General features: G+C 52.4%; 1 protein-coding gene and 1 long non-coding RNA gene across 3 annotated transcripts; one reads left to right on the plus strand and one right to left on the minus strand.

The window, feature by feature from the left end:
- Window positions 1-209,617: 209,617 nt before the first annotated feature.
- fbxo3 (F-box protein 3) lies at window positions 209,618-453,838 on the minus strand. Of its 2 annotated transcripts, XM_072518718.1 has the most exons (11): window positions 453,690-453,838; window positions 445,060-445,149; window positions 340,194-340,357; window positions 339,248-339,362; window positions 309,374-309,578; window positions 266,609-266,654; window positions 265,747-265,831; window positions 261,876-261,998; window positions 228,756-228,871; window positions 222,169-222,359; window positions 209,618-212,064 (listed from the first exon to the last, which is right to left on the minus strand). In XM_072518718.1, the coding sequence occupies exons 1-11, from the start codon at window positions 453,788-453,790 to the stop codon at window positions 211,942-211,944; spliced, it is 1,359 nt and encodes a 452-aa protein (XP_072374819.1). In that variant the 5' UTR covers window positions 453,791-453,838; the 3' UTR covers window positions 209,618-211,941. The 2 variants fall into 2 exon arrangements, with proteins under 2 accessions (XP_072374819.1, XP_072374820.1); XM_072518719.1 differs by lacking the exon at window positions 445,060-445,149 and having other exon boundaries at window positions 453,690-453,818.
- A 29,283-nt stretch (window positions 453,839-483,121) lies between these two features.
- LOC140384868 (uncharacterized) lies at window positions 483,122-484,510 on the plus strand. Its single transcript, XR_011933181.1, has 2 exons — window positions 483,122-483,173; window positions 484,091-484,510. It is a non-coding gene; the product is annotated as an uncharacterized lncRNA (long non-coding RNA).
- Window positions 484,511-495,434: the final 10,924 nt, after the last annotated feature.

The following is a 495,434-nucleotide window of genomic DNA, read 5'->3' on the forward strand; positions in this document are numbered from 1 at the left end:
ACCGTGCTGCCCTCCACTTGTGTTACCGTGCTGCCCTCCACTTGTTCTACCGTGCTGCCCTCCACTTGTGTTACCGTGCTGCCCTCCACTTGTGCTACCGTGCTGCCCTCCACTTGTGTTACCGTGCCGCCCTCCACTTGCGTTACCGTGCTGCCCTCCACTTGTGCTACCGTGCCGCCCTCCACTTGTGTTACCGTGCTGCCCTCCACTTGTGTTACCGTGCTGCCCGCCACTTGTGCTACCGTGCTGCCCTCCACTTGTGTTACCGTGCTGCCCTCCACTTATGTTACCGTGCTGCCCTCCACTTGTGTTGCCGTGCCAACCTCCACTTGAGTTACCGTGCTGCCCTCCACTTGTGTTACCGTGCCGCCCTCCACTTGTGTTACCGTGCCGCCCTCCACTTGTGTTACCGTGCTGCCCTCCACTTGTGTTACCGTGCTGCCCTCCACTTGTGTTAACGTGCTGCCCTCCACTTGTGTTACCGTGCTGCCCTCCACTTGTGTTACCGTGCCGCCCTCCACTTGTGCTACCGTGCTGCCCTCCACTTGTTCTACAGTGCTGCCCTCCACTTGTGTTACCGTGCTGCCCTCCACTTGTGTTACCGTGCTGCCCTCCACTTGAGTTACCGTGCTGCCCTCCACTTGTGTTACCGTGCCGCCCTCCACTTGTGTTACCGTGCCGCCCTCCACTTGTGTTACCGTGCTGCCCTCCACTTGTGTTACCGTGCTGCCCTCCACTTGTGTTAACGTGCTGCCCTCCACTTGTGTTACCGTGCTGCCCTCCACTTGTGTTACCGTGCCGCCCTCCACTTGTGCTACCGTGCTGCCCTCCACTTGTTCTACAGTGCTGCCCTCCACTTGTGTTACCGTGCTGCCCTCCACTTGTGTTACCGTGCTGCCCTCCACTTGTGCTACCGTGCTGCCCTCCACTTGTGCTACCGTGCTGCCCTCCATTTGTGCTACCGTGCTGCCCTCCACTTGTGTTACCGTGCTGCCCTCCACTTGTGTTACCGTGCTGCCCTCCACTTGTGTTACCGTGCTGCCCTCCACTTGTGCTACCGTGCTGCCCTCCATTTGTGCTACCGTGCTGCCCTCCACTTGTTCTACCGTGCTGCCCTCCACTTGTTCTACCGTGCTGCCCTCCACTTGTGTTACCGTGCTGCCCTCCACTTGTGTTACCGTGCTGCCCTCCACTTGTGCTACCGTGCTGCCCTCCACATGTTCTACCGTGCTGCCCTCCACTTGTTCTACCGTGCCGCCCTCCACTTGTGTTACCGTGCTGCCCTCCACTTGTGCTACCGTGCTGCCCTCCACTTGTGTTAGCGTGCTGCCCTCCACTTGTGTTACCGTGCTGCCCTCCACTTGTGTTACCGTGCTGCCCTCCACTTGTGCTACCGTGCTGCCCTCCACTTGTGTTACCGTGCTGTCCATAACTTGTGTTACCGTGCTGCCCTCCACTTGTGTTACCGTGCTGCCCTCCACTTGTGTTACCGTGCTGCCCTCCACTTGTTCTACCGTGCTGCCCTCCACTTGTGTTACCATGCTGCCCTCCACTTGTGTTACCGTGCTGCCCTCCACTTGTGTTACCGTGCTGCCCTCCACTTGTGCTACCGTGCTGCCCTCCACTTGTGCTACCGTGCTGCCCTCCACTTGTGTTACCGTGCTGCCCTCCACTTGTTCTACCGTGCTGCCCTCCACTTGTGTTACCGTGCTGCCCTCCACTTGTGTTACCATGCTGCCCTCCACTTGTGCTACCGTGCTGCCCTCCACTTGTGCTACCGTGCTGCCCTCCACTTGTGTTACCGTGCTGCCCTCCACTTGTGTTACCGTGCTGCCCTCCACTTGTGCTACCGTGCTGCCCTCCACTTGTGTTACCGTGCCGCCCTCCACTTGTGTTACCGTGCCGCCCTCCACTTGTGCTACCGTGCCGCCCTCCACTTGTGTTACCGTGCTGCCCTCCACTTGTGTTACCGTGCTGCCCTCCACTTGTGTTACCGTGCTGCCCTCCACTTGTGCTACCGTGCTGCCCTCCACTTGTGCTAACGTGCTGCCCTCCACTTGTGTTACCGTGCTGCCCTCCACTTGTGTTACCGTGCTGCCCTCCACTTGTGCTACCGTGCTGCCCTCCACTTGTGTTACCGTGCCGTCCTCCACTTGTGTTACCGTGCTGCCCTCCACTTGTGTTACCGTGCTGCCCTCCACTTGTGCTACCGTGCTGCCCTCCACTTCTGTTACCGTGCTGCCCTCCACTTATGTTACCGTGCTGCCCTCCACTTGTGTTGCCGTGCCGCCCTCCACTTGAGTTACCGTGCTGCCCTCCACTTGTGCTACCGTGCTGCCCTCCACTTGTGTTACCGTGCTGCCCTCCACTTGTGTTACCGTGCTGCCCTCCACTTGTTCTACCGTGCCGCCCTCCACTTGTGCTACCGTGCCGCCCTCCACTTGTGTTACCGTGCTGCCCTCCACTTGTTCTACCGTGCTGCCCTCCACTTGTGTTACCGTGCCGCCCTCCACTTATGTTACCGTGCCGCCTTCCACTTGTGTTGCCGTGCCACCCTCCACTTGTGTTACCGTGCCGCCCTCCACTTGTGCTACCGTGCTGCCCTCCACTTGTGTTACCGTGCTGCCCTCCACTTGTGTTACCGTGCTGCCCTCCACTTGTGTTACCGTGCTGCCCTCCACTTGTGCTACCGTGCTCCCCTCCACTTGTGCTACCGTGCTGCCCTCCACTTCTTCTACCGTGCTGCCCTCCACTTGTGTTACCGTGCCGCCCTCCACTTGTGCTACCGTGCTGCCCTCCACTTGTGTTACCGTGCTGCCCTCCACTTGTGCTACCGTGCTGCCCTCCACTTGTGCTATCGTGCTGCCCTCCACATGTGTTACCGTGCTGCCCTCCACTTGTGCTATCGTGCTGCCCTCCACATGTGTTACCGTGCTGCCCTCCACTTGTGTTACCGTGCTGCCCTCCACTTGTGTTACCGTGCCGCCCTCCACTTGTGTTACCGTGCCGCCCTCCACTTGTGTTACCGTGCTGCCCTCCACTTGTGTTACCGTGCTGCCCTCCACTTGTTCTACAGTGCTGCCCTCCACATGTGTTACCGTGCTGCCCTCCACTTGTGCTACCTTGCTGCCCTCCACTTGTTCTACAGTGCTGCCCTCCACTTGTGTTACCGTGCTGCCCTCCACTTGTGTTACCGTGCTGCCCTCCACTTGTGCTACCGTGCCGCCCTCCACTTGTGCTACCGTGCTGCCCTCCACTTGTTCTACCGTGCTGCCCTCCACTTGTGTTACCGTGCTGCCCTCCACTTGTGTTACCGTGCTGCCCTCCACTTGTGTTACCGTGCTGCCCTCCACTTGTGCTACCGTGCTGCCCTCCACTTGTGTTACCATGCTGCCCTCCACTTGTGTTACCGTGCTGCCCTCCACTTGTGCTACCGTGCTGCCCTCCACTTGTGCTACCGTGCTGCCCTCCACTTGTGCTACCGTGCTGCCCTCCACTTGTGTTACCGTGCTGCCCTCCACTTGTGTTATCGTGCAGCCCTCCACTTGTTCTACCGTGCTGCCCTCCACTTGTGTTACCGTGCAGCCCTCCACTTCTGTTACCGTGCAGCCCTCCACTTGTTCTACCGTGCTGCCCTCCACTTGTATTACCATGCTGCCCTCCACTTGTGTTACCGTGCTGTCCTCCACTTGTTCTACCGTGCTGCCTTCCACTTGTTCTACCGTGCTGCCCTCCACTTGTGTTACCGTGCTGCCCTCCACTTGTGTTACCGTACTGCCCTCCACTTGTGCTACCGTGCTGCCCTCCACTTGTGCTACCGTGCTGCCCTCCACTTGTTCTACCATGCTGCCCTCCACTTGTGTTACCGTACTGCCCTCCACTTGTTCTACCGTGCTGCCCTCCACTTGTGTTACCGTGCTGCCCTCCACTTGTTCTACCGTGCTGCCCTCCACTTGTGTTACCGTGCTGCCCTCCACTTGTTCTACCGTGCTGCCCTCCACTTGTGTTACCGTGCTGCCCTCCACTTGTGTTACCGTGCTGCCCTCCACTTGTGTTACCGTGCTGCCCTCCACTTGTGTTACCGTGCTGCCCTCCACTTGTGCTACCGTGCTGCCCTCCACTTGTGCTACCGTGCTGCCCTCCACTTGTTCTACCGTGCTGCCCTCCACTTGTGTTACCGTGCCGCCCTCCACTTGTGTTACCGTGCCGCCCTCCACTTGTGTTACCGTGCCGCCCTCCACTTGTGTTACCGTGCTGCCCTCCACTTGTGTTACCGTGCTGCCCTCCACTTGTGTTACCGTGCTGCCCTCCACTTGTGTAATCGTGCTGCCCTCCACTTGTGTTACCGTGCTGCCCTCCACTTGTGTTACCGTGCTGCCCTCCACTTGTGTTACCGTGCTGCCCTCCACTTGTGCTACCGTGCTGCCCTCCACTTGTTCTACCGTGCTGCCCTCCACTTGTGTTACCGTGCTGCCCTCCACTTGTGTTACCGTGCTGCCCTCCGCTTGTGTTACCGTGCTGCCCTCCACTTGTGTTACCGTGCTGCCCTCCACTTGTGCTACCGTGCTGCCCTCCACTTGTTCTACAGTGCTGCCCTCCACTTGTGTTACCGTGCTGCCCTCCACTTGTGTTACCGTGCTGCCCTCCACTTGTGCTACCGTGCTGCCCTCCACTTGTGTTACCGTGCTGCCCTCCACTTGTGTTACCGTGCAGCCCTCCACTTGTTCTACCGTGCTGCCCTCCACTTGTGTTACCGTGCCGCCCTCCACTTGTTCTACCGTGCTGCCCTCCACTTGTTCTACCGTGCTGCCCTCCACTTGTGTTACCGTGCAGCCCTCCACTTGTTCTACCGTGCTGCCCTCCACTTGTGTTACCATGCTGCCCTCCACTTGTGTTACCGTGCTGCCCTCCACTTGTGCTACCGTGCTGCCCTACACTTGTTCTACCGTGCTGCCTTCCACTTGTGTTACCGTGCCGCCCTCCACTTGTGTTACCGTGCCGCCCTCCACTTGTGTTACCGTGCCGCCCTCCACTTGTGTTACCGTGCTGCCCTCCACTTGTGCTACCGTGCTGCCCTCCACTTGTGTTACCGTGCCGCCCTCCACTTGTGTTACCGTGCTGCCCTCCACTTGTGTTACCGTGCTGCCCTCCACTTGTGTTACCGTGCTGCCCTCCACTTGTGTTACCGTGCTGCCCTCCACTTGTGTTACCGTGCTGCCCTCCACTTGTGTTACCGTGCTGCCCTCCACTTGTGTTATCGTGCTGCCCTCCACTTGTGTTACCGTGCTGCCCTCCACTTGTGTTACCGTGCCGCCCTCCACTTGTGTTACCGTGCTGCCCTCCACTTGTGTTACCGTGCTGCCCTCCACTTGTTCTACCGTGCTGCCCTCCACTTGTGTTACCGTGCTGCCCTCCACTTGTTCTACCGTGCTGCCCTCCACTTGTGTTACCGTGCTGCCCTCCACTTGTTCTACCGTGCTGCCCTCCACTTGTGTTACCGTGCCGCCCTCCACTTGTGTTACCGTGCCGCCCTCCACTTGTGTTACCGTGCCGCCCTCCACTTGTGTTACCGTGCTGCCCTCCACTTGTGTTACCGTGCTGCCCTCCACTTGTGCTACCTTGCTTCCCTCCACTTGTGTTACCGTGCCGCCCTCCACTTGTGTTACCGTGCTGCCCTCCACTTGTGTTACCGTGCTGCCCTCCACTTGTGTTATCGTGCTGCCCTGCACTTGTGTTACCGTGCTGCCCTCCACTTGTGTTACCGTGCTGCCCTCCACTTGTGTTACCGTGCTGCCCTCCACTTGTGCTACCGTGCTGCCCTCCACTTGTTCTACAGTGCTGCCCTCCACTTGTTCTACCGTGCTGCCCTCCACTTGTGTTACCGTGCTGCCCTCCACTTGTTCTACCGTGCTGCCCTCCACTTGTGTTACCGTGCTGCCCTCCACTTATGTTACCGTGCTGCCCTCCATTTGTGCTACCGTGCTGCCCTCCACTTGTGTTACCGTGCTGCCCTCCATTTGTGCTACCGTGCTGCCCTCCACTTGTGTTACCGTGCTGCCCTCCACTTGTGTTACCGTGCCGCCCTCCACTTGTGTTACCGTGCTGCCCTCCACTTGTGTTACCGTGCTGCCCTCCACTTGTGTTACCGTGCTGCGCTCCACTTGTGCTACCGTGCTGCCCTCCACTTGTTCTACAGTGCTGCCCTCCACTTGTGTTACCGTGCTGCCCTCCACTTGTGTTACCGTGCTGCCCTCCCCTTGTGCTACCGTGCTGCCCTCCACTTGTGCTACCGTGCTGCCCTCCACTTGTGCTACCGTGCTGCCCTCCACTTGTGTTACCGTGCTGCCCTCCACTTGTGTTACCGTGCAGCCCTCCACTTGTTCTACCGTGCTGCCCTCCACTTGTGTTACCGTGCCGCCCTCCACTTGTTCTACCGTGCTGCCCTCCACTTGTGTTACCGTGCAGCCCTTCACTTGTTCTACCGTGCTGCCCTCCACTTGTGTTACCGTGCTGCCCTCCACTTGTGTTACCGTGCTGCCCTCCACTTGTGCTACCGTGCTGCCCTCCACTTGTTCTACCGTGCTGCCCTCCACTTGTGTTACCGTGCCGCCCTCCACTTGTGTTACCGTGCCGCCCTCCACTTGTGTTACCGTGCCGCCCTCCACTTGTGTTACCGTGCTGCCCTCCACTTGTGTTACCGTGCTGCCCTCCACTTGTGCTACCGTGCTGCCCTCCACTTGTGTTACCGTGCAGCCCTCCACTTGTTCTACCGTGCTGCCCTCCACTTGTGTTACCGTGCCGCCCTCCACTTGTTCTACCGTGCTGCCCTCCACTTGTGTTACCGTGCAGCCCTCCACTTGTTCTACCGTGCTGCCCTCCACTTGTGTTACCGTGCTGCCCTCCACTTGTGTTACCGTGCAGCCCTCCACTTGTTCTACCGTGCTGCCCTCCACTTGTGTTACCATGCTGCCCTCCACTTGTGTTACCGTGCTGCCCTCCACTTGTGCTACCGTGCTGCCCTCCACTTGTTCTACCGTGCTGCCCTCCACTTGTGTTACCGTGCCGCCCTCCACTTGTGTTACCGTGCCGCCCTCCACTTGTGTTACCGTGCCGCCCTCCACTTGTGTTACCGTGCTGCCCTCCACTTGTGCTACCGTGCTGCCCTCCACTTGTGTTACCGTGCCGCCCTCCACTTGTGTTACCGTGCTGCCCTCCACTTGTGTTACCGTGCTGCCCTCCACTTGTGTTATCGTGCTGCCCTCCACTTGTGTTACCGTGCTGCCCTCCACTTGTGTTACCGTGCTGCCCTCCACTTGTGTTACCGTGCTGCCCTCCACTTGTGTTATCGTGCTGCCCTCCACTTGTGTTACCGTGCTGCCCTCCACTTGTGTTACCGTGCCGCCCTCCACTTGTGTTACCGTGCTGCCCTCCACTTGTGTTACCGTGCTGCCCTCCACTTGTTCTACCGTGCTGCCCTCCACTTGTGTTACCGTGCTGCCCTCCACTTGTTCTACCGTGCTGCCCTCCACATGTGTTACCGTGCTGCCCTCCACTTGTTCTACCGTGCTGCCCTCCACTTGTGTTACCGTGCTGCCCTCCACTTGTGCTACCGTGCTGCCCTCCACTTGTGCTACCGTGCTGCCCTCCACTTGTTCTACCGTGCTGCCCTCCACTTGTGTTACCGTGCCGCCCTCCACTTGTGTTACCGTGCCGCCCTCCACTTGTGTTACCGTGCCGCCCTCCACTTGTGTTACCGTGCTGTCCTCCACTTGTTCTACCGTGCTGCCTTCCACTTGTTCTACCGTGCTGCCCTCCACTTGTGTTACCGTGCTGCCCTCCACTTGTGTTACCGTACTGCCCTCCACTTGTGCTACCGTGCTGCCCTCCACTTGTGCTACCGTGCTGCCCTCCACTTGTTCTACCGTGCTGCCCTCCACTTGTGTTACCGTGCTGCCCTCCACTTGTTCTACCGTGCTGCCCTCCACTTGTGTTACCGTGCTGCCCTCCACTTGTTCTACCGTGCTGCCCTCCACTTGTGTTACCGTGCTGCCCTCCACTTGTTCTACCGTGCTGCCCTCCACTTGTGTTACCGTGCTGCCCTCCACTTGTGTTACCGTGCTGCCCTCCACTTATGTTACCGTGCTGCCCTCCACTTGTGTTACCGTGCTGCCCTCCACTTGTTCTACCGTGCTGCCCTCCACTTGTGTTACCGTGCTGCCCTCCACTTGTGCTACCGTGCTGCCCTCCACTTGTGCTACCGTGCTGCCCTCCACTTGTTCTACCGTGCTGCCCTCCACTTGTGTTACCGTGCCGCCCTCCACTTGTGTTACCGTGCCGCACTCCACTTGTGTTACCGTGCCGCCCTCCACTTGTGTTACCGTGCTGCCCTCCACTTGTGTTACCGTGCTGCCCTCCACTTGTGTTACCGTGCTGCCCTCCACTTGTGTAATCGTGCTGCCCTCCACTTGTGTTACCGTGCTGCCCTCCACTTGTGTTACCGTGCTGCCCTCCACTTGTGTTACCGTGCTGCCCTCCACTTGTGCTACCGTGCTGCCCTCCACTTGTTCTACAGTGCTGCCCTCCACTTGTGTTACCGTGCTGCCCTCCACTTGTGTTACCGTGCTGCCCTCCACTTGTGTTACCGTGCTGCCCTCCACTTGTGTTACCGTGCTGCCCTCCACTTGTGCTACCGTGCTGCCCTCCACTTGTTCTACAGTGCTGCCCTCCACTTGTGTTACCGTGCTGCCCTCCACTTGTGTTACCATGCTGCCCTCCACTTGTGCTACCGTGCTGCCCTCCACTTGTGTTACCGTGCTGCCCTCCACTTGTGTTACCGTGCAGCCCTCCACTTGTTCTACCGTGCTGCCCTCCACTTGTGTTACCGTGCCGCCCTCCACTTGTTCTACCGTGCTGCCCTCCACTTGTTCTACCGTGCTGCCCTCCACTTGTGTTACCGTGCAGCCCTCCACTTGTTCTACCGTGCTGCCCTCCACTTGTGTTACCATGCTGCCCTCCACTTGTGTTACCGTGCTGCCCTCCACTTGTGCTACCGTGCTGCCCTACACTTGTTCTACCGTGCTGCCTTCCACTTGTGTTACCGTGCCGCCCTCCACTTGTGTTACCGTGCCGCCCTCCACTTGTGTTACCGTGCCGCCCTCCACTTGTGTTACCGTGCTGCCCTCCACTTGTGCTACCGTGCTGCCCTCCACTTGTGTTACCGTGCCGCCCTCCACTTGTGTTACCGTGCTGCCCTCCACTTGTGTTACCGTGCTGCCCTCCACTTGTGTTACCGTGCTGCCCTCCACTTGTGTTACCGTGCTGCCCTCCACTTGTGTTACCGTGCTGCCCTCCACTTGTGTTACCGTGCTGCCCTCCACTTGTGTTATCGTGCTGCCCTCCACTTGTGTTACCGTGCTGCCCTCCACTTCTGTTACCGTGCCGCCCTCCACTTGTGTTACCGTGCTGCCCTCCACTTGTGTTACCGTGCTGCCCTCCACTTGTGTTACCGTGCTGCCCTCCACTTGTGTTACCATGCTGCCCTCCACTTGTTCTACCGTGCTGCCCTCCACTTGTGTTACCGTGCTGCCCTCCACTTGTTCTACCGTGCTGCCCTCCACTTGTGTTACCGTGCTGCCCTCCACTTGTTCTACCGTGCTGCCCTCCACTTGTGTTACCGTGCCGCCCTCCACTTGTGTTACCGTGCCGCCCTCCACTTGTGTTACCGTGCCGCCCTCCACTTGTGTTACCGTGCTGCCCTCCACTTGTGTTACCGTGCTGCCCTCCACTTGTGCTACCGTGCTTCCCTCCACTTGTGTTACCGTGCCGCCCTCCACTTGTGTTACCGTGCTGCCCTCCACTTGTGTTACCGTGCTGCCCTCCACTTGTGTTATCGTGCTGCCCTGCACTTGTGTTACCGTGCTGCCCTCCACTTGTGTTACCGTGCTGCCCTCCACTTGTGTTACCGTGCTGCCCTCCACTTGTGCTACCGTGCTGCCCTCCACTTGTTCTACAGTGCTGCCCTCCACTTGTTCTACCGTGCTGCCCTCCACTTGTGTTACCGTGCTGCCCTCCACTTGTTCTACCGTGCTGCCCTCCACTTGTGTTACCGTGCTGCCCTCCACTTATGTTACCGTGCTGCCCTCCATTTGTGCTACCGTGCTGCCCTCCACTTGTGTTACCGTGCTGCCCTCCATTTGTGCTACCGTGCTGCCCTCCACTTGTGTTACCGTGCTGCCCTCCACTTGTGTTACCGTGCCGCCCTCCACTTGTGTTACCGTGCTGCCCTCCACTTGTGTTACCGTGCTGCCCTCCACTTGTGTTACCGTGCTGCGCTCCACTTGTGCTACCGTGCTGCCCTCCACTTGTGCTACCGTGCTGCCCTCCACTTGTGTTACCGTGCTGCCCTCCACTTGTGTTACCGTGCAGCCCTCCACTTGTTCTACCGTGCTGCCCTCCACTTGTGTTACCGTGCCGCCCTCCACTTGTTCTACCGTGCTGCCCTCCACTTGTGTTACCGTGCAGCCCTTCACTTGTTCTACCGTGCTGCCCTCCACTTGTGTTACCGTGCTGCCCTCCACTTGTGTTACCGTGCTGCCCTCCACTTGTGCTTCCGTGCTGCCCTCCACTTGTTCTACCGTGCTGCCCTCCACTTGTGTTACCGTGCCGCCCTCCACTTGTGTTACCGTGCCGCCCTCCACTTGTGTTACCGTGCCGCCCTCCACTTGTGTTACCGTGCTGCCCTCCACTTGTGTTACCGTGCTGCCCTCCACTTGTGCTACCGTGCTGCCCTCCACTTGTGTTACCGTGCAGCCCTCCACTTGTTCTACCGTGCCGCCCTCCACTTGTTCTACCGTGCTGCCCTCCACTTGTGTTACCGTGCAGCCCTCCACTTGTTCTACCGTGCTGCCCTCCACTTGTGTTACCGTGCTGCCCTCCACTTGTGTTACCGTGCAGCCCTCCACTTGTTCTACCGTGCTGCCCTCCACTTGTGTTACCATGCTGCCCTCCACTTGTGTTACCGTGCTGCCCTCCACTTGTGCTACCGTGCTGCCCTCCACTTGTTCTACCGTGCTGCCCTCCACTTGTGTTACCGTGCCGCCCTCCACTTGTGTTACCGTGCCGCCCTCCACTTGTGTTACCGTGCCGCCCTCCACTTGTGTTTCCGTGCTGCCCTCCACTTGTGCTACCGTGCTGCCCTCCACTTGTGTTACCGTGCCGCCCTCCACTTGTGTTACCGTGCTGCCCTCCACTTGTGTTACCGTGCTGCCCTCCACTTGTGTTATCGTGCTGCCCTCCACTTGTGTTACCGTGCTGCCCTCCACTTGTGTTACCGTGCTGCCCTCCACTTGTGTTACCGTGCTGCCCTCCACTTGTGTTACCGTGCTGCCCTCCACTTGTGTTATCGTGCTGCCCTCCACTTGTGTTACCGTGCTGCCCTCCACTTGTGTTACCGTGCCGCCCTCCACTTGTGTTACCGTGCTGCCCTCCACTTGTGTTACCGTGCTGCCCTCCACTTGTTCTACCGTGCTGCCCTCCACTTGTGTTACCGTGCTGCCCTCCACTTGTTCTACCGTGCTGCCCTCCACATGTGTTACCGTGCTGCCCTCCACTTGTTCTACCGTGCTGCCCTCCACTTGTGTTACCGTGCTGCCCTCCACTTGTGCTACCGTGCTGCCCTCCACTTGTGCTACCGTGCTGCCCTCCACTTGTTCTACCGTGCTGCCCTCCACTTGTGTTACCGTGCCGCCCTCCACTTGTGTTACCGTGCCGCCCTCCACTTGTGTTACCGTGCCGCCCTCCACTTGTGTTACCGTGCTGCCCTCCACTTGTGTTACCGTGCTGCCCTCCACTTGTGCTACCGTGCTGCCCTCCACTTGTGTTACCGTGCCGCCCTCCACTTGTGTTACCGTGCCGCCCTCCACTTGTGTTACCGTGCCGCCCTCCACTTGTGTTACCGTGCTGCCCTCCACTTGTGTTACCGTGCTGCCCTCCACTTGTGTTACCGTGCCGCCCTCCACTTGTGTTACCGTGCTGCCCTCCACTTGTGTTACCGTGCTGCCCTCCACTTGTGTTACCGTGCTGCGCTCCACTTGTGCTACCGTGCTGCCCTCCACTTGTTCTACAGTGCTGCCCTCCACTTGTGTTACCGTGCTGCCCTCCACTTGTGTTACCGTGCTGCCCTCCCCTTGTGCTACCGTGCTGCCCTCCACTTGTGCTACCGTGCTGCCCTCCACTTGTGCTACCGTGCTGCCCTCCACTTGTGTTACCGTGCTGCCCTCCACTTGTGTTACCGTGCAGCCCTCCACTTGTTCTACCGTGCTGCCCTCCACTTGTGTTACCGTGCCGCCCTCCACTTGTTCTACCGTGCTGCCCTCCACTTGTGTTACCGTGCAGCCCTCCACTTGTTCTACCGTGCTGCCCTCCACTTGTGTTACCGTGCTGCCCTCCACTTGTGTTACCGTGCTGCCCTCCACTTGTGCTACCGTGCTGCCCTCCACTTGTTCTACCGTGCTGCCCTCCACTTGTGTTACCGTGCCGCCCTCCACTTGTGTTACCGTGCCGCCCTCCACTTGTGTTACCGTGCCGCCCTCCACTTGTGTTACCGTGCTGCCCTCCACTTGTGTTACCGTGCTGCCCTCCACTTGTGTTACCGTGCTGCCCTCCACTTGTGTTACCGTGCTGCCCTCCACTTGTGTTACCGTGCTGCCCTCCACTTGTGTTACCGTGCTGCCCTCCACTTGTGCTACCGTGCTCCCCTCCACTTGTGCTACCGTGCTGCCCTCCACTTGTTCTACCGTGCTGCCCTCCACTTGTGTTACCGTGCCGCCCTCCACTTGTGCTACCGTGCTGCCCTCCACTTGTGTTACCGTGCTGCCCTCCACTTGTGCTACCGTGCTGCCCTCCACTTGTGCTATCGTGCTGCCCTCCACTTGTGTTACCGTGCTGCCCTCCATTTGTGCTACCGTGCTGCCCTCCATTTGTGTTACCGTGCTGCCCTCCACTTGTGTTACCGTGCTGCCCTCCACTTGTGTTACCGTGCCGCCCTCCACTTGTGTTACCGTGCCGCCCTCCACTTGTGTTACCGTGCTGCCCTCCACTTGTGTTACCGTGCTGCCCTCCACTTGTTCTACAGTGCTGCCCTCCACTTGTGTTACCGTGCTGCCCTCCACTTGTTCTACCGTGCTGCCCTCCACTTGTGTTACCGTGCTGCCCTCCACTTGTGTTACCATGCTGCCCTCCACTTGTGCTACCGTGCTGCCCTCCACTTGTGCTACCGTGCTGCCCTCCACTTGTGTTACCGTGCTGCCCTCCACTTGTGTTACCGTGCTGCCCTCCACTTGTGCTACCGTGCCGCCCTCCACTTGTGTTACCGTGCCGCCCTCCACTTGTGTTACCGTGCCGCCCTCCACTTGTGCTACCGTGCCGCCCTCCACTTGTGTTACCGTGCTGCCCTCCACTTGTGTTACCGTGCTGCCCTCCACTTGTGTTACCGTGCTGCCCTCCACTTGTGCTACCGTGCTGCCCTCCACTTGTGCTAACGTGCTGCCCTCCACTTGTGTTACCGTGCTGCCCTCCACTTGTGTTACCGTGCTGCCCTCCACTTGCGCTACCGTGCTGCCCTCCACTTGTGTTACCGTGCCGCCCTCCACTTGTGTTACCGTGCTGCCCTCCACTTGTGTTACCGTGCTGCCCTCCACTTGTGCTACCGTGCTGCCCTCCACTTCTGTTACCGTGCTGCCCTCCACTTATGTTACCGTGCTGCCCTCCACTTGTGTTGCCGTGCCACCCTCCACTTGAGTTACCGTGCTGCCCTCCACTTGTGCTACCGTGCTGCCCTCCACTTGTGTTACCGTGCTGCCCTCCACTTGTGTTACCGTGCTGCCCTCCACTTGTTCTACCGTGCCGCCCTCCACTTGTGTTACCGTGCTGCCCTCCACTTGTTCTACCGTGCTGCCCTCCACTTGTGTTACCGTGCCGCCCTCCACTTATGTTACCGTGCCGCCCTCCACTTGTGTTGCCGTGCCACCCTCCACTTGTGTTACCGTGCCGCCCTCCACTTGTGCTACCGTGCTGCCCTCCACTTGTGTTACCGTGCTGCCCTCCACTTGTGTTACCGTGCTGCCCTCCACTTGTGTTACCGTGCTGCCCTCCACTTGTGCTACCGTGCTCCCCTCCACTTGTGCTACCGTGCTGCCCTCCACTTGTTCTACCGTGCTGCCCTCCACTTGTGTTACCGTGCCGCCCTCCACTTGTGCTACCGTGCTGCCCTCCACTTGTGTTACCGTGCTGCCCTCCACTTGTGCTACCGTGCTGCCCTCCACTTGTGCTATCGTGCTGCCCTCCACATGTGTTACCGTGCTGCCCTCCATTTGTGCTACCGTGCTGCCCTCCACTTGTGTTACCGTGCTGCCCTCCACTTGTGTTACCGTGCTGCCCTCCACTTGTGTTACCGTGCCGCCCTCCACTTGTGTTACCGTGCCGCCCTCCACTTGTGTTACCGTGCTGCCCTCCACTTGTGTTACCGTGCTGCCCTCCACTTGTTCTACAGTGCTGCCCTCCACTTGTGTTACCGTGCTGCCCTCCACTTGTGCTACCGTGCTGCCCTCCACTTGTTCTACAGTGCTGCCCTCCACTTGTGTTACCGTGCTGCCCTCCACTTGTGTTACCGTGCTGCCCTCCACTTGTGCTACCGTGCCGCCCTCCACTTGTGCTACCGTGCTGCCCTCCACTTGTTCTACCGTGCTGCCCTCCACTTGTGTTACCGTGCTGCCCTCCACTTGTGTTACCGTGCTGCCCTCCACTTGTGTTACCGTGCTGCCCTCCACTTGTGCTACCGTGCTGCCCTCCACTTGTGTTACCTTGCTGCCCTCCACTTGTGTTACCGTGCTGCCCTCCACTTGTGCTACCGTGCTGCCCTCCACTTGTGCTACCGTGCTGCCCTCCACTTGTGCTACCGTGCTGCCCTCCACTTGTGTTACCGTGCTGCCCTCCACTTGTGTTATCGTGCAGCCCTCCACTTGTTCTACCGTGCTGCCCTCCACTTGTGTTACCGTGCAGCCCTCCACTTCTGTTACCGTGCAGCCCTCCACTTGTTCTACCGTGCTGCCCTCCACTTGTGTTACCATGCTGCCCTCCACTTGTGTTACCGTGCTGTCCTCCACTTGTTCTACCGTGCTGCCTTCCACTTGTTCTACCGTGCTGCCCTCCACTTGTGTTACCGTGCTGCCCTCCACTTGTGTTACCGTACTGCCCTCCACTTGTGCTACCGTGCTGCCCTCCACTTGTGCTACCGTGCTGCCCTCCACTTGTTCTACCGTGCTGCCCTCCACTTGTGTTACCGTGCTGCCCTCCACTTGTTCTACCGTGCAGCCCTCCACTTGTGTTACCGTGCTGCCCTCCACTTGTTCTACCGTGCTGCCCTCCACTTGTGTTACCGTGCTGCCCTCCACTTGTTCTACCGTGCTGCCCTCCACTTGTGTTACCGTGCTGTCCTCCACTTGTGTTACCGTGCTGCCCTCCACTTATGTTACCGTGCTGCCCTCCACTTGTGTTACCGTGCTGCCCTCCACTTGTTCTACCGTGCTGCCCTCCACTTGTGTTACCGTGCTGCCCTCCACTTGTGCTACCGTGCTGCCCTCCACTTGTGTTACCGTGCTGCCCTCCACTTGTGTTACCGTGCTGCCCTCCACTTGTGTTACCGTGCTGCCCTCCACTTGTTCTACCGTGCTGCCCTCCACTTGTGTTACCGTGCTGCCCTCCACTTGTTCTACCGTGCTGCGCTCCACTTGTGCTACCGTGCTGCCCTCCACTTGTTCTACCGTGCTGCCCTCCACTTGTGTTACCGTGCCGCCCTCCACTTGTGTTACCGTGCCGCCCTCCACTTGTGTTACCGTGCCGCCCTCCACTTGTGTTACCGTGCTGCCCTCCACTTGTTCTACCGTGCTGCCCTCCACTTGTGTTACCGTGCTGCCCTCCACTTGTGTTACCATGCTGCCCTCCACTTGTGCTACCGTGCTGCCCTCCACTTGTGCTACCGTGCTGCCCTCCACTTGTGTTACCGTGCTGCCCTCCACTTGTGTTACCGTGCTGCCCTCCACTTGTGCTACCGTGCCGCCCTCCACTTGTGTTACCGTGCCGCCCTCCACTTGTGTTACCGTGCCGCCCTCCACTTGTGCTACCGTGCCGCCCTCCACTTGTGTTACCGTGCTGCCCTCCACTTGTGTTACCGTGCTGCCCTCCACTTGTGTTACCGTGCTGCCCTCCACTTGTGCTACCGTGCTGCCCTCCACTTGTGCTAACGTGCTGCCCTCCACTTGTGTTACCGTGCTGCCCTCCACTTGTGTTACCGTGCTGCCCTCCACTTGCGCTACCGTGCTGCCCTCCACTTGTGTTACCGTGCCGCCCTCCACTTGTGTTACCGTGCTGCCCTCCACTTGTGTTACCGTGCTGCCCTCCACTTGTGCTACCGTGCTGCCCTCCACTTCTGTTACCGTGCTGCCCTCCACTTATGTTACCGTGCTGCCCTCCACTTGTGTTGCCGTGCCACCCTCCACTTGAGTTACCGTGCTGCCCTCCACTTGTGCTACCGTGCTGCCCTCCACTTGTGTTACCGTGCTGCCCTCCACTTGTGTTACCGTGCTGCCCTCCACTTGTTCTACCGTGCCGCCCTCCACTTGTGTTACCGTGCTGCCCTCCACTTGTTCTACCGTGCTGCCCTCCACTTGTGTTACCGTGCCGCCCTCCACTTATGTTACCGTGCCGCCCTCCACTTGTGTTGCCGTGCCACCCTCCACTTGTGTTACCGTGCCGCCCTCCACTTGTGCTACCGTGCTGCCCTCCACTTGTGTTACCGTGCTGCCCTCCACTTGTGTTACCGTGCTGCCCTCCACTTGTGTTACCGTGCTGCCCTCCACTTGTGCTACCGTGCTCCCCTCCACTTGTGCTACCGTGCTGCCCTCCACTTGTTCTACCGTGCTGCCCTCCACTTGTGTTACCGTGCCGCCCTCCACTTGTGCTACCGTGCTGCCCTCCACTTGTGTTACCGTGCTGCCCTCCACTTGTGCTACCGTGCTGCCCTCCACTTGTGCTATCGTGCTGCCCTCCACATGTGTTACCGTGCTGCCCTCCATTTGTGCTACCGTGCTGCCCTCCACTTGTGTTACCGTGCTGCCCTCCACTTGTGTTACCGTGCTGCCCTCCACTTGTGTTACCGTGCCGCCCTCCACTTGTGTTACCGTGCCGCCCTCCACTTGTGTTACCGTGCTGCCCTCCACTTGTGTTACCGTGCTGCCCTCCACTTGTTCTACAGTGCTGCCCTCCACTTGTGTTACCGTGCTGCCCTCCACTTGTGCTACCGTGCTGCCCTCCACTTGTTCTACAGTGCTGCCCTCCACTTGTGTTACCGTGCTGCCCTCCACTTGTGTTACCGTGCTGCCCTCCACTTGTGCTACCGTGCCGCCCTCCACTTGTGCTACCGTGCTGCCCTCCACTTGTTCTACCGTGCTGCCCTCCACTTGTGTTACCGTGCTGCCCTCCACTTGTGTTACCGTGCTGCCCTCCACTTGTGTTACCGTGCTGCCCTCCACTTGTGCTACCGTGCTGCCCTCCACTTGTGTTACCTTGCTGCCCTCCACTTGTGTTACCGTGCTGCCCTCCACTTGTGCTACCGTGCTGCCCTCCACTTGTGCTACCGTGCTGCCCTCCACTTGTGCTACCGTGCTGCCCTCCACTTGTGTTACCGTGCTGCCCTCCACTTGTGTTATCGTGCAGCCCTCCACTTGTTCTACCGTGCTGCCCTCCACTTGTGTTACCGTGCAGCCCTCCACTTCTGTTACCGTGCAGCCCTCCACTTGTTCTACCGTGCTGCCCTCCACTTGTGTTACCATGCTGCCCTCCACTTGTGTTACCGTGCTGTCCTCCACTTGTTCTACCGTGCTGCCTTCCACTTGTTCTACCGTGCTGCCCTCCACTTGTGTTACCGTGCTGCCCTCCACTTGTGTTACCGTACTGCCCTCCACTTGTGCTACCGTGCTGCCCTCCACTTGTGCTACCGTGCTGCCCTCCACTTGTTCTACCGTGCTGCCCTCCACTTGTGTTACCGTGCTGCCCTCCACTTGTTCTACCGTGCAGCCCTCCACTTGTGTTACCGTGCTGCCCTCCACTTGTTCTACCGTGCTGCCCTCCACTTGTGTTACCGTGCTGCCCTCCACTTGTTCTACCGTGCTGCCCTCCACTTGTGTTACCGTGCTGTCCTCCACTTGTGTTACCGTGCTGCCCTCCACTTATGTTACCGTGCTGCCCTCCACTTGTGTTACCGTGCTGCCCTCCACTTGTTCTACCGTGCTGCCCTCCACTTGTGTTACCGTGCTGCCCTCCACTTGTGCTACCGTGCTGCCCTCCACTTGTGTTACCGTGCTGCCCTCCACTTGTGTTACCGTGCTGCCCTCCACTTGTGTTACCGTGCTGCCCTCCACTTGTTCTACCGTGCTGCCCTCCACTTGTGTTACCGTGCTGCCCTCCACTTGTTCTACCGTGCTGCGCTCCACTTGTGCTACCGTGCTGCCCTCCACTTGTTCTACCGTGCTGCCCTCCACTTGTGTTACCGTGCCGCCCTCCACTTGTGTTACCGTGCCGCCCTCCACTTGTGTTACCGTGCCGCCCTCCACTTGTGTTACCGTGCTGCCCTCCACTTGTGTTACCGTGCTGCCCTCCAATTGTGTTACCGTGCTGCCCTCCACTTGTGTAATCGTGCTGCCCTCCACTTGTGTTACCGTGCTGCCCTCCACTTGTGTTACCGTGCTGCCCTCCACTTGTGTTACCGTGCTGCCCTCCACTTGTGCTACCGTGCTGCCCTCCACTTGTTCTACCGTGCTGCCCTCCACTTGTGTTACCGTGCTGCCCTCCACTTGTGTTACCGTGCTGCCCTCCACTTGTGCTACCGTGCTGCCCTCCACTTGTTCTACCGTGCCGCCCTCCACTTGTGTTACCGTGCCGCCCTCCACTTGTGTTACCGTGCTGCCCTCCACTTGTGTTACCGTGCTGCCCTCCACTTGTGTTACCGTGCTGCCCTCCACTTGTGCTACCGTGCTGCCCTCCACTTGTTCTACAGTGCTGCCCTCCACTTGTGTTACCGTGCTGCCCTCCACTTGTGTTACTGTGCTGCCCTCCACTTGTGCTACCGTGCTGCCCTCCACTTGTGTTACCGTGCTGCCCTCCACTTGTGTTACCGTGCAGCCCTCCACTTGTTCTACCGTGCTGCCCTCCACTTGTGTTACCGTGCCGCCCTCCACTTGTTCTACCGTGCTGCCCTCCACTTGTTCTACCGTGCTGCCCTCCACTTGTATTACCGTGCAGCCCTCCACTTGTTCTACCGTGCTGCCCTCCACTTGTGTTACCATGCTGCCCTCCACTTGTGTTACCGTGCTGCCCTCCACTTGTGCTACCGTGCTGCCCTCCACTTGTTCTACCATGCTGCCCTCCACTTGTGTTACCGTGCCGCCCTCCACTTGTGTTACCGTGCCGCCCTCCACTTGTGTTACCGTGCCGCCCTCCACTTGTGTTACCGTGCTGCCCTCCACTTGTGCTACCGTGCTGCCCTCCACTTGTGTTACCGTGCCGCCCTCCACTTGTGTTACCGTGCTGCCCTCCACTTGTGTTACCGTGCTGCCCTCCACTTGTGTTATCGTGCTGCCCTCCACTTGTGTTACCGTGCTGCCCTCCACTTGTGTTACCGTGCTGCCCTCCACTTGTGTTACCGTGCTGCCCTCCACTTGTGTTACCGTGCTGCCCTCCACTTGTGTTATCGTGCTGCCCTCCACTTGTGTTACCGTGCTGCCCTCCACTTGTGTTACCGTGCCGCCCTCCACTTGTGTTACCGTGCTGCCCTCCACTTGTGTTACCGTGCTGCCCTCCACTTGTGTTACCGTGCTGCCCTCCACTTGTTCTACCGTGCTGCCCTCCACTTGTGTTACCGTGCTGCCCTCCACTTGTGTTACCGTGCTGCCCTCCACTTGTGTTATCGTGCTGCCCTCCACTTGTGTTACCGTGCTGCCCTCCACTTGTGTTACCGTGCCGCCCTCCACTTGTGTTACCGTGCTGCCCTCCACTTGTGTTACCGTGCTGCCCTCCACTTGTGTTACCGTGCTGCCCTCCACTTGTGTTACCGTGCTGCCCTCCACTTGTGTTATCGTGCTGCCCTCCACTTGTGTTACCGTGCTGCCCTCCACTTGTGTTACCGTGCCGCCCTCCACTTGTGTTACCGTGCTGCCCTCCACTTGTGCTACCGTGCTGCCCTCCACTTGTTCTACCGTGCTGCCCTCCACTTGTGTTACCGTGCTGCCCTCCACTTGTTCTACCGTGCTGCCCTCCACTTGTGTTACCGTGCTGCCCTCCACTTGTTCTACCGTGCTGCCCTCCACTTGTGTTACCGTGCCGCCCTCCACTTGTGTTACCGTGCCGCCCTCCACTTGTGTTACCGTGCCGCCCTCCACTTGTGTTACCGGGCTGCCCTCCACTTGTGTTACCGTGCTGCCCTCCACTTGTGCTACCGTGCTTCCCTCCACTTGTGTTACCGTGCCGCCCTCCACTTGTGTTACCGTGCTGCCCTCCACTTGTGTTACCGTGCTGCCCTCCACTTGTGTTATCGTGCTGCCCTGCACTTGTGTTACCGTGCTGCCCTCCACTTGTGTTACCGTGCTGCCCTCCACTTGTGTTACCGTGCTGCCCTCCACTTGTGCTACCGTGCTGCCCTCCACTTGTTCTACAGTGCTGCCCTCCACTTGTTCTACCGTGCTGCCCTCCACTTGTGTTACCGTGCTGCCCTCCACTTGTTCTACCGTGCTGCCCTCCACTTGTGTTACCGTGCTGCCCTCCACTTATGTTACCGTGCTGCCCTCCATTTGTGCTACCGTGCTGCCCTCCACTTGTGTTACCGTGCTGCCCTCCATTTGTGCTACCGTGCTGCCCTCCACTTGTGTTACCGTGCTGCCCTCCACTTGTGTTACCGTGCCGCCCTCCACTTGTGTTACCGTGCTGCCCTCCACTTGTGTTACCGTGCTGCCCTCCACTTGTGTTACCGTGCTGCGCTCCACTTGTGCTACCGTGCTGCCCTCCACTTGTTCTACAGTGCTGCCCTCCACTTGTGTTACCGTGCTGCCCTCCACTTGTGTTACCGTGCTGCCCTCCCCTTGTGCTACCGTGCTGCCCTCCACTTGTGCTACCGTGCTGCCCTCCACTTGTGCTACCGTGCTGCCCTCCACTTGTGTTACCGTGCTGCCCTCCACTTGTGTTACCGTGCAGCCCTCCACTTGTTCTACCGTGCTGCCCTCCACTTGTGTTACCGTGCCGCCCTCCATTTGTTCTACCGTGCTGCCCTCCACTTGTGTTACCGTGCAGCCCTCCACTTGTTCTACCGTGCTGCCCTCCACTTGTGTTACCGTGCTGCCCTCCACTTGTGTTACCGTGCTGCCCTCCACTTGTGCTACCGTGCTGCCCTCCACTTGTTCTACCGTGCTGCCCTCCACTTGTGTTACCGTGCCGCCCTCCACTTGTGTTACCGTGCCGCCCTCCACTTGTGTTACCGTGCCGCCCTCCACTTGTGTTACCGTGCTGCCCTCCACTTGTGTTACCGTGCTGCCCTCCACTTGTGCTACCGTGCTGCCCTCCACTTGTGTTACCGTGCAGCCCTCCACTTGTTCTACCGTGCTGCCCTCCACTTGTGTTACCGTGCCGCCCTCCACTTGTTCTACCGTGCTGCCCTCCACTTGTGTTACCGTGCAGCCCTCCACATGTTCTACCGTGCTGCCCTCCACTTGTGTTACCGTGCTGCCCTCCACTTGTGTTACCGTGCAGCCCTCCACTTGTTCTACCGTGCTGCCCTCCACTTGTGTTACCATGCTGCCCTCCACTTGTGTTACCGTGCTGCCCTCCACTTGTGCTACCGTGCTGCCCTCCACTTGTTCTACCGTGCTGCCCTCCACTTGTGTTACCGTGCCGCCCTCCACTTGTGTTACCGTGCCGCCCTCCACTTGTGTTACCGTGCCGCCCTCCACTTGTGTTACCGTGCTGCCCTCCACTTGTGCTACCGTGCTGCCCTCCACTTGTGTTACCGTGCCGCCCTCCACTTGTGTTACCGTGCTGCCCTCCACTTGTGTTACCGTGCTGCCCTCCACTTGTGTTATCGTGCTGCCCTCCACTTGTGTTACCGTGCTGCCCTCCACTTGTGTTACCGTGCTGCCCTCCACTTGTGTTACCGTGCTGCCCTCCACTTGTGTTACCGTGCTGCCCTCCACTTGTGTTATCGTGCTGCCCTCCACTTGTGTTACCGTGCTGCCCTCCACTTGTGTTACCGTGCCGCCCTCCACTTGTGTTACCGTGCTGCCCTCCACTTGTGTTACCGTGCTGCCCTCCACTTGTTCTACCGTGCTGCCCTCCACTTGTGTTACCGTGCTGCCCTCCACTTGTTCTACCGTGCTGCCCTCCACTTGTGTTACCGTGCTGCCCTCCACTTGTGTTACCGTGCTGCCCTCCACTTGTTCTACCGTGCTGCCCTCCACTTGTGTTACCGTGCTGCCCTCCACTTGTGCTACCGTGCTGCCCTCCACTTGTGCTACCGTGCTGCCCTCCACTTGTTCTACCGTGCTGCCCTCCACTTGTGTTACCGTGCCGCCCTCCACTTGTGTTACCGTGCCGCCCTCCACTTGTGTTACCGTGCCGCCCTCCACTTGTGTTACCGTGCTGCCCTCCACTTGTGTTACCGTGCTGCCCTCCACTTGTGCTACCGTGCTGCCCTCCACTTGTGTTACCGTGCCGCCCTCCACTTGTGTTACCGTGCCGCCCTCCACTTGTGTTACCGTGCCGCCCTCCACTTGTGTTACCGTGCCGCCCTCCACTTGTGTTACCGTGCTGCCCTCCACATGTGTTACCGTGCTGCCCTCCACTTGTGTTACCGTGCCGCCCTCCACTTGTGTTACCGTGCTGCCCTCCACTTGTGTTACCGTGCTGCCCTCCACTTGTGTTACCGTGCTGCGCTCCACTTGTGCTACCGTGCTGCCCTCCACTTGTTCTACAGTGCTGCCCTCCACTTGTGTTACCGTGCTGCCCTCCACTTGTGTTACCGTGCTGCCCTCCCCTTGTGCTACCGTGCTGCCCTCCACTTGTGCTACCGTGCTGCCCTCCACTTGTGCTACCGTGCTGCCCTCCACTTGTGTTACCGTGCTGCCCTCCACTTGTGTTACCGTGCAGCCCTCCACTTGTTCTACCGTGCTGCCCTCCACTTGTGTTACCGTGCCGCCCTCCACTTGTTCTACCGTGCTGCCCTCCACTTGTGTTACCGTGCAGCCCTCCACTTGTTCTACCGTGCTGCCCTCCACTTGTGTTACCGTGCTGCCCTCCACTTGTGTTACCGTGCTGCCCTCCACTTGTGCTACCGTGCTGCCCTCCACTTGTTCTACCGTGCTGCCCTCCACTTGTGTTACCGTGCCGCCCTCCACTTGTGTTACCGTGCCGCCCTCCACTTGTGTTACCGTGCCGCCCTCCACTTGTGTTACCGTGCTGCCCTCCACTTGTGTTACCGTGCTGCCCTCCACTTGTGCTACCGTGCTGCCCTCCACTTGTGTTACCGTGCAGCCCTCCACTTGTTCTACCGTGCTGCCCTCCACATGTGTTACCGTGCCGCCCTCCACTTGTTCTACCGTGCTGCCCTCCACTTGTGTTACCGTGCAGCCCTCCACTTGTTCTACCGTGCTGCCCTCCACTTGTGTTACCGTGCTGACCTCCACTTGTGTTACCGTGCAGCCCTCCACTTGTTCTACCGTGCTGCCCTCCACTTGTGTTACCATGCTGCCCTCCACTTGTGTTACCGTGCTGCCCTCCACTTGTGCTACCGTGCTGCCCTCCACTTGTTCTACCGTGCTGCCCTCCACTTGTGTTACCGTGCCGCCCTCCACTTGTGTTACCGTGCCGCCCTCCACTTGTGTTACCGTGCCGCCCTCCACTTGTGCTACCGTGCTGCCCTCCACTTGTGTTACCGTGCCGCCCTCCACTTGTGTTACCGTGCTGCCCTCCACTTGTGTAACCGTGCTGCCCTCCACTTGTGTTATCGTGCTGCCCTCCACTTGTGTTACCGTGCTGCCCTCCACTTGTGTTACCGTGCTGCCCTCCACTTGTGTTACCGTGCTGCCCTCCACTTGTGTTACCGTGCTGCCCTCCACTTGTGTTATCGTGCTGCCCTCCACTTGTGTTACCGTGCTGCCCTCCACTTGTGTTACCGTGCTGCCCTCCACTTGTTCTACCGTGCTGCCCTCCACATGTGTTACCGTGCTGCCCTCCACTTGTTCTACCGTGCTGCCCTCCACTTGTGTTACCGTGCTGCCCTCCACTTGTGCTACCGTGCTGCCCTCCACTTGTGCTACCGTGCTGCCCTCCACTTGTTCTACCGTGCTGCCCTCCACTTGTGTTACCGTGCCGCCCTCCACTTGTGTTACCGTGCCGCCCTCCACTTGTGTTACCGTGCCGCCCTCCACTTGTGTTACCGTGCTGCCCTCCACATGTGTTACCGTGCTGCCCTCCACTTGTGCTACCGTGCTGCCCTCCACTTGTGTTACCGTGCCGCCCTCCACTTGTGTTACCGTGCCGCCCTCCACTTGTGTTACCGTGCCGCCCTCCACTTGTGTTACCGTGCCGCCCTCCACTTGTGTTACCGTGCTGCCCTCCACTTGTGTTACCGTGCTGCCCTCCACTTGTGCTACCGTGCTGCCCTCCACTTGTGTTACCGTGCAGCCCTCCACTTGTTCTACCATGCTGCCCTCCACTTGTGTTACCGTGCCGCCCTCCACTTGTTCTACCGTGCTGCCCTCCACTTGTGTTACCGTGCAGCCCTCCACTTGTTCTACCGTGCTGCCCTCCACTTGTGTTACCGTGCTGCCCTCCACTTGTGTTACCGTGCAGCCCTCCACTTGTTCTACCGTGCTGCCCTCCACTTGTGTTACCATGCTGCCCTCCACTTGTGTTACCGTGCTGCCCTCCACTTGTGCTACCGTGCTGCCCTCCACTTGTTCTACCGTGCTGCCCTCCACTTGTGTTACCGTGCCGCCCTCCACTTGTGTTACCGTGCCGCCCTCCACTTGTGTTACCGTGCCGCCCTCCACTTGTGTTACCGTGCTGCCCTCCACTTGTGCTACCGTGCTGCCCTCCACTTGTGTTACCGTGCCGCCCTCCACTTGTGTTACCGTGCTGCCCTCCACTTGTGTTACCGTGCTGCCCTCCACTTGTGTTATCGTGCTGCCCTCCACTTGTGTTACCGTGCTGCCCTCCACTTGTGTTACCGTGCTGCCCTCCACTTGTGTTACCGTGCTGCCCTCCACTTGTGTTACCGTGCTGCCCTCCACTTGTGTTACCGTGCTGCCCTCCACTTGTGTTACCGTGCTGCCCTCCACTTGTGTTACCGTGCCGCCCTCCACTTGTGTTACCGTGCTGCCCTCCACTTGTGTTACCGTGCTGCCCTCCACTTGTTCTACCGTGCTGCCCTCCACTTGTGTTACCGTGCTGCCCTCCACTTGTTCTACCGTGCTGCCCTCCACATGTGTTACCGTTCTGCCCTCCACTTGTTCTACCGTGCTGCCCTCCACTTGTGTTACCGTGCTGCCCTCCACTTGTGCTACCGTGCTGCCCTCCACTTGTGCTACCGTGCTGCCCTCCACTTGTTCTACCGTGCTGCCCTCCACTTGTGTTACCGTGCCGCCCTCCACTTGTGTTACCGTGCCGCCCTCCACTTGTGTTACCGTGCCGCCCTCCACTTGTGTTACCGTGCTGCCCTCCACTTGTGTTACCGTGCTGCCCTCCACTTGTGCTACCGTGCTGCCCTCCACTTGTGTTACCGTGCCGCCCTCCACTTGTGTTACCGTGCTGCCCTCCACTTGTGTTACCGTGCTGCCCTCCACTTGTGTTATCGTGCTGCCCTCCACTTGTGTTACCGTGCTGCCCTCCACTTGTGTTACCGTGCTGCCCTCCACTTGTGTTACCGTGCTGCCCTCCACTTGTGCTACCGTGCTGCCCTCCACTTGTTCTACAGTGCTGCCCTCCACTTGTGTTACCGTGCTGCCCTCCACTTATGTTACCGTGCTGCCCTCCATTTGTGCTACCGTGCTGCCCTCCACTTGTGTTACCGTGCTGCCCTCCATTTGTGCTACCGTGCTGCCCTCCACTTGTGTTACCGTGCTGCCCTCCACTTGTGTTACCGTGCCGCCCTCCACTTGTGTTACCGTGCTGCCCTCCACTTGTGTTACCGTGCTGCCCTCCACTTGTGTTACCGTGCAGCCCTCCACTTGTTCTACCGTGCTGCCCTCCACTTGTTCTACCGTGCTGCCCTCCACTTGTGTTACCGTGCTGCCCTCCACTTGTGTTACCGTGCTGCCCTCCACTTGTGCTACCGTGCTGCCCTCCACTTGTTCTACCGTGCTGCCCTCCACTTGTGTTACCGTGCCGCCCTCCACTTGTGTTACCGTGCCGCCCTCCACTTGTGTTACCGTGCCGCCCTCCACTTGTGTTACCGTGCTGCCCTCCACTTGTGTTACCGTGCTGCCCTCCACTTGTGCTACCGTGCTGCCCTCCACTTGTGTTACCGTGCCGCCCTCCACTTGTGTTACCGTGCCGCCCTCCACTTGTGTTACCGTGCTGCCCTCCACTTGTGTTATCGTGCTGCCCTCCACTTGTGTTACCGTGCTGCCCTCCACTTGTGTTACCGTGCTGCCCTCCACTTGTGTTACCGTGCTGCCCTCCACTTGTGTTACCGTGCTGCCCTCCACTTGTGTTACCGTGCTGCCCTCCACTTGTGTTACCGTGCCGCCCTCCACTTGTGTTACCGTGCCGCCCTCCACTTGTGTTACCGTGCTGCCCTCCACTTGTTCTACCGTGCTGCCCTCCACTTGTGTTACCATGCTGCCCTCCACTTGTGTTACCGTGCTGCCCTCCACTTGTGTTACCGTGCTGCCCTCCACTTGTGCTACCGTGCTGCCCTCCACTTGTGCTACCGTGCTGCCCTCCACTTGTGTTACCGTGCTGCCCTCCACTTGTTCTACCGTGCTGCCCTCCACTTGTGTTACCGTGCTGCCCTCCACTTGTGTTACCATGCTGCCCTCCACTTGTGCTACCGTGCTGCCCTCCACTTGTGCTACCGTGCTGCCCTCCACTTGTGTTACCGTGCTGCCCTCCACTTGTGTTACCGTGCTGCCCTCCACTTGTGCTACCGTGCTGCCCTCCACTTGTGTTACCGTGCCGCCCTCCACTTGTGTTACCGTGCCGCCCTCCACTTGTGCTACCGTGCCGCCCTCCACTTGTGTTACCGTGCTGCCCTCCACTTGTGTTACCGTGCTGCCCTCCACTTGTGTTACCGTGCTGCCCTCCACTTGTGCTACCGTGCTGCCCTCCACTTGTGCTAACGTGCTGCCCTCCACTTGTGTTACCGTGCTGCCCTCCACTTGTGTTACCGTGCTGCCCTCCACTTGTGCTACCGTGCTGCCCTCCACTTGTGTTACCGTGCCGTCCTCCACTTGTGTTACCGTGCTGCCCTCCACTTGTGTTACCGTGCTGCCCTCCACTTGTGCTACCGTGCTGCCCTCCACTTCTGTTACCGTGCTGCCCTCCACTTATGTTACCGTGCTGCCCTCCACTTGTGTTGCCGTGCCGCCCTCCACTTGAGTTACCGTGCTGCCCTCCACTTGTGCTACCGTGCTGCCCTCCACTTGTGTTACCGTGCTGCCCTCCACTTGTGTTACCGTGCTGCCCTCCACTTGTTCTACCGTGCCGCCCTCCACTTGTGCTACCGTGCCGCCCTCCACTTGTGTTACCGTGCTGCCCTCCACTTGTTCTACCGTGCTGCCCTCCACTTGTGTTACCGTGCCGCCCTCCACTTATGTTACCGTGCCGCCTTCCACTTGTGTTGCCGTGCCACCCTCCACTTGTGTTACCGTGCCGCCCTCCACTTGTGCTACCGTGCTGCCCTCCACTTGTGTTACCGTGCTGCCCTCCACTTGTGTTACCGTGCTGCCCTCCACTTGTGTTACCGTGCTGCCCTCCACTTGTGCTACCGTGCTCCCCTCCACTTGTGCTACCGTGCTGCCCTCCACTTCTTCTACCGTGCTGCCCTCCACTTGTGTTACCGTGCCGCCCTCCACTTGTGCTACCGTGCTGCCCTCCACTTGTGTTACCGTGCTGCCCTCCACTTGTGCTACCGTGCTGCCCTCCACTTGTGCTATCGTGCTGCCCTCCACATGTGTTACCGTGCTGCCCTCCACTTGTGCTATCGTGCTGCCCTCCACATGTGTTACCGTGCTGCCCTCCACTTGTGTTACCGTGCTGCCCTCCACTTGTGTTACCGTGCCGCCCTCCACTTGTGTTACCGTGCCGCCCTCCACTTGTGTTACCGTGCTGCCCTCCACTTGTGTTACCGTGCTGCCCTCCACTTGTTCTACAGTGCTGCCCTCCACATGTGTTACCGTGCTGCCCTCCACTTGTGCTACCTTGCTGCCCTCCACTTGTTCTACAGTGCTGCCCTCCACTTGTGTTACCGTGCTGCCCTCCACTTGTGTTACCGTGCTGCCCTCCACTTGTGCTACCGTGCCGCCCTCCACTTGTGCTACCGTGCTGCCCTCCACTTGTTCTACCGTGCTGCCCTCCACTTGTGTTACCGTGCTGCCCTCCACTTGTGTTACCGTGCTGCCCTCCACTTGTGTTACCGTGCTGCCCTCCACTTGTGCTACCGTGCTGCCCTCCACTTGTGTTACCATGCTGCCCTCCACTTGTGTTACCGTGCTGCCCTCCACTTGTGCTACCGTGCTGCCCTCCACTTGTGCTACCGTGCTGCCCTCCACTTGTGCTACCGTGCTGCCCTCCACTTGTGTTACCGTGCTGCCCTCCACTTGTGTTATCGTGCAGCCCTCCACTTGTTCTACCGTGCTGCCCTCCACTTGTGTTACCGTGCAGCCCTCCACTTCTGTTACCGTGCAGCCCTCCACTTGTTCTACCGTGCTGCCCTCCACTTGTATTACCATGCTGCCCTCCACTTGTGTTACCGTGCTGTCCTCCACTTGTTCTACCGTGCTGCCTTCCACTTGTTCTACCGTGCTGCCCTCCACTTGTGTTACCGTGCTGCCCTCCACTTGTGTTACCGTACTGCCCTCCACTTGTGCTACCGTGCTGCCCTCCACTTGTGCTACCGTGCTGCCCTCCACTTGTTCTACCGTGCTGCCCTCCACTTGTGTTACCGTACTGCCCTCCACTTGTTCTACCGTGCTGCCCTCCACTTGTGTTACCGTGCTGCCCTCCACTTGTTCTACCGTGCTGCCCTCCACTTGTGTTACCGTGCTGCCCTCCACTTGTTCTACCGTGCTGCCCTCCACTTGTGTTACCGTGCTGCCCTCCACTTGTGTTACCGTGCTGCCCTCCACTTGTGTTACCGTGCTGCCCTCCACTTGTGTTACCGTGCTGCCCTCCACTTGTGCTACCGTGCTGCCCTCCACTTGTGCTACCGTGCTGCCCTCCACTTGTTCTACCGTGCTGCCCTCCACTTGTGTTACCGTGCCGCCCTCCACTTGTGTTACCGTGCCGCCCTCCACTTGTGTTACCGTGCCGCCCTCCACTTGTGTTACCGTGCTGCCCTCCACTTGTGTTACCGTGCTGCCCTCCACTTGTGTTACCGTGCTGCCCTCCACTTGTGTAATCGTGCTGCCCTCCACTTGTGTTACCGTGCTGCCCTCCACTTGTGTTACCGTGCTGCCCTCCACTTGTGTTACCGTGCTGCCCTCCACTTGTGCTACCGTGCTGCCCTCCACTTGTTCTACCGTGCTGCCCTCCACTTGTGTTACCGTGCTGCCCTCCACTTGTGTTACCGTGCTGCCCTCCGCTTGTGTTACCGTGCTGCCCTCCACTTGTGTTACCGTGCTGCCCTCCACTTGTGCTACCGTGCTGCCCTCCACTTGTTCTACAGTGCTGCCCTCCACTTGTGTTACCGTGCTGCCCTCCACTTGTGTTACCGTGCTGCCCTCCACTTGTGCTACCGTGCTGCCCTCCACTTGTGTTACCGTGCTGCCCTCCACTTGTGTTACCGTGCAGCCCTCCACTTGTTCTACCGTGCTGCCCTCCACTTGTGTTACCGTGCCGCCCTCCACTTGTTCTACCGTGCTGCCCTCCACTTGTTCTACCGTGCTGCCCTCCACTTGTGTTACCGTGCAGCCCTCCACTTGTTCTACCGTGCTGCCCTCCACTTGTGTTACCATGCTGCCCTCCACTTGTGTTACCGTGCTGCCCTCCACTTGTGCTACCGTGCTGCCCTACACTTGTTCTACCGTGCTGCCTTCCACTTGTGTTACCGTGCCGCCCTCCACTTGTGTTACCGTGCCGCCCTCCACTTGTGTTACCGTGCCGCCCTCCACTTGTGTTACCGTGCTGCCCTCCACTTGTGCTACCGTGCTGCCCTCCACTTGTGTTACCGTGCCGCCCTCCACTTGTGTTACCGTGCTGCCCTCCACTTGTGTTACCGTGCTGCCCTCCACTTGTGTTACCGTGCTGCCCTCCACTTGTGTTACCGTGCTGCCCTCCACTTGTGTTACCGTGCTGCCCTCCACTTGTGTTATCGTGCTGCCCTCCACTTGTGTTACCGTGCTGCCCTCCACTTGTGTTACCGTGCCGCCCTCCACTTGTGTTACCGTGCTGCCCTCCACTTGTGTTACCGTGCTGCCCTCCACTTGTTCTACCGTGCTGCCCTCCACTTGTGTTACCGTGCTGCCCTCCACTTGTTCTACCGTGCTGCCCTCCACTTGTGTTACCGTGCTGCCCTCCACTTGTTCTACCGTGCTGCCCTCCACTTGTGTTACCGTGCCGCCCTCCACTTGTGTTACCGTGCCGCCCTCCACTTGTGTTACCGTGCCGCCCTCCACTTGTGTTACCGTGCTGCCCTCCACTTGTGTTACCGTGCTGCCCTCCACTTGTGCTACCTTGCTTCCCTCCACTTGTGTTACCGTGCCGCCCTCCACTTGTGTTACCGTGCTGCCCTCCACTTGTGTTACCGTGCTGCCCTCCACTTGTGTTATCGTGCTGCCCTGCACTTGTGTTACCGTGCTGCCCTCCACTTGTGTTACCGTGCTGCCCTCCACTTGTGTTACCGTGCTGCCCTCCACTTGTGCTACCGTGCTGCCCTCCACTTGTTCTACAGTGCTGCCCTCCACTTGTTCTACCGTGCTGCCCTCCACTTGTGTTACCGTGCTGCCCTCCACTTGTTCTACCGTGCTGCCCTCCACTTGTGTTACCGTGCTGCCCTCCACTTATGTTACCGTGCTGCCCTCCATTTGTGCTACCGTGCTGCCCTCCACTTGTGTTACCGTGCTGCCCTCCATTTGTGCTACCGTGCTGCCCTCCACTTGTGTTACCGTGCTGCCCTCCACTTGTGTTACCGTGCCGCCCTCCACTTGTGTTACCGTGCTGCCCTCCACTTGTGTTACCGTGCTGCCCTCCACTTGTGTTACCGTGCTGCGCTCCACTTGTGCTACCGTGCTGCCCTCCACTTGTTCTACAGTGCTGCCCTCCACTTGTGTTACCGTGCTGCCCTCCACTTGTGTTACCGTGCTGCCCTCCCCTTGTGCTACCGTGCTGCCCTCCACTTGTGCTACCGTGCTGCCCTCCACTTGTGCTACCGTGCTGCCCTCCACTTGTGTTACCGTGCTGCCCTCCACTTGTGTTACCGTGCAGCCCTCCACTTGTTCTACCGTGCTGCCCTCCACTTGTGTTACCGTGCCGCCCTCCACTTGTTCTACCGTGCTGCCCTCCACTTGTGTTACCGTGCAGCCCTTCACTTGTTCTACCGTGCTGCCCTCCACTTGTGTTACCGTGCTGCCCTCCACTTGTGTTACCGTGCTGCCCTCCACTTGTGCTACCGTGCTGCCCTCCACTTGTTCTACCGTGCTGCCCTCCACTTGTGTTACCGTGCCGCCCTCCACTTGTGTTACCGTGCCGCCCTCCACTTGTGTTACCGTGCCGCCCTCCACTTGTGTTACCGTGCTGCCCTCCACTTGTGTTACCGTGCTGCCCTCCACTTGTGCTACCGTGCTGCCCTCCACTTGTGTTACCGTGCAGCCCTCCACTTGTTCTACCGTGCTGCCCTCCACTTGTGTTACCGTGCCGCCCTCCACTTGTTCTACCGTGCTGCCCTCCACTTGTGTTACCGTGCAGCCCTCCACTTGTTCTACCGTGCTGCCCTCCACTTGTGTTACCGTGCTGCCCTCCACTTGTGTTACCGTGCAGCCCTCCACTTGTTCTACCGTGCTGCCCTCCACTTGTGTTACCATGCTGCCCTCCACTTGTGTTACCGTGCTGCCCTCCACTTGTGCTACCGTGCTGCCCTCCACTTGTTCTACCGTGCTGCCCTCCACTTGTGTTACCGTGCCGCCCTCCACTTGTGTTACCGTGCCGCCCTCCACTTGTGTTACCGTGCCGCCCTCCACTTGTGTTACCGTGCTGCCCTCCACTTGTGCTACCGTGCTGCCCTCCACTTGTGTTACCGTGCCGCCCTCCACTTGTGTTACCGTGCTGCCCTCCACTTGTGTTACCGTGCTGCCCTCCACTTGTGTTATCGTGCTGCCCTCCACTTGTGTTACCGTGCTGCCCTCCACTTGTGTTACCGTGCTGCCCTCCACTTGTGTTACCGTGCTGCCCTCCACTTGTGTTATCGTGCTGCCCTCCACTTGTGTTACCGTGCTGCCCTCCACTTGTGTTACCGTGCCGCCCTCCACTTGTGTTACCGTGCTGCCCTCCACTTGTGTTACCGTGCTGCCCTCCACTTGTTCTACCGTGCTGCCCTCCACTTGTGTTACCGTGCTGCCCTCCACTTGTTCTACCGTGCTGCCCTCCACATGTGTTACCGTGCTGCCCTCCACTTGTTCTACCGTGCTGCCCTCCACTTGTGTTACCGTGCTGCCCTCCACTTGTGCTACCGTGCTGCCCTCCACTTGTGCTACCGTGCTGCCCTCCACTTGTTCTACCGTGCTGCCCTCCACTTGTGTTACCGTGCCGCCCTCCACTTGTGTTACCGTGCCGCCCTCCACTTGTGTTACCGTGCCGCCCTCCACTTGTGTTACCGTGCTGTCCTCCACTTGTTCTACCGTGCTGCCTTCCACTTGTTCTACCGTGCTGCCCTCCACTTGTGTTACCGTGCTGCCCTCCACTTGTGTTACCGTACTGCCCTCCACTTGTGCTACCGTGCTGCCCTCCACTTGTGCTACCGTGCTGCCCTCCACTTGTTCTACCGTGCTGCCCTCCACTTGTGTTACCGTGCTGCCCTCCACTTGTTCTACCGTGCTGCCCTCCACTTGTGTTACCGTGCTGCCCTCCACTTGTTCTACCGTGCTGCCCTCCACTTGTGTTACCGTGCTGCCCTCCACTTGTTCTACCGTGCTGCCCTCCACTTGTGTTACCGTGCTGCCCTCCACTTGTGTTACCGTGCTGCCCTCCACTTATGTTACCGTGCTGCCCTCCACTTGTGTTACCGTGCTGCCCTCCACTTGTTCTACCGTGCTGCCCTCCACTTGTGTTACCGTGCTGCCCTCCACTTGTGCTACCGTGCTGCCCTCCACTTGTGCTACCGTGCTGCCCTCCACTTGTTCTACCGTGCTGCCCTCCACTTGTGTTACCGTGCCGCCCTCCACTTGTGTTACCGTGCCGCACTCCACTTGTGTTACCGTGCCGCCCTCCACTTGTGTTACCGTGCTGCCCTCCACTTGTGTTACCGTGCTGCCCTCCACTTGTGTTACCGTGCTGCCCTCCACTTGTGTAATCGTGCTGCCCTCCACTTGTGTTACCGTGCTGCCCTCCACTTGTGTTACCGTGCTGCCCTCCACTTGTGTTACCGTGCTGCCCTCCACTTGTGCTACCGTGCTGCCCTCCACTTGTTCTACAGTGCTGCCCTCCACTTGTGTTACCGTGCTGCCCTCCACTTGTGTTACCGTGCTGCCCTCCACTTGTGTTACCGTGCTGCCCTCCACTTGTGTTACCGTGCTGCCCTCCACTTGTGCTACCGTGCTGCCCTCCACTTGTTCTACAGTGCTGCCCTCCACTTGTGTTACCGTGCTGCCCTCCACTTGTGTTACCATGCTGCCCTCCACTTGTGCTACCATGCTGCCCTCCACTTGTGTTACCGTGCTGCCCTCCACTTGTGTTACCGTGCAGCCCTCCACTTGTTCTACCGTGCTGCCCTCCACTTGTGTTACCGTGCCGCCCTCCACTTGTTCTACCGTGCTGCCCTCCACTTGTTCTACCGTGCTGCCCTCCACTTGTGTTACCGTGCAGCCCTCCACTTGTTCTACCGTGCTGCCCTCCACTTGTGTTACCATGCTGCCCTCCACTTGTGTTACCGTGCTGCCCTCCACTTGTGCTACCGTGCTGCCCTACACTTGTTCTACCGTGCTGCCTTCCACTTGTGTTACCGTGCCGCCCTCCACTTGTGTTACCGTGCCGCCCTCCACTTGTGTTACCGTGCCGCCCTCCACTTGTGTTACCGTGCTGCCCTCCACTTGTGCTACCGTGCTGCCCTCCACTTGTGTTACCGTGCCGCCCTCCACTTGTGTTACCGTGCTGCCCTCCACTTGTGTTACCGTGCTGCCCTCCACTTGTGTTACCGTGCTGCCCTCCACTTGTGTTACCGTGCTGCCCTCCACTTGTGTTACCGTGCTGCCCTCCACTTGTGTTACCGTGCTGCCCTCCACTTGTGTTATCGTGCTGCCCTCCACTTGTGTTACCGTGCTGCCCTCCACTTCTGTTACCGTGCCGCCCTCCACTTGTGTTACCGTGCTGCCCTCCACTTGTGTTACCGTGCTGCCCTCCACTTGTGTTACCGTGCTGCCCTCCACTTGTGTTACCATGCTGCCCTCCACTTGTTCTACCGTGCTGCCCTCCACTTGTGTTACCGTGCTGCCCTCCACTTGTTCTACCGTGCTGCCCTCCACTTGTGTTACCGTGCTGCCCTCCACTTGTTCTACCGTGCTGCCCTCCACTTGTGTTACCGTGCCGCCCTCCACTTGTGTTACCGTGCCGCCCTCCACTTGTGTTACCGTGCCGCCCTCCACTTGTGTTACCGTGCTGCCCTCCACTTGTGTTACCGTGCTGCCCTCCACTTGTGCTACCGTGCTTCCCTCCACTTGTGTTACCGTGCCGCCCTCCACTTGTGTTACCGTGCTGCCCTCCACTTGTGTTACCGTGCTGCCCTCCACTTGTGTTATCGTGCTGCCCTGCACTTGTGTTACCGTGCTGCCCTCCACTTGTGTTACCGTGCTGCCCTCCACTTGTGTTACCGTGCTGCCCTCCACTTGTGCTACCGTGCTGCCCTCCACTTGTTCTACAGTGCTGCCCTCCACTTGTTCTACCGTGCTGCCCTCCACTTGTGTTACCGTGCTGCCCTCCACTTGTTCTACCGTGCTGCCCTCCACTTGTGTTACCGTGCTGCCCTCCACTTATGTTACCGTGCTGCCCTCCATTTGTGCTACCGTGCTGCCCTCCACTTGTGTTACCGTGCTGCCCTCCATTTGTGCTACCGTGCTGCCCTCCACTTGTGTTACCGTGCTGCCCTCCACTTGTGTTACCGTGCCGCCCTCCACTTGTGTTACCGTGCTGCCCTCCACTTGTGTTACCGTGCTGCCCTCCACTTGTGTTACCGTGCTGCGCTCCACTTGTGCTACCGTGCTGCCCTCCACTTGTGCTACCGTGCTGCCCTCCACTTGTGTTACCGTGCTGCCCTCCACTTGTGTTACCGTGCAGCCCTCCACTTGTTCTACCGTGCTGCCCTCCACTTGTGTTACCGTGCCGCCCTCCACTTGTTCTACCGTGCTGCCCTCCACTTGTGTTACCGTGCAGCCCTTCACTTGTTCTACCGTGCTGCCCTCCACTTGTGTTACCGTGCTGCCCTCCACTTGTGTTACCGTGCTGCCCTCCACTTGTGCTACCGTGCTGCCCTCCACTTGTTCTACCGTGCTGCCCTCCACTTGTGTTACCGTGCCGCCCTCCACTTGTGTTACCGTGCCGCCCTCCACTTGTGTTACCGTGCCGCCCTCCACTTGTGTTACCGTGCTGCCCTCCACTTGTGTTACCGTGCTGCCCTCCACTTGTGCTACCGTGCTGCCCTCCACTTGTGTTACCGTGCAGCCCTCCACTTGTTCTACCGTGCCGCCCTCCACTTGTTCTACCGTGCTGCCCTCCACTTGTGTTACCGTGCAGCCCTCCACTTGTTCTACCGTGCTGCCCTCCACTTGTGTTACCGTGCTGCCCTCCACTTGTGTTACCGTGCAGCCCTCCACTTGTTCTACCGTGCTGCCCTCCACTTGTGTTACCATGCTGCCCTCCACTTGTGTTACCGTGCTGCCCTCCACTTGTGCTACCGTGCTGCCCTCCACTTGTTCTACCGTGCTGCCCTCCACTTGTGTTACCGTGCCGCCCTCCACTTGTGTTACCGTGCCGCCCTCCACTTGTGTTACCGTGCCGCCCTCCACTTGTGTTTCCGTGCTGCCCTCCACTTGTGCTACCGTGCTGCCCTCCACTTGTGTTACCGTGCCGCCCTCCACTTGTGTTACCGTGCTGCCCTCCACTTGTGTTACCGTGCTGCCCTCCACTTGTGTTATCGTGCTGCCCTCCACTTGTGTTACCGTGCTGCCCTCCACTTGTGTTACCGTGCTGCCCTCCACTTGTGTTACCGTGCTGCCCTCCACTTGTGTTACCGTGCTGCCCTCCACTTGTGTTATCGTGCTGCCCTCCACTTGTGTTACCGTGCTGCCCTCCACTTGTGTTACCGTGCCGCCCTCCACTTGTGTTACCGTGCTGCCCTCCACTTGTGTTACCGTGCTGCCCTCCACTTGTTCTACCGTGCTGCCCTCCACTTGTGTTACCGTGCTGCCCTCCACTTGTTCTACCGTGCTGCCCTCCACATGTGTTACCGTGCTGCCCTCCACTTGTTCTACCGTGCTGCCCTCCACTTGTGTTACCGTGCTGCCCTCCACTTGTGCTACCGTGCTGCCCTCCACTTGTGCTACCGTGCTGCCCTCCACTTGTTCTACCGTGCTGCCCTCCACTTGTGTTACCGTGCCGCCCTCCACTTGTGTTACCGTGCCGCCCTCCACTTGTGTTACCGTGCCGCCCTCCACTTGTGTTACCGTGCTGCCCTCCACTTGTGTTACCGTGCTGCCCTCCACTTGTGCTACCGTGCTGCCCTCCACTTGTGTTACCGTGCCGCCCTCCACTTGTGTTACCGTGCCGCCCTCCACTTGTGTTACCGTGCCGCCCTCCACTTGTGTTACCGTGCCGCCCTCCACTTGTGTTACCGTGCTGCCCTCCACTTGTGTTACCGTGCTGCCCTCCACTTGTGTTACCGTGCCGCCCTCCACTTGTGTTACCGTGCTGCCCTCCACTTGTGTTACCGTGCTGCCCTCCACTTGTGTTACCGTGCTGCGCTCCACTTGTGCTACCGTGCTGCCCTCCACTTGTTCTACAGTGCTGCCCTCCACTTGTGTTACCGTGCTGCCCTCCACTTGTGTTACCGTGCTGCCCTCCCCTTGTGCTACCGTGCTGCCCTCCACTTGTGCTACCGTGCTGCCCTCCACTTGTGCTACCGTGCTGCCCTCCACTTGTGTTACTGTGCTGCCCTCCACTTGTGTTACCGTGCAGCCCTCCACTTGTTCTACCGTGCTGCCCTCCACTTGTGTTACCGTGCCGCCCTCCACTTGTTCTACCGTGCTGCCCTCCACTTGTGTTACCGTGCAGCCCTCCACTTGTTCTACCGTGCTGCCCTCCACTTGTGTTACCGTGCTGCCCTCCACTTGTGTTACCGTGCTGCCCTCCACTTGTGCTACCGTGCTGCCCTCCACTTGTTCTACCGTGCTGCCCTCCACTTGTGTTACCGTGCCGCCCTCCACTTGTGTTACCGTGCCGCCCTCCACTTGTGTTACCGTGCCGCCCTCCACTTGTGTTACCGTGCTGCCCTCCACTTGTGTTACCGTGCTGCCCTCCACTTGTGTTACCGTGCTGCCCTCCACTTGTGTTACCGTGCTGCCCTCCACTTGTGTTACCGTGCTGCCCTCCACTTGTGTTACCGTGCTGCCCTCCACTTGTGCTACCGTGCTCCCCTCCACTTGTGCTACCGTGCTGCCCTCCACTTGTTCTACCGTGCTGCCCTCCACTTGTGTTACCGTGCCGCCCTCCACTTGTGCTACCGTGCTGCCCTCCACTTGTGTTACCGTGCTGCCCTCCACTTGTGCTACCGTGCTGCCCTCCACTTGTGCTATCGTGCTGCCCTCCACTTGTGTTACCGTGCTGCCCTCCATTTGTGCTACCGTGCTGCCCTCCATTTGTGTTACCGTGCTGCCCTCCACTTGTGTTACCGTGCTGCCCTCCACTTGTGTTACCGTGCCGCCCTCCACTTGTGTTACCGTGCCGCCCTCCACTTGTGTTACCGTGCTGCCCTCCACTTGTGTTACCGTGCTGCCCTCCACTTGTTCTACAGTGCTGCCCTCCACTTGTGTTACCGTGCTGCCCTCCACTTGTTCTACCGTGCTGCCCTCCACTTGTGTTACCGTGCTGCCCTCCACTTGTGTTACCATGCTGCCCTCCACTTGTGCTACCGTGCTGCCCTCCACTTGTGCTACCGTGCTGCCCTCCACTTGTGTTACCGTGCTGCCCTCCACTTGTGTTACCGTGCTGCCCTCCACTTGTGCTACCGTGCCGCCCTCCACTTGTGTTACCGTGCCGCCCTCCACTTGTGTTACCGTGCCGCCCTCCACTTGTGCTACCGTGCCGCCCTCCACTTGTGTTACCGTGCTGCCCTCCACTTGTGTTACCGTGCTGCCCTCCACTTGTGTTACCGTGCTGCCCTCCACTTGTGCTACCGTGCTGCCCTCCACTTGTGCTAACGTGCTGCCCTCCACTTGTGTTACCGTGCTGCCCTCCACTTGTGTTACCGTGCTGCCCTCCACTTGCGCTACCGTGCTGCCCTCCACTTGTGTTACCGTGCCGCCCTCCACTTGTGTTACCGTGCTGCCCTCCACTTGTGTTACCGTGCTGCCCTCCACTTGTGCTACCGTGCTGCCCTCCACTTCTGTTACCGTGCTGCCCTCCACTTATGTTACCGTGCTGCCCTCCACTTGTGTTGCCGTGCCACCCTCCACTTGAGTTACCGTGCTGCCCTCCACTTGTGCTACCGTGCTGCCCTCCACTTGTGTTACCGTGCTGCCCTCCACTTGTGTTACCGTGCTGCCCTCCACTTGTTCTACCGTGCCGCCCTCCACTTGTGTTACCGTGCTGCCCTCCACTTGTTCTACCGTGCTGCCCTCCACTTGTGTTACCGTGCCGCCCTCCACTTATGTTACCGTGCCGCCCTCCACTTGTGTTGCCGTGCCACCCTCCACTTGTGTTACCGTGCCGCCCTCCACTTGTGCTACCGTGCTGCCCTCCACTTGTGTTACCGTGCTGCCCTCCACTTGTGTTACCGTGCTGCCCTCCACTTGTGTTACCGTGCTGCCCTCCACTTGTGCTACCGTGCTCCCCTCCACTTGTGCTACCGTGCTGCCCTCCACTTGTTCTACCGTGCTGCCCTCCACTTGTGTTACCGTGCCGCCCTCCACTTGTGCTACCGTGCTGCCCTCCACTTGTGTTACCGTGCTGCCCTCCACTTGTGCTACCGTGCTGCCCTCCACTTGTGCTATCGTGCTGCCCTCCACATGTGTTACCGTGCTGCCCTCCATTTGTGCTACCGTGCTGCCCTCCACTTGTGTTACCGTGCTGCCCTCCACTTGTGTTACCGTGCTGCCCTCCACTTGTGTTACCGTGCCGCCCTCCACTTGTGTTACCGTGCCGCCCTCCACTTGTGTTACCGTGCTGCCCTCCACTTGTGTTACCGTGCTGCCCTCCACTTGTTCTACAGTGCTGCCCTCCACTTGTGTTACCGTGCTGCCCTCCACTTGTGCTACCGTGCTGCCCTCCACTTGTTCTACAGTGCTGCCCTCCACTTGTGTTACCGTGCTGCCCTCCACTTGTGTTACCGTGCTGCCCTCCACTTGTGCTACCGTGCCGCCCTCCACTTGTGCTACCGTGCTGCCCTCCACTTGTTCTACCGTGCTGCCCTCCACTTGTGTTACCGTGCTGCCCTCCACTTGTGTTACCGTGCTGCCCTCCACTTGTGTTACCGTGCTGCCCTCCACTTGTGCTACCGTGCTGCCCTCCACTTGTGTTACCTTGCTGCCCTCCACTTGTGTTACCGTGCTGCCCTCCACTTGTGCTACCGTGCTGCCCTCCACTTGTGCTACCGTGCTGCCCTCCACTTGTGCTACCGTGCTGCCCTCCACTTGTGTTACCGTGCTGCCCTCCACTTGTGTTATCGTGCAGCCCTCCACTTGTTCTACCGTGCTGCCCTCCACTTGTGTTACCGTGCAGCCCTCCACTTCTGTTACCGTGCAGCCCTCCACTTGTTCTACCGTGCTGCCCTCCACTTGTGTTACCATGCTGCCCTCCACTTGTGTTACCGTGCTGTCCTCCACTTGTTCTACCGTGCTGCCTTCCACTTGTTCTACCGTGCTGCCCTCCACTTGTGTTACCGTGCTGCCCTCCACTTGTGTTACCGTACTGCCCTCCACTTGTGCTACCGTGCTGCCCTCCACTTGTGCTACCGTGCTGCCCTCCACTTGTTCTACCGTGCTGCCCTCCACTTGTGTTACCGTGCTGCCCTCCACTTGTTCTACCGTGCAGCCCTCCACTTGTGTTACCGTGCTGCCCTCCACTTGTTCTACCGTGCTGCCCTCCACTTGTGTTACCGTGCTGCCCTCCACTTGTTCTACCGTGCTGCCCTCCACTTGTGTTACCGTGCTGTCCTCCACTTGTGTTACCGTGCTGCCCTCCACTTATGTTACCGTGCTGCCCTCCACTTGTGTTACCGTGCTGCCCTCCACTTGTTCTACCGTGCTGCCCTCCACTTGTGTTACCGTGCTGCCCTCCACTTGTGCTACCGTGCTGCCCTCCACTTGTGTTACCGTGCTGCCCTCCACTTGTGTTACCGTGCTGCCCTCCACTTGTGTTACCGTGCTGCCCTCCACTTGTTCTACCGTGCTGCCCTCCACTTGTGTTACCGTGCTGCCCTCCACTTGTTCTACCGTGCTGCGCTCCACTTGTGCTACCGTGCTGCCCTCCACTTGTTCTACCGTGCTGCCCTCCACTTGTGTTACCGTGCCGCCCTCCACTTGTGTTACCGTGCCGCCCTCCACTTGTGTTACCGTGCCGCCCTCCACTTGTGTTACCGTGCTGCCCTCCACTTGTTCTACCGTGCTGCCCTCCACTTGTGTTACCGTGCTGCCCTCCACTTGTGTTACCATGCTGCCCTCCACTTGTGCTACCGTGCTGCCCTCCACTTGTGCTACCGTGCTGCCCTCCACTTGTGTTACCGTGCTGCCCTCCACTTGTGTTACCGTGCTGCCCTCCACTTGTGCTACCGTGCCGCCCTCCACTTGTGTTACCGTGCCGCCCTCCACTTGTGTTACCGTGCCGCCCTCCACTTGTGCTACCGTGCCGCCCTCCACTTGTGTTACCGTGCTGCCCTCCACTTGTGTTACCGTGCTGCCCTCCACTTGTGTTACCGTGCTGCCCTCCACTTGTGCTACCGTGCTGCCCTCCACTTGTGCTAACGTGCTGCCCTCCACTTGTGTTACCGTGCTGCCCTCCACTTGTGTTACCGTGCTGCCCTCCACTTGCGCTACCGTGCTGCCCTCCACTTGTGTTACCGTGCCGCCCTCCACTTGTGTTACCGTGCTGCCCTCCACTTGTGTTACCGTGCTGCCCTCCACTTGTGCTACCGTGCTGCCCTCCACTTCTGTTACCGTGCTGCCCTCCACTTATGTTACCGTGCTGCCCTCCACTTGTGTTGCCGTTCCACCCTCCACTTGAGTTACCGTGCTGCCCTCCACTTGTGCTACCGTGCTGCCCTCCACTTGTGTTACCGTGCTGCCCTCCACTTGTGTTACCGTGCTGCCCTCCACTTGTTCTACCGTGCCGCCCTCCACTTGTGTTACCGTGCTGCCCTCCACTTGTTCTACCGTGCTGCCCTCCACTTGTGTTACCGTGCCGCCCTCCACTTATGTTACCGTGCCGCCCTCCACTTGTGTTGCCGTGCCACCCTCCACTTGTGTTACCGTGCCGCCCTCCACTTGTGCTACCGTGCTGCCCTCCACTTGTGTTACCGTGCTGCCCTCCACTTGTGTTACCGTGCTGCCCTCCACTTGTGTTACCGTGCTGCCCTCCACTTGTGCTACCGTGCTCCCCTCCACTTGTGCTACCGTGCTGCCCTCCACTTGTTCTACCGTGCTGCCCTCCACTTGTGTTACCGTGCCGCCCTCCACTTGTGCTACCGTGCTGCCCTCCACTTGTGTTACCGTGCTGCCCTCCACTTGTGCTACCGTGCTGCCCTCCACTTGTGCTATCGTGCTGCCCTCCACATGTGTTACCGTGCTGCCCTCCATTTGTGCTACCGTGCTGCCCTCCACTTGTGTTACCGTGCTGCCCTCCACTTGTGTTACCGTGCTGCCCTCCACTTGTGTTACCGTGCCGCCCTCCACTTGTGTTACCGTGCCGCCCTCCACTTGTGTTACCGTGCTGCCCTCCACTTGTGTTACCGTGCTGCCCTCCACTTGTTCTACAGTGCTGCCCTCCACTTGTGTTACCGTGCTGCCCTCCACTTGTGCTACCGTGCTGCCCTCCACTTGTTCTACAGTGCTGCCCTCCACTTGTGTTACCGTGCTGCCCTCCACTTGTGTTACCGTGCTGCCCTCCACTTGTGCTACCGTGCCGCCCTCCACTTGTGCTACCGTGCTGCCCTCCACTTGTTCTACCGTGCTGCCCTCCACTTGTGTTACCGTGCTGCCCTCCACTTGTGTTACCGTGCTGCCCTCCACTTGTGTTACCGTGCTGCCCTCCACTTGTGCTACCGTGCTGCCCTCCACTTGTGTTACCTTGCTGCCCTCCACTTGTGTTACCGTGCTGCCCTCCACTTGTGCTACCGTGCTGCCCTCCACTTGTGCTACCGTGCTGCCCTCCACTTGTGCTACCGTGCTGCCCTCCACTTGTGTTACCGTGCTGCCCTCCACTTGTGTTATCGTGCAGCCCTCCACTTGTTCTACCGTGCTGCCCTCCACTTGTGTTACCGTGCAGCCCTCCACTTCTGTTACCGTGCAGCCCTCCACTTGTTCTACCGTGCTGCCCTCCACTTGTGTTACCATGCTGCCCTCCACTTGTGTTACCGTGCTGTCCTCCACTTGTTCTACCGTGCTGCCTTCCACTTGTTCTACCGTGCTGCCCTCCACTTGTGTTACCGTGCTGCCCTCCACTTGTGTTACCGTACTGCCCTCCACTTGTGCTACCGTGCTGCCCTCCACTTGTGCTACCGTGCTGCCCTCCACTTGTTCTACCGTGCTGCCCTCCACTTGTGTTACCGTGCTGCCCTCCACTTGTTCTACCGTGCAGCCCTCCACTTGTGTTACCGTGCTGCCCTCCACTTGTTCTACCGTGCTGCCCTCCACTTGTGTTACCGTGCTGCCCTCCACTTGTTCTACCGTGCTGCCCTCCACTTGTGTTACCGTGCTGTCCTCCACTTGTGTTACCGTGCTGCCCTCCACTTATGTTACCGTGCTGCCCTCCACTTGTGTTACCGTGCTGCCCTCCACTTGTTCTACCGTGCTGCCCTCCACTTGTGTTACCGTGCTGCCCTCCACTTGTGCTACCGTGCTGCCCTCCACTTGTGTTACCGTGCTGCCCTCCACTTGTGTTACCGTGCTGCCCTCCACTTGTGTTACCGTGCTGCCCTCCACTTGTTCTACCGTGCTGCCCTCCACTTGTGTTACCGTGCTGCCCTCCACTTGTTCTACCGTGCTGCGCTCCACTTGTGCTACCGTGCTGCCCTCCACTTGTTCTACCGTGCTGCCCTCCACTTGTGTTACCGTGCCGCCCTCCACTTGTGTTACCGTGCCGCCCTCCACTTGTGTTACCGTGCCGCCCTCCACTTGTGTTACCGTGCTGCCCTCCACTTGTGTTACCGTGCTGCCCTCCAATTGTGTTACCGTGCTGCCCTCCACTTGTGTAATCGTGCTGCCCTCCACTTGTGTTACCGTGCTGCCCTCCACTTGTGTTACCGTGCTGCCCTCCACTTGTGTTACCGTGCTGCCCTCCACTTGTGCTACCGTGCTGCCCTCCACTTGTTCTACCGTGCTGCCCTCCACTTGTGTTACCGTGCTGCCCTCCACTTGTGTTACCGTGCTGCCCTCCACTTGTGCTACCGTGCTGCCCTCCACTTGTTCTACCGTGCCGCCCTCCACTTGTGTTACCGTGCCGCCCTCCACTTGTGTTACCGTGCTGCCCTCCACTTGTGTTACCGTGCTGCCCTCCACTTGTGTTACCGTGCTGCCCTCCACTTGTGCTACCGTGCTGCCCTCCACTTGTTCTACAGTGCTGCCCTCCACTTGTGTTACCGTGCTGCCCTCCACTTGTGTTACTGTGCTGCCCTCCACTTGTGCTACCGTGCTGCCCTCCACTTGTGTTACCGTGCTGCCCTCCACTTGTGTTACCGTGCAGCCCTCCACTTGTTCTACCGTGCTGCCCTCCACTTGTGTTACCGTGCCGCCCTCCACTTGTTCTACCGTGCTGCCCTCCACTTGTTCTACCGTGCTGCCCTCCACTTGTATTACCGTGCAGCCCTCCACTTGTTCTACCGTGCTGCCCTCCACTTGTGTTACCATGCTGCCCTCCACTTGTGTTACCGTGCTGCCCTCCACTTGTGCTACCGTGCTGCCCTCCACTTGTTCTACCATGCTGCCCTCCACTTGTGTTACCGTGCCGCCCTCCACTTGTGTTACCGTGCCGCCCTCCACTTGTGTTACCGTGCCGCCCTCCACTTGTGTTACCGTGCTGCCCTCCACTTGTGCTACCGTGCTGCCCTCCACTTGTGTTACCGTGCCGCCCTCCACTTGTGTTACCGTGCTGCCCTCCACTTGTGTTACCGTGCTGCCCTCCACTTGTGTTATCGTGCTGCCCTCCACTTGTGTTACCGTGCTGCCCTCCACTTGTGTTACCGTGCTGCCCTCCACTTGTGTTACCGTGCTGCCCTCCACTTGTGTTACCGTGCTGCCCTCCACTTGTGTTATCGTGCTGCCCTCCACTTGTGTTACCGTGCTGCCCTCCACTTGTGTTACCGTGCCGCCCTCCACTTGTGTTACCGTGCTGCCCTCCACTTGTGTTACCGTGCTGCCCTCCACTTGTGTTACCGTGCTGCCCTCCACTTGTTCTACCGTGCTGCCCTCCACTTGTGTTACCGTGCTGCCCTCCACTTGTGTTACCGTGCTGCCCTCCACTTGTGTTATCGTGCTGCCCTCCACTTGTGTTACCGTGCTGCCCTCCACTTGTGTTACCGTGCCGCCCTCCACTTGTGTTACCGTGCTGCCCTCCACTTGTGTTACCGTGCTGCCCTCCACTTGTGTTACCGTGCTGCCCTCCACTTGTGTTACCGTGCTGCCCTCCACTTGTGTTATCGTGCTGCCCTCCACTTGTGTTACCGTGCTGCCCTCCACTTGTGTTACCGTGCCGCCCTCCACTTGTGTTACCGTGCTGCCCTCCACTTGTGCTACCGTGCTGCCCTCCACTTGTTCTACCGTGCTGCCCTCCACTTGTGTTACCGTGCTGCCCTCCACTTGTTCTACCGTGCTGCCCTCCACTTGTGTTACCGTGCTGCCCTCCACTTGTTCTACCGTGCTGCCCTCCACTTGTGTTACCGTGCCGCCCTCCACTTGTGTTACCGTGCCGCCCTCCACTTGTGTTACCGTGCCGCCCTCCACTTGTGTTACCGGGCTGCCCTCCACTTGTGTTACCGTGCTGCCCTCCACTTGTGCTACCGTGCTTCCCTCCACTTGTGTTACCGTGCCGCCCTCCACTTGTGTTACCGTGCTGCCCTCCACTTGTGTTACCGTGCTGCCCTCCACTTGTGTTATCGTGCTGCCCTGCACTTGTGTTACCGTGCTGCCCTCCACTTGTGTTACCGTGCTGCCCTCCACTTGTGTTACCGTGCTGCCCTCCACTTGTGCTACCGTGCTGCCCTCCACTTGTTCTACAGTGCTGCCCTCCACTTGTTCTACCGTGCTGCCCTCCACTTGTGTTACCGTGCTGCCCTCCACTTGTTCTACCGTGCTGCCCTCCACTTGTGTTACCGTGCTGCCCTCCACTTATGTTACCGTGCTGCCCTCCATTTGTGCTACCGTGCTGCCCTCCACTTGTGTTACCGTGCTGCCCTCCATTTGTGCTACCGTGCTGCCCTCCACTTGTGTTACCGTGCTGCCCTCCACTTGTGTTACCGTGCCGCCCTCCACTTGTGTTACCGTGCTGCCCTCCACTTGTGTTACCGTGCTGCCCTCCACTTGTGTTACCGTGCTGCGCTCCACTTGTGCTACCGTGCTGCCCTCCACTTGTTCTACAGTGCTGCCCTCCACTTGTGTTACCGTGCTGCCCTCCACTTGTGTTACCGTGCTGCCCTCCCCTTGTGCTACCGTGCTGCCCTCCACTTGTGCTACCGTGCTGCCCTCCACTTGTGCTACCGTGCTGCCCTCCACTTGTGTTACCGTGCTGCCCTCCACTTGTGTTACCGTGCAGCCCTCCACTTGTTCTACCGTGCTGCCCTCCACTTGTGTTACCGTGCCGCCCTCCATTTGTTCTACCGTGCTGCCCTCCACTTGTGTTACCGTGCAGCCCTCCACTTGTTCTACCGTGCTGCCCTCCACTTGTGTTACCGTGCTGCCCTCCACTTGTGTTACCGTGCTGCCCTCCACTTGTGCTACCGTGCTGCCCTCCACTTGTTCTACCGTGCTGCCCTCCACTTGTGTTACCGTGCCGCCCTCCACTTGTGTTACCGTGCCGCCCTCCACTTGTGTTACCGTGCCGCCCTCCACTTGTGTTACCGTGCTGCCCTCCACTTGTGTTACCGTGCTGCCCTCCACTTGTGCTACCGTGCTGCCCTCCACTTGTGTTACCGTGCAGCCCTCCACTTGTTCTACCGTGCTGCCCTCCACTTGTGTTACCGTGCCGCCCTCCACTTGTTCTACCGTGCTGCCCTCCACTTGTGTTACCGTGCAGCCCTCCACATGTTCTACCGTGCTGCCCTCCACTTGTGTTACCGTGCTGCCCTCCACTTGTGTTACCGTGCAGCCCTCCACTTGTTCTACCGTGCTGCCCTCCACTTGTGTTACCATGCTGCCCTCCACTTGTGTTACCGTGCTGCCCTCCACTTGTGCTACCGTGCTGCCCTCCACTTGTTCTACCGTGCTGCCCTCCACTTGTGTTACCGTGCCGCCCTCCACTTGTGTTACCGTGCCGCCCTCCACTTGTGTTACCGTGCCGCCCTCCACTTGTGTTACCGTGCTGCCCTCCACTTGTGCTACCGTGCTGCCCTCCACTTGTGTTACCGTGCCGCCCTCCACTTGTGTTACCGTGCTGCCCTCCACTTGTGTTACCGTGCTGCCCTCCACTTGTGTTATCGTGCTGCCCTCCACTTGTGTTACCGTGCTGCCCTCCACTTGTGTTACCGTGCTGCCCTCCACTTGTGTTACCGTGCTGCCCTCCACTTGTGTTACCGTGCTGCCCTCCACTTGTGTTATCGTGCTGCCCTCCACTTGTGTTACCGTGCTGCCCTCCACTTGTGTTACCGTGCCGCCCTCCACTTGTGTTACCGTGCTGCCCTCCACTTGTGTTACCGTGCTGCCCTCCACTTGTTCTACCGTGCTGCCCTCCACTTGTGTTACCGTGCTGCCCTCCACTTGTTCTACCGTGCTGCCCTCCACTTGTGTTACCGTGCTGCCCTCCACTTGTGTTACCGTGCTGCCCTCCACTTGTTCTACCGTGCTGCCCTCCACTTGTGTTACCGTGCTGCCCTCCACTTGTGCTACCGTGCTGCCCTCCACTTGTGCTACCGTGCTGCCCTCCACTTGTTCTACCGTGCTGCCCTCCACTTGTGTTACCGTGCCGCCCTCCACTTGTGTTACCGTGCCGCCCTCCACTTGTGTTACCGTGCCGCCCTCCACTTGTGTTACCGTGCTGCCCTCCACTTGTGTTACCGTGCTGCCCTCCACTTGTGCTACCGTGCTGCCCTCCACTTGTGTTACCGTGCCGCCCTCCACTTGTGTTACCGTGCCGCCCTCCACTTGTGTTACCGTGCCGCCCTCCACTTGTGTTACCGTGCCGCCCTCCACTTGTGTTACCGTGCTGCCCTCCACATGTGTTACCGTGCTGCCCTCCACTTGTGTTACCGTGCCGCCCTCCACTTGTGTTACCGTGCTGCCCTCCACTTGTGTTACCGTGCTGCCCTCCACTTGTGTTACCGTGCTGCGCTCCACTTGTGCTACCGTGCTGCCCTCCACTTGTTCTACAGTGCTGCCCTCCACTTGTGTTACCGTGCTGCCCTCCACTTGTGTTACCGTGCTGCCCTCCCCTTGTGCTACCGTGCTGCCCTCCACTTGTGCTACCGTGCTGCCCTCCACTTGTGCTACCGTGCTGCCCTCCACTTGTGTTACCGTGCTGCCCTCCACTTGTGTTACCGTGCAGCCCTCCACTTGTTCTACCGTGCTGCCCTCCACTTGTGTTACCGTGCCGCCCTCCACTTGTTCTACCGTGCTGCCCTCCACTTGTGTTACCGTGCAGCCCTCCACTTGTTCTACCGTGCTGCCCTCCACTTGTGTTACCGTGCTGCCCTCCACTTGTGTTACCGTGCTGCCCTCCACTTGTGCTACCGTGCTGCCCTCCACTTGTTCTACCGTGCTGCCCTCCACTTGTGTTACCGTGCCGCCCTCCACTTGTGTTACCGTGCCGCCCTCCACTTGTGTTACCGTGCCGCCCTCCACTTGTGTTACCGTGCTGCCCTCCACTTGTGTTACCGTGCTGCCCTCCACTTGTGCTACCGTGCTGCCCTCCACTTGTGTTACCGTGCAGCCCTCCACTTGTTCTACCGTGCTGCCCTCCACATGTGTTACCGTGCCGCCCTCCACTTGTTCTACCGTGCTGCCCTCCACTTGTGTTACCGTGCAGCCCTCCACTTGTTCTACCGTGCTGCCCTCCACTTGTGTTACCGTGCTGACCTCCACTTGTGTTACCGTGCAGCCCTCCACTTGTTCTACCGTGCTGCCCTCCACTTGTGTTACCATGCTGCCCTCCACTTGTGTTACCGTGCTGCCCTCCACTTGTGCTACCGTGCTGCCCTCCACTTGTTCTACCGTGCTGCCCTCCACTTGTGTTACCGTGCCGCCCTCCACTTGTGTTACCGTGCCGCCCTCCACTTGTGTTACCGTGCCGCCCTCCACTTGTGCTACCGTGCTGCCCTCCACTTGTGTTACCGTGCCGCCCTCCACTTGTGTTACCGTGCTGCCCTCCACTTGTGTAACCGTGCTGCCCTCCACTTGTGTTATCGTGCTGCCCTCCACTTGTGTTACCGTGCTGCCCTCCACTTGTGTTACCGTGCTGCCCTCCACTTGTGTTACCGTGCTGCCCTCCACTTGTGTTACCGTGCTGCCCTCCACTTGTGTTATCGTGCTGCCCTCCACTTGTGTTACCGTGCTGCCCTCCACTTGTGTTACCGTGCTGCCCTCCACTTGTTCTACCGTGCTGCCCTCCACATGTGTTACCGTGCTGCCCTCCACTTGTTCTACCGTGCTGCCCTCCACTTGTGTTACCGTGCTGCCCTCCACTTGTGCTACCGTGCTGCCCTCCACTTGTGCTACCGTGCTGCCCTCCACTTGTTCTACCGTGCTGCCCTCCACTTGTGTTACCGTGCCGCCCTCCACTTGTGTTACCGTGCCGCCCTCCACTTGTGTTACCGTGCCGCCCTCCACTTGTGTTACCGTGCTGCCCTCCACATGTGTTACCGTGCTGCCCTCCACTTGTGCTACCGTGCTGCCCTCCACTTGTGTTACCGTGCCGCCCTCCACTTGTGTTACCGTGCCGCCCTCCACTTGTGTTACCGTGCCGCCCTCCACTTGTGTTACCGTGCCGCCCTCCACTTGTGTTACCGTGCTGCCCTCCACTTGTGTTACCGTGCTGCCCTCCACTTGTGCTACCGTGCTGCCCTCCACTTGTGTTACCGTGCAGCCCTCCACTTGTTCTACCATGCTGCCCTCCACTTGTGTTACCGTGCCGCCCTCCACTTGTTCTACCGTGCTGCCCTCCACTTGTGTTACCGTGCAGCCCTCCACTTGTTCTACCGTGCTGCCCTCCACTTGTGTTACCGTGCTGCCCTCCACTTGTGTTACCGTGCAGCCCTCCACTTGTTCTACCGTGCTGCCCTCCACTTGTGTTACCATGCTGCCCTCCACTTGTGTTACCGTGCTGCCCTCCACTTGTGCTACCGTGCTGCCCTCCACTTGTTCTACCGTGCTGCCCTCCACTTGTGTTACCGTGCCGCCCTCCACTTGTGTTACCGTGCCGCCCTCCACTTGTGTTACCGTGCCGCCCTCCACTTGTGTTACCGTGCTGCCCTCCACTTGTGCTACCGTGCTGCCCTCCACTTGTGTTACCGTGCCGCCCTCCACTTGTGTTACCGTGCTGCCCTCCACTTGTGTTACCGTGCTGCCCTCCACTTGTGTTATCGTGCTGCCCTCCACTTGTGTTACCGTGCTGCCCTCCACTTGTGTTACCGTGCTGCCCTCCACTTGTGTTACCGTGCTGCCCTCCACTTGTGTTACCGTGCTGCCCTCCACTTGTGTTACCGTGCTGCCCTCCACTTGTGTTACCGTGCTGCCCTCCACTTGTGTTACCGTGCCGCCCTCCACTTGTGTTACCGTGCTGCCCTCCACTTGTGTTACCGTGCTGCCCTCCACTTGTTCTACCGTGCTGCCCTCCACTTGTGTTACCGTGCTGCCCTCCACTTGTTCTACCGTGCTGCCCTCCACATGTGTTACCGTTCTGCCCTCCACTTGTTCTACCGTGCTGCCCTCCACTTGTGTTACCGTGCTGCCCTCCACTTGTGCTACCGTGCTGCCCTCCACTTGTGCTACCGTGCTGCCCTCCACTTGTTCTACCGTGCTGCCCTCCACTTGTGTTACCGTGCCGCCCTCCACTTGTGTTACCGTGCCGCCCTCCACTTGTGTTACCGTGCCGCCCTCCACTTGTGTTACCGTGCTGCCCTCCACTTGTGTTACCGTGCTGCCCTCCACTTGTGCTACCGTGCTGCCCTCCACTTGTGTTACCGTGCCGCCCTCCACTTGTGTTACCGTGCTGCCCTCCACTTGTGTTACCGTGCTGCCCTCCACTTGTGTTATCGTGCTGCCCTCCACTTGTGTTACCGTGCTGCCCTCCACTTGTGTTACCGTGCTGCCCTCCACTTGTGTTACCGTGCTGCCCTCCACTTGTGCTACCGTGCTGCCCTCCACTTGTTCTACAGTGCTGCCCTCCACTTGTGTTACCGTGCTGCCCTCCACTTATGTTACCGTGCTGCCCTCCATTTGTGCTACCGTGCTGCCCTCCACTTGTGTTACCGTGCTGCCCTCCATTTGTGCTACCGTGCTGCCCTCCACTTGTGTTACCGTGCTGCCCTCCACTTGTGTTACCGTGCCGCCCTCCACTTGTGTTACCGTGCTGCCCTCCACTTGTGTTACCGTGCTGCCCTCCACTTGTGTTACCGTGCAGCCCTCCACTTGTTCTACCGTGCTGCCCTCCACTTGTTCTACCGTGCTGCCCTCCACTTGTGTTACCGTGCTGCCCTCCACTTGTGTTACCGTGCTGCCCTCCACTTGTGCTACCGTGCTGCCCTCCACTTGTTCTACCGTGCTGCCCTCCACTTGTGTTACCGTGCCGCCCTCCACTTGTGTTACCGTGCCGCCCTCCACTTGTGTTACCGTGCCGCCCTCCACTTGTGTTACCGTGCTGCCCTCCACTTGTGTTACCGTGCTGCCCTCCACTTGTGCTACCGTGCTGCCCTCCACTTGTGTTACCGTGCCGCCCTCCACTTGTGTTACCGTGCCGCCCTCCACTTGTGTTACCGTGCTGCCCTCCACTTGTGTTATCGTGCTGCCCTCCACTTGTGTTACCGTGCTGCCCTCCACTTGTGTTACCGTGCTGCCCTCCACTTGTGTTACCGTGCTGCCCTCCACTTGTGTTACCGTGCTGCCCTCCACTTGTGTTACCGTGCTGCCCTCCACTTGTGTTACCGTGCCGCCCTCCACTTGTGTTACCGTGCCGCCCTCCACTTGTGTTACCGTGCTGCCCTCCACTTGTTCTACCGTGCTGCCCTCCACTTGTGTTACCGTGCTGCCCTCCACTTGTGCTACCGTGCTGCCCTCCACTTGTGCTACCGTGCTGCCCTCCACTTGTGCTACCGTGCTGCCCTCCACTTGTGCTACCGTGCTGCCCTCCACTTGTGCTACCGTGCTGCACTCCACTTGTGTTACCGTGCTGCCCTCCACTTGTTCTACCGTGCTGCCCTCCACTTGTGTTACCGTGCTGCCCTCCACTTGTGTTACCGTGCTGCCCTCCACTTGTGTTACCGTGCTGCCCTCCACTTGTGCTACCGTGCTGCCCTCCACTTGTGTTACCGTGCTGCCCTCCACTTGTGCTACCGTGCTGCCCTCCACTTGTGCTACCGTGCTGCCCTCCACTTGTGCTACCGTGCTGCCCTCCACTTGTGTTACCGTGCCGCCCTCCACTTGTGTTACCGTGCTGCCCTCCACTTGTGTTACCGTGCTGCCCTCCACTTGTTCTACCGTGCTGCCCTCCACTTGTGCTACCGTGCTGCCCTCCACTTGTGTTACCGTGCTGCCCTCCTCTTGTGCTACCGTGCTGCCCTCCTCTTGTGTTACCATGCTGCCCTCCACTTGTGCTACCGTGCTGCCCTCCACTTGTGTTACCGTGCCGCCCTCCACTTGTGTTACCATGCTGCCCTCCACTTGTGTTACCGTGCTGCCCTCCACTTGTTCTACCGTGCTGCCCTCCACTTGTGTTACCGTGCTGCCCTCCACTTGTGTTACCGTGCTGCCCTCCACTTGTTCTACCGTGCTGCCCTCCACTTGTGTTACCGTGCTGCCCTCCACTTGTTCTACCGTGCTGCCCTCCACTTGTGCTACCGTGCTGCCCTCCACTTGTGTTACCGTGCTGCCCTCCACTTGTTCTACCGTGCTGCCCTCCACTTGTGTTACCGTGCTGCCCTCCACTTGTTCTACCGTGCTGCCCTCCACTTGTGCTACCGTGCTGCCCTCCACTTGTGTTACCGTGCTGCCCTCCACTTGTTCTACCGTGCTGCCCTCCACTTGTGTTACCGTGCTGCCCTCCACTTGTGTTACCGTGCTGCCCTCCACTTGTGTTACCGTGCTGCCCTCCACTTGTGCTACCGTGCTGCCCTCCACTTGTGCTACCGTGCTGCCCTCCACTTGTGTTACCGTGCCGCCCTCCACTTGTTCTACCGTGCTGCCCTCCACTTGTGTTACAGTGCTGCCCTCCACTTGTGTTACCGTGCTGCCCTCCACTTGTGTTACCGTGCTGCCCTCCACTTGTGTTACCGTGCTGCCCTCCACTTGTGTTACCGTGCTGCCCTCCACTTGTGTTACCGTGCCGCCCTCCACTTGTGTTACCGTGCTGCCCTCCACTTGTGTTACCGTGCTGCCCTCCACTTGTTCTACCGTGCTGCCCTCCACTTGTGTTACCGTGCTGCCCTCCACTTGTGTTACCGTGCTGCCCTCCACTTGTGTTACCGTGCTGCCCTCCACTTGTTCTACCGTGCTGCCCTCCACTTGTGTTACCGTGCTGCCCTCCACTTGTGTTACCGTGCTGCCCTCCACTTGTTCTACCGTGCTGCCCTCCACTTGTGTTACCGTGCTGCCCTCCACTTGTGTTACCGTGCTGCCCTCCACTTGTGCTACCGTGCTGCCCTCCACTTGTGTTACCGTGCTGCCCTCCACTTGTGCTACCGTGCTGCCCTCCACTTGTGTTACCGTGCCGCCCTCCACTTGTGTTACATCTGCCGCCCTCCACTTGTGCTACCGTGCTGCCTTCCACTTGTGTTACCGTGCTGCCCTCCACTTGTGCTACCGTGCTGCCCTCCACTTGTGTTACCGTGCCGCCCTCCACTTGTGTTACCGTGCCGCCCTCCACTTGTGCTACCGTGCTGCCCTCCACTTGTGTTACCGTGCTGCCCTCCACTTGTGCTACCGTGCTGCCATCCACTTGTGTTACCGTGCTGCCCTCCACTTGTGTTACCGTGCCGCCCTCCACTTGTGCTACCGTGCTGCCCTCCACTTGTGTTACCGTGCTGCCCTCCACTTGTGTTACCGTGCTGCCCTCCACTTGTGCTACCGTGCTGCCCTCCACTTGTGTTACCGTGCTGCCCTCCACTTGTGTTACCGTGCTGCCCTCCACTTGTGCTACCGTGCTGCCCTCCACTTGTGTTACCGTGCTGCCCTCCACTTGTGTTACCGTGCTGCCCTCCACTTGTGTTACCGTGCTGCCCTCCACTTGTGTTACCGTGCTGCCCTCCACTTGTGTTACCGTGCTGCCCTCCACTTGTGTTACCGTGCTGCCCTCCACTTGTGCTACCGTGCTGCCCTCCACTTGTGTTACCGTGCTGCCCTCCACTTGTGTTACCGTGCCGCCCTCCACTTGTGCTACCGTGCTGCCCTCCACTTGTGTTACCGTGCTGCCCTCCACTTGTGTTACTGTGCCGCCCTCCACTTGTGCTAACGTGCTGCCCTCCACTTGTGCTAACGTGCTGCACTCCACTTGTGTTACCATGCTGCCCTCCACTTGTGTTACCGTGCTGCCCTCCACTTGTGCTAACGTGCTGCCCTCCACTTGTTCTACCGTGCTGCCCTCCACTTGTGTTACCGTGCTGCCCTCCACTTGTGCTACCGTGCTGCCCTCCACTTGTGTTACCGTGCTGCCCTCCACTTGTGTTACCGTGCCGCCCTCCACTTGTGTTACCGTGCTGCCCTCCACTTGTTCTACCGTGCTGCCCTCCACTTGTGTTACCGTGCTGCCCTCCACTTGTGTTACCGTGCTGCCCTCCACTTGTTCTACCGTGCTGCCCTCCACTTGTGTTACCGTGCTGCCCTCCACTTGTGCTACCGTGCTGCCCTCCACTTGTGCTACCGTGCTGCCCTCCACTTGTGTTACCGTGCAGCCCTCCACTTGTGTTACCGTGCTGCCCTCCACTTGTGTTACCGTGCTGCCCTCCAATTGTGTTACCGTGCCGCCCTCCACTTGTGTTACATCTGCCGCCCTCCACTTGTGCTACCGTGCTGCCCTCCACTTGTGTTACCGTGCTGCCCTCCACTTGTGTTACCGTGCTGCCCTCCACTTGTGTTACCGTGCTGCCCTCCACTTGTTCTACCGTGCTGCCCTCCACTTGTGTTACCATGCTGCCCTCCACTTGTGTTACCGTGCTGCCCTCCACTTGTGTTACCGTGCTGCCCTCCACTTGTGCTACCGTGCTGCCCTCCACTTGTGTTACCGTGCTGCCCTCCACTTGTTCTACCGTGCTGCCCTCCACTTGTGTTACCGTGCTGCCCTCCACTTGTGCTACCGTGCTGCCCTCCACTTGTGTTACCGTGCCGCCCTCCACTTGTGTTACCGTGCTGCCCTCCACTTGTGTTACCGTGCTGCCCTCCACTTGTGCTAACGTGCCAGGGAGAGATTGCTGGACCTTTGGCTTTGATTTTTATGTCATCATTGGCTACAGGAATAGTGCCAGAGGACTGGAGGATAGCAAATGTGATTCCTTTGTTCAAGAAGGGGAGTAGAGACAACCCCGGCAACTATAGACTGGTGAGCCTCACGTCTGTTGTGGGTAAAGTTTTGGAGGGGATTATAAGAGACAAGATTTATAATCATCTGGATAGGAATAATATGATTAGGGATAGTCAGCATGGCTTTGTGAAGGGTAGGTCATGCCTCGCAAACCTTATTGAGTTCTTTGAGAAGGTGACTGAACAGGTAGACGAGGGTAGAGCAGTTGATGTGGTGTATATGGATTTCAGTAAAGCGTTTGATAAGGTTCCCCACGGTAGGCTATTGCAGAAAATACGGAGGCTGGGGATTGAGGGTGATTTAGAGATGTGGATCAGAAATTGGCTAGCTGAAAGAAGACAGAGGGTGGTGGTTGATGGGAAATGTTCAGAATGGAGTTCAGTTACAAGTGGCGTACCACAAGGATCTGTGTTCTGGGGCCGTTGCTGTTTGTCATTTTTATAAATGACCTAGAAGAGGGCGCAGAAGGGTGGGTGAGTAAATTTGCAGACGACACTAAAGTTGGTGGTGTTGTCGACAGTGCGGAAGGATGTAGCAGGTTACAGAGGGACATAGATAAGCTGCAGAGCTGGGCTGAGTGGTGGCAAATGGAGTTTAATGTAGAGAAGTGTGAGGTGATTCACTTTGGAAGGAATAACAGGAATGCGGAATATTTGGCTAATGGCAAAATTCTTGGACGTGTGGATGAGCAGAGGGATCTCGGTGTCCATGTACATAGATCCCTGAAAGTTGCCACCCAGGTTGATAGGGTTGTGAAGAAGGCCTATGGAGTATTGGCCTTTATTGGTAGAGGGATTGAGTTCCGGAGTCATGAGGTCATGTTGCAGCTGTACAAAACTCTGGTACGGCCGCATTTGGAGTATTGCGTACAGTTCTGGTCACCTCATTATAGGAAGGACGTGGAAGCTTTGGAATGGGTGCAGAGGAGATTTACCAGGATGTTGCCTGGTATGGTGGGAAAATCTTATGAGGAAAGGCTGATGGACTTGAGGTTGTTTTCGTTAGAGAGAAGAAGGTTAAGAGGAGACTTAATAGAGGCATACAAAATGATCAGGGGGTTAGATAGGGTGGACAGTGAGAGCCTTCTCCCGTGGATGGAAGTGGCTAGCACGAGGGGACATAGCCTTAAACTGTTGGGTAATAGATTTCGGACAGAGGTCAGAGGTAGGTTCTTTATGCAAAGAGTGGTGAGGCCGTGGAATGACCTACCTGCAACAGTAGTGAACTCGCCAACATTGAGGGCATTTAAAAGTTTATTGGATAAGCAATTGGATGATAATGGCATAGTGTAGGTTAGATGGCTTTTGTTTTTTTGACTTCCCATGTCAGTGCAACATCGTGGGCCGAAGGGCCTGTACTGCACTGTATCGTTCTATGTTCTATGTCTATGTTCTATCCAAGCGTATCAAACTATTTGGAAGGACAGCATGGATGGTAAGGGAGGTGGTGTAGCTCTGTTATTTAAGGATGACATCCGGACAATAGTAAGGGATGACTTCGGTGCTATGGAGGATAAGGTTGAATCCATTTGGGTGCAAATCAGGAATAGTAAGGCGAAAAAGTCACTGATAGGAGTAGTCTATAGGCCACCAAATAGTAACATTCTGGTGGGGCAGGCAATAAACAAAGAAATAACGGATGCATGTAGAAATGGTACAGCAGTTATCATGGGGGATTTTAATCTACATATAGATTGGTTTAACCAGGTTGGTCATGGCAGCCTTGAGGAAGAGTTTATAGAATGTATCCGCGATAGTTTCCTCGAACAGTATGTAATGGAATCTACGAGGGAACAAGCGGTCCTAGATCTGGTCCTGGGTAACAAGACAGGATTGATTCAGGATCTCATAGTTAGGGATCCTCTCGGAAGGAGCGATCACAATATGGTGGAATTTAAAATACAGATGGAAGGTGAGAAGGTAAAATCAAACACTAGTGTTTTGTGCTTAAACAAAGGAGATTACAATGGGATGAGAGAAGAACTAGCTGAGGTAGACTGGGAGCAAAGACTTTATGGTGAAACAGTTGACGAACAGTGGAGAACCTTCCAAGCGATTTTTCACAGGGCTCAGCAAAGGTTTATACCAACAAAAAGGAAGGACGGTAGAAAGAGGGAAAACCGACCATGGATATCTAAGGAAATAAGGGAGATTATCAAATTGAAGGAAAAAGCAAACAAAGTGGCAAAGATTACTGGGAGACTAGAGGACTGGGAAATCTTTCGGGGGCAACAAAGAGCGACTAAAAAAGCTATGAAGAAGAGTAAGATAGATTATGAGAGTAAACTTGTTCAGAATATAAAAACAGACAGTAAAGGTTTCTACAAATATATAAAACAAAGAAGAGTGGCTAAGGTAAATATTGGTCCTTTAGAGGATGAGAAGGGAGATTTAATAATGGGAGACAAGGAAATGGCTGAGGAACTGAACAGTCTTTTTGGGTGGAAGACACAAATAACATGCCAGTGACTGATAGAAATGAGGCTATGACAGGTGAGGACCTTGAGAGGATTGTTGTCACTAAGGAGGTAGTGATGGGAAAGCTAATGGGGCTAAAGGTAGACAAGTCTCCTGGCCCTGATGGAATGCATCCCAGAGTGCTAAAAGAGATGGCTAGGGAAATTGCAAATGCACTAGTGATAATTTACCAAAATTCACTAGACTCTGGGGTGGTCCCAGCGGATTTGAAATTAGCAAACGTGACACCACTGTTTAAAAAAGGAGGTAGGCAGAAAGTGGGTAATTATAGGCCAGTGAGCTTAACTTCAGTAGTAGGGAAGATGCTGGAATCTATCATCAAGGAAGAAATAGCGAGGCATCTGGATGGAAATTGTCCCATTGGACAGACGCAGCATGGGTTCATAAAGGGCAGGTCGTGCCTAACTAATTTAGTGGAATTTTTTGAGAACATTAACAGTGCGGTAGATAACGGGGAGCCAATGGATGTGGTATATCTGGATTTCCAGAAAGCCTTTGACAAGGTGCCACACAAAAGGTTGTTGCATAAGATAAAGATGCATGGCATTAAGGGGAAAGTAGTAGCATGGATAGAGGATTGGTTAATTAATAGAAAGCAAAGAGTGGGGATTAATGGGTGTTTCTCTGGTTGGCAATCAGTAGCTAGTGGTGTCCCTCAGGGATCAGTGTTGGGCCCACAACTGTTCACAATTTACATAGATGATTTGGAGTTGGGGACCAAGGGCAATGTGTCCAAGTTTGCAGACGACACTAAGATAAGTGGTAAAGCAAAAAGTGCAGAGGATACTGGAAGTCTGCAGAGGGATTTGGATAGGCTAAGTGAATGGGCTAGGGTCTGGCAGATGGAATACAATGTTGACAAATGTGAGGTTATCCATTTTGGTAGGAATAACAGCAAAAGGCATTATTATTTAAATGCTAAAATATTAAAACATGCTGCTGTGCAGAGAGACCTGGTTGTGCTAGTGCATGAGTCGCAGAAAGTTGGTTTTCAGGTGCAACAGGTGATTAAGAAGGCAAATGGAATTTTGTCCTTCATTGCTAGAGGGATGGAGTTTAAGACTAGGGAGGTTATGCTGCAATTTGTATAAGGTGTTAGTGAGGCCACACCTGGAGTATTGTGTTCAGTTTTGGTCTCCTTACTTGAGAAAGGACGTACTGGCACTGGAGGGTGTGCAGAGGAGATTCACTCGGTTAATCCCAGAGCTGAAGGGGTTGGATTACGAGGAGAGGTTGAGTAGACTGGGACTGTACTCGTTGGAATTTAGAAGGATGAGGGGGGATCTTATAGAAACATATAAGATTATGAAGGGAATAGATAGGATAGATGCGGGCAGGTTGTTTCCACTGGCGGGTGAAAGCAGAACTAGGGGGCATAGCCTCAAAATAAGGGGAAGTAGATTTAGGACTGAGTTTAGGAGGAACTTCTTCACCCAAAGGGTTGTGAATCTATGGAATTCCTTGCCCAGTGAAGCAGTAGAGGCTCCTTCATTAAATCTTTTTAAGATAAAGATAGATAGCTTTTTGAAGAATAAAGGGATTAAGGGTTATGGTGTTCGGGCCGGAAAGTGGAGCTGGGTCCACAAAAGATCAGCCATGATCTCATTAAATGGCGGAGCAGGCTCGAGGGGCCAGATGGCCTACTCCTGCTCCTAGTTCTTATGTTCTTATGTTCTATGTTCTATGAAAGGATGGGAATAGAGGGATACGGACCCAGGAAGTGTAGAAGATGTTAGTTTAGACGGGCGGCATGGTCGGCGCAGGCTTGGAGGGCCGAAGGGCCTGTTCCTGTGCTGTACTTTTCTTTGTTTGTTCATCCCAGCAAAGAGCACCCAATTTTATTACAATCCCAGACCAGACCCCGACAGTGGCTCGGCTACTGGAACAAAACCCCAATATTTTATTTTTTAAGACTGTGCAGAAGGAATGACTTGTTCCAGGAGTGCTTGCATAAAGAAAAGGCTTGGTTATTTTAAAACTCAACTTTATTATGAATAACAAATATTTAACTTTTTCACTTCAAACCCGAAAAGAACAGCTAATCCGTACACCTTAAAACAACTATTCAATTTTGAATTAAACAACAAGAAAGTGTGGCAAGGTGGCACAGTGCTTAGCACTGCTGTCAATGGCGCTGAGGACCGGGGTACGATCCGGTTCCAGGTCAGTCTGTGTGGAGTTTGCACATTCTCCCTATGTCTGTGTGGGTTTCACCCCCTCAACCCAAAGTTATGCAGGTTAGGTGGATTAGCCACACTAAATTGCCCCTTAATTGGAAAGAAAAACAATTGCGTACTTAATTTTTTTTTTAAGTTACAAAAAAACAAGAAAATACACATGCAGCCCTCAATCCAGCTGAAACAAGCAAGGCCTAAAGTTATACATGCATTACAAAGCAGATTCTGGCTCTGTGTCTCACTGTCAAAATGGCCCTGTGTCTCTCTGAGCTCAGTCCAACACTGACCTTACCTCTTCAAGAACTTGTGGCAGATCAAGGTTAGAGAGGTCAGAGTGGGAGCAAAGTGGAGAATTAAATTGACGTGCTAATGGAACCTCAGGATCACACTCGCAGACTGAACTCTGATGTTCACAAAGAGGTCTCCCAGTGTAGAGGAGATCACATTTCAAACACAAATACAGTCATTTGAAAAATGTATCAACAAACCACTGTTTCACCTGGAAGGGGTTTTGGGCGCCTGGATAGTGAGAATAGGGGAGGCAACCTAAAATGTTAACTTTGTTGCTCTCTCCAAAGGTGCTTCAGCATTTCCAACTTTTGCTGTTTCTAATTTCTCTGCCAATCTTTGGTTCATTCCATCTATTTAGTGGCACTCATAAAGGAATTGTTTTGCATTTTTGCATTAAATGAAGACTCAAATCTCCCACCATCATGTCAACTTTGTTTAATTACTATGATTTTTATGAATAACGTGCTCCACTCTTTCTACAGTGAATTTGATGACGATTGCAATTCTGTACCGGGGAAAGTGTGGTCTCTCCCGATGCATCACTTGGTACCTGGTGGCCATGGCGCTCAGTGCTCTAACGCTTGTCACCGTTGAACCCATATTCAAGTTGATTCGCCTGAGTCATTCCTATTATTCTATGCTCAACATCACTCCTGTGTGTTCCTTCATTGAGATGCTGGTTTTTGCAACTACAGAAAGCTCCGTCTGGTTCACTGTTGCATTAACCTTTGACCGATTTGTAGCCATTTGTTGTCACAAGCTGAAAACAAGATACTGCACTGAGAAAACAGCGGCTGTGGTTATAACAGTGGTGACAGTGCTGAGCTGTCTAGAATGTATTCCCTGGTATTTTGTGTATGAACCGCAGCATATAATTGACAATGTACAATGGTACTGCCAAGAAAGAGCCAGCTTCTTTACATCACCTGCGTGGGCATCTTTTGAGATATTTCACCTCATTCTAACCCCATGTGCTCCCTTTGTTCTGATCCTATTCCTCAACGTTCTGACTGTCAGATACATATTAATGATCAGCCGAGTCCGCAAGGCACTCCGTACCAGCAGTAATCAGGAAGATGCCAAGGACCCAGAGTTGGAAAAACGAAGACTGTCCATCATTTTGATCTTCACTATTTCGGGCAACTTTGTGTTGCTGTGGATGACAAAGGTCATATTTCATATCTATCATCGTGCTGTCCCCCATTCATACACTGACAATTTGCCAGGATATATTGCAGAAACCGCTGGTGATATGTTTCAGCTTCTGAATTCCTGCACAAACACGTGTATTTATGCAGTGACCCAGAAGAAATTCAGAGAGGAACTGAAGGATAGCTTCAGATACCCACTCAATCGATTTCTTCAATTTGTCAGACAACTATAGGTGAATGGAATCTTACAGCATAGCGAGGTGCCACTTGGTCCACTCTGCCATGCAGGAAAAAGCAATCCATAATTTTCATATACCCATCAGCCAAACGTAGGGCAGCACGGTTGTACAACTGGATAGCACTGTGGCTTCACAGCGCCAGGATCCCAGGTTCGATTCCCCGCTGGGTCACTGTCTGTGCGGAGTCTGCATGTTCTCCCTGTGTCTGCGTGGGTTTCCTCCGGGTGCTCCGGTTTCCTCCCACAGTCCAAAGACGTGCAGGTTAGGATTGGCCATGATAAATTGCCCTTAGTGACCAAAAAAAAAGGTTGGGAGGGGTTATTGGGTTACAGGGGTAGCGTGGAAGTGAGGGCTTAAGTGGGTCGGTGCAGACTTGATGGGCCGAATGGCCTCCTTCTGCACTGTATGTTCTATGTTCTCATGGGGTTGAATTTTACACTTTGCTTAACGAGAGCTTTGCAGGCAGGGACACAGAAAATTCCGAGCACCTACCCATTCTTCCTCACCCGTCTGCAATTTCTCAGTGGGACAGGTGAGGTCGAGGTTGGCCTGTCCACCCTATGTCCCAATTCAGGACCTTAAGTGGACAATTGTTGATCACTTAAGGGCCATTTCCCACCTGGCCTCAATGTCCTGGAAAAGGGGACAGCTCAAAATCAATACATTCAGGCTTCCTTTCCACATCTCCCACTCCCCCACAGGTTCTCCCCAGTGTGGGTGCTTCTGCCTGTCCGGCCTCATTAGAGAGTCCTCCAACCCTTCTCTCCACCCTCCTCGAGCCTAGCCTCTGCTCCCCACTGCTACCCACACAGAGGCCCTGGCCTCTGGGGCTTTGAATCTAGGGACAGCTATAGTCTCAGTCCTGACCACTGTACTTGTGCCGGTAATAGAGCTGCCAGCCAGGAATATCCAGCAATTACTGCTTCAAACTGAGGGGCAGCCAGTATCAGAGGGGACCCATCTCCTTGCTGAATGTTAAGGTGGCACTTTTGGGTTGGAACATTTCACAAAGCAATTTTCTCTGGAGCCCTCGTCCCAGCTGGTCCCAATCTGCAAGCTGTGGTTAGATTTATGGGCCATCAGGCAGTAGCTTCCACCCTGGGGAGGGAGAATGACCCACCTCCAAGAGCAGCCAACCAATAAGAGAGCCAGGAGATCGCCAGGCCCAGCAACACCACCAAGAGCAGTGGCCAGTGCTGGGACTGCAGACAATACCCCACAAGGAGCAACAATGAATTGTCAATGTGTAAAAAACACTTGTACCATTCCAGATCGAGGCAACAACAAATTCCCAGCTGAGTACACAATCTCTGAAACAATCAATAAAGCATCAATTGTTTAATTTATAACTCAATTATATTTAATGAGATCGAAGGAATAAATCCAACATTATATAAACAGAGAATCATAGATTATCATAGAATTTACAGGGCAGAAGGAGGCCATTCGGCCCATCGAGTCTGCACCGGCTCTTGGAAAGAGCACCCTACCCAAGGGCAACACCTCCACCCTATCCCCATAACCCAGTAACCCCACCCAACACTAAGGGCAATTTTGGACACGAAGGGCAATTTATCATGGCCAATCCACCTAACCTGCACATCTTTGGACTGTGGGAGGAAACCAGAGCACCCGGCGGAAACCCACGCACACACGGGGAGGATGTGCAGACTCCGCACAGACAGTGACCCAAGCCGGAATCGAACCTGGAACCCTGGAGCTGTGAAGCAATTGTGCTATCCACAATGCTACCGTGCTGCAGGCCATGAATACAGACATGAAAGGGATTTGAACACAAATAAAGTTTGATTTCAATAAATGGTAAATAGAAGGAAATAATAAGTTCACATAATCATATAAACCTACAATACAAAGGAAGGCCATTCAGCCCATCATCTGTGTTGATGCTTTAACAGAAAAATTGTACTTGGTTAATAAACAAGTGTGATACAGAAACAAGGCTTTTAGTTACACATTAATTTGACATTGTTCAGACACCACGGGTAAGTGTGCAGTCAGTTCCAGCCCCACAGACCCCGGAATCCCAACATAAGTGAATTAACAAATAGTTTGTGTATTTTCCTCCGATCTTTAGCCCTTGACTGCACCAATGAGTTACAGGCACCAGATTTCACAGAATCACAGGACAGTACAGTGCAGAAGACGCCCTTCGGCCCATCGATTCTGCACCGATGCATGAAAGGTCCTGACTTGCCCACCTAATCCTATTTAACAGCACTTGGCCCATAGCCTTGAATGTTCTGACATGCCAAGTACAAATCCAGGTACTTTTTAAAAGGATGTGAGGCATCCCGCCTCTACCACCCTCCCATGCAGTGCATTCCAAACCCACCACTCTCTGGGTAAAAATGTTTTTCTTCAAATCCCCCCTAAACCTCCCATCCCTCACTTTGAATTTGTATCCCCACGTAACTGACCATTCAACTAAGGGCACAGCTGCTCCCTATCCACTGTGTCCCCGCCCCTCATAATCTTGTACGCCTCAATCAGGCCATCCCTCAGTCTTCTCTGCTCCACAGAAAACAACCCAAGCCTATCCAACCTCGCTTTCTAACTTAAATGTCCCATCCAAGGCAACATCCTGGTGAATCTCCTCTGCACCCACTCCAGTGCAATCACATCCTTCCTATAATTGCACAGTGCTCTAGCTGTGGCCTCACCAAAGTTCTATACAACTCCAACATGACCTCCCTGTTTCTGTAATCTATGCCCCAATTGATAAAAGCGAGTCCCATATTCCTTTTTCACCACCCAATTACCCTACCCTTCTGCCTTCAGAGATCTATGGACAAACACGCCAAGGTCCCTTTGTTCCTCAAAACTTCCCAGTGACAGTCCTTTCACGGCATACTTCCTTGTTAAATTACTCCTTCCAAAGTGTATCACCTCACACTTTTCAAGGTTAAATTCCATCTGCCACTTATCCGTCCATTTGACCATCCCGTCTATACCTTCCTGTAACCCAAGGTACTCAACCTCACTGTTAACCACCCGGCCAATCTTTGTGCCATCCAAAATCTTACTGATCCAAACCCCACAGTCATCCATGTTGTTTATCTAAATGATAAACAATAGGGGGCCCAGCACAGATCCTTGTGGTACGCCACTGGTCACTGACTTTCAGACACTAAAGCAGCCCTCTGTCATTACCCTCTGTCTCCTACCACTAAGCCAATTATGAATCCACCTTATCAAATCACCCTGTATCCCAAGTGCATTTGCCTTCTTAGTAAGTCTTCCATGTGGAACCTTGTCAAAGGCTTTGCTGAAATACATGGAAACTACATCAACTGCTCAAAAAATTACATGCTCAAAGAATTCAGTCAATATTTTAATCATGACCTCCCTCTGACAAAGCCATGCTGACTATCCCTGATCAAACCTTCACTTTCCAAGTGGAGGTAGATTCTCTCCTTCAGAATCGTCTCCAATAGTTTCCCAACCACTGACGTGAGACTCACTGGTCTGTAGTTCCCTGGCTTGTCTCGACAACCTTTATTAAATAGTGGGACCGCATCAGTTGCTCTCCTGTCCTCTGGCACCTCCCCCGTAGGTCAAAACCCCGGCAATCTCCTCATTCGCCTCCCAGTGCAGCCTGGGACACAATTAACAGAATCAAAGAATTTACAGTGCAGAAAGAGGCCATTCCGCCCATCGAGTCTGCACCGGCCCTTGGAAAGAGCACCCTACCTCCACCCTATCCCCGTAACACCACCTCCAGACCTGGAGGTTTGTCCACTTTTAAGTCCGCGAATACCTCCAATATCTTGTCACTCCCTACGACAATTTGCTCAAGAACCTCATAATCCCTCTCCCTGAGTTACATAACTACCTCCATATTCTCTTGGGTGAAGACAGATGTGAAATATTTTTTTCAACACCCTACCAATGTCCTCTGATTCCACGCATAGATTTCCCCCTTGGTCCTTAATGGGCCCTATTCTTTCCCTGGTTATCCTCTTCTCATTTATAAAATATCTTGGGATTTTCCCTACTTTTACCAGCCAGAGCTTTCTCATATCTTTGCTCTCATAATTGATTTTCTTAAGCTCCATCCTGCACTCTCTGTACTTCACTAATGCCTCTGCAGTCTTGCTCCCCTTGTACTTGCTAAAAGCTTCTCCTTTCCTTCTCAATGTCTCCAGAATGTTTCTGGTCATCCATGGTTTTCTGGGTTTGTTACACCTTCCTATTACCCTAGAGGAAACATATTGGTTCTGTACCTTCCCCATTTCATCTCTGGACACCCCCATTTGCTCTTCTGTAGGGTTCCCCACAAGTAACTCTTTCCAGTCTACCTTGGCCAGATCCTGCCTTAATCATAGAATCTACAGCACGGAGACAAGATCTTCGACCCAAACTGGTGCATGCCAACCCTGGGAAAAAGACTGAGTGCATTCACCCCCTCCCTGCCTCTCATGATCTTATTCTCCTCTATAAGATCACCCCTCAGTCTCCCACATTCCAAAGAAAAAGGTCCTAGCCTGTCTAATCTCTCCCTAACTCAGTCCCTTGAGTCCTGGCAACATCCTTGTAAATCTCTCCTGCACTCTCTCCAGTTTGATAACATCATTCCTATAGCAAGGCAACCAAAACTGAACACAATATTCCAGGTGGCACAGTAGCACAGTGGTTAGCACTTTTGCTTCACAGCGCTAGGGTTCCAGGTTCGATTCACGGTTTGGGTCACTGTCTGAGTCTAGAGGCTCTCCCTGTGTCTACATGGGTTAGGAGCGGCCTCACCAATCCAAAACCTTGTCTATTTATTTGTCCGTAACAAATTTAAATTGAACCTTGTAGTCGCTATCACTAAAATGCTCCCCCACCAACACCTCAACCACCTGTCCGGCTTCATTTCCCAGAATGATCATAGAATTTACAGTGCAGAAGGAGGCCATTCAGCCCATCGAGTCTGCACCGGCCCTTGGAAAGAGCACCCTACCCAAGGTCAACACCTCCACCCTATCCCCATAACCCAGTAACCCCACCCAACACTAAGGGCAATTTTGGACACAAAGGGCAATTTATCATGGCCAATCCACCTAACCTGCACATTTTGGACTGTGGGAGGAAACCGGAGCACCCGGAGGAAACCCACGCACACACGGGGAGAATGTGCAGGCTCCACACAATGGAGCGGGGCGAGGGAGTAAAATTCATAAGCTGACCACAAAACACAAGGGGCACAGCCACAGAGGACAGATCCAAGGGCAAACAGAGGAATAGAGAGAGCAGTGACAAGTGGAGAGGCACAATAGGCAGGGCAGCTGAGGCAAACTGGCCAGGTGAGACCAACAGCCACCAAAGGAAGATGCAGCCAAATGCAATGTGTCTACCCAGCCTCGTCGGTCTGTACTTGGTTGGCTTTTTAATTTTCTCTCTTCCCTTGTCTAATTAAAACCACAACTTGATTGCCTTTGTAAAACACTACATGTGGGCACGACACCTGTAACTCAATGTTGTGAAAACCAATAAAAACATTTTTGAAAAGTTACTAGAGCTTTAAACCTCAGAAATCACAGACTTTTCCATTCGCAAGATCTCTGTGCAGAAACTCCAGCTGTATTATGAAGAGTGTTCTCACATTGGGTGTCCCCCAGCCATTCAGGCAGAGGATTATAGTATGACACACTTGGTGCAAAATTGCTTGCAGCCTTTCACTCCAGAAGGTCCCTTCACAGATCTAACTGCTGCCTGCAGTCTTCCAAATAAGAGTGTCTTCACAGGTCTGGCTGGGAAATATTTAAATGGCCTGGCACAGTAAGAGTGACAGAGAGCTGAGAGGGGTTTGTCTTCCAGCTGCTTCCTACCCGTGTCTTCTCACAGAACTCGGGACAAAACCAAAAGGGGAAGTTCCAGTAGAACACATGTGGGAAGGAGCCAGCAAATCATGTCCACATGTTTTGGGCATGCCCGAAGCTTAGAGGGTTTTGGCATGGTTTTGCTAAGGCTATGTCCACAGTACTCAAAACACGGGTGGTGACGAGTCCAGAGGTAGCGATCTTTGGAGTGTCGGAAGAGCCGGGTGTTCAGGGGACGAAAGAGGCCGATGTCTTGGCCTTTGCCTCCCTGGTAGCCCGGAGACGGATCTTGTTAATGTGGAGGGACTCGAAGCCCCCGAGTGTGGAGACCTGGGTTAGTGACGTGGCTGGGTTTCTCAGTCTCGAGAAAATAAAGTTTGCCTTAAGAGGGTCAATGTTAGGGTTCACCCGGAGGTGGCAGCCATTCGTCGACTTTCTCGGGGAAAATTAAAATGTCAGCAGAAGCAGAATTCCAAAAGTGGGGGGTGGGGGAGGGCCAGACTGGGTTTTTTTCTTATTGTCGGGGGGTGTGAAGAATAGGATGGAGGTGGAAATGTTTATTATACCAGGTTTATGTCGCTGTTATTGTTATTATTATAAAAACTTGCAAATACCCTAATAAAAATATATATTTTTTTTAATGTGGGAAGGACGTGTCCCGATGTGATGGTGTAGGAAGGAAGTGTTTCAGTTGTACTGGTGTAGAAAGAAGGTGTTCCAATTGTACTGGACTAGGAAGGAGGTGTTCCAGTTGTACTGGTGTAGAAAGAAGTTGTTCCTGTTGTACTGGTCTGGAAGAAGGTGTTCCAGTTGTACTGGTGTAGGGAGAAGGTGTTCCAGTTGTACTGGTGTAGGAAGAAGGTGTTCCAGTTGTACTGGTGTAGAAAGAAGGTGTTCCAGTTATACTGGTCTGGAAGAAGGTGTTCCAGTTGTACTAATGTGGAAAGAAGGTGTTCCAGTTGTACTGGTGTAGGAAGAAGGTGTTCCAGTTGTACTGGTCTGGAAGAAGATGTTCCAGTTGTACTGGTCTGGAAGAAGGTGTTACAGTTGTGATGGTGTAGGAAGGAAGTGTTTCAGTTGTACTGGTGTAGAAAGAAGGTGTTCCAATTGTACTGGACTAGGAAGGAGGTGTTCCAGTTGTACTGGTGTAGAAAGAAGTTGTTCCTGTTGTACTGGACTAGGAAGGAGGTGTTCCAGTTGTACTGGTCTGGAAGAAGGTGTTCCAGTTGTACTGGAGTAGGAAGAAGGTGTTCCAGTTATACTGGTTTGGGAAGGAAGTGTACCAATTGTAATTGTTGTTAAGGACCAGAGTTTAGAAAAGTCCAAAGTATATAATTGAGTTTACTTGACCTTCTTGGTTACGAGGAGCACAAGGACCTGCCTTTCAGGTGTTATTCAACAGAGACCTTAAGCACTTTTAATCAAAAACAAGCTTTATTCTACGAATTTAGTTAACATTTTTATAAACACACACAGGAAGCATTTTTATCAGCTACAAACATAAATACTCCAGACAGCTACAGTAATCGATGTATAACCGTTAATAAATTCCCCCTTTAACTGTTCCAATTTAATAACAAGATCCCATAAACCAGGAACCCCTTTTCAAAGGTGTGGTCCAGCACATAGCCCTCTGAATGTCTTTAAGACCTGGTATTGATGCTCTTGTTTCCTTTCCAAAACAGCAGGTTTGAATTCCTTCCAGAAAACAGTTGTCACTTTTAATTTATCAAGTAATCTGGAAACAGCTTTTAAACAGAAGTTAGAGAAATCCTTCTTTCCAACCTGCGCAATACAAAACCAGGTCAAACTCAAAAAAAAAACATTTTATTAGGATATTTGTAGTTTTTATAATAATAACAATAACAGCAATATAAACATGGTGCATAAAACATTTCCATCCCTATCACGTTCTTCACACCCCCAACAATGAAACAATAGCCTAACCCCCCCCCCCCAACCCCGTTAGATTTTTGCTGACATTTTAATTTTCTCCGAGAAAGTCGACTAACGGCTCCCACCTCCGGGTGAACCCTAACATTGACTCTCTTAGGGCAAACTTTATTTTCTCGAGACTGAGAAACCCAGCCATGTCACTAACCCAGGTCTCTAATTTTGCGGGCTTCGAGTCCCTCCACATTAACAGAATCCGTCTCCGGGCTACCAGAGAGGCAAAGGCCAAAATGTCAGCCTCGCTCACCCCTGGACTCCCAGCTCTTCCGACACTCCAAAGATCGCCACCTCTGGACTCGGCACCACCCGTGTTTTAAGTACCGTGGACATAGCCTTAGCAGAACCCTGCCAAAACTCTCTAAGCTTCATGTCGACATGATTTGCCGGACCTCCAGCGCACCTCACACACCCGTCCTCTACCCCAAAAAACTTGCTCATCTGGGCCACCGTCATGTGTGCCCGATGGACTATCTTAAACTGGGGACTACACCCCAACAACACTTTCTTCACTCGCGGGGTTTTACCCGCCCACACGAAGCCCAAAATCACCTTATTCATCCGCTTGAAAAAGGCCCTTGGAATGAAGATGGGGAGACACTGAAAGACAAACAGAAATCTGGGGAGGACCGTCATTTTCACGGTCTGTACCCTCCCCGCCAGTGACAGCGGGGGCATGTCCCATCTCCTAAAGTCCTTCATTTGTTCTACAAGCCGAATCAAATTTAACTTATGTAATGTCTCCCATTCCCGTGCCACCTGGATTCGCAGATAGCGGAAGCTTCCTCCCACCACTCTAAACGGCAGCTCTCCCAGCCTCCTCTCCTGCCCCTCGTCTGGATCGCGAACATCTCACTTTTCCCCATATTCAATTTATACCCCGAAAACCGGCCTCATTCCCCCAAGATCCGAATAATCTCCCCCATCCCCTCTAATGGGTCCGAAATATACAATAGCAGGTTATCCACGTAAAGCGAGACCCGATGTTCCACTCCCCCCCCCCACCGCGCGCGCCCCCCCCCCCCCCTGCCGGACCAACCTCTTCCAGTTCCTGGAAGCTCTTAACGCCATAGCCAATGGTTCTATGGCCAGAGCAAACAACAGTGGGGAGAGGGGACTCCCTTGCTTTGTCCCGCAGTGTAGTTTAAAATAGCCCAACATCAGCCGATACATTTGCGATTGGCGCCTGATACAGCAACCGCACCCATTCAATGAAGCCCGAAACCCGATCCTTCCTAACACCTCTCACAGGGAATCCCACTCCACCAATCAAAAGCCTTCTCCTTTCCATCACAACCACCACCTCCATCTCCCCCCCCTCTGAGGGCATCATGATAACGTTTAAGAGCCTTCTAACATTGGCCGTGAGTTGCCTGCCCTTTACAAACCCCGTCTGGTCTTCCCCTATCACCCCCGGGACACAGTCCTCTATCCTTGTGGCCAATATCTTAGCCAGTTTGTCGTCCACATTCAACAGGGAGATCGGCCTGTGTGACCCGCATTGCTCAGGTCCTTCTCCCGCTTCAGAATCAATGAGATCGAGGCCTGTGATATTGTTGGGGGAAGGACTCCCCTCTCCCTTGCCTCATTAAATGTCCTCACCAGCAGTGGGCCCAATATCTCCGAGAACGTCTTGTAGAGTGAGTTCTCCCAGTGAGACAGAGAAGACAGCCAGGAGTGAGACAGCAAAGAATGAGTTTGGGAATTTGAATCGAGGTGGGAATTCAAAGCTGGGTGGGGAGGAAGTGCTTTTTGTGACTGGTAAGTAGTGTTTCTGTTTTTCTGTTTCTTTTCATTGGTATATTTATTTATTTTTTTCTTCATTGTTTATTTATTTATTTAAATTATTTTTGGGGGAAATTGAAATTGTTGAAGTTCCCAAAGGTTTAAGACATGGCAGGAGATCTCAGACCCGTGTCATGCTCCTCGTGTGCGATGTGGGAGCTTAGGGACACGTCCACTGTCCCTGGCTCCTTCACGTGCATGAAGTGTGTCCAGTTGCAGCTCCTGTTAGACCGCTTGACGGCTCTGGAGCTGCGGATGGACTCACTTTGGAGCGTCCGCGATGCTGAGGACGTCGTGGATAGCACGTTTAGCGAGTTGGTCACACCGCAGGTGAAAGGTACTGAGGGAGATAGTAAATGGGTGACCAAAAGACAGAGCAAGAGTAGGAAGGCAGTGCAGGTGTCCTCTGCGGTCATCTCCCTGCAAAACGGATATACCGCTTTGGATACTGTTGAGGGAGATGGCTCACCAGGGGAAGGCAGCAGCAGCCAGGTTCATGGCACCGTGGCTGGCTCTGCTGCGCAGCTGGGCAGGAAGAAGAATGGCAGGGCTATAGTGATAGGGGACTCAATTGTAAGGGGAATAGACAGGCGGTTCTGCGGACGCAATCGAGACTCCAGGATGGTATGTTGCCTCCCTGGTGCAAGGGTCAAGGATGTCTCGGAGCGGCTGCAGGACATTCTGGGGGGGGAGGGTGAACAGCCAGCTGTCGTGGTGCACATAGGCACCAACGGTATAGGTAAAAAACGGGACGAGGTCCTACAAGCTGAATTTAGGGAGCTAGGAGTTAAACTAAAAAGTAGGACCTCAAAGGTAGTAATCTCAGGATTGCTACCAGTGCCACGAGCTAGTCAGGGTAGGAATGTCAGGATAGAGAGGATGAATGCGTGGCTCAAGAGATGGTGCAAGAGGGAGGGATTCAAATTCCTGGGACATTGGAACCGATTCTGATGGAGGTGGGACCAGTACAAACCGGACGGTCTGCACCTGGGCAGGACTGGAACCGATGTTTCCTAGAGCTGTTGGGGAGAGTTTAAACTAATGTGGCAGGGGGATGGGAACCAATGCAGGAAGTTGGAAGGTAGTAAAACAGGGACAGAAATAAAAGGCAGTAAGGGGGAAAGTGTAAGGCAGAGAAGCCATAGTCAAAAATCAAAAAGGGCGACAGTACAAGGTACAGTGACTGAGGGGAGCTCAGTGAATAGGACCACTAAAAGAAATAAAACGGGAAGTGAAAACATTAATGGTAAGCGACGCGGCAGGTTGTTACAGGAAGATATGTGTTCGACGACAAGGAAAATTAGGAGACAGGTTAAAAGGAAATATAACTTAGGAGAGGTTACTGATCGAGGTGTTAAGATTAAGAACAGAGGTAAAAAAGCCAACATAAGTGTACTTTACCTGAATGCTCGTAGTATTCGGAATAAGGTAAATGAGTTGATGGCGCAAATCATCGTGAATGACTATGATTTAGCGGCCATTACTGAAACATGGTTAAAGGATGGTCACGACTGGGAGTTAAATATCCAAGGGTATCAAACTTTTCGGAAGGACAGAGTGGATGGTAAGGGAGGTGGTGTAGCTCTGTTATTTAAGGATGACATCCGGGCAACAGTAAGGGATGACATCGGTGCTATGGAGGATAAGGTTGAATCTATTTGGGTGGAAATCATGAATAGTAAGGCAAAAAAGTCACTGATAGGAGTAATCTATAGGCCACCAAATAGTAACATTATGGTGGGGCAGGCAATAAACAAAGAAATAACAGATGCATGTAGAAATGGTACAGCAGTTATCATGGGGGATTTTAATCTACATGTTGATTGGTTTAACCAGGTCGGTCAAGGCAGCCTTGAGGAGGAGTTTATAGAATGTATCCGCGATAGTTTCCTCGAACAGTATGTAATGGAACCTATGAGGGAACAAGCGGTCCTAGATCTGGTCCTGTGTAATGAGACAGGATTGATTCAGGATCTCATAGTTAGGGATCCTCTCGGAAGGAGCGATCACAAAATGGTGGAATTTAAAATACAGATGGAGGGTGAGAAGGTAAAATCAAGCACGAGTGTTTTGTGCTTAAACAAAGGAGATTACAATGGGATGAGAGAAGAACTAGCTAAGGTAGACTGGGAGCAAAGACTTTATGGTGAAACAGTTGAGGAACAGTGGAGAATCTTCCAAGTGATTTTTCACAGTGCTCAGCAAAGGTTTATACCAACAAAAAGGAAGGACGGTAAAAAGAGGGAAAATCGACCGTGGATATCTAAGGAAATAAGGGAGAGTATCAAATTGAAGGAAAAAACATACAAAGTAGCAAAGATCAGTGGGAGACTAGAGGACTGGGAAATCTTTAGGGGGCAACAGAAAGCTACTAAAAAAGCTATAAAGAAGAGTAAGATAGATTATGAGAGTAAACTTGCTCAGAATATAAAAACAGATAGTAAAAGCTTCTACAAATACATAAAACAAAAAAGAGTGGCTAAGGTAAATATTGGTCCATTAGAGGATGAGAAGGGAGATTTAGTAATGGGAGATGAGGAAATGGCTGAGGAACTGAACAGGTTTTTTGGGTCGGTCTTCACAGTGGAAGACACAAATAACATGCCAGTGACTGATGGAAATGAGGCTATGACAGGTGAGGACCTTGAGAGGATTGACATCACCAAGGAGGTAGTGATGGGCAAGCTAATGGGGCTAAAGGTAGACAAGTCTCCTGGCCCTGATGGAATGCATCCCAGAGTGCTAAAAGAGATGGCTAGGGAAATTGCAAATGCACTGGTGATAATTTACCAAAATTCACTAGACTCTGGGGTGGTCCCGGTGGATTGGAAATTAGCAAACGTGACACCACTGTTTAAAAAAGGAGGTAGGCAGAAAGTGGGTAATTATAGGCCAGTGAGCTTAACTTCAGTAGTAGGGAAGATGCTGGAATCTATCATCAAGGAGGAAATAGCGAGGCATCTGGATGGAAATTGTCCCATTGGACAGATGCAGCATGGGTTCATAAAGGGCAGGTCGTGCCTAACTAATTTAGTGGAATTTTTTGAGAATATTAACAGTGCGGTAGATAACGGGGAGCCAATGGATGTGGTATATCTGGATTTCCAGAAAGCCTTTGACAAGGTGCCACACAAAAGGTTGTTGCATAAGATAAAGATGCATGGCATTAAGGGGAAAGTAGTAGCATGGATAGAGGATTGGTTAATTAATAGAAAGCAAAGAGTGGGGATTAATGGGTGTTTCTCTGGTTGGCAATCAGTAGCTAGTGGTGTCCCTCAGGGATCAGTGTTGGGCCCACAACTGTTCACAATTTACATAGATGATTTGGAGTTGGGGACCAAGGGCAATGTGTCCAAGTTTGCAGACGACACTAAGATAAGTGGTAAAGCAAAAAGTGCAGAGGATACTGGAAGTCTGCAGAGGGATTTGGATAGGCTAAGTGAATGGGCTAGGGTCTGGCAGATGGAATACAATGTTGACAAATGTGAGGTTATCCATTTTGGTAGGAATAACAGCAAAAGGGATTATTATTTAAATGCTAAAATATTAAAACATGCTGCTGTGCAGAGAGACCTGGGTGTGCTAGTGCATGAGTCGCAGAAAGTTGGTTTTCAGGTGCAACAGGTGATTAAGAAGGCAAATGGAATTTTGTCCTTCATTGCTAGAGGGATGGAGTTTAAGACTAGGGAGGTTATGCTGCAATTGTATAAGGTGTTAGTGAGGCCACACCTGGAGTATTGTGTTCAGTTTTGGTCTCCTTACTTGAGAAAGGACGTACTGGCACTGGAGGGTGTGCAGAGGAGATTCACTCGGCTAATCCCAGATCTGAAGGGGTTGGATTACGAGGAGAGGTTGAGTAGACTGGGACTGTACTCGTTGGAATTTAGAAGGATGAGGGGGGATCTTATAGAAACATATAAGATTATGAAGGGAATAGATAGGATAGATGCGGGCAGGTTGTTTCCACTGGCAAGTGAAAGCAGAACTAGGGGGCATAGCCTCAAAATAAGGGGAAGAAGATTTAGGACTGAGTTTAGGAGGAACTTCTTCACCCAAAGGGTTGTGAATCTATGGAATTCCTTGCCCAGTGAAGCAGTAGAGGCTCCTTCATTAAATGTTTTTAAGATAAAGATGGATAGTTTTTTGAAGAATAAAGGGATTAAGGGTTATGGTGTTCGGGCCGGAAAGTGGAGCTGAGTCCACAAAACATAGAACATAGAACATAGAACAATACAGCGCAGTACAGGCCCTTCGGCCCACAATGTTGCACCGAAACAATAGCCATCTAACCTACACTATACCATTATCATCCATATGTTTATCCAATAAACTTTTAAATGCCCTCAATGTTGGCGAGATCAGCCATGATCTCATTGAATGGCTCGAGGGGCCAGATGGCCTACTCCTGCTCCTAGTTCTTATGTTCTTATGTAATTCCACCAGGTAGCCGTCCGGCCCCGAGGCCTTACCCGACTGCATTACCTCCAGCCCCTCCATTATTTCCTCAATTTCAATTGGAGCTCGCAACCCTTCTACCAGCTCTTCCTCCACCCTCAGTAACCTCAGCTGGCCCAAGAACTGCCTCATCCCCTCCACCCCAGCCGGGAGTTTCGACTCATATAACTTGCTATAAAAGTCCTTAAACACCTCATTCACCCCCACTGGGTCCAGGACCGCATTCCCACCTCGGTTCTTTACTCTCCCCACCTCCCTGACCGCCTCCCTTTTCCTCAGCTGGTGTGCTAGCATTCTACTGGCCTTTTCCCCATACTCATGCACTGCTCCCCTTGCCTTCCTCAATTGCTCCACCTCCTTCCCTGTAGATAAGAGCCCAAACTCCACCTGTAACCTCCGCCGCTCCTTCAGTAGCCCCGTATCCGGGGCTTCCGAATATCTCTTATCCACCTGGAATATCTCGCCAACCAACTTATCCCTCTCTACTCATTCCAGCTTTTCCCTATGGGCCCGTATCGAAATTAACTCCCCTCTAACCACTGCCTTCAGAGCTTCCCACACCGTTGCTGCCGAAACTTCCCCCGTATCATTTATTTCCAAATAGTTCTGGATGGATTTGCTCACCCGCCCACACACACCCTCATCTGCTAATAGTCCCACATCCAACCTCCATAACGAGCGCTGCCCTCTCTTCATACTAGCCCGTAGATCCACCCAATGTGGGGCAAGATCCGACACCGCGATTGCCGAGTACTCAGTATCCACCACCCCTGGCAGTAGAGCCCTGCTCAGGATTAAAAAGTCGATCTGAGAATATACGATGTGGACATGGGAGAAAAAAGAAAACTCGTTCACCCTCGGCCGTCCGAACCTCCATGGGTCTGTGCCCCCCCCCCCCCCCCCATCTGCTCCATAAACCTCTTTAATTCCTTCGCTATGGCTGGCACCCTCCCTGTCCTAGATTTTGACTGGTCCAATCCTGGATCAATGGCTGTATTGAAATCTCCCCCCATGATCAGATTATGTGACTCTAGGTCCGGGATCTTACCTAACACCCACCCCATAAATTCCACATCATCCCAGTTTGGTGCATATATATTCACAAGTACCACCCGCATACCCTCAAGCTTCCCACTCATCATAATGTACCTGCCCCCCGCGTCTGACATGATTTTCCCTGCCTCAAATGCCACCCGTTTGTTAATCAGGATCACGAACCCCCTGGTCTTAGAATCTAGCCCTGAATTAAATACCTGGCCAACCCACCCCTTCCTCAATCTGGTCTGGTCTATAACCTTCAGGTGTGTCTCTTGTAACATTGCCACATCTGCCTTCAATCCCCTCAGATGCGCGAACACGTGAGCCACCTTAACCGGCCCATTTAGCCCTCTGACGTTCCAAGTAATCAGCCTAGTCGGGGGGGCTTACCCCCCCCTGCTGATTAACCATCACCCTTCTTATGCCAGCCACCAGCTCGCGTCCCTCGCCTCCTCGGGGTGGCCTCGGGCATCCACCGTCTTCGACCTCCTCTTTGTCCCCTAGCAACAATTGCTCCCCTGTCAGCAGGGCAGCTCCCCCCCCCCCCCACACACCTCCCCCTCTAGTAACAGTATCAGAAACCCAAACCCCCATATCAAACGTATCACCTGCTCACCCCCCACTGCGCTTCCGTGAGCTAGCTAACCTAGCTAGCCCATAGCACCAGATATCCTATCTCCACTTGTTCTCCCTCCATCCCCCCGTTTGGACATGCATATTCAAAGCATCACAGTCCCCAGTAAACAAACAGTAGAAAAAATCCCTCCACCCAACTGCCAATGGAACAGAGTTAACTTTACATATCTGAGCAGCTGCTTAAACATCTAACCACAAGAAAACCAAAGAAAAAAAAGGAAGGGGCAAAATCAAACAAAGAAAAAAAAATAACAGGAAACAAAAATAACCCCTTGTTACAGAGAGCACTGACCAAATCGCCACCGCAATGCCCTCCCCCAAGGTTTAGTGACCTTAATCCCCTGCGAACCTTTTGTCCTTGATAAAGTTCATCACTTTGTCCGGGGATTCAAAATAAAGTTCCTGGCCCTCAAACGTGACCCAAAGACGCGCTGGGTATAACCTCCTGCTTCACCCCCTTCTTGAAGAGGGACGATTTTGCCCTGTTAAATCCGGTCGCCTTCTGGCCTGTTCCGCGCCCGGTCCAGGTAGGTGTGCAATCCACTTGCAGCTCCGTATCTGCCTGGCCCACCGCAAAATCTGTTCCTTGTCCAGGAACCGGTGCATTCCCACCACCATCGCCCTCAGCCATTCATTCTCTCGCGGCTTCCATGCAAGAGCTCAATGCGCTTTTTCCACTTCCAAGCGTCGCGGAAATGCCCCATCTCCCATCAACTTTTCCAGCATACCTGCCACATATGCCCTTGCGTCCAATCCCTCACTGCCCTCAGGGAGGCCGATGATGCTCAGGTTCTGTCTCCTGGACCTGTTCTCCAAGTCCTCCAGCTTCTCCTGCAACCTTTTCTGGTGAGCCTTCATCAACCCCACCTCGGCCTCCAAAGCAGTTAGATAGTCCTCATGCTTGGACACCTTTTCTTCCACCTTCTGAATTGCCCGTCATGGATTTCTAGACCCTGTTCCACCCGATCAATCGATGTCTTAATCGGGTCCAGCGTATATTTCTTTAACTTGGCGAAGCTCTCCTCAAAGAACTTCACCAGCTGTACCATCGGCCACTGTGCCACCACCCCAGGATCCTGCACCTCCGTCATGCTTTCCTGCGCTGCCAGCTCTGCACACGTCTTCCTTGCTTGACTATGTCTCCTTGCACAGAAACTTCTAGTCCAATGCTCCATACACTGGTGGGGATTTCTCCTCACTGTCTCACTCTCCATCGATTTATCAAATAAAATTCCGGAAAAAATGGGAGAAAAGGTCTAAACGTTTTGTCACAAGCGGGAGCTACCAAATGTGCGACCACCTACTCCATGGCCGCCACCGGAAATTAACGAGGTCAAACTCAAAATGAAAGTAAAGCTCAGAGCCACAGCCAAGCTCCACCCACACAATGACGTCACTGAAGCCATGTGATAAGACAAAAAACATTTCTTAAAGGGACACTCCCATGTCACCTCGCCCCAAGAAAGAAAGACCATCAACTTCAAAGATGGTTTCATTTTTCACCTTTTCACTTTTCCAATAAGAACAATTGACAAAAAATATATATTTTTCAAACAAAAGAAAACAGGCAAACATTGATAATCATACAGTCCATTTTACTTCGTCTTCTTCCACCATCGAATCTGCTTCTCTTCCTCACATTCGTGACAATGCATCGGCTATCACATTTTCTCGTCCTGCCACATGTATAATTCTTAAATGAAATGGTTGTAACAATAAACTCCATCAAAACAGTCTGGCATTTTTATTCCTGAATCGCTCCAAAAACGTCAATGGATTATGATCAGTATATATAATTGTTTCAGACGAACACAGAACATAGAAAATTACAGCGCAGTACAGGCCCTTCGGCCCTCGATGTTGTGCCGACCTGTGAAACCACTCTAAAGCCCATCTACACTATTCCCTTATCATCCATATGTCTATCCAATGACCATTTGAATGCCCTTAGTGTTAGCGAGTCCACTACTGCTGCAGGCAGGGCATTCCATGCCCTTACTACTCTCTGAGTAAAGAACCTACCTCTGACATCTGTCTTATATCTATTTCCCCTCAATTTAAAGCTATGTCCCCTCGTGCTGGACATCACCATCGAGGAAGAAGGCTCTCACTGTCCACCCTATCCAATCCTCTGATCATCTTGTATGCCTCAATTAAGTCACCTCTTAACCTTCTTCTCTCTAATGAAAGCAGCCTCAGGTCCCTCAGCCATTCCTCATAAGATCTTCCCTCCATACAAGGCAACATTTTGGTAAATCTCCTCTGCACCCTTTCCAATGCTTCCACATCCTTCCTATAATGCGGCGACCAGAATTGCACGCAATACTCCAAATGCGGCTGCACCAGAGTTTTGTACAGCTGCAACATGACCTTATGGCTCCGAAACTCAATCCCTCTACCAATAAAAGCTAACACACCGTACGCCTTCTTAACAACCCTCTCAACCTGGGTGGCAACTTTCAGGGATCTATGTACATGGACACTGAGATCTCTCTGCTCATCCACACTGCCAAGAATCTTACCATTAGCCCAGTACTCTGTATTCCTGTTATTCCTTCCAAAATGAATCACCTCACAGTTTTCTGCATTAAACTCCATTTGCCACCTCTCAGCCCAGCGCTGCAGCTTATCTATGTCCCTCTGTAACTTGTAACATCCTTCCGCACTGTCCACAACTCGAACGACTTTAGTGTCATCTGCAAATTTATTCACCCATCCTTCTATGCCCTCCTGCAGGTCATTTATAAAAATGACAAACAGCAGTGGCCCCAAAACAGATCCTTGTGGTACACCACTAGTAACTGGACTCCAGTCTGAACATTTCCCATCAACCACCACCAATTCTTCCAGCTAGCCAATTTCTGATCCAAACTGCTAAATCACCCTGAATCCTATGCCTCCGTGTTTTCTGCAGTAGCCTACCATGGGGAACCTTATCAAACACTTTACTGAAATCCATATACACCACATCAACTACTTTACCCTCATCCACCTGTTTGGTCACCTTCTCAAAGAACTCAATAAGGTTTGTGGGGCACAACCTACCCTTCACAAAACCGTGTTGACTACCTCTAATCAAATTATTCCTTGATGATTATACATCCTATCTCTTATAAACCTTTCCAAGATTTTGCCCACAACAGAAGTAAGGCTTACTGGTCTATAGTTACCGGGGTTGTCTCTACTCCCCTTCTGACAAATATAAATTTCTTTACCCGTCAGTCTGGCCTCAATAAAAGTCGAGATGGATTTGCAGGTACAGCATTAGTTATTTTATTTGACTTGCAAGTCTGATTCATTTCACAGAGGCACAGGACACAGAACTAGTCTCCTAGACCCTTGGAAAACGAATGAAGAAGGAGACAAAGGGATTTCTGCAAATACATTCAAATGGCATCAAGTTTCACATACACGATTCCCATAGGTCATCCTATACCCCTCCTGACCTGGCCATACATCCTAATTGGCTCACTTCCAATCCCTTCCTCTGGCCCCCTATGACCCAGCATCCTTTTCTCCTCCTTTGCTGGGCACTCCTCCCCCTTGCTTTGCCATGCATTCTGAAATCCTTTATCTGTGAACTCACCAGAATGAGACAGGCCTATCTCTACATTACAGTAACTAATATCTCTAAAACAGTTATTTTATATCACATTCGTCATTCCCTCCTTTTATCATTCCATGATAACCGAACTATTCAATCCATAGCTACGGTCCCTCATCTAAAAAGATCCGTCGCTGCATTTCCAATTCCTGTAGTAGCCCCCCTTCATCCGCTGCACCCTCATGGATTTTGACAGCCAAGATTTTAGGGGCGTTGATTTGTTCCAGTGCACCCCGCATTCTACCCATCACACATTTAAGGGTGACTGGGCCCACAAAGATGCAGCCAATAGCCACTGCTAAATACATGGCCATATTTATCAACCAGTCCTTCCAACCTCCAAATCCCCAGTTACCCCAAGAGCCAGGATCCTGCATTCCGTCCAGGTGATCCCGTATGCGATCCATAAATGTAGTGATGTGGGCGGTTAAGTCTTGAACTGCCATGATACACTTGCCCTGTACTATGGCGCATGCCCCACCCTCATGGACCAGAAGATGGTCAAGAGCATACCGGTTCTGCATTGCAAACAACCGCAGCTACAAGACGCTCAGAATTCCCCACCCGGCTGAGTGGCCCCGGTTGGGTGCGAGAACCTGAGGTTTTTTCCAGTTCTCGCAGAATTCAGCTGAGACTGCCCGGTGGGTTAACTGAGTATGCAGCATCCACGCCGAGGGGCAGGGGACTGTGGTAGGGACTAGAGTCCCAATAGCAATTTGGTGGGGAAATGGGGGTGACAAAACATTGGTCGCTGTGCCATTAAATAAAAAGTAGTATCCTTGCTCCGTGTGCAGGCTAGCATCACAATCAGTACATCGATTGCGCAGGGATCCCCCAGTAGCCCAGTTTATCCAGTTCTGAAACGCCCATTCGGGCCGCCTAGCAATGCGGAAAGCCCTAGTCCCAACAGTGACATGAGAAACATTCGCCAAGCCACAAAAGAGCTGGAGGCTGGCGTTCAATGGAACGCAGGTGGTGTTATAACAAACGCCTTGGCCAGACGCCTGGGTGATATGACACCTCCTGTCCGTACAGGTGGGGAACAGACATGTTATATTCGTTTCCACCTCTACCAGCAAACAGCCGTATCCTTCACTGCTGAAACAATTCTCATACGACCGGGAATCCCTATTGGGAGTGAAGTGGCTAGGTATGTATGCCCTCCACCGTTGCAGCCTATCATACTGTGAGTGGGAATTATCCCGCGGAAGGGGAAGGCAAATAGCCGGTGGTGCTGAACCGAGATCGTAAGGAAGAGTGACTTGCTCGGGCGGTGGCTCGGAATGCTGACAATGAACCACCGTTTGGGGAGTGCCCCAAAGCGGTGAAACAGAAAATAACCTAGACACCGCTGCGGGGTTTGGGTAGCAGACAACCCGTCCCTGGCCATACAAGCGGTGGTAAATCTGGTAAAAGAGATTCATGCTACCTGGATTTTCCTCAGTTTGGCCTCTAAATGAATTAAGTGTATCTCCTGATAACCTACGTTCTAGTTGTACTTCCCTTCTCACACGCTCCGTCCTCTCTCTAGTCCGCCTCTCTCTTTCACAACCTCTTCCTACTCTCTCCTGACGGTCTGATTTGACCTTTATGGCACCAAGCTTAACACATCCAAAATCTAATTTACATGGACTCCAAAAACAAGGTAATGTCCATGCAATGTTCCCTTCCCATCACCGGGACCGGTGCAATTGCTTCATGAGTCCTGCATTGTCCGTTAGCCTGATGACCTTCCCTGAGTCGATACCATGTCTTCGTATATGGGGGCAGCGAAGAACATCACCTCTGCATAACCAAAATGTCCTTGTAGTTTGGTTGGGGTTACAAATGTAGATAATATTTCCCTTTTCCATGTCCGTCGCCAGTGACACTTCAAGCGATGTGAGGCCGAAGATCACACAGGTGGTGCGTAGCCACCCCATCATTCTCCACACCTGTAAAATAGCACTGGGGAAGGGAGGCAGGTTAATCTGTCCAAGAAAATGAGGCCCGTTATCAGAACTCAACTGAGCTGGTATTCTGTACCGGGGAACGATTTCCCATGTCAGAACTTTAACCACAGTAGCAGCTTTATTATCGATAGTCAGACACACCTCGACCCATCTACTGAACACATCCACAATGACCAAAACATATTTATAACATTGACACCTTTCCAACTCAATGTAATCCACCTGGAGCATCTCAAAGGGACCAGTGGGCAACGGGATTTGCCTCATACCACAAGGGATACCTTTGCCGGTGTTATATTGCTGACAAATCAAACACCGATTACTGATACTCTGGGCCAACCCCTGCATTTCAGGGTGCCACCAAGTGTCCAGCAACAAATCACTGGTCCCCCGAGCCCCACAATGAGTTGCAAAGTGTACACATTCAGTGACCCATAAAGCCAGTACATCAGACAGACAAGTCTGATGTGCAGGCGTGGTCCATAAAGAGGAAACAGAATCATATGTACAACCTAACCGTTTCCACATTTGTTTATCACTCTCAGGAGCGTCCTCCTGTAACCTTATGACGTCTTGGATGGTTGGCATTGACTTGTCAGAAGCAGACATATTTATAGTAGATCGTTTAGTCTGACTTAACATTTTAGGCACCATCACTTGCTGAATTTGCGCGGTTGTCCGCGCTGCACAATCTGCTTGTTCATTACTAACGTCAACTGGGGTCTTACCGTTTGTGTGGGCAGCGCATTTAATAACGGAAATCTGCGCGGGCATAAGGAGGGCCTGTAGTAGGTCATTAACTAAACCCCGGTGGGATATTTGACCACACATAATCATGTCAGGTTGTTCTGACAAAATATCACTCAAATCGTCCCTTATTGTGGTAGTTTCCTGAATCAAGGCTAAACAGTCGTGGCCAGGTGCGTCTTCATGGACAGGGGGGGGACCACTAAGAAAACAGGCTGGATTGATAGTGGTACAGTGTTTAAATGTCAGACGTGGATTGTTCAAAAGGTATATCTCATACGTATTCTGACGAGCTGCGGTAAGATGCTGAGTCTGCAGTTGCCTCAGTAGTGCGATGACTGACTGGGAGCTATACACCGTAATATCCTGTTGGAGAGTGAGAGCATGTAACGGCTGTGTGATGGCATTGATTGAACGTAAATCCTGTACTAATCGGTACTGGTCTGGTTTGGCTGGTTTAGGCACAGCAAGTATGGGGGTGTTACATTCTGATTGGCAAGGGACCAAAATACCCTGTTGCAACAGCTCTCGGATTAATTTGTCTATAGACGGGGCAGCTTGGGGTTTCAGGGGGTATTGCCGAATGGAAGGCAGCTTTCCATGGTCCTTAATCGTTACCTTAATAGGTGTAACATTTGTCTTTCCCACTTGTGATGGGTATTCCGCCCATACCTGTGGATTGACATATTCCAAAACATCATGTCCCCTGTGATGCTGCAGTCGAGTGTTAATCGTTTCAGGGACCTCAAAATATTTTATGGCAGTGCCGTCTGGCGTGACCTGAAGTGCGTACTCTGTTGGATCTAAATGATCCACTGCCCTCCTTACCATAGGCCCCAGATCCCTGGCATGGTACTGGTCGTGGACCTAACGTGTAATATGAGGGCTTACCGAAGCTGACTGTGGCCATAAATGTGGTGTTATTGTAACAAAATCGGCTGTACCTTCTTTTCCCGTGACTGTGGCTGTAACTTTGACTGGCCATTCGGTCCCAATTAATGGCCGGTATTTGTCCTCCAACTCCCTGTTTTGTCCGGTTCTGTCATAGGCCAGGGTAACGTGATGCAGTGAATGTTCAATGTCTAACGTCCACCACTGGGGGGTGATAGAAATATAGCACTGTTGTCTCATCCTCCATGTTTGAACCGTTACCCCTTCGTCTCCGCACTCTAGCTGTAGCTGGAAGATACACAGTAAATCTCGGGCCAACAAGTTACAGTCCAATCCAGTAGTCACTACAAACTGATGATCTGCAGACTTATTCTTGTAAGTGACTGTCACAGGTTCAGAGATAGGATACTCACACACCTGTCCTTGGGACCCCGACAAATGCTGCGTGTGGTCAGATAGTGGTAGTCGAAGTTCTGATTGTACCGAAGACATGGCTGCTCCAGTGTCGATTACAAATGGGCAGTGTTGATCTCCTATCTGCAGAGAGATACTAGGTTCCCTGTCCGATTGGAGAGTCCTTATGACTAAATTAGCTAGTCAATCCTGTGTTGGGAAAGGGTTTGCCAGGGGGAAGTCAGTGTTACTCGTCTGTCCTCCCCTTGGTGGGTACCCCCTCCTTTGGGTCGGGTAGTCTCCTTCTGCTGCCTGTCTTTTAAAGGGGCATTCCTGTTGCCAGTGATCTGCACGGCCGCAATTAAAACATGCATTGCTCCCTCTATATCTGCCCCGTCCTTTTCTCCCAGTAGACCAATGGTCCCTCAGAGGGGCGGCGGTTGTAAAGCTGGTGGTAGGCAACGCATTAACATACCACAATATTGAGGGGAATTCTGACCATTTTGATATGGCAAGTTGCCTGACTGCCCACAGTAGATTTCATTAAAACGTTCCAGAAATTCCTCTGGCTCTTCAATCTTTTTAGGTTTGAGGTCTAAGATAGCAGAAATATTTATGGGCTTTTGAACTGTGCTATTCAACGCATTCAGGATTTGTGTCCGTCTATCGCCGTCCAACGCATGGGCTTGCTGAAGTGCGGAGTGGCTAGCATAATTCAAGTGATTAAGATGATTGCGGTACTCTGCTGGGGTTAAAGCCTGCTGGACTAGGGCCCAGAGGTCCCTAGAATCAGCTTGATAAATTGAGATGGTAGTTCTCAAGTAATCCACAAAAGCAGCAGGAGATTTTTTTTCTATCTGGGATTGTAGCCATAATAGCCATCATCTCACTGGGTGTCCATGGGAAATAAACGTCTATCGTGGGCTGGGCCCCGGCCGTCACAGCGTCAGGGTTTGGTATTTTCCTAATCGGCAACTGTCTCCGAGTCTCACCAGGGGGCACTCTAGCTATTTCCTCTGGCTCTTCCAAGACTTCGACATCCCTCCCTGTCACTAGAGGGAGCTCCTTCTCCTCAGAACCATCCCTTTCTTCTCCCTTTGTTCTCGGAGTTTTCGGTTCCCCCTTATCGGTCTGAAGGGATTTAGGTGGTATGCTTGATTGTTTCTGGATAGGATCAGGCCCTTCTCTCGCTGTCCGAGATCGGGTCCTAGAGCTAATTGGGCTTGTGGAACAGAGCCCCATTCTCTCTCAGACAGTGAAGATGGTACCAAAGGGGCTGGAGGGGCTGGCATGATTTGAATCTGGGGAGCAGTGACTGGATATAAATTATTATACTCTGATGGTTCTGGAATTAGTGCAGACTGTGCTACAGGTGCAGTCGGAATCCTAGCCGATGTGGTCAAATTGTCCAATTCGTCATATTCTGTCAATTCAAGGCCAGCCATTGAACTACGTAGCCCATCTTTTGTTTGACCCAAGCCTTCCCTGTCTTTACTTGCACATTTTTTTGAATGCACACTCCTTTTTCAAAACCTGTAATTTTTTTTTGTTACCCCCTTCACTAATTGGAATTCCCATTTTAAGGGCATTTTCTTGCCAACTTGATAACATGATCTTATCCCTCTCATGTTGACAATATTGTCTCCATAATCTGATTAACTCTTTAGCTTTCATACTTTGGCTCTTTCTTTTTTATTATTATATATTTTTAATTTTTACTTGCTTATTTATGACCAATGGCAATTTTTGCTCCTTGGCAAAATTATTGAAAAGGTTCGAACAGTGTTCTTTTCAAACTTAAAATGTTTGAAAATTCAAATTGAATTACTGCAACCTGCAAGCTTAGCTCTGATCTCAACTCAGAACTAAATTTACAATTTGCTTAACACAAACTTGTATAACTTTTACAACTTAATTAATTCTTTATCTTAACAATTTTCTTTCAACAAGTTTTTCTTACATTCACAAAATGTTGGCTGCTATCAATGAGGGAACAGTTAGCTGCGGTGATTTATACCGGAGCAAAGTCAGCTGTCATTTCCAGATTTACACTTTTTAAAATGGTGTCAGTGAGTTTCTTTCAGTTTCTATTAATTCACAAATAAAATAAGATTGACATTATTTCAAGTAAGTAAAACTTAAGATTCTGGCAATTTCAAATCAATTGCTTTCGAAAATAATAAACTTTTATCAAAGAGGTGGAGAAACCCACTGGTTTTCTTTAATTAATTCAAAACGTAACTTTGCTGGAGTTCACTGACTCGAAAGAAAGGTATCCAATTACACCACAGGCTGCCTGATAACTCAAGCTGCTGTTAACCCTTTGAGAGGCTTCTGCTTTAACTAACATGAAGCATCCAGTTTGTTTTAAAATTCATCATTTCTCGCCACTTCAGTCCAAGGATGCACTTTCAGCTTAATCAACTATAAATTTAAAACACTAATTGAACTGAACCCTCATCCTGAGGTCACATCAGTTATTCAAAACACGCACATATGGAATTAAACCATCTTTAGATTTAAAAACAATTATTGAACTGAACCCTCATCCTGAGGTCACATCAGTTATTCAAAACACTCGTAGAACTGAACCATCTCCCGAGGTCCCATCAATTCATCAACAACACAATTAACCCAAAACTGAACAATCAATTATGATATCCCATCAGTTTAATTTTCTAATCCCCAGACTGACCTTTGATTTCGTCGAGACGATCTTGCCGTACTAACCACGAGTGACCAGACTAATCAGACGATAAGAAGAGGGGAAAAAGCAATGCGCGGTCATTTTCCAGCTTTACATCGTGGGCCCCTTTTTCCACTCTCCCTCCGTCAATAATCAGTCTAATTCTGAGTTCGCAGCTGGCCAATGACCATCTTGAGAAATCCCGGGTTTCCGGCACCAAATGACAAATATAAATTTCTTTACCCGTCAGTCTGGCCTCAATAAAAGTCGAGATGGATTTGCAGGTACAGCATTAGTTATTTTATTTGACTTGCAAGTCTGATTCATTTCACAGAGGCACAGGACACAGAACTAGTCTCCTAGACCCTTGGAAAACGAATGAAGAAGGAGACAAAGGGATTTCTGCAAATACATTCAAATGGCATCAGGTTTCACATACACGATTCCCATAGGTCATCCTATACCCCTCCTGACCTGGCCATACATCCTAATTGGCTCACTTCCAATCCCTTCCTCTGGCCCCCTATGACTCAGCATCCTTTTCTCCTCCTTTGCTGGACACTCCTCCCCCTTGCTTTGCCATGCGTTCTGAAATCCTTTATCTGTGAACTCACCAGAACGAGGTTGGCCTATCTCTACATTACAGTAACTAATATCTCTAAAACAGTTATTTTATATCACATTCGTCACTTCTTGAACAAGGGGACAACATTTGCTATCCTCCAGTCTTCTAGCACTATTCCTGTAGACAAAGATGACTTAAAGATCAAAGCCAAAGGCTCAGCAATCTCCTCCCTAGCTTCCCAGAGAATCCGAGGATAAATCCCATCCGGCCCAGGTGACTTATCTATTTTCACACTTTCCAGAATTGCTAACATCTCCTCCTCATGAACCTCAAGCCCTGCTAGTCTAGTAGCCTGAATCTCAGTATTCTCCTCGACAACATTGTCTTTTACCTGTGCGAATACTGACGAAAAATATTCATTTAGCACCTCTCCTATCTCCTCGGACTCCAAGCACAACTTCCCACTACTGTCCTTGACTGGCCCTACTCTTACCCGAGTCATTCGTTTATTCCTGACATATCTATAGAAACCTTTGGGTTATCCTTGATCCTACCTGCCAAAGACTTCTCATGTCCCCTCCTAGCTCTTCTTAGCTCTCTCTTCAGGACCTTCCTAGCTAACTTGTAACTTTTGAGCGCCCTAACTGAACCTTCATGTCTCATCTTTACATAAGCCTCCTTCTTCCTCTTGACAAGTGTTTCGACTGCTTTAGTAAACCACGGTTCCATTGCTCGACCACTTCCTCCCTGCCTGACAGGTACATACTTATCAAGGACATGCAGTAGCTGTTCTTTGAACAAGCTCCACATTTCCATTGTGCCCATCCCCTGCAGTTTTCCTCTCCATCCGATGCATTCTAAGTCTTGCCTCATCGCATCATAATTGCCTTTCCCCCAGATATAACTCTTGCCCTGCGGTATATACCCATCACTAAAGTAAACGTAATCGAATTGTGGTCACTATCACCAAAGTGCTCACCTACCTCCAAATCTAACACCTGTCCTGGTTCGTTATCCAGTACCAAATCCAATATGGCCTCGCCTCTCGTTGGCCTATCTACATACTGTGTCAGGAAACCCTCCTGCACACATTGGACAAAAACAGACCCATCTAAAGTACTCGAACTATAGCGTTTCCAGTCAATTTTTGGGAATTGCTGGGAACATAAATGTTAAAATGTTGCAAAGCCATCACCAAGCTCAAAGTCTTCTTTTCAACTGTCGAATACTTCATCTGGAGATCATTCAAGAGCACAGCACCGACGCCCACATCACTCGCATCGACAGCCAGCTTGAATGGTTTTGAATAATTTTGGGTGGCCAACACAGGAGCAGTGGTTAACACAGCCTTCAGGCGTTAAATGTCTGTTCACACTCCGCCGTCCACTGAAATTTGCTACACTTCTTCAATAAGTCCGTCAGTGGAGCAACCACACTGCTAAAATTTGGCACAAATTTTCGGTAAAATCCACTCATGACGAGAAATCGCATTATTTTCCTTTGTGTTGAGGGTATTTTATTGGGGAAACTCCCCAATAACTTTTGTCTTGACATCCCGTGTGATCATTCGTCCCTATCCAATTGTATGGCCAAGGAAAGTGACTTGGGTTTTCCAAATTCTCTTTTGGCTAGGTTTACCAGCAAACCCGCCTCCTCAAGTCAATCAAACAACTAACTCCATCAGATGCTTCAAATGTTGGTAGAGCAGTTGTTGTGGTGTATATGGATTTCAGCAAAGCGTTTGATAAGGTTCCCCACGGTAGGCTATTGCAGAAAATACGGAGGCAGGGGATTGAGGGTGATTTAGAGATGTGGATCAGAAATTGGCTTGCTGAAAGAAGACAGAGGGTGGTGGTTGATGGGAAATGTTCAGAATGGAGTTCAGTCACAAGTGGAGTACCACAAGGATCTGTTCTGGGGCCGTTGCTGTTTGTCATTTTTATCAATGACCTAGAGGAAGGCGCAGAAGGGTGGGTGAGTAAATTTGCAGACGATACTAAAGTCGGTGGTGTTGTCGATAGTGTGGAAGGAAGTAGCAGGTTACAGAGGGATATAGATAAGCTGCAGAGCTGGGCTGAGAGGTGGCAAATGGAGTTTAATGTAGAGAAGTGTGAGGTGATTCACTTTGGAAGGAATAACAGAAATGCGGAATATTTGGCTAATGGTAAAGTTCTTGGAAGTATGGATGAGCAGAGGGATCTAGGTGTCCATGTACATAGATCCATGAAAGTTGCCACCCAGGTTGATAGGGTGGTGAAGAAGGCCTATGGAGTGTTGGCCTTTATTGGTAGAGGGATTGAGTTCCAGAGTCAGGAGGTCATGTTGCAGCTGTACAGAACTCTGGTCCGGCCGCATTTGGAGTATTGCGTACAGTTCTGGTCACCGCATTATAGGAAGGACGTGGAGGCTTTGGAGCGGGTGCAGAGGAGATTTACCAGGATGTTGCCTGGTATGGAGGGAAAATCTTATGAGGAAAGGCTGATGGACTTGAGGTTGTTTTCGTTGGAGAGAAGAAGGTTAAGAGGAGACTTAATAGAGGCATACAAAATGATCAGGGGGTTGGATAGGGTGGACAGTGAGAGCCTTCTCCCGCGGTTGGAAATGGCTGGCACGAGGGGACATAACTTTAAACTGAGGGGTAATAGATATAGGACAGAGGTCAGAGGTAGGTTCTTTACGCAAAGAGTAGTGAGGCCGTGGAATGCCCTACCTGCTACAGTAGTGAACTCGCCAACATTGAGGGCATTTAAAAGTTTATTGGATAAACATATGGATGATAATGGTATAGTGTAGGTTAGATGGCTTTTGTTTCGGTGCAACATCGTGGGCCGAAGGGCCTGTACTGCGCTGTATTGTTCTATGTTCTATGTTCTTTCCATGTCTGACTAAAAATTGCCAGATCATCGATGTATACCACACAATTGGTAATCCTGAACCAACTTTGTTAGTTAACCGTTGAAATGTGGCTGGGGCGTTTTCCATGCCAAATGGCGTAACTTTGAATTGGCATAGAACATAGAAAAATACAGCACAGACCAGGCCCTTCGACCCACGATGTTGTGCCGAACCTTTGTCCTAGATTAATCACAGATTATCATTGAATTTACAGTGCAGAAGGAGGCCAAACGGGCCATTGAGTCTGCACCGGCTCTTGGAAAGAGCACCCTACCCAGAGTCAACACCTCCACCCAACACTCAGGGCAATTTTGGACACTAAGGGCAATTTAACATGGCCAATCCACCTAACCTGCACATCTTTGGACTGTGGGAGGAAACCGGAGCACCTGGAGGAAACCCACGCACACACGGGAAGGATGTGCAGACTCCGCACAGACAGTGACCCAAGCCGGAATCGAACCTGGGACCCTGGAGCTGTGAAGCAATTGTGCTATCCACAATGCTACCGTGCTGCCCTTAAGAACAAATAAATCTACACTATATCATTTTACCGTAATCCATGTGCCTATCCAATAGCTGCTTGAAGTTCCCTAATGTTTCCGACTCAACTACTCCCACAGGCAGTGCATTCCATGCCCCCACTACTCTCTGGGTAAAGAACCTACCTCTGACATCCCCCCTATATCTTCCACCATTCACCTTAAATTTATGTCCCCTTGTAATGGTTTGCTCCACCCGGGGAAAAAGTCTCTGACTGTCTACTCTATCTATTCCCCTGATCATCTTATCAACCTCTATCAAGTCGCCCCTCATCCTTCTCCGTTCTAATGAGAAAAGGCCTAGCACCCTCAACCTTTCCTCGTAAGACCTACTCTCCATTCCAGGCAACATCCTAGTAAATCTCCTTTGCACCTTTTCCAAAGCTTCCACATCCTTCCTAAAATGAGGCGACCAGAACTGTACATAGTACTCCAAATGTGGCCTTACCTAAGAGCCTCACGGCTCTTAAATTCAATCCCTCTGTTAATGAACGCGAGCACACCATAGGCCTTCTTTACAGCTCTATCCACTTGAGTGGCAACTTTCAAAGATGTATGAACATAGACCCCAAGATCTCTCTGCTCCTCCACATTGCCAAGAACTCTACCGTTAACCCTGTATTTGCATTCATATTTGTCCTTCCAAAATGGACAACCTCACACTTTTCAGGGTTAAACTCCATCTGCCACTTCTCAGCCCAGCTCTGCATCCTATCTATGTCTCTTTGCAGCCGACAACCGCCCTCCTCACTATCCACAACTCCACCAATCTTCGTATCATCTGCAAATTTACTGACCCACCCTTCAACTCCATCATCCAAGTCGTTAATGAAAATCACAAACAGCAGAGGACCCAGAACTGATCCCTGCGGTACTCCACTGGTAACTGGGATCCAGGCTGAATATTTGCCATCTACCACCACTCTCTGACTTCAATCGGTTAGCCAGTTCGTTATCCAACTGGCCAAATTTCCCACTATCCCATGCCTCCTTACTTTCTGCAGAAGTCTACCATCAGGAACCTTATCAAATGCCTTACTAAAATCCATGTACACTACATCCACTGCTTTACCTTCATCCACATGCTTGGTCACCTCCTCAAAGAATTCAATAAGACTTGTGAGGCAAGACCTACGCCTCACAAATCCGTGCTGACTATCCCTAATCAAGCAGTGTCTTTCCAGATGCTCAGAAATCCTATCCTTCAGTACCCTTTCCATTACTTTGGAGGACAGCAAATGTTGTTCAAAAAGGGGAGCAGAGACAACCCCGGCAACTATAGACCGGTGGGCCTCACGTCTGTAGTGGGTAAAGTCTTGGAGGGGATTATAAGAGACAAGATTTCTAATCATCTAGATAGGAATAATATGATCAGGGATAGTCAGCATGGCTTTGTGAAGGGTAGGTCATGCCTCACAAACCTTATTGAGTTCTTTGAGAAGGTGACTGAACAGGTAGACGAGGGTAGAGCAGTTGATGTGGTGTATATGGATTTCAGCAAAGCGTTTGATAAGGTTCTCCACGGTAGGCTATTGCAAAAAATACGGAGGCTGGGGATTGAGGGTGATTTAGAGATGTGGATCAGAAATTGGCTAGCTGAAAGAAGCCAGAGGGTGGTGGTTGATGGGAAATGTTCAGAATGGAGTACAGTCACAAGTGGAGTACCACAAGGATCTGTTCTGGGGCCGTTGCTGTTTGTCATTTTTATCAATGACCTAGAGGAAGGCGCAGAAGGGTGGGTGAGTAAATTTGCAGACGATACCAAAGTCGGTGGTGTTGTCGATAGTGTGGAAGGATGTAGCAGGTTACAGAGGGATATAGATAAGCTGCAGAGCTGGGCTGAGAGGTGGCAAATGGAGTTTAATGTAGAGAAGTGTGAGGTGATTCAATTTGGAAGGAATAACAGGAATGCGGAATATTTGGCTAATGGTAAAGTTCTTGAAAGTGTGGATGAGCAGAGGGATCTAGGTGTCCATGTACATAGATCCCTGAAAGTTGCCACCCAGGTTGATAGGGTTGTGAAGAAGGCCTATGGAGTGTTGGCCTTTATTGGTAGAGGGATTGAGTTCCGGAGTCGGGAGGTCATGTTGCAGCTGTACAGAACTCTGGTACGGCCGCATTTGGAGTATTGCGTACAGTTCTGGTCACCGCATTATAGGAAGGACGTGGAGGCTTTGGAGCGGGTGCAGAGGAGATTTACCAGGATGTTGCCTGGTATGGAGGGAAAATCTTATGAGGAAAGGCTGATGGACTTGAGGTTGTTTTCGTTGGCGAGAAGAAGGTTAAGAGGAGACTTAATAGAGGCATACAAAATGATCAGGGGGTTGGATAGGGTGGACAGTGAGAGCTTTCTCCCGCGGATGGATATGGCTGGCACGAGGGGACATAACTTTAAACTGAGGGGTAATAGATATAGGACAGAGGTAGGTTCTTTACGCAAAGAGTCGTGAGGCCGTGGAATGCCCTACCTGCTGCAGTAGTGAACTCGCCAACATTGAGGGCATTTAAAAGTTTATTGGATAAACATATGGATGATAATGGCATAGTGTAGGTTAGATGGCTTTTGTTTCGGTGCAACATCGTGGGCCGAAGGGCCTGTACTGCGCTGCATTGTTCTATGTTCTATGTTCTATGTACTATGTACTTTGCCTACCACCGAAGTAAGACTAACTACTGGCCTGTAATTCCCAGGGTTATCCCTATTCCCTTTTTTGAACAGGGGCACGACATTCACCACTCTCCAATCCCCTGGAACCACCCCTGTTGACAGTGAGGACGAAAAGATCATTGCCAACGGCTCTGCAATTTCATCTCTTGCTTCCCATAGAATCCTTGGATATATCCTGTCAGGCCCGGGGGACTTGTCTATCCTCAAGTTTTTCAAAATGCCCAACACACCTTCCTTCCTAACAAGTATTTCCTCGAGCTTACCAGTCTGTTTCACACTGTCCTCTCCAACAATATGGCCCCTCTCATTTGTAAATACAGAAGAAAAGTACTCGTTCAAGACCTCTCCTATCTCTTCAGACTCCATACATAATCTCCCGCTACTGTCCTTGATCGGACCTACCCTCGCTCTAGTCATTCTCATATTTCTCACATATGTGTAAAAGGCCTTGGGGTTTTCCTTGATCCTACCCGCCAAAGATTGTTCATGCCCTCTCTTAGCTCTCCTCATCCCTTTCTTCAGTTCCCCCCTGGCTACCTTGTATCCCTCCAACGCCCTATCTGAACCTTGTTTCCTCAGCCTTACATAAGTCTCCTTTTTCCTCTTAACAAGACATTCAACCTCTCTTGTCAACCATGGTTCCCTCACTCGACCATCTCTTCCCTGCCTGACAGGGACATACATATCAAGGACACGTAGTACCTGTTCCTTGAACAAGTTCCACATTTCACTTGTGTCCTTCCCTGACAGCCTATGTTCCCAACTTATGCACTTCAGTTCTTGTCTGACAACATCGTATTTCCCCTTCCCCCAATTGTAAACCTTGCCCTGTTGCACGCACCTATCCCTCTCCATTACTAAAGTGAAAGTCACAGAATTGTGGTCACTATCTCCAAAATGCTCCCCCACTAACAAATCTATCACTTGCCCTGGTTCATTACCAAGTACTAAATCCAAAATTGCCCCTCCTCTGGTCGGATAATCTAAATACTGTGTTAGAAAAGCTTCCTGGACACACTGCACAAACACCACCCCATCCAAACTATTTGATCTAAAGAGTTTCCACTCAATGTTTGGGAAGTTGAAGTTACCCCTAACAAGATGACTGCTCCTTTCCTATTTCTGACTTCAACCCATACTGCCTCAGTAGGCTGATACTCCTCGAACTGCCTTTCTGCAGCTGTTATACTATCTCTAATTAATAATGTCGTCCCCCCCCCACCTCGTTTACCACCCTCCCTCATCTTATTGAAACATCTATAACCAGGGACCTCCAACAACCATTTCTGCCCCTCTTCTATCCAAGTTTCCGTGATGGCCACCACATCGTAGTCCCAAGTATCGATCCATGCCTTAAATTCACCCACCTTATTCCTGATGCTTCTTGCGTTGAAGTATACACACTTCAACCCATCTCCGTGCCTGCAAGTACTCTCCTTTGTCAGTATTCCCTTCCCCACTGCCTCATTACACGCTTTGGCGTCCTGAATATCGGCTACCTTAGTTGCTGGACTACAAATCCGGTTCCCATTCCCCTGCCAAATTAGTTTAAACCCTCCCGAAGAGTACTAGAAAACCTCCCTCCCAGGATATTGGTGCCCCTCTGGTTCAGATGCAAACCATCCTGCTTGTACAGGTCCCACCTTTCCCAGAATGCGCTCCAATTATCCAAATACCTGAAGCCCTCCCTCCTACACCATTCCTGCAGCCACGTGTTCAGCTGCACTCTCTCCCTATTCCTAGCCTCGCTATCACGTGGCACCGGCAACAAACCAGAGATGACAACTCTGTCTGTCCTGGCTTTTAACTTCCAGCCTAACTCCCTAAACTCATTTATTACCTCCACACCCCTTTTCCTACCTACATCGTTGGTACCAATGTGCACCACGACTTCTGGCTGCTCCCCCTCCCCCATAAGGATCCTGAAGACATGATCTGAGACATCCCTGGCCCTGGCACCCGGGAGGCAACAAACCTTCCGGGAGTCTCGCTCGCGACCACAGGGTCTCCGATCTATTCCCCTAACCATTGAATCTCCTACAACTATTTCTTTTCTATTCTCCCCCTTCCCTTCTGAGCCCCAGAGCCAGACTCAGTGCCAGAGATCTGGCCGCTAGGGCCTTCCCCCGGTAGGTCATCTTCCCCAACAGCATCCAAAACGGTATACTTGTTTTGAAGGGGAACGGCCACGAGGGATCCCTGCACTGTCTGCCTATTTGTTTTTTTTCCCCTGACTAACCCAGCTATTCTTGTCCTGTACCTTGGGTATGGTTACCTCCCTGTAACTCTTCTCTATCACCCCCTCTGCCTCCCGGATGATCCGAAGTTCATCCAGCTTCAGCTCCAGTTCCCTAACACGGTCTTTGAGGAGCTGGAGTTGGGTACACTTCCCGCAGGTATAGTCAGCTTCGCGTAGAGATCCTCTATGCGAGGCATTGGATATCAGTCGAGTCGGGAAGCCGTATTCACTGTAAGTTTATAGTCGCCACACAAGCGAACTGTGAACACCGGTGGTATCCCTCACCACACACATCCTACAGGAGGAGCATGCAACTGGCCTAGCCTCCATCCCCTCTTACCTTACAGAATATAGCTGCCCTGTGGACCAACTGGATCTCCGCCCTCCGACTCTGCTCCCAGTCAGCTGCACTCTCTGTAAATTCCTGGCTCCCTTCACACTCTTTGAGGAAGTGTAGGAAACAAAATGAAAGAAGCACCTTGCTCCCTCCTCACCTAACTCCCTCAGTCACCAAACTCTCACTCTAGCACTCAAATGCACCCAAATTCAGCACTCAGTGCAAACAAAAGCAGCACTGTCAGCTGGCTCACCTTTATACTGTGTGAATCTAGCCTCTTAAAACTGGCCTAATCCAATTAACTAAGTAATAAGTTCCAGCTGCAAGTAGCTGCAAGTAGAACCTCTGTTTAAAGCTCATTGAAAATTCACCTTCTTCGAAACCCAAACGGCAACTTTTAAGTTAATTAACTAAAATAAAAAAAAGACTAGACTTTAGATAAAAATCATCCCTTAATATTCCTAAGTCATCAAACTCTCACCAAAGCACTCAAATGCACCCAAATTCAGCACTCAATGCAAACAAAATGTTGAGTTTCTGAGAGAAATACCCAATTGGTCTTTCAATTTCTTTTCCGTCTTCCTGCAACAGTACAGCACCACATTTTAACCCAACCCCGTCCACGATAGTCCAGCGTTACCGGTTTAATACTGCTGAGAGGACCCCTGGAGAATCCCTTGCCGACTTTCTATCCAGGCTACGCAGGATTGCGGAGTACTGTGACTATGGTGAGATCTTGTCAGAAATGTTACGCGACCGTTTGGTTTGCGGTATTAACAATGCGGCCACCCAGAGAAAGTTGTTAGCTGAGCCAACATTGACTTTTCAACAGGCCATTCAAATAGTATTGTCCCGAGAGAATGCAGAACGATGAGTGCAGGAGCTACAGGGAATGGAAGTGCATGCCTTGGGGCGCAACCCCTTCCGTCCGAAAATGTCCCCCCGCACTCTTGCGGTACCTTGGGCGAGGCGACGTCCGGACCGACGCCAGTGGCCGTCGGACATTCCTCCCCGAAGGGAGCCTTCTCCAGATCCAATGGAGGAGGAGCCATGTCCGTGTCAGACTTGTAGGCGCCGACCCCGTCGCGGACGCCGGTCCTGGGGACGCCAGAGGCGCTGTCGTTCTGACCGAAACTGGGACCAGCCCAGGGGCCGTACCTTCCATGTGGATGAACCTGCGGCAACTACTCCTGAGGACGTGGAGACGGAGGACAACTGCCTGCAGCTGCATTGTGTGGCAGCTCCCCATGTGGCCCCCATTAAGGTGACAGTACGGGTCAATGGCCACCCGCTTGAGATGGAGTTGGATACTGGCGCAGCGGTCTCCGTGATCGCCCTTAGGACATTCGATTGCATCAAGCAGGGTATACAGACCCTTATATTAACCGACTCACAGGCCAGGTTGGCCACCTACACGGGGGAACCACTGGACATTGCAGGAACTACAATGACCCCTGTTGTTTATGGATGCCAGGAGGGGCGTTTCCCACTTATCGTGGTGCGCGACCAGGTGCCCAGCCTGTTGGGTCGGGACTGGTTGCGCCATTTGCGGTTGCAATGGCAGCGCATCCTCCAAACAGTTTCTGGAGGGTTGACTGAGGTGCTAGGACAATACCCAGATATATTCCAGCCTGGTTTGGGGAAAATAAAAGGGACCGTAGCCCGTATCCAAGTCGAACCAGGAGCCACGCCGCGCTATTTACGGGCGCGCCCGGTGCCTTACACCTTGCTCGAGAAGGTAGAAGGGGAGCTCACTCGTTTGGAGAGTTTGGGTATTAACAGGCCCGTCCGTTTTGCTGACTGGGCAGCACCAATTGTACCTGTAATGAAGCCAGATGCCACAGTTCGCTTGTGTGACGACTATAAACTTACAGTGAATACGGCTTCCCGACTCGACTGATATCCAATGCCTCGCATAGAGGATCTCTACGCGAAGCTTGCAGGCGGACTCTCCTTCACAAAATTAGATATGAGTCACGCCTACCTACAGTTGGAGCTGGACCTTGCCTCCCGACCATATGTAATGAGTAATACACACCGGGGCCTGTATGAATATACACGGTTGCCCTTTGGAGTATCCTCTGCCTGCGCAATTTTTCAACGTGCGATGGAGGGCATTTTGAGAGGTTTACCACTTGTGGCTGTCTACCTAGATGACGTGTTGATTACAGGGACGTCGGAGCAAGAGCATTTGGAAAATCTGGAGGCTGTCCTTAGACGCCTTTCGGAGGCTGGAGTCCGTTTACGTCACACAAAGTGCGTATTTCAGGCAAAGGAAGTAGTCTACCTAGGTTATCGGGTGGACCGCGAAGGTTTGCACCCCATCGCAGAGAAGGTGCTTGCGATTCAACAGGCCCCCGCCCCGACTGACACTTTGCATCTTCGTTCTTTTCTCGGTCTCGTAAACTATTACGGGAAGTTCCTCCCCAATCTGGCAACTACGCTGGCCCCGTTGCACCTTCTGCTAAAGAAAAATCACACCTGGGTTTGGAGTCAGCCGCAAGAAACCGCTTTCCGGCGGGTAAAGCAACAATTGTCGTCGTCTGGGTTACTAACCCACTATGATCCTGGAAAGCCTTTGCTCGTCACATGTGATGCATCCCCGTATGGTATTGAGGCCGTCCTGTCCCACAAGATGGAGAACGGGGCCGAGCGACCGATAGCTTTCGCCTCCCGCACATTGACTGCAGCGGAGAAAAAGTACGCGCAGATCTAGACGGAGGGCCTGGCAGTGGTTTTTGCGGTGAAACGCTTCCACCAGTACGTGTATGGCCGCCATTTCACTATCATGACTGATCATAAGCCTCTGTTGGGACTTTCCCGAGATGATAAGCCAATACCGCCCATTGCTTCCGCACGGAACCAGCACTGGGCTTTGTTGCTTGCTGCATACGAGTATTCTCTGGAGCACAAACCAGGAACGCAGATAGCAAATGCCGACGCACTGAGCCGATTGCCTTTATCGACTGGCCCCATGTCGACCCCCACGACCGGTGAGGTGGTTGCAACCCTAAATTTTATGGACACCTTGCCTGTCACGGCATCACAGATCTGTGAGTGGACCCAGACGGAGCCAGTCCTGTCATAGTCCTGTATGGTGGGCAGCATAGACAGCTCCCAGGCGAGATGCGGGCATTTTCCTCCAAGCTGTCAGAATTCAGCGTGGAAGACGGCATCCTCTTGTGGGGGACGCATGTGATTGTCCCGGAAAAAGGTCAGGAGCTGATACTAACAGACTTGCACAATGGTCATCCAGGTGTGACCAAAATGAAAATGTTGGCCCGGAGTTATGTCTGGTGGCCAGGCCTCGACACCGACATTGAGAAGGTGGCCCAAAACTGCTCCATTTGCCAGGAGCATCAGAAGCTTCCGCCGGCCGCGTCCCTACATCACTGGGAATGGCCAGGGCGGCCATTTCCCGGACCTTGGCGCAAAAGTACGCCGCACACAAGAACGACAGGGACAGGAATTTTCTCGGCATCGGCCTTGGGCACGCTTGCATGCAGACTTTGCAGGCCCTTTTCAAGGATCCATATTCCTTCTATTAATCGACGCCCAGTCTAAATGGCTAGAGGTACATAAGATGCAGGGGACAACGTCCTGCGCAACAAATGGGCAGCACGGTAGCACAAGTGATTAGCACTGTGGCTTCACAGCGCCAGGGTCCCAGGTTCGATTCCCCGCTGGGTCACTGTCTGTGCGGAGTTTGCACGTTCTCCCCGTGTCCGCGTGGGTTTCCTCCGGGTGCTCCGGTTTCCTCCCACAGTCCAAAGACGTGCAGGTTAGGTGGATTGGCCATGCTAAATTACCCGTAGTGTCCATAAGGGTTGGGAGGGGTTATTGGGTTGCAGGGATAAGGTGGAAGTGAGGGATTAATGTGGGTCGGTGCAGACTCGATGGGCCGAATGGCCTCCTTCTGCATTGTATGTTCTATGTAATTGAAAAGATGTGTTTGTCTTTTAGTACGCATGGCCTCCCCGAGGTGCTGGTCACGGATAACGGCACTCCATTCACGAGTGAGGAGTTTGCGAGGTTCATAAAGATGAATGGCATACGCCATATCCGCACTGCCCCTTACCACCCGGCTTCAAATGGGTTGGCAGAACGCACAGTGCAGACATTCAAAAGAGGCCTAAAGAAGCAGTCTTCCGGATCAATGGACACGAGACTGGCTCACTTTTTGTTTACGTATAGGACCACCCCCCATGCGGTGACTGGGGTAGCTCCCGCAGAACTCCTAATGGGCCGGAGATTTCGCACCCGCCTTACTATGGTTTTCCCGGACCTTGGCGCAAAAGTACGCCGCACACAAGAACGACAGGGACAGGAATTTTCTCGGCATCGGCCGATTCGGCAGTTTGCGCCCGGTGACCCAGTGTTCGTTCGGAATTTTGCTGGTGGTGCCCAGTGGGTTCCTGCCGTAATCTTTCGCCAAATGGGCCCTATATCTTACCAGATGCAAGCCCAGGGTCGTCTCCAGCGCAAACATGTAGACCACGTTCGGTCCAGAGGGCTATCCCCTCCAAAGATTCCCCGCCCCCAGAGCTCATTTCTACAGCCGCAGAGACCAGAGACAATGGAAGGTAGTCCTCACAATCTTCCTCTGGTGCCTCACCCAAAGCCTGCGCAGGTCGTTACAGAACCGAATGGAGATAGAGACACTGACATGACGGAGGCAGCAGACTCTTGACTCCGAGATGGAGACACAGGACGCATCAGAGGGGGAATCCTCGGGTCCACGGGCCGTGGATGTACAACCGTTACGCCGTTCATCACGGAAGCGCCGGTCTCCGTCTCGTTACACGCCACCTGATCCAGTGCCGCCTGCAAATGGTGTCCGGCCTGCGGCAAAACGAGTCCGACGCCCTCCTTCGCCAGCGTCTTCGGTGGGTTCCTTGGACTTTGGGGGGGGAGGGATGTTATAACCTGCCTGCTTACCATTGGCTGGGGACTAATGACAATCCCACAATCCTGTGGGAGTATGAGCTTCCCCAATGAGGGGGGTGGAGAAACCACTAGTAAACTCCATGTATAAATAAAGCTGGCCAGTTTGAAAGCAGAGGACGGAGTGTGCAGCAAGGGAAGTTGCTGCTGCTGTTATATATATATGTTATTGTAAATAAATGTTATTACTTTGTATCCTTAAAACTCATGCTGGATTCTCCGTGGCCCTTACAAAATCACCTCACTTAATTTCCTTTCAATCTGATAAGGTCCACAAAACCTTGCTTTTAACGGTTCACCTACCGCTGATAACAATACTAAAACTTTACCCCACTGGCAAAACTACAAACTTTTCCTTTCTAGTCCTTTACCCGTTTCATCACATGCTGTGCAACGTTTAATGTAGAATTGGCTGTTGTCCAGCTTGCTCTATTTAATCATTCCCTAAAATCTGACACATAATCCAATAATGTAAGTTCCAACTGCTCAGTCACCAATTTCTCCTTAATCAATTTAAGTGGTCCTCTTATCTCATGACCGAAAATTAGTCCAAAAGGACTGAATTTGGTTGATTCATTAGGTGCATCCCTAATTGCAAACAGTACGAATGGAATTCCATTAGTCCAATCCCATGACATGTTGTAGTGAGAGCTTTTCTTGTCAAACTGGTGTAGGAAAGAGGTGCGCAGCTGTACTGGTGTCGGAAGGAGGTGCGCAGTTGTACTGGTGTAGGAAGGAGGTGTCCCAGCTGTGCGGCTGTGAGAAGACGCTGTGCCAGTAGTATTGGTGTAGGATGTTCCAGATGTACGGGTGGAGGAAGGCAGTGTTCCAGTTGTACTGGTGCAGAAGGAAGTGTTCCAGTTGTACTAGTGTAGTAAGCGTGTCTTCTAGTCGAACTGGTGTTGGAAGGTGTTCCATTGTACTGGGGCAGGAAGGAGGTGTTCCAGTTTTGGTTGTGTAGGAAGGAAGTGTTCCACTTGTACTGAAGGAAGGAGGTGTTCCAGTCATATTGGTGTAGGAAGGACATGTTCCATTTGTATTGGTGTAGGCTTATGCAGGAAGGAGGTGTTCCAGTTGGGCTTGTGCAGGAAGGTGTTCCAGATGTACTGGTTTGGGAAGGGAGCGTACCAGTTGTACTGGTGTAGTAAGAGCATATTCTTGCCGAAGTGGTGTGGGAAGGTGTTCTATTTTATCATGCACTTCCAAGTACACCGCAGTCTCATCTATAGTAAAATCTTACTAATGACCGAAGTCAGGCTAATCGGCCTATAATTTCCCGTCTTCTGCCTCCATCCATTCTTAAACAGCGGTGTTACATTAGCCACTTTCCAGTCCTCTGCCTCCAGTGATTCCTGAAAGATCACCACCAATGCCTCCACAATCTCCTCAGCTATCTCTTTTAGAAACCTGGGGTGTAGTCCATCCGGTCCAGGTGATTTATCACCTTCAGACCTTTCAGTTTCCCCAGAACCTTCTCCTTAGTAATGGTCACTGCACTCACCTCTGCCCCCTGGTTCTCCTGGAGCTCTGGCATCCCACTGGTGTCGTCCACCATGAAGGCTGATGCGAAGTAACTCTTCAGTTCATCTGCCATTTCTTTGTTTCCTATTATTACTTCTCCAGCCATATTTTCCAGTGGTCCAATGTCTATTTTTGTCTCTCTCTTACCTTTTATATGTTGAAAAAAGCTCTTCCTATCTTCTTTCATATTACTAGCTAGCTTGCACTCGTACTTCATCTTCTCCCCCGTTATTGCTTTTTTAATTGTCCTCTGCTCGCTTTTAAGGGCTTCCAAATCCTCTGGCTTCCCACTAATTCTCGCTACTTTGTATGCTTTTTCTTTTGCTTTTATGCTGTCCTTGACTTCCCTCATCAGCCGTGGATGCCTTGTCCTCCCCTTCGGATGTTTCCTCCTACTTGGGATGAATTTCTGCTGTGCCTCCCAAATAACCCCACAAAACTCCTGCCATTGCTGTTCCACTGTCTTCCCTTTTCCAATCAACTCTGGCCAGCTCCTCCCTAATGTCTTTGTAGTTATCCTTATTTAATTGTAATATCATTAGCTTCTCCCTCTCCAACTGCAGGGCAGCACGGTAGTACACATGGCTAGCACTGTGGCCAGGGTCCCAGGTTGGATTCCCGGCTTGGGTCACTGTCTGTGTCTCTGCACATTCTCCCCGTGTCTGCGTGGGTTTCCTCTGGGTGCTCCGGTTTCCTCCCACAGCCCAAAGACGTGCAGGTTAGGTGGATTGGCCATGATAAATTGCCCTTCGTGTCCAAAATGGTTAGGATGGGTTATTGGGTTATGGGTATAGGGTGGAAGTGAGGGCTTAAGTGGGCCGCTGCAGACTCGATGGGCCGAATGGCCTCCTTCTGCACTGTATGTTCTATGTTCTGGACATTCCACAAATTCCTTTTCTTGGGATCCACTACCAACCTGATTTTCCCAGTCCACCTGCATATTGAAGTCCCCCATGATTATTGTAATATTGCCTTTTTTACATTCCTTTTCTATCTCCTGATTTATTTTCTGCCCCACATCCTGACTACTGCGAGGAGGCCTGTACATAACTCCCATCAGGATCTTTTTATCTTTGCGATTCCTTAACTCTACCCACAGAGATTCTATGCTTTTTGATCCTATCTCGCTCCTTGCTACCGATATAACTTCATTCCTTTCCAACAATGCAACCCTGCCCCTTTTGCCCATCTGCCTGTCCTTTCGATAGGACACATATCCTTGGATATTTAGATCCCAGCCCTGATCCCCTTGCAGCCGCGTCTCTGTGATGCCCACAACACCGTACTAGCCAATTTCAATGTGTTCAACAAGCTCATTTACCCTGTTCCGTATATTACACGCATTTAGGTACAACGCCCTACTTGTGTAGGAAGATAGTGTTCCAGTAATTCCATGCAGGAAGGAGATGTTCCAGTTGTACTGGTGTAGGAAGGAGTTGTTTCAGTTGTACTGGTGTAGAAAGGAGGTGTTTCAGTTGAAAGGTGTGGGTAGATCATGTTCCAGTTGTACTGGTGTGGGTAGGAGGTGTTCCAGTTGTTGTTTAAGAATTAATTCATTATGAATGCCAAAACTGGACAAGGGCCTTGTACCATGGGATTAGTTTAGACCGGTATGTGTGGGTATTGTTAGTCTTGCATACCCCATAATGAAATGCCTGTGTCCTGACATTCCATTATTTTCGGGCGGGGTGGAGAGGGGTGTCATGGTGATATCATGTTGATATTAATAAAGAGGACGTGTTGAGCATCTTAAAAAGCATTAAAGTAGCTAAGTATCCTCATTGGCTACAGGTGAAGTTCCAGAGGACTGGAGAGTAGCCAATGTTGTTCCATTGTTTATGAAGGGCAGCAGGGATAATCCAGGAAATTATAGGCCTTACGTCAGTGGTAGGGAAATTATTGGAAAAGATTCTTAGAGATAGGAGTTACTCACATGTGGAAACAAATGGACTTATTAGTGATGGACAGCATGGTTTTGTGAAGGGAAGGTTGTGCCTCACTAATTTGATCGAGTTTTTTGAGGAAGTGACAAAGATGATAGATGAGGGAAAGATAGTAGATGTTGTATACATGGACATCAGTAAAGCCTTTGACAAGGTACCTCATGGTAGACTGGTACAAAAGGTACATGGGATCAGAGGAGAGCTGGCAAGTTGGATACAGAACTGGCTTGGGCACAGAAGACAGGGGGTAGCAGTACAAGGGTGCTTTTCTGAATGGAAGTCTGTGACTAGCGGCGTTCCACAGGGATCAGTTCTGGGGCCTTTGTTGTTAATGGTATATATAAATGATTTGGAAGAAAATGTAGCTGGTCTGATTAGTAAGTTCGCAGACTACACAGAAATTGGTGGAGTTGCGGATAGTGAAGAGGATTTCCAGAGGATACAGCAAGATATAAACTGGTTGGAATCTTGCGCGGAGTAATGGCAGATGGTGTTTAATCCGGACAAGTGGTAAAAGAGCTGGAGGAGTAGCATTGTTAATGAAGGATAGTTTAAAGGCTGCAGAAAGGCAGTTCGAAGGGGATCTGCCTACTGAGGTAATATGGGCCGAAGTTAGAAATAAGAAAGGAGCGGTCACATTGTTAGGAGTTTTCTATAGGTCCCCAAATAGTAATAGAGATGTGGAGGAAGAAATTGCAAAACAGATTATGGATAGATGTGGAGGTCTCAGGGTAGTTGTCATGGGTGACTTTAACTTTTCACATAGTGATTGGAACCTCGATAGGTCGAACAGTTCGGATGGGGCAGTTTTTGTACAATGTGTGCAGGAGGGTTTCCTGACACAATATGTGGATAGGCCGACAAGAGGGGGGCCACATTGGATTTGGTACTGGGTAATGAACCGGGCCAAGTGTTAGATTTGTTTGTGAGAGAGCACTTTGGAGATAGTGTCCACAATTCGGTGTCTTTCACTATTGCAATGGAAAGGGATAGGGCCATACGGCAGGGCAAGGTTTATAATTGGGGAGGGGTAATTATGATGCGATTAGGCAAGAATTAGGGAGCATAAGATGGGAACAGAAACTGTCAGGGAAAGGCACAAATGAAAAGTGGAGCTTGTTCAAGGAACAAATACTGCGTGTCCTTCTTCGGTATGTCCCTGTCAGGCAGGGAGGAAATGGCCGTCTGAGGGAACCATGGTTCACAAAAGAGGTCTTGTCAAGAGGAAAAAAGAAGCTTATGTAAGGATGAGAAAACAAGGTTCAGTTGGGTCGCTTGAGGGTTACAAGGTAGCAAGGAATGAGCTAAAAAAAAGGGCTTAGGAGAGCTAGGAGGGGGCATGAGAGGTCCTTGGCGGGTCGGATCAAGGAAAACCCTTGCTTTTTACTCTTATGTGAGAAATAAAAGAATGACCAGGGTGAGGTTAGGGCCAGTCAAGGGCAGTAGTGGGAACTTGTGCATGGAGTCAGAAGAAATAGGAGAGGTGTTGAATGAATACTTTTCTTCAGTGTTCACCAAGGAGAGGGGCCATGTTTTTGAGGATGAGAGTGTGATACAGGCGGGTAGGCTGGAGGAGGTAGATGTTCTGATGAAGGACGTATTAGTAATTTGGAAAAACCTTCGGGTCGACAAGTCCTCTGGGCCAGATGGGATATATCCAAGGATTCTTTGGGAGGCAAGGGATGAGATTGCAGTCTTTGGCATTGATCTTTGGGTCCTGACTGCCCAGGGGGATCGCGCCAGAGGACTGGAGAGTGGTGAATGTTGGTCCTCTGTTCAAGAAAGGGAATAGGAATGACCCTTGTAATTATAGGCCGGTTAGTCTTACTTCGGTGGTCAGTAAGTTAATGGAAAAGGTCCTGAAGGATAGGATTTGTGACCATTTGGAAAGATGCAGCTTAATCCGGGATAGTCAACACAGATTCTTGAAGGGTAAATCTTGCCTCACAAACTTGGTTGAATTCTTTGAGGAGGTAACTAAGTGTGTAGATGACGGTAGAGCAGTTGGTGTCAAATACATGGATTTTAGTAAGGCGTTTGATAAGGTTCCCCATGGTTGGCTTATGAAGAAAGTAAGGAGATGCGGGATAGAGGGAAACTTGGCCAATTGGATAAGTAACTGGCTAGCACATAGAAGATAAAGGGTAGTGGTGGATGGAAAATTTTCAGACTGGACACTACTAGACTAGAAGGGCTTGAGGTTCATAAGGAGGAGGTGTTAACAATTCTGGAAAGGGTGAAAATAGATAAGTCCCCTGGGCCAGATGAAATTTATCCTAGGATTCTCTGGGAAGCTAGGGAGGAGATTGCTGAGCCTTTGGCTTTGATCTTTAAGTCATCTTTGTCAACAGGAATAGTGCCAGAAGACTGGAGGATAGCAAATGTTGTCCCCATGTTCAAGAAGGGGGGTAGAGACAACCCCGGTAACTATAGACCAGTGAGCCTTACTTCTGTTGTGGGCAAAATCTTGGAAAGGTTTATAAGAGATAGGGTGTATAATCATCTGGAAAGGAATAATTTGATTAGACATAGTCAACACGGTTTCGTGAAGGGTAGGTCGTGCCTCAAAACCTTATTGAGTTCTTTGAGAAAGTGACCAAACAGGTGGATGAGGGTAAAGCAGTTGATGCGGTGTATATGGATTTCAGTAAAGCGTTTGATATGGTTCCCCGCGGTAGGCTACTGCAGAAAATACAGAAGCATGGGATTCAGGGAGATTTAGCAGTTTGGATCAGAAATTGGCTAGCTGGAAGAAGACAAAGGGTGGTGGTTGATGGGAAGTGTTCAGACTGGAGTCCAGTTACTAGTGGTGTACCACAAGGATCTGTTTTGGGGCCACTGCTGTTTGTCATTTTTATAAATGACCTGGAGGAGGGCGTAGAAGGATGGGTGAGTAAATTTGCAGATGACACTAAAGGTGGAGTTGTGGACAGTGCGGAATAATGTTACAAGTTACAGAAGGACATAGATAAGCTGCAGCGCTGGCCTGAGAGGAGGCAAATGGAGTTTAATGCAGAAAAGTGTGAGGTGATTCATTTTGGAAGGAATAACAGGAAGACAGAGGTTAATGGTAAGATTCTTGGCAGTGTGGATGAGCAGAGAGATCTCGGTATCCATGTACAAAGATCCCAAAAAGTTGCCACTCAGGTTGAGAGGGTTGTTAAGAAGGCGTACGGTGTGTTAGCTTTTATTGGTAGAGGGATTGAGTTTCGGAGCCATGAGGTCATGTTGCAGCTGTACAAAACTCTGATGCGGCCGCATTCAGAGTATTGCGTGCAATTCTGGTCACCGCATTATAGGAAGGATGTGGAAGCATTGGAAAGGGTGCAGAGGAGATTTACCAGAATGTTGCCTGGTGTGGAGGGGCGATCTTATGAGGAAAGGCTGAGGGACTTGAGGCTGTTTTCGTTAGAGAGAAGAAGGTTAAGAGGTGACTTAATTGAGGCATACAAGATGATCAGAGGATTGGATAGGGTGGACAGTGAGAGCCTTTTTCCTCGGATGGTGATGTCTAGCACGAGGGGACATAGCTTTAAATTGAGGGGAGGTGGATATAAGGCAGACATCAGAGTTCTTTACTCAGAGAGTAGTAAGGGTGTGGAATGCCCTGCCTGCCACAGTAGTGGACTCGCCAACACTAAGGGTATTCAAATGGTCATTGGATAGACATATGAACGATAAGGGAATAGTGTAAATGGGCTTTAGAGTGGTTTCACAGGTCGGCGCAACATCGAGGGCTGAAGGGCCTGTACTACGCTGTAATTTTCTATGTTCTATGAGACCAGTTACCAGTGGTGGACCACAGAGATCAGTGCTAGGTCCTCTGCTATTTGTGATTTTTATCAATGACTTGGAGGAGGGGACTGACGGGTGGGTCAGTAAGTTTGCTGATGACACCAAGATTGCTGGAGTAGTGGATGAGGTGGAGTGCTGTTGTAGGCTGCAAAGAGACATTGATAGGATGCAGAGCTGGGCCGAAAAATGGCAGATGGAGTTTAACCATGACAAGTGCAAGGTGATTCATTTTGGCAGAAAAAATTTGAATGCGGATTACAGGGTCAACGGCAGGGTTCTGAGGAATGTGGAGGAACAGAGAGATCTTGGGGTTCATGTCCACAGATCTCTGAAGGTTGCCACTCAAGTGGATAGAGCCGTGAAGAAGGCCTATAGTGTGTTAGCATTTATTAACAGGGGGCTTGTGTTTAAGAGCCGCGGCATTATGCTGCAATTGTACAGGACCCTGGTGGGACCACATTTGGAGTATTGTGTGCAGTTCTGGTCACCTCATTATAGGAAGGATGTTGAAGCATGGGAAAGGGTGCAAAGGAGATTTACAAGGATGCTGCCTGGTTTGCAGGATAGGTCTTATGAGGAAAGGTTGAGGGAGCTAGGGCTTTTCTCTTTGGAGCGGAGGAGGATGAGAGGTGACTTAATAGAGGTTTATAAGATGATGAGGTGGATAGATAGAGTGGACATTCAGAGACTATTTCCTCGGGTGGATGTAGCTGTTACAAGGGGGCATAACTATAAGGTTCAGGGTGGGAGATATAGGAGGGACGTCCGAGGTAGGTTCTTTACTCAGAGAGTGGTTAGGGTGTGGAATGGACTGCCTGCTGTGATAGTGGAGTCGGACACTTTAGGAACTTTGAAGCGGTTATTGGATAGGCACATGGAGCACACCAGAATGACAGGGATAGCTTAATCTTGGTTTCGGACAATGCTCGGCACAACATCAAGGGCCGAAGGACCTGTTCTGTGCTGTACTGTTCTATGTTCTATGTTCTTAGTGTGAGGTAATGGGAGGTCCAATGCATGCCGGAATTACGCAGTAAATGGTAGAACTCTTGCGAGTACTGACAGGCAAAGGGATCTGGGTGTGCATATCCACCGATCGCAGAAAATGGCAATGCATGTGGATAAGGTGGTCAAGAAGGCATATGGCATGCTGGCCTTCATTGGTCGGGGCATTGAATATAAAAACCAGAAAGATGTGGATGCTTTGGTGAGGGTACAGAAGCGGTTTACTAAGATGTTGCCTGGTATGGAGGGCATTAGCTATGAGGAGAGGTTAGATAAACTCAGTCTGTTCTCACTGGAATGACGGAGGTTGAGAGGTGACCTGATCGAGGTCTACAAGATTATGAGTGGCACGGACAGAGTGGATAGTCAGATACTCTTTCCTAGGGTAGGAGAGTCAAGTACTAGGGGACATAGATTTAAAGTGTGTGGGTAAAAGTTTAGAACAGATGTGCGAGGCAAGTTTTTTTACACAGGGTGGTAAATATATGGAACGCACTGCCTAGGGAGGTGGTGGGATCAGGTACAATAGCGGCATTTAAAGGGTATCTAGACAAATATATGAATAGGGTGGGAATGGAAGGAGTTCCAGCGGGAGCGGAGTGCAGAGGCAGCTGGTGGGTGAGTATTGAAGTTTAAACTAACTTACCTTGCAGGGGCATCTCTTGGAGTTTCAGCGGGAGCGGAGCGCAGAGGCTGCTGGTGGGTGAGTACTGAAGTTTAAACTAACTTACCTTGCAGGGGCATCTCTTGGAGTTTCAGCGGGAGCGGAGTGCGGTGGCTGCTGCTGGGTGAGTATTTAAGTAAACACTTACCTGGTCCCGTTTCTGTCCCTCTTTGCTGTTTTTTTTACATTTTATTTTTTTAAGGCGGGAACAGGAAGTTCGACCCGCGGACTTCTAGGAAGTGGAGTGCAGGGGTTGCCGGTAGGTGAGTATTTAGGTTTAAAAGAACTTACCTTGCAGAGGAAATCAGTTGGAGTTTCAGCGGGAGCGGAGTGCAGAGGCTGCTGGTGGGTGAGTACTGAAGTTTAGACTAACTTACCTTGCAGGGGCATCTCTTGGAGTTTCAGCGGGAGCGGAGCGCAGAGGCAGCTGGTGGGTGAGTATTGCAGTTTAAATTAACTAACCTTACAGGAGCATCTCTTGGAGTTTCAGCGGGAGCGGAGTGCGGGGGCTGCTGCTGGGTGAGTATTTAAGTAAACACTTACCTGGTCCAGTTTCTGTCCCTCTTTGCTGTTGTTTTTTTTTTATTTTATTTTTTTAAGGTGGGAACAGGAAGTTCGACCCGCGGACTTCTGGGAAGTCCCTCACCAATAAATTCTGGTGGAGAGGAAACCCGAGACACTACACGTGTCGTGTCTCCCACCCGCCCTCCTCCTCTAACCTAATAATAAAACCCATTGGTGTGAGGTAAGTACCATATTGTATTCTTATTATTTTTTTTTTTTTAATTTAGTTGTTAGCCAGATCTTGGTAGAAAGTTAGAGGAATGGCAGGGAAGGGAGAACAATGTTCCTCCTGCAGGATGTTTGAGGTGAGGGATGCCGTTAGTGTCCCTGCTGATTTTACCTGCAGGAAGTGCTGCCATCTCCAGCTCCTCCAAGACCGAGTTAGGGAACTGGAGCTGGAGTTGGAAGAACTTCGGATCATTCGGGAGGCAGAGGGGGTCATAGATAGCAGCTTTAGGGAATTAGTTACACCAAAGATTGGAGATAGATGGGTAACTGTAAGAGGGACGGGGAAGAAGCAGTCAGTGCAGGGATCCCCTGCGGTCATTCCCCTGAGAAACAAGTATACCGCTTTGGATACTTGTGGGGGGGGGACTTACCAGGGGTAAGCCATGGGGTACTGGCCTCTGGCACGGAGTCTGTCCCTGTTGCTCAGAAGGGAAGGGGGGAGAGGAGCAGAGCATTAGTAATTGGGGACTCGATAGTCAGGGGCACAGATAGGAGATTTTGTGGGAGCGTGAGAGACTCACGTTTGGTATGTTGCCTCCCAGGTGCAAGGGTACGTGATGTCTCGGATCGTGTTTTCCGGGTCCTTAAGGGGGAGCAGCCCCAAGTCGTGGTCCACATTGGCACTAACGACATAGGTAGGAAAGGGGACAAGGATGTCAGGCAGGCTTTCAGGGAGCTAGGATGGAAGCTCAGAACTAGAACAAACAGAGTTGTTATCTCTGGGTTGTTGCCCGTGCCACGTGATAGAGAGATGAGGAATAGGGAGAGAGAGCAATTAAACACGTGGCTACAGGGATGGTGCAGGCAGGAGGGATTCAGATTTCTGGATAACTGGGGCTCTTTCTGGGGAAGGTGGGACCTCGACAGACAGGATGGTCTACATCTGAACCTGAGGGGCACAAATATCCTGGGGGGGAGATTTGTTAGTGCTTTTTGGGGGGGTTTAAACTCATGCAGCAGGGGCATGGGAACCTGGATTGTAGTTTTAGGGTACAGGAGAATGAGAGTATAGAGGTCAGGAGCACAGATTTGACGTCGCAGGAGGGGGCCAGTGTTCAAGTAGGTGGTTTGAAGTGTGTCTCCTTCAATGCCAGGAGTATACGAAATAAGGTAGGGGAACTGGCAGCATGGGATGGTACCTGGGACTTCGATGTTGTGGCCATTTCGGAGACATGGATAGAGCAGGGACAGGAATGGATGTTGCACGTTCCGGGGTTTAGGTGTTTTGGTAAGCTCAGAGAAGGAGGCAAAAGAGGGGGAGGTGTGGCGCTGCTAGTCAAGAGCAGTATTACGGTGGCGGAGAGGATGCTAGATGGGGACTCATCTTCCGAGGTAGTATGGGCTGAGGTTAGAAACAGGAAAGGAGAGGTCACCCTGTTGGGAGTTTTCTATAGGCCTCCAAATAGTTTTAGGGATGTAGAGGAAAGGATGGCGAGGATGATCCTGGGTAAGAGCAAAAGTAACAGGGTAGTTATTATGGGAGACTTTAACTTTCCAAATATTGACTGGAAAAGATATAGTTCGAGTACATTAGATGGGTCGTTTTTTTGTACAGTGTGTGCAGGAGGGTTTCCTGACACAATATGTTGACAGGCCAACAAGAGGCGAGGCCACGTTGGATTTGGTTTTGGGTAATGAACCAGGCCAGGTGTTGGGTTTGGAGGTAGGAGAGCACTTTGGGGACAGTGACCACAATTCGGTGACGTTTACGTTAATGATGGAAAGGGATAAGTATACACCGCAGGGCAAGAGTTATAGCTGGGGGAAGTGCAATTATGATGCCATTAGACGTGACTTGGGGGGGATAGGTTGGAGAAGTAGGCTGCAAGTGTTGGGCACACTGGATAAGTGGAGCTTGTTCAAGGATCAGCTACTGCGTGTTCTTGATAAGTATGTACCGGTCAGGCAGGGAGGAAGGCGTAGAGCGAGGGAACCGTGGTTTACCAAAGAAGTGGAATGTCTTGTTAAGAGGAAGAAGGAGGCCTGTGTGAAAATGAGGTGTGAAGTTTCAGTTGGGGCGCTTGATAGTTACAAGGTAGCGAGGAAGGATCTAAAGAGAGAGCTAAGACGAGCAAAGAGGGGACATGAGAAGTATTTGGCAGGTAGGATCAAGGAAAACCCAAAAGCTTTCTATAGGTATGTCAGGAATAAAAGAATGACTAGGGTAAGAGTAGGACCAGTCAAGGACAGGGATGGGAAGTTGTGTGTGGAGTCTGAAGAGATAGGCGAGATACTAAATGAATATTTTTCGTCAGTATTCACTCAGGAAAAAGATAATGTTGTGGAGGAGAATGCTGAGACCCAGGCTATTAGAATAGATGGCATTGAGGTACGTAGGGAAGAGGTGTTGGCAATTCTGGACAGGCTGAAAATAGATAAGTCCCCGGGGCCTGATGGGATTTATCCTAGGATTCTCTGGGAGGCCAGGGAAGAGATTGCTGGACCTTTGGCTTTGATTTTTATGTCATCATTGGCTACAGGAATAGTGCCAGAGGACTGGAGGATAGTAAATGTGGTCCCTTTGTTCAAAAAGGGGAGCAGAGACAACCCCGGCAACTATAGACCGGTGAGCCTCACGTCTGTAGTGGGTAAAGTCTTGGAGGGGATTATAAGGGACAAGATTTATAATCATCTAGATAGGAATAATATGATCAGGGATAGTCAGCATGGCTTTGTGAAGGGTAGGTCATGCCTCACAAACCTTATCGAGGTCTTTGAGAAGGTGACTGAACAGGTAGACGAGGGTAGAGCAGTTGATGTGGTGTATATAGATTTCAGTAAAGCGTTTGATAAGGTTCCCCACGGTAGGCTATTGCAGAAAATACGGAGGCTGGGGATTGAGGGTGATTTAGAGATGTGGATCAGAAATTGGCTAGCTGAAAGAAGACAGAGGGTGGTGGTTGATGGGAAATGTTCAGAATGGAGTTCAGTTACAAGTGGCGTACCACAAGGATCTGTTCTGGGGCCGTTGCTGTTTGTCATTTTTATCAATGACCTAGAGGAAGGCGCAGAAGGATGGGTGAGTAAATTAGCAGACGACACTAAAGTCGGTGGTGTTGTCGACAGTGTGGAAGGATGTAGCAGGTTACAGAGGGACATAGATAAGCTGCAGAGCTGGGCTGAGAGGTGGCAAATGGAGTTTAATGTAGAGAAGTGTGAGGTGATTCACTTTGGAAGGAATAACAGGAATGCGGAATATTTGGCTAATGGTAAAGTTCTTGGAAGTGTGGATGAGCAGAGGGATCTAGGTGTCCATGTACATAGATCCCTGAAAGTTGTCACCCAGGTTGATAGGGTTGTGAAGAAGGCCTATGGAGTCTTGGCCTTTATTGGTAGAGGTATTGAGTTCCGGAGTCAGGAGGTCATGTTGCAGCTGTACAAAACTCTGGTACGGCCGCATTTGGAGTATTGCGTACAGTTCTGGTCACCGCATTATAGGAAGGATGTGGAGGCTTTCGAGCGGGTGCAGAGGAGATTTACCAGGATGTTGCCTGGTATGGAGGGAAAATCTTATGAGGAAAGGCTGATGGACTTGAGGTTGTTTTCGTTGGAGAGAAGAAGGTTAAGAGGAGACTTAATAGAGGCATACAAAATGATCAGGGGGTTAGATAGGGTGGACAGTGAGAGCCTTCTCCCGCGGATGGAAATGGCTGGCACGAGAGGACATAGCTTTAAACTGAGGGGTAATAGATATAGGACAGAGGTCAGAGGTAGGTTCTTTACGCAAAGAGTAGTGAGGCCGTGGAATGCCCTACCTGCTACAGTAGTGAACTCGCCAACATTGAGGGCATTTAAAAGTTTATTGGATAAGCATATGGATGATAATGGCATAGTATAGGTTAGATGGCTTTTGTTTCGGTGCAACATCGTGGGCCGAAGGGCCTTACTGCGCTGTATTGTTCTATGTTCTATGTTCTATGATACGGACGCCATAAGTGCATACGTTTTAGATTAGGCAGATACCATGGTCAGCGCAGGCTCGGTGGGCCGAAGAGCCTGTTCATGTGCTGTATTGTTCTTTGTATGTCAGGAACCCTCTTGTACCAAGGATCTTGTACCATGGGATTAGTTTAGACAGGTATGTGACACAGCCAGAGTGAGGCACATCAAAGGGCGAATTTGGGAATTTGAAGCTAGGTGGGAATTCGAAGCTGGGTGGGGAGGAAGTGCTTTTTATCCCTGGTAAGTGACTGGTAAGTAGTTTTTCTTTTCATTTGTCGATTTCTTTATTTAATTTTTTTCTCTTGTTTTTTGGAATTGTAGTTGTATAAGTTAACCTAAGGTTTAGGACATGGCAGGAGATTTCAGAACTATGTCATGCTCCTCATGTGCGATGTGGGAGCTCAGGGACACGTCCACTGACCCTGGCCCCTTCACGTGCAAGAAGTGGTCATTGTGCGAAGTCTGCACGTTCTCCCCGTGTCTGCGTGGGTTTCCTGCGGATGCTCCCACAGTTCAAAAACGTGCAGGTTAGGTGGATTGGCCATGCTACATTGCCCTTAGTGTCCAAAAAGGTTAGGAGGGGTTATTCAGTTACGGCGATAGGGTGGAAGTGTGGCCTTAACGTGGGTCGGAGCAGACTCGATGGGCCAAATGGCGTCCTTCTGCACTGTATGTTCTATGCTCTATGTATAGAATTACATAGAACATACAGTGCAGAAGGAGGCCATTCGGCCCATCGAGTCTGCACCGACACACATTAATCCCTCACTTCCACCTTATCCCCGCAACCCAATAACCCCTCCCAACCCTTATGGACACTACGGGTAATTTATCATGGCCAATCCACCTAACCTGCACGTCTTTGGACTGTGGGAGGAAACCGGAGCACCCGGAGGAAACCCACGCGGACACGGGGAGAACGTGCAAACTCCGCACAGACAGTGACCCAGCGGGGAATCGAACCTGGGACCCTGGCGCTGTGAAGCCACAGTGCTAATCACTTGTGCTACCGTGTTCTAAGTGTGTCCAGCTGCAGCTCCTGTTAGACCGCTTGATGGCTCTGGAGCTGTGGATGGACTCACTTTGGAGAATCCACGATGGGGAGGAGGTCGTGGATAGCACGTTTAGCGAGTTGGTCACACCGCAGGTGAAAATTATTGAGGGAGACAGGAAATGGGTGACCAAAAGACAGAGCAAGAGTAGGAAGGCAATGCAGGTGTCCCCTGCGGTCATCTCCCTGCAAAACAAATATACCATTTTCGATACTGTTGAGGGAGATGGCTCACCAGGGGAAGGCAGCAGCAGCCAGGTTCATGAAAATTGCTTATTGTCACAAGTAGGCTTCAAACGAAGTTACTGTGAAAAGCCCCTAGTCGCCACATTACGGCACTTGTTCGGGGAGGCTGGTACGGGAATTGAACCGTGCTGCTGGCCTGCCTTGGTCTGCTTTTAAAGCCAGCGATTTAGCCCTGTGCTACCAGTCCATGGCACCGTGGCTGGCTCTGCTGCGCAGGAGGGCAGGAAGAAGAATGGCAGGGCTATAGTGATAGGGGACTCAATCGTAAGGGGAATAAAAAGGCGGTTCTGCGGACGCAATCAAGACTCCAGGATGGGATGTTGCCTCCCTGGTGCAAGGGTCAAGGATGTCTCGGATCGGCTGCAGGACATTCTGGGGTGGAGGGTGAACAGCCAGCTGTCGTGCTATACGTAGGCACCAACGATATAGGTAAAAAACGGGATGAGGTCCTACAAGCTGAATTCAGGGATTTCGGAGTTAAACTAAAAGCAAGACCTCAAAGGTAGCAATCTCAGGATTGCTACCAGTGCCACAAGCTAGTCAGAGTAGGAATGTCAGGATAGATAGGGTGAATGCGTGGCTCGAGAAATGGTGCAAGTGGGAGGGATTCAAATTCCTGGGGCATTGGAATGAGGTGGGAGAGGTGGGACCAGTACAAACTGGGCGGTCTGCACATGGGCAGGACTGGAAACAATGTCCTAGGTGGGGTGTTTGCTGGTGCTGTTGGGGGGGGGTTAAACTAATGTGGCAGGGGGATGGGAAATTATGCAGGAAGTCGGAGGGAAGTAAAACGGGGACAGAAACAAAAAGTAGTAAGGGGGAAAGTGTAAGGCAGAGAAACCATAGTCAAAAATCAAAAAGGGCCACAGTACAGGGTACAGTGACTGAGGAGAGCTCAATGAATAGGCCCAGTAATACTAAAAGGAATAAAATGGGAAGTAAAAACATAAATGGAAAGCAAAGCAGCAGGTTATTACATGAAGATATGCGTTCGATGTTAATGAAAATTAGGAGAAAAGTTAAAAGGAAAAATAACTTAGGAGTGATTACTGATAGAGGTGTTAAGATTCAAAACGAAGGTATAAAAGCCAACATAAGTGTACTTTACCTGAATGCTCATAGTATTCGGAATAAGGTAAATGAGTTGATGCCTCAAATCATCGTGAATGACTATGATTTAGTGGCCATTACTGAAACATGGTTAAAGGATGGTCAAGACTGAGAGTTAAATACCCAAGGGTATCAAACTATTCCGAAGGACAGAGTGGATGGTAAGGGAGGTGATGTTATTTAAGGATGACATCCAGGCAGTAGTGAGGAATGACATCGGTGCTATGGAGGATAAGGTTGAATCCATTTGGGTGGAAATCAGGAATAGTAAGGCGAAAAAGTCACTGATAGGAGTAGTCTATATGCCACCAAAAAGTAACATTATGGTGGGGCGGGCAATAAACAAAGAAATAATTGATCCATGTAGAAATGGTACAACAGTTATCATGGGGGATTTTAATCTACATGTCGATTGGTTTAACCAGGTTGGTCAAGGCAGCCTTGAGGAGGAGTTCATAGAAAGTATCCACGATAGTTTCCTGGAACAGAATGCAATGGAACCTACAAGGGAACAAGCGGTTCTCGATCTGGTCCTGTGTAATCAGACAGGATTGATTAATGATCTCATAGTTAGGGATCCTCTCAGAAGGAGCGATCACAATATGGTGGAATTTAAAATACAGATGGAGGGTGAGAAGGTAAAATCAAACACTACTGTTTTGTGCTTAAACAAAAGAGATTACAATGGGATGAGAGAAGAGCTGGCTAAGGTAGACTGGGGACAAAGGCTTCATGGTGAAACTGTTGAGGAACAGTGGAGAACCTTCCAAGGGATTTTTCACAGTGCTCAGCAAACGTTTATACCAACAAAAAGGAAGGACAGTAGAAAGAGGGAAAATCGACCGTGGATATCTAAAGAAATAAGGTAGACTATCAAATTGAAGGAAAAAGCATCCAAAATGGCAAAGATTAGTGGGAGACAAGAGGATTGGGAAATCTTTAGGGGGCAACAGAAAGCTACTCAAAAGCTATAAAGAAGAGTAAGATAGACTGTGAGAGTAAACTTGCTCTGAATATAAAAAGTTAGTAAATGTTTCTACAAATATATAAAACAAAAAAGAGTGGCTAAGGTAAATATTGATCCTTTAGAGGATGAGAAGGGAGATTTAATAATGGGAGATGAGGAAATGGCTGAGGAACTGAACAGGTTTTTTGGGTCGGTCTTCACAGTGGAAGACACAAATAACATGTGAGTGACTGATGTAAATGATGCTATGACAGGTGAGGGCCTTGAGATTATTGTTATCACTAAGGAGGTAGTGATGGGCAAGTTAATGGGGCTAAAGGTAGACAAGTCTCCTGGCCCTGATGGAATGCATCCCAGAGTGCTAAAAGAGATGGCTAGGGAAATTGCAAATGCACTCGTGATAATTTCTCAAATTCACTAGACTCTGGGGTGGTCCTGGAGGATTGGAAATTAGCAAACATGACACCACTGTTTCAAAAAGGAGGGAGGCAGAAAGCAGCTAAGTATAGACCAGTTAGCCTAACTTTGGTAGTAAGGAAGATGCTGGAATCTTTCATCAAGGAAGAAATAGCGAGGCATCTAGATGGAAATTGTTCCATTGAACAGATGCAGCATGGGTTCATAAAGCGCAGGTCGTGCCTAACTAATTTAGTAGACTTTTTTTGAGGACATTACCAGTGCAGTAGACAATGGGGAGCCAATGGATGTGGTATATCTGGATTTCCAGAAAGCTTTTGACAAGGTGCCACACAAAAGGTTGTTGTATAAGATAAAGATGTATGACGTTAAGGGTAAAGTAGTAGCATGAATAGAGGATTGGTTAATTAATAAAAAGCAAAGAATGGGGATTAATGGGTGTTTCTCTGGTTGGCAATCAGTAGCTAGTGGTGTCCCTCAGGGATCAGTGTTGGGTCCACAATTGTTAACAATTTACATAGATGATTTGGAGTTGGTGACCAAGAGCAATGTGTTCAAGTTTGCAGACGACACTAAGATGAGTGGAAAGCAAAAAGTGCAGCGGATACCAGAAGTCTGCAGAGGAATTTGGAGAGGTTAGGTGAATGGGCTAGGGTCTGGCAGATGGAATACAATATTGACAAATGTGAGGTTATCCATTTTGGGAGGAATAGCAGAAAAAGGGATTATTATTTAAATGAGAAAATATTGAAACATGCTGCTGTGCAGAGAGACCTGGGTGTGCTAGTGAATGAGTTGCAAAAAGTTGGTTTACAAGTACAATAGATGATTAAGAAGGCGAATTGAGTTTTGTCCTTCATTGCTAGAGGGATGGAGTTTAAGACTAGGGAGGTTATGCTGTAACTGTATAAGGTGTTAGTGAGGCCACACCTGGAGTATTGTGGCCCGTTTTGGTCTCCTTATCTGAGAAAGGACGTACTGGCACTGGAGGGTGTGCAGAGGAGATTCACTAGGTTAATCCCAGAGCTGAGGGGGATGGATTACGAGGAGAGGTTGAGTAGACTGTGACTATACTCGTTAGAATTTAGAAACATATAAAATTATGAAAGGAATAGATAGGATAGATGTGGAGACATTGTTTCCACTGGTGGGTGAAAGCAGAACTAGGGGGCATAGGTGGATTGGCCATACTAAATTGCCCTTTGTGTCCAAAATATGTTACATGGGGATTACTGGGTTACGGGGATAGGGTTGATGCATGGGCTTCAGTAGGGTGCTCTTTGTAAGAGCTGGTGCAGACTCAATGGGCCGAATGGCCTCCTTCTGCACTGTAAATTCTATGATTCTATGGCCTCAAAATAAGGGGAAGAAGATTTAGGACTGAGCTTAGGAGGAACTTCTTCACCTAAAGGGTCGTGAATCTATGGAATTCCCTGGCCAGTGAAACAGTTGAGGTTCCTTCATTAAATGTGTTCAAAAGGAAGATGACTTACTCCTGCTCCTAGTTCCTATGTTCTTGTGAATTCTTGTCAGACTCTTATTTTCTTTTTAATTCCTGTTCTTTTGGTTGTTGTACTTCCTACACCTGGGCATTGCTGGGGCATGCCTTAATTTGAAAAAACCCAAAAGCAGGATGTGCTCTGACATCAGCGATGACCCATTTCGACAAGCTTGGCCCAGCAGCCCATGGCTCTCGAGAATATGGGAAAACCCCTGTTGTCGGTTGTGATTGGTGGAACCTTCAGAAGCTTCCAAAAGGTCAGGCAGGCTGGCTTTCAGTTTCATTCTGACAAGGGGGTTGGGCAGACGCCTGTGAAATATCTCGCCCTGAAAGGCTGAAGTGAGCAGATCTGAACATTTAATTTCTGACTGATCGGCTGCAATCCATAGCCAGGCCTGTGGAAGTTTCAAAGCTGTCGATTAAATTATTCTCCAGCCCAGCTTCTGAGTGCTTCACTTCTGAATAAAAGGCCAGGGAGCCAAAACTGATTTTCCTTAACTGGTAGCCTGTGTTTAAAGACATTTCTCTCTGCAATTAGCTCAACTATTCCAGTCCAGCGCCACTTACAGGAAGAGGCGTCAGTGGGCAGGAATTCACCAAGGGTGACATCACACCAGAGACACCACTGTCTGTGAGACACCACTGTCCAATTAGCACCGTCACCGAGACACCGCTGTCCAATCAGCACCGTCCCTGATCACCACTGTCCAATCGGCACTGTCACTGAGACACGAATGTCCAATCATCACAGTTCATGATCACCACTGTCCAATCGGAACTGTCAATGAGACACCAATGTCCAATCAGCACCATCACCGAAACACCATTGTCCAATCATCACAGTTCCTGATCACCACTGTACAATTGGCACTGTCACCGAGACACCACTGTCCAATCAGCATGGTCACCGAGGCACCAATGTCCAATCATCACAGTTGCAGATCACCACTGTCCAATTGGCACTGTCACTGAGACAACACTGTCCAATCAGCACCAATCAGAGACACCACTGTCCAATCAGCACCGCCACCGAGACACCACTATCCAATCAGCACCATCGCCGAGACACCACTATCTAATCAGCACCGTCGCCGAGACACCACTGTCCAATCAGCACCGTCGCTGAGACACCACTGTCCAATCAGCCCCATCACCGAGACACCACTGTCCAATCAGCACCTATCAGAGACACCACTGTCCAATCAGATCCGTCACTGAGACACCTCTGTCCAATCAGATCCGTCACCGAGACACCACTGTCCAATCAGCACCTATCAGAGACACCACTGTCCAATCAGATCCGTCACTGAGACACCTCTGTCCAATCAGATCCGTCACCGAGACACCACTGTCCAATCAGCAGCGATCAGAGACCCCACTGTCCAATCAACACCGTCCTTGATCGCCACTGTCCAATCAGCACTGTCACCGAGACACCACTTTCAATCTGCATGGACACCGAGACACCATTGTCCAATCAGCACCGTCCCAGATCGCTACTGTCCAATCAGCACCGTCACCGAGACAACTCTGTCCAATCAGATCAGTAACTGAGACACCACAGTGCAATCAGCACCGTCACCGAGACACCACTGTAAAATCAGCACCGTCACCGAGACACCACTGTCCAATCAGCACCGTCACCGAGACAACACTGTGCAATCAGCACCGTCACCGAGGCACCACTGTAAAATCAGCACCGTCACCGAGACACTACTGTCCAATCAGCACCGTCACCGAGACACCACTGTCCAATCAGCACCGATCAGAGACACCACTGTCCAATCAGCACCGATCAGAGACACCACTGTCCAATCAGCACCGTCACCGAGACACCACTGTCCAATCAGATCCGTCACCGAGACACCACTGTCCAATCAGCACCGATCAGAGACATCACTGTCCAATCTGCACCGTCACCGAGACACCACTGACCAATCAGCACCGTCACCGAGACACCACTGTCCAATCGGCACCGATCAGAGACACCACTGTCCAATCAGCACCGTCACCGAGACACCTCTGTCCAATCAGCACCGATCAGAGACACCTCTGTCCAATCAGCACCGCCAGCGAGACACCGCTGTCCAATCTGCACCGAGCCAGAGACACAATTCTCCAATCCGATGCGTCACCGAGACACCACTGTCCAATCAGCACGGTCACCGAGACACCATTGTCCAATCATCACCGTCCCTGCTCGCTACTGTCCAATCAGCACCGTCACCGAGACACCGCTGTCCAATCTGATCCGTAACCGAGACACCACTGTCCAATCAGCACCGTCACCGAGACACCACTGTCCAATAAGCACCGTCCCTGATCGCCACTGTCCAATCAGCCCATTTATCGAGTTACCATTGTCCAATGAGATCCGAACCAGAGACACCACTGTCCAATCAGCACCGACCCAGAGACAACCCTGTCCAATCTGCACCGATCAGAGACACCACTGTCCAGTCAGATCCGTCACCGAGACACCACTGTCCAATTAGATCCGGCACCGAGGTACCACTGTCCAATCAGCACCAATCAGAGACACCACTGCCCAATCAGCACCATCACCAAGACACCACTGACCAATCAGCACCGTCCCTGATCGCCACTGTCCAATCAGCACGGTCACTGAGACACCTCTGTCCAATCAGCACTTATCAGAGACACCACTGGCCAATCAGCACCGCCACCGAGACAGCACTGTCCAATCAGCACCGAGCCAGAGACACCACTGTTCAATCTGATGCGTTCACCGAGACAGCACTGTCCAATCAGCGCTGTTAATGAGAGACCACTGTCCAATCAGCACCGTCCCTGATCGCTACTGTCCAATCAGCTCCGTCACCGAGACACCACTGTCCAGTCAGATCCGTCACCGAGACACCACTGTCCAATTAGATCCGGCACCGAGGTACCACTGTCCAATCAGCACCAATCAGAGACACCACTGCCCAATCAGCACCATCACCAAGACACCACTGACCAATCAGCACCGTCCCTGATCGCCACTGTCCAATCAGCACGGTCACCGAGACACCTCTGTCCAATCAGCACTTATCAGAGACACCATTGTCCTATCAGCAACGCCACCGAGACAGCACTGTCCAAACAGCACCGAGCCAGAGACACCACTGTTCAATCCGATGCGTTCACCGAGACAGCACTGTCCAATCAGCGCTGTTAATGAGAGACCACTGTCCAATCAGCACCGTCTCTGATCGCTACTGTCCAATCAGCTCCGTCACCGAGACACCACTGTCCAATCAGATCCGTAACCGAGACACCTCTGTCCAATCAACACCGATCAGTGACACCACTGTCCAATCAGCACGGTCACCGAGACACCACTGTCCAATCAACACTGTCCTTGATCATCACTGTCCAATCAGCACGGTCACCGAGGCACCAATGTCCAATCATCACTGTTCCAGATCACCACTGTCCAATCGGCAGTGTCACTGAGACACCACTGTCCAATCAGCACCAATCTCAGACACCACTGTCCAATCAGCACCGTCACCGAGACACCACTATCCAATCAGCACCGTCGCCGAGACACCATTGTCCAATCAGCACCGTCACCGAGACACCACTGACCAATGTATTTGGTGTATTTAGGTAAAATTAGAGGTTCCAAGTTTTTATTTTATTTTGTAGATACATGCCACTGACTGACATAGCGCCCTCAAGAATTGTTTAGGTAAATTTTTGTGCATAGCTAGGGTCAGAGTAGTGGCCATGTAGGAGGTGACCCCACCCCCAGCCCCGGTCAGGAAACGGAAAGGACCGTTAGGATCACAAGGACGGATTGTAGCCACCTAAAATGGCTGACTCCCTATTAATTTGGCCAAAACCCGATTTAAAATGGCTAACCGAAAAGGCTGATGGGAAAAGCAGCCAACAGGACACAAACGGACAGCTGCAGACAGACTAGCGTATTTGGCTCTGGGGAAGTCGGCCCAGATCGATACTCAAGACTATTAGCAGCACATCAACCCAGGCACCTGCAGTTTAATCGGCTATCCCCGGGAACAATTGCAACATATTAGCAATTGAATGCCGGGTCAGACCTGTCGGCACCTGCAGTGGCCGAAACAAAGACAGGTGAACGACCACCCCCCGATCGAGGAATCGCCCCGTTATTGGACATATCGAACCCAGTGATTGGGAACAAGTCCAATCACTTGGGACTCAGGGTCAAGGGCCGCCCCAAGAGGCGGGAAGCCCCTGGGCCCTATAAAGTGAGGGGCCAAGTTCAGATCTCTCTCTCTCTCCCTTCTTCACCTGCTCGCAGCCTTCGCAAGAACCAGCAGCAAAGAACCGTAAGTTTGACTCCAGCGATCGCTCCCCGATAGAGATTCCTAGCCATCGACCCATATCAGCCTTTTTGAATCCCGCAGGCCAGATCCAATTCGATAAGCCATTCGTTTCCCTGACCTGGTGGGCCCTTCCTAAAGTTAAGTATTGGCCAGTAGTGGTAGGTTTCGATATAGATAGTAGGATTATTGTGTAAGCATTAGTTGTTGTATATAATAAATGACCGTTAATTTCAATCTTACTAAGCGGTGTGCTGACTTATTAATCATAACTTGAGCTTGAACCACGTGGCGGTATCAGAAAGATACCTGCCGACTCGTGAGCAAAGGTGACATAATCAGAGCTAATAAACTAAGGCTAAAAAGAGCAACATAATTGGCGACTCTGCCGGGACCCGACATAGAAGTGGAAAACCACTCCGGGAGAACCTCAGAAATTTGAATGGAATCCAATCGGAAAAAAAAAAACCCACAAGTGTTCAAGCGGTTCTGGTTAATAATTCACAATTCAGAAGTGTGTGTATGCATGCGTAACTAACAGGGTTATAAGGTAAAACTGATAGATTTTTATTGCGGCAAAACTGTCGGAAGTCTGTATTTTTGGAAATTAGCGCAAGCCGTACCCGCATCTACGACACCACCTTAGCCCCCTGTTCCAAATTTGAACGTAGCAAGCAGATAAGAGAGATGGCCATGCAGGCCATGCAGGCAATGCAACGCCTCATGAACCCCAAAGAATTTGCGGTCGCACCGATCAGCAGCATTAAAGTGGGACAGTGTCCCATTTGGGAAGTGGAAATTCGCAAATTTCTGCAGGGCAAAGGATGGCCCATGTGGAGCGATTTCTGTAATAATAACGACTCAGGTCCCGGAAGTATAGGGCATACTTGGTGGGAGAATATGAGTGAAATCCATAAGAAAAGCTTAGCAAAAGCGCGCAAGCCGATTGCAATCGTGTCCTGCATGGCACAATTGCGAGGCACAGAGGAGGTCGTCAGGACGCTCCGAAAAGAAATAGAAGGCATACATCGTATGAGTAAAATCGATGTATGCGAGATGGAAAAAGAGAACCTGGAATTGAAAAGGCAGTTAGAAGCCAAGGACGAAGAGGTGGCTGACGCCAAACGGGGTCACCAGTCTTGTCTGGCGCATTTAAGCAGTTTTCAATCCCAGTATGAGAAGGCTTATCAGGACACGCAGCGTGCCGTCCTGGTTAAGAAAGAGACAGAGAAGCAGGTGGAGACGCTACAGAAGCAATGTAGTGATCTCAAGGCAGCCTTGAGAGCGCTCCACGCTGCAAACACGGAACAAAGGCAGAGTACCTTAGACCACGCGAAGTGCCGAAAGCAAATTGCAGACCTGCAAGCAATGCTTTCTGTCCAAAAGGGATTCCAAGACACCTTTGGGGCAAGTTTAGAACAGGAAGACGGCCCTGATTGGGAAGAACTGCAAGAGACAGTGCAGAGATATGTTCAGGGAACATGTCCGCAAAGCCCCAAAGGAGGAAAGCACCCCCAGCCCCACACAGCAGGTAATACAGGCTCCCATGAACCCTGTAACAACCCACCGCACCGCCACAGCAGACGAGGTGGAAGTCTTATATTCCACCCCCCTCACAGTGACCCAATTACGGGACGCGTGTGCTAAAATCACACTGTTCCTCCCCGCTTCAGACCCACACCATTTCTTTGCCACCGTCAAACACCAGGCAACCATGTACGGCCTGGATGAGAAAGAGAAGGTAAAGCTCACCGTCCTCAGCTTAGACCCATCGGTCGCAGCAGCCCTTCCCGACCCACAGAATGTAGGAGGAGGCACCCTTGCAGAAATGCATACCGCGATCCTGGATGCGATCGGGTATAACCGGGGCGACCCCGTAGATGGCCTAAATAAGTGCAGACAGAAAAAGTCTGAACACCCCACAGCGTTCGCAGGACGCTTGTGGATTCACTTTGAAGCCGTTTTCGGAAACGTAGACCGTGCCCATTTGTCCGCAGACAATATGGCCAAATGGACCCGCACCCTTATCTCCCATGCCACGGAAGCAGGACAGAATGCCTGTAGTAATTATGACCCCTCGGAGGAGGCTCATAATGAGAAGTGGATTGTCCCCCGTTTGGGAACAAGCGGCTCACAGTAAACCCGCAGCTAGAACCCCTGAGGAAAAACAAGCCGCCGCAGACGTGCAGGCAGTAAGGACCACTCTTCACAACCCCGCCTGGGTAAACGAGGGAAAGAGCAGCCCCCCAGCAAAACCGCAAGAATGCTACAATTGCGGACAATTGGGACATATTGCCAAAGAATGCAATGGCCCTAAAAAGCCACAGAGAGCCCAACAGACAGGTACTATCAATAAGAAAAAAGCAGAGCCCATACATAGCATTGGCGCCCAGTCCGATCAGACAGACTTGACAGGAACGGACTGGCGGTGTACAGGCTCCCCCAGCTGGGTCTGCGATACCCTTTGGGATAGGTTAGGATGACCCGTAGTCGCAGTAAAGGTCAGGGGACAGCCGATCGAGCTTCTCTGGGACACAGGAGGGTCCCGCACAACCTTAAATTCCTCCACCCTTGGTAAGGACACGTGGCCCACCACAGCCACTATCACCCTCAGCAGCTTCACAGGCCACTCACAGCAGGGACATATCACAACCCCTGTACCCATCCAAATCGGAACCAGTAATACAAAACACCCCGTAGTGTTAGTCGACCTGCCCCCAACAGCAGAGCACATTTTGGGGATCGACTTCATGAATTCTCATCACCTCTCTTTCGATCCAGTCAACCAGTGTGTCTGGAAGATGGCGAAATCCGCTAGAGCCCCCGCAACGCTCAATATAGGGGATTATATGAACAAGATTAGCGCAGTAGGCGAGTTTTGGTTCAACCCCACCACACTCAGCACGGACCGACAGGTTAGGGCAGTCCTGCAAAAGAACAGGGCAGCATTCGTGACCCACAAGCACGACTGTAGACGGATGACCGGTTCCGTACAAATAACAGGACCGGACCCTAGACCCCAAAAGCAGTACGGATTCCCCCTCGAAGCAGAGGGAGAAATCCTCAAGGTTATAGAAAGTTTATTAGAGCAGGGCGTCCTAAGATCGGTAGCCTCAACTAATAATGCCCCGATTTGGCCAGTAAGGAAGCCCGACGGATCATGGCCCTTGACCATTGATTATCGGGAACTCAATAAAGTCACCCCCGTAGCAGCCCCCACCGTTGCAACAAGTCCCGAGACCATGCTCAAACAGGGACTCCATGCCCGATATTTCACGGTTTTGGACGTCAGTAATGGATTCTGGTCCATTCCATTGGCAAAGGCGTGCCAGTATAAATTTGCCTTCACTTTCCGAGCTCAGCAGTACACGTGGACATGCCTGCCACAAGGCTTCCACAACTCCCCCTCCATTTTCCACCGACAGCTGGAATTTTCTAGCGAAATTTTCTCGCCCCGAATGTCTGGTACAGTATGTAGACGATCTACTACTGCAGACAGACACTAAGGAAGAGCACATTGAGCTTCTGTCCGAACGCCTGGAATTACTACATTCCATTGGCTGTAAAGTAAACCCCAAAAAGGCCCAGATATTGGAAGAAAAGGTGATATATTTGGGTCCTATCATCACACACGGCAAATGCGAGATCGAGCACAAAAGAATTGACTCGATCGCTAAATTGCCCCTTCCCCAGAACGTTTCAGCCCTCCGGTCGCTTTTACGACTGGTTGGCTACTGCCGAAACCACATTGACGGTTTCGCCAGCAAGGCAGCGCCCCTCTCAGACCTCCTAAAGAAAGGAGCCCCCTGGGAGTGGCTTCCGCAGCATACGGATGCTGTGGAATCATTAAAACAGGCGCTCATAGCTGCCCCCACACTACAAGTTCCCGACCCGCTTTCCCCTTACGCAATAGAGGTAGCGACCACAGACCGCACCCTTTCAGCCGTGCTCCTGCAGGAACCGCATGACCAGCTAAGACCCGTGGCTTATGCCTCCCGGATTTTAGCTGCTGTGGAGCAGGGATTTTCAGCCTGTGAGAGGCACCTGCTCGCAGTTTTCTGGGCAGTCCAGTCCTTTTCATATATTACCGGACTGAACCCCATCACCATTCTGACAGAACACACCCCCACCCAACTTTTACTAGACGGACGACTTAAAGACGGTACTGTCAGCCAAATACGCGCAGCTAGGTTCTCTTACAAGGACGGGACATCACAGTCAAACGGACCAAAACACACACATACTTAGCGGACAATCTACAGTACCCCGGAACACCCCATGAGTGTGAAATCATCTCGCCCCACCATAATACAGGCCCCTTTATAGCTAAAAGACCCCCAGAAAACTAGCCACTCCATCTCAGAACCCCCCTTACCCGGACACGTGTGACCCCATTAAGATTTATGTGGATGGATCTTCCACAGTCCTGGATGGGCAACGCATAACAGGTTGTGGGATTTATGTTGAGGACGCGCAGGGACGAGCCCTCGAGGAGATAGCATTAAAATTGCCCGGGCACGTAGGCGCGCAGGCAGCAGAGCTTGCGGCCATCGCTTACATTGTAGAGCACCCAGGTTCCTTCCCCAGCCCAGCAGACATATACTCAGACAGCCTATACATGTGCAACAGCCTCACTGAATTTCTGCCCCTCTGGGAAACGAGAGGATTTGTTTCCGCGGATGGGAAACCCCTCCCCTCAGCCCCATTACTCCGCCATATTTTGGAAAAAGCCAAGAACCGGACCTTTGGCATTATAAAAGTCCGCAGCCACCATCGTTCCTCTCCCCCTGGAAATGTAAAAGCCGACGCACTGGCTAAGGCAGGGTCCAGGCATGGGTATTTTTGGAAGCCCCCCGAGAGCGCCACAGTGAGTGCGCCAGTGAGTGCAGTTCAGGTCGCGCAGACTAGGATCGAAGATCTATTAGACGCCCAGAAGCAGGATAGCGCTCTCACTGAAATCGTGAAAGGGAAGTTTCCAGCCTCATACGAGAGGTACAGAAATACAATAACCACACATGACGGTGTGGTGCTAAAGGACACCCTTTATGTAGTTCCTGAGCAGGATAGGAACCAATTAATCTGTTTATTCCATGATGGTCATGGACACCAGGGAATCGAACCCACCGCAGCCCACCTCAAACAGCTTTGTTGGTGGCCTAATCTCAAAGAGGATGTATCCCATTACATTGAGAATTGCCTCATCTGCGCTCAGAACAACCCAGATAGATATGCCAAAAAGGCACATCTCAGCCACACCCGACCCGTTAACGGCCCCCGGACTAACCTCCAGATCGATTTTATAGGTCCATTGCCCCCTTGCAGGAATGGCTATAAATATGTTCTGGTGGTCATAGACACTTTTACAAAGTGGGTGGAAGCATTTCCAGCCCGCACCAACACCGCGAAAACCACAGCCAAAATCCTAACCCACCACATCTTTACAAGATGGGGACTCCCCCGCAGTATTGAATCGGACCAAGGTTCTCACTTTACGGGATGGGTCATGCAGAACGTCCTCACGATATTTGGCATAACCCAAAAATTTCACATTGCGTACCACCCTCAATCGAGTGGTATAGTGGAGCGCATGAATTGGACCCTAAAAACCACCCTTAGAAAAATGGTCCAGCAAAACAACACCACTTGGGATTCGGTCCTCCCCTTTGCGCTGATGTTTTTGCGTAACACTGTTTCCACCTCCACAGGTTACACCCCACACACCCTCATGACCGGATGCCCCTTGAAAGGGACAGAGTACTTGTTAGGTTTAGACCTGACCAGCCCTGAAGTTACGGCCCTCACCCATGAGAAAGCCGTTGAACAATCACTTGTAAATGTTAAAACGGCTCAGGTAGCAGCCGCTGTTAAATTGGGCATTAAAAAGAAACAGAGCAAGGCCTGTTTTGATAAGGCAGTACATGCCACGGAGCATAATATAGGACAACTAGTGATAAGAACATAAGAACATAAGAACTAGGAGCAGGAGTAGGCCATCTGGCCCCTCGAGCCTGCTCCGCCATTCAATGAGATCATGGCTGATCTTTTGTGGACTCAGCTCCACTTTCCGGCCCGAACACCATAACCCTTAATCCCTTTATTCTTCAAAAAACTATCTATCTTTATCTTAAAATGTTGTCTGTGTATAACCCCAGCACATTTCTGTCTCCGAAATACTCGGGTCTGTACTCCATTACGGATAAAGTAAGCCCATCGGTATATAAAATCAAATACCAAAATGGTAAGACTGCGTGGTTTCATATAAACCAGCTAAAGGCTTATGGAGCACAGTCAAACCACGCCCACCAAGTCATGCTTGACGCAGCAGACCAAACCCCGCCCACAGCCAACGTGACCACACCAACAACCTCCACGTCCAGCCCAGACACGGACTCGCCCCCGACTCCACCCACAAACTTTACACTCCGCCCCGGAACGCCCACAGACTGCAGCAGCAGAGACAGCGACTGTGACTCTGACGACAGCCACAGCACGCCTCCCTACTATCCTGGTCCCACACCCAGCGACTCTGAGTTCAACTCCAGTGACACCTTCCTCATCACTTTCTTAAACAAACCACATCACCGACCACCGAACCACACGGACGACCCCGACTTTATCCCCACTCAACTTGACGAACGCCATTGGCACCACGACAACTCCTACAGACTCGTCCGCAACGACGAGAGCAACCCCAACTCATACCACGCAGCCCTCTCAACATTAATTCACTCCAGAATTTGGCACCCAGGAGAAGGGGACGACCCCGACTCTGACCCCCAATCCGCCAACCCCTTTGCGACCCTGTTCGCAACAGAGAACTGAGGTGTCCACATGATGATTTAAAGAAGACACTTGGGGAAAAGTGTTGTCCTTCCTGATGGAACCTGCAGGATGTTTTACGTTGTTTGTATGTTTGTTTAAGTGTCGTTCGTCCGACAGGAGAATTTTCTCACACGCCTGTTCTGCCGAAACCTCTGAGGACTTACCTCAGAGACAAGCCAGATGCTTGTTCAGTGGTACCAACTTATCTGCAGATACCTGGTCAACAGACCAGACGCTTGTTCAGAGGAACTAGCTTTTCAGCTGATACTTGTTCGGGTATCAGACGCCCGATCGTAACTGCTCTTCTGATTTAACGGGAGAATCACAGCAGCAACCCCACCATGATGACTACATTTTTGCCCGTTCTTGTCGGTTGCTCAGGCAGTGGAGAAACGGTGTGAGACCCGCCCTGCCTGGGGATCCACCCGTTGGTCAAAAACGTTCGGGTAGGGGAGATACGGTACTGGTAGCAGTCCTACCCGGGGACTCCATCCAAATCTTACCCGTCGCGGCCCATACGCACCTCATTCGACCTTTTCCTTTCAAAAACAGTTTTATTTATTTAGGCAACCTTTGGGTTGCTGCCAAATGCTATTTGCATCCTAGAACATTTGGATGATAAATCAGCACTGGGCCACCATTGGGAAGTGTGCCGTGTCCTAACATTTGTTTTGAAAAAAAAAATGAGGGAGTCACATAGAGTGACCAATTATAAGGGTATAATTGGCCCCCCCAAAAAAGGACAGACACACTAACATACCGGATATTATACCAAGGTAGTTACAGATACTATGCTTGTTTTACAGAACTCCAGAAGCTCCAGGACCGGAGAAAACAGAGAACACAAAGAAAGAAAAAGAAAGAGGACTTTTTCATCGTGCTCAACATCTTTTATTTGGACATTTGGTTGCGCGGGAACGCGGACCCCATTATTCCAAACCTCCCTGCCGTTAATGTTTCACTGCCTCGCAGTACCCAAAGCTCAGTCACCAGCCACGCTGCATTATCCTGGTGTGCCAAGTTCATAACTTGGTACTCCCTGTCGTACGTTATTGAAGCACTGTTAGCATTGGCCATACTCTGCTGTGCAGTACAGACTATGCGCCTCCGCAAGTGGAGAAGGAGAGCGTACCGCGCTCGAACCCCGGTATATCGGATCCAATCCCCTATGTTCGGGTATGACCAGACCCCAGACCCCCATGACCTATAATACAAAAATAAAGAACAAGCACTTGCGTTTTCCTGTCAATAAAAAGATGTACAAAACTTTCATGAAAAAAAAATGTATGATCCTGATTTGACTGCCAAGCCAGGAAAGAATATATGGAATGTTATGATTGTTGTTGTATGTTTTAGAGAGATAGGATGATGCAATGCTTGATGAGTGTATTTAGGTAAAATTAGAGGTTCCAAGTTTTTATTTTATTTTGTAGATACATGCCCCTGACTGACATAGCGCCCTCAAGAATTGTTTAGGTAAATTTTTGTGCATAGCTAGGGTCAGAGTAGTGGCCATGTAGGAGGTGACCCCCCCCCCCCAGCCCCGGTCAGGAAACGGAAAGGACCGTTAGGATCACAAGGACGGATTGTAGCCACCTAAAATGGCTGATTCCCTATTTGTTTGGCCAAAACCCGATTTAAAATGGCTAACCGAAAAGGCTGATGGGTAAAGCAGCCAACAGGACACAAACGGACAGCTGCAGACAGACTAGCGTATTTGGCTCTGGGGAAGTCGGCCCAGATCGATACTCAAGACTATTAGCAGCACATCAACCCAGGCACCTGCAGTTTAATCGGCTATCCCCGGGAACAATTGCAACATATTAGCAATTGAATACCGGGTCAGACCTGTCGGCACCTGCAGTGGCCGAAACAAAGACAGGTGAACGACCACCCCCCGATCGAGGAATCGCCCCGTTATTGGACATATCGAACCCAATGATTGGGAACAAGTCCAATCACTTGGGACTCAGGGTCAAGGGCCGCCCCGAGAGGCGGGAAGCCCCTGGGCGCTATAAAGTGAGGGGCCAAATTCAGATCTCTCTCTCTCTCCCTTCTTCACCTGCTCGCAGCCTTCGCAAGAACCAGCAGCAAAGAACCGTAAGTTTGACTCCAGCAATCGCTACCCGATAGAGATTCCTAGCCATCGACCCATATCAGCCTTTTTGAATCCCGCAGGCCAGATCCAATTCGATAAGCCATTCGTTTCCCTGACCTGGTGGGCACTTCCTAAAGTTAAGTGTTGGCCAGTAATGGTAGGTTGGATATAGATAGTAGGATTATTGTGTAAGCATTAGTTGTTGTATATAATAAATGACCGTTGATTTCAATCTTATTAAGCGGTGTGCTGACGTATTAACCATAACTTGAGCTTGAACCACGTGGCGGTATCAGAAAGAGACCTGGCGACTCGTGAGCAAAGGTGACACAATCAGAGCTAATAAACTAAGGCTAAAAAGAGCAACAGACACCACTATCCAATCAGCAACATCGCTGAGACACCACTGTCCAATCAGCACCGTCGCTGAGACACCACTGTCCAATCAACCCCATCACCGAGACACCACTGTCCAATCAGCACCTATCAGAGACACCACTGTCCAATCAGATCCATCACTGAGACACCATTGTCCAATCAGATCCATCACCGAGACACCACAGTCCAAGCAGCAGTGATCAGAGACACCACGGTCCAATCAGCACCGTCCCTGATCGCCACTGTCCAGTCAGCACTGTCACCGAGACACCACTGTTCAATCTGCACGGTCACGAAGACACCATTGTCCAGACAGCACCTTTCACTGATCGCTACTGTCCAATCAGCACCGTCGCCGAGACAACTCTGTCCAATCAGATCAGCAACTGAGACACCACTGTCCAATCAGCACGGTCACCGAGACACCACTGTAAAATAAGCACCGTCACCGAGACACCCTTGTCCAATCAGATTCGAACCAGAGACACCACTGTCAAATCAACAACGATCAGAGACACCACTGTCCAATCTGCACCGATCAGAGACACCACTGTCCAATCAGCACGACCGAGACACCACTGTCCAACCAGCACCGTCCCTGATCACCACTGTCCAATCAGCACGGTCCCTGAGACACCTCTGTCCAATCAGCACCGACCAGAGACGCCACTGTCCAATCAGCACGGTCCCTGAGACACCTCTGTCCAATCAGCACCGACCAGAGACGCCACTGTCCAATCAGCGCCGCCACCGAGACACCTCTGTCCAATCTGCACCGAGCAGGAGACACGGCTCTCCAATCCGATGCGTCACCGAGACACCACTGTCCAATCAGCACTGTCACCGAGATACCATTGTCCAATCAGCACCGTCCCTGCTCGCTACTGTCCAATCAGCACCGTCTCCGAGTCACCGCTGTCCAATCTGATCCGTAACCGAGACACCACTGTCCAATCAGCACCGTCACCGAGACACCACTGTCCAATAAGCACTGTCCCTGATCGCCACTGTCCAATCAGCCCATTCACCGAGATACCATTGTCCAATCAGCAACGATCAGAGACACCACTGTCCAATCAGCACCGTCACCGAGACACTACTGTCCAATCAGATCCGTCACTGAGACACCACTGTCCAATCTGCACCGATCAGAGACACCACTGTCCAATCAGCACGACCGAGACACCACTGTCCAACCAGCACCGTCCCTGATCACCACTGTCCAATCAGCACGGTCCCTGAGACACCTCTGTCCAATCAGCACCGACCAGAGACACCACTGTCCAATCAGCACTGTCACCGAGACACCACTGTCGAATCAGCACGGTCACCGAGACACCATTGTCCAATCAGCGCCGTCCCTGCTCGCTACTGTCCAATCAGCACCGTCACCGAGACACCGCTGTCCAATCTGATCCGTAACCGAGACACCACTGTCCAATCAGCACTGTCACCGAGACACCGCTGTCCAATCTGATCCGTAACCGAGACACCACTGTCCAATCAGCACCGTCACCGAGACACCGCTGTCCAATCTGATCCGTAACCGAGACACCACTGTCCAATCAGCACCGTCACCGAGACACCGCTGTCCAATCTGATCCGTAACCGAGACACCACTGTCGAATCAGCACGGTCACCGAGACACCGCTGTCCAATCTGATCCGTAACCGAGACACCACTGTCGAATCAGCACGGTCACCGAGACACCACTGTCCAATCAGCGCCGTCCCTGCTCGCTACTGTCCAATCAGCACCGTCACCGAGACACCGCTGTCCAATCTGATCCGTAACCGAGACACCACTGTCCAATCAGCACTGTCACCGAGACACAACTGTCCAAGAAGCATCGTCCCTGATCACCACTGTCCAATCAGCCCATTCACCGAGATACCATTGTCCAATGAGATCCGAACCAGAGACACCACTGTCAAATCAGCAACGATCAGAGACACCACTGTCCAAAATGCACAGCCACCGTGACACCACTGTCCATACAGCACCGACCCAGACACCACTGTCCAATCAGCACCGATCACAGAAACACCACTGTCCAATTAGATCCGTCACTGAGACACTATTATCCAATAAGCACCGACCCAGAGACAACCCTGTCCAATCAGCACCGATCACAGAAACACCACTGTCCAATTAGATCCGGCACCGAGACACCACTCTCCAATCAGCACCGTCACCGAGACACCACTGTCCAATTAGATCCGTCACCGAGACACTATTATCCAATCAACACAGACCCAGAGACAACCCTGTCCAATCAGCACCGATCACAGAAACACCACTGTCCAATTAGATCCGGCACCGAGATATCACTGTCCAATCAGCACCGATCAGAGACAGCACCGCCCAATCAGCACCGTCACCAAGACACCACTGACCAATCAGCACCGTCCCTGATCGCCACTGTCCAATTAGCACCGCCACCGAGACAGCACTTTCCAATCAGCACCGAGCCAGAGACAACACTGTTTAATCCGATGCGTACACCGAGACAGCACTGTCCAATCAACGCTGTCAACGAGACACCACTGTCCAATCAGCACCGTCCCTGATCACTACTATCCAATCAGCACCGTCCCTGATCACTACTATCCAATCAGCACCGTCACCGAGACACCAATGTCAAATCAGATCCGTAACCGAGACAGCTCTGTCCAATCAACACCGATCAGAGACACTACTGTCCAATCAGCACGGTCACCGAGGCACCAATGTCCAATCACCACTGTCCAATCGGCACTGTCACTGAGACACCACTGTCAAATCAGCACCGATCAGAGACACCACTGTCCAATCAACACCGTCACCGAGACACCACTATCCAATAAGCACCGTCGCCGAGACACCACTATCCAATAAGCATAATCGCCGAGACACCACTATCCAATCAGCACCGTCGCCGAGACACCACTATCCAATCAGCACCGTCGCCGAGACACCACTGTCCATTCAACCCCATCACCGAGACACCACTGTCCAATCAGCACCTATCAGAGACACCACTGTCCAATCAGCACCGTCGCCGAGACACCATTGTGCAATCAGCACCGTCGCCGAGACACCACTATCCAAGCAGCAGCGATCAGAGACACCACAGTCCAAGCAGCAGCGATCAGAGACACCACTGTCCAATCAGCACCGTCCCTGATCGCCACAGTCCAATCAGCACTGTCACCGAGCCACCACTGTTCAATCTGCACGGTAACCGAGACACCATTATCCAATCAGCATCGTCCCTGATCGCTACTGTCCTATCAGCACCGTCACCGAGACAACACTGTCCAATCAGATCAGCAAGTGAGACACCACTGTCCAATCAGCACGGTCACGGAGACACCACTGTAAAATCAGCACCATCACCGAGACACCCTTGTACAATCAGATCCGGCACCGAGACACCTCTGTCCAATTAGCACTTATCAGAGACACCACTGTCCAATCAACACCGCCACTGAGACAGCACTGTCCAATCAGCGCTGTCAACGAGACACCACTGTCCAATCGGCATCGATCAGAGACAGAACTGTCCAATCAGCACAGTTCCAGATCACCACTGTCCAATCAACACCGCCACTGAGACACCACTGTCCAATCGGCACTGTCACTGAGACACCACTGTCCAATCAGCACCGATAAGAGACACCACTGTCCAATCAGCACCGTCACCAAGACACCACTATCCAATCAGCACCATCGCCGAGACACCACTCTCCAATCAGCACCATCGCCGAGACACCACTGTAAAATCAGCACCGTCACCGAGACAACACTATCCAATCAGCACCATCGCCGAGACACCACTCTCCAATCAGCACCATCGCCGAGACACCACTGTAAAATCAGCACCGTCACCGAGACACCCTTGTACAATCAGATTCGGCACCGAGATACCACTGCCCAATCAGCACCGTCACCAAGACACCACTGACCAATCAACACCGTACCTGATCGCCACTGTCCAATCAGCAGGGTCACCGAGACACCTCTGTCCAAACATCACTTATCAGAGACACCACTGTCCAATCAGCACCGCCACCGAGACAGCACTGTCCAATCAGCACCGAGCCAGACACACCACTGTTCAATCCGATGTGTTCACCGAGACAGCTCTGTCCAATCAGCACCGTCGCTGATCGCTACTGTCCAATCAGATCCGTAACCAAGACACCTCTGTCCAATCAACACCGATCAGAGACACCAATGTCCAATCAGCACGATCACCGAGAGACCACTGTCCAATCAACACTGTCCTTATCGCCACTGTCCAATCAGTACTGTCCCCGAGGCACCAATGTACAATCATCACAGTTCCAGATCACCACTGTCCAATCGGCACCGTCACCGAGACAACACTATCCAATCAATACCGTCGCCGAGACACCACTATCCAATCAGCACCATCGCGGAGACACCACTGTCCAATCAGATCCGTCACTGAGACACCATTGTCCAATCAGATCCATCACCGAGACACCACTGTCCCAGCAGCAGCGATCAGAGACACTACTGTCTAATCAGCACCGTCCCTAATCGCCACTGTCCAATCAGCACTGTCACCGAGACACCACCGTTCAATCTGCATGGACACCGAGACACCATTGTCCAATCATCACCGTCCCGGATCGCTACTGTCCAATCAGATCCGTAACCAAGACACCTCTGTCCAATCAACACCGATCAGAGACACCAATGTCCAATCAGCACGATCACCGAGAGACCACTGTCCAATCAACACTGTCCTTATCGCCACTGTCCAATCAGTACTGTCCCCGAGGCACCAATGTACAATCATCACAGTTCCAGATCACCACTGTCCAATCGGCACCGTCACCGAGACAACACTATCCAATCAATACCGTCGCCGAGACACCACTATCCAATCAGCACCATCGCGGAGACACCACTGTCCAATCAGATCCGTCACTGAGACACCATTGTCCAATCAGATCCATCACCGAGACACCACTGTCCCAGCAGCAGCGATCAGAGACACTACTGTCTAATCAGCACCGTCCCTAATCGCCACTGTCCAATCAGCACTGTCACCGAGACACCACCGTTCAATCTGCATGGACACCGAGACACCATTGTCCAATCATCACCGTCCCGGATCGCTACTGTCCAATCAGCAACGTCACCGAGACAACTCTGTCCAATCAGATCAGCAACTGAGACACCACTGTCCAATCAGCACGTTCACCGAGACACCACTGTAAAATCAGCACAGACACCGAGACACCCTTGTTCATTCAGATCCGCACCAGAGACACCACTGTCAAATCAGCAACGATCAGAGACACCACTGTCCGATCAGCACGGTCACCGAGACACCACTGTCCAATCAGCACCGTCCTTGATCACCACTGTCCAGTCAGCACGGTCGCCGAGACACCTCTGTCCAATCAGCACCGACCAGAGACGTCACTGTCCAATCAGCACCGCCACCGAGACACCACCGTCCAATGTGCACCGAGCTAGAGACATGACTCTCCAATCCGAAGCGTCAACGAGACACCACTGTCCAATCAGCACTGTCACCGAGACACCATTGTCCAATCAGCACCGTCCCTGCTCGCTACTGTCCAATCAGCACTGTCACCGAGACACCATTGTCCAATCAGCACCGTCCCTGCTCGCTACTGTCCAATCAGCACCGTCTCTGAGTCACCGCTGTCCAATCTGATCCGTAACCGAGACACCACTGTCCAATCAGCACCGTCACCGAGACACCATTGTCCAATCAGCACCGTCCCTGCTCGCTACTGTCCAATCAGCACCGTCTCTGAGTCAACGCTGTCCAATCTGATCCGTAACCGAGACACCACTGTCCAATCAGCACCGTCACCGAGACACCGCTGTCCAATCAGCACCGTCACCGAGACACCACTGTCCAATCAGCACCGTCACCGAGACACCACTGTCCAATAAGCACTGTCCATGATCGCCACTGTCCAATCAGCCCATTCACCGAGATACCATTGTCCAATGAGATCCGAACCAGAGACACCACTGTCAAATCAGCAACGATCAGAGACACAACTGTCCAAAATGCACAGCCACCGTGACACCACTGTCCATACAGCACCGACCCAGAGACACCACTGTCCAATCAGCACCGATCATTGACACCACTGTCCAATTAGATCCGATCACAGAAACACCACTGTCCAATTAGATCCGTCACCGAGACACTATTATCCAATAAGCACCGACCCAGAGACAACCCTGTCCAATCAGCACCGTCACCAAGACAGTACTGACCAATCATCACCGTCCGTGATCGCCACTGATCAGCACGGTCACCGAGAAACCTCTGACCAATCAGCACTTATCAGAGACACCACTGTCCGATCAGCAACGCCACCGAGACAGCACTGTCCAATCAGCACCGAGCCAGAGACACCACTGTTCAATCCGATGTGTTCACCGAGACAGCACTGTCCAATCAGCGCAGTCAACGAGATACCACTGTCCAATTAGCACCGTCGCTGATCGCTACTGTCCAATCAGCACCGTAACCGAGACACCACTGTCCAATCAGATCCGTAACCGAGACAGCTCTGTCTAATCAACACCGATCGGAGACACCACTGTCCAATCAGCACGGTCAGGGAGACACCACTGTCCAATCGGCACTGTCACTGAGGCACCACTGTCGAATCAGCACCGATCAGAGACACCACGATCCAATCAGCACCGTCGCCGAGACACCACTGTCCAATCAGCCCCGTCGCTGAGACACCACTGTCCTATCAACCCCATCACCGAGAAACCACTGTCCAATCAGCACCTATCAGAGACACCACTGTCCAATCAGATCCGTCACCGAGACACCATTGTCCAATCAGATCCGTCACCGAGACACCACTGCCCAATCGGCATCGATCAGAGACACAACTGTCCAATCAGCTCGGTCACCGAGGCAACAATGTCCAATCGTCACAGTTCCAGATCACCACTGTCCAATCGGCACTGTCACTGAGACACCACTGTCCATCAGCACCGATAAGAGACACCACTGTCCAATCAGCACCGTCACCGAGACAGAACTATCCAATCAGCACCATCGCCGAGACACCACTATCCAATCAGCACCATCGCCGAGACACCACTGTAAAATCAGCACCGTCACCGAGACACCCTTGTACAATCAGATACGGCACCGAGATACCACTGCCCAATCAGCACCGATCAGAGACAGCACTGCCCAATCAGCACCGTCACCAAGACACCACTGACCAATCAGCACCATACCTGATCGCCACTGTCCAATCAGCAGGGTCACCAAGACACCTCTGTCCAATCATCACTTATCAGAGACACCACTGTCCAATCAGCACCGCCACCGAGACCGCACTGTCCAATCAGCACCGAGCTAGAGACACCGATGTGTTCACCGAGACAGCTCTGTCCAATCAGCGCTGTCAACGAGACAGCACTGTCCAATCAGCACCGTCGCTGATCGCTACTGTCCAATCAGCACCGTCACCGAGACACTACTGTCCAATCAGTACCGTAACCGAGACATCTCTGTCCAATCAACACCGATCAGAGACACCACTGGCCAATCAGCACGATCTCGGAGAGACCACTGTCCAATCAACACTGTCCTTATCGCCACTGTTCAATCAGCACTGTCACCGAGGCACCAATGTCCAAACAGTTCCAGATCACCACTGTCCAATTGGTACCGTCACCGAGACAAGACTATCCAATCAGCACCGTCGCCGAGACACCACTATCCAATCAGCACCGTCGCCGAGACACCACTGTCCAATCAGCACCGTCGCTGAGGCACCACTGTCCAATTAACCCTATCACCGAGACGCCACTGTCTACTTTGCACCTATCAGAGACACCACTGCCCAATCAGATCCGTCACTGAGACACCATTGTCCAATCAGATCCGTCACCGAGAAGCCACTGTCCAATCAGCACTGTCACCGAGACACCACCGTTCAATCTGCACGGTCACCGAGACACCATTGTCCAATCAGCACCGTCCCTTCTCGCTACAGTCCAATCAGCACCGTCTCCGAGACACCACTGTCCAATCAGCATGGTCACCGAGACACCACAGTAAAATCAGCACCGACACCGAGACACCCGATCAGAGACACCACTGTTCAGTCAGATCCGTCACCGAGACACCACTGTCCAATTAGATCGGGCACCGAGATACCACTGTCCAATCAGCACCGATCAGAGACACCACTGCCCAATCAGCACCGTCACCAAGACACCACTGATCAATCAGCACCGTCCCTGATCGCCACTGTCCAATCAGCACGGTCACCGAAAAACCTATGTCCAATCAGCACTTATCAGAGACACCACTGTCCTATCAGCAACGCCACCGAGACAGCACTGTCCAAACAGCACCGAGCCAGAGACACCACTGTTCAATCCGATGCATTCACCGAGACAGCACTGTCCAATCAGCGCTGTCAACGAGACACCACTGTCCAATCAGATCCGTAACCGAGACAGCTCTGTCCAATCAACACCGATCAGAGACACCACTGTCCAATCAGCATGGTCAGGGAGACACCACAGTTCAATCAACACTGACCTTGATCGCCACTGTCCAATCAGCACGGTCACCGAGACACCACTGTCCAATCGGCACCGATCAGAGACACCACTGTCCAATCAGCACCGTCGCCTAGACACCACTGTCCAATCAGCACGGTCGCCGAGACACTACTATCCAATCAGCACCGTCGCCGAGACACCACTGTCCAATCAGCACGGTCGCTGAGACACCACTGTCCAATCAACACCCATCACCGAGACATCACTGTCCAATCAGCACCTATCAGAGACACCACTGTCCAATCAGATCCGTCACCGAGACACCACTGTCCAAGCAGCAGCGATCAGAGATACCACTGTCCAATCAGCACCGTCCCTGATCGCCACTGCCCAATCAGCACGGTCACCGAGACACCATTGTCCAATCAGCACCGTCCCTGCTCGCTACTGTCCAATCAGCACGGTCACCGAGACACCATTGTCCAATCAGCATGGTCACCGAGACACCACAGTAAAATCAGCACCGACACCGAGACACCACTGTCCAATCAGCACCGTCCCTGATCGCCACTGCCCAATCAGCACGGTCACCGAGACACCATTGTCCAATCAGCACCGTCCCTGATCGCCACTGCCCAATCAGCACGGTCACCGAGACACCATTGTCCAATCAGCACCGTCCCTGCTCGCTACTGTCCAATCAGCACCGTCTCCGAGACACCGCTGTCCAACCTGATCCGTAACCGAGACACCACTGTCCAATCAGCACCGTCACCGAGACACCACTGTCCAATAAGCACTGTCCCTGACCGCCACTGTCCAATCAGCCCAGTCACCGAGATACCATTGTCCAATGAGATCCGAACCAGAGACACCACTGTCAAATCAGCAACGATCAGAGACACCACTGTCCAATCAGCACCGACCTAGAGACACCACTGTCCAATCAGCACCGTCACCGAGACACCACTGTCCAATCAGCACCGTCACCGAGACACCACTGTCCAATAAGCACTGTCCATGATCGCCACTGTCCAACCAGCCCAGTCACCGAGATACCATTGTCCAATCAGCAACGATCAGAGACACCACTGTCAAATCAGCAACGATCAGAGACACAACTGTCCAAAATGCACAGCCACCGTGACACCACTGTCCATACAGCACCGACCCAGAGACACCACTGTCCAATCAGCACCGATCACAGAATCACCACTGTCCAATTAGATCCGTCACCGAGACACTATTATCCAATCAACACAGACCCAGAGACAACCCTGTCCAATCAGCACCGATCACAGAAACACCACTGTCCAATTAGATCCGTCACCGAGACACTATTATCCAATCAACACAGACCCAGAGACAACCCTGTCCAATCTGCACCGATCAGAGACACCACTGTCCAGTCAGATCCGTCACCGAGATACCACTGTCCAATCTGCACCGATCAGAGACACCACTGTCCAGTCAGATCCGTCACCGAGATACCACTGTCCAATCAGCACCGATCAGAGACATCACTGCCCAATCAGCACCGTCACCAAGACACCACTGACCAATCAGCACCGATCAGAGCTATCACTGCCCAATCAGCACCGTCACCGAGACACCACTGTCCAATCAGCACCGTCCCTGATCACCACTGTCCAATCAGCACGGTCCCCGAGACACCTCTGTCCAATCAGCACCGATCAGAAACACCACTGTCCAATCAGCACCGATCAGAAACACCACTGTCCAATCAGCACATTCACCGAGACACCACTGTCCAATCAGCACCGTCACCGAGTTACCACTGTCCAATCAGCACTGACCCAGAGACCCACAACTGTCCAAACAGTACAGTCACTGATCGCCACTGTCCAATCAGCACCGTCACCGAGCCACCACTGTCCAATCAGCACCGAACCAGAAACATCACTGTCCAATCAGCACCGTTGCAGAGACACCACTGTCCGATAAGCAACGATCAGAGACACCATTGTCGATTCAGCACCAATCCAGTGACACCACTGTCCAAGCGATACCGACCCAGAGACACAACTGTCCAATCAACACCATCACACCACTGTCCAATCAGCACCGATCAGAGCTATCACTGCCCAATCAGCACCGTCACCGAGACACCACTATCCAATCAGCACCGTCGCCGAGACACCACTATCCAATCAGCACCGTCGCCGAGACACCACTGTCCAATCAGCACCGCCGCTGAGACACCACTGTCCAATCAACCCCATCACCGAGACACCACTGTCCAATCAGCACCTATCAGGGGCAGCACGGTAGCGTTTTGGATAGCACAATTGCTTCACAGCTCCAGGGTCCCAGGTTCGATTCCGGCTTTGGTCACTGTCTGTGCGGAGTCTGCACATCCTCCAAGTGTGTGCGTGGGTTTCCTCCGGGTGCTCCGGTTTCCTCCCACAGTCCAAAGATGTGCAGGTTAGGTGGATTGGCCATGCTAAATTGTCCTTAGTGTCCAAAATTGCCCTTAGCGTTGAGTGGGGTTACTGGGTTATGGGGATAGGGTGGAGGTGTTGAGCTTGGGTAGGGTGCTCTTTCCAAGAGCCGGTGCAGACTCGATGGGCTGAATGGCCTCCTTCTGCACTGTAAATTCTATGATCAGAGACACCTCTGTCCAATCAGATCCGTCACTGAGACACCATTGTCCAATATGTTCCGTCACCGAGACACCACAGTCCAAGCAGCAGCGATCAGAGACACCACTGTGCAATCAGCACCGTCCTTGATCGCCACTGTCCAGTCAGCACTGTCACCGAGACACCACTCTCCAATGAGCACCGCCACCGAGACACCACATTCCAATCAGATCCATCACCGAGACACAAGTGTCCAATTAGCACCGACCCAAAGACACCACTGTAAAATCTGCACCGATCAGAAACGCCACTGTCCAATCAGATCCGTCACCGAGACACCACTGTCCAATCAGCCCCGACCCAGAGACCACACTGTCCAATCAGCACCGACTGGAGACACCACATTCCAATCAGATCCATCACCGAGACACAAGTGTCCAATTAGCACCGAGCCAGAGACACCACTGTCCAATCAGCACCGACCCAGAAACACCACGGTCTAATCAGCATCGTCCCTGATCGCCACTGTCTAATCAGCACCGTCATCAAGACACCATTGTCCAATCAGCACCGAACCAGAGACACCACTGTCCAATTAACACTGTCACCGAGACACCACTCTCCAATGAGCACCGTCACCGAGACACCACATTCCAATCAGATCCATCACCGAGACACAAGCGTCCAATTAGCACCGACCCAAAGACACCACTGTCAAATCTGCACCGATCAGAAACGCCACTGTCCAATCAGATCCGTCACCGAGACACCACTGTCCAATCAGCCCCGACCCAAAGACCACGCTGTCCAATCAGCACCGACCGGAGACACCACATTCCAATCAGATCCATCACCGAGACACAAGTGTCCAATTAGCACCGAGCCAGAGACACCACTGTCCAATCAGCACCGACCCAGAAACACCACTTTCCAATCAGCACCATTCCTGATCGCCACTGTCCAATCACCACCGACTCAAGGACACCACGGTCTAATCAGCATCGTCCCTGATCGCCACTGTCTAATCAGCACAGTCACCGAGACACCATTGTCCAATCAGCACCGAACCAGAGACCACACTGTCCAATCAGCACCGACCGGAGACACCACATTCCAATCAGGTCCATCACCGAGACACAAGTGTCCAATTAGCACCGAGCCAGAGACACCACTGTCCAATCAGCACCGACCCAGAAACACCACGGTCTAATCAGCATCGTCCCTGATCGCCACTGTCTAATCAGCACCGTCATCGAGACACCATTGTCCAATCAGCACCGAACCAGAGACACCACTGTCCAATTAACACTGTCACCGAGACACCACTCTCCAATAGCATCGTCACCGAGACACCACTCTCCAATGAGCACCGTCACCGAGACACCACATTCCAATCAGATCCATCACCGAGACACAAGCGTCCAATTAGCACCGACCCAAAGACACCACTGTCAAATCTGCACCGATCAGAAACGCCACTGTCCAATCAGATCCGTCACCGAGACACCACTGTCCAATCAGCCCCGACCCAAAGACCACACTGTCCAATCAGCACCTACCAGAGACACCACATTCCAATCAGATCCATCACCGAGACACAAGTGTCCAATTAGCACCGAGCCAGAGACACCACTGTCCAATCAGCACCGACCCAGAAACACCACTTTCCAATCAGCACCATTCCTGATCGCCAATGTCCAATCACCACCGACTCAAGGACACCACGGTCTAATCAGCATCGTCCCTGATCGCCACTGTCTAATCAGCACCGTCACCGAGACACCATTGTCCAATCAGCACCGAACCAGAGACACCACTGTCCAATTAACACAGTCACCGAGACACCACTGTCCAATAGCATCGTCACCGAGACACCAATCTCCAATGAGCACCGTCACCGAGACACCACATTCCAATCAGATCCATCACCGAGACACAAGTGTCCAATTAGCACCGACCCAAAGACACCACTGTCAAATCTGCACCGATCAGAAACGCCACTGTCCAATCAGACCCGTCACCGAGACACCACTGTCCAATCAGCCCCGACCCAGAGACCACACTGTCCAATCAGCCCCGACCGGAGACACCACTATCCAATCAGATCCGTCACCTGTACACCACTGTCCAATCAGATCCATCACCGAGACACCACTGTCCAATCAGCACCGAGCAGAGACACCACTGTCCAATCAGCACCGTCACCGAGACACCACTGTCCAATCAACACCGTCACCGAGACACCACTGTCCAATCAGCACTGATCCAAAGGCCCACCACTGTCCAGTCAGCACCGTAATGATCGCCACTGTCCAATCAGCACCATCACCGAGTCACCACTGTCCAATCAGCACTGAACCAGAAATACCACTGTCCAATCAGCACCGTCGAAGAGACACCATTGTCCAATTTGCAACGATCAGAGACACCATTGTCCATTCAGCACCAACCCAGTGACACCACTGTCCAATCGACACCGACCCAGAGACACGACTGTGCAATCAACACCATCACACCACTGTCCAATTGGCACCGATCAGAAACACCACTGTCCAATCAGCACCGTCATAGAGACACCACTGTCCAACAAGCACCGTTCCTGAACGCCACTGTCCAATCAGCGCATTCATCGAGATACCATTGTCCAATGAGATCCGAACCAGAGACACCACTGTCAAATCAGCAACGATCAGAGGCACCACTGTCCAAAATGCACTGCCACCGTGACACCACTGTCCATACAGAACCGACCCAGAGACACCACTGTCCAATCAGCACCGATCAGAATCACCACTGTCCAATTAGATCCGTCACCGGGACAATACTATCCAATCAGCACCAACCCAGAGACACCCCTGTCCAATCTACACCGATCAGAGACACCAGTGTCCAGTCAGATCCGTCACCGAGACACCACTGTCCAATCAGCACCGTCCGTGATCACCACTGTCCAATCACCACGGTCCCCGAGACACCTCTGTCCAATCAGCACCGATCAGAGACACCACTGTCCAATCAGCAACGTCACCGAGACACCACTATCCAATCAGCACCGTCGCCGAGACACCACTATCCAATCAGCACCGTCGTCGAGACACCACTGTCCAATCAGCACCGTCGCTAAGACACCACTATCCAATCAACCCCATCACCGAGACACCACTGTCCAATCACCACCTATCAGAGACACCACTGTCCAATCAGATCCGTCACCGAGACACCACAGTCCAAGCAGCAGCGATCAGAGACACCACTGTCCAAACAGCAGCGTCCCTGATCGTCACTGTCAAGTCAGCACTGTCACCGAGACACCACTGTTCAATCTGCACGGTCACCGAGACACCATTGTCGAATCAGCACCGTTCCTGATCGCTCCTGTCCAATCAGCACCGTCACCGAGGCAACACTGTCCAATCAGATCAGCAACTGAGGCACCACGGTCCAATCAGCACCGTCACCAAGACACCACTGTAAAATCTGCACCGATCAGAGACACCACTGTCCAGTCAGATCCGTCACCGAGACACCACTGTCCAATCAGCCCCGACCCAGAGACCACACTGTCCAATCAGCACCGACCGGAGACACCACATTCCAATCAGATCCATCACCGAGACACAAGTGTCCAATCAGCACCGTCACCGAGACACCACTGACCAATCAGCACCGTCACCAAGACACCTTTGTCCAACCTTTGTCCCTGATCGCCACTGTCGAATCAGCACAATCAGCGAGACACCACTGTCCAATCACCACCGTCACCGAGACACCACTGTCCAATCAGTACCGTCACCGAGACACCACTGTCCAATCGGCACCGTCTCCGATCGCCTCTGTCCAATCAGCACAGAACCAGAAACACCACTGTCCAATCAGCACCGTCACAGAAGCACCATTGTCCAATCAGCAACGATCAGGGACACCACTGTCCAATCAGCACCGTCCCTGATCACCACTGTCCAAGCAGCAGCGTCACCGAGACACCATTCTCCAATCAGCACGGCGAGAGACACACCACTGTCCAATCAGCACGGGCACCGAGACACCAGGGACCAATCGGCACAGTTCCTGATCACCACTGATCAATCGGCACTGTCACCGAGACACCACTGTCCAACATCACTGTCCAATCAGCACAGAACCAGAAACACCACTGTCCAATCAGCATCATCACAGAGGCACCATTGTCCAATCAGCAACGATCAGAGACACCCCTGACTAATCAGCACCGTCACCGAGACACCACTGTTCAATCAGATCCGTCACCGAGACACCACTGTCCAATCAGCACCATCACCGAGACACCACTGACCTATCAGCACCGTAACCACAAACACCACTGTCCAATCGGCACCCATCAGAGACACCGCTGTCCAATCAGCACCGTTCCCGAGACACCTCTGTCCAATCAGCACCGACCAGAGACGCCACTGTCCAATCAGCACCGCCACCGAGACACCTCTGCCAATCTGCACCGAGCCAGAGACACGACTCTCCAATCCGATGCGTCACCGAGACACCACTGTCCAATCAGCACTGTCACCGAGACACCACTGTCGAATCAGCACGGTCACCGAGCCACCATTGTCCAATCAGCACCGTCCCTGCTCGCTACAGTCCAATCAGCACCGTCTCCGAGACACCGCTGTCCAACCTGATCCGTAACCGAGACACCACTGTCCAATCAGCACCGTCACCGAGACACCACTCTCCAATCAGCACCGTCAACGAGACACCACTGTCCAATAAGCACTGTCCATGATCGCCACTGTCCAATCAGCCCATTCACCGAGATACCATTGTCCAATGAGATCCGAACCAGAGACACCACTGTCCAATCAGCAACGATCACAGAAACACCACTGTCCAATTAGATCCGTCACCGAGACACTATTATCAAATCAGCACAGACCCAGAGACAACCCTGTCCAATCAGCACCGATCAGAGACAGCACTGCCCAATCAGCCCCGTCACCGAGACACCACTGTTCAATCAGATCCGTCACTGAGACACCACTGTCCAATAAGCACCATCACCGAGACACCACTGTCCAATCAGCACCGCCACCGAGACACCTCTGCCAATCTGCACCGAGCCAGAGACACGACTCTCCAATCCGATGCGTCACCGAGACACCACTGTCCAATCAGCACTGTCACCGAGACACCACTGTCCAATCAGCACTGTCACCGAGACACCACTGTCCAATAAGCACCGTCACCGAGACACCACTGTCCAATCAGCACCGCCACCGAGACACCTCTGCCAATCTGCACCGAGCCAGAGACACGACTCTCCAATCCGATGCGTCACCGAGACACCACTGTCCAATCAGCACTGTCACCGAGACACCACTGTCGAATCAGCACGGTCACCGAGCCACCATTGTCCAATCAGCACCGTCCCTGCTCGCTACAGTCCAATCAGCACCGTCTCCGAGACACCGCTGTCCAATCTGATCCGTAACCGAGACACCACTGTCCAATCAGCACCGTCACCGAGACACCGCTGTCCAATCTGATCCGTAACCGAGACACCACTGTCCAATCAGCACCGTCACCGAGACACCACTGTCCAATAAGCACTGTCCATGATCGCCACTGTCCAATCAGCCCATTCACCGAGATGCCACTGTCCAATGAGATCCGAACCAGAGACACCACTGTCAAATCAGCAACGATCAGAGACACCACTGTCCAAAATGCACAGCCACCGTGACACCACTGTCCATACAGCACCGACCCAGAGACACCACTGTCCAATCAGCACCGATCACAGAAACACCACTGTCCAATTAGATCCGTCACCGAGACACTATTATCCAATAAGCACCGACCCAGAGACAACCCTGTCCAATCAGCACCGATCACAGAAACACCACTGTCCAATTAGATCCGCCACCGAGACACCACTCTCCAATCAGCACCGTCACCGAGACACCACTGTTCAATAAGCACTGTCCATGATCGCCACTGTCCAATCAGCCCATTCACCGAGACACCCTTGTCCAATGAGATCCGAACCAGAGACACCACTGTCAAATCAGCAACGATCAGAGACACCACAGTCCAATCAGCAACGATCAGAGACACCACTGTCCAAAATGCACAGCCACCGTGACACCACTGTCCATACAGCACCGACCCAGAGACACCACTGTCCAATCAGCACCGATCACAGAAACACCACTGTCCAATTAGATCCGTCACCGAGACACTATTATCCAATAAGCACCGACCCAGAGACAACCCTGTCCAATCAGCACCGATCACAGAAACACCACTGTCCAGTCAGATCCGTCACCGAGACATCACTGCCCAATTAGATCGTGCACCGAGATACCACTGTCCAATCAGCACCGATCAGAGCTATCACTGCCCAATCAGCACCGTCAGCGAGACACCACTGTCCAATCAGCACCGTCCCTGATCACCACTGTCCAATCAGCACGGTCCCCGAGACACCTCTGTCCAATCAGCACCGATCAGAAACACCACTGTCCAATCAGCACCGTCACCGAGACACCACTGTCCAATCAGCACCGTCACCGAGATACCACTGTCCAATCAGCACTGACCCAGAGACCCACAACTGTCCAAACAGTACAGTCACTGATCGCCACTGTCCAATCAGCACCGTCACCGAGCCACCACTGTCCAAAATGCACAGCCACCGTGACACCACTGTCCATACAGCACCGACCCAGAGACACCACTGTCCAATCAGCACCGATCACAGAAACACCACTGTCCAATTAGATCCGTCACCGAGACACTATTATCCAATAAGCACCGACCCAGAGACACCACTGTCAAATCAGCAACGATCAGAGACACCACTGTCCAATCAGCACCGACCTAGAGACACCACTGTCCAATCAGCACCGTCACCGAGCCACCACTGTCCAATCAGCACCGAACCAGAAACACCACTGTCCAATCAGCACCGCCGCAGAGAAACCACTGTCCGATAAGCAACGATCAGAGACACCATTGTCCATTCAGCACCAATCCAGCGACACCACTGTCCAAGCGATACCGACCCAGAGACACGACTGTCCAATCAACACCATCACACCACTGTCCAATCAGCACCGACCCAGAGACACCACTAACTAATCAGCACCGATCAGTGACACCACTATCCAATCAGATCCTTCATCGCGACACAACTGTCCAATCAGACCCGTCAACGTGACACCTCTGTCCAATCAGGACCGGCCTGATCGCCACTGTCCAATCAGCACCAATCAGAGACATCACTGACCAATCAGCACGATCACCGAGACACCACTGTCCAATCAGCACCGTCCCTGATGGCCACTGTCCAATCAGCACCGACCCAAAGACACCACTGTCTAATCAGCACCGATTAGAGACACCACTGTCCAATCAGCACCGTCACAGAGACACCACAGTCCAATCAGCCCTCAGCAGAAACACCACTGTCCAATCAGATCCGTCACCGAGACACCACTGTCCAATCAGCACAGACCCGGAGAAATCACTGTCCAATCAGCACCGATCAGAGACACTACTGTCGAATCAGCATGGTCACTTGTAAAATCAGCACAGTCCCTGATCACCACTGTCCAATCGGCACTGTCACCGAGACACCACTGTCCAATCAGCACCGTCACCGAGACACCACTGTCCAATCAACAGCGTGACCTGGACAGCACTGTCCAATCAGCACCGACCCAGAGACACCACTGTCCAATTAGCACCGATCAGAAACACCACTCTCCAATCAGATCCTTCACCGCGACACAACTGTCCAATCAGACCCGTCACGGAGACACCACTGTCCAATCAGCACCGTCCCTGATCGTCACTGTCCAATCAGCACCAATCAGAGAAATCAGTGACCAATCAGCACAGTGACCAAGACACCACTGTCCAATCAGCACCGACCAGAGATACCACTGACCAATCAGCAACGTCACCGAGACACCACTGTCCAATCAGCACCGTCACCGAGACACCACTGTCCAATGAGAACCGAAACAAAGACAGCACTGTGGATCTGCGCTGTCACCGAGACACCGGTGTCCAATCAGCTCCGAGCCAGAAACACACTGTCCAATCAGCACCGATCAGAGACACTACTGTCCAATCAGCACCGTCACCGAGACACCACCGGCCCACACACACCACTGTCTAATTACCAGCGATCAGAGACACCACTCTCCAATCGAATCCTTCACAGAGACACAATTGTCCAATCAGACCCGTCACCGAGACACCACTGTCAAATCAGCACCGTCCCTGATCGCCACTGTCCAATCAGCAGCGTCACCGGGACACCACTGTCCAATCAGCCCCGACCCAGAGACCACACTGTCCAATCAGCCCCGACCGGAGACACCACTATCCAATCAGATCCGTCACCTGGACACCACTGTCCAATCAGATCCATCACCGAGACACCACTGTCCAATCAGCACCGAGCAGAGACACCACTGTCCAATCAGCACCGTCACCGAGACACCACTGTCCAATCAACACCGTCACCGAGACACCACTGTCCAATCAGCACTGATCCAAAGGCCCACCACTGTCCAGTCAGCACCGTAATGATCGCCACTGTCCAATCAGCACCATCACCGAGTCACCACTGTCCAATCAGCACTGAACCAGAAATACCACTGTCCAATCAGCACCGTCGAAGAGACACCATTGTCCAATTTGCAACGATCAGAGACACCATTGTCCATTCAGCACCAACCCAGTGACACCACTGTCCAATCGACACCGACCCAGAGACACGACTGTGCAATCAACACCATCACACCACTGTCCAATTGGCACCGATCAGAAACACCACTGTCCAATCAGCACCGTCATAGAGACACCACTGTCCAACAAGCACCGTTCCTGAACACCACTGTCCAATCAGCGCATTCATCGAGATACCATTGTCCAATGAGATCCGAACCAGAGACACCACTGTCAAATCAGCAACGATCAGAGGCACCACTGTCCAAAATGCACTGCCACCGTGACACCACTGTCCATACAGAACCGACCCAGAGACACCACTGTCCAATCAGCACCGATCAGAATCACCACTGTCCAATTAGATCCGTCACCGGGACAATACTATCCAATCAGCACCAACCCAGAGACACCCCTGTCCAATCTACACCGATCAGAGACACCACTGTCCAGTCAGATCCGTCACCGAGACACCACTGTCCAATCAGCACCGTCCGTGATCACCACTGTCCAATCACCACGGTCCCCGAGACACCTCTGTCCAATCAGCACCGATCAGAGACACCACTGTCCAATCAGCAACGTCACCGAGACACCACTATCCAATCAGCACCGTCGCCGAGACACCACTATCCAATCAGCACCGTCGTCGAGACACCACTGTCCAATCAGCACCGTCGCTAAGACACCACTATCCAATCAACCCCATCACCGAGACACCACTGTCCAATCACCACCTATCAGAGACACCACTGTCCAATCAGATCCGTCACCGAGACACCACAGTCCAAGCAGCAGCGATCAGAGACACCACTGTCCAAACAGCAGCGTCCCTGATCGCCACTGTCAAGTCAGCACTGTCACCGAGACACCACTGTTCAATCTGCACGGTCACCGAGACACCATTGTCGAATCAGCACCGTTCCTGATCGCTCCTGTCCAATCAGCACCGTCACCGAGGCAACACTGTCCAATCAGATCAGCAACTGAGGCACCACGGTCCAATCAGCACCGTCACCAAGACACCACTGTAAAATCTGCACCGATCAGAGACACCACTGTCCAGTCAGATCCGTCACCGAGACACCACTGTCCAATCAGCCCCGACCCAGAGACCACACTGTCCAATCAGCACCGACCGGAGACACCACATTCCAATCAGATCCATCACCGAGACACAAGTGTCCAATCAGCACCGTCACCGAGACACCACTGACCAATCAGCACCGTCACCAAGACACCTTTGTCCAACCTTTGTCCCTGATCGCCACTGTCGAATCAGCACAATCAGCGAGACACCACTGTCCAATCACCACCGTCACCGAGACACCACTGTCCAATCAGTACCGTCACCGAGACACCACTGTCCAATCGGCACCGTCTCCGATCGCCTCTGTCCAATCAGCACAGAACCAGAAACACCACTGTCCAATCAGCACCGTCACAGAGGCACCATTGTCCAATCAGCAACGATCAGGGACACCACTGTCCAATCAGCACCGTCCCTGATCACCACTGTCCAAGCAGCAGCGTCACCGAGACACCATTCTCCAATCAGCACGGCGAGAGACACACCACTGTCCAATCAGCACGGGCACCGAGACACCAGGGACCAATCGGCACAGTTCCTGATCACCACTGATCAATCGGCACTGTCACCGAGACACCACTGTCCAACATCACTGTCCAATCAGCACAGAACCAGAAACACCACTGTCCAATCAGCATCATCACAGAGGCACCATTGTCCAATCAGCAACGATCAGAGACACCACTGACTAATCAGCACCGTCACCGAGACACCACTGTTCAATCAGATCCGTCACCGAGACACCACTGTCCAATCAGCACCATCACCGAGACACCACTGTCCAATAAGCACCGTCACCGAGACACCACTGACCTATCAGCACCGTAACCACAAACACCACTGTCCAATCGGCACCCATCAGAGACACCGCTGTCCAATCAGCACCGTTCCCGAGACACCTCTGTCCAATCAGCACCGACCAGAGACGCCACTGTCCAATCAGCACCGCCACCGAGACACCTCTGCCAATCTGCACCGAGCCAGAGACACGACTCTCCAATCCGATGCGTCACCGAGACACCACTGTCCAATCAGCACTGTCACCGAGACACCACTGTCGAATCAGCACGGTCACCGAGCCACCATTGTCCAATCAGCACCGTCCCTGCTCGCTACAGTCCAATCAGCACCGTCTCCGAGACACCGCTGTCCAACCTGATCCGTAACCGAGACACCACTGTCCAATCAGCACCGTCACCGAGACACCACTCTCCAATCAGCACCGTCAACGAGACACCACTGTCCAATAAGCACTGTCCATGATCGCCACTGTCCAATCAGCCCATTCACCGAGATACCATTGTCCAATGAGATCCGAACCAGAGACACCACTGTCCAATCAGCAACGATCACAGAAACACCACTGTCCAATTAGATCCGTCACCGAGACACTATTATCAAATCAGCACAGACCCAGAGACAACCCTGTCCAATCAGCACCGATCAGAGACAGCACTGCCCAATCAGCACCGTCACCGAGACACCACTGTTCAATCAGATCCGTCACTGAGACACCACTGTCCAATAAGCACCGTCACCGAGACACCACTGTCCAATCAGCACCGCCACCGAGACACCTCTGCCAATCTGCACCGAGCCAGAGACACGACTCTCCAATCCGATGCGTCACCGAGACACCACTGTCCAATCAGCACTGTCACCGAGACACCACTGTCCAATAAGCACCGTCACCGAGACACCACTGTCCAATCAGCACCGCCACCGAGACACCTCTGCCAATCTGCACCGAGCCAGAGACACGACTCTCCAATCCGATGCGTCACCGAGACACCACTGTCCAATCAGCACTGTCACCGAGACACCACTGTCGAATCAGCACGGTCACCGAGCCACCATTGTCCAATCAGCACCGTCCCTGCTCGCTACAGTCCAATCAGCACCGTCTCCGAGACACCGCTGTCCAATCTGATCCGTAACCGAGACACCACTGTCCAATCAGCACCGTCACCGAGACACCGCTGTCCAATCTGATCCGTAACCGAGACACCACTGTCCAATCAGCACCGTCACCGAGACACCACTGTCCAATAAGCACTGTCCATGATCGCCACTGTCCAATCAGCCCATTCACCGAGATGCCACTGTCCAATGAGATCCGAACCAGAGACACCACTGTCAAATCAGCAACGATCAGAGACACCACTGTCCAAAATGCACAGCCACCGTGACACCACTGTCCATACAGCACCGACCCAGAGACACCACTGTCCAATCAGCACCGATCACAGAAACACCACTGTCCAATTAGATCCGTCACCGAGACACTATTATCCAATAAGCACCGACCCAGAGACAACCCTGTCCAATCAGCACCGATCACAGAAACACCACTGTCCAGTCAGATCCGTCACCGAGACATCACTGCCCAATTAGATCGTGCACCGAGATACCACTGTCCAATCAGCACCGATCAGAGCTATCACTGCCCAATCAGCACCGTCAGCGAGACACCACTGTCCAATCAGCACCGTCCCTGATCACCACTGTCCAATCAGCACGGTCCCCGAGACACCTCTGTCCAATCAGCACCGATCAGAAACACCACTGTCCAATCAGCACCGTCACCGAGACACCACTGTCCAATCAGCACCGTCACCGAGATACCACTGTCCAATCAGCACTGACCCAGAGACCCACAACTGTCCAAACAGTACAGTCACTGATCGCCACTGTCCAATCAGCACCGTCACCGAGCCACCACTGTCCAAAATGCACAGCCACCGTGACACCACTGTCCATACAGCACCGACCCAGAGACACCACTGTCCAATCAGCACCGATCACAGAAACACCACTGTCCAATTAGATCCGTCACCGAGACACTATTATCCAATAAGCACCGACCCAGAGACACCACTGTCAAATCAGCAACGATCAGAGACACCACTGTCCAATCAGCACCGACCTAGAGACACCACTGTCCAATCAGCACCGTCACCGAGCCACCACTGTCCAATCAGCACCGAACCAGAAACACCACTGTCCAATCAGCACCGTCGCAGAGAAACCACTGTCCGATAAGCAACGATCAGAGACACCATTGTCCATTCAGCACCAATCCAGCGACACCACTGTCCAAGCGATACCGACCCAGAGACACGACTGTCCAATCAACACCATCACACCACTGTCCAATCAGCACCGACCCAGAGACACCACTAACTAATCAGCACCGATCAGTGACACCACTATCCAATCAGATCCTTCATCGCGACACAACTGTCCAATCAGACCCGTCAACGTGACACCTCTGTCCAATCAGGACCGGCCTGATCGCCACTGTCCAATCAGCACCAATCAGAGACATCACTGACCAATCAGCACGATCACCGAGACACCACTGTCCAATCAGCACCGTCCCTGATGGCCACTGTCCAATCAGCACCGACCCAAAGACACCACTGTCTAATCAGCACCGATTAGAGACACCACTGTCCAATCAGCACCGTCACAGAGACACCACAGTCCAATCAGCCCTCAGCAGAAACACCACTGTCCAATCAGATCCGTCACCGAGACACCACTGTCCAATCAGCACAGACCCGGAGAAATCACTGTCCAATCAGCACCGATCAGAGACACTACTGTCGAATCAGCATGGTCACTTGTAAAATCAGCACAGTCCCTGATCACCACTGTCCAATCGGCACTGTCACCGAGACACCACTGTCCAATCAGCACCGTCACCGAGACACCACTGTCCAATCAACAGCGTGACCTGGACAGCACTGTCCAATCAGCACCGACCCAGAGACACCACTGTCCAATTAGCCCTGATCAGAAACACCACTCTCCAATCAGATCCTTCACCGCGACACAACTGTCCAATCAGACCCGTCACGGAGACACCACTGTCCAATCAGCACCGTCCCTGATCGTCACTGTCCAATCAGCACCAATCAGAGAAATCAGTGACCAATCAGCACAGTGACCAAGACACCACTGTCCAATCAGCACCGACCAGAGATACCACTGACCAATCAGCAACGTCACCGAGACACCACTGTCCAATCAGCACCGTCACCGAGACACCACTGTCCAATGAGAACCGAAACAAAGACAGCACTGTGGATCTGCGCTGTCACCGAGACACCGGTGTCCAATCAGCTCCGAGCCAGAAACACCACTGTCCAATCAGCACCGATCAGAGACACTACTGTCCAATCAGCACCGTCACCGAGACAGCACTGACCAATCAGCACCGTTACCGAGACACCACAGTCCAATCAGGTCCGTCACCGAGACACCACTGTCCAATCAACACAGACCCAGAGACACCACTTTCCAATCAGCACCCGCCCTGATGGCCACTGTCCAATCACCACCGTGGCCGAGACACCATTGTCCAATCAGCACCGAGACAGAGACACCACTGACAAATCAGCACAGTCCCAGATCATCACTGTCCAATCGGCATAGTCACCGACACACCACTGTCCAATCAGCACCGTCAGCAAGACATCACTGTCCAATCAGCAACGATCAGAGACACCACTGTCCAATCAGCAGCGTAAGCGGGACACCAATGTCCAATCAGCACCGGCCCACACACACCACTGTCTAATTACCAGCGATCAGAGACACCACTCTCCAATCGAATCCTTCACAGAGACACAATTGTCCAATCAGACCCGTCACCGAGACACCACTGTCAAATCAGCACCGTCCCTGATCGCCACTGTCCAATCAGCAGCGTCACCGGGACACCAATGTCCAATCAGCACCGGCCCACATACACCATTGTCCAATCAGCACCAATCAGAGACATCACTGAGCAATCAGCACGGTCACCAAGACACGACTATCCAATCGGCAACGACCGAGAAGCACCACAGTCCAATCAGTTCAGTCACCGAGACACCACTGTCCAATCAGCACCGTCACTGTCCGCCACTTTCCAATCAGCACCGATCAGAGACACGACTGTCCAATAAGCACCGTCATAGAGACACCACTGTCCAATCATCACCGATCCAGAGAAACCGCTGTCCAATCAGCACCGTCACCGAGACACCACTGTCCAATTAGATCGGGCACCGAGATACCACTGTCCAATCAGCACCGATCAGAGACAGCACTGCCAAATCAGCACCGACACCAAGACACCACTGACCAATCAGCACCGATCAGAGACACCACTGTCCAGTCAGATCCGTCACCGAGACACCACTGTCCAATTAGATCGGGCACCGAGATACCACTGTCCAATCAGCACCGATCAGAGACAGCACTGCCCAATCAGCACCGTCACCAAGACACCACTGACCAATCAGCACCCACCCAGAGACACGACTGTCCAATCAGCCCCGATCAGAAACACCACAGTTCACTCAGATCCGTCACCGAGACACCACTGTCCAACCAGCACCGATCAGAGACACCACTGTCCAATCAGCACCGTCACCGAGACACCATTGTCCAATCAGCCCCATCACCGAGACACCACTGTCCAATCAGCACAGTTACCGAGACCCCATGGTCTAGTCAGCACCGAACAAGAGGCAGCACTCTCCAATCAGCACCGTCACCGAGACACCACTGACCTATCAGCACAGTCACCGAGACACCACGGTCTAATCAGCACCAAACCAGAGGCACCACTGTCCAATCAGCACCGTCACCGAGACAACACTGTCCAATCAGCACCCACCCAGAGACACGACTGTCCAATCAGCACCGATCAGAGACACCACTGTCCAATCAGCACCGTCACCGAGACACCACTGACAATCAGCACCATCACCGAGACGTCACTGTCCAATCAGCACCGTCCCTGATCGCCTCTGTCCAATCAGTACCGACCCAAAGACACCAATGTCTAATCAGTACTGATCAGAGACACAACTGTCCAATCAGCACCGTCACATAGACACCACTGTCTAATCAACACCGATCAGAGCCACCACTGTCCAATCATATGCTTCACCGAGACACCACTGTCCAATCAGACCCGTCACCGAGACACCACTGTCCAATCAGCACAGACCCAGAGACAGCACTGTCGAATTAGGTCCATCACCGGACACCACTATTCAATCAGATCCGTCACCAGGACACCACTGTCCAATCAGCACCGATCAGAAACACCACTGACCAATCAGCACCGTCACCGAGACACCACTGTCCAATCAGCACAGACACCGAGACAGCACTGTCCAACCAGCACCGATCAGAGACACCACTGTCCACTCAGCACCATCACTGAGACACCATTGTCCAATCAGCCCCATCACCGAGACACCACTGTCCAATCAGCACAGTCACCGAGACCCCACGGTCTAGTCAGCACCGAACCAGAGGCACCACTGTCCAATTAGCACCGTCACCGAGACACCACTGTCCAATCAGCACCCACCCAGAGACACGACTGTCCAATCAGCCCCGATCAGAAACACCACTGTCCAATCAGCACCGTCACCGAGACACCATTGTCCAATCAGCACCGTCACCGAGACACCACTGACCAATCAGCACCGTCACCGAGACACCATTGTCCAGTCAGTACCGTCACCGAGACACCATTGTCCAATTAGCACCAATCAGAGACATCACTGTCCAATCAGCACAGTCACTATGACACCACTGTCCAATCGGCACCAACCCAGAGACACCACAGTCCAATCAGATCCGTCACCGAGACACCACTGTCTAATCGGCACGGTCACCGAGACACCACTGTCCAATCAGTACCGTCACCGAGACACCACTCTCCAATCAGCACCGTCTACGAGGCACCACTGTCCAATCAGCACCGTCCCGATCGCCACTGTCCAATCAGCACCGACTCAAAGATACCACTGTCTCATCAGCAACGATCAGAGACACCACTGTCCAATCAGCACCGTCACAGAGACACCACTGTCCAATCAGCACCGTCACAGAGACACCACTGTCCAATTAGCACCCACCCAGTGACACGACTTTCCATTCAGCCCCGATCAGAAACACCACTGTTCATTAAGATCAGTCACCGAGACGCCACGGCCCAATCAGCACCAAACCAGAGGCACCACTTCTCAAGCAGCACCATCCCTGATCGTCACTGTCGAATCAGCACCATCAGCGAGACACCAATGTCCAATCAGCACCGTCACCGAGACACCATTGTCCAATCAGCCCCATCACCGAGACACCACTGCCCAATCAGCACCGTCACCGACACACCACTGTCCAGTCAGCACCGAGCCAGGGACACCACTGTCGAATCGGCACCCACCCAGACACACCACAGTCCAATCAGGTACGTCACTGAGACACCACTGTCCAATCAGCACAGACCCAGGGACACTACTGTCCAATCAGCACCGACCAAGAAACACCACTTTCCAATCAGCACCTGCCCTGATGGCCACTGTCCAATCTCCACCGTCACCGAGACACCATTGCCCAATCAGCACCGAGACAGACACACCACTGTCAAATCTGCACAGTCCCTGATCACCGCTGTCCAATCGGCACCGATCAGAGACACCACTGTCCAATCAGCCCCATCACCAGGCACCACTGTCCAATCAGCACCGTCACCGAGACACCACTGACCAATCAGCACCGTCACCAAGACACCATTGTCCAATCAGCCCCGTCACCGAGACACCACTGATCAATCAGCACCGTCCCTGATCGCCACTGTCGAATCAGAACATTCAGCGTGACACCACTGTCCAATCTGCACCGTCACCGAGACACCACTGTCCAGTCAGCACCGAGCCAGGGACACCACTGTCGAATCGGCACCCACCTAGACACACCACAGTCCAATCAGGTACGTCACCGAGATACTACTGTCCAATCAGCACAGACCCAGGGACACGACTGTCCAATCGGCACCGACCAAGAAACGCCACTTTCCAATCAGCACCTGCCCTGATGGCCACTGTCCAATCACCACCGTCACCGAGACACCATTGCCCAATCAGCACCGAGACAGACACACCACTGTCAAATCTGCACAGTCCCTGATCACCACTGTCCAATCGGCACCGATCAGAGACACCACTGTCCAATCGGCACCGATCAGAGACACCACTGTCCAATCAGCACGTCACCGAGACACCATTGTGCAATCAGCCCCATCACCGAGACACCACTGTCCAATCAGCACAGTCACCGAGACACCACGGCCCAATCAGCACCAAACCAGAGGCACCACTTCTCAATCAGCACCATCCCTGATCGTCACTGTCGAATCAGCACCATCAGCGAGACACCACTGTCCAATCAGCACCGTCACCGAGACACCATTGTCCAATCAGCCCCATCACCGAGACACCACTGTCCAATCAGCACAGTCACCGAGACAGCACGGTCTAGTCAGCACCGAACCAGAGGCAGCACTGTCCAATCAGCACCGTCACCGAGACACCACTGTCCAATCAGCACCGTCACCGAGACACCACTGGCCAATCAGCACCGTCACATAGAAACCACTGTCTAATCAGCACCGATCAGAGCCGCCACTGTCCAATCATATGCTTCACCGAGACACAAGTGTGCAATCAGACCCGTCACCGAAACACCACTGTCCAATCAGCACCGAGCAAGAGACAGCACTGTCCAATCAGATCCGTCACCGAAACACCACTGTCCAATCAGATCCGTCACAGGGACACCACTGTCCAATCAGCACCGATCAGTAACACCACTGACCAATCAGCACCGTCACCGAGACACCATTGTCCAATCAGCACCGATCAGAGACACCACTGTTCAATCAGATCCTTCATCGAGACACAACTGTCCTATCAGATCCGTCACCGAGACACCACTGTCCAATTAGCACCAATCAGAGACATCACTGTCCAATCAGCACAGTCACCGAGACACCACTGTCCAATCAGCACCCACCCAGAGACACGACTGTCCAATCAGCCCCGATCAGAAACACCACAGTTCACTCAGATCCGTCACCGAGACACCACTGTCCAACCAGCACCGATCAGAGACACCAATGTCCAATCAGCACCGTCACCGAGACACCATTGTCCAATCAGCCCCATCACCGAGACACCACTGTCCAATCAGCACAGTCACCGAGACCCCACGGTCTAGTCAGCACCGAACCAGAGGCAGCACTGTCCAATCAGCACCGTCACCGAGACACCACTGACCTATCAGCACAGTCACCGAGACACCACGGTCTAATCAGCACCGTTCCAGAGGCACCACTGTCCAATCAGCACCGTCACCGAGACAACACTTTCCAATCAGCACCCACCCAGAGACACGACTGTCCAATCAGCACCGATCCGAGACACCACTGTCCAATCAGCACCGTCACCGAGACGCCACTGTCCAATCAGCACCGTTCCTGATCGCCTCTGTCCAATCAGTACCGACCCAAAGACACCAATGTCTAATCAGTACTGATCAGAGACACAACTGTCCAATCAGCACCGTCACATAGACACCACTGTCTAATCAACACCTATCAGAGCCACCACTGTCCAATCATATGCTTCACCGAGACACAACTGTCAAATCAGACCCGTCACCGAGACACCACTGTCCAATCAGCACAGACCCAGAGACAGCACTGTCCAATCAGCACCGATCAGAGACACCACTGTCGAATTAGGTCCGTCACCGGACACCACTTTTCAATCAGATCCGTCACCAGGACACCACTGTCCAATCAGCACCGATCAGAAACACCACTGACCCATCAGCACCGTCACCGAGACACCACTGTCCAATCAGCACCTATCAGGGGCAGCACGGTAGCGTTTTGGATAGCACAATTGCTTCACAGCTCCAGGGTCCCAGGTTCGATTCCGGCTTTGGTCACTGTCTGTGCGGAGTCTGCACATCCTCCAAGTGTGTGCGTGGGTTTCCTCCGGGTGCTCCGGTTTCCTCCCACAGTCCAAAGATGTGCAGGTTAGGTGGATTGGCCATGCTAAATTGTCCTTAGTGTCCAAAATTGCCCTTAGCGTTGAGTGGGGTTACTGGGTTATGGGGATAGGGTGGAGGTGTTGAGCTTGGGTAGGGTGCTCTTTCCAAGAGCCGGTGCAGACTCGATGGGCTGAATGGCCTCCTTCTGCACTGTAAATTCTATGATCAGAGACACCTCTGTCCAATCAGATCCGTCACTGAGACACCATTGTCCAATATGTTCCGTCACCGAGACACCACAGTCCAAGCAGCAGCGATCAGAGACACCACTGTGCAATCAGCACCGTCCTTGATCGCCACTGTCCAGTCAGCACTGTCACCGAGACACCACTCTCCAATGAGCACCGCCACCGAGACACCACATTCCAATCAGATCCATCACCGAGACACAAGTGTCCAATTAGCACCGACCCAAAGACACCACTGTAAAATCTGCACCGATCAGAAACGCCACTGTCCAATCAGATCCGTCACCGAGACACCACTGTCCAATCAGCCCCGACCCAGAGACCACACTGTCCAATCAGCACCGACTGGAGACACCACATTCCAATCAGATCCATCACCGAGACACAAGTGTCCAATTAGCACCGAGCCAGAGACACCACTGTCCAATCAGCACCGACCCAGAAACACCACGGTCTAATCAGCATCGTCCCTGATCGCCACTGTCTAATCAGCACCGTCATCAAGACACCATTGTCCAATCAGCACCGAACCAGAGACACCACTGTCCAATTAACACTGTCACCGAGACACCACTCTCCAATGAGCACCGTCACCGAGACACCACATTCCAATCAGATCCATCACCGAGACACAAGCGTCCAATTAGCACCGACCCAAAGACACCACTGTCAAATCTGCACCGATCAGAAACGCCACTGTCCAATCAGATCCGTCACCGAGACACCACTGTCCAATCAGCCCCGACCCAAAGACCACGCTGTCCAATCAGCACCGACCGGAGACACCACATTCCAATCAGATCCATCACCGAGACACAAGTGTCCAATTAGCACCGAGCCAGAGACACCACTGTCCAATCAGCACCGACCCAGAAACACCACTTTCCAATCAGCACCATTCCTGATCGCCACTGTCCAATCACCACCGACTCAAGGACACCACGGTCTAATCAGCATCGTCCCTGATCGCCACTGTCTAATCAGCACCGTCACCGAGACACCATTGTCCAATCAGCACCGAACCAGAGACCACACTGTCCAATCAGCACCGACCGGAGACACCACATTCCAATCAGGTCCATCACCGAGACACAAGTGTCCAATTAGCACCGAGCCAGAGACACCACTGTCCAATCAGCACCGACCCAGAAACACCACGGTCTAATCAGCATCGTCCCTGATCGCCACTGTCTAATCAGCACCGTCATCGAGACACCATTGTCCAATCAGCACCGAACCAGAGACACCACTGTCCAATTAACACTGTCACCGAGACACCACTCTCCAATAGCATCGTCACCGAGACACCACTCTCCAATGAGCACCGTCACCGAGACACCACATTCCAATCAGATCCATCACCGAGACACAAGCGTCCAATTAGCACCGACCCAAAGACACCACTGTCAAATCTGCACCGATCAGAAACGCCACTGTCCAATCAGATCCGTCACCGAGACACCACTGTCCAATCAGCCCCGACCCAAAGACCACACTGTCCAATCAGCACCTACCAGAGACACCACATTCCAATCAGATCCATCACCGAGACACAAGTGTCCAATTAGCACCGAGCCAGAGACACCACTTTCCTATCAGCACCATTCCTGATCGCCAATGTCCAATCACCACCGACTCAAGGACACCACGGTCTAATCAGCATCGTCCCTGATCGCCACTGTCTAATCAGCACCGTCACCGAGACACCATTGTCCAATCAGCACCGAACCAGAGACACCACTGTCCAATTAACACAGTCACCGAGACACCACTGTCCAATAGCATCGTCACCGAGACACCAATCTCCAATGAGCACCGTCACCGAGACACCACATTCCAATCAGATCCATCACCGAGACACAAGTGTCCAATTAGCACCGACCCAAAGACACCACTGTCAAATCTGCACCGATCAGAAACGCCACTGTCCAATCAGACCCGTCACCGAGACACCACTGTCCAATCAGCCCCGACCCAGAGACCACACTGTCCAATCAGCCCCGACCGGAGACACCACTATCCAATCAGATCCGTCACCTGGACACCACTGTCCAATCAGATCCATCACCGAGACACCACTGTCCAATCAGCACCGAGCAGAGACACCACTGTCCAATCAGCACCGTCACCGAGACACCACTGTCCAATCAACACCGTCACCGAGACACCACTGTCCAATCAGCACTGATCCAAAGGCCCACCACTGTCCAGTCAGCACCGTAATGATCGCCACTGTCCAATCAGCACCATCACCGAGTCACCACTGTCCAATCAGCACTGAACCAGAAATACCACTGTCCAATCAGCACCGTCGAAGAGACACCATTGTCCAATTTGCAACGATCAGAGACACCATTGTCCATTCAGCACCAACCCAGTGACACCACTGTCCAATCGACACCGACCCAGAGACACGACTGTGCAATCAACACCATCACACCACTGTCCAATTGGCACCGATCAGAAACACCACTGTCCAATCAGCACCGTCATAGAGACACCACTGTCCAACAAGCACCGTTCCTGAACGCCACTGTCCAATCAGCGCATTCATCGAGATACCATTGTCCAATGAGATCCGAACCAGAGACACCACTGTCAAATCAGCAACGATCAGAGGCACCACTGTCCAAAATGCACTGCCACCGTGACACCACTGTCCATACAGAACCGACCCAGAGACACCACTGTCCAATCAGCACCGATCAGAATCACCACTGTCCAATTAGATCCGTCACCGGGACAATACTATCCAATCAGCACCAACCCAGAGACACCCCTGTCCAATCTACACCGATCAGAGACACCAGTGTCCAGTCAGATCCGTCACCGAGACACCACTGTCCAATCAGCACCGTCCGTGATCACCACTGTCCAATCACCACGGTCCCCGAGACACCTCTGTCCAATCAGCACCGATCAGAGACACCACTGTCCAATCAGCAACGTCACCGAGACACCACTATCCAATCAGCACCGTCGCCGAGACACCACTATCCAATCAGCACCGTCGTCGAGACACCACTGTCCAATCAGCACCGTCGCTAAGACACCACTATCCAATCAACCCCATCACCGAGACACCACTGTCCAATCACCACCTATCAGAGACACCACTGTCCAATCAGATCCGTCACCGAGACACCACAGTCCAAGCAGCAGCGATCAGAGACACCACTGTCCAAACAGCAGCGTCCCTGATCGTCACTGTCAAGTCAGCACTGTCACCGAGACACCACTGTTCAATCTGCACGGTCACCGAGACACCATTGTCGAATCAGCACCGTTCCTGATCGCTCCTGTCCAATCAGCACCGTCACCGAGGCAACACTGTCCAATCAGATCAGCAACTGAGGCACCACGGTCCAATCAGCACCGTCACCAAGACACCACTGTAAATTCTGCACCGATCAGAGACACCACTGTCCAGTCAGATCCGTCACCGAGACACCACTGTCCAATCAGCCCCGACCCAGAGACCACACTGTCCAATCAGCACCGACCGGAGACACCACATTCCAATCAGATCCATCACCGAGACACAAGTGTCCAATCAGCACCGTCGCCGAGACACCACTGACCAATCAGCACCGTCACCAAGACACCTTTGTCCAACCTTTGTCCCTGATCGCCACTGTCGAATCAGCACAATCAGCGAGACACCACTGTCCAATCACCACCGTCACCGAGACACCACTGTCCAATCAGTACCGTCACCGAGACACCACTGTCCAATCGGCACCGTCTCCGATCGCCTCTGTCCAATCAGCACAGAACCAGAAACACCACTGTCCAATCAGCACCGTCACAGAAGCACCATTGTCCAATCAGCAACGATCAGGGACACCACTGTCCAATCAGCACCGTCCCTGATCACCACTGTCCAAGCAGCAGCGTCACCGAGACACCATTCTCCAATCAGCACGGCGAGAGACACACCACTGTCCAATCAGCACGGGCACCGAGACACCAGGGACCAATCGGCACAGTTCCTGATCACCACTGATCAATCGGCACTGTCACCGAGACACCACTGTCCAACATCACTGTCCAATCAGCACAGAACCAGAAACACCACTGTCCAATCAGCATCATCACAGAGGCACCATTGTCCAATCAGCAACGATCAGAGACACCACTGACTAATCAGCACCGTCACCGAGACACCACTGTTCAATCAGATCCGTCACCGAGACACCACTGTCCAATCAGCACCATCACCGAGACACCACTGACCTATCAGCACCGTAACCACAAACACCACTGTCCAATCGGCACCCATCAGAGACACCGCTGTCCAATCAGCACCGTTCCCGAGACACCTCTGTCCAATCAGCACCGACCAGAGACGCCACTGTCCAATCAGCACCGCCACCGAGACACCTCTGCCAATCTGCACCGAGCCAGAGACACGACTCTCCAATCCGATGCGTCACCGAGACACCACTGTCCAATCAGCACTGTCACCGAGACACCACTGTCGAATCAGCACGGTCACCGAGCCACCATTGTCCAATCAGCACCGTCCCTGCTCGCTACAGTCCAATCAGCACCGTCTCCGAGACACCGCTGTCCAACCTGATCCGTAACCGAGACACCACTGTCCAATCAGCACCGTCACCGAGACACCACTCTCCAATCAGCACCGTCAACGAGACACCACTGTCCAATAAGCACTGTCCATGATCGCCACTGTCCAATCAGCCCATTCACCGAGATACCATTGTCCAATGAGATCCGAACCAGAGACACCACTGTCCAATCAGCAACGATCACAGAAACACCACTGTCCAATTAGATCCGTCACCGAGACACTATTATCAAATCAGCACAGACCCAGAGACAACCCTGTCCAATCAGCACCGATCAGAGACAGCACTGCCCAATCAGCCCCGTCACCGAGACACCACTGTTCAATCAGATCCGTCACTGAGACACCACTGTCCAATAAGCACCATCACCGAGACACCACTGTCCAATCAGCACCGCCACCGAGACACCTCTGCCAATCTGCACCGAGCCAGAGACACGACTCTCCAATCCGATGCGTCACCGAGACACCACTGTCCAATCAGCACTGTCACCGAGACACCACTGTCCAATAAGCACCGTCACCGAGACACCACTGTCCAATCAGCACCGCCACCGAGACACCTCTGCCAATCTGCACCGAGCCAGAGACACGACTCTCCAATCCGATGCGTCACCGAGACACCACTGTCCAATCAGCACTGTCACCGAGACACCACTGTCGAATCAGCACGGTCACCGAGCCACCATTGTCCAATCAGCACCGTCCCTGCTCGCTACAGTCCAATCAGCACCGTCTCCGAGACACCGCTGTCCAATCAGCACCGTCACCGAGACACCGCTGTCCAATCTGATCCGTAACCGAGACACCACTGTCCAATCAGCACCGTCACCGAGACACCACTGTCCAATAAGCACTGTCCATGATCGCCACTGTCCAATCAGCCCATTCACCGAGATGCCACTGTCCAATGAGATCCGAACCAGAGACACCACTGTCAAATCAGCAACGATCAGAGACACCACTGTCCAAAATGCACAGCCACCGTGACACCACTGTCCATACAGCACCGACCCAGAGACACCACTGTCCAATCAGCACCGATCACAGAAACACCACTGTCCAATTAGATCCGTCACCGAGACACTATTATCCAATAAGCACCGACCCAGAGACAACCCTGTCCAATCAGCACCGATCACAGAAACACCACTGTCCAATTAGATCCGCCACCGAGACACCACTCTCCAATCAGCACCGTCACCGAGACACCACTGTCCAATAAGCACTGTCCATGATCGCCACTGTCCAATCAGCCCATTCACCGAGACACCCTTGTCCAATGAGATCCGAACCAGAGACACCACTGTCAAATCAGCAACGATCAGAGACACCACAGTCCAATCAGCAACGATCAGAGACACCACTGTCCAAAATGCACAGCCACCGTGACACCACTGTCCATACAGCACCGACCCAGAGACACCACTGTCCAATCAGCACCGATCACAGAAACACCACTGTCCAATTAGATCCGTCACCGAGACACTATTATCCAATAAGCACCGACCCAGAGACAACCCTGTCCAATCAGCACCGATCACAGAAACACCACTGTCCAGTCAGATCCGTCACCGAGACATCACTGCCCAATTAGATCGTGCACCGAGATACCACTGTCCAATCAGCACCGATCAGAGCTATCACTGCCCAATCAGCACCGTCAGCGAGACACCACTGTCCAATCAGCACCGTCCCTGATCACCACTGTCCAATCAGCACGGTCCCCGAGACACCTCTGTCCAATCAGCACCGATCAGAAACACCACTGTCCAATCAGCACCGTCACCGAGACACCACTGTCCAATCAGCACCGTCACCGAGATACCACTGTCCAATCAGCACTGACCCAGAGACCCACAACTGTCCAAACAGTACAGTCACTGATCGCCACTGTCCAATCAGCACCGTCACCGAGCCACCACTGTCCAAAATGCACAGCCACCGTGACACCACTGTCCATACAGCACCGACCCAGAGACACCACTGTCCAATCAGCACCGATCACAGAAACACCACTGTCCAATTAGATCCGTCACCGAGACACTATTATCCAATAAGCACCGACCCAGAGACACCACTGTCAAATCAGCAACGATCAGAGACACCACTGTCCAATCAGCACCGACCTAGAGACACCACTGTCCAATCAGCACCGTCACCGAGCCACCACTGTCCAATCAGCACCGAACCAGAAACACCACTGTCCAATCAGCACCGTCGCAGAGAAACCACTGTCCGATAAGCAACGATCAGAGACACCATTGTCCATTCAGCACCAATCCAGCGACACCACTGTCCAAGCGATACCGACCCAGAGACACGACTGTCCAATCAACACCATCACACCACTGTCCAATCAGCACCGACCCAGAGACACCACTAACTAATCAGCACCGATCAGTGACACCACTATCCAATCAGATCCTTCATCGCGACACAACTGTCCAATCAGACCCGTCAACGTGACACCTCTGTCCAATCAGGACCGGCCTGATCGCCACTGTCCAATCAGCACCAATCAGAGACATCACTGACCAATCAGCACGATCACCGAGACACCACTGTCCAATCAGCACCGTCCCTGATGGCCACTGTCCAATCAGCACCGACCCAAAGACACCACTGTCTAATCAGCACCGATTAGAGACACCACTGTCCAATCAGCACCGTCACAGAGACACCACAGTCCAATCAGCCCTCAGCAGAAACACCACTGTCCAATCATATCCGTCACCGAGACACCACTGTCCAATCAGCACAGACCCGGAGAAATCACTGTCCAATCAGCACCGATCAGAGACACTACTGTCGAATCAGCATGGTCACTTGTAAAATCAGCACAGTCCCTGATCACCACTGTCCAATCGGCACTGTCACCGAGACACCACTGTCCAATCAGCACCGTCACCGAGACACCACTGTCCAATCAACAGCGTGACCTGGACAGCACTGTCCAATCAGCACCGACCCAGAGACACCACTGTCCAATTAGCACCGATCAGAAACACCACTCTCCAATCAGATCCTTCACCGCGACACAACTGTCCAATCAGACCCGTCACGGAGACACCACTGTCCAATCAGCACCGTCCCTGATCGTCACTGTCCAATCAGCACCAATCAGAGAAATCAGTGACCAATCAGCACAGTGACCAAGACACCACTGTCCAATCAGCACCGACCAGAGATACCACTGACCAATCAGCAACGTCACCGAGACACCACTGTCCAATCAGCACCGTCACCGAGACACCACTGTCCAATGAGAACCGAAACAAAGGACAGCACTGTGGATCTGCGCTGTCACCGAGACACCGGTGTCCAATCAGCTCCGAGCCAGAAACACACTGTCCAATCAGCACCGATCAGAGACACTACTGTCCAATCAGCACCGTCACCGAGACACCACCGGCCCACACACACCACTGTCTAATTACCAGCGATCAGAGACACCACTCTCCAATCGAATCCTTCACAGAGACACAATTGTCCAATCAGACCCGTCACCGAGACACCACTGTCAAATCAGCACCGTCCCTGATCGCCACTGTCCAATCAGCAGCGTCACCGGGACACCACTGTCCAATCAGCCCCGACCCAGAGACCACACTGTCCAATCAGCCCCGACCGGAGACACCACTATCCAATCAGATCCGTCACCTGGACACCACTGTCCAATCAGATCCATCACCGAGACACCACTGTCCAATCAGCACCGAGCAGAGACACCACTGTCCAAACAGCACCGTCACCGAGACACCACTGTCCAATCAACACCGTCACCGAGACACCACTGTCCAATCAGCACTGATCCAAAGGCCCACCACTGTCCAGTCAGCACCGTAATGATCGCCACTGTCCAATCAGCACCATCACCGAGTCACCACTGTCCAATCAGCACTGAACCAGAAATACCACTGTCCAATCAGCACCGTCGAAGAGACACCATTGTCCAATTTGCAACGATCAGAGACACCATTGTCCATTCAGCACCAACCCAGTGACACCACTGTCCAATCGACACCGACCCAGAGACACGACTGTGCAATCAACACCATCACACCACTGTCCAATTGGCACCGATCAGAAACACCACTGTCCAATCAGCACCGTCATAGAGACACCACTGTCCAACAAGCACCGTTCCTGAACGCCACTGTCCAATCAGCGCATTCATCGAGATACCATTGTCCAATGAGATCCGAACCAGAGACACCACTGTCAAATCAGCAACGATCAGAGGCACCACTGTCCAAAATGCACTGCCACCGTGACACCACTGTCCATACAGAACCGACCCAGAGACACCACTGTCCAATCAGCACCGATCAGAATCACCACTGTCCAATTAGATCCGTCACCGGGACAATACTATCCAATCAGCACCAACCCAGAGACACCCCTGTCCAATCTACACCGATCAGAGACACCACTGTCCAGTCAGATCCGTCACCGAGACACCACTGTCCAATCAGCACCGTCCGTGATCACCACTGTCCAATCACCACGGTCCCCGAGACACCTCTGTCCAATCAGCACCGATCAGAGACACCACTGTCCAATCAGCAACGTCACCGAGACACCACTATCCAATCAGCACCGTCGCCGAGACACCACTATCCAATCAGCACCGTCGTCGAGACACCACTGTCCAATCAGCACCGTCGCTAAGACACCACTATCCAATCAACCCCATCACCGAGACACCACTGTCCAATCACCACCTATCAGAGACACCACTGTCCAATCAGATCCGTCACCGAGACACCACAGTCCAAGCAGCAGCGATCAGAGACACCACTGTCCAAACAGCAGCGTCCCTGATCGCCACTGTCAAGTCAGCACTGTCACCGAGACACCACTGTTCAATCTGCACGGTCACCGAGACACCATTGTCGAATCAGCACCGTTCCTGATCGCTCCTGTCCAATCAGCACCGTCACCGAGGCAACACTGTCCAATCAGATCAGCAACTGAGGCACCACGGTCCAATCAGCACCGTCACCAAGACACCACTGTAAAATCTGCACCGATCAGAGACACCACTGTCCAGTCAGATCCGTCACCGAGACACCACTGTCCAATCAGCCCCGACCCAGAGACCACACTGTCCAATCAGCACCGACCGGAGACACCACATTCCAATCAGATCCATCACCGAGACACAAGTGTCCAATCAGCACCGTCACCGAGACACCACTGACCAATCAGCACCGTCACCAAGACACCTTTGTCCAACCTTTGTCCCTGATCGCCACTGTCGAATCAGCACAATCAGCGAGACACCACTGTCCAATCACCACCGTCACCGAGACACCACTGTCCAATCGGCACCGTCTCCGATCGCCTCTGTCCAATCAGCACAGAACCAGAAACACCACTGTCCAATCAGCACCGTCACAGAGGCACCATTGTCCAATCAGCAACGATCAGGGACACCACTGTCCAATCAGCACCGTCCCTGATCACCACTGTCCAAGCAGCAGCGTCACCGAGACACCATTCTCCAATCAGCACGGCGAGAGACACACCACTGTCCAATCAGCACGGGCACCGAGACACCAGGGACCAATCGGCACAGTTCCTGATCACCACTGATCAATCGGCACTGTCACCGAGACACCACTGTCCAACATCACTGTCCAATCAGCACAGAACCAGAAACACCACTGTCCAATCAGCATCATCACAGAGGCACCATTGTCCAATCAGCAACGATCAGAGACACCACTGACTAATCAGCACCGTCACCGAGACACCACTGTTCAATCAGATCCGTCACCGAGACACCACTGTCCAATCAGCACCATCACCGAGACACCACTGTCCAATAAGCACCGTCACCGAGACACCACTGACCTATCAGCACCGTAACCACAAACACCACTGTCCAATCGGCACCCATCAGAGACACCGCTGTCCAATCAGCACCGTTCCCGAGACACCTCTGTCCAATCAGCACCGACCAGAGACGCCACTGTCCAATCAGCACCGCCACCGAGACACCTCTGCCAATCTGCACCGAGCCAGAGACACGACTCTCCAATCCGATGCGTCACCGAGACACCACTGTCCAATCAGCACTGTCACCGAGACACCACTGTCGAATCAGCACGGTCACCGAGCCACCATTGTCCAATCAGCACCGTCCCTGCTCGCTACAGTCCAATCAGCACCGTCTCCGAGACACCGCTGTCCAACCTGATCCGTAACCGAGACACCACTGTCCAATCAGCACCGTCACCGAGACACCACTCTCCAATCAGCACCGTCAACGAGACACCACTGTCCAATAAGCACTGTCCATGATCGCCACTGTCCAATCAGCCCATTCACCGAGATACCATTGTCCAATGAGATCCGAACCAGAGACACTACTGTCCAATCAGCAACGATCACAGAAACACCACTGTCCAATTAGATCCGTCACCGAGACACTATTATCAAATCAGCACAGACCCAGAGACAACCCTGTCCAATCAGCACCGATCAGAGACAGCACTGCCCAATCAGCACCGTCACCGAGACACCACTGTTCAATCAGATCCGTCACTGAGACACCACTGTCCAATAAGCACCGTCACCGAGACACCACTGTCCAATCAGCACCGCCACCGAGACACCTCTGCCAATCTGCACCGAGCCAGAGACACGACTCTCCAATCCGATGCGTCACCGAGACACCACTGTCCAATCAGCACTGTCACCGAGACACCACTGTCCAATAAGCACCGTCACCGAGACACCACTGTCCAATCAGCACCGCCACCGAGACACCTCTGCCAATCTGCACCGAGCCAGAGACACGACTCTCCAATCCGATGCGTCACCGAGACACCACTGTCCAATCAGCACTGTCACCGAGACACCACTGTCGAATCAGCACGGTCACCGAGCCACCATTGTCCAATCAGCACCGTCCCTGCTCGCTACAGTCCAATCAGCACCGTCTCCGAGACACCGCTGTCCAATCTGATCCGTAACCGAGACACCACTGTCCAATCAGCACCGTCACCGAGACACCGCTGTCCAATCTGATCCGTAACCGAGACACCACTGTCCAATCAGCACCGTCACCGAGACACCACTGTCCAATAAGCACTGTCCATGATCGCCACTGTCCAATCAGCCCATTCACCGAGATGCCACTGTCCAATGAGATCCGAACCAGAGACACCACTGTCAAATCAGCAACGATCAGAGACACCACTGTCCAAAATGCACAGCCACCGTGACACCACTGTCCATACAGCACCGACCCAGAGACACCACTGTCCAATCAGCACCGATCACAGAAACACCACTGTCCAATTAGATCCGTCACCGAGACACTATTATCCAATAAGCACCGACCCAGAGACAACCCTGTCCAATCAGCACCGATCACAGAAACACCACTGTCCAGTCAGATCCGTCACCGAGACATCACTGCCCAATTAGATCGTGCACCGAGATACCACTGTCCAATCAGCACCGATCAGAGCTATCACTGCCCAATCAGCACCGTCAGCGAGACACCACTGTCCAATCAGCACCGTCCCTGATCACCACTGTCCAATCAGCACGGTCCCCGAGACACCTCTGTCCAATCAGCACCGATCAGAAACACCACTGTCCAATCAGCACCGTCACCGAGACACCACTGTCCAATCAGCACCGTCACCGAGATACCACTGTCCAATCAGCACTGACCCAGAGACCCACAACTGTCCAAACAGTACAGTCACTGATCGCCACTGTCCAATCAGCACCGTCACCGAGCCACCACTGTCCAAAATGCACAGCCACCGTGACACCACTGTCCATACAGCACCGACCCAGAGACACCACTGTCCAATCAGCACCGATCACAGAAACACCACTGTCCAATTAGATCCGTCACCGAGACACTATTATCCAATAAGCACCGACCCAGAGACACCACTGTCCAATCAGCACCGACCTAGAGACACCACTGTCCAATCAGCACCGTCACCGAGCCACCACTGTCCAATCAGCACCGAACCAGAAACACCACTGTCCAATCAGCACCGTCGCAGAGAAACCACTGTCCGATAAGCAACGATCAGAGACACCATTGTCCATTCAGCACCAATCCAGCGACACCACTGTCCAAGCGATACCGACCCAGAGACACGACTGTCCAATCAACACCATCACACCACTGTCCAATCAGCACCGACCCAGAGACACCACTAACTAATCAGCACCGATCAGTGACACCACTATCCAATCAGATCCTTCATCGCGACACAACTGTCCAATCAGACCCGTCAACGTGACACCTCTGTCCAATCAGGACCGGCCTGATCGCCACTGTCCAATCAGCACCAATCAGAGACATCACTGACCAATCAGCACGATCACCGAGACACCACTGTCCAATCAGCACCGTCCCTGATGGCCACTGTCCAATCAGCACCGACCCAAAGACACCACTGTCTAATCAGCACCGATTAGAGACACCACTGTCCAATCAGCACCGTCACAGAGACACCACAGTCCAATCAGCCCTCAGCAGAAACACCACTGTCCAATCAGATCCGTCACCGAGACACCACTGTCCAATCAGCACAGACCCGGAGAAATCACTGTCCAATCAGCACCGATCAGAGACACTACTGTCGAATCAGCATGGTCACTTGTAAAATCAGCACAGTCCCTGATCACCACTGTCCAATCGGCACTGTCACCGAGACACCACTGTCCAATCAGCACCGTCACCGAGACACCACTGTCCAATCAACAGCGTGACCTGGACAGCACTGTCCAATCAGCACCGACCCAGAGACACCACTGTCCAATTAGCCCTGATCAGAAACACCACTCTCCAATCAGATCCTTCACCGCGACACAACTGTCCAATCAGACCCGTCACGGAGACACCACTGTCCAATCAGCACCGTCCCTGATCGTCACTGTCCAATCAGCACCAATCAGAGAAATCAGTGACCAATCAGCACAGTGACCAAGACACCACTGTCCAATCAGCACCGACCAGAGATACCACTGACCAATCAGCAACGTCACCGAGACACCACTGTCCAATCAGCACCATCACCGAGACACCACTGTCCAATGAGAACCGAAACAAAGACAGCACTGTGGATCTGCGCTGTCACCGAGACACCGGTGTCCAATCAGCTCCGAGCCAGAAACACCACTGTCCAATCAGCACCGATCAGAGACACTACTGTCCAATCAGCACCGTCACCGAGACAGCACTGACCAATCAGCACCGTTACCGAGACACCACAGTCCAATCAGGTCCGTCACCGAGACACCACTGTCCAATCAACACAGACCCAGAGACACCACTTTCCAATCAGCACCCGCCCTGATGGCCACTGTCCAATCACCACCGTGGCCGAGACACCATTGTCCAATCAGCACCGAGACAGAGACACCACTGACAAATCAGCACAGTCCCAGATCATCACTGTCCAATCGGCATAGTCACCGACACACCACTGTCCAATCAGCACCATCAGCAAGACATCACTGTCCAATCAGCAACGATCAGAGACACCACTGTCCAATCAGCAGCGTAAGCGGGACACCAATGTCCAATCAGCACCGGCCCACACACACCACTGTCTAATTACCAGCGATCAGAGACACCACTCTCCAATCGAATCCTTCACAGAGACACAATTGTCCAATCAGACCCGTCACCGAGACACCACTGTCAAATCAGCACCGTCCCTGATCGCCACTGTCCAATCAGCAGCGTCACCGGGACACCAATGTCCAATCAGCACCGGCCCACATACACCATTGTCCAATCAGCACCAATCAGAGACATCACTGAGCAATCAGCACGGTCACCAAGACACGACTATCCAATCGGCAACGACCGAGAAGCACCACAGTCCAATCAGTTCAGTCACCGAGACACCACTGTCCAATCAGCACCGTCACTGTCCGCCACTTTCCAATCAGCACCGATCAGAGAAACGACTGTCCAATAAGCACCGTCATAGAGACACCACTGTCCAATCATCACCGATCCAGAGAAACCGCTGTCCAATCAGCACCGTCACCGAGACACCACTGTCCAATTAGATCGGGCACCGAGATACCACTGTCCAATCAGCACCGATCAGAGACAGCACTGCCAAATCAGCACCGACACCAAGACACCACTGACCAATCAGCACCGATCAGAGACACCACTGTCCAGTCAGATCCGTCACCGAGACACCACTGTCCAATTAGATCGGGCACCGAGATACCACTGTCCAATCAGCACCGATCAGAGACAGCACTGCCCAATCAGCACCGTCACCAAGACACCACTGACCAATCAGCACCCACCCAGAGACACGACTGTCCAATCAGCCCCGATCAGAAACACCACAGTTCACTCAGATCCGTCACCGAGACACCACTGTCCAACCAGCACCGATCAGAGACACCACTGTCCAATCAGCACCGTCACCGAGACACCATTGTCCAATCAGCCCCATCACCGAGACACCACTGTCCAATCAGCACAGTTACCGAGACCCCATGGTCTAGTCAGCACCGAACAAGAGGCAGCACTCTCCAATCAGCACCGTCACCGAGACACCACTGACCTATCAGCACAGTCACCGAGACACCACGGTCTAATCAGCACCAAACCAGAGGCACCACTGTCCAATCAGCACCGTCACCGAGACAACACTGTCCAATCAGCACCCACCCAGAGACACGACTGTCCAATCAGCACCGATCAGAGACACCACTGTCCAATCAGCACCGTCACCGAGACACCACTGACAATCAGCACCATCACCGAGACGTCACTGTCCAATCAGCACCGTCCCTGATCGCCTCTGTCCAATCAGCACCGTCACATAGACACCACTGTCTAATCAGCACCGATCAGAGCCACCACTGTCCAATCATATGCTTCACCGAGACACCACTGTCCAATCAGACCCGTCACCGAGACACCACTGTCCAATCAGCACAGACCCAGAGACAGCACTGTCGAATTAGGTCCATCACCGGACACCACTATTCAATCAGATCCGTCACCAGGACACCACTGTCCAATCAGCACCGATCAGAAACACCACTGACCAATCAGCACCGTCACCGAGACACCACTGTCCAATCAGCACAGACACCGAGACAGCACTGTCCAACCAGCACCGATCAGAGACACCACTGTCCACTCAGCACCATCACTGAGACACCATTGTCCAATCAGCCCCATCACCGAGACACCACTGTCCAATCAGCACAGTCACCGAGACCCCACGGTCTAGTCAGCACCGAACCAGAGGCACCACTGTCCAATTAGCACCGTCACCGAGACACCACTGTCCAATCAGCACCCACCCAGAGACACGACTGTCCAATCAGCCCCGATCAGAAACACCACTGTCCAATCAGCACCGTCACCGAGACACCATTGTCCAATCAGCACCGTCACCGAGACACCACTGACCAATCAGCACCGTCACCGAGACACCATTGTCCAGTCAGTACCGTCACCGAGACACCATTGTCCAATTAGCACCAATCAGAGACATCACTGTCCAATCAGCACAGTCACTATGACACCACTGTCCAATCGGCACCAACCCAGAGACACCACAGTCCAATCAGATCCGTCACCGAGACACCACTGTCTAATCGGCACGGTCACCGAGACACCACTGTCCAATCAGTACCGTCACCGAGACACCACTCTCCAATCAGCACCGTCTACGAGGCACCACTGTCCAATCAGCACCGTCCCGATCGCCACTGTCCAATCAGCACCGACTCAAAGATACCACTGTCTCATCAGCAACGATCAGAGACACCACTGTCCAATCAGCACCGTCACAGAGACACCACTGTCCAATCAGCACCGTCACAGAGACACCACTGTCCAATTAGCACCCACCCAGTGACACGACTTTCCATTCAGCCCCGATCAGAAACACCACTGTTCATTAAGATCAGTCACCGAGACACCACTGTCCAATCAGCACAGACACCGAGACACCACTGACAATTAGCACTGTCACCGAGACGCCACGGCCCAATCAGCACCAAACCAGAGGCACCACTTCTCAAGCAGCACCATCCCTGATCGTCACTGTCGAATCAGCACCATCAGCGAGACACCAATGTCCAATCAGCACCGTCACCGAGACACCATTGTCCAATCAGCCCCATCACCGAGACACCACTGCCCAATCAGCACCGTCACCGACACACCACTGTCCAGTCAGCACCGAGCCAGGGACACCACTGTCGAATCGGCACCCACCCAGACACACCACAGTCCAATCAGGTACGTCACTGAGACACCACTGTCCAATCAGCACAGACCCAGGGACACTACTGTCCAATCAGCACCGACCAAGAAACACCACTTTCCAATCAGCACCTGCCCTGATGGCCACTGTCCAATCTCCACCGTCACCGAGACACCATTGCCCAATCAGCACCGAGACAGACACACCACTGTCAAATCTGCACAGTCCCTGATCACCGCTGTCCAATCGGCACCGATCAGAGACACCACTGTCCAATCAGCCCCATCACCAGGCACCACTGTCCAATCAGCACCGTCACCGAGACACCACTGACCAATCAGCACCGTCACCAAGACACCATTGTCCAATCAGCCCCGTCACCGAGACACCACTGATCAATCAGCACCGTCCCTCATCGCCACTGTCGAATCAGAACATTCAGCGTGACACCACTGTCCAATCTGCACCGTCACCGAGACACCACTGTCCAGTCAGCACCGAGCCAGGGACACCACTGTCGAATCGGCACCCACCTAGACACACCACAGTCCAATCAGGTACGTCACCGAGATACCACTGTCCAATCAGCACAGACCCAGGGACACGACTGTCCAATCGGCACCGACCAAGAAACGCCACTTTCCAATCAGCACCTGCCCTGATGGCCACTGTCCAATCACCACCGTCACCGAGACACCATTGCCCAATCAGCACCGAGACAGACACACCACTGTCAAATCTGCACAGTCCCTGATCACCACTGTCCAATCGGCACCGATCAGAGACACCACTGTCCAATCGGCACCGATCAGAGACACCACTGTCCAATCAGCACGTCACCGAGACACCATTGTGCAATCAGCCCCATCACCGAGACACCACTGTCCAATCAGCACAGTCACCGAGACACCACGGCCCAATCAGCACCAAACCAGAGGCACCACTTCTCAATCAGCACCATCCCTGATCGTCACTGTCGAATCAGCACCATCAGCGAGACACCACTGTCCAATCAGCACCGTCACCGAGACACCATTGTCCAATCAGCCCCATCACCGAGACACCACTGTCCAATCAGCACAGTCACCGAGACAGCACGGTCTAGTCAGCACCGAACCAGAGGCAGCACTGTCCAATCAGCACCGTCACCGAGACACCACTGTCCAATCAGCACCGTCACCGAGACACCACTGGCCAATCAGCACCGTCACATAGAAACCACTGTCTAATCAGCACCGATCAGAGCCGCCACTGTCCAATCATATGCTTCACCGAGACACAAGTGTGCAATCAGACCCGTCACCGAAACACCACTGTCCAATCAGCACCGAGCAAGAGACAGCACTGTCCAATCAGATCCGTCACCGAAACACCACTGTCCAATCAGATCCGTCACAGGGACACCACTGTCCAATCAGCACCGATCAGTAACACCACTGACCAATCAGCACCGTCACCGAGACACCATTGTCCAATCAGCACCGATCAGAGACACCACTGTTCAATCAGATCCTTCATCGAGACACAACTGTCCTATCAGATCCGTCACCGAGACACCACTGTCCAATTAGCACCAATCAGAGACATCACTGTCCAATCAGCACAGTCACCGAGACACCACTGTCCAATCAGCACCCACCCAGAGACACGACTGTCCAATCACCCCGATCAGAAACACCACAGTTCACTCAGATCCGTCACCGAGACACCACTGTCCAACCAGCACCGATCAGAGACACCAATGTCCAATCAGCACCGTCACCGAGACACCATTGTCCAATCAGCCCCATCACCGAGACACCACTGTCCAATCAGCACAGTCACCGAGACCCCACGGTCTAGTCAGCACCGAACCAGAGGCAGCACTGTCCAATCAGCACCGTCACCGAGACACCACTGACCTATCAGCACAGTCACCGAGACACCACGGTCTAATCAGCACCGTTCCAGAGGCACCACTGTCCAATCAGCATCGTCACCGAGACAACACTTTCCAATCAGCACCCACCCAGAGACACGACTGTCCAATCAGCACCGATCCGAGACACCACTGTCCAATCAGCACCGTCACCGAGACGCCACTGTCCAATCAGCACCGTTCCTGATCGCCTCTGTCCAATCAGTACCGACCCAAAGACACCAATGTCTAATCAGTACTGATCAGAGACACAACTGTCCAATCAGCACCGTCACATAGACACCACTGTCTAATCAACACCGATCAGAGCCACCACTGTCCAATCATATGCTTCACCGAGACACAACTGTCAAATCAGACCCGTCACCGAGACACCACTGTCCAATCAGCACAGACCCAGAGACAGCACTGTCCAATCAGCACCGATCAGAGACACCACTGTCGAATTAGGTCCGTCACCGGACACCACTTTTCAATCAGATCCGTCACCAGGACACCACTGTCCAATCAGCACCGATCAGAAACACCACTGACCCATCAGCACCGTCACCGAGACACCACTGTCCAATCAGCACAGACACCGAGACACCACTGTCCAACCAGCACCGATCAGAGACACCATTGTCCAATCAGCCCCATCACCGAGACACCACTGTCCAATCAGCACAGACACCGAGACACCACTGTCCAATCAGCACCGTCACCGAGACACCATTGTCCAATCAGCCCCATCACCGAGACACCACTGTCCAATCAGCACAGTCACCGAGACACCACTGTCCGATCAGCACCGAGCCAGAGACGGCACTGATCAATCAGATCAGTCACCGAGACACCACTGTCCAATCAGCAAGGAGCAGAAACACCACTGACCAATCAGCACCGTCACCGAGACACCATTGTCCAATCAGTACCGTCACCGAGACACCACTGTCCAATTAGCACCAAACAGAGACATCATTGTCCAATCAGCACAGTAACTGTGACACCACTGTCCAATCGGCACCAACCCAGAAACACCACAGTCCAATCAGATCCGTCACCGAGACACCACTTTCTAATCGGCACGGTCACCGAGACACCACTGTCCAATCAGTACCGTCACCGAGACACCACTCTCCAATCAGCACCGTCTACGAGGCACCACTGTCCAATCAGCACCGTCCCGATCGCCACTGTACAATCAGCACCGACTCAAAGATACCACTGTCTAATCAGCAACGATCAGAGACACCACTGTCCAATCAGCACCGTCGCAGAGACACCACTGTCCAATCAGCACCGTCACAGAGACACCACTGTCCAATCAGCACCGTCACAGAGACACCACTGTCCAATTAGCACCCACCCAGTGACACGACTTTCCATTCAGCCCCGATCAGAAACACCACTGTTCACTAAGATCAGTCACCGAGACACCACTCTCCAAGCATCACCGTCTACGAGACACCACTGTCCAATCAGCACCGTCCCTGATCGCCACTGTCCAATCAGCACTGACCAAAGATTCCACTCTCTAATCAGCACCGATCAGAGACACCACTGTCCAATCAGCACCGTCACAGATACACCACTGTCCAATCAGCACCCACCCAGAGAAACGACTGTCCAATCAGCCCCGGTCAGAAACACCACTGTTCACTCAGATCCGTCACCGAGACCCACTGTCCAATCAGAACCGTCACCGAGACAACACTGTCCAATCAGCACCGTCACCGAGACACCACTGTCCAATCAGCACCGATCAGTAACACCACTGTCCAATCAGCAGCGTCACCGAGACACCACTGTCCAATTAACACCAATCAGAGACATCACTGTCCAATCAACACAGTCACCAAGACACCGCTGTCCAATCGGCACCGACCCAGAGACACCACAGTCCAATCAGATCCGTCACCGAGACACCACTGTCTAATCAGCACGGTCACCGAGACACCACTGTCCAATCAGTACCGTCACCGAGACACCACTCTCCAATCAGCACCGTCTACGAGACACCACTGTCCAATCAGCACCGTCCCTGATACACGACTGTCCAATCAGCACCCAGCCAAATACACGACTGTTCAAAATGCTCCGATCAGAAACACCACTGTTCACTCAGATCCGTCACCGAGACACCACTGTCCAAGCAGATCCGTCACCGAGACACCACTGTCCAATCAGCACCGATCAGAGACACCACTGTCCAATCAGCACCGTCACCGAGACACCACTGACCAATCCGCACAGCCACCGAGACACCATTCTCCAATCAGCCCCGTCACCGAGACACCACTGTCCTATCAGCACAGTCACCGAGACACCACGGCCCAATCAGCACCGAATTGGAGGCAACACTGTCCAATCGGCACCAACCCAGGGACACCACAGTCCAATCACAACCGTCACCAAGACACCACTGTCTAATCAGCACGGTCACCGAGACACCACGGTCCAATCAGAACCGAAGCAGAGGTACCACGGACCAATCAGCACCGTCCCTGATCGCCACTGTTGAATCAGCAAGACACCACTCTCCAATCAGCACCGTCTACGAGACACCACTGTCCAATCAGCACCGTCCCTGATCGCCACTGTCCAATCAGCACCGACCCAAAGATTCCACTCTCTAATCAGCACCGATCAGAGACACCACTGTCCAATCAGCACCATCACAGATACACCACTGTCCAACGAGCACCCACCCAGAGACACGACTGTCCAATCATCCCCGATCAGAAACACCACTGTTCACTCAGATCCGTCAACGAGACACCACTGTCCAATCAGTACCGTCACCGACACACCACTGTCCAATCAGCAACGGTCAGAGACACCACTGTCCAAACAGCAACGTCACCGAGACACCACTGTCCAACGAGCACCCACCCAGAGACACGACTGTCCAATCATCCCCGATCAGAAACACCACTGTTCACTCAGATCCGTCAACGAGACACCGCTGTCCAATAAGATCCGTCACCGAGACACCACTGTTCAATCAGCACCGGTCAGAGACACCACTGTCCAATCAGCAACGTCACCGAGACACCACTGACCAATCAGCACCGTCACCGAGACACTGTTGTCCAATCAGCCCCGTCACCGAGACACAATGTCCAATCAGCACAGTCACCGAGACACCACGGTCCAATCAGCACCGAACCAGAGGCACCACTGACCAATCAGCACCGTCCCTGATCGCCACTGTCGAATCAGCGCAACCAGCGAGACACCACTGTCCAATCAGCACCGTCACCAAGACACCACTGTCCAATCAGTACCGTCACCGACACACCACTGTCCAATCGGCACCGCCTCTGATCGCCTCTGTCCAATCAGCACAGAACCAGAGGCAACACTGACCAATCAGCACCGTCCCTGATCGCCACTGTCGAATCAGCACAATCAGCGAGACACCACTGTCCAATTAGCACCAATCAGACACATCACTGTCCAATCAGCACCTTCACAGAGGCACCACTGTCCAATCAGCACCGTCACAGATACACCACTGTCCAATCAGCACCCACCCAGTGACACGACTGTCCAATCAGCCCCGATCAGAAACACCACTGTTCACTCAGATCCGTCACCGAGACCCACTGTCCAATCAGAACCGTCACCGAGACAACACTGTCCAATCAGCACCGTCACCGAGACACCATTGTCCAATCAGCCCCGTCACCGAGACACCATTGTCCATTCAGCACAGTCACCGAGACACCACGGTGCAATCAGCACCGAACCAGAGGCACCACTGACCAATCAGCACCGTCCCTGATCGCCACTGTCGAATCAGCGCAATCAGCGAGACACCACTGCCCAATCAGCACCGTCACCAAGACACCACTGTCCAATCAGTACTGTCACCGACACACCACTGTCCAATCGGCACCGCCTCTGATAGCCTCTGTCCAATCAGCACAGAACCAGAAACACCACTGTCCAATCAGCACCGTCACCGAGACACCATTGTCCAATCATGTACCATCACCGAGACACCACTGTCCAATCAGCACGGAACCAGAGACACCACTGTCGATCAGCGCTGTCGCCGAGACACCACTGTCCAATCAGCAATGTCACCGAGACACTACTGTCCAATCAGCACCGAGCCAGGGACATCACTGTCCAATCAGCACTGACACAGAGAACCACGACTGTCCAATCAACACCGTCCATGATCGCCACTGTCCAATCAGCACCGTCAACGAGCCACCACTGTCCAATCACCAACGATCAGATACACCACTGTCCAATGAGGACATTGACTGGGACATCACCGTCCAATCAGCACAGAACCAGAAACACCACTGTCCAATCAGCACCGTCACAGAGGCACCATTGTCCAATAAGCAACGATCAGAGACACCACTGTCCAATCAGCACCATCCCTGACCGCCACTGTCCAATCACCGCCGACCCAGAGGCACCACTGTCAATCAGCACCGTACCTGATCGCCACTGTCCAATCAGCAGCGTCACCGAGACACCATTCTCCAATCAGCACGGAGAGAGACACACCACTGACCAATCAGCACGGTCACCGAGACACCATGGTCCAATCAGCACAGTCCCTGATCACCACTGTCCAATCGGCACTGTCACCGAGACACCACTGTCCAATCAGCACCGTCACCGAGACACCACTGTCCAATCAGCAACGATCAGTAACACCACTGTCCAATCAGCAGCGTCACCAGGACACCACTGTCCAATCAGCACAGACCCAAAGACACCACTGTCTAATCAGCACCGATCAGAAACACCACTGTTCACTCAGATCCGTCACCGAGACCCACTGTCCAATCAGAACCGTCACCGAGACAACACTGTCCAATTAACACCAATCAGAGACATCACTGTCCAATCAGCACAGTCAGCAAGACATCACTGTCTGATCAGCACGGTCACCGAGACACCACTGTCCAATCAGCACCGTCAACGAGACACCACCGTCCAATCAGCACCGTCCCTGATCGCCACTGCCCAATCAGCAACGACCCAAAAATTATACTCTCTAAACAGTACCGATCAGAGACACCACTGTCTAATCAGCACATTCACAGATACACCACTGTCCAATCAGCACCCATCCAGAGACACGACTGTCCAATCAGCCCCGATCAGAAACACCACTGTTCACTCAGATCCGTCACCGAGACACCACTGTCCAATCAGATCCGGCACCGAGACACCACTGTCCAATCAGTACCGATCAGAAACACCACTGTCCAATCAGCACAGTCACCGAGACACCACTGTCCAATCGGCACCGTCCCTGATCGCCTCTGACCAATCAGCACCGACCCAAAGACACCACTGTCTAATCAGCACCGATCAGAGACACCACTGGCTAATCAGCACCGTCACATAGAAACTACTGTCAAATCAGCACCGATCAGGGCCACCACTGTCCAATCATATGCTTCACCGAGACACAACTGTCCAATCAGATCCGTCACCGAGACACCACAGTCCAATCAGTACCGACCCAGAGACAGCACTGTCCAATCAGCACCGATCAGAGACACCACTGTCGAATCAGATCTGTCACCGGGACACCACTGTCCAATCAGATCCGTCACCGGGACACCACTGTCCAATCAGCACCGATCAGAAAAACCACTGACCAATCAGCACCGTCACCAAGACACCATTGTCCAATCAGCACCGATCAGAGACACCACTGTTCAATAAGATCCTTCATCGAGACACAACTGTCCTATCAGATCCGTCACCGAGACACACTGTCCAATCAGATCCGTCACCGAGTCACCACTGTCCAATCAGCACAGATCAGAGACACCACTGTCCAATCAGCCCGTCACGATACACCACTGTCCAATCAGCACAGTCACCGAGACACCACGGCCCAATCAGCACCGAACCAGAGGCGCCACTGTCGAATCAGCACCGTCACCGAGACACCACTGTCTAATCAGCACGGTCACCGAGACACCACTGTCCAATCAGCACAGTCACCGAGACACCACTCTCCAATCAGCACCCACCCAGATACACGACTGTCCAATCAGCCCCGATCAGAAACACCACTGTTCACTCAGATCCGTCACCGAGTCACCACTGTCCAATCAGCACAGATCAGAGACACCACTGTCCAATCAGCACCGTCACCGAGACACCATTGTCCAATCAGCACTGATCAGAGACACCACTGTTCAATAAGATCCTTCATCGAGACACAACTGTCCTATCAGATCCGTCACCGAGACACACTGTCCAATCAGATCCGTCACCGAGTCACCACTGTCCAATCAGCACAGATCAGAGACACCACTGTCCAATCAGCACCGTCACCGAGACACCACTGACCAATCAGCACCGTCACCGAGACACCATTGTCCAATCAGCCCGTCACGATACACCACTGTCCAATCAGCACAGTCACCGAGACACCACGGCCCAATCAGCACCGAACCAGAGGCGCCACTGTCGAATCAGCACCGTCACCGAGACACTACTGTCCAATCAGCACAGTCTCTGATCGCCTCTGTCCAATCAGCACTGACACAAAGACACCACTGGCCACTCAGCACCGTCACATAGAAACCACAGTCTAATCAGCACCGATCAGAGCCACCACTGTCCAATCATATGCTTCACCGAGACACAACTGTCCAATCAGCACAGATCAGAAACACCAGTGACCAATCAGCACTGTCACTGAGACACCATTGTCCAATCAGTACCGTCACCGAGACACCACTGTCCAATCAGCGCTGTCACCGAGACACCACTGTCCAATCAGCACCGAACCAGAGACATCACTGTCGATCAGCGCTGTCGCCGACACACCACTGTCCAATCAGCACCGTCACCGAGACACCACTGTCCAATCAGCACCGAGCCAGGGACATCACTGTCCAATCAGCACTGACACAGAGAACCACGACTGTCCAATCAGCACCGTCCATGATCGCCAATGTCCAATCAGCACCGTCAACGAGCCACCACTGCCCAATCACCAAAGATCAGATACACCACTGTCCAATGAGGACGGTGACTGAGACATCACTGTCCAATCAGCACAGAACCAGAAACAACACTGTCCAATCAGCACCGTCACAGAGGCACCATTGTCCAGTCAGCAACGATCAGAGACACCACTGTCCAAACAGCACCGTCCCTGACCGCCACTGTCCAATCACCACCGACCCAGAGGCACCACTGTCAATCAGCACCATACCTGATCGCTACTGTCCAATCAGCACGGTCACTGAGACACCAGGGTCCAAACAGCACAGTCCCTGATCACGACTGTCCAATCAGCACGGTCACCGAGACACCACTGTCCAATCAGCACCGTGATCGAGACACCACTGTCCAATCAGCACCGATCAGTAACACTACTGTCCAATCAGCAGCGTCATCGGGACACCACTGTCCAATCAGCACAGACAGAGACACACCACTGTCTAATCAGCACCGATCAGAGACACCACTGTTCAATCAGATCCTTCATCGAGACACAACTGTCCTATCAGATCTGTCACCAAGACACCACTGTCCAATTAGCACCAATCAGAGACATCACTGTCCAATCAGCACAGTCACTAAGACACCACTGTCCAATCAGCACCGTCCCTGTTCGCCACTGTCCAATCAGCACCGACCCAAAGATTCCACTCTCTAATCAGCACCGATCAGAGACACCACTGTCCAATCAGCACCGTCACAGATACACCACTGTCCAACCAGCACCCACCCAGAGACACGACTGTCCAATCATCCCCGGTCAGAAACACCACTGTTCACTCAGATTCGTCACCGAGACCCACTGTCCAATCAGAACCGTCACCGAGACAACACTGTCCAATCAGTACAGATCAGAAACACCACTGTCCAATCAGCACCGTCACTGAGACACCACTGACCAATCAGCACCGTCACCAAGACACCATTGTCCAATCAGCCCCGTCACCAAGACACCATTGTCCAATCAGCCCCGTCACCGAGACACCATTGTCCAATCAGCACAGTCACCGAGACACCACGGTCCAATCAGCACCAAACCAGAGGCACCACTGACCAATCAGCACCGTCCCTGATCGCCACTGTCGAATCAGCGCAATCAGCGAGACACCACTGTCCAATCAGCACCGTCACCAAGACACCACTGTCCAATCAGTACCGTCGCCGACACACCACTGTCCAATCGGCAACGCCTCTGATCGCCTCTGTCCAATCAGCACAGAACCAGAAACACCACTGTCCAATCAGCACCGTCACAGAGGCACCATTGTCCAATCAGCAAAGATCAGGGACACCACTGTCCAATCAGCACCGTCCCTGATCGCCACTGTCCAATCAGCAGCGTCACCGGGACACCACTGTCATATCAGCACAGACCCAGAAACACCACTGTCTAATGAGCACCGATCAGAGACACCACTGTTCAACCAGATCCTTCATCGAGACACAACTGTCCTATCAGACCCGTCACCGAGACACCACTGTCCAATTAGCACCAATCAGAGACATCATTGTCCAATCAGCACAGTCACTAAGATACCACTGTCCAATCGGCACCAACCCAGAGACACCACAGTCCAATCAGATCCGGCACCGAGACACCACTGTCTGATCAGCACGGTCACCGAGACACCACTGTCCAATCGGCACCGTCCCTGATCGCCTCTGTCCAATTAACACCGACCCAAATACACCACTGTCTAATCAGCACCGATCAGAGACACCGCTGGCCACTCAGCACCGTCACATAGAAACCACTGTCTAATCGGCACCGATCAGAGCCACCACTGTCCAATCATATGCTTCACCGAGACACAACTGTCCAATCAGATCCGTCACCGAGACCTACTGTCCAATCCGCACCGACCCAGAGACAACACTGTCCAATCAGATCCTCACCGATAAACCACTGTCCAATCAGTACCGACCCAGAGACAGCACTGTCCAATCAGCACCGATCAGAGACACCACTGTAGAATCAGATCCGTCACCGGGACACCACTGTCCAATCAGATCCGTCACCGGGACACCACTGTCCAATCAGCACCGATCAGAAACACCTCTGACCAATCAGCACCGTCACCGAGACACCATTGTCCAACAGCACCGATCAGAGACACCACTGTTCAATCAGATCCTTCATCGAGACACAACTGTACTATCAGATCCGTCACCAAGACACCGCTGTCCAATTAGCACAGTCACCGAGACACCACGGTCCAATCAGCACCGAACCAGAGGCATCACTGACCAATCAGCACCGTCCCTGATCGCCACTGTCAAATCAGTACAATCAGCGAGGCACCACTGGCCAATCAGCACAGGCACCGAGACACCAGTCTCCAATCAGCACGGTCTACGAGACACCACTGTCCAATCAGCACCGACCCAAAGATTCCACTCTCCAATCAGTACCGATCAGAGACACCACTGTCCAAACAGCACCTTCACAGATACACCACTGTCCAATCAGCACCCACCCAGAGACACGACTGTCCAATCAGCCCCGAGCAGAATCACCACTGTTCACTCAGATCCATCACCGAGACACCACTGTCCAATCAGATCCGTCACCGAGACACCACTGTCCAATCAGCACCGATCAGAAACACCACTGTCCAATCAGCACCGTCACCGAGACACCACTGACCAATCAGCACCGTCACCAAGACACCTTTGTCCAACCTTTGTCCCTGATCGCCACTGTCGAATCAGCACAATCAGCGAGACACCACTGACCAATCACCACCGTCACCGAGACACCACTGTCCAATCAGTACCGTCACCGAGACACCACTGTCCAATCGGCACCGTCTCCGATCGCCTCTGTCCAATCAGCACAGAACCAGAAACACCACTGTCCAATCAGCATCATCACAGAGGCACCATTGCCCAATCAGCAACGATCAGCGACACCACTGTCCAATCAGCACCGTCCCTGATCGCCACTGTCCAATCAGCAGCGTCACCGAGGCACCATTCTCCAACAGCACGGAGAGAGACACACCACTGTCCAATCAGCACAGTCACTGAGACACCAGGGTCCAATCAGCACAGTCCCTGATCACCACTGATCAATCGGCACTGTCGCCGAGACACCACTGTCCAATCAGCACCGTCACCGAGACACCACTGTCTAATCAGCACCGATCATAGACACCACTGTTCAATCAGATCCTTCATCAAGACACGACTGTCCAATCAGCACAGTCACCGAGACACCACTGTCCAATCAGCACCGAACCAGAGACACCACTGTCGATCAGCGCTGTCACCGAGACACCACTGTCACCGAGACACCGATCAGAAACAGCATTGTCCAATCAGTACCGTCCCCGAGACACCACTGAACAATCAGCACCGTCACGGAGACACCACTGTCCAATCAGCACAGTCACCGAGACACCACTGTCGATCAGCGCTGTCACCGAGACACCACTGTCCAATCAGCACCGTCACCGAGACACCACTGTCCAATCAGCAACGAGCAAGGGATACCACTGTCCAATCAGCACTGACACAGAGACCCACGACTGTCCAATCAGCACCGTCCATGATCGCCACTGTCCAATCAGCACCGTCACCGAGCCACCACTGTCCAATCACCAACGATCAGTGACACCACTGTTCAATCAGGACGGTGACCGAGACACCACTGTCCAATCAGCACGGAACCAGAAACACCACTGTCCAATCAGCACTGTCACAGAGGCACCATTGTCCAATCAGCAACGATCAGAGACACCACTGTCCAATCAGCACCGTCCCTGACCGCCACTGTCCAATCACCACCGACCCAGAGGCACCACTGTCAATCAACAACGTCCCTGATCGCAACTGTCCAATCAACAGCGTCACCGAGACACCAATGTCCAATCAGCACGGGGAGAGACACACCACTGTCCAATCAGCACGGTCACCGAGACACCAGGGTCCAATCAGCACAGTCCCTGATAACCACTGTCCAATCGGCACTGTCACCGAGACACCACTGTCCAATCAGCACCGATCAGTAACACCACTGTCCAATCAGCAGCGGCACCGGGACGCCACTGTCCAACCAGCACCGACCCAGAGACACCACAGTCTAATCAGCTCCGATCAGAGACACCACTGTTCAATCAGATCCTTCATCGAGACACAACTGTCCAATCAGATCCGTCACCGAGACACCACTGTCCAATTAGCACCAATCAGGGGCATCACTGTCCAATCAGCACAGTCAGAAAGACACCACTGTCCAATCGGCACCAACCCAGAGACACCACAGTCCAATCAGATCCGTCACCGAGACACCATTGTCTGATCAGCACGGTCACCGAGGCACCACTGTCCAATCAGCACCGACCAGAGCCACCACTGTCCAATCATATGCTTCACCGAGACACAACTGTCCAATCAGACCCGTCACCGAGTCACCACTGTCCAATCAGCACCGAGCCAGAGACAGCAATGTCCAATCAGCTTCGATCAGAGACACCCCAGTCCAATCAGCACCGACCCAAAGACACCACTGTCCAATCACCATCGATCAAAGACACCACTGTCCAATCAGCACGGTCACCGAGTCACCACTGTCCAATCAGCACCGTCGCAGAGTTACCATTGTCCAATCAGTAACGATCAGGGACACCACTGTCCAATCAGCAACGGCCCTGACCGCCACTGTCCAATCACCACCGACCCAGAAGCACCACTGTCAATCAGCACCGTCCCTGATCGACACAGTCCAATCAGCAGCGTCACCGAGACACCATTGTCGGATCAGCACCGAGAGAGACACACCACTGTCCTATTAGCACGGTTACCGAGACCACCAGGGTCCAATCAGCACAGTCCCTGATCACCACTGTCCAATCGGCACCGTCACCGAGACAGCACTGTCCAATCAGCATCGTCACCGAGACACCACTGTCCAATCAGCAAAGATCAGTATCACCACTGTCCAATCAGCAGCGTCACCGGGCCACCACTGTCCAATCGGCACCGACCCAAAGACACCACTGTCTAATCAGCACCGATCAGAGACACCACTGTCCAATCAGCACCGTCACCGAGACACCACCGTCGATCAGCGCTGTCACCGAGACACCACTGACACCGAGACACCGATCAGAAACAGCATTGTCCAATCAGTACCGTCCCCGAGACACCACTGAACAATCAGAACCGTCACGGAGACACCACTGTCCAATCAGCACAGTCACCGAGACACCACTGTCCAATCAGCACCGAACCAGAGACACCACTGTCGATCAGCGCTGTCACCGAGACACCACTGTCCAATCAGCACCGTCACCGAGACACCACTGTCCAATCAGCACCGAGCAACGGATACCACTGTCCAATCAGCACTGACACAGAGACCCACGACTGTCCAATCAGCACCGTCCATGATCGCCACTGTCCAATCAGCACCGTCACCGAGCCACCACTGTCCAATCACCAACGATCAGAGACACCACTGTTCAATCAGGACGGTGACCGAGACACCACTGTCCAATCAGCACGGAACCAGAAACACCACTGTCCAATCAGCACTGTCACAGAGGCACCATTGTCCAATCAGCAACGATCAGAGACACCACTGTCCAATCAGCACCGTCCCTGACCGCCACTGTCCAATCAACAGCGTCACCGAGACACCAATGTCCAATCAGCACGGGGAGAGACACACCACTGTCCAATCAGCACGGTCACCGAGACACCAGGGTCCAATCAGCACAGTCCCTGATAACCACTGTCCAATCGGCAGTCACCGAAACACCACTGTCCAATCAGCACCGTCACCGAGGCACCACTGTCCAATCAGCACCGATCAGTAACACCACTGTCCAATCAGCAGCGTCACCGGGACACCACTGTCTAATCAGCACCAACCAGAGCCACCGCTGTCCAATCATATGCTTCACCGAGACACAACTGTCCAATCAAACCCGTCACCGAGACACCACTGTCCAATCAGCACCGAGCCAGAGACAGCAATGTCCAATCAGCTTCGATCAGAGACACCCCAGTCCAATCAGCACCGACCCAAAGACACCACTGTCCAATCAGCACGGTCACCGAGTCACCACTGTCCAACAGCACCGAACCAGAAACACCACTGTCCAATCAGCACCGTCACAGAGACACCATTGTCCAATCATCAACGATCAGGCACACCACTGTCCAATCAGCACCGGCCCTGACCGCCACTGTCCAATCAGCAGCGTCACCGAGACACCATTGTCGGATCAGCACCGAGAGAGACACACCACTGTCCAATTAGCACGGTCACCGAGACCACCAGGGTCCAATCAGCACAGTCCCTGATCACCACTGTCCAATCGGCACCGTCACCGAGACACCATTGTCTAATCAGCACAGATCAGAGACACCACTGTCCAATCAGCACCGTCACATAGACACCACTGTCCAATGAGCACCAACCCACAGCCACCACTCTCCAATCAGACCCGATCAGAAACACCACTGTCCAATCAGCCCCGTCACCGAGACACCACTGTCCAATCAGCCCCGTCACCGAGACACCACTGTCCAATCAGCGCCGTCACCGAGACACCACTGTCCAATCGGCCCCGACCCAGAGACACGACTGTCCAATCAGCACCATCACACCACTGTCCAATCAGCAACGATCATCGACAACACTGTCCAATCACACCCGCCACCGTGACACAACTGTCCAATCAGCAGCGACCCAGTCACCAGTTTCCAATCAGCACCGTCCTTGACTGACACTGTCCAATCAGGCCCGAACCAGAGACACCACTGTCCAATCTGCACCATCCCTGACCGCCAGAGTCCAATCAGCCCTGTCACCGAGACACCATTGTTCAATCAGCACCGACCCAGAGACATCACTGTCCAAACAGATCCGTCAGCGAGATACACTGACCAATCAGCACCGACCCAGACACCACTGTCCAATCAGAACCGTCACCGAGACACCAATGTCCAATCAGCACCGTCACTGAGGCACCACTGTCCAATCAGCACCGTCACCGAGACACCATTGTCCAATCAGCACCGACCCAGGGACACAACTGCACAATCAGCACCGACCCAGAGACACCACTGTCCATTCAGATCCGTCAGCGAGACACCACTGTCCAATCAGTCCTATCACCGAGACACCACTGTCCAATCAGCACCGATCAGAGACACCACTGTCCAATCAGCACAGTCACCGAGACATCTCTGACCAATCAGCAGCGTCACCGAGACACCATTGGCCAATCAGCAACGATCAGAGACAACACTGTCCAATCAGCACCGACCCAGAGACACCACTGTCCAACCAGATCCGTCACCGAGACACCACTGTCCAATCAGATCCGTCACCGAGACACCACATTCCAATCAGCACCGACCCAGAGACACACTGTCCAATCAGCACCGACCCAGACACCACTGTCCAATCAGCCACGATCAGAAACACCACTGTCCGATCAGATCCTTCACCGAGACACTACTGTCCAATCAGCACCGACACACAGACAGCAATGTCCAATCAGCTCCGATCAGAGACACCACTGTGGAGTCAGATCCGTCACCAGGACACAACTGTCCAATCAGATCCATCACCGAGACACCACTGTCCTATCAGCACCGACCCAGAGCCACCTCTGTCCAATCAGCCCCGATCAGAAACACCACTGTCCAATCAGCCCAGTCACCGAGACACCACTGTCCAATCAACACCGTCACATAGACACCACTGTCCAATTAGCACCAACCCAGAGCCACCACTCTCCAATCAGACCCGATCAGAAACACCATTGTCCAATCAGCCCCGTCACCGAGACACCACTGTCCAATCAGCGCCGTCACCGCTACACCATTGTCTAATCAGCACCGATCAGAAACAGCACTGTCCAATCAGCACCAATCAGAGACACCACTGTCGAATCAGATCTGTCCCCGGGACACCACTGCCCAATCAGATACGTCACCGAGACACCACTGTCCAATCAGCACCGATCAGAAACACCTCTGACCAATCAGCACCGTCACCGAGACACCACTATCCAATCAGCACAGTCACCTAGACACCACTGTCCAATCAGCACAGAACCAGAGACACCACTGTCGATCAGCGCTGTCACGGGGACACCACTGTCCAATCAGAACAATCCCTGATCGCCACAGTCCAATCAGCACCGTGCCAGAGACACCACTGTCCAAACAGCACTGACACAGAGACCCACTAAAGTTCAATCAGCACCGTCCATGATCGCCACTGTCCAATCAGCACCGTCACCGAGCGACCACTGTCCAAACAGCAACGAGCAGAGACAACCATGTCCAATCAGCACCGTCACAGAGACACCTTTGTCCAATCAGCAACGGTCAGAGACACCACTGTCCAATCAGCACCGACCCAGAGACACGACTGTCCAATCAGCACCATCACACCACTGTCCACTCTGCACCGTCACCGAGACACCACTGTCCAATCAGCACCGCGCCAGTGACACTACTGTCCAATCAGCACCGATCATAGACACCATTGTCGAATCAGATCCGTCACCGGGACACCACTGTCCAATCAGCACCGAGCCAGAGACACCACTGTCCAATCAGCACCGATCATTGACACCACTGTCCAATCAGATCCGCCACCGTGACTCAACTGACCAATCAGCACGGAGCCAGACACACCACTGTCCAATCAGCACCGATCATAGACACACTGTCCAATCAGATCCGCCACCGTGACACAACTGTCCAAACAGCAGCGACCCAGAGACACCACTGTCCAATCAGGAGCGACGCAGAGTCAACGGTTTCCAATCAGCACCGTCCCTGGCTGCCACTGACCAATCAGGACCGGCCCCGAGACACCACTGTCCAATCAGCACCATCCCTGATCGCCACAGTCCAATCAGCACCGTCACCGACCCAGAGACACCACTGTCCAATCAGCACCATCCCTGATCGCCACAGTCCAATCAACACCGTCACCGAGACACCACTGTCCAATCAGAACGGTCACCGAGACACCACTGTCCAATCAGCACCGTCACCGAGACACCACTATTCAATCAGCACCGCCACCGAGACACCACTGTCCAATCAGCACCGTCCCTGATCGCCAAAGTCCAATCAGCACCGACCCAATGATACCACTGTCTAATCAGCACCGATCAGAGACATCACTTTCCAATCAGCACCATCACAGGCAGCACGGTAGCATAGTGGATAGCACAATTGCTTCACAGCTCCAGGGTCCCAGGTTCGATTCCGGCTTGGGTCACTGTCTGTGCAGAGTCTGCACGTCCTCCCCGCGTGTGCGTGGGTTTCCTCCGGGTGCTACGGTTTCCTCCCACAGTCCAAAGATGTGCAGGTTAGGTGGATTGGCCATGCTAGTGTCCAAAATTTCCCATAGTGTTGGGTGGGGTTACTGGGTTATGGGGATAGGGTGGAGGTGTATGCTTGGGTAGGGTGCTCTTTCCAAGAGCCGGTGCTCGATGGGACGAATGGCCTCCTTCTGAACTGTAAATTGTATGAAATTGTATGAGACACCACTGTCCAATCAGCAACGGCCCAGAGACACTACTGTCCAATCAGCCCCGATCAGAAACACCACGGTCCAATCAGATCCGTCACCGGGACACCACTGTCCAATCAGCACCGAGCCAGAGACACCACTGTCCAATCAGCACCGATCATTGACACCACTGTCCAATCAGATCCGCCACCGTGACTCAACTGACCAAACAGCACGGAGCCAGACACACCACTGTCCAATCAGCACCGATCATAGACACACTGTCCAATCAGATCCGCCACCGTGACACAACTGTCCAAACAGCAGCAACCCAGAGACACCACTGTCAAATCAGGAGCGACGCAGAGTCAACGGTTTCCAATCAGCACCGTCCCTGGCTGCCACTGACCAATCAGGACCGGCCCCGAGATACCACTGTCCAATCAGCACCATCCCTGATCGCCACAGTCCAATCAGCACCGTCACCGAGGCACCACTGTCCAATCAGCACGGTCACCGAGACATCACTGTCCAATCAGCACCGTCACCATGACACCACTATTCAATCAGCACCGTCACCGAGACACCACTGTCCATTCAGCACCGTCACAGAGACACCACTGTCCAATCAGCACCGGCCCAGAGACACCACTGTCCAATCAGCCCCGTTCAGAAACACCAATGTCCAATCAGATCCGTCACCGAGACACCATTGTCCAATCAGCACCGTGCCAGAGACAGCACTGTCCAATCAGCACTGACACAGTGACTCACTACTGTCCAATCTACACCGAACCAGAAGTGCCACTGTCCAATCAACACCGACCTAGAGACACCACTGTCCAATCAGATCCGTCACCGAGACACCGCTGTCCAATCAGATCCATCACCGAGACACCACTGTCCAATCAGCAACGATCAGAGACACCATTGTCCAAACAGATCCGTCAGCGAGACACCACTGTCCAATCAGATCCGTCACCCAGACATCACATTCCAATCAGCACCGACGCAGAGACACACTGTTCAATCAGCACCGACCCAGACACCACTGTCCAATCAGCACCGTGACCGAGACACCAATGTCCATTCAACATCGTCAATAAGACACCACTGTCCAGTCAGCACCGTCACAGAGACACCACTGTCCAATCAGCACCGGCCCAGAGACACCACTGTCCAATCAGCCCCGTTCAGAAACACCAATGTCCAATCAGATCCTTCACCGAGACACCACTGTCCAATTAGATCCGTCACCGAGACACTATTGACCAATCAGCACCATCGCCGAGACACCATTGTCCAATGAGCACCGTCACCGAGACACCACTGTCCAATAAGCACAGTCACCGAGACACCACTGTCCAATCAGCTCCGTGCCAGAGACAGCACTGACCAATCAGCACTGACACAGAGACTCACTACTGTCCAATCAGCACCGAACCAGAAACGCCACTGTCCAATTCGCACCGTCACAGAGACACCATTGTCCAAACAGCAATGATCAGAGACATCACTGTCTAATCGGCCCAGACCCAGAGACACGACTGTCCAATCAGCACCATCACACCACTGTCCAATCAGCTCCGATCATAGACACCACTGTCCAATCAAATCCGCCACCGTGAACACAACTGTCCAATCAACACCGACCCAGAGACACCACTGTCCAATCAGCAGTGACCCAGAGTCACTAGTTTCCAATCAGCACCTGTCCAATCAGGTGCCACTGTCCAATCAGCACCGACCTAGAGACACCACTGTCCAATCAGATCCGTCAGCGAGACACCGCTGTCCAATCAGCTCTATCACCGAGACACCACTGTCCAATCAGCAACGATCAGAGACACCATTGTCCAAACAGATCCGTCAGCGAGACACCACTGTCCAATCAGATCCGTCACCCAGACATCACATTCCAATCAGCACCGACGCAGAAACACACTGTTCAATCTGCACCGACCCAGACACCACTGTCCAATCAGCACCGTGACCGAGACACCAATGTCCATTCAACATCGTCAATAAGACACCACTGTCCAATCAGCAACGTCACTGAGACACAACTGTGTCCAATCAGCACCGACCCAGATAAACCACTGTAAAATCAGCACCGATCAGAGACACCACTGTCCAATCAGCACCGTCACAGATACACCACTGTCCAATCAGCATCGCCACCGAGACATCACTGTCCAATCAACACCGTCCCTGATCGCCGCTGTCCAATCAGCACCGACCCAGAGACAGCACCGTCCCGGATCAACACTGTCCAAACCGATCCGTCACCGAAACACCACTGTCCAATCAGCATCGTCCCTGATCCCCTCTGTCTAATCAGCACCGATCAGAGACAGCACTGTCCAAACGGCTCCAACCCAGAGCCACGACTGTCCAATCAGATCCACCACCGAGACACCACTGTCAAATCAGCACGGTCACAGAGACACTACTGTCCAATCGGCACCGACCCAGAGACATCACTGTCTAATCAGCACCGTCACCGAGACCCCACTGTCCAATCAGCAGTCACCGAGACCCCACTGACCAATCAGCCCCGTTCCTGATCACCACTGTCCAATCAGCACAGTCACCGAGACACCACTGTCCAATCAGCACCGTCACAGAGACACCACTGTCCAATCAGCAATGTCCCTGATCTCCGCTGTCCAATCAGCATCGCCGTCGAGACACCACTGTCCAATCAGCACCGTCCCTGATCGCAGCTGTCCAATCAGATCCGTCACCGAGACACCGTTGTCCAATCAGCACGAGCACAGAGGCACCAATGAGCAATCAGCACCGTCCCTGATCACCGCTGTCCAACCAGATCCGTCACCGAGACACCTCTGTCCAATTAGCATCATCACCGAGACACCACTGTCCAATCAGCACAATCACCGAGACACCACAGTCCAATCAGCATCGTCACTGAAGGCCACTGACCAATCAGCACCGTCCCTGACCACCACTATCCAATCCGCACCGATCAAAGACACGTGTCCAATCAGCGCCGTCACCGAGACACCACTGTCCAATTGGCACCGAACCAGAGACACCACTGTCCAATCGTCACCGAGACACCACTGTCCAATCAGCACCGACCCAGAGATACCACTGTTCAATCAGCACCGAACCAGAGATACCACTGTTCAATCAGCACCGAACCAGAGATACCACTGTTCAATCAGCACCGAACCAGAGACACCACTGTCCAATTCGCACCATCCCTCATCGCCAGAGTCCAATCAGCACCGTCACCGAGACACCATTGTCCAATCAGCAACCATCAGAGACACCACTGTCCAATCAGCACCGACCTAGAGACACCACTGTCCAATCAGATCCGTCAGCGAGACACCACTGTCCAATCAGATCCATCACCGAGACACAACTGTCCAATCAGCACGGTCACCGAGACACCACTGCCCAAAGGGCACCGAACTAGAGACACCACTGTCCAAACAGCACCGATCAGAGACACCACTGTCCAATCAGATCCATCACCGAGACACAACTGTCCAATCAGCACCGACCAGGAATACTAAAAGAAATAAAACGGGAAGTGAAAACATTAATGGTAAGCAACGCGGCAGGTTGTAACAGGAAGATATGTGTTCGACGGCAAGGAAAATTAGGAGAAAGGTTAAGAGGAAATATAACTTAGGAGAGGTTACTGATCGAGGTGTTAAGATTCAGAACAGAGGTAAAAAAGCCAACATAAGTGTACTTTACCTGAATGCTCGTAGTATTCGGAATAAGGTAAATGAGTTGATGGCGCAAATCATCGTGAATGACTATGATTTAGTGGCCATTACTGAAACATGGTTAAAGGATGGTCACGACTGGGAGTTAAATATCCGAGGGTATCAAACTTTTCGGAAGGACAGAGTGGATGGGAAGGGAGGTGGTGTAGCTCTGTTATTTAAGGATGACATCCGGGCAACAGTAAGGGATGACATCGGTGCTATGGAGGATAAGGTTGAATCCATTTGAGTGGAAATCAGGAATAGTAAGGCGAAAAAGTCACTGATAGGAGTAATCTATAGGCCACCAAATAGTAACATTATGGTGGGGCAGGCAATAAACAAAGAAATAACAGATGCATGTAGAAATGGTACAGCAGTTATCATGGAGGATTTTAATCTACATGTTGATTGGTTTAACCAGGTCGGTCAAGGCAGCCTTGAGGAGGAGTTTATAGAATGTATCCGCGATAGTTTCCTTGAACAGTATGTAATGGAACCTACGAGGGAACAAGCGGTCCTAGATCTGGTCCTGTGTAATGAGACAGGATTGATTCAGGATCTCATAGTTAAGGATCCTCTCGGAAGGAGCGATCACAATATGGTGGAATTTAAAATACAGATGGAGGGTGAGAAGGTAAAATCAAGCACTAGTGTTTTGTGCTTAAACAAAAGAGATTACAATGGGATGAGAGAAGAACTAGCTATGGCAGACTGGGAGCAAAGACTTTATGGTGAAACAGTTGACGAACAGTGGAGAACCTTCTAAGTGATTTTTCACAGTGCCCAGCAAAGGTTTATACCAACAAAAAGGAAGGACGGTAAAAAGAGGGAAAATCGACCGTGGATATATAAGGAAATAAGGGAGAGTATCAAATTGAAGGAAAAAACATACAAAGTAGCAAAGATCAGTGGGAGACTAGAGGACTGGGAAACCTTTAGGGGGCAACAGAAAGCTACTAAAAAAGCTATAAAGAAGAGTAAGATAGATTATGAGAGTAAACTTGCTCAGAATATAAAAACAGATAGTAAATGTTTCTACAAATACATAAAACAAAAAAGAGTGGCTAAGGTAAATATTGGTCCTTTAGAGGATGAGAAGGGAGATTTAATAATGGGAGATGAGGAAATGGCTGAGGAACTGAACAGTGGAAGACACAAATAACATGCCAGTGACTGATGGAAATGAGGCTATGACAGGTGAGGACCTTGAGAGGATTGATATCACCAAGGAGGTAGTGGGGCTAATGGGGCTAAAGGTAGACAAGTCTCCTGGTCCTGATGGAATGCATCCCAGAGTGCTAAAAGAGATGGCTAGGGAAATTGCAAATGCACTAGTGATAATTTACCAAAATTCACTAGACTCTGGGGTGGTCCCGGTGGATTGGAAATTAGCAAACGTGACACCACTGTTTAAAAAAGGAGGTAGGCAGAAAGTGGGTAATTATAGGCCAGTGAGCTTAACTTCAGTAGTAGGGAAGATGCTGGAATCTATCATCAAGGAAGAAATAGCGAGGCATCTGGATGGAAATTGTCCCATTGGACAGACGCAGCATGGGTTCATAAAGGGCAGGTCGTGCCTAACTAATTTAGTGGAATTTTTTGAGAACATTAACAGTGCGGTAGATAACGGGGAGCCAATGGATGTGGTATATCTGGATTTCCAGAAAGCCTTTGACAAGGTGCCACACAAAAGGTTGTTGCATAAGATAAAGATGCATGGCATTAAGGGGAAAGTAGTAGCATGGATAGAGGATTGGTTAATTAATAGAAAGCAAAGAGTGGGGATTAATGGGTGTTTCTCTGGTTGGCAATCAGTAGCTAGTGGTGTCCCTCAGGGATCAGTGTTGGGCCCACAACTGTTCACAATTTACATAGATGATTTGGAGTTGGGGACCAAGGGCAATGTGTCCAAGTTTGCAGACGACACTATGATAAGTGGTAAAGCAAAAAGTGCAGAGGATACTGGAAGTCTGCAGAGGGATTTGGACAGGCTAAGTGAATGGGCTAGGGTCTGGCAGATGGAATACAATGTTGACAAATGTGAGGTTATCCATTTTGGTAAGAATAACGGCAAAAGGGATTATTATTTTAATGATAAAATATTAAAACATGCTGCTGTGCAGAGAGACCTGGGTGTGCTCATGCATGAGTCGCAGAAAGTTAGTTTTCAGGTGCAACAGGTGATTAAGAAGGCAAATGGAATTTTGTCCTTCATTGCTAGAGGGATGGAGTTTAAGACTAGGGAGGTTATGCTGCAATTGTATAAGGTGTTAGTGAGGCCACACCTGGAGTATTGTGTTCAGTTTTGGTCTCCTTACTTGAGAAAGGACGTACTGGCACTGGAGGGTGTGCAGAGGAGATTCACTCGGTTAATCCCAGAGCTGAAGGGGTTGGATTACGAGGAGAGGTTGAGTAGACTGGGACTGTACTCGTTGGAATTTAGAAGGATGAGGGGGGATCTTATAGAAACATATAAGATTATGAAGGGAATAGATAGGATAGATGCGGGCAGGTTGTTTCCACTGGCGGGTGAAAGGAGAACTCGGGGGCATAACCTCAAAATAAGGGGAAGCAGATTTAGGACTGAGTTTAGGAGGAACTTCTTTACCCAAAGGGTTGTGAATCTATGGAATTCCTTGCCCAGTGAAGCAGTAGAGGCTCCTTCATTAAATGTTTTTAAGATAAAGATAGATAGTTTTTTGAAGAATAAAGGGATTAAGGGTTATGGTGTTCGGGCCGGAAAGTGGAGCTGAGTCCACAAAAGATCAGCCATGATCTCATTGAATGGTGGAGCAGGCTCGAGGGGCCAGATAGCCTACTCCTGCTCCTAGTTCTTATGACGCAGAGGCACCACTGTCCAATCAGCAAAGACCCAGAGACACCACTTTCCAATCAGCACCGACCCTGATCGCTACTGTCCAATCAGCACTTTCACCGAGACACCATTGTCCAATCAGCACCGACCCAGAGACACCACTGTCCAATCAGATCCGTCAGCGAGACACCACTGTCCAATTAGTTCCGTCACCGAGACACCACTGTCCAATCAGCAGTCACAGAGACACCATTGGCCAATCAGCAACGATCAGAGACACCACTGTCCAATTAGCACAGACCCAGAGACACCACTGTCCAAAATGATCCGTCAGCGAGACACCACTGTCCAATCAGATCCGTCAACGAGACACCACATTCCAATCAGCACCTACCCAGAGACACACTGTCCAATCAGCACCGACCCATAGACACCACTGTCCAATCAGCACCGGCACTTATCACCAGACAATCAGCACCATCCCTGGTCTCCACTGTCCAATTGGAAATCCTGTTGCAGTCGGTAGCCACCATTCCTGTGCCAGGTTCCACAATGCAATGTCCCTAAACTGCAACTCTTCAGAGAATGTTTGTTTAAACAACTGTTGGTCACCCTGTCACATCTCACCATAACCCACGTCCCATATCCACCCATCCTGCCAAAACCCACATACTATACCCACCCATCGCGCCATGACCCCCATCCCATACCCACCCATCGAGCCATGACCCACATTCCATACCCACCCATCGTGCCAAACCAACATCCCATACCCCACACACACCCATCCCGCCAAAACCCATACCCCATGCCCACCAATCACGCCAAAACCCACATTCCATACCCACCCATCGCGCCAAAACCCACATCCCATACCCACCCATCGCGCCATCATCCCCACTCTCCCCCCACGTCCCATCCCCACTCCCCCCCCCACGTCCCATCCCCACTCCCCCCCCACCCACCCCACCCCCAAGTCCCATCCCCACTCCCCCCCCACGTCCCATCCCCACTCTCCCCCCACGTCCCATCCCCACTCCCCCCCCCACGTCCCATCCCCACTCCCCCCCCACCCACCCCACCCCCAAGTCCCATCCCCACTCCCCCCCCACGTCCCATCCCCACTCCCCCCCCCCCCATGTCCCATCCCCACTCCCCCCCCACGTCCCATCCCCACTCCCCCCCACGTCCCATCCCCACTACCCCCCCACGTCCCATCCCCACTCACCCCCCCATGTCCCATCCCCACTCCCCCCCCACGTCCCATCCCCACTCACCCCCCCATGTCCCATCCCCACTCCCCCCCCACGTCCCATCCCCACTCCCGCCACGTCCCATCCCCACTCACCCCCCACGTCCCATCCCCACTCCCCCCCCACGTCCCCCCCCCACGTCCCATCCCCACTCCCCCCCACGTCCCATCCTCCCCCCCACGTCCCATACCCACCCACCCCGCCCCATCCCCACTCCCCCCCACGTCCCATCCCCACTTCCCCCCCCCCACGTCCCATCCCCACTCCCCCCCACGTCCCATCCCCACTTCCCCCCCCCACGTCCCATCCCCACTCCCCCCCCACGTCCCATCCCCACTCCCCCCACGTCCCATCCCCACTCCCCCCACGTCCCATCCCCACCCACCCCACCCCCACACTCCATACCCTCACCCGCCACCCTACCTCACCCATCCCACATCCCATACTCTCACCCACTGTCCCCATCTCCCTTCCCCATCCACCCCCATCTATCCTAAATCCCACACTTCCCCACTGTTCCCTCACATCTCATACTCTACACCTTTCACTCCCCCAGCATCCAATACTCCCCCACACCTCTAGCGCATCCTCCCACTCCCGACTCTTTGCTCGTTTTACTACAATATCAGAGATAAATGACAATCTTCAGGATTTAATCTGTGGATTTATTCTGTTTATTCAAAGCAGTTTTGCAATCAAATTTTAGTATGAAAGGAGTGGAAAGTACCCAGCTCCTCCAGCAAACACAAAAGGTGACAAAGTGTGCAAAGTCCATTCCAGATTTTACTACTGACAACCTTCAATCAAATCAGAATCACAGCTTGCGCAGATTAAAATTGTAAAACATTAGATGTAGCTAAAGCCTGGAGTACAGGCTGCAGGTATCAAGGCCTGGAGTACAGGCTGCAGGTAGCAAGGCCTGGAGTACAGGCCGCAGGTGTCGATACCTGGAGTTCAGGCCGCAGATATCGAGGTCTTAAGTACAGGCTGCAGATATCGAGGCCTGGAGTTCAGGCTGTAGATATTGATGCCTGCAGTACAGGCTGCAGATATCGAGGTCTGGTGTACAGACCACAGGTATTGATGCCTGGAGTATAGGCTACAGATATTGATACCTGTAGTTCAGGCTGCAGATATCGAGGTCTGGAGTTCAGGCTGCAGATATCGATGCCTACAGTACAGACCGCAGATATTGATGCCTGGAGTACAGACCGCAGGTATCGAGGCCTGGAGTACAGGCTGCAGATCTTGATGCCTGGAGTTCAGGTTGCAGATATTGTTGCCTGGAGTTCAGGCCGCAGGTATCGATACCTGGAGTTTAGACCACAAGTATCAAAGCCTGGAGTTTAGGCCACAGCTAGTGATGCCTGGAATACAGGCTGCAGATATCGGGGCTGGAGTGGAGGCTGCAGATATCGAGGCATGGAGTACAGGCTGTAGCTATCAAAGTCTGTAGTATAGGCCACAGCTATCGATGTCAGGAGTACAGGCCGCAGATATTGAGGTCTGAAGTACAGGCTGCAGATATTGATGCCTGGAGTACAGGCTGCAGATATCGAGGCCTGGAGCACAGGTCGCAGATATCGAGGCCTGGAGTACAGATCGCAGATATCGAGGCCTGGAGTACAGGTCGCAGATATCGAGGTCTTAAGTACAGGCTACAGATATCGAGGCCTGGAGTTCAGGCTGCAGATATTGATGCCTGCAGTACAGGCTGCAGATATCGAGGCCTGGAGTTCAGGCCGCAGGTATCGATACCTGGAGTTCAGGCCGCAGGTATCGATACCTGGAGTTTAGACCACAGGTATCAAAGCCTGGAGTTCAAGCCACAGCTAGTGATGCCTGGAGTATAGGCTGCAGATATTGATGCCTGGAGTTCAGGCTGCAGATATTGATGCCTACAGAACAGACCGCAGATATTGATGCCTGGAGTACAGACCGCAGGTATCGAGGCCTGGAGTACAGGCTGTAGATTTTGATGCCTGGTGTACAGGCTGCAGATATCGACGCCTGGAGTACAGGCTGCAGATATTGATGCCTGGAGTTTAGGCTGCAGATATCGAGGCCTGGAGTACAGGCTGCAGATATCGATGCCTGGTGTACAGGCTGCAGATATTGATGCCTGGTGTATAGGCTGCAGATATTGATGCCTGGTGTATAGGCTGCAGATATTGATGTCTAGAGTTCAGGCTGCAGATATCGAAGCTGGAGTTCAGGCTGCAGATATCGAGGCCTGGAGTACAGGCTGCAGATATCGATGCCTGGTGTACAGGCTGCAGATATTGATGCCTGGTGTATAGGCTGCAGATATTGATGCCTGGTGTATAGGCTGCAGATATTGATGTCTAGAGTTCAGGCTGCAGATATCGAAGCTGGAGTTCAGGCTGCAGATATCGAGGCCTGGAGTACAGGCTGCAGATATCGACGCCTGGAGTTCAGGCTGCAGATATCTAGGCCTGGAGTACAGGCTGCAGATATTGATGCCTGGAGTTCAGGCTGCAGATATCGAGGCCTGGAGTTCAGGCTGCAGATATCGAAGCTGGAGTTCAGGCTGCAGATATCGAGGCCTGGAGTACAGGCTGCAGATATCGACGCCTGGAGTTCAGGCTGCAGATATCGAGGCCTGTATACAGGCTGCAGATATCGATGCCTGGAGTACAGGCTGCAGATATTGAAGCCTGGAGTACAGGCTGCAGATATCGACGCCTGGAGTTCAGGCTGCAGATATCGAGGCCTGGAGTACAGGCTGCAGATATCGACGCCTGGAGTTCAGGCTGCAGATATCGAGGCCTGGAGTACAGGCTGCAGATATTGATGCCTGGAGTTCAGGCTGCAGATATCGAGGCCTGGAGTGCACGCTGCAGATATTGATGCCTGGAGTTCAGGCTGCAGATATTGATGCCTGGAGTACAGGCCACAGCAACAGAGAAATAACAAACTGCTCAAAGGCACAAATAGAAAATTGACTTCAGGTGTGACGGGGACAACGGCCCAAAGCAGCTGGGAAGTTGACAAAGAGATTGGGATTCTGACGGTCATTACAGTCTGAAGGAGGCGTGTCATCTCTTGATGGATCCAGGCTGCGCCCATTCTGTAGATGGCAATAGTAAAAAAAAAAGATTAAAATTAATAATTGGAACTCAAAGTTACGTCTCTATCAAGTTAGCAGTAGGAAAGATTTATACATGAGAGCTGATGACCAGGACCCAAAACGATTAGTGCCATACAGCACAGAAACAGACCCTTCGGCCCACCATGTCTATGCCGACCATCAAATCTATACTAACATAATCCTTATTAGTGTCATAAATCGGCTTACATTAGCACTGCAATGAAATAACTGTGAAACTAGTTGCCACATTCCGGCGCCTGTTCAGGTACACTGAGTGAGAATTCAGATGTCCAAATTACCTAACAGCACGTCTTTCGGGACTTGTGGGAGGAAACTGGAGCACCTGGGGGAAACCCACGCAGACACAGGGAGATCGTGCAGACTCCGCACAGACAGTGACCCAAGCCGGGAATCGAACCTGCGTCCCTGGATCTGTGAAGTAACAGTGCTAACCATTGTGCTACCGTGCTGCTCATAATCCCATTTACCAGCAATTGGTCCATAACCTAATCTGCCTTGGCAATTGAAGTGCTCGACCAGATGCTTCGTAAATGTTGCGAGAGTTCCTACCTCCACCACCCTCTCAGGCAGAGTGTTCCATATTCCCACCACCCTCTCAGGCAGAGTGTTCCATATTCCCACCACCCTCTCAGGCAGCGTGTTCCATATTCCCACCACCCTCTCAGGCAGAGTGTTCCATATTCCCACCACCCTCTCAGGCAGAGTGTTCCATATTCCCACCACCCTCTCAGGCAGAGTGTTCCATATTCCCACCACCCTCTCAGGCAGAGTGTTCCACATTCCCACCACCCTCTCAGGCAGAGTGTTCCATATTCCCACCACCCTCTCAGGCAGCGTGTTCCATATTCCCACCACCCTCTCAGGCAGAGTGTTCCATATTCCCACCACCCTCTGGGTGTAAAAATGTTTCCTCAGGACCCCTCTAAACCACTTACTCCTCACCGTAAACCCACGCCCTCTGGTCTCAGACACCTCTGCCAATGGGGAAAAGATTCTTATGATCTACCCTATCGATTCCTGTCATAATTTTGTATACCTCTATCAGATCCCCAGCCTCCTCTGCTCCAGAGAAAACAAATCCAGCCTGTCCAGTCTCTCCTCATAGCTGAAACTTTCCATCCCAGGCAACATCCTGGTGAATCTCCTCTGCACCCCCTCCAGTGCTATCACATCCTTCCGATGGTTCCTTCAGAACTGCACACAATGTTCCATCTGTGGCACAATCAACCCTGCTTCTATATTCTATGCCCTGGCCAATGAAGCATTCCGTATGTCTTCTTCACCACTTTATCTACCTGTGCTGACACCTTCAGTGATCCATGGACTTGTAAACCAAGGTCCCTTTGTTCCTCAATACTCCCCGAGGACCTCCCGTTCATTTTGTCTTTCCTACCCTTATTAGACCGCGTAAAATGCATCACCTCACACAAATCAGAATTAAATTCCATCTGCCATTGCTCTGCCCAATTTACCAGCTGATCAATATCAGTTTGTAGCCTCAGACTCCTCCTCACTATCAACAGCAGCACCAATTTTCGTGTCATCTGCAAACTTAATAATTCTTCATTCTACATTCACATCCAAGTAGTTAATGTATATAATAAACAGAAAGGGTCCAAGCACCAATCCCTGTGGTACACCGCTAGTCACAGGCTTTCAATCACAAAGCAACCCGCCACCCTTTGCTGTTAACAAACCAATTTTGGATCCAATGCGACAACTTGCCTTGGATCCCAATGGGCTCTAACCCTGCACCCACCTCCCTCCTAAACCAGTGGTGTCAGGGGAGGGGGGGAATGGGAAACAGGTGGCATGGGGGGGAAGAGGGGGGTGACATAGAAGTGGGGAATGGGGGTGGTAACAGAGAGGGAATGGGGGGGTGACACAGACGGAATGGGCGGGTGACACAGAAGTGGGGAATGGGGGGGATGACACAGACGGAATGGGGGGATGACACAGACGGAATGGGGGTGGTGACAGAAGTGGAATGGGGGGGTGACACAGACGGGGAGTGAGGGGGTGACACAGACGGGGAATGTGGGGGTGACACAGACGGGGAATGTGGGGGTGACACAGACGGGGAATGTGGGGGTGACACAGACGGGGAATGTGGGGGTGACACAGACGGGGAATGGGGGGGGTGACATAGACGGGGAATGGGGGGGTGACACTGAGGGGTAATGGGGGTGACATTGAGGGGGAATGGGGATGACATTGAGGGGGAATGGGGGTTATTGAGGGGGAATGGGGGGGTGACACTGAGAGGGAAGGGGGGATGACACAGAGGCGGAATGTGGGGGTGACACTGAGGCGGAACGGGGGGTGACATTGAGGGGGAATGGGGGTTGACACTGAGGGGGAATGGGGGTGACACTGAGGGGGAATGGGGGGTGACAATGGGGGGGAATGGGGGTGGTGACACAGAGGGGGAATGGGGGGGTGACACAGAGGGGCAATGTGGGGGGTGACACTGAAGGGGGAATGGGGAGTGACACTGGGGGGAAAAGGGCAGTGACACTGAGGGGGGAATGGGGTATGACACTGGGGGGGGAATGTGGAGTGACACTGAGGTGGAATGGGGAGTGACACTGAGGGAGGAATGGGGAGTGACACTGAGGTGGGAGTGACACTGAGGGAGGAATGGGGAGTGACACTGAGGGAGGAAGGGGGAGTGACACTGGGGGGGGGGAATGGGGAGTGACACTGAGGTGGAATGGGGAGCGACACTGAGGGGGTAATGGGGGTGACACTGAGGGGTAAATGGGGGTGACACCGAGGAGGGAATGGGGAGTGACACTGAGGAGGGAATGGGGAGTGACACTGAGGAGGGAATGGGGAGTGACACCGAGGGTGGAACGGGGAGTGACACTGAGGGGGGATTGACACGGAGGGTAGAATGGGGAGTGACACTGAGGGGGGAGTGACACAGAGGGTGGTATGGGGAGTGACACTGAGGGGGGAATGGGGGTGACACTGAGGGGGGAATGGGGGTGACACTGAGGGGGGAGTGACACTGAGGGAGGAATGGGGAGTGACAATGAGGGTGGAGTGACACTGAGGGAGAAATGGGGAGTGACACTGAGGGAGGATTGGGGAGTGACACTGAGGGGGGGAATGGGGAGCGATACTGGGGGGGGGAATGGGGCGTGACACTGAAGGCGGAATGGGGAATGACACTGAGGGGGGAATGGGGAGTGACACTGTGGGAGGAATGGGGAGTGACACTGGGGAGGGGATTGGGGAGTGACACTGAGGGAGGAACGGGGAGTGACACTGGGGGATGGGACTGGGGAGTGACACTGATAGTGGAATGGGGAGTGACAGTGAAGAAGGAATGGGGAGTGACACTGAGGGGGAGTGACACTGAGGGGGAAATGGGGAGTGACACTGAGGGTGGAATGGGGAGTGACAGTGAAGAAGGAATGGGGAGTGACACTGAGGGGGAGTGACACTGAGGGGGGAGTGACACTGAGGAGGAAATGGGGAGTGACACTGAGGGTGGAATGGGTGGTGACACTGAGGGGAATGGGGAGTGACACTGAGGGTGGAATGGGGAGTGGCACTGAGGGGGGAATGGGGAGTGACACTGAGGGGGAGTGACACTGAGGGGGAGTGACACTGAGGGGGAGTGACACTGAGGGGGAGTGACACTGAGGGGGAGTGACACTGAGGGGGAGTGACACTGAGGGGGAGTGACACTGAGGGGGAGTGACACTGAGGGGGGAATGGGGAGTGACACTGAGGGAGGAATGGGGAGTGACACTGAGGGAGGAATGGGGAGTGACACTGAGGGAGGAATGGGGAGTGACACTGAGGGAGGAATGGGGAGTGACACTGAGGGAGGAATGGGGAGTGACACTGAGGGAGGAATGGGGAGTGACACTGAGGGAGGAATGGGGAGTGACACTGAGGGAGGAATGGGGAGTGACACTGAGGGAGGAATGGGGAGTGACACTGAGGGAGGAATGGGGAGTGACACTGAGGGAGGAATGGGGAGTGACACTGAGGGAGGAATGGGGAGTGACACTGAGGGAGGAATGGGGAGTGACACTGAGGGAGGAATGGGGAGTGACAGTGATGGTGGAATGGGGAGTGACAGTGAAGAAGGAATAGGGGTGACACAGGGGGAGTGACACTGAGGGGGGAGTGACACTGAGGAGGGAATGGGGAGTGACACTGATGGTGGAATGGGGAGTGACACTGATGGTGGAATGTGGAGTGACACTGTGGGGGTAATGGGGAGTGACACTGAGGTGAGTGACACTGACGGAGGAACGGGGTTGACACCGAGGAGGGAATGGGGAGTGACACTGAGGTGGAATGGGGAATGACACTGAGGGGATAATGGGGGTGACACTGAGGGGTAAATGGGGGTGACACCGAGGAGGGAATGGGGAGTGACACAGAGGGGCAATGTGGGGGGTGACACTGAAGGGGGAATGGGGAGTGACACTGGGGGAAAAGGGCAGTGACACTGAGGGGGGAATGGGGTGTGACACTGAGGGGGAGTGACACTGAGGGAGGAATGGGGAGTGACACAGAGGGGGAGTGACGCTGGGCGAGAAATGGGGAGTGACACTGAGGGGAAAGGGGAGTGACACTGAGAGGGGTAATGGGGAGCGACACTGGCAGGGGAATGGGGAGTGACACTGAGGGGGGAATGGGGAGTGACACTGAGGGGGGAATGGGGAGTGACACTGAGGGGGGAATGGGGAGAGAAACTCAGGTGGGTAATGTGGTGACACAGAGGGGGGAATGGGGGTGACACAGAGGGGGGAATTGGGGGTGACACAGAGGGGGGAATGGGGGGTGACACAGAGGCGGGAATGGGGGGTGAAACTGAGGGGGGATGGGGAGTGACACTGAGGGGGATGGGGAGTGACACAGAGGGAGGAATGGGGAGTGACACTGAGGGGGGAATTGGGGGTGACACAAAGGCGGGAATGGAGAATGACACTGATGGTGGAATGGGGAGTGGCACTGAGGGTGGTATGGGGAGTGTCACTGTGGGTGGAATGGGGAGTGACACTGAGTGGGGAGTGACACTGATGGTGTAATGGGGAGTGACACTGTGTGGGGAATGGGGAGTTACACTGAGGTGAGTGACACTGAGGGAGGAATGGGGAGTGGCACTGAGGGAGGAATAGGGAGTGACACTGAGGGTGGAATGGGAAGTGACACTGAGGGGGGAGTGACACTGAGGGAGGAATGGGGAGTGACACTGGGGGGGGGAATGGGGAGTGACACTGAGGGGGGAATGGGGAGTGACACTGAGGGGGGAGTGACACTGAGGGAGGAATGGGGAGTGACACTGAGGGAGGAATGGGGAGCGACACTGAGGAATGGGGAGTGACACTGAGGGGGGAGTGACACTGAGGGAGGAATGGGGAGTGACACTGTGGGGGAATGGGGTGTGACACTGGGGAGGGGAGAATGGGGAGTGACACTGAGGTGGAATGGGGAGTGACACTGAGGGAGGAATGGGGAGTGACACTGAGGGAGGAATGGGGAGTGACACTGAGGGAGGAATGGGGAGTGACACTGGGGGGGAATGGGGAGTGACACTGAGGTGGAATGGGGAGTGACACTGAGGGGGGAATGGGGGTGACACTGAGGGGGGAATGGGGGTGACACCGAGGAGGGAATGGGGAATGACACTGAGGAGGGAATGGGGAGTGACACCGAGGGTGGAACGGGGAGTGACACTGAGGGTGGAGTGACACTGAGGGTGGTATGGGGAGTGACACTGAGGCTGGAATGGGGAGTGACACTGAGGCTGGAATGGGGAGTGACACTGAGGGGAATGGGGAGTGACACTGAGGGTGGAATGGGGAGTGACACTGAGGGGGGAATGGGGAGTGACACTGAGGGGGAGTGACACTGAGGGGGAGTGACACTGAGGGAGGAATGGGGAGTGACACTGAGGGAGGAGTGGGGAGTGACACTGAGGGAGGAATGGGGAGTGACACTGAGGAAAAAATGGGGAGTGACACTGAGGGTGGAATGAGGAGTGACACTGTGGGTGGAATAGGGAGTGACACTGAGGGTGGAATGGGGAGTGACACTGAGGGGGAGTGACACTGAGGGGGAGTGACACTGAGGGAGGAATGGGGAGTGACACTGAGGGTGGAATGGGGAGTGACACTGAGGGAGGAATGGGGAGTGACACTGAGGGAGGAATGGGGAGTGACACTGAGGGAGGAATGCGGAGTGACACTGAGGGGGAATGGGGAGTGACACTGAGGGTGGAATGGGGCGTGACACTCAGGGTGGAATGTGGCGTGACACTGAGGGTGGAATGGGGAGTGACACTGAGGGTGGAATGGGGCGTGACACTGAGGGTGGAATGGGTTGTGACACTGAGGGTGGAATGGGGAGTGACACTGAGGGAGGAATGGGGAGTGTCACTGAGGGGAATGGGGAGTGACACTGAGGGTGGAATGGGGAGTGACACTGAGGGTGGAATGGGGAGTGACACTGATGGTGGAATGGGGAGTGACAGTGAAGAAGGAATGGGGGTGACACTGAGGGGGAGTGACACTGAGGGGGGAGTGACACTGAGGGGGGAATGGGGAGTGACACTAATGGTGGAATGGGGAGTGACACTGATGGTGGAAAGGGGCGTGACACTGAGGGAGGAATGGGCAGTGACACTGGAGGGGGGAATGGGGAGTGACGCTGAGGGAGGATTGGGGAGTGACACTGAGGGAGGATTGGGGAGTGACACTGGGGGGGGGGGATTGGCGAATGACACTGAGGGAGGAATGGGGAGTGACACTGAGGGAGGAATGGGGAGTGACACTGAGGAGGGAATGGGGAGTGACACTGATGGTGGAATGGGGAGTGACACTGATGGTGGAATGGGGAGTGACACTGTGGGGGTAATGGGGAGTGATACTGAGGTGAGTGACACTGAGGGAGGAATGGGGAGTGGCACTGAGGGGGGAATGGGGAGTGACACTGAGGGAGGAATAGGGAGTGACACTGAGGGAGGAATGGGGAGTGACACTGAGGGGCGAATGGGGAGTGACACTGAGGGTGGAATGGGGAGTGACACTGAGGGAGGAATGGGGAGTGACACTGAGGGGCGAATGGGGAGTGACACTGAGGGGGGAGTGACACTGAGGGGGGAATGGGGAGTGACACTGAGGGGGGAATGGGGAGTGACACTGGGGGGGAATGGGCAGTGTCACTGAGGGAGGAATGGGGAGTGACACTGGGGGGGGAATGGGGAGTGACACTGAGGTGGAATGGGGAGTGACACTGAGGGAGGAATGGGGAGTGACACTGAGGGGGAAGTGACACTGAGGGAGGAATGGGGAGTGACACTGGGGGGGAATGGGCAGTGACACTGAGGGAGGAATGGGGAGTGACACTGAGGGAGGAATGGGGAGTGACACTGAGGAGGGAATGGGGAGTGACACTGATGGTGGAATGGGGAGTGACACTGATGGTGGAATGGGGAGTGACACTGTGGGGGTAATGGGGAGTTACACTGAGGTGAGTGACACTGAGGGAGGAATGGGGAGTGGCACTGAGGGGGGAATGGGGAGTGACACTGAGGGAGGAATAGGGAGTGACACTGAGGGAGGAATGGGGAGTGACACTGAGGGAGGAATGAGGAGTGACACTGAGGGGCGAATGGGGAGTGACACTGAGGGTGGAATGGGGAGTGACACTGAGGGTGGAATGGGGCGTGACACTGAGGGTGGAATGGGTTGTGACACTGAGGGTGGAATGGGGAGTGACACTGAGGGAGGAATGGGGAGTGTCACTGAGGGGAATGGGGAGTGACACTGAGGGTGGAATGGGGAGTGACACTGAGGGGAATGGGGAGTGACACTGAGGGTAATGGGGAGTGAAACTGAGGGGGGAATGGGGAGCGACACTGGGGGGGGAATGGGGTGTGACACTGATGTTGGAGTGGGGAGTGACACTGAGGTGGAATGGGGAGTGACACTGAGGGTGGTATGGGGAGTGACACTGAGGGTGGAATGGGGAGTGACACTGAGCGGGGAGTGACACTGATGGTGGAATGGGGAGTGACACTGGGGGGGGGGATTGGGGAGTGACACTGAGGGAGGAATGGGGAGTGACACTGGGAGGAGTAACACTGAGGGGGGAATGGGGAGTGACACTGAGGGTGGAATGGGGAGTGACACTGATGGTGGAATGGGGAGTGACAGTGAAGAAGGAATGGGGGTGACACTGAGGGGGAGTGACACTGGGGGGTGAAATGACACTGAGGGGAATGGGGAGTGACACTGAGGGGGGAATGGGGAGTGACACTGAGGGGGGAATGGGGAGTGACACTGACGGAGGAATGGGGAGTGACACTGAGGGAGGAATGGGGAGTGACACTGAGGTAGGATTGGGGAGTGACACTGAGGGTGGAATGGGGAGTGACACTGAGGGTGGAATGGGGAGTGACATTGAGGGGGAGTGACACTGAGGGAGGAGTGGGGAGTGACACTGAGGGGAATGGGGAGTGACACTGGGGGAGAAATGGGGAGTGACACTGGGGGAGAAATGGGGAGTGACACTCAGGGGAATGGGGAGTGACACTGAGGGGGGAATGGGGAGCGACCCTGGGGGGGGAATGGGGTGTGACACTGATGGTGGAATGGGGAGTGACACTGAGGTGGAATGGGGAGTGACACTGAGGGGGGAATGGGGAGGGACAGTGAAGAAGGAATGGGGGTGACACTGAGGGGGAGTGACACTGAGGGGGGAATGGGGAGTGACACTGAGGGGGGAATGTGGAGTGAAACTCAGGTGGGAAATGTGGTGACACAGAGGGAGGAATGGGGATGACACAGAGGGGGGAATAGGGGGTGACACAGAGGCGGGAATGGGGAGTGACACTGAGGTGGGATGGGGAGTGACACAGAGGGAGGAATGGGGAGTGACACTGAGGGGGGGGATGGGGTGGGTGAGATTGAGGGGGGGGGAATGGGGTGGGTGACGCATCAAGGTGGAATGGGCGGCATGTCGGCACAGTGGTTAGCACTGCTGCCTCACAGCTCCAGGGACCCGGGTTAAATTCCGGCCTCGGGTGACTGACTGTGCGGAGTCTGCACGATCTCCCTGTGTTTCTGGGGTTTCCTCCAGGTGCTCAGGCTTCCTCCCACAGTCCAAAGATGTGCAGGTTAGGTGGATTGTCCATGCTAAATTGCTCTTAGTGTCCAAAAAGGTTTGGTGGGGTTACCGGGTTAGGGGATAGGGTGGAGGCTTGGGCTTAAGTAAGGTGCTCTTTCCAAGGACCGGTGCAGACTCGATTGGCCGAATGGCCTCCTTCTGCACTGTAGGGATTCTGTGATACTGAACGGGAGGTTCATATCGCTCTCAGCTGGACAGTTACTCCAGTTGCCCTCTGCTCTTTGATCTAGTAAATAAATCTCCTCCTGATGTTTGGGACATGAGCATGTTGTTGGATTTGATTTATTGTCACGTGTACTGAGGTGCAGTGAAAAGTATTAGACTAACATCGATTATTGTTCTGCATTCAATCCAGAGAGATTGTTTCATACATGAAAAAACATAGGGCATACTTAAATACCCAATATAAATACAAAGACAGACATCGTGAAACATAAAGGAATGTAGTATTACTCAGTAGAGAAGATGCGTAAAGAGATCAGTTAAGTGCATAGGAGGGCCATAACAAGGGGAAGAGTGCTGTTTTTGAATGTTTGTGTATGTTCTCAGACTTTTGTACCTCCTGCCCGATGGAAGAACTTGGATTAGAGAATAACCCAGGTGGGAGGAGTCTTTGATGATGCTGCCCACTTTCCCCCAGGCAGCAGGAGGTGCAGACAGAGTCAATGGATGGGGGACAGGTTTGTGTGATGGACTGGGCTGTGTTCACGACTCTGTAGTTTCTTACGGTCTTGGACCGAGCAGTTGCTATACCAGGCTGTGATGCAGCCAGTATGACACCAGCCTCAATGCCAAAACGCACCCGCCAGGCCCTCCCCACCCGGGCCCTCCGCGCTAATTGATTTGCTCTCATGTATTTCCCTGCAATCTCACCTGGGTATCGTTCACTCCTTTTGTACCCACCTGGTGTGCAGTTGATGCTCGGGATGGCAGACACTGCATGTAGAATCTCGGAATGGCGACGTTAAAGGTAGTCCTTTTCCTGGAAAGGTGATGGAAGGTATAGTAACCTTCCATGTAACCCAAAGGGGTGGTAAAGGTGGTGCAGCTGGTGTACTCATGCACAGTACCAGGGTGTAGCACTGGGAACTCACCTACAGTAAAGAGAGAGAGTGTAAGTGTCCTTCCTGTTGGTTCTTGTTTCTTCCCTTATTTTCCCTTTCTTTTATTTTTGCCCTTACATTTTTGATCCATGGATGTTTACTGGACCTGTGACTACAAAGCAAAGCAGACTGCAAGCAGCTTGTTTTAATTCAAACAGAAGGATCCAAAAGGCTGTAATGTCAGTGATGACTTGGCTTGATTGATTTGGCTGAGGCCAAATGTCTTCCCAAAGGGTTGTGCTCGCCCAGGAACAGTAACTGGATCTGATCCTACTGGAATGCTTTTAGAGGCATGAGTTTCCAGTTTGGACTCACTATTGATTCTGCAGCTTGGATGGAGGGATCTAACCAATCCTCTCCATAATCCTGTGAGCATTGACTCTCTCCCAGGCAAAACTGGGTGTCATTCTCTCGAGATGACAAAGGCTTGAAGTCAAACTATGAGCTGAAAGCCACGTTTGATGTGAAATAAAGTGTCTGTACAGAAAGATATAGGCCTGGATGTGAACCTCGAGCTGAAGGCACATTTTGATAAGAAATAAAGTGTTTCTCCAGAAAGCCTAGCGCCTGTAAGTGCACTCAGTGAATGACTCAGCAAGGAAGACCATTACCAGCTGTAAACCAGAGACTTTTATCAACCAGCGGGCTGTGAGGAAAGTGTGCTAAAGAACCACAATTTGAAGCAAAGTTTTGACTTTCCTCCTTATTATCTTTACCACTCCCCGTGTTTTCCTGTCTTGTGTGTGGGTAGAGGGTGGGTCACACAAAGGGGGCAATAGGTTAGCTTGTTATCCAATTGTATTTACTGCATATTTCATGATGGTTCTAGCTATAAATAAACAAATTGTTGGTAACTGGTAACACGGGAAAGCAGGCGGAGAGTAAGGGCTGCGGGGAGACGGTGCAGTGGTCGATGGAGCAGCTGGTGAAGTTTTTCGAGGATTGCTTCGCCAAGCTGAAGGAGGACACGCTGGACCCGATCAAGGCTTCAATTGATCAAGTAGCGCAGAATCAAGAGAGCCACGGAAGAGCGATCCAGGAGCTGGAGAAAAAGGTGTCGAAGCACAAGGAATACCTAACCGTGCTGGAGACCAAGGTGGAGATGATGAATGACCGCCAGAAAAGAATGCAAGAGAAGCTGGAGGACCCGGAGAACAGGTCCAGGAGGCAGAATCTTAGAATTGTCGGCCTCCCTGAAGGCAGTGAGGGATCGGATGCAACGGCTTATGTGACGGACAATTTGGAGACGTTGATGGGGGCTGAGGCGTTCCATCGCCCCCTGAAAGTCGATAGAGCGCACGGAAGCCTCGCGCGAACGAGCCGCCAAGGGCGATGGTGGTACGTTTACACCGATTCCTGGACAAGGAACACGTTTGCGGTGGGCCAACAAAGAACGGAGCAGCAAGTGGGAGAATTGTGAGCTGCACATTTATCAGGACCGGGGCGCGGATTTGGCCAAGAAGCAGGCTGGGTTTAATCAGGCAAAAACGGCCCTCTTTAAGAAGGGGGTGAAGTTCGGGATGTTGTACCCAGCCTATCTGTGGGTCACACATGAGGAACGTGACTTCTACTTTGAAACACCGGACTGATGTGTTGGGTGTTCTGGATCACAAACAGGTCACCAACACGAAGTGGTGCAACTCTATTTTATTATAAGGTTAACTATATTAACATACTTGAACTGTGGGTAAATGCAATACCAGCTTTAACTGTTGACCCTTGCCTCGTCCTAACCAGGTGATGCACTCAGCACATGGTGAATGTCTGTGTTGCAGGCTGTGAGCTCTGTGCTACGAGCTGGCTGCTAATAGAACGAGCGGAACTCTCCTGTCCCCGGTCATTATAGTGCGTGTGCTCTCACTGGTGATTGGCTGCGGTGTTGTGTATGCTGATTGGTCCCACTGCATGTCCATCAGTGTGTGTGCGTGTCTGCACCATAATATACCGGTGTATATTATGACACGGACGATGTATGGACTTTTATTAAAGAAAAATGACTGGAACTAAAAGACACTAAAGCCTTGGAGAGTACTTTGGGGCGATTTGTTGTGCTGGGTTGTATAAGTAGTGTTGTGTGTAATAAGGGACTGTTTTGATGGATAAAGTTAACTTTGTCTTGCAGGGAGCTGGTTAGAGGGGGGGTGGTTTCTGGGGCTGTTTTTTTTTGTTCTTTTCTAAAGTGGCTGTTTTTTCACTGTTCTTTCTGATGTTTGTTTACTGGGGACTGTGATGCTTGGAATATGTTTGTCCAAGTGGGGGGAGAGGGGAGAGAACAATGAGGAGACAGACTGCTTGGTGCCATGGGCGGGCGCTATCAAGTCAGCTTGGGTCAGCTGACTCACTTTGGGGGGGCAAGCAGGTGTTAAGCTGGAGCTTGACTTGGGGGGTTGGGTTTCTAGTGCTGTTGCTAAAGGGGGGGGGGGGAAGAGCTGCTCTGTTGACAGGGGAGGAACTGTTACTAGGGGACAAATGGGAGGTCGTGATCGGCGAATGCCCGAGGGGGGGCTCGAGGAGGCTGAGGGCGCGAACTGGTGGCTGGCCTAAAAAGGGTGATGGCTAGTCAGCAGGCATCCGAGGGAAGGGGGGTGGGGGGTGGAGATTTTAACACGGTCACTGATCCGGAATTGGACCGGTCAAAATCCAAGACAGGGAGGAGGCCTGCCGCGGCAAAGGAATTGAAGGGGTTTATGGAACAGATGGGGGAGTAGACCCATGGAGGTTTGCACGGCCAAGGGCGAAAGAGTTTTCTTTTTTCTCCCATGTCCACAAAGTATGTTCTCTCATCGACTTTTTTTGTTCTGAGCAGGGCGCTAATACCGGGTGGTGGATACTGAGTACTCGGCAATCAAAGTGTCGGATCATGCCCCACACTGGGTGGATCTACGGGTTAGTTTGGAGAGAGGGCAACGCCCGCTGTGGAGACTGGATGTGGAGCTGCTAGCGGACGAAGCGATCTGTGAGCGGGTGAACAAGTCCATCCAGAACTACCTGGAAACAAATGATACGGGGAGGTCTCTGCAGCGACGGTTTGGGAAGCTTTGAAGGCAGTGGTCAGAGGGGAATTAATCTCGATACGGGCCCACAGAGAAAAGACAGAACGGGCTGAGAGGGATAGGTTAGTGGAGGAAATACTCCAGGTGGACAGGAGATACTCGGAGGCCCCGGACGCGGGGCTACTGAGGGAGCGGCGGAGGTTCCAGGCGTAGTTTGGGCTGTTGACTACAAGGAAAGTGGTGGAACAGTTGAGGAAGGCAAGGGCGGCGATTTATGAGTACGGGGAAAAGGCAAGCAGAATGTTGGCGCACCAGCTCAGAAAAAGGGAGGCGGCCAGGGAGAAGGGAGAGTAAAGAGTAGAGGTGAGAATAATGTCCTGGACCCAGTGAGGGTGAATGAGGTGTTTAAGGACTTTTACAGTAAATTATATGAGTCGGAACCCCCGGTTGGGGTGGAGGGTATGAGGCAGTTTTTGGATCAGTTGAGATTTCCGAGGGTAGATGAGGATCTGGTGGAAGGGCTGGGAGCACCAATTGAGGTCGAGGAAATAATCGACGGGCTGGAGGGCATGCAGTCGGGCAAGGCCCCGGGGCCAGACGGCTACCTGGTGGAATTCAATAAGAAGTTTTCAGAGATATAGAGCCCATTGCTGGTGAGGACATTTAATGAAGCAAGAGAGAAGGGAGTCCTCCCCCCAGCAATGCCGCAGGCCTCGATTTCATTGATCCTGAAACGGGAGAAGGATCTGGAGCAATGCGGGTCATACAGGCCAATTTCTCTACTGAATGTGGACACCAAACTGCTGGCTGAGATATTGACCACAAGGATAAGAGGATTGTGTCCCGGGGGTGATAGGGGAAGACCAGATGGGATTTGTAAAGGGCAGGCAACTCAAGGCCAATGTTCAAAGGCGTTTAAATGTTATTATGATGCCCTCAGAAGGAGAGGTGTTGGAGGTGGTGGTAGCGATGGATGCGGAGAAGGCTTTTGATCGGGTGGAGTGGAATTAACTGGGAGGTTTGGTGAGAGCTTCATTGACTGAGTGCGGTTGCTATATCAGGCACCAGTAGCAAGTGTGCGTACGAACCGGCTGAGGTCGGAGTATTTTAAACTACACCGAGGGATGAGGCAAGGGTGGCCCCCTCTCCCCGTTACTGTTTGCTCTGGCCATCGAGCCATTGGCCATGGCGTTAAGAGCCTCTAGGAATTGGAAAGGGCTGGTTCGGGGGTGTGGAGCACCGGGTCTCGCTTTACGCAGATGAACTGCTCTTGTATATTTCAGACCCGTTGGAGGGGATGAGGGAAGTAATGCAAATCCTGGGGGAATTTGGCCATTTTGCAGAGTATAAATTGAACATGGGGAAAAGCGAGATGCTTGCGATCCAGGCAAGAGGACAGGAGAAGAGACTGGGAGAGCTGCCGCTTAGAATGGTAGGAAAGAGCTTTTGGTATCTGGGAATCCAGGTGGCCCGGGAATGGGAGGCACTGCACAAGTTAAACCTATCCCGGCTGGTAGAACAAATGGAAGGGGACTTTAAGAGATGGGACATGCTCCCGCTATCACTGGCGGGGAGGGTACAGACCGTGAAAATGATGGTCCTCCCCAGATTTCTGTTTGTCTTTCAGTGCCCCCCCCATCTTCATCCCCAAGGCCTTTTTCAAGCGGGTGAATAAGGTTATTTCTGGCTTTGTGTGGGTGGGTAAAACCCCGCGAGTGAAGAAAGTGTTGCTGGAGCGCAGTTGGGGGGAGGGTGGGTTGGCACTGCCGAACTTCTGCAATTACTACTGGGCGGCTAATATAGCCACGATTAGGAAATGGTTAGTGGGGGAGGGGGTTGGTATGGGAGCGGACGGAGACGGCGTCATGCAAAGACACAAATTTGGGAGCACTGATAACGGCACCTCTACTGTTCTCGCCGGCCCGACACTCCACAAGTCCGGTGGTGGTGGTGGCGGCTCTGAGAATCTGGGGGCAGTGGAGGACATATACGAGATTGGAGGGAGCATCGGTTTGGACCCCGATTTATAATAATCATTGGTTTGTATCGGGTAGGCTGGATGGTGAGTTACGGAGATGGCAAAGGGCAGGGTTAGAAGGATGGGGGATTTATTCATAGATGGGAGCTTCCCCAGTTTGAAAGCCTTGGAGGATAAATTTGAATTGCCAGCAGGGAATGGGTTTAGGTATTTGCAGGTACGAGACTTCTTGAGAAAGCAGGTTCCGGCCTTCCTGCTGCTGCCGCCACGGGGGATACAGGACAGAGTTGTCTCCAGTACATGGGTGGGAGAGGGGAAGGTATCAGATATTTATCAGGAGCTTTGGGATGCGGAGGAAACCCCGGTGGAGGAGCTTAAGGGCAAGTGATAGGACGAGCTGAGAGGAGAGATAGAGGCGGGTCTGTGGGCGGATGCCCGAAGCAGGGTTAATACATCCTCATCATGTGCCAGGCTTAGCCTGATACAATTCAAGGTAGTCCACCGGGCACCCATGATTGTGGCCCGGATGAGCAAGTTTTTCGGGATAGAGGACAGGTGTGCAAGGTGCGCGGGAAGCCCAGCAAACCACGTCCACATGTTCTGGACATGCCCGAAGCTGAGTGGGTTCTGGCAGGGTTTTGCTAAGGCAATGTCCACAGTACTCAAAACAGGGGTGGTGACGAGTCCGGAGGTGGCCATCTTTGGAGTGTCTGAAGAACCGTGAGTTCAGGGGACGAAAGAGGCCGAAGTCTTGGCCTTTACCTCCCTGGTTGCCCAGAGACAGGTCTTATTAATGTGGAGGGACTTGAAGCCCCCAAGTGTAGAGACCTGGGTTAGTGACATGGCTGGGTTTCTCAGTCTTGAGAAAATAAAGTTTGCCTTAAGAGGGTCAATGGTAGGGTTCACCCGGAGGTGGCAGCTTTTCGTCGGCTTTCTCGGGGAAAATTAAACTGTCAACAGAAGCATATTGTACCATGTTCATGGCATTGTTATTGTTATTATTATAAAAACTTCCAAATACCCTAATAAAAATATTTTTCAAAAAAGAACATACAGTGCAGAAGGAGGCCATTCGGCCCAACGGGTCTGCATCGACCCACTTAGGCCCACACTTCCACCCTATCGCCGTAACCCAATAACCCCTCCTAACCTTTTTTTGGACACTAAGGGCAATTTATCATGGCCAATCCACCTAACCTGCACATCTTTGGACTGTGGGAGGAAACGGGAGCACCCGGAGGAAACCCACGCACACACGGGGAGTACGTGCAGACTGCGCACCGACAGTGACCCAAGTCGGAATCGAACCCGGGTCCCTGGTGCTGTGAGAGTGGGAGTAAGGGGGACGCAAGGCTGGAGAGAGTGGGGTGCAGGGCAGGAGATAGAGAAGAGGTGCAGGGTGGGAGAGGACCATACCAACAACTCCAGAACCCTGGACTTCCTCGACATCTCCATTCTCATTGGTTATCTTCCAGTAACGACTGTCTAGCTGACAGACATCGTCTGGTGAGGCATCCTTCACCATCTCTATTCTGTACAGAGAGAGAAAGAGAAAAACAGTAACTCTGTCACTGCAATTAAACTGCAATGGGGTTCATAAAGGCTCAGATTATCATCAACATTTCTGCAATATATGAACAATTATTAAAATAGGCAGCCCGGTGGTGCAGTGATTAGCATTGTTGCCTCACGGCACCGAGGTCCCAGGTTTGATCCCGGCTCTGGGTCACTGTCTGTGTGGAGCTTGCACATTCTCCCCGTGTTTGCATGGGTTTCGCCCCCACAATCCAAAGATGTTCAAGGTAGGTGGATTGAACATGCTAAATTGCCCCTTAATTGGAAAAAACTTAATTGGGTACACTAAATTTATTTTAAAAAAAGAATTATGAAAAGAATGGTCCCTGGTTCAGTCAAAAACCATTAACATTTCAATTCTGAAGGAAAGGTTCACCACGGGAACTGGGTCAAAATTCACTGAGCAACAACATCACAGGAGAGGACTGATGTAGCAATAAGAGATAGCACAACATCACCAATCTCAAACCATTCATCAAACAAAACACAGGGGTGATTGCAGGGAAGTATCAAACTCAGAAGTAGACTTCTAACTTAAAGGGACAATAAGTTGCTGAAAAAGAGACACGCACGCTAGCACAGTGGTTAGCACGGTTGCTGCACAGCGCCAGGGACCCGGGTTCAGTTCAGGCCTCAGGTGACTGTGCAGAGTCTGGACGTCTCCCTGTGTCTGTGTGGGTTTCTTCCGGGTGCTCCGGTTTCCTCCCACACTCCAAAGATGTGCAGGTTAGGTGGATTGGCCATGATAAATTGCCCCTTAAGTGTCCAAAAGGGTTAGGTGGGGTTGCTGGGTTACGGGGATAGGGTAGAAGTGTGGGCTTAGGTAGGGTGCTCTTTCAGGGGCCAGTATAGACTGGATGGGCTTAATGGCCTCCTTCTGCACTGTAAATTCTCTATAAATCTATATAGAAATCGATCAAAGCTTTTCATCCAACACTCATTAGGATAGATCGCCAAGGCATTATCAATTTGTCATTTTGTTCACCGTATCGTCGCACACTCTCCCTTTGAGGAACAGTAGGGGGATGTGGTGAAAGAATTTCTAAGTTATAAGCCCGTTGAACTACATTTATGAATGCTCCTTCCATATCCAACAATTCTTGGCACTGGAGGACTAATTAATGGCGTACAAGAGAGTGCTGATTAGTCGGCATGTGGACAGCACCACGGCACAGTGGTTAGCACAGCTGCCTCACAGCTCCAGGGACCCGGGTTGAATTCCGGCCTCGGGTGACTGTGTGGAGTTTGTACTTCCTCCCCGTGTCTGCGTGGGTTTCCTCCGGGTGCTCCGGTTTCCTCCCACAATCCAAAGATATGTAGGTTAGGTGGATTATCCACGCTAAATTGCCCCTTAGTGTCCAAAAACGTTAGGTGGGACTTCTGCGTTACAGGGATAGGGTGGAGGCGTGGGCTGAAGTAGAGTGCTCTTTCAAAGGGTCCGTACAGACTCGATGGGCACCTTCTGCACTGTAAATTCTTAATGGGCTCTTACTGGTGGAGGTGATGCCATGGAGAATGCACCAGGGAACAATTAACAGCCAGCATTGTTCAAATTCAAATTGGGACGGTCAACTCTGATTGGTCAAGGCACCGTTTAAGGGTCCTTGCACATCTGTTCTGAACTTTCCCCCACGCACTTTAAACCTATGTCCCCTAGTACTTGACTCTCCTACCCTAGGAAAGAGCATCTGACTATCCACTCTGTCCTTGCCACTCAATCTTGTAGACCTCTATCAGGTCACCTCTCAACCTCTGCCATTCCAGTGAGAACAGACCGAGTTTATCTAACCTCTCCTCAAAGCTAATGCCCTCCATACCAGGCAACATCCTAGTAAATCGCTTCTGTACCCTCTCCAAAGCATCCACATCAATATGGTAATGTGGCGACCAGAATTGTACAAATATTCCAAATGAGGCCTAACTAAGGTCCTGTACAGCTACAACATGACTTGTCAATTTTTATATTCAATGCTCCGACCGATGAAGGCCAGCATGCCGGATGCCCCCTTGACCACCTTATCCACATGTGTTGCCACTTTCAGTGAGCGGTGGACATGCACGCCCAGATCTCTCTGCCTGTCAGTACTCGAAAGAGTTCTACCTTTACTGTGTAATTCCTACATTAATTGGACCTTCCAAAGTGCATTACCTCACACTTGTCTGGATTAAACTCCATCTGCCATTTCTCCGCCCAAAATTCCAACCAGTTTATATCCTGCTGTATCCTCTGACAATCATCCTCACTATCCGCAACTCCACCAATTTTTGTGTTGTCTGCGAACTTACTAATCAGACCAGCTACATTTTCTTCCGAATCATTTATATACACCACGAACAACAAAGGCTCCAGAACTGATCCCTGTGCAATGCCGCTAGTCATAGCCTTCCATTCAGAAAACCACCCTTCTACTGCTACCCTCTGTCTTCTGTGCCCAGGCCAGTTCTGTATCCAACTTGCCAGCTCTCCTCTGAGCTCATGTGACTTCATCTTTTGACCAGTCTACCATGAGGTACCTTGACAAAGGCTTTATTGATGTCCAGGTATACATTTACTGCCTTTCCCTTATCTATCATCTTTGTCACTTCCTCGAAAAACACGATCAAATTAGTGAGACACGACCTCCCCTTCACAAAACCATGCTGTCCATCATTAATAAGTCTATTTGTTTCCAAATGTGAGTACTTTCTGTCTCCAAGAATCTTTTCCAATAATTTCCCTGCCACTGACGTAAGGCCTATAATTTCCTGGATTATCCTTGCTGCCCTTCTTAAACAATGGAACAGCATTTGCTTCTCTCCAGTCATCTGGAACTTCACCTTTGGCAATGAGGATACAAAGATTACTGTCAAGGCCCCAAGGCGTGCTTGTTAGGTGAATCGGACATTGAAAATTCTCCCTCAGTATACCCGAACTGGTGCCAGAGCGAGGCAACTAGGGGATTCTCACAGTAAACTGCATTGCCGTGTTAAGGTAAGCCTACTTGCGACACTAATAAAAAATATTTTTCTTATTATTATTACTATTAAGTGTGCAGAAAAACACCATCTGAAGCAAAGACTCTTATCTTTTGACTTTCATCTTTATTATTTTCACCCCTTCTCCCCCTCTGTATTTGTCTGTCTTGTATGTGTGGGTAGAGGATGGGGCAATAAAAGGAGAGTCAGGAGTTAAATGATAGTTAACCAGTTGTATTTACTGCATATTACATTATAGTTGTGAAAATAAACAGTAGACCCAGTGGCGGCATGTGAGAGGAAGTCGCACACCAGGCAGTTCCAGTCAGGACCCAAACCTTTTGCTCGATTTTTTGAGAAATGTGCACAGAAAAACTCTTCTGATCTTCGACACAGGTAGGATTCAGACATCGATTAAATGGGGTAAAAAGGAAAAAGACCACAGAATACAATTTTCTACGACTCGGAGGAATCATGATGTCCATTGACAAACAAAATGGTGGAGGCAGCTTTGTTGATGGTAAATGTGCTTTCGGAGGTGATTGAAAGGCTTGAAGGTGATGTCAGGGAGGTTGCTGCAATCGACTGGATGCGGCATTGTGCCCCATTTGGAAGAAACTTGACAAAACAGTCAAAGTAATAATTCTCCTGCCTTCTCCCCATAACCCCTTATTAATCAAGAAGCTATCTATCTCTGTCTTAAAGACGCTCTCTGTGAAAATTTGACCTTCACAGCCTTCTGCGGCAAAGAGTTCCACAGATTCATCACCCTCTGGCTGAAGAAATTCCTCCTCATCTCTGTTTGAAAGGATCGTCCCCTTTAGACTGAGATTGCATCCTCTGCATCTAGTTTTTCCTACAAGTGGAAACAACCTCTCCATGTCCACTCTATCCAGGCCTAGCAGCATTCTGTAAATTTCAATAAGATCCTCCCTCATCCTTCTAAACTCCAACGAATACAGACCCAGAGTCCTCAACTGTTCCTCATACGACAAGCTCTTCATTCCAGGGATCATTCTTGTGAACCTCCTCTGGACCCTTTGCAAGGCCAGCGCATCCTTCCTTAGATACAGGGCCCAAACTGCTCATAATACTCCAAATGGGATCTGACCAGAGCCTTATTCAGCCTCAGAATCACATCCCTGGTCTTGTATTCTAGCCCTCTTGATATGAATGCTAACATTGCATTTGCCGTCTTTTTTTTTAAAGAATATTTTATTGAAAATTTTTGGTCAACCATCACAGTACATTCTGTAATCTTTACACAATAATATAACAGTATAAATAACAATGACCTGTTTTATAAACAAAGAATAAATCATATATAACAAAAACGAAAACTAAAACTAAATGGCAACTGCCTTGTCTCAGATAAACACTCTCCAAAAATATGGTTTAACAATCCAATATACAATTATTTATAGCAACGACCTATACATATTATACATATATATTAATAACCCTGAGACTCCTAGACTCCTTCTGGTTCCTCCCCCCCCCCCCCGCCCCCCCCTCCCCCCTGGGCTGCTGCTGCTGCCTTCTTCTTTTCCATTCCCTCTATCTTTCTGTGAGGTATTCGACGAACGGTTGCCACCGCCTGGTGAACCCTTGAGCCGATCCCCTTAGGACGAACTTAATCCGTTCCAGCTTTATAAACCCTGCCATGTCATTTATCCAGGTCTCCACCCCCGGGGGCTTGGCTTCCTTCCACATCAATAGTATCCTGCGCCGGGCTACTAGGGACGCAAAGGCCAAAACATCAGCCTCTCTCGCCTCCTGCACTCCCGGCTCTTGTGCAACCCCAAATATAGCCAACCCCCAGCTTGGTTCAACCTGGACCCCCACTACTTTCGAAAGCACTTTTGTCACCCCCACCCAGAACCCCTGTAGTGCCGGACATGACCAGAACATGTGGGTGTGATTCGCTGGGCTTCTCGAGCACCTTGCACACCTATCCTCCACCCCAAAAAATTTACTGAGCCGTGCTCCAGTCATATGCGCCCTGTGTAACACCTTAAATTGAATCAGGCTTAGCCTGGCACACGAGGACGATGAGTTTACCCTACTTAGGGCATCCGCCCACAGCCCCTCCTCAATCTCCTCCCCCAGCTCTTCTTCCCATTTCCCTTTCAGCTCATCTACCATAATCTCCCCCTCGTCCCTCATTTCCCTATATATATCTGACACCTGACCGTCCCCCACCCATGTCTTTGAGATTACTCTGTCCTGCACCTCATGCGTCGGGAGCTGCGGGAATTCCCTCACCTGCTGCCTCGCAAAAGCCCTCAGTTGCATATACCGGAATGCATTCCCTTGGGGCAACCCATATTTCTCGGTCAGCGCTCCCAGACTTGCGAACTTCCCATCCACAAACAGATCTTTCAGTTGCGTTACTCCTGCTCATTGCCATATTACAAATCCCCCATCCATTCACCCCGGGGCAAACCTATGGTTGTTTCTTATCGGGGACCCCACCAAGGCTCCCGTCTTTCCCCTATGCCGTCTCCACTGTCCCCAAATTTTCAAAGTCGCCACCACCACCGGGCTTGTGGTGTATTTCTTCGGTGAGAACGGCAATGGGGCCGTCACCATAGCTTGTAGGCTAGTCCCCCTACAGGACGCCCTCTCCAATCTCTTCCACGCCGCTCCCTCCTCTTCCCCCATCCACTTACTCACCATTGAGATATTGGCGGCCCAGTAGTACTCACTTAGGCTCGGTAGTGCCAGCCCCCCCCATCCCTACTACGCTGTAAGAATCCCTTCCTCACTCTCGGAGTCTTCCCGGCCCACACAAAACTCATGATACTCTTTTCGATCCTTTTGAAAAAAGCCTTCGTGATCACCACCGGGAGGCACTGAAACACAAAGAGGAATCTCGGGAGGACTACCATTTTAACTGCCTGCACCCTCCCTGCCAGTGACAGGGATACCATGTCCCATCTCTTGAAGTCCTCCTCCATTTGTTCCACCAATCGCGTTAAATTTAACCTATGCAATGTACCCCAATTCTTGGCTATCTGGATCCCCAAGTAACGAAAGTCCCTTGTTACCTTCCTCAGCGGAAAGTCCTCTATTTCTCTGCTCTGCTCCCCTGGATGCACCACAAACAACTCACTTTTCCCCATGTTCAGTTTATATCCTGAGAATTCTCCAAACTCCCGAAGTGTCCGCATTATCTCTGGCATCCCCTCCGCCGGGTCCGCTACATACAACAACAAATCATCCGCATACAGAGATACCCGGTGTTCTTCTCCTCCTCTAAGTACTCCCCTCCACTTCTTGGCACCCCTCAATGCTATTGCCAGGGGCTCAATCGCCAGTGCAAACAGTAATGGGGACAGAGGGCATCCCTGCCTTGTCCCTCTATGGAGCCGAAAGTATGCAGATCCCCGTCCATTCGTGACCACACTCGCCACTGGGGCCCTATACAACAGCTGCACCCATCCAACATACTTATCTCCAAAACCAAATCTCCTCAGCACCTCCCACAAATAATCCCACTCCACTCTATCAAATGCTTTCTCGGCATCCATCGCCACCACTATCTCCGCTTCCCCCTCTGGTGGGGGCATCATCATTACCCCTAGCAGCCTCCGTATATTCGTATTCAGCTGTCTCCCCTTCACAAACCCAGTTTGGTCCTCATGGACCACCCTCGGGACACAATCCTCTATCCTCATTGCCATTACCGTGGCCAGAATCTTAGCGTCTACATTTAGGAGGGAAATAGGTCTATAGGACCCGCATTGCAGCGGGTCCTTTTCCTTCTTTAGGAGAAGCGATATCGTTGCCTCAGACATAGTCGGGGGCAGCTGTCCCCTTTCCTTTGCCTCATTAAAGGTCCTCATCAGTAGCGGGGCGAGCAAGTCCACATATTTCCTGTAAAATTCAACTGGGAATCCATCCGGTCCCGGAGCCTTCCCCGCCTGCATGCTCCTAATTCCTTTCACTACTTCCTCTATTTCAATCTGTGCTCCCAGTCCCACCCTTTCCTGCTCCTCCACCTTGGGAAATTCCAGCCGGTCCAGAAAGCCCATCATTCTCTCCCTCCCATCCGGGGCTGAGCTTCGTATAATTTTTTATAAAATGCCTTGAACACTCCATTCACTCTCTCCGCTCCCCGCTCCATCTCTCCTTCCTCATCCCTCACTCCCCCTATTTCCCTCGCTGCTCCCCTTTTCCTCAATTGGTGGGCCAGCAACCTGCTCGCCTTCTCCCCATATTCGTACTGTACACTCTGTGCCTTCCTCCACTGTGCCTCTGCAGTACCCGTTGTCAGCAAGTCAAATTCTACGTGTAGCCTTTGCCTTTCCCTGTACAGTCCCTCCTCCGGTGCCTCCGCATATTGCCTGTCCACCCTCAGAAGTTATTGCACCAACCGCTCCCGTTCCCTACTCTCCTGCTTTCCTTTATGTGCCCTTATTGATATCAGCTCCCCTCTAACCACTGCCTTCAGCGCCTCCCAGACCACTCCCACCTGGACCTCCCCATTGTCATTGAGTTCCAAGTACTTTTCAATGCACCCCCTCACCCTTAGACACACCCCCTCATCTGCCATTAGTCCCATGTCCATTCTCCAGGGTGGGCGCCCTTCTGTTTCCTCCCCTATCTCCAAGTCCATCCAATGTGGAGCGTGATCTCAAATGGCTATAGCCGTATACACCGTTCCCCTCACCTTCGGGATCAACGCCCTTCCCAAAACAAAAAAGTCTATTCGCAAATAGACTTTGTGGACATAGGAGAAAAACGAAAACTCCTTACTCCTAGGTCTGCCACATCTCCACGGGTCTACTCCTCCCATCTGCTCCATAAAATCTTTAAGCACCTTGGCTGCTGCCGGCCTCCTTCCGGTCCTGGACCTCGACCTGTCCAGCCCTGGTTCCAGCACCGTATTGAAATCTCCCCCCATTACCAACTTTCCCACCTCTAGGTCCGGGATGCGTCCTAGCATACGCCTCATAAAATTGGCATCATCCCAGTTCGGGGCATATACGTTTACCAAAACCACCGTCTCCCCCTGTAGTTTGCCACTCACCATCACGTATCTGCCCCCGCTATCCGCCACTATAGTCTTTGCCTCAAACATTACCCGCTTCCCCACTAATATAGCCACCCCCCTGTTTTTCGCATCTAGCCCCGAATGGAACACCTGCCCCACCCAACCTTTGCGTAGTCTCACCCGGTCTATCAGTTTCAAGTGCGATTCCTGTAACATAACCACGTCTGCCTTAAGTTTCTTAAGGTATGCGAGTACCCGTGCCCTCTTTATCGGCCCGTTCAGCCCTCTCACGTTCCACGTGATCTGCCGGGTTGGGGGGCTTTTTACCCCCCCCCCCTTGTCGATTAGCCATCCCCTTTTTCCAGTGACCTCGGCTCGCACCGTGCGATGCCCCCTCCTTCCTGCTTCCCTATTCCCGCCATGATTATCATAGCGCGGGAACCGAGCCCGCGCTTCCCCCTTGGCCCCGCCCCCAATGGCCAACGCCCCATCTCTTCCACCTCCTTTCCTCCCCCCACCACCTCCTGTGGAAGAGAGAAAAGTTACCACATCGCAGGATTAATAACATAAAACTCCTCTTTCCCCCCTTCTTCGCCCCCCATACTCGCCCCACCACTTTGTTTCAAACGTTCTTTTTTTTAATAACCCGCTCATTCCAATTTTTCTTCCACGATAAAAGTCCACGCCTCATCCGCCGTCTCAAAGTAGTGGTGCCTCCCTTGATATGTGACCCACAGTCTTGCCGGTTGCAGCATTCCGAATTTTATCTTCTTTTTGTGAAGCACCGCCTTGGCCCGATTAAAGCTTGCCCTCCTTCTCGCCACCTCCGCACTCCAGTCTTGGTATACGCGGATCACCGCGTTCTCCCACTTACTGCTCCGAGTTTTCTTTGCCCATCTAAGGACCATCTCTCTGCCCTTAAAACGGAGGAATCTCACCACTATGGCTCTAGGAATTTCTCCTGCTCTCGGTCCTCGCGCCATCACTCGGTATGCTCCCTCCACCTCCAGCGGACCCGCCGGGGCCTCCGCTCCCATTAACGAGTGCAGCATCGTGCTCACATATGCCCCGACGTCCGCTCCCTCTGCACCTTCAGGAAGGCCAAGAATCCTTAGGTTGTTCCTCCTCGCGTTGTTCTCCAGCGCCTCCAGCCTTTCCACACATCGTTTATGGTGTGCCTCGTGCATCTCCGTCTTCACCACCAGGCCCTGTATGTCGTCCTCATTCTCGGCAGCCTTTGCCTTCACGACCCGAAGCTCCCGCTCCTGGGTCTTTTGCTCCTCCTTTAGCCCTTCGATAGCCTGTAATATCGGGGCCAACAGCTCCTTCTTCATTTCCTTTTTGAGTTCTTCCACGCAGCGTTTCAAAAACTCTTGTTGTTCAGGGCCCCATATTAAACTGCCACCTTCCGACGCCATCTTAGTTTTTGCTTGCCTTCCTTGTCGCTGCTCTAAAGGATCCACCGCAATCCGGCCACCTTCCTCTCCTTTTTCCATCCGTATCCAGGGGGATTCCCTTCTGGTTCACCGCACAGTACTTTTAGCCGTTAAAATTGCCGTTGGGGCTCTTATTAAGAGCCCAAAAGTCCGTTACACCGGGAGCTGCCGAAACGTGCGACTCAGCTGGTCATCGCCGCACCCGGAAGCCTGCATTTGCCTTCTTAACTGCCGACTGAACCTGCACGTTCACCTTAAGAGAATCGTGAACAAGGACTCCCAAGTCCCTTTGTGCTTCTGATTTCCTAAGCATGTCCCCATTTAGAAAATAGTCTCTGCCTCCATTTCTCCTTCCAAAGTGCATAACCCAACACTTTTCCACATGGTATTCCATCTGTCATGGGAATGTCGCTTTAAGAAATGTTTGTCTGCTCAAGTGGCTGCAGTGATGTCAGAGTGTGGGTGGAGCAGAGCTCTGCCTCTTGTTTTTAGTTTCGCTTTGAGGAAAAGCTTGGGTGTGTCTATGTTTCTTGATTTCGTATTAGTCTTGGAGCTGAAGCCAGCCAAAGAAGGTGTACTTTCGATCTCTCTCCAACTAAAGACTCTCTCTAGATCATTTGGTGAATTCAGAGTGATAACTGCTCTCAGTAGAGAATTTAAACCTGTTGTGCTTCTATATAAAGGATTTTTGTCTTATGGAAGTTAAAAATAAAGTTTAAGGATTACTTAGAGTGTTATATTCTTTGGGGGTTGTATTTGAATTGGTGGGTGCTAAGATGTTTACTGTATGTTTTAAAAAGGAGGTAACTGAGTTCATAGAATAAACATTGTATTGCTTTAAAAAGTACTTTTAAATTTACGCTGCACCACACCACAGTGGGCCGTGCGCTCCCCATACCACAATCTAGTACAAGTCGTGGGTCAGGTGATCTCCATGATATACTTTGGAGTTCTCTAAACCCTGGCCTACAACAAATTGGGGGCTTGAAGGGGATAAAAGTCTATCAATTGGATTGGCTTAGTGAACTTAAAGACAGTGAGGGGTGAGTATATTGAGGTTGCTTTTCAGCTGTGGTATTTCAGCTTAAGGAGGGAGTGTGTTGTAGACAATGGCTCTTTCAGAGGCTCTGAAGCTTTTGGGGGTGGAGACGGTCACACGCAGTACCTTACGGACAAAGACTAAAAACAGGCTTTTAGAGTTGGCAAAAACATTGCAGTTAACATTACCTGACAAATGAGAAAAGATGAGGTAATTATGGCAGTGGCTAAGCATTTAAAATTGCCTGAAATAATTTGACTCATTGGAAATAGCAAAAATTCAGTTACAAATTAAACAAATGGAACATGAGAAAGAATTACGCATGAATACGAAAGAGAGAGAGAGAGGAAAAAGAAAGAGACAGAGTAAAAAAGAAAAAGAGAGAGAAGAAAATAAAACAGAAATAATAGCCCCAGCAGAACAAAAAGAAAGAGAAAGGGAGATACAGGTCAGGGGAAAAGATAAAGAGAGAGAGTTTGAACTTCAGAAAATGGCCATGAAACATGACAGTCAGTTAAAATTGGCAGGCATAAAGGGAAACGTACAGTTGGATGATAGTGCTGAAGATAGTGAGAGTGTCATAGTCGAAGGCTTGGTGGGGATCTATTTAAATATGTCCAAGCATTGCAAAGTTTGATGAGAAGGAGGTAGAAACCTTTTTCATATCATTTGAGAAGGTAGCTAAACAAATGAAATGGCCACAGGACATGTGGGTATTACTGATTCAAACAAAACTGGTAGGTAGGGCTAGTGAAGTTTTTGCATCACTATCGGAGGTGGTATCTGGGACGTATGAGGAGGTGAAAAAATCCATCTTAGGTGCATATGAACTAGTGCCTGAAGCCTACAGACAAAAGTTTAGAAATTTAAGGAAAGAATTTGGTCAAACATACATGGAGTTTGAAAGGATCAAACAGAGTAATTTTGATAGGTGGATAAGGGCTTTGGAAATAGACCAAACGTATGAAGCTCTCAGAGAAAGTATACTTTTGGAGGAGTTTAAAAATTAAATTCCTGATGTAGTGAGAACTCATGTGGAAGAGCAGAGGGCTAAAACTGTGAGGTTAGCAGCAGAAATGGCAGATGATTATGAATTAGTTCATAAATCAAAGTTTGGTTTCCGACATCAGTTTCAGCCTGTGAGGGATAGAACTGGGGACATGAGAAATACTCAAGTGGTAATGGTAAAGGTGATCTGATGGGAGACAATAAAGAGAGTGTACCTCAGATTTAAAATGAAATCCAGGAGGGTGGAAGAGACATGCAAAAGTTTCAAATGTTTTCACTGTAATAAACTAGGCCAGGTAAAGTCACAGTGTTGGTGGTTGAAGAAAAGCACTGGGAAGGCTGATGTGGTAAAACAGGATGAGACAGTGGGGTTTGTTAAAGTGGTAAAGGAAAGCCCAATTGAAGCAAAGGAGGTGCAAAAGATTGTACAGCCTGATCAAGAGGTGATTGATGAGAAGGTGCCAGATCCCTTTAAAGAATTTACTTGTGTGGGTAAAGTTTACTCATGTGTATCAGGAGGAACAGGTAAAGCAGTCACAATTTTAAGAGATATGGGAGCTAGTCAATCTCTGATGGTAAGAGATGAGGAGTTATGTAGTTTGGGAGGAATATTGCCAGAAAAGGTGGTAATATGTGGAATTCAGGGTGAGAAGAGTAGTGTTCCAGACTTGATTAAAGATCTTAAAGTAAGGGAACACTTAGGAGGCAGTGATCATAATATGGTAGAATTCAATCTCCAATTTGAAAGAATGAAGGTAGAATCAGATGTAAAAGTGTTACAGTTAAATAAAGGTAACTACAGGGGCATGAGGGAGGAACTGATGAAAATCGACTGGGAGCAGAGCCTAGTGGGAAAGACAGTAGAACAGCAATGGCAGGAGTTTCTGGGAGTAATTGAGGACACAGTACAGTGGTTCATCCCAAAGAAAAGAAAGGTTATCAGAGGGGATTGGGCAGCCATGGCTGACAAAGGAAGTTAGGGAATGCATCAAAGCAAAAGATGTGCCTATAATGTGGCAAAGAGTAGTGGGAAGTCAGAAGATTGGGAAGACTACAAAAACAAACAGAGGATAACAAAGAGAGAAATAAGGAATGAGAGGATCAAATTTGAAGGTAGGCTAGCCAGTAACATTAGGAATGATAGTAAAAGTTTCTTTAAATATATTAAAAACAAACAGGAGGCAAAAGTTGACATTGGGCCGCACCAAAATGACGCTGGTAATTTTGTGATGGGAGACAAGGAAATAGCTGAGGAACTGAATAAGTACTTTGCGTCAGTCTTCACAGTAGAAGACATGAGTAATATCCCAACAATTCCGGAGAGTCGGGGGCAGAGTTGAATATGGTAGCCATCACAAAGGAGAAAGTGCTAGAGAAACTAAGAGGTCTAAAAATTGATAAATCCCCGGGCCCAGATGGGCTACATCCTAGAGTTCTAAAGGAGATAGCTGAAGAAATAGTGGAGGCGTTCGTTATGATCTTTCAAAAGTCACTGGAGTCAGGGAAAGTCCCAGAGGATTGGAAAATCGCTGTTGTAACCCCCCTGTTCAAGAAGGGAATAAGGAAAAAGATGGAAAATTATAGGCCAATTAGCCTAACCTCGGTTGTTGGCAAGATTCTAGAATCCATTGTTAAGGATGAGATTTCTAAATTCTTGGAAGTGCAGGGTCAGATTAGGACAAGTCAGCATGGATTTAGTAAGGGGAGGTCGTGCCTGACAAACCTGTTAGAGTTCTTTGAAGAGATAACAAATAGGTTAGACCAAGGAGAGCCAATGGATGTTATCTATCTTGACTTCCAAAAGGCCTTTGATAAGGTGCCTCACGGGAGACTGCTGAGTAAAATAAGGGCCCATGGTATTCGAGGCAAGGTACTAACATAGATTGACGATTGGCTGTCAGGCAGAAGGCAGAGAGTTGGGATAAAAGGTTCTTTTTCGGAATGGCAACCGGTGACGAGTGGTGTCGCGCAGGGTTCAGTGTTGGGGCCACAGCTGTTCTCTTTATATATTCACGATCTAGATGACGGGACTAGGGGCATTCTGGCTAAGTTTGCCGATGATACAAAGATAGGTGGAGGGGCAGGCAGTATGGAGGAGGTGGGGAGGCTGCAGAAAGATTTAGACAGTTTAGGAGAGTGGTCCAAGAAATGGCTGATGAAATTCAACGTGGGCAAGTGCGAGGTCTTGCACTTTGGAAAAAAGAATAGAGGCATGGACTATTTTCTAAATGGTGACAAAATTCATAATGCTGAAGTGCAAAGGGACTTGGGAGTCCTAGTCCAGGATTCCCTAAAGGTAAACTTGCAAGTTGAGTCCGTAATTAAGAAAGCAAATGCAATGTTGTCATTTATCTCAAGAGGCTTGGAATATAAAAGCAGGGATGTACTTCTGAAGCTTTATAAAGCATTAGTTAGGCCCCATTTAGAATACTGTGCGCAATTTTGGGCCCCACACCTCAGGAAGGACATACTGGCACTGGAGCGGGTCCAGCAGAGATTCACACGGCTGATCCCAGGAATGGTAGGCCTAACATACGATGAACGTCTGAGGATCCTGGGATTATATTCATTGGAGTTTAGGAGGTTGAGGGGAGATCTAATAGAAACTTACAAGATAATGAATGGCTTAGATAGGGTGGACGTAGGGAAGTTGTTTCCATTAGCAGGGGAGACTAGGACCCGGGGGCACAGCCTTAGAATAAAAGGGAGTCACTTTAGAACAGAGATGAGGAGAAATTTCTTCAGCCAGAGAGTGGTGGGTCTGTGGAATTCATTGCCACAGAGGGCGGTGGAGGCCGGGACGTTGAGTGTCTTTAAGACAGAAGTTGATAAATTCTTGATTTCGCAAGGAATTAAGGGCTATGGAGAGAGAGCAGGTAAATGGAGTTGAAATCAGCCATGATTGAATGGTGGAATGGACTCGATGGACCGAATGGCCTTACTTCCGCTCCTATGTCTTATGGTTCCATTTTATAAGGTAAGGTTGCAAAGTCCAGTGAAGAGTGGTGAAGTGGTAGTAGGAGTAATAGAAAAACTACCTTGTCCAGGAATACAGTTTATCTTGGGTAATGATATAACTGGATCGCAGGTGGGAGTGATGCCTACTGTGGTTGATAAGCCAGTGGAAAATCAGACAACAATGTGTTGAAGGTCAAGTATCCTGGGATTTTTCCGGATTGTGTAGGAACAAAGTTGCAAACTCTCAGGTTACGACAAGAGGAGAAATCAAAGAGTGAATATAAAGTTTAAGTGCCATTATCAGAACCGATTTTTGATCAGATGGTTGAAAAAGAACTAGAACAGGTGGAGGATAAGGCGGATATTTTTAGTTCAGGAAAATTGGCTGAGTTACAACAGAAAGATGTAGAAATAAATCGGATGTATCAGAAAGCATACCACGGAAGAGGAATCTGAGTGTATACCAGAGTGTTATTACCGTAAAAGTGATGTCTTGATGAGAAAATGGAGACCTTTACATATGCAGGTGGATGAAAAGTGGGCAGAAGTTCATCAAGTAGTATTGCCGGTAGGGTATAGAAAGGAGGTGTTGCGAGTTGCACATGAGGTACCAATGGGAGGTCATTTGGGAGTAAGGAAAACTCAAGCTAAAATAGAAAAACATTTTTATTGGCCTGGACTACATAAAGATGTCGTAAATTTTGTTGATTATGTCACACATGTCAAGTGATAGGGAAACCTCAAGCAGTGATAAAACCAGCACCCATAATACCCATTCCAGCTTTTGAGGAACCTTTCACAATGGTCTTAATTGATTGCGTAAGACCGCTTCATAAAACGAAAGGTGGGAATCAATATCTTTTGACTATAATGGGTGTGTCTACTAGGTTTCCAGAGGCCATTCCAGGACGTAATATTACAGCTAAAAAGATTGTGGAGGAGTTACATTAATTATTTACTTGATATGGACTACCCACAGAAATTCAATTGGATCAACGATCGAATTTTACCTCAAGGTTATTCAAAGAAGTCATGGATAGCATCGGAATAAAACAAGTTAAATCAACTGCGTACCATCCAGAATGGCAGGGAGCATGAGAAAGGTGGCATCAGACATTGAAGACAATGTTGAGGGTTATTGTCACGATTATCCAGAGGATTGGGATAAAGGAATTCCATTCGTACTGTTTGCAATTAGGGATGCACCTAATGAGTCAACCAAATTCAGTCCTTTTGAACTAAATTTTGGTCATGAGGTAAGAGGACCACTTAAATTGATGAAGACAAAATGGGTGAGAGCTTACATTATTGAATTACGTGTCAAATTTTTGGGAACGATTAAATAGAGCAGGGGAATTGGCTGGACAACATTTAAAAGTTGCACAACATGTGATGAAACGGGTAGCAGACAAGAAATCAAAAGTTCGTAGTTTTGCTTGTGGAGATAAAGGTTTAGTATCGTTACCAGTGGTAGGTGAACCTTTAAAAGCAAGGTTTTGTGGACCTTATCAGATTGAAAGGAAATTAAGTGAGGTGAATTATGTGGTCAGAACGCCAGATAGAAGGAAAACTCACCGAGTGTGTCATGTGAATATGCTTAAAAGGTACTTTGAAAGGGAAGGAGAGGAAAAGGAGGAGGTTTTAATGATTCTAACTCAAAGTGACAAACCAAATCCAGATGACTGTGAATTTGACATACCTCAAATTAAATTGGAAAACGAGGATGTTCTTAAAAATTGGGATAAATTGTTGAGTTACCTTCCAGAGGAAAAATAGGCTGACCTGAAAAGAGTTATTTCTATCACATGGGCAAGCTTGTGGAGATAAGTTGAGAAGCATTAAAATGGCTATACATGTAGATGTGGCAAATGCTGTTCCAATCAAACAACATCCATATAGACTTAACCCTTTAAAATTGGCACAGGTCCCAGTGTTTACGTGGGTTTCGCCCCCACAACCCAAAAGATGTGCAGTGTATGTGGATTGGCCATGCTAAAGTGCCCCTTAATTGGAAAAAATTAATTGAGTATTCTAAATTTTTTTATTTTTTTTAATTGGCACAGGTTAACAAAGATATTGAAAGTATGCTTAAAAATGGCATAATTTAAGTGGGTTGCAGCCAATGGAGCTCACCCATCATGATGGTACCAAAACCGGACAGTATCCAACGGTTGTCTGTGGACTATAGAAAGGTTAATGCAGTTACAAGAATGGACTCTTATCCTATCCCACGTTTGGCAGATTGCATTGAGAAAGTGGGACAATCAGCTTGTAGTTCCAAATTGGATTTGCTCAAAGGTTACTGACAGGTACCTTTATCCGACAGGGCGAAGGAGATTTCAGCTTTTGTGATTCCAGATGGTCTATACCAATTCAATGTTATGCCATTTGGCATGAAAAATGCCCCAGCCACATTTCAACGGTTAACTAACAAAGTCGTTTTAGGATTACCCAATTGTGCGGTATACATCGCCGATCTGGTAATTTTTAGCCAGACATGGACAGAACATTTGAAGCATTTGATGGAGTTATTCGATCGACTTCAGGAGGCGGGTTTGGTGGTAAACCTAGCCAAAAGTGAATTTGGAAAAGACCAAGTCACTTTCCTTGGCCATACAATCGGACAGGGTCGAATGGTCACACGGGATGTGAAAACAACAGTTATTGCGGAGTTCCCAATACCTTCGACACGAAGGGAAATTATGCGATTTCTTGGCATGAGTGGATTTGATCGAACATTTGTGCCAATTTTTTGTAGCATGGTTGCTCCACTGACAGACTTGCTCAAGAAGCCTAACAAATTCCAGAGGACAGCGGAGTTTCAACAGGCATTTGAATGCCTGAAAGCTGTGATAACCAATGCTCCTGTGTTGGAGAATTACAAGGGACTCTGTGATCAGATAGAACTAAAGTATCTGACTTTAAAGAGAAATGCCCAGGCATAGAGAACTGGGTGGATCGTGCAGAGACCTTCTCGTCCAAAGGGACTGTCAATTGAGAAGGACTCCAGTTGGAGGAAGAAGAACTAAAATGGACTGTTATTATACCTGTTTGCGTGTATTGTTTTTTTTTAAACGAAAAAGCATACTTACTGTCTGCGTTTCTTAAAGGATAGTGAAAAATGAAACCATCTTGAAGTTGATGGTTTATTTCTTTTTCTTGAGGAGAGGTGTCATGGGAATGTCACTTTAAGGAATGTTTGGCTGCTCAAGTGGCTGCAGTGATGTCAGAGTGTGGGTGGGGCTGAGCTCTGGGTCTCCTTTTTAGTTTCGCTTTGAGGAAAAGCTTGGGTGTGTCTGTGTTTTTTGGTTTCATTTTAGAAGTCAGCTAAAGGAGGTGTACTTTCAATCTCTCTGCCATCTAAAGGCTATCTCTGGATCATTTGGTGAATTCAGAGTGATAACTGTTACCAGTTACCAGTAACTGGAGCCCAGTTACCAGTGGTGTACCGCAGGGATCAGTTCTGGGTCCTCTGCTGTTTGTGATTTTCATTAATGACTTGGAGGAGGGAGTTAAAGGGTGGGTCAGTAAATTTGCAGACAATACGATACGAAGATTGGTGGAGTTGTGGATAGTGAGGAGGGATGTTGTCGGCTGCAAAGAGACATAGATAGGATGCAGAGCAAGGCTGAGAAGTGGCAGATGGAGTTTAACCCTGAAAAGTGAGAGGTTGTCCATTTTGGAAGGACAACTATGAATGCGGAATACACGGTTAACGTTAGGGTTCTTGGCAATGTGTAGGAGCAGAGAGATCTTGGGGTCTATGTTCATCGATCTTTGAAAATTGCCACTCGAGTGGATAGAGCTGTGCAGAAGGCCTATGGCGTGCTAGCGTTCATTAGCAGAGGGATTGAATTTAAGAGCCGTGAGGTGATGATGCAGCTGTACAAAACCTTGGTAAGGCCACATTTGGAGTACTGTGTGCAGTTCTGGTCGCCTCATTTTAGGAAGGATGTGGAAGCTTTGGAAAAGTGCAAAGGAGATTTACCAGGATGTTGCCTGGAATGGAGAGTAGGTCTTACGAGGAAAGGCTGAAGGTGCTCGGCCTTTTCTCATTAGAACGGAGAAGGATGAGGGGCGACTTGATAGAGGTTTATAAGATGATCAGAGGAATAGATAGAGTAGACAGTCAGAGACCTTTTCCTCGGGTGGAAAAAACCATTACAAGGGAACATAAATTTATGGTGAATGGTGGAAGATATAGTGAGGATGTCAGAGGTAGGTTCTTTACCCAGAGAGTAGTGGGGGCATGGAATGCACTGCCTGTGGAAGTAGTTGAGTCGGAAACATTAAGGACCTTCAAGCAGCTATTGGATAGGTACATGGATTACGGTAGAATGCTGGGGTGCAGATTGATTTGTTCTCAATCTAGGACAAAAGTTTGACACAACATCGTGGGCCAAAGGGCCTGTTCTGTGCTGTATTTTCTATGTTCTATATGTTCTATAACTGCTCTCAGTAGAGAATTTAAACCTGTTGTGTTTCTATAAAAAGGATTTTTGTCTTATGGATGTTAAAAGGAAAGTTTAAGGATTACTTAGAGTGTTATATTCTTTGGGGGGGTGTATTTGAATTCATGGGTGCTAAGATGTTCACTGTATGTTTTAAAAAGGTTAACTGAGTTCATAGAATAAACATTGTTTTGCTTTAAAAATTACTGTTAAATTTCCGCTGCATCACACCTGTAGAGTGGGCCGTGTGCTCCCCAAACCACAATCTAGTAAAAGTTGTGGGTCAGATGATCTCCATCTCCATATACTTTGGAGTTCTCTAAACCCTGGCCCATAACACATCTGCCTTTTGTAAATCCATGCTGACTTTCTCTGATTATATCACTGCTTTCCAAATGCTGTGGTATGAAATCCTTGATAATGGATTCTAGCAACTTACCTACCACCAATGTTAGGCTCACTGGTCTCTCGTTCCCTGTTTTCTCTCTACCTCTCTTTTTGAATAGCAGGGTTATATTAGCTACCCGACAATCTGGAGGAACCATTCCAGAGTCTAAAGAATTTCAGAAAATTACCACCAATGGATCTACTATTTCGAGACCCACTTCCTGAAGTACTCTGGGATAAAGATTATCAGGACCTGGAGATTTATCAGTCTTTAATTCCATTAATTTGACCCAAACCATTTATTTATTAACACTAATTTCCTTCGGTTCCTCACTGAAATTAGTGTTTCTCAGAACTTCCGATACATTATTCGTGTCTTCCTTTGTGATGGCAGACGCAAAGTATGAAGTTAGCTCCTCAGCCACTTCTTTATTATGAATTCCCCTGTTTTTGGGGCGGCACGGTGGCACAGTGGTTAGCACTGCTGTCAAACGGCGCTGAGAACCCGGGTTCAATCCCGGCCCCGGGTCACTGTCCGTGTGGCTAGGCTAAATTGTAAAAACAATTAATTCCCCCGTTTCTGACTATAATCAATCTTTTGCGCTTTACACACCTATAGAAACCTTTACAGTCAGTTTTTATGATCTCCACTAGCTTACTTTCATATTGTACTTTCCCCTTCTCTTTTTTTTTAAATTTAGAGTACCCAATTATTTTTTTTCCAATTAAGGGGCAATTTAGCGTGGCCAATCCACCTAACATCTTTGGGTTGTGGGGGTGGAACCCACGTAGACACGAGGGGAATGTGCAAACGCCACACGGTCAGTGACCTGGGGCTGGGATTCGAACCTGGGTCCTCAACGCCACAGTCCCAGTGCTAACCACTGTGCTGCCCTGTAATTTCCCCTTCTTAATGAATTATGAACGGTTCCCAATCCTCAGGTCTATTGCCTTTTCTTGCTAGTTTGTGTGCCTCTTCTTAGAATCCAGCATAGCTTTATTCAGCTCAAGGTGATGCATAGAGTTCACATAACCAAGGCAAGGATGAGTGGGTTCTTCGTCGGAGTGGAGGTTGTAGCCACCTAAAATGGCTGATTCCCGATTAATTTGGCCAAACCCCGATCTAAAATGGCGAACTGAAAAGGCTAATGGGAAAAGCAGCCAACAGGCCACAAACGGACAGCTGCAGACAGAACAGGATATTCGACTCTGGGGAAGTCGGCCCAGTACCGATACCTGCAACCATTAGCAGCACATCAACCCAGCCATCTGCAGTTTAATCAGCGATCCCCGGAAACAATTGCAACAAATTAGCAATTGAAAGCCGATCCAGACCTCTCGGCGCCAGCAGTGGCCGAGACAGAGAAAGGTGAACGACCACCCCCCGATCAAGGAATCGCCCCATTATTGGAGCATATCGAACCAAGTGATTGGGACCAAGTCCAATCACTTGGAACCAGGGTCAAGGTCCGCCCCGAGAGGCGGGAAGCCCCTGGGAACTATAAGAGTATGGGGCCAAGTTCAGATTGACCCTTCTCTTCCTGCTCGCAACCTTCGCAAGAACCATCGACAAGAAACCGTATGTTTGACTCCAGCGATCGCTACCCGATAGAGACGCCTAGCCATCGACCTGTATCAGCCTTTGAATCCCGCAGGCTCAGACCAATTCAAAAGACCATTCGTTTCCCTGACCTGGTGGGCCATTCTCAAAGTTAAGTATTGGCCTGTAGTGGTAGGCAGTAGTCTAGAAAGTAGGATTATTGTATAAGTATTTATTGCTGTATATAATAAATGATCGTTGATTTAACTCTTACTAAGCGGTGTGCTGCCTTATTAATCATAACTTGAACTTGAACCACGTGGCGGTATCAGTTAGATATCTGGCGACTCGTGAGAAAAGGTGACAGAATTAGAGCTAATAAAACTAAGGCTAATAAGAGCAACAAGGTCAAATGTGAAAGGTGCTCTCGCGAGCTTGCTCACCACACCCACATGTTCTGGTCACACCCTAGGATGGTAAGTTTTGGGGTCTCCATCTTTAACACCATGTCAGCGATTCTCAATAAGGATCTGGAGCCTTGTCCGTTGGTGGCCATTTTTGGGGTGTCGAACTCACCAAGGACTGCAGACCGGGGTGAAGGCAATATTCTGACCTACGTCTCGCTGATAGCCCGGAGGCGAGTAATGCAGGGATGGAGATCCTCTACTCTGCCCAGTGCCTCGGCTTAGTCGGGTGTCCTTGTGAAGTTTCTACATCTGGAAAATTTCAAGTACACCATGAGGGTATCTGCGGAGGGGTTCTACCTGAGTTGGCAGCCATTCATTTCCTGCATTAAAGAATTAGTCATCATCAGCTGTTAAGAGGGGGTAGTTGGTATTGTTGTGAAAAGATATGATAGGTTGTGTTGGTCTTGTTTTTTCTGTGTGCTTTTGTTGTTATATTATACTGTGCAACATCAGTTATGTTATTGATATCCTTTTTTTTTTAATAAGTGGAAATTTTTAATTAAAATATTTTATGAAAATAAATAGACTAATTGTGCTTACATTTACAAACCTGGTGACTGTGATCATTGGGCAGCTAAGGGCCAACGGTTTTGGGTATTTTTATTTGAATTATCAGTTAATTCACTTGTGTTGTGACTCCGGGGCATGTTGGGCTGGATTTCACCATGCCCTTGCCCAGGTGGCATAACAGCTGCCATCTGTCATGGGGAATGAACCAGGCAATGGCTGTTCCCCACATTTTGTGGATCACAAAGCAGCAATACATGGATATGCTCCTTCTGTCGGCAAACGACAGTGTCTGGTATGTGAATATATGTCAGACACACGGAGACATAAGTGAGTCACACTGCGAGACCGACTGATTATTGTAAACGGGTTTTCCATAAGACTATAAGAAATAGGAGTGGAAGTAAGGCCATTCGGCCCATCGAGTCCACTCCACCATTCAATCATGGCTGATTTCAACTCCATTTACCTGCTCTCTCTCCATAGCCCTTACTTCCTTGAGAAATCAAGAATTTATCAACTTCTGTCTTAAAGACACTCAACGTCCCGGCCTCCACCGCCCTCTGTGGCAATTAATTCCACAGACCCACCACTCTCTGGCTGAAGAAATTTCTCCTCATCTCTGTTCTAAAGTGACTCCCTTTTATTCTAAGGCTGTGCCCCCGGGTCCTAGTCTCCCCTGCTAATGGAAACAACTTCCCTACATCCACTCTATCTAAGCCATTCATTATCTTGTAAGTTTCTATTAGATCTCCCCTCAACCTCCTAAACTCCAATGAATATAATCCCAGGATCCTCAGACGTTCATCGTATGTTAGGCCTACCATTCCTGGGATCAGCCGTGTGAATCTCCGCTGGACCCGCTCCAGTGCCAGTATGTCCTTCCTGAGGTGTGGGGCCCAAAATTGCTCACAGTATTCTAAATGGGGCCTAACTAATGCTTTATAAAGCTTCAGAAGTACATCCCTGCTTTTATATTCCAAGCCTCTTGAGATGAATGACAACATTGCATTTGCTTTCTTAATTACGGACTCAACCTGCAAGTTTACCTTTAGAGAATCCTGGACTAGGACTCCCAAGTCCCTTTGCACTTCAGCATTATGAATTTTGTCACCGTTTAGAAGAGATATTACATGAGTAATATCCCAACAATTCCGGATTCTTTTTAAAGAAAAAAGAATATTCTTTTTTCCAAAGTGCAAGACCTCGCACTTGCCCACGTTGAATTTCATCAGCCATTTCTTGGACCACTCTCCTAAACTGTCTAAATCTTTCTGCAGCCTCCCCACCTCCTCCATACTACCTGCCCCTCCACCTATCTTTGTATCATCGGCAAACTTAGCCAGAATGCCCCCAGTCCCGTCATCTAGATCGTTAATATGTAGAGAGAACAGCTGTGGCCCCAACACTGAACCCTGCGCGACACCACTCGTCACCGGTTGCCATTCCGAAAAAGAACCTTTTATCCAAACTCTCTGCCTTCTGCCTGACAGCCAATCGTCAATCCATGTTAGTACCTTGCCTCAAATACCATGGGCCCTTATTTTACTCAGCAGTCTCCCGTGAGGCACCTTATCAAAGGCCTTTTGAAAGTCAAGATAGATAACATCCATTGGCTCTCCTTGGTCTAACCTATTTGTTATCTCTTCAAAGAACTCTAACAGGTTTGTCAGGCACGACCTCCCCTTACTAAATCCATGCTGACTTGTCCTAATCCGACCCTGCACTTCCAAGAATTTAGAAATCTCATCCTTAACAATGGATTCTAGAATCTTGCCAACAACCGAGGTTAGGCTAATTGGCCTATAATTTTCCATCTTTTTCCTTATTCCCTTCTTGAACAGGGGGGTTACAACAGCGATTTTCCAATCCTCTGGGACTTTCCCTGACTCCAGTGACTTTTGAAAGATCATAACGAACGCCTCCACTATTTCTTCAGCTTTAGAACTCTAGGATGTAGCCCATCTGGGCCCGGGGATTTATCAATTTTTAGACCTCTTAGTTTCTCTAGCACTTTCTCCTTTGTGATGGCTACCATATTCAACTCTGCCCCCGACTCTCCGGAATTGTTGGGATATTACTCATGTCTTCTACTGTGAAGACTGACGCAAAGTACTTATTCAGTTCCTCAGCTATTTCCTTGTCTCCCATCACAAAATTACCAGCGTCATTTTGGAGCGGCCCAATGTTAACTTTTGCCTCCTGTTTGTTTTTAATGTATTTAAAGAAACTTTTACTATCATTCCTAATGTTACTGGCTAGCCTACCTTCAAATTTGATCATCTCTTTCCTTATTTCTCTCTTTCTTATCCTCTGTTTGTTTTTGTAGTCTTCCCAATCTTCTGACTTCCCACTACTCTTTACCACATTATAGGCTTTCTCTTTTGCTTTGATGCATTCCCTAACTTCCTTTGTCAGCCATGGCTGCCTAATCCCCCCTCTGATAACCTTTCTTTTCTTTGGGATGAACCTCTGTACTGTGTCCTCAATTACTCCCAGAAACTCCTGCCATTGCTGTTCTACTGTCTTTCCCACTAGGCTCTGCTCCCAGTTGATTTTCGTCAGTTCCTCCCTCATGCCCCTGTAGTTACCTTTATTTAACTGTAACACCTTTACATCTGATTCTACCTTCTTTCTTTCAAATTGGAGATTGAATTCGACCATATTATGATCACTGCCTCCTAAGTGCTCCCTTACTTTAAGATCTTTAATCAAGTCTGGCTCATTACATACCACTAAGTCCAGAATGGCCTGTTCCCTTGTGGGCTCCACCACAAGCTGTTCCAAAAAGCCCTCCTGTAAGCATTCAATGAATTCCCTTTCCTTGGGTCCACTGGCAGCATTATTTACCCAGTCCACCTGCATATTGAAGTCCCCCATGATCACTGTGACCTTGCCTTTCTGACATTCACTTTCTATTTCGTGGTGCATTTTGTGCCCCCGGTCCTGACCACTGTTAGGAGGCCTGTACATAACTCCCATTATGGTTTTTTTGCCTTTGTGGTTCCTCAACTCTACCCACACAGACTCCACATCATCTGACCCTATGTCGTTTAGTGCTATTGATTTAATTTCATTCCTAATTAACAAGGCAACCCCGCCCCCTCTGCCCACCTCTCTGTCTTTTCGATAGGTTGTGAATCCCTGGATGTTTAAATGCCAGTCCTGAACCCCCTGCAACCATGTCTCTGTGATGCCTACCACATCATACCTGCCAGTCACAATCTGGGCCACAAGCTCATCTACCTTGTTCCGTACACTGCGCGCATTTAAATATAGCACCTTTAATTCTCTATTGACCGTCCCTTTTTGTTTTCTTAGTGTGGTGGATCTTAGTTTACTGAGCCTTTCCATACGCTGTGTCATATTTTGTGGGCTGGGGACAATCGTAACCACTTTTGAGTTTTGTCTGTTCGTGTCTTTTTATATTCCTAAGCAGCTACGCTCCCCGCTGATTACTTCACCTCTTGGTTCCCTGAATTTCCCTTCCCCCCCAATCTTTAGTTTAAAGTCCTATTGACCACCCTATTTACTCTTTTCGCCAGAACACTGGTCCCAGCTCGGTTCAGGTGGAGACCATCCCAACGGTATAGGTCCCCCCTGACCCAAAACTGATGCCAGTGTCCCATGAAAAGGAACCCCTCATTCCCACACCACTCTTTCAGCCACATGTTAACTTCCCTTATTCTTGCCTCCCTATGCCAATTTGCACGTGGCTCGGGCAGTAATCTGGAGATTATGACCCTTGAGGACCTGTTTTTTAATTTGAATCCTAGCTCTTTATAATCTCTAAACAGGTCCTCTTTCCTAGACTTGCCTATGTTGTTGGTACCGACATGGACCACAACAACTGGATCCTCCCCCTCCCTCTCCAGTATCCTTTCAAGCCGGTCAGAGATGTCCCGCAACCTAGCACCGGGCAGGCAACATACCATGCGGGACTCTTTATCCTGCTCACAAAGGATACTATCTATCCCCCTGATAATAGAATCCCCTACAACTACAACTTGCCTATTTACTCCCTCTCCTTGAATGGCCTGCTGAACCATGGTGCCTTGGTCAGCTGACTCATCCTTCCTGCAACCCTGCACCCACACAGGGAGCAAGTGCCTCATACCTGTTGGACAGTGTCAAGGGCTGAGGCTCCTGAGTTCCTGACTGCTGGTTCCCTTTACCTGTCTGACTTGCAGTCACACCCTGCTGTCGATGGCCACTGGCAGGATTTAAACTACTTACTCTGACAGGTGTGACTGCCTCCTGAAACACAGTGTCCAGGTAAGTCTCCCCCTCCCGGATGTGCCTCTGTGTTTGAAGCTCAGACTCCAGCTCATCAACTCTGAGCCGGAGCTCTTCGAGCAGCCAACACTTACTGCAGATGTGGTCGCTGCAGCTCGCAATGGGATCTGCCAGCTCCCACATCAAGCAGCTCAGGCACATCACCTGACCAGCCATCACTAATTAATTAATTAGTTTAATTTAAGTTTATGGTGGGGGCAGCTTCAGCCAATCAGACTAATCTACACTGCACTTTTAACTGAAAAACAGCACAATTAGATTAACCACTTACCTTTCCTGGTTACCTCACTGCACCAAACTACCAAATTCTCACTGTCTGTATCTCTCTCTCAGTCAGGCTGTGTCTCCTTGACCTGCGCAATGCTAATAATATAATATAATAATACTAATAATAATATAATATGGCACTTACCTCACACCAATGGATCTTATTATTAGGCTAGAGGAGGAGGGTGGGTGGGAGACACTACACGTGTAGTGTCTCGGGTTTCCTCTCCACCAGAATTTATTGGTTGGGGGGGGGGGGGGGGGGGGGGGGGGCCTTCCCAGAAGTCGAACTTCCGGTTCCCGCCTTATATTAAAAAAAAACAGAAAAGAACAGAAACGGGACTAGGTAAGTGTTTTTAAAGGAGGAACTTACCTCCCAGAAATCACTTGCGCACCGCTCCCATAATTCTCAGCACACTCAGGATTATTTAGCAAGTGTTGTCCAAACGCAGATTTACATCTAATGTTTGGCACTGTTTTAAGTTTTTGCAAGCAAGGCCTGGTTGGATACAGTCAGTACTTTGCCTGTTTCAAAGAGCCAAAAGGACTTGCTGTATGATCCGATCCCCCAGTCTTTAAGACATATGACGAGACAGTGGCGTAGTGGTAATACCACTGGACTAGTAATCCAGAGACCCAAAGTAATGCTGTGGGGACCCAGGTTCAAATCTTCCCGTGGCAGTTGGTGGAATTTGAATTCAATAAAAATCTGGAATTAATAAGTCTAAAGATTACCATGGAACTATTGTCGACTGTCATCAAAACACATCTGCTTCACTAATGTCCTTTAGGGAAGGAAATCTGCCATCCTTACGTCAGGGATGGGCAATAAATGCTGTCTCAGCCAGCGACGCCCACATCCCATTAATGAATAAAGAAAAAATATGGTTGATATACCTGACATCACACAGGCACTGAAATTCATATATCACTTTACTCATTTATGTGACAGGAAGAACATCTTTTTCGTTCAACGGCAGCATCCTGTCAGTGGGGATGTCTATTTTTATAGCAATCCTCAAATTCTGCAATCACACCAAGATATAGATTTTTTTCTTATAATTCTTCAGTACGTCTCAATATTCCAGGTACTTCTGCGACATAAATAAATGAATGGTGGGACATCTCAATTCGATTCCCAATCTGGGAAACCTTGGGTGTTGCTCATGTCCTGGAGGACCACATGTGTCAACAGCAGAAGGAATTGGAGCTTGCAGGGCTGGAACCAGGGTTGGTGGAGTTGGGGGGGGCGGGATGGGGGGGGGTTCTTGGAGCTGCAGCCCGGAGTGAGGGGTCCCGGGGGACAGATCGCGGGGTGAGGAGTCTCGGGGGGGGGGGGGCCAGGGCGAGGGGCCTGGGGGGAGGCTCAGGGCGAGGGGTCGCGGGGAGGAGGGGGCCGTGGGGAGGGAGGAGGCCAGGGGGAGGGCACACGGGAGGGCCAGGGGGACGGCCAGGGGGGGGCATGCGGGGGGGCCAGGGCGAGGGGTCGTCGGGGGGGGCCAGGGGGGGCCAGGGGGAGGGCACGCGGGGGGGCCAGGGCGAGGAGACGGCGGGGGGAGCCAGGGGGAGGGTGGACCAGGGTGAGGGGTCGCCGGGGGGGGGGGCAGGGCGAGGAGTCGCCGGGGGGGGGGGGGGGGGGGCCAGGGCGAGGAGTCGCTGGGGGGGGGCCATGGCGAGGGGTCGCCGGGGGGGGGCCAGGGCGAGGGGTCGCCGGGGGGGGCCAGGGCGAGGGCGCGCCGGGGGGACGCCAGGGTGAGGGGTCGCGGGGGTTGGGGCCGGGGCCAGGGCGAGGGGTCGCGGTGGGGTGGGGACAGGGTGAGGCCAGGTCAAGGGGTCGCGGGGCCAGGGCAAGGGGTCGCCGGGGGGGAGAGGGGGGGGCCAGGGCGAGGGCTGGCCAGGGCAAGGGGTCGCCGGGGGTGGGGGGAGGCGCGCTAGGGCGAGGGGTTGCCGAGGGGGGGGGGGGGGCGCCAGGGCGAGGGCTCGCCGGGGGGGGGCCGCCAGGGCGAGGGGTCGCCGGGGGGGGGGTGGGGGGCGCCAGGGCGAGGAGTCGCAGGGGAGGGGGCGCCAGGGCGAGGGGTCGCGGCCAGAGTGAGGGGTCGCAGGGAGGGGTCTCGGGCGAGGGGTCACGAGGGGGGGGGCCAGGGTAAGGGGACGCAGGGGCGGGTCAGGATGAGGGAGCGCGGGGGGGGTGCCAGGGCGAGGGGCGCAGGGGTGGTCAGGGCGAGGGGAGTCCAACGCGAGGGTCGTGGGGGGTGGGCAAGGGTGAGGGGTAACGGGGGGGGGGGGGGAGACAGGGTGAGGGGTTGCGGGGGGGAGGGGGCCAGGGAGAGGTCGCGGGGCCCGGGCGGGGGGGAGGGAGTGGGATCAGGGCGAGGGAGAGAGAGGGGGGGTGGGCCAGGGCGAGACAGGGGCTGGGCCAGGGCGAGAGGGGGGGGCCGGGGCGAGGGAGAGAGAGGGGTGGGAGGCATGGGCGAGAGAGGGTGGGGGGGCCAGGGTGAGGGTGGGGTGGGCCAGGGTGAGGGAGAGGGGAGCCTGGGCGAGGGATCGCGGGATGGCCAGGGCGAGGGGTCGCGCGGGTGGCGCAGGGGGGGTCCAGGGCGAGAGGAATGGAGGCCAGGGCGAGGCAGGAGGGCCAGGGAGGAGGGGGGGGGCCAGGGAGGAGGAGGGGGCAGGGCGTGGGGTCGCTAAGGGAGAGGGGGGGGGGCAGGGCAAGAGGCGGCCAGGGAGAGGGGTCGCGGGGGCCGGAGCTGGGGTGAGGGGTCTCAGTAGCCGGGCTGAGGTGTCTCGGGAGCCGGGGTGAGGGGTCTCGGGGGCCGGAGCCCGGGGTGAGGGGTCTCGGGAGCCAGGGTGAGGGGTCTCGGGAGCCAGGGTGAGGTGTCTTGCGAGCCAGGGTGAGGGGTCTCGGGAGCCGGAGCCCAGGGTGAGGGGTCTCGGGAGCCAGGGTGTGGGGTCTCGGGAGCCGGAGCCCGGGGCGAGGGGTCTCGCGAGCCGGAGCCCGGGGTGAGGTGTCTCGGGAGCCAGAGCCTCAGGTGAGGTGTCTTGGGAACCGGAGCCAGGGTGAGGGGTCGCGGGAGCCGGAGTCAGGGTGAGGGGTCTCGGGAGCCGGAGCCCAGGGAGAGGGGTCTTGGGAGCCAGGGTGAGGGGCCTCGGGAGCCGGAGCCGGGGGCGAGGGATCTCGGGAGCCGGAGCCCAGGGTGAGGGGTCTCGGGAGCCAGAGCCCGGGGTGAGGTGTCTCGGGAGCCTGGGTGAGGTGTCTCGGGAGTCGGAGCCCGGGGCGAGTGGTCTCGGGAGCCGTAGCCCGGGGCGAGTGGTCTCGGGAGCCGGAACCCGGAGCGAGAGGTCTCGGGTGCCGGAGCCAGGGTGGGGGGTCTCAGGAGCCGGAGCCCGGGGTGAGGGGTCTCGGGAGCCGGAGCCCGGGGTGAGGTGTCTCGGGAGCCGGGGTGAGGGGTCTCGGGAGCCGGGGTGAGGGGTCTCGGGAGCCGGGGTGAGGGGTCTCGGGAGCCGGGGTGAGGGGTCTCGGGAGCCGGGGTGAGGGGTCTTGGGAGCCGGGGTGAGGGGTCTCGGGAGCCGGGGTGAAGGGTCTCGGGAGCCGGGGTGAGGGGTCTCGGGAGCCGGGGTGAGGGGTCTCGGGAGCCGGGGTGAGGGGTCTCGGGAGCCGGGGTGAGGGGTCTCGGATGCCGGGGTGAGGGGTGTCGGGAGCCGGGGTGAGGGGTCTCGGGAGCCGGGGTGAGGGGTCTCGGGAGCCGGGGTGAGGGGTCTCGGGGGCCGGGGTGAGGGGTCTCGGGAGCCGGGGTGAGGGGTCTCGGGAGCCGGGGTGAGGGGTCTCGGGAGCCGGGGTGAGGGGTCTCGGGAGCCGGGGTGAGGGGTCTCGGGAGCCGGGGTGAGGGGTCTTGGGAGCCGGGGTGAGGGGTCTCGGGAGCCGGGGTGAGGGGTTTCGGGAGCCGGGGTGAGGGGTCTTTGGAGCTGGGGTGAGGGGTTTCGGGAGCCGGGGTGAGGGGTCTTTGGAGCCAGGTTGAGGGGTCTCGGGAGCCGGGGTGAGGGGTTTCGGGAGCCGGGGTGAGGGGTCTTTGGAGCTGGGGTGAGGGGTTTCGGGAGCCGGGGTGAGGGGTCTCGGGAGCCGGGGTGAGGGGTTTCGGGGGCCGGGGTGAGGGGTTTCGGGGGCCGGGGTGAGGGGTCTCGGGAGCCGGGGTGAGGGGTCTCGGGAGCCGGGGTGAGGGGTCTCGGGAGCCGGGGTGAGGGGTCTCGGGAGCCGGGGTGAGGGGTCTCGGGAGCCGGGGTGAGGGGTTTCGGGAGCCGGGGTGAGGGGTCTTTGGAGCTGGGGTGAGGGGTTTCGGGAGCCGGGGTGAGGGGTCTCAGGAGCCGGGGTGAGGGGTCTCGGGAGCCGGGGTGAGGGGTCTCGGGAGCCGGGGTGAGGGGTCTCGGGAGCCGGGGTGAGGGGTTTCGGGAGCCGGGGTGAGGGGTCTTTGGAGCCAGGTTGAGGGGTCGGGCTGCAGGTCTTTGAGGAATTGGAAACACTTTTGGGAAGATGGGAAAGAAACAAAGAATGAAACGAGATGATTCCCTTTAACAAGGAATCCAAAGTTTGTCTACACTGTTATTATTTCAATCATTATAAATGACTAATTGTAATATATTAATCAATCAACCCAATATGATATTTTCTGTTGAATGGTAGTCAATGCAGGACCCAAGGACATTGTCACAAGCTCTTTGTTTGGAGTCACATTGACACTTGGCTGCCCAAATGTGCACTTTGCTGCCATATCCAAATTTTTAATAATCTTTTTGTCACAAGTAGGCTTACATTAACACTGCAATGAAGTTACTGTGAATGTCCATTTCACCATTTCGGGAGTTGTGGGAGGAAACCGGAGCACCCGGGGGGAAACCCACGCGGACACGGTGAAAACGTGCAGACTCCACACAGACTGTGACCCAAGCCGGGAATTGAACCTGGGACCCTGGAGCTGTGAAGCAACAGTGCTAACCACTGTGCTGCCATGCTGCCCAAATTCCAGCTTTAAGGGTTATAGGAAAAGGGCAGGAAAGTGGATGTGAGGAATGTCAGATCAGCCATGATCCTATTGAATGGCGGATCAGGCTCAAGCGACCAAATGACCCATTCCTGTTCCTGTTTCTCATGGTGTTCCACCAAGAGCTCAATATCCAACACTCTACAACACCTAGACGCATGTTCGACTTTTACTGTCTAACCACAGGACAAAAGCAGTTTGATCTTTATGGCTCTGTGTTGTTTAGTCAGTCAAGGTTGATTGGATTGGAGTCCACCACTGTTACCCTGACAATTCTCACTTCATCATTTGTCAGGAACAAAGGGGAGGTGATGAGTTTGCCCACACCTGCAGCTTTTGCCAATAAGGATGGCCATAGAAAGCAAGCAGTGGTCCCATGACAGCAAAAGCACTTTAATATCACTGATCATCTCGCAGCTTCACTTTGGATAGAGATCCTTCAAAAAATACACCAGGGCTAACTGGGCATCGCCAAATGCAGAATAGGGGCGCAATCTGTTGTCTTGTGGCCAGGAATCTGTCTGTGTGGAGTCTGCACGTTCTCCCCATGTGTGCGTGGGTTTCCTCCGGGTGCTCCGGTTTCCTCCCACAGTCCAAAGATGTGCAGGTTAGGTGGATTGGCCACGCTAAATTGCCCTTAGTGTCCAAAATTGCCCTTAGTGTTGGGTGGGGTTACTGGGTTATGGGGATAGTGTGGAGGTGTAGACCTTGGGTAGGGTGCTCTTTCCAAGAGCCGCTGCAGACTCGATGGGCCGAATGGCCTCCTTCTGCACTGTAAATTCTATGAATCGCCAGGACGATTGAGGACAACGGCAAACTGTGAGGCGTGCGCGCTGCACAAGCAGGACCCTCATCCCCACATGGTCCCCAGCACATCACGGGAGAGGCTGGGCATCAGCCTATGACTTCAACAGAAATACCTTCCTGATCATGGGGGCTACTTTTCGGGTGTGAGGTGAAGCTATCACATACGGCGAGCAAAAAAGCAGTTGTTAACTAAAGCACTCAGATGTTTGCGAGGCATGTCAAACCAGACAAGATCATATACTTTAACGGGCCACCATTTTCAAATGTGCACTCTGCCACCACATCCAGCTTCTACCACTAGCTCAGTATTCAACACCCTACAACAGATATTGCAGAAAGTATAATAGCAAAGCAGTTCCTGTAACTAAAATCTATTGATAGGTGCCTGCCCTAATGAGAATTTTACTGGATATCTATGCTAGACATTTGGAATGAGGCGTCTAAATGTCAAATCTGGAGCTTGACCTTATCTCACAGAAGGAGACATATTATAGCACAACACGATCTCAGCAGATAGCCAGAAAATGTGAAGAAAAAGCAGGAAGGCTTGCCTGCACTGCCAGGGCCACTGAGACCCTGAAAGAGAAGAGACTACAATCTAGCTGGGAGCAGAGGGCACAGCGGCCATGGAGTGAGAGGGAGGAACACGTGTCACCTTAAACCTGAGGCTGGCTCAGATTGAACAAAGCACTTTGAGACAGTGAAGTCACTGCCTGAGCACACCCCACAACAAGATAGATGGCGAAAGCCTCAAAACAGCAAATGAATAGAGCGGGTGCACACGGAGCAGGAACAAGGGAGGTCATAATACCTGATTCTATAGGAGAAGAAGTAATGGGGTGGGTGAACCGAGCTCAGCTCCGGCAGGAAAGAGGTGGACACAGAAATGATGATGTCGCCTGTTTGGGCCACACATCTCTCATCATGGATGTACCTGGGAAAGAGAGAATCACGTTAACAAGTCAAACCGAGACATTTCAACACAATCCCAGCATCGGCCTGACTGTAACAGGGCCATTTATACACTGCGGGACAACTGGGGACAGCAGGAACAGGGCGGGCAATTACACACACACACAAATCAGCACATATGCACAAACACTCACACTCGCTGGCAGGTTCAGACACACACACGTGGGCAGATTCAGACACAGGCACACACACACGTAGGCTGAATCAGACACAGGCACATGGGCAGATTCAGACACACACACATGGGCAGATTCAGACACACACACACACTTGGGCAGATTCAGACACGGACACACACGTAAGCATATTCAGACACGGGCAGACACGTGTGCAGATTCAGACACAGACACATACACAGGCAGATTCAGACACGGACACACACGTGGGCAGATTCAGACATGGACACACACGTGGGCAGATTCAGACACACACAGGCAGATTCAGACACAGACACACACTGGCAGTATCAGAAACAGACACTCTCACAGTTAGATTCAGACAGACACTCACACGGCAGATTCAGACACGGACACAAGCAGATTCAGACACGGACACAGGCAGATTCAGACACAGACACACACACTGGCAGTATCAGAAACAGACACTCTCACAGGTAGATTCAGACAGACACTCACACAGGCAGATTCAGACACACACAGGCAGATTCAGACACAGACACACACACTGGCAGTATCAGAAACAGACACTCTCACGGGTAGATTCAGACAGACACTCACACGGCAGATTCAGACACACACAGGCAGATTCAGACACAGACACACACACTGGCAGTATCAGAAACAGACACTCTCACAGGTAGATTCAGACAGACACTCACACGGCAGATTCAGACACGGACACAGGCAGATTCAGACACGGACACAGGCAGATTCAGACATGGACAGAGGCAGATTCAGACACGGACACTCACTGGCAAATTCAGACACACACTCGCAGGCAGATTCAGACAGACACGGCAGATTCAGACACGGACACAGGCAGATTCAGACACGGACACAGGCAGATTCAGACACGGACACTCACTGGCAGATTCAGACACACACTCGCAGGCAGATTCAGACAGACACGGCAGATTCAGACACGGACACAGGCAGATTCAGACACGGACACAGGCAGATTCAGACACGGACACTCACTGGCAGATTCAGATACGGACACTCACTGGCAGATTCAGACAGACACGACAGATTCAGACATGGACACACACACAGGCAGATTCAGACAAGACACTCTCACGGGCACATTCAGACACACACTCTCACGGGCACATTCAGACACACACTCTCACGGGCACATTCAGACACAGACTCACGGGCACATTCAGACACAGACTCACGGGCAGCTTCAGACACTGACTCACGGGCAGCTTCAGACACTGACTCACGGGCAGCTTCAGACATGGACACACAAAGGCAGATTCAGGCACTGACTCACATGCAGATTCAGACACACACACTCTCACAGGCAGACACGCACTCTCACAGGCAGACACGCACTCTCACAGGCAGACACGCACTCTCACAGGCAGACACGCACTCTCACAGGCAGACACGCACTCTCACAGGCAGACACGCACTCTCACAGGCAGACACGCACTCTCACAGGCAGACACGCACTCTCACAGGCAGACACGCACTCTCACAGGCAGACACGCACTCTCACAGGCAGACACGCACTCTCACAGGCAGACACACACTCTCACAGGCAGACACACTCTCACAGGCAGACACACTCTCACAGGCAGACACACTCTCACAGGCAGACACACTCTCACAGGCAGACACACTCTCACAGGCAGACACACTCTCACAGGCAGACACACTCTCACAGGCAGACACACACGCATACAGTTAGATTCAGACACAGACACTCTCACAGGCAGATTCAGACACATACTCACACAGGCAGATTCAGACACACTCACACAGGCAGATTCAGACACACACTCTCACAGGCAAATTCAAACACAAACTCTCACAGGCAAATTCAGACACAAACTCACAGACAGATTCAGACACTGACACTCTCGGGCTCATTCAGATAGACACACACACAGGCAGATTCAGACACACTCTCACACAGGCAGATTCAAACACTCACACAGGCAGATTCTGGCACAAACTCAGACAGATTCAGACACAGACACTTTCACAGGCTCATTCAGACACTCACAGGCAGATTCGGACACACACACAAAGAACAGAGAACAACACTCTCACAGGCTCATTCAGACAGACACACACAGGCAGATTCAGACACACACACACACAAGCAGTTTCAGACACACTCAGGCAGATTCAGACACAGACACTCTCACATGTTCATTCAGGTAGACACGCACACGGGCAGATTCAGACACACACAAAGGGCAGATTCAGACACACACTCTCACAGGCAGATTCAGACAGACACAGTCACAGGCAGATTCAGACAGACACAGTCACAGGCAGATTCAGACACACACTCACAGACAGATTCAGACACACACTCACAGACAGATTCAGACACACACTGCCACAGGCAGATTCCGACACACACTGTCACAGGCAGATTCAGACACACACACTCACAGGCAGATTCAGACACACTCTCACAGGCAGATTCAGACACACTCTCAGTGGCAGATTCAGACACACACACATGGGCAGATTCAGACACAGACACTCTCACAGAAAGATTCAGACACCCACTCTCAGAGGCAGGTTCAGACACACGTTGTCACAGGCAGATTCAGACACAGTCTCAGAGGGAGATTCAGACACACACATGTGGGCAGATTCAGACATAGACACTCTCACAGGCAGATTCAGACACACATGGGCAGATTCAGACACACACACGGGCAGTTTCAGACACAGACACTCTAACAGGCAGTTTCAGACACAGTCACTCTCACAGGCACATTCAGACAAACAAAAACGGGCCGATTCAGACGCAGACACTCTCACAGGCAGATTCAGACACACACACACGGGCAGATTCAGACACAGTCACTCTCACAGGCAGATTCAGACACACACACTCACACAGGCAGATTCAGAAACACACACACACACAGGCAGATTCAGACACACACACTCACACAGGCAGATTCAGACACACTATCACTGGCAGATTCAGACACAGACACTCTCAGGCAGATTCAGCCACACACACAAGCAGATTCAGACACACACACATGGGTGGATTCAGACACACACACGCGGGCAGATTGAGACACAGACACACCCATGGGCAGATTCAGACACAGACTCTCCCATGGGCAGTTTCATACACAGATACCCACACATGGGCTGATTCAGATACAGACACACAGACACAGGGGCACGCGTGCGCAGGCGCACGGGTCAATGTATATCAATGTATATGCTGTGTATTTCACCATTAATCTTTCTATAAATAAACAATAATTGTGTTTCAACTTACAAACCTGGTGACTGCAATTATTGGGCAGTCAAGGGCCAAAGACTTTGGATGTTTTTATAGTAATTATTGGTTAATTCACTTGTATTGTCACTCCAGGACACATGGGGTTGGAATTGACCACGCACTTCCGAGGGTGTCATAACAGCGTAGACATACACACGCAGACGCGAGCGTGCAGGCAGGCATACACGTACGCACAAACATGCACACGCACAGGCATGCGGACACACAGACACATAATGCAATGTATTGGACAGACTGACCGGAAGATCTGGTCCCGGATAATGGGATACCGTCCTGATGTTACATTGTTGACAAACGTGGTGAACCAGTCTGTGAATGAGGAGCCTACACACAGGAAAAATCACATTAACGCTTCACTCCCTGACCACCTACTGTACCCACCACCATTAACCCTTTGCTTCCTGACCCTAAACTGCAGTGAGCACCAACCTAACATCAGTGTGAAACATTCACACTTCACTGGCCAATCTCATTGTTAGAAAACCCAAGCTGACAAGTGGCCTTGTCAAAAGGAGTTAAAAATACTGGCAGCTCAACACTCAGACAGGAAACAGGAAGCCCCAAGTGATTGTTAGATTATGGTGGCATTAAGCTGCTGAACTGTGTTGTACCAGGTTGGGTGTTGATGCTGCTGCCTAATGCATTCGGCAAAGACTGGCTACAGCAAGAACACAGCTCAGGATTAATCCGCAAGACAAGGAGAAGATGTGGCAAACTAACACACCACAGTCAAAATTGCAAAAAATACTGGAACTCAAATTTTAAGAACAAAACACTAAGTGCTGCGAAATCTCAATGGCTGTGGCAGCATCTGTGGAGAAAGAAACAAAGTTAACCTTTCAAGTCAAATATGACTTTTCTGGAGACGGGTAACATGAACACTTTTTTCTCCACAAGTACTGACAGACACTGTTGAGTTTTTTGAGCATTTTATTTTTCTGTTAGATCTCCTGCAACCGCAGTATTTTGCACAACACCCAGGGTAAAGAGCTTGGTCAGACTCAGAGGGAGACATGAAGCAACATGAAACTAGCCCGCCAACCAATCACCAGCTCCCATTTCCACAAACTAGGAGAAGGGGGCTAATAAGCAGCTTGATACCTGTGAGAAACATGTCGACCACTGAGGGATCTGACGCCATCTGATCCTGTGGGAAAGAGCAGACATACGTCACTCTGGGCTCTGAGCTCACACAGCAGTTACACAGCAGATACACACCACTCTGGATTCTGAGCGCACACGGCAGTTACTCAGCAGACACACGCCACTCTGGATTCTGAGCGCACACGGCAATTACACAGCATATACACGCCACCCTAGATTCTGAGCGCAAACGGCAATTATACAGGAGATACACGCCACTCTGGATTCTGAGCGCACACGACAATTACACAGCAGATACACGCCACTCTGGATTCTGAGCGCACACGACAATTACACAGCAGATACACGCCACTCTGGATTCTGAGCGCACATGCCAATTACACAGAAGATACACGCCACTCTGGATTCGGAGCGCACATGCCAATTACACAGCAGATACACGCCACTCTGGATTCTGAGCGCACATGGCAATTACACAGCAGATACACGCCACTCTGTCTTCTGAGCGCACACAGCAGTTACACATCAGACACATGTCACTCTGGGTGCTGGGCTTACATGGCAGTTACATAGCAGGCACATGTCACTGGGTACTGAGTGCACACAACAGTTACACATCACTCTGGATGCTGCGTTCACACAGCAGATATATGTCACACTGGATACTGAACTCACACAGCAGATATACGTCATTCTGGCCACTGTGCTCACACAGCTGAAACACATCACTCTGGATACTGAGTTCACATAGCAGATACACATCACTCTGGATACTGTGCTCAGACAGCAGATACACGACACTCTGGATACAGAGCTCACAGAACAGATACACATCACTCTGGATACAGAGCTCACACAACAGATACACATCACTCTGGATACTGTGCTCACACAGCAGATACACATCACGCAGGCTACTGAGTTCACATAGCAGATATACATCACTGGATACTGTGCTCACACAGCAGATACACATCCCTCTGGACACTGTGCTCACACAGCAGATACACATCCCTCTGGATACTGAGGTCACACAGCAGATACACGTCATTCTGGATACAGAGCTTACAGAGCAGATACACATCACTCCGGATACTGTGCTCAGACAGCAGATACACATCACTCTGGATACTGAGCTCACACAGCAGATACACGTCACCCTGGATACCGAATTCAGACAGCAGATACACATCACTCTGGATACAGAGTTCACACAGCAGATACACATCATTCTGGATACTGAGTTCACATATCAGATGCACATCACTGGATACTGTGCTCACACAGCAGATACACGTCAATCTGAATACTGAGTTCACACAGCAGATACACATCACTCTGGATACCGAGTTCACACAGCACATACACATCACTCTGGATACCGAGTTCACATACCAGATACACACCACTGGATACTGTGCTCACACAGCAGATACACATCACTCTGGATACTGTGCTCACACAGCAGATACACATCACTCTGAATACCGAGTTCACATATCAGATACACATCACTGGATACTGTGCTCACACAGCAGATACACATCACTCTAGATACTGAGCTCACACAGCAGATACACATCACTCTGGATACTGAGTTCACACAGCAGATACACATCACTCTGGATAACGAGTTCACATATCAGATACACATCACTGGATACTGTGCTCACACAACAGATACACATCACTCTGGATACTGAGCTCACACAGCAGATACACATCACTCTGGATACTGAGCGCACACAGCACATAGACATCACTGAATACTGAGCTCACACAGCAGATACACGTCACTCTGGATACTGTGCTCACACAGCAGATACACATCACTGGAGACTGAGCTCACACAGCAGATGCATATCACTCTGGATACTGAGCTCACACAGCAGATATACATCACTGGATACTGAGCTCACACAGCAGATACACATCACTGGATACTGAGCTCACACAGCAGATACACATCGCTCTGGATACTGAGCTCACACAGCAGATACACGTCACTCTGGATACTGTGCTCACACAGCAGATACACATCACTCTGGATACCGAGTTCACACAGCAGATACACATCACTCTGGATACCGAGTTCACATATCAGATACACATCACTGGATACCGAGTTCACATATCAGATACACATCACTGGATACTGTGCTCACACAGCAGATACACATCACTCTGGATACAGAGCTCACAGAGCAGATACACGTCACTCTGGATACTGTGCTCACACAGCAGATACACGTCACTCTGGATACTGTGCTCACACAGCAGATACACGTCACTCTGGATACTGTGCTCACACAGCAGATACACGTCACTCTGGATACTGTGCTCACACAGCAGATACACGTCACTCTGAATACTGAGTTCAAAGAACAAAGAACAAAGAACAAAGAAATGTACAGCACAGGAACAGGCGCTTCGGCCCTCCAAGCCCGTGCCGACCATGCTGCCCGACTAAACTACAATCTTCTACACTTCCTGAGTCTGTATCCCTCTATTCCCATCCTATTCATGTATTTGTCAAGATGCCCCTTAAATGTCACTATCGTCCCTGCTTCCACCACCTCCTCCGGTAGCGGGTTCCAGGCACCCACTACCCTCTGCGTAAAAAACTTGCCTCGTACATCTACTCTAAACCTTGCCCCTCTCACCTTAAACCTATGCCCCCTAGTAATTTACCCCTCTACCCGGGGGAAAAGCCTCTGACTATCCACTCTGTCTATGCCCCTCATAATTTTGTAGACCTCTATCAGGTCTCCCCTCAACCTCCTTCGTTCCAGTGAGAACAAACCGAGTTTATTCAACCGCTCCTCATAGCTAATGCCCTCCATACAGGGCAACATTCTGGTAAATCTCTTCTGCACCCTCTCTAAAGCCTCCACATCCTTCTGGTAGTGTGGCGACCAGAATTGAACACTATACTCCAAGTGTGGCCTAACTAAGGTTCTATACAGCTGCAACATGACTTGCCAATTCTTATACTCAATGCCCCGGCCAATGAAGGCAAGCATGCCGTATGCCTTCTTGACTACCTTCTCCACCTGTGTTGCCCCTTTCAGTGACCTGTGGACCTGTACCCCTAGATCTCTTTGACTTTCAATACTCTTGAGGGTTCTACCATTCACTGTATATTCCCTACCTGCATTAGACCTTCCAAAATGCATTACCTCACATTTGTCCGGATTAAACTCCATCTGCCATCTCTCCGCCCAAGTCTCCAAACAATCTAAATCCTGCTGTATCCTCTGACAGCCCTTATCGCTATCTGCAATTCCACCAACCTTTGTGTCGTCTGCAAACTTACTAATCAGACCAGTTACATTTTCCTCCAAATCATTTATATATACTACAAACAGCAAAGGTCCCAGCACTGATCCCTGTGGAACACCACTGGTCACAGCCCCCCAATTAGAAAAGCATCCTTCAATTGCTACTCTCTGCCTTCTATGACCTAGCCAGTTCTGTATCCACCTTGCCAGCTCACCCCTGATCCCGTGTGACTTCACCTTTTGTACTAGTCTACCATGAGGGACCTTGTCAAAGGCCTTATTGAAGTCCATATAGACAACATCCACTGCCTTACCTGCATCAATCATCTTAGTGACCTCCTCGAAAAACTCTATCAAGTTAGTGAGACCGACCTCCCCTTCACAAAACCATGCTGCCTCTCACTAATACATCCATTTGCTTCCAAATGGGAGTAGATCCTGTCTCGAAGAATTCTCTCCAGTAATTTCCCTACCACTGAAGTAAGGCTCACCGGCCTGTAGTTCCCTGGATTATCCTTGCTACCCTTCTTAAACAGAGGAACAACATTGGCTATTCTCCAGTCCTCCGGGACATCCCCTGAAGACAGTGAGGATCCAAAGATTTCTGTCAAGGCCTCAGCAATTTCCTCTCCAGCCTCCTTCAGTATTCTGGGGTAGATCCCATCAGGCCCTGGGGACTTAGCTACCTTAATATTTTTTAAGACACCCAACACCTCATCTTTTTGGATCTCAAAGTGACCCAGGCTATCTACACACCCTTCTCCAGACTCAACATCTACCAATTTCTTCTCTTTGGTGAATACTGATGCAAAGTATTAATTTAGTACCTCACCCATTTCCTCTGGCTCCACACATAGATTCCCTTGCTTATCCTTCAGTGGGCCAACTCTTTCCCTGGCTACCCTCTTGCTTTTTATGAACATGTAAAAAGCCTTGGGATTTGCCTTAACCCTATTTGCCAATGACTTTTCGTGACCCCTTCTAGCCCTCCTGACTCCTTGCTTAAGTTCCTTCCTACTTTCCTTATATTCCACGAAGGCTTCGTCTGTTCCCAGCCTTTTAGCCCTGACAAATGCCTCCTTTTTCTTTTTGACGAGGCCTACAATATCTCTCGTTATCCAAGGTTCCCGAAAATTGCCGTATTTATCCTTCTTCCTCACAGGAACATGCCGGTCCGGAATTCCTTTCAACTGACACTTGAAAGCCTCCCACATGTCAGATGTTGATTTGCCCTCAAACATGCGCCCCCAATCTATGTTCTTCAGTTCCCGCCTAATATTGTTATAATTAGCCTTCCCCAATTTAGCACATTCATCCTAGGACCACTCTTATCCTTGTCCACCAGTACTTTAAAACATACTGAATTGTGGTCACTGTTACCGAAATGCTCCCCTACTGAAACATCTACCACCTGGCCAGGCTCATTCCCCAATACCAGGTCCAGTACTGCCCCTTCCCTAGTTGGACTGTCTACATATTGTTTTAAGAAGCCCTCTTGGATGCTCCTTACAAACTCCGCCCCGTCTAAGCCCCTGGCACTAAGTGAGTCCCAGTCAATATTGGGGAAGTTGAAGTCTCCCATCACCACAACCCTGCTGTTTTTACTCTTTTCCAAAATCTGTCTGCCTATCTGCTCCTCTATCTCCCGCTGGCTGTTGGGAGGCCTGTAGTAAACCCCCAACATTGTGACTTCACCCTTCTTATTCCTGATCTCTACCCATATAGCCTCACTGCCCTCTGAGGTGTCCTCCCGCAGTTCAGCTGTGATATTCTCCGTAACCAGTAGCGCAACTCCGCCTCCCCTTTTACATCCACCTCTATCCCGCCTGAAACATCTAAATCCTGGAACGTTTAGCTGCCAATCCTGCCATTCCCTCAACCAGGTCTCTGTAATGGCAAGAACATCATAGTTCCAAGTACTAATCCAAGCTCTAAGTTCATCTGCCTTACCCGTAATACTTCTTGCATTAAAAAATATGCACTTCAGGCCACCAGACCCGCTGTGTTCAGCAACTTCTCCCTGTCTGCTCTGCCTCAGAGCCCCACTGTCCCTATTCCCTCGTTCTCCCTCAATGCTCTCACCTTTTGACCTATTGCTCCCGTGCCCACCCCCCTGCCATACTAGTTTAAACCCTCCCGTGTGACACTAGCAAACCTCGTGGCCAGGATATTTATGCCGCTCCGGTTTAGATGCAACCCGTCCTTCTTATACAGGTCACACTGCCCCGGAAGAGCTCCCAGTGGTCCAGATAACGGAAACCCTCCCTCCTACACCAGCTGTTTAGCCACGTGTTTAGCTGCTCTATCTTCCTATTTCTAGCCTCACTGGCACGTGGCACAGGGAGTAATCCCGAGATTACAACCCTAGAGGTCCTGTCTTTTAACTTTCTGCCTAGCTCCCTGAAATCCTGCTGCAGGACCTCATGCCCCTTCCTGCCTATGTCATTAGTACCAATATGTACAACGACCTCTGCCTGTTTGCCCTCCCCCTTCAGAATGCCCTCTACCCGTTCGGAGACATCCTGGACCCTGGCACCAGGGAGGCAACATACCATCCTGGAGTCTCTTTCACGTCCACAGAAGTGCCTATCTGTGCCCCTGACTATAGAGTCCCCTATTACTATTGCTCTTCTGTGCTTTGACCCTCCCTTCTGGACATCAGAGCCAGCCGTGGTGCCACTGCTCTGGATGCTGCTGTTTTCCCAATAGGCTATCCCCCCCGACAGTATCCAAAGGGGTATACCTGTTCGAGAGGGGGACAACCACAGGGGATTCCTGCACTGACTGCCTGCCCTTTCTGGTGGTCACCCATGTCTCTGCCTGAACCTTGGGTGTGACCACATTTATAGAATTGCGATCTATGACGCTTTCCGCCACCTGCATGCTCCTAAGTGCATCCAATTGCTGCTCCAACCAAGCCATGCGGTCTGTGAGGAGCTCCAGTTGGGTGCACTTTCTGCAGATGAAGCCATTCGGGACGCTGGAAGCCTCCCGGACCTGCCACATCTCTCAGTCAGAGCACTGCACCCCTCTAACTGACATTGCGTCCATTAATTAAAATTAAAAGGTTTTTAAAATAAAAAATTTTATATTTTAAAATTTTTTTCAAAGTTACTGTTAACTATCTGTTTCCTAGCACTAGATTTCTAATATAAATGCGAAAGCTAAATATAGTACTCTCCGATCTCTGGTTTAGATCCCCCTCTAAATTATAATTAAGTAATTATGTTTAATTAGTTACCAATGCTTAATTTTTTTAATTTAGTGTAGATTCCCAACCAGCCACCCAGGTCACAGCTTTTCTGTGATGTCACTTCAGTTTCCCCCCGACACACACAATTTGAAAAAGGTATAAAAGTAAAAATGAGTAAAAATCACTTACTTACCTTCTGAATGTCTTAGATGTTCTCAGGTTCTCTCCCTGACAGAGACTGCTCCTCCTCCTCCGAACCGCTCCCGAAACTAGGCTTTTAAAATCTTTTAAAATCTCCGCTCTGACTCGCAGCTCCTGCGCTTTTTAAACCTCACGCGCTTTTTAAATCTCCAGGCTCTTTCTCCTCCCGCGCTGTTTTCACTGTCCCGGCTCACTCACCTCTCGCGCTGTTTTCAATGTCCCGGCTCACTCACCTCTCGCGCTGTTTTCACTGTCCCGGCTCACTCGCCTCTCGTGCTATTTTCACTGTCCCGGCTCACTCACCTCTCGCGCTGTTTTCATTGTCCTGGCTCACTCAGCTCCCGCGCTGTTTTCAATGTCCCGGCTCACTCACCTCTCGCGCTGTTTTCAATGTCCCAGCTCACTCAGCTCCCACGCTGTTTTCAATTTCCCGGCTCACTCAGCTCCTGCGCTGTTTTCAATCTCCCGGCTCACTCACCTCTCGTGCTGTTTTCACTGTCCCAGCTCACTCACCTCCCGCGCTGTTTTAAATGTCCCGGCTCACTCAGCTCCCACGCTGTTTTCAATTTCCCGGCTCACTCACCTCTCACGCTGTTTTCACTGTCCCGGCTCACTCAGCTCCCCGCGCTGTTTTCAATTTCCCGGCTCACTCACCTCTCGCGCTGTTTTCACTGTCCCAGCTCACTCACGTCCCGCGCTGTTTTCAATGTCCCGGCTCACTCAGCTCCCGCGCTGTTTTCAATGTCCCGACACACTCACCTCCCGCGCTGTTTTCAATGTCTCGGCTCACTCAGCTCTTGCCCTGTTTTCACTGTCCCGGCTCACTCACCTCTCGCGCTGTTTTCACTGTCCCGGCTCACTCAGCTCCCGCGCTATTTTCAATTTCCCGGCTCACTCAGCTCCCGCGCTATTTTCACTGTCCCACAGCAGATACACATCACTCTGGATACCGAGTTCACACAGCAAATACACATCACTCTGGATACCGAGTTCACATATCAGATACACATCACTGGATACTGTGCTCACGCAGCAGACACACATCACTCTAAATACTGAGTTCACACAGCAGATACACGTAACTCTGGATACCGAGTTCACACAGCAGATACACGTCACTCTGGATACCGAGTTCACACAGCAGATACACGTCACTCTGGATACCGGGTTCACACAGCAGATACACGTCACTCTGGATACCGAGTTCACACAGCAGATACACGTCACTCTGGATACCGGGTTCACACAGCAGATGCACGTCACTCTGGATACTGAGCTAACACAGCAGATACACGTCACTCTGGATACTGAGCTAACACAGCTGATACACGTCACTCTGGATACTGTGCTTACATGGCAGTTACACAGCAGACACATGTCATTCTGGGTACTGAGCTCACGCAGAAGCTTAGTGGTGTGTTAGAGTCCATGAGGAATATTTTCCCGTGACTGTCTGGATTCGGAGTTTAACTAAAGAAACGTTATTGCAGAAAACACCAAGTTGTGTGGGATGGTGAGCTGTGAGGAGGATGCAGAGATCCTTCAGTGTAATTTGGACAAGTTGAGTGAGTGGGCAAATGAATAGCAGATGCAGTATAGTTTGGAGAAATGTGAGGTTATCCACTTTGGCAGCAAAAACAAACAGCCTATTATCTGAATGGCGATAAATTAGGAGAGGTGCAGGTGCAGCTGGCGGTAAAGAAGGCAAATGGTATGCTGGCCTTCATAGCGAGAGGATTCAAATGCAGGAGCAGCATGCAATTATACAGGATCTTGGTGAGGCCAGGCCACACCTGGAATATTGATTGTAGTGTTGGTCTCCTTATCTTGCTCGAGAGGGAGCGCAGTGAAGGTTTACCAGACTGATTCCTGGGACAGCGGGACTGATGTACAAGGACAGATTGAATCATTTAGAATTGTATAATAAAAATAATAATCTTTATTGTCACAAGTAGGCTTACATTAGCACTGCAATGATGTTACTGTGAAAACCCCCTAGTCGCCACATTCTGGCGTCTGTTTGGGTACACTGAGGGAGAAATTCAGAATGTCCAATTCACGTAACCGCACGTGTTTCGGGACTTGTGGGAGGAAACCCTCGCAGACACGGGGAGAACGTGCAGACTCTGCACAGACATTGACCCAAGGTGGGAATGGAACCTGGGACCTTGGTGCTGTGAAGCAACTGTACTAACCACTGTGCTACCGTGCCGCCCCTTGGAGTTCAGAAGAATGCGGGGAGGGGGGGGTTCTCATAAAACGTATACAATTCTAACAGAACTAAGATAGGGTAGATGCAGGAAGAGTGTACCCGATGGTGGGTGTGTCCAGAACCAGGGGTCACAGTTTGAGTATACGGGGTAGGCTATTTAGGACAGAGATGAGGAGAAATTTCTTCACCCATAGTGGTGGGCCTGTGGAATTCGTCACCACAGGAAGCAATTGAGGTCAAAACATTGCATGTTTTCAAGAAGCAGTTAGTTATAGCACTTTGGGCGAAGAGGATCAAAGGATATTGGGGGAAAGTAGAATTAGGCTATTGAGTTGGATGAGAAGCCATTAATATAATGAGTGGCACGATGAGCCACATGGCCTCCTCTTGCTCCTATTCTCCATGTTTCAATATTTCTATTTGTGCTGACTGATTGGCAGTGGGTTTTCGGCTCCAGAATCGACAGATTAGAGGGGGAGACCTGGATTGCCTGGAAAGGAGGAAGGATCACAGTGCCAGAATATTGAAGACAGCAGATTTGTCCAGGTATCAGCTCTTCCAACGAATATGAGCTGGCAACATAACTCTTTTCAGTTTCAACACAGCTCAGCAGCAGTCCTGTCCTCCCTTCGTGAGTAGGACCCGCTCTGGAGAATTGAGCACAAAATTCCAATTTACAGTGAGGGAGTGCGGCACTGTCTGAGGGTCACTACGGAGGGAGCGTTGCACTGTCAGAGGGTCAGTATTGAGTGAGTGCTGCACTGTCAGAGGGTCAGTATTGAGTAAGTGCTGCACTGTCAGTGGGTCAGTACTGAGGGAGTGGTGCCCTGTCAGAGGGTCAGTACTGAGGGAGTGCCGCACTGTCAGAGGGTCAGTACTGAAGGAGTGCCGCACTGTAAGAGGGTCAGTATTGAGGGAGTGCTGCTCTGTCAGAGGGTCAGTACTGAGGGAGTGCTGCACTGTCAGAGGGTCCGTACTGAGGGAGTGCCGCACTGTCAGACGATTTGTACTGAGGGAGTGCCGCACTGTCAGAGGATCTGTACTGAGGAAGTGCCACACTGTCAGAGGGTCAGTACAGAGTGAGTGATGCACTGTCAGAGGGTCAGTACTGAGTGAGTGCTGCCCTGTCAGAGGTTCAGTACGGAGTGAGTGTTGCACTGTCAGAGGGTCAGTACTGAGGGAGTGCCGCACTGTCAAAGGGTCAGTACTGAGCGAGCGCTGCACTGTCAGAGGGTCAGTACTGAGGGAGTGCTGCACTGTCAGAGGGTCAGTACTGAGGGAGTGCTGCACTGTCAGAGGGTCAGTACTGAGGGAGTGCTGCACTGTCAGAGGGTCAGCACTGAGGGAGTGCCGCACTGTCAGAGGGACATGACTGAGGGAGTGCTGCTCTGTCAGAGGATCAGTACTGAGGGAGCGCCGCACTGTCAGAGGGTCAGTACTGAGGGAGTGCTGCACTGTCAGAGGGTCAGTACTGAGGGAGTGCAGCACTGTCAGAGGGTCAGTACTGAGAGAGTGCTGCACTGTCAGTGGATCAGTACTGAGGGAGTACTGCACTGTCAGTGGGTCAGTACTGAGGGAGTGATGCACTCTCAGAGGGTCAGTACTGATGGAGTGCTGCACTGTCAGAGGGTCAGTACTGAGGGAGCGCTGCCCTGTCAAAGGGTCAGTACGGAGTGAGTGCCGCACTGTCAGAGGGTCAGTACTGAGTGAGTGCCGCACTGTCAGAGGGTCAGTACTGAGTGAGTGCCGCACTGTCAGAGGGTCAGTACTGAGTGAGTGATGCTTTGTCAGAGGGTCAGTACTGAGGGATTGCCGCACTGTCAGAGGATCTGTACTGATGGACTGCCGCACTGTCAGAGGATCTGCACTGAGGGAGTGCCGTACTGTCAGATGGTCAGTACTGAGTGAGTGCCGCAGTGTCAGAGGGTCAGTACAGAGGGAGAGCCGCACTGTCAGAGGGTCAGTACTGAGTGAGTGTCGCACTGTCAGAGGATCTGCAATGAGGGAGTGCCGCACTGTCAGAGGGTCAGGACTGAGTGTGTGCCGCACTGTCAGAAGGTCAGTACTGAGTGAGCGCTGCACTGTCAGAGGGTCAGTACTGAGGGAGTGCTGCACTGTCAGAGGGTCAGTACTGAGGCAGTGCTGCACTGTCAGAGGGTCAGTACTGAGGGAGTGCTGCACTGTCAGAGGGTCAGTACTGAGGGAGTGCCGCACTGTCAGAGTGTCAGTACTGAGTGAGTGCTGCATTGTCAGAGGGTCAGTACTGAGGAAGTGTCGCACCGTCAGAGGGTCAGTACTGAGTGAGTGCTGCACTGTCAGAGGATCTGTACCGAGTGAGTGCCGCACTGTCAGAGGATCTGTACTGAGGGAGTGCCGCACTGTCAGAGGATCTGTACTGAGGGAGTGCCGCACTGTCACAGGGTCAGTACTGCAGGAGCGCTGCACTGTCAGAGGGTCAGTACTGAGTGTGTGCTGCCCTGTCAGAGGGTCAGTACTGAGTGAGTGTTGCACTGTCAGAGGGTCAGTACTGAGGGAGTGCCGCACTGTCAGAGGGTCAGTACTGAGGGAGTGCCGCACTGTCAGAGGGTCAGTACTGAGGGAGTGCTGCACTGTCAGAGGGTCAGTACTGAATGAGTGCCGCACTGTCAGAGGGTCAGGACTGAGTGAGTGCCGCACTGTCAGAGGGTCAATACTGAGGGAGTGCTGCACTGTCAGAGAGTCAGTAATGAGGAAATGCCGCACTGTCAGAGGGTCAGTACTGAGGGTGTGCTGCACAGTCAGAGCGTCAGTACTGAGGGAGTGCTGCACTGTCAGAGGGTCAGTACTGAGGTAGTGCTGCCCTGTCAGAGGGTCAGTACTGAGTGAGTGCTGCCCTGTCAGAGGGTCGGTACGGAGCAAGTGTCGCACTGTCAGAGGGTCAGTACTGAGTGAGTGATGCTTTGTCAGAGGGTCAGTACTGAGTGAGTGCCGCAGTGTCAGAGGGTCAGTACTGAGGGAGGGCCGCACTGTCAGAGGGTCAGTACTGAGGGAGTGCTGCACTGTCAGTGGATCAGTACTGAGGGAGTACTGCGCTGTCAGTGGGTCAGTACTGAGGGAGTGGTGCACTCTCAGAGGGTCAGTACTGATGGAGTGCTGCACTGTCAGAGGGTCAGTACTGAGGGAGCGCTGCCCTGTCAAAGGGTCAGTACTGAGTGAGTGCCACACTGGCAGAGGGTCAGTACTGAAGGAGTGCCGCACTGTCAGAGGGTCAGTACGGAGTGAGTGCCGCACTGTCAGAGGGTCAGTACTGAGTGAGTGCCGCACTGTCAGAGGGTCAGTGCTGAGTGAGTGCCGCACTGTCAGAGGGTCAGTACTGAGTGAGTGATGCTTTGTCAGAGGGTCAGTACTGAGGGATTGCCGCACTGTCAGAGGATCTGTACTGATGGACTGCCGCACTGTCAGAGGATCTGCACTGAGGGAGTGCCGTACTGTCAGATGGTCAGTACTGAGTGAGTGCCGCAGTGTCAGAGGGTCAGTACTGAGGGAGAGCCGCCTTGTCAGAGGGTCAGTGCTGAGTGAGTGTCGCACTGTCAGAGGATCTGCAATGAAGGAGTGCCGCACTGTCAGAGGGTCAGGACTGAGTGTGTGCCGCACTGTCAGAAGGTCAGTACTGAGTGAGTGCTGCACTGTCTGAGGGTCAGTACTGAGGGAGTGATGCATTGTCAGGGGGTCAGTACTGAGGAAGTGTCGCACCGTCAGAGGGTCAGTACTGAGTGAGTGCTGCACTGTCTGAGGGTCAGTACTGAGGGAGTGCCGCAGTGTCAGAGGGTCAGTACTGAGGGAGTGCCGCACTGTCAGAGTGTAAGTACTGAGGGAGTGCCGCACTGTCAGAGGGTCAGTACTGAGTGAGTGCCGCACTGTCAGAGGGTCTGTACTGAGTGAGTGCCGCACTGTCAGAGGGTCAGTACTGAGTGAGTGATGCTTTGTCAGAGGGTCAGTACTGAGGGATTGCCGCACTGTCAGAGGATCTGTACTGATGGACTGCCGCACTGTCAGAGGATCTGCACTGAGGGAGTGCCGTACTGTCAGATGGTCAGTACTGAGTGAGTGCCGCAGTGTCAGAGGGTCAGTACTGAGGGAGAGCCGCACTGTCAGAGGGTCAGTACTGAGTGAGTGTCGCACTGTCAGAGGATCTGCAATGAAGGAGTGCCGCACTGTCAGAGGGTCAGGACTGAGTGTGTGCCGCACTGTCAGAAGGTCAGTACTGAGTGAGTGCTGCACTGTCTGAGGGTCAGTACTGAGGGAGTGATGCATTGTCAGAGGGTCAGTACTGAGGGAGTGCCGCAGTGTCAGAGGGTCAGTACTGAGGGAGTGCCACACTGTCAGAGGGTCAGTACGGAGTGAGTGTTGCACTGTCAGAGGGTCAGTACTGAGGGAGTGCCGCACTGTCAAAGGATCAGTACTGAGCGAGCGCTGCACTGTCAGAGGGTCAGTACTGAGGGAGTGCTGCACTGTCAGAGGGTCAGTACTGAGGGAGTGCTGCACTGTCAGAGGGTCAGTACTGAGGGAGTGCTGCACTGTCAGAGGGTCAGCACTGAGGGAGTGCCGCACTGTCAGAGGGACATGACTGAGGGAGTGCTGCTCTGTCAGAGGATCAGTACTGAGGGAGCGCCGCACTGTCAGAGGGTCAGTACTGAGGGAGTGCTGCACTGTCAGAGGGTCAGTACTGAGGGAGTGCAGCACTGTCAGAGGGTCAGTACTGAGAGAGTGCTGCACTGTCAGTGGATCAGTACTGAGGGAGTACTGCACTGTCAGTGGGTCAGTACTGAGGGAGTGATGCACTCTCAGAGGGTCAGTACTGATGGAGTGCTGCACTGTCAGAGGGTCAGTACTGAGGGAGCGCTGCCCTGTCAAAGGGTCAGTACTGAGTGAGTGCCACACTGGCAGAGGGTCAGTACTGAAGGAGTGCCGCACTGTCAGAGGGTCAGTACGGAGTGAGTGCCGCACTGTCAGAGGGTCAGTACTGAGTGAGTGCCGCACTGTCAGAGGGTCAGTACTGAGTGAGTGCCGCACTGTCAGAGGGTCAGTACTGAGTGAGTGATGCTTTGTCAGAGGGTCAGTACTGAGGGATTGCCGCACTGTCAGAGGATCTGTACTGATGGACTGCCGCACTGTCAGAGGATCTGCACTGAGGGAGTGCCGTACTGTCAGATGGTCAGTACTGAGTGAGTGCCGCAGTGTCAGAGGGTCAGTACAGAGGGAGAGCCGCACTGTCAGAGGGTCAGTACTGAGTGAGTGTCGCACTGTCAGAGGATCTGCAATGAGGGAGTGCCGCACTGTCAGAGGGTCAGGACTGAGTGTGTGCCGCACTGTCAGAAGGTCAGTACTGAGTGAGCGCTGCACTGTCAGAGGGTCAGTACTGAGGGAGTGCTGCACTGTCAGAGGGTCAGTACTGAGGCAGTGCTGCACTGTCAGAGGGTCAGTACTGAGGGAGTGCTGCACTGTCAGAGGGTCAGTACTGAGGGAGTGCCGCACTGTCAGAGTGTCAGTACTGAGTGAGTGCTGCATTGTCAGAGGGTCAGTACTGAGGAAGTGTCGCACCGTCAGAGGGTCAGTACTGAGTGAGTGCTGCACTGTCAGAGGATCTGTACCGAGTGAGTGCCGCACTGTCAGAGGATCTGTACTGAGGGAGTGCCGCACTGTCAGAGGATCTGTACTGAGGGAGTGCCGCACTGTCACAGGGTCAGTACTGCAGGAGCGCTGCACTGTCAGAGGGTCAGTACTGAGTGTGTGCTGCCCTGTCAGAGGGTCAGTACTGAGTGAGTGTTGCACTGTCAGAGGGTCAGTACTGAGGGAGTGCCGCACTGTCAGAGGGTCAGTACTGAGGGAGTGCTGCACTGTCAGAGGGTCAGTACTGAATGAGTGCCGCACTGTCAGAGGGTCAGGACTGAGTGAGTGCCGCACTGTCAGAGGGTCAATACTGAGGGAGTGCTGCACTGTCAGAGAGTCAGTAATGAGGAAATGCCGCACTGTCAGAGGGTCAGTACTGAGGGTGTGCTGCACAGTCAGAGCGTCAGTACTGAGGGAGTGCTGCACTGTCAGAGGGTCAGTACTGAGGTAGTGCTGCCCTGTCAGAGGGTCAGTACTGAGTGAGTGCTGCCCTGTCAGAGGGTCGGTACGGAGCAAGTGTCGCACTGTCAGAGGGTCAGTACTGAGTGAGTGATGCTTTGTCAGAGGGTCAGTACTGAGTGAGTGCCGCAGTGTCAGAGGGTCAGTACTGAGGGAGGGCCGCACTGTCAGAGGGTCAGTACTGAGGGAGTGCTGCACTGTCAGTGGATCAGTACTGAGGGAGTACTGCGCTGTCAGTGGGTCAGTACTGAGGGAGTGGTGCACTCTCAGAGGGTCAGTACTGATGGAGTGCTGCACTGTCAGAGGGTCAGTACTGAGGGAGCGCTGCCCTGTCAAAGGGTCAGTACTGAGTGAGTGCCACACTGGCAGAGGGTCAGTACTGAAGGAGTGCCGCACTGTCAGAGGGTCAGTACGGAGTGAGTGCCGCACTGTCAGAGGGTCAGTACTGAGTGAGTGCCGCACTGTCAGAGGGTCAGTGCTGAGTGAGTGCCGCACTGTCAGAGGGTCAGTACTGAGTGAGTGATGCTTTGTCAGAGGGTCAGTACTGAGGGATTGCCGCACTGTCAGAGGATCTGTACTGATGGACTGCCGCACTGTCAGAGGATCTGCACTGAGGGAGTGCCGTACTGTCAGATGGTCAGTACTGAGTGAGTGCCGCAGTGTCAGAGGGTCAGTACTGAGGGAGAGCCGCCTTGTCAGAGGGTCAGTGCTGAGTGAGTGTCGCACTGTCAGAGGATCTGCAATGAAGGAGTGCCGCACTGTCAGAGGGTCAGGACTGAGTGTGTGCCGCACTGTCAGAAGGTCAGTACTGAGTGAGTGCTGCACTGTCTGAGGGTCAGTACTGAGGGAGTGATGCATTGTCAGGGGGTCAGTACTGAGGAAGTGTCGCACCGTCAGAGGGTCAGTACTGAGTGAGTGCTGCACTGTCTGAGGGTCAGTACTGAGGGAGTGCCGCAGTGTCAGAGGGTCAGTACTGAGGGAGTGCCGCACTGTCAGAGTGTAAGTACTGAGGGAGTGCCGCACTGTCAGAGGGTCAGTACTGAGTGAGTGCCGCACTGTCAGAGGGTCTGTACTGAGTGAGTGCCGCACTGTCAGAGGGTCAGTACTGAGTGAGTGATGCTTTGTCAGAGGGTCAGTACTGAGGGATTGCCGCACTGTCAGAGGATCTGTACTGATGGACTGCCGCACTGTCAGAGGATCTGCACTGAGGGAGTGCCGTACTGTCAGATGGTCAGTACTGAGTGAGTGCCGCAGTGTCAGAGGGTCAGTACTGAGGGAGAGCCGCACTGTCAGAGGGTCAGTACTGAGTGAGTGTCGCACTGTCAGAGGATCTGCAATGAAGGAGTGCCGCACTGTCAGAGGGTCAGGACTGAGTGTGTGCCGCACTGTCAGAAGGTCAGTACTGAGTGAGTGCTGCACTGTCTGAGGGTCAGTACTGAGGGAGTGATGCATTGTCAGAGGGTCAGTACTGAGGGAGTGCCGCAGTGTCAGAGGGTCAGTACTGAGGGAGTGCCACACTGTCAGAGGGTCAGTACTGAGGAAGTGTCGCACCGTCAGAGGGTCAGTACTGAGTGAGTGTCGCACCGTCAGAGGGTCAGTACTGAGGCAGTGCCGCACTGTCAGAGGGTCAGTACTGAGGGTGTGTTGCACTGTCAGAGGGTCAGTACTGAGGGAGTGCTGCCCTGTCAGAGGGTCAGTACTGAGTGAGTGCTGCACTGTCAGAGGATCTGTACCGAGTGAGTGCCGCACTGTCAGAGGGTCAGTACTGAGGGAGTGCCGCACTGTCAGACGATTTGTACTGAGGGAGTGCCGCACTGTCAGAGGATCTGTACTGAGGGAGTGCCGCACTGTCAGAGGATCTGTACTGAGGGAGTGCCGCACTGTCACAGGGTCAGTACTGCAGGAGCGCTGCACTGTCAGAGGGTCAGTACTGAGTGAGTGCTGCCCTGTCAGAGGGTCAGTACTGAGGGAGTGCTGCACTGTCAGAGGGTCAGTAATGAGGGTGTGCTGCACAGTCAGAGAGTCAGTACTGAGGGAGTGCTGCACTGACAGAGGGTCAGTACTGAGGGAGTGCTGCCCTGTCAGAGGGTCAGTACTGAGTGAGTGCTGCCCTGTCAGAGGGTCAGTACGGAGCAAGTGTCGCACGGTCAGAGGGTCAGTACTGAGTGAGTGATGCTTTGTCAGAGGGTCAGTACTGAGTGAGTGCCGCAGTGTCAGAGGATCAGTACTGAGGGAGGGCCGCACTGTCAGAGGGTCAGTACTGAGGGAGTGCCGCACTGTCAGAGGGTCATTACTGAGGGTGTGCTGCACAGTCAGAGCGTCAGTACTGAGGGAGTGCTGCACTGACAGAGGGTCAGTACTGAGGGAGTGCTGCCCTGTCAGAGGGTCAGTACTGAGTGAGTGCTGCCCTGTCAGAGGGTCAGTAGGGAGCAAGTGTCGCACTGTCAGAGGGTCAGTACTGAGTGAGTGATGCTTTGTCAGAGGGTCAGTACTGAGTGAGTGCCGCAGTGTCAGAGGATCAGTACTGAGGGAGGGCCGCACTGTCAGAGGGTCAGTACTGAGGAAGTGCCGCACCGTCAGAGGGTCAGTACTGAGTGAGTGATGCACTGTCAGAGGGTCAGTACTGAGGGAGTGCTGCACTGTCAGAGGGTCAGTACTGAGGGAGTGCCGCACTGTCAGAGGGTCAGTACTGAGGGAGTGCAGCACTGTCAGAGGGTCAGTACTGAGGGAGTGCTGCACTGTCAGTGGATCAGTACTGAGGGAGTACTGCACTGTCAGAGGATCTGCACTGAGGGAGTGCCGTACTGTCAGATGGTCAGTACTGAGTGAGTGCCGCAGTGTCAGAGGGTCAGTACTGAGGGAGTGCCTCACTGTCAGAGGGTCAGTACTGAGTGAGTGTCGCACTGTCAGAGGATCTGCAATGAGGGAGTGCCGCACTGTCAGAGGGTCAGGACTGAGTGTGTGCCGCACTGTCAGAAGGTCAGTACTGAGTGAGTGCTGCACTGTCTGAGGGTCAGTACTGAGGGAGTGATGCACTGTCAGAGGGTCAGTACTGAGTGAGTGCCGCACTGTCAGAGGGTCAGTACTCAGTGAGTGATGCTTTGTCAGAGGGTCAGTACTGAGGGAGTGCCGCAGTGTCAGAGGGTCAGTACTGAGGGAGTGCCGCACTGTCAGAGTGTCAGTACTGAGGGAGTGCAGCACTGTCAGAGTGACATTACTGAGGGAGTGCTGCTCTGTCAGAGGGTCAGTACTGAGGGAGTGCTGCACTGTCAGAGGGTCAGTACTAAGGGGGTGCTGCACTGTCAGAGGGTCAGTACTGAGTGAGTGATGCACTGTCAGAGGGTCAGTACTAAGGGGGTGCTGCACTGTCAGAGGGTCAGTACTGAGGGAGTGATGCACTGTCAGAGGGTCAGTACTAAGGGGGTGCTGCACTGTCAGAGGGTCAGTACTGAGGGAGTGCTGCACTGTCAGAGGGGCAGTACTGAGGGAGTGCTGCACTGTCAGAGGGTCAGTACTGAGGGAGTGCTGCACTGTCAGAGGGTCAGTACTGAGGGAGTGCTGCACTGTCAGAGGGTCAGTACTGAGGGAGTGCTGCACTGTCAGAGGGTCAGTACTGAGGGAGTGCCGCACTGTCAGAGGGTCAGTACTGAGGGAGTGCTGCACTGTCAGAGGGGCAGTACTGAGGGAGTGCTGCACTGTCAGAGGGTCAGTACTGAGGGAGTGCTGCACTGTCAGAGGGGCAGTACTGAGGGAGTGCTGCACTGTCAGAGGGTCAGTACTGAGGGAGTGCTGCACTGTCAGAGGGTCAGTACTGAGGGAGTGCTGCACTGTCAGAGGGGCAGTACTTTGGGAGTGCTGCACTGTCAGAGGGTCAGTACTGAGGGAGTGCTGCACTGTCAGAGGGTCAGTACTGAGTGAGTGATGCACTGTCAGAGGGTCAGTACTGAGGGAGTGCTGCACTGTCAGAGGGTCAGTACTGAGGGAGTGCTGCACTGTCAGAGGGTCAGTACTGAGGGAGTGCTGCACTGTCAGAGGGGCAGTACTGAGGGAGTGCTGCACTGTCAGAGGGTCAGTACTGAGGGAGTGCTGCACTGTCAGAGGGTCAGTACTGAGGGAGTGCTGCACTGTCAGAGGGTCAGTACTGAGGGAGTGCTGCACTGTCAGAGGGTCAGTACTGAGGGAGTGCTGCACTGTCAGAGGGTCAGTACTGAGGGAGTGCACTAGTTCTTTCTTTCATGGGTTTTTGAGCAAAAGCCGTCCTCACTTTTAATCTCAAATTTCCTAATCAGTTCAATGTCGTACTCTGGTGTAAGTCTGGGATATCACTTTCAAACCAGAGTTGGGAGGATAATGTTACTCGATGCTCCATGGTGTTATGAATGCCGGAAATTGTTACATATATTGTATTTTATATGTGTTGCAGTCATGGTTTTAAGGTATATATTTGTTGAGTTAAGGTATATATTTGTTGCAGTCATATTATTAAATAAACGGGAAGAAATGGGGAGAGTTCCAAAAAATCACGACAGTAAACATTCCCATTTTAAATGGGCGAAACCTTATTTTTAATCAGTGACTCCCTCGTTCTAAATTCTTCCACAATAGGAAACAAACTCTCACATTCATCCTGTCAACACCCCTCAGAATCTTGTATCTTTCAATCAAGTCAATCAAATTCCAGGAGTTTAAATTAATCTAGAATTGTGCGGTGTAGGTTAACAAGGGCTGCCCCACCCACTCACATAACTGGTTGGCAGTTAAGTGTCAGTCACCTTAATCTACTTTGATCTAAAAGCAGGTTGGGGGGGGGGGGGGGGGGAAGAGTCAACTCAGGCCAATTTAAACGAGCAACTTGTAACTCACTCCCAGTGAATTCTCCCAGTGAGCCAGAGAAGACCCAGCCAGAGCCAGTTTGGGAATTTGAAGCTCGGTGGGGAGGAGGTGCTTTTTAACCCTGGTAAGTGACTGGTCAGTAGTTCTTCTTTTCATTGTCTAATTTATTTATTTATTTTTTCTTTCATTTTTTAGAATTGTCGTTGCGCAAGTTAACCTAATGTTTAAGACATGGCAAGAGATCCCAGGCCCGTGTCATGCTCCTCATGTGCGATGTGGGAGCTCAGGGACACATCCACTGTCCCTGGCTCCTTCACGTGCAAGACGTGTGTCCAGTTGCAGCTCCTGTTAGACCGCTTGACGGCTCTGGAGCTGCGGATTGATTCACTTTGGAGTATCTGCGATGCTGAGGACGTTGTGGGTAGCATGTTTAGCGAGCTGGTCACAACGCAGATGAAAGTTATTGAGGGAGATAGAAAATGGGTGACCAAAAGGCAGAGCAAGAGTAGGAAGGCAGTGCAGGTGTCCCCTGCGGTCATCTCCCTGCAAAACAGATATACCACTTTGGATACTGTTGAGGGAGATGGCTCACCAGGGGAAGGCAGCAGCAGCCAGGTTTATGGCACCGTGGCTGGCTCTGCTGCGCAGCAGTGCAGGAAGAAGAATGGCAGAGCTGTAGTGATAGGGGACTCAATCGTAAGGGGAATAGACAAGCGTTTCTGCGGACGCAATCGAGACTCCAGGATGGTATGTTGCCTCCCTGGTGCAAGGGTCAAGGATGTCTCTGAGCGGCTGCAGGAAATTCTGGGAGGAGGGTGGGGGGGCGGGAGGAGAGAGAGGGTGAACAGCCAGCTGTCATGATGCACATAGGCACCAACGATATAGGTAAAAAAACGGGACGAGGTCCTACAAACTGAATTCAGGGAGTTAGGAGTTAAACTAAAAAGTAGAACCTCAAAGGTAGCAATCTCAGGATTGCTACCAGTGCCACGAGCTAGTCAGAGTAGGAATGTCAGGATAGAGAGGATGAATGCGTGGCTCGAGGGATGGTGCAAGAGGGAGGGATTCAAATTCCTGGGACATTGGAACCGGTTCTGGGGGAGGTGGGACCAGTACAAACTGGACGGTCTGCACCTGGGCAGGACTGGAACCGATGTCCTCGGGGGGGGGGGGTTGCTAGAGCTGTTGGAGAGGGTTTAAACTAATGTGGCAGGGGGGTGGGAACCGATGCAGGAAGTCGGAAGGTAGTAAAACAGGGACAGAAACAAAAGGCAGTAAGGGGCAAAGTGTAAGGCAGAGAAGCCATAGTCAAAAATCAAAAAGGGCGACAGTACAGGGTACAGTGACTGAGGGGAGCTCAGTGAATAGGATCAGTAATGCTTAAAGGAATAAAACGCAAAGTTAAAACATAGATGGTAAGCGACGCGGCAGATTGTTACATGAAGATATGGGTTCAACGACAAGGAAAATTAGGAGAAAGGTTAAGAGGAAATATAACTTGGGAGAGGTTACTGATCGAGGTGTTAAGATTCAAAACAGCCAACATAAGTGTACTTGACCTGAATGCTCGTAGTATTCGGAATAAGGTAAATGAGTTGATGGCGCAAATCATCGTGAATGACTATGATTTAGTGGCTATTATTGAAACATGGTTAAAGGATGATCACGACTGGGAGTTAAATATCCAAGGGTATCAAACTTTTCCGAAGGACAGAGTGGATGGTAAGGGAGGTGATGTAGCTCTGTTATTTAAGGATGACATCCGGGCAATAGTAAGGGATGACATCGGTGCTATGGAGGATAGGGTTGAATCCATTTGTGTGGAAATCAGGAATAGTAAGGCGAAAAAGGTCACTGATAGGAGTAATCTATCGGCCACCAAATAGTATTATGGTGGGGCAGGCAATAAACATTGAAATAACTGATACATGTATATAGATTTTTATATAGAATTTACAGTGCAAAAGGAGGCCATTCGGCCCATCGAGTCTGCACCGGCTCTTGGAAAGAGCACCCTACTCAAGGTCAACACCTCCACCCCATCCCCACAACCCAGCAACCCCACTCAACACTAGAAATGGTACAGCAGTTATCATGGGGGATTTTAATCTACATGTCAATTGGTTTAACCAGGTCGGTCTTAGCAGCCTTGAGGAGGAGTTGATCGGCTGTATCCACAATAGTTTCCGAGAACAGTATGTAATGGAACCTACGAGGGAACAAGCGGTCCTAGATCTGGTCCTGTGTAATGAGACAGGATTTTTTTTTAAATATATTTTATTAAAGTTTTCAAACACAATTTTTCCCCCTTACAAATCAACAAAAACAGTAACATGATAACTGATAGATAACATTGTTTAAATAAAATAGTGAACTAACAAAATAACACGAAATAGTGCTCCCCCCGCCCCCTCACCCCATCTAGAACACAAACAATTTACCCCCCCCCTTCCCTCCCTCCCACCTCCCCCCCATTCCCTCCCTCCCACCTCCCCCCCCCCCCCTCCCCCCCCACCCCCCCTCCCCCCCACCCCCCCCCCTCTGGGCTGCTGCTGGCTATCTATTTTCCCCCTAACGTTCCGCTAGATAGTCGGGGAACGGTTGCCACTGCCTGGTGAACCCCTGAGTCGATCCTGTCAGCGCAAATTTCATCCGCTCCAGTTTTATGAACCCTGCCATATCGTTTATCCAGGCCTCCACGCCGGGGGGTTTCGCTTCCTTCCACATGAGTAAAATCCTACGCCGGGCTACTAGGGATGCAAAGGCCACAATATCGGCCTCTTTCGCCTCCTGCACTCCCGGCTCATCCGCTGCCCCAAATATAGCTGACCCCCAGCTTGGCTCGACCCGGACCTTCACCACCTTCGAGATCACTCCCGCCACTCCCCTCCAATACCGGACACGACCAAAACATAAGTGTGTGGTTCGCCGGGCTTCCCCCGCACCTCCCGCACTTGTCCTCCACTCCGAAGAACCTGCTCAACCTCGCTCCCATTTTGTGTGCTCTATGTAGCACCTTAAATTGGACCAGGCTAAGCCTGGCACACGAGGAAGAGGGATTTACCCTACTTAGGGCATCAGCCCACAAACCCTCCACAATCTCCTCCCCGAGCTCTTCTTCCCATTTTCCCTTCAGTTCTTCTACCAGCTCCTCCCCATCTTCTCTCATCTCCCAGTATATTTCGGACACTTTGCCCTCCCCGACCCACACCCCCGAAAGCACTCTATCCTGGATCCTGTGTGTCGGGAGCAGCGGAAATTCCCTCACCTGTTGTCTCGTGAACGCCCTCACCTGCATATACCTAAAGATATTCCCCGGGGGCAGCTCATACTTTTCCTCTAGCGCTCCCAAGTTCGCAAACGTCCCATCTATAAATAAGTCTCCCACTCTCCTAATTCCTGCCCGCTGCCAGCTCTGGAACCCTCCGTCCAACCTCCCTGGGGCAAACCTATGGTTGTTCCTGATCGGGGACCACACCGAGGCTCCCAACACACCCCTCTGTCGCCTCCATTGCCCCCAGATACTTAATGCTGCCGCCACCACTGGGTTCGTGGTAAACTTTTTCGGGGAGAGCGGTAGTGGCGCCGTCACCAGCGCTTTTAAGCTCGTTCCTTTACAGGACGCCATCTCCAGCCTTTTCCACGCCGCCCCCTCTCCCTCTATCATCCACTTACAGGTCATCACCACGTTGACGGCCCAGTAATAGTCGCCCAAATTCGGCAACGCCAGTCCCCCTCTGTCCCTGCTACGTTGCAGGAACCCACTCCTTACCCTCGGGGCCTTCCCTGCCCACAGGAAGCTCATGATGCACCTATCTATTTTTTTGAAAAAGGCCTTAGTGATCAATATAGGGAGACATTGAAACACAAATAGGAACCTCGGGAGGACCATCATCTTAATCGCCTGCACTCTGCCCACCAGTGACAGCGGCTGCATATCCCACCTTTTGAAATCCTCTTCCATTTGCTCCACCAGCCGAGTCAGATTGAGTCTGTGTAAGGTTCCCCAGCTCCTGGCTATCTGAACCTGTGTATCGGAAGTTTCTTTCCACTCTCCTTAGCGGCAGGCCATCTATCCCTCTACTCTGGTCCCCAGGGTATATTACGAAAAGCTCACTCTTCCCCATGTTAAGTCTATATCCCGAGAAATCTCCAAACTCCCTCAATATCTGCTTAACCTCTATCATCCCCCCCACTGGATCCACCACATATAGCAGTAGGTCATCTGCGTAGAGTGACACTCGGTGTTCCTCTCCCCCTCTAACCACCCCCTCTCCATTTCCTGGAGTCTCTCAGCGCTATGGCCAGTGGTTCAATTGCCAGCGCGAACAGTAATGGGGCCAGCGGGCATCCCTGTCTTGTTCCCCTATGTAGTCGAAAATACTCCGACCTTTGCCGATTTGTGACTACACTTGCCATTGGGGCCCCATAGAGGAGTTTAACCCAGCTGACAAACCCCTCCCCGAACCTCCTCAGCACCTCCCATAGATACTCCCCACTCTACCCTATCAAATGCCTTCTCTACATCCATTGCCGCCACTATCTCTGCCTCCCCCTCTGCTGGGGGCATCATTATCATCCCCAATAGCCGTCGCACGTTGACATTCAATTGTCTCCCCTTTACGAACCCTGTCTGATCTTCGTGCACCATCCCCGGGACACAATCCTCTATCCTCATTGTCAGGACTTTTGCCAGCAACTTGGCGTCCACATTTAGGAGTGAGATAGGCCTATAAGGCCCGCATTGCAGCAGGTCTTTATCTCGCTTCAGGATTAGTGATATCGTCGCCTCCGACATTGTCGGGCGTAGGGTCCCCCCTTCTCTGGTCTCGTTAAAGGTTCTTACCAGCAGCGGGGCCAACAAGTCCACATATTTCCTATAAAATTCCACCGGGAACCTGTTAGGTCCCGGGGCCTTCCCTGCCTGCATGATCCCCAGCCCTTTGGTCACCTCGTCCACCCCAATTGGCGCCCCCAGGCCTGCCACCTCCTGCTCCTCCACCCTCGGGAACCTTAGTTGGTCCAGAAACTGCTGCATCCCCTCTTTTCCCTCCGGGGGTTGGGACCTATATAACCTCTCATAAAAGGTCTTGAACACCTCATTTACCTTCCCTGCTCTCCACACCGTGATTCCCGTTTCATCCCTAACTCCCCCTATTTCCCTCGCCGCTGTCCTCTTTCGAAGCTGGTGGGCCAACAGGCGACTCGCCTTTTCCCCATATTCATATCTCATCCCCTGTGCCTTCCTCCACTGTGCCTCTGCACTCCCTGTGGTCAGCAGGTCGAACTCCGTCTGGAGTCGTCGCCTCTCCCTGTATAGTCCTTCGTCCGGGGCCTCGCATATTTTTTATCCACACTCAAAATCTCCCCCAGTAACCTTTCCCTTTCTTTGGCCTCTGTTTTCCCCTTGTGAGACCTGATGGAGATCAACTCTCCCCTGACCACCGCCTTCAGCGCTTCCCATACTACCCCCACTCGGACCTCCCATCATTGTTGGCCTCCAGTTACCTTTCGATACATCCCCACACTCTTCCGCAGACTCCCTCATCCACCAATAATCCCACATCCAGTCGCCAGAGTGGACGCTGCTCCCTCTCCTCTCCTAGTTCCAGATCCACCCAATGTGGGGCATGGTCTGAAACAGCTATAGCCGAGTACTCCGTTCCTTCCACCCTCGAAATCAGTGACCTTCCCAAAGCGAAGAAATATATCCGGGAGTATACCTTATGGACATGGGAGAAAAAGGAGAACTCTTTGGCCAGCGGCCGAGCAAATCTCCACGGATCCACTCTCCCCATTTGGTCCATAAACCCCCTAAGCACCTTGGCCGCTGCCGGCCTTCTTCCGGTCCTGGATCTAGATCTATCTAACCCTGGGTCTAGCACTGTGTTGAAGTCCCCCCCATTACCAGGTTTCCTACCTCCAGGGTCCGTGATGCGTCCAAGCATTCCGCTTCATAAATCCCGCATCATCCCAGTTCGGGGCATATACATTGACCAGCACGACCTCCATTCCCTGCAGTCTGCCACTCACCATCACATATCTGCACCCCCGCTGTCCGCTACAATGTTCCTAGCCTCGAATGACACCCCGTTTTCCCACCAATATGGCCCCCCCTCTATTCTTTGCATCCAGCCCTGAGTGGAACACCTGTCCCACCCATCCTTTCCTTAACCTAACCTGGTCCGCCACCTTCAGATGCGTCTCTTGAAGCATGGCTACATCTGCCTTCAGTCCCTTTAAGTGCGCGAACACTCGGGCCCTCTTAATCGGCCTATTTAGGCCTCTGACGTTCCACGTGATCAGCCGGACTGGGGGGCTGCCCGCCCCCCTCCCCTGTCGACTAGCCATCACCCTCTCTGGGCCAGTCCCACGTCCTGGTTCCGCGCACCCACCCGTCCCCCAGGTGGCGCATTCCCGCCTCGACCACCTTTTCTCTTACCAGCTCCCTTTCGATCTCCGCAGCAGCAACCCAGTTGTCGTCTCGTCCCCCCCCCCGTCCCCCCCCCCCCCCCCGTCCCCCCCCGGTCCCCCCCCCGCTAGAACCCCATCTAGCATGGTTACTCCCCCCATATTGCTTCCGAAAGTCAGCTGACTTCAACTGACCCCGGCTTCTCCCGCTCTCTCCTTGACCCCCCCCCCCCCCCGTGTGAGGAACTCCCATCCTCCTTGCGCCTATCTTCCCACCATCATCTCTCTGGCGCGGGAAAAGAAAAAGAAACCCCGCGCTTTCTAGAACCATCCCGCCCCCCATGGCGCAGCTCCCCCTACCGCCCCGTTCCCATTGCCCATCCCCCGCCTGTGTCTCTTCTTCCCCCCCACCGGCGCCCACATTTCTCAGTGTCCCCCCCTCCCCAATTTACACCTCTATACATCAGCATTGTCGTTTCCCCTCCAACATCAGTCCATCAGTTCTGGTCCAGTTTCTCTTTTTGAATGAAGGTCCATGCTTTTCCGACGTTTCAAAATAGTAATGTCTATCCTGGTGCGTGACCCACAATCGCGCCGGCTGCAACATCCCGAACTTCACTTTCTTCTTGTGCAGCACCTCCTTGGCTCGATTGAAACTCGCCCTCCTTCTCGCCACCTCCGCACTCCAATCCTGATACACTCATATCACCGCATTCTGTCATTGAAGCGGTGAAATCGCACGATCATCGCCCTAGGTGGTTCTCCAGCCTTTGGTCTCCTCGCAGGGACCCGGTGGGCCCCTTCCACTAACAAGGGGCCCGAGGGGGCCTCAGCTCCCATTAGCGAGCGTAGCATCATGCTCGCGTAAGTCCCGCCGTCAGCTCCTTCCACTCCCTCGGGGAGACTCAGGATCCGGAGGTTCTTTCTCCTTGATCTATTTTCCAGGACTTTAATCCTTTCGATGCACTTCTTATGGAGCGCCTCGTGCGTCTGCATTTTGACCGCTAGGCCCAGGATCTCGTCCTTGTTGTCCGTTACCTTCTGCTCCACCACACGGAGCTCTATCTCCTGGGCCTTTTGTGACTCTTTAAGCCCCTCGATTGCCTGTAGCATCGGGGCCAGCACCTCCTTTTTTAGCAGCTCCACACACCGTCTTAAAAATTCATCCTGGTCCGGTCCCCATGTCGCCTGGGCTCCCTCCGACGCCATCTTGCTCCTTTCTTTCTTCTGCCGCTGCCCTCGAGGATTCTCCGAGATGCCGCCGCCGATATTTTTCTTTCCCACTGTGGGGGACTCCCTGTTGCCTCACCCCTCACCGGGTTTCGCCGAAAAAAACAATTCCCGTTGGGGCTCTTAAAAGAGCCCGAAGGTCCGTCTCAGCTGGAGCCGCCGAAACGTGCGGCTTAGCTGGTCATTGCCGCAACCGGAAGTAGTCGTAATGAGACAGGATTGATTAATGATCTCATAGTTAGGGATTCTCTCGGAAGGAGCGATCACAATATGGTGGAATTTAAAATACAGATGGAGGGTGAGAAGGTAAAATCAAACACTAGTGTTTTGTGCTTAAACAAAGGAGATTACAATGGGATGAGAGAAGAGCTAGCTATGGCAGACTGGGAGAAAAGACTTTATGGTGAAACAGTTGAACAACAGTGGAGATTTCGGCGTGAGAACAGCTGGTGAGTCAGTTTCAGCGGGAGCATTGCGGAATTCTCAGCAGGAGCTGAGAATTTTTCTTTTTTTTTTAAATTAGTTTTTTAGGCGGGAACAGGAAGTCGACCCGCGGACGTCTGGGTAGACCCTCACCAATAAATTCTGGTGGAGAGGAAACCCGAGACACTACACGTGTAGTGTCTCCCACCCGCCCTCCTCCTCTAACCTAATAATAAGACCCATTGGTCTGAGGTAAGTACCATATTTTATTATATTATTATTATTTTTTATAAAAAATTTAATTTAGTTGTTAGCCAGATCTTGGTAGAAAGTTAGAGAAATGGCAGGGAAGGGAGTGCAATGTTCCTCCTGCAGGATGTTTGAGGTGAGGGATGCAGTTAGTGTCCCTGCTGATTTTACCTGCAGGAAGTGCTGCCATCTCCAGCTCCTCCAAGACCGAGTTAGGGAACTGGAGCTGGAGTTGGAAGAACTTCGGATCATTCGGGAGGCAGAAGGGGTCATAGATAGCAGCTTCAGGGAATTAGTTACACCAAAGATTGGAGAGAGGTGGGTAACTGTAAGAGGGACTGGGAAAAAGCAGTCAGTGCAGGGATCCCCTGCGGTCGTTCCCCTGAGAAACAAGTATACCGCTTTGGATACTTGTGGGGGGGGGGGGGGGGGGGGGGGGGGGGACATACCAGGGGTAAGCCATGGGGTACGGGCCTCTGGCACGGAGTCTGTCCCTGTTGCTCAGAAGGGAAGGGGGGAGAGGAGCAGAGCATTAGTAATTGGGGACTCTATAGTCAGGGGCACAGATAGGAGATTTTGTGGGAGCGTGAGAGACTCACGTTTGGTATGTTGCCTCCCAGGTGCAAGGGTACGTGATGTCTCAGATCGTGTTTTCCGGGTCCTTAGGGGGGAGGGGGAGCAGCCCCATGTCGTGGTCCACATTGGCACTAACGACATAGGTAGGAAAGGAGACAAGGATGTCAGGCAGGCTTTCAGGGAGCTAGGATGGAAGCTCAGAACTAGAACAAACAGAGTTGTTATCTCTGGGTTGTTGCCCGTGCCACGTGATAGTGAGATGAGGAATAGGGAGAGAGAGCATTTAAACACGTGGCTACAGGGATGGTGCAGGCGGGAGGGATTCAGATTTTTGGATAACTGGGGCTCTTTCTGGGGAAGGTGGGACCTCTACAGACAGGATGGTCTACATCTGAACCTGAGGGGCACAAATATCCTGGGGGGGAGATTTGTTAGTGCTCTTTGGGGGGGTTTAAACTAATGCAGCAGGGGCATGGGAACCTGGATTGTAGTTTTAGGGTAAGGGAGAATGAGAGTATAGAGGTCAGGAGCACAGATTTGACGTCGCAGGAGGGGGCCAGTGTTCAGGTAGGTGGTTTGAAGTGTGTCTACTTCAATGCCAGGAGTATACGAAACAAGGTAGGGGAACTGGCAGCATGGGTTGGTACCTGGGACTTCGATGTTGTGGCCATTTCGGAGACATGGATAGAGCAGGGACAGGAATGGATGTTGCAGGTTCCGGGGTTTAGGTGTTTTAGTAAGCTCAGAGAAGGAGGCAAAAGAGGGGGAGGTGTGGCGCTGCTAGTCAAGAGCAGTATTACGGTGGCGGAGAGGATGCTAGATGGGGACTCTTCTTCCGAGGTAGTATGGGCTGAAGTTAGAAACAGGAAAGGAGAGGTCACCCTGTTGGGAGTTTTTTATAGGCCTCCTAATAGTTCTAGGGATGTAGAGGAAAGGATGGCGAAGATGATTCTGGATATGAGCGAAAGTAACAGGGTAGTTATTATGGGAGACTTTAACTTTCCAAATATTGACTGGAAAAGATATAGTTCGAGTACAATAGATGGGTCGTTTTTTGTACAGTGTGTGCAGGAGGGTTTCCTGAAACAATATGTTGACAGGCCAACAAGAGGCGAGGCCACGTTGGATTTGGTTTTGGGTAATGAACCAGGCCAGGTGTTGGATTTGGAGGTAGGAGAGCACTTTGGGGACAGTGACCACAATTCGGTGACGTTTACGTTAATGATGGAAAGGGATAAGTATACACCGCAGGGCAAGAGTTATAGCTGGGGGAAGGGCAATTATGATGCCATTAGACGTGACTTGGGGGGGATAAGGTGGAGAAGTAGGCTGCAAGTGTTGGGCACACTGGATAAGTGGGGCTTGTTCAAGGATCAGCTACTGCGTGTTCTTGATAAGTATGTACCGGTCAGACAGGGAGGAAGGCGTCGAGCGAGGGAACCGTGGTTTACCAAGGAAGTGGAATCTCTTGTTAAGAGGAAGAAGGAGGCCGATGTGAAGATGAAGTGTAAAGTTTCGGTTGGGGCGATGGATAGTTACAAGGTAGCGAGGAAGGATCTAAAGAGAGAGCTAAGACGAGCAAGGAGGGGACATGAGAAGTATTTGGCAGGAAGGATCAAGGAAAACCCAAAAGCTTTCTATAGGTATGTCAGGAATAAGCGAATGACTAGGGACAGAGTAGGACCAGTCAAGGACAGGGATGGGAAATTGTGTGTGGAGTCTGAAGAGATAGGCAAGATACTAAATGAATATTTTTCGTCAGTATTCACTCAGGAAAAAGATAATGTTGTGGAGGAGAATGCTGAGCCCCAGGCTAATAGAATAGATGGCATTGAGGTACGTAGGGAAGAGGTGTTGGCAATTCTGGACAGGCTGAAAATAGATAAGTCCCCGGGACCGGATGGGATTTATCCTAGGATTCTCTGGAAGGCCAGGGAAGAGATTGCTGGACCTTTGGCTTTGATTTTTATGTCATCATTGGCTACAGGAATAGTGCCAGAGGACTGGAGGACAGCAAATGTGGTCCCTTTGTTCAAAAAGGGGAGCAGAGACAACCCCGGCAACTATAGACCGGTGAGCCTCACGTCTGTAGTGGGTAAAGTCTTGGAGGGGATTATAAGAGACAAGATTTATAATCATCTAGATAGGAATAATATGATCAGGGATAGTCAGCATGGCTTTGTGAAGGGTAGGTCATGCCTCACAAACCTTATTGAGTTCTTTGAGAAGGTGACTGAACAGGTAGACGAGGGTAGAGCAGTTGATGTGGTGTATATGGATTTCAGCAAAGCGTTTGATAAGGTTCCCCACGGTAGGCTATTGCAAAAAATACGGAGGCTGGGGATTGAGGGTGATTTAGAGATGTGGATCAGAAATTGGCTAGCTGAAAGAAGACAGAGGGTGGTGGTTGATGGGAAATGTTCAGAATGGAGTACAGTCACAAGTGGAGTACCACAAGGATCTGTTCTGGGGCCGTTGCTGTTTGTCATTTTTATCAATGACCTAGAGGAAGGCGCAGAAGGGTGGGTGAGTAAATTTGCAGACGATACTAAAGTCGGTGGTGTTGTCGATAGTGTGGAAGGATGTAGCAGGTTACAGAGGGATATAGATAAGCTGCAGAGCTGGGCTGAGAGGTGGCAAATGGAGTTTAATGTAGAGAAGTGTGAGGTGATTCACTTTGGAAGGAATAACAGGAATGCGGAATATTTGGCTAATGGTAAAGTTCTTGAAAGTGTGGATGAGCAGAGGGATCTAGGTGTTCATGTACATAGATCCCTGAAAGTTGCCACCCAGGTTGATAGGGTTGTGAAGAAGGCCTATGGAGTGTTGGCCTTTATTGGTAGAGGGATTGAGTTCCGGAGTCGGGAGGTCATGTTGAAGCTGTACAGAACTCTGGTACGGCCGCATTTGGAGTATTGCGTACAGTTCTGGTCACCGCATTATAGGAAGGACGTGGAGGCTTTGGAGCGGGTGCAGAGGAGATTTACCAGGATGTTGCCTGGTATGGAGGGAAAATCTTATGAGGAAAGGCTGATGGACTTGAGGTTGTTTTCGTTGGAGAGAAGGTTAAGAGGAGACTTAATAGAGGCGTACAAAATGATCAGGAGGTTGGATAGGGTGGACAGTGAGAGCCTTCTCCCGCGGATGGATATGGCTGGCACGAGGGGACATAACTTTAAACTGAGGGGTAATAGATATAGGACAGAGGTCAGAGGTAGGTTCTTTACGTAAAGAGTAGTGAGGCCGTGGAATGCCCTACCTGCTACAGTAGTGAACTCGCCAACATTGAGGGCATTTAAAAGTTTATTGGATAAACATATGGATGATAATGGCATAGTGTAGGTTAGATGGCTTTTGTTTCGGTGCAACATCATGGGCCGAAGGGCCTGTACTGCACTGTATTGTTCTATGTTCTATGTTCTAACCTTCCAAGCGATTTTTCAGTGCTCAGCAAAGGTTTATACCAACAAAAAGGAAGGACGGTAGAAAGAGGGAAAATCGACCGTGGATATCTAAGGAAATAAGGGAGAGTACCAAATTGATGAAAAAGCATACAAAGTGGCAAAGATTAGTGGGAGACTAGAGGACTGGGAAACCTTTAGGGGGCAACAGAAAGCTACTAAAAAAGCTATAAAGAAGAGTAAGATAGATTATGAGAGTAAACTTGCTCAGAATATAAAAACAGATCGCAAAAGTTTCTACAAATATATAAAACAAAAAAGAGTGGCTAAGGTAAATATTGGTCCTTTAGAGGATGAGAAGGGAGATTTAATAATGGGACATGAGGAAATGGCTGAGGAACTGAACAGGTTTTTTGGGTCGGTCTTCACAGTGGAAGACACAAATAGCATGCCAGTGACTGATAGAAATGAGGCTCTGATAGGTGAGGATCTTGAGATGATTGTTATCACTAAGGAGGTAGTGATGGGCAAGCTAATGGGGCGAAAGGTAGACAAGTCTCCTGGCTCTGATGGAATGCACCCCAGAGTGCTAAAAGAGATGGCTAGGGAAATTGCAAATGCACTAGTGATAATTTACCAAAATTCACTAGACTCTGGGGTGGTCCCAGCGGATTGGAAATTAGCAAACGTGACACCACTGTTTAAAAAAGGAGGTAGGCAGAAAGCGGGTAATTATAGGCCAGTGAGCTGAGCTTAACTTCGGTAGTAGGGAAGATGCTGGAATCTATCATCAAGGAAGAAATAGTGAGGCATCTGGATGGAAATTGTCCCATTGGGCAGACGCAGCATGGGTTCATAAAGGGCAGGTCGTGCCTAACTAATTTAGTGGAATTTTTTGAGGACAGTACCTGTGCGGTAGATAACGGGGAGCCAATGGATATGGTATATCTGGATTTCCAGAAAGCCTTTGACAAGGTGCCACACAAAAGGTTGCTGCATAAGATAAAGATGCATGGCATTAAGGGTAACGTAGTAGCATGGATAGAGGATTGGTTAATTTATAGAAAGCAAAGAGTGGGGATTAATGGGTGTTTCTATGGTTGGCAATCAGTAGCTAGTTGTGTCCCTCAGGGATCAGTGTTGGGCCCACAATTGTTCACAATTTACATAGATGATTTGGAGTAGGGGGCCAAGGGCAATATGTCCAAGTTTGCAGACGACATTAAGATGAGTGGTGTAAAGCAAAAAGTGCAGAGGATACTGGACGTCTGCAGAGGGATTTGGATAGGTTAAGTGAATGGGCTAGAGTCTGGCAGATGGAATACAATGTTGACAAATGTGAGGTTATCCATTTTGGTAGGAATAACAGCAAAAGGGAGTATTATTTAATGATAAAATATTAAAACATGCTGCTGTGCAGAGAGACCTGGGTGTGCTGGTGCATGAGTCGCAAAAAGTTGGTTTACAGGTGCAACAGGTGATTAAGAAGGCAAATGGAATTTTGTCCTTCATTACTAGAGGGATGGAGTTTAAGACTAGGGAGGTTATGCTGCAATTGTATAAGGTGTTAGTGAGGCCACACCTGGAGTATTGTGTTCAGTTTCAGGCAAGGGAATACATGACAAACTGGAGGACCCTTGAAGTAGATTTAGGACTGAGTTTAGGAGGAACTTCTTCACCCAAAGGGTTGTGAATCTATAGAATTCCTTGCCCAGTGAAGCAGTTGAGGCACCTTCATCAAATATTTTTAAGATAAAGATAGATAGTTTTTTGAAGAATAAAGGGATTAAGGGTTATGGTGTTCGGGCCGGAAAGTGGAGCTGAGTCCACAAAAGATCAGCCATGATCTCATTGAATGACAGAGCAGGCTCGAGGGGCCAGATGGCCTACTCCTATTCCTGTTGATTCCCAAATTTCTTCCTCTGTCAGTCTGGCCTCAATAAAAGTCGAGATGGATTTGCAAGTAAAAAGAAGTTATTTTATTCAGCTTGCAAGCTACCTAGTCCACAGTGATACAGACAACATGTTGCTGTCTGCAGTCCCGGGAACTAAGTGAAGGTCCCAGACAAAGAGATCAGTACTCATACATTCAAATGGCATCAAGTTTCACATACTCGACACCCATAGGTCATCCTATGTCCCTCCTGACTTGTTTGATCTATTCTGATTGGCTCACTTCCAATCCCTTTCTCCGGCCCCTATCAATGCAGCATCACTCTCATAGACACACCTCTTCCTGCTTTTTCCATGCGGTCTCAAATCCCTTTGTCTCTACCTGCCAGAATCAAAGTGGCTTATTTCTACATTACATTAACTAATATCTCTAAAGTAACTATTTTATATCACATTCATCATTCCTAGGTCTTATGTTCTTATTAAGTTGCCTCTTACTCTTTTAAATCCAGCGGATACAAGCCTAGCGTGTCCAACCTTTCCTTCTAAGACAACCTGCCCATTACTGGTATTAGTCCAGTAAACCTTCTGTAAACTTCTTCCAACACATTTAGATCCTTCCTTAAATATAAAGATCAATGTTGTCCACAATACTCCATCTTTCTGCACTGTAAATTCTATGATAATCTATGATAATCTATGTGGTCTCAATAGTGCCCTGTACAACTGAAGCAGAACCTCCCTACTCTTGTATTCAATTCCCCTCACAATAAACAACATTCTATTAGCTTTCCTAATTATTTGGTGTACCTGTATAATCCTTCAGTGATTCATGCATTCAAACACCCAGGTCCCTCAGCACCTCAGAGCTCTGCAATCCCTTATTTAGAGAATACAATTCTTTTCTATTCTTCCTGTCAAAATGTACTTTTTCATATTTGCCCACATTATACTCCATTTGCCAGATCTTTGCCCACTCATGAACCTATCTATGTCCCTTTTTAGCCTCCTTCTGTACTCTCCACAATTTATTTTCTTTTACATCACAATGTAAGGTTGTGGCAGGCTTATAACTATAAATCTTATCATTAGTGATATGCATTTCCTGTATTGTGAGGACATCAATGTTATTTCTTCTCAGCATCTTTTACAGGTAGTCACATTTGGCTCGCAACAGACCTTCATCATTCAGATGATCGATCCCTGCTCCAATACCCGATCTTCGGAGGGCCATCGCTTCGATCTTTAGCTTTGCTCCATTGACCAGAAGCTCCAATAAAAACGCTCAGTCGCCATTTCAATAACATTAGTAACAAATTTCAGTGTTGAAGAATCCACTTGACAAGGTGGACCCCAGGTGATTGAGTGACTGAGTGAATGAGGGAGGGCTGCACTGTCACAGGGTCAGTATTGAGTGTCCCGGATAAGACAGGAAGGAAAATATAAATACATATCCATGTCAATGGGGAGGGCGGCACGGTGGCGCAGTGGTTAGCACTGCTGCCCCACGGCGGCAAGGACCCGGGTTTGATCCAGGCCCCGGGTCCCTGTCCGTGTGGAGTTTGCACATTCTCCCCGTATCTGCGTGGGTCTCACCCCCACAACCCAAAAGATATGCAGGGTAGCTGGACTGGCCACACTTGGAAAAAAGAATTGGGTATTCTAAATTTATAATTTAAAAAAATCTATGTCAACAGGGTAACTCCAAAAAAAAAAAAAAAACATTTTTATCTTCAAAATGGCAAAGACATTACCCTCACTAGCCATGACACATAAGAGGAATTATAATAGAGGTGCTGCTGCCCTCTGTGATTGAAGACAATAAATCAAATTCCAGAAAAATCACCAACCATTTTTCACTTCTAAACAGCGCTGTAGCCAGCTATGGACAAAGGCAGCTGTATGTGACTCCTAACCTCCAATGTAGTGTTGATGGCCCAACCGTCAACTGCTCCAAAACACAATGGGTCAACCAGGGGCTTCATTGGTCAACCCAAAACCACTCTGTCACATGATCGAGACTTGAGCTGTCTGAATCCCTTTAATTACAAAAAACAGTACAGCTTAGGAACAGATTTGATTTGATTTATTATTGTCACATGTTATAGTATACGGTGAAAAGTATTGTTTCTTGCATGTTATACAGACAATGCACACTGTTAATAGGGAAGGAACGAGAGACTACAGAATGTAATGTTACAGTCATAGCCAGGGTGTAGAAAAAAGATCAACTTAATACGAGGTATGTCCATTCAAAAGTCTGATGGCAGCAGGGAAGAAGCTGTTCTTGAGTCAGTTGGTACGTGACCTCAAACTTTTGTATCTTTTTCCTAACGGAAGAAGGCGGAAGAGAGTATGTCTGGAATGCGTGTGTTCCTTAATTATGCTGGTTGCCTTTCCGAGGCAGCAGGAATTGGAGACAAGTCAATGATGGGAGGCTGGTTTGCGTGATGTACTGGGCTACATACACAACCTTTTGTAGTTTCCTGCAGTCTTGGGCAGAGCAGGAACTATACCAAACTGTGATACAACCAGAAATCACATGCTTTCTATGGTGCATTTGTAGAAGTTGGTGAGAGTCGTAGCCGACATGCCAAATTTCCTTAGTCTTCTGAGAAAGTAGAGTCGTTGGTGGGTTTCTTAACTATAGTGTTGGCAAGGGGGGAACCAGGACAGGTTGTTGGTAATCTGGGCACCTAAAAACTTGAAGCTCTCGACCCTTTCTACTTCATTCCCATTGATGTAGGCAGGGGCATATTCTCCTCAACGCTTCCTGAAGTCGATGGCAATCTCCTTCGTTTTGTTGACATTGAGGGGGAGATTATTGTCGCCGCACCAGTTCACCAGATTCATTCCTGTACTCTGTCTCGTCATTGTTTGAATCCGACCCACTACGGTGGCGTCATCAGCAAATTTGAAAATAGAGTTGGAGGGGAATGTAGCCACACCGTCATAGGTGTGTAAGTATAGTAGGTGGCTGGGGACACAGCCTTGTGGGGCACCGGTGTTGAGGATGATTGTGGAGGAGGTGTTGTTGCCTACCTGATTATGGTCTGTGGGTTAGGAAGTTCAAGATCCAGTCGCAGAGGGAGGAGCCGAGGCCCAGGCCACGGTGTTTGGAGATGAGTTTTGTAGGAATAATGGTGTTGAAGGCGGAGCTGTAGTCAATAAATTGGAATCTGACATAGGTGTCTTTGTTATCTAGGTGTTCCAGTGTTGAGTGCAGGGCCAGGGAGATGGCATCTGCTGTAGACCTGTTGCGGCGGTAGGCAAACTGTAGTGGATCAAGGCAATCCGGGAGGCTGGAGTTGATTCATGCCATGACTAGCCTTTCAAAGCACTTCATAATGATGGATGCCAGTGCCACTGGACGATAGTCATTAAGGCATGCTGCTTGGCTTTTCTTTGGTACAGGGATGATGGTCGTCTTCTTGAAGCAGATAGGGACCAGAGGTTGAAGATGCCTGCGAATACCCCCGCCAGCTGATTCGCGCAAGACCCGAGTGTTCTACCTTTAAAAGCACTTCTCTTTGCAGGGGCAGGCCAGTCGATTTCGGTGGCGTGAGAGCAGCTGGTTACTCAGTTTCAGCGGGAGCATTGCGGAAGGAGGGTGCTGGGAGGTAAGTCAACCTTTAAAAGCACTTCTCTTTGCAGGGGCAGGCCAGTCGATTTCGGCGGCGTGAGAGCAGCTGGTGAGTGGTGAGTCAGTTTCAGCAGGAGCTGAGACTTTTTCTCTTTTCTTTAAATTAGTTTTTTAGGCGGGATCAGGAAGTCGACCCGCGGACGTCTGGGAAGACCCTCACCAATAAATTCTGGTGGAGAGGAAACCCGAGACACTACACGTGTAGTGTCTCCCACCCGCCCTCTTCCTCTAACCTAATAATAAAACCCATTGGTCTGAGGTAAGTACCATATTTTTATTATATTATTATTATTTTTTATAAAAATTTAATTTAGTTGTTAGCTAGATCTTGGTAGAAAGTTAGAGGAATGGCAGGGAAGGGAGTACAATGTTCCTCCTGCAGGATGTTTGAGGTGAGGGATGCAGTTAGTGTCCCTGCTGATTTTACCTGCAGGAAGTGCTGCCATCTCCAGCTCCTCCAAGACCGAGTTAGGGAACTGGAGCTGGAGTTGGAAGAACTTCGGATCATTCGGGAGGCAGAAGGGGTCATAGATAGCAGCTTCAGGGAATTAGTTACACCAAAGATTGGAGATAGGTGGGTAACTGTAAGAGGGACTGGGAAAAAACAGTCAGTGCAGGGATCCCCTGCGGCGTTCCCCTGAGAAACAAGTATACCGCTTTGGATACTTGTGGGGGGGACGACTTACCAGGGGCAAGCCATGGGGTACGGGCCTCTGGCACGGAGTCTGTCCCTGTTGCTCAGAAGGGAAGAGGGGAGAGGAGCAGAGCATTAGTAATTGGGGACTCTATAGTCAGGGGCACAGATAGGAGATTTTGTGGGAGCGTGAGAGACTCACATTTGGTATGTTGCCTCCCAGGTGCAAGGGTACGTGATGTCTCGGATCGTGTTTTCCGGGTCCTTAGGGGGGAGGGGGAGCAGCCCCAAGTCGTGGTCCACATTGGCACCAACGACATAGGTAGGAAAGGGGACAAGGATGTCAGGCAGGCTTTCATGGAGCTAGGATGGAAGCTCAGAACTAGAACAAACAGAGTTGTTATCTCTGGGTTGTTGCCCGTGCCACGTGATAGTGAGATGAGGAATAGGGAGAGAGAGCATTTAAACACGTGGCTACAGGGATGGTGCAGGCGGGAGGGTTTCAGATTTTTGGATAACTGGGGCTCTTTCTGGGGAAGGTGGGACCTCTACAGACAGGATGGTCTACATCTGAACCTGAGGGGCACAAATATCCTGGGGGGGAGATTTGTTAGTGCTCTTTGGGGGGGTTTAAACTAATGCAGCAGGGGCATGGGAACCTGGATTGTAGTTTTAGGGTAAGGGAGAATGAGAGTATAGAGGTCAGGAGCACAGATTTGACGTCGCAGGAGGGGGCCAGCGTTCAGGTAGGTGGTTTGAAGTGTGTCTACTTCAATGCCAGGAGTATACGAAACAAGGTTGGGGAACTGGCAGCGTGGGTTGGTACCTGGGACTTCGATGTTGTGGCCATTTCGGAGACATGGATAGAGCAGGGACAGGAATGGATGTTGCAGGTTCCGGGGTTTAGGTGTTTTAGTAAGCTCAGAGAAGGAGGCAAAAGAGGGGGAGGTGTGGCGCTGCTAGTCAAGAGCAGTATTACGGTGGCGGAGAGGATGCTAGATGGGGACTCTTCTTCCGAGGTAGTATTGGCTGAAGTTAGAAACAGGAAAGGAGAGGTCACCCTGTTGGGAGTTTTTTATAGGCCTCCTAATAGTTCTAGGGATGTAGAGGAAAGGATGGCGAAGATGATTCTGGATATGAGCGAAAGTAACAGGGTAGTTATTATGGGAGACTTTAACTTTCCAAATATTGACTGGAAAAGATATAGTTCGAGTACAATAGATGGGTCGTTTTTTGTACAGTGTGTGCAGGACGGTTTCCTGAAACAATATGTTGACAGGCCAACAAGAGGCGAGGCCACGTTGGATTTGGTTTTGGGTAATGAACCAGGCCAGGTGTTGGATTTGGAGGTAGGAGAGCACTTTGGGGACAGTGACCACAATTCGGTGACGTTTACGTTAATGATGGAAAGGGATAAGTATACACCGCAGGGCAAGAGTTATAGCTGGGGGAAGGGCAATTATGATGCCATTAGACGTGACTTGGGGGGGATAAGGTGGAGAAGTAGGCTGCAAGTGTTGGGCACACTGGATAAGTGGGGCTTGTTCAAGGATCAGCTACTGCGTGTTCTTGATAAGTATGTACCGGTCAGACAGGGAGGAAGGCGTCGAGTGAGGGAACCGTGGTTTACCAGGGAAGTGGAATCTCTTGTTAAGAGGAAGAAGGAGGCCTATGTGAAGATGAAGTGTGAAGTTTCGGTTGGGGCGATGGATAGTTACAAGGTAGCGAGGAAGGATCTAAAGAGAGAGCTAAGACGAGCAAGGAGGGGACATGAGAAGTATTTGGCAGGAAGGATCAAGGAAAACCCAAAAGCTTTCTATAGGTATGTCAGGAATAAGCGAATGACTAGGGAAAGAGTAGGACCAGTCAAGGACAGGGATGGGAAATTGTGTGTGGAGTCTGAAGAGATAGGCGAGATACTAAATGAATATTTTTCGTCAGTATTCACTCAGGAAAAAGATAATGTTGTGGAGGAGAATGCTGAGCCCCAGGCTAATAGAATAGATGGCATTGAGGTACGTAGGGAAGAGGTGTTGGCAATTCTGGACAGGCTGAAAATAGATAAGTCCCCGGGACCTGATGGGATTTATCCTAGGATTCTATGGGAGGCCAGGGAAGAGATTGCTGGACCTTTGGCTTTGATTTTTATGTCATCATTGGCTACAGGAAAAGTGCCAGAGGACTGGAGGACAGCAAATGTGGTCCCTTTGTTCAAAAAGGGGAGCAGAGACAACCCCGGCAACTATAGACCGGTGAGCCTCACGTCTGTAGTGGGTAAAGTCTTGGAGGGGATTATAAGGGACAAGATTTATAATCATCTAGATAGGAATGATATGATCAGGGATAGTCAGCATGGCTTTGTGAAGGGTAGGTCATGCCTCACAAACCTTATTGAGTTCTTTGAGAAGGTGACTGAACAGGTAGACGAGGGTAGAGCAGTTGATGTGGTGTATATGGATTTCAGCAAAGCGTTTGATAAGGTTCCCCACGGTAGGCTATTGCAAAAAATACGGAGGCTGGGGATTAAGGGTGATTTAGAGATGTGGATCAGAAATTGGCTAGCTGAAAGAAGACAGAGGGTGGTGGTTGATGGGAAATGTTCAGAATGGAGTACAGTCACAAGTGGAGTACCACAAGGATCTGTTCTGGGGCCGTTGCTGTTTGTCATTTTTATCAATGACCTAGAGGAAGGCACAGAAGGGTGGGTGAGTAAATTTGCAGATGATACTAAAGTCGGTGGTGTTGTCGATAGTGTGGAAGGATGTAGCAGGTTACAGAGGGATATAGATAAGCTGCAGAGCTGGGCTGAGAGGTGGCAAATGGAGTTTAATGTAGAGAAGTGTGAGGTGATTCACTTTGGAAGGAATAACAGGAATGCGGAATATTTGGCTAATGGTAAAGTTCTTGAAAGTGTGGCTGAGCAGAGGGATCTAGGTGTCCATGTACATAGATCCCTGAAAGTTGCCACCCAGGTTGATAGGGTTGTGAAGAAGGCCTATGGAGTGTTGGCCTTTATTGGTAGAGGGATTGAGTTCCGGAGTCGGGAGGTCATGTTGCAGCTGTACAGAACTCTGGTCCGGCCGCATTTGGAGTATTGCGTACAGTTCTGGTCACCGCATTCTAGGAAGGACGTGGAGGCTTTGGAGCGGGTGCAGAGGAGATTTACCAGGATGTTGCCTGGTATGGAGGGAAAATCTTATGAGGAAAGGCTGACGGACTTGAGGTTGTTTTCGTTGGAGAGAAGAAGGTTAAGAGGAGACTTAATAGAGGCATACAAAATGATCAGGGGGTTGGATAGGGTGGACAGTGAGAGCCTTCTCCCGCGGATGGATATGGCTGGCACGAGGGGACATAACTTTAAACTGAGGGGTAATAGATATAGGACAGAGGTCAGAGGTAGGTTCTTTACGCAAAGAGTAGTGAGGCCGTGGAATGCCCTACCTGCTACAGTAGTGAACTCGCCAACATTGAGGGCATTTAAAAGTTTATTGGATAAACATATGGATGATAATGGCATAGTGTAGGTTAGATGGCTTTTGTTTCGGTGCAACATCGTGGGCCGAAGGGCCTGTACTGCGCTGTATTGTTCTATGTTCTATGTTCTATGTTCATCCAGGTACAGGCCCTTCGGCCCTCCAAGCCTGTGCTGATCATAATGCCTATCTAAACTAAAACCTTCTGCACTTCCGGGGTCCATACCCCTCTATTCCCATCCTACTTATGTATTCCTCAAGATGCCCCTTAAACGGTGCTATCGTACCTAATTCCACCACCTCCCCCAGCAGCGTGTTCCAGGAACTCACCACCCTCTGAGTAAAAAGATTTGCCTCGCATATCTCCTCTAAACTTTCGGCCTTTCCCCTTAAACCTATGTCCCGTATTAATTGACTTTTCCACCCTGGGGAAAAACATCTGACTATCAACGCTGTCCATGCCACTCAATTTTGCAAACCTCTATCGGTCGCCCCTCAACCTCTTGTCGTTCAGTGAAAACAATCCGAGTTTATTAATAAGCTGTTGGATCTGATCATCAATCAATGTTTGACCTCCAAAGGGAAACAGTAATCCAGGGGCAAGCAGTCTGTCTCATTCTACCATCTTACCATTGAGCAGGTGGCAGTAGAAAGACATCTGTCCCTCAACTACACTGTGAACTACTGGAACGTTGGAACTTGTGCCTTCAAGACTAATTCAACTCCACGTGCCTTCTCCCATCGTGTCTGTCCTCACTTCTGGAAAGATAGAACACCACTGAGGGAGTGCAGCACTGTTGAAGGACAGCACTAAATAACATCCATGGGAAAGTTACATGGTCACTGCAGTTTATGGTATCTTGCTGTGGACAAATTAGTCACATATTAGAACAGTGGCTACATTTCAAATACACTTGGCTGGCTCGAAAGCACTTTTCAACATCCTGAGGTGGAGAATGCTCATACAGAAATGCCCCTCTATGTTAACGTTAGCTCCTTACCACACAATGGTAGAAGATCTCACAAGGTTTTCGGCCCTCCACCTCATCCAGTGCCATATACTGGCTGAGTCCTGTGTGAATGCAGAACGTCAGTGGTAGGCAGTGCATCAGGCCCTTGCGCTGTTGGAAGCCCCCTGCAGCTGTGTCAATGTCTAACAGATCCTCGGAACGGTAGTGACTGGACAGAGCCATACTGCCCATTAGGCTGTGGAGCGAGTGGGGAAGAAACTGTTAGCTTACATCAGTTCCTTAATACAAAAGCAAGTTTACATCAGTCCCTTAATACAAAAGCAAGAAACCACCAAAACTGGAAATGTGAAGTAACACTGGAAACAGGGGGCAAATACTCAGGTCAGACTGCATCTGTAAAGAGAGGCAGTTAACATTTCAGAACAATGACCGCTCGTCGACACTGGTAGAAATTTAAGTACAGAGGCAGGGAAATGGCAGAAGACGATAAAGGAAAGTTGGTGGTACAGTGATTAGCACTGCTGCATCACAGCGCCAAGATCCCGAGTTCAATTCCAGCCTTGACTGCCTGTGTGGTATTTGCACGTTCTCCCCATGTCTGCGTTGGTGTCCTCCGGGTGCTTTTTCCTCCCACAGTCCAAAGATGTGCAAGTTAAGTGGATTGATCATGCTAACTTGCCCCTTATTATCCAACGGTTAGGTGGGATGACTAGGTTACGGGGTTGGGTGCGGGCGTGGGCCTAGGTAGGGTGCTCTTTCAGAGGGTAGGTGCAGTCTCGATGGGCCGAATGGTCTCCTTCTGCACTTGAAGGCAGGAAAAGTAAAAATGAAAGCAATACAAGCACAATCACATAGCAGTAGGCCATTCTGCCCCTCGAGCCTGCGCCACCATTCAATAAGACTGTTCGGATTGTGACGTCACTGCCCCTTTCCTTCCTACCCCGAAATCCTTCAACTCCCTTGTCAAAAAGAATCTACCTAGTTCAGCTTTAAAATTCTTCAATGAGCCTGCCTGCACCGCTATCTGGGGAAGAAAGTTCCACAGACTCACGACCCTGAGAAATAAACTCTCTATCTCCAGCCTAAATGGGAGACCCCTTATTTTTAAACTGTGTCCCCTAGTTCTCGTCTCTCTCACAAAGGGAAACATCCTCTCAACATCCATCCTCTCCAGTCTCATCAGGATCTCAAATGTTTCAATAAGTTCACCTCTCAATCTTCAAAGCTCCAATGGGTACAGGCCCAACCTGCCCAATCTTTCCTGCCATCCCACCAATCAGATGAGTGAACCTTCTCTGAACTGCTTCAATGCAATTATATCCTTCTTTGAATAAGGAGATCAAAACTGTACAAAGTACTCCAGATAAAAGCAAATGACTGTGGCAGGAGTCATCCAGACTTGAAAAGTTTGCTCCCTTCTTTCTCCACAGATGCTGTTGGGCCTGCAAAGTACTCCAGATGAGGGATGTGGTCTCACCAACTGTGCAATGACAGCAAAAACATCCCTACTTTTATATTCCACCTCCTTGCAATAAACACCAACATTGCATTTGTCTTCCTAATTACTTGTTGTATCTGCATAACAACTTTTTCCAAATCATGTACCAGGACACCCAAAGTTTTGTCACCGCTTTCAGTTTAAGTATATATACTGCTTTTCTATTATTCCTGCCAAAGTGGACAAGTATATTCCACCAGTCACGTTTTGCCCATTCAGACTTCCGGTGGTGGCCATGACTAAAGTGGCCGCACACAGGGCGGCTCCAGCTCAGAGACAACGGTTTTGACACTTTAAACCCCGTTAACGGGATAACTCCGACGGAAAAAGGGTGCAGAAGTCAAAGAGGGAGAATACTCCCCGGGATTGTTGTGCCAGTAAGCTACCGGACTTGGCCGAAATTGGGAAAAACCCAGACCAAAAAACTGGAGTGAACTCGCAGTGCGGCAACTGTCGAGAATCCGGCGGCGGAAGGGGAAGAGTCGGCGCCTGCAGGAAAGGCTCAAATGGAGCAACTAACGGCCTTTATCAGGGACGAACTCTGGCAGCAGAGAAGAGAAATGCAAGGAGACTGGTTGAGGGCCAGTAGCAGTAACACCCCTGCGAGTGACAAAGGACCGTGTGACTAACCAAAGGATCTCTAACAGAGATTTTGAATCATCGGCAGCCACAGGTGAGGTGCCTGAAGATTGGAGAGTGGCGAATGTTGTGCCCTTGTTTAAGAAGGGCAGCAGGGAAAAGCCTGGGAACTACAGACTGGTGAGCCTAACGTCTGTAGTAGGTAAGTTGCTAGAAGGTATTCTGAGAGACAGGATCTACAAGCACTTAGAGAGGCAAGGACTGATTCGGGGCAGTCAGCATGGCTTTGTGCGTGGAAAATCATGTCTCACAAATTTGATTGAGTTTTTTGAGGGGGTGACCAAGAAGGTAGATGAGGGCAGTGCAGTAGACGTTGTCTACATGGACTTTAGCAAAGCCTTTGACAAGGTACCGCATGGTAGGTTGTTGCAGAAGGTTAAAGCTCACGGGATCCAGGGTGAGGTTGCCAATTGGATTCAAAATTGGCTGGACGACAGAAGGTGGTTGTAGAGGGTTGTTTTTCAAACTGGAGGCCTGTGACCAGTGGTGTGCCTCAGGGATCGGTGCTGGGTCCACTGTTATTTGTGATTTATATTAATGATTTGGATGAGAATTTAGGAGGCATGGTTAGTAAGTTTGCAGATGACACCAAGATTGGTGGCACAGTGGATAGTGAAGAAGGTTATCTAGGATTGCAACGGGATCTTGGTCAATTAGGCCAGTGGGCCGACGAATGGCAGATGGAGTTTAATTTAGATAAATGTGAGGTGATGCATTTTGGCAGATCGAATCAGGCCAGGACCTACTCAGTTAATGGTATGGCGTTGGGGAGAGTTATAGAACAAAGAGATCTAGGAGTACAGGTCCTAGAAGGTGGAGTCGCAGGTGGACAGGGTGGTGAAGAAGGCATTCGGCATGCTTGGTTTCATTGGTCAGAACATTGAATACAGGAGTTGGGACGTCTTGTTGAAGTTGTACAAGACATTGGTACGGCCACACTTGGAATACTGTGTGCAGTTCTGGTCACCCTATTATAGAAAGGATATTATTAAACTGGGAAGAGTGCAGAAAAGATTTACTAGGATGTTGCCGGGACTTGATGGTTTGAGTTATAAGGAGAGGCTGGATAGACTGGGACTTTTTTCCTTGGAGCGTAGGAGGCATAGGGGTGATCTTATACAGGTCTATAAAATAATGAGGGGCATAGATAAGGTAGATAGTCAACATCGTTTCCCAAAGGTAGGGGAGTCTAAAACTAGAGGGCATAGGTTTAAGGTGAGAGGGGAGAGATTCAGAAGGGCCCAGAGGGGCAATTTCTTCACTCAGAGGGTAGTGAGTGTCTGGAATGGGCTGCCAGAGGTACAAAGGATAAAGAACAAAGAAATGTACAGCACAGGAACAGGCCCTTCGGCCCTCCAAGCCCGTGCCGACCATACTGCCCGACTAAACTACAATCTTCTACACTTCCTGGGTCCGTATCCTTCTATTCCCATCCTATTCATATATTTGTCAAGATGCCCCTTAAATGTCCCTATCGTCCCTGCTTCCACTACCTCCTCCGGTAGTGAGTTCCAGGCACCCACTACCCTCTGCGTAAAAAACTTGCCTCGTACATCTAATCTAAACTTTGCCCCTCTCACCTTAAACCTATGCCCCCTAGTAATTGACCCCTCTACCCTGGGGAAAAGCCTCTGACTATCCACTCTGTCTATGCCCCTCATAATTTTGTATACCTCTATCAGGTCGCCCCTCAACCTCCTTCGTTCCAGTGAGAACAAACCGAGTTTATTCAATCGCTCCTCATAGCTTATGCCCTCCATACCAGGCAACATTCTGGTAAATCTCTTCTGCACCCTCTCTAAAGCCTCCACATCCTTCTGGTAGTGTGGCGACCAGAATTGAACACTATACTCCAAGTGTGGCCTAACTAAGGTTCTATACAGCTGCAACATGACTTGCCAATTCTTATACTCAATGCCCCGGCCAATGAAGGCAAGCATGCCGTATGCCTTCTTGACTACCTTCTCCACCTGTGTTGCCCCTTTCAATGACCTGTGGACCTGTACTCCTAGATCTCTTTGACTTTCAATACTCTTGAGGGTTCTACCATTCACTGTATATTCCCTACCTGCATTAGCCCTTCCAAAATGCATTACCTCACATTTGTCCGGATTAAACTCCATCTGCCATCTCTCCGCCCAAGTCTCCAGACAATCTAAATCCTGCTGTATCCTCAGACAGTCCTCATCGCTATCCGCAATTCCACCAACCTTTGTGTCGTCTGCAAACTTACTAATCAGACCAGTTACATTTTCCTCCAAATCATTTATATATACTACAAAGAGCAAAGGTCCCAGCACTGATCCCTGTGGAACACCACTGGTCACAGCCCTCCAATTAGAAAAGCATCCCTCCATTGCTACCCTCTGCCTTCTATGGCCTAGCCAGTTCTGTATCCACCTTGCCAGTTCACCCCTGATCCCGTGTGACTTCACCTTTTGTACTAGTCTACCATGAGGGACCTTGTCAAAGGCCTTACTGAAGTCCATATAGACAACATCTACTGCCCTACCTGCATCAATCATCTTAGTGACCTCCTCGAAAAACTCTAGCAAGTTAGTGAGACACGACCTCCCCTTCACAAAACCGTGCTGCCTCTCACTAATACGTCCATTTGCTTCCAAATGGGAGTAGATCCTGTCTCGAAGAATTCTCTCCAGTAATTTCCCTACCACTGAAGTAAGGCTCACCGGCCTGTAGTTACCGGGATTATCCTTGCTACCCTTCTTAAACAGAGGAACAACATTGGCTATTCTCCAGTCCTCCGGGACATCCCCTGAAGACAGCGAGGATCCAAAGATTTCTGTCAAGGCCTCAGCAATTTCCTCTCCAGCCTCCTTCAGTATTCTGGGGTAGATCCCATCCGGCCCTGGGGACTTATCTACCTTAATATTTTTTAAGACACCCAACACCTCGTCTTTTTGGATCACAATGTGACCCAGGCTATCTACACCCCCTTCTCCAGACTCAACATCTACCAATTCCTTCTCTTTGGTGAATACTGATGCAAAGTATTCATTTAGTACCTCGCCCATTTCCTCTGGCTCCACACATAGATTCCCTTGCCTATCCTTCAGTGGGCCAACCCTTTCCCTGGCTACCCTCTTGCTTTTTATGTACGTGTAAAAAGCCTTGGGATTTTCCTTCACCCTATTTGCCAATGACTTTTCATGACCCCTTCTAGCCCTCCTGATTCCTTGCTTAAGTTCCTTCCTACTTTCCTTATATGCCACACAGGCTTCGTCTGTTCCCAGCCTTTTAGCCCTGACAAATGCCTCCTTTTTCTTTTTGACGAGGCCTACAATATCACTCGTCATCCAAGGTTCCCGAAAATTGCCGTATTTATCTTTCTTCCTCACAGGAACATGCCTGTCCTGTATTCCTTTCAACTGACACTTGAAAGCCTCCCACATGTCAGATGTTGATTTGCCCTCAAACATCCGCCCCCAATCTATGTTCTTCAGTTCCCGCCTAATATTGTTATAATTAGCCTTCCCCCAATTTAGTACATTCATCCTCGGACCACTCTTATCCTTGTCCACCAGTACTTTAAAACATACTGAATTGTGGTCACTGTTACCGAAATGCTCCCCTACTGAAACATCTACCACCTGGCCGGGCTCATTCCCCAATACCAGGTCCAGTACCGCCCCTTCCCTAGTTGGACTGTTTACATATTGTTTTAAGAAGCCCTCCTGGATGCTCCTTACAAACTCCGCCCCGTCTAAGCCCCTGGCACTAAGTGAGTCCCAGTCAATATTGGGGAAGTTGAAGTCTCCCATCACCACAACCCTGTTGTTTTTACTCTTTTCCAAAATCTGTCTACCTATCTGCTCCTCTATCTCACGCTGGCTGTTGGGAGGCCTGTAGTATACCCCCAACATTGTGACTGCACCCTTCTTATTCCTGGTCTCTACCCATATAGCCTCACTGCCCTCTGAGGTGTCCTCTCTCAGTATAGCTGTGATATTCTCCCGAACAAGTAGCGCAACTCCGCCTCCCCTTTTACATCCCCCTCTATCCCGCCTGAAACATCTAAATCCTGGAACGTTTAGCTGCCAATCCTGCCCTTCCCTCAACCAGGTCTCTGTAATGGCAACAACATCATAGTTCCAAGTAGTAATCCAAGCTCTAAGTTCATCTGCCTTACCCGTAATGCTCCTTGCATTAAAACATATGCACTTCAGGCCACCAGACCCGCTGTGTTCAGCAACTTCTCCCCGTCTGCTCTGCCTCAGAGCCACACTGTCCCTATTCCCTCGTTCTCCCTCAATGCTCTCACCTTCTGACCTATTGCTCCCGTGCCCACCCCCCTGCCATACTAGTTTAAACCCTCCCGTGTGACACTAGCAAACCTCGCGGCCAGGATATTTATGCCTCTCCGGTTTAGATGCAACCCGTCCATCTTATACAGGTCACACCTGCCCCGGAAGAGCTCCCAGTGGTCCAGATAACGGAAACCCTCCCTCCTACACCAGCTGTTTAGCCACGTGTTTGTCTGCTCTATCTTCCTATTTCTAGCCTCACTGGCACGTGGCACAGGGAGTAATCCCGAGATTACAACCCTCGAGGTCCTGTCTTTTAACTTTCTGCCTAGCTCCCTGAACTCCTGCTGCAGGACCTCATGACCCTTCCTGCCTATGTCGTTAGTACCAATATGTACAACGACCTCTGCCTGTTTGCCCTCCCCCTTCAGGATTCCCTCTACCCGTTCGGAGACATCCTGGACCCTGGCACCAGGGAGGCAACATACCATCCTGGAGTCTCTTTCACGTCCACAGAAGCGCCTATCTGTGCCCCTGACTATAGAGTCCCCTATTACTATTACTCTTCTGCGCTTTGACCCTCCCTTCTGAACATCAGAGCCAGCCGTGGTGCCACTGCTCTGGCTGCTGCTGTTTTCCCCAGATAGGCTATCCCCCCCGACAGTATCCAAAGGGGTATATCTGTTCGAGAGGGGGACAACCACAGGGGATTCCTGCACTGACTGCCTGCCCTTTCTGGTGGTCACCCATTTCTCTGCCTGCACCTTGGGTGTGACCACATTTACATAACTGCGATCTATGACGCTTTCCGCCACCTGCGGTAGTAGTAGCGGCGGGTACAATTGTGTCTTTTAAAAAACATTTAGATAGTTACATGGGTAAGATGGGTATAGAGGGTTATGGGCCAAGTGCGGGCAACTGGGACTAGCTTAATGGTAAAAACTGGGCGGCATGGACAGGTTGGGCCAAAGGACCTGTTTCCATGCTGTAAACCTCCAGGACTATAATAAACTGGTAAATGTGTCTGAATTTTACAGACAACGATCCTCTCATCAATTATCCAGTCAATACCCCTAAGAATCTTCTACGTTCCAAATAGATCACCTCTCATTCTTCTAAATTCCAATGAGTAGAGTCCTAACCTGTTTAACCTTTGCTCATAAGACAGCTAACTGGTCGAGAATTTCCTGCTTTCTGTCTCCGTTCTTTTTTAAACAAAGGAGTTACAAATGCTATATTCCAATCGATGGGACCTTTTCAGAATCTAGGGAATTCTTAAAAATTAAAACCAAAGCATCTACTGTCTCCGTGGCCAATTCTTTTAAGATCCTGCGATGAAGTCCATCAGGACCTTTAGTTCTAATATTCTCTGTTCTAGGTCCGGACCAAAACCCCAATCTTCTGTTCAGATCCCGAACTAGAACCCAATTTGTTATGGGTCCAAGAATGAGAACCCCAATTTGTTGTGGGATTCCAACATTTTACTTTGGAAATGTTACTGCGCTACAGGAGTGTTACACTGACCCCAAAACAAACTTTAAATTAAAGACACAATTAAACACATCAGCAACAAAGGAATAGCTTTACAATTAGCAGTTACAACATTTTACTTGTTTTTTAAACCTGCCTCAATATAGATATACATATATTCCAATTATGCAAATAGATATACATTAAAATACCATTAGTGAAGAAAGTTAACAATCAGGTTTTGCTTGCTTATCTTGAGACTGCCTTTGGGAGAGAGAAATTCCTACGAACCAAACCGAACCCGGTCTGTCCAGCTTGGTATTTCAGAAGCAAGTAACTAACCTGTCCCTTCCTGTTAACTATGCTGCCTGCAATCCAAAAGCACACTACATTATGTCTTGTTACAAAAGGTCACATCGCCTCTGCAATAATCAATGATTCACGCCTTTTTAATCACAACAAAATTGGTAAATAAAACTTTCAAATAAACATTTCTCACATTTGTCACCATCTTTCCCTGGTGATGGCAATTGTTTTAAGATCCTCCCTCGCAATTATTTCTGAGGTGTTATTTTATCCTCTTCAGTGAAGACAGATGTAAACTCTGTTCAATTCATCTGCCATTTCCTCATTTCCCATTAGTCAAAATAGTAAGGTTTTGTTGTAATTGTACAGTCTGTTGGAGAGGCCTCACCTGTACAGTTTTGGCCCCCTAATCTAAAAAATGATACAGTAACATTGGAGGCAGTCCAAAGGAGATTCATCAGGCTAATTCCGGGGATGGGAGGGTTGTCTTACCAAGAGAGACTCAATAGTGTACTCCTCGGGAGTTTAGAAGAGTGAAGGGTGACCTTATTCAAACATATAAGATCCTGAGGGGGTTTGACAGAATAGATGGTGAGATGTTCTCACTAGTAGGACAGTCTCGAACAAGGAGAGATAGCGACAAGATAAAGACCCTGTCATTTACAACAGAGGTGCATAGAAATTTCTTCTCGCACAGTGTGGCGATTCTATGCCCCGGAGGGTGTTTGAGGGTGGATCAGTAGAAGTATTTAAAGTAGAGGTGTACAAAGATTTGATAAATCAAGGATTGGAGAGGCATGCACAAATGGCAGGGAAAATAGGTTGAGACCGGCACAGATCAGCCATGATCATATTGAATGGCGGGGTAAGCTAGAAGGGCCAGGTAGCCAAATACTGCTTCTATTTATTGCATTGTGTTACACACAGCGAGTAATTTCGAACACGATTCACTGTATCAGCGAGAAACTGAGAACACGACTCACTGTAACACAGCGAGATACCGAGAACACGACTCACTGTAACACATGGAGAAATCGAGAACACGACTCACTGTATCAGTGCAAAAGCGAGAACACGACTCAGTAAAACACAGGGAAAAACCTAGAACATGACTCACTGTATCAGCGGAAAACCAAGAACACGACTTACTATAACACAGCGAGAAACCGAGAACACGACCTACTGTAAAAGAGCTATAAACCGAGAACACGACTCGCTGGAACACAGCATGAAACCATGAGCATGACGCACTGGCACACAGTGAGAAACAGAGAACACATTCCACTGTAACACAGTGATAAACGGAGAACACCGACTCACTGTAACAGTGATAAACCAAGAACATGACTCACTGTAACACAGCGAGAAACCAAGAACACAGCCCACATTACCAGCGAGAAACAGAGAACATGACCCACTGGAACACAGCGAGAAACAGAGAACACGACTCACTGTAAAACAGCAAGAAACAGAGTACACCACTCGCTGTAACACAGCGAGAAACCCAGAACGTGACGCACTGTAACACAGCGAGAAAGCGAAAGTACAACTCACTGTAACACAGCGAGAAACCGAGAGCACGACTCAATGTAACACAGCGAGAAACCAAGAACACAACTCACTGTAACACAGCTAGAAAAAGAAAATATGACACAGCGAGAAACCGAGATCACGACTTACTGTAAAAAAGCTATAAAACTAGAACACGACTCGCTGTAACAGCGAGAAACTAAGAACACGACTCACTGTAACACAGCGAGAAACCGAGAACACGACTCACTGTAACACACTAACAACCGAGAAAACGCCTCACTGTAACACAGCGAAAAACCGAGAATATGACACAGCGAGAAACCGAGAACACGACCTACTGTAAAAGAGCTAGAAACCTAGAACACGACTCGCTGGAACAGCGAGAAACCAAGAACATGACTCAATGTAACACAGCGAGAAACCGAGAACATGACGCACTGTAACACAGCATGAAACCGAGAACACAACCCACATTAACAGCGAGAAACCAAGAACACGACTCCCTGTAACACAGCGTGAAACCGAGAACACGACTCACTGTAACGCAGCGTGAAACCGAGAACACGACTCACTGTAACACAGCAAGTAACCGAGAACATGATAGAACATAGAACATAGAACAATACAGCGCAGTACAGGCCCTTCGGCCCACGATGTTGCACCGAAACAAAAGCCATCTAACCTACACTATGCCATTATCATCCATATGTTTATCCAATAAACTTTTAAATGCCCTCAATGTTGGCGAGTTCACTACTGTAGCAGGTAGGGCATTCCACGGCCTCACTACTCTTTGCGTAAAGAACCTACCTCGGACCTCTGTCCTATATCTATTACCCCTCAGTTTAAAGTTATGTCCCCTCGTGCCAGCCATATCCATCCGCGGGAGAAGGCTCTCACTGTCCACCCTATCCAACCCCCTGATCATTTTGTATGCCTCTATTAAGTCTCCTCTTAACCTTCTTCTCTCCAACGAAAACAACCTCAAGTCCGTCAGCCTTTCCTCATAAGATTTTCCCTCCATACCAGACAACATCCAGGTAAATCTCCTCTGCACCCGCTCCAAAGCCTCCACGTCCTTCCTATAATGCGGTGACCAGAACTGTACGCAATACTCCAAATGCGGCCGTACCAGAGTTCTGTACAGCTGCAACATGACCTCCCTACTCCGGAACTCAATCCCTCTACCAATAAAGGCCAACACTCCATAGGCCTTCTTCACAACCCTATCAACCTGGGTGGCAGCTTTCAGGGATCTATGTACATGGACACCTAGATCCCTCTGCTCATCCACACTTTCAAGAACTTTACCATTAGCCAAATATTCCGCATTCCTGTTATTCCTTCCAAAGTGAATCACCTCACACTTCTCTACATTAAACTCCATTTGCCACCTCTCAGCCCAGCTCTGCAGCTTATCTATATCCCTCTGTAACCTGCTACATCCTTCCACACTATCGACAACACCACCGACTTTAGTATCGTCTGCAAATTTACTCACCCACCCTTCTGCGCCTTCCTCTAGGTCATTGATAAAAATGACAAACAGCAACGGCCCCAGAACAGATCCTTGTGGTACTCCACTTGTGACTGTACTCCATTCTGAACATTTCCCATCAACCACCACCCTCTGTCTTCTTTCAGCTAGCCAATTTCGGATCCACATCTCTAAATCACCCTCAATCCCCAGCCTCCGTATTTTTTGCAATAGCCTACCGTGGGGAACCTTATCAAACGCTTTGCTGAAATCCATATACACCACATCAACTGCTCTACCCTCGTCTACCTGTTCAGTCACCTTCTCAAAGAACTCAATAAGGTTTGTGAGGCATGACCTACCCTTCACAAAGCCATGCTGACTATCCCTGATCATATTATTCCTATCTAGATGATTATAAATCTTGTCCCTTATAATCCCCTCCAAGACTTTACCCACTACAGACGTGAGGCTCACCGGTCTATAGTTGCCGGGGTTGTCTCTGCTCCCCTTTTTGAACAAAGGGACCACATTTGCTGTCCTCCAGTCCTCTGGCACTATTCCTGTAGCCAATGATGACATAAAAATCAAAGCCAAAGGTCCAGCAATCTCTTCCCTGGCCTCCCATAGAATCCTAGGATAAATCCCATCAGGTCCCGGGGACTTATCTATTTTCAGCCTGTCCAGAATTGCCAACACCTCTTCCCTACGTACCTCAATGCCATCTATTCTATTAGCCTGGGGCTCAGCATTCTCCTCCACAACATTATCTTTTTCCTGAGTGAATACTGACGAAAAATATTCATTTAGTATCTCGCCTATCTCTACAGACTCCACACACAATTTCCCATCCCTGTCCTTGACTGGTCCTACTCTTTCCCTAGTCATTCACTTATTCCTGACATACCTATAGAAAGCTTTTGGGTTTTCCTTGATCCTTCCTGCCAAATACTTCTCATGTCCCCTCCTTGCTCGTCTTAGCTCTCTCTTTAGATCCTTCCTCGCTACCTTGTAACTATCCATCGCCCCAACCGAAACTTCACACTTCATCTTCACATAGGCCTTCTTCTTCCTCTTAACAAGAGATTCCACTTCCTTGGTAAACCACGGTTCCCTCGCTCGACGCCTTCCTCCCTGTCTGACCGGTACATACTTATCAAGAACACGCAGTAGCTGATCCTTGAACAAGCCCCACTTATCCAGTGTGCCCAACACTTGCAGCCTACTTCTCCACCTTATCCCCCCCAAGTCACGTCTAATGGCATCATAATTGCCCTTCCCCCAGCTATAACTCTTGCCCTGCGGTGTATACTTATCCCTTTCCATCATTAACGTAAACGTCACCGAATTGTGGTCACTGTCCCCAAAGTGCTCTCCTACCTCCAAATCCAACACCTGGCCTGGTTCATTACCCAAAACCAAATCCAACGTGGCCTCGCCTCTTGTTGGCCTGTCAACATATTGTTTCAGGAAACCCTCCTGCACACACTGTACAAAAAACGACCCATCTATTGTACTCGAACTATATCTTTTCCAGTCAATATTTGGAAAGTTAAAGTCTCCCATAATAACTACCCTGTTACTTTCGCTCATATCCAGAATCATCTTCGCCATCCTTTCCTCTACATCCCTAGAACTATTAGGAGGCCTATAAAAAACTCCCAACAGGGTGACCTCTCCTTTCCTGTTTCTAACTTCAGCCAATACTACCTCGGAAGAGTCCCCATCTAGCATCCTCTCCGCCACCGTAATACTGCTCTTGACTAGCAGCGCCACACCTCCCCTCTTTTGCCTCCTTCTCTGAGCTTACTAAAACACCTAAACCCCGGAACCTGCAACATCCATTCCTGTCCCTGCTCTATCCATGTCTCCGAAATGGCCACAACATCGAAGTCGCAGGTACCAACCCACGCTGCCAGTTCCCCTACCTTGTTTCGTATACTCCTGGCATTGAAGTAGACACACTTCAAACCACCTACCTGAACGCTGGCCCCCTCCTGCGACGTCAAATCTGTGCTCCTGACCTCTATACTCTCATTCTCCCTTACCCTAAAACTACAATCCAGGTTCCCATGCCCCTGCTGCATTAGTTTAAACCCCCCCAAAGAGCACTAACAAATCTCCCCCCCAGGATATTTGTGCCCCTCAGGTTCAGATGTAGACCATCCTGTCTGTAGAGGTCCCACCTTCCCCAGAAAGAGCCCCAGTTATCCAAAAATCTGAAACCCTCCCGCCTGCACCATCCCTGTAGCCACGTGTTTAAATGCTCTCTCTCCCTATTCCTCATCTCACTATCACGTGTGATACACTGGAACACAGCAAGAAACCAAGAACACGACTCACTGTAACTCACTGTAACTCACTGTAACAACCGAGAAAGCACCTCACTGTAACACAGCGAAAAACCGAGAATATGACACAGCGAGAAACCGAGAACACGACCTACGGTAAAAGAGCTAAAAACCTAGAACACGACTCACTGTAACAGCGAGAAACCAAGAACACGACTCAATGTAACACAGCAAGAAACCGCGAACATGACGCACTGTAACACAGCGAGAAACCGAGAACACGACCCACTGTAACACAGCAAGAAACCGAGAACATGATGCACTGTAACACAGCAAGAAACCGAGAACATGATGCACTGTAACACAGCGAGAAACCAAGAACACGACCCACTGTAACAGCGAGAAACCAAGAACACGACTCCCTGTAACACAGCGAGAAACCAAGAACACGACCCACTGTAACACAGCGAGAAACCAAGAACACGACTCACTGTAACACAGCGAGAAACCAAGAACACGACCCACTGTAACACAGCGAGAAACCAAGAACACGACCCACTGTAACACAGCGAGAAACCAAGAACACGACTCACTGTAACACAGCGAGAAACCAAGAACACGACCCACTGTAACACAGCGAGAAACCAAGAACACGACCCACTGTAACACAGCGAGAAACCAAGAACACGACCCACTGTAACACAGCAAGAAACCGAGAACATGACGCACTGTAACACAGCAAGAAACCAAGAACACGACCCACTGTAACACAGCAAGAAACCGAGAACATGACGCACTGTAACACAGCGAGAAACCGAGAACATGACGCCCTGTAACACAGCGGGAAACCGAGAACACGACTCACTGTAACACAGCAAGAAACCGAGAACACGACTCACTGGAACACAGGAGAAACAGAGAACACGACTCACTGTAACACAGCGAGAAACCGAGAACACGACTCACTGTAACAGTGAGAAACCGAGAAAACGACTCACTGTAACACAGTGAGAAACCGAGAATATGACACAGCGACAAACCGAGAACACGACCTACTGTAAAAGAGCTATAAACCGAGAACACGACTCGCTGTAACACAATAACAGCATGAAACCAAGAACACAACCCACATTAATAGCGAGAAACCAAAAACATGACTCACTGTAACACAGCAAGAAACAGAGAACACGACTCACTGTAACACAGAGAGAAACCGAGAACACGACTCACTGTAACACAGCAAAAACCCCAGAAGCTGACTCAATGTAAAGCAGCGAGAAACGGAGAACATGACTCACTGTTACACAGTTAGAAACCGAGAACATGACTCACTGTAACACGGTGAGAAACCGAGAACACGGCCCACTATAACACAGAAAGAAACCGGGAACATGACCCACTGTAACACAGCGAGAAAAAGAGAACATGACACAGCGTGAAACCGAGAACAAGACCTACTGTAAAAAAGCTATAAGCCTAGAACACGATTCGCTGTAACACAGCGAGAAACCGAGAACATGATTCACTGGAATACAGCGAAAAACCCAGAACACGACTCACTGGAACTCAGCGAGAAGCAGAGAACACAACTCACTGTAACACAGCGAGAAACCGAGAACACGACTCACTGGAACACAGCGAGAAACAGAGAACACGACTCACTGCAACACAGCGAGAAACCGAGAACATGGTTCACTGGAACACAGCGAAGAACCCAGAACACGACTCACTGAAACACAGCGAGAAACAGAGAACACAACTCGCTGTAACACAGCGAGAAACCGAGAACATGATTCACTGGAACACATCGAGGAACCCAGAACACGACTCATTGTAACACAGCGAGAAACCGAGAACACGACTCACTGGAAGACAACGAGAAACAGAGAACACGACTCACTGGAACACAGCGAGGAACCCAGAACACGACTCACTGGAACTCAGCGAGAAACAGAGAACACGAGTCGCTGTAACACAGCGAGGAACCCAGAACACGACTCACTGTAACACAGCGAGAAACCGAGAACACGACTCACTGCAACACAGCGAGAAACCGAGAACACGACTCACTGGAACACAGCGAGAAACAGAGAACACGAGCCACTGTAACACAAGTGAGAAACCGAGAACATGACTCACTGTAACACAGCGAGAAACCGAGAACACGATTCACTGTAACACAGCGAGAAAACGAGTACATGATTCACTGTAACACAGCGAGGACAGAGAACACTATCCACTATAACACAGCCAGAAACCGAGAATACGACCCACTGTAACACAGCGAGAAACCGAGAACACGACTCACTGTAACACAGCGAGAAACCGAGAACACGACTCACTGTAACACAGCGAGAAACAGAGAACCAGACTCACTGTAACACAGCGAGAGACCGAGCATACGACACACTGTAAAACAGCAACAAACCGAGAAGACGGCTCATTGAAAAACTGCGAGAAACCGAGAACACTACCAACTGTAACACAGCGGGAAACCGAGAACATGACTCAGTGTAACACAGCAAGAAACCGAGAACACGACTCACTGTAACACAGCGAGAAACCGAGAACACGACTCACTGGAACACAGCGAGAAACCGAGAACACGACTCACTGTAACACAGCAAGAAACCGAGAACACGACTCACTGTAACACAGCGAGAAACCGAGAATATGGTTCACTGGAACACAGCGAGGAACCCAGAACACGACTCACTGAAACACAGCGAGAAACAGAGAACACAACTCGCTGTAACACAGCGAGAAACCGAGAACATGATTCACTGGAACACATCGAGGAACCCAGAACACGACTCACTGTAACACAGCGAGAAACCGAGAACACGACTCACTGGAACACAACGAGAAACAGAGAACACGACTCACTGGAACACAGCGAGGAACCCAGAACACGACTCACTGGAACTCAGCGAGAAACAGAGAACACGAGTCGCTGTAACACAGCAAGGAACCCAGAACACGACTCACTGTAACACAGCGAGAAACCGAGAACACGACTCACTGCAACACAGCGAGAAACCGAGAACACGACTCACTGGAACACAGCGAGAAACAGAGAACACGATTCACGGTAACACAGCGAGAAACAGAGAACACGACTCACTGCAACACAGCGAGAAACCGAGAACACGACTCACTGGAACACAGCGAGAAACAGAGAACACGATTCACGGTAACACAGCGAGAAACCGAGAATATGACACAGCGAGAAACGGTGAACACAATTCACTGTAACACAGCGAGAAAACGAGTACATGATTCACTGTAACACAGCGAGGACAGAGAACACTATCCACTATAACACAGCCAGAAACCGAGAATACGACCCACTGTAACACAGCGGGAAAACGAGAACACGGCTCACTGTAACACAGCGAGAAACCGCGAACACGACTCACTGTAACACAGCGAGAAACCGAGAAAACGATTCACTGTAACACAGCGAGAAACCGAGAATATGACACAGCGAGAAACAGTGAACACAATTCACTGTAACACAGCGAGAAACCGAGTACATGATTCACTGTAACACAGCGAGAAAACGAGTACCTGATTCACTGTAACACAGCGAGGACAGAGAACACTATCCACTATAACACAGCCAGAAACCGAGAATACGACCCACTGTAACACAGCGAGAAACCGAGAACACGACTCACTGGAACACAGCAAGAAACCGAGAACACGACTCACTGTAACACAGCGAGAAACCGAGAACACGACTCACTGTAACACAGCGAGAAACCGAGAACACGACTCACTGAAACACAGCGAGAAACAGAGAACACGACTCGCTGTAACACAGCGAGGAACCCAGAACACGACTCACTGTAACACAGCGAGAAACCGAGAACACAACTCACTGGAACACAACGAGAAACAGAGAACACGACTCACTGGAACACAGCGAAGGACCCAGAACACGACTCACTGGAACTCAGCGAGAAACAGAGAACACGAGTCGCTGTAACACAGCGAGGAACCCAGAACACAACTCACTGTAACACAGCGAGAAACCGAGAACACGACTCACTGCAACACAGTGAGAAACCGAGAACACGACTCACTGGAACACAGCGAGAAACCGAGAACACGACTCACTGCAACACAGAGAGAAACCGAGAACACGACTCACTGTAACACAGCGAGAAACCGAGAACACGATTCACTGTAACACAGCGAGAAACCGAGAATATGACACAGCGAGAAACAGTGAACACAATTCACTGTAACACAGCGAGAAAACGAGTACATGATTCACTGTAACACAGCGAGGACAGAGAACACTATCCACTATAACACAGCCAGAAACCGAGAATACGACCCACTGTAACACAGCAGGAAAACGAGAACACGGCTCACTGTAACACAGCGAGAAACCGAGAACACGACTCACTGTAACACAGCGAGAAACCGAGAAAACGATTCACTGTAACACAGCGAGAAACCGAGAATATGACACAGCGAGAAACAGTGAACACAATTCACTGTAACACAGCGAGAAACCGAGTACATGATTCACTGTAACACAGCGAGAAAACAAGTACCTGATTCACTGTAACACAGCGAGGACAGAGAACACTATCCACTATAACACAGCCAGAAACCGAGAATACGACCCACTGTAACACAGCGAGAAACCGAGAACACGACTCACTGGAACACAGCAAGAAACCGAGAACACGACTCACTGTAACACAGCGAGAAACCGAGAACACGACTCACTGTAACACAGCGAGAAACCGAGAACACGACTCACTGAAACACAGCGAGAAACAGAGAACACGACTCGCTGTAACACGGCGAGGAACCCAGAACACGACTCACTGTAACACAGCGAGAAACCGAGAACACAACTCACTGGAACACAACGAGAAACAGAGAACACGACTCACTGGAAAACAGCGAAGAACCCAGAACACGACTCACTGGAACTCAGCGAGAAACAGAGAACACGAGTCGCTGTAACACAGCGAGGAACCCAGAACACAACTCACTGTAACACAGCGAGAAACCGAGAACACGACTCACTGCAACACAGTGAGAAACCGAGAACACGACTCACTGGAACACAGCGAGAAACCGAGAACACGACTCACTGCAACACAGCGAGAAACCGAGAACACGACTCACTGTAACACAGCGAGAAACCGAGAACACGATTCACTGTAACACAGCGAGAAACCGAGAATATGACACAGCGAGAAACAGTGAACACAATTCACTGTAACACAGCGAGAAAACGAGTACATGATTCACTGTAACACAGCGAGGACAGAGAACACTATCCACTATAACACAGCCAGAAACCGAGAATACGACCCACTGTAACACAGCGGGAAAACGAGAACACGGCTCACTGTAACACAGCGAGAAACCGAGAACACGACTCACTGTAACACAGCGAGAAACCGAGAAAACGATTCACTGTAACACAGCGAGAAACCGAGAATATGACACAGCGAGAAACAGTGAACACAATTCACTGTAACACAGCGAGAAACCGAGTACATGATTCACTGTAACACAGCGAGAAAACGAGTACCTGATTCACTGTAACACAGCGAGGACAGCGAACACTATCCACTATAACACAGCCAGAAACCGAGAATACGACCCACTGTAACACAGCGAGAAACCGAGACCACGACTCACTGGAAAACAGCGAGAAACAGAGAACACGACCCACTGTAACACAAGTGAGAAACCGAGAACACGACTCACTGTAACACAGCGAGAAACCGAGAATATGACACAGCGAGAAACAGTGAACACAATTCACTGTAACACAGCGAGAAAACGAGTACATGATTCACTGTAACACAGCGAGGACAGAGAACACTATCCACTATAACACAGCCAGAAACCGAGAATACGACCCACTGTAACACAGCGAGAAACCGAGAACACGACTCACTGTAACACAGCGAGAAACCGAGAACATGACTCACTGTAACACAGCGAGAAACCGAGAACATGATTCACTGGAACACAGCGAGGAACCCAGAACACGACTCACTGGACACAGCGAGAAACCGAGAAAACGATTCACTGCAACATAGCGAGAAACCGAGAATATGACACAGCGAGAAACAATGAACACAATGCACTGTAACACAGCGAGAAACCGAGTACATGATTCACTGCAACACAGCGAGAAAACGAGTACATGATTCACTGTAACACAGCGAGGACAGAGAACACTATCCACTATAACACAGCCAGAGACCGAGAATACGACCCACTGTAACACAGCGCGAAACCGAGAACACGACTCACTGTAACACAGCGATTAACCGAGAACACGACTCACTGTAACACAGCGAGAAACCGAGAACACGACTCACTGTAAAACAGCGAGAAACCGAGAACACGACTCACTGTAACACAGCGAGAAACCAAGAACATGGTTCACTGGAACACAGCGAGGAACCCAGAACACGACTCACTGAAACACAGCGAGAAACAGAGAACACGACTCGCTGTAACACAGCGAGAAACCGAGAACATGATTCACTGGAACACAGCGAGGAACCCAGAACACGACTCACTGGAACTCAGCGAGAAACAGAGAACACGAGTTGCTGTAACACAGCGAGGAACCCAGAACACGACTCACTGTAACACAGCGAGAAACCGAGAACACGACTCACTGCAACACAGCGAGAAACCGAGAACACGACTCATTGGAACACAGCGAGAAACAGAGAACACGACCCACTGTAACACAAGTGAGAAACCGAGAACACGACTCAATGTAACACAGCGAGATACCGAGAACACGACTCACTGGAACACAGCGAGAAACAGAGAACACGACCCACTGTAACACAAGTGAGAAACCGAGAACACGACTCAATGTAACACAGCGAGATACCGAGAACACGATTCACTGTAACACAGTGAGAAACCGAGAATATGACACAGCGAGAAACAGTGAACACAATTCACTGTAACACAGCGAGAAAACAAATACATGATTCACTGTAACACAGTGAGGACAGAGAACACTATCCACTATAACACAGCCATAAACCGAGAATACGACCCACTGTAACACAGCGAGAAACCGAGAACACGACTCACTGGAACACAGCGAGAAACCGAGAACACGACTCACTGGAACACAGCGAGAAACCGAGAACACGACTCACTGTAACGCAGCGAGAAACCGAGAACACGACTCACTGTAACACAGCGAGAAACCAAGAACACGACTCACTGGAACTCAGCGAGAAACAGAGAACACGAGTCGCTGTAACACAGCGAGGAACCCAGAACACAACTCACTGTAACACAGCGAGAAACCGAGAACACGACTCACTGCAACACAGCGAGAAACCGAGAACACGACTCACTGGAACACAGCGAGAAACAGAGAACACGACCCACTGTAACACAAGTGAGAAACCGAGAACACAACTCACTGTAACACTGCGAGAAACCGAGAATATGACACAGCGAGAAACAGTGAACACAATTCACTGTAACACAGCGAGAAAACGAGTACATGATTCACTGTAACACAGCGAGGACAGAGAAGACTATCCACTATAACACAGCCAGAAACCGAGAATACGACCCACTGTAACACAGCGAGAAACCGAGAACACGACTCACTGTAACACAGCGAGAAACCGAGAACATGACTCACTGTAACACAGCGAGAAACCGAGAACACGACTCACTGTAACACAGCGAGAAACCGAGAACATGATTCACTGGAACACAGCGAGGAACCCAGAACACGACTCACTGGACACAGCGAGAAACCGAGAAAACGATTCACTGTAACACAGCGAGAAACCGAGAATATGGCACAGCGAGAAACAATGAACACAATTCACTGTAACACAGCAAGAAACCGAGTACATGATTCACTGTAACACAGCGAGAAAACGAGTACATGATTCACTGTAACACAGCGAGGACAGAGAACACTATCCACTATAACACAGCCAGAGACCGAGAATACGACCCACTGTAACACAGCGCGAAACCGAGAACACGACTCACTGTAACACAGTGAGAAACCGAGAACACGACTCACTGTAACACAGCGAGAAACCGAGAACACGACTCACTGTAACACAGCGAGAAACCGAGAACACGACTCACTGTAACACAGCAAGAAACCAAGAACACGACTCACTGTAACACAGCGAGAAACCGAGAACATGGTTCAGTGGAACACAGCGAGGAACCCAGAACACGACTCACTGAAACACAGCGAGAAACAGAGAACACGACTCGCTGTAACACAGCGAGAAACAGAGAACATGATTCACTGGAACACAGCGAGGAACCCAGAACACGACTCACTGGAACTCAGCAAGAAACAGAGAACACGAGTTGCTGTAACACAGCGAGGAACCCAGAACACGACTCACTGTAACACAGCGAGAAACCGAGAACACGACTCACTGCAACACAGCGAGAAACCGAGAACACGACTCATTGGAACACAGCGAGAAACAGAGAACACGACCCACTGTAACACAAGTGAGAAACCGAGAACACGACTCAATGTAACACAGCGAGATACCGAGAACACGACTCACTGGAACACAGCGAGAAACAGAGAACACGACCCACTGTAACACAAGTGAGAAACCGAGAACACGACTCAATGTAACACAGCGAGATACCGAGAACACGATTCACTATAACACAGCGAGAAACCGAGAATATGACACAGCGAGAAACAGTGAACACAATTCACTGTAACACAGCGAGAAAACAAATACATGATTCACTGTAACACAGTGAGGACAGAGAACACTATCCACTATAACACAGCCATAAACCGAGAATACGACCCACTGTAACGCAGCGAGAAACCGAGAACACGACTCGCTGCAACACAGCGAGACACCGAAAACACGACTCAATGTAACACAGCCAGAAACCGAGAACACAATTCACCATAACACAGCAAGAAACCGAGAACACGACCCATTGTAACACAGCGAGAAACAGAGAACACGACTCACTGTAACACAGCGAGAAACCGAGAACACAATTCACCATAACACAGCAAGAAACCGAGAACACGACCCATTGTAACACAGTGAGAAACAGAGAACACGACTCACTGTAACACAGCGAGAAACCGAGAATATGACACAGCGAGAAACAGTGAACACAATTCACTGTAACACAGCGAGAAAACAAATACATGATTCACTGTAACACAGTGAGGACAGAGAACACTATCCACTATAACACAGCCATAAACCGAGAATACGACCCACTGTAACGCAGCGAGAAACCGAGAACACGACTCGCTGCAACACAGCGAGACACCGAAAACACGACTCAATGTAACACAGCCAGAAACCGAGAACACAATTCACCATAACACAGCAAGAAACCGAGAACACGACCCATTGTAACACAGCGAGAAACAGAGAACACGACTCACTGTAACACAGCGAGAAACCAAGAACACGACTCACTGGAACTCAGCGAGAAACAGAGAACACGAGTCGCTGTAACACAGCGAGGAACCCAGAACACAACTCACTGTAACACAGCGAGAAACCGAGAACACGACTCACTGCAACACAGCGAGAAACCGAGAACACGACTCACTGGAACACAGCGAGAAACAGAGAACACGACCCACTGTAACACAAGTGAGAAACCGAGAACACAACTCACTGTAACACTGCGAGAAACCGAGAATATGACACAGCGAGAAACAGTGAACACAATTCACTGTAACACAGCGAGAAAACGAGTACATGATTCACTGTAACACAGCGAGGACAGAGAAGACTATCCACTATAACACAGCCAGAAACCGAGAATACGACCCACTGTAACACAGCGAGAAACCGAGAACACGACTCACTGTAACACAGCGAGAAACCGAGAACATGACTCACTGTAACACAGCGAGAAACCGAGAACACGACTCACTGTAACACAGCGAGAAACCGAGAACATGATTCACTGGAACACAGCGAGGAACCCAGAACACGACTCACTGGACACAGCGAGAAACCGAGAAAACGATTCACTGTAACACAGCGAGAAACCGAGAATATGGCACAGCGAGAAACAATGAACACAATTCACTGTAACACAGCAAGAAACCGAGTACATGATTCACTGTAACACAGCGAGAAAACGAGTACATGATTCACTGTAACACAGCGAGGACAGAGAACACTATCCACTATAACACAGCCAGAGACCGAGAATACGACCCACTGTAACACAGCGCGAAACCGAGAACACGACTCACTGTAACACAGTGAGAAACCGAGAACACGACTCACTGTAACACAGCGAGAAACCGAGAACACGACTCACTGTAACACAGCGAGAAACCGAGAACACGACTCACTGTAACACAGCAAGAAACCAAGAACACGACTCACTGTAACACAGCGAGAAACCGAGAACATGGTTCAGTGGAACACAGCGAGGAACCCAGAACACGACTCACTGAAACACAGCGAGAAACAGAGAACACGACTCGCTGTAACACAGCGAGAAACAGAGAACATGATTCACTGGAACACAGCGAGGAACCCAGAACACGACTCACTGGAACTCAGCAAGAAACAGAGAACACGAGTTGCTGTAACACAGCGAGGAACCCAGAACACGACTCACTGTAACACAGCGAGAAACCGAGAACACGACTCACTGCAACACAGCGAGAAACCGAGAACACGACTCATTGGAACACAGCGAGAAACAGAGAACACGACCCACTGTAACACAAGTGAGAAACCGAGAACACGACTCAATGTAACACAGCGAGATACCGAGAACACGACTCACTGGAACACAGCGAGAAACAGAGAACACGACCCACTGTAACACAAGTGAGAAACCGAGAACACGACTCAATGTAACACAGCGAGATACCGAGAACACGATTCACTATAACACAGCGAGAAACCGAGAATATGACACAGCGAGAAACAGTGAACACAATTCACTGTAACACAGCGAGAAAACAAATACATGATTCACTGTAACACAGTGAGGACAGAGAACACTATCCACTATAACACAGCCATAAACCGAGAATACGACCCACTGTAACGCAGCGAGAAACCGAGAACACGACTCGCTGCAACACAGCGAGACACCGAAAACACGACTCAATGTAACACAGCCAGAAACCGAGAACACAATTCACCATAACACAGCAAGAAACCGAGAACACGACCCATTGTAACACAGCGAGAAACAGAGAACACGACTCACTGTAACACAGCGAGAAACCGAGAACACAATTCACCATAACACAGCAAGAAACCGAGAACACGACCCATTGTAACACAGTGAGAAACAGAGAACACGACTCACTGTAACACAGCGAGAAACCGAGAATATGACACAGCGAGAAACAGTGAACACAATTCACTGTAACACAGCGAGAAAACAAATACATGATTCACTGTAACACAGTGAGGACAGAGAACACTATCCACTATAACACAGCCATAAACCGAGAATACGACCCACTGTAACGCAGCGAGAAACCGAGAACACGACTCGCTGCAACACAGCGAGACACCGAAAACACGACTCAATGTAACACAGCCAGAAACCGAGAACACAATTCACCATAACACAGCAAGAAACCGAGAACACGACCCATTGTAACACAGCGAGAAACAGAGAACACGACTCACTGTAACACAGCGAGAAACCGAGAACACAATTCACCATAACACAGCAAGAAACCGAGAACACGACCCATTGTAACACAGTGAGAAACAGAGAACACGACTCACTGTAACACAGCGAGAAACCGAGAACACGACTCACTGTAACACAGCGAGAAACAGTGAACAAGTTTCACTGTAACAGAGCGAAAAACCGAGTACATGATTCACTGTAACACAGCGAGAAAACGTGTACATGATTCACTGTAACACAGCGAGGACAGAGAAGACGACTCACTGTAACACAGCAAGAAACCAAGAACATGACACACTGTAACACAGCGAGAAACCGAGAACATGATTCACTGTAACTTTGCGCAGGTTAAGGAGACACATCCTGAGTGAGTGAGACATATCCAGAGTGAGAATTGGAACTTGGTAATTTCTTGCAATGAGGTACTTTGGTGCAGAGTGGGAGAAGGTGCTTTTTCCCTACCATTTTGTTTTCTTTCTTCTGTCTTGTAACTTTAATCTGCAGGGAGAGAACCAGAGAGCACCCTGGGAAGGTAAGTGATTTTTATTACCTTTTCAAATTGTGTAGGGGGGAAAACTGAAGTGACATCACAGTAAAGCTGTGACCTGATTGGCTGGTTGGGAATCTGTTAAATTTGGAAAAAAAATAATATTGCAAAACAAATCTAACTGATTAACTAGATAGTGGAGTAACTAAACCCGAGGGCAGCGATCGGTATTTAGCATTAAATTTTATAGTAAAAATCATCTGGCATCAGGGCCATATAGTTAATTGTAACTCAATCTAACAATAATTCAAGTGTTTATTTTAAATTAGTGAATTAGTGCTTAAATGTCACTTAGCGGGGTGCTGTGCTCCAACTGTGAGATGTGGCAGATCTGTGAGGCTTCCAGCGTTTCATTCGACTACATCTGCAGCAAGTGTAACCAATGGCAGCTCCTCACAGACCGCGTGATTCGGTTGGAGCAGCAATTGGATGTACTTCGGAGCATGCAGGTGGCGGAAAGCGTCACAGATCGGAGTTATAGAGACGTGGTCACACTCAAGATGCAGGCAAAGAGATGGGTGACCACCAGAAGGGGCAGACAGTCAATGCAGGAATCCCCTGTACTTGTCCCCCTCTCGAACAGGTATATCTTAGCCTATCAGGGGAATACAGCAGCAGCCAGAGCAGTTGCACCACGGCTGGCTCTGTTGTTCAGCAGGGAGGGTCAAAGCGCAGAAGAACAATAGTCATAGGGGACTCTATAGTTAGGGGCACAGATAGGCGCTTCTGTGGACATGATAGAGACTCCAGGATGGTATGTTGCCTCCCTGGTGCCAGGGTCCAGGATCTCTCCGAACGGGTAGAGGGCATCCTGAAGGGGGAGGGCAAACAGGCAGAGGTCGTTGTACATATTGGTACTAACGACATAGGCAGGAAGGGGCATGAGGTCCTGCAGTAGGAGCTCAGGGAGCTAGGCAGAAAGTTACAAGACAGGACCTCTAGGGTTGTAATCTCAGGATTACTCGCTGTGCCACGTGCCAGTGAGGCTAGAAATAGGAAGATAGAGCATCTAAACACGTGGCTAAACAGCTGGTGTAGGAGGGAGGGTTTCCGTTATCTGGACCACTGGGAGCTCTTCCGGGGCAGGTGTGACCTGTACAAGAAGGACGGGTTGCATCTAAACTGGAGAGGCATAAAAATCCTGGCCGCGAGGTTTGCTAGTGTCACACGGGAGGGTTTAAACCAGTATGTCAAGAGGGTGGGTATCGGAGCAATAGGTCAGAAGATGAAAACATTGAGGGAGAACTCGGGAATAGGGCCAATATGGCTCTGAGGAAGAGCAGAAAGGGAAATGTTGCTGAAAACAGCAGGGCTGGTGGCCTGAAGTGTTTTAATGCAAGGAGTATAACGGGTAAGGGAGATGAACTTAGAGCTTGGATTAGGCCTTGGAACTATGATGTTGTTGCCATTATAGAGACCTGGTTGAGGGAACGACAGCTGGCAGCTAAATGTTCCAGGATTTAGATGTTTCAGGTGGGATAGAGGGGGATGTAAAAGGGGTGGCGGAGTTGCGCTACTGGTTAGGGAGAATATCACAGCTGTACTACGGGAGGACACATCAGAGGGCAGCGAGGCTATATGGGTAGAATCAGGAATACGAAAGGTGCAGTCACAATGTTGGGGGTTTACTACAGGCCTCCCAACAGCCAGCGGGAGATAGAGGAGCAGATAGGTAGACAGATTTTGGAAAAGAGTAAAAGCAACAGGGTTGTTGTGTTGGAAGACTTCAACTTCCCCAATATTGACTGGGACTCACTTAGTGCCAGGGGCTTAGACGGGGCAGAGTTTGTAAGGAGGACCCAGGATGACTTCTTAAAACAATATATAGATAGTCCAACTAGGGAAGGGGCTGTACTGGACCTGGTATTGGGGAATGAGCCCGGCCAGGTGGTAGAAGTTTCAGGAGGGGAGCATTTCAGGAACAGTGACCACAATTCAATAAGTTTTAAAGTGCTGGTGGGCAAGGATAAGAGTGGTCCAAGGGTGAATGTGCTAAATTGGGGAAAGGCTAATTATAACAATATTAGGCGGGAACTGAAGAACCTAGATTGGGGGCGGATGTTTGACGGTAAATCAACATCTGACATGTGGGAGGATTTCAAACGTCAGTTGAAAGGTATTCAGGGCCGACATTGTCCTGTGCGGAAGAAGGATAAATACGGCAAATTTCAGGAACCTTGGATAACGAGAGATATTGTAGGCCTTGTCATAAAGAAAAAGGAGGCATTTGTCAGGGCTAGAAGGCTGGGAACAGACAAAGCCTATGTGGAATATGAGGAAAGTAGGAAGGAACCTAAGCAAGGAATCAAGGAGGGCTAAAAGGGGTCATGAAACGTCATTGGCAAATAGGGTTAAGGAAAATCCAAGGCTTTTTACACGTACATAAAAAGCAAGAGGGTAGCCAGGGACAGGGTTGGCCCACTGAAGGACAGGCAAGGAAATCTATGTGTGGAGCCAGAGGAAATGGGCGAGGTACTAAGAAATACTTTGCATCAGTATTCACCAAAGAGAAGGAATTGGTGGATGTTGAGTCTGGAGAAGGGCGTGTAGATAGCCTGGGTCACATCGAGATCCAAAAAGATGAGGTTTTGGGCATCTTGGAAAATATTAAGGTAGATAAGTCCCCAGGGCCTGATGGGATCTATCCCAGAATACTGAAGGAGGCCAGAGAGGAAATTGCTGAAGCCTTGACAGAAATCTTTGGATCCTCACTGTCTTCAGGTGATGTCCCGGAGGACTGGATAATAGCCAATGTTGTTCCTTTGTTTAAGAAGGGGAGCAAGGATAATCCAGGGAATTACAGGTCGGTGAGCCTTACATCAGTGGTAGGGAAATTACTGGAGAGAATTCTTCGAGACAGGATCTACTCCCATTTGGAAGCAAATGGACGTATTAGCGAGAGCTAATGATGATGTATGAGGCAAGTCTTTTTACACACAGGGTAGTGGGTGCCTGGAACTCGCTGCCGGAGGAGGTGGTGGAAGCAGGGACGATAGTGACATTTAAGGGGCATCTTGATAAATACATGAATACGATGGGAATAGAGGGATACGGACTCAGGAAGTGTAGAAGATTTTAGTTTAGACGGGCAGCATGGTCGGCTCAGGCTTGGACCGCCGAAGGGTCTGTTCCTCTGCTGTACTTTTCTTTGTTCTTTGTTCTTTTTGTAACACAGCGAGAAATCAAGAACATGACTTACTGAAACACAGCGAAAAACCAAGAACACAACCCACAATAACAGCGAGAAACCATTAACACGACTCCCTGTAACACAGTGAGAAACCAAGAATATGACACAGCGTGAAACCGAGACCCCGACCTACTGTAACAGGGCTATAAACCGAGGAGACAACACATTGTAACACAGCGAGAAATCAAGAACGCGACCCACTGACACACAGCAAGAAACCGAGAACCAGACTCACTGTAACACAGCGAGAGGCCGAGCATACGACTCACTGTAAAACAGCGACAAACCGAGAAGACGACTCATTGAAAAACTGTGAGAGACCGAGAACACGACTCACTGTAACACAGCGAGAAACCGAGAACACGACTCATTGTAACACAGCGAGAAACCGAGAACACGACTCACTGTAACACAGCGAGAAACCGAGAACACTACTCACTGTAACACAGTGAGAAACCGAGAACACGACTCACTGTAACACAGCGAGAAACCGAGAACACGAATCACTTAACACAGCGAGAAAACAAATATATGATTCACTGTAACACAGCGAGAAACCAAGAACACGACTCACTGTAACACAGCGAGAAACCGAGAACACGGCGCACTGAAACACAACGAGAAACCGAGAACACGACTCACTGTGAGACAGCGAAAAACCGAGAACACGACTCACTGTGAGACAGCGAGAAACCGAGAACACGACTCACTGTGAGACAGCGAAAAACCGAGAACACGACTCATCTGTAACACAGCGAGAAATCGAGAATATGACACAGCGAGAAACCGAGACCACGACCTACTGTAATAGAGCTATAAACCGAGCAGGCGACACATTGTAACACAGCTAGAAATCAAGAACTCTACCCACTGTAACACAGCGACAAACCAAAAACACGCCTCACTGTAACACAGCGAGAAACCGAGAGCACGATCCACTGTAACACTGCGACAAACTGAGAACACGACTTACTGGAACACACATGTGGGGATGTCTTACCCAGGGACGACTAGGCGCTGTCCATTGTGTATGCGAAGGGAGCAACGATAATCCTTAGGTAGACTGAATTGAATTCGCTCTTCAACTGCTTCCATTTCTTGCTCTGTTAAACCCACTGTGAAGAGGAGGCCAGGCATGAAAAACAAAATCAACGACACATAAGCGAACAAGAGTCAATAAATCGCAGGCCATCCTATGTCTGGATGCCCAAAGTTCTGTCCCTTTCCCAATTGACCTTCCAGCTTCTCATCGCCCCCAGCTCTCCATTCTCACCCCTCTAATACCCTCCCCCATGACCTCCCAACCTCCCCCTCTTCACCCCTCCTCCTTTCTCCACTGCTTCTCCTTCCCCTCCCACTCCCTCTTCCCAAACCTGCCCACCTCAACCACTCCCTCTTCCCAAACGTGCCCACCCTTCCTCATCCCTAACCCCCTCCCACTCCCCCCTTCCCCTCCCACTCCCTCTTCCCAAACCTGCCCACCCCAACCACTCCCTCTCCCCAAACCTGCCCACCCTTCCTCATCCCTGACACCCTCCCACTCCCCCCTTTACCCCTCCCACTCCCCCCTTGCCCCCTCTGCCCCTCCTCCTCTCCCACTTCCCCCTCCTCTTCCCACTCCCCATTCTTCTTCCCCACTCCCCCATCCTCTCCCCCGCTCTCTCCCACCGCACCTCCCTCTCTCCTTTCCCTCTACCCCCACCCCCGCTCCTTTCCCTCTCCCTCCTCTTCCGTTTGCTGTGCAGAACGTTTGCTGAAACTGTCTTCAATGGATCAGGGTGACAACACATTGTCACTGGCTTCACACAAGGGCAAATATCAACCAACCCTCCCTTTAATTTGGGATGTCTGCAATCTCCGACCCTCACACTCCCCCACTCCAAGGCTGTTGCCCCAGCCTCACTAGTTGTCACACTGTGGTATGAATGACCATCCCATCTAGTTACCATTTAATGACGTGATCATCCGAGGACATTTCTGCCCCAGATACTTCTTCAAATTCTCCCAAGCTTGTTTCAACTCTGCGTAGTGATCAATGTATTGTCCCAGGTCGCAGTAGAACTGGCGGAACAGCTCCATCCAACACACATTGTGCTTCACCTTATCATCCCTGACAAAAGACAATGTGCACAGATGATTGAGAGATATTCAGCCATTCCAGTTAAGAGTACCGGCACATTTACAACTTCTTCACGCCCTTGGACACATGCCCACCTCCCGCCACACCCTTTCAAACACCCGCGTGATGCAGATACAGGCAGTTATAGAACCATAGAATACTAATAGCGCAGCAGACTACCATTCAGTCGGTCATGTTCATGCTAGCTCACAAACAGGATTGGACAGGGTAGATTCAGAAAGAATGTTCCCGATGGTGGGGGAGTCCAGAACTAGGGGACATAGTTTGAGGAGAAGGGGGAAACCTTTTTGGACTGAGGTGAGGAGAAATTTCTTCACCCAGAGAGTGGTGAATTTGTGGAATTTGCTACCATTGAAAGTAGTTGAGGTCAAAACATATATGTGGTTAACAGTGAATTGAGTGTCTTGGGTTACAGAAAGATATAGATGGGATGGTCAAATGGGCAAATAAGTGGCCGATGAAATCCTGAAAGGTGTGAGGTGATACATTTTGGAAGGAGTAATTTGAAAAGGAAGTATTCCATGAATGGCATAACACTGGGAAGTTCTGAGGAACAAAGGGACCTTGGCGCGTTTGTCCATAGATCTCTGAAGTCATAAGGACAGATCAATAGGGTGGTGAAAAAGGAATATGGGACACTCGCTTTTATCAATCGGGTACAGCAGGGATGTCATGTTGGTGTTGTTTAGAACTTTGATGAGGTCACAGCTGGAGTACTGTGTGCAGTCTGGTCGCCTCATTACAGGAAGGATGTGATTGCACTGGAGCGGATGCAGAAAAGATTCACCGGAATGTTGCTTGGGATGGAACATTGAAGTTATGAAGAGAGGTTGGATAGGCTTGGGTTGTTTTCTCTGGAGCAGAGAAGACTGAGGGGTGACCTGATTGAGGTGTACAAGATTATGAGGGGCATGGACAGGGTGGATAGGGAGCAGCTGTTCCCCTTAGTTGAAGGGTCAGTTACGAAGGGCACAAGTTCAAAGTGAGGTATGGGAGGTTTAGAGGGGATTTGTGGAACAACTTTTTTACCCAGAGAATGGTGGGTCTGGAATGCACTGCCTGGGAGGGTGGTAGAGGCGGGATGCCTCACATCCTTTAAAAAGTACCTGGGTGAGCACTTGGGGGAGGGGATAACATTCAAGGCTATGGGCCAAGTGCTGGCAATTGGGATTAGGTGGGCAGGTCAGAGCCTTTAAAGTGCCGGTGCAGACTTGGCGGGCCAAAGGGCCTCTCTTCTGCACTGTCGTATTCTGTGATAGCCCTTGGGGCTAAAGGGACCAAGAGAAATGGGGGAAGGCGGGATCAGGGTATCGAACTTGATGATCAGCCATGATCATAATGAATGGATGAGCAGGCTCAAAGGGCTGAATGGCCTACTCCTACTTCGATATTCTATGTTTCCCTGCAGGAGCATCTCAGCTCATCTCCCCAATCCTGCCTTTTCCCTGGAGCCCTGTAACTTTCCTCTTTTAGATCATGAAACAATTCCTTATCAAAACCCTTGATTGAGGGTCAGTCAGCGTGGCTTTGTCAGAAGGAGGGCATGCCTTACAAATTTGATTGAATTTCTGAGGAGGTGACCAGGTGTGTAGATGAGGGGAATGCAGTTGATGTAGTTCATATGGACTTTGACAAGGTCCCACATGGGAGACTTATAAAGAAGACAAAGCATATGCGATACAGGACAATTTCATACGGTGGATTCAACATTGGCTTAGTTGCAGGAGATAGAGGGTGTTGACAGACGGCTGCTTTAGTGACTGGAAGTCAGTGTCCAGCGGCGTACCACAGGGATCTGTGCTGGGCCCCCTATTGTTTGTCATTTATATAAATGACACAGATGACTATGGGGGGGGGGGTAAAAAGGATATGGGATGCTTGCCTTTATTAATCGAGGCATAGATTGCAAATGCAGGGAGGTCATGTTGGAGTTCTATAGAACTTTGGTGAGGCCACAGCTGGAGGAGTGTGTGCAATTCTGGTTGCCACATTATAGGAAGGATGTGATTTCACTGAAGGGGTGCAGAGAAGATTCACCAGGATGTTGCCAGGGATGAAACATTTAAGTGACGGAGGTTGGATAGGCTTGGGTTGTTTTCTCTGGAGTAGAGAAAACTGAGGGGTGACCTGATTGAGGTGTACAAGATTATGAGGGGCATGGACAAAGTGGATAGGGAGCAGCTGTTCCCCTTAGTTAAAGGGTCAGTTACGAGGGGACACTAGTTAAAGGTGGGAGACAGGAGGTTTATGGGGGATTTGAGAAAATCTTTATTTCCAAATGAGTGGTGATGTCTGGAATGCACTGCCTGGGAGGGTGGTAAAGATGGGATACCTCACATCGTTTAAAAAGTACCTGGGAGAGCACTTGGCGCATCATAACATTGAAGGCTATGGGCCAAGTGCTGGCAATGAGATGAAGGAGGCAGGTCGGTGTTTTTCATGTGCCAGTGCACATTCAAGGGGCTGAAGGGCTTCTTTTGCACTGTATTTTCTGTGATTCTGTGACCCCCGTCTCCACCACACTCTCAGCATTGACCCTGTCTCCACCACACTCTCAGTATTGATCCTGGCTCCACCACAGTCTCAGCATTGACCCAGTCTCCACCACACTCTCAGCATTGACCCTGTCTCCACCACACTCTCAGCATTGACCCTGTCTCCACCACACTCTCAGCACTGACCCTGTCTCCACCACACTCTCAGCACTGACCCTGTCTCCAACACACTCTCACTATTGACCCTGTCTCCACCACATTCTCAGCATTGACCCTGTCCCCATCACACTCTCAGTATTGACCCTGTCTCGACCACACTCTCAGCATTGACACTGTCCCCATCACACACTCAGCATTGACCCTGTCTCCCCCACACTCTCAGCATTGACCCTGTCTCCACCACACTCTCAGCACTGACCCTGTCTCCAACACACTCTCAGTATTGACCCTGTCTCCAACACACTCCATATTGACCCTGTCTCCCCCACACTCTCAGTATTGACCCTGTCTCCACCACATTCTCAGTATTGTCCCACTCTCCATTGACACTCCCAGCATTGACCCGGTCTCCACCACACTCTCAGCATTGACCCTGTCTCCACCACACTCTCAGCATTGACCCTGTCCCCACCACACTCTCAGTATTGACCCTGTCTCCACCACACTCTCAGCATTGACCCGGTCTCCACCACACACTCAGCATTGACGCTGTCCCCACCACACTCTCAGTATTGACCCTGTCTCCACCACACTCTCAGCATTGACCCTGTCTCCATCACACACTCAGCATTGACCCTGTCTCCACCACACTCTCAGCACTGACCCTGTCTCTGCCACACTCTCAGTATTGACCCTGTCTCCACCACACTCTCAGCATTGACCCTGTCTCCACCACACTCTCAGCATTGGCCCTGTCCCCACCACACTCTCAGTATTGACCCTGTCTCCACCACACTCTCAGTATTGACCCTGTCTCCACCACACTCTCAGCATTGACCCTGTCTCCACCACACTCTCAGCATTGACCCTGTCTCCACCACACTCTCAGCATTGACCCTGTCTCCACCACACTCTCAGCATTGACCCTGTCCCCACCACTCTCTCAGCACTGACCCTGTCCACACCACACTCTCAGTATTGACCCTGTCTCCACCACACTCTCAGCACTGACCCTGTCTCCACCACACACTCAGCATTGACCCTGTCTCCACCACACTCTCAGTATTGACCCTGTCTCCATCACACTCCCAGCATTGACCCTGTCTCCACCACACTCTCAGCATTGACCCTGTCTCTACCACCCTCTCAGCATTGACCCTGTCCCCACCACACTCTCAGTATTGACCCTGTCTCCACCACACTCTCAGCATTGACCCGGTCTCCACCACACTCTCAGCATTGACGCTGTCCCCACCACACTCTCAGTATTGACCCTGTCTCCACCACACTCTCAGCATTGACCATGTCTTCACCACACTCTCAGTATTGACCCTGTCTCCACCACACTCTCAGCATTGACTCTGTCTCCACCACACTCTCAGTATTGACCCTGTCTCCACCACACTCTCAGCCCTGACCCTGTCTCCACCACACTCTCAGCATTGACCCTGTCTCCACCACACTCTCAGCATTGACCCTGTCCCCATCACACTCTCAGTACTGACCCTGTCTCGACCACACTCTCAGCATTGACTCTGTCTCCACCACACTCTCAGTATTGACCCTGTCTCCACCACACTCTCAGCCCTGACCCTGTCTCCACCACACTCTCAGCATTGACCCTGTCTCCACCACACTCTCAGCACTGACCCTGTCTCCACCACACACTCAGCATTGACCCTGTCTCCACCACACTCTCAGTATTGACCCTGTCTCCATCACACTCCCAGCATTGACCCTGTCTCCACCACACTCTCAGTATTGACCCTGTCTCCACCACACTCTCAGCATTGACTCTGTCTCCACCACACTCTCAGTATTGACCCGGTCTCCACCACATTCTCAGCCCTGACCCTGTCTCCACCACACTCTCAGCATTGACCCTGTCTCCACCACACTCTCAGCATTGACCCTGTCCCCATCACACTCTCAGTACTGACCCTGTCTCGACCACACTCTCAGCATTGACACTGTCCCCATCACACACTCAGCATTGACCCTGTCTCCCCCACACTCTCAGTATTGACCCTGTCTCCACCACACTCTCAGCATTGACCCTGTCTCCACCACACTCTCAGCACTGACCCTGTCTCCAACACACTCTCAGTATTGACCCTGTCTCCACCACACTCTCAGCATTGACCCTGTCTCCCCCACACTCTCAGTATTGACCCTGTCTCCACCACACTCTCAGCATTGACCCTGTCTCCACCACACTCTCAGCACTGACCCTGTCTCCAACACACTCTCAGCATTGACCCTGTCTCCAAAACACTCCATATTGACCCTGTCTCCCCCACACTCTCAGTATTGACCCTGTCTCCACCACATTCTCAGTATTGTCCCACTCTCCATCACACTCCCAGCATTGACCCCGTCTCCACCACACTATCAGCATTGACCCTGTCTCCACCACACTCTCAGCATTGACCCTGTCCCCACCACACTCTCAGTATTGACCCTGTCTCCACCACACTCTCAGCATTGACCCGGTCTCCACCACACTCTCAGTATTGACCCTGTCTCCACCACACTCTCAGTATTGACCCTGTCTCCACCACACTCCCAATATTGACCCTGTCTCCACCACACTCTCAGTATTGACCCTGTCTCCACCACACTCTCAGTATTGACCCTGTCTCCACCACACTCCCAATATTGACCCTGTCTCCATCACTCTCTCAGCATTGACCCTGTCTCCATCACACACTCAGCATTGACCCTGTCTCCACCACACTCTCAGCACTGACCCTGTCTCCGCCACACTCTCAGTATTGACCCTGTCTCCACCACACTCTCAATATTGACCCTGTCTCCACCACACTCTCAGCATTGACCCTGTCTCCACCACACTCTCAGTATTGACCCGGTCTCCATCACACTCCCAGCATTGACCCTGTCTCCACCACTCTCTCAGCATTGGCCCTGTCTCCACCACACTCTCAGCATTGACCCTGTCTCCACCACACTCTCAGCATTGACCCTGTCTCCACCACACTCTCAGCATTGACCCTGTCTCCACCACACTCTCAGCATTGACCCTGTCTCCACCACACTCTCAGCATTGACCCTGTCTCCACCACACTCTCAGTATTGACCCTGTCCCCACCACACTCTCAGTATTGACCCTGTCTCCACCACACTCTCAGTATTGACCCTGTCTCCACCACTCTCTCAGCATTGGCCCTGTCTCCACCACACTCTCAGCATTGACCCTGTCTCCACCACACTCTCAGTATTGACCCTGTCTCCACCACACTCTCAGCATTGACCCTGTCCCCACCACACTCTCAGTATTGACCCTGTCTCCACCACACTCTCAGCATTGACCCTGTCTCCACCACACTCTCAGCATTGACCCTGTCCCCACCACATTCTCAGTATTGACCCTGTCTCCACCACACTCTCAGTATTGACCCTGTCTCCACCACACTCTCAGCATTGACCCTGTCTCCACCACACACTCAGCATTGACCTTGTCTCCACCACACTCTCAGCATTGACCCTGTCTCCACCACACACTCAGCATTGACCTTGTCTCCACCACACTCTCAGCATTGACCCTGTCTCCACCAAACTGTCAGCATTGACCCAGTCTCCACCACACTTTCAGTATTGACCCTGTCCCCACCGCACTCTCAGCATTGACCCCGTCTCCACCACACTCTCAGCACTGACCCTGTCTCCACCACACTCTCAGCATTGACCCTGTCTCCACCACACTCAGTATTGACCCTGTCTCCAGCACACACTCAGTATTGACCCTGTCTCCACCACACTCTCAGTATTGACCCTGTCTCCATCACACTCCCAGCATTGACCCTGTCTTCACCACACTCAGTATTGACCCTGTCTCCACCACAATCTCAGTATTGACCCTGTCTCCACCACACTCTCAGCATTGACCCTGTCTCCACCACACTCTCAGCATTGACCCTGTCTCAAGAACACTCTCAGCATTGACCCTGTCTCCACCACACTAAGGCATTGACCCTGTCTCCACCACACTCTCAGCATTGACTCTGTCTCCACCACACTCGGTACTGATCGTCTCCGTCCACACTCTCAGCATTGACCCTGTCCCCACCACACTCTCAGTATTGACCCTGTCTCCACCACACTCTCAGCATTGACCCTGTCTCCACCATACTCTCAGTATTGACCCAGTCTCCACCACACTCTCAGCATTGACCCCGTCTCCACCACACTCTCAGCCCTGACCCTGTCTCCACCACACTCTCAGCATTGACCCTGTCTCCACCACACTCTCAGCATTGACCCTGTCTCCACCACACTCTCAGCATTGACCCTGTCTCCACCACACTCTCAGCATTGACTCTGTCTCCACCACACTCTCAGCACTGACCCTGTCTCCAACACACTCTCAGTATTGAGCCTGTCTCCAACACACTCCATATTGACCCGGTCTCCCCCACACTCTCAGTATTGACCCTGTCTCCACCACACTCTCAGCACTGACCCTTTCTCCAACACACTCTCAGTATTGACCCTGTCTCCAACACACTCCATATTGACCCTGTCTCCACCACACTCTCAGCATTGACCCTGTCTCCACCACACACTCAGCATTGACCTTGTCTCCACCACACTCTCAGCATTGACCCTGTCCCCACCGCATTCTCAGTATTGACCCTGTCTCCATCACACACTCAGCATTGACCCTGTCTCCACCACACACTCAGTATTGACCCTGTCTCCACCACACTCTCAGCACTGACCCTGTCTCCACCACATTCTCAGTATTGTCCCACTCTCCATCACACTCCCAGCATTGACCCTGTCTCCACCACACTCTCAGCACTGACCCTGTCTCCGCCACACTCTCAGTATTGACCCTGTCTCCACCACACTCTCAATATTGACCCTGTCTCCACCACACTCTCAGCATTGACCCTGTCTCCACCACACTCTCAGCATTGACCCTGTCCCCACCACACTCTCCATATTGACCCTGTCTCCACCACACTCTCAGCATTGACCCGGTCTCCACCACACTCTCAGTATTGACCCGGTCTACACCACACTCTCAGTATTGACCCTGCCTCTGCCACACTCTCAGTATTGACCACGTCTCCACCACACTCTCAGCACTGACCCTGTCTCCACCACATTCTCAGTATTGTCCCCGCCTCCATCACACTCCCAGCATTGACCCTGTCTCCACCACACTCTCAGTATTGTCCCCGCCTCCATCACACTCCCAGCATTGACCCTGTCTCCACCACACTCTCAGCATTGACCCTGTCTCCATCAAACACTCAGCATTGACCCTGTCTCCACCACACTCTCAGTATTGACCCTGTCTCCACCACACTCTCAATATTGACCCTGTCTCCACCACACTCTCAGTATTGACCCTGTCTCCACCACACTCACAGCATTGACCCTGTCTCCACCACACTCTCAGTATTGACCCTGTCCCCACCACACTCTCAGTATTGACCCTGTCTCCACCACACTCTCAGGATTGACCCTGTCTCCGCCACACTCTCAGTATTGACCCTGTCTCCACCACACTCTCAGTATTGACCCTGTCCCCACCACACTCTCAGCATTGACCCTGTCTCCACCACACTCTCAGTATTGACCCTGTCTCCACCACACTCTCAGTATTGACCCTGTCTCCACCACACTCTCAGTATTGACCCTGTCTCCACCACACTCTCAGTATTGACCCTGTCTCCACCACACTCTCAGCATTGACCCTGTCTCAACCACACTCTCAGCATTGACCCTGTCTCAACCACACTCTCAGCATTGACCCCGTCTCCACCACACTTTCAGTATTGACCCTGTCCCCACCGCACACTCAGTATTGACCCTGTCTCCATCACACACTCAGCATTGACCCTGTCTCCACCACACACTCAATATTGACCCTGTCTCCACCACACTCTCAGCACTGACCCTATCTCCACCACATTCTCAGTATTGTCCCTGTCTCCGCCACACTCAGTATTGTCCCTGTCTCCGCCACACTCAGTATTGACCCTGTCTCCACCACATTCTCAGTATTGACCCTGTCTCCATCACACTCCCAGCATTGTCCCTGTCTCCACCACACTCTCAGCACTGACCCTGTCTCCGCCACACTCAGTATTGACCCTGTCTCCACCACACTCTCAGCATTGACCCTGTCTCCACCACACACTCAGCATTGACCTTGTCTCCACCACACTCTCAGCATTGACCCTGTCTCCACCAAACTCTCATTATTGACCCTGTCTCCACCACACTCTCAATATTGACCCTGTCTCCTCCACACTCTCAGCATTGACCCTGTCTCCACCACTCTCAGCATTGACCCTGTCTCCACGACACTCTCAGCATTGACCCTGTCTCCACCACACTCTCAGTATTGACCCTGTCCCCACCACACTCTCAGCATTGACCCTGTCCCCACCACACTCTCAGTATTGACCCTGTCTCCACCACACTCTCAGCATTGACCCGGTCTCCACCACACTCTCAGCATTGACGCTGTCCCCACCACACTCTCAGCATTGACCCTGTCCCCACCACACTCTCAGTATTGACCCTGTCTCCACCACTCTCTCAGCATTGGCCCTGTCTCCACCACACTCTCAGCATTGACCCTGTCTCCACCACTCTCTCAGCAATGGCCCTGTCTCCACCACACTCTCAGCATTGACCCTGTCTCCACCACACTCTCAGCATTGACCCTGTCTCCACCACACTCTCAGCATTGACCCTGTCCCCACCACACTCTCAGTATTGACCCTGTCTCCACTACACTCTCAGCATTGACCCTGTCTCCACCACACTCTCAGCATTGACCCTGTCTCCACCAAACACTCAGCATTGACCGTGTCTCCACCACACTCTCAGCATTGACCCTGTCTCCACCAAACACTCAGCATTGACCCTGTCCCCACCACACTCTCAGTATTGACCCTGTCTCCACCACACTCTCAGCATTGACCCTGTCTCCACCACACTCTCAGCATTGACCCTGTCTCCACCAAACACTCAGCATTGACCCTGTCTCCACCACACACTCAGTATTGACCCTGTCTCCACCACACTCTCAGCACTGACCCTGTCTCCACCACATTCTCAGTATTGTCCCACTCTCCATCACACTCCCAGCATTGACCCTGTCTCCACCACACTCTCAGCACTGACCTTGTCTCCGCCACACTCTCAGTGTTGACCCTGTCTCCACCACACTCTCAATATTGACCTTGTCTCTACCACACTCTCAGCATTGACCCTGTCTCCACCACACTCAGTATTGACCCTGTCTCCACCACACACTCAGTATTGACCCTGTCTCCACCACACTCCCAGCATTGACCCTGTCTCCACCACTCTCTCAGCATTGACCCTGTCTCCACCACACTCTCAGCATTGACCCTGTCTCCACCACACTCTCAGCATTGACCCTGTCCCCACCACACTCTCAGTATTGACCCTGTCTCCACCACACTCTCAGCATTGACCCGGTCTCCACCACACTCTCAGCATTGACGCTGTCCCCACCACACTCTCAGTATTGACCCTGTCTCCACCACACTCTCAGCACTGACCCTGTCTCCGCCACTCTCTCAGTATTGACCCTGTCTCCACCACACTCTCAATATTGACCCTGTCTCCACCACACTCTCAGCATTGACCCTGTCTCCACCACACTCAGTATTGACCCTGTCTCCACCACACACTCAGTATTGACCCTGTCTCCACCACACTCTCAGCATTGACCCTGTCTCCACCAAACTCTCAGCATTGACCCAGTCTCCACCACACTTTCAGTATTGACCCTGTCCCCACCGCACTCTCAGTATTGACCCTGTCTCCATCACACACTCAGCATTGACCCTGTCACCACCACACTCTCAGTATTGACCCTGTCTCCACCAAACTCTCAGCATTGACCCAGTCTCCACCACACTCAGTATTGACCCTGTCTCCACCACACACTCAGTATTAACACTGTCTCCACCACTCTCTCAGCATTGGCCCTGTCTCCACCACACTCTCAGCATTGACCCTGTCTCCACCATACTCTCAGTATTGACCCTGTCTCCACCACATTCTCAGCATTGACCCTGTCCCCACCTCACTCTCAGTATTGACCCTGTCTCCACCACACTCTCAGCATTGACCTTGTCTCCACCACACTCTCAGCATTGACTCTGTCTCCACCACACTCGGTACTGAGCGTCTCCACCACACTCTCAGCATTGACCCTGTCCCCACCACACTCTCAGCATTGACGCTGTCCCCACCACACTCTCAGTATTGACCCTGTCTCCACCACACTCTCAGCATTGACCCGGTCTCCACCACACTCTCAGCATTGACGCTGTCCCCACCACACTCTCAGTATTGACCCTGTCTCCACCACACTCTCAGCACTGACCCTGTCTCCGCCACTCTCTCAGTATTGACCCTGTCTCCACCACACTCTCAATATTGACCCTGTCTCCACCACACTCTCAGCATTGACCCTGTCTCCACCACACTCAGTATTGACCCTGTCTCCACCACACACTCAGTATTGACCCTGTCACCACCACACTCTCAGCATTGACCCTGTCTCCACCAAACTCTCAGCATTGACCCAGTCTCCACCACACTTTCAGTATTGACCCTGTCCCCACCGCACTCTCAGTATTGACCCTGTCTCCATCACACTCTCAGCATTGACCCTGTCTCCACCACACTCTCAGCATTGACCCTGTCTCCACCACACTCTCAGTATTGATCCTGGCTCCACCACACTCTCAGCATTGACCCTGTCTCCACCACACTCTCAGTATTGACCCTGCCTCCGCCACACTATCAGTATTGACCCCGTCTCCACCACACTCTCAGCACTGACCCTGTCTCCACCAAACTCTCAGCATTGTCCCTGTCCCCACCACACTCTCAGTATTGACCCTGTCTCCACCACTCTCTCAGCTTTGACCCTGTCTCCACCACACTCTCAGTATTGACCCTGTCTCCACCACACTCTCAGCATTGACCCGGTCTCCACCACACTCTCAGCATTGACGCTGTCCCCACCACACTCTCAGCATTGACCCTGTCCCCACCACACTCTCAGTATTGACCCTGTCTCCACCACTCTCTCAGCATTGGCCCTGTCTCCACCACACTCTCAGCATTGACCCTGTCTCCACCACTCTCTCAGCAATGACCCTGTCTCCACCACACTCTCAGCATTGACCCTGTCTCCACCACACTCTCAGCATTGACCCTGTCTCCACCACACTCTCAGCATTGACCCTGTCCCCACCACACTCTCAATATTGACCTTGTCTCCACCACTCTCTCAGCATTGACCCTGTCTCCACCACACTCTCAGTATTGACCCTGTCTCCACCACACTCTCAGCATTGACCCGGTCTCCACCACACTCTCAGCATTGACGCTGTCCCCACCACACTCTCAGTATTGACCCTGTCTCCACCACACTCTCAGCACTGACCCTGTCTCCGCCACTCTCTCAGTATTGACCCTGTCTCCACCACACTCTCAATATTGACCCTGTCTCCACCACACTCTCAGCATTGGCACCGTCTCCACCACACTCAGTATTGACCCTGTCTCCACCACACACTCAGTATTGACCCTGTCTCCACCACACTCTCAGCATTGACCCTGTCTCCACCAAACTCTCAGCATTGACCCAGTCTCCACCACACTTTCAGTATTGACCCTGTCCCCACCGCACTCTCAGTATTGACCCTGTCTCCATCACACTCTCAGCATTGACCCTGTCTCCACCACACTCTCAGCATTGACCCTGTCTCAACCACACTCTCAGTATTGATCCTGGCTCCACCACACTCTCAGCATTGACCCTGTCTCCACCACACTCTCAGTATTGACCCTGCCTCCGCCACACTATCAGTATTGACCCCGTCTCCACCACACTCTCAGCACTGACCCTGTCTCCACCACACTCTCAGCATTGTCCCTGTCTCCACCACACTCTCAGCATTGACCCTGTCTCCACCACACTCTCAGCATTGACCCCGTCTCCGCCACACTCTCAGCCCTGACCCTGTCTCCGCCACACTCTCAGCATTGACCCTGTCTCCACCACACTCTCAGCACTGACCCTGTCTCCACCCCACTCTCAGCATTGACCCTGTCTCCACCACACTCTCAGCATTGACTTTGTCTCCACCACACTCTCAGCACTGACGCTGTCTCCAACACACTCTCAGTATTGACCCTGTCTCCAACACACTCCATATTGACCCGGTCTCCCCCACACTCTCAGTATTGACCCTGTCTCCACCACACTCTCAGCACTGACTCTGTCTCCACCACACTCTCAGTATTGACCCTGTCTCCACCACACTCTCAGCACTGACCCTTTCTCCAACACACTCTCAGTATTGACCCTGTCTCCAACACACTCCATATTGACCCTGTCTCCACCACACTCTCAGCATTGACCCTGTCTCCACCACACACTCAGCATTGAGCTTGTCTCCACCACACTCTCAGCATTGACCCTGTCTCCACCGAACTCTCAGCATTGACCCAGTCTCCACCACACTTTCAGTATTGACCCTGTCCCCACCGCACTCTCAGTATTGACCCTGTCTCCATCACACACTCAATATTGACCCTGTCTCCACCACACACTCAGCATTGACCGTGTATCCACCACACTCAGTATTGACCCTGTCTCCACAACACACTCAGTATTGACCCTGTCTTCACCACACTCTCAGCATTGACTCTGTCTCCACCACACTCTCAGTATTGACCCTGTCTCGAACACACTCCATATTGACCCTGTCGCCCCCACACTCTCAGTATTGACCCTGTCTCCACCACACCCTCAGCATTGACTCTGTCTCCACCACACTCTCAGCATTGACCCTGTCTCCGCCACACTCTCAGTATTGACCCTGTCTCCACCACACTCTCAATATTGACCCTGTCTCCACCACACTCTCAGCATTGACCCTGTCTCCACCACACTCAGTATTGACCCTGTCTCCACCACACACTCAGTATTGACCCTGTCTCCACCACAATCTCAGTATTGACCCTGTCTCCATCACACTCCCAGCATTGACCCTGTCTCCACCACTCTCTCAGCATTGACCCTGTCTCCACCACTCTCTCAGCATTGACCCTGTCTCCACCACACTCTCAGTATTGACCCTGTCTCCACCACACTCTCAGCATTGACCCGGTCTCCACCACACTCTCAGCATTGACGATGTCCCCACCACACTCTCAGCATTGACCCTGTCCCCACCACACTCTCAGTATTGACCCTGTCTCCACCACTCTCTCAGCATTGGCCCTGTCTCCACCACACTCTCAGCATTGACCCTGTCTCCACCACTATCTCAGCAATGGCCCTGTCTCCACCACACTCTCAGCATTGACCCTGTCTCCACCACACTCTCAGCATTGACCCTGTCTCCACCACACTCTCAGCATTGACCCTGTCCCCACCACACTCTCAGTATTGACCCTGTCTCCACCACACTCTCAGCATTGACCCTGTCTCCACCACACTCTCAGCATTGACCCTGTCTCCACCAAACACTCAGCATTGACCGTGTCTCCACCACACTCTCAGCATTGACCCTGTCTCCACCAAACACTCAGCATTGACCCTGTCCCCACCACACTCTCAGTATTGACCCTGTCTCCACCACACTCTCAGCATTGACCCTGTCTCCACCACACTCTCAGCATTGACCCTGTCCCCACCAAACACTCAGCATTGACCCTGTCTCCACCACACACTCAGTATTGACCCTGTCTCCACCACACTCTCAGCACTGACCCTGTCTCCACCACATTCTCAGTATTGTCCCACTCTCCATCACACTCCCAGCATTGACCCTGTCTCCACCACACTCTCAGCACTGACCTTGTCTCCGCCACACTCTCAGTATTGACCCTGTCTCCACCACACTCTCAATATTGACCTTGTCTCCACCACACTCTCAGCAATGACCCTGTCTCCACCACACTCAGTATTGACCCTGTCTCCACCACACACTCAGTATTGACCCTGTCTCCACCACACTCTCAGTATTGGCCCTGTCTCCATCACACTCCCAGCATTGACCCTGTCTCCACCACTCTCTCAGCATTGACCCTGTCTCCACCACACTCTCAGCATTGACCCTGTCTCCACCACACTCTCAGCATTGACCCTGTCCCCACCACACTCTCAGTATTGACCCTGACTCCACCACACTCTCAGCATTGACCCGGTCTCCACCACACTCTCAGCATTGACGCTGTCCCCACCACACTCTCAGTATTGACCCTGTCTCCACCACACTCTCAGCACTGACCCTGTCTCCGCCACTCTCTCAGTATTGACCCTGTCTCCACCACACTCTCAATATTGACCATGTCTCCACCACACTCTCAGCATTGACCCTGTCTCCACCACACTCAGTATTGACCCTGTCTCCACCACACACTCAGTATTGACCCTGTCTCCACCACACTCTCAGCATTGACCATTTCCCCACCACACTCTCAGCATTGACCCTGTCCCCACCTCACTCTCAGTATTGACCCTGTCTCCACCACACTCTCAGTATTGACCCTGTCTCCACCACACTCTCAGCATTGACCCTGTCCCCACCTCACTCTCAGCATTGGCCCTGTCTCCACCACACTCTCAGAATTGACCCTGTCTCCACCATACTCTCAGTATTGACCCTGTCTCCACCACACTCTCAGCATTGACCCTGTCCCCACCACACTCTCAGTATTGACCCTGTCTCCACCACACTCTCAGTATTGACCCTGTCTCCACCACTCTCTCAGCATTGGCCCTGTCTCCACCACACTCTCAGAATTGACCCTGTCTCCACCATACTCTCAGTATTGACCCTGTCTCCACCACACTCTCAGCATTGACCCTGTCCCCACCACACTCTCAGTATTGACCCTGTCTCCACCACATTCTCAATATTGACCCTGTCTCCACCGCACTCTCAGCATTGACCCTGTCTCCATCGCACTCTCAGTATTGACCCTGTCTCCACCACACTCTCAGCATTGACCTTGTCTCCACCACACTCTCAGCATTGACCCTGTCCCCACCACACTCTCAGCATTAACCCTGTCCCCACCTCACTCTCAGTATTGACCCTGTCTCCACCACACTCTCAGTATTGACCCTGTCTCCACCACACTCTCAGTATTGACCCTGTCTCCACCACACTCTCAGCATTGACCCTGTCCCCACCTCACTCTCAGCATTGACTCTGTCTCCACCACACTCGGTACTGATCGTCTCCACCACACTCTCAGCATTGACCCTGTCCCCACCACACTCTCAGCATTGACCCTGTCTCCACCACACTCTCAGCATTGACCCTGTCTCCACCACACTCTCAGTATTGATCCTGGCTCCACCACACTCTCAGTATTGATCCTGGCTCCACCACACTCTCAGCATTGACCCTGTCTCCACCACACTCTCAGTATTGACCCTGCCTCCGCCACACTATCAGTATTGACCCCGTCTCCACCACACTCTCAGCAATGACCCTGTCTCCACCACACTCTCAGCATTGTCCCTGTCTCCACCACACTCTCAGCATTGACCCTGTCTCCACCACACTCTCAGCATTGACCCCGTTTCCACCACACTCTCAGCCCTGACCCTGTCTCCGCCACACTCTCAGCATTGACCCTGTCTCCACCACACTCTCAGCACTGACCCTGTCTCCACCCCACTCTCAGCATTGACCCTGTCTCCACCACACTCTCAGCATTGACTTTGTCTCCACCACACTCTCAGCACTGACCCTGTCTCCAACACACTCTCAGTATTGACCTTGTCTCCAACACACTCCATATTGACCCGGTCTCCCCCACACTCTCAGTATTGACCCTGTCTCCACCACACTCTCAGCACTGACTCTGTCTCCACCACACTCTCAGTATTGACCCTGTCTCCACCACACTCTCAGCACTGACCCTTTCTCCAACACACTCACAGTATTGACCCTGTCTCCAACACACTCCATATTGACCCTGTCTCCACCACACTCTCAGCATTGACCCTGTCTCCACCACACACTCAGCATTGAGCTTGTCTCCACCACACTCTCAGCATTGACCCTGTCTCCACCAAACTCTCAGCATTGACCCAGTCTCCACCACACTTTCAGTATTGACCCTGTCTCCACCACACTCTCAATATTGACCCTGTCTCCACCACACTCTCAGCATTGACCGTGTCTCCACCACACTCAGTATTGACCCTGTCTCCACCACACACTCAGTATTGACCCTGTCTCCACCACACTCTCAGTATTGACACAGTCTCCATCACACTCCCAGCATTGACCCTGTCTCCACCACTCTCTCAGCATTGGCCCTGTCTCCACCACACTCTCAGCATTGACCCTGTCTCCACCACACTCTCAGCATTGACCCTGTCTCCACCACACTCTCAGCATTGACCCTGTCCCCACCACACTCTCAGTATTGACCCTGTCCCCACCACACTCTCAGCATTGACCCGGTCTCCACCACACTCTCAGCATTGACGCTGTCCCCACCACACTCTCGGTATTGACCCTGTCTCCACCACACTCTCGGCATTGACCCTGTCCCCACCACACTCTCAGGATTGACCCTGTCTCCACCACACTCTCAGCATTGACCCTGTCTCCACCACACTCTCAGCATTGACCCTGTCTCCACCACACTCTCAGCACTGACCCTGTCTCCACCGCACTCTCAGTATTGACCCTGTCTCCACCACACTCTCAGCATTGACCCTGTCTCCACCACACTCTCAGCACTGACCCTGTCTCCACCGCACTCTCAGTATTGAGCCTGTCTCCTCCACACTCTCAGTATTGACCCTGTCTTCACCACACTCTCAGCATTGACCCTGTCTCCACCACACTCTCAGTATTGACCCTGTCTTCACCACACTCTCAGCATTGTGTCTGTCTCCACCACACTCTCAGTATTGACCCTGTCTCGAACACACTCCATATTGACCCTGTCGCCCCCACACTCTCAGTATTGACCCTGTCTCCACCACACCCTCAGCATTGACTCTGTCTCCACCACACTCTCAGCATTGACCCTGTCTCCGCCACACTCTCAGTATTGACCCTGTCTCCACCACACTCTCAATATTGACCCTGTCTCCACCACACTCTCAGCTTTGACCCTGTCTCCACCACACTCAGTATTGACCCTGTCTCCACCACACACTCAGTATTGACCCTGTCTCCACCACAATCTCAGTATTGACCCTGTCTCCATCACACTCCCAGCATTGACCCTGTCTCCACCACTCTCTCAGCATTGGCCCTGTCTCCACCACACTCTCAGCATTGACCCTGTCTCCACCACACTCTCAGCATTGACCCTGTCTCCACCACACTCTCAGCATTGACCCTGTCCCCACCACAGTCTCAGTATTGACCCTGTCTCCACCACACTCTCAGCATTGACCCGGTCTCCACCACACTCTCAGCATTGACGCTGTCCCCACCACACTCTCAGTATTGACCCTGTCTCCACCACACTCTCAGCACTGACCCAGTCTCCACCACATTCTCAGTATTGTCCCACTCTCCATCACACTCCCAGCATTCACCCTGTCTCCACCACACTCTCAGTATTGACCCTGTCTCCACCACACTCTCAATATTGACCCTGTCTCCACCACACTCTCAGCATTGACCGTGTCTCCACCACACTCTCAATATTGACCTTGTCTCCACCACACTCTCAGCAATGACCCTGTCTCCACCACACTCAGTATTGACCCTGTCTCCACCACACACTCAGTATTGACCCTGTCTCCACCACACTCTCAGTATTGGCCCTGTCTCCATCACACTCCCAGCATTGACCCTGTCTCCACCACTCTCTCAGCATTGACCCTGTCTCCACCACACTCTCAGCATTGACCCTGTCTCCACCACACTCTCAGCATTGACCCTGTCCCCACCACACTCTCAGTATTGACCCTGACTCCACCACACTCTCAGCATTGACCCGGTCTCCACCACACTCTCAGCATTGACGCTGTCCCCACCACACTCTCAGTATTGACCCTGTCTCCACCACACTCTCAGCACTGACCCTGTCTCCGCCACTCTCTCAGTATTGACCCTGTCTCCACCACACTCTCAATATTGACCATGTCTCCACCACACTCTCAGCATTGACCCTGTCTCCACCACACTCAGTATTGACCCTGTCTCCACCACACACTCAGTATTGACCCTGTCTCCACCACACTCTCAGCATTGACCATTTCCCCACCACACTCTCAGCATTGACCCTGTCCCCACCTCACTCTCAGTATTGACCCTGTCTCCACCACACTCTCAGTATTGACCCTGTCTCCACCACACTCTCAGCATTGACCCTGTCCCCACCTCACTCTCAGCATTGGCCCTGTCTCCACCACACTCTCAGAATTGACCCTGTCTCCACCATACTCTCAGTATTGACCCTGTCTCCACCACACTCTCAGCATTGACCCTGTCCCCACCACACTCTCAGTATTGACCCTGTCTCCACCACACTCTCAGTATTGACCCTGTCTCCACCACTCTCTCAGCATTGGCCCTGTCTCCACCACACTCTCAGAATTGACCCTGTCTCCACCATACTCTCAGTATTGACCCTGTCTCCACCACACTCTCAGCATTGACCCTGTCCCCACCACACTCTCAGTATTGACCCTGTCTCCACCACATTCTCAATATTGACCCTGTCTCCACCGCACTCTCAGCATTGACCCTGTCTCCATCGCACTCTCAGTATTGACCCTGTCTCCACCACACTCTCAGCATTGACCTTGTCTCCACCACACTCTCAGCATTGACCCTGTCCCCACCACACTCTCAGCATTAACCCTGTCCCCACCTCACTCTCAGTATTGACCCTGTCTCCACCACACTCTCAGTATTGACCCTGTCTCCACCACACTCTCAGCATTGACCTTGTCTCCACCACACTCTCAGCATTGACCCTGTCCCCACCACACTCTCAGCATTGACCCTGTCCCCACCTCACTCTCAGTATTGACCCTGTCTCCACCACACTCTCAGTATTGACCCTGTCTCCACCACACTCTCAGCATTGACCCTGTCCCCACCTCACTCTCAGCATTGACTCTGTCTCCACCACACTCGGTACTGATCGTCTCCACCACACTCTCAGCATTGACCCTGTCCCCACCACACTCTCAGCATTGACCCTGTCTCCACCACACTCTCAGCATTGACCCTGTCTCCACCACACTCTCAGTATTGATCCTGGCTCCACCACACTCTCAGTATTGATCCTGGCTCCACCACACTCTCAGCATTGACCCTGTCTCCACCACACTCTCAGTATTGACCCTGCCTCCGCCACACTATCAGTATTGACCCCGTCTCCACCACACTCTCAGCAATGACCCTGTCTCCACCACACTCTCAGCATTGTCCCTGTCTCCACCACACTCTCAGCATTGACCCTGTCTCCACCACACTCTCAGCATTGACCCCGTCTCCACCACACTCTCAGCCCTGACCCTGTCTCCCCCACACTCTCAGCATTGACCCTGTCTCCACCACACTCTCAGCACTGACCCTGTCTCCACCCCACTCTCAGCATTGACCCTGTCTCCACCACACTCTCAGCATTGACTTTGTCTCCACCACACTCTCAGCACTGACCCTGTCTCCAACACACTCTCAGTATTGACCTTGTCTCCAACACACTCCATATTGACCCGGTCTCCCCCACACTCTCAGTATTGACCCTGTCTCCACCACACTCTCAGCACTGACTCTGTCTCCACCACACTCTCAGTATTGACCCTGTCTCCACCACACTCTCAGCACTGACCCTTTCTCCAACACACTCACAGTATTGACCCTGTCTCCAACACACTCCATATTGACCCTGTCTCCACCACACTCTCAGCATTGACCCTGTCTCCACCACACACTCAGCATTGAGCTTGTCTCCACCACACTCTCAGCATTGACCCTGTCTCCACCAAACTCTCAGCATTGACCCAGTCTCCACCACACTTTCAGTACTGACCCTGTCCCCACCGCACTCTCAGTATTGACCCTGTCTCCATCACACACTCAGTATTGACCCTGTCTCCATCACACACTCAGCATTGACCCTGTCTCCACCACACATTCAGTATTGACCCTGTCTCCACCACACTCTCAGCACTGACCCAGTCTCCACCACATTCACAGTATTGTCCCACTCTCAATCACACTCCCAGCATTCACCCTGTCTCCACCACACTCAGTATTGACCCTGTCTCCACCACACACTCAGTATTGACCCTGTCTCCACCACACTCTCAGTATTGACACAGTCTCCATCACACTCCCAGCATTGACCCTGTCTCCACCACTCTCTCAGCATTGGCCCTGTCTCCACCACACTCTCAGCATTGACCCTGTCTCCACCACACTCTCAGCATTGACCCTGTCTCCACCACACTCTCAGCATTGACCCTGTCCCCACCACACTCTCAGTATTGACCCTGTCCCCACCACACTCTCAGCATTGACCCGGTCTCCACCACACTCTCAGCATTGACGCTGTCCCCACCACACTCTCGGTATTGACCCTGTCTCCACCACACTCTCGGCATTGACCCTGTCCCCACCACACTCTCAGGATTGACCCTGTCTCCACCACACTCTCAGCATTGACCCTGTCTCCACCACACTCTCAGCATTGACCCTGTCTCCACCACACTCTCAGCACTGACCCTGTCTCCACCGCACTCTCAGTATTGACCCTGTCTCCACCACACTCTCAGCATTGACCCTGTCTCCACCACACTCTCAGCACTGACCCTGTCTCCACCGCACTCTCAGTATTGAGCCTGTCTCCTCCACACTCTCAGTATTGACCCTGTCTTCACCACACTCTCAGCATTGACCCTGTCTCCACCACACTCTCAGTATTGACCCTGTCTTCACCACACTCTCAGCATTGTGTCTGTCTCCACCACACTCTCAGTATTGACCCTGTCTCGAACACACTCCATATTGACCCTGTCGCCCCCACACTCTCAGTATTGACCCTGTCTCCACCACACCCTCAGCATTGACTCTGTCTCCACCACACTCTCAGCATTGACCCTGTCTCCGCCACACTCTCAGTATTGACCCTGTCTCCACCACACTCTCAATATTGACCCTGTCTCCACCACACTCTCAGCTTTGACCCTGTCTCCACCACACTCAGTATTGACCCTGTCTCCACCACACACTCAGTATTGACCCTGTCTCCACCACAATCTCAGTATTGACCCTGTCTCCATCACACTCCCAGCATTGACCCTGTCTCCACCACCCTCTCAGCATTGGCCCTGTCTCCACCACACTCTCAGCATTGACCCTGTCTCCACCACACTCTCAGCATTGACCCTGTCTCCACCACACTCTCAGCATTGACCCTGTCCCCACCACAGTCTCAGTATTGACCCTGTCTCCACCACACTCTCAGCATTGACCCGGTCTCCACCACACTCTCAGCATTGACGCTGTCCCCACCACACTCTCAGTATTGACCCTGTCTCCACCACACTCTCAGCACTGACCCAGTCTCCACCACATTCTCAGTATTGTCCCACTCTCCATCACACTCCCAGCATTCACCCTGTCTCCACCACACTCTCAGTATTGACCCTGTCTCCACCACACTCTCAATATTGACCCTGTCTCCACCACACTCTCAGCATTGACCGTGTCTCCACCACACTCTCAGCATTGACCGTGTCTCCACCACACTCAGTATTGACCCTGTCTCCACCACACACTCAGTATTGACCCTGTCTCCACCACACTCTCAGTATTGACACAGTCTCCATCACACTCCCAGCATTGACCCTGTCTCCACCACTCTCTCAGCATTGGCCCCGTCTCCACCACACTCTCAGCATTGACCCTGTCTCCACCACACTCTCAGCATTGACCCTGTCTCCACCACACTCTCAGCATTGACCCTGTCCCCACCACACTCTCAGTATTGACCCTGTCTCCACCACACTCTCAGCATTGACCCGGTCTCCACCACACTCTCAGCATTGACGCTGTCCCCACCACACTCTCGGTATTGACCCTGTCTCCACCACACTCTCGGCATTGACCCTGTCCCCACCACACTCTCAGTATTGACCCTGTCTCCACCACACTCTCAGCATTGACCCTGTCTCCACCACACTCTCAGCATTGACCCTGTCTCCACCACACTCTCAGCACTGACCCTGTCTCCACCGCACTCTCAGTATTGACCCCGTCTCCACCACACTCTCAGTATTGAGCCTGTCTCCTCCACACTCTCAGTATTGACCCTGTCTTCACCACACTCTCAGCATTGACCCTGTCTCCACCACACTCTCAGTATTGACCCTGTCTTCACCACACTCTCAGCATTGACTCTGTCTCCACCACACTCTCAGTATTGACCATGTCTCGAACACACTCCATATTGACCCTGTCGCCCCCACACTCTCAGTATTGACCCTGTCTCCATCACACTCCCAGCATTGACCCTGTCTCCACCACTCTCTCAGCATTGGCCCTGTCTCCACCACACTCTCAGCATTGACCCTGTCTCCACCACACTCTCAGCATTGACCCTGTCTCCACCACACTCTCAGCATTGACCCTGTCCCCACCACAGTCTCAGTATTGACCCTGTCTCCACCACACTCTCAGCATTGACCCGGTCTCCACCACACTCTCAGCATTGACGCTGTCCCCACCACACTCTCAGTATTGACCCTGTCTCCACCACACTCTCAGCACTGACCCAGTCTCCACCACATTCTCAGTATTGTCCCACTCTCCATCACACTCCCAGCATTCACCCTGTCTCCACCACACTCTCAGTATTGACCCTGTCTCCACCACACTCTCAATATTGACCCTGTCTCCACCACACTCTCAATATTGACCCTGTCTCCACCACACTCTCAGCATTGACCGTGTCTCCACCACACTCAGTATTGACCCTGTCTCCACCACACACTCAGTATTGACCCTGTCTCCACCACACTCTCAGTATTGACACAGTCTCCATCACACTCCCAGCATTGACCCTGTCTCCACCACTCTCTCAGCATTGGCCCCGTCTCCACCACACTCTCAGCATTGACCCTGTCTCCACCACACTCTCAGCATTGACCCTGTCTCCACCACACTCTCAGCATTGACCCTGTCCCCACCACACTCTCAGTATTGACCCTGTCTCCACCACACTCTCAGCATTGACCCGGTCTCCACCACACTCTCAGCATTGACGCTGTCCCCACCACACTCTCGGTATTGACCCTGTCTCCACCACACTCTCGGCATTGACCCTGTCCCCACCACACTCTCAGTATTGACCCTGTCTCCACCACACTCTCAGCATTGACCCTGTCTCCACCACACTCTCAGCATTGACCCTGTCTCCACCACACTCTCAGCACTGACCCTGTCTCCACCGCACTCTCAGTATTGACCCTGTCTCCACCACACTCTCAGTATTGAGCCTGTCTCCTCCACACTCTCAGTATTGACCCTGTCTTCACCACACTCTCAGCATTGACCCTGTCTCCACCACACTCTCAGTATTGACCCTGTCTTCACCACACTCTCAGCATTGACTCTGTCTCCACCACACTCTCAGTATTGACCCTGTCTCGAACACACTCCATATTGACCCTGTCGCCCCCACACTCTCAGTATTGACCCTGTCTCCACCACACCCTCAGCATTGACTCTGTCTCCACCACACTCTCAGCATTGACCCTGTCTCCGCCACACTCTCAGTATTGACCCTGTCTCCCCCACACTCTCAATATTGACCCTGTCTCCACCACACTCTCAGCTTTGACCCTGTCTCCACCACACTCAGTATTGACCCTGTCTCCACCACACACTCAGTATTGACCCTGTCTCCACCACAATCTCAGTATTGACCCTGTCTCCATCACACTCCCAGCATTGACCCTGTCTCCACCACTCTCTCAGCATTGGCCCTGTCTCCACCACACTCTCAGCATTGACCCTGTCTCCACCACACTCGCAGCATTGACCCTGTCTCCACCACACTCTCAGCATTGACCCTGTCCCCACCACAGTCTCAGTATTGACCCTGTCTCCACCACACTCTCAGTATTGACCCTGTCTCCATCACACTCCCAGCATTGACCCTGTCTCCACCACACTCTCAGCATTGACCCTGTCCCCACCACACTCCCAGCATTGACCCTGTCTCCACCACTCTCTCAGCATTGGCCCTGTCTCCACCACACTCTCAGCATTGACCCTGTCTCCACCACACTCTCAGCATTGACCCTGTCTCCACCACACTCTCAGCATTGACCCTGTCCCCACCACAGTCTCAGTATTGACCCTGTCTCCACCACACTCTCAGTATTGACCCTGTCTCCATCACACTCCCAGCATTGACCCTGTCTCCACCACACTCTCAGCATTGACCCTGTCCCCACCACACTCTCAGTATTGACCCTGTCTCCACCACACTCTCAGCATTGACCCGGTCTCCACCACACTCTCAGCATTGACGCTGTCCCCACCACACTCTCGGTATTGACCCTGTCTCCACCACAATCTCAGTATTGACCCTGTCTCCATCACACTCCCAGCATTGACCCTGTCTCCACCACTCTCTCAGCATTGGCCCTGTCTCCACCACACTCTCAGCATTGACCCTGTCTCCACCACACTCTCAGCATTGACCCTGTCTCCACCACACTCTCAGCATTGACCCTGTCCCCACCACAGTCTCAGTATTGACCCTGTCTCCACCACACTCTCAGTATTGACACAGTCTCCATCACACTCCCAGCATTGACCCTGTCTCCACCACTCTCTCAGCATTGACCCTGTCCCCACCACACTCTCAGTATTGACCCTGTCTCCACCACTCTCTCAGCATTGGCCCTGTCTCCACCACACTCTCAGTATTGAGCCTGTCTCCTCCACACTCTCAGTATTGACCCTGTCTTCACCACACTCTCAGCATTGACCCTGTCTCCACCACACTCTCAGTATTGACCCTGTCTTCACCACACTCTCAGCATTGACTCTGTCTCCACCACACTCTCAGTATTGACCCCGTCTCGAACACACTCCATATTGACCCTGTCGCCCCCACACTCTCAGTATTGACCCTGTCTCCACCACACCCTCAGCATTGACTCTGTCTCCACCACACTCTCAGCATTGACCCTGTCTCCGCCACACTCTCAGTATTGACCCTGTCTCCACCACACTCTCAATATTGACCCTGTCTCCAGCACACTCTCAGCTTTGACCCTGTCTCCACCACACTCAGTATTGACCCTGTCTCCACCACACACTCAGTATTGACCCTGTCTCCACCACAATCTCAGTATTGACCCTGTCTCCATCACACTCCCAGCATTGACCCTGTCACCACCACTCTCTCAGCATTGGCCCTGTCTCCACCACACTCTCAGCATTGACCCTGTCTCCACCACACTCTCAGCATTGACCCTGTCTCCACCATACTCTCAGCATTGACCCTGTCCCCACCACAGTCTCAGTATTGACCCTGTCTCCACCACACTCTCAGTATTGACCCTGTCTCCATCACACTCCCAGCATTGACCCTGTCTCCACCACACTCTCAGCATTGACCCTGTCTCCACCACACTCTCAGCATTGACCCTGTCCCCACCACACACTCAGTATTGACCCTGTCTCCACCACACTCTCAGCATTGACCCGGTCTCCACCACACTCTCAGCATTGACGCTGTCCCCACCACACTCTCGGTATTGACCCTGTCTCCACCACACTCTCGGCATTGACCCTGTCCCCACCACACTCTCAGTATTGACCCTGTCTCCACCACACTCTCAGCATTGACCCTGTCTCCACCACACTCTCAGCATTGACCCTGTCTCCACCACACTCTCAGCACTGACCCTGTCTCCACCGCACTCTCAGTATTGACCCTGTCTCCACCACACTCTCAGTATTGAGCCTGTCTCCTCCACACTCTCAGTATTGACCCTGTCTTCACCACACTCTCAGCATTGACCCTGTCTCCACCACACTCTCAGTATTGACCCTGTCTTCACCACACTCTCAGCATTGACTCTGTCTCCACCACACTCTCAGTATTGACCCTGTCTCGAACACACTCCATATTGACCCTGTCGCCCCCACACTCTCAGTATTGACCCTGTCTCCACCACACCCTCAGCATTGACTCTGTCTCCACCACACTCTCAGCATTGACCCTGTCTCCGCCACACTCTCAGTATTGACCCTGTCTCCCCCACACTCTCAATATTGACCCTGTCTCCACCACACTCTCAGCTTTGACCCTGTCTCCACCACACTCAGTATTGACCCTGTCTCCACCACACACTCAGTATTGACCCTGTCTCCACCACAATCTCAGTATTGACCCTGTCTCCATCACACTCCCAGCATTGACCCTGTCTCCACCACTCTCTCAGCATTGGCCCTGTCTCCACCACACTCTCAGCATTGACCCTGTCTCCACCACACTCGCAGCATTGACCCTGTCTCCACCACACTCTCAGCATTGACCCTGTCCCCACCACAGTCTCAGTATTGACCCTGTCTCCACCACACTCTCAGTATTGACCCTGTCTCCATCACACTCCCAGCATTGACCCTGTCTCCACCACACTCTCAGCATTGACCCTGTCCCCACCACACTCCCAGCATTGACCCTGTCTCCACCACTCTCTCAGCATTGGCCCTGTCTCCACCACACTCTCAGCATTGACCCTGTCTCCACCACACTCTCAGCATTGACCCTGTCTCCACCACACTCTCAGCATTGACCCTGTCCCCACCACAGTCTCAGTATTGACCCTGTCTCCACCACACTCTCAGTATTGACCCTGTCTCCATCACACTCCCAGCATTGACCCTGTCTCCACCACACTCTCAGCATTGACCCTGTCCCCACCACACTCTCAGTATTGACCCTGTCTCCACCACACTCTCAGCATTGACCCGGTCTCCACCACACTCTCAGCATTGACGCTGTCCCCACCACACTCTCGGTATTGACCCTGTCTCCACCACAATCTCAGTATTGACCCTGTCTCCATCACACTCCCAGCATTGACCCTGTCTCCACCACTCTCTCAGCATTGGCCCTGTCTCCACCACACTCTCAGCATTGACCCTGTCTCCACCACACTCTCAGCATTGACCCTGTCTCCACCACACTCTCAGCATTGACCCTGTCTCCACCACACTCTCAGTATTGACACAGTCTCCACCACACTCTCAGTATTGACACAGTCTCCATCACACTCCCAGCATTGACCCTGTCTCCACCACTCTCTCAGCATTGACCCTGTCCCCACCACACTCTCAGTATTGACCCTGTCTCCACCACTCTCTCAGCATTGGCCCTGTCTCCACCACACTCTCAGTATTGAGCCTGTCTCCTCCACACTCTCAGTATTGACCCTGTCTTCACCACACTCTCAGCATTGACCCTGTCTCCACCACACTCTCAGTATTGACCCTGTCTTCACCACACTCTCAGCATTGACTCTGTCTCCACCACACTCTCAGTATTGACCCTGTCTCGAACACACTCCATATTGACCCTGTCGCCCCCACACTCTCAGTATTGACCCTGTCTCCACCACACCCTCAGCATTGACTCTGTCTCCACCACACTCTCAGCATTGACCCTGTCTCCGCCACACTCTCAGTATTGACCCTGTCTCCACCACACTCTCAATATTGACCCTGTCTCCAGCACACTCTCAGCTTTGACCCTGTCTCCACCACACTCAGTATTGACCCTGTCTCCACCACACACTCAGTATTGACCCTGTCTCCACCACAATCTCAGTATTGACCCTGTCTCCATCACACTCCCAGCATTGACCCTGTCACCACCACTCTCTCAGCATTGGCCCTGTCTCCACCACACTCTCAGCATTGACCCTGTCTCCACCACACTCTCAGCATTGACCCTGTCTCCACCATACTCTCAGCATTGACCCTGTCCCCACCACAGTCTCAGTATTGACCCTGTCTCCACCACACTCTCAGTATTGACCCTGTCTCCATCACACTCCCAGCATTGACCCTGTCTCCACCACACTCTCAGCATTGACCCTGTCCCCACCACACTCTCAGTATTGACCCTGTCTCCACCACACTCTCAGCATTGACCGTCTCCACCACACTCTCAGCATTGACGCTGTCCCCACCACACTCTCGGTATTGACCCTGTCTCCACCACAATCTCAGTATTGACCCTGTCTCCATCACACTCCCAGCATTGACCCTGTCTCCACCACTCTCTCAGCATTGGCCCTGTCTCCACCACACTCTCAGCATTGACCCTGTCTCCACCACACTCTCAGCATTGACCCTGTCTCCACCACACTCTCAGCATTGACCCTGTCCCCACCACAGTCTCAGTATTGACCCTGTCTCCACCACACTCTCAGTATTGACACAGTCTCCATCACACTCCCAGCATTGACCCTGTCTCCACCACTCTCTCAGCATTGGCCCCGTCTCCACCACACTCTCAGCATTGACCCTGTCTCCACCACACTCTCAGCATTGACCCTGTCTCCACCACACTCTCAGCATTGACCCTGTCCCCACCACACTCTCAGTATTGACCCTGTCTCCACCACACTCTCAGCATTGACCCGGTCTCCACCACACTCTCAGCATTGACGCTGTCCCCACCACACTCTCGGTATTGACCCTGTCTCCACCACACTCTCGGCATTGACCCTGTCCCCACCACACTCTCAGTATTGACCCTGTCTCCACCACACTCTCAGCATTGACCCTGTCTCCACCACACTCTCAGCATTGACCCTGTCTCCACCACACTCTCAGCATTGACTCTGTCTCCACCACACTCTCAGTATTGACCCTGTCTCGAACACACTCCATATTGACCCTGTCGCCCCCACACTCTCAGTATTGACCCTGTCTCCACCACACCCTCAGCATTGACTGTCTCCACCACACTCTCAGCATTGACGCTGTCCCCACCACACTCTCGGTATTGACCCTGTCTCCACCACAATCTCAGTATTGACCCTGTCTCCACCACACTCTCAATATTGACCCTGTCTCCACCACACTCTCAGCTTTGACCCTGTCTCCACCACACTCAGTATTGACCCTGTCTCCACCACACACTCAGTATTGACCCTGTCTCCACCACAATCTCAGTATTGACCCTGTCTCCATCACACTCCCAGCATTGACCCTGTCTCCACCACTCTCTCAGCATTGGCCCTGTCTCCACCACACTCTCAGCATTGACCCTGTCTCCACCACACTCTCAGCATTGACCCTGTCTCCACCACACTCTCAGCATTGACCCTGTCCCCACCACAGTCTCAGTATTGACCCTGTCTCCACCACACTCTCAGCATTGACCCGGTCTCCACCACACTCTCAGCATTGACGCTGTCCCCACCACACTCTCAGTATTGACCCTGTCTCCACCACACTCTCAGCACTGACCCAGTCTCCACCACATTCTCAGTATTGTCCCACTCTCCATCACACTCCCAGCATTCACCCTGTCTCCACCACACTCTCAGTATTGACCCTGTCTCCACCACACTCTCAATATTGACCCTGTCTCCACCACACTCTCAGCATTGACCGTGTCTCCACCACACTCAGTATTGACCCTGTCTCCACCACACACTCAGTATTGACCCTGTCTCCACCACACTCTCAGTATTGACACAGTCTCCATCACACTCCCAGCATTGACCCTGTCTCCACCACTCTCTCAGCATTGGCCCCGTCTCCACCACACTCTCAGCATTGACCCTGTCTCCACCACACTCTCAGCATTGACCCTGTCTCCACCACACTCTCAGCATTGACCCTGTCCCCACCACACTCTCAGTATTGACCCTGTCTCCACCACACTCTCAGCATTGACCCGGTCTCCACCACACTCTCAGCATTGACGCTGTCCCCACCACACTCTCGGTATTGACCCTGTCTCCACCACACTCTCGGCATTGACCCTGTCCCCACCACACTCTCAGTATTGACCCTGTCTCCACCACACTCTCAGCATTGACCCTGTCTCCACCACACTCTCAGCATTGACCCTGTCTCCACCACACTCTCAGCACTGACCCTGTCTCCACCGCACTCTCAGTATTGACCCTGTCTCCACCACACTCTCAGTATTGAGCCTGTCTCCTCCACACTCTCAGTATTGACCCTGTCTTCACCACACTCTCAGCATTGACCCTGTCTCCACCACACTCTCAGTATTGACCCTGTCTTCACCACACTCTCAGCATTGACTCTGTCTCCACCACACTCTCAGTATTGACCCTGTCTCGAACACACTCCATATTGACCCTGTCGCCCCCACACTCTCAGTATTGACCCTGTCTCCACCACACCCTCAGCATTGACTCTGTCTCCACCACACTCTCAGCATTGACCCTGTCTCCGCCACACTCTCAGTATTGACCCTGTCTCCACCACACTCTCAATATTGACCCTGTCACCACCACACTCTCAGCTTTGACCCTGTCTCCACCACACTCAGTATTGACCCTGTCTCCACCACACACTCAGTATTGACCCTGTCTCCACCACAATCTCAGTATTGACCCTGTCTCCATCACACTCCCAGCATTGACCCTGTCTCCACCACTCTCTCAGCATTGGCCCTGTCTCCACCACACTCTCAGCATTGACCCTGTCTCCACCACACTCGCAGCATTGACCCTGTCTCCACCACACTCTCAGCATTGACCCTGTCCCCACCACAGTCTCAGTATTGACCCTGTCTCCACCACACTCTCAGTATTGACCCTGTCTCCATCACACTCCCAGCATTGACCCTGTCTCCACCACACTCTCAGCATTGACCCTGTCCCCACCACACTCTCAGTATTGACCCTGTCTCCACCACACTCTCAGCATCGACCCGGTCTCCACCACACTCTCAGCATTGACGCTGTCCCCACCACACTCTCGGTATTGACCCTGTCTCCACCACAATCTCAGTATTGACCCTGTCTCCATCACACTCCCAGCATTGACCCTGTCTCCACCACTCTCTCAGCATTGGCCCTGTCTCCACCACACTCTCAGCATTGACCCTGTCTCCACCACACTCTCAGCATTGACCCTGTCTCCACCACACTCTCAGCATTGACCCTGTCCCCACCACAGTCTCAGTATTGACCCTGTCTCCACCACACTCTCAGTATTGACACAGTCTCCATCACACTCCCAGCATTGACCCTGTCTCCACCACTCTCTCAGCATTGGCCCCGTCTCCACCACACTCTCAGCATTGACCCTGTCTCCACCACACTCTCAGCATTGACGCTGTCTCCACCACACTCTCAGCATTGACCCTGTCCCCACCACACTCTCAGTATTGACCCTGTCTCCACCACACTCTCAGTATTGACGCTGTCCCCACCACACTCTCGGTATTGACCCTGTCTCCACCACACTCTCGGCATTGACCCTGTCCCCACCACACTCTCAGTATTGACCCTGTCTCCACCACACTCTCAGCATTGACCCTGTCTCCACCACACTCTCAGCATTGACCCTGTCTCCACCACACTCTCAGCACTGACCCTGTCTCCACCGCACTCTCAGTATTGACCCTGTCTCCACCACACTCTCAGTATTGAGCCTGTCTCCTCCACACTCTCAGTATTGACCCTGTCTTCACCACACTCTCAGCATTGACCCTGTCTCCACCACACTCTCAGTATTGACCCTGTCTTCACCACACTCTCAGCATTGACTCTGACTCCACCACACTCTCAGTATTGACCCTGTCTCGAACACACTCCATATTGACCCTGTCGCCCCCACACTCTCAGTATTGACCCTGTCTCCACCACACCCTCAGCATTGACTCTGTCTCCACCACACTCTCAGCATTGACCCTGTCTCCGCCACACTCTCAGTATTGACCCTGTCTCCACCACACTCTCAATATTGACCCTGTCTCCAGCACACTCTCAGCTTTGACCCTGTCTCCACCACACTCAGTATTGACCCTGTCTCCACCACACACTCAGTATTGACCCTGTCTCCACCACACTCTCAGTATTGACCCTGTCTCCATCACACTCCCAGCATTGACCCTGTCACCACCACTCTCTCAGCATTGGCCCTGTCTCCACCACACTCTCAGCATTGACCCTGTCTCCACCACACTCTCAGCATTGACCCTGTCTCCACCATACTCTCAGCATTGACCCTGTCCCCACCACAGTCTCAGTATTGACCCTGTCTCCACCACACTCTCAGTATTGACCCTGTCTCCATCACACTCCCAGCATTGACCCTGTCTCCACCACACTCTCAGCATTGACCCTGTCCCCACCACACTCTCAGTATTGACCCTGTCTCCACCACACTCTCAGCATTGACCCGGTCTCCACCACACTCTCAGCATTGACGCTGTCCCCACCACACTCTCGGTATTGACCCTGTCTCCACGACAATCTCAGTATTGACCCTGTCTCCATCACACTCCCAGCATTGACCCTGTCTCCACCACTCTCTCAGCATTGGCCCTGTCTCCACCACACTCTCAGCATTGACCCTGTCTCCACCACACTCTCAGCATTGACCCTGTCTCCACCACACTCTCAGCATTGACCCTGTCCCCACCACACTCTCAGTATTGACCCTGTCTCCACCACACTCTCAGCATTGACCCGGTCTCCACCACACTCTCAGCATTGACGCTGTCCCCACCACACTCTCGGTATTGACCCTGTCTCCACCACACTCTCGGCATTGACCCTGTCCCCACCACACTCTCAGTATTGACCCTGTCTCCACCACACTCTCAGCATTGACCCTGTCTCCACCACACTCTCAGCATTGACCCTGTCTCCACCACACTCGCAGCACTGACCCTGTCTCCACCGCACTCTCAGTATTGACCCTGTCTCCACCACACTCTCAGTATTGAGCCTGTCTCCTCCACACTCTCAGTATTGACCCTGTCTTCACCACACTCTCAGCATTGACTCTGTCTCCACCACACTCTCAGTATTGACCCTGTCTCGAACACACTCCATATTGACCCTGTCGCCCCCACACTCTCAGTATTGACCCTGTCTCCACCACACCCTCAGCATTGACTCTGTCTCCACCACACTCTCAGCATTGACCCTGTCTCCGCCACACTCTCAGTATTGACCCTGTCTCCACCACACTCTCAATATTGACCCAGTCTCCACCACACTCTCAGCTTTGACCCTGTCTCCACCACACTCAGTATTGACCCTGTCTCCACCACACACTCAGTATTGACCCTGTCTCCACCACAATCTCAGTATTGACCCTGTCTCCATCACACTCCCAGCATTGACCCTGTCTCCACCACACTCTCAGTATTGACCCTGTCTCCACCACACTCTCAATATTGACCCTGTCTCCACCACACTCTCAGCTTTGACCCTGTCTCCACCACACTCAGTATTGACCCTGTCTCCACCACACACTCAGTATTGACCCTGTCTCCACCACAATCTCAGTATTGACCCTGTCTCCATCACACTCCCAGCATTGACCCTGTCTCCACCACTCTCTCAGCATTGGCCCTGTCTCCACCACACTCTCAGCATTGACGCTGTCCCCACCACACTCTCAGTATTGACCCTGTCTCCACCACACTCTCAGCATTGACCCTGTCCCCAACACACTCTCAGTATTGACCCTGTCTCCACCACTCTCTCAGCATTGGCCCTGTCTCCACCACATTCTCAGCATTGACCCTGTCTCCACCACTCTCTCAGCATTGGCCCTGTCTCCACCACACTCTCAGCATTGACCCTGTCTCCACCACACTCTCAGTATTGACCCTGTCTCCACCACACTCTCAGTATTGACCCTGTCTTCACCACACTCTCACTATTGACCCTGTCTCCACCACACTCTCAGCATTGACCCTGTCTCCACCACACTCTCAGCATTGACCCTGTCCCCACCACACTCTCAGTATTGACCCTGTCTCCACCACACTCTCAGTATTGACCCTGTCTTCACCACACTCTCAGCATTGACTCTGTCTCCACCACACTCTCAGTATTGACCCTGTCTCGAACACACTCCATATTGACCCTGTCGCCCCCACACTCTCAGTATTGACCCTGTCTCCACCACACCCTCAGCATTGACTGTCTCCACCACACTCTCAGCATTGACGCTGTCCCCACCACACTCTCGGTATTGACCCTGTCTCCACCACAATCTCAGTATTGACCCTGTCTCCACCACACTCTCAATATTGACCCTGTCTCCACCACACTCTCAGCTTTGACCCTGTCTCCACCACACTCAGTATTGACACTGTCTCCACCACACACTCAGTATTGACCCTGTCTCCACCACAATCTCAGTATTGACCCTGTCTCCATCACACTCCCAGCATTGACCCTGTCTCCACCACTCTCTCAGCATTGGCCCTGTCTCCACCACACTCTCAGCATTGACCCTGTCTCCACCACACTCTCAGCATTGACCCTGTCTCCACCACACTCTCAGCATTGACCCTGTCCCCACCACAGTCTCAGTATTGACCCTGTCTCCACCACACTCTCAGTATTGACCCTGTCTCCATCACACTCCCAGCATTGACCCTGTCTCCACCACACTCTCAGCATTGACCCTGTCCCCACCACACTCTCAGTATTGACCCTGTCTCCACCACACTCTCAGCATTGACCCGGTCTCCACCACACTCTCAGCATTGACGCTGTCCCCACCACACTGTCGGTATTGACCCTGTCTCCACCACACTCTCAGTATTGACACAGTCTCCATCACACTCCCAGCATTGACCCTGTCTCCACCACTCTCTCAGCATTGGCCCCGTCTCCACCACACTCTCAGCATTGACCCTGTCTCCACCACACTCTCAGCATTGACCCTGTCTCCACCACACTCTCAGCATTGACCCTGTCCCCACCACACTCTCAGTATTGACCCTGTCTCCACCACACTCTCAGCATTGACCCGGTCTCCACCACACTCTCAGCATTGACGCTGTCCCCACCACACTCTCGGTATTGACCCTGTCTCCACCACACTCTCGGCATTGACCCTGTCCCCACCACACTCTCAGTATTGACCCTGTCTCCACCACACTCTCAGCATTGACCCTGTCTCCACCACACTCTCAGCATTGACCCTGTCTCCACCACACTCTCAGCACTGACCCTGTCTCCACCGCACTCTCAGTATTGACCCTGTCTCCACCACACTCTCAGTATTGAGCCTGTCTCCTCCACACTCTCAGTATTGACCCTGTCTTCACCACACTCTCAGCATTGACCCTGTCTCCACCACACTCTCAGCATTGACTCTGTCTCCACCACACTCTCAGTATTGACCCTGTCTCGAACACACTCCATATTGACCCTGTCGCCCCCACACTCTCAGTATTGGCCCTGTCTCCACCACACCCTCAGCATTGACCCTGTCTCCACCACACTCTCAGCATTGACCCTGTCTCCACCTCACTCTCAGCACTGACCCTGTCTCCACCGCACTCTCAGTATTGACCCTGTCTCCACCACACTCTCAGTATTGAGCCTGTCTCCTCCACACTCTCAGTATTGACCCTGTCTTCACCACACTCTCAGCATTGACCCTGTCTCCACCACACTCTCAGCATTGACTCTGTCTCCACCACACTCTCAGTATTGACCCTGTCTCGAACACACTCCATATTGACCCTGTCTCCACCACACTCTCAATATTGACCCTGTCTCCACCAAACTCTCAGCTTTGACCCTGTCTCCACCACACTCAGTATTGACCCTGTCTCCACCACACACTCAGTATTGACCCTGTCTCCACCACAATCTCAGTATTGACCCTGTCTCCATCACACTCCCAGCATTGACCCTGTCTCCACCACACTCTCAGTATTGACCCTGTCTCCACCACACTCTCAATATTGACCCTGTCTCCACCACACTCTCAGCTTTGACCCTGTCTCCACCACACTCAGTATTGACCCTGTCTCCACCACACACTCAGTATTGACCCTGTCTCCACCACAATCTCAGTATTGACCCTGTCTCCATCACACTCCCAGCATTGACCCTGTCTCCACCACTCTCTCAGCATTGGCCCTGTCTCCACCACACTCTCAGCATTGACCCTGTCTCCACCACACTCTCAGCATTGACCCTGTCTCCACCACACTCTTAGCATTGACCCTGTCCCCACCACAGTCTCAGTATTGACCCTGTCTCCACCACACTCTCAGCATTGACCCGGTCTCCACCACACTCTCAGCATTGACGCTGTCCCCACCACACTCTCAGTATTGACCCTGTCTCCACCACACTCTCAGCATTGACCCTGTCCCCAACACACTCTCAGTATTGACCCTGTCTCCACCACTCTCTCAGCATTGGCCCTGTCTCCACCACACTCTCAGCATTGACCCTGTCTCCACCACTCTCTCAGCATTGGCCCTGTCTCCACCACACTCTCAGCATTGACCCTGTCTCCACCACACTCTCAGTATTGACCCTGTCTCCACCACACTCTCAGTATTGACCCTGTCTTCACCACACTCTCACTATTGACCCTGTCTCCACCACACTCTCAGCATTGACCCTGTCTCCACCACACTCTCAGCATTGACCCTGTCCCCACCACACTCTCAGTATTGACCCTGTCTCCACCACACTCTCAGTATTGACCCTGTCTTCACCACACTCTCAGCATTGACTCTGTCTCCACCACACTCTCAGTATTGACCCTGTCTCGAACACACTCCATATTGACCCTGTCGCCCCCACACTCTCAGTATTGACCCTGTCTCCACCACACCCTCAGCATTGACTGTCTCCACCACACTCTCAGCATTGACCCTGTCTCCGCCACACTCTCAGTATTGACCCTGTCTCCACCACACTCTCAATATTGACCCTGTCTCCACCACACTCTCAGCATTGACCCTGTCTCCACCACACTCAGTATTGACCCTGTCTCCACCACACACTCAGTATTGACCCTGTCTCCACCACAATCTCAGTATTGACCCTGTCTCCATCACACTCCCAGCATTGACCCTGTCTCCACCACTCTCTCAGCATTGACCCTGTCTCCACCACACTCTCAGTATTGACCCTGCCTCCGCCACACTATCAGTATTGACCCCGTCTCCACCACACTCGCAGTATTGACACAGTCTCCATCACACTCCCAGCATTGACCCTGTCTCCACCACACTCTCGGTATTGACCCTGTCTCCACCACACTCTCGGCATTGACCCTGTCCCCACCACACTCTCAGTATTGACCCTGTCTCCACCACACTCTCAGCATTGACCCTGTCTCCACCACACTCTCAGCATTGACCCTGTCTCCACCACACTCTCAGCACTGACCCTGTCTCCACCGCACTCTCAGTATTGACCCTGTCTCCACCACACTCTCAGTATTGAGCCTGTCTCCTCCACACTCTCAGTATTGACCCTGTCTTCACCACACTCTCAGCATTGACCCTGTCTCCACCACACTCTCAGTATTGACCCTGTCTTCACCACACTCTCAGCATTGACTCTGTCTCCACCACACTCTCAGTATTGACCCTGTCTCGAACACACTCCATATTGACCCTGTCGCCCCCACACTCTCAGTAATGACCCTGTCTCCACCACACCCTCAGCATTGACTCTGTCTCCACCACACTCTCAGCATTGACCCTGTCTCCGCCACACTCAGTATTGACCCTGTCTCCACCACACACTCAGTATTGACCCTGTCTCCACCACACTCTCAGTATTGACCCTGTCTCCACCACACTCTCAGCTTTGACCCTGTCTCCACCACACTCAGTATTGACCCTGTCTCCACCACACACTCAGTATTGACCCTGTCTCCACCACAATCTCAGTATTGACCCTGTCTCCATCACACTCCCAGCATTGACCCTGTCTCCACCACTCTCTCAGCATTGGCCCTGTCTCCACCACACTCTCAGCACTGTCCCTGTCTCCACCAAACTCTCAGCATTGACCCTGTCTCCACCACACTCTCAGCATTGACCCTGTCCCCACCACAGTCTCAGTATTGACCCTGTCTCCACCACACTCTCAGCATTGACCCGGTCTCCACCACACTCTCAGCATTGACGCTGTCCCCACCACACTCTCAGTATTGACCCTGTCTCCACCACACTCTCAGCATTGACCCTGTCCCCAACACACTCTCAGTATTGACCCTGTCTCCACCACTCTCTCAGCATTGGCCCTGTCTCCACCACACTCTCAGCACTGACCCTGTCTCCACCACTCTCTCAGCATTGGCCCTGTCTCCACCACACTCTCAGCATTGACCCTGTCTCCACCACACTCTCAGTATTGACCCTGATCCACCACACTCTCAGTATTGACCCTGTCTTCACCACACTCTCACTATTGACCCTGTCTCCACCACACTCTCAGCATTGACCCTGTCTCCACCACACTCTCAGCATTGACCCTGTCCCCACCACACTCTCAGTATTGACCCTGTCTCCACCACACTCTCAGTATTGACCCTGTCTTCACCACACTCTCAGCATTGACTCTGTCTCCACCACACTCTCAGTATTGACCCTGTCTCGAACACACTCCATATTGACCCTGTCGCCCCCACACTCTCAGTATTGACCCTGTCTCCACCACACCCTCAGCATTGACTGTCTCCACCACACTCTCAGCATTGACCCTGTCTCCGCCACACTCTCAGTATTGACCCTGTCTCCACCACACTCTCAATATTGACCCTGTCTCCACCACACTCTCAGCATTGACCCTGTCTCCACCACACTCAGTATTGACCCTGTCTCCACCACACACTCAGTATTGACCCTGTCTCCACCACAATCTCAGTATTGACCCTGTCTCCATCACACTCCCAGCATTGACCCTGTCTCCACCACTCTCTCAGCAATGGCCCTGTCTCCACCACACTCTCAGCATTGACCCTGTCTCCACCACACGCTCAGCATTGACCCTGTCTCCACCACACTCTCAGCATTGACCCTGTCCCCACCACACTCTCAGTATTGACCCTGTCTCCACCACACTCTCAGCATTGACCCTGTCTCCACCACACTCTCAGCATTGACCCTGTCTCCACCAAACACTCAGCATTGACCGTGTCTCCACCACACTCTCAGCATTGACCCTGTCTCCATCAAACACTCAGCATTGACCCTGTCCCCACCACACTCTCAGTATTGACCCTGTCTCCACCACACTCTCAGCATTGACCCTGTCTCCACCACATTCTCAGCATTGACCCTGTCTCCACCAAACACTCAGCATTGACCCTGTCTCCACCACACACTCAGTATTGACCCTGTCTCCACCACACTCTCAGCACTGACCCTGTCTCCACCACATTCTCAGTATTGTCCCACTCTCCATCACACTCCCAGCATTGACCCTGTCTCCACCACACTCTCAGCACTGACCTTGTCTCCGCCACACTCTCAGTATTGACCCTGTCTCCACCACACTTTCAATATTGACCTTGTCTCCACCACACTCTCAGCATTGACCCTGTCTCCACCACACTCAGTATTGACCCTGTCTCCACCACACACTCAGTATTGACCCTGTCTCCACCACACTCTCAGTATTGACCCTGTCTCCATCACACTCCCAGCATTGACCCTGTCTCCACCACTCTCTCAGCATTGACCCTGTCTCCACCACACTCTCAGCATTGACCCTGTCTCCACCACACTCTCAGCATTGACCCTGTCCCCACCACACTCTCAGTACTGACCCTGTCTCCACCACACTCTCAGCATTGACCCGGTCTCCACCACACTCTCAGCATTGACGCTGTCCCCACCACACTCTCAATATTGACCCTGTCTCCACCACACTCTCAGCATTGACCCTGTCTCCACCACACTCAGTATTGACCCTGTCTCCACCACACACTCAGTATTGACCCTGTCTCCACCACAATCTCAGTATTGACCCTGTCTCCAACACACTCTCAGCACTGACCCTGTCTCCGCCACTCTCTCAGTATTGACCCTGTCTCCACCACACTCTCAATATTGACCCTGTCTCCACCACACTCTCAGCATTGACCCTGTCTCCACCACACTCAGTATTGACCCTGTCTCCACCACACACTCAGTATTGACCCTGTCTCCACCACACTCTCAGCATTGACCCTGTCTCCACCAAACTCTCAGCATTGACCCAGTCTCCACCACACTTTCAGTATTGACCCTGTCCCCACCGCACTCTCAGTATTGACCCTGTCTCCATCACACACTCAGCATTGACCCTGTCTCCACCACACTCTCAGCATTGACCCTGTCTCCACCATACTCTCAGTATTGACCCTGTCTCCACCACACTCTCAGCATTGACCCTGTCCCCACCTCACTCTCAGTATTGACCCTGTCTCCACCACACTCTCAGCATTGACCTTGTCTCCACCACACTCTCAGCATTGACTCTGTCTCCACCACACTCGGTACTGATCGTCTCCACCACACTCTCAGCATTGACCCTGTCCCCACCACACTCTCAGTATTGACCCTGTCTCCACCACTCTCTCAGCATTGACCCTGTCTCCACCACACTCTCAGTATTGACCCTGTCTCCACCACACTCTCAGCATTGACCCGGTCTCCACCACACTCTCAGCATTGACGCTGTCCCCACCACACTCTCAGCATTGACCCTGTCCCCACCACACTTCTCAGTATTGACCCTGTCTCCACCACTCTCTCAGCATTGGCCCTGTCTCCACCACACTCTCAGCATTGACCCTGTCTCCACCACTCTCTCAGCAATGGCCCTGTCTCCACCACACTCTCAGCATTGACCCTGTCTCCACCACACTCTCAGCATTGACCCTGTCTCCACCACACTCTCAGCATTGACCCTGTCCCCACCACACTCTCAATATTGACCATGTCTCCACCACTCTCTCAGCATTGACCCTGTCTCCACCACACTCTCAGCATTGACCCTGTCCCCACCACACTCTCAGTATTGACCCTGTCTCCACCACACTCTCAGCATTGACCCGGTCTCCACCACACTCTCAGCATTGACGCTGTCCCCACCACACTCTCAGTATTGACCCTGTCTCCACCACACTCTCAGCACTGACCCTGTCTCCGCCACTCTCTCAGTATTGACCCTGTCTCCACCACACTCTCAATATTGACCCTGTCTCCACCACACTCTCAGCATTGACCCTGTCTCCACCACACTCAGTATTGACCCTGTCTCCACCACACACTCAGTATTGACCCTGTCTCCACCACACTCTCAGCATTGACCCTGTCTCCACCAAACTCTCAGCATTGACCCAGTCTCCACCACACTTTCAGTATTGACCCTGTCCCCACCGCACTCTCAGTATTGACCCTGTCTCCATCACACTCTCAGCATTGACCCTGTCTCCACCACACTCTCAGCATTGACCCTGTCTCCACCACACTTTCAGTATTGATCCTGGCTCCACCACACTCTCAGCATTGACCCTGTCTCCACCACACTCCCAGAATTGACCCTGCCTCCGCCACACTATCAGTATTGACCCCGTCTCCACCACACTCTCAGCACTGACCCTGTCTCCACCACACTCTCAGCATTGTCCCTGTCTCCACCACACTCTCAGCATTGACCCTGTCTCCACAACTCTCTCAGCATTGACCCCGTTTCCACCACACTCTCAGCCCTGACCCTGTCTCCGCCACACTCTCAGCATTGACCCTGTCTCCACCACACTCTCAGTATTGACCCTGTCTCGAACACACTCCATATTGACCCTGTCGCCCCCACACTCTCAGTAATGACCCTGTCTCCACCACACCCTCAGCATTGACTCTGTCTCCACCACACTCTCAGCATTGACCCTGTCTCCGCCACACTCTCAGTATTGACCCTGTCTCCACCACACTCTCAATATTGACCCTGTCTCCACCACACTCTCAGCTTTGACCCTGTCTCCACCACACTCAGTATTGACCCTGTCTCCACCACACACTCAGTATTGACCCTGTCTCCACCACAATCTCAGTATTGACCCTGTCTCCATCACACTCCCAGCATTGACCCTGTCTCCACCACTCTCTCAGCATTGGCCCTGTCTCCACCACACTCTCAGCACTGTCCCTGTCTCCACCAAACTCTCAGCATTGACCCTGTCTCCACCACACTCTCAGCATTGACCCTGTCCCCACCACAGTCTCAGTATTGACCCTGTCTCCACCACACTCTCAGCATTGACCCGGTCTCCACCACACTCTCAGCATTGACGCTGTCCCCACCACACTCTCAGTATTGACCCTGTCTCCACCACACTCTCAGCATTGACCCTGTCCCCAACACACTCTCAGTATTGACCCTGTCTCCACCACTCTCTCAGCATTGGCCCTGTCTCCACCACACTCTCAGCACTGACCCTGTCTCCACCACTCTCTCAGCATTGGCCCTGTCTCCACCACACTCTCAGCATTGACCCTGTCTCCACCACACTCTCAGTATTGACCCTGATCCACCACACTCTCAGTATTGACCCTGTCTTCACCACACTCTCACTATTGACCCTGTCTCCACCACACTCTCAGCATTGACCCTGTCTCCACCACACTCTCAGCATTGACCCTGTCCCCACCACACTCTCAGTATTGACCCTGTCTCCACCACACTCTCAGTATTGACCCTGTCTTCACCACACTCTCAGCATTGACTCTGTCTCCACCACACTCTCAGTATTGACCCTGTCTCGAACACACTCCATATTGACCCTGTCGCCCCCACACTCTCAGTATTGACCCTGTCTCCACCACACCCTCAGCATTGACTGTCTCCACCACACTCTCAGCATTGACCCTGTCTCCGCCACACTCTCAGTATTGACCCTGTCTCCACCACTCTCTCAATATTGACCCTGTCTCCACCACACTCTCAGCATTGACCCTGTCTCCACCACACTCAGTATTGACCCTGTCTCCACCACACACTCAGTATTGACCCTGTCTCCACCACAATCTCAGTATTGACCCTGTCTCCATCACACTCTCAGTATTGACCCTGTCTCCACCACACTCTCAGCATTGACCCTGTCTCCACCACACTCTCAGCATTGACCCTGTCTCCACCAAACACTCAGCATTGACCGTGTCTCCACCACACTCTCAGCATTGACCCTGTCTCCATCAAACACTCAGCATTGACCCTGTCCCCACCACACTCTCAGTATTGACCCTGTCTCCACCACACTCTCAGCATTGACCCTGTCTCCACCACATTCTCAGCATTGACCCTGTCTCCACCAAACACTCAGCATTGACCCTGTCTCCACCACACACTCAGTATTGACCCTGTCTCCACCACACTCTCAGCACTGACCCTGTCTCCACCACATTCTCAGTATTGTCCCACTCTCCATCACACTCCCAGCATTGACCCTGTCTCCACCACACTCTCAGCACTGACCTTGTCTCCGCCACACTCTCAGTATTGACCCTGTCTCCACCACACTTTCAATATTGACCTTGTCTCCACCACACTCTCAGCATTGACCCTGTCTCCACCACACTCAGTATTGACCCTGTCTCCACCACACACTCAGTATTGACCCTGTCTCCACCACACTCTCAGTATTGACCCTGTCTCCATCACACTCCCAGCATTGACCCTGTCTCCACCACTCTCTCAGCATTGACCCTGTCTCCACCACACTCTCAGCATTGACCCTGTCTCCACCACACTCTCAGCATTGACCCTGTCCCCACCACACTCTCAGTACTGACCCTGTCTCCACCACACTCTCAGCATTGACCCGGTCTCCACCACACTCTCAGCATTGACGCTGTCCCCACCACACTCTCAATATTGACCCTGTCTCCACCACACTCTCAGCATTGACCCTGTCTCCACCACACTCAGTATTGACCCTGTCTCCACCACACACTCAGTATTGACCCTGTCTCCACCACAATCTCAGTATTGACCCTGTCTCCAACACACTCTCAGCACTGACCCTGTCTCCGCCACTCTCTCAGTATTGACCCTGTCTCCACCACACTCTCAATATTGACCCTGTCTCCACCACACTCTCAGCATTGACCCTGTCTCCACCACACTCAGTATTGACCCTGTCTCCACCACACACTCAGTATTGACCCTGTCTCCACCACACTCTCAGCATTGACCCTGTCTCCACCAAACTCTCAGCATTGACCCAGTCTCCACCACACTTTCAGTATTGACCCTGTCCCCACCGCACTCTCAGTATTGACCCTGTCTCCATCACACACTCAGCATTGACCCTGTCTCCACCACACTCTCAGCATTGACCCTGTCTCCACCATACTCTCAGTATTGACCCTGTCTCCACCACACTCTCAGCATTGACCCTGTCCCCACCTCACTCTCAGTATTGACCCTGTCTCCACCACACTCTCAGCATTGACCTTGTCTCCACCACACTCTCAGCATTGACTCTGTCTCCACCACACTCGGTACTGATCGTCTCCACCACACTCTCAGCATTGACCCTGTCCCCACCACACTCTCAGTATTGACCCTGTCTCCACCACTCTCTCAGCATTGACCCTGTCTCCACCACACTCTCAGTATTGACCCTGTCTCCACCACACTCTCAGCATTGACCCGGTCTCCACCACACTCTCAGCATTGACGCTGTCCCCACCACACTCTCAGCATTGACCCTGTCCCCACCACACTTCTCAGTATTGACCCTGTCTCCACCACTCTCTCAGCAATGGCCCTGTCTCCACCACACTCTCAGCATTGACCCTGTCTCCACCACACTCTCAGCATTGACCCTGTCTCCACCACACTCTCAGCATTGACCCTGTCCCCACCACACTCTCAATATTGACCATGTCTCCACCACTCTCTCAGCATTGACCCTGTCTCCACCACACTCTCAGCATTGACCCTGTCCCCACCACACTCTCAGTATTGACCCTGTCTCCACCACACTCTCAGCATTGACCCGGTCTCCACCACACTCTCAGCATTGACGCTGTCCCCACCACACTCTCAGTATTGACCCTGTCTCCACCACACTCTCAGCATTGACCCTGTCTCCACCACACTCTCAGCATTGACCCTGTCCCCACGACACTCTCAGTATTGACCCTGTCTCCACCACACTCTCAGCATTGACCCTGTCACCACCACACTCTCAGCATTGACCCTGTCTCCACCAAACACTCAGCATTGACGCTGTCCCCACCACACTCTCAGTATTGACCCTGTCTCCACCACACTCTCAGCATTGACCCTGTCTCCACCACACTCTCAGCATTGACCCTGTCTCCACCAAACACTCAGCATTGACCCTGTCTCCACCAAACACTCAGCATTGACCCTGTCTCCACCACACACTCAGTATTGACCCTGTCTCCACCACACTCTCAGCACTGACCCTGTCTCCACCACATTCTCAGTATTGTCCCACTCTCCATCACACTCCCAGCATTGACCCTGTCTCCACCACACTCTCAGCACTGACCTTGTCTCCGCCACACTCTCAGTATTGACCCTGTCTCCACCACACTCTCAATATTGACCTTGTCTCCACCACACTCTCAGCAATGACCCTGTCTCCACCACACTCAGTATTGACCCTGTCTCCACCACACACTCAGTATTGACCCTGTCTCCACCACACTCTCAGTATTGACCCTGTCTCCATCACACTCCCAGCATTGACCCTGTCTCCACCACTCTCTCAGCATTGACCCTGTCTCCACCACACTCTCAGCATTGACCCTGTCTCCACCACACTCTCAGCATTGACCCTGTCTCCACCACACTCTCAGCATTGACCCTGTCCCCACCACACTGTCAGTATTGACCCTGTCTCCACCACACTCTCAGCATTGACCCGGTCTCCACCACACTCTCAGCATTGACGCTGTCCCCACCACACTCTCAGTATTGACCCTGTCTCCACCACACTCTCAGCACTGACCCTGTCTCCGCCACTCTCTCAGTATTGACCCTGTCTCCACCACACTCTCAATATTGACCCTGTCTCCACCACACTCTCAGCATTGACCCTGTCTCCACCACACTCAGTATTGACCCTGTCTCCACCACACACTCAGCATTGGCCCTGTCTCCACCACACTCTCAGCATTGACCCTGTCTCCACCATACTCTCAGTATTGACCCTGTCTCCACCACACTCTTAGCATTGACCCTGTCCCCACCACACTCTCAGTATTGACCCTGTCTCCACCACACTCTCAATATTGACCCTGTCTCCACTACACTCTCAGCATTGACCCTGTCTCCATCGCACTCTCAGTATTGACCCTGTCTCCACCACACTCTCAGCATTGACCTTGTCTCCACCACACTCTCAGCATTGACCTTGTCTCCACCACACTCTCAGCATTGACCCTGTCCCCACCACACTCTCAGCATTGACCCTGTCCCCACCTCACTCTCAGTATTGAGCCTGTCTCCACCACACTCTCAGTATTGACCCTGTCTCCACCACACTCTCAGCATTGACCTTGTCTCCACCACACTCTCAGCATTGACCCTGTCCCCACCACACTCTCAGCATTGACCCTGTCCCCACCTCACTCTCAGTATTGACCCTGTCTCCACCACACTCTCAGTATTGACCCCGTCTCCACCACACTCTCAGCATTGACCCTGTCCCCACCTCACTCTCAGCATTGACTCTGTCTCCACCACACTCGGTACTGATCGTCTCCACCACACTCTCAGCATTGACCCTGTCCCCACCACACTCTCAGCATTGACCCTGTCTCCACCACACTCTCAGCATTGACCCTGTCTCCACCACACTCTCAGTATTGATCCTGGCTCCACCACACTCTCAGTATTGATCCTGGCTCCACCACACTCTCAGCATTGACCCTGTCTCCACCACACTCTCAGTATTGACCCTGCCTCCGCCACACTATCAGTATTGACCCCGTCTCCACCACACTCTCAGCATTGACCCTGTCTCCACCACACTCTCAGCATTGTCCCTGTCTCCACCACACTCTCAGCATTGACCCTGTCTCCACCACACTCTCAGCATTGACCCCGTTTCCACCACACTCTCAGCCCTGACCCTGTCTCCGCCACACTCTCAGCATTGAACCTGTCTCCACCACACTCTCAGCACTGACCCTGTCTCCACCCCACTCTCAGCATTGACCCTGTCTCCACCACACTCTCAGCATTGACTTTGTCTCCACCACACTCTCAGCACTGACCCTGTCTCCAACACACTCCATATTGACCCGGTCTCCCCCACACTCTCAGTATTGACCCTGTCTCCACCACACTCTCAGCACTGACTCTGTCTCCACCACACTCTCAGTATTGACCCTGTCTCCACCACACTCTCAGCACTGACCCTTTCTCCAACACACTCTCAGTATTGACCCTGTCTCCAACACACTCCATATTGACCCTGTCTCCACCACACTCTCAGCATTGACCCTGTCTCCACCACACACTCAGCATTGAGCTTGTCTCCACCACACTCTCAGCATTGACCCTGTCTCCACCAAACTCTCAGCATTGACCCAGTCTCCACCACACTTTCAGTATTGACCCTGTCCCCACCGCACTCTCAGTATTGACCCTGTCTCCATCACACACTCAGTATTGACCCTGTCTCCATCACACACTCAGCATTGACCCTGTCTCCACCACACATTCAGTATTGACCCTGTCTCCACCACACTCTCAGCACTGACCCTGTCTCCACCACACTCTCAGTATTGACCCTGTCTCCACCACTCTCTCAGCATTGGCCCCGTCTCCACCACACTCTCAGCATTGACCCTGTCTCCACCACACTCTCAGCATTGACCCTGTCTCCACCACACTCTCAGCATTGACCCTGTCCCCACCACACTCTCAGTATTGACCCTGTCTCCACCACACTCTCAGCATTGACCCGGTCTCCACCACACTCTCAGCATTGACGCTGTCCCCACCACACTCTCGGTATTGACCCTGTCTCCACCACACTCTCGGCATTGGCCCTGTCCCCACCACACTCTCAGTATTGACCCTGTCTCCACCACACTCTCAGCATTGACCCTGTCTCCACCACACTCTCAGCATTGACCCTGTCTCCACCACACTCTCAGCACTGACCCTGTCTCCACCACACTCTCAGTATTGAGCCTGTCTCCTCCACACTCTCAGTATTGACCCTGTCTTCACCACACTCTCAGCATTGACCCTGTCTCCACCACACTCTCAGTATTGACCCTGTCTTCACCACACTCTCAGCGTTGACTCTGTCTCCACCACACTCTCAGGATTGACCCTGTCTCGAACACACTCCATATTGACCCTGTCGCCCCCACACTCTCAGTATTGACCCGGTCTCCACCACACCCTCAGCATTGACTCTGTCTCCACCACACTCTCAGCATTGACCCTGTCTCCGCCACACTCTCAGTATTGACCCTGTCTCCACCACACTCTCAATATTGACCCTGTCTCCACCACACTCTCAGCTTTGACCCTGTCTCCACCACACTCAGTATTGACCCTGTCTCCACCACACACTCAGTATTGACCCTGTCTCCACCACACTCTCAGTATTGACCCTGTCTCCATCACACTCCCAGCATTGACCCTGTCTCCACCACTCTCTCAGCATTGACCCTGTCTCCACCACACTCTCAGCATTGACCCTGTCTCCACCACACTCTCAGCATTGACCCTGTCCCCACCACACTCTCAGTACTGACCCTGTCTCCACCACACTCTCAGCATTGACCCGGTCTCCACCACACTCTCAGCATTGACGCTGTCCCCACCACACTCTCAATATTGACCCTGTCTCCACCACACTCTCAGCATTGACCCTGTCTCCACCACACTCAGTATTGACCCTGTCTCCACCACACACTCAGTATTGACCCTGTCTCCACCACAATCTCAGTATTGACCCTGTCTCCAACACACTCTCAGCACTGACCCTGTCTCCGCCACTCTCTCAGTATTGACCCTGTCTCCACCACACTCTCAATATTGACCCTGTCTCCACCACACTCTCAGCATTGACCCTGTCTCCACCACACTCAGTATTGACCCTGTCTCCACCACACACTCAGTATTGACCCTGTCTCCACCACACTCTCAGCATTGACCCTGTCTCCACCAAACTCTCAGCATTGACCCAGTCTCCACCACACTTTCAGTATTGACCCTGTCCCCACCGCACTCTCAGTATTGACCCTGTCTCCATCACACACTCAGCATTGACCCTGTCTCCACCACACTCTCAGCATTGACCCTGTCTCCACCATACTCTCAGTATTGACCCTGTCTCCACCACACTCTCAGCATTGACCCTGTCCCCACCTCACTCTCAGTATTGACCCTGTCTCCACCACACTCTCAGCATTGACCTTGTCTCCACCACACTCTCAGCATTGACTCTGTCTCCACCACACTCGGTACTGATCGTCTCCACCACACTCTCAGCATTGACCCTGTCCCCACCACACTCTCAGTATTGACCCTGTCTCCACCACTCTCTCAGCATTGACCCTGTCTCCACCACACTCTCAGTATTGACCCTGTCTCCACCACACTCTCAGCATTGACCCGGTCTCCACCACACTCTCAGCATTGACGCTGTCCCCACCACACTCTCAGCATTGACCCTGTCCCCACCACACTTCTCAGTATTGACCCTGTCTCCACCACTCTCTCAGCATTGGCCCTGTCTCCACCACACTCTCAGCATTGACCCTGTCTCCACCACTCTCTCAGCAATGGCCCTGTCTCCACCACACTCTCAGCATTGACCCTGTCTCCACCACACTCTCAGCATTGACCCTGTCTCCACCACACTCTCAGCATTGACCCTGTCCCCACCACACTCTCAATATTGACCATGTCTCCACCACTCTCTCAGCATTGACCCTGTCTCCACCACACTCTCAGCATTGACCCTGTCCCCACCACACTCTCAGTATTGACCCTGTCTCCACCACACTCTCAGCATTGACCCGGTCTCCACCACACTCTCAGCATTGACGCTGTCCCCACCACACTCTCAGTATTGACCCTGTCTCCACCACACTCTCAGCACTGACCCTGTCTCCGCCACTCTCTCAGTATTGACCCTGTCTCCACCACACTCTCAATATTGACCCTGTCTCCACCACACTCTCAGCATTGACCCTGTCTCCACCACACTCAGTATTGACCCTGTCTCCACCACACACTCAGTATTGACCCTGTCTCCACCACACTCTCAGCATTGACCCTGTCTCCACCAAACTCTCAGCATTGACCCAGTCTCCACCACACTTTCAGTATTGACCCTGTCCCCACCGCACTCTCAGTATTGACCCTGTCTCCATCACACTCTCAGCATTGACCCTGTCTCCACCACACTCTCAGCATTGACCCTGTCTCCACCACACTCTCAGTATTGATCCTGGCTCCACCACACTCTCAGCATTGACCCTGTCTCCACCACACTCCCAGAATTGACCCTGCCTCCGCCACACTATCAGTATTGACCCCGTCTCCACCACACTCTCAGCACTGACCCTGTCTCCACCACACTCTCAGCATTGTCCCTGTCTCCACCACACTCTCAGCATTGACCCTGTCTCCACAACTCTCTCAGCATTGACCCCGTTTCCACCACACTCTCAGCCCTGACCCTGTCTCCGCCACACTCTCAGCATTGACCCTGTCTCCACCACACTCTCAGTATTGACCCTGTCTCGAACACACTCCATATTGACCCTGTCGCCCCCACACTCTCAGTAATGACCCTGTCTCCACCACACCCTCAGCATTGACTCTGTCTCCACCACACTCTCAGCATTGACCCTGTCTCCGCCACACTCTCAGTATTGACCCTGTCTCCACCACACTCTCAATATTGACCCTGTCTCCACCACACTCTCAGCTTTGACCCTGTCTCCACCACACTCAGTATTGACCCTGTCTCCACCACACACTCAGTATTGACCCTGTCTCCACCACAATCTCAGTATTGACCCTGTCTCCATCACACTCCCAGCATTGACCCTGTCTCCACCACTCTCTCAGCATTGGCCCTGTCTCCACCACACTCTCAGCACTGTCCCTGTCTCCACCAAACTCTCAGCATTGACCCTGTCTCCACCACACTCTCAGCATTGACCCTGTCCCCACCACAGTCTCAGTATTGACCCTGTCTCCACCACACTCTCAGCATTGACCCGGTCTCCACCACACTCTCAGCATTGACGCTGTCCCCACCACACTCTCAGTATTGACCCTGTCTCCACCACACTCTCAGCATTGACCCTGTCCCCAACACACTCTCAGTATTGACCCTGTCTCCACCACTCTCTCAGCATTGGCCCTGTCTCCACCACACTCTCAGCACTGACCCTGTCTCCACCACTCTCTCAGCATTGGCCCTGTCTCCACCACACTCTCAGCATTGACCCTGTCTCCACCACACTCTCAGTATTGACCCTGATCCACCACACTCTCAGTATTGACCCTGTCTTCACCACACTCTCACTATTGACCCTGTCTCCACCACACTCTCACTATTGACCCTGTCTCCACCACACTCTCAGCATTGACCCTGTCTCCACCACACTCTCAGCATTGACCCTGTCCCCACCACACTCTCAGTATTGACCCTGTCTCCACCACACTCTCAGTATTGACCCTGTCTTCACCACACTCTCAGCATTGACTCTGTCTCCACCACACTCTCAGTATTGACCCTGTCTCGAACACACTCCATATTGACCCTGTCACCCCCACACTCTCAGTATTGACCCTGTCTCCACCACACCCTCAGCATTGACTGTCTCCACCACACTCTCAGCATTGACCCTGTCTCCGCCACACTCTCAGTATTGACCCTGTCTCCACCACTCTCTCAATATTGACCCTGTCTCCACCACACTCTCAGCATTGACCCTGTCTCCACCACACTCAGTATTGACCCTGTCTCCACCACACACTCAGTATTGACCCTGTCTCCACCACAATCTCAGTATTGACCCTGTCTCCATCACACTCTCAGTATTGACCCTGTCTCCACCACACTCTCAGCATTGACCCTGTCTCCACCACACTCTCAGCATTGACCCTGTCTCCACCAAACACTCAGCATTGACCGTGTCTCCACCACACTCTCAGCATTGACCCTGTCTCCATCAAACACTCAGCATTGACCCTGTCCCCACCACACTCTCAGTATTGACCCTGTCTCCACCACACTCTCAGCATTGACCCTGTCTCCACCACATTCTCAGCATTGACCCTGTCTCCACCAAACACTCAGCATTGACCCTGTCTCCACCACACACTCAGTATTGACCCTGTCTCCACCACACTCTCAGCACTGACCCTGTCTCCACCACATTCTCAGTATTGTCCCACTCTCCATCACACTCCCAGCATTGACCCTGTCTCCACCACACTCTCAGCACTGACCTTGTCTCCGCCACACTCTCAGTATTGACCCTGTCTCCACCACACTTTCAATATTGACCTTGTCTCCACCACACTCTCAGCATTGACCCTGTCTCCACCACACTCAGTATTGACCCTGTCTCCACCACACACTCAGTATTGACCCTGTCTCCACCACACTCTCAGTATTGACCCTGTCTCCATCACACTCCCAGCATTGACCCTGTCTCCACCACTCTCTCAGCATTGACCCTGTCTCCACCACACTCTCAGCATTGACCCTGTCTCCACCACACTCTCAGCATTGACCCTGTCCCCACCACACTCTCAGTACTGACCCTGTCTCCACCACACTCTCAGCATTGACCCGGTCTCCACCACACTCTCAGCATTGACGCTGTCCCCACCACACTCTCAATATTGACCCTGTCTCCACCACACTCTCAGCATTGACCCTGTCTCCACCACACTCAGTATTGACCCTGTCTCCACCACACACTCAGTATTGACCCTGTCTCCACCACAATCTCAGTATTGACCCTGTCTCCAACACACTCTCAGCACTGACCCTGTCTCCGCCACTCTCTCAGTATTGACCCTGTCTCCACCACACTCTCAATATTGACCCTGTCTCCACCACACTCTCAGCATTGACCCTGTCTCCACCACACTCAGTATTGACCCTGTCTCCACCACACACTCAGTATTGACCCTGTCTCCACCACACTCTCAGCATTGACCCTGTCTCCACCAAACTCTCAGCATTGACCCAGTCTCCACCACACTTTCAGTATTGACCCTGTCCCCACCGCACTCTCAGTATTGACCCTGTCTCCATCACACACTCAGCATTGACCCTGTCTCCACCACACTCTCAGCATTGACCCTGTCTCCACCATACTCTCAGTATTGACCCTGTCTCCACCACACTCTCAGCATTGACCCTGTCCCCACCTCACTCTCAGTATTGACCCTGTCTCCACCACACTCTCAGCATTGACCTTGTCTCCACCACACTCTCAGCATTGACTCTGTCTCCACCACACTCGGTACTGATCGTCTCCACCACACTCTCAGCATTGACCCTGTCCCCACCACACTCTCAGTATTGACCCTGTCTCCACCACTCTCTCAGCATTGACCCTGTCTCCACCACACTCTCAGTATTGACCCTGTCTCCACCACACTCTCAGCATTGACCCGGTCTCCACCACACTCTCAGCATTGACGCTGTCCCCACCACACTCTCAGCATTGACCCTGTCCCCACCACACTTCTCAGTATTGACCCTGTCTCCACCACTCTCTCAGCAATGGCCCTGTCTCCACCACACTCTCAGCATTGACCCTGTCTCCACCACACTCTCAGCATTGACCCTGTCTCCACCACACTCTCAGCATTGACCCTGTCCCCACCACACTCTCAATATTGACCATGTCTCCACCACTCTCTCAGCATTGACCCTGTCTCCACCACACTCTCAGCATTGACCCTGTCCCCACCACACTCTCAGTATTGACCCTGTCTCCACCACACTCTCAGCATTGACCCGGTCTCCACCACACTCTCAGCATTGACGCTGTCCCCACCACACTCTCAGTATTGACCCTGTCTCCACCACACTCTCAGCATTGACCCTGTCTCCACCACACTCTCAGCATTGACCCTGTCCCCACGACACTCTCAGTATTGACCCTGTCTCCACCACACTCTCAGCATTGACCCTGTCACCACCACACTCTCAGCATTGACCCTGTCTCCACCAAACACTCAGCATTGACGCTGTCCCCACCACACTCTCAGTATTGACCCTGTCTCCACCACACTCTCAGCATTGACCCTGTCTCCACCACACTCTCAGCATTGACCCTGTCTCCACCAAACACTCAGCATTGACCCTGTCTCCACCAAACACTCAGCATTGACCCTGTCTCCACCACACACTCAGTATTGACCCTGTCTCCACCACACTCTCAGCACTGACCCTGTCTCCACCACATTCTCAGTATTGTCCCACTCTCCATCACACTCCCAGCATTGACCCTGTCTCCACCACACTCTCAGCACTGACCTTGTCTCCGCCACACTCTCAGTATTGACCCTGTCTCCACCACACTCTCAATATTGACCTTGTCTCCACCACACTCTCAGCAATGACCCTGTCTCCACCACACTCAGTATTGACCCTGTCTCCACCACACACTCAGTATTGACCCTGTCTCCACCACACTCTCAGTATTGACCCTGTCTCCATCACACTCCCAGCATTGACCCTGTCTCCACCACTCTCTCAGCATTGACCCTGTCTCCACCACACTCTCAGCATTGACCCTGTCTCCACCACACTCTCAGCATTGACCCTGTCTCCACCACACTCTCAGCATTGACCCTGTCCCCACCACACTGTCAGTATTGACCCTGTCTCCACCACACTCTCAGCATTGACCCGGTCTCCACCACACTCTCAGCATTGACGCTGTCCCCACCACACTCTCAGTATTGACCCTGTCTCCACCACACTCTCAGCACTGACCCTGTCTCCGCCACTCTCTCAGTATTGACCCTGTCTCCACCACACTCTCAATATTGACCCTGTCTCCACCACACTCTCAGCATTGACCCTGTCTCCACCACACTCAGTATTGACCCTGTCTCCACCACACACTCAGCATTGGCCCTGTCTCCACCACACTCTCAGCATTGACCCTGTCTCCACCATACTCTCAGTATTGACCCTGTCTCCACCACACTCTTAGCATTGACCCTGTCCCCACCACACTCTCAGTATTGACCCTGTCTCCACCACACTCTCAATATTGACCCTGTCTCCACTACACTCTCAGCATTGACCCTGTCTCCATCGCACTCTCAGTATTGACCCTGTCTCCACCACACTCTCAGCATTGACCTTGTCTCCACCACACTCTCAGCATTGACCTTGTCTCCACCACACTCTCAGCATTGACCCTGTCCCCACCACACTCTCAGCATTGACCCTGTCCCCACCTCACTCTCAGTATTGAGCCTGTCTCCACCACACTCTCAGTATTGACCCTGTCTCCACCACACTCTCAGCATTGACCTTGTCTCCACCACACTCTCAGCATTGACCCTGTCCCCACCACACTCTCAGCATTGACCCTGTCCCCACCTCACTCTCAGTATTGACCCTGTCTCCACCACACTCTCAGTATTGACCCCGTCTCCACCACACTCTCAGCATTGACCCTGTCCCCACCTCACTCTCAGCATTGACTCTGTCTCCACCACACTCGGTACTGATCGTCTCCACCACACTCTCAGCATTGACCCTGTCCCCACCACACTCTCAGCATTGACCCTGTCTCCACCACACTCTCAGCATTGACCCTGTCTCCACCACACTCTCAGTATTGATCCTGGCTCCACCACACTCTCAGTATTGATCCTGGCTCCACCACACTCTCAGCATTGACCCTGTCTCCACCACACTCTCAGTATTGACCCTGCCTCCGCCACACTATCAGTATTGACCCCGTCTCCACCACACTCTCAGCATTGACCCTGTCTCCACCACACTCTCAGCATTGTCCCTGTCTCCACCACACTCTCAGCATTGACCCTGTCTCCACCACACTCTCAGCATTGACCCCGTTTCCACCACACTCTCAGCCCTGACCCTGTCTCCGCCACACTCTCAGCATTGAACCTGTCTCCACCACACTCTCAGCACTGACCCTGTCTCCACCCCACTCTCAGCATTGACCCTGTCTCCACCACACTCTCAGCATTGACTTTGTCTCCACCACACTCTCAGCACTGACCCTGTCTCCAACACACTCCATATTGACCCGGTCTCCCCCACACTCTCAGTATTGACCCTGTCTCCACCACACTCTCAGCACTGACTCTGTCTCCACCACACTCTCAGTATTGACCCTGTCTCCACCACACTCTCAGCACTGACCCTTTCTCCAACACACTCTCAGTATTGACCCTGTCTCCAACACACTCCATATTGACCCTGTCTCCACCACACTCTCAGCATTGACCCTGTCTCCACCACACACTCAGCATTGAGCTTGTCTCCACCACACTCTCAGCATTGACCCTGTCTCCACCAAACTCTCAGCATTGACCCAGTCTCCACCACACTTTCAGTATTGACCCTGTCCCCACCGCACTCTCAGTATTGACCCTGTCTCCATCACACACTCAGTATTGACCCTGTCTCCATCACACACTCAGCATTGACCCTGTCTCCACCACACATTCAGTATTGACCCTGTCTCCACCACACTCTCAGCACTGACCCTGTCTCCACCACACTCTCAGTATTGACCCTGTCTCCACCACTCTCTCAGCATTGGCCCCGTCTCCACCACACTCTCAGCATTGACCCTGTCTCCACCACACTCTCAGCATTGACCCTGTCTCCACCACACTCTCAGCATTGACCCTGTCCCCACCACACTCTCAGTATTGACCCTGTCTCCACCACACTCTCAGCATTGACCCGGTCTCCACCACACTCTCAGCATTGACGCTGTCCCCACCACACTCTCGGTATTGACCCTGTCTCCACCACACTCTCGGCATTGGCCCTGTCCCCACCACACTCTCAGTATTGACCCTGTCTCCACCACACTCTCAGCATTGACCCTGTCTCCACCACACTCTCAGCATTGACCCTGTCTCCACCACACTCTCAGCACTGACCCTGTCTCCACCACACTCTCAGTATTGAGCCTGTCTCCTCCACACTCTCAGTATTGACCCTGTCTTCACCACACTCTCAGCATTGACCCTGTCTCCACCACACTCTCAGTATTGACCCTGTCTTCACCACACTCTCAGCATTGACTCTGTCTCCACCACACTCTCAGGATTGACCCTGTCTCGAACACACTCCATATTGACCCTGTCGCCCCCACACTCTCAGTATTGACCCGGTCTCCACCACACCCTCAGCATTGACTCTGTCTCCACCACACTCTCAGCATTGACCCTGTCTCCGCCACACTCTCAGTATTGACCCTGTCTCCACCACACTCTCAATATTGACCCTGTCTCCACCACACTCTCAGCTTTGACCCTGTCTCCACCACACTCAGTATTGACCCTGTCTCCACCACACACTCAGTATTGACCCTGTCTCCACCACAATCTCAGTATTGACCCTGTCTCCATCACACTCCCAGCATTGACCCTGTCTCCACCACTCTCTCAACATTGGCCCTGTCTCCACCACACTCTCAGCATTGACCCTGTCCCCACCACAGTCTCAGTATTGACCCTGTCTCCACCACACTCTCAGCATTGACCCTGTCCCCACCACAATCTCAGTATTGACCCTGTCTCCACCACACTCTCAGCATTGACCCTGTCTCCACCACTCTCTCAGCATTGACCCTGTCTCCACCACACTCTCAGTATTGACCCTGTCTCCACCACACTCTCAGCATTGACCCGGTCTCCACCACACTCTCAGCATTGACGCTGTCCCCACCACACTCTCAGCATTGACCCTGTCCCCACCACACTCTCAGTATTGACCCTGTCTCCACCACTCTCTCAGCATTGGCCCTGTCTCCACCACACTCTCAGCATTGACCCTGTCTCCACCACTCTCTCAGCAATGGCCCTGTCTCCACCACACTCTCAGCATTGACCCTGTCTCCACCACACTCTCAGCATTGACCCTGTCTCCACCACACTCTCAGCATTGACCCTGTCCCCACCACACTCTCAGTATTGACCCTGTCTCCACCACACTCTCAGCATTGACCCTGTCCCCACCACACTCTCAGCAGTGACCCTGTCTCCACCAAACACTCAGCATTGACCGTGTCTCCACCACACTCTCAGCATTGACCCTGTCTCCACCAAACACTCAGCATTGACCCTGTCCCCACCACACTCTCAGCATTGACCCTGTCTCCACCAAACACTCAGCATTGACCCTGTCTCCACCACACACTCAGTATTGACCCTGTCTCCACCACACTCTCAGCACTGACCCTGTCTCCACCACATTCTCAGTATTGTCCCACTCTCCATCACACTCCCAGCATTGACCCTGTCTCCACCACACTCTCAGCACTGACCTTGTCTCCGCCACACTCTCAGTATTGACCCTGTCTCCACCACACTCTCAATATTGACCTTGTCTCCACCACACTCTCAGCATTGACCCTGTCTCCACCACACTCAGTATTGACCCTGTCTCCACCACACACTCAGTATTGACCCTGTCTCCACCACACTCTCAGTATTGACCCTGTCTCCATCACACTCCCAGCATTGACCCTGTCTCCACCACTCTCTCAGCATTGACCCTGTCTCCACCACACTCTCAGCATTGACCCTGTCTCCACCACACTCTCAGCATTGACCCTGTCCCCACCACACTCTCAGTATTGACCCTGTCTCCACCACACTCTCAGCATTGACCCGGTCTCCACCACACTCTCAGCATTGACGCTGTCCCCACCACACTCTCAGTATTGACCCTGTCTCCACCACACTCTCAGCACTGACCCTGTCTCCGCCACTCTCTCAGTATTGACCCTGTCTCCACCACACTCTCAATTTTGACCCTGTCTCCACCACACTCTCAGCATTGACCCTGTCTCCATCACACTCAGTATTGACCCTGTCTCCACCACACACTCAGTATTGGCCCTGTCTCCACCACACTCTCAGCATTGACCCTGTCTCCACCAAACTCTCAGCATTGACCCAGTCTCCACCACACTTTCAGTATTGACCCTGTCCCCACCGCACTCTCAGTATTGACTCTGTCTCCATCACACACTCAGCATTGACCCTGTCTCCACCACACACTCAGTATTAACACTGTCTCCACCACTCTCTCAGCATTGGCCCTGTCTCCACCACACTCTCAGCATTGACCCTGTCTCCACCATACTCTCAGTATTGACCCTGTCTCCACCACACTCTCAGCATTGACCCTGTCCCCACCTCACTCTCAGTATTGACCCTGTCTCCACCACACTCTCAGCATTGACCTTGTCTCCACCACACTCTCAGCATTGACTCTGTCTCCACCACACTCGGTACTGATCGTCTCCACCACACTCTCAGCATTGACCCTGTCCCCACCACACTCTCAGCATTGACCCTGTCTCCACCACACTCTCAGCATTGACCCTGTCTCCACCACACTCTCAGTATTGATCCTGGCTCCACCACACACTCAGTATTGATCCTGGCTCCACCACACTCTCAGCATTGACCCTGTCTCCACCACACTCTCAGTATTGACCCTGCCTCCGCCACACTATCAGTATTGACCCCGTCTCCACCACACTCGCAGCATTGACCCTGTCGCCACCACACTCTCAGCATTGTCCCTGTCTCCACCACACTCTCAGCATTGACCCTGTCTCCACCACACTCTCAGCATTGACCCCGTTTCCACCACACTCTCAGCCCTGACCCTGTCTCCGCCACACTCTCAGCATTGACCCTGTCTCCACCACACTCTCAGCACTGACCCTGTCTCCACCCCACTCTCAGCATTGACCCTGTCTCCACCACACTCTCAGCATTGACTTTGTCTCCACCACACTCTCAGCACTGACCCTGTCTCCAACACACTCTCAGTATTGACCCTGTCTCCAACACACTCCATATTGACCCGGTCTCCCCCACACTCTCAGCATTGACCCTGTCTCCACCACACACTCAGCATTGAGCTTGTCTCCACCACACTCTCAGCATTGACCCTGTCTCCACCAAACTCTCAGCATTGACCCAGTCTCCACCACACTTTCAGTATTGAACCTGTCCCCACCGCACTCTCAGTATTGACCCTGTCTCCACCACACTCTCAGTATTGACCCTGTCTCCATCACACACTCAGCATTGACCCTGTCTCCACCACACATTCAGTATTGACCCTGTCTCCACAACACTCTCAGCACTGACCCTGTCTCCACCACATTCTCAGTATTGTCCCACTCTCCATCACACTCCCAGCATTCACCCTGTCTCCACCACACTCTCAGCACTGACCCTGTCTCCGCCACACTCTCAGTATTGACCCTGTCTCCACCACACTCTCAATATTGACCCTGTCTCCACCACACTCTCAGCATTGACCGTGTCTCCACCACACTCAGTATTGACCCTGTCTCCACCACACACTCAGTATTGACCCTGTCTCCACCACAATCTCAGTATTGACACTGTCTCCATCACACTCCCAGCATTGACCCTGTCTCCACCACTCTCTCAGCATTGGCCCCGTCTCCACCACACTCTCAGCATTGACCCTGTCTCCACCACACTCTCAGCATTGACCCTGTCTCCACCACACTCTCAGCATTGACCCTGTCCCCACCACACTCTCAGTATTGACCCTGTCTCCACCACACTCTCAGCATTGACCCGGTCTCCAAAACACTCTCAGCATTGACGCTGTCCCCACCACACGCTCGGTATTGACCCTGTCTCCACCACACTCTCGGCATTGACCCTGGCCCCACCACACTCTCAGTATTGACCCTGTCTCCACCACACTCTCAGCATTGACCCTGTCTCCACCACACTCTCAGCATTGACCCTGTCTCCACCACACTCTCAGCATTGACGCTGTCCCCACCACACTCTCAGTATTGACCCTGTCTCCACCACACTCTCAGCACTGACCCTGTCTCCGCCACTCTCTCAGTATTGACCCTGTCTCCACCACACTCTCAATATTGACCCTGTCTCCACCACACTCTCAGCATTGACCCTGTCTCCATCACACTCAGTATTGACCCTGTCTCCACCACACACTCAGTATTGGCCCTGTCTCCACCACACTCTCAGCATTGACCCTGTCTCCACCAAACTCTCAGCATTGACCCAGTCTCCACCACACTCTCAGCATTGACCCTGTCTCCACCACACTCTCAGCATTGACCCTGTCTCCACCACACTCTCAGTATTGACCCTGTCTCCACCACACTCTCAGCATTGACCCTGTCCCCACCTCACTCTCAGTATTGACCCTGTCTCCACCACACTCTCAGCATTGACCTTGTCTCCACCACACTCTCAGCATTGACTCTGTCTCCACCACACTCGGTACTGATCGTCTCCACCACACTCTCAGCATTGACCCTGTCCCCACCACACTCTCAGCATTGACCCTGTCTCCACCACACTCTCAGCATTGACCCTGTCTCCACCACACTCTCAGTATTTATCCTGTCTCCACCACTCTCTCAGCATTGACCCTGTCTCCACCACACTCTCAGCATTGACCCTGTCTCCACCACACTCTCAGCATTGACCCTGTCTCCACCACACTCTCAGCATTGACCCTGTCCCCACCACACTGTCAGTATTGACCCTGTCTCCACCACACTCTCAGCATTGACCCGGTCTCCACCACACTCTCAGCATTGACGCTGTCCCCACCACACTCTCAGTATTGACCCTGTCTCCACCACACTCTCAGCACTGACCCTGTCTCCGCCACTCTCTCAGTATTGACCCTGTCTCCACCACACTCTCAATATTGACCCTGTCTCCACCACACTCTCAGCATTGACCCTGTCTCCACCACACTCAGTATTGACCCTGTCTCCACCACACACTCAGCATTGGCCCTGTCTCCACCACACTCTCAGCATTGACCCTGTCTCCACCATATTCTCAGTATTGACCCTGTCTCCACCACACTCTCAGCATTGACCCTGTCCCCACCACACTCTCAGTATTGACCCTGTCTCCACCACACTCTCAATATTGACCCTGTCTCCACTACACTCTCAGCATTGACCCTGTCTCCATCGCACTCTCAGTATTGACCCTGTCTCCACCACACTCTCAGCATTGACCTTGTCTCCACCACACTCTCAGCATTGACCTTGTCTCCACCACACTCTCAGCATTGACCCTGTCCCCACCACACTCTCAGCATTGACCCTGTCCCCACCTCACTCTCAGTATTGAGCCTGTCTCCACCACACTCTCAGTATTGACCCTGTCTCCACCACACTCTCAGCATTGACCTTGTCTCCACCACACTCTCAGCATTGACCCTGTCCCCACCACACTCTCAGCATTGACCCTGTCCCCACCTCACTCTCAGTATTGACCCTGTCTCCACCACACTCTCAGTATTGACCCTGTCTCCACCACACTCTCAGCATTGACCCTGTCCCCACCTCACTCTCAGCATTGACTCTGTCTCCACCACACTCGGTACTGATCGTCTCCACCACACTCTCAGCATTGACCCTGTCCCCACCACACTCTCAGCATTGACCCTGTCTCCACCACACTCTCAGCATTGACCCTGTCTCCACCACACTCTCAGTATTGATCCTGGCTCCACCACACTCTCAGTATTGATCCTGGCTCCACCACACTCTCAGCATTGACCCTGTCTCCACCACACTCTCAGTATTGACCCTGCCTCCGCCACACTATCAGTATTGACCCCGTCTCCACCACACTCTCAGCATTGACCCTGTCTCCACCACACTCTCAGCATTGTCCCTGTCTCCACCACACTCTCAGCATTGACCCTGTCTCCACCACACTCTCAGCATTGACCCCGTTTCCACCACACTCTCAGCCCTGACCCTGTCTCCGCCACACTCTCAGCATTGAACCTGTCTCCACCACACTCTCAGCACTGACCCTGTCTCCACCCCACTCTCAGCATTGACCCTGTCTCCACCACACTCTCAGCATTGACTTTGTCTCCACCACACTCTCAGCACTGACCCTGTCTCCAACACACTCCATATTGACCCGGTCTCCCCCACACTCTCAGTATTGACCCTGTCTCCACCACACTCTCAGCACTGACTCTGTCTCCACCACACTCTCAGTATTGACCCTGTCTCCACCACACTCTCAGCACTGACCCTTTCTCCAACACACTCTCAGTATTGACCCTGTCTCCAACACACTCCATATTGACCCTGTCTCCACCACACTCTCAGCATTGACCCTGTCTCCACCACACACTCAGCATTGAGCTTGTCTCCACCACACTCTCAGCATTGACCCTGTCTCCACCAAACTCTCAGCATTGACCCAGTCTCCACCACACTTTCAGTATTGACCCTGTCCCCACCGCACTCTCAGTATTGACCCTGTCTCCATCACACACTCAGTATTGACCCTGTCTCCATCACACACTCAGCATTGACCCTGTCTCCACCACACATTCAGTATTGACCCTGTCTCCACCACACTCTCAGCACTGACCCTGTCTCCACCACACTCTCAGTATTGACCCTGTCTCCACCACTCTCTCAGCATTGGCCCCGTCTCCACCACACTCTCAGCATTGACCCTGTCTCCACCACACTCTCAGCATTGACCCTGTCTCCACCACACTCTCAGCATTGACCCTGTCCCCACCACACTCTCAGTATTGACCCTGTCTCCACCACACTCTCAGCATTGACCCGGTCTCCACCACACTCTCAGCATTGACGCTGTCCCCACCACACTCTCGGTATTGACCCTGTCTCCACCACACTCTCGGCATTGGCCCTGTCCCCACCACACTCTCAGTATTGACCCTGTCTCCACCACACTCTCAGCATTGACCCTGTCTCCACCACACTCTCAGCATTGACCCTGTCTCCACCACACTCTCAGCACTGACCCTGTCTCCACCACACTCTCAGTATTGAGCCTGTCTCCTCCACACTCTCAGTATTGACCCTGTCTTCACCACACTCTCAGCATTGACCCTGTCTCCACCACACTCTCAGTATTGACCCTGTCTTCACCACACTCTCAGCATTGACTCTGTCTCCACCACACTCTCAGGATTGACCCTGTCTCGAACACACTCCATATTGACCCTGTCGCCCCCAAACTCTCAGTATTGACCCTGTCTTCACCACACCCTCAGCATTGACTCTGTCTCCACCACACTCTCAGCATTGACCCTGTCTCCGCCACACTCTCAGTATTGACCCTGTCTCCACCACACTCTCAATATTGACCCTGTCTCCACCACACTCTCAGCTTTGACCCTGTCTCCACCACACTCAGTATTGACCCTGTCTCCACCACACACTCAGTATTGACCCTGTCTCCACCACAATCTCAGTATTGACCCTGTCTCCATCACACTCCCAGCATTGACCCTGTCTCCACCACTCTCTCAACATTGGCCCTGTCTCCACCACACTCTCAGCATTGACCCTGTCCCCACCACAGTCTCAGTATTGACCCTGTCTCCACCACACTCTCAGCATTGACCCTGTCCCCACCACAATCTCAGTATTGACCCTGTCTCCACCACACTCTCAGCATTGACCCTGTCTCCACCACTCTCTCAGCATTGACCCTGTCTCCACCACACTCTCAGTATTGACCCTGTCTCCACCACACTCTCAGCATTGACCCGGTCTCCACCACACTCTCAGCATTGACGCTGTCCCCACCACACTCTCAGCATTGACCCTGTCCCCACCACACTCTCAGTATTGACCCTGTCTCCACCACTCTCTCAGCATTGGCCCTGTCTCCACCACACTCTCAGCATTGACCCTGTCTCCACCACTCTCTCAGCAATGGCCCTGTCTCCACCACACTCTCAGCATTGACCCTGTCTCCACCACACTCTCAGCATTGACCCTGTCTCCACCACACTCTCAGCATTGACCCTGTCCCCACCACACTCTCAGTATTGACCCTGTCTCCACCACACTCTCAGCATTGACCCTGTCTCCACCACACTCTCAGCAGTGACCCTGTCTCCACCAAACACTCAGCATTGACCGTGTCTCCACCACACTCTCAGCATTGACCCTGTCTCCACCAAACCCTCAGCATTGACCCTGTCCCCACCACACTCTCAGCATTGACCCTGTCTCCACCAAACACTCAGCATTGACCCTGTCTCCACCACACACTCAGTATTGACCCTGTCTCCACCACACTCTCAGCACTGACCCTGTCTCCACCACATTCTCAGTATTGTCCCACTCTCCATCACACTCCCAGCATTGACCCTGTCTCCACCACACTCTCAGCACTGACCTTGTCTCCGCCACACTCTCAGTATTGACCCTGTCTCCACCACACTCTCAATATTGACCTTGTCTCCACCACACTCTCAGCATTGACCCTGTCTCCACCACACTCAGTATTGACCCTGTCTCCACCACACACTCAGTATTGACCCTGTCTCCACCACACTCTCAGTATTGACCCTGTCTCCATCACACTCCCAGCATTGACCCTGTCTCCACCACTCTCTCAGCATTGACCCTGTCTCCACCACACTCTCAGCATTGACCCTGTCTCCACCACACTCTCAGCATTGACCCTGTCCCCACCACACTCTCAGTATTGACCCTGTCTCCACCACACTCTCAGCATTGACCCGGTCTCCACCACACTCTCAGCATTGACGCTGTCCCCACCACACTCTCAGTATTGACCCTGTCTCCACCACACTCTCAGCACTGACCCTGTCTCCGCCACTCTCTCAGTATTGACCCTGTCTCCACCACACTCTCAATTTTGACCCTGTCTCCACCACACTCTCAGCATTGACCCTGTCTCCATCACACTCAGTATTGACCCTGTCTCCACCACACACTCAGTATTGGCCCTGTCTCCACCACACTCTCAGCATTGACCCTGTCTCCACCAAACTCTCAGCATTGACCCAGTCTCCACCACACTTTCAGTATTGACCCTGTCCCCACCGCACTCTCAGTATTGACTCTGTCTCCATCACACACTCAGCATTGACCCTGTCTCCACCACACACTCAGTATTAACACTGTCTCCACCACTCTCTCAGCATTGGCCCTGTCTCCACCACACTCTCAGCATTGACCCTGTCTCCACCATACTCTCAGTATTGACCCTGTCTCCACCACACTCTCAGCATTGACCCTGTCCCCACCTCACTCTCAGTATTGACCCTGTCTCCACCACACTCTCAGCATTGACCTTGTCTCCACCACACTCTCAGCATTGACTCTGTCTCCACCACACTCGGTACTGATCGTCTCCACCACACTCTCAGCATTGACCCTGTCCCCACCACACTCTCAGCATTGACCCTGTCTCCACCACACTCTCAGCATTGACCCTGTCTCCACCACACTCTCAGTATTGACCCTGCCTCCGCCACACTATCAGTATTGACCCCGTCTCCACCACACTCGCAGCATTGACCCTGTCGCCACCACACTCTCAGCATTGTCCCTGTCTCCACCACACTCTCAGCATTGACCCTGTCTCCACCACACTCTCAGCATTGACCCCGTTTCCACCACACTCTCAGCCCTGACCCTGTCTCCGCCACACTCTCAGCATTGACCCTGTCTCCACCACACTCTCAGCACTGACCCTGTCTCCACCCCACTCTCAGCATTGACCCTGTCTCCACCACACTCTCAGCATTGACTTTGTCTCCACCACACTCTCAGCACTGACCCTGTCTCCAACACACTCTCAGTATTGACCCTGTCTCCAACACACTCCATATTGACCCGGTCTCCCCCACACTCTCAGCATTGACCCTGTCTCCACCACACACTCAGCATTGAGCTTGTCTCCACCACACTCTCAGCATTGACCCTGTCTCCACCAAACTCTCAGCATTGACCCAGTCTCCACCACACTTTCAGTATTGAACCTGTCCCCACCGCACTCTCAGTATTGACCCTGTCTCCACCACACTCTCAGTATTGACCCTGTCTCCATCACACACTCAGCATTGACCCTGTCTCCACCACACATTCAGTATTGACCCTGTCTCCACAACACTCTCAGCACTGACCCTGTCTCCACCACATTCTCAGTATTGTCCCACTCTCCATCACACTCCCAGCATTCACCCTGTCTCCACCACACTCTCAGCACTGACCCTGTCTCCGCCACACTCTCAGTATTGACCCTGTCTCCACCACACTCTCAATATTGACCCTGTCTCCACCACACTCTCAGCATTGACCGTGTCTCCACCACACTCAGTATTGACCCTGTCTCCACCACACTCTCGGCATTGACCCTGGCCCCACCACACTCTCAGTATTGACCCTGTCTCCACCACACTCTCAGCATTGACCCTGTCTCCACCACACTCTCAGCATTGACCCTGTCTCCACCACACTCTCAGCATTGACGCTGTCCCCACCACACTCTCAGTATTGACCCTGTCTCCACCACACTCTCAGCACTGACCCTGTCTCCGCCACTCTCTCAGTATTGACCCTGTCTCCACCACACTCTCAATATTGACCCTGTCTCCACCACACTCTCAGCATTGACCCTGTCTCCATCACACTCAGTATTGACCCTGTCTCCACCACACACTCAGTATTGGCCCTGTCTCCACCACACTCTCAGCATTGACCCTGTCTCCACCAAACTCTCAGCATTGACCCAGTCTCCACCACACTCTCAGCATTGACCCTGTCTCCACCACACTCTCAGTATTGACCCTGTCTCCATCACACACTCAGCATTGACCCTGTCTCCACCACACACTCAGTATTAACACTGTCTCCACCACTCTCTCAGCATTGGCCCTGTCTCCACCACACTCTCAGCATTGACCCTGTCTCCACCATACTCTCAGTATTGACCCTGTCTCCACCACACTCTCAGCATTGACCCTGTCCCCACCTCACTCTCAGTATTGACCCTGTCTCCACCACACTCTCAGCATTGACCTTGTCTCCACCACACTCTCAGCATTGACTCTGTCTCCACCACACTCGGTACTGATCGTCTCCACCACACTCTCAGCATTGACCCTGTCCCCACCACACTCTCAGCATTGACCCTGTCTCCACCACACTCTCAGCATTGACCCTGTCTCCACCACACTCTCAGTATTTATCCTGGCTCCACCACACTCTCAGTATTGATCCTGGCTCCACCACACTCTCAGCATTGACCCTGTCTCCACCACACTCTCAGTATTGACCCTGCCTCCGCCACACTATCAGTATTGACCCCGTCTCCACCACACTCTCAGCATTGACCCTGTCTCCACCACACTCTCAGCATTGTCCCTGTCTCCACCACACTCTCAGCATTGACCCTGTCTCCACCACACTCTCAGCATTGACCCCGTTTCCACCACACTCTCAGCCCTGACCCTGTCTCCGCCACACTCTCAGCATTGACCCTGTCTCCACCACACTCTCAGCACTGACCCTGTCTCCACCCCACTCTCAGCATTGACCCTGTCTCCACCACACTCTCAGCATTGACTTTGTCTCCACCACACTCTCAGCACTGACCCTGTCTCCAACACACTCTCAGTATTGACCCTGTCTCCAACACACTCCATATTGACCCGGTCTCCCCCACACTCTCAGTATTGACCCTGTCTCCACCACACTCTCAGCACTGACTCTGTCTCCACCACACTCTCAGTATTGACCCTGTCTCCACCACACTCTCAGCACTGACCCTTTCTCCAACACACTCTCAGTATTGACCCTGTCTCCAACACACTCCATATTGACCCTGTCTCCACCACACTCTCAGCATTGACCCTGTCTCCACCACACACTCAGCATTGAGCTTGTCTCCACCACACTCTCAGCATTGACCCTGTCTCCACCAAACTCTCAGCATTGACCCAGTCTCCACCACACTTTCAGTATTGACTCTGTCCCCACCGCACTCTCAGTATTGACCCTGTCTCCATCACACACTCAGTATTGACCCTGTCTCCATCACACACTCAGCATTGACCCTGTCTCCACCACACATTCAGTATTGACCCTGTCTCCACAACACTCTCAGCACTGACCCTGTCTCCACCACATTCTCAGTATTGTCCCACTCTCCATCACACTCCCAGCATTCACCCTGTCTCCACCACACTCTCAGCACTGACCCTGTCTCCGCCACACTCTCAGTATTGACCCTGTCTCCACCACACTCTCAATATTGACCCTGTCTCCACCACACTCTCAGCATTGACCGTGTCTCCACCACACTCAGTATTGACCCTGTCTCCACCACACACTCAGTATTGACCCTGTCTCCACCACACTCTCAGTATTGACACTGTCTCCATCACACTCCCAGCATTGACCCTGTCTCCACCACTCTCTCAGCATTGGCCCCGTCTCCACCACACTCTCAGCATTGACCCTGTCTCCACCACACTCTCAGCATTGACCCTGTCTCCACCACACTCTCAGCATTGACCCTGTCCCCACCACACTCTCAGTATTGACCCTGTCTCCACCACACTCTCAGCATTGACCCGGTCTCCAAAACACTCTCAGCATTGACGCTGTCCCCACCACACTCTCGGTATTGACCCTGTCTCCACCACACTCTCGGCATTGACCCTGTCTCCACCACACTCTCAGCATTGACCCTGTCTTCACCACACTCTCAGCATTGACTCTGTCTCCACCACACTCTCAGTATTGACCCTGTCTCGAACACACTCCATATTGACCCTGTCGCCCCCACACTCTCAGTATTGACCCTGTCTCCACCACACCCTCAGCATTGACTCTGTCTCCACCACACTCTCAGCATTGACCCTGTCTCCGCCACACTCTCAGTATTGACCCTGTCTCCACCACACTCTCAATATTGACCCTGTCTCCACCACACTCTCAGCATTGACCCTGTCTCCACCACACTCAGTATTGACGATGTCTCCACCACACACTCAGTATTGACCCTGTCTCCACCACAATCTCAGTATTGACCCTGTCTCCATCACACTCCCAGCATTGACCCTGTCTCCACCACTCTCTCAGCATTGGCCCTGTCTCCACCACACTCTCAGCATTGACCCTGTCTCCACCACACTCTCAGCATTGACCCTGTCTCCACCACACTCTCAGCATTGACCCTGTCCCCACCACAGTCTCAGTATTGACCCTGTCTCCACCACACTCTCAGCATTGACCCTGTCTCCACCACTCTCTCAGCATTGACCCTGTCTCCACCACACTCTCAGCATTGACCCTGTCTCCACCACACTCTCAGCATTGACCATGTCTCCACCACACTCTCAGCATTGACCGTGTCTCCACCACACTCTCAGCATTGACCCTGTCTCCACCAAACTCTCAGCATTGACCCAGTCTCCACCACACTTTCAGTATTGACCCTGTCCCCACCGCACTCTCAGTATTGACCCTGTCTCCATCACACACTCAGCATTGACCCTGTCTCCACCACACACTCAGTATTGACCCTGTCTCCACCACACTCTCAGCACTGACTCTGTCTCCACCACATTCTCAGTATTGTCCCACTCTCCATCACACTCCCAGCATTGACCCTGTCTCCACCACACTCTCAGTATTGACCCTGTCTCCACCACACTCTCAGCATTGACCCTGTCTCCACCACACTCAGTATTGACCCTGTCTCCACCACACACTCAGTATTGACCCTGTCTCCACCACACTCTCAGTATTGAACCTGTCTCCATCACACTCCCAGCATTGACCCTGTCTCCACCACTCTCTCAGCATTGGCCCTGTCTCCACCACACTCTCAGCATTGACCCTGTCTCCACCACACTGTCTGCATTGACCCTGTCCCCACCACACTCTCGGTATTGACCCTGTCTCCACCACACTCTCAGCATTGACCCGGTCTCCACCACACTCTCAGCATTGACGCTGTCCCCACCACACTCTCAGTATTGACCCTGTCTCCACCACACTCTCAGCATTGACCCCGTCTCCACCACACTTTCAGCACTGACCCTGTCTCCGCCACTCTCTCAGTATTGACCCTATCTCCACCACACTCTCAGCATTGACACTGTCCCCACCATACTCTCAGTATTGACTCCGTCTCCACCACACTCTCAGCATTGACCTTGTCTCCACCACACTCTCAGCATTGACTCTGTCTCCACCACACTCGGTACTGATCGTCTCCACCACACTCTCAGCATTGACCCTGTCCCCACCACACTCTCAGCATTGACCCTGTCTCCACCACACTCTCAGCATTGACCCTGTCTCCACCACACTCTCAGTATTGATCCTGGCTCCACCACACTCTCAGCATTGACCCTGTCTCCACCACACTCTCAGCATTGACCCCGTTTCCACCACACTCTCAGCCCTGAACCTGTCTCCACCACACTCTCAGTATTGACCCTGTCTCCACCACACTCTCAGCACTGACCCTTTCTCCAACACACTCTCAGTATTGATCCTGTCTCCAACACACTCCATATTGACCCTGTCTCCACCACACTCTCAGCATTGACCCTGTCTCCACCACACACTCAGCATTGACCCTGTCTCCATCACACACTCAGCATTGACCCTGTCTCCACCACACACTCAGTATTGACCCTGTCTCCACCACACTCTCAGCACTGACCCTGTCTCCACCACATTCGCAGTATTGTCCCACTCTCCATCACACTCCCAGCATTGACCCTGTCGCCACCACACTCTCAGCACTGACCCTGTCTCCGCCACACTCTCAGTATTGACCGTCTCCACCACACTCTCAATATTGACCCTGTCTCCACCACACTCTCAGCATTGACCCTGTCTCCACCACACTCAGTATTGACCCTGTCTCCACCACACTCAGTATTGACCGTCTCCACCACTCTCTCAGTATTGACCCTGTCTCCACCACACTCTCAGTATTGACACTGTCTCCACCACACTCTCAGTATTGACCCTGTCTCCACCACACTCACAGCATTGACCCTGTCTCCACCACACTCTCAGCACTGACCCTGTCTCCAACACACTCTCAGTATTGACCCTGTCTCCAACACACTCCATATTGACCCTGTCGCCCCCACACTCTCAGTATTGACCCTGTCTCCACCACACTCTCAGCATTGACTCTGTCTCCATCACACACTCAGCACTGACCCTGTCTCCACCACATTCTCAGAATTGTCCCACTCTCCATCACACTCCCAGCACTGACCCTGTCTCCACCACACTCTCAGCACTGACCCTGTCTCCACCACACTCTCAGTATTGACCCCGTCTCCACCACACTCTCAATATTGACCCTGTCTCCACCACACTCTCAGCATTGACCCGGTCTCCACCACACTCTCAGTATTGACCCGGTCTCCACCACACTCTCAGTATTGACCCTGTCTCCACCAGACTCTCAATATTGACCCTGTCTCCACCACACTCTCTGTATTGACCCTGTCTCCACCACACTCACAGTATTGACCCTGTCTCCACCACACTCTCAGTATTGACCCTGTCTCCACCACACTCTCAGCATTGACCCTGTTTCCACCACTCTCTCAGCATTGACCCCGTCTCCACCACACTCTCAGCATTGACCCTGTCGCCACCACACTCTCAGCACTGACCCTGTCTCCACCACACTCTCAGTATTGACCCTGTCTCCACCACACTCTCAATATTGACCCCGTCTCCACCACACTCTCAGTATTGACCCTGTCTCCACCACACTCTCAGTATTGACCCTGTCTCCACCATACTCTCAGTATTGACCCTGCTCCGCCACACTCTCAGTATTGACCCTGTCTCCTTCACACTCTCAGTATTGACCCTGTCTCCACCACACTCTCAGTATTGACCCTGTCTCCACCACACTCTCAGTATTGACCCTGTCTCCACCACACTCTCAGCATTGACCCTGTCTCCACCACACTCTCAAAATTGACCGTGTCTCCACCACACACTCAGCATTGACCTTGTCTCCACCACACGCTCAGCATTGACCCCGTCTCCACCAAACTCTCAGCATTGACCCAGTCTCCACCACACTTTCAGTATTGACCCTGTCCCCACCGATCTCTCAGTATTGACCCTGTCTCCATCACACACTCAGCATTGACCCTGTCTCCACCACACACTCAGTATAGACCCTGTCTCCACCACACTCTCAGCACTGACCCTGTCTCCACCACATTCTCAGTATTGTCCCACTCTCCATCACACTCCCAGCATTGACACCGTCTCCACCACACTCTCAGCACTGACCCTGTCTCCGCCACACTCTCAGTATTGACCCTGTCTCCACCACACTCTCAATATTGACCCTGTCTCCACCACACTCTCAGCATTGACCCTGTCTCCACCACACTCAGTATTGACACTGTCTCCACCACACACTCAGTATTGACCCTGTCTCCACCACACTCTCAGTATTGACCCTGTCTCCATCACACTCCCTGCTTTGACCCTGTCTCCACCACTCTCTCAGCATTGGCCCTGTCTCCACGACACTCGCAGTATTGGCCCTGTCTCCACCACACTCTCAGCATTGACCCGGTCTCCACCACACTCTCAGCATTGACCCCGGTCTCCACCACACTCTCAGCATTGACCCTGTCCCCACCACACTCTCAGCATTGACTCTGTCTCCACCACACTCGGTGCTGATCGTCTCCACCACACTCTCAGTATTGACCCTATCTCCACCACACTCTCAGTATTGAGCCTGTCTCCTCCACACTCTCAGTATTGACCGTCTCCACCACTCTCTCAGTATTGACCCTGTCTCCACCACACTCTCAGTATTCACCCTGTCTCCACCACACTCTCAGTATTGACCCTGTCTCCACCACACTCTCAGCATTGACCCTGTCTCCACCACTCTCAGCATTGAGCCTGTCTCCACCACACTCTCAGCACTGACCCTGTCTCCAACACACTCCATATTCACCCTGTCTCCCCCACACTCTCAGTATTGACCCCGTCTCCACCACACTCTCAGCATTGACCCTGTCTCCACCACACTCTCAGCACTGACCCTGTCTCCAACACACTCTCAGTATTGACCCTGTCTCCACCACACTCTCAGCGTTGACTCTGACTCCATCACACACTCAGCATTGACCTTGTCTCCACCACACTCTCAGTATTGACCCTGTCTCCACCACACTCTCAGCACTGACCCTGTCTCCACCACATTCCCAGTATTGTCCCACTCTCCATAACACTCCAAGCACTGACCCTGTCTCCACCACACTCTCAGCACTGACCCTGTCTCCACCACACTCTCAGTATTGACCCCGTCTCCACCACACTCTCAATATTGACCCTGTCTCCACCACACTGTCAGTATTGACCCTGTCTCCACCACACTGTCAGTATTGACCCTGTCTCCACCACACTCTCAGTATTGATCCTGTCTCCACCACACTCTCAGTATTGACCCTGTCTCCACCAGACTCTCAGCATTGACCCTGTCTCCACCACACTCTCAGCACTGACCCCGTTTCCACCACACTCTCAGCACTGACCCAGTCTCCACCACACTCTCAGCATTGACCCTGTCTCCACCACACTCTCAGCATTGACCCTGTCTCCACCACACTCTCAGCACTGACCCTGTCTCCACCACACACTCAGTATTGACCTTGTCTCCACCAAACTCTCAGCACTGACCCTGTCTCCACCACATTCTCAGTATTGACCCTGTCTCCATCACACTCCCAGCATTGACCCTGTCTCCACCACACTGTCAGCACTGATCCTGTCTCCACCACACTCAGTATTGACCCTGTCTCCACCACACTGTCAGTATTGACCCTGTCTCCATCACACTCCCAGCATTGACCCTGTCTCCACCACACCTCAGCACTGACCCTGTCTCCACCACACTCTCAATATTGACCCTGTCTCCACCACACTCTCAGTATTGACCCTGTCTCCACCACACTCTCAGCATTGACTCTGTCTCCACCACACTCTCAGCATTGACCCTGTCTCCACCACACTCGGTACTGATCGTCTCCACCACACTCTCAGCATTGTCAGCATTTACCCTGTCTCCACCACACTCTCAGCATTGACCCTGTCTCCGCCACACTCTCAGTATTGACCCTGTCTCCACCACACTCTCAGCATTGACCCTGTCTCAGCCACACTCTCAGCATTGACCCTGTCTCCGCCACACTCTCAGTATTGACCCTGTCTCCAACACACTCTCAGCATTGACCCTGTCTCCACCACACTCTCAGCATTGACCCTGTCTCCACCACACTCTCAGTATTGACCCTGTCTCCACCACACGCTCTGTATTGACCCTGTCTCCGCCACACTCTCAGTATTGACCCTGTCTCCACCACACTCTCAGTATTGACCCTGTCTCCACCACACTCTCAGCACTGACCCTGTCTCCACCACATTCTCAGTATTGACCCTGTCTCCATCACACTCCCAGCATTGACCCTGTCTCTACCACACTCTCAGCACTGATCCTGTCTCCACCACACTCAGTATTGACCCTGTCTCCACCACACTGTCAGTATTGACCCTGTCTCCATCACACTCCCAGCATTGACCCTGTCTCCACCACACCTCAGCACTGACCCTGTCTCCACCACACTCTCAGTATTGACCCTGTCTCCACCACACTCTCAGTATTGACCCTGTCTCCACCACACTCTCAATATTGACCCTGTCTCCACCACACTCTCAGTATTGACCCTGTCTCCACCACACTCTCAGCATTGACTCTGTCTCCACCACACTCTCAGCATTGACCCTGTCTCCACCACACTCGGTACTGATCGTCTCCACCACACTCTCAGCATTGTCAGCATTTACCCTGTCTCCACCACACTCTCAGCATTGACCCTGTCTCCGCCACACTCTCAGTATTGACCCTGTCTGCACCACACTCTCAGCATTGACCCTGTCTCAGCCACACTCTCAGCATTGACCCTGTCTACGCCACACTCTCAGTATTGACCCTGTCTCCAACACACTCTCAGCATTGACCCTGTCTCCACCACACTCTCAGCATTGACCCTGTCTCCACCACACTCTCAGTATTGACCCTGTCTCCACCACACACTCTGTATTGACCCTGTCTCCGCCACACTCTCAGTATTGACCCTGTCTCCACCACACTCTCAGTATTGACCCTGTCTCCACCACACTCTCAGTATTGACCCTGTCTCCACCACACTCTCAGTATTGACCCTGTCCCACCACACTCTCAATATTGACCCTGTCTCCACCACACTCTCAGCATTGACCCTGTCTCCACCACACTCAGTATTGACACTGTCTCCACCACACACTCAGTATTGACCCTGTCTCCACCACACTCTCAGTATTGACCCTGTCTCCATCACACTCCATGCTTTGACCCTGTCTCCACCACTCTCTCAGCATTGGCCCTGTCTCCACGACACTCGCAGTATTGGCCCTGTCTCCACCACACTCTCAGCATTGACCCGGTCTCCACCACACTCTCAGCATTGACCCCGGTCTCCACCACACTCTCAGCATTGACCCTGTCCCCACCACACTCTCAGCATTGACCCTGTCTCCATCACACTCCCAGCATTGACCCTGTCTCCACCACACCTCAGCACTGACCCTGTCTCCACCACACTCTCAATATTGACCCTGTCTCCACCACACTCTCAGTATTGACCCTGTCTCCACCACACTCTCAGCATTGACTCTGTCTCCACCACACTCTCAGCATTGACCCTGTCTCCACCACACTCGGTACTGATCGTCTCCACCACACTCTCAGCATTGTCAGCATTTACCCTGTCTCCACCACACTCTCAGCATTGACCCTGTCTCCGCCACACTCTCAGTATTGACCCTGTCTCCACCACACTCTCAGCATTGACCCTGTCTCAGCCACACTCTCAGCATTGACCCTGTCTCCGCCACACTCTCAGTATTGACCCTGTCTCCAACACACTCTCAGCATTGACCCTGTCTCCACCACACTCTCAGCATTGACCCTGTCTCCACCACACTCTCAGTATTGACCCTGTCTCCACCACACGCTCTGTATTGACCCTGTCTCCGCCACACTCTCAGTATTGACCCTGTCTCCACCACACTCTCAGTATTGACCCTGTCTCCACGACACTCTCTGTATTGACCCTGTCTCCGCCACATTCTCAGTATTGACCCTGTCTCCACCACACTCTCAGTATTGACCCTGTCTCCACCACACTTTCAGTATTGACCCTGTCTCCACCACACTCTCAGTATTGACCCTGTCCCACCACACTCTCAGTATTGACCCTGTCTCCACCACACTCTCAGTATTGACCCTGTCTCCACCACTCTCTCAGCACTGACCCTGTCTCCAACACACTCTCAGCATTGAGCCTGTCTCCACCACACTCTCAGCACTGACCCTGTCTCCAACACACTCCATATTCACCCTGTCTCCCCCACACTCTCAGTATTGACCCCGTCTCCACCATACTCTCAGCATTGACCCTGTCTCCACCACACTCTCAGCACTGACCCTGTCTCCAACACACTCTCAGTATTGACCCTGTCTCCACCACACTCTCAGCGTTGACTCTGACTCCATCACACACTCAGCATTGACCTTGTCTCCACCACACTCTCAGTATTGACCCTGTCTCCACCACACTCTCAGCACTGACCCTGTCTCCACCACATTCCCAGTATTGTCCCACTCTCCATAACACTCCCAGCACTGACCCTGTCTCCACCACACTCTCAGCACTGACCCTGTCTCCACCACACTCTCAGTATTGACCCCGTCTCCACCACACTCTCAATATTGACCCTGTCTCCACCACACTGTCAGTATTGACCCTGTCTCCACCACACTGTCAGTATTGACCCTGTCTCCACCACACTCTCAGTATTGATCCTGTCTCCACCACACTCTCAGTATTGACCCTGTCTCCACCAGACTCTCAGCATTGACCCTGTCTCCACCACACTCTCAGCACTGACCCAGTCTCCACCACACTCTCAGCATTGACCCTGTCTCCACCACACTCTCAGCACTGACCCTGTCTCCACCACACACTCAGTATTGACCTTGTCTCCACCACACTCTCAGCACTGACCCTGTCTCCACCACATTCTCAGTATTGACCCTGTCTCCATCACACTCCCAGCATTGACCCTGTCTCCACCACACTCTCAGCACTGATCCTGTCTCCACCACACTCAGTATTGACCCTGTCTCCACCACACTGTCAGTATTGACCCTGTCTCCATCACACTCCCAGCATTGACCCTGTCTCCACCACACCTCAGCACTGACCCTGTCTCCACCACACTCTCAGTATTGACCCTGTCTCCACCACACTCTCAGTATTGACCCTGTCTCCACCACACTCTCAATATTGACCCTGTCTCCACCACACTCTCAGTATTGACCCTGTCTCCACCACACTCTCAGCATTGACTCTGTCTCCACCACACTCTCAGCATTGACCCTGTCTCCACCACACTCGGTACTGATCGTCTCCACCACACTCTCAGCATTGTCAGCATTTACCCTGTCTCCACCACACTCTCAGCATTGACCCTGTCTCCGCCACACTCTCAGTATTGACCCTGTCTGCACCACACTCTCAGCATTGACCCTGTCTCAGCCACACTCTCAGCATTGACCCTGTCTACGCCACACTCTCAGTATTGACCCTGTCTCCAACACACTCTCAGCATTGACCCTGTCTCCACCACACTCTCAGCATTGACCCTGTCTCCACCACACTCTCAGTATTGACCCTGTCTCCACCACACACTCTGTATTGACCCTGTCTCCGCCACACTCTCAGTATTGACCCTGTCTCCACCACACTCTCAGTATTGACCCTGTCTCCACCACACTCTCAGTATTGACCCTGTCTCCACCACACTCTCAGTATTGACCCTGTCCCACCACACTCTCAGTATTGACCCTGTCTCCACCACTCTCTCAGCATTGGCCCTGTCTCCGCCACTCTCTCAGCATTGACCCTGTCTCCACCACCCTCTCAGCACTGACCCTGTCTCCACCACACTCTCAGCACTGACCCTGTCTCCAACACACTCCATATTGACCCTGTCTCCCCCACACTCTCAGTATTGACCCTGTCTCCACCACACTCTCAGCATTGACCCTGTCTCCACCACACTCTCAGCATTGACCCCGTCTCCACCACACTTTCAGTATTGAGCCTGTCTCCACCACACACTCAGCATTGACCCTGTCTCCACCACACTCTCAGCACTGACCCTGTCTCCAACACACTCTCAGCATTGACCCTGTCTCCACCACACACTCAGTATTGACCTTGTCTCCACCACACTCTCAGCACTGACCCTGTCTCCACCACATTCTCAGTATTGACCCTGTCTCCATCACACTCCCAGCATTGACCCTGTCTCCACCACACTCTCAGCACTGACCCTGTCTCCACCACACTCTCAGCACTGACCCTGTCTCCACCACACTCTCAGCACTGACCCTGTCTCCACCACACTCTCAGCACTGACCCTGTCTCCACCACACTCTCAATATTGACCCTGTCTCCACCACACTCTCAGTATTGACCCTGTCTCCATCACACTCTCAGCATTGACTCGGTCTCCACCACACTCTCAGCATTGACCCTGTCTCCACCACACTCTCAGCATTGACCCTGTCTCCACCACACTCTCAGTATTGACCGTGTCTCCACCACACTCTCAGCATTGACCCTGTCTCCACCACACTCTCAGCATTGACCCCGTTTCCACCACACTCTCAGCACTAAACCTGTCTCCACCACACTCTCAGCATTGACCCTGTCTCCACCACACTCTCAGCATTGACCCTGTGTCCACCACACTCTCTGCATTGACCCTGTCTCCACCACACTCTCAGCACTGACCCTGTCTCCAACACACTCTCAGTATTGACCCTGTCTCCAACACACTCCATATTGACCCGGTCTCCCCCACATTCTCAGTATTGACCCTGTCTCCACCACACTCTCAGCATTGACCCTGTCTCCACCACACTCTCAGCATTGACCCCGTCTCCTCCACACTCTCAGTATTGAGCCTGTCGCCACCACACTCTCAGCATTGACCCTGTCTCCACCACACTCTCAGCACTGACCCTGTCTCCAACACACTCTCAGTATTGACCCCGTCTTCAACACACTCCATATTGACCCTGTCTCCCCCACACTCTCAGTTTTGACCCTGTCTCCACCACACTCTCTGTATTGACCCTGTCTCCATCACACTCTCAGTATTGACCTTGTCTCCACCACACTCTCAGTATTGACCCTGTCTCCACCACACTCTAAGCACTGACCCTGTCTCCACCACACTCTCAAAATTGACCCTGTCTCCACCACACTCTCAGTATTGACCCTGTCTCCACCACACTCTCAGTATTGACCCTGTCTCAACCACACTCTCAGTATTGACCCTGTCTCCAGTACACTCTCAGCACTGACCCTGTCTCCACCACACACTCAGTATTGACCCTGTCTCCACCACACTCTCAGTATTGACCCTGTCTAGACCACACTCTCAGCATTGACCCGGTCTCCACCACACTCTCAGCATTGACCCTGTCCCCACCACACTCTCAGCATTGACCCTGTCTCCACCACACTCTCAGCATTGACCCTGTCCCCACCACACTCTCAGCCTTGACCCTGTCTCCATCACACTCTCAGCACTGACCCTGTCTCCAACAAACTCTCAGCACTGACCCTGTCTCCACCACACTCTCAGTATTGACCCTGTCTCCAACACACTCTCAGCATTGACCCGGTCTCCACCACACTCTCAGCATTGACCCTGTCCCCACCACACACTCAGCATTGACCCTGTCTCCACCACACTCTCAGCATTGACCCTGTCTCCACCACACTCTCAGCACTGACCCTGTCTCCAACACACTCCATATTGACCCTGTCTCCCCCACACTCTCAGTATTGACCCTGTCTCCACCACACTCTCAGCATTGACCCTGTCTCCACCACACTCTCAATATTGACCCAGTCTCCACCACACTCTCAGTATTGACCCTGTCTCCACCAGACTCTCAGTATTGACCCTGTCTCCACCACACTCTCAATATTGACCCTGTCTCCATGACACTCTCAGTATTGACCCTGTCACTACCACACTCTCAAAATTGACCCTGTCTCCACCACACTCTCAGTATTGACCCTGTCTCCACCACACTCTCTGTGTTGACCCTGTCTCCACCACACTCTCAGTCTTGACCCTGTCTCCACCACACTCTCAGTATTGACCCTGTCTCCACCACACTCTCAGCACTGACCCTGTCTCCACCACACTCTCAGTATTGACCCTGTCTCCAGCACACTCTCAGCACTGACCCTGTCTCCACCACATTCTCAGTATTGGCCCCGTCTCCATCACACTCCCACCATTGACCCTGTCTCCACGACACTCTCAGTATTGACCCTGTCTCCACCACATTCTCAGTATTGACCCTGTCTCCACCACACTCTCAGCATTGACCCTGTCTCCACCACACTCTCAGCACTGACCCTGTCTCCACCACACTCTCAGCACTGACCCTGTCTCCACCACACTCTCAGCACTGACCCTGTCTCCACCACACTCTCAGTATTGACCCTGTCTCCACCACACTCTCAGCATTGACCCTGTCTCCACCACACTCTCTGTATTGACCCTGTCTCCACCACACTCTCAGCATTGACCCTGTCTCAACCACACTCTCAGCATTGACCCTGTCTCCACCACACTCTCAGCATTGACCCCGTTTCCACCACACTCTCAGCACTAAACCTGTCTCCACCACACTCTCAGCATTGACCCTGTCTCCACCACACTCTCAGCATTGACCCTGTCTCCACCACACTCTCAGCATTGACCCTGTCTCCACCACACTCTCAGCACTGACCCTGTCTCCAACACACTCTCAGTATTGACCCTGTCTCCAACACACTCCATATTGACCCGGTCTCCCCCACATTCTCAGTATTGACCCTGTCTCCACCACACTCTCAGCATTGACCCTGTCTCCACCACACTCTCAGCATTGACCCCGTCTCCTCCACACTCTCAGTATTGAGCCTGTCTCCACCACACTCTCAGCATTGACCCTGTCTCCACCACACTCTCAGCACTGACCCTGTCTCCAACACACTCCATATTGACCCTGTCTCCCCCACACTCTCAGTTTTGACCCTGTCTCCACCACACTCTCTGTATTGACCCTGTCTCCATCACACTCTCAGTATTGACCCTGTCTCCACCACAATCTCAGCATTGACCCTATCTCAACCACACTCTCAGCATTGACCCCGTCTCCACCACACTCTCAGCATTGACCCTGTCTCCACCACACTCTCAGCATTGACCCCGTCTCCACCACACTCTCAGCATTGACCCTGTCTCCATCACACTCAGTATTGACCCCGCCTTCCCACTCTCAGCACTGACCGTCTCCACCAATCTCTCAGCACTGACCGTCTCCACCACTCGCAGCATTGACCCTGTCTCCACCACACTCTCAGTACTGACCCTGTCTCTGCCACACTCTCAGCATTGACCCCGTCTCCACCACACTCTCAGCATTGACCCTGTCTCTGTGCTCTGACTGTGAGATGTGGCAGGTCCGGGAGGCTTCCAGCGTCCTGGATGGCTTCATCTGCAGAAAGTGCACCCAACTGCAGCTCCTCACAGACCGCATGGTTCGGTTGGAGCAGCAATTGGATGCACTTAGGAGCATGCAGGTGGCGGAAAGCGTCATAGATCGCAGTTATGTAAGTGTGGTCACACCCAAGGTGCAGGCAGAGAAATGGGTGACCACCAGAAAGGGCAGGCAGTCAGTGCAGGAATCCCCTGTGGTTGTCCCCCTCTCGAACAGATATACCCCTTTGGATACTGTCGGGGGGGATAGCCTATCAGGGGAAAACAGCAGCAGCCAGAGCAGTGGCACCACGGCTGGCTCTGATGTTCAGAAGGGAGGGTCAAAGCGCAGAAGAGTAATAGTTATAGGGGACTCTATAGTCAGGGGAACAGATAGGCGCTTCTGTGGACGTGAAAGAGACTCCAGGATGGTATGTTGCCTCCCTGGTGCCAGGGTCCAGGATGTCTCCGAACGGGTAGAGGGAATCCTGAAGGGGGAGGGCAAACAGGTAGAGGTCGTTGTACATATTGGTACTAACGACATAGGCAGGAAGAGGCATGAGGTCCTGCAGCAGGAGTTCAGGGAGCTAGGCAGAAAGTTAAAAGACAGGACCTCGAGGGTTGTAATCTCGGGATTACTCCCTGTGCCACGTGCCAGTGAGGCTAGAAATAGGAAGATAGAGCAGACAAACACGTGGCTAAACAGCTGGTGTAGGAGGGAGGGTTTCGATTATCTGGACCACTGGGAGCTCTTCCGGGGCAGGTGTGACCTGTATAAGATGGACGGGTTGCATCTAAACCGGAGAGGCATAAATATCCTGGCCGCGAGATTTGCTAGTGTCACACGGGAGGGTTTAAACTAGTATGGCAGGGGGGTGGGCACGGGAGCAATAGGTCAGAAGGTGAGAGCGTTGAGGGAGAACTAGGGAATATGGACAGTGTGGCTCTGAGGCAGAGCAGACGGGGAGAAGTTGCTGATCACAGCGGGTCTGGTGGCCTGAAGTGCATATGTTTTAATGCAAGGAGCATTACGGGTAAGGCAGATGAACTTAGAGCTTGGATTACTACTTGGAACTATGATGTTGTTGCCATTACAGAGACCTGGTTGAGGGAAGGGCAGGATTGGCAGCTAAACGTTCCAGGATTTAGATGTTTCAGGCGGGATAGAGGGGGATGTAAAAGGGGAGGCGGAGTTGCGCTACTTGTTCAGGAGAGTATCACAGCTATACAGCGAGAGGACACCTCAGAGGGCAGTGAGGCTATATGGGTAGAGATCAGGAATAAGAAGGGTGCAGTCACAATGTTGGGGGTATACTACAGGCCTCCCAACAGCCAGCGGGAGATAGAGGAGCAGATAGGTAGACAGATTTTGGAAAAGAGTAAAAACAACAGGGTTGTGGTGATGGGAGACTTCAACTTCCCCAATATTGACTGGGACTCACTTAGTGCCAGGGGCTTAGACGGGGCAGAGTTTGTAAGGAGCATCCAGGAGGGCTTCTTAAAACAATATGTAAACAGTCCAACTAGGGAAGAGGCGGTACTGGACCTGGTATTGGGGAATGAGCCCGGCCAGGTGGTAGATGTTTCAGTAGGGGAGCATTTCGGTAACAGTGACCACAATTCAGTAAGTTTTAAAGTACTGGTGGACAAGGATAAGAGTGGTCCGAGGATGAATGTGCTAAATTGGGGGAAGGCTAATTATAACAATATTAGGCGGGAACTGAAGAGCATAGATTGGGGGCGGATGTTTGAGGGCAAATCAACATCTGACATGTGGGAGGCTTTCAAGTGTCAGTTGAAAGGAATACAGGACAGGCATGTTCCTGTGAGGAAGAAAGATAAATACGGCAATTTTCGGGAACCTTGGATGACGAGTGATATTGTAGGCCTCGTCAAAAAGAAAAAGGAGGCATTTGTCAGGGCTAAAAGGCTGGGAACAGACGAAGCCTGTGTGGCATATAAGGAAAGTAGGAAGGAACTTAAGCAAGGAATCAGGAGGGCTAGAAGGGGTCATGAAAAGTCATTGGCAAATAGGGTGAAGGAAAATCCCAAGGCTTTTTACACGTACATAAAAAGCAAGAGGGTAGCCAGGGAAAGGGTTGGCCCACTGAAGGATAGGCAAGGGAATCTATGTGTGGAGCCAGAGGAAATGGGCGAGGTACTAAATGAATACTTTGCATCAGTATTCACCAAAGAGAAGGAATTGGTAGATGTTGAGTCTGGAGAAGGGGGTGTAGATAGCCTGGGTCACATTGTGATCCAAAAAGACGAGGTGTTGGGTGTCTTAAAAAATATTAAGGTAGATAAGTCCCCAGGGCCGGATGGGATCTACCCCAGAATACTGAAGGAGGCTGGAGAGGAAATTGCTGAGGCCTTGACAGAAATCTTTGGATCCTCGCTGTCTTCAGGGGATGTCCCGGAGGACTGGAGAATAGCCAATGTTGTTCCTCTGTTTAAGAAGGGTGGCAGGGATAATCCCGGGAACTACAGGCCGGTGAGCCTTACTTCAGTGGTAGGGAAATTACTGGAGAGAATTCTTCGAGACAGGATCTACTCCCATTTGGAAGCAAATGGACGTATTAGTGAGAGGCAGCACGGTTTTGTGAAGGGGAGGTCGTGTCTCACTAACTTGATAGAGTTTTTCGAGGAGGTCACTAAGATGATTGATGCAGGTAGGGCAGTAGATGTTGTCTATATGGACTTCAGTAAGGCCTTTGACAAGGTCCCTCATGGTAGACTAGTACAAAAGGTGAAGTCACACGGGATCAGGGGTGAACTGGCAAGGTGGATACAGAACTGGCTAGGCCATAGAAGGCAGAGGGTAGCAATGGAGGGATGCTTTTCTAATTGGAGGGCTGTGACCAGTGGTGTTCCACAGGGATCAGTGCTGGGACCTTTGCTCTTTGTAGTATATATAAATGATTTGGAGGAAAATGTAACTGGTCTGATTAGTAAGTTTGCAGACGACACAAAGGTTGGTGGAATTGCGGATAGCGATGAGGACTGTCTGAGGATACAGCAGGATTTAGATTGTCTGGAGACTTGGGCGGAGAGATGGCAGATGGAGTTTAACCTGGACAAATGTGAGGTAATGCATTTTGGAAGGGCTAATGCAGGTAGGGAATATACAGTGAATGGTAGAACCCTCAAGAGTATTGAAAGTCAAAGAGATCTAGGAGTACAGGTCCACAGATCACTGAAAGGGGCTACACAGGTGGAGAAGGTAGTCAAGAAGGCATACGGCATGCTTGCCTTCATTGGCCGGGGCATTGAGTATAAGAATTGGCAAGTCATGTTGCAGCTGTATAGAACCTTAGTTAGGCCACACTTGGAGTATAGTGTTCAATTCTGGTCGCCACACTACCAGAAGGATGTGGAGGCTTTAGAGAGGGTGCAGAAGAGATTTACCAGAATGTTGCCTGGTATGGAGGGCATAAGCTATGAGGAGCGATTGAATAAACTCGGTTTGTTCTCACTGGAACGAAGGAGGTTGAGGGGCGACCTGATAGAGGTATACAAAATTATGAGGGGCATAGACAGAGTGGATAGTCAGAGGCTTTTCCCCAGGGTAGAGGGGTCAATTACTAGGGGGCATAGGTTTAAGGTGAGAGGGGCAAAGTTTAGAGTAGATGTACGAGGCAAGTTTTTTACGCAGAGGGTAGTGGGTGCCTGGAACTCACTACCGGAGGAGGTAGTGGAGGCAGGGACGATAGGGACATTTAAGGGGCATCTTGACAAATATATGAATAGGATGGGAATAGAAGGATACGGACCCAGGAAGTGTAGAAGATTGTAGTTTAGTCGGGCAGTATGGTCGGCACGGGCTTGGAGGGCCGAAGGGCCTGTTCCTGTGCTGTACATTTCTTTGTTCTTTGTTCTTTGACCGTCTCCACCAATCTCTCAGCACTGACCGTCTCCACCACTCGCAGCATTGACCCTGTCTCCACCACACTCTCAGTACTGACCCTGTCTCTGCCACACTCTCAGTATTGACCCTGTCTCCTCCACACTCTCAGTATTGACCCTGTCTCCACCACACTCTCAGTATTGACCCTGTCTCCACCACACTCTCAGCATTGACCCTGTCTCCACCACACTCTCAATATTGACCCTGTCTCCACCACACTCTCAGCATTGACCCTGTCTCCACCACACTCTCAGCATTGACCCTGTCTCCACCACACTCTAAGCATTGACCCTGTCTCCACCACACTCTCAGTATTGACCCTGTCTACACCACACTCTCAATATTGACCCTGTCTCCACCACACTCTCAGCATTCACCCTGTCTCCACCACACTCTCAGCATTGACCCTGTCTCCACCTCACTCTAAGCATTGACCCTGTCTCCACCACACTCTCAGTATTGACCCTGTCTCCACCACACTCTCAATATTGACCCTGTCTCCACCACACTCTCAGCACTGACCCTGTTTCCACCACAATCTCAGCATTGACTCTGTCTCCACCACACTCCCAATATTGACCCTGTCTCCATCACACTCTCAGTATTGACCCTGTCTCCACCACACTCTCAATATTGACCCTGTCTCCACCACACTCTCAGCATTGACCCTGTCTCCACCACACTCCCAGCATTGACCCTGTCTCCACCACACTCTCAGTATTGACCCTGTCTCCACCACACTCTCAGCACTGACCCTGTCTCCACCACACTCTCAGCACTGACCCTGTTTCCACCACACTCTCAGCATTGACCCCGTCACCACCACACTCTCAGCACTGACACTGTCTCCACCACACCCTCAGTATTGACCCAGTCTCCACCACACTCTCAGTATTGACCCTGTCTCCATCACACTCAGTATTGACCCCGCCTCCACACTCTCAGCACTGACCCTGTCTCCACCACACTCTCAGCACTGACCGTCTCCACCACTCTCAGCATTGACCCTGTCTCCACCACACTCTAAGTATTGACCCTGTCTCCACCACACTCTCAGTATTGACCCTGTCTCCACCACACTCTCAGCACTGACCCTGTCTCCACCACACTCTCAGCATTGACCCTGTCTCCGCCACACTCTCAGCATTGACCCTGTCTCCACCACACTCTCAGTATTGACCCCGTCTCCACCACATTCTCAGTATTGACCCTGTCTCCACCACACTCTCAGTATTGACCCTGTCTCCACCACACTCTCAGTATTGACCCTGTCTCCACCACACTCTCAGTATTGACCCTGTCTCCACCACACTCTCAGCATTGAACCCGTCTCCACCACACTCTCAGCATTGACCCTGTCTCCACCACACCCTCAGTATTGACCCTGTCTCCATCACACTCAGTATTGACCCCGCCTCCACACTCTCAGCACTGACCCTGTCTCCACCACACTCTCAGCACTGACCGTCTCCACCACTCTCAGCATTGACCCTGTCTCCACCACACTCTCAGTATTGACCCTGTCTCCATCACACTCTCAGTATTGACCCTGTCTCTACCACACTCTCAGCATTGACCCTGTCTCCACCACACTCTCAGTATTGACCCTGTCTCCACCACACTCTCAGCACTGACCCTGTCTCCACCACACTCTCAGCATTGACCCTGTCTCCACCACACTCTCTGCATTGACCCTGTCTCCACCACACTCTCAATATTGACCCTGTCTCCACCACACTCTCAGTATTGACCCTGTCTCCACCACACTCTCAGTATTGACCCTGTCTCCACCACACTCTCAGCATTGACCCCGTCTGCACCACATTCTCAGCATTGACCCTGTCTCCACCACACCCTCGGTATTGACCCAGTCTCCACCACACTCTCAGTATTGACCCTGTCTCCATCACACTCAGTATTGACCCCGCCTCCACACTCTCAGCACTGACCCTGTCCCCACCACACCCTCAGTATTCACCCAGTCTCCACCACACTCTCAGTATTGACCCTGTCTCCATCACACTCAGTATTGACCCCGCCTCCACACTCTCAGCACTGACCCTGTCTCCACCACAGTCTCAGCATTGACCCTGTCTCCACCTCACTCTCAGTATTGACCCTGTCTCCACCTCACTCTCAGTATTGACCCTGTCTCCACCACACTCTCAGCATTGACCCCGTCTCCACCACACTCTCAGCATTGACCCCGTCTCCACCTCACTCTCAGCACTGACCCTGTCTCCATCAGATTCTCAGTATTGACCCTGTCCCCACCACACTCTCAGCATTGACCCTGTCTCCACCATACTCTCAGTATTGACCCTGTCTCCACCACACTCTCAGCATTGATCCCGTCTCCACCACACTCTCAGCATTGACCCTGTCTCCACCACACTCTCAGTATTGACTCTGTCTCCATCACACTCTGTATTGACCCTGTCTCCACCACACTCTCAGCATTGACCCTGTCTCCACCACACTCTCAGCCCTGACCCTGTCTCCACCACAATCTCAGCATTGACTCTGTCTCCACCACACTCCCAATATTGACCCTGTCTCCACCACACTCTCAGCATTGACCCTGTCTCCACCCCACTCTCAGCATTGACCCTGTCTCCAGCACACTCTCAGCATTGACCCTGTCTCCACCACACTCTCAGCACTGACCCTGTCTCCACCATACTCTCAGCATTGACCCTGTCCCCACCACACGCTCAGTATTGACCCCGTCTCCACCACACTCTCAGCATTGACCCAGTCTGCACCACACTCTCAGCATTGACCCTGTCTCCACCACACTCTCAGCATTGACCCAGTCTCTACCACACTCTCAGCATTGACCCTGTCTCCACCACACCCTCAGTATTGACCCAGTCTCCACCACACTCTCAGTATTGACCCTGTCTCCATCACACTCAGTATTGACCCCGCCTCCACACTCTCAGCACTGACCCTGTCTCCACCACACTCTCAGCACTGACCGTCTCCACCACTCTCAGCATTGACCCTGTCTCCACCACACTCTCAGTATTGACCCTGTCTCCACCACACTCTCAGTATTGACCCTGTCTCCACCACACTCTCAGCATTGACCCTGTCTCCACCACACTCTCAGCACTGACCGTCTCCACCACTCTCAGCATTGACCCTGTCTCCACCACACTCTCAGTATTGACCCTGTCTCCACCACACTCTCAGTATTGACCCTGTCTCCACCACACTCTCAGCATTGACCCTGTCTCCACCACACTCTCAGCACTGACCCTGTCTCCACCACACTCTCAGCATTGACCCTGTCTCCGCCACACTCTCAGCATTGACCCTGTCTCCACCACACTCTCAATATTGACCCAGTCTCCACCATTCTCAGTATTGACCCTGTCTCCACCACACTCTCAGTATTGACCCTGTCTCCACCACACTCTCAGTATTGACCCTGTCTCCACCACACTCTCAGTATTGACCCTGTCTCCACCACACTCTCAGCATTGACTCCGTCTCCACCACACTCTCAGCATTGACCCTGTCTCCACCACACCCTCAGTATTGACCCAGTCTCCACCACACTCTCAGTATTGACCCTGTCTCCATCACACTCAGTATTGACCCCGCCTCCACACTCTCAGCACTGACACTGTCTCCACCACACTCTCAGCACTGACCGTCTCCACCACTCTCAGCATTGACCCTGTCTCCACCACACTCTCAGTATTGACCCTGTCTCCACCACACTCTCAGCATTGACCCTGTCTCCGCCACACTCTCAGCACTGACCCTGTCTCCACCACACTCTCAGCATTGACCCTGTCTCCGCCACACTCTCAGCACTGACCCTGTCTCCACCACACTCTCTGCATTGACCCTGTCTCCACCACACTCTCAATATTGACCCTGTCTCCACCACACTCTCAGTATTGACCCTGTCTCCACCACACTCTCAGCATTGACCCCGTCTCCACCACACTCTCAGCATTGACCCTGTCTCCACCACACCCTCAGTATTGACCCAGTCTCCAACACACTCTCAGTATTGAACCTGTCTCCATCACGCTCAGTATTGACCCCGCCTCCACACTCTCAGCACTGACCCTGTCTCCACCACACTCTCAGCACTGACCGTCTCCACTACTCTCAGCATTGACCCTGTCTCCACCACACTCTCAGTATTGACCCTGTCTCTACCACACTCTCAGCATTGACCCTGTCTCCACCACACTCTCAGTATTGACCCTGTCTCCACAACACTCTCAGCACTGACCCTGTCTCCACCACACTCTCAGCATTGACCCCGTCTCCGCCACACTCTCAGCACTGACCCTGTCTCCGCCACACTCTCAGCACTGACCCTGTCTCCACCACACTCTCTGTATTGACCCTGTCTCCACCACACTCTCAATATTGACCCTGTCTCCACCACACTCTCAGTATTGACCCTGTCTCCACCACACTCTCAGTATTGACCCTGTCTCCATCACACTCAGTATTGACCCCGCCTCCACACTCTCAGCACTGACCCTGTCTCCACCACACTCTCAGCACTGACCCTGTCTCCACAACACTCTCAGCACTGACCCTGTCTCCACCACACTCTCAGCACTGACCGTCTCCACCACTCTCAGCATTGACCCTGTCTCCACCACACTCTCAGTATTGACCCTGTCTCCACCACACTCTCAGCATTGACCCTGTCTCCACCGCACTCTCAGCATTGACCCTGTCTCCACCACACTCTCAGCATTGACCCTGTCTCCACCACACTCTCAGTATTGACCCTGTCTCCGTCACACTCTCAATATTGACCCTGTCTCCACCACACTCTCAGTATTGACCCTGTCTCCACCACACTCTCAGCATTGACCCAGTCTCCACCACACTCTCAGCATTGACCCTGTCTCCACCACACTCTCAGCATTGACCCTGTCTCCACCACACTCTCAGTATTGACCCTGTCTCCATCACACTCTCAGTATTGACCCCGTCTCCAACACAATCTCAGCATTGACTCTGTCTCCACCACACTCTCAGCACTGACGCTGTCTCCACCACAATCTCAGCATTGACTCTGTCTCCACCACACTCCCAATATTGACCCTGTCTCCACCACACTCTCAGCATTGACCCTGTCTCCACCACACTCTCAGCATTGACCCTGTCTCCACCACACTCTCAGCATTGACCCTGTCTCCACCACACTCCCAGCATTGACCCTGTCTCCACGACACTCTCAGTATTGACCCTGTCTCCACCTCACTCTCCGCACTGACCCTGTCTCCACCACATTCTCAGCATTGACCCCGTCTCCACCACACTCTCAGCATTGACCCTATCTCCACCACACTCTCAGCATTGACCCTGCCTCCACCACACCCTCAGTATTGACCCAGTCTCCACCACACCCTCAGTATTGACCCAGTCTCCACCACACTCTCAGTATTGACCCTGTCTCCATCGCACTCAGTATTGACCCCACCTCCACACTCTCAGCACTGACCCTGTCTCCACCACAGTCTCAACACTGACCGTCTCCACCACACTCTCAGCATTGACCCTGTCTCCACCACACTCTCAGCATTGACCCTGTCTCCACCTCATTCTCAGTATTGACCCTGTCTCCACCACACTCTCAGCATTGACCCCGTCTCCACCACACTCTCAGCATTGACCCCGTCTCGACCTCACTCTCAGCACTGACCCTGTCTCCATCAGATTCTCAGTATTGACCCTGTCCCCACCACACTCTCAGCATTGACCCTGTCTCCACCACACTCTCAGTATTGACCCTGTCTCCACCACACTCTCAGCATTGATCCCGTCTCCACCACACTCTCAGCATTGACCCTGTCTCCACCACACTCTCAGTATTGACTCTGTCTCCATCACACTCTGTATTGACCCTGTCTCCACCACACTCTCAGCATTGACCCTGTCTCCACCACACTCTCAGCCCTGACCCTGTCTCCACCACAATCTCAGCATTGACTCTGTCTCCACCACACTCCCAATATTGACCCTGTCTCCACCACACTCTCAGCATTGACCCTGTCTCCACCACACTCTCAGCATTGACCCTGTCTCCAGCACACTTTCAGCATTGACCCTGTCTCCACCACACTCCCAGCATTGACCCTGTCTCCACCACACTCTCAGCATTGACCCTGTCTCCACCACACTCTCAGCATTGACCCTGTCTCCACCACACTCCCAGCATTGACCCTGTCTCCACCACACTCTCAGTATTGACCCTGTCTCCACCACACTCTCAGCATTGACCCTGTCTCCACCACACTCTCAGTGTTGACCCTGTCTCCACCTCACTCTCAGCACTGACCCGGTCTCCACCATATTCTCAGCATTGACCCTGTCTCCACCACACTCTCAGTATTGACCCCGTCTCCACCACACTCTCAGCATTGACCCCGTCTCCACCACACTCTCAGCATTGACCCTGTCTCAACCACACTCTCAGCATTGACCCTGTCTCCACCACACTCTCAGCACTGACCCCGTCTCCACCTCACTCTCAGCACTGACCCTGTCTCCATCAGATTCTCAGTATTGACCCTGTCCCCACCACACTCTCAGCATTGACCCTGTCTCCACCACACTCTCAGCATTGACCCTATCTCCACCACACTCTCAGCATTGATCCCGTCTCCACCACACTCTCAGCATTGACCCTGTCTCCACCACACTCTCAGTATTGACTCTGTCTCCATCACACTCTGTATTGACCCTGTCTCCACCACACTCTCAGCATTGACCCTGTCTCCACCACACTCTCAGCCCTGACCCTGTCTCCACCACAATCTCAGCATTGACTCTGTCTCCACCACACGCCCAATATTGACCCTGTCTCCACCACACTCTCAGCATTGACCCTGTCTCCACCCCACTCTCAGCATTGACCCTGTCTCCAGCACACTCTCAGCATTGACCCTGTCTCCACCACACTCTCAGCACTGACCCTGTCTCCACCATATTCTCAGCATTGACCCTGTCCCCACCACACGCTCAGTATTGACCCCGTCTCCACCACACTCTCAGCATTGACCCAGTCTGCACCACACTCTCAGCATTGACCCTGTCTCCACCACACTCTCAGCATTGACCCAGTCTCTACCACACTCTCAGCATTGACCGTCTCCACCACACCCTCAGTATTGACCCAGTCTCCACCACACTCTCAGTATTGACCCTGTCTCCATCACACTCAGTATTGACCCCGCCTCCACACTCTCAGCACTGACCCTGTCTCCACCACACTCTCAGCACTGACCGTCTCCACCACTCTCAGCATTGACCCTGTCTCCACCACACTCTCAGTATTGACCCTGTCTCCACCACACTCTCAGTATTGACCCTGTCTCCACCACACTCTCAGCATTGACCCTGTCTCCACCACACTCTCAGCACTGACCCTGTCTCCACCACACTCTCAGCATTGACCCTGTCTCCGCCACACTCTCAGCATTGACCCTGTCTCCACCACACTCTCAATATTGACCCTGTCTCCACCATTCTCAGTATTGACCCTGTCTCCACCACACTCTCAGTATTGACCCTGTCTCCACCACACTCTCAGTATTGACCCTGTCTCCACCACACTCTCAGTATTGACCCTGTCTCCACCACACTCTCAGCATTGACTCCGTCTCCACCACACTCTCAGCATTGACCCTGTCTCCACCACACCCTCAGTATTGACCCAGTCTCCACCACACTCTCAGTATTGACCCTGTCTCCATCACACTCAGTATTGACCCCGCCTCCACACTCTCAGCACTGACCCTGTCTCCACCACACTCTCAGCACTGACCGTCTCCACCACTCTCAGCATTGACCCTGTCTCCACCACACTCTCAGTATTGACCCTGTCTCCACCACACTCTCAGCATTGACCCTGTCTCCGCCACACTCTCAGCACTGACCCTGTCTCCACCACACTCTCAGCATTGACCCTGTCTCCGCCACACTCTCAGCACTGACCCTGTCTCCACCACACTCTCTGCATTGACCCTGTCTCCACCACACTCTCAATATTGACCCTGTCTCCACCACACTCTCAGTATTGACCCTGTCTCCACCACACTCTCAGCATTGACCCCGTCTCCACCACACTCTCAGCATTGACCCTGTCTCCACCACACCCTCAGTATTGACCCAGTCTCCACCACACTCTCAGTATTGACCCTGTCTCCATCACGCTCAGTATTGACCCCGCCTCCACACTCTCAGCACTGACCCTGTCTCCACCACACTCTCAGCACTGACCGTCTCCACCACTCTCAGCATTGACCCTGTCTCCACCACACTCTCAGTATTGACCCTGTCTCTACCACACTCTCAGCATTGACCCTGTCTCCACCACACTCTCAGTATTGACCCTGTCTCCACAACACTCTCAGCACTGACCCTGTCTCCACCACACTCTCAGCATTGACCCCGTCTCCGCCACACTCTCAGCACTGACCCTGTCTCCACCACACTCTCAGCACTGACCCTGTCTCCACCACACTCTCTGTATTGACCCTGTCTCCACCACACTCTCAGTATTGACCCTGTCTCCACCACACTCTCAGTATTGACCCTGTCTCCATCACACTCAGTATTGACCCCGCCTCCACACTCTCAGCACTGACCCTGTCTCCACCACACTCTCAGCACTGACCCTGTCTCCACCACACTCTCAGCACTGACCCTGTCTCCACCACACTCTCAGCACTGACCGTCTCCACCACTCTCAGCATTGACCCTGTCTCCACCACACTCTCAGTATTGACCCTGTCTCCACCACACTCTCAGCATTGACCCTGTCTCCACCACACTCTCAGCATTGACCCTGTCTCCACCACACTCTCAGTATTGACCCTGTCTCCGTCACACTCTCAATATTGACCCTGTCTCCACCACACTCTCAGTATTGACCCTGTCTCCACCACACTCTCAGCATTGACCCAGTCTCCACCACACTCTCAGCATTGACCCTGTCTCCACCACACTCTCAGCATTGACCGTCTCCACCACACTCTCAGTATTGACCCTGTCTCCATCACACTCTCAGTATTGACCCCGTCTCCAACACAATCTCAGCATTGACTCTGTCTCCACCACACTCTCAGCACTGACGCTGTCTCCACCACAATCTCAGCATTGACTCTGTCTCCACCACACTCCCAATATTGACCCTGTCTCCACCACACTCTCAGCATTGACCCTGTCTCCACCACACTCTCAGCATTGACCCTGTCTCCACCACACTCTCAGCATTGACCCTGTCTCCACCACACTCCCAGCATTGACCCTGTCTCCACGACACTCTCAGTATTGACCCTGTCTCCACCTCACTCTCCGCACTGACCCTGTCTCCACCACATTCTCAGCATTGACCCCGTCTCCACCACACTCTCAGCATTGACCCTATCTCCACCACACTCTCAGCATTGACCCTGCCTCCACCACACCCTCAGTATTGACCCAGTCTCCACCACACTCTCAGTATTGACCCTGTCTCCATCGCACTCAGTATTGACCCTGTCTCCACCACACCCTCAGTATTGACCCAGTCTCCACCACACTCTCAGTATTGACCCTGTCTCCATCGCACTCAGTATTGACCCCGCCTCCACACTCTCAGCACTGACCCTGTCTCCACCACAGTCTCAACACTGACCGTCTCCACCACACTCTCAGCATTGACCCTGTCTCCACCACACTCTCAGCATTGACCCTGTCTCCACCTCATTCTCAGTATTGACCCTGTCTCCACCACACTCTCAGCATTGACCCCGTCTCCACCACACTCTCAGCATTGACCCCGTCTCGACCTCACTCTCAGCACTGACCCTGTCTCCATCAGATTCTCAGTATTGACCCTGTCCCCACCACACTCTCAGCATTGACCCTGTCTCCACCACACTCTCAGTATTGACCCTGTCTCCACCACACTCTCAGCATTGACCCTGTCCCCACCACACTCTCAGCATTGATCCCGTCTCCACCACACTCTCAGCATTGTCCCTGTCTCCACCACACTCTCAGTATTGACTCTGTCTCCATCACACTCTGTATTGACCCTGTCTCCACCACACTCTCAGCATTGACCCTGTCTCCACCACACTCTCAGCCCTGACCCTGTCTCCACCACAATCTCAGCATTGACTCTGTCTCCACCACACTCCCAATATTGACCCTGTCTCCACCACACTCTCAGCATTGACCCTGTCTCCACCACACTCTCAGCATTGACCCTGTCTCCAGCACACTTTCAGCATTGACCCTGTCTCCACCACACTCCCAGCATTGACCCTGTCTCCACCACACTCTCAGCATTGACCCTGTCTCCACCACACTCTCAGCATTGACCCTGTCTCCACCACACTCCCAGCATTGACCCTGTCTCCACCACACTCTCAGTATTGACCCTGTCTCCACCACACTCTCAGCATTAACCCTGTCTCCACCACACTCTCAGTGTTGACCCTGTCTCCACCTCACTCTCAGCACTGACCCGGTCTCCACCATATTCTCAGCATTGACCCTGTCTCCACCACACTCTCAGTATTGACCCCGTCTCCACCACACTCTCAGCATTGACCCCGTCTCCACCACACTCTCAGCATTGACCCTGTCTCAACCACACTCTCAGCATTGACCCTGTCTCCACCACACTCTCAATATTGACCCCGTCTCCTCCACACTCTCAGCATTGACCCTGTCTCCACCACACTCTCAGTATTGACCCTGTCTCCACCACACTCTCAGCACTGACCCTGTCTCCACCACACTCTCAGTATTGACCCTGTCTCCACCACACTCTCAGTATTGACCCCGTCTCCACCACACTCCCAATATTGACCCTGTCTCCACCACACTCTCAGCATTGACCCTGTCTCCACCACACTCTCAGCATTGACCCTGTCTCCACCACACTCTCAGCATTGACCCTGTCTCCACCACACTCCCAGCATTGACCCTGTCTCCACCACACTCTCAGCATTGACCCTGTCCCACCACAATCTGTGTTGACCCTGTCTCCACCACACCCTCAGTATTGACCCAGTCTCCACCACACTCTCAGTATTGACCCTGTCTCCATCACACTCAGTATTGACCCCGCCTCCACACTCTCAGCATTGACCCTGTCTCCACCACACTCTCAGCACTGACCGTCTCCACCACACTCTCAGCATTGACCCTGTCTCCACCACACTCTCAGCATTGACCCTGTCTCCACCTCACTCTCAGTATTGACCCTGTCTTCACCTCACTCTCAGCATTGACCCCGTCTCCACCACACTCTCAGCACTGACCCCGTCTCCACCTCACTCTCAGCACTGACCCTGTCTCCATCAGATTCTCAGTATTGACCCTGTCCCCACCACACTCTCAGCATTGACCCTGTCTCCACCACACTCTCAGCATTGACCCTATCTCCACCACACTCTCAGCATTGACCCTGCCTCCACCACACCCTCAGTATTGACCCAGTCTCCACCACACTCTCAGTATTGACCCTGTCTCCATCGCACTCAGTATTGACCCCGCCTCCACACTCTCAGCACTGACCCTGTCTCCACCACAGTCTCAACACTGACCGTCTCCACCACACTCTCAGCATTGACCCTGTCTCCACCACACTCTCAGCATTGACCCTGTCTCCACCTCATTCTCAGTATTGACCCTGTCTCCACCACACTCTCAGCATTGACCCCGTCTCCACCACACTCTCAGCATTGACCCCGTCTCCACCTCACTCTCAGCACTGACCCTGTCTCCATCAGATTCTCAGTATTGACCCTGTCCCCACCACACTCTCAGCATTGACCCTGTCTCCACCACACTCTCAGTATTGACCCTGTCTCCACCACACTCTCAGCATTGACCCTGTCCCCACCACACTCTCAGCATTGATCCCGTCTCCACCACACTCTCAGCATTGACCCTGTCTCCACCACACTCTCAGTATTGACTCTGTCTCCATCACACTCTGTATTGACCCTGTCTCCACCACACTCTCAGCATTGACCCTGTCTCCACCACACTCTCAGCCCTGACCCTGTCTCCACCACAATCTCAGCATTGACTCTGTCTCCACCACACTCCCAATATTGACACTGTCTCCAACACACTCTCAGCATTGACCCTGTCTCCACCACACTCTCAGCATTGACCCTGTCTCCAGCACACTTTCAGCATTGACCCTGTCTCCACCACACTCCCAGCATTGACCCTGTCTCCACCACACTCTCAGTATTGACCCTGTCTCCACCACACTCTCAGCACTGACCCTTTCTCCACCATACTCTCAGCATTGACCCTGTCTCCACCTCACTCTCAGCACTGACCCGGTCTCCACCATATTCTCAGCATTGACCCTGTCTCCACCACACTCTCAGTATTGACCCCGTCTCCACCACACTCTCAGCATTGACCCCGTCTCCACCACACTCTCAGCATTGACCCTGTCTCAACCACACTCTCAGCATTGACCCTGTCTCAACCACACTCTCAGCATTGACCCTGTCTCCACCACACTCTCAATATTGACCCTGTCTCCTCCACACTCTCAGCATTGACCCTGTCTCCACCACACTCTCAGTATTGACCCTGTCTCCACCACACTCTCAGCACTGACCCTGTCTCCACCACACTCTCAGTATTGACCCTGTCTCCACCACACTCCCAATATTGACCCTGTCTCCACCACACTCTCAGCATTGACCCTGTCTGCACCACACTCTCAGCATTGACCCTGTCTCCACCACACTCTCAGCATTGACCCTGTCTCCATCACACTCCCAGCATTGACCCTGTCTCCACCACACTCTCAGCATTGACCCTGTCCCACCACAATCTGTGTTGACCCTGTCTCCACCACACCCTCAGTATTGACCCAGTCTCCACCACACTCTCAGTATTGACCCTGTCTCCATCACACTCAGTATTGACCCCGCCTCCACACTCTCAGCATTGACCCTGTCTCCACCACACTCTCAGCACTGACCGTCTCCACCACACTCTCAGCATTGACCCTGTCTCCACCACACTCTCAGCATTGACCCTGTCTCCACCTCACTCTCAGCATTGACCCTGTCTCCACCTCACTCTCAGTATTGACCCTGTCTTCACCTCACTCTCAGCATTGACCCCGTCTCCACCACACTCTCAGCACTGACCCCGTCTCCACCTCACTCTCAGCACTGACCCTGTCTCCATCAGATTCTCAGTATTGACCCTGTCCCCACCACACTCTCAGCATTGACCCTGTCTCCACCACACTCTCAGTATTGACCCTGTCTCCACCACACTCTCAGCATTGATCCCGTCTCCACCACACTCTCAGCATTGACCCTGTCTCCACCACACTCTCAGTATTGACTCTGTCTCCATCACACTCTGTATTGACCCTGTCTCCACCACACTCTCAGCATTGACCCTGTCTCCACCACACTCTCAGCATTGGCCCTGTCTCCACCACACCCTCAGTATTGACCCTGTCTCCACCACACTCTCAGTATTGACCCTGTCTCCACCACACTCTCAGCATTGATCCTGTCTCCACCACACTCTCAGTATTGACCCTGTCTCCACCACACTCTCAGCCCTGACCCTGTCTCCACCACACTCTCAGCATTGGCCCTGTCTCCACCACACTCTCAGTATTGACCCTGTCCCCACCACACTCTCAGCATTGACCCCGTCTCCACCACACTCGCAGACAGAACATTCCAGATCCTTGCCACTCATGTGAACCTGCCTCCACCACACGCTCGGACAGAACATTCCAGATCCTAATCACTCGCTGTGTAAAAGTATTTCCACGTCATTTTTGCTTCATTCTTAAATCGGTATGCTCTGGTTCTCAACCCTTCCACCAATAAAAACAGTTTCTCTTTTGGGTGCGGGACCCAGAGCCACCAAAAGTAGGAGTGTGGGTGGGCGACCTTTCTGACAGAATTCCTGAGGCTGGGGGAGGTCAAGTTCGTTCTGTGAGGATCGGCAGAGGGGTTCACAGGGAGGTGGAAGCAATTCATTGATTTCTTTCAGGGTGGGGTAGCACGGTGGTGCAGTGGTTAGCACTGCTGCCTCACAGCACCGAGGTCCCAGGTTCGATCCCGGCTCTGGGTCACTGTCAATGTAGAGTTTGAACATTCTTCCCGTGATTGCGTGGGTTTCACCCCCACAATCCAAAGGTCTGCAGTGTAGATGGATTGGCCACGCTGAATTGTCCCTTAATTGGAAAAAAATAAATTGGATACTCTTAAAAAAAAATGTTTTTTAATTTTTTTAATCGGTTTCTTTGAGGAGGATTGACAGGTCAGCAAGGGAGGGGGGTATGGTGGTTAAAATGGGGGAGCCTTCATGACAGCAGGATTTGAGTAGTGCAATTTTACGTGGCCTTGCGGAGGCCACACCTGCAACGCGTCCGCACCTTTGGTCATTTTACATAAGGAAGGACATAGTTGTCCAAGAGTGAAAGTAGCTAAGATTCACTAGAATGGCTCCTGTGATGGGTGATTATCTAATATGCTGATCAAGTTGGAGAGGGCAAATTCTCTGGAGTTTGGAAGGATGAGAGGTGATTGAATTGAAATAAATTCTTAAGGCCTTGACGGGTGGATACCGAAAAGATACCACACCCTCCCCTCGCTGGAAAATCTAGAACATGCGTATTAGAATAAAGTATTGGCTATTTAAGACCGAGAAGAAGAGAGATTTCTCCACTCAGAGGGTGGTGAAACTTCAGAATTCTCATGCCCAGTAGGGCTGTGGGTGCTCAGTCTATGAGATTGTGTATTGAGTCTGAAGAGATAGGAGAGGTCTTGAACGAGTACTTTTCTTCAGTATTTACGAATGAGAGGGGCCATATTGTTGGAAAGGACAGTGTGAAACAGACTGGCAAGCTCGAGGAGATACTTGTTAGGAAGGAAGATGTGTTGGGCATTTTGAAAAATTTGAGGATAGACAAGTCCCCCAGGCCTGACGGGATATATCCAAGGATTCTATGGGAAGTAAGAGATGAAATTGCAGAGCCGTTGGCAATGATCTTTTCGTCCTCGCTGTCAACAGGGGTGGTACCAGGGGATTGGAGAGTGGCGCATGTCGTGCCCCTGTTCAAAAAAGGGAATAGGGATAACCCTGGAAATTACAGGCCAGTTTGTCTTACTTCGGTGGTAGGCAAAGTAATGGGAAGGGTACTGAAGGATAGGATTTCTGAGCATCTGGAAAGATACTGCTTGATTAGGGATAGTCAGCACGGATTTGTGAGGGGTAGGTCTTGCCTCACAAGTCTTATTGAATTCTTTGAGGAGGTGACCAAGCACGTGGATGAAGGTAAAGCAGTGGATGTCGTGTACATGGATTTTAGTAAGGCATTTGATAAGGTTCCCCATGGTATGCTTATGCGGAAAGTAAGGAGGCATGGGATAGTGGGAAATTTGGCCAATTGGATAACGAACTGGCTAACCGATAGAAGTCAGGGAGTGGTGGTGGATGGCAAATATTCAGCCTGGAACCCAGTTACCAGTGGCGTACCGCAGGGATCAGTTCTAGGTCCTCTGCTGTTTGTGATTTTCATTAATGACTTGGATGAGGGAGTTGAAGGGTGGGTCAGCAAATTTGCAGATGATACGAAGATTGGTCGAGTTGTGGATAGTGAGGAGGGCTGTTGTCGGCTGCAAAGAGACATAGATAGGATGCAGAGCAAGGCTGAGAAGTGGCAGATGGAGTTTAACACTGAAAAGTGTGAGGTTGTCCATTTTGGAAGGACAAATATGAATGCGGAATACAGGATTAACGGTAGGGTTCTTGGCAATGTGGAGGAGCAGAGAGATCTTGGGGTCTACGTTCATAGATCTTTGAAAGTTGCCACTCAAGTGGATAGAGCTGTGAAGAAGGCCTATGGTGTGCTAGCGTTCATTAGCAGAGGGATTGAATTTAAGAGCCGTGAGGTGATGATGCAGTTGTACAAAACCTTGGTAAGGCCACATTTGGAGTACTGTGTGCAGTTCTGATCGCTTCATTTTAGGAAGGGTGTGGAAGCTTTGGAAAAGGTGCAAAGGAGATTTACCAGGATGTTGCCTGGAATGGAGAGTAGGTCTTACGAGGAAAGGTTGAGGGGGCTAAGCCTTTTCTCATTAGAACGGAGAAGGATGAGGGCCGGTTTGATAGAGGTTTATAAGATGATCAGGGGAATAGATAGAGTAGACAGTCAGAGACTTTCTCCCCGGGTGGAACAAACCATTAGAAGGGGACATAAATTTAAGGTGGATGGTGGGTGATATAGGGGGGATGTCAGAGATAGGTTCTTTACCCAGAGAGTAGTGGGGGCATGGAATGTACTGCCTTTGGAAGTAGTTGAGTCGGAAACATTAGGGATCTTCAAGCGGCTATTGGATTGGTACATGGATTACGGTAGAATGATGGGGTGTAGATTAATTTGTTCTTAATCTAGGACAAAAGTTCGGCACAACATCGTGGGCCGAAGGGCATGTTCTGTGCTGTATTTTTTCTATGTTCTATGTAGTATGTTGAAGAGGGAGAGCGATAGATTTGTGGTTACCCTGGGAATCAGGGATAGTTTGGAAAGATGGAGTTGAGGTAGATCGTCATTTGTAATCTTTCCAAATAGCAGAGCAGGGTCCAGGGGAGTGCATAGTCCACTCCTGCTCCCATTGCTCATGTTTTTATGACAATATATGGAGTTGGTGTTCGCTGGCAGCACAGTCAAGAGACAGTGTGCTGTACAGACTCAGATACGTTGCATACTACGTCGCGTAATATGTAGTGTGGGCAGCACGGTAGCACAGTGGTTAGCACTGTTGCTGAACAGCGGCAGGGTCCCAGGTTCGATTCCCGCTTGGGTCACTATCTGTGCGGAGTCTGCACACTATCTGTGCGGAGTCTGCACATTCTCCTCGTGTCTGTGTGGGTTTCCTCCGGGTGCTCCGGTTTCCTCCCACAATGCCCAAAAGACGCGCTCGTTAGGTGAATTGGACATTCTGAATTCTCCCTCTCTGTACCCGAACAGGCGCCGGAATGTGGCGACTAGGGGATTTTCAGAGTAACTTCATTGCAGTGTTAATGTAAGCCTACTTGTGACAATAATAAAGATTAAATTAAAAACTAATGAGACAGTAGAAATACAATGTGCAACAGATACGGTGCAGATTACAGCACCACCCTACACATAGGGCACTGAGTAGTGAACAGGTCTTCCCCTCCCTCTCAAATCCTCCCAACATCCTGATACTCACTCAGACAACAGCCAGTGTCGTTTGCAGTGCTTCTTCCACAGAGGGTCGTGACTACACAGGTGATAAAATCTCCGACACACAGACCTGCAGCTAGATTGAAAGAAGAAAGGGACTTCGTAATTAGTGAGAATGGCTGCTATCTTACAACAGCTTCAATATTCTTCTTTAACACAAGGTCTGTCAAGACCTCACATGATTCCAATTAATGACCCTCAAGCCAATATCTCTCTCCCCGTCTCAACTCTTTCTCATTTCTTTCCTTTTGTTTTCCCTCCTTGTTCCAGCCCACTCTCACAGCTCACTTCTCATCCCACATTGTGTGCCTGACTCTACTTCCATCACAAACGCAGCTGACCATTCAGCCCATCAAGTCTGTGCCAGCTTCTTTCAGTTACATCCATTCAACCATTTTTGCCTCGCATCACTACAATTCTTTTCTTTAAGTATCTATCCAGTTCCCTTTCAAAGACAATTGTTGAATGTTCCTCCGTCCCATCCAGGCAGTACATTCAAATCCCAATCACTGGCTGTGTACAAACCTTTGTTATGAAGTCTCTGGTTTTCTGACCATTCCACATCAATTTATCTCCTCTCTGGCCATTGGAATCAGTTCGTCTGCATTTTCTTCATGATTTTAAACAACTTAATCAAATCTCTTCTTAGCCTTGTCCATTCGAAATAGAACCACCGCAGCCTCTCCATCATTCCAGAAGAAATTCCTTCCTAACCTCTCCCGTCATTCCTGAAGAAATCTTTTTCCCATCCTCTCCCGTCATTCCTGAAGAAATCTCTTCCCCATCCTCTCCATCATTCCTGAAGAAATCTCTTCCCCATCCTTTCCATCATTCCTGAAGAAATCTCTTCCCCATCCTCTCTTGTCATTCCTATAGAAATCTCTTCCCCATCCTCTCCATCATTCCTGAAGAAATCTCTTCCCCATCCTCTCCATCATTCCTGAAGAAATCTCTTCCCCATCCTTTCCATCATTCCTGAAGAAATCTCTTCCCCATCCTTTCCATCATTCCTGAAGAAATCTCTTCCCCATCCTTTCCATTAATCCTGAAGAAATCTCTTCCCCATTCTCTCCATCATTCCTGAAGAAATCTCTTCCCCATCCTTTCCATCATTCCTGAAGAAATCTCTTCCCCATCCTCTCCATCATTCCTGAAGGAATCTCTTCCCCTGACGAATGTGATATAAAATAGTTACTTTAGAGATATTAGTTAATGTAATGTAGAAATAAGCCACTTTGATTCTGGCAAGTAGAGACAAAGGATTTTAGACCGCATGGAAAAAAGCAGGAAGAGGTGTGTCTATGAGTGATGCTGAATTGATAGGGGCCGGAGAAAGGGATTGGAAGTGAGCCAATCAGAATAGATCAAACAAGTCAGGAGGGACATAGGATGACCTATGGGTGTCGAGTATGTGAAACTTGATGCCATTTGAATGTATCAGTACTGATCTCTTTGTCTGGGACATTCACTTAGTCCCGGGGCTGCAGAGAGCAACATGTTATCTGTATCACTGTGGACTAGGTAGCTTGCAAGCTGAATAAAATAACTATTGTTATACTTGCAAATCCATCTCGACTTTTATTGAGGCCAGACTGACGGATAAAGAAATTTGGGATTCAACACCCCCTCCTTTCCATACATGCAGAAATATCTTCCCCATCCTCTCCATCATTCCTTGAAGAAAACTCTTCCGAGCCTCTCCAATATTCCCGAAAAAGTCTCTTCCCCATCCTTTCATTCCTTGAAGAAATCTCTTTCCCATCCTCTCCAACAGTCCTGAAGAAATATCTTCCCTATCCTCTCCATCATTCTCTGAAGAAATCTCTTCCCCATCGTCTCAATCGTTCCTTGAAGAAAACTCTTCCCCATCCACTCCATCAATGCTGGAGAAGTCTGTTCCCCAGCCTCTCCATCATTCCTCAAGGAATCTCTTCCCCAGCCCTTCCATCATTCTTTGAAGAAATCACTTCCCCATCCTTTCCAACATTCCTGAAGAAATCACGGCGCACCCTCTCCAACATTCCTGAATAAATCTCTTCCCCATCCTTTCGAACATTCCTGAATAAATCTCTCCCCCATCCTCTCCATCAGTCCCTAAAGAAATCACTTCCCAACCTCGCCATCATTCCTGAAGCAACCTTTACCCTAGCTTCTCGATCAACCTCTTCCCCAGCCTCTCCAAAATTCCTGAAGGAATCACCTCCCATGTCTCTCCAACAAGGGGCTTTTCACAGTAACTTCATTGAAGTCTACTTGTGACAATAAGCGATTTTCATTTTCATTTCATTTTTTTTCATTCCTGAAGAAATCTTTTTTCCATCCTCTCCAACATTCCCTTAAGAAATCTCTACCAGCCTCTCCACCACTCCTTGAAGAAACCTCTTCCCCATCGTCTCAATCATTCCTTGATGAAAATTCTTTCCCATCATTCTCCTGCCTTCGCCCCGTAGCCCTGACTAATCTAAAATCAATCTGAAAAAGTCGCCATGGTCCAAGATGACAAAAGGCTGCTTTCCCCTTTGAGGGGGAGAGCTGACTGGTGGTGATTTAACCTGAGGATCACCACACCTCAGGCCTGGGCGAATTTGAGAAGGCAGGGCCTTCATGAATAGCCTCAGCCTGAACAGGAATTGGTTCCGCGCTGTTTGCCTCACTCTGCATCACGAACCAGCTATCCGGCCAACTGAGCTTTCCTTTCTCCATCACTATCCTCCCTCCCTCCCTCACTCACTAACCTCCCTCCCTCACTCACTAACCTCCCTCCCTCACTCACTAACCTCCCTCCCTCACTATCCTACACTAACCACCAGGCAATGTGCCTCAATGACTACCGCCTGGTGGCCTTGACATCGATCGTAATGAAGTGCTTTGATAAGTTGGTCATGAGATACATCAACTCCATGCTCCCCAGAATGCTTCGATCCACTGCAATTCGCATACCACCACAATGGGTCCACAGCAGACACTATCTCCCTAGCCCTACATTCATCCCTGGAGCATCTCGACAACAAGGACTCCCACGTCTGACTCCTGTTCATTGACTACAGCTCCACCTTGTAGCCATCTGGGATGGCCACTTCCCGATTACAAAATGGACACTTTGCAAAGAATGCAGGGAAAATTGGACAATACCGAAAAAGCAAGCAGGTGCAAGTCGGTCTGTTAATTAGAGCTGTAGCTCTCAGACATGACCGATACTGCAGAACCATCTACATACTAATGAGCCATCCCCGGGAACAAAAGGCAACATTTAGATAAACAATGCTAAGGCAAACACCCCGGCGCCAGAGGAGACTAAAACAAAGCAAACCAACGGCCACCTAGGACACACCCAGCAACCAGGGAACCCACCCCTCTATTGGAGGAAAATCGATAAGAACGATTGGGAAACGGCCCAATTAATTGGGGCCAAGTTCAAGGCCCGCCCAAAAGCGCGCAAAGCACTTTTGTGTATAAAAAGGATTCCCCAAGAGAGAATCGCTCTCTTGGCCTTCGCTCTCAGCGAGGAGAGACCTGCCAAAGCTACGCCAGACCAAGTAAGTTCCAAGTCAACGCAGGCTACGAGATAGACGCTCCTAGTTGCTATCCTGTAAACAGCTCAACCCAGCTGCCTCAGAACCTAGCAACGGCCATTGTTCCTCTGACTGAGTGGGCACACAAAGTATAGACTTTTTGTAACAGTGATAGTTTAGGTTGTAGAGTTTTATGCATGAGTATATTTGACTGTGTGTAAATAAATGAGCATTGCTTTTGAACTTACTAACTGGTGTATCGAGTCTTTGATCAGTATTCGGTTTTGAACCTTGTGGCGGTATCGAAAGATACCTGCCGACTCTTGAGCAAACGTAATTAAACAGAGCCAAATTAAGAGGCAACAGCAAGTTAGCAACAGCCTTCAACACCATAATTCAAGGCAAGCTCATTTCAAAACTCCAAACCTTGGACTTGATTCCTCCCTCTGGATCCTCGACTTCCTGACCTCTAGACCAGACCACAATCAGTAAGGATAAACAACACCACCTCCTCCACAATAATCCTCAATACCGGGGTCCCGCAAGGCTGCATACATAGCCCCCTACTTTACTCCTTATACACACATGACTGTGTGGCAAAATCTGGCTCCAACTCCATCCACAAGTTTGCTGATGACACGACTGTAGTGAGTCAGAGTACAGGAGGGAGATAGAGAACATGGTGCAACAACAACAATCTCTCCCTCAATGTCAGCAAAACTAAAGAGTTGGTCGTTGACTTCAGGAAGCGAAGTATCGTACACAGCCCTGTCTGCATCAATGGTGCCGAGGTGGAGATGGTTGACAGCTTCAAATTCCTAGGTGTACACATCACCAATAATCTGTCCTGGTCCACCCACACTGATACTACGACCAAGAAAGTACAACAGCGCCTATTCCTCCTCAGCAAACTAAGGAAATTTGCATGTCCACATTGACTTTTATCAATTTTTACAGATGCACCATAGAAAGCATCCTATCCGGCTGCATCACAGCCTGGTATGGCAACTGCTCGGCCCAAAACCGTAAGAAACTACAGAGAGTTATGAACACCGCTCAGTCCGTCACACAAAGCTGTCTCCCATCCATTGACTCTGTCTACACCTCCTGTTGCCTTGGGAAAGCGGGCAGCATAATCAAAGACCCCTCCCACCCAGGTTATTCTCTCTTCCAACCTCTTCCATTGGGCAGGAGATACTAAAGTCTGAGAACACGTACTAACAGATTCAAAAACAGTTTCTTCCCCGCTGTTACCATACTCCTGAATGGCCTGAACTGATCTCTCTACACATCTTAATCATAGAATCATAGAATTTACAGTGCAGAAGGAGGCCATTCAGCCCATCGGGTCTTGGAAAGAGCACCCTACCCAAGGACAACACCTCCACCCTATCCCCATAACCCAGTAACCCCACCCAACACTAAGGGCAATTTTGGACGCTAAGGGCAATTTATCATGGCCAATCCACCTAACCTGCACATCTTTGGACTGTGGGAGGAAACCCACGCACACACGGGGAGGATGTGCAGACTCCGCACAGGCAGTGACCCAAGCCGGAATCGAACCTGGGACCCTGGAGCTGTGAAGCAATTGTGCTATCCACAATGCTACCGTGCTGCCCTACTTCTCTACTTTGTAGCACTACACTCTGTATGCTTCCTGTTGTCTGTGCCTATGTATTTACATTGTCTATTTGTGTATGTTCTATGTTTTTCATGTATGGAACGATCTGCCTGGTCTGTGCGCAGAATACTTTTCACTGTACCTTGGTACACATGATAATAAATTGAAACATATCCTTCCTCCCTAACTATCCTCACTCATCCCCCTCACTCGTCTCACTCTCCATACTCTGGGAGATTTCCTCTCCACGATCACACGTTGGAGCAGCTCCTCTGTTTTCTCCAACTTTTATCTTGATAAACATTGATCAAAAGATGAAATAGTCCCCTCCCCTGATTCTATAATAATACATTCTCAGTGTCTATAGTCAGCTATACTCTTGTCACTGGAGAGAGCACTTCGAGGACCTCCCAAACCAAGACACATCCTTCGGCACAAGCGTTCTCGACACAATCCTGCAACATGCTACCCGCCACCATCTCAGCACAACCCCAGCTCGCCGTGAGGTTTAAAAAGTCATCTGACAGCTGAAGACGAACAAGGTCTCTGCCGCAGATAGAATCCGTGCAGAAGTACTAAAACGTGGCAGAGATGCACTCTTGACAAGAATCCACAACCTCATCACCCTTGTCTGGAAGGAAGAGAGCATGCTGGATGACCTCAGAAATGCCTTAATTGTGACCATCTTCAAGAAAGGAGACAGGTCTGACTGTGGAAATTACAGGGGGATTTCCCTAATCCCCGCCACGGGAAAGGTCATCGCGAGAATACTCTTTAACTGCCTGCTCCCAGTGGCTGAAGTATCAGTGTGGCTTCTGCAACACGCAATGGAGGCTCAGTGGACATGATCTTCAGCGCGTGACAAATTCAGGAAAACTGCAGGGAACAGCATCAACCTCTGTACAAGGCCTTCTTCGATCTTGTAAAGGCCTTTGACTCTGTCAACTGTGAGGGATTGTGGAGCATCCTCTTCAAATTCGGCTGCCCGCAGAAATTCGTCACCATTCTCCACCTGCTCCACGATGACATGCAAGCCGTGATCCACACGAATGGAACCACCACAGACTCAACACGTGTGCAAACTGGGTTCAAACACGGCTGCGACATCGCACCAACGCTCTGCTCCATCTTCCTCACATCAACACTCCACCCCATCATCCTGAAGCTCCCCATTCGAGTGAAGCCAACTTACTGGACAAGTGGGAAACTGTTCAATCACCGACGCCTCCAGTCCAAAACCAAGACCCCTCCCCAACCTCTGTCATCGAGCTGCAGTATGCAGACGATGCCTGTGTGTGCACACATTCAGAGGCCGAGCTACAAACCATCGTTGACACATTTATTGAGGCATATGAAAGAATGGGCTTCAGACTAAACATTCTGAAAACAAAGGTTCTCTGCCAGCCCACTCCTCCCACAAAAAACAGTGAGCCTTTGGACACTGTAGATAATTTCCCTCGCGAGCCTCCACACGGCACGAGCAGACATTGATGCCAAAATCAGACTGACTCCAATGCACCAATGCAGTCTTCGGACACCTGAGGAACGGAGTATTCGAAGACCGAGATCTCATGGTTTACAGAGCAGCCGTGGTGTCCCCCACTGCCAACCAGTGCCAGAACCCAAGCCCCTCCCATGTGCCGATCAGTGACGAGGACACCGACACGGACGGGAGCCATATTATGCCTGTGACCCAAGACACCCCGGAGCTCCAAATCCTTCCCAGAGACACTCATCTTGGTTGGACACTTTAGTGAAGAGACTCCCAAGACACTATCTGGTGCGCACCACACAGCTGATCCGGTACAGCCGGTGGAGGCAGGAATTCCTGAGGGGGCGGATGGACGGAGGGTGGGCCAATCCTAGGGTTTAGGGCTTCTGGAATGGACACTCCCAACTATAGTGGGAGCCAGGGTCTACAAGAGGGGTTATCGGCGAGCATCCACCATCTGCAGGTGCAGCTGGAGGAGTCAACCACATGGAGGAGCAGAGGTGCTGCCAAACATGCATGCCACCCAGGCCAATCCGCACAGGTGACATCTGCAGTGGAAGCATTGGGGACGAGGGTTTTGGCTAAGGATCAGTATGTCCAAGGCCTGGGGCACTCTCTGGAGCCATTAGCTGGAGTCCAGGACAGGGCTGCCCTCTCACAGGCAGACATTTGCCAGAGCTACCTGGACTTTGCAGCAGTGCTTCTGAGCATGGCCCAGTCACAGCGAGCCATGGCTGAGAACATCAGTAGCAATGCCCAGGCACTGGCCGACTTAGCGCAAACACAGAAGGAGATGACCCAGTCCCAGAGGGAGATGACGATGTCACTGGCTTATGTGGCAGAGCTCCAGGGGGCGGTGGCACAGTCACAGCGTGAATGGCGTAACCCCAGTCAGAGGCGGTCCACTCACTGTGCTTCATGGCCGCAAGCATGCAGATCCTGGTAGAGACCAGAGCGGGCCTCAAGGACTGGAAGCACCAGGTGGCGGGGAAGCCTCAGGAGATAGCTTCGCTTGCAACCCCGCCCCATGGGAGTACCCTGGGCTCATCAGGCATCCCAAGGGAGGAGGGGGTGTTGGGGCCCTTGCCAGTAACTCCAGCAGTGGAGGTGCCAGAACACCACAGCACCTCGGACCGAGGCAGGTTCTACTGATCCTGGCGCATTTAGTGTGCAGGACGCAGAACAGGGCAGCACAACGCCACCTGGGGCACCCGAGCGGCAGCTGGGCCCATCCAGGCCCGATCGCACCAGAAGACAGCCGCCAATGGGGACCTAGATTGCAGGTCGGGAAACACATTAGGCCGCCTCCACTCCTCATGTACCATCTGGGGATCCACCTAAGCGCAGCGTTAGGGCCCGCAAGGCCAGAAAGATAGACACCAGTTAAGTTGGCAGGGTGCAGAGCACAGTTTAGTTATAGGGGCTAGTGCATGTATATGTATATATTAGTTCACATTGAACACCTGTTTCATACTGTTACAACCTGCCTCGGTGCTCTGTCGGGTGTGAGGTGTGGGCAGCCTGGGCTGGCCAGAGTAGGGCACAGTGGGCAATGGGCAGATGTTGTGGGTGGGCTGACTTCCCTGACCTCCCCCCACCCATCACCACCACTGCCACCCCAGTGATTCAATGGCCCTGAGATGGAATGGCGAGCTTGCATGCAGCGATCACCCAGGTGGATGATGGAAAGTGCTACCACAGGCAGGAGTTAGACGTTGTCAAAGGATGCAGGGCACCAGAGCTCATCCCAGAATGGGCTGTCATCCCACACCGTTTCTCATTGGAATCGATTGTGCTCCACATAGTACGTTGCTAGCCCCTTAACAGTCTCTGAATTGGTCCAGGTGCTGCGCCAGGTTTGCGGTTGTGGAACTTAACAAATCCTGAATCAGCGTCAACACTTAGTGTCAGGAATGGAGAATCCTGCCGTCTCTCTCTACAGTTGTTTATATTCTCTCTCTCTCTCAACAATTATCTTTGTGATTTACCTGCCCAGGTCTTTATAATTCAAGAATCTGAGGATCAGCAGAATCGGTTCTGTCGGCAAAAGCTCGAGACCCAAAACCCCAGGCCCAGCGCGAGCCGCCATCTTCTGGCAGCGGAGGTGTCACCACCAAACCCCGCCTACCTGGGCGGCTTCACCGTCAAACCCCGCCTACCTGGGCGGCGTCACCGTCAAACCCCGCCCATTGAAGGACTGGCATCGCGAAGCTCCGCCTCCTGATGAATTTCATGAGCATCACCCCGCCCACCGGGGTGAGTCATCGCTTAGCCCCGCCCACTGAGGGAATGTATCGTTGATCATCGCCTGACCCCCCCCCCCCCAGTCCGTGCCTGACCCCCCCCCCCACAGTCCGTGCCTGACCCCCCCCCACAGTCCGTGCCTGACCCCCCCCCCCCCCCACAGTCCGTGCCTGACCCCCCCCCACAGTCCGTGCCTGACCCCCCACCCCAGTCCGTGCCTGACCCCCCCCCCACAGTCCGTGCCTGACCCCCCCCCACAGTCCGTGCCTGACCCCCCACCCCAGTCCGTGCCTGACCCCCCCCCCACAGTCCGTGCCTGACCCCCCCCCACAGTCCGTGCCTGACCCCCCCCCCCACAGTCCGTGCCTGACCCCCCCCCCCAGTCCGTGCCTGACCCCCCACCCCAGTCCGTGCCTGACCCCCCCCCCACAGTCCGTGCCTGACCCCCCCCCACAGTCCGTGCCTGACCCCCCCCCACAGTCCGTGCCTGACCCCCCCCCCACAGTCCGTGCCTGACCCCCCCCCACAGTCCGTACCTGACCCCCCCCGCAGTCCGTGCCTGACCCCCCCCCCAGTCCGTGCCTGACCCCCCCCCCAGTCCGTGCCTGACCCCCCCCCTAGTCCGTGCCTGACCCCCCCCCCCGCAGTCCGTGCCTGACCCCCCCCCCAGTCCGTGCCTGACCCCCCCCCCGCAGTCCGTGCCTGACCCCCCCCCCCCGCAGTCCGTGCCTGACCCCCCCCCCCGCAGTCCGTGCCTGACCCCCCCCAGTCCGTGCCTGACCCCCTCCCCGCACTCCGTGCCTGACCCCCCCCCCCCGCAGTCCGTGCCTGACCCCCCCCCACAGTCCGTGCCTGACCCCCTCCCCGCACTCCGTGCCTGACACCCCCCCCCCCGCAGTCAGCGACAGCCGCGCCCCCGCAGTCCGTGCCTGACCCCCCCCCCACAGTCCGTGCCTGACACTCCCCCACAGTCCGTGCCTGACCCCCCCCCCCCACAGTCCGTGCCTGACACTCCCCCGCGGTCCGTGCCTGACCCCCCCCACACAGTCCGTGCCTGACCCCCCCCCCCCACAGTCCGTGCCTGACCCCCCCCCCACAGTCCGTGCCTGACACTCCCCCGCGGTCCGTGCCTGACCCCCCCCACACAGTCCGTGCCTGACCCCCCCCTAGTCCGTGCCTGACCCCCCCTCCCCGCAGTCCGTGCCTGACCCCCCCCCCACAGTCCGTGCCTGACACTCCCCCGCGGTCCGTGCCTGACCCCCCCCCACACAGTCTGTGCCTGACCCCCCCCCCCGCAGTCCGTGCCTGACCCCCCCCCGCAGTCCGTGCCTGACCCCCCTCCGCAGTCCGTGCCTGACCCCCCCCAGTCCGTGCCTGACCCCCCCCCCGCAGTCCGTGCCTGACCCCCCCCAGTCCGTGCCTGACCCCCCCCCCGCAGTCCGTGCCTGACCCCCCCCGCAGTCCGTGCCTGACCCCCCCCCGCAGTCCGTGCCTGACCCCCCCCCACAGTCCGTGCCTGACACTCCCCCGCAGTCCGTGCCTGACCCCCCCCCCGCAGTCCGTGCCTGACCCCACCCCCCCGCAGTCCGTGCCTGACCCCCCCCCCGCAGTCCGTGCCTGACCCCCCCCTCCACAGTCCGTGCCTGACCCCCCCACAGTCCGTGCCTGACCCCCCCCCATAGTCCGTGCCTGACCCCCCCCACAGTCCGTGTCTGACCCCCCCCCCGCAGTCCGTGCCTGACCCCCCCCCCGCAGTCCGTGCCTGACCCCCCTCCGCAGTCCGTGCCTGACCCCCCCCAGTCCGTGCCTGACCCCCCCCCCGCAGTCCGTGCCTGACCCCCCCCAGTCCGTGCCTGACCCCCCCCCCCGCAGTCCGTGCCTGACCCCCCCCCAGTCCGTGCCTGACCCCCCGCCCGCAGTCCGTGCCTGACCCCCCCCCCACAGTCCGTGCCTGACACTCCCCCGCAGTCCGTGCCTGACCCCCCCCCCGCAGTCCGTGCCTGACCCCACCCCCCCGCAGTCCGTGCCTGACCCCCCCCCCGCAGTCCGTGCCTGACCCCCCCCCTCCACAGTCCGTGCCTGACCCCCCCCACAGTCCGTGCCTGACCCCCCCATAGTCCGTGCCTGACCCCCCCCACAGTCCGTGTCTGACCCCCCCCCGCAGTCCGTGCCTGACCCCCCCCCCGCAGTCCGTGCCTGACCCCCCCCCCGCAGTCCGTGCCTGACCCCCCCCCCGCAGTCCGTGCCTGACCCCCCCCCCCCGCAGTCAGCGACAGCCGCCCCACCGCAGTCCGTGCCTGACCCCCCTCCCCGCAGTCCGTGCCTGACCCCCCTCCCCGCAGTCCGTGCCTGACCCCCCCCCACAGTCCGTGCCTGACACTCCCCCGCAGTCCGTGCCTGACCACCCCCCCCGCAGTCCGTGCCTGACCCCCCCCCGCAGTCCGTGCCTGACCCCCCCCCACAGTCCGTGCCTGACCCCCCCACAGTCCGTGCCTGACCCCCCCCCCCACAGTCCGTGCCTGACCCCCCCCCACAGTCCGTGCCTGACCCCCCCCACAGTCCGTGCCTGACCCCCCCCCCCGCAGTCCGTTCCTGACCCCCCCCCCCGCAGTCCGTGCCTGACCCTCCCCCCGCAGTCCGTGCCTGACCCTCCCCCCGCAGTCCGTGCCTGACCCCCCCCCGCAGTCCGTGCCTTACCCCCCCCGCAGTCCGTGCCTGACCCCCCCCACAGTCCGTGTCTGACCCCCCCCCACAGTCCGTGCCTGACCCCCCCCCACAGTCCGTCCCTGACCCCCCCCCGCAGTCCGTGCCTGACCCCCCCCCCCAGTCCGTGCCTGAACCCCCCCCCCCCACAGTCCGTGCCTGACCCTCCCCCACAGTCCGTGCCTGACACCCCCCCACAGTCCGTGCCTGAACCCCCCCCCACAGTCCGTGCCTGAACCCCCCCCCCCACAGTCCGTGCCTGAACCCCCCCACAGTCCGTGCCTGACCCCCCCCCCACAGTCCGTGCCTGAACCCCCCCCACAGTCCGTGCCTGATCCCCCCCCCCACAGTCCGTGACTGACCCCCCCCACAGTCCGTGCCTGAACCCCCCCCCCCACAGTCCGTGCCTGACCCCCCCCCACAGTCCGTGCCTGACCCCCCCCCCACAGTCCGTGCCTGACCCCCCCCACAGTCCGTGCCTGACCCCCCCCACAGTCCGTGCCTGACCCCCCCCCACAGTCCGTGCCAGACCCCCCCCACAGTCCGTGCCTGACCCCCCCCACCGTCAGTGCCTGCCCCCCCACAGTCAGTGACAGCCCACCCACAGTCAGTGCCTGACCCCCTCCCCGAAGTCAGTGACAGCCCCCCCCCACAGTCCGTGCCTGACCCCCCCCCCCACAGTCAGTGCCTCACCCCCCTCCCCGCAGTCCGTGTCTGACCCCCCTCCCCGCAGTCCGTGCCTGACCCCCCCCCCACAGTCCGTGCCTGACCCCCCCCCACAGTCCGTGCCTGACCACCCCCCACAGTCCGTGCCTGACCCCCCCCCCCACAGTCCGTGCCTGACCCCCCCACCCCCACAGTCCGTGCCTGACCCTCCCCCACAGTCCGTGCCTGACCCCCCCCCCACAGTCCGTGCCTGAACCCCCCCACAGTCCGTGCCTGAACCCCCCCCACAGTCCGTGCCTGAACCCCCCCACAGTCCGTGCCTGACCCCCCCCCCCACAGTCCGTGCCTGAACACCCCCACAGACCGTGCCTGAACCCCCCCCACAGTCCGTGCCTGACCCCCCCCACAGTCCGTGCCTGAACCCCCCCCCCACAGTCCGTGCCTGACCCCCCCCACAGTCCGTGCAAGAATCCCCCCACAGTCCGTGCCTGACCCCCCCCCCACAGTCAGTGCCTGCCCCCCCCCGCAGTCAGTGACAGCCCCCCCCCCGCAGTCAGTGACAGCCCCCCCCCCCGCAGTCAGTGCCTGCCTCCCCCCCCGCAGTCAGTGCCTGCGCCCCCCACAGTCAGTGACAGCCCCTTCCCACAGTCAGTGACAGCCACCCCCCCGCAGTCAGTGACAGCCCCCCCCGCAGTCAGTGCCAGCCCCCCCCCCCACAGGCCGTGCCTGACCCCACCCGCAGTCAGTGCCTGTCCCCCCCCCCGCAGTCAGTGACAGTCCCCCCCACAGTCCGTGCCTGACCCTACCCGCAGTCAGTGTCAGCCCCCCCTACAGTCCGTGCCTGACCCCACCCGCAGTCAGTGACGCACCCCCGGCAGTCCGTGCCTGACCCCACCCGCAGTCAGTGACAGCCCCCCCTACAGTCCGTGCCTGACCCCACCCGCAGTCAGTGACGCCCCCCCGGCAGTCCGTGCCTGCCCCCCCACAGTCAGTGACGCCCCCCCCCCGCAGTCCGTGCCAGCCCCCTCTCCCCCGCATTCAGTGACAGGCCCCCTCTCCCCCGCATTCAGTGACAGCCCCCCTCCCCCGCAGTCCGTGCCAGCCCCCCTCCCCCGCATTCAGTGACAGCCCCCCCTCCCCCGCAGTCAGTGCCAGTCACCCCCGCAGTCAGTGCCAACCCTCCCATAGTCAGTGACAGCCCTCTCCCACAGTCAGTGCGAGCCCCCTCCCACAGTCCGTGCCTGAACCCCCGCCCCACAGTCCGTGCCTGACCCCCCCCACAGTCCGTGCCTGACCCCCCCCCACAGTCCGTGCCTGACCCCCTCCCACAGTCCGTGCCTGACCCCCCCCACAGTCAGTGCCTGCCTCCCCACAGTCAGTGACAGCCCCCCACAGTCAGTGCCTGACCCCCTCCCCGCAGTCAGTGACAGCCCCCCCCCACAGTCCGTGCCTGACCCCCCCCCCCACAGTCAGTGCCTGACCCCCCTCCCCGCAGTCCGTGCCTGACCCCCCTCCCCGCAGTCCGTGCCTGACCCTCCCCCACAGTCCGTGCCTGACCCCCCCCCCACAGTCCGTGCCTGACCCCCCCCCACAGTCTGTGCCTGACCCCCCCCCCACAGTCCGTGCCTGACCCCCCCCCACAGTCCGTGCCTGACCCTCCCCCACAGTCCGTGCCTGACCCTCCCCCACAGTCCGTGCCTGACCCCCCCCCCCCCACAGTCCGTGCCTGAACCCCCCCCCCCACGGTCCGTGCCTGAACCCCCCCACAGTCCGTGCCTGACCCCCCCCCCACAGTCCGTGCCTGAACCCCCCCACAGTCCGTGCCTGAACCCCCCCCACAGTCCGTGCCTGACCCCCCCCACAGTCCGTGCCTGAACCCCCCCCCACAGTCCGTGCCTGACCCCCCCCCCACAGTCCGTGCAAGAACCCCCCCCCACAGTCAGTGCCTGACCCCCCCCCACAGTCAGTGCCTGCCCCCCCACAGTCAGTGACAGCCCCCCCACAGTCAGTGCCTGACCCCCCCCCGCAGTCAGTGACAGCCCCCCCCCGCAGTCAGTGCCTGACCCCACCCGCAGTCAGTGCCTGCCTCCCCCCCCGCAGTCAGTGCCTGCCTCCCCCCCCCGCAGTCAGTGCCTGCGCCCCCCACAGTCAGTGACAGCCCCTTCCCACAGTCAGTGACAGCCACCCCCCCGCAGTCAGTGACAGCCCCCCCCGCAGTCAGTGCCAGCCCCCCCCCACAGTCCGTGCCTGACCCCACCCGCAGTCAGTGCCTGCCCCCCCCCGCAGTCAGTGACAGTCCCCCCCCACAGTCCGTGCCTGACCCCACCCGCAGTCAGTGACAGCCCCCCCCACAGTCCGTGCCTGACCCCACCCGCAGTCAGTGACAGCCCCCCCCACAGTCCGTGCCTGACCCCGCCCGCAGTCAGTGACGCCCCCCCGGCAGTCCGTGCCTGCTCCCCCACAGTCAGTGATGCCCCCCCGCAGTCCGTGCCAGCCCCCTCTCCCCCGCAGTCAGTGCCAACCCGCCCCAGTAGTCAGTGACAGCCCCCCCCCCGCAGTCCGTGCCAGTCCCCCTCCCCCGCATTCAGTGACAGCCCCCCTCCCCCGCAGTCAGTGCCAGTCACCCCCGCAGTCAGTGCCAACCCCCCCATAGTCAGTGACAGCCCTCTCCCACAGTCAGTGCGAGCCCCCTCCCACAGTCAGTGACAGCCCCCCCCCCCACAGTCAGTGACAGCCCCCCCACAGTCAGTGACAGCCCCCCCCAACAGTCAGTGACAGCGCACCCCCACAGTTAGTGACGCCCCCCCCCCGCAGTCCGTGCCAGCCCCCCTCCCCGCAGTCAGTGCCAACCCCCCCGTAGTCAGTGACAGCCCCCTCCCACAGTCAGTGACAGCCCCCTCCCACAGTCAGTGACAGCCCCCTCCCACAGTCAGTGACAGCCCCCCCCGCAGTCAGTGACAGCCCCCTCCCACAGTCAGTGACAGCCCCCTCTCCCCTACAGTCAGTGACAGCCCCCCCTCCCCTGCAGTCAGTGACAGCCCCCCTCCCCCAAAGTCAGTGCCTGACCCCCCTGCAGTCAGTGCCTGCCCCCCCACAGTCAGTGACAGCCCCCCCCACAGTCAGTGACAGCCCCCCCCCATAGTCAGTGACAGCCCCCTCCCACAGTCAGTGACAGCGCCCCCCGCAGTCCGTGCCAGCCCCCCCTCCCCTGCAGTCAGTGACAGCCCCCCTACCCCGCAGTCAGTGCCAGCCCCCCCTACCCCGCAGTCAGTCCTGCCCCCTCCCCCCCCACAGTCATTGCCTGCCCCCCCCCCCCCACAGTCTGTGCCAGCCCCTCTAGTTGGTGCCTACCCCTCCAGTCAGTGCCAGCCCCTGCCAGCTTTTCTGAATGAAAGACTGTGACTCGCAGCGTTCCACAGGGATCAGTTCTGGAGCCTTTGTTGTTCGTGGTGTATATAAATGATTCGGAAGAAAATGTAGCTGGTCTGATTAGTAAGTTCACAGACAACACAAAAATTGGTGGAGTTGTGGATAGTGAACAGGATTGTCAGAGGATACAGCAAGATATAAACTGGCGGAAAAATGGCAGATGGAGTTTAATCCGGACAAGTGTGAGGTAATGCACTTTGGAAGGTCCAATGCATGTAGGAATTACACAATAAATTGGAGAACTCTTGCGAGTATGACAGGCAGAGAGATCTGGGCGCACATGTCCACCGCTCACTGAAAGTGGTAACGCATGTGGATAAAGTGGTCAAGGGGGCATCCGGCATGCTGGCCTTCATCGGTCGGAGCATTAAATATAAAAATTGGCAAGTCATGTTGCAACTGTACAGGACCTTAGTTAGGCCTCTTTGGAATATTGCGTACAATTCTGGTCACACTTCCAGAAGGTTCTGGATGCTTTGGAGAGGGTACAGAAGCGGTTTACAAGGATGTTGCCTGGTATGGAGGGCATTAGCTAGGAGGAGAGGTGCGATAAACTCGGTTTGTTCTCACTGGAATGACGGAGGTTGAGAGGTGACCTGATCGAGGTCTACAAGATTGAGTGGCAAGGACAGAGTGGATAGTCAGATGCTCTTTTCTAGGGTAGGAGAGTCAAGTACTAGGGGACATAGGTTTAAAGTGCGTGGGTGAAAGTTTAGAACAGATGTGCGAGGCAAGTTTTTTTACACAGAGGGTGGTAAATATATGGAACATGCTACCTGGGGAGGTGGTGGGAGCTGGTATGATAGCGGCATTTAAGGGGCATCTAGACAAATAGATGAATAGGGTGGGAATGGCAGGATACGGACTCCGTAAGTGCAGACGGTTTTAGTTTAGGAAGGTACCATCATGGTCGGCGCAGGCTTGGAGGGCCGAGGAGCCTGTTCCTGTGCTGTATTGTTCTTTGTTCTATCCGTGGATAACTACAAAAGTTAAATATAGTATCAAATTTAAAGTGAAAGCATATAGCTGCGCAAAGACAGATTAAACAATATAAGATTTTTTTAAAGTGAGCATTGGTCCTGTAGAAGGTGAGTTAGGGGAATTAATACTGGAAAATAAGGAGCTGACAGATGAATTAACAAGTATTTTGCATCGGTCTTCACTATGGAGGATACCAGTACCATCCCGGAAATAGCTTACATCTGGGAGGCGGTGGCATAGTGGTATTGTCACTGGATTAGTAATCACACGGTATCATCCCTCGCAGGTTCCTAAACAGAAACGGAGGACGTGGTAGGCTATATTAGGGGTATCGCGGTACCTAGGTGGGATGTACCTTATACTGTAGTATGAGTGGTAGAACCTACCTGCTTGTTCCGCCCAGCAGGCGGAGCATAAGAGTCTGTGTTTCACCCACAGCAGTCATTCTGTACCGGAGCTGCTGGGCTAACTACCTGTTCATTAAAGCCTTCAATTGGACTACAATCTCGCTTCAGTAGTGATTGATCGTGCATCAATTTAATGAACAAAATTGAAGCATGGCTGCTCTCCGCATCAAGCCAGAGTGTCTACAAATCAACCCCCACGCGGCAAATGCAGCAGCAACGTTTAAACATTGGCTGGCATGTTTCAACGGGTACATCAGGACGGCCCCGACTACTCCCACGGAGGAACAGAAAATGCATGTCCTCCACTCAAGGGTGAGCCCATAAATCTATACGCTTATCGAAGACGCGGACGGTTTCGAGGATGCAATGACTTTGTTAAAAGAGCACTATGTCCGCACTGTGAATCAGGTATACGCTCGGCATCTTTTAGCTACCAGACGGCAGATCCCAGGGGAATCACAGGACGATTTTTACCGCGCATTGTTAGTGTTAGGTAGAAACTGTAACTGTCCACAAGTCTCAGCCAATGACCACACCGAACTCTTAATACGGGATGCTTTTGATGAGGGCATGCTGTCTGTAGCGCAACAATTACTCACTCAAGTCGAGAAGAGATTAAATCAATCGAGGCTTTATTAAGCAAAACTTGTTCCCCAGCAGCTCAGTTACAGAATGCGGCTGCTGGGAGAACTCGAGCTCTTATACTCCGCCTTCAGGGCAGAGCCAGAAGGCGGTAGATCCAACCAGGACCCGGGACCTGTCAGCCAATAGCCTCTCGGCTTCACAGGTACCATATTACCCCTAATACATACCACCACATTCACCCCTTGTTAAAAAAAGAACCCGGCGGGGTGGTGGTTCGCATGGTGGTAGGGGTTTACGAGGCTGGTCCTGGAATAAATTTGGAACAATGTCTATGCATTTAGCCCAACAGTTAAGTATGTACAAGTTTTGTCAGAATTATTATGTACAAGTTTTGTCAGAATTATTATGTACAAGTTTTGTCAGAATTATTACGTACAGGTTTTGTCAGAATCATTATGTACAGGTTTTGTCAGAGTTATTTACAATTTTTTGGTGTCACGCGGATTCCAAAAGTCGAGCGGGTGCCTTGGTCGTCCTTGTCGATCGCCTCCGCCCCGGTGGCGGTGCAGGTGCTGGCTCGGGCACTGTCTTCTCTGGGAGTGTTGCGCTGTTCGTTCCTGTTTCTTTACTCCTGGGCGGGCACGGGAGGAGGACCGATCCACCCGGGAAGGGGGCGGTCGTGGGGTGCGCCGGTGGCAGGGAGGGGGTGATCGGGGTTGGGAGTGTGTGAGTGTTTCCGGCGGGCGCCAGGTCCCGCAGGGAGACCGTGTCCTGTCGGCCGTCGGGGTACGCCACCTAGGCGTACTGAGGGTTTGCGTGGAGAAGGTGAACCCTCTCGACCAACGGGTCCAATTTGTGCGCCCGCACATGCTTTCGGAGCAAGATGGGTCCTGGGGCTGACAGCCAGGTCGGCAGCGACGTTCCAGAGGAGGACTTCCTAGGGAAGACAAGGAGGCGCTCGTGAGGCGTTTAGTTAGTGGTGGTACACAGCAGCGACCGGATGAAGTGGAGGGCATCCGGGAGGACTTCCTGCCACCAGGAAACTGGGAGATTTCTGGACCGTAAGGCCAGTAGGACGGTCTTCCAGACCATACCGTTCTCCCTCTCCACCTGACCGTTCCCCCGGGGGTTGTAGCTGGTCGTCCTGCTCGAGGCAATGCCCTTGCTGAGCAGGAACTGACGCAGCTCGTCACTCATGAAGGAGGACCCCCTGTCGCTATGGATGTAGGCGGGGAAACAGAACAGTGTAAAGATGGTGCCGAGGGCTTTAATGACTGTGGCCGCTGTCATGTCGGAACAGGGGATGGCGAAGGGGAAACGGGAGTACTCGTCCACCACGTTCAGGAAGTATGCGTTGCGGTCGGTGGAGGGGAGGGGGCCTTTGAAATCCAAACTGAGGCGTTCAAAGGGACGGGAAGCCTTTATCAGGTGCGCTCTATCTGGCCTGAAAAAGTGCGGTTTGCACTCTGCACAGATTTGGCAGTTCCTGGTGACTGTACGGGCCTCCTCCACAGAGTAGGGGAGGTTGCGGGACTTCACAAAATCGTCAAATCGAGTGACCCCCGGGTGGCAGAGGTCCTCGTGGAGGGCTTGGAGGCGGTCTACTTGTGCGCTGGCACATGTGCCGCGGGATAGGGCATCGGAGGGCTCGTTCAGCTTTCCGGGATGATACAAGATCTCATAGTTATAGGTGGAGAGCTCAATCCTCCACCTCAAGATCTTGTCATTCTTGATTTTGCCCGGCTGTGCATTATCGAACATAAAGGCTACCGACCGTTGGTCAGTGAGGAGAGTGAATCTCCTGCCGGCCAGGTAATGCCTCCAATGTCGCACAGCTTCCACTATGGCTTGGGCTTCCACTTCCACTGAGGAGGGGTGGATTTCTGAGGCGTGGAGGGTCCGGGAGAAAATGGCCACTGGTCTGCCCGCTTGGTTGAGAGTGGCCGCCAGAGCTATATCGGATGCGTCGCTCTCGACCTGGAAGGGGAGGGACTCGTCGATTGCGTGCATCGTGGCCTTTGCGATATCCGCTTTGATGCGGCTGAAGGCCTGGCGGGCCTCTGTCGACAGGGGGAAGGTAGTGGACTGGATTAACGGGCGGGCCATGTCTGCGTACTGGGGAACCCACTGGGCGTAATACGAAAAGAAGCCCAGGCAGCGTTTCAGGGCTTTGGAGCAGTGGGGGAGACGAAATTCCATAAGGGGGCGCATGCGTTCGGGGTCGGGGCCTATCACTCCATTGCACACTACGTATCCCAGGATGGCCAGACGGTTGGTGCTAAAAACGCATTTTTCCTCATTATAGGTGAGGTTCAGGGCGTTAGCGGTCTGGAGGAATTTGCGGAGGTTGGTGTCATGGTCCTGCTGGTCATGGCCGCAGATGGTTACGTTGTCGAGGTATGGGAACGTGGCCCGCAAACCGTGCTGGTCAACCATTCGGTCCATCTCCCGTTGGAAGACCGAGACTCCGTTCGTGACGCCAAATGGGACCCTTAAAAAATGGTAGAGCCACCCGTCTGCCTCGAAGGCTGTGTACTTGTGGTCACTCGGGCGGATGGGGAGCTGGTGGTATGCGGACTTGAGGTCCACGGTGGAAAAGACCTTGTACTGTGCAATCCGATTGACCATGTTGGATATGCGGGGGAGAGGGTACGGATCTAGCTGCGTGTACCTATTGATGGTCTGACTTTTGTCTACGACCATCCTCTGCTTCTCCCCGGTCTTCACAACTACCATCTGGGCTCTCCAGGGACTATTGCTGGCCTGGATTATGCCTTCCTACAGCAGCCGCTGGACCTCAGACCAGATAAACATCCGATCCTGGGCGCTGTATCGTCTACTCCTCGTGGCGACGGGTTTGCAATCCGGGGTGAGGTTCGCAAACAAGGAAGGCGGTTCAATCTTGAGGGTTGCGAGGCTGCAGATAGTAAGTGGGGGTATTGGGCCGCCGAATTGAAACGTTACGCTCTGGAGGTTACACTGGAAATCTAACCCCAATAGTGTGGGAGCGCAGAGTTGGGGGAGGACGTAAAGCCTATAATTTTTAAACTCCCTCCCTTGCACCGTTAGGTTTGTGATGCAGAACCCTTTGATCTCTACTGAATGGGACCCCGCTGCCAGGAAAATCTTTTGGGTGCTCGGACGAATGGAAAGAAAACAGCGTCTTACCGTATCCGGGTGGATAAAACTTTCCGTGCTCCCAGAGTCGATCAGGCATGGCGTCTCGTACCCGTTGATCAGCACCGTTGTTGTTGCCGTCTGGAGCGTCCGGGACCGCGATTGGTCCAGGGTCATCGAAGCCAGTCGTGGTTGTTGCGTCACAGCGTTTTCTTCAGACCCCGTGGAGCCGTCTGTGCTGGGGTTCTTGGCTATCAGCCAAGATGGCGGCGTCCATGGATCGCACATGGTCGGGGGTAGACAAAATGGCCACCCCCATGAATCGCATGTGGCCGGGGGGGTCACAAGATGGCGGCGCCCATCCTCCCCACGTGGTGTCCGGGACCCAAATTGGCGGTGCCCGCGGGCCGCACATGGATCGTTGGGGGGGCTGAGTCTGCTGTCCCCGTTCTCCCCCAGGGATTGCGGCGACCCCCCCGGGACTGGCACACCGCTGCGTAATGCCCCTTTTTGCCGCAACTTTTACAAATAGCTGAGCGGGCCAGGCAGCGCTGCCGGGGGTGTTTCGCCTGCCCGCAAAAATAGCAGCGGGGCTCACCGGGATGGTCTGACCCTCTAGCCGCGCAGGATTGTGGGGGGGTGGGGGGTGCCGGGGAGTCGGTCGCAACGGGGGTCCACGGAGGCCAAAGGGCTGCCGCGCGGTCCGGGCCGTAGGCGCGGGCGTTTTGTGAGGCCACATCGAGGGAGGCCGCAAGGGCCCGTGCCTCTGTGAGTCCTAGCGAGTCTCTCTCTAACAGTCTTTGGCGAATATGAGAAGAAGTCATACCTGCCACAAACGCAGCTCTGATTCGTCGCTCCGTGTGCTCGATCGCGTTCACCGACGGGCAGTTGCAGTTCCTCCCCAGAATCAAGAGCGCGCTGTAGAATTCGTTGAGTGATTCTCCGGGGATTTGCCGTCTCGTCGCGAGTTGGTGGCGTGCGTAGACCTGGTTTATGGGCCGAATGTAGACTCCTTTCAGCATGGCCAGCGCCGCCGGGAAATCCTCCACGTCTTCGATGAGCGTGTAGATCTCCGGGCTCACCCTGGAATGCAGGACCTGCATTTTCTGATCTTCCGTGGTCCGGCCAGGGGCAGTTCGAAGGTAACCTTCGAAGCATTGTTTAAACACGGCCGCTGGGTTTGCTGCATGGGGGCTGATTCGCAGACACTCCGGGGCGATCCGGAGCTCCATAGTCTTTTAAGCTTACTTAATAAATTGTAGCGCAACAATTACTCACTCAAGTCGAGAAGAGATGAAATCAATCGAGGCTTTATTAAGCAAGACTTGTTCCCCAGCAGCTCAGTTACAGAATGCGGCAGCTGGGAGAACTCGAGCTCTTATACTCCGCCTTCAGGGCGGAGCCAGTAGGCGGCAGATCCAACCAGGACCCGGGACCTGTCAGCCAATAGCCTCTCGGCTTCACAGGTACCATATTACCCCTAATACATACCACCACACTGTCCTCAAATCTGCCAGTAACTGCTGGAAAACGACACGCCAGGGCTTAAAGAGGCACGGAAACTTGCGCACTCCCTAGATGTAGCCTCCCGCAACTCCCAGGCCTACGTTCCCGACCGCGCGTTACCCACATGGACAAGGTGGACCCCACCCGCGGCCGATTCCAAAGCACCCCTAGATTCCCCACAAGCTTGTGCAGTGCGGCAGCCAGGAAACCCCGGGGGGCGGGCCCGACGCTATTTTTGCGGGCAAAACAAACATCCCCGGCAACGCTGCCCAGCCCGATCCGCAATCTCCAAGGGCTGCGGGAAGAAGGGGCACCTCGTGGCAGTATGCCAGGCCCAATCCGCCGCCGCTGTCTCCACAGGCGAACCGGGCCCGCTGTCATTTCTCTCCTCACAGGCCATGTGCGATTCATGGAGGCAGCCATCTTGGATGACGTCTCAGGACCCCGACTCGGGTGGCCGTGTATCGCCCAACGAGATCTTTCAGCTTTTGCCACAACTTGCCTCAGTGACACTGGACCAGTCTGGGCCCCAAACGCTTTCAACCGCTACGACGTCGGTACTCATCAACGGGCACAAGACATCCTGCTTGATCGACTCTGGGAGCACAGAGAGCTTCATCCACCCCAATCCGGTAAGACACTGCTCTCTCGCTGTACACCCGATTAAACAAAAGATCTCCCTGGCCTCTGGGTCCCACTCTGTGGAGATCCGGGGGTACTGCATAGCCAACCTCACGGTCCAGGGCGTGGAGTTCAATAACTTCCGACTCTACGTCCTCCCCCATTTCCACGCTGCCACACTCCTGGGACTGGACTTCCAGTGTAACCTGCAAAGTTTAGCGTTCAAATTCGGCGGCCCCATACCCCCCCTCACACTGTCTGCGGCCTCGTGACCCTCAAGGTCGACCCGCCTTCCCTGTTTGCAAACCTTACCCCCGATTGCAAACCCGTCGCCACCAGGAGCAGAAGGTACAGTGCCCAGGACCGGACCTTCATTAAGTCGGAAGTCCAACGGTTACTAAAGGAAGGCATTATCGAGGCCAGCAACAGTCCCTGGAGAGCTCAAGTAGTGGTTGTAAAGACCGGGGAGAAACATAGGATGGTCATAGACTACAGTCAGACCATCAACAGGTATACACAGCTCGACGCGAACCCTCTCCCCCGCATATCTGAAATGGTCAACCAGATAGCGCAAGACAAGGTTTTCTCCACAGTAGACCTGAAATCAGCCTACCACCAGCTCCCCATTCGCCCAGACGGCCGCAGGTACACTGCATTCGAAGCAGATGGGCGGCTCTACCACTTTCTAAGGGTTCCCTTTGGTGTCACAAATGGGGTCTCGGACTTCCAACAGGAGATGGACCGAATGGTTGACCGGTATGGTCTGCGGGCCACGTTCCCGTACCTCGACAATGTCACCATCTGTGGCCACGACTCGCAGGACCAGACACCAAACTCCGCAAATTCCTCCATACCGCAAAAATCCTTAACTTAACCTATAACAAGGACAAATGCGTGTTTAGCACCGATCGCCTCGGCTACGTAGTGCATGATGGAGTCATAGGCCCAGATCCCGAACGCATGCGCCCCCTCATGGAGTTTCCCCTCCCCCACTGCTCCAAGGCCCTGAAATGTTGCCTGGGCTTCTTTTCTTATTTCGCCCAGTGGGCCCCCAATTATGCGGACACGGCCCGCCCACTAATCCAGTCCACGGTTTTTCCCCTATCGGCAGAGGCCCGGCAGGCTTTCAGTCGCATCAAAGCAGACATCGCCAGGGCGACGATGCACACAATCAATGAGTCCCTCCCCTTCCAGGTGGAGTGTGACACATCAGACGTAGCTCTGGCTGCCACCCTCAATCAGGCGGGCAGACCCGTGGCCTTCTTTTCACGCACCCTCCACGCCTCAGAAATCCAAGCCATCGTCGAAGCTGTGCGGCATTGGAGGCATTACCTGGCCGGCAGGAGATTCACTCTCCTCACTGACCAACGGTCATGTTTGACAATGCAGAGAGGGGCAAAATTAAGAATGATAAGATCTTTCGGTGGAGGATCGAACTCTCCACCGATAATTACGAGATCTTGCATCGTCCCGGGAAGCTCAACGAGCCTCCTGTCCCGCGGCATCCGGACCCTCCACAACAATCTCTGACACCCGGGGACCACCCGGTTCTTCCACTTTGTTAAAACCCGCAATCTGCCCTACTCCATCGAGGAGGTCAGGGCTGTAACCAGAAACTGCCAAATCTGGCGGAGTGCAAGCCGCACTTCTACAGGCCAGAGAAAGCGCACCTGGTGAAGGCTTCCCGCCCCTTTGAACGCCTCAGCGTGGATTTCAAAGGGCCCCTTCCCTCCACCGACCGCAACACGTATATCTTAAACGTGGTTGATGAGTACTCCCGGTTCTCTTTCGCCATCCCCTGTCCCGACATGACGGCTGCCACCATCATTAAAGCCCTCCACAGCATCTTTACCCCGTTTGGTTTCCCCGCCTACATCCATAGAGATAGGGGGTCCTCCTTCATGAGTGATGAGCTGCGTCAATTCCTGCTCAGCAAGGGCATTGCCTCCAGCAGGACGACCAGGTACAACCCCCGGGGAAACGGACAGGTATAGAGGGAGAACGGGACGGTCTGGAAGGCTGTCCTACTGGCCCTACGGTCCAAGAATCTCCCAGTGTCCTGATGGCAGGAGGTCCTCCCCGATGCACTTCACTCCATCCAATCACTACTGTGCACTACTACCAACGAAACACCTCATGAACGTCTCCTTGCCCTCCCAACATGGCTTGCAGCCCCCGGACCCGTCCTACTCCACAAACACGTACGGACCCACATGTCGGACCCACTGGTCGAGAGGGTACATCTCCTCCATGATAACCCCCAGTACGCCTATGTGGCGCACCCCGACGGCTGACAAGACACGGTCTCCCTCCGGGATCTGGCCCCCACTGGATCCCCACCCTCACCCCCACCCCCCCCTACCAACCCCCACCATGTTTTCACCGGCACACACCCCTTCCCAGGAGGATCCGTCCTCCCACTGGCCCCATCCAGATGCGATGAAGCTGAAGATGACACGCTCCCAGAGCCACGGATGCCCGAGCTGACGCCAGCATCACCTCCGGGACTGCGACAATCGCAGAGGATGACTAGGGCCCCCGACCGGCTGATAGTTTCATTATAAAATGAACTTGTAAATAATTGTCTGTAAATATGTGTATTGCATGTAAAAGCACCGAAGGGTACCGCTATAACCTCTACCACTGTAAAAGCAAGGCCACCACCCCCGCTGGACTCTTTTTTAAACAGGGGGTGAATGTGGTAGGCTATATTAGGGGTATCGCGGTACCTAGGTGGGATGTACCTTATACTGCAGTATGAGTGGTAGAACCTGCCTGCTGGTTCCGCCCAGCAGGCGGAGTATAAGAGTCTGTGTTTCACCCACAGTTGTCATCCTGTACCGGAGCTGCTGGCATAACTACTTGTTCATTAAAGCCCTCAATTGGACTACAATCTCGCTTCAATAGTGATTGATCATGCATCAGAGGATAAGGCTGAGAATGTGTTATCATGTCCAGAATTTGTTGTAGAAATGATGTGTCCATCAATGTGTTACTTGTTCCATGTTTATTAAAGCGAGGGGAGTCTGAAGACCTTTACATTGAACATAGAACATTACAGCGTAGTACAGGCCCTTCGGCCCTTTATTCAGTTACAACATTACCTACACGAGGCCCAGTTCCACCTCATCGGGTCTTCTCTCCTTTCTAATCAGCTCTACAGTGGTCAAACTGTTCTACTAGTGTTGGTAAGCTACTATGCTCACAGTAGGGGAGCTCACAGTTCCAATGATCATGGGGAAACAATCATCCCCAGCTGGATGAGTCCCATGTAGGCTATTACACCATTCTACATCCAGGAGCTGCAGCTGTGCAGGCCCTCCTACATGGTCCAATCTCACCGGAACCAAATCCTGGCATCCACAGGCGCTCAAGGTGCAGTTAAATATCCTTGACTTCCAGTGTGTTTAACCCACAGTGATGTGCCAGTTACATGCAACGTTCACCCCACCGGCAACAAACACATCAGCAATCTGCGAAAGCATTTCTTCAACTACGTCATCAGGTGGCCCATTCTATTAATGTCGCGCACCAGGTCCCGCAACATCTTCTTGCATCAAACTGGATTCCGTCTGGACTCATACGTCCCCCTGAGCTTGGTGATCCAGGACCCAAATATCTTCAAAAAATGTGTCCTTCTTTCCGGCTACAGAAAAGGAAGGAAACAGCAACAGTGGCCTCCAGGCATTTGCAGCCACCAGCAAGAGCAAGCAGCAAACACAACCTGCAAATATTTCATCGCCAATATCAAAATACAGAATACAATAAAATGAGGACACCAATCACTTGGCACACAGAACACACTCGCCCCCCCCCCCCCCCCCCTCCCATCTGACCTACATCAGTGGAAAGGCTCACCAGCCCAGCCCAACATAAAAGGCCACTCCAACATGGAACACAGTGGTGGAGAGAGAGAAAAACATTCCACTCGTGTATAAAAACTGGTAAGTCATGCTACAGTTATTTAGAACCTTGGTGAGGCCGCACTTGGAATATTGCGCACAATTCTTGTCGCCACACTACCAGAAGGATGTGGAGGTTTTGGAGAGGGTGCAGAGGAGGTTTACCAGGATGTTGCCTGGTCTGGATGGTGTTAGCTATGCCGAGAGGCTAAATAGACTCGGACTGTTTTCATTAGCATGACGGAGGTTGAGGGGTGACCTGACAAAGGTCTACAATATTATGAAGGACATGGATCGAGTGGATGGGCAGGCACTCTTTCCCAGGATGCAGGGGTCAGTCACCAGGGGGCATAGGTTTACGGTCCTTGGGGCAAAGTTTAGAGGAGATGTGTGAGGCAGGTTTTTTACGCAGAGGGTGGTGAGTGCCTGGAACGCGTGGCCAGAGGAGGTTGTGGAAGCAGATACATTAACGGCGTTCAAAAGGCATCTTGACAAATACATGGATAGGATGGGTATAGAGGGATACGGCACAAGCAAGTGCTGAGGGTTTTGGCAAAAGTTGGTATCATGACCGGCACAGGCTTGGAGGGCCGAAGGGCCTGTTCCTGTGCTGTTCTTTGTTCTTTAACTTTGTTCCTCCCAAGAGGAGCACAGTTCAGTCCAGAACAGATCTGGCACATTATAAACAAAACCAGGCAGGAAGACAACAAAGTCACCAGCCGTACACCAAGGGCAAATACCAAAACAAAGAACAAAGGAACAACGCCACCAGATGCCGAGGAAGCGCAATACCCCGCTGTCGGTGGAGAGGCGTCCAATGCGTGTGCAGGAAAGCATGTGTGTGAACGTCAACGTGCACATAATGAGTGTAGGCGTGAATCACTACATATGTGTGCCAGTTAGAGTGCACGTGCATTAGAACAAGCAGCACGAATACTGGAAAAGGTCACGCCGATACAGGGCACAGCGGAAGTAGAGAGAGCACCCCACCCATTCTCCAGCACTAGTAATTTGCCGGGGTCCAGGTTATAGATGTGCGAGGGGTTACAGCAGACCAGCACGCAGCCACCAGGCAAAAGAACAATACACTGCCAACGGTGCAAAAACGACTCCGCCCCCCCCACCACCACCACTACCCCCACCCCGCAGCCCCTAGAATGGACCTGCATCAGTGGAAAGTCACTTTGTGAGCCAACCACCGGAAGGTCTCACTGACCTGGAGCAGAGTGTCACAGACTTCATCAGCAAGTGTTTCGAAGACTGCGTGCTAAAGAAGGTAGCACATACATTCCCCAACCAGAAAACAGGGCTGAGGCGTCCAAGACAGGCGACCCTGACCAATATGAGAAATCCAGCTACGACCTCCGCAAAGGCATCAGGGATACCAAGAGACAATACCAGATTAAGCTAGAGTCACATACTAACGTCACACTCTTGTCGGTTGTGGCAAGGCTTAAACAACATAAAAGGCTCCAAAGCGAAGCCGAGTAGAATCTCCGGTAGCAGCGCACCCCTCCCCGATGAAACCAATGCATTCTGTGCTTGGTTCGAGCAGGAAACCATTAAACCGCTGTCAACTGTCACAACAGCCCTGGGCAAAACCATACCCAACATCACAGCTTCCGAAGTCAGATCAGCCTTCTTGAAAGTGAACCCTCGGAAGAAATGGGTCCTGATGGAGTCCCTGATCTTGCGCTCAGATCCTGTGCGGACCAGCTGGCAGATGTGTTCACGGACATCTTCAACCTCTCCTTACTCCATTCCGAGCTTCCCACCTGCTTTAAGAAGACCACCATCATCCCGGTGCCAAATAACCAGGCAACGTGGCCCTCACATGAAACATTATGAAGTGCTTCAAGAGGTTGATCATTTTGGTGATATGCACACACACATATCTGTATATAATTGCACCAAAATGTACATAACTGTATAGAAGAGTACCAATGTATAAATCTGGTCATCAATACCTGTAGTACCAGCAGGTGGAACCAGACACCCCTGGAGCCAGTTATATATATCGGGTGATGCACGAGAAGGGATCACTTGGTAGCAGGATGGACAGCAGGACAGTCGCATCTCACCGTAGCTCTCCAGTGACTTAGATATAATTGTCTGTACATAGGTTGTTGGTTATCTGCCCTTGTGTTAAGAATAAATACTTGTTACAGCCAAACACACATGTTCTATGTGTGTCTTCATGATCAGGGGAGCCATAGAACACAACAGTCATGAGACACATCAACTCCATACTCCCAGAATGCCTAGATCCACTGCAATTCGCATACCGCCACGGCCCTTCACTCACCACTTGAGCATCTCGACAACAAAGACTCCCACGTCTGACTCCTATTCATTGATTACAGCTCTGCCTTCAACACCATAATCCCAGTCAAGCTCATATCAAAACTCCAAAACCCATGGCGGGGCAGCAGGGCCGTTCGGAGGCGACACAGTGGTCGACAGAGCAGCTGGTGAAGTTTTTCGAGGATTGCTTCGCCAAGCTGAAGAAGGACACGCTGGACCCGATTAAGGCTTCAATTGATCAAATGGTTCAGAATCAGGAAACCCACGGGAGAGCAATCCAGGAGGTGGAATAAAAGTTGTCCGAGCATGAGGAGTATATAACCGTGCTGGAAAACAAGGTGAGGATGATGAATGACTGCCAGAAGAGAATGCAGGAGAAGCTGGAGAACAGGTCCAGGAGGCAGAATCTCAGAATTGTCGGCCTCCCTGAAGGCAGTGAGGGATCGGATGCGAGGGCCTATGTGACGGACATGTGAGAGAAGTTGATGGGGGTAGGGCGTTCCCTCAGCCCCTGGAATTGGACAGAGCGCACAGAGCCCTCGCAAGGAAGCCCCGAGCAAACGAGCCGCTGAGGGCCATGGTGGTACGTTTTCACCGTTTCATGGACAAGGAACACGCTTTGAGGTGGGCCAAGAAAGAACAGAGCAGCAAGTGGGAGAACTGTGAGTTGCGCACCTATCAGGACCTGGGAGCGGATTTGGCCAAGAGGCTGGGTTCAATTGGACAAAAACGACCCTCTTTAAGGAGGGGGTGAAGTTCGGGATGCTGTACCCAGCCTATCTGTGGGTCACACATGAAGAACGGGACTTCTACTTTGAAACGCCAGACGAAGTATGGACCTTTATTAAAGAAATGAAGCTGGAGGCGAATTAAAAGACACTTAAGACTTGGAGAAGTACTGTGGCGGTGATTTGTGGTGCTGGATTGTATAAATTTAAGTAGCTCTATGTGAAATAATGGGCTGTGTGAATAGTTAAAGGTTGCTTTGTCTTGCAGGGACCTTGTTAGAGGGGGGATGGGCTTTGAATTTGGTTCTGCTTTTTTGGGTGTCTATTTTTCTAAAGTGACTGTTTCTTTACTGTTTTTTCTGATGTTTGTTTACTGGGGAATGTGATGCTTTTAAAATGTTTATTCATGTGGGGTGGAGAGAGGAGAAAACAATAGGGAGACGGACTGCTTGGTGCCAGGGGCGGGAGCTACTTGGTCAGCATAGGTCAGCTGACTCTCAGAAGCGCAGTGGGGGTGAGCAGGTGTTAAGCTGGAGTTTGACTTGGGGGATTTGGTTTATAGTGTTGTTGCTGTGGGGGGGGGGGGAAGAGCTGCTTTGCTGACAGGGGAGGAACTGTTACTAGGGGACAAATGGGAGGTCGGGAACGGTGGCAGCCCGAGTGGGGACTCGAGGAAGCGGAGGGCGTGAGCTCGAGGTTGGCCTAAAAAGGGTGATGGCTAGTCGGCAGGGTTGGAAGCCCCCCATCCAGGCTGATCACATGGAACATGGGAGGACTGAATGGGCCAGTCAAGAGGGCTCGCATGTTTGCGCATTTGAGGGAACTGAAGGCGGACGTGGCAATGCTACAAGAGACGCACCTAAAGGTTACAGACCAGACGAGATTGAGGAATGGGTGGGTTAGCCAAGTTTTCCACACAGGACAGGACTCAAAGACCAGGGAGGTAGCGATCTTGATCAGCAAACGAGTGGTATTCGAGGCAGGGAGAATCATGTCAGACAAAGGGGATAGGTACATTATGGTGAGTGGGAATCTGGAGTGGTACTTGTGAACATATATGCTCCGAATTGGGACGACGTGGAATTTATCAGGCGGGTGTTAGGTAAGATCCCGGATTTAGAGTCACATAACCTCATCATGGGAGGAGATTTTAACACAGTCATTGATCCGGAAGTGGACCGGTCAAAATCCAGGACAGGGAGGAGGCTGGCTGCGGCAAAGAAAACAAAGGGTTTTATGGAACAGATGGGGGGAGTAGACTCATGGAGATTTGCACGGCCGAGGACAAAGGAGTTTTCCTATTTTTCACATGTCCACAAGGTATACTCTCGCATCAACTTTTTTGTTCTGAGCAGGGCGCTAATACCGAAGGTGGTGGATACTGAGTACTCGGCAATCGCAGTGTTGGACCATGCCCCGCATTGTGTGGATCTACGGATTAGTGTGGAGAGAGGGCAACGCCCGCTGTGGAGACTGGATGTGGCATTGTTAGCAGGTGAAGCGATCTGTGGGCGGGTTAACAAGTCCATCCAAAACTACCTGGAAACAAATGATACGGGGAGGTCTCTGCAGTGACGGTCTGTGAAGCTTTGAAGGCAATAGTCGGAGGGGAATTAATCTCAATACGGGCCCACAGAGTAAAGGCGGAACGGGCTGAGAGGGACAGGTTAGTTAAGGAGATACTCCAGGTGGACAGGAGATACTCGGAGGGTCCGGAGCGGCGGAGGTTACAGGTGGAGTTTGGGCTGTTGCTCACAGGGAAATCAGTGGAACAGTTGAGGAAGGCATAGGGTGGGATCTATGGGATCATAGATCTATGAGTACGGGGAAAAGGCAAGCAGAATCAGGAAAAGAGAGGTGGCTAGGGAGGTAGGGAGAGTAAAGAGTAGAGACACAATACTGTCCTGAACCCAGCGGGGGGTGAACAAGGTGTTTAAGGACTTTTATAGTAAATTATATGAGTCGGAGCCCCTGGCTGGGGTAGAGGGGATGAGTCAATTTCTGGATGAGTTGAGGTTCCCGAGGGTGGAGGAGGACCTGGTGGAGGGGCTGGAAGTCCCAATTGAGTTTGAGGAAATAATCAATGGGCTGGAGGGTATGCAGTCGGGCAAGGCCCCGGAGCCTGACGGCTACCCGGTGGAATTCTATAAGACGTTTTCAGAGATATTGAGCCCACTGCTGGTGAGGACATTTAATGAAGCAAGAGAGACTGGAGTCCTCCCGCCAACAATGTCGCAGGCCTCGATTTCATTGGTCCTGAAACGGGAGAAGGACCCAAAGCAATGCGGGTCATACAGGCCGATTTCTCTACTGAATATGGGTGCCAAACTGCTAAGGAACTGGCCACAAGGATAGAGGACTGTGTCCCGGGGGTGATAGGGGAAGATCAGACGGGATTTGTTAAGGGCAGGCAACTCAAGGCCAATGTTCAAAGGCTTCTAAATGTTATTATTGTCATGTGAGAGTACCTTTAAGAAATGGATGTTTAAGCAATGTACCTTTAAGAAATGGAGCTGATCATGTTACTGAAGTGATGTCAGAGGGTGGGGGGAGCTGAACTCACTTCTGCTTTTGGTTTCAGTTTGAGGAGAACGCTGGGAGTGTCTGTGTGTTTTGCTGAGAGCTGCAGGAAGAAACAGAGCTGGTCTGTTGATATCTGCAAATTCAAAGACTATAAATATATTGAATGTAACCTCATGTCTGTTTTTGAAGGTTGAATTCTTTTGGATGTTTAAAGGAACAGTGTGAAGGATTATTTAGTGTCGTAGTCTTTTTGGTTAAATTGGTGTTAAGATATTCAATGTTTGTTTTTAAAAGGTTAAATTGAGTTCATAGAATAAACATTGTTTTGTTTAAAAACATTTGTCCATAATTGCTGTATCACACCCGGAGAGTACGCCGTGTGCTCCCCACACCACAATCTATTAAAAGTTGTGGGTTGGTTGAACTCCATGAAACACTTTGGGGTTCTGTAAACCCGGACCCATAGCATTATGATGCCCTCAGAAGGAGAGGAGGTGGAGGTGGTTGGAGCGATGGATGCGGAGAAGGCTTTTGATCGGGTGGAGTGGAATTACCTGTGGGAGGCGCTGGGAAGGTTTGGGTTTGGTGAGGGCTTCATTGACTGGGTGCGGTTGCTCTACCAGTCACCAGTAGCGAGTGTGCGTACGGACCGGCTGAGGTCCGGGTATTTTAAACTACACTGAGGGACGAGGCAAAGATGACCTGCTCTTGTACATTTCGGACTTGTTGGAGGGGATAGGGGAAGTAATGCGAATCTTGGGAGAATTTGGCAATTTTTCAGGGTATAAATTGAACATGGGGAAAAGCGAAACTGGGAGAGCTGCCGTTTAGAATGGTAGGGAAGAGCTTTCGATATCTGGGAATCCAGGTGGCCCGGGAATGGGAGGCACTGCACAAGCACGGTAGCATGGTGGTTAGCACAATTGTTTCACAGCTCCATGGTCCCAGGTTCGATTCCCGGCTTGGGTCACTGTCTGTGCGGAGTTTGCACGTCCTCCCCGTGTGTGCGTGGGTTTCCTCCGGGTGCTCCGGTTTCCTCCCACAGTCCAAAGATGTGTGGGTTAGGTGGATTGGCCATGATAAATTGCCCAGAGTGTCCAAAATTGTCCTTAGTATTGGGTTGGGTTACTGGATTATGGGGATAGGGTGGAGGTGTGGGCTTGGGTAGGGTGCTCTTTCAAAGAGCCGGTGCAGACTCGATGGGCCGAATGGCCTCCTTCTGCACTGTAAATTCCATGAAGTTAAACCTGTCCCGGCTGGTAGAACAAATGGAAGGAGACTTTAAGAGATGGGACATGCTCCCGCTATCACTGGCGGGGAGGGTACAGACCGTGAAAATGACGGTCCTCCCCAGATTTCTGTTTGTCTTTCAGTGCCTCTCCATCTTCATCCCCAAGGCCTTTTTCAAGCGGGTGAATAAGATTATTTCAGGCTTTGTGTGGGGGAGTGAAACCCCGCGAGTGAAGAAAGTGTTGCTGGAGTGCAGTCTAGGGGAGGGTGGGCTGGCGTTGCCGAACTTTTGCAACTACTACTGGGCGGCCAACATAGCCATGATTAGGAAGTGGGTATTGGGGGAGGGGTCGGCATGGGAGCAGATGGAGGCGGCATCATGTAGAGACACCAGTTTCGGAGTACTGGTAACGGCACCTGTGCCGTTCTCGCCGGCCCGATACTCCACAAGTCCGGTGGTGGTGGCGGCTCTGAGGATCTGGGGCAATGGAGGAGATATATGAGAGGGGAACGAGCATTGATTTGAACCCCGATTTATAATAACCGCAGGTTTGTATCGGGTAGGCTAGATGGCAGGTTCCGGAGTTGGCAGAGGGCAGGAATTGGAAGGATGGGGAATCTATTTATAGACGGGAGCTTTCCCAGCTTGAAAGCTTTGGAGGATAAATTTAAATTGTAGCAGGGAATGGTTTTAGGTATTTGCAGGTGCGAGACTTCCTGAGAAAACAGGTGCCGGCCTTACCGCTGCTGCCGCCACGGGGGGATACAGGATAGAGTAGTTTCCAGTACCTGGGTGGGAGAGGGGAAGGTATCGGATATTCACCAGGAGCTTTCGGAGGCGGAGGAAACCCGGGTGGAGGAACTTAAGGGCAAGTGGGAGGATGAGCTAAGAGGAGAGATAGAGGCGGGGCTATGGGTGATGCCCTAAGCAGAGTTAATACCTCCTCATCATGCGCCAGGCTTAGCCTGATACAATTTAAGGTAGTCCACCGAGCAGGAGGGTTTTGGCATGGTTTTGCTAAGGCAATGTCTACAGTACTAAAAACACGGGTGGTGCCGAGTCCAGAGGTAGCGATCTTTGGAGTGTCGGAAGAGCCGGGAGTTCAGGGGACGAAAGAGGCCGACGTCTTGGCCTTTGCCTCCCTGGTAGCCCGGAGACGGATCTTGTTAATGTGGAGAGACTCGAAGCCCCCGAGTGTGGAGACCTGGTTTAGTGACATGGCTGGGTTTCTCAGTCTCGAGAGAATAAAGTTTGCCTTAAGAGGGTCAATGGTATGGTTCACCCGGAGGTGGCAGCCATTCGTCGACTTTCTCGGGGGAAAATTAAAATTTCAGCAGATGTAGTATTCCAAGGGGACGGTGGGGGGGGGTGTTGTTGTTGTATGGTTGAGGTGTGTGAAGATTGGGCTGGGGGAAATGTTTATTTTACCATGTTAATGTCATTGTTTATGTTACTGTTATAAAAAATTTCACATACCTCAATAAAATATTATTTTAAAAAACCTCCAAAACCAAGAACTTGGCTCTTCCCTCTGCAATTGGATCCTCGACTTCCTGACCCATAGACCACAATCAGTTAGGATAAACAACAACACCTCCTCCACAAATGTCCTCAGTAATGGGTCCCCGCAAGGCTGCGAACCTAGTCCCCTACTATACTCCTTATACACACATGACTGTGTGGCTCCAACTCCATCCAAAGGTTTCTGATGACACGACCGTAATGGGTCGGATCTCAAACAATGATGAGCAAGAGTACAGGAGGGAGATAGAGAACCTGGTGGAGTGGTGCAACGACAACAATCTCTCTCTCGACGTCAGCAAAATCAAGGAGCTGGTCATTGACTGCGGAAAGCAAAGTATCGTACACAGCCCTTTCTGCATCAATGGTGCCGAGGTGGAGATGGTTGACAGCTTCAAATTCCTAGATGTGCACATCACGAACAATCTGTCCTGGTCCACCCACGTCGACGCTACCATCAAGAAAGCACAACAGCGCCTATACTTCCTCAGGAAACTAAGGAAATTCGGTATGTCCACATTGACTCTTACCAACTTTTTCAAATGCGCCATAGAAAGCATCCTATCCGGCTGCATCACAGCCTGGTATGGCAACTGCTCGGCCCAAGACTGTAAGAAACTACAGAGTAATGTGGAGAGTTGTGAACACCGCTCAGTCCATCAGACGGACCCGCCTCCCATCCATCGACTCTGTCTATATCGCCCGCTGCCTTGGGAAAATGGGCAGCATAATCAAAGACCTCTCCCACCCGGGTTATTCACTCTTCCAATTTTTTCCATCGGGCAGTGTTGTGTTTGGTCTTCTATACCTTGCAAAGGAATCCACCAAACACCTTTACTTGTCTAAACCAGGATCTTTCTTGAGTGTCGTGTGGTAAGATAGCAATCTGTTACAGAGCACATTATCATGGAGCCTCCTTATTATTCCTCTGGAACTATGCCTAGCATCGACCATTCACCTGTATGTCTTACTACCATCTGCCAATGGCCGATGTGTCCCTCCTTGTATGGGAGTAGCTGGCCACATGACCACTGTCTTGAGACCAGATGCGGTGTCTGCATCGCCACCTACCAGTTGGAGGTTGCACACCATCCATCTATGCTATTGCCCACAGGTATATCACCACAGGAAGAAGATACAAAAGTCAGAACACGCACTAACAGATTCAAAAATAGCTTCTTCCCCGCTGTTACCAGACTCCGAAATGACCCTCTCCTGGACTGATCTGATCTCTTCACACATCTCACCTCGCCGTACTCCAGGTAAGAGAGACTGAAAGACAACTACCTTCTTTCTTCCTTCCCTCCATCCGAAAAGCAGCAAGTAAGCCCAAGGGGGCGACACAGCAGGCAAGCAGGAAAGGCAGCAGCAAGCAGCAAACAATCTCTCAGCTATGGCAGTCTGCAGGCATTTGCAAGTTAGCAACAGGAGCAAGCAGCAAATACAAACTGCAGCTGGGAAGTGCTCTCACACCTGACAAGGCCAATTCCTCATTAGCAATAGCCTTTAGCTGTGAAACAGTCAAAGGGAGTTAAAGTGACCTTCAGCATAGAACCAGGAGTGGGGCTCTGTCCTGGAAGTGTTTGGTAGGACAGACAGGCAGCAGCTGTAGTCCCTATTATGAGTAACCACAATATTTAAAGATGGCCTGAAGGAGTCATAGACAAAAATCCCCTCAACCCCCACCCCTCTGTCTCAGGGGTGACCCCAACCTGGAACGTTTCACCATCCCAACCAAGTCCAATCCCTTGAGGGATTTAACCCTTCCCCCACAAGCCCTTGAGTTGCATGCCCGAAAATGGAAATGGCTACTCCCCTTCTCAGTTCCCCTCAGCAGCCATTACACTAGCTTTGCGTTTTTAAAAAGGGGTACTAAGTGATGCCAATGTGATCGCTGGAGAGCCTGTTAATTCCTTGGAGGGCATTACATTTGATTTCAATCTCGCTAATGAGATGGAAATTAATGCAAATTTGTGTTGATGATATGCTCACTATATTTGGGCGAGATCCGAAATTCGCAGGCCCGTTGGATGGCAAACTTTTCCCATATTTATCCGGTGTGTCAGACGCCCAGAATCTCTGACAGTGCAGTACCGTAGTGTCAGCCTCAGAGGTCAAAACTCTGGAGGGAGACTTGAAGCCACAACTTTCTGACTCAGGCGAGATTGCTAACTCAGCCATGGCTGACAGTAACTGATAATATTTCTGTTGTATTAGATTAAGTTTCTAAGTGGTCAAGTCCCAAGGCTGTGTACAGAATGCTTTCCCTGTAAACTGGCAGCCTGAAAGGTTGATTTGATTTAAAGTGGTAACTAGTTGGAGCTGCAGGTGTCAGTGTTGTCTTTGTGTCTGGGCTCCTGAAGCTGTGAAAGGTGGTAAAGTCCCTTGTGTCAGGAGAAGTGAAACTGCTGGAGAAAGGTGGGAGACTCCAGGAGTGAGGAACAACCTACAGTCTCAGTACTGATAGAGAATCTCCACATCGAGCAAAAATCCAAACATCCTAAATCCCACTGACTCAAGTAGAGACACAACCTGGGGAGGCACGGTCGCACAATCGTTAGCACTGTTGCTTCACAACGCCAGGGTCCCAGGTTCGATTTCCGGCTTGGGTCTGTGCAGAGTCTGCACATTCTCCCTGTGTCTGAGTTTCCTCCAAGTGCTCCAGTTTCCTCCCACAAGTCCCGGAAGTCGTGCTGTTAGGTGAACTGGGTATTCTGAGTTCTCTCTCAGTGTACCTGAACAGGTGCTGTGGTATGGCGACTAGGGGATTTTCACAGTAACTTCACTACAGTGTTAATGTCAGCCACTGATAAAGATTATTATTATACTATTAACCATCTGAAAAATTCCTGGTTTCCTCAGTGACACTGGTCTGCAGTGCACCCTCCCATCACTAGATGTGCTGCATCTGGAGGACTGACTATTTCCCTGGATCCTGCTCACAGACACAGCATCCAATGATATTAAGGTCAGTAATACAGGAGCGTCTGAGTGACTGAGGCAGGTGAGTCTTCATCCGGGTGTGTGTGAGTGACCCGGGTTAATCCCACACTCCAGGGACAGTTTAGATGGTGCTTGACTCTGTATCTAACCCATGCTGTACCTTCTATGTGAGTGTTTGATAAGACAGTGTTGTAGTGACCTAGCAAGGCCTAGATTTAGGCCCAATTTAAATTGGGTATTTTAAATTAAAGAATTCGCCCGATTAAATTAGATATCCGAAATTAAAGAATCGGGCATTTTAAAATCATACTGCAGTCAAACCTCAGGCAGGCTGTTGGAATTCAGACTTGATTAAAGTCAAATACACAACCACCAGACAAGTTGCCAGATATGCCTGGGCCTGTCCCATCAGTCACCCATCAAAGATCATCGCACTCTACTGAGACCCAGCAGAAGATCATTGCACCCCATCGAAATGCACAGGTCTATTGTCCATAGCCCAGATCGAGCCAGACTTTCCGTCAACCAGAGTTTCTCCTGTTACCTTATGTGGGAACAGGTTAAATGTAAGCAACACCATGGAGATGGACACTTGGGGGTGGGCCTCTGTGTCCTGTCAGGTGTCATAATATACACACAGGTATATGGTGGTGCACAGACAGGCAGTGATTGACTCACAGGATGGGCAGTGAACACACAGAACACAGCAGCCAATCACCAGACAGGACACGGCCACTATAAAGCCAGAGGGCACTAGTTTTCCCGCTCTCTTGGGACCCAGCCTCTGAGACAGTCAGAGCCCGTGAGCTCTGACTGTCACCATGTGGTAGTAAGATAGTCGTTCGGGTTAGCCTCAGGTCTCCAGTCAAGTCAGCACAGTGTCAACCCACAGTTAAAGTGTGTATGATAATTAAGAGTTCAATAAAATCGAGTTGCATTTCTTCAAGTGTTGGAAGCCTGTGTCTCTCACTGCTGCAGTAAACGCAGTCCTCGCAGACCCGGCATACCCAAGACATCATGGTACCAGGAGTGGGGTACCCGGCACACCCAACACGTCATCAGGCAGACATCAAGAAACCCACTGGGTATTGGGACCTCCTCCCGAGAACTCATTGGCTGGAAGTCAGAGAAGTTTCTGGAAAGGCGGGAAGAGAGGGGGATAAAGGTATGCGTCTCAGAAAGACCACTGGTGTGTGAGGTGTCCTTGACCAGACCAGAAGGAAGGAAGTGCTAACGAGAACCACCTTTGAGATGATGGTCCAGGGGAATTCCAGCGATCGATCTACAGCCTACCAAGCCATCGTTGCGGGTAGTGTACTGGAATCTGGAGTATCCTCTTGTTTTATGTGGGTATTTTAAGGGTTCGTAGTATTATTCTTATTAAACTTATTGAACCTTTACTTGTGTTTCTCCTTTGTCCATCTTGCAACTAAGGGCACCTGGGTAAAACTTTGATTGATATCCTGGTCACGGTATCTGAGATTTAGCAGATACAACAATGTCAACGTGGACAAGTTAATGCATCCCATTTTAAATGTGGAGAGGATATTTCTTCAAATTCATATCTTAGTGTTTTTAAATACTATGAGGGTTTCTGCTCTGTCACCCTTTCAGACAGAGTTCCAGACCCTCACCACCCTTTGGGTGAAAAAAATACTCCTCAAATCCCCTCTAATCTCCCTCCACTAATGACTTTAAATATCTGCTGCCTGGTTATTGAACTCTTTGCTCAGGGAAATCAGATTGAAACAATCCCATCAGCTGCCTCTGCCACTTCCTCCCCTCCTCCCCCCCCCCCCCCCCCCCTTCCACTGGCCCGCCTGGACAAACTTCCATGAATGCTTCCCCCTGCTCGAGCCTTAACTCACATCTTTCTCTCCTTTCTCTCCTATCTCCCCTCATGCCCTCTCTGAGCTCATCCTGTTCCCTCGACCCTATTCTCACTAAACTGCTGATCACCCAACGTTCTCTCCTTGGCCCCCACGTTGGCCGATTTTGTTCACGGTTCTCTCTCTTCAGATGTTGTCCCTCCTTTAAATCTACCTTTTCACCCCTTTCCTCAAAAGCAAACTTTGACCACCTCGGTCTTTGCAAGATGAGACTGGCAGCTATGAATTCCTAAGTTTTGGCATATAAATATCAGCCTTTACCAATGAAGTGGGTGCTGTCAAAGTCTTTGTGAAAGAGCAGACACTGGAATTGACAAGAGCTGAGAGTAAAGGTTGAAATTGCCAGATATTGACCATAATATTCCAATTCTTATTAACGGCTGTTTCAGAAAACTGGAGAATTGAAAATATTGCAGTTTTGGTGTCAGGATAAACTCCACAACAGCAGGTCCATCAATTTAACCTTGGTTTGGGGCAAATCTTGAACATTCAGGATGAAATTGTGGAAGTCACTGCCCTCAAGGGTGATGTAGGCAGAAACGAGGTTTCGCGTAACTTCTGTAATTTTCAATCCTATCCCTGAAGAAATAAGCCTGGTGTTTGTCATGATATTCAGGTAAACATCATAGCACAAACATACATATATACTGATGGACAGATCAACGGACCAATCAACACACACACAACACCACAGCCAATCGCAGGCAAGAGCACACACAGTACAAAACAGGGAACACAACACTTCCTGAGCATTCCAGCAGGAGACAGCTCAGGGCACAGAGCTCACAGCAAGCCACTCAGACATCCACCATGTGCTGAGTGCCACTACAAGATAGTATTAGGAATAGGTCCACAGATTCTAGGGTTATGATCGAACCTCAGTAACCAGTTTACCACTGTAAATAAATGTTAGTAATAAAACTGCGTTGTACCATTCGCAACCATGTTGGTTCGTCTGTGTAGCAGAGTACCCTACACATCAGTATTCGCTTTGCTTATTTTATGATCTTCTGAACCAACCTTTAGCGGTTGGTGAATTTGAATTCAAATATCCTCTGGTTGCTTTACTGCACTCAGATTCACCTTCCAAACGGTATGTGACATCCCAATTCTTCCCCCAGGATGAACAGCTTGGGCGAAATTCTCTGTTATCGGCGCGATATCCGCCGACCAGCGCCAAAAACGGCGCAAATCCCACCTGCATCACGCCGCCCCAAACGTCTCCGGCCCGGAATGGGCTAGCAGCGACGTGACGCTATCCGCACTGGCTCACGTGGTTCACGCCGTGCGGCGTCATGCATGCCGCACGGCGTAACGCGCATAAGACGCGCTGCTCCCCCCACCCGACCAGAAGACCCGACCGGATGGCCACCCGCCGCTCAGCCCCGAGGTTCCAGTCCCGCGACATTGAGGCGCTCCTGGACGCAGTGGAGCAGAGGAGGGAGGCCCTGTATCCCGGACACGGCCGCAGAGTCGCCCCACGCCACAGCCGGCGTCTGTGGAGGGAGGTGGCAGAGGCCGTCAGCGCTGTGGCCCTGACACCACGGACAGGCACCCAGTGCCACAAGAAGGTGAACAACCTCGTCAGAGCAGCCAGGGTGAGCCCCTCCTGCCCGATATCCATATCCCCCTCCCCATATCCCCCCTCCCCATATCTCCCCTCCCCCATATCCCCCCTCCCCCATATCCCCCATATTCCCCCTCCCCCATATCCCCCCTCCCCCATATCCCCCCTCCCCCATATCCCCCCTCCCCCATATCCCCCCTCCCCCATATCCCCCCTCCCCTATATCCCCCTCCCCCATATCCCCCCTCCCCCATATCCCCCCTCCCCCATATCCTCCCTCCTCCATATCCCCCCTCCCCCATATCCCCCTCCCCCATTTCCCCAAGTGAATCCAGCCCTAACCTTAACCTGTGCAATACACGTGCAACTGATGGCGTGCATTCATATACCTGTCTAACACTGTTGCCTTTTACCCCTGCCACCACCCCCCACAGGAGAAGCGCACACACAACACCAGGGAGCATGTGAGGACTGGAGGAGGCCCAGCTGATGAGAGGCCACTGACCGAACATGAGGGAAGGGCCCTGGAACTGGCTGGCGGACCTGAGGACCGGGAGGTTGCTGATGCAGAGGTCGGGGGCCCGCCAGCAAGTGAGCCACCGACAGCCCGTCCCCATATCCCCCTCCCCCATATCCCTCCTCCCCCATATCCCCCCTCCCCCATATCACCTGATCACTGCCTGCGTGTCTAACCATGCATGCTTCATTGTGTATCGCAGGAGCAAACGTCGAGGCACCCATCCCCGCAGATGCAGACCGCCCGCATGATGCCCCTCGGAGACCACGGGAGACGGAGAGACCCGGACCCTCTGGCATGCGACGCCCACACAATGCCCCTCGGAGACCACGGGAGACGGAGAGACCTGGAGCAACAGGGAGACAACGCCCCCGTCTCATGCGGGTGCGGCGACGCAGGCGTGTGCCACCCAGCGATGAGAGGGGCAGCCACAGGCCCCCATCACAGCTGAGCCACGAAACCATAACCCAGGACACCCCTACCCAGGACACCCCTACCCAGGAAACTGAAATACAGGACAGTGACACAGATTGGATGGGCGGAGACGAACCGCCACCCCAAAGTGCCATGGACTCAGAGTCGCACGATGCGCACGACACAACGCCACTGCTGTCACCAACACCCTCCACCATCGCAGAGACGCTCACCTCGGTTGGGCACTTTAGTGATGAGGCGTCTGGTACACTCACTGGTGCGCACAACACAGCCGTCCCGGTACAGCAGGTGGAGGTAGGAGCAGCAGAGGGGCCGGGCGGTCGGAGGGCAGCCCAGCCCAAGCGAACATCTGCCGCCCAGATGGATCCCGGCTTCCTGGAGTTTCCACACCCACACATAGATCCGATGCAACCACCGAACCAGAGACGAGCGAAGAGGGTGACGGGTGGCTTGCGGCGGCTGCAGTCGCAGGTGGAGGAGTCCACCCACGTCCAGGAGCTGGCAGTGGTGCCGATCATGCGTGCCACCCAGGCTGACACCGCATGGGTGGCGTCCGCGGTGGAGGCAATGTGTACGACGGTGTCAGACATGGGGAACGGTTTGCGAGGCCTGGGGCTTTCAGTGCAGGTGGCGTCTGTGGCCCAGGACATGGCTGCCCTCTCACAGGAGGCCATGAGCCAGCGCCAGCGGCAGATGGCAGAGGGGCTCAACTCCGTGGCACAGTCTCTGAAGGCCATGGCCCAGTCTCAGCAGTCCATAGCCCAATCTCTGCAGGCCATGGCCCAGTCTCAGCAGTCCATAGCCCAATCTCTGCAGGCCATAGCCCAGTCTCAGCAGGCCATCGCTGAAGGCATCGGCGCCATTGCCCATGTGCGAGCCGGCGTCGCACAGTCACAGACAGGGATTGCCAACTCCTTGAGCTCCATGGCTGCAAACCTGCAGACCCCTGTCGATACCAGCACGGGCCTCCAGGAATGGCAGCGCCAGATGTCGGGGGGGGCGTCGGATGGCCAGTCCGTTCGCATACCCCACCCATGTAGAGGCCTGGGGGCCATCGGGCACCCCGAGGGAGGAGGAGGTGCTGGGGCCCGTTCCGGGTCCCATTGTAGGGGAGGTCCCGGAACACCTCAGGCTCCCCCCCTTCCGTCCCAGGTGCATCGGGTGGACAACAGGCAGGACAGGCTGGCAGCTCGCCATCCCAGTCACCCGGGCCGCAGCCTGGCCCATCTAGGCCAGGACGCCCCAGGAAACAGCCGCCAAAGGGATCCCGTGTCAGAGGGCAGGAATCACAGGAGTCCACCTCCAGTTCTGCTGTACCGTCTGGGGAACCACTTAGGCGTAGTCAAAGGGCCCGTAAGGCCAAACAATTAGACACTGAGTAAGTTGGCACGGGTGCAGAGCACAGAAGGTGCATGAACTCCTTTCGTTATTAAAGTCAATGTTACACCTACAGAAGCTGCCTTTGTGCTCTGTCCAAAGTGTGCGGAGGTGTCATGCATGTTGAGCGCAAGTGTGTGTGTGAGGGGTGGTCTTACCTCAGCCCCAGGTGAGTCTGCCCCCTTCCCCCTGGGCCGCCATCAACATCCCCCCGGGCAGAGGACGGGACCGTGCGCTGCAGTGTCACAGCCACATGCAGGGATGGTCCAGGTGGATGGTGGTACTGTGGCCATGGGTCAGACATAGTCCAACGATGTGGAGCCAGGAGCTCATCGCAGGGCGGGTTGTCATCATCCTCCATGGCCTGCAATAGATACGCGTCCACCGGCAACTGTGTGAGCCCGGCCGTTGTGCCGCAGGTGGATTGGCAATGGGGCGGGTGGGGTTGGGGAGGGAGGTGAGGGTGCTGGGTGGGGGGGTGTGGGTTGTCGGGTGTTGCCATGGTGTGCGGTCTGTGGCCATACTACCCGATTCCCACGGCCATCTAGTCAGTGAAGCGGGCGTCTTTCAGCCGCTAACGGTGGACAGCCACCCGCCCGTGTCTAGCCCGTCTGCCCTGACCATTGCCCCCATCCCCCTCATCTGGGGAGGATTGCGCCTCTTCCTGCTGCTCCTCCACTCCGCCGTCCTCTGCCTGCGGCACATTGCCCCTCTGCTGGGCTATATTGTGCAGGACGCAGCACACCACAATGATGCGGCCGACCCTATCTGACCGATACTGGAGGGGGCCCCCAGAGAGGTCCAGGCACATGAAACGCATCTTCAGCACACCAAAGCACCTCTCTATCACTCCCCTTGTCGCTACATGGGCATCATTGTTGCGGTTCTCTGCCTCATTGCGTGGCCTCCGTATAGGCGTCATCAGCCACGATCACAATGGGTAGCCCCTGTCGCCCAGCAACCAGCCCCTCAGCCGGGGATGGTGTCCCTCGTACATGCCGGGGATGTATGACCGCGACAACACGTATGAGTCGTGTACACTGCCCGGGTAACGGGCGCAGACGTGCAGGATCATCATGCGGTGGTCGCAGACCACCTGTATGTTCATCGAATAGGTCCCCTTCCTATTGGTGAACACGGCCCTGTTATCTGCAGGTGGCCGCACGGCAACGTGCATCCCATCAATCGCGCCCTGGACCATGGGGAACCCGGCCATGGCAGAGAAGCCCACGGCCCGGGCTTCTTGGCTGGCCCGGTCCACAGGGAAGCGGATGTAGTGGTGCGCAATGGCAGAAAGGGCGTCTGTTACTGCCCGGATGCACCGATGCACCGATGTCTGTGATATGTCGGACAGATCCCCACTCGGTGCCTGGAATGACCCCGTTGCACAAACGTTCAGGGGCCACCGTAACCTTGACAGACACGGGGAGAGGGTGTCCCCCACCAGTGCCACGCGGTGACAGGTGCGCCAGCAGGTGGCAGATGTGTGCCACGGTTTCCCTGCTCATCTGGAGTCTCCTCCTGCATTCCCGGTCCGTGAGGTCATGGTATGACAGCCGGGGCCGGTACACACGGGGCGTTCTCGGGTGCCTCCGTTGCCGTGGGGCCGCGACGTCCTCCTCCCCGCCTCGTCCTGTCGGTCAGGTGTCCCTCCAGCCTTGTCAGCTGCCGCCTGCCCCTCTGCGGCAGCCTGCGCCGCCTCTCTGGCACGCTCCTCCTCCTCATCATCCAGGGCAACATGGACATTAGCGGCTGCCGCCACGGCGGCCAACATCGCTGGCTGACCGGAAAACATGACGGCCTGTGCGGGGGGGGGGGGGAACGATGACATGTCGTCATTGCCCATACCCCCCTCCTCCCCCCCCCCCCCCCCCCCCCAGCCAGGTGGCATGGACCGCATGGGTCCGACTGTTGGAGGCTGGCACCTGGCCAGGTGGACGAACTCACTCGCACCCCCCCTCCCCGGCACAGACCCCCCCCCCCGTGTCCCTCCCCGGCACTGACCCCCCCCGTCCCCCGGCACGGACCCCCCCCCCCGCCCCCCTCCCCAGCACGGACCCCCTCCCCCGCACGGACCCCCTCCCCCGTCCCTCTCCCCGGCACTGACCCCCTCCCCCGTCCCTCTCCCCGGCACTGACCCCCCCCCCCCGCGTCCCTCCCCGGCACGGACCCCCCCCCCCCCCCCGTCCCGGACGTCCCCCGGCACGGACCCCCCCCCACCCGTCCCCCTCCCCGGCACGGACCCCCCCCCCGCACCCGCCCCCCTCCCCGGCACGGACCCCCATCCCCCTCCCCGGCACGGACCCCCCGTCCCCCGTCCCCCTCCCGGCACGGACCCCCCCCGTCCCCCTCCCCAGCAGTCATCCTCCCGTCCCCGGCACTCACCCTCCCTCCCGGCACTCCCCCGGAGCCCAGCCCACTCTAACCACCCCCCCCCCCCGCCGCACACACACACACACACACACACACAACCCTACACACACCTCTCCCCCACACTGCGGCCACGCCATCGCCTCTTCAGCGGCCAACCCCGCAGGCCGTCACCCACCTCCACGCTGGTCGGCGTCAACCATGAGCACTGGTTGACACCAATTAATAGGTGGTGGACTTCGGCCCATCCGGACGGGAGAATATCGACAGCCCCGAAATCCATTGCCTTGCGCCCACCCGTGCCACTCTCCGAGGTGTGCGCCGCAATTGACGCCCCGCCGACTTTTCTCCCTTCGGAGAATTCGGCGGGGGCGGGATTCACGATGGCCCACGGCGATTCTCTGACCCGGTGGGGGTCGGAGAATCTCGCCCCTTGTATTTATCTGTGCTGAACTTCGTTTGTCAGAGTTGAAGGATGAAGATGATTCCATGAGGAATAGCAGATTCCGAAAGGTTGTCCTCCCAGACTTTATAAAAACTCAAAATCATGCTTACTGGTTTATTCAGGCAAGACAAGGCACACAATTCTCACCCAGCAACTAAACCTGGCGTGTTTACATCAAAGCAGAAAATGATCATATAAAACTCAGCTACAATACTACACCAAACACTCGGATTGAAGAGAGAACCCTGGAAATCCATGGAGGTCACGTTGGAAGCGGTGTCACGGACCAAGGATGTGGTCACGACTTGCTGATGAGGTCAGGGGTTGCCGACGAGGTCAGGGGTTGCCGACAAGGTCAGACGGAGAGGTCAGGGGTTGAGGGTAAGGGCAGGAGCAGACAGGGAGGTCAGAAGCAGAGGCGGAGGTCAGGAGTTGAGGGTGAGGTCAGGAACAGAGGGGGAATTGAAGGCAAGGTTAGGGTTTTGCATTGAGCTTTGTTTACAATAATGTTAATTTGTGCATTGACTTGGGAACGAGTCACGTGAAAGATGAGATTCTAGTGTATCAGCAAAGGTCAAAGAACCACCAAGTGAGTTGGGGTAAGGGTGAGCCTTGGGGTCAGAGGGGATGTGGATGACTATGGGGGTTCTATTTGGGGTGATGGTGGATATTGGGGTTCAGTAGGGTGTGAGGGAGGATGTTGGGGTTCAGTAGGGGGTGAGGGTGAATGTTGGGGTTCAGTAGAGGGTGAGGATGGATATTGGGTTCAGTGGGGGTGAGACTGAATGTTCGGGTTAAGTAGGGGGTGATGGTGGATGTTGGGGTTCAGTAGGGGGTGAGAGTGCATGTTGGGGTTCAGTAGGGGGTGAGGGCGGATGTTGGGGTTCAGTAGTGGGTGAGCGTGAATGTTGGGGTTCAGTAGGGGGTGAGGGTGGATGTTGGGGGCGAGGGTGGATGTTGGGGTTCAGTAGAAGGTGAGAGTGGATGTTGGGGTTCAGTAGAGGGTGGGGGTAGATGTTGGGGTTCAGTAGGGGGTGAGTGAATGTTGCGGTTCAGTAGGGGGTGAGGGTGGATTTTGGGGTTCAGTATGGGTGAGGGAGGATGTTGGGGTTCAGTAGGGGATGAGGGTGAATGTTGGGGTTCAGTAGAAGGTGAGCGTGAATGTTGGGGTTCAGTAGGGGGTGAGGGTGAATGTTGGGGTTCAGTAGAGGGTGAGGGTGGACGTTGGGGTTCAGGTGGGTGAGACTGAATGTTCGGCTTAAGTAGGGGGTGATGGAGGATGTTGGTGTTCAGTAGGGAAGAAGGGTGAATGTTGGGGTTCAGTAGAAGGTGAGCGTGAATGTTGGGGTTCAGTAGGGGGTGAGGGTGAATGTTGGGGTTCAGTAGAGGGTGAGGGTGGATATTGGGGTTCAGTGGGGGTGAGACTGAATGTTCGGGTTAAGTAGGGGGTGATGGTGGATGTTGGGGTTCAGTAGTGGGTGAGGGCGGATGTTGGGGTTCAGTAGTGGGTGAGGGCGGATGTTGGGGTTCAGTAGAGTGAGCGTGAATGTTGGGGTACAGTAGGGGTGAGTGTGGATGTTGCGGATGAGGGTGGATGTTGGGGTTCAGTAGAAGGTGAGGGTGAATGTTGGGGTTCAGTGGGGGGTGAGGATGAATGTTGGGGTTCAGTAGAGGGTGAGGGTGGATGTTGGGGCTCAGTAGGAGGTGAGAGCGAATGTTGGGGTTCAGTAGAGGGTGGGGGTAGATGTTGGGATTCAGTAGGGGATGAGGGAGGAAGTTGCGGATCAGTATGGTGTGAGGGTGGATGTTGGGGTTCAGTAGAGGGTGAGGGAGGATGTTGCGGATCAGTCGGGGGTGAGGGTGGATGTTGGGGTTCAGTAGGGGGTGAGGGAGGATGTTGCGGATCAGTAGGGGGTGAGGGTGGATGTTGGGGTTCAGTAGGGGGTGAGGGAGGATGTTGGGGGTTCAGTAGGGGGTGAGGGAGGATGTTGCGGATCAGTAGGGGGTGAGGGTGGATGTTGGGGATCAGTAGGGGGTGAGGGTGGATGTTGGGGTTCAGTAGGGGGTGAGGGAGGATGTTGGGGGTCAGTAGGGGGCGAGGGTGGACGTTGGGGTTCAGTAGGAGGTGAGGGTGAATGTTGGGGTTATGTAGGAGGTGAGTGTGGATGTTGGGGCTCAGTAGGGGTGAGGGTGGATGTTGGGGTTCAGTAGGGGATGAGGGTAGATGTTGGGGCTCAGTAGGGGACGAGTGTGAATGTTGGGGTTCAGTAGGGGGTGAGGGTGAATGTTGGGGTTCAGTAGGGGGTGAGGGTGGATGTTGGCGCTCAGTAGGGGGCGAGGGTGAATGTTGGGGCTCAGTAGAGGGTGGGGTGGATGATGGGGTTCAGTATGGGGTGAGGGTGGAGATTGGGGTTCAGTAGGAGGTGGGGGTTGATTTTGGGGTTCAGAAGGGGGTGAGGGTGGATGTTGGGTATCAGTAGGGGTGAGGGTGGATGTTGGGGTTCAGTAGGGGGTGAGGGAGGATGTTGCGGATCAGTAGGGGGTGAGGGTGGATGTTGGGGTTAAATAGGGGGTGAGGGTGGGTGTTGGGGATCAGTAGGGGGTGAGGGTGGATGTTGGGGTTCAGTTGGGGGTGAGGGTGGGTGTTGGGGATCAGTAAAGGGCGAGTGTGAATGTTGGGGTTCAGTTGGGGGTGAGGTGAATGTTGGGGTTTAGTAGGGGGTGAGGGTCGGTGTTCGGGATCAGTAGGGGGTGAGTGTGAATGTTGAGGTTCAGTTGGGGGCGAGGGTGGATGTTGGGGTTCGGTAGGGGGTTCGGGTGGATGTTTGGGTTCTATGGGGGCCAGGGTGAATGCTGGGGTTCAGTAGGGTGTGAGGGTGGATATTGGGGTTCAGTAGGGTGTGAGGGTGGATGTTGGGGTTCAGAAGGGAGTGAGGGTGGATGTTGGGGCTCAGTAGGGTGTGAGGGTGGATGTTGGGGTTCAGAAGGGGATTAGGGAGGATGTTGCAGATCAGTAGGGTGTGAGGGTGGATGTTGGGGTTCAGAAGGGGGTGAGGGTGGATGTTGGGGTTCAGTAGGGTGTGAGGGTGGATGCTGGGGATCAGAAGGGGGTGAGGGTGGATGTTGGGGCTCAGTAGGGGGTGGGGTGAATGTTGGGGTTCAGTATGGGGTGGGGTGGATATTGGGGTTCAGTAGGGGGTGGGGTGGATGTTGGGGTTCAGTATGGCATGGGGGTGGATACTGGGGTTCAGTAGGGTGTGAGGGTGGATGTTGGGGTTCAGAATGGGGTGAGGGTGGATGTTGGGGTTCAGTAGGGGGTGAGGGTGGATGTTGGGGTTCAGTAGGGGGTTGGGGTGGATGTTGAGGTCCAGAAGGGGGTGAGGGTGGATGTTGGGTATCAGTAGGGGGTGAGGGTGGATGTTGGGGTTCAGTAGAGGGTGAGGGAGGATGTTGCAGATCAGTAGGGGATGAGGGTGGATGTTGGGGTTAAGTAGGGGGTGAGGGTGGGTGTTGGGGATCAGTAGGGGGTGAGGTGAATGTTGGGGTTCAGTAGGGGGTGAGGGTCGGTGTTGGGGATCAGTAGGGGGTGAGTGTGAATGTTGAGGTTCAGTTGGGGGAAAGGGTGAATGTTGGAGTTCAGTAGGGGGTGAGGGTGGATGTTGGGGGTCAGTAGGGGGCAAGGGTGGATGTTGGGGTTCGGTAGGGGGTGAGGGTGGATGTTG

This window comes from Scyliorhinus torazame, chromosome 10 (assembly GCF_047496885.1).
Source record: "Scyliorhinus torazame isolate Kashiwa2021f chromosome 10, sScyTor2.1, whole genome shotgun sequence".
NCBI lineage: Eukaryota > Metazoa > Chordata > Chondrichthyes > Carcharhiniformes > Scyliorhinidae > Scyliorhinus > Scyliorhinus torazame.

Bases quoted from the DNA above. Each gene is read 5' to 3' on its own strand.
- fbxo3 (XM_072518718.1), bottom strand. From the start codon at position 453,790: ATGGCGGCTCGCGCTGGGCCTGGGGTTTTGGGTCTCGAGCTTTTGCCG. The intron at 445,150-453,689 runs GTAAATCACAAA...CTTTCAATCTAG, and splicing joins AATTATAAAGACCTGGGCAG to CTGCAGGTCTGTGTGTCGGA. The intron at 228,872-261,875 runs GTATTATGACCT...CTCTCTGTACAG, and splicing joins TTCTTCTCCTATAGAATCAG to AATAGAGATGGTGAAGGATG.